Raw genomic sequence first — 565,386 nt, 5'->3', positions numbered from 1 at the left:
CCGCTTGGTGCTGCCTGCGTTTCACCTGCTGAACAGAACGCCCAAACGTCCTGCTTCCAGTGCTGGACAGAAAGCGACTTGCCCTGCCTCCTCCCCTGCGGCTGGGCAGAAGACCTCTTCCTAGTATTCTTGTGTCTGGGAGTGTAAATACATATACATATAAGAAGCTCGCCTTGACACAGCAGTGTTTAACCGCCAGTCTGTAGATGGCTGAGCAGCCGATCACGGGGACTGAGACAGCGTCAGGGCCTTCTCTGCGGGACAACAGCCCCGAGGCTTGGGGCCCATCTGCCACCAGGCTTTGGAGAAGCTCGCACACCCCCTCTTGCTGACATGATGCTTGGGGACTGAAGCCAATGGGCACCGAGTTCTCAAAGCTCAGACTGTGGCATGGGAGATCGGCTTACATACCCCACAGACCGACCTGGGCATCTCTGAAGCAGCCACGTAGGTAGCAGAAAAAGCGACTTTTCAAATGCCCCGGCTAAATTCGTTGCATGCGGGCATTTCCCTTACAGCCGGGCTTCCTCAGCAAGGCCTCGTACTAACGGCCATGGCCACCACACAGGCGAGCGCCCGGCACTCAGCAAAAGAGAGCTCTACGCAGGAGACTTCGCTCAGGTGCCTCGAGTGCAGGCACACAGGGCAGACACGGAAAGCATGTGGCAAGCTCAGTTTCAGCCTCCACGGCAATGACTTCAATGATTCCTTGAACGGGCCATCCTGCACTGGTTTCTTTCACTCACATAAGCTGAATCCAAAGCTGGCCTGCCTCCACTGCTGTTATTTCATTTCAGAGCATCTTGTTCTGCAACTGCCTGTGTGTCTAGTGCGAAGGCCTACTCGCGGCCCACGTACGCCTTCGAGATAAAGGGCGTACGTACAGAGTAAACACCGCCTTCTACGGCAGTGTTTACTCTTCTCCTTATCACCTGGGAGAACATGGCATGCAAGGCGAAAGCAGCCTGGTATTCTCTCAGGGAGGGTCTCCTCAGTGCGCGGTGAGTTGTTTCCCCAGCAAAGTCCGGCCCAAGGCTCTCCTGCAGCAGTTTCTGACACTTTACTACAAAGGCATCTTCAGGGCCTTTGCAATTCAATGGATGAGGTGGCGGCTTCTTGCGTCCTCGGGGCCTAAGGCCCGCCCGGAGGATTACAAACCTGTGGAGAAAACGCACAAGCATGAGAGGCTGTCTTCTGTGCACTTGAATGCAGAAGTCTCTCAACACACGAACAGCACATCACACTAAACATCACACCGCACACAACATGACTGCACACAACGCACATGAGCCACGGTTCCCAGAGTGAACACAACGCACACAGTGGGCCACACTGGCCAAGCTTGACCGTCCACCGTACACACATCACAAATTGCACTCACTAGTCCAAGAGCCAACCACACGCACAGACTGTCAAACGCAACGCCCCCCCCCACAAACCCACATGCGGAACGCACACAAACCACAGCAAAAAGAACGCCGAAATCATGCAACACACATTTCACGCACTACACACATCGCTCCAGGCACACACGCAACATACAGCACACATCGCTCCAGGCACACACGCAACATACAGCACACAGAGGCTCGCGGAATGCGCAATGCCAAACACACAACATATACACAAAGGTATCCGTCATACATAACACACGATATCTCACTCAACTTGCAAAATGCACAGACCACAGAACAGAGTAGAATACACACAACACAAACGCAGATCACAGAACAACAAACACATCACACGGCACACACAGGCATCACACACAGAAAGTACTATCACAACTCATAGTAACACACCCCACACCCTGCATTAACAGTGCAACACACACATGACAACGCAACCACTACACACGCCACATAGAAAGCCACACGCAACGCACACTCAAGGAACAGCCGCAACACACACAAGAAAGCGCCCACCAACACACGTGCGTAGAGAACACACAGAACCTCTCAACACGCGCACAGCACAACACACACCGCAAACATGGCAGGGCATTAAAAGCACGCAATTCACGCAAATCACGCTTCAAGGAGTACACGCAGTGCGCACAATGAGGCACACAAACAAGCGCAACCACACACACGCACACACACAGACAACACATCTCACATCACACACATAACTCAACCGAACACACACACGACCTCTCAAACACAGCCAAGCACGAATCCCAATCACACACGCAAAACAGACACACCGCATACAAAAACAAGTGCAGTACACACACACACACACACACACAACCAACGAAAACCCACGTAGCGCGCGTTTCACACACTACACATCACACACACAACCACGCGCACACAACCCCACACTCATAGGCACGCACGGGCTGCACTATGCAACGCGCACACACACAAAACCCAAAACGTATCAGCACGAGCCACAAGACACATCAAAGCACATAACTGCTCACGACACCGCGCGAACGACATTTCACAGAGCACACACAATGAGGCACAGTCAACAAGCACAACCACACAGACAACCAATTTCAAATCACACACGTAACACACGCGCAACCACTCAAACACAACAACGCCTCAATCACAATCACAGACACAAAACGCGCAAAACCCTCTCCAATATGAAGGCAAAACACGTCCCCAACAAGGAAGACAGCATACATTTCACGCACTGCACGCTGCCCACACAACCACGTAGAGACACGCCACCCAGATATCCTCGCACAAGAGCGCAAAACGGAACACGCACTACACAGAAACATGAAACACAACAGTCGCAAGAGACACACACCGGACACATCAAGGCACCTAACTGCCCACAATACACATGAAATTCATCGCACAGATGACATACTGCACGCACCATGCGACATGCTAAACAAGCACAACCGCACACGGTCAACACATCCCTCATCATGCGCACAACACAAACAGCCAAACATAACCGCAACCGCTTGGTGCTGCCTGCGTTTCACCTGCTGAACAGAACGCCCAAACGTCCTGCTTCCAGTGCTGGACAGAAAGCGACTTGCCCTGCCTCCTCCCCTGCGGCTGGGCAGAAGACCTCTTCCTAGTATTCTTGTGTCTGGGAGTGTAAATACATATACATATAAGAAGCTCGCCTTGACACAGCAGTGTTTAACCGCCAGTCTGGAGATGGCTGAGCAGCCGATCACGGGGACTGAGACAGCGTCAGGGCCTTCTCTGCGGGACAACAGCCCCGAGGCTTGGGGCCCATCTGCCACCAGGCTTTGGAGAAGCTCGCACACCCCCTCTTGCTGACATGATGCTTGGGGACTGAAGCCAATGGGCACCGAGTTCTCAAAGCTCAGACTGTGGCATGGGAGATCGGCTTACATACCCCACAGACCGACCTGGGCATCTCTGAAGCAGCCACGTAGGTAGCAGAAAAAGCGACTTTTCAAATGCCCCGGCTAAATTCGTTGCATGCGGGCATTTCCCTTACAGCCGGGCTTCCTCAGCAAGGCCTCGTACTAACGGCCGCGCAAGCGAGCCCCCGCCGCCTCAGCGAAAGAGGGCCCTACGCAGCACATTCCACTCAGGCACCTACAGGGCAGGCACGCGGGACAGACATGGAAAGCACATTACGAGGAAAATTCGTTGTATGCGGGCATTTCCCCGACAGCCAGGCTTCCTCGGCCAGGCCACACGTTAATGGCCACCACACAGGCGAGCGCCCGGCACTCAGCAAAAGAGAGCTCTACGCAGGAGACTTCGCTCAGGTGCCTCGAGTGCAGGCACACAGGGCAGACACGGAAAGCATGTGGCAAGCTCAGTTTCAGCCTCCACGGCAATGACTTCAATGATTCCTTGAACGGGCCATCCTGCACTGGTTTCTTTCACTCACATAAGCTGAATCCAAAGCTGGCCTGCCTCCACTGCTGTTATTTCATTTCAGAGCATCTTGTTCTGCAACTGCCTGTGTGTCTAGTGCGAAGGCCTACTCGCGGCCCACGTACGCCTTCGAGATAAAGGGCGTACGTACAGAGTAAACACCGCCTTCTACGGCAGTGTTTACTCTTCTCCTTATCACCTGGGAGAACATGGCATGCAAGGCGAAAGCAGCCTGGTATTCTCTCAGGGAGGGTCTCCTCAGTGCGCGGTGAGTTGTTTCCCCAGCGAAGTCCGGCCCAAGGCTCTCCTGCAGCAGTTTCTGACACTTTACTACAAAGGCATCTTCAGGGCCTTTGCAATTCAATGGATGAGGTGGCGGCTTCTTGCGTCCTCGGGGCCTAAGGCCCGCCCGGAGGATTACAAACCTGTGGAGAAAACGCACAAGCATGAGAGGCTGTCTTCTGTGCACTTGAATGCAGAAGTCTCTCAACACACGAACAGCACATCACACTAAACATCACACCGCACACGCACCGAGAACATGACTGCACACAACGCACATGAGCCACGGTTCCCAGAGTGAACACAACGCACACAGTGGGCCACACTGGCCAAGCTTGACCGTCCACCGTACACACATCACAAATTGCACTCACTAGTCCAAGAGCCAACCACACGCACAGACTGTCAAACGCAACGCCCCCCCCCACAAACCCACATGCGGAACGCACACAAACCACAGCAAAAAGAACGCCGAAATCATGCAACACACATTTCACGCACTACACACATCGCTCCAGGCACACACGCAACATACAGCACACATCGCTCCAGGCACACACGCAACATACAGCACACAGAGGCTCGCGGAATGCGCAATGCCAAACACACAACATATACACAAAGGTATCCGTCATACATAACACACGATATCTCACTCAACTTGCAAAATGCACAGACCACAGAACAGAGTAGAATACACACAACACAAACGCAGATCACAGAACAACAAACACATCACACGGCACACACAGGCATCACACACAGAAAGTACTATCACAACTCATAGTAACACACCCCACACCCTGCATTAACCGTGCAACACACACATGACAACGCAACCACTACACACGCCACATAGAAAGCCACACGCAACGCACACTCAAGGAACAGCCGCAACACACACAAGAAAGCGCCCACCAACACACGTGCGTAGAGAACACACAGAACCTCTCAACACGCGCACAGCACAACACACACCGCAAACATGGCAGGGCATTAAAAGCACGCAATTCACGCAAATCACGCTTCAAGGAGTACACGCAGTGCGCACAATGAGGCACACAAACAAGCGCAACCACACACACGCACACACACAGACAACACATCTCACATCACACACATAACTCAACCGAACACACACACGACCTCTCAAACACAGCCAAGCACGAATCCCAATCACACACGCAAAACAGACACACCGCATACAAAAACAAGTGCAGTACACACACACACACACACACACAACCAACGAAAACCCACGTAGCGCGCGTTTCACACACTACACATCACACACACAACCACGCGCACACAACCCCACACTCATAGGCACGCACGGGCTGCACTATGCAACGCGCACACACACAAAACCCAAAACGTATCAGCACGAGCCACAAGACACATCAAAGCACATAACTGCTCACGACACCGCGCGAACGACATTTCACAGAGCACACACAATGAGGCACAGTCAACAAGCACAACCACACAGACAACCAATTTCAAATCACACACGTAACACACGCGCAACCACTCAAACACAACAACGCCTCAATCACAATCACAGACACAAAACGCGCAAAACCCTCTCCAATATGAAGGCAAAACACGTCCCCAACAAGGAAGACAGCATACATTTCACGCACTGCACGCTGCCCACACAACCACGTAGAGACACGCCACCCAGATATCCTCGCACAAGAGCGCAAAACGGAACACGCACTACACAGAAACATGAAACACAACAGTCGCAAGAGACACACACCGGACACATCAAGGCACCTAACTGCCCACAATACACATGAAATTCATCGCACAGATGACATACTGCACGCACCATGCGACATGCTAAACAAGCACAACCGCACACGGTCAACACATCCCTCATCATGCGCACAACACAAACAGCCAAACATAACCGCAACCGCTTGGTGCTGCCTGCGTTTCACCTGCTGAACAGAACGCCCAAACGTCCTGCTTCCAGTGCTGGACAGAAAGCGACTTGCCCTGCCTCCTCCCCTGCGGCTGGGCAGAAGACCTCTTCCTAGTATTCTTGTGTCTGGGAGTGTAAATACATATACATATAAGAAGCTCGCCTTGACACAGCAGTGTTTAACCGCCAGTCTGGAGATGGCTGAGCAGCCGATCACGGGGACTGAGACAGCGTCAGGGCCTTCTCTGCGGGACAACAGCCCCGAGGCTTGGGGCCCATCTGCCACCAGGCTTTGGAGAAGCTCGCACACCCCCTCTTGCTGACATGATGCTTGGGGACTGAAGCCAATGGGCACCGAGTTCTCAAAGCTCAGACTGTGGCATGGGAGATCGGCTTACATACCCCACAGACCGACCTGGGCATCTCTGAAGCAGCCACGTAGGTAGCAGAAAAAGCGACTTTTCAAATGCCCCGGCTAAATTCGTTGCATGCGGGCATTTCCCTTACAGCCGGGCTTCCTCAGCAAGGCCTCGTACTAACGGCCGCGCAAGCGAGCCCCCGCCGCCTCAGCGAAAGAGGGCCCTACGCAGCACATTCCACTCAGGCACCTACAGGGCAGGCACGCGGGACAGACATGGAAAGCACATTACGAGGAAAATTCGTTGTATGCGGGCATTTCCCCGACAGCCAGGCTTCCTCGGCCAGGCCACACGTTAATGGCCACCACACAGGCGAGCGCCCGGCACTCAGCAAAAGAGAGCTCTACGCAGGAGACTTCGCTCAGGTGCCTCGAGTGCAGGCACACAGGGCAGACACGGAAAGCATGTGGCAAGCTCAGTTTCAGCCTCCACGGCAATGACTTCAATGATTCCTTGAACGGGCCATCCTGCACTGGTTTCTTTCACTCACATAAGCTGAATCCAAAGCTGGCCTGCCTCCACTGCTGTTATTTCATTTCAGAGCATCTTGTTCTGCAACTGCCTGTGTGTCTAGTGCGAAGGCCTACTCGCGGCCCACGTACGCCTTCGAGATAAAGGGCGTACGTACAGAGTAAACACCGCCTTCTACGGCAGTGTTTACTCTTCTCCTTATCACCTGGGAGAACATGGCATGCAAGGCGAAAGCAGCCTGGTATTCTCTCAGGGAGGGTCTCCTCAGTGCGCGGTGAGTTGTTTCCCCAGCGAAGTCCGGCCCAAGGCTCTCCTGCAGCAGTTTCTGACACTTTACTACAAAGGCATCTTCAGGGCCTTTGCAATTCAATGGATGAGGTGGCGGCTTCTTGCGTCCTCGGGGCCTAAGGCCCGCCCGGAGGATTACAAACCTGTGGAGAAAACGCACAAGCATGAGAGGCTGTCTTCTGTGCACTTGAATGCAGAAGTCTCTCAACACACGAACAGCACATCACACTAAACATCACACCGCACACGCACCGAGAACATGACTGCACACAACGCACATGAGCCACGGTTCCCAGAGTGAACACAACGCACACAGTGGGCCACACTGGCCAAGCTTGACCGTCCACCGTACACACATCACAAATTGCACTCACTAGTCCAAGAGCCAACCACACGCACAGACTGTCAAACGCAACGCCCCCCCCCACAAACCCACATGCGGAACGCACACAAACCACAGCAAAAAGAACGCCGAAATCATGCAACACACATTTCACGCACTACACACATCGCTCCAGGCACACACGCAACATACAGCACACATCGCTCCAGGCACACACGCAACATACAGCACACAGAGGCTCGCGGAATGCGCAATGCCAAACACACAACATATACACAAAGGTATCCGTCATACAGAACACACGATATCTCACTCAACTTGCAAAATGCACAGACCACAGAACAGAGTAGAATACACACAACACAAACGCAGATCACAGAACAACAAACACATCACACGGCACACACAGGCATCACACACAGAAAGTACTATCACAACTCATAGTAACACACCCCACACCCTGCATTAACCGTGCAACACACACATGACAACGCAACCACTACACACGCCACATAGAAAGCCACACGCAACGCACACTCAAGGAACAGCCGCAACACACACAAGAAAGCGCCCACCAACACACGTGCGTAGAGAACACACAGAACCTCTCAACACGCGCACAGCACAACACACACCGCAAACATGGCAGGGCATTAAAAGCACGCAATTCACGCAAATCACGCTTCAAGGAGTACACGCAGTGCGCACAATGAGGCACACAAACAAGCGCAACCACACACACGCACACACACAGACAACACATCTCACATCACACACATAACTCAACCGAACACACACACGACCTCTCAAACACAGCCAAGCACGAATCCCAATCACACACGCAAAACAGACACACCGCATACAAAAACAAGTGCAGTACACACACACACACACACACACAACCAACGAAAACCCACGTAGCGCGCGTTTCACACACTACACATCACACACACAACCACGCGCACACAACCCCACACTCATAGGCACGCACGGGCTGCACTATGCAACGCGCACACACACAAAACCCAAAACGTATCAGCACGAGCCACAAGACACATCAAAGCACATAACTGCTCACGACACCGCGCGAACGACATTTCACAGAGCACACACAATGAGGCACAGTCAACAAGCACAACCACACAGACAACCAATTTCAAATCACACACGTAACACACGCGCAACCACTCAAACACAACAACGCCTCAATCACAATCACAGACACAAAACGCGCAAAACCCTCTCCAATATGAAGGCAAAACACGTCCCCAACAAGGAAGACAGCATACATTTCACGCACTGCACGCTGCCCACACAACCACGTAGAGACACGCCACCCAGATATCCTCGCACAAGAGCGCAAAACGGAACACGCACTACACAGAAACATGAAACACAACAGTCGCAAGAGACACACACCGGACACATCAAGGCACCTAACTGCCCACAATACACATGAAATTCATCGCACAGATGACATACTGCACGCACCATGCGACATGCTAAACAAGCACAACCGCACACGGTCAACACATCCCTCATCATGCGCACAACACAAACAGCCAAACATAACCGCAACCGCTTGGTGCTGCCTGCGTTTCACCTGCTGAACAGAACGCCCAAACGTCCTGCTTCCAGTGCTGGACAGAAAGCGACTTGCCCTGCCTCCTCCCCTGCGGCTGGGCAGAAGACCTCTTCCTAGTATTCTTGTGTCTGGGAGTGTAAATACATATACATATAAGAAGCTCGCCTTGACACAGCAGTGTTTAACCGCCAGTCTGGAGATGGCTGAGCAGCCGATCACGGGGACTGAGACAGCGTCAGGGCCTTCTCTGCGGGACAACAGCCCCGAGGCTTGGGGCCCATCTGCCACCAGGCTTTGGAGAAGCTCGCACACCCCCTCTTGCTGACATGATGCTTGGGGACTGAAGCCAATGGGCACCGAGTTCTCAAAGCTCAGACTGTGGCATGGGAGATCGGCTTACATACCCCACAGACCGACCTGGGCATCTCTGAAGCAGCCACGTAGGTAGCAGAAAAAGCGACTTTTCAAATGCCCCGGCTAAATTCGTTGCATGCGGGCATTTCCCTTACAGCCGGGCTTCCTCAGCAAGGCCTCGTACTAACGGCCGCGCAAGCGAGCCCCCGCCGCCTCAGCGAAAGAGGGCCCTACGCAGCACATTCCACTCAGGCACCTACAGGGCAGGCACGCGGGACAGACATGGAAAGCACATTACGAGGAAAATTCGTTGTATGCGGGCATTTCCCCGACAGCCAGGCTTCCTCGGCCAGGCCACACGTTAATGGCCACCACACAGGCGAGCGCCCGGCACTCAGCAAAAGAGAGCTCTACGCAGGAGACTTCGCTCAGGTGCCTCGAGTGCAGGCACACAGGGCAGACACGGAAAGCATGTGGCAAGCTCAGTTTCAGCCTCCACGGCAATGACTTCAATGATTCCTTGAACGGGCCATCCTGCACTGGTTTCTTTCACTCACATAAGCTGAATCCAAAGCTGGCCTGCCTCCACTGCTGTTATTTCATTTCAGAGCATCTTGTTCTGCAACTGCCTGTGTGTCTAGTGCGAAGGCCTACTCGCGGCCCACGTACGCCTTCGAGATAAAGGGCGTACGTACAGAGTAAACACCGCCTTCTACGGCAGTGTTTACTCTTCTCCTTATCACCTGGGAGAACATGGCATGCAAGGCGAAAGCAGCCTGGTATTCTCTCAGGGAGGGTCTCCTCAGTGCGCGGTGAGTTGTTTCCCCAGCGAAGTCCGGCCCAAGGCTCTCCTGCAGCAGTTTCTGACACTTTACTACAAAGGCATCTTCAGGGCCTTTGCAATTCAATGGATGAGGTGGCGGCTTCTTGCGTCCTCGGGGCCTAAGGCCCGCCCGGAGGATTACAAACCTGTGGAGAAAACGCACAAGCATGAGAGGCTGTCTTCTGTGCACTTGAATGCAGAAGTCTCTCAACACACGAACAGCACATCACACTAAACATCACACCGCACACGCACCGAGAACATGACTGCACACAACGCACATGAGCCACGGTTCCCAGAGTGAACACAACGCACACAGTGGGCCACACTGGCCAAGCTTGACCGTCCACCGTACACACATCACAAATTGCACTCACTAGTCCAAGAGCCAACCACACGCACAGACTGTCAAACGCAACGCCCCCCCCCACAAACCCACATGCGGAACGCACACAAACCACAGCAAAAAGAACGCCGAAATCATGCAACACACATTTCACGCACTACACACATCGCTCCAGGCACACACGCAACATACAGCACACATCGCTCCAGGCACACACGCAACATACAGCACACAGAGGCTCGCGGAATGCGCAATGCCAAACACACAACATATACACAAAGGTATCCGTCATACATAACACACGATATCTCACTCAACTTGCAAAATGCACAGACCACAGAACAGAGTAGAATACACACAACACAAACGCAGATCACAGAACAACAAACACATCACACGGCACACACAGGCATCACACACAGAAAGTACTATCACAACTCATAGTAACACACCCCACACCCTGCATTAACCGTGCAACACACACATGACAACGCAACCACTACACACGCCACATAGAAAGCCACACGCAACGCACACTCAAGGAACAGCCGCAACACACACAAGAAAGCGCCCACCAACACACGTGCGTAGAGAACACACAGAACCTCTCAACACGCGCACAGCACAACACACACCGCAAACATGGCAGGGCATTAAAAGCACGCAATTCACGCAAATCACGCTTCAAGGAGTACACGCAGTGCGCACAATGAGGCACACAAACAAGCGCAACCACACACACGCACACACACAGACAACACATCTCACATCACACACATAACTCAACCGAACACACACACGACCTCTCAAACACAGCCAAGCACGAATCCCAATCACACACGCAAAACAGACACACCGCATACAAAAACAAGTGCAGTACACACACACACACACACACACAACCAACGAAAACCCACGTAGCGCGCGTTTCACACACTACACATCACACACACAACCACGCGCACACAACCCCACACTCATAGGCACGCACGGGCTGCACTATGCAACGCGCACACACACAAAACCCAAAACGTATCAGCACGAGCCACAAGACACATCAAAGCACATAACTGCTCACGACACCGCGCGAACGACATTTCACAGAGCACACACAATGAGGCACAGTCAACAAGCACAACCACACAGACAACCAATTTCAAATCACACACGTAACACACGCGCAACCACTCAAACACAACAACGCCTCAATCACAATCACAGACACAAAACGCGCAAAACCCTCTCCAATATGAAGGCAAAACACGTCCCCAACAAGGAAGACAGCATACATTTCACGCACTGCACGCTGCCCACACAACCACGTAGAGACACGCCACCCAGATATCCTCGCACAAGAGCGCAAAACGGAACACGCACTACACAGAAACATGAAACACAACAGTCGCAAGAGACACACACCGGACACATCAAGGCACCTAACTGCCCACAATACACATGAAATTCATCGCACAGATGACATACTGCACGCACCATGCGACATGCTAAACAAGCACAACCGCACACGGTCAACACATCCCTCATCATGCGCACAACACAAACAGCCAAACATAACCGCAACCGCTTGGTGCTGCCTGCGTTTCACCTGCTGAACAGAACGCCCAAACGTCCTGCTTCCAGTGCTGGACAGAAAGCGACTTGCCCTGCCTCCTCCCCTGCGGCTGGGCAGAAGACCTCTTCCTAGTATTCTTGTGTCTGGGAGTGTAAATACATATACATATAAGAAGCTCGCCTTGACACAGCAGTGTTTAACCGCCAGTCTGGAGATGGCTGAGCAGCCGATCACGGGGACTGAGACAGCGTCAGGGCCTTCTCTGCGGGACAACAGCCCCGAGGCTTGGGGCCCATCTGCCACCAGGCTTTGGAGAAGCTCGCACACCCCCTCTTGCTGACATGATGCTTGGGGACTGAAGCCAATGGGCACCGAGTTCTCAAAGCTCAGACTGTGGCATGGGAGATCGGCTTACATACCCCACAGACCGACCTGGGCATCTCTGAAGCAGCCACGTAGGTAGCAGAAAAAGCGACTTTTCAAATGCCCCGGCTAAATTCGTTGCATGCGGGCATTTCCCTTACAGCCGGGCTTCCTCAGCAAGGCCTCGTACTAACGGCCGCGCAAGCGAGCCCCCGCCGCCTCAGCGAAAGAGGGCCCTACGCAGCACATTCCACTCAGGCACCTACAGGGCAGGCACGCGGGACAGACATGGAAAGCACATTACGAGGAAAATTCGTTGTATGCGGGCATTTCCCCGACAGCCAGGCTTCCTCGGCCAGGCCACACGTTAATGGCCACCACACAGGCGAGCGCCCGGCACTCAGCAAAAGAGAGCTCTACGCAGGAGACTTCGCTCAGGTGCCTCGAGTGCAGGCACACAGGGCAGACACGGAAAGCATGTGGCAAGCTCAGTTTCAGCCTCCACGGCAATGACTTCAATGATTCCTTGAACGGGCCATCCTGCACTGGTTTCTTTCACTCACATAAGCTGAATCCAAAGCTGGCCTGCCTCCACTGCTGTTATTTCATTTCAGAGCATCTTGTTCTGCAACTGCCTGTGTGTCTAGTGCGAAGGCCTACTCGCGGCCCACGTACGCCTTCGAGATAAAGGGCGTACGTACAGAGTAAACACCGCCTTCTACGGCAGTGTTTACTCTTCTCCTTATCACCTGGGAGAACATGGCATGCAAGGCGAAAGCAGCCTGGTATTCTCTCAGGGAGGGTCTCCTCAGTGCGCGGTGAGTTGTTTCCCCAGCGAAGTCCGGCCCAAGGCTCTCCTGCAGCAGTTTCTGACACTTTACTACAAAGGCATCTTCAGGGCCTTTGCAATTCAATGGATGAGGTGGCGGCTTCTTGCGTCCTCGGGGCCTAAGGCCCGCCCGGAGGATTACAAACCTGTGGAGAAAACGCACAAGCATGAGAGGCTGTCTTCTGTGCACTTGAATGCAGAAGTCTCTCAACACACGAACAGCACATCACACTAAACATCACACCGCACACGCACCGAGAACATGACTGCACACAACGCACATGAGCCACGGTTCCCAGAGTGAACACAACGCACACAGTGGGCCACACTGGCCAAGCTTGACCGTCCACCGTACACACATCACAAATTGCACTCACTAGTCCAAGAGCCAACCACACGCACAGACTGTCAAACGCAACGCCCCCCCACACAAACCCACATGCGGAACGCACACAAACCACAGCAAAAAGAACGCCGAAATCATGCAACACACATTTCACGCACTACACACATCGCTCCAGGCACACACGCAACATACAGCACACATCGCTCCAGGCACACACGCAACATACAGCACACAGAGGCTCGCGGAATGCGCAATGCCAAACACACAACATATACACAAAGGTATCCGTCATACAGAACACACGATATCTCACTCAACTTGCAAAATGCACAGACCACAGAACAGAGTAGAATACACACAACACAAACGCAGATCACAGAACAACAAACACATCACACGGCACACACAGGCATCACACACAGAAAGTACTATCACAACTCATAGTAACACACCCCACACCCTGCATTAACAGTGCAACACACACATGACAACGCAACCACTACACACGCCACATAGAAAGCCACACGCAACGCACACTCAAGGAACAGCCGCAACACACACAAGAAAGCGCCCACCAACACACGTGCGTAGAGAACACACAGAACCTCTCAACACGCGCACAGCACAACACACACCGCAAACATGGCAGGGCATTAAAAGCACGCAATTCACGCAAATCACGCTTCAAGGAGTACACGCAGTGCGCACAATGAGGCACACAAACAAGCGCAACCACACACACGCACACACACAGACAACACATCTCACATCACACACATAACTCAACCGAACACACACACGACCTCTCAAACACAGCCAAGCACGAATCCCAATCACACACGCAAAACAGACACACCGCATACAAAAACAAGTGCAGTACACACACACACACACACACACAACCAACGAAAACCCACGTAGCGCGCGTTTCACACACTACACATCACACACACAACCACGCGCACACAACCCCACACTCATAGGCACGCACGGGCTGCACTATGCAACGCGCACACACACAAAACCCAAAACGTATCAGCACGAGCCACAAGACACATCAAAGCACATAACTGCTCACGACACCGCGCGAACGACATTTCACAGAGCACACACAATGAGGCACAGTCAACAAGCACAACCACACAGACAACCAATTTCAAATCACACACGTAACACACGCGCAACCACTCAAACACAACAACGCCTCAATCACAATCACAGACACAAAACGCGCAAAACCCTCTCCAATATGAAGGCAAAACACGTCCCCAACAAGGAAGACAGCATACATTTCACGCACTGCACGCTGCCCACACAACCACGTAGAGACACGCCACCCAGATATCCTCGCACAAGAGCGCAAAACGGAACACGCACTACACAGAAACATGAAACACAACAGTCGCAAGAGACACACACCGGACACATCAAGGCACCTAACTGCCCACAATACACATGAAATTCATCGCACAGATGACATACTGCACGCACCATGCGACATGCTAAACAAGCACAACCGCACACGGTCAACACATCCCTCATCATGCGCACAACACAAACAGCCAAACATAACCGCAACCGCTTGGTGCTGCCTGCGTTTCACCTGCTGAACAGAACGCCCAAACGTCCTGCTTCCAGTGCTGGACAGAAAGCGACTTGCCCTGCCTCCTCCCCTGCGGCTGGGCAGAAGACCTCTTCCTAGTATTCTTGTGTCTGGGAGTGTAAATACATATACATATAAGAAGCTCGCCTTGACACAGCAGTGTTTAACCGCCAGTCTGGAGATGGCTGAGCAGCCGATCACGGGGACTGAGACAGCGTCAGGGCCTTCTCTGCGGGACAACAGCCCCGAGGCTTGGGGCCCATCTGCCACCAGGCTTTGGAGAAGCTCGCACACCCCCTCTTGCTGACATGATGCTTGGGGACTGAAGCCAATGGGCACCGAGTTCTCAAAGCTCAGACTGTGGCATGGGAGATCGGCTTACATACCCCACAGACCGACCTGGGCATCTCTGAAGCAGCCACGTAGGTAGCAGAAAAAGCGACTTTTCAAATGCCCCGGCTAAATTCGTTGCATGCGGGCATTTCCCTTACAGCCGGGCTTCCTCAGCAAGGCCTCGTACTAACGGCCGCGCAAGCGAGCCCCCGCCGCCTCAGCGAAAGAGGGCCCTACGCAGCACATTCCACTCAGGCACCTACAGGGCAGGCACGCGGGACAGACATGGAAAGCACATTACGAGGAAAATTCGTTGTATGCGGGCATTTCCCCGACAGCCAGGCTTCCTCGGCCAGGCCACACGTTAATGGCCACCACACAGGCGAGCGCCCGGCACTCAGCAAAAGAGAGCTCTACGCAGGAGACTTCGCTCAGGTGCCTCGAGTGCAGGCACACAGGGCAGACACGGAAAGCATGTGGCAAGCTCAGTTTCAGCCTCCACGGCAATGACTTCAATGATTCCTTGAACGGGCCATCCTGCACTGGTTTCTTTCACTCACATAAGCTGAATCCAAAGCTGGCCTGCCTCCACTGCTGTTATTTCATTTCAGAGCATCTTGTTCTGCAACTGCCTGTGTGTCTAGTGCGAAGGCCTACTCGCGGCCCACGTACGCCTTCGAGATAAAGGGCGTACGTACAGAGTAAACACCGCCTTCTACGGCAGTGTTTACTCTTCTCCTTATCACCTGGGAGAACATGGCATGCAAGGCGAAAGCAGCCTGGTATTCTCTCAGGGAGGGTCTCCTCAGTGCGCGGTGAGTTGTTTCCCCAGCGAAGTCCGGCCCAAGGCTCTCCTGCAGCAGTTTCTGACACTTTACTACAAAGGCATCTTCAGGGCCTTTGCAATTCAATGGATGAGGTGGCGGCTTCTTGCGTCCTCGGGGCCTAAGGCCCGCCCGGAGGATTACAAACCTGTGGAGAAAACGCACAAGCATGAGAGGCTGTCTTCTGTGCACTTGAATGCAGAAGTCTCTCAACACACGAACAGCACATCACACTAAACATCACACCGCACACGCACCGAGAACATGACTGCACACAACGCACATGAGCCACGGTTCCCAGAGTGAACACAACGCACACAGTGGGCCACACTGGCCAAGCTTGACCGTCCACCGTACACACATCACAAATTGCACTCACTAGTCCAAGAGCCAACCACACGCACAGACTGTCAAACGCAACGCCCCCCCACACAAACCCACATGCGGAACGCACACAAACCACAGCAAAAAGAACGCCGAAATCATGCAACACACATTTCACGCACTACACACATCGCTCCAGGCACACACGCAACATACAGCACACATCGCTCCAGGCACACACGCAACATACAGCACACAGAGGCTCGCGGAATGCGCAATGCCAAACACACAACATATACACAAAGGTATCCGTCATACATAACACACGATATCTCACTCAACTTGCAAAATGCACAGACCACAGAACAGAGTAGAATACACACAACACAAACGCAGATCACAGAACAACAAACACATCACACGGCACACACAGGCATCACACACAGAAAGTACTATCACAACTCATAGTAACACACCCCACACCCTGCATTAACAGTGCAACACACACATGACAACGCAACCACTACACACGCCACATAGAAAGCCACACGCAACGCACACTCAAGGAACAGCCGCAACACACACAAGAAAGCGCCCACCAACACACGTGCGTAGAGAACACACAGAACCTCTCAACACGCGCACAGCACAACACACACCGCAAACATGGCAGGGCATTAAAAGCACGCAATTCACGCAAATCACGCTTCAAGGAGTACACGCAGTGCGCACAATGAGGCACACAAACAAGCGCAACCACACACACGCACACACACAGACAACACATCTCACATCACACACATAACTCAACCGAACACACACACGACCTCTCAAACACAGCCAAGCACGAATCCCAATCACACACGCAAAACAGACACACCGCATACAAAAACAAGTGCAGTACACACACACACACACACACACAACCAACGAAAACCCACGTAGCGCGCGTTTCACACACTACACATCACACACACAACCACGCGCACACAACCCCACACTCATAGGCACGCACGGGCTGCACTATGCAACGCGCACACACACAAAACCCAAAACGTATCAGCACGAGCCACAAGACACATCAAAGCACATAACTGCTCACGACACCGCGCGAACGACATTTCACAGAGCACACACAATGAGGCACAGTCAACAAGCACAACCACACAGACAACCAATTTCAAATCACACACGTAACACACGCGCAACCACTCAAACACAACAACGCCTCAATCACAATCACAGACACAAAACGCGCAAAACCCTCTCCAATATGAAGGCAAAACACGTCCCCAACAAGGAAGACAGCATACATTTCACGCACTGCACGCTGCCCACACAACCACGTAGAGACACGCCACCCAGATATCCTCGCACAAGAGCGCAAAACGGAACACGCACTACACAGAAACATGAAACACAACAGTCGCAAGAGACACACACCGGACACATCAAGGCACCTAACTGCCCACAATACACATGAAATTCATCGCACAGATGACATACTGCACGCACCATGCGACATGCTAAACAAGCACAACCGCACACGGTCAACACATCCCTCATCATGCGCACAACACAAACAGCCAAACATAACCGCAACCGCTTGGTGCTGCCTGCGTTTCACCTGCTGAACAGAACGCCCAAACGTCCTGCTTCCAGTGCTGGACAGAAAGCGACTTGCCCTGCCTCCTCCCCTGCGGCTGGGCAGAAGACCTCTTCCTAGTATTCTTGTGTCTGGGAGTGTAAATACATATACATATAAGAAGCTCGCCTTGACACAGCAGTGTTTAACCGCCAGTCTGGAGATGGCTGAGCAGCCGATCACGGGGACTGAGACAGCGTCAGGGCCTTCTCTGCGGGACAACAGCCCCGAGGCTTGGGGCCCATCTGCCACCAGGCTTTGGAGAAGCTCGCACACCCCCTCTTGCTGACATGATGCTTGGGGACTGAAGCCAATGGGCACCGAGTTCTCAAAGCTCAGACTGTGGCATGGGAGATCGGCTTACATACCCCACAGACCGACCTGGGCATCTCTGAAGCAGCCACGTAGGTAGCAGAAAAAGCGACTTTTCAAATGCCCCGGCTAAATTCGTTGCATGCGGGCATTTCCCTTACAGCCGGGCTTCCTCAGCAAGGCCTCGTACTAACGGCCGCGCAAGCGAGCCCCCGCCGCCTCAGCGAAAGAGGGCCCTACGCAGCACATTCCACTCAGGCACCTACAGGGCAGGCACGCGGGACAGACATGGAAAGCACATTACGAGGAAAATTCGTTGTATGCGGGCATTTCCCCGACAGCCAGGCTTCCTCGGCCAGGCCACACGTTAATGGCCACCACACAGGCGAGCGCCCGGCACTCAGCAAAAGAGAGCTCTACGCAGGAGACTTCGCTCAGGTGCCTCGAGTGCAGGCACACAGGGCAGACACGGAAAGCATGTGGCAAGCTCAGTTTCAGCCTCCACGGCAATGACTTCAATGATTCCTTGAACGGGCCATCCTGCACTGGTTTCTTTCACTCACATAAGCTGAATCCAAAGCTGGCCTGCCTCCACTGCTGTTATTTCATTTCAGAGCATCTTGTTCTGCAACTGCCTGTGTGTCTAGTGCGAAGGCCTACTCGCGGCCCACGTACGCCTTCGAGATAAAGGGCGTACGTACAGAGTAAACACCGCCTTCTACGGCAGTGTTTACTCTTCTCCTTATCACCTGGGAGAACATGGCATGCAAGGCGAAAGCAGCCTGGTATTCTCTCAGGGAGGGTCTCCTCAGTGCGCGGTGAGTTGTTTCCCCAGCGAAGTCCGGCCCAAGGCTCTCCTGCAGCAGTTTCTGACACTTTACTACAAAGGCATCTTCAGGGCCTTTGCAATTCAATGGATGAGGTGGCGGCTTCTTGCGTCCTCGGGGCCTAAGGCCCGCCCGGAGGATTACAAACCTGTGGAGAAAACGCACAAGCATGAGAGGCTGTCTTCTGTGCACTTGAATGCAGAAGTCTCTCAACACACGAACAGCACATCACACTAAACATCACACCGCACACGCACCGAGAACATGACTGCACACAACGCACATGAGCCACGGTTCCCAGAGTGAACACAACGCACACAGTGGGCCACACTGGCCAAGCTTGACCGTCCACCGTACACACATCACAAATTGCACTCACTAGTCCAAGAGCCAACCACACGCACAGACTGTCAAACGCAACGCCCCCCCACACAAACCCACATGCGGAACGCACACAAACCACAGCAAAAAGAACGCCGAAATCATGCAACACACATTTCACGCACTACACACATCGCTCCAGGCACACACGCAACATACAGCACACATCGCTCCAGGCACACACGCAACATACAGCACACAGAGGCTCGCGGAATGCGCAATGCCAAACACACAACATATACACAAAGGTATCCGTCATACATAACACACGATATCTCACTCAACTTGCAAAATGCACAGACCACAGAACAGAGTAGAATACACACAACACAAACGCAGATCACAGAACAACAAACACATCACACGGCACACACAGGCATCACACACAGAAAGTACTATCACAACTCATAGTAACACACCCCACACCCTGCATTAACAGTGCAACACACACATGACAACGCAACCACTACACACGCCACATAGAAAGCCACACGCAACGCACACTCAAGGAACAGCCGCAACACACACAAGAAAGCGCCCACCAACACACGTGCGTAGAGAACACACAGAACCTCTCAACACGCGCACAGCACAACACACACCGCAAACATGGCAGGGCATTAAAAGCACGCAATTCACGCAAATCACGCTTCAAGGAGTACACGCAGTGCGCACAATGAGGCACACAAACAAGCGCAACCACACACACGCACACACACAGACAACACATCTCACATCACACACATAACTCAACCGAACACACACACGACCTCTCAAACACAGCCAAGCACGAATCCCAATCACACACGCAAAACAGACACACCGCATACAAAAACAAGTGCAGTACACACACACACACACACACACAACCAACGAAAACCCACGTAGCGCGCGTTTCACACACTACACATCACACACACAACCACGCGCACACAACCCCACACTCATAGGCACGCACGGGCTGCACTATGCAACGCGCACACACACAAAACCCAAAACGTATCAGCACGAGCCACAAGACACATCAAAGCACATAACTGCTCACGACACCGCGCGAACGACATTTCACAGAGCACACACAATGAGGCACAGTCAACAAGCACAACCACACAGACAACCAATTTCAAATCACACACGTAACACACGCGCAACCACTCAAACACAACAACGCCTCAATCACAATCACAGACACAAAACGCGCAAAACCCTCTCCAATATGAAGGCAAAACACGTCCCCAACAAGGAAGACAGCATACATTTCACGCACTGCACGCTGCCCACACAACCACGTAGAGACACGCCACCCAGATATCCTCGCACAAGAGCGCAAAACGGAACACGCACTACACAGAAACATGAAACACAACAGTCGCAAGAGACACACACCGGACACATCAAGGCACCTAACTGCCCACAATACACATGAAATTCATCGCACAGATGACATACTGCACGCACCATGCGACATGCTAAACAAGCACAACCGCACACGGTCAACACATCCCTCATCATGCGCACAACACAAACAGCCAAACATAACCGCAACCGCTTGGTGCTGCCTGCGTTTCACCTGCTGAACAGAACGCCCAAACGTCCTGCTTCCAGTGCTGGACAGAAAGCGACTTGCCCTGCCTCCTCCCCTGCGGCTGGGCAGAAGACCTCTTCCTAGTATTCTTGTGTCTGGGAGTGTAAATACATATACATATAAGAAGCTCGCCTTGACACAGCAGTGTTTAACCGCCAGTCTGGAGATGGCTGAGCAGCCGATCACGGGGACTGAGACAGCGTCAGGGCCTTCTCTGCGGGACAACAGCCCCGAGGCTTGGGGCCCATCTGCCACCAGGCTTTGGAGAAGCTCGCACACCCCCTCTTGCTGACATGATGCTTGGGGACTGAAGCCAATGGGCACCGAGTTCTCAAAGCTCAGACTGTGGCATGGGAGATCGGCTTACATACCCCACAGACCGACCTGGGCATCTCTGAAGCAGCCACGTAGGTAGCAGAAAAAGCGACTTTTCAAATGCCCCGGCTAAATTCGTTGCATGCGGGCATTTCCCTTACAGCCGGGCTTCCTCAGCAAGGCCTCGTACTAACGGCCGCGCAAGCGAGCCCCCGCCGCCTCAGCGAAAGAGGGCCCTACGCAGCACATTCCACTCAGGCACCTACAGGGCAGGCACGCGGGACAGACATGGAAAGCACATTACGAGGAAAATTCGTTGTATGCGGGCATTTCCCCGACAGCCAGGCTTCCTCGGCCAGGCCACACGTTAATGGCCACCACACAGGCGAGCGCCCGGCACTCAGCAAAAGAGAGCTCTACGCAGGAGACTTCGCTCAGGTGCCTCGAGTGCAGGCACACAGGGCAGACACGGAAAGCATGTGGCAAGCTCAGTTTCAGCCTCCACGGCAATGACTTCAATGATTCCTTGAACGGGCCATCCTGCACTGGTTTCTTTCACTCACATAAGCTGAATCCAAAGCTGGCCTGCCTCCACTGCTGTTATTTCATTTCAGAGCATCTTGTTCTGCAACTGCCTGTGTGTCTAGTGCGAAGGCCTACTCGCGGCCCACGTACGCCTTCGAGATAAAGGGCGTACGTACAGAGTAAACACCGCCTTCTACGGCAGTGTTTACTCTTCTCCTTATCACCTGGGAGAACATGGCATGCAAGGCGAAAGCAGCCTGGTATTCTCTCAGGGAGGGTCTCCTCAGTGCGCGGTGAGTTGTTTCCCCAGCGAAGTCCGGCCCAAGGCTCTCCTGCAGCAGTTTCTGACACTTTACTACAAAGGCATCTTCAGGGCCTTTGCAATTCAATGGATGAGGTGGCGGCTTCTTGCGTCCTCGGGGCCTAAGGCCCGCCCGGAGGATTACAAACCTGTGGAGAAAACGCACAAGCATGAGAGGCTGTCTTCTGTGCACTTGAATGCAGAAGTCTCTCAACACACGAACAGCACATCACACTAAACATCACACCGCACACGCACCGAGAACATGACTGCACACAACGCACATGAGCCACGGTTCCCAGAGTGAACACAACGCACACAGTGGGCCACACTGGCCAAGCTTGACCGTCCACCGTACACACATCACAAATTGCACTCACTAGTCCAAGAGCCAACCACACGCACAGACTGTCAAACGCAACGCCCCCCCACACAAACCCACATGCGGAACGCACACAAACCACAGCAAAAAGAACGCCGAAATCATGCAACACACATTTCACGCACTACACACATCGCTCCAGGCACACACGCAACATACAGCACACATCGCTCCAGGCACACACGCAACATACAGCACACAGAGGCTCGCGGAATGCGCAATGCCAAACACACAACATATACACAAAGGTATCCGTCATACATAACACACGATATCTCACTCAACTTGCAAAATGCACAGACCACAGAACAGAGTAGAATACACACAACACAAACGCAGATCACAGAACAACAAACACATCACACGGCACACACAGGCATCACACACAGAAAGTACTATCACAACTCATAGTAACACACCCCACACCCTGCATTAACAGTGCAACACACACATGACAACGCAACCACTACACACGCCACATAGAAAGCCACACGCAACGCACACTCAAGGAACAGCCGCAACACACACAAGAAAGCGCCCACCAACACACGTGCGTAGAGAACACACAGAACCTCTCAACACGCGCACAGCACAACACACACCGCAAACATGGCAGGGCATTAAAAGCACGCAATTCACGCAAATCACGCTTCAAGGAGTACACGCAGTGCGCACAATGAGGCACACAAACAAGCGCAACCACACACACGCACACACACAGACAACACATCTCACATCACACACATAACTCAACCGAACACACACACGACCTCTCAAACACAGCCAAGCACGAATCCCAATCACACACGCAAAACAGACACACCGCATACAAAAACAAGTGCAGTACACACACACACACACACACACAACCAACGAAAACCCACGTAGCGCGCGTTTCACACACTACACATCACACACACAACCACGCGCACACAACCCCACACTCATAGGCACGCACGGGCTGCACTATGCAACGCGCACACACACAAAACCCAAAACGTATCAGCACGAGCCACAAGACACATCAAAGCACATAACTGCTCACGACACCGCGCGAACGACATTTCACAGAGCACACACAATGAGGCACAGTCAACAAGCACAACCACACAGACAACCAATTTCAAATCACACACGTAACACACGCGCAACCACTCAAACACAACAACGCCTCAATCACAATCACAGACACAAAACGCGCAAAACCCTCTCCAATATGAAGGCAAAACACGTACCCAACAAGGAAGACAGCATACATTTCACGCACTGCACGCTGCCCACACAACCACGTAGAGACACGCCACCCAGATATCCTCGCACAAGAGCGCAAAACGGAACACGCACTACACAGAAACATGAAACACAACAGTCGCAAGAGACACACACCGGACACATCAAGGCACCTAACTGCCCACAATACACATGAAATTCATCGCACAGATGACATACTGCACGCACCATGCGACATGCTAAACAAGCACAACCGCACACGGTCAACACATCCCTCATCATGCGCACAACACAAACAGCCAAACATAACCGCAACCGCTTGGTGCTGCCTGCGTTTCACCTGCTGAACAGAACGCCCAAACGTCCTGCTTCCAGTGCTGGACAGAAAGCGACTTGCCCTGCCTCCTCCCCTGCGGCTGGGCAGAAGACCTCTTCCTAGTATTCTTGTGTCTGGGAGTGTAAATACATATACATATAAGAAGCTCGCCTTGACACAGCAGTGTTTAACCGCCAGTCTGGAGATGGCTGAGCAGCCGATCACGGGGACTGAGACAGCGTCAGGGCCTTCTCTGCGGGACAACAGCCCCGAGGCTTGGGGCCCATCTGCCACCAGGCTTTGGAGAAGCTCGCACACCCCCTCTTGCTGACATGATGCTTGGGGACTGAAGCCAATGGGCACCGAGTTCTCAAAGCTCAGACTGTGGCATGGGAGATCGGCTTACATACCCCACAGACCGACCTGGGCATCTCTGAAGCAGCCACGTAGGTAGCAGAAAAAGCGACTTTTCAAATGCCCCGGCTAAATTCGTTGCATGCGGGCATTTCCCTTACAGCCGGGCTTCCTCAGCAAGGCCTCGTACTAACGGCCGCGCAAGCGAGCCCCCGCCGCCTCAGCGAAAGAGGGCCCTACGCAGCACATTCCACTCAGGCACCTACAGGGCAGGCACGCGGGACAGACATGGAAAGCACATTACGAGGAAAATTCGTTGTATGCGGGCATTTCCCCGACAGCCAGGCTTCCTCGGCCAGGCCACACGTTAATGGCCACCACACAGGCGAGCGCCCGGCACTCAGCAAAAGAGAGCTCTACGCAGGAGACTTCGCTCAGGTGCCTCGAGTGCAGGCACACAGGGCAGACACGGAAAGCATGTGGCAAGCTCAGTTTCAGCCTCCACGGCAATGACTTCAATGATTCCTTGAACGGGCCATCCTGCACTGGTTTCTTTCACTCACATAAGCTGAATCCAAAGCTGGCCTGCCTCCACTGCTGTTATTTCATTTCAGAGCATCTTGTTCTGCAACTGCCTGTGTGTCTAGTGCGAAGGCCTACTCGCGGCCCACGTACGCCTTCGAGATAAAGGGCGTACGTACAGAGTAAACACCGCCTTCTACGGCAGTGTTTACTCTTCTCCTTATCACCTGGGAGAACATGGCATGCAAGGCGAAAGCAGCCTGGTATTCTCTCAGGGAGGGTCTCCTCAGTGCGCGGTGAGTTGTTTCCCCAGCGAAGTCCGGCCCAAGGCTCTCCTGCAGCAGTTTCTGACACTTTACTACAAAGGCATCTTCAGGGCCTTTGCAATTCAATGGATGAGGTGGCGGCTTCTTGCGTCCTCGGGGCCTAAGGCCCGCCCGGAGGATTACAAACCTGTGGAGAAAACGCACAAGCATGAGAGGCTGTCTTCTGTGCACTTGAATGCAGAAGTCTCTCAACACACGAACAGCACATCACACTAAACATCACACCGCACACGCACCGAGAACATGACTGCACACAACGCACATGAGCCACGGTTCCCAGAGTGAACACAACGCACACAGTGGGCCACACTGGCCAAGCTTGACCGTCCACCGTACACACATCACAAATTGCACTCACTAGTCCAAGAGCCAACCACACGCACAGACTGTCAAACGCAACGCCCCCCCACACAAACCCACATGCGGAACGCACACAAACCACAGCAAAAAGAACGCCGAAATCATGCAACACACATTTCACGCACTACACACATCGCTCCAGGCACACACGCAACATACAGCACACATCGCTCCAGGCACACACGCAACATACAGCACACAGAGGCTCGCGGAATGCGCAATGCCAAACACACAACATATACACAAAGGTATCCGTCATACATAACACACGATATCTCACTCAACTTGCAAAATGCACAGACCACAGAACAGAGTAGAATACACACAACACAAACGCAGATCACAGAACAACAAACACATCACACGGCACACACAGGCATCACACACAGAAAGTACTATCACAACTCATAGTAACACACCCCACACCCTGCATTAACAGTGCAACACACACATGACAACGCAACCACTACACACGCCACATAGAAAGCCACACGCAACGCACACTCAAGGAACAGCCGCAACACACACAAGAAAGCGCCCACCAACACACGTGCGTAGAGAACACACAGAACCTCTCAACACGCGCACAGCACAACACACACCGCAAACATGGCAGGGCATTAAAAGCACGCAATTCACGCAAATCACGCTTCAAGGAGTACACGCAGTGCGCACAATGAGGCACACAAACAAGCGCAACCACACACACGCACACACACAGACAACACATCTCACATCACACACATAACTCAACCGAACACACACACGACCTCTCAAACACAGCCAAGCACGAATCCCAATCACACACGCAAAACAGACACACCGCATACAAAAACAAGTGCAGTACACACACACACACACACACACAACCAACGAAAACCCACGTAGCGCGCGTTTCACACACTACACATCACACACACAACCACGCGCACACAACCCCACACTCATAGGCACGCACGGGCTGCACTATGCAACGCGCACACACACAAAACCCAAAACGTATCAGCACGAGCCACAAGACACATCAAAGCACATAACTGCTCACGACACCGCGCGAACGACATTTCACAGAGCACACACAATGAGGCACAGTCAACAAGCACAACCACACAGACAACCAATTTCAAATCACACACGTAACACACGCGCAACCACTCAAACACAACAACGCCTCAATCACAATCACAGACACAAAACGCGCAAAACCCTCTCCAATATGAAGGCAAAACACGTACCCAACAAGGAAGACAGCATACATTTCACGCACTGCACGCTGCCCACACAACCACGTAGAGACACGCCACCCAGATATCCTCGCACAAGAGCGCAAAACGGAACACGCACTACACAGAAACATGAAACACAACAGTCGCAAGAGACACACACCGGACACATCAAGGCACCTAACTGCCCACAATACACATGAAATTCATCGCACAGATGACATACTGCACGCACCATGCGACATGCTAAACAAGCACAACCGCACACGGTCAACACATCCCTCATCATGCGCACAACACAAACAGCCAAACATAACCGCAACCGCTTGGTGCTGCCTGCGTTTCACCTGCTGAACAGAACGCCCAAACGTCCTGCTTCCAGTGCTGGACAGAAAGCGACTTGCCCTGCCTCCTCCCCTGCGGCTGGGCAGAAGACCTCTTCCTAGTATTCTTGTGTCTGGGAGTGTAAATACATATACATATAAGAAGCTCGCCTTGACACAGCAGTGTTTAACCGCCAGTCTGGAGATGGCTGAGCAGCCGATCACGGGGACTGAGACAGCGTCAGGGCCTTCTCTGCGGGACAACAGCCCCGAGGCTTGGGGCCCATCTGCCACCAGGCTTTGGAGAAGCTCGCACACCCCCTCTTGCTGACATGATGCTTGGGGACTGAAGCCAATGGGCACCGAGTTCTCAAAGCTCAGACTGTGGCATGGGAGATCGGCTTACATACCCCACAGACCGACCTGGGCATCTCTGAAGCAGCCACGTAGGTAGCAGAAAAAGCGACTTTTCAAATGCCCCGGCTAAATTCGTTGCATGCGGGCATTTCCCTTACAGCCGGGCTTCCTCAGCAAGGCCTCGTACTAACGGCCGCGCAAGCGAGCCCCCGCCGCCTCAGCGAAAGAGGGCCCTACGCAGCACATTCCACTCAGGCACCTACAGGGCAGGCACGCGGGACAGACATGGAAAGCACATTACGAGGAAAATTCGTTGTATGCGGGCATTTCCCCGACAGCCAGGCTTCCTCGGCCAGGCCACACGTTAATGGCCACCACACAGGCGAGCGCCCGGCACTCAGCAAAAGAGAGCTCTACGCAGGAGACTTCGCTCAGGTGCCTCGAGTGCAGGCACACAGGGCAGACACGGAAAGCATGTGGCAAGCTCAGTTTCAGCCTCCACGGCAATGACTTCAATGATTCCTTGAACGGGCCATCCTGCACTGGTTTCTTTCACTCACATAAGCTGAATCCAAAGCTGGCCTGCCTCCACTGCTGTTATTTCATTTCAGAGCATCTTGTTCTGCAACTGCCTGTGTGTCTAGTGCGAAGGCCTACTCGCGGCCCACGTACGCCTTCGAGATAAAGGGCGTACGTACAGAGTAAACACCGCCTTCTACGGCAGTGTTTACTCTTCTCCTTATCACCTGGGAGAACATGGCATGCAAGGCGAAAGCAGCCTGGTATTCTCTCAGGGAGGGTCTCCTCAGTGCGCGGTGAGTTGTTTCCCCAGCGAAGTCCGGCCCAAGGCTCTCCTGCAGCAGTTTCTGACACTTTACTACAAAGGCATCTTCAGGGCCTTTGCAATTCAATGGATGAGGTGGCGGCTTCTTGCGTCCTCGGGGCCTAAGGCCCGCCCGGAGGATTACAAACCTGTGGAGAAAACGCACAAGCATGAGAGGCTGTCTTCTGTGCACTTGAATGCAGAAGTCTCTCAACACACGAACAGCACATCACACTAAACATCACACCGCACACGCACCGAGAACATGACTGCACACAACGCACATGAGCCACGGTTCCCAGAGTGAACACAACGCACACAGTGGGCCACACTGGCCAAGCTTGACCGTCCACCGTACACACATCACAAATTGCACTCACTAGTCCAAGAGCCAACCACACGCACAGACTGTCAAACGCAACGCCCCCCCACACAAACCCACATGCGGAACGCACACAAACCACAGCAAAAAGAACGCCGAAATCATGCAACACACATTTCACGCACTACACACATCGCTCCAGGCACACACGCAACATACAGCACACATCGCTCCAGGCACACACGCAACATACAGCACACAGAGGCTCGCGGAATGCGCAATGCCAAACACACAACATATACACAAAGGTATCCGTCATACATAACACACGATATCTCACTCAACTTGCAAAATGCACAGACCACAGAACAGAGTAGAATACACACAACACAAACGCAGATCACAGAACAACAAACACATCACACGGCACACACAGGCATCACACACAGAAAGTACTATCACAACTCATAGTAACACACCCCACACCCTGCATTAACAGTGCAACACACACATGACAACGCAACCACTACACACGCCACATAGAAAGCCACACGCAACGCACACTCAAGGAACAGCCGCAACACACACAAGAAAGCGCCCACCAACACACGTGCGTAGAGAACACACAGAACCTCTCAACACGCGCACAGCACAACACACACCGCAAACATGGCAGGGCATTAAAAGCACGCAATTCACGCAAATCACGCTTCAAGGAGTACACGCAGTGCGCACAATGAGGCACACAAACAAGCGCAACCACACACACGCACACACACAGACAACACATCTCACATCACACACATAACTCAACCGAACACACACACGACCTCTCAAACACAGCCAAGCACGAATCCCAATCACACACGCAAAACAGACACACCGCATACAAAAACAAGTGCAGTACACACACACACACACACACAACCAACGAAAACCCACGTAGCGCGCGTTTCACACACTACACATCACACACACAACCACGCGCACACAACCCCACACTCATAGGCACGCACGGGCTGCACTATGCAACGCGCACACACACAAAACCCAAAACGTATCAGCACGAGCCACAAGACACATCAAAGCACATAACTGCTCACGACACCGCGCGAACGACATTTCACAGAGCACACACAATGAGGCACAGTCAACAAGCACAACCACACAGACAACCAATTTCAAATCACACACGTAACACACGCGCAACCACTCAAACACAACAACGCCTCAATCACAATCACAGACACAAAACGCGCAAAACCCTCTCCAATATGAAGGCAAAACACGTACCCAACAAGGAAGACAGCATACATTTCACGCACTGCACGCTGCCCACACAACCACGTAGAGACACGCCACCCAGATATCCTCGCACAAGAGCGCAAAACGGAACACGCACTACACAGAAACATGAAACACAACAGTCGCAAGAGACACACACCGGACACATCAAGGCACCTAACTGCCCACAATACACATGAAATTCATCGCACAGATGACATACTGCACGCACCATGCGACATGCTAAACAAGCACAACCGCACACGGTCAACACATCCCTCATCATGCGCACAACACAAACAGCCAAACATAACCGCAACCGCTTGGTGCTGCCTGCGTTTCACCTGCTGAACAGAACGCCCAAACGTCCTGCTTCCAGTGCTGGACAGAAAGCGACTTGCCCTGCCTCCTCCCCTGCGGCTGGGCAGAAGACCTCTTCCTAGTATTCTTGTGTCTGGGAGTGTAAATACATATACATATAAGAAGCTCGCCTTGACACAGCAGTGTTTAACCGCCAGTCTGGAGATGGCTGAGCAGCCGATCACGGGGACTGAGACAGCGTCAGGGCCTTCTCTGCGGGACAACAGCCCCGAGGCTTGGGGCCCATCTGCCACCAGGCTTTGGAGAAGCTCGCACACCCCCTCTTGCTGACATGATGCTTGGGGACTGAAGCCAATGGGCACCGAGTTCTCAAAGCTCAGACTGTGGCATGGGAGATCGGCTTACATACCCCACAGACCGACCTGGGCATCTCTGAAGCAGCCACGTAGGTAGCAGAAAAAGCGACTTTTCAAATGCCCCGGCTAAATTCGTTGCATGCGGGCATTTCCCTTACAGCCGGGCTTCCTCAGCAAGGCCTCGTACTAACGGCCGCGCAAGCGAGCCCCCGCCGCCTCAGCGAAAGAGGGCCCTACGCAGCACATTCCACTCAGGCACCTACAGGGCAGGCACGCGGGACAGACATGGAAAGCACATTACGAGGAAAATTCGTTGTATGCGGGCATTTCCCCGACAGCCAGGCTTCCTCGGCCAGGCCACACGTTAATGGCCACCACACAGGCGAGCGCCCGGCACTCAGCAAAAGAGAGCTCTACGCAGGAGACTTCGCTCAGGTGCCTCGAGTGCAGGCACACAGGGCAGACACGGAAAGCATGTGGCAAGCTCAGTTTCAGCCTCCACGGCAATGACTTCAATGATTCCTTGAACGGGCCATCCTGCACTGGTTTCTTTCACTCACATAAGCTGAATCCAAAGCTGGCCTGCCTCCACTGCTGTTATTTCATTTCAGAGCATCTTGTTCTGCAACTGCCTGTGTGTCTAGTGCGAAGGCCTACTCGCGGCCCACGTACGCCTTCGAGATAAAGGGCGTACGTACAGAGTAAACACCGCCTTCTACGGCAGTGTTTACTCTTCTCCTTATCACCTGGGAGAACATGGCATGCAAGGCGAAAGCAGCCTGGTATTCTCTCAGGGAGGGTCTCCTCAGTGCGCGGTGAGTTGTTTCCCCAGCGAAGTCCGGCCCAAGGCTCTCCTGCAGCAGTTTCTGACACTTTACTACAAAGGCATCTTCAGGGCCTTTGCAATTCAATGGATGAGGTGGCGGCTTCTTGCGTCCTCGGGGCCTAAGGCCCGCCCGGAGGATTACAAACCTGTGGAGAAAACGCACAAGCATGAGAGGCTGTCTTCTGTGCACTTGAATGCAGAAGTCTCTCAACACACGAACAGCACATCACACTAAACATCACACCGCACACGCACCGAGAACATGACTGCACACAACGCACATGAGCCACGGTTCCCAGAGTGAACACAACGCACACAGTGGGCCACACTGGCCAAGCTTGACCGTCCACCGTACACACATCACAAATTGCACTCACTAGTCCAAGAGCCAACCACACGCACAGACTGTCAAACGCAACGCCCCCCCACACAAACCCACATGCGGAACGCACACAAACCACAGCAAAAAGAACGCCGAAATCATGCAACACACATTTCACGCACTACACACATCGCTCCAGGCACACACGCAACATACAGCACACATCGCTCCAGGCACACACGCAACATACAGCACACAGAGGCTCGCGGAATGCGCAATGCCAAACACACAACATATACACAAAGGTATCCGTCATACATAACACACGATATCTCACTCAACTTGCAAAATGCACAGACCACAGAACAGAGTAGAATACACACAACACAAACGCAGATCACAGAACAACAAACACATCACACGGCACACACAGGCATCACACACAGAAAGTACTATCACAACTCATAGTAACACACCCCACACCCTGCATTAACAGTGCAACACACACATGACAACGCAACCACTACACACGCCACATAGAAAGCCACACGCAACGCACACTCAAGGAACAGCCGCAACACACACAAGAAAGCGCCCACCAACACACGTGCGTAGAGAACACACAGAACCTCTCAACACGCGCACAGCACAACACACACCGCAAACATGGCAGGGCATTAAAAGCACGCAATTCACGCAAATCACGCTTCAAGGAGTACACGCAGTGCGCACAATGAGGCACACAAACAAGCGCAACCACACACACGCACACACACAGACAACACATCTCACATCACACACATAACTCAACCGAACACACACACGACCTCTCAAACACAGCCAAGCACGAATCCCAATCACACACGCAAAACAGACACACCGCATACAAAAACAAGTGCAGTACACACACACACACACACACAACCAACGAAAACCCACGTAGCGCGCGTTTCACACACTACACATCACACACACAACCACGCGCACACAACCCCACACTCATAGGCACGCACGGGCTGCACTATGCAACGCGCACACACACAAAACCCAAAACGTATCAGCACGAGCCACAAGACACATCAAAGCACATAACTGCTCACGACACCGCGCGAACGACATTTCACAGAGCACACACAATGAGGCACAGTCAACAAGCACAACCACACAGACAACCAATTTCAAATCACACACGTAACACACGCGCAACCACTCAAACACAACAACGCCTCAATCACAATCACAGACACAAAACGCGCAAAACCCTCTCCAATATGAAGGCAAAACACGTACCCAACAAGGAAGACAGCATACATTTCACGCACTGCACGCTGCCCACACAACCACGTAGAGACACGCCACCCAGATATCCTCGCACAAGAGCGCAAAACGGAACACGCACTACACAGAAACATGAAACACAACAGTCGCAAGAGACACACACCGGACACATCAAGGCACCTAACTGCCCACAATACACATGAAATTCATCGCACAGATGACATACTGCACGCACCATGCGACATGCTAAACAAGCACAACCGCACACGGTCAACACATCCCTCATCATGCGCACAACACAAACAGCCAAACATAACCGCAACCGCTTGGTGCTGCCTGCGTTTCACCTGCTGAACAGAACGCCCAAACGTCCTGCTTCCAGTGCTGGACAGAAAGCGACTTGCCCTGCCTCCTCCCCTGCGGCTGGGCAGAAGACCTCTTCCTAGTATTCTTGTGTCTGGGAGTGTAAATACATATACATATAAGAAGCTCGCCTTGACACAGCAGTGTTTAACCGCCAGTCTGGAGATGGCTGAGCAGCCGATCACGGGGACTGAGACAGCGTCAGGGCCTTCTCTGCGGGACAACAGCCCCGAGGCTTGGGGCCCATCTGCCACCAGGCTTTGGAGAAGCTCGCACACCCCCTCTTGCTGACATGATGCTTGGGGACTGAAGCCAATGGGCACCGAGTTCTCAAAGCTCAGACTGTGGCATGGGAGATCGGCTTACATACCCCACAGACCGACCTGGGCATCTCTGAAGCAGCCACGTAGGTAGCAGAAAAAGCGACTTTTCAAATGCCCCGGCTAAATTCGTTGCATGCGGGCATTTCCCTTACAGCCGGGCTTCCTCAGCAAGGCCTCGTACTAACGGCCGCGCAAGCGAGCCCCCGCCGCCTCAGCGAAAGAGGGCCCTACGCAGCACATTCCACTCAGGCACCTACAGGGCAGGCACGCGGGACAGACATGGAAAGCACATTACGAGGAAAATTCGTTGTATGCGGGCATTTCCCCGACAGCCAGGCTTCCTCGGCCAGGCCACACGTTAATGGCCACCACACAGGCGAGCGCCCGGCACTCAGCAAAAGAGAGCTCTACGCAGGAGACTTCGCTCAGGTGCCTCGAGTGCAGGCACACAGGGCAGACACGGAAAGCATGTGGCAAGCTCAGTTTCAGCCTCCACGGCAATGACTTCAATGATTCCTTGAACGGGCCATCCTGCACTGGTTTCTTTCACTCACATAAGCTGAATCCAAAGCTGGCCTGCCTCCACTGCTGTTATTTCATTTCAGAGCATCTTGTTCTGCAACTGCCTGTGTGTCTAGTGCGAAGGCCTACTCGCGGCCCACGTACGCCTTCGAGATAAAGGGCGTACGTACAGAGTAAACACCGCCTTCTACGGCAGTGTTTACTCTTCTCCTTATCACCTGGGAGAACATGGCATGCAAGGCGAAAGCAGCCTGGTATTCTCTCAGGGAGGGTCTCCTCAGTGCGCGGTGAGTTGTTTCCCCAGCGAAGTCCGGCCCAAGGCTCTCCTGCAGCAGTTTCTGACACTTTACTACAAAGGCATCTTCAGGGCCTTTGCAATTCAATGGATGAGGTGGCGGCTTCTTGCGTCCTCGGGGCCTAAGGCCCGCCCGGAGGATTACAAACCTGTGGAGAAAACGCACAAGCATGAGAGGCTGTCTTCTGTGCACTTGAATGCAGAAGTCTCTCAACACACGAACAGCACATCACACTAAACATCACACCGCACACGCACCGAGAACATGACTGCACACAACGCACATGAGCCACGGTTCCCAGAGTGAACACAACGCACACAGTGGGCCACACTGGCCAAGCTTGACCGTCCACCGTACACACATCACAAATTGCACTCACTAGTCCAAGAGCCAACCACACGCACAGACTGTCAAACGCAACGCCCCCCCCACACAAACCCACATGCGGAACGCACACAAACCACAGCAAAAAGAACGCCGAAATCATGCAACACACATTTCACGCACTACACACATCGCTCCAGGCACACACGCAACATACAGCACACATCGCTCCAGGCACACACGCAACATACAGCACACAGAGGCTCGCGGAATGCGCAATGCCAAACACACAACATATACACAAAGGTATCCGTCATACATAACACACGATATCTCACTCAACTTGCAAAATGCACAGACCACAGAACAGAGTAGAATACACACAACACAAACGCAGATCACAGAACAACAAACACATCACACGGCACACACAGGCATCACACACAGAAAGTACTATCACAACTCATAGTAACACACCCCACACCCTGCATTAACAGTGCAACACACACATGACAACGCAACCACTACACACGCCACATAGAAAGCCACACGCAACGCACACTCAAGGAACAGCCGCAACACACACAAGAAAGCGCCCACCAACACACGTGCGTAGAGAACACACAGAACCTCTCAACACGCGCACAGCACAACACACACCGCAAACATGGCAGGGCATTAAAAGCACGCAATTCACGCAAATCACGCTTCAAGGAGTACACGCAGTGCGCACAATGAGGCACACAAACAAGCGCAACCACACACACGCACACACACAGACAACACATCTCACATCACACACATAACTCAACCGAACACACACACGACCTCTCAAACACAGCCAAGCACGAATCCCAATCACACACGCAAAACAGACACACCGCATACAAAAACAAGTGCAGTACACACACACACACACACACACAACCAACGAAAACCCACGTAGCGCGCGTTTCACACACTACACATCACACACACAACCACGCGCACACAACCCCACACTCATAGGCACGCACGGGCTGCACTATGCAACGCGCACACACACAAAACCCAAAACGTATCAGCACGAGCCACAAGACACATCAAAGCACATAACTGCTCACGACACCGCGCGAACGACATTTCACAGAGCACACACAATGAGGCACAGTCAACAAGCACAACCACACAGACAACCAATTTCAAATCACACACGTAACACACGCGCAACCACTCAAACACAACAACGCCTCAATCACAATCACAGACACAAAACGCGCAAAACCCTCTCCAATATGAAGGCAAAACACGTACCCAACAAGGAAGACAGCATACATTTCACGCACTGCACGCTGCCCACACAACCACGTAGAGACACGCCACCCAGATATCCTCGCACAAGAGCGCAAAACGGAACACGCACTACACAGAAACATGAAACACAACAGTCGCAAGAGACACACACCGGACACATCAAGGCACCTAACTGCCCACAATACACATGAAATTCATCGCACAGATGACATACTGCACGCACCATGCGACATGCTAAACAAGCACAACCGCACACGGTCAACACATCCCTCATCATGCGCACAACACAAACAGCCAAACATAACCGCAACCGCTTGGTGCTGCCTGCGTTTCACCTGCTGAACAGAACGCCCAAACGTCCTGCTTCCAGTGCTGGACAGAAAGCGACTTGCCCTGCCTCCTCCCCTGCGGCTGGGCAGAAGACCTCTTCCTAGTATTCTTGTGTCTGGGAGTGTAAATACATATACATATAAGAAGCTCGCCTTGACACAGCAGTGTTTAACCGCCAGTCTGGAGATGGCTGAGCAGCCGATCACGGGGACTGAGACAGCGTCAGGGCCTTCTCTGCGGGACAACAGCCCCGAGGCTTGGGGCCCATCTGCCACCAGGCTTTGGAGAAGCTCGCACACCCCCTCTTGCTGACATGATGCTTGGGGACTGAAGCCAATGGGCACCGAGTTCTCAAAGCTCAGACTGTGGCATGGGAGATCGGCTTACATACCCCACAGACCGACCTGGGCATCTCTGAAGCAGCCACGTAGGTAGCAGAAAAAGCGACTTTTCAAATGCCCCGGCTAAATTCGTTGCATGCGGGCATTTCCCTTACAGCCGGGCTTCCTCAGCAAGGCCTCGTACTAACGGCCGCGCAAGCGAGCCCCCGCCGCCTCAGCGAAAGAGGGCCCTACGCAGCACATTCCACTCAGGCACCTACAGGGCAGGCACGCGGGACAGACATGGAAAGCACATTACGAGGAAAATTCGTTGTATGCGGGCATTTCCCCGACAGCCAGGCTTCCTCGGCCAGGCCACACGTTAATGGCCACCACACAGGCGAGCGCCCGGCACTCAGCAAAAGAGAGCTCTACGCAGGAGACTTCGCTCAGGTGCCTCGAGTGCAGGCACACAGGGCAGACACGGAAAGCATGTGGCAAGCTCAGTTTCAGCCTCCACGGCAATGACTTCAATGATTCCTTGAACGGGCCATCCTGCACTGGTTTCTTTCACTCACATAAGCTGAATCCAAAGCTGGCCTGCCTCCACTGCTGTTATTTCATTTCAGAGCATCTTGTTCTGCAACTGCCTGTGTGTCTAGTGCGAAGGCCTACTCGCGGCCCACGTACGCCTTCGAGATAAAGGGCGTACGTACAGAGTAAACACCGCCTTCTACGGCAGTGTTTACTCTTCTCCTTATCACCTGGGAGAACATGGCATGCAAGGCGAAAGCAGCCTGGTATTCTCTCAGGGAGGGTCTCCTCAGTGCGCGGTGAGTTGTTTCCCCAGCGAAGTCCGGCCCAAGGCTCTCCTGCAGCAGTTTCTGACACTTTACTACAAAGGCATCTTCAGGGCCTTTGCAATTCAATGGATGAGGTGGCGGCTTCTTGCGTCCTCGGGGCCTAAGGCCCGCCCGGAGGATTACAAACCTGTGGAGAAAACGCACAAGCATGAGAGGCTGTCTTCTGTGCACTTGAATGCAGAAGTCTCTCAACACACGAACAGCACATCACACTAAACATCACACCGCACACGCACCGAGAACATGACTGCACACAACGCACATGAGCCACGGTTCCCAGAGTGAACACAACGCACACAGTGGGCCACACTGGCCAAGCTTGACCGTCCACCGTACACACATCACAAATTGCACTCACTAGTCCAAGAGCCAACCACACGCACAGACTGTCAAACGCAACGCCCCCCCCACACAAACCCACATGCGGAACGCACACAAACCACAGCAAAAAGAACGCCGAAATCATGCAACACACATTTCACGCACTACACACATCGCTCCAGGCACACACGCAACATACAGCACACATCGCTCCAGGCACACACGCAACATACAGCACACAGAGGCTCGCGGAATGCGCAATGCCAAACACACAACATATACACAAAGGTATCCGTCATACATAACACACGATATCTCACTCAACTTGCAAAATGCACAGACCACAGAACAGAGTAGAATACACACAACACAAACGCAGATCACAGAACAACAAACACATCACACGGCACACACAGGCATCACACACAGAAAGTACTATCACAACTCATAGTAACACACCCCACACCCTGCATTAACAGTGCAACACACACATGACAACGCAACCACTACACACGCCACATAGAAAGCCACACGCAACGCACACTCAAGGAACAGCCGCAACACACACAAGAAAGCGCCCACCAACACACGTGCGTAGAGAACACACAGAACCTCTCAACACGCGCACAGCACAACACACACCGCAAACATGGCAGGGCATTAAAAGCACGCAATTCACGCAAATCACGCTTCAAGGAGTACACGCAGTGCGCACAATGAGGCACACAAACAAGCGCAACCACACACACGCACACACACAGACAACACATCTCACATCACACACATAACTCAACCGAACACACACACGACCTCTCAAACACAGCCAAGCACGAATCCCAATCACACACGCAAAACAGACACACCGCATACAAAAACAAGTGCAGTACACACACACACACACACACAACCAACGAAAACCCACGTAGCGCGCGTTTCACACACTACACATCACACACACAACCACGCGCACACAACCCCACACTCATAGGCACGCACGGGCTGCACTATGCAACGCGCACACACACAAAACCCAAAACGTATCAGCACGAGCCACAAGACACATCAAAGCACATAACTGCTCACGACACCGCGCGAACGACATTTCACAGAGCACACACAATGAGGCACAGTCAACAAGCACAACCACACAGACAACCAATTTCAAATCACACACGTAACACACGCGCAACCACTCAAACACAACAACGCCTCAATCACAATCACAGACACAAAACGCGCAAAACCCTCTCCAATATGAAGGCAAAACACGTACCCAACAAGGAAGACAGCATACATTTCACGCACTGCACGCTGCCCACACAACCACGTAGAGACACGCCACCCAGATATCCTCGCACAAGAGCGCAAAACGGAACACGCACTACACAGAAACATGAAACACAACAGTCGCAAGAGACACACACCGGACACATCAAGGCACCTAACTGCCCACAATACACATGAAATTCATCGCACAGATGACATACTGCACGCACCATGCGACATGCTAAACAAGCACAACCGCACACGGTCAACACATCCCTCATCATGCGCACAACACAAACAGCCAAACATAACCGCAACCGCTTGGTGCTGCCTGCGTTTCACCTGCTGAACAGAACGCCCAAACGTCCTGCTTCCAGTGCTGGACAGAAAGCGACTTGCCCTGCCTCCTCCCCTGCGGCTGGGCAGAAGACCTCTTCCTAGTATTCTTGTGTCTGGGAGTGTAAATACATATACATATAAGAAGCTCGCCTTGACACAGCAGTGTTTAACCGCCAGTCTGGAGATGGCTGAGCAGCCGATCACGGGGACTGAGACAGCGTCAGGGCCTTCTCTGCGGGACAACAGCCCCGAGGCTTGGGGCCCATCTGCCACCAGGCTTTGGAGAAGCTCGCACACCCCCTCTTGCTGACATGATGCTTGGGGACTGAAGCCAATGGGCACCGAGTTCTCAAAGCTCAGACTGTGGCATGGGAGATCGGCTTACATACCCCACAGACCGACCTGGGCATCTCTGAAGCAGCCACGTAGGTAGCAGAAAAAGCGACTTTTCAAATGCCCCGGCTAAATTCGTTGCATGCGGGCATTTCCCTTACAGCCGGGCTTCCTCAGCAAGGCCTCGTACTAACGGCCGCGCAAGCGAGCCCCCGCCGCCTCAGCGAAAGAGGGCCCTACGCAGCACATTCCACTCAGGCACCTACAGGGCAGGCACGCGGGACAGACATGGAAAGCACATTACGAGGAAAATTCGTTGTATGCGGGCATTTCCCCGACAGCCAGGCTTCCTCGGCCAGGCCACACGTTAATGGCCACCACACAGGCGAGCGCCCGGCACTCAGCAAAAGAGAGCTCTACGCAGGAGACTTCGCTCAGGTGCCTCGAGTGCAGGCACACAGGGCAGACACGGAAAGCATGTGGCAAGCTCAGTTTCAGCCTCCACGGCAATGACTTCAATGATTCCTTGAACGGGCCATCCTGCACTGGTTTCTTTCACTCACATAAGCTGAATCCAAAGCTGGCCTGCCTCCACTGCTGTTATTTCATTTCAGAGCATCTTGTTCTGCAACTGCCTGTGTGTCTAGTGCGAAGGCCTACTCGCGGCCCACGTACGCCTTCGAGATAAAGGGCGTACGTACAGAGTAAACACCGCCTTCTACGGCAGTGTTTACTCTTCTCCTTATCACCTGGGAGAACATGGCATGCAAGGCGAAAGCAGCCTGGTATTCTCTCAGGGAGGGTCTCCTCAGTGCGCGGTGAGTTGTTTCCCCAGCGAAGTCCGGCCCAAGGCTCTCCTGCAGCAGTTTCTGACACTTTACTACAAAGGCATCTTCAGGGCCTTTGCAATTCAATGGATGAGGTGGCGGCTTCTTGCGTCCTCGGGGCCTAAGGCCCGCCCGGAGGATTACAAACCTGTGGAGAAAACGCACAAGCATGAGAGGCTGTCTTCTGTGCACTTGAATGCAGAAGTCTCTCAACACACGAACAGCACATCACACTAAACATCACACCGCACACGCACCGAGAACATGACTGCACACAACGCACATGAGCCACGGTTCCCAGAGTGAACACAACGCACACAGTGGGCCACACTGGCCAAGCTTGACCGTCCACCGTACACACATCACAAATTGCACTCACTAGTCCAAGAGCCAACCACACGCACAGACTGTCAAACGCAACGCCCCCCCACACAAACCCACATGCGGAACGCACACAAACCACAGCAAAAAGAACGCCGAAATCATGCAACACACATTTCACGCACTACACACATCGCTCCAGGCACACACGCAACATACAGCACACATCGCTCCAGGCACACACGCAACATACAGCACACAGAGGCTCGCGGAATGCGCAATGCCAAACACACAACATATACACAAAGGTATCCGTCATACATAACACACGATATCTCACTCAACTTGCAAAATGCACAGACCACAGAACAGAGTAGAATACACACAACACAAACGCAGATCACAGAACAACAAACACATCACACGGCACACACAGGCATCACACACAGAAAGTACTATCACAACTCATAGTAACACACCCCACACCCTGCATTAACAGTGCAACACACACATGACAACGCAACCACTACACACGCCACATAGAAAGCCACACGCAACGCACACTCAAGGAACAGCCGCAACACACACAAGAAAGCGCCCACCAACACACGTGCGTAGAGAACACACAGAACCTCTCAACACGCGCACAGCACAACACACACCGCAAACATGGCAGGGCATTAAAAGCACGCAATTCACGCAAATCACGCTTCAAGGAGTACACGCAGTGCGCACAATGAGGCACACAAACAAGCGCAACCACACACACGCACACACACAGACAACACATCTCACATCACACACATAACTCAACCGAACACACACACGACCTCTCAAACACAGCCAAGCACGAATCCCAATCACACACGCAAAACAGACACACCGCATACAAAAACAAGTGCAGTACACACACACACACACACACAACCAACGAAAACCCACGTAGCGCGCGTTTCACACACTACACATCACACACACAACCACGCGCACACAACCCCACACTCATAGGCACGCACGGGCTGCACTATGCAACGCGCACACACACAAAACCCAAAACGTATCAGCACGAGCCACAAGACACATCAAAGCACATAACTGCTCACGACACCGCGCGAACGACATTTCACAGAGCACACACAATGAGGCACAGTCAACAAGCACAACCACACAGACAACCAATTTCAAATCACACACGTAACACACGCGCAACCACTCAAACACAACAACGCCTCAATCACAATCACAGACACAAAACGCGCAAAACCCTCTCCAATATGAAGGCAAAACACGTACCCAACAAGGAAGACAGCATACATTTCACGCACTGCACGCTGCCCACACAACCACGTAGAGACACGCCACCCAGATATCCTCGCACAAGAGCGCAAAACGGAACACGCACTACACAGAAACATGAAACACAACAGTCGCAAGAGACACACACCGGACACATCAAGGCACCTAACTGCCCACAATACACATGAAATTCATCGCACAGATGACATACTGCACGCACCATGCGACATGCTAAACAAGCACAACCGCACACGGTCAACACATCCCTCATCATGCGCACAACACAAACAGCCAAACATAACCGCAACCGCTTGGTGCTGCCTGCGTTTCACCTGCTGAACAGAACGCCCAAACGTCCTGCTTCCAGTGCTGGACAGAAAGCGACTTGCCCTGCCTCCTCCCCTGCGGCTGGGCAGAAGACCTCTTCCTAGTATTCTTGTGTCTGGGAGTGTAAATACATATACATATAAGAAGCTCGCCTTGACACAGCAGTGTTTAACCGCCAGTCTGGAGATGGCTGAGCAGCCGATCACGGGGACTGAGACAGCGTCAGGGCCTTCTCTGCGGGACAACAGCCCCGAGGCTTGGGGCCCATCTGCCACCAGGCTTTGGAGAAGCTCGCACACCCCCTCTTGCTGACATGATGCTTGGGGACTGAAGCCAATGGGCACCGAGTTCTCAAAGCTCAGACTGTGGCATGGGAGATCGGCTTACATACCCCACAGACCGACCTGGGCATCTCTGAAGCAGCCACGTAGGTAGCAGAAAAAGCGACTTTTCAAATGCCCCGGCTAAATTCGTTGCATGCGGGCATTTCCCTTACAGCCGGGCTTCCTCAGCAAGGCCTCGTACTAACGGCCGCGCAAGCGAGCCCCCGCCGCCTCAGCGAAAGAGGGCCCTACGCAGCACATTCCACTCAGGCACCTACAGGGCAGGCACGCGGGACAGACATGGAAAGCACATTACGAGGAAAATTCGTTGTATGCGGGCATTTCCCCGACAGCCAGGCTTCCTCGGCCAGGCCACACGTTAATGGCCACCACACAGGCGAGCGCCCGGCACTCAGCAAAAGAGAGCTCTACGCAGGAGACTTCGCTCAGGTGCCTCGAGTGCAGGCACACAGGGCAGACACGGAAAGCATGTGGCAAGCTCAGTTTCAGCCTCCACGGCAATGACTTCAATGATTCCTTGAACGGGCCATCCTGCACTGGTTTCTTTCACTCACATAAGCTGAATCCAAAGCTGGCCTGCCTCCACTGCTGTTATTTCATTTCAGAGCATCTTGTTCTGCAACTGCCTGTGTGTCTAGTGCGAAGGCCTACTCGCGGCCCACGTACGCCTTCGAGATAAAGGGCGTACGTACAGAGTAAACACCGCCTTCTACGGCAGTGTTTACTCTTCTCCTTATCACCTGGGAGAACATGGCATGCAAGGCGAAAGCAGCCTGGTATTCTCTCAGGGAGGGTCTCCTCAGTGCGCGGTGAGTTGTTTCCCCAGCGAAGTCCGGCCCAAGGCTCTCCTGCAGCAGTTTCTGACACTTTACTACAAAGGCATCTTCAGGGCCTTTGCAATTCAATGGATGAGGTGGCGGCTTCTTGCGTCCTCGGGGCCTAAGGCCCGCCCGGAGGATTACAAACCTGTGGAGAAAACGCACAAGCATGAGAGGCTGTCTTCTGTGCACTTGAATGCAGAAGTCTCTCAACACACGAACAGCACATCACACTAAACATCACACCGCACACGCACCGAGAACATGACTGCACACAACGCACATGAGCCACGGTTCCCAGAGTGAACACAACGCACACAGTGGGCCACACTGGCCAAGCTTGACCGTCCACCGTACACACATCACAAATTGCACTCACTAGTCCAAGAGCCAACCACACGCACAGACTGTCAAACGCAACGCCCCCCCACACAAACCCACATGCGGAACGCACACAAACCACAGCAAAAAGAACGCCGAAATCATGCAACACACATTTCACGCACTACACACATCGCTCCAGGCACACACGCAACATACAGCACACATCGCTCCAGGCACACACGCAACATACAGCACACAGAGGCTCGCGGAATGCGCAATGCCAAACACACAACATATACACAAAGGTATCCGTCATACATAACACACGATATCTCACTCAACTTGCAAAATGCACAGACCACAGAACAGAGTAGAATACACACAACACAAACGCAGATCACAGAACAACAAACACATCACACGGCACACACAGGCATCACACACAGAAAGTACTATCACAACTCATAGTAACACACCCCACACCCTGCATTAACAGTGCAACACACACATGACAACGCAACCACTACACACGCCACATAGAAAGCCACACGCAACGCACACTCAAGGAACAGCCGCAACACACACAAGAAAGCGCCCACCAACACACGTGCGTAGAGAACACACAGAACCTCTCAACACGCGCACAGCACAACACACACCGCAAACATGGCAGGGCATTAAAAGCACGCAATTCACGCAAATCACGCTTCAAGGAGTACACGCAGTGCGCACAATGAGGCACACAAACAAGCGCAACCACACACACGCACACACACAGACAACACATCTCACATCACACACATAACTCAACCGAACACACACACGACCTCTCAAACACAGCCAAGCACGAATCCCAATCACACACGCAAAACAGACACACCGCATACAAAAACAAGTGCAGTACACACACACACACACACACACAACCAACGAAAACCCACGTAGCGCGCGTTTCACACACTACACATCACACACACAACCACGCGCACACAACCCCACACTCATAGGCACGCACGGGCTGCACTATGCAACGCGCACACACACAAAACCCAAAACGTATCAGCACGAGCCACAAGACACATCAAAGCACATAACTGCTCACGACACCGCGCGAACGACATTTCACAGAGCACACACAATGAGGCACAGTCAACAAGCACAACCACACAGACAACCAATTTCAAATCACACACGTAACACACGCGCAACCACTCAAACACAACAACGCCTCAATCACAATCACAGACACAAAACGCGCAAAACCCTCTCCAATATGAAGGCAAAACACGTACCCAACAAGGAAGACAGCATACATTTCACGCACTGCACGCTGCCCACACAACCACGTAGAGACACGCCACCCAGATATCCTCGCACAAGAGCGCAAAACGGAACACGCACTACACAGAAACATGAAACACAACAGTCGCAAGAGACACACACCGGACACATCAAGGCACCTAACTGCCCACAATACACATGAAATTCATCGCACAGATGACATACTGCACGCACCATGCGACATGCTAAACAAGCACAACCGCACACGGTCAACACATCCCTCATCATGCGCACAACACAAACAGCCAAACATAACCGCAACCGCTTGGTGCTGCCTGCGTTTCACCTGCTGAACAGAACGCCCAAACGTCCTGCTTCCAGTGCTGGACAGAAAGCGACTTGCCCTGCCTCCTCCCCTGCGGCTGGGCAGAAGACCTCTTCCTAGTATTCTTGTGTCTGGGAGTGTAAATACATATACATATAAGAAGCTCGCCTTGACACAGCAGTGTTTAACCGCCAGTCTGGAGATGGCTGAGCAGCCGATCACGGGGACTGAGACAGCGTCAGGGCCTTCTCTGCGGGACAACAGCCCCGAGGCTTGGGGCCCATCTGCCACCAGGCTTTGGAGAAGCTCGCACACCCCCTCTTGCTGACATGATGCTTGGGGACTGAAGCCAATGGGCACCGAGTTCTCAAAGCTCAGACTGTGGCATGGGAGATCGGCTTACATACCCCACAGACCGACCTGGGCATCTCTGAAGCAGCCACGTAGGTAGCAGAAAAAGCGACTTTTCAAATGCCCCGGCTAAATTCGTTGCATGCGGGCATTTCCCTTACAGCCGGGCTTCCTCAGCAAGGCCTCGTACTAACGGCCGCGCAAGCGAGCCCCCGCCGCCTCAGCGAAAGAGGGCCCTACGCAGCACATTCCACTCAGGCACCTACAGGGCAGGCACGCGGGACAGACATGGAAAGCACATTACGAGGAAAATTCGTTGTATGCGGGCATTTCCCCGACAGCCAGGCTTCCTCGGCCAGGCCACACGTTAATGGCCACCACACAGGCGAGCGCCCGGCACTCAGCAAAAGAGAGCTCTACGCAGGAGACTTCGCTCAGGTGCCTCGAGTGCAGGCACACAGGGCAGACACGGAAAGCATGTGGCAAGCTCAGTTTCAGCCTCCACGGCAATGACTTCAATGATTCCTTGAACGGGCCATCCTGCACTGGTTTCTTTCACTCACATAAGCTGAATCCAAAGCTGGCCTGCCTCCACTGCTGTTATTTCATTTCAGAGCATCTTGTTCTGCAACTGCCTGTGTGTCTAGTGCGAAGGCCTACTCGCGGCCCACGTACGCCTTCGAGATAAAGGGCGTACGTACAGAGTAAACACCGCCTTCTACGGCAGTGTTTACTCTTCTCCTTATCACCTGGGAGAACATGGCATGCAAGGCGAAAGCAGCCTGGTATTCTCTCAGGGAGGGTCTCCTCAGTGCGCGGTGAGTTGTTTCCCCAGCGAAGTCCGGCCCAAGGCTCTCCTGCAGCAGTTTCTGACACTTTACTACAAAGGCATCTTCAGGGCCTTTGCAATTCAATGGATGAGGTGGCGGCTTCTTGCGTCCTCGGGGCCTAAGGCCCGCCCGGAGGATTACAAACCTGTGGAGAAAACGCACAAGCATGAGAGGCTGTCTTCTGTGCACTTGAATGCAGAAGTCTCTCAACACACGAACAGCACATCACACTAAACATCACACCGCACACGCACCGAGAACATGACTGCACACAACGCACATGAGCCACGGTTCCCAGAGTGAACACAACGCACACAGTGGGCCACACTGGCCAAGCTTGACCGTCCACCGTACACACATCACAAATTGCACTCACTAGTCCAAGAGCCAACCACACGCACAGACTGTCAAACGCAACGCCCCCCCACACAAACCCACATGCGGAACGCACACAAACCACAGCAAAAAGAACGCCGAAATCATGCAACACACATTTCACGCACTACACACATCGCTCCAGGCACACACGCAACATACAGCACACATCGCTCCAGGCACACACGCAACATACAGCACACAGAGGCTCGCGGAATGCGCAATGCCAAACACACAACATATACACAAAGGTATCCGTCATACATAACACACGATATCTCACTCAACTTGCAAAATGCACAGACCACAGAACAGAGTAGAATACACACAACACAAACGCAGATCACAGAACAACAAACACATCACACGGCACACACAGGCATCACACACAGAAAGTACTATCACAACTCATAGTAACACACCCCACACCCTGCATTAACAGTGCAACACACACATGACAACGCAACCACTACACACGCCACATAGAAAGCCACACGCAACGCACACTCAAGGAACAGCCGCAACACACACAAGAAAGCGCCCACCAACACACGTGCGTAGAGAACACACAGAACCTCTCAACACGCGCACAGCACAACACACACCGCAAACATGGCAGGGCATTAAAAGCACGCAATTCACGCAAATCACGCTTCAAGGAGTACACGCAGTGCGCACAATGAGGCACACAAACAAGCGCAACCACACACACGCACACACACAGACAACACATCTCACATCACACACATAACTCAACCGAACACACACACGACCTCTCAAACACAGCCAAGCACGAATCCCAATCACACACGCAAAACAGACACACCGCATACAAAAACAAGTGCAGTACACACACACACACACACACACAACCAACGAAAACCCACGTAGCGCGCGTTTCACACACTACACATCACACACACAACCACGCGCACACAACCCCACACTCATAGGCACGCACGGGCTGCACTATGCAACGCGCACACACACAAAACCCAAAACGTATCAGCACGAGCCACAAGACACATCAAAGCACATAACTGCTCACGACACCGCGCGAACGACATTTCACAGAGCACACACAATGAGGCACAGTCAACAAGCACAACCACACAGACAACCAATTTCAAATCACACACGTAACACACGCGCAACCACTCAAACACAACAACGCCTCAATCACAATCACAGACACAAAACGCGCAAAACCCTCTCCAATATGAAGGCAAAACACGTACCCAACAAGGAAGACAGCATACATTTCACGCACTGCACGCTGCCCACACAACCACGTAGAGACACGCCACCCAGATATCCTCGCACAAGAGCGCAAAACGGAACACGCACTACACAGAAACATGAAACACAACAGTCGCAAGAGACACACACCGGACACATCAAGGCACCTAACTGCCCACAATACACATGAAATTCATCGCACAGATGACATACTGCACGCACCATGCGACATGCTAAACAAGCACAACCGCACACGGTCAACACATCCCTCATCATGCGCACAACACAAACAGCCAAACATAACCGCAACCGCTTGGTGCTGCCTGCGTTTCACCTGCTGAACAGAACGCCCAAACGTCCTGCTTCCAGTGCTGGACAGAAAGCGACTTGCCCTGCCTCCTCCCCTGCGGCTGGGCAGAAGACCTCTTCCTAGTATTCTTGTGTCTGGGAGTGTAAATACATATACATATAAGAAGCTCGCCTTGACACAGCAGTGTTTAACCGCCAGTCTGGAGATGGCTGAGCAGCCGATCACGGGGACTGAGACAGCGTCAGGGCCTTCTCTGCGGGACAACAGCCCCGAGGCTTGGGGCCCATCTGCCACCAGGCTTTGGAGAAGCTCGCACACCCCCTCTTGCTGACATGATGCTTGGGGACTGAAGCCAATGGGCACCGAGTTCTCAAAGCTCAGACTGTGGCATGGGAGATCGGCTTACATACCCCACAGACCGACCTGGGCATCTCTGAAGCAGCCACGTAGGTAGCAGAAAAAGCGACTTTTCAAATGCCCCGGCTAAATTCGTTGCATGCGGGCATTTCCCTTACAGCCGGGCTTCCTCAGCAAGGCCTCGTACTAACGGCCGCGCAAGCGAGCCCCCGCCGCCTCAGCGAAAGAGGGCCCTACGCAGCACATTCCACTCAGGCACCTACAGGGCAGGCACGCGGGACAGACATGGAAAGCACATTACGAGGAAAATTCGTTGTATGCGGGCATTTCCCCGACAGCCAGGCTTCCTCGGCCAGGCCACACGTTAATGGCCACCACACAGGCGAGCGCCCGGCACTCAGCAAAAGAGAGCTCTACGCAGGAGACTTCGCTCAGGTGCCTCGAGTGCAGGCACACAGGGCAGACACGGAAAGCATGTGGCAAGCTCAGTTTCAGCCTCCACGGCAATGACTTCAATGATTCCTTGAACGGGCCATCCTGCACTGGTTTCTTTCACTCACATAAGCTGAATCCAAAGCTGGCCTGCCTCCACTGCTGTTATTTCATTTCAGAGCATCTTGTTCTGCAACTGCCTGTGTGTCTAGTGCGAAGGCCTACTCGCGGCCCACGTACGCCTTCGAGATAAAGGGCGTACGTACAGAGTAAACACCGCCTTCTACGGCAGTGTTTACTCTTCTCCTTATCACCTGGGAGAACATGGCATGCAAGGCGAAAGCAGCCTGGTATTCTCTCAGGGAGGGTCTCCTCAGTGCGCGGTGAGTTGTTTCCCCAGCGAAGTCCGGCCCAAGGCTCTCCTGCAGCAGTTTCTGACACTTTACTACAAAGGCATCTTCAGGGCCTTTGCAATTCAATGGATGAGGTGGCGGCTTCTTGCGTCCTCGGGGCCTAAGGCCCGCCCGGAGGATTACAAACCTGTGGAGAAAACGCACAAGCATGAGAGGCTGTCTTCTGTGCACTTGAATGCAGAAGTCTCTCAACACACGAACAGCACATCACACTAAACATCACACCGCACACGCACCGAGAACATGACTGCACACAACGCACATGAGCCACGGTTCCCAGAGTGAACACAACGCACACAGTGGGCCACACTGGCCAAGCTTGACCGTCCACCGTACACACATCACAAATTGCACTCACTAGTCCAAGAGCCAACCACACGCACAGACTGTCAAACGCAACGCCCCCCCACACAAACCCACATGCGGAACGCACACAAACCACAGCAAAAAGAACGCCGAAATCATGCAACACACATTTCACGCACTACACACATCGCTCCAGGCACACACGCAACATACAGCACACATCGCTCCAGGCACACACGCAACATACAGCACACAGAGGCTCGCGGAATGCGCAATGCCAAACACACAACATATACACAAAGGTATCCGTCATACATAACACACGATATCTCACTCAACTTGCAAAATGCACAGACCACAGAACAGAGTAGAATACACACAACACAAACGCAGATCACAGAACAACAAACACATCACACGGCACACACAGGCATCACACACAGAAAGTACTATCACAACTCATAGTAACACACCCCACACCCTGCATTAACAGTGCAACACACACATGACAACGCAACCACTACACACGCCACATAGAAAGCCACACGCAACGCACACTCAAGGAACAGCCGCAACACACACAAGAAAGCGCCCACCAACACACGTGCGTAGAGAACACACAGAACCTCTCAACACGCGCACAGCACAACACACACCGCAAACATGGCAGGGCATTAAAAGCACGCAATTCACGCAAATCACGCTTCAAGGAGTACACGCAGTGCGCACAATGAGGCACACAAACAAGCGCAACCACACACACGCACACACACAGACAACACATCTCACATCACACACATAACTCAACCGAACACACACACGACCTCTCAAACACAGCCAAGCACGAATCCCAATCACACACGCAAAACAGACACACCGCATACAAAAACAAGTGCAGTACACACACACACACACACACACAACCAACGAAAACCCACGTAGCGCGCGTTTCACACACTACACATCACACACACAACCACGCGCACACAACCCCACACTCATAGGCACGCACGGGCTGCACTATGCAACGCGCACACACACAAAACCCAAAACGTATCAGCACGAGCCACAAGACACATCAAAGCACATAACTGCTCACGACACCGCGCGAACGACATTTCACAGAGCACACACAATGAGGCACAGTCAACAAGCACAACCACACAGACAACCAATTTCAAATCACACACGTAACACACGCGCAACCACTCAAACACAACAACGCCTCAATCACAATCACAGACACAAAACGCGCAAAACCCTCTCCAATATGAAGGCAAAACACGTACCCAACAAGGAAGACAGCATACATTTCACGCACTGCACGCTGCCCACACAACCACGTAGAGACACGCCACCCAGATATCCTCGCACAAGAGCGCAAAACGGAACACGCACTACACAGAAACATGAAACACAACAGTCGCAAGAGACACACACCGGACACATCAAGGCACCTAACTGCCCACAATACACATGAAATTCATCGCACAGATGACATACTGCACGCACCATGCGACATGCTAAACAAGCACAACCGCACACGGTCAACACATCCCTCATCATGCGCACAACACAAACAGCCAAACATAACCGCAACCGCTTGGTGCTGCCTGCGTTTCACCTGCTGAACAGAACGCCCAAACGTCCTGCTTCCAGTGCTGGACAGAAAGCGACTTGCCCTGCCTCCTCCCCTGCGGCTGGGCAGAAGACCTCTTCCTAGTATTCTTGTGTCTGGGAGTGTAAATACATATACATATAAGAAGCTCGCCTTGACACAGCAGTGTTTAACCGCCAGTCTGGAGATGGCTGAGCAGCCGATCACGGGGACTGAGACAGCGTCAGGGCCTTCTCTGCGGGACAACAGCCCCGAGGCTTGGGGCCCATCTGCCACCAGGCTTTGGAGAAGCTCGCACACCCCCTCTTGCTGACATGATGCTTGGGGACTGAAGCCAATGGGCACCGAGTTCTCAAAGCTCAGACTGTGGCATGGGAGATCGGCTTACATACCCCACAGACCGACCTGGGCATCTCTGAAGCAGCCACGTAGGTAGCAGAAAAAGCGACTTTTCAAATGCCCCGGCTAAATTCGTTGCATGCGGGCATTTCCCTTACAGCCGGGCTTCCTCAGCAAGGCCTCGTACTAACGGCCGCGCAAGCGAGCCCCCGCCGCCTCAGCGAAAGAGGGCCCTACGCAGCACATTCCACTCAGGCACCTACAGGGCAGGCACGCGGGACAGACATGGAAAGCACATTACGAGGAAAATTCGTTGTATGCGGGCATTTCCCCGACAGCCAGGCTTCCTCGGCCAGGCCACACGTTAATGGCCACCACACAGGCGAGCGCCCGGCACTCAGCAAAAGAGAGCTCTACGCAGGAGACTTCGCTCAGGTGCCTCGAGTGCAGGCACACAGGGCAGACACGGAAAGCATGTGGCAAGCTCAGTTTCAGCCTCCACGGCAATGACTTCAATGATTCCTTGAACGGGCCATCCTGCACTGGTTTCTTTCACTCACATAAGCTGAATCCAAAGCTGGCCTGCCTCCACTGCTGTTATTTCATTTCAGAGCATCTTGTTCTGCAACTGCCTGTGTGTCTAGTGCGAAGGCCTACTCGCGGCCCACGTACGCCTTCGAGATAAAGGGCGTACGTACAGAGTAAACACCGCCTTCTACGGCAGTGTTTACTCTTCTCCTTATCACCTGGGAGAACATGGCATGCAAGGCGAAAGCAGCCTGGTATTCTCTCAGGGAGGGTCTCCTCAGTGCGCGGTGAGTTGTTTCCCCAGCGAAGTCCGGCCCAAGGCTCTCCTGCAGCAGTTTCTGACACTTTACTACAAAGGCATCTTCAGGGCCTTTGCAATTCAATGGATGAGGTGGCGGCTTCTTGCGTCCTCGGGGCCTAAGGCCCGCCCGGAGGATTACAAACCTGTGGAGAAAACGCACAAGCATGAGAGGCTGTCTTCTGTGCACTTGAATGCAGAAGTCTCTCAACACACGAACAGCACATCACACTAAACATCACACCGCACACGCACCGAGAACATGACTGCACACAACGCACATGAGCCACGGTTCCCAGAGTGAACACAACGCACACAGTGGGCCACACTGGCCAAGCTTGACCGTCCACCGTACACACATCACAAATTGCACTCACTAGTCCAAGAGCCAACCACACGCACAGACTGTCAAACGCAACGCCCCCCCCACACAAACCCACATGCGGAACGCACACAAACCACAGCAAAAAGAACGCCGAAATCATGCAACACACATTTCACGCACTACACACATCGCTCCAGGCACACACGCAACATACAGCACACATCGCTCCAGGCACACACGCAACATACAGCACACAGAGGCTCGCGGAATGCGCAATGCCAAACACACAACATATACACAAAGGTATCCGTCATACATAACACACGATATCTCACTCAACTTGCAAAATGCACAGACCACAGAACAGAGTAGAATACACACAACACAAACGCAGATCACAGAACAACAAACACATCACACGGCACACACAGGCATCACACACAGAAAGTACTATCACAACTCATAGTAACACACCCCACACCCTGCATTAACAGTGCAACACACACATGACAACGCAACCACTACACACGCCACATAGAAAGCCACACGCAACGCACACTCAAGGAACAGCCGCAACACACACAAGAAAGCGCCCACCAACACACGTGCGTAGAGAACACACAGAACCTCTCAACACGCGCACAGCACAACACACACCGCAAACATGGCAGGGCATTAAAAGCACGCAATTCACGCAAATCACGCTTCAAGGAGTACACGCAGTGCGCACAATGAGGCACACAAACAAGCGCAACCACACACACGCACACACACAGACAACACATCTCACATCACACACATAACTCAACCGAACACACACACGACCTCTCAAACACAGCCAAGCACGAATCCCAATCACACACGCAAAACAGACACACCGCATACAAAAACAAGTGCAGTACACACACACACACACACACACAACCAACGAAAACCCACGTAGCGCGCGTTTCACACACTACACATCACACACACAACCACGCGCACACAACCCCACACTCATAGGCACGCACGGGCTGCACTATGCAACGCGCACACACACAAAACCCAAAACGTATCAGCACGAGCCACAAGACACATCAAAGCACATAACTGCTCACGACACCGCGCGAACGACATTTCACAGAGCACACACAATGAGGCACAGTCAACAAGCACAACCACACAGACAACCAATTTCAAATCACACACGTAACACACGCGCAACCACTCAAACACAACAACGCCTCAATCACAATCACAGACACAAAACGCGCAAAACCCTCTCCAATATGAAGGCAAAACACGTACCCAACAAGGAAGACAGCATACATTTCACGCACTGCACGCTGCCCACACAACCACGTAGAGACACGCCACCCAGATATCCTCGCACAAGAGCGCAAAACGGAACACGCACTACACAGAAACATGAAACACAACAGTCGCAAGAGACACACACCGGACACATCAAGGCACCTAACTGCCCACAATACACATGAAATTCATCGCACAGATGACATACTGCACGCACCATGCGACATGCTAAACAAGCACAACCGCACACGGTCAACACATCCCTCATCATGCGCACAACACAAACAGCCAAACATAACCGCAACCGCTTGGTGCTGCCTGCGTTTCACCTGCTGAACAGAACGCCCAAACGTCCTGCTTCCAGTGCTGGACAGAAAGCGACTTGCCCTGCCTCCTCCCCTGCGGCTGGGCAGAAGACCTCTTCCTAGTATTCTTGTGTCTGGGAGTGTAAATACATATACATATAAGAAGCTCGCCTTGACACAGCAGTGTTTAACCGCCAGTCTGGAGATGGCTGAGCAGCCGATCACGGGGACTGAGACAGCGTCAGGGCCTTCTCTGCGGGACAACAGCCCCGAGGCTTGGGGCCCATCTGCCACCAGGCTTTGGAGAAGCTCGCACACCCCCTCTTGCTGACATGATGCTTGGGGACTGAAGCCAATGGGCACCGAGTTCTCAAAGCTCAGACTGTGGCATGGGAGATCGGCTTACATACCCCACAGACCGACCTGGGCATCTCTGAAGCAGCCACGTAGGTAGCAGAAAAAGCGACTTTTCAAATGCCCCGGCTAAATTCGTTGCATGCGGGCATTTCCCTTACAGCCGGGCTTCCTCAGCAAGGCCTCGTACTAACGGCCGCGCAAGCGAGCCCCCGCCGCCTCAGCGAAAGAGGGCCCTACGCAGCACATTCCACTCAGGCACCTACAGGGCAGGCACGCGGGACAGACATGGAAAGCACATTACGAGGAAAATTCGTTGTATGCGGGCATTTCCCCGACAGCCAGGCTTCCTCGGCCAGGCCACACGTTAATGGCCACCACACAGGCGAGCGCCCGGCACTCAGCAAAAGAGAGCTCTACGCAGGAGACTTCGCTCAGGTGCCTCGAGTGCAGGCACACAGGGCAGACACGGAAAGCATGTGGCAAGCTCAGTTTCAGCCTCCACGGCAATGACTTCAATGATTCCTTGAACGGGCCATCCTGCACTGGTTTCTTTCACTCACATAAGCTGAATCCAAAGCTGGCCTGCCTCCACTGCTGTTATTTCATTTCAGAGCATCTTGTTCTGCAACTGCCTGTGTGTCTAGTGCGAAGGCCTACTCGCGGCCCACGTACGCCTTCGAGATAAAGGGCGTACGTACAGAGTAAACACCGCCTTCTACGGCAGTGTTTACTCTTCTCCTTATCACCTGGGAGAACATGGCATGCAAGGCGAAAGCAGCCTGGTATTCTCTCAGGGAGGGTCTCCTCAGTGCGCGGTGAGTTGTTTCCCCAGCGAAGTCCGGCCCAAGGCTCTCCTGCAGCAGTTTCTGACACTTTACTACAAAGGCATCTTCAGGGCCTTTGCAATTCAATGGATGAGGTGGCGGCTTCTTGCGTCCTCGGGGCCTAAGGCCCGCCCGGAGGATTACAAACCTGTGGAGAAAACGCACAAGCATGAGAGGCTGTCTTCTGTGCACTTGAATGCAGAAGTCTCTCAACACACGAACAGCACATCACACTAAACATCACACCGCACACGCACCGAGAACATGACTGCACACAACGCACATGAGCCACGGTTCCCAGAGTGAACACAACGCACACAGTGGGCCACACTGGCCAAGCTTGACCGTCCACCGTACACACATCACAAATTGCACTCACTAGTCCAAGAGCCAACCACACGCACAGACTGTCAAACGCAACGCCCCCCCCACACAAACCCACATGCGGAACGCACACAAACCACAGCAAAAAGAACGCCGAAATCATGCAACACACATTTCACGCACTACACACATCGCTCCAGGCACACACGCAACATACAGCACACATCGCTCCAGGCACACACGCAACATACAGCACACAGAGGCTCGCGGAATGCGCAATGCCAAACACACAACATATACACAAAGGTATCCGTCATACATAACACACGATATCTCACTCAACTTGCAAAATGCACAGACCACAGAACAGAGTAGAATACACACAACACAAACGCAGATCACAGAACAACAAACACATCACACGGCACACACAGGCATCACACACAGAAAGTACTATCACAACTCATAGTAACACACCCCACACCCTGCATTAACAGTGCAACACACACATGACAACGCAACCACTACACACGCCACATAGAAAGCCACACGCAACGCACACTCAAGGAACAGCCGCAACACACACAAGAAAGCGCCCACCAACACACGTGCGTAGAGAACACACAGAACCTCTCAACACGCGCACAGCACAACACACACCGCAAACATGGCAGGGCATTAAAAGCACGCAATTCACGCAAATCACGCTTCAAGGAGTACACGCAGTGCGCACAATGAGGCACACAAACAAGCGCAACCACACACACGCACACACACAGACAACACATCTCACATCACACACATAACTCAACCGAACACACACACGACCTCTCAAACACAGCCAAGCACGAATCCCAATCACACACGCAAAACAGACACACCGCATACAAAAACAAGTGCAGTACACACACACACACACACACACAACCAACGAAAACCCACGTAGCGCGCGTTTCACACACTACACATCACACACACAACCACGCGCACACAACCCCACACTCATAGGCACGCACGGGCTGCACTATGCAACGCGCACACACACAAAACCCAAAACGTATCAGCACGAGCCACAAGACACATCAAAGCACATAACTGCTCACGACACCGCGCGAACGACATTTCACAGAGCACACACAATGAGGCACAGTCAACAAGCACAACCACACAGACAACCAATTTCAAATCACACACGTAACACACGCGCAACCACTCAAACACAACAACGCCTCAATCACAATCACAGACACAAAACGCGCAAAACCCTCTCCAATATGAAGGCAAAACACGTACCCAACAAGGAAGACAGCATACATTTCACGCACTGCACGCTGCCCACACAACCACGTAGAGACACGCCACCCAGATATCCTCGCACAAGAGCGCAAAACGGAACACGCACTACACAGAAACATGAAACACAACAGTCGCAAGAGACACACACCGGACACATCAAGGCACCTAACTGCCCACAATACACATGAAATTCATCGCACAGATGACATACTGCACGCACCATGCGACATGCTAAACAAGCACAACCGCACACGGTCAACACATCCCTCATCATGCGCACAACACAAACAGCCAAACATAACCGCAACCGCTTGGTGCTGCCTGCGTTTCACCTGCTGAACAGAACGCCCAAACGTCCTGCTTCCAGTGCTGGACAGAAAGCGACTTGCCCTGCCTCCTCCCCTGCGGCTGGGCAGAAGACCTCTTCCTAGTATTCTTGTGTCTGGGAGTGTAAATACATATACATATAAGAAGCTCGCCTTGACACAGCAGTGTTTAACCGCCAGTCTGGAGATGGCTGAGCAGCCGATCACGGGGACTGAGACAGCGTCAGGGCCTTCTCTGCGGGACAACAGCCCCGAGGCTTGGGGCCCATCTGCCACCAGGCTTTGGAGAAGCTCGCACACCCCCTCTTGCTGACATGATGCTTGGGGACTGAAGCCAATGGGCACCGAGTTCTCAAAGCTCAGACTGTGGCATGGGAGATCGGCTTACATACCCCACAGACCGACCTGGGCATCTCTGAAGCAGCCACGTAGGTAGCAGAAAAAGCGACTTTTCAAATGCCCCGGCTAAATTCGTTGCATGCGGGCATTTCCCTTACAGCCGGGCTTCCTCAGCAAGGCCTCGTACTAACGGCCGCGCAAGCGAGCCCCCGCCGCCTCAGCGAAAGAGGGCCCTACGCAGCACATTCCACTCAGGCACCTACAGGGCAGGCACGCGGGACAGACATGGAAAGCACATTACGAGGAAAATTCGTTGTATGCGGGCATTTCCCCGACAGCCAGGCTTCCTCGGCCAGGCCACACGTTAATGGCCACCACACAGGCGAGCGCCCGGCACTCAGCAAAAGAGAGCTCTACGCAGGAGACTTCGCTCAGGTGCCTCGAGTGCAGGCACACAGGGCAGACACGGAAAGCATGTGGCAAGCTCAGTTTCAGCCTCCACGGCAATGACTTCAATGATTCCTTGAACGGGCCATCCTGCACTGGTTTCTTTCACTCACATAAGCTGAATCCAAAGCTGGCCTGCCTCCACTGCTGTTATTTCATTTCAGAGCATCTTGTTCTGCAACTGCCTGTGTGTCTAGTGCGAAGGCCTACTCGCGGCCCACGTACGCCTTCGAGATAAAGGGCGTACGTACAGAGTAAACACCGCCTTCTACGGCAGTGTTTACTCTTCTCCTTATCACCTGGGAGAACATGGCATGCAAGGCGAAAGCAGCCTGGTATTCTCTCAGGGAGGGTCTCCTCAGTGCGCGGTGAGTTGTTTCCCCAGCGAAGTCCGGCCCAAGGCTCTCCTGCAGCAGTTTCTGACACTTTACTACAAAGGCATCTTCAGGGCCTTTGCAATTCAATGGATGAGGTGGCGGCTTCTTGCGTCCTCGGGGCCTAAGGCCCGCCCGGAGGATTACAAACCTGTGGAGAAAACGCACAAGCATGAGAGGCTGTCTTCTGTGCACTTGAATGCAGAAGTCTCTCAACACACGAACAGCACATCACACTAAACATCACACCGCACACGCACCGAGAACATGACTGCACACAACGCACATGAGCCACGGTTCCCAGAGTGAACACAACGCACACAGTGGGCCACACTGGCCAAGCTTGACCGTCCACCGTACACACATCACAAATTGCACTCACTAGTCCAAGAGCCAACCACACGCACAGACTGTCAAACGCAACGCCCCCCCCACACAAACCCACATGCGGAACGCACACAAACCACAGCAAAAAGAACGCCGAAATCATGCAACACACATTTCACGCACTACACACATCGCTCCAGGCACACACGCAACATACAGCACACATCGCTCCAGGCACACACGCAACATACAGCACACAGAGGCTCGCGGAATGCGCAATGCCAAACACACAACATATACACAAAGGTATCCGTCATACATAACACACGATATCTCACTCAACTTGCAAAATGCACAGACCACAGAACAGAGTAGAATACACACAACACAAACGCAGATCACAGAACAACAAACACATCACACGGCACACACAGGCATCACACACAGAAAGTACTATCACAACTCATAGTAACACACCCCACACCCTGCATTAACAGTGCAACACACACATGACAACGCAACCACTACACACGCCACATAGAAAGCCACACGCAACGCACACTCAAGGAACAGCCGCAACACACACAAGAAAGCGCCCACCAACACACGTGCGTAGAGAACACACAGAACCTCTCAACACGCGCACAGCACAACACACACCGCAAACATGGCAGGGCATTAAAAGCACGCAATTCACGCAAATCACGCTTCAAGGAGTACACGCAGTGCGCACAATGAGGCACACAAACAAGCGCAACCACACACACGCACACACACAGACAACACATCTCACATCACACACATAACTCAACCGAACACACACACGACCTCTCAAACACAGCCAAGCACGAATCCCAATCACACACGCAAAACAGACACACCGCATACAAAAACAAGTGCAGTACACACACACACACACACACAACCAACGAAAACCCACGTAGCGCGCGTTTCACACACTACACATCACACACACAACCACGCGCACACAACCCCACACTCATAGGCACGCACGGGCTGCACTATGCAACGCGCACACACACAAAACCCAAAACGTATCAGCACGAGCCACAAGACACATCAAAGCACATAACTGCTCACGACACCGCGCGAACGACATTTCACAGAGCACACACAATGAGGCACAGTCAACAAGCACAACCACACAGACAACCAATTTCAAATCACACACGTAACACACGCGCAACCACTCAAACACAACAACGCCTCAATCACAATCACAGACACAAAACGCGCAAAACCCTCTCCAATATGAAGGCAAAACACGTACCCAACAAGGAAGACAGCATACATTTCACGCACTGCACGCTGCCCACACAACCACGTAGAGACACGCCACCCAGATATCCTCGCACAAGAGCGCAAAACGGAACACGCACTACACAGAAACATGAAACACAACAGTCGCAAGAGACACACACCGGACACATCAAGGCACCTAACTGCCCACAATACACATGAAATTCATCGCACAGATGACATACTGCACGCACCATGCGACATGCTAAACAAGCACAACCGCACACGGTCAACACATCCCTCATCATGCGCACAACACAAACAGCCAAACATAACCGCAACCGCTTGGTGCTGCCTGCGTTTCACCTGCTGAACAGAACGCCCAAACGTCCTGCTTCCAGTGCTGGACAGAAAGCGACTTGCCCTGCCTCCTCCCCTGCGGCTGGGCAGAAGACCTCTTCCTAGTATTCTTGTGTCTGGGAGTGTAAATACATATACATATAAGAAGCTCGCCTTGACACAGCAGTGTTTAACCGCCAGTCTGGAGATGGCTGAGCAGCCGATCACGGGGACTGAGACAGCGTCAGGGCCTTCTCTGCGGGACAACAGCCCCGAGGCTTGGGGCCCATCTGCCACCAGGCTTTGGAGAAGCTCGCACACCCCCTCTTGCTGACATGATGCTTGGGGACTGAAGCCAATGGGCACCGAGTTCTCAAAGCTCAGACTGTGGCATGGGAGATCGGCTTACATACCCCACAGACCGACCTGGGCATCTCTGAAGCAGCCACGTAGGTAGCAGAAAAAGCGACTTTTCAAATGCCCCGGCTAAATTCGTTGCATGCGGGCATTTCCCTTACAGCCGGGCTTCCTCAGCAAGGCCTCGTACTAACGGCCGCGCAAGCGAGCCCCCGCCGCCTCAGCGAAAGAGGGCCCTACGCAGCACATTCCACTCAGGCACCTACAGGGCAGGCACGCGGGACAGACATGGAAAGCACATTACGAGGAAAATTCGTTGTATGCGGGCATTTCCCCGACAGCCAGGCTTCCTCGGCCAGGCCACACGTTAATGGCCACCACACAGGCGAGCGCCCGGCACTCAGCAAAAGAGAGCTCTACGCAGGAGACTTCGCTCAGGTGCCTCGAGTGCAGGCACACAGGGCAGACACGGAAAGCATGTGGCAAGCTCAGTTTCAGCCTCCACGGCAATGACTTCAATGATTCCTTGAACGGGCCATCCTGCACTGGTTTCTTTCACTCACATAAGCTGAATCCAAAGCTGGCCTGCCTCCACTGCTGTTATTTCATTTCAGAGCATCTTGTTCTGCAACTGCCTGTGTGTCTAGTGCGAAGGCCTACTCGCGGCCCACGTACGCCTTCGAGATAAAGGGCGTACGTACAGAGTAAACACCGCCTTCTACGGCAGTGTTTACTCTTCTCCTTATCACCTGGGAGAACATGGCATGCAAGGCGAAAGCAGCCTGGTATTCTCTCAGGGAGGGTCTCCTCAGTGCGCGGTGAGTTGTTTCCCCAGCGAAGTCCGGCCCAAGGCTCTCCTGCAGCAGTTTCTGACACTTTACTACAAAGGCATCTTCAGGGCCTTTGCAATTCAATGGATGAGGTGGCGGCTTCTTGCGTCCTCGGGGCCTAAGGCCCGCCCGGAGGATTACAAACCTGTGGAGAAAACGCACAAGCATGAGAGGCTGTCTTCTGTGCACTTGAATGCAGAAGTCTCTCAACACACGAACAGCACATCACACTAAACATCACACCGCACACGCACCGAGAACATGACTGCACACAACGCACATGAGCCACGGTTCCCAGAGTGAACACAACGCACACAGTGGGCCACACTGGCCAAGCTCGACCGTCCACCGTACACACATCACAAATTGCACTCACTAGTCCAAGAGCCAACCACACGCACAGACTGTCAAACGCAACGCCCCCCCACACAAACCCACATGCGGAACGCACACAAACCACAGCACAAAGAACGCCGAAATCATGCAACACACATTTCACGCACTACACACATCGCTCCAGGCACACACGCAACATACAGCACACATCGCTCCAGGCACACACGCAACATACAGCACACAGAGGCTCGCGGAATGCGCAATGCCAAACACACAACATATACACAAAGGTATCCGTCATACATAACACACGATATCTCACTCAACTTGCAAAATGCACAGACCACAGAACAGAGTAGAATACACACAACACAAACGCAGATCACAGAACAACAAACACATCACACGGCACACACAGGCATCACACACAGAAAGTACTATCACAACTCATAGTAACACACCCCACACCCTGCATTAACAGTGCAACACACACATGACAACGCAACCACTACACACGCCACATAGAAAGCCACACGCAACGCACACTCAAGGAACAGCCGCAACACACACAAGAAAGCGCCCACCAACACACGTGCGTAGAGAACACACAGAACCTCTCAACACGCGCACAGCACAACACACACCGCAAACATGGCAGGGCATTAAAAGCACGCAATTCACGCAAATCACGCTTCAAGGAGTACACGCAGTGCGCACAATGAGGCACACAAACAAGCGCAACCACACACACGCACACACACAGACAACACATCTCACATCACACACATAACTCAACCGAACACACACACGACCTCTCAAACACAGCCAAGCACGAATCCCAATCACACACGCAAAACAGACACACCGCATACAAAAACAAGTGCAGTACACACACACACACACACACAACCAACGAAAACCCACGTAGCGCGCGTTTCACACACTACACATCACACACACAACCACGCGCACACAACCCCACACTCATAGGCACGCACGGGCTGCACTATGCAACGCGCACACACACAAAACCCAAAACGTATCAGCACGAGCCACAAGACACATCAAAGCACATAACTGCTCACGACACCGCGCGAACGACATTTCACAGAGCACACACAATGAGGCACAGTCAACAAGCACAACCACACAGACAACCAATTTCAAATCACACACGTAACACACGCGCAACCACTCAAACACAACAACGCCTCAATCACAATCACAGACACAAAACGCGCAAAACCCTCTCCAATATGAAGGCAAAACACGTACCCAACAAGGAAGACAGCATACATTTCACGCACTGCACGCTGCCCACACAACCACGTAGAGACACGCCACCCAGATATCCTCGCACAAGAGCGCAAAACGGAACACGCACTACACAGAAACATGAAACACAACAGTCGCAAGAGACACACACCGGACACATCAAGGCACCTAACTGCCCACAATACACATGAAATTCATCGCACAGATGACATACTGCACGCACCATGCGACATGCTAAACAAGCACAACCGCACACGGTCAACACATCCCTCATCATGCGCACAACACAAACAGCCAAACATAACCGCAACCGCTTGGTGCTGCCTGCGTTTCACCTGCTGAACAGAACGCCCAAACGTCCTGCTTCCAGTGCTGGACAGAAAGCGACTTGCCCTGCCTCCTCCCCTGCGGCTGGGCAGAAGACCTCTTCCTAGTATTCTTGTGTCTGGGAGTGTAAATACATATACATATAAGAAGCTCGCCTTGACACAGCAGTGTTTAACCGCCAGTCTGGAGATGGCTGAGCAGCCGATCACGGGGACTGAGACAGCGTCAGGGCCTTCTCTGCGGGACAACAGCCCCGAGGCTTGGGGCCCATCTGCCACCAGGCTTTGGAGAAGCTCGCACACCCCCTCTTGCTGACATGATGCTTGGGGACTGAAGCCAATGGGCACCGAGTTCTCAAAGCTCAGACTGTGGCATGGGAGATCGGCTTACATACCCCACAGACCGACCTGGGCATCTCTGAAGCAGCCACGTAGGTAGCAGAAAAAGCGACTTTTCAAATGCCCCGGCTAAATTCGTTGCATGCGGGCATTTCCCTTACAGCCGGGCTTCCTCAGCAAGGCCTCGTACTAACGGCCGCGCAAGCGAGCCCCCGCCGCCTCAGCGAAAGAGGGCCCTACGCAGCACATTCCACTCAGGCACCTACAGGGCAGGCACGCGGGACAGACATGGAAAGCACATTACGAGGAAAATTCGTTGTATGCGGGCATTTCCCCGACAGCCAGGCTTCCTCGGCCAGGCCACACGTTAATGGCCACCACACAGGCGAGCGCCCGGCACTCAGCAAAAGAGAGCTCTACGCAGGAGACTTCGCTCAGGTGCCTCGAGTGCAGGCACACAGGGCAGACACGGAAAGCATGTGGCAAGCTCAGTTTCAGCCTCCACGGCAATGACTTCAATGATTCCTTGAACGGGCCATCCTGCACTGGTTTCTTTCACTCACATAAGCTGAATCCAAAGCTGGCCTGCCTCCACTGCTGTTATTTCATTTCAGAGCATCTTGTTCTGCAACTGCCTGTGTGTCTAGTGCGAAGGCCTACTCGCGGCCCACGTACGCCTTCGAGATAAAGGGCGTACGTACAGAGTAAACACCGCCTTCTACGGCAGTGTTTACTCTTCTCCTTATCACCTGGGAGAACATGGCATGCAAGGCGAAAGCAGCCTGGTATTCTCTCAGGGAGGGTCTCCTCAGTGCGCGGTGAGTTGTTTCCCCAGCGAAGTCCGGCCCAAGGCTCTCCTGCAGCAGTTTCTGACACTTTACTACAAAGGCATCTTCAGGGCCTTTGCAATTCAATGGATGAGGTGGCGGCTTCTTGCGTCCTCGGGGCCTAAGGCCCGCCCGGAGGATTACAAACCTGTGGAGAAAACGCACAAGCATGAGAGGCTGTCTTCTGTGCACTTGAATGCAGAAGTCTCTCAACACACGAACAGCACATCACACTAAACATCACACCGCACACGCACCGAGAACATGACTGCACACAACGCACATGAGCCACGGTTCCCAGAGTGAACACAACGCACACAGTGGGCCACACTGGCCAAGCTCGACCGTCCACCGTACACACATCACAAATTGCACTCACTAGTCCAAGAGCCAACCACACGCACAGACTGTCAAACGCAACGCCCCCCCCACACAAACCCACATGCGGAACGCACACAAACCACAGCACAAAGAACGCCGAAATCATGCAACACACATTTCACGCACTACACACATCGCTCCAGGCACACACGCAACATACAGCACACATCGCTCCAGGCACACACGCAACATACAGCACACAGAGGCTCGCGGAATGCGCAATGCCAAACACACAACATATACACAAAGGTATCCGTCATACATAACACACGATATCTCACTCAACTTGCAAAATGCACAGACCACAGAACAGAGTAGAATACACACAACACAAACGCAGATCACAGAACAACAAACACATCACACGGCACACACAGGCATCACACACAGAAAGTACTATCACAACTCATAGTAACACACCCCACACCCTGCATTAACAGTGCAACACACACATGACAACGCAACCACTACACACGCCACATAGAAAGCCACACGCAACGCACACTCAAGGAACAGCCGCAACACACACAAGAAAGCGCCCACCAACACACGTGCGTAGAGAACACACAGAACCTCTCAACACGCGCACAGCACAACACACACCGCAAACATGGCAGGGCATTAAAAGCACGCAATTCACGCAAATCACGCTTCAAGGAGTACACGCAGTGCGCACAATGAGGCACACAAACAAGCGCAACCACACACACGCACACACACAGACAACACATCTCACATCACACACATAACTCAACCGAACACACACACGACCTCTCAAACACAGCCAAGCACGAATCCCAATCACACACGCAAAACAGACACACCGCATACAAAAACAAGTGCAGTACACACACACACACACACACAACCAACGAAAACCCACGTAGCGCGCGTTTCACACACTACACATCACACACACAACCACGCGCACACAACCCCACACTCATAGGCACGCACGGGCTGCACTATGCAACGCGCACACACACAAAACCCAAAACGTATCAGCACGAGCCACAAGACACATCAAAGCACATAACTGCTCACGACACCGCGCGAACGACATTTCACAGAGCACACACAATGAGGCACAGTCAACAAGCACAACCACACAGACAACCAATTTCAAATCACACACGTAACACACGCGCAACCACTCAAACACAACAACGCCTCAATCACAATCACAGACACAAAACGCGCAAAACCCTCTCCAATATGAAGGCAAAACACGTACCCAACAAGGAAGACAGCATACATTTCACGCACTGCACGCTGCCCACACAACCACGTAGAGACACGCCACCCAGATATCCTCGCACAAGAGCGCAAAACGGAACACGCACTACACAGAAACATGAAACACAACAGTCGCAAGAGACACACACCGGACACATCAAGGCACCTAACTGCCCACAATACACATGAAATTCATCGCACAGATGACATACTGCACGCACCATGCGACATGCTAAACAAGCACAACCGCACACGGTCAACACATCCCTCATCATGCGCACAACACAAACAGCCAAACATAACCGCAACCGCTTGGTGCTGCCTGCGTTTCACCTGCTGAACAGAACGCCCAAACGTCCTGCTTCCAGTGCTGGACAGAAAGCGACTTGCCCTGCCTCCTCCCCTGCGGCTGGGCAGAAGACCTCTTCCTAGTATTCTTGTGTCTGGGAGTGTAAATACATATACATATAAGAAGCTCGCCTTGACACAGCAGTGTTTAACCGCCAGTCTGGAGATGGCTGAGCAGCCGATCACGGGGACTGAGACAGCGTCAGGGCCTTCTCTGCGGGACAACAGCCCCGAGGCTTGGGGCCCATCTGCCACCAGGCTTTGGAGAAGCTCGCACACCCCCTCTTGCTGACATGATGCTTGGGGACTGAAGCCAATGGGCACCGAGTTCTCAAAGCTCAGACTGTGGCATGGGAGATCGGCTTACATACCCCACAGACCGACCTGGGCATCTCTGAAGCAGCCACGTAGGTAGCAGAAAAAGCGACTTTTCAAATGCCCCGGCTAAATTCGTTGCATGCGGGCATTTCCCTTACAGCCGGGCTTCCTCAGCAAGGCCTCGTACTAACGGCCGCGCAAGCGAGCCCCCGCCGCCTCAGCGAAAGAGGGCCCTACGCAGCACATTCCACTCAGGCACCTACAGGGCAGGCACGCGGGACAGACATGGAAAGCACATTACGAGGAAAATTCGTTGTATGCGGGCATTTCCCCGACAGCCAGGCTTCCTCGGCCAGGCCACACGTTAATGGCCACCACACAGGCGAGCGCCCGGCACTCAGCAAAAGAGAGCTCTACGCAGGAGACTTCGCTCAGGTGCCTCGAGTGCAGGCACACAGGGCAGACACGGAAAGCATGTGGCAAGCTCAGTTTCAGCCTCCACGGCAATGACTTCAATGATTCCTTGAACGGGCCATCCTGCACTGGTTTCTTTCACTCACATAAGCTGAATCCAAAGCTGGCCTGCCTCCACTGCTGTTATTTCATTTCAGAGCATCTTGTTCTGCAACTGCCTGTGTGTCTAGTGCGAAGGCCTACTCGCGGCCCACGTACGCCTTCGAGATAAAGGGCGTACGTACAGAGTAAACACCGCCTTCTACGGCAGTGTTTACTCTTCTCCTTATCACCTGGGAGAACATGGCATGCAAGGCGAAAGCAGCCTGGTATTCTCTCAGGGAGGGTCTCCTCAGTGCGCGGTGAGTTGTTTCCCCAGCGAAGTCCGGCCCAAGGCTCTCCTGCAGCAGTTTCTGACACTTTACTACAAAGGCATCTTCAGGGCCTTTGCAATTCAATGGATGAGGTGGCGGCTTCTTGCGTCCTCGGGGCCTAAGGCCCGCCCGGAGGATTACAAACCTGTGGAGAAAACGCACAAGCATGAGAGGCTGTCTTCTGTGCACTTGAATGCAGAAGTCTCTCAACACACGAACAGCACATCACACTAAACATCACACCGCACACGCACCGAGAACATGACTGCACACAACGCACATGAGCCACGGTTCCCAGAGTGAACACAACGCACACAGTGGGCCACACTGGCCAAGCTCGACCGTCCACCGTACACACATCACAAATTGCACTCACTAGTCCAAGAGCCAACCACACGCACAGACTGTCAAACGCAACGCCCCCCCACACAAACCCACATGCGGAACGCACACAAACCACAGCACAAAGAACGCCGAAATCATGCAACACACATTTCACGCACTACACACATCGCTCCAGGCACACACGCAACATACAGCACACATCGCTCCAGGCACACACGCAACATACAGCACACAGAGGCTCGCGGAATGCGCAATGCCAAACACACAACATATACACAAAGGTATCCGTCATACATAACACACGATATCTCACTCAACTTGCAAAATGCACAGACCACAGAACAGAGTAGAATACACACAACACAAACGCAGATCACAGAACAACAAACACATCACACGGCACACACAGGCATCACACACAGAAAGTACTATCACAACTCATAGTAACACACCCCACACCCTGCATTAACAGTGCAACACACACATGACAACGCAACCACTACACACGCCACATAGAAAGCCACACGCAACGCACACTCAAGGAACAGCCGCAACACACACAAGAAAGCGCCCACCAACACACGTGCGTAGAGAACACACAGAACCTCTCAACACGCGCACAGCACAACACACACCGCAAACATGGCAGGGCATTAAAAGCACGCAATTCACGCAAATCACGCTTCAAGGAGTACACGCAGTGCGCACAATGAGGCACACAAACAAGCGCAACCACACACACGCACACACACAGACAACACATCTCACATCACACACATAACTCAACCGAACACACACACGACCTCTCAAACACAGCCAAGCACGAATCCCAATCACACACGCAAAACAGACACACCGCATACAAAAACAAGTGCAGTACACACACACACACACACACAACCAACGAAAACCCACGTAGCGCGCGTTTCACACACTACACATCACACACACAACCACGCGCACACAACCCCACACTCATAGGCACGCACGGGCTGCACTATGCAACGCGCACACACACAAAACCCAAAACGTATCAGCACGAGCCACAAGACACATCAAAGCACATAACTGCTCACGACACCGCGCGAACGACATTTCACAGAGCACACACAATGAGGCACAGTCAACAAGCACAACCACACAGACAACCAATTTCAAATCACACACGTAACACACGCGCAACCACTCAAACACAACAACGCCTCAATCACAATCACAGACACAAAACGCGCAAAACCCTCTCCAATATGAAGGCAAAACACGTACCCAACAAGGAAGACAGCATACATTTCACGCACTGCACGCTGCCCACACAACCACGTAGAGACACGCCACCCAGATATCCTCGCACAAGAGCGCAAAACGGAACACGCACTACACAGAAACATGAAACACAACAGTCGCAAGAGACACACACCGGACACATCAAGGCACCTAACTGCCCACAATACACATGAAATTCATCGCACAGATGACATACTGCACGCACCATGCGACATGCTAAACAAGCACAACCGCACACGGTCAACACATCCCTCATCATGCGCACAACACAAACAGCCAAACATAACCGCAACCGCTTGGTGCTGCCTGCGTTTCACCTGCTGAACAGAACGCCCAAACGTCCTGCTTCCAGTGCTGGACAGAAAGCGACTTGCCCTGCCTCCTCCCCTGCGGCTGGGCAGAAGACCTCTTCCTAGTATTCTTGTGTCTGGGAGTGTAAATACATATACATATAAGAAGCTCGCCTTGACACAGCAGTGTTTAACCGCCAGTCTGGAGATGGCTGAGCAGCCGATCACGGGGACTGAGACAGCGTCAGGGCCTTCTCTGCGGGACAACAGCCCCGAGGCTTGGGGCCCATCTGCCACCAGGCTTTGGAGAAGCTCGCACACCCCCTCTTGCTGACATGATGCTTGGGGACTGAAGCCAATGGGCACCGAGTTCTCAAAGCTCAGACTGTGGCATGGGAGATCGGCTTACATACCCCACAGACCGACCTGGGCATCTCTGAAGCAGCCACGTAGGTAGCAGAAAAAGCGACTTTTCAAATGCCCCGGCTAAATTCGTTGCATGCGGGCATTTCCCTTACAGCCGGGCTTCCTCAGCAAGGCCTCGTACTAACGGCCGCGCAAGCGAGCCCCCGCCGCCTCAGCGAAAGAGGGCCCTACGCAGCACATTCCACTCAGGCACCTACAGGGCAGGCACGCGGGACAGACATGGAAAGCACATTACGAGGAAAATTCGTTGTATGCGGGCATTTCCCCGACAGCCAGGCTTCCTCGGCCAGGCCACACGTTAATGGCCACCACACAGGCGAGCGCCCGGCACTCAGCAAAAGAGAGCTCTACGCAGGAGACTTCGCTCAGGTGCCTCGAGTGCAGGCACACAGGGCAGACACGGAAAGCATGTGGCAAGCTCAGTTTCAGCCTCCACGGCAATGACTTCAATGATTCCTTGAACGGGCCATCCTGCACTGGTTTCTTTCACTCACATAAGCTGAATCCAAAGCTGGCCTGCCTCCACTGCTGTTATTTCATTTCAGAGCATCTTGTTCTGCAACTGCCTGTGTGTCTAGTGCGAAGGCCTACTCGCGGCCCACGTACGCCTTCGAGATAAAGGGCGTACGTACAGAGTAAACACCGCCTTCTACGGCAGTGTTTACTCTTCTCCTTATCACCTGGGAGAACATGGCATGCAAGGCGAAAGCAGCCTGGTATTCTCTCAGGGAGGGTCTCCTCAGTGCGCGGTGAGTTGTTTCCCCAGCGAAGTCCGGCCCAAGGCTCTCCTGCAGCAGTTTCTGACACTTTACTACAAAGGCATCTTCAGGGCCTTTGCAATTCAATGGATGAGGTGGCGGCTTCTTGCGTCCTCGGGGCCTAAGGCCCGCCCGGAGGATTACAAACCTGTGGAGAAAACGCACAAGCATGAGAGGCTGTCTTCTGTGCACTTGAATGCAGAAGTCTCTCAACACACGAACAGCACATCACACTAAACATCACACCGCACACGCACCGAGAACATGACTGCACACAACGCACATGAGCCACGGTTCCCAGAGTGAACACAACGCACACAGTGGGCCACACTGGCCAAGCTCGACCGTCCACCGTACACACATCACAAATTGCACTCACTAGTCCAAGAGCCAACCACACGCACAGACTGTCAAACGCAACGCCCCCCCCACACAAACCCACATGCGGAACGCACACAAACCACAGCACAAAGAACGCCGAAATCATGCAACACACATTTCACGCACTACACACATCGCTCCAGGCACACACGCAACATACAGCACACATCGCTCCAGGCACACACGCAACATACAGCACACAGAGGCTCGCGGAATGCGCAATGCCAAACACACAACATATACACAAAGGTATCCGTCATACATAACACACGATATCTCACTCAACTTGCAAAATGCACAGACCACAGAACAGAGTAGAATACACACAACACAAACGCAGATCACAGAACAACAAACACATCACACGGCACACACAGGCATCACACACAGAAAGTACTATCACAACTCATAGTAACACACCCCACACCCTGCATTAACAGTGCAACACACACATGACAACGCAACCACTACACACGCCACATAGAAAGCCACACGCAACGCACACTCAAGGAACAGCCGCAACACACACAAGAAAGCGCCCACCAACACACGTGCGTAGAGAACACACAGAACCTCTCAACACGCGCACAGCACAACACACACCGCAAACATGGCAGGGCATTAAAAGCACGCAATTCACGCAAATCACGCTTCAAGGAGTACACGCAGTGCGCACAATGAGGCACACAAACAAGCGCAACCACACACACGCACACACACAGACAACACATCTCACATCACACACATAACTCAACCGAACACACACACGACCTCTCAAACACAGCCAAGCACGAATCCCAATCACACACGCAAAACAGACACACCGCATACAAAAACAAGTGCAGTACACACACACACACACACACAACCAACGAAAACCCACGTAGCGCGCGTTTCACACACTACACATCACACACACAACCACGCGCACACAACCCCACACTCATAGGCACGCACGGGCTGCACTATGCAACGCGCACACACACAAAACCCAAAACGTATCAGCACGAGCCACAAGACACATCAAAGCACATAACTGCTCACGACACCGCGCGAACGACATTTCACAGAGCACACACAATGAGGCACAGTCAACAAGCACAACCACACAGACAACCAATTTCAAATCACACACGTAACACACGCGCAACCACTCAAACACAACAACGCCTCAATCACAATCACAGACACAAAACGCGCAAAACCCTCTCCAATATGAAGGCAAAACACGTACCCAACAAGGAAGACAGCATACATTTCACGCACTGCACGCTGCCCACACAACCACGTAGAGACACGCCACCCAGATATCCTCGCACAAGAGCGCAAAACGGAACACGCACTACACAGAAACATGAAACACAACAGTCGCAAGAGACACACACCGGACACATCAAGGCACCTAACTGCCCACAATACACATGAAATTCATCGCACAGATGACATACTGCACGCACCATGCGACATGCTAAACAAGCACAACCGCACACGGTCAACACATCCCTCATCATGCGCACAACACAAACAGCCAAACATAACCGCAACCGCTTGGTGCTGCCTGCGTTTCACCTGCTGAACAGAACGCCCAAACGTCCTGCTTCCAGTGCTGGACAGAAAGCGACTTGCCCTGCCTCCTCCCCTGCGGCTGGGCAGAAGACCTCTTCCTAGTATTCTTGTGTCTGGGAGTGTAAATACATATACATATAAGAAGCTCGCCTTGACACAGCAGTGTTTAACCGCCAGTCTGGAGATGGCTGAGCAGCCGATCACGGGGACTGAGACAGCGTCAGGGCCTTCTCTGCGGGACAACAGCCCCGAGGCTTGGGGCCCATCTGCCACCAGGCTTTGGAGAAGCTCGCACACCCCCTCTTGCTGACATGATGCTTGGGGACTGAAGCCAATGGGCACCGAGTTCTCAAAGCTCAGACTGTGGCATGGGAGATCGGCTTACATACCCCACAGACCGACCTGGGCATCTCTGAAGCAGCCACGTAGGTAGCAGAAAAAGCGACTTTTCAAATGCCCCGGCTAAATTCGTTGCATGCGGGCATTTCCCTTACAGCCGGGCTTCCTCAGCAAGGCCTCGTACTAACGGCCGCGCAAGCGAGCCCCCGCCGCCTCAGCGAAAGAGGGCCCTACGCAGCACATTCCACTCAGGCACCTACAGGGCAGGCACGCGGGACAGACATGGAAAGCACATTACGAGGAAAATTCGTTGTATGCGGGCATTTCCCCGACAGCCAGGCTTCCTCGGCCAGGCCACACGTTAATGGCCACCACACAGGCGAGCGCCCGGCACTCAGCAAAAGAGAGCTCTACGCAGGAGACTTCGCTCAGGTGCCTCGAGTGCAGGCACACAGGGCAGACACGGAAAGCATGTGGCAAGCTCAGTTTCAGCCTCCACGGCAATGACTTCAATGATTCCTTGAACGGGCCATCCTGCACTGGTTTCTTTCACTCACATAAGCTGAATCCAAAGCTGGCCTGCCTCCACTGCTGTTATTTCATTTCAGAGCATCTTGTTCTGCAACTGCCTGTGTGTCTAGTGCGAAGGCCTACTCGCGGCCCACGTACGCCTTCGAGATAAAGGGCGTACGTACAGAGTAAACACCGCCTTCTACGGCAGTGTTTACTCTTCTCCTTATCACCTGGGAGAACATGGCATGCAAGGCGAAAGCAGCCTGGTATTCTCTCAGGGAGGGTCTCCTCAGTGCGCGGTGAGTTGTTTCCCCAGCGAAGTCCGGCCCAAGGCTCTCCTGCAGCAGTTTCTGACACTTTACTACAAAGGCATCTTCAGGGCCTTTGCAATTCAATGGATGAGGTGGCGGCTTCTTGCGTCCTCGGGGCCTAAGGCCCGCCCGGAGGATTACAAACCTGTGGAGAAAACGCACAAGCATGAGAGGCTGTCTTCTGTGCACTTGAATGCAGAAGTCTCTCAACACACGAACAGCACATCACACTAAACATCACACCGCACACGCACCGAGAACATGACTGCACACAACGCACATGAGCCACGGTTCCCAGAGTGAACACAACGCACACAGTGGGCCACACTGGCCAAGCTCGACCGTCCACCGTACACACATCACAAATTGCACTCACTAGTCCAAGAGCCAACCACACGCACAGACTGTCAAACGCAACGCCCCCCCACACAAACCCACATGCGGAACGCACACAAACCACAGCACAAAGAACGCCGAAATCATGCAACACACATTTCACGCACTACACACATCGCTCCAGGCACACACGCAACATACAGCACACATCGCTCCAGGCACACACGCAACATACAGCACACAGAGGCTCGCGGAATGCGCAATGCCAAACACACAACATATACACAAAGGTATCCGTCATACATAACACACGATATCTCACTCAACTTGCAAAATGCACAGACCACAGAACAGAGTAGAATACACACAACACAAACGCAGATCACAGAACAACAAACACATCACACGGCACACACAGGCATCACACACAGAAAGTACTATCACAACTCATAGTAACACACCCCACACCCTGCATTAACAGTGCAACACACACATGACAACGCAACCACTACACACGCCACATAGAAAGCCACACGCAACGCACACTCAAGGAACAGCCGCAACACACACAAGAAAGCGCCCACCAACACACGTGCGTAGAGAACACACAGAACCTCTCAACACGCGCACAGCACAACACACACCGCAAACATGGCAGGGCATTAAAAGCACGCAATTCACGCAAATCACGCTTCAAGGAGTACACGCAGTGCGCACAATGAGGCACACAAACAAGCGCAACCACACACACGCACACACACAGACAACACATCTCACATCACACACATAACTCAACCGAACACACACACGACCTCTCAAACACAGCCAAGCACGAATCCCAATCACACACGCAAAACAGACACACCGCATACAAAAACAAGTGCAGTACACACACACACACACACACAACCAACGAAAACCCACGTAGCGCGCGTTTCACACACTACACATCACACACACAACCACGCGCACACAACCCCACACTCATAGGCACGCACGGGCTGCACTATGCAACGCGCACACACACAAAACCCAAAACGTATCAGCACGAGCCACAAGACACATCAAAGCACATAACTGCTCACGACACCGCGCGAACGACATTTCACAGAGCACACACAATGAGGCACAGTCAACAAGCACAACCACACAGACAACCAATTTCAAATCACACACGTAACACACGCGCAACCACTCAAACACAACAACGCCTCAATCACAATCACAGACACAAAACGCGCAAAACCCTCTCCAATATGAAGGCAAAACACGTACCCAACAAGGAAGACAGCATACATTTCACGCACTGCACGCTGCCCACACAACCACGTAGAGACACGCCACCCAGATATCCTCGCACAAGAGCGCAAAACGGAACACGCACTACACAGAAACATGAAACACAACAGTCGCAAGAGACACACACCGGACACATCAAGGCACCTAACTGCCCACAATACACATGAAATTCATCGCACAGATGACATACTGCACGCACCATGCGACATGCTAAACAAGCACAACCGCACACGGTCAACACATCCCTCATCATGCGCACAACACAAACAGCCAAACATAACCGCAACCGCTTGGTGCTGCCTGCGTTTCACCTGCTGAACAGAACGCCCAAACGTCCTGCTTCCAGTGCTGGACAGAAAGCGACTTGCCCTGCCTCCTCCCCTGCGGCTGGGCAGAAGACCTCTTCCTAGTATTCTTGTGTCTGGGAGTGTAAATACATATACATATAAGAAGCTCGCCTTGACACAGCAGTGTTTAACCGCCAGTCTGGAGATGGCTGAGCAGCCGATCACGGGGACTGAGACAGCGTCAGGGCCTTCTCTGCGGGACAACAGCCCCGAGGCTTGGGGCCCATCTGCCACCAGGCTTTGGAGAAGCTCGCACACCCCCTCTTGCTGACATGATGCTTGGGGACTGAAGCCAATGGGCACCGAGTTCTCAAAGCTCAGACTGTGGCATGGGAGATCGGCTTACATACCCCACAGACCGACCTGGGCATCTCTGAAGCAGCCACGTAGGTAGCAGAAAAAGCGACTTTTCAAATGCCCCGGCTAAATTCGTTGCATGCGGGCATTTCCCTTACAGCCGGGCTTCCTCAGCAAGGCCTCGTACTAACGGCCGCGCAAGCGAGCCCCCGCCGCCTCAGCGAAAGAGGGCCCTACGCAGCACATTCCACTCAGGCACCTACAGGGCAGGCACGCGGGACAGACATGGAAAGCACATTACGAGGAAAATTCGTTGTATGCGGGCATTTCCCCGACAGCCAGGCTTCCTCGGCCAGGCCACACGTTAATGGCCACCACACAGGCGAGCGCCCGGCACTCAGCAAAAGAGAGCTCTACGCAGGAGACTTCGCTCAGGTGCCTCGAGTGCAGGCACACAGGGCAGACACGGAAAGCATGTGGCAAGCTCAGTTTCAGCCTCCACGGCAATGACTTCAATGATTCCTTGAACGGGCCATCCTGCACTGGTTTCTTTCACTCACATAAGCTGAATCCAAAGCTGGCCTGCCTCCACTGCTGTTATTTCATTTCAGAGCATCTTGTTCTGCAACTGCCTGTGTGTCTAGTGCGAAGGCCTACTCGCGGCCCACGTACGCCTTCGAGATAAAGGGCGTACGTACAGAGTAAACACCGCCTTCTACGGCAGTGTTTACTCTTCTCCTTATCACCTGGGAGAACATGGCATGCAAGGCGAAAGCAGCCTGGTATTCTCTCAGGGAGGGTCTCCTCAGTGCGCGGTGAGTTGTTTCCCCAGCGAAGTCCGGCCCAAGGCTCTCCTGCAGCAGTTTCTGACACTTTACTACAAAGGCATCTTCAGGGCCTTTGCAATTCAATGGATGAGGTGGCGGCTTCTTGCGTCCTCGGGGCCTAAGGCCCGCCCGGAGGATTACAAACCTGTGGAGAAAACGCACAAGCATGAGAGGCTGTCTTCTGTGCACTTGAATGCAGAAGTCTCTCAACACACGAACAGCACATCACACTAAACATCACACCGCACACGCACCGAGAACATGACTGCACACAACGCACATGAGCCACGGTTCCCAGAGTGAACACAACGCACACAGTGGGCCACACTGGCCAAGCTCGACCGTCCACCGTACACACATCACAAATTGCACTCACTAGTCCAAGAGCCAACCACACGCACAGACTGTCAAACGCAACGCCCCCCCACACAAACCCACATGCGGAACGCACACAAACCACAGCACAAAGAACGCCGAAATCATGCAACACACATTTCACGCACTACACACATCGCTCCAGGCACACACGCAACATACAGCACACATCGCTCCAGGCACACACGCAACATACAGCACACAGAGGCTCGCGGAATGCGCAATGCCAAACACACAACATATACACAAAGGTATCCGTCATACATAACACACGATATCTCACTCAACTTGCAAAATGCACAGACCACAGAACAGAGTAGAATACACACAACACAAACGCAGATCACAGAACAACAAACACATCACACGGCACACACAGGCATCACACACAGAAAGTACTATCACAACTCATAGTAACACACCCCACACCCTGCATTAACAGTGCAACACACACATGACAACGCAACCACTACACACGCCACATAGAAAGCCACACGCAACGCACACTCAAGGAACAGCCGCAACACACACAAGAAAGCGCCCACCAACACACGTGCGTAGAGAACACACAGAACCTCTCAACACGCGCACAGCACAACACACACCGCAAACATGGCAGGGCATTAAAAGCACGCAATTCACGCAAATCACGCTTCAAGGAGTACACGCAGTGCGCACAATGAGGCACACAAACAAGCGCAACCACACACACGCACACACACAGACAACACATCTCACATCACACACATAACTCAACCGAACACACACACGACCTCTCAAACACAGCCAAGCACGAATCCCAATCACACACGCAAAACAGACACACCGCATACAAAAACAAGTGCAGTACACACACACACACACACACAACCAACGAAAACCCACGTAGCGCGCGTTTCACACACTACACATCACACACACAACCACGCGCACACAACCCCACACTCATAGGCACGCACGGGCTGCACTATGCAACGCGCACACACACAAAACCCAAAACGTATCAGCACGAGCCACAAGACACATCAAAGCACATAACTGCTCACGACACCGCGCGAACGACATTTCACAGAGCACACACAATGAGGCACAGTCAACAAGCACAACCACACAGACAACCAATTTCAAATCACACACGTAACACACGCGCAACCACTCAAACACAACAACGCCTCAATCACAATCACAGACACAAAACGCGCAAAACCCTCTCCAATATGAAGGCAAAACACGTACCCAACAAGGAAGACAGCATACATTTCACGCACTGCACGCTGCCCACACAACCACGTAGAGACACGCCACCCAGATATCCTCGCACAAGAGCGCAAAACGGAACACGCACTACACAGAAACATGAAACACAACAGTCGCAAGAGACACACACCGGACACATCAAGGCACCTAACTGCCCACAATACACATGAAATTCATCGCACAGATGACATACTGCACGCACCATGCGACATGCTAAACAAGCACAACCGCACACGGTCAACACATCCCTCATCATGCGCACAACACAAACAGCCAAACATAACCGCAACCGCTTGGTGCTGCCTGCGTTTCACCTGCTGAACAGAACGCCCAAACGTCCTGCTTCCAGTGCTGGACAGAAAGCGACTTGCCCTGCCTCCTCCCCTGCGGCTGGGCAGAAGACCTCTTCCTAGTATTCTTGTGTCTGGGAGTGTAAATACATATACATATAAGAAGCTCGCCTTGACACAGCAGTGTTTAACCGCCAGTCTGGAGATGGCTGAGCAGCCGATCACGGGGACTGAGACAGCGTCAGGGCCTTCTCTGCGGGACAACAGCCCCGAGGCTTGGGGCCCATCTGCCACCAGGCTTTGGAGAAGCTCGCACACCCCCTCTTGCTGACATGATGCTTGGGGACTGAAGCCAATGGGCACCGAGTTCTCAAAGCTCAGACTGTGGCATGGGAGATCGGCTTACATACCCCACAGACCGACCTGGGCATCTCTGAAGCAGCCACGTAGGTAGCAGAAAAAGCGACTTTTCAAATGCCCCGGCTAAATTCGTTGCATGCGGGCATTTCCCTTACAGCCGGGCTTCCTCAGCAAGGCCTCGTACTAACGGCCGCGCAAGCGAGCCCCCGCCGCCTCAGCGAAAGAGGGCCCTACGCAGCACATTCCACTCAGGCACCTACAGGGCAGGCACGCGGGACAGACATGGAAAGCACATTACGAGGAAAATTCGTTGTATGCGGGCATTTCCCCGACAGCCAGGCTTCCTCGGCCAGGCCACACGTTAATGGCCACCACACAGGCGAGCGCCCGGCACTCAGCAAAAGAGAGCTCTACGCAGGAGACTTCGCTCAGGTGCCTCGAGTGCAGGCACACAGGGCAGACACGGAAAGCATGTGGCAAGCTCAGTTTCAGCCTCCACGGCAATGACTTCAATGATTCCTTGAACGGGCCATCCTGCACTGGTTTCTTTCACTCACATAAGCTGAATCCAAAGCTGGCCTGCCTCCACTGCTGTTATTTCATTTCAGAGCATCTTGTTCTGCAACTGCCTGTGTGTCTAGTGCGAAGGCCTACTCGCGGCCCACGTACGCCTTCGAGATAAAGGGCGTACGTACAGAGTAAACACCGCCTTCTACGGCAGTGTTTACTCTTCTCCTTATCACCTGGGAGAACATGGCATGCAAGGCGAAAGCAGCCTGGTATTCTCTCAGGGAGGGTCTCCTCAGTGCGCGGTGAGTTGTTTCCCCAGCGAAGTCCGGCCCAAGGCTCTCCTGCAGCAGTTTCTGACACTTTACTACAAAGGCATCTTCAGGGCCTTTGCAATTCAATGGATGAGGTGGCGGCTTCTTGCGTCCTCGGGGCCTAAGGCCCGCCCGGAGGATTACAAACCTGTGGAGAAAACGCACAAGCATGAGAGGCTGTCTTCTGTGCACTTGAATGCAGAAGTCTCTCAACACACGAACAGCACATCACACTAAACATCACACCGCACACGCACCGAGAACATGACTGCACACAACGCACATGAGCCACGGTTCCCAGAGTGAACACAACGCACACAGTGGGCCACACTGGCCAAGCTCGACCGTCCACCGTACACACATCACAAATTGCACTCACTAGTCCAAGAGCCAACCACACGCACAGACTGTCAAACGCAACGCCCCCCCCACACAAACCCACATGCGGAACGCACACAAACCACAGCAAAAAGAACGCCGAAATCATGCAACACACATTTCACGCACTACACACATCGCTCCAGGCACACACGCAACATACAGCACACATCGCTCCAGGCACACACGCAACATACAGCACACAGAGGCTCGCGGAATGCGCAATGCCAAACACACAACATATACACAAAGGTATCCGTCATACATAACACACGATATCTCACTCAACTTGCAAAATGCACAGACCACAGAACAGAGTAGAATACACACAACACAAACGCAGATCACAGAACAACAAACACATCACACGGCACACACAGGCATCACACACAGAAAGTACTATCACAACTCATAGTAACACACCCCACACCCTGCATTAACAGTGCAACACACACATGACAACGCAACCACTACACACGCCACATAGAAAGCCACACGCAACGCACACTCAAGGAACAGCCGCAACACACACAAGAAAGCGCCCACCAACACACGTGCGTAGAGAACACACAGAACCTCTCAACACGCGCACAGCACAACACACACCGCAAACATGGCAGGGCATTAAAAGCACGCAATTCACGCAAATCACGCTTCAAGGAGTACACGCAGTGCGCACAATGAGGCACACAAACAAGCGCAACCACACACACGCACACACACAGACAACACATCTCACATCACACACATAACTCAACCGAACACACACACGACCTCTCAAACACAGCCAAGCACGAATCCCAATCACACACGCAAAACAGACACACCGCATACAAAAACAAGTGCAGTACACACACACACACACACACAACCAACGAAAACCCACGTAGCGCGCGTTTCACACACTACACATCACACACACAACCACGCGCACACAACCCCACACTCATAGGCACGCACGGGCTGCACTATGCAACGCGCACACACACAAAACCCAAAACGTATCAGCACGAGCCACAAGACACATCAAAGCACATAACTGCTCACGACACCGCGCGAACGACATTTCACAGAGCACACACAATGAGGCACAGTCAACAAGCACAACCACACAGACAACCAATTTCAAATCACACACGTAACACACGCGCAACCACTCAAACACAACAACGCCTCAATCACAATCACAGACACAAAACGCGCAAAACCCTCTCCAATATGAAGGCAAAACACGTACCCAACAAGGAAGACAGCATACATTTCACGCACTGCACGCTGCCCACACAACCACGTAGAGACACGCCACCCAGATATCCTCGCACAAGAGCGCAAAACGGAACACGCACTACACAGAAACATGAAACACAACAGTCGCAAGAGACACACACCGGACACATCAAGGCACCTAACTGCCCACAATACACATGAAATTCATCGCACAGATGACATACTGCACGCACCATGCGACATGCTAAACAAGCACAACCGCACACGGTCAACACATCCCTCATCATGCGCACAACACAAACAGCCAAACATAACCGCAACCGCTTGGTGCTGCCTGCGTTTCACCTGCTGAACAGAACGCCCAAACGTCCTGCTTCCAGTGCTGGACAGAAAGCGACTTGCCCTGCCTCCTCCCCTGCGGCTGGGCAGAAGACCTCTTCCTAGTATTCTTGTGTCTGGGAGTGTAAATACATATACATATAAGAAGCTCGCCTTGACACAGCAGTGTTTAACCGCCAGTCTGGAGATGGCTGAGCAGCCGATCACGGGGACTGAGACAGCGTCAGGGCCTTCTCTGCGGGACAACAGCCCCGAGGCTTGGGGCCCATCTGCCACCAGGCTTTGGAGAAGCTCGCACACCCCCTCTTGCTGACATGATGCTTGGGGACTGAAGCCAATGGGCACCGAGTTCTCAAAGCTCAGACTGTGGCATGGGAGATCGGCTTACATACCCCACAGACCGACCTGGGCATCTCTGAAGCAGCCACGTAGGTAGCAGAAAAAGCGACTTTTCAAATGCCCCGGCTAAATTCGTTGCATGCGGGCATTTCCCTTACAGCCGGGCTTCCTCAGCAAGGCCTCGTACTAACGGCCGCGCAAGCGAGCCCCCGCCGCCTCAGCGAAAGAGGGCCCTACGCAGCACATTCCACTCAGGCACCTACAGGGCAGGCACGCGGGACAGACATGGAAAGCACATTACGAGGAAAATTCGTTGTATGCGGGCATTTCCCCGACAGCCAGGCTTCCTCGGCCAGGCCACACGTTAATGGCCACCACACAGGCGAGCGCCCGGCACTCAGCAAAAGAGAGCTCTACGCAGGAGACTTCGCTCAGGTGCCTCGAGTGCAGGCACACAGGGCAGACACGGAAAGCATGTGGCAAGCTCAGTTTCAGCCTCCACGGCAATGACTTCAATGATTCCTTGAACGGGCCATCCTGCACTGGTTTCTTTCACTCACATAAGCTGAATCCAAAGCTGGCCTGCCTCCACTGCTGTTATTTCATTTCAGAGCATCTTGTTCTGCAACTGCCTGTGTGTCTAGTGCGAAGGCCTACTCGCGGCCCACGTACGCCTTCGAGATAAAGGGCGTACGTACAGAGTAAACACCGCCTTCTACGGCAGTGTTTACTCTTCTCCTTATCACCTGGGAGAACATGGCATGCAAGGCGAAAGCAGCCTGGTATTCTCTCAGGGAGGGTCTCCTCAGTGCGCGGTGAGTTGTTTCCCCAGCGAAGTCCGGCCCAAGGCTCTCCTGCAGCAGTTTCTGACACTTTACTACAAAGGCATCTTCAGGGCCTTTGCAATTCAATGGATGAGGTGGCGGCTTCTTGCGTCCTCGGGGCCTAAGGCCCGCCCGGAGGATTACAAACCTGTGGAGAAAACGCACAAGCATGAGAGGCTGTCTTCTGTGCACTTGAATGCAGAAGTCTCTCAACACACGAACAGCACATCACACTAAACATCACACCGCACACGCACCGAGAACATGACTGCACACAACGCACATGAGCCACGGTTCCCAGAGTGAACACAACGCACACAGTGGGCCACACTGGCCAAGCTCGACCGTCCACCGTACACACATCACAAATTGCACTCACTAGTCCAAGAGCCAACCACACGCACAGACTGTCAAACGCAACGCCCCCCCCACACAAACCCACATGCGGAACGCACACAAACCACAGCAAAAAGAACGCCGAAATCATGCAACACACATTTCACGCACTACACACATCGCTCCAGGCACACACGCAACATACAGCACACATCGCTCCAGGCACACACGCAACATACAGCACACAGAGGCTCGCGGAATGCGCAATGCCAAACACACAACATATACACAAAGGTATCCGTCATACATAACACACGATATCTCACTCAACTTGCAAAATGCACAGACCACAGAACAGAGTAGAATACACACAACACAAACGCAGATCACAGAACAACAAACACATCACACGGCACACACAGGCATCACACACAGAAAGTACTATCACAACTCATAGTAACACACCCCACACCCTGCATTAACAGTGCAACACACACATGACAACGCAACCACTACACACGCCACATAGAAAGCCACACGCAACGCACACTCAAGGAACAGCCGCAACACACACAAGAAAGCGCCCACCAACACACGTGCGTAGAGAACACACAGAACCTCTCAACACGCGCACAGCACAACACACACCGCAAACATGGCAGGGCATTAAAAGCACGCAATTCACGCAAATCACGCTTCAAGGAGTACACGCAGTGCGCACAATGAGGCACACAAACAAGCGCAACCACACACACGCACACACACAGACAACACATCTCACATCACACACATAACTCAACCGAACACACACACGACCTCTCAAACACAGCCAAGCACGAATCCCAATCACACACGCAAAACAGACACACCGCATACAAAAACAAGTGCAGTACACACACACACACACACACAACCAACGAAAACCCACGTAGCGCGCGTTTCACACACTACACATCACACACACAACCACGCGCACACAACCCCACACTCATAGGCACGCACGGGCTGCACTATGCAACGCGCACACACACAAAACCCAAAACGTATCAGCACGAGCCACAAGACACATCAAAGCACATAACTGCTCACGACACCGCGCGAACGACATTTCACAGAGCACACACAATGAGGCACAGTCAACAAGCACAACCACACAGACAACCAATTTCAAATCACACACGTAACACACGCGCAACCACTCAAACACAACAACGCCTCAATCACAATCACAGACACAAAACGCGCAAAACCCTCTCCAATATGAAGGCAAAACACGTACCCAACAAGGAAGACAGCATACATTTCACGCACTGCACGCTGCCCACACAACCACGTAGAGACACGCCACCCAGATATCCTCGCACAAGAGCGCAAAACGGAACACGCACTACACAGAAACATGAAACACAACAGTCGCAAGAGACACACACCGGACACATCAAGGCACCTAACTGCCCACAATACACATGAAATTCATCGCACAGATGACATACTGCACGCACCATGCGACATGCTAAACAAGCACAACCGCACACGGTCAACACATCCCTCATCATGCGCACAACACAAACAGCCAAACATAACCGCAACCGCTTGGTGCTGCCTGCGTTTCACCTGCTGAACAGAACGCCCAAACGTCCTGCTTCCAGTGCTGGACAGAAAGCGACTTGCCCTGCCTCCTCCCCTGCGGCTGGGCAGAAGACCTCTTCCTAGTATTCTTGTGTCTGGGAGTGTAAATACATATACATATAAGAAGCTCGCCTTGACACAGCAGTGTTTAACCGCCAGTCTGGAGATGGCTGAGCAGCCGATCACGGGGACTGAGACAGCGTCAGGGCCTTCTCTGCGGGACAACAGCCCCGAGGCTTGGGGCCCATCTGCCACCAGGCTTTGGAGAAGCTCGCACACCCCCTCTTGCTGACATGATGCTTGGGGACTGAAGCCAATGGGCACCGAGTTCTCAAAGCTCAGACTGTGGCATGGGAGATCGGCTTACATACCCCACAGACCGACCTGGGCATCTCTGAAGCAGCCACGTAGGTAGCAGAAAAAGCGACTTTTCAAATGCCCCGGCTAAATTCGTTGCATGCGGGCATTTCCCTTACAGCCGGGCTTCCTCAGCAAGGCCTCGTACTAACGGCCGCGCAAGCGAGCCCCCGCCGCCTCAGCGAAAGAGGGCCCTACGCAGCACATTCCACTCAGGCACCTACAGGGCAGGCACGCGGGACAGACATGGAAAGCACATTACGAGGAAAATTCGTTGTATGCGGGCATTTCCCCGACAGCCAGGCTTCCTCGGCCAGGCCACACGTTAATGGCCACCACACAGGCGAGCGCCCGGCACTCAGCAAAAGAGAGCTCTACGCAGGAGACTTCGCTCAGGTGCCTCGAGTGCAGGCACACAGGGCAGACACGGAAAGCATGTGGCAAGCTCAGTTTCAGCCTCCACGGCAATGACTTCAATGATTCCTTGAACGGGCCATCCTGCACTGGTTTCTTTCACTCACATAAGCTGAATCCAAAGCTGGCCTGCCTCCACTGCTGTTATTTCATTTCAGAGCATCTTGTTCTGCAACTGCCTGTGTGTCTAGTGCGAAGGCCTACTCGCGGCCCACGTACGCCTTCGAGATAAAGGGCGTACGTACAGAGTAAACACCGCCTTCTACGGCAGTGTTTACTCTTCTCCTTATCACCTGGGAGAACATGGCATGCAAGGCGAAAGCAGCCTGGTATTCTCTCAGGGAGGGTCTCCTCAGTGCGCGGTGAGTTGTTTCCCCAGCGAAGTCCGGCCCAAGGCTCTCCTGCAGCAGTTTCTGACACTTTACTACAAAGGCATCTTCAGGGCCTTTGCAATTCAATGGATGAGGTGGCGGCTTCTTGCGTCCTCGGGGCCTAAGGCCCGCCCGGAGGATTACAAACCTGTGGAGAAAACGCACAAGCATGAGAGGCTGTCTTCTGTGCACTTGAATGCAGAAGTCTCTCAACACACGAACAGCACATCACACTAAACATCACACCGCACACGCACCGAGAACATGACTGCACACAACGCACATGAGCCACGGTTCCCAGAGTGAACACAACGCACACAGTGGGCCACACTGGCCAAGCTCGACCGTCCACCGTACACACATCACAAATTGCACTCACTAGTCCAAGAGCCAACCACACGCACAGACTGTCAAACGCAACGCCCCCCCCACACAAACCCACATGCGGAACGCACACAAACCACAGCAAAAAGAACGCCGAAATCATGCAACACACATTTCACGCACTACACACATCGCTCCAGGCACACACGCAACATACAGCACACATCGCTCCAGGCACACACGCAACATACAGCACACAGAGGCTCGCGGAATGCGCAATGCCAAACACACAACATATACACAAAGGTATCCGTCATACATAACACACGATATCTCACTCAACTTGCAAAATGCACAGACCACAGAACAGAGTAGAATACACACAACACAAACGCAGATCACAGAACAACAAACACATCACACGGCACACACAGGCATCACACACAGAAAGTACTATCACAACTCATAGTAACACACCCCACACCCTGCATTAACAGTGCAACACACACATGACAACGCAACCACTACACACGCCACATAGAAAGCCACACGCAACGCACACTCAAGGAACAGCCGCAACACACACAAGAAAGCGCCCACCAACACACGTGCGTAGAGAACACACAGAACCTCTCAACACGCGCACAGCACAACACACACCGCAAACATGGCAGGGCATTAAAAGCACGCAATTCACGCAAATCACGCTTCAAGGAGTACACGCAGTGCGCACAATGAGGCACACAAACAAGCGCAACCACACACACGCACACACACAGACAACACATCTCACATCACACACATAACTCAACCGAACACACACACGACCTCTCAAACACAGCCAAGCACGAATCCCAATCACACACGCAAAACAGACACACCGCATACAAAAACAAGTGCAGTACACACACACACACACACACAACCAACGAAAACCCACGTAGCGCGCGTTTCACACACTACACATCACACACACAACCACGCGCACACAACCCCACACTCATAGGCACGCACGGGCTGCACTATGCAACGCGCACACACACAAAACCCAAAACGTATCAGCACGAGCCACAAGACACATCAAAGCACATAACTGCTCACGACACCGCGCGAACGACATTTCACAGAGCACACACAATGAGGCACAGTCAACAAGCACAACCACACAGACAACCAATTTCAAATCACACACGTAACACACGCGCAACCACTCAAACACAACAACGCCTCAATCACAATCACAGACACAAAACGCGCAAAACCCTCTCCAATATGAAGGCAAAACACGTACCCAACAAGGAAGACAGCATACATTTCACGCACTGCACGCTGCCCACACAACCACGTAGAGACACGCCACCCAGATATCCTCGCACAAGAGCGCAAAACGGAACACGCACTACACAGAAACATGAAACACAACAGTCGCAAGAGACACACACCGGACACATCAAGGCACCTAACTGCCCACAATACACATGAAATTCATCGCACAGATGACATACTGCACGCACCATGCGACATGCTAAACAAGCACAACCGCACACGGTCAACACATCCCTCATCATGCGCACAACACAAACAGCCAAACATAACCGCAACCGCTTGGTGCTGCCTGCGTTTCACCTGCTGAACAGAACGCCCAAACGTCCTGCTTCCAGTGCTGGACAGAAAGCGACTTGCCCTGCCTCCTCCCCTGCGGCTGGGCAGAAGACCTCTTCCTAGTATTCTTGTGTCTGGGAGTGTAAATACATATACATATAAGAAGCTCGCCTTGACACAGCAGTGTTTAACCGCCAGTCTGGAGATGGCTGAGCAGCCGATCACGGGGACTGAGACAGCGTCAGGGCCTTCTCTGCGGGACAACAGCCCCGAGGCTTGGGGCCCATCTGCCACCAGGCTTTGGAGAAGCTCGCACACCCCCTCTTGCTGACATGATGCTTGGGGACTGAAGCCAATGGGCACCGAGTTCTCAAAGCTCAGACTGTGGCATGGGAGATCGGCTTACATACCCCACAGACCGACCTGGGCATCTCTGAAGCAGCCACGTAGGTAGCAGAAAAAGCGACTTTTCAAATGCCCCGGCTAAATTCGTTGCATGCGGGCATTTCCCTTACAGCCGGGCTTCCTCAGCAAGGCCTCGTACTAACGGCCGCGCAAGCGAGCCCCCGCCGCCTCAGCGAAAGAGGGCCCTACGCAGCACATTCCACTCAGGCACCTACAGGGCAGGCACGCGGGACAGACATGGAAAGCACATTACGAGGAAAATTCGTTGTATGCGGGCATTTCCCCGACAGCCAGGCTTCCTCGGCCAGGCCACACGTTAATGGCCACCACACAGGCGAGCGCCCGGCACTCAGCAAAAGAGAGCTCTACGCAGGAGACTTCGCTCAGGTGCCTCGAGTGCAGGCACACAGGGCAGACACGGAAAGCATGTGGCAAGCTCAGTTTCAGCCTCCACGGCAATGACTTCAATGATTCCTTGAACGGGCCATCCTGCACTGGTTTCTTTCACTCACATAAGCTGAATCCAAAGCTGGCCTGCCTCCACTGCTGTTATTTCATTTCAGAGCATCTTGTTCTGCAACTGCCTGTGTGTCTAGTGCGAAGGCCTACTCGCGGCCCACGTACGCCTTCGAGATAAAGGGCGTACGTACAGAGTAAACACCGCCTTCTACGGCAGTGTTTACTCTTCTCCTTATCACCTGGGAGAACATGGCATGCAAGGCGAAAGCAGCCTGGTATTCTCTCAGGGAGGGTCTCCTCAGTGCGCGGTGAGTTGTTTCCCCAGCGAAGTCCGGCCCAAGGCTCTCCTGCAGCAGTTTCTGACACTTTACTACAAAGGCATCTTCAGGGCCTTTGCAATTCAATGGATGAGGTGGCGGCTTCTTGCGTCCTCGGGGCCTAAGGCCCGCCCGGAGGATTACAAACCTGTGGAGAAAACGCACAAGCATGAGAGGCTGTCTTCTGTGCACTTGAATGCAGAAGTCTCTCAACACACGAACAGCACATCACACTAAACATCACACCGCACACGCACCGAGAACATGACTGCACACAACGCACATGAGCCACGGTTCCCAGAGTGAACACAACGCACACAGTGGGCCACACTGGCCAAGCTTGACCGTCCACCGTACACACATCACAAATTGCACTCACTAGTCCAAGAGCCAACCACACGCACAGACTGTCAAACGCAACGCCCCCCCCACACAAACCCACATGCGGAACGCACACAAACCACAGCAAAAAGAACGCCGAAATCATGCAACACACATTTCACGCACTACACACATCGCTCCAGGCACACACGCAACATACAGCACACATCGCTCCAGGCACACACGCAACATACAGCACACAGAGGCTCGCGGAATGCGCAATGCCAAACACACAACATATACACAAAGGTATCCGTCATACATAACACACGATATCTCACTCAACTTGCAAAATGCACAGACCACAGAACAGAGTAGAATACACACAACACAAACGCAGATCACAGAACAACAAACACATCACACGGCACACACAGGCATCACACACAGAAAGTACTATCACAACTCATAGTAACACACCCCACACCCTGCATTAACAGTGCAACACACACATGACAACGCAACCACTACACACGCCACATAGAAAGCCACACGCAACGCACACTCAAGGAACAGCCGCAACACACACAAGAAAGCGCCCACCAACACACGTGCGTAGAGAACACACAGAACCTCTCAACACGCGCACAGCACAACACACACCGCAAACATGGCAGGGCATTAAAAGCACGCAATTCACGCAAATCACGCTTCAAGGAGTACACGCAGTGCGCACAATGAGGCACACAAACAAGCGCAACCACACACACGCACACACACAGACAACACATCTCACATCACACACATAACTCAACCGAACACACACACGACCTCTCAAACACAGCCAAGCACGAATCCCAATCACACACGCAAAACAGACACACCGCATACAAAAACAAGTGCAGTACACACACACACACACACACACAACCAACGAAAACCCACGTAGCGCGCGTTTCACACACTACACATCACACACACAACCACGCGCACACAACCCCACACTCATAGGCACGCACGGGCTGCACTATGCAACGCGCACACACACAAAACCCAAAACGTATCAGCACGAGCCACAAGACACATCAAAGCACATAACTGCTCACGACACCGCGCGAACGACATTTCACAGAGCACACACAATGAGGCACAGTCAACAAGCACAACCACACAGACAACCAATTTCAAATCACACACGTAACACACGCGCAACCACTCAAACACAACAACGCCTCAATCACAATCACAGACACAAAACGCGCAAAACCCTCTCCAATATGAAGGCAAAACACGTCCCCAACAAGGAAGACAGCATACATTTCACGCACTGCACGCTGCCCACACAACCACGTAGAGACACGCCACCCAGATATCCTCGCACAAGAGCGCAAAACGGAACACGCACTACACAGAAACATGAAACACAACAGTCGCAAGAGACACACACCGGACACATCAAGGCACCTAACTGCCCACAATACACATGAAATTCATCGCACAGATGACATACTGCACGCACCATGCGACATGCTAAACAAGCACAACCGCACACGGTCAACACATCCCTCATCATGCGCACAACACAAACAGCCAAACATAACCGCAACCGCTTGGTGCTGCCTGCGTTTCACCTGCTGAACAGAACGCCCAAACGTCCTGCTTCCAGTGCTGGACAGAAAGCGACTTGCCCTGCCTCCTCCCCTGCGGCTGGGCAGAAGACCTCTTCCTAGTATTCTTGTGTCTGGGAGTGTAAATACATATACATATAAGAAGCTCGCCTTGACACAGCAGTGTTTAACCGCCAGTCTGGAGATGGCTGAGCAGCCGATCACGGGGACTGAGACAGCGTCAGGGCCTTCTCTGCGGGACAACAGCCCCGAGGCTTGGGGCCCATCTGCCACCAGGCTTTGGAGAAGCTCGCACACCCCCTCTTGCTGACATGATGCTTGGGGACTGAAGCCAATGGGCACCGAGTTCTCAAAGCTCAGACTGTGGCATGGGAGATCGGCTTACATACCCCACAGACCGACCTGGGCATCTCTGAAGCAGCCACGTAGGTAGCAGAAAAAGCGACTTTTCAAATGCCCCGGCTAAATTCGTTGCATGCGGGCATTTCCCTTACAGCCGGGCTTCCTCAGCAAGGCCTCGTACTAACGGCCGCGCAAGCGAGCCCCCGCCGCCTCAGCGAAAGAGGGCCCTACGCAGCACATTCCACTCAGGCACCTACAGGGCAGGCACGCGGGACAGACATGGAAAGCACATTACGAGGAAAATTCGTTGTATGCGGGCATTTCCCCGACAGCCAGGCTTCCTCGGCCAGGCCACACGTTAATGGCCACCACACAGGCGAGCGCCCGGCACTCAGCAAAAGAGAGCTCTACGCAGGAGACTTCGCTCAGGTGCCTCGAGTGCAGGCACACAGGGCAGACACGGAAAGCATGTGGCAAGCTCAGTTTCAGCCTCCACGGCAATGACTTCAATGATTCCTTGAACGGGCCATCCTGCACTGGTTTCTTTCACTCACATAAGCTGAATCCAAAGCTGGCCTGCCTCCACTGCTGTTATTTCATTTCAGAGCATCTTGTTCTGCAACTGCCTGTGTGTCTAGTGCGAAGGCCTACTCGCGGCCCACGTACGCCTTCGAGATAAAGGGCGTACGTACAGAGTAAACACCGCCTTCTACGGCAGTGTTTACTCTTCTCCTTATCACCTGGGAGAACATGGCATGCAAGGCGAAAGCAGCCTGGTATTCTCTCAGGGAGGGTCTCCTCAGTGCGCGGTGAGTTGTTTCCCCAGCGAAGTCCGGCCCAAGGCTCTCCTGCAGCAGTTTCTGACACTTTACTACAAAGGCATCTTCAGGGCCTTTGCAATTCAATGGATGAGGTGGCGGCTTCTTGCGTCCTCGGGGCCTAAGGCCCGCCCGGAGGATTACAAACCTGTGGAGAAAACGCACAAGCATGAGAGGCTGTCTTCTGTGCACTTGAATGCAGAAGTCTCTCAACACACGAACAGCACATCACACTAAACATCACACCGCACACGCACCGAGAACATGACTGCACACAACGCACATGAGCCACGGTTCCCAGAGTGAACACAACGCACACAGTGGGCCACACTGGCCAAGCTTGACCGTCCACCGTACACACATCACAAATTGCACTCACTAGTCCAAGAGCCAACCACACGCACAGACTGTCAAACGCAACGCCCCCCCCACACAAACCCACATGCGGAACGCACACAAACCACAGCAAAAAGAACGCCGAAATCATGCAACACACATTTCACGCACTACACACATCGCTCCAGGCACACACGCAACATACAGCACACAGAGGCTCGCGGAATGCGCAATGCCAAACACACAACATATACACAAAGGTATCCGTCATACATAACACACGATATCTCACTCAACTTGCAAAATGCACAGACCACAGAACAGAGTAGAATACACACAACACAAACGCAGATCACAGAACAACAAACACATCACACGGCACACACAGGCATCACACACAGAAAGTACTATCACAACTCATAGTAACACACCCCACACCCTGCATTAACAGTGCAACACACACATGACAACGCAACCACTACACACGCCACATAGAAAGCCACACGCAACGCACACTCAAGGAACAGCCGCAACACACACAAGAAAGCGCCCACCAACACACGTGCGTAGAGAACACACAGAACCTCTCAACACGCGCACAGCACAACACACACCGCAAACATGGCAGGGCATTAAAAGCACGCAATTCACGCAAATCACGCTTCAAGGAGTACACGCAGTGCGCACAATGAGGCACACAAACAAGCGCAACCACACACACGCACACACACAGACAACACATCTCACATCACACACATAACTCAACCGAACACACACACGACCTCTCAAACACAGCCAAGCACGAATCCCAATCACACACGCAAAACAGACACACCGCATACAAAAACAAGTGCAGTACACACACACACACACACACAACCAACGAAAACCCACGTAGCGCGCGTTTCACACACTACACATCACACACACAACCACGCGCACACAACCCCACACTCATAGGCACGCACGGGCTGCACTATGCAACGCGCACACACACAAAACCCAAAACGTATCAGCACGAGCCACAAGACACATCAAAGCACATAACTGCTCACGACACCGCGCGAACGACATTTCACAGAGCACACACAATGAGGCACAGTCAACAAGCACAACCACACAGACAACCAATTTGAAATCACACACGTAACACACGCGCAACCACTCAAACACAACAACGCCTCAATCACAATCACAGACACAAAACGCGCAAAACCCTCTCCAATATGAAGGCAAAACACGTACCCAACAAGGAAGACAGCATACATTTCACGCACTGCACGCTGCCCACACAACCACGTAGAGACACGCCACCCAGATATCCTCGCACAAGAGCGCAAAACGGAACACGCACTACACAGAAACATGAAACACAACAGTCGCAAGAGACACACACCGGACACATCAAGGCACCTAACTGCCCACAATACACATGAAATTCATCGCACAGATGACATACTGCACGCACCATGCGACATGCTAAACAAGCACAACCGCACACGGTCAACACATCCCTCATCATGCGCACAACACAAACAGCCAAACATAACCGCAACCGCTTGGTGCTGCCTGCGTTTCACCTGCTGAACAGAACGCCCAAACGTCCTGCTTCCAGTGCTGGACAGAAAGCGACTTGCCCTGCCTCCTCCCCTGCGGCTGGGCAGAAGACCTCTTCCTAGTATTCTTGTGTCTGGGAGTGTAAATACATATACATATAAGAAGCTCGCCTTGACACAGCAGTGTTTAACCGCCAGTCTGGAGATGGCTGAGCAGCCGATCACGGGGACTGAGACAGCGTCAGGGCCTTCTCTGCGGGACAACAGCCCCGAGGCTTGGGGCCCATCTGCCACCAGGCTTTGGAGAAGCTCGCACACCCCCTCTTGCTGACATGATGCTTGGGGACTGAAGCCAATGGGCACCGAGTTCTCAAAGCTCAGACTGTGGCATGGGAGATCGGCTTACATACCCCACAGACCGACCTGGGCATCTCTGAAGCAGCCACGTAGGTAGCAGAAAAAGCGACTTTTCAAATGCCCCGGCTAAATTCGTTGCATGCGGGCATTTCCCTTACAGCCGGGCTTCCTCAGCAAGGCCTCGTACTAACGGCCGCGCAAGCGAGCCCCCGCCGCCTCAGCGAAAGAGGGCCCTACGCAGCACATTCCACTCAGGCACCTACAGGGCAGGCACGCGGGACAGACATGGAAAGCACATTACGAGGAAAATTCGTTGTATGCGGGCATTTCCCCGACAGCCAGGCTTCCTCGGCCAGGCCACACGTTAATGGCCACCACACAGGCGAGCGCCCGGCACTCAGCAAAAGAGAGCTCTACGCAGGAGACTTCGCTCAGGTGCCTCGAGTGCAGGCACACAGGGCAGACACGGAAAGCATGTGGCAAGCTCAGTTTCAGCCTCCACGGCAATGACTTCAATGATTCCTTGAACGGGCCATCCTGCACTGGTTTCTTTCACTCACATAAGCTGAATCCAAAGCTGGCCTGCCTCCACTGCTGTTATTTCATTTCAGAGCATCTTGTTCTGCAACTGCCTGTGTGTCTAGTGCGAAGGCCTACTCGCGGCCCACGTACGCCTTCGAGATAAAGGGCGTACGTACAGAGTAAACACCGCCTTCTACGGCAGTGTTTACTCTTCTCCTTATCACCTGGGAGAACATGGCATGCAAGGCGAAAGCAGCCTGGTATTCTCTCAGGGAGGGTCTCCTCAGTGCGCGGTGAGTTGTTTCCCCAGCGAAGTCCGGCCCAAGGCTCTCCTGCAGCAGTTTCTGACACTTTACTACAAAGGCATCTTCAGGGCCTTTGCAATTCAATGGATGAGGTGGCGGCTTCTTGCGTCCTCGGGGCCTAAGGCCCGCCCGGAGGATTACAAACCTGTGGAGAAAACGCACAAGCATGAGAGGCTGTCTTCTGTGCACTTGAATGCAGAAGTCTCTCAACACACGAACAGCACATCACACTAAACATCACACCGCACACGCACCGAGAACATGACTGCACACAACGCACATGAGCCACGGTTCCCAGAGTGAACACAACGCACACAGTGGGCCACACTGGCCAAGCTTGACCGTCCACCGTACACACATCACAAATTGCACTCACTAGTCCAAGAGCCAACCACACGCACAGACTGTCAAACGCAACGCCCCCCCCACACAAACCCACATGCGGAACGCACACAAACCACAGCAAAAAGAACGCCGAAATCATGCAACACACATTTCACGCACTACACACATCGCTCCAGGCACACACGCAACATACAGCACACATCGCTCCAGGCACACACGCAACATACAGCACACAGAGGCTCGCGGAATGCGCAATGCCAAACACACAACATATACACAAAGGTATCCGTCATACATAACACACGATATCTCACTCAACTTGCAAAATGCACAGACCACAGAACAGAGTAGAATACACACAACACAAACGCAGATCACAGAACAACAAACACATCACACGGCACACACAGGCATCACACACAGAAAGTACTATCACAACTCATAGTAACACACCCCACACCCTGCATTAACAGTGCAACACACACATGACAACGCAACCACTACACACGCCACATAGAAAGCCACACGCAACGCACACTCAAGGAACAGCCGCAACACACACAAGAAAGCGCCCACCAACACACGTGCGTAGAGAACACACAGAACCTCTCAACACGCGCACAGCACAACACACACCGCAAACATGGCAGGGCATTAAAAGCACGCAATTCACGCAAATCACGCTTCAAGGAGTACACGCAGTGCGCACAATGAGGCACACAAACAAGCGCAACCACACACACGCACACACACAGACAACACATCTCACATCACACACATAACTCAACCGAACACACACACGACCTCTCAAACACAGCCAAGCACGAATCCCAATCACACACGCAAAACAGACACACCGCATACAAAAACAAGTGCAGTACACACACACACACACACACACAACCAACGAAAACCCACGTAGCGCGCGTTTCACACACTACACATCACACACACAACCACGCGCACACAACCCCACACTCATAGGCACGCACGGGCTGCACTATGCAACGCGCACACACACAAAACCCAAAACGTATCAGCACGAGCCACAAGACACATCAAAGCACATAACTGCTCACGACACCGCGCGAACGACATTTCACAGAGCACACACAATGAGGCACAGTCAACAAGCACAACCACACAGACAACCAATTTCAAATCACACACGTAACACACGCGCAACCACTCAAACACAACAACGCCTCAATCACAATCACAGACACAAAACGCGCAAAACCCTCTCCAATATGAAGGCAAAACACGTCCCCAACAAGGAAGACAGCATACATTTCACGCACTGCACGCTGCCCACACAACCACGTAGAGACACGCCACCCAGATATCCTCGCACAAGAGCGCAAAACGGAACACGCACTACACAGAAACATGAAACACAACAGTCGCAAGAGACACACACCGGACACATCAAGGCACCTAACTGCCCACAATACACATGAAATTCATCGCACAGATGACATACTGCACGCACCATGCGACATGCTAAACAAGCACAACCGCACACGGTCAACACATCCCTCATCATGCGCACAACACAAACAGCCAAACATAACCGCAACCGCTTGGTGCTGCCTGCGTTTCACCTGCTGAACAGAACGCCCAAACGTCCTGCTTCCAGTGCTGGACAGAAAGCGACTTGCCCTGCCTCCTCCCCTGCGGCTGGGCAGAAGACCTCTTCCTAGTATTCTTGTGTCTGGGAGTGTAAATACATATACATATAAGAAGCTCGCCTTGACACAGCAGTGTTTAACCGCCAGTCTGGAGATGGCTGAGCAGCCGATCACGGGGACTGAGACAGCGTCAGGGCCTTCTCTGCGGGACAACAGCCCCGAGGCTTGGGGCCCATCTGCCACCAGGCTTTGGAGAAGCTCGCACACCCCCTCTTGCTGACATGATGCTTGGGGACTGAAGCCAATGGGCACCGAGTTCTCAAAGCTCAGACTGTGGCATGGGAGATCGGCTTACATACCCCACAGACCGACCTGGGCATCTCTGAAGCAGCCACGTAGGTAGCAGAAAAAGCGACTTTTCAAATGCCCCGGCTAAATTCGTTGCATGCGGGCATTTCCCTTACAGCCGGGCTTCCTCAGCAAGGCCTCGTACTAACGGCCGCGCAAGCGAGCCCCCGCCGCCTCAGCGAAAGAGGGCCCTACGCAGCACATTCCACTCAGGCACCTACAGGGCAGGCACGCGGGACAGACATGGAAAGCACATTACGAGGAAAATTCGTTGTATGCGGGCATTTCCCCGACAGCCAGGCTTCCTCGGCCAGGCCACACGTTAATGGCCACCACACAGGCGAGCGCCCGGCACTCAGCAAAAGAGAGCTCTACGCAGGAGACTTCGCTCAGGTGCCTCGAGTGCAGGCACACAGGGCAGACACGGAAAGCATGTGGCAAGCTCAGTTTCAGCCTCCACGGCAATGACTTCAATGATTCCTTGAACGGGCCATCCTGCACTGGTTTCTTTCACTCACATAAGCTGAATCCAAAGCTGGCCTGCCTCCACTGCTGTTATTTCATTTCAGAGCATCTTGTTCTGCAACTGCCTGTGTGTCTAGTGCGAAGGCCTACTCGCGGCCCACGTACGCCTTCGAGATAAAGGGCGTACGTACAGAGTAAACACCGCCTTCTACGGCAGTGTTTACTCTTCTCCTTATCACCTGGGAGAACATGGCATGCAAGGCGAAAGCAGCCTGGTATTCTCTCAGGGAGGGTCTCCTCAGTGCGCGGTGAGTTGTTTCCCCAGCGAAGTCCGGCCCAAGGCTCTCCTGCAGCAGTTTCTGACACTTTACTACAAAGGCATCTTCAGGGCCTTTGCAATTCAATGGATGAGGTGGCGGCTTCTTGCGTCCTCGGGGCCTAAGGCCCGCCCGGAGGATTACAAACCTGTGGAGAAAACGCACAAGCATGAGAGGCTGTCTTCTGTGCACTTGAATGCAGAAGTCTCTCAACACACGAACAGCACATCACACTAAACATCACACCGCACACGCACCGAGAACATGACTGCACACAACGCACATGAGCCACGGTTCCCAGAGTGAACACAACGCACACAGTGGGCCACACTGGCCAAGCTTGACCGTCCACCGTACACACATCACAAATTGCACTCACTAGTCCAAGAGCCAACCACACGCACAGACTGTCAAACGCAACGCCCCCCCACACAAACCCACATGCGGAACGCACACAAACCACAGCACAAAGAACGCCGAAATCATGCAACACACATCTCACGCACTACACACATCGCTCCAGGCACACACGCAACATACAGCACACATCGCTCCAGGCACACACGCAACATACAGCACACAGAGGCTCGCGGAATGCGCAATGCCAAACACACAACATATACACAAAGGTATCCGTCATACATAACACACGATATCTCACTCAACTTGCAAAATGCACAGACCACAGAACAGAGTAGAATACACACAACACAAACGCAGATCACAGAACAACAAACACATCACACGGCACACACAGGCATCACACACAGAAAGTACTATCACAACTCATAGTAACACACCCCACACCCTGCATTAACAGTGCAACACACACATGACAACGCAACCACTACACACGCCACATAGAAAGCCACACGCAACGCACACTCAAGGAACAGCCGCAACACACACAAGAAAGCGCCCACCAACACACGTGCGTAGAGAACACACAGAACCTCTCAACACGCGCACAGCACAACACACACCGCAAACATGGCAGGGCATTAAAAGCACGCAATTCACGCAAATCACGCTTCAAGGAGTACACGCAGTGCGCACAATGAGGCACACAAACAAGCGCAACCACACACACGCACACACACAGACAACACATCTCACATCACACACATAACTCAACCGAACACACACACGACCTCTCAAACACAGCCAAGCACGAATCCCAATCACACACGCAAAACAGACACACCGCATACAAAAACAAGTGCAGTACACACACACACACACACACACAACCAACGAAAACCCACGTAGCGCGCGTTTCACACACTACACATCACACACACAACCACGCGCACACAACCCCACACTCATAGGCACGCACGGGCTGCACTATGCAACGCGCACACACACAAAACCCAAAACGTATCAGCACGAGCCACAAGACACATCAAAGCACATAACTGCTCACGACACCGCGCGAACGACATTTCACAGAGCACACACAATGAGGCACAGTCAACAAGCACAACCACACAGACAACCAATTTCAAATCACACACGTAACACACGCGCAACCACTCAAACACAACAACGCCTCAATCACAATCACAGACACAAAACGCGCAAAACCCTCTCCAATATGAAGGCAAAACACGTCCCCAACAAGGAAGACAGCATACATTTCACGCACTGCACGCTGCCCACACAACCACGTAGAGACACGCCACCCAGATATCCTCGCACAAGAGCGCAAAACGGAACACGCACTACACAGAAACATGAAACACAACAGTCGCAAGAGACACACACCGGACACATCAAGGCACCTAACTGCCCACAATACACATGAAATTCATCGCACAGATGACATACTGCACGCACCATGCGACATGCTAAACAAGCACAACCGCACACGGTCAACACATCCCTCATCATGCGCACAACACAAACAGCCAAACATAACCGCAACCGCTTGGTGCTGCCTGCGTTTCACCTGCTGAACAGAACGCCCAAACGTCCTGCTTCCAGTGCTGGACAGAAAGCGACTTGCCCTGCCTCCTCCCCTGCGGCTGGGCAGAAGACCTCTTCCTAGTATTCTTGTGTCTGGGAGTGTAAATACATATACATATAAGAAGCTCGCCTTGACACAGCAGTGTTTAACCGCCAGTCTGGAGATGGCTGAGCAGCCGATCACGGGGACTGAGACAGCGTCAGGGCCTTCTCTGCGGGACAACAGCCCCGAGGCTTGGGGCCCATCTGCCACCAGGCTTTGGAGAAGCTCGCACACCCCCTCTTGCTGACATGATGCTTGGGGACTGAAGCCAATGGGCACCGAGTTCTCAAAGCTCAGACTGTGGCATGGGAGATCGGCTTACATACCCCACAGACCGACCTGGGCATCTCTGAAGCAGCCACGTAGGTAGCAGAAAAAGCGACTTTTCAAATGCCCCGGCTAAATTCGTTGCATGCGGGCATTTCCCTTACAGCCGGGCTTCCTCAGCAAGGCCTCGTACTAACTGCCGCGCAAGCGAGCCCCCGCCGCCTCAGCGAAAGAGGGCCCTACGCAGCACATTCCACTCAGGCACCTACAGGGCAGGCACGCGGGACAGACATGGAAAGCACATTACGAGGAAAATTCGTTGTATGCGGGCATTTCCCCGACAGCCAGGCTTCCTCGGCCAGGCCACACGTTAATGGCCACCACACAGGCGAGCGCCCGGCACTCAGCAAAAGAGAGCTCTACGCAGGAGACTTCGCTCAGGTGCCTCGAGTGCAGGCACACAGGGCAGACACGGAAAGCATGTGGCAAGCTCAGTTTCAGCCTCCACGGCAATGACTTCAATGATTCCTTGAACGGGCCATCCTGCACTGGTTTCTTTCACTCACATAAGCTGAATCCAAAGCTGGCCTGCCTCCACTGCTGTTATTTCATTTCAGAGCATCTTGTTCTGCAACTGCCTGTGTGTCTAGTGCGAAGGCCTACTCGCGGCCCACGTACGCCTTCGAGATAAAGGGCGTACGTACAGAGTAAACACCGCCTTCTACGGCAGTGTTTACTCTTCTCCTTATCACCTGGGAGAACATGGCATGCAAGGCGAAAGCAGCCTGGTATTCTCTCAGGGAGGGTCTCCTCAGTGCGCGGTGAGTTGTTTCCCCAGCGAAGTCCGGCCCAAGGCTCTCCTGCAGCAGTTTCTGACACTTTACTACAAAGGCATCTTCAGGGCCTTTGCAATTCAATGGATGAGGTGGCGGCTTCTTGCGTCCTCGGGGCCTAAGGCCCGCCCGGAGGATTACAAACCTGTGGAGAAAACGCACAAGCATGAGAGGCTGTCTTCTGTGCACTTGAATGCAGAAGTCTCTCAACACACGAACAGCACATCACACTAAACATCACACCGCACACGCACCGAGAACATGACTGCACACAACGCACATGAGCCACGGTTCCCAGAGTGAACACAACGCACACAGTGGGCCACACTGGCCAAGCTTGACCGTCCACCGTACACACATCACAAATTGCACTCACTAGTCCAAGAGCCAACCACACGCACAGACTGTCAAACGCAACGCCCCCCCACACAAACCCACATGCGGAACGCACACAAACCACAGCAAAAAGAACGCCGAAATCATGCAACACACATTTCACGCACTACACACATCGCTCCAGGCACACACGCAACATACAGCACACATCGCTCCAGGCACACACGCAACATACAGCACACAGAGGCTCGCGGAATGCGCAATGCCAAACACACAACATATACACAAAGGTATCCGTCATACATAACACACGATATCTCACTCAACTTGCAAAATGCACAGACCACAGAACAGAGTAGAATACACACAACACAAACGCAGATCACAGAACAACAAACACATCACACGGCACACACAGGCATCACACACAGAAAGTACTATCACAACTCATAGTAACACACCCCACACCCTGCATTAACAGTGCAACACACACATGACAACGCAACCACTACACACGCCACATAGAAAGCCACACGCAACGCACACTCAAGGAACAGCCGCAACACACACAAGAAAGCGCCCACCAACACACGTGCGTAGAGAACACACAGAACCTCTCAACACGCGCACAGCACAACACACACCGCAAACATGGCAGGGCATTAAAAGCACGCAATTCACGCAAATCACGCTTCAAGGAGTACACGCAGTGCGCACAATGAGGCACACAAACAAGCGCAACCACACACACGTACACACACAGACAACACATCTCACATCACACACATAACTCAACCGAACACACACACGACCTCTCAAACACAGCCAAGCACGAATCCCAATCACACACGCAAAACAGACACACCGCATACAAAAACAAGTGCAGTACACACACACACACACACACACAACCAACGAAAACCCACGTAGCGCGCGTTTCACACACTACACATCACACACACAACCACGCGCACACAACCCCACACTCATAGGCACGCACGGGCTGCACTATGCAACGCGCACACACACAAAACCCAAAACGTATCAGCACGAGCCACAAGACACATCAAAGCACATAACTGCTCACGACACCGCGCGAACATTTCACAGAGCACACACAATGAGGCACAGTCAACAAGCACAACCACACAGACAACCAATTTCAAATCACACACGTAACACACGCGCAACCACTCAAACACAACAACGCCTCAATCACAATCACAGACACAAAACGCGCAAAACCCTCTCCAATATGAAGGCAAAACACGTACCCAACAAGGAAGACAGCATACATTTCACGCACTGCACGCTGCCCACACAACCACGTAGAGACACGCCACCCAGATATCCTCGCACAAGAGCGCAAAACGGAACACGCACTACACAGAAACATGAAACACAACAGTCGCAAGAGACACACACCGGACACATCAAGGCACCTAACTGCCCACAATACACATGAAATTCATCGCACAGATGACATACTGCACGCACCATGCGACATGCTAAACAAGCACAACCGCACACGGTCAACACATCCCTCATCATGCGCACAACACAAACAGCCAAACATAACCGCAACCGCTTGGTGCTGCCTGCGTTTCACCTGCTGAACAGAACGCCCAAACGTCCTGCTTCCAGTGCTGGACAGAAAGCGACTTGCCCTGCCTCCTCCCCTGCGGCTGGGCAGAAGACCTCTTCCTAGTATTCTTGTGTCTGGGAGTGTAAATACATATACATATAAGAAGCTCGCCTTGACACAGCAGTGTTTAACCGCCAGTCTGGAGATGGCTGAGCAGCCGATCACGGGGACTGAGACAGCGTCAGGGCCTTCTCTGCGGGACAACAGCCCCGAGGCTTGGGGCCCATCTGCCACCAGGCTTTGGAGAAGCTCGCACACCCCCTCTTGCTGACATGATGCTTGGGGACTGAAGCCAATGGGCACCGAGTTCTCAAAGCTCAGACTGTGGCATGGGAGATCGGCTTACATACCCCACAGACCGACCTGGGCATCTCTGAAGCAGCCACGTAGGTAGCAGAAAAAGCGACTTTTCAAATGCCCCGGCTAAATTCGTTGCATGCGGGCATTTCCCTTACAGCCGGGCTTCCTCAGCAAGGCCTCGTACTAACGGCCGCGCAAGCGAGCCCCCGCCGCCTCAGCGAAAGAGGGCCCTACGCAGCACATTCCACTCAGGCACCTACAGGGCAGGCACGCGGGACAGACATGGAAAGCACATTACGAGGAAAATTCGTTGTATGCGGGCATTTCCCCGACAGCCAGGCTTCCTCGGCCAGGCCACACGTTAATGGCCACCACACAGGCGAGCGCCCGGCACTCAGCAAAAGAGAGCTCTACGCAGGAGACTTCGCTCAGGTGCCTCGAGTGCAGGCACACAGGGCAGACACGGAAAGCATGTGGCAAGCTCAGTTTCAGCCTCCACGGCAATGACTTCAATGATTCCTTGAACGGGCCATCCTGCACTGGTTTCTTTCACTCACATAAGCTGAATCCAAAGCTGGCCTGCCTCCACTGCTGTTATTTCATTTCAGAGCATCTTGTTCTGCAACTGCCTGTGTGTCTAGTGCGAAGGCCTACTCGCGGCCCACGTACGCCTTCGAGATAAAGGGCGTACGTACAGAGTAAACACCGCCTTCTACGGCAGTGTTTACTCTTCTCCTTATCACCTGGGAGAACATGGCATGCAAGGCGAAAGCAGCCTGGTATTCTCTCAGGGAGGGTCTCCTCAGTGCGCGGTGAGTTGTTTCCCCAGCAAAGTCCGGCCCAAGGCTCTCCTGCAGCAGTTTCTGACACTTTACTACAAAGGCATCTTCAGGGCCTTTGCAATTCAATGGATGAGGTGGCGGCTTCTTGCGTCCTCGGGGCCTAAGGCCCGCCCGGAGGATTACAAACCTGTGGAGAAAACGCACAAGCATGAGAGGCTGTCTTCTGTGCACTTGAATGCAGAAGTCTCTCAACACACGAACAGCACATCACACTAAACATCACACCGCACACGCACCGAGAACATGACTGCACACAACGCACATGAGCCACGGTTCCCAGAGTGAACACAACGCACACAGTGGGCCACACTGGCCAAGCTTGACCGTCCACCGTACACACATCACAAATTGCACTCACTAGTCCAAGAGCCAACCACACGCACAGACTGTCAAACGCAACGCCCCCCCCACAAACCCACATGCGGAACGCACACAAACCACAGCAAAAAGAACGCCGAAATCATGCAACACACATTTCACGCACTACACACATCGCTCCAGGCACACACGCAACATACAGCACACATCGCTCCAGGCACACACGCAACATACAGCACACAGAGGCTCGCGGAATGCGCAATGCCAAACACACAACATATACACAAAGGTATCCGTCATACATAACACACGATATCTCACTCAACTTGCAAAATGCACAGACCACAGAACAGAGTAGAATACACACAACACAAACGCAGATCACAGAACAACAAACACATCACACGGCACACACAGGCATCACACACAGAAAGTACTATCACAACTCATAGTAACACACCCCACACCCTGCATTAACAGTGCAACACACACATGACAACGCAACCACTACACACGCCACATAGAAAGCCACACGCAACGCACACTCAAGGAACAGCCGCAACACACACAAGAAAGCGCCCACCAACACACGTGCGTAGAGAACACACAGAACCTCTCAACACGCGCACAGCACAACACACACCGCAAACATGGCAGGGCATTAAAAGCACGCAATTCACGCAAATCACGCTTCAAGGAGTACACGCAGTGCGCACAATGAGGCACACAAACAAGCGCAACCACACACACGCACACACACAGACAACACATCTCACATCACACACATAACTCAACCGAACACACACACGACCTCTCAAACACAGCCAAGCACGAATCCCAATCACACACGCAAAACAGACACACCGCATACAAAAACAAGTGCAGTACACACACACACACACAACCAACGAAAACCCACGTAGCGCGCGTTTCACACACTACACATCACACACACAACCACGCGCACACAACCCCACACTCATAGGCACGCACGGGCTGCACTATGCAACGCGCACACACACAAAACCCAAAACGTATCAGCACGAGCCACAAGACACATCAAAGCACATAACTGCTCACGACACCGCGCGAACGACATTTCACAGAGCACACACAATGAGGCACAGTCAACAAGCACAACCACACAGACAACCAATTTCAAATCACACACGTAACACACGCGCAACCACTCAAACACAACAACGCCTCAATCACAATCACAGACACAAAACGCGCAAAACCCTCTCCAATGTGAAGGCAAAACACGTACCCAACAAGGAAGACAGCATACATTTCACACACTGCACGCTGCCCACACAACCACGTAGAGACACGCCACTCAGATATCCTCGCACAAGAGCGCAAAACGGAACACGCACTACACAGAAACACGAAACACAACAGTCGCAAGAGACACACACCGGACACATCAAGGCACCTAACTGCCCACAATACACATGAAATTCATCGCACAGATGACATACTGCACGCACCATGCGACATGCTAAACAAGCACAACCGCACACGGTCAACACATCCCTCATCATGCGCACAACACAAACAGCCAAACATAACCGCAACCGCTTGGTGCCGCCTGCGTTTCACCTGCTGAACAGAACGCCCAAACGTCCTGCTTCCAGTGCTGGACAGAAAGCAACTTGCCCTGCCTCCTCCCCTGCGGCTGGGCAGAAGACCTCTTCCTAGTATTCTTGTGTCTGGGAGTGTAAATACATATACATATAAGAAGCTCGCCTTGACACAGCAGTGTTTAACCGCCAATCTGGAGATGGCTGAGCAGCCGATCACGGGGACTGAGACAGCGTCAGGGCCTTCTCTGCGGGACAACAGCCCCGAGGCTTGGGGCCCATCTGCCACCAGGCTTTGGAGAAGCTCGCACACCCCCTCTTGCTGACATGATGCTTCGGGACTGAAGCCAATGGGCACCGAGTTCTCAAAGCTCAGACTGTGGCATGGGAGATCGGCTTACATACCCCACAGACCGACCTGGGCATCTCTGAAGCAGCCACGTAGGTAGCAGAAAAAGCGACTTTTCAAATGCCCCGGCTAAATTCGTTGCATGCCGGCATTTCCCTTACAGCCGGGCTTCCTCAGCAAGGCCTCGTACTAACGGCCGCGCAAGCGAGCCCCCGCCGCCTCAGCGAAAGAGGGCCCTACGCAGCACATTCCACTCAGGCACCTACAGGGCAGGCACGCGGGACAGACATGGAAAGCACATTACGAGGAAAATTCGTTGTATGCGGGCATTTCCCCGACAGCCAGGCTTCCTCGGCCAGGCCACACGTTAATGGCCACCACACAGGCGAGCGCCCGGCACTCAGCAAAAGAGACCTCTACGCAGGAGACTTCGCTCAGGTGCCTCGAGTGCAGGCACACAGGGCAGACACGGAAAGCATGTGGCAAGCTCAGTTTCAGCCTCCACGGCAATGACTTCAATGATTCCTTGAACGGGCCATCCTGCACTGGTTTCTTTCACTCACATAAGCTGAATCCAAAGCTGGCCTGCCTCCACTGCTGTTATTTCAGAGCATCTTGTTCTGCAACTGCCTGTGTGTCTAGTGCGAAGGCCTACTCGCGGCCCACGTACGCCTTCGAGATAAAGGGCGTACGTACAGAGTAAACACCGCCTTCTACGGCAGTGTTTACTCTTCTCCTTATCACCTGGGAGAACATGGCATGCAAGGCGAAAGCAGCCTGGTATTCTCTCAGGGAGGGTCTCCTCAGTGCGCGGTGAGTTGTTTCCCCAGCGAAGTCCGGCCCAAGGCTCTCCTGCAGCAGTTTCTGACACTTTACTACAAAGGCATCTTCAGGGCCTTTGCAATTCAATGGATGAGGTGGCGGCTTCTTGCGTCCTCGGGGCCTAAGGCCCGCCCGGAGGATTACAAACCTGTGGAGAAAACGGACAAGCATGAGAGGCTGTCTTCTGTGCACTTGAATGCAGAAGTCTCTCAACACACGAACAGCACATCACACTAAACATCACACCGCACACGCACCGAGAACATGACTGCACACAACGCACATGAGCCACGGTTCCCAGAGTGAACACAACGCACACAGTGGGCCACACTGGCCAAGCTTGACCGTCCACCATACACACATCACAAATTGCACTCACTAGTCCAAGAGCCAACCACACGCACAGACTGTCAAACGCAACGCCCCCCCACACAAACCCACATGCGGAACGCACACAAACCACAGCAAAAAGAACGCCGAAATCATGCAACACACATTTCACGCACTACACACATCGCTCCAGGCACACACGCAACATACAGCACACATCGCTCCAGGCACACACGCAACATACAGCACACAGAGGCTCGCGGAATGCGCAATGCCAAACACACAACATATACACAAAGGTATCCATCATACATAACACACGATATCTCACTCAACTTGCAAAATGCACAGACCACAGAACAGAGTAGAATACACACAACACAAACGCAGATCACAGAACAACAAACACATCACACGGCCCACACAGGCATCACACACAGAAAGTACTATCACAACTCATAGTAACACACCCCACACCCTGCATTAACAGAGCAACACACACATGACAACGCAACCACTACACACGCCACATAGAAAGCCACACGCAACGCACACTCAAGGAACAGCCGCAACACACACAAGAAAGCGCCCACCAACACACGTGCGTAGAGAACACACAGAACCTCTCAACACGCGCACAGCACAACACACACCGTAAACATGGCAGGGCATTAAAAGCACACAATTCACGCAAATCACGCTTCAAGGAGTACACGCAGTGCGCACAATGAGGCACACAAACAAGCGTAACCACACACACGCACACACACAGACAACACATCTCACATCACACACATAACTCAACCGAACACACACACGACCTCTCAAACACAGCCAAGCACGAATCCCAATCACACACGCAAAACAGACACACCGCATACAAAAACAAGTGCAGTACACACACACACACACAACCAACGAAAACCCAAGTAGCGCGCGTTTCACACACTACACATCACACACACAACCACGCACACACAACCCCACACTCATAGGCACGCACGGGCTGCACTATGCAACGCGCACACACACAAAACCCAAAACGTATCAGCACGAGCCACAAGACACATCAAAGCACATAACTGCTCACGACACCGCACGAACGACATTTCACAGAGCACACACAATGAGGCACAGTAAACAAGCACAACCACACAGACAACCAATTTCAAATCACACACGTAACACACGCGCAACCACTCAAACACAACAACGCCTCAATCACAATCACAGACACAAAACGCGCAAAACCCTCTCCAATGTGAAGGCAAAACACGTACCCAACAAGGAAGACAGCATACATTTCACACACTGCACGCTGCCCACACAACCACGTAGAGACACGCCACTCAGATATCCTCGCACAAGAGCGCAAAACGGAACACGCACTACACAGAAACACGAAACACAACAGTCGCAAGAGACACACACCGGACACATCAAGGCACCTAACTGCCCACAATACACATGAAATTCATCGCACAGATGACATACTGCACGCAACATGCGACATGCTAAACAAGCACAACCGCACACGGTCAACACATCCCTCATCATGCGCACAACACAAACAGCCAAACATAACCGCAACGGCTTGGTGCTGCCTGCGTTTCACCTGCTGAACAGAACGCCCAAACGTCCTGCTTCCAGTGCTGGACAGAAAGCAACTTGCCCTGCCTCCTCCCCTGCGGCTGGGCAGAAGACCTCTTCCTAGTATTCTTGTGTCTGGGAGTGTAAATACATATACATATAAGAAGCTCGCCTTGACACAGCAGTGTTTAACCGCCAATCTGGAGATGGCTGAGCAGCCGATCACGGGGACTGAGACAGCGTCAGGGCCTTCTCTTCGGGACAACAGCCCCGAGGCTTGGGGCCCATCTGCCACCAGGCTTTGGAGAAGCTCGCACACCCCCTCTTGCTGACATGATGCTTCGGGACTGAAGCCAATGGGCACCGAGTTCTCAAAGCTCAGACTGTGGCATGGGAGATCGGCTTACATACCCCACAGACCGACCTGGGCATCTCTGAAGCAGCCACGTAGGTAGCAGAAAAAGCGACTTTTCAAATGCCCCGGCTAAATTCGTTGCATGCGGGCATTTCCCTTACAGCCGGGCTTCCTCAGCAAGGCCTCGTACTAACGGCCACGCAAGAGAGCCCCCGCCGCCTCAGCGAAAGAGGGCCCTACGCAGCACATTCCACTCAGGCACCTACAGGGTAGGCACGCGGGACAGACATGGAAAGCACATTACGAGGAAAATTCGTTCTATGCGGGCATTTCCCCGACAGCCAGGCCTCCTCGGCCAGGCCACACGTTAATGGCCACCACACAGGCGGGCGCCCGGCCCTCAGCAAAAGAGAGCTCTACGCAGGAGACTTCGCTCAGGTGCCTCGAGTGCAGGCACACAGGGCAGACACGGAAAGCATGTGGCAAGCTCAGTTTCAGCCTCCACGGCAATGACTTCAATGATTCCTTGAACGGGCCATCCTGCACTGGTTTCTTTCACTCACATAAGCTGAATCCAAAGCTGGCCTGCCTCCACTGCTGTTATTTCAGAGCATCTTGTTCTGCAACTGCCTGTGTGTCTAGTGCGAAGGCCTACTCGCGGCCCACGTACGCCTTCGAGATAAACGGCGTACGTACAGAGTAAACACCGCCTTCTACGGCAGTGTTTACTCTTCTCCTTATCACCTGGGAGAACATGGCATGCAAGGCGAAAGCAGCCTGGTATTCTCTCAGGGAGGGTCTCCTCAGTGCGCGGTGAGTTGTTTCCCCAGCGAAGTCTGGCCCAAGGATCTCCTGCAGCAGTTTCTGACACTTTACTACAAAGGCATCTTCAGGGCCTTTGCAATTCAATGGATGAGGTGGCGGCTTTTTGCGTCCTCGGGGCCTAAGGCCCGCCCGGAGGATTACAAACCTGTAGAGAAAACGCACAAGCGTGAGAGGCTGTCTTCTGTGCACTTGAATGCAGAAGTCTCTCAACACACGAACAGCACATCACACTAAACATCACACCCCACACGCACCGAGAGCATGACTGCACACAACGCACATGAGCCACGGTTCCCAGAGTGAACACAACGCACACAGCGGGCCACACTGGCCAAGCTTGACCGTCCACCGTACACACATCACAAATTGCACTCACTAGTCCAAGAGCCAACCACACGCACAGACTGTCAAACGCAACGCCCCCCCACACAAACCCACATGCGGAACGCACACAAACCACAGCAAAAAGAACGCCGAAATCATGCAACACACATTTCACGAACTACACACATCGCTCCAGGCACACACGCAACATACAGCACACATCGCTCCAGGCACACACGCAACATACAGCACACAGAGGCTCGCGGAATGCGCAATGCCAAACACACAACATATACACAAAGGTATCCGTCATACATAACACACGATATCTCACTCAACTTGCAAAATGCACAGACCACAGAACAGAGTAGAATACACACAACGCAAACGCAGATCACAGAACAACAAACACATCACACGGCACACACAGGCATCACACACAGAAAGTTCTATCGCAACTCATAGTAACACACACCACACCCTGCATTAACAGTGAAACACACACATGACAACGCAACCACTACACACGCCACATAGAAAGCCACACGCAACGCACACTCAAGGAACAGCCGCAACACACACAAGAAAGCGCCCACCAACACACGTGCGTAGAGAACACACAGAACCTCTCAACACGCGCACAGCACAACACACACCGCAAACATGGCAGGGCATTAAAAGCACACAATTCACGCAAATCACGCTTCAAGGAGTACACGCAGTGCGCACAATGAGGCACACAAACAAGCGCAACCACACACACGCACACACACAGACAACACATCTCACATCACACACATAACTCAACCGAACACACACACGACCTCTCAAACACAGCCAAGCACGAATCCCAATCACACACGCAAAACAGACACACCGCATACAAAAACAAGTGCGGTACACACACACACACACAACCAACGAAAACCCACGTAGCGCGCGTTTCACACACTACACATCACACACACAACCACGCACACACAACCCCACACTCATAGGCACGCACGGGCTGCACTATGCAACGCGCACACACACAAAACCCAAAACGTATCAGCACGAGCCACAAGACACATCAAAGCACATAACTGCTCACGACACCGCGCGAACGACATTTCACAGAGCACACACAATGAGGCACAGTAAACAAGCACAACCACACAGACAACCAATTTCAAATCACACACGTAACACACGCGCAACCACTCAAACACAACAACGCCTCAATCACAATCACAGACACAAAACGCGCAAAACCCTCTCCAATATGAAGGCAAAACACGTACCCAACAAGGAAGACAGCATACATTTCACACACTGCACGCTGCCCACACAACCACGTAGAGACACGCCACCCAGATATCCTCGCACAAGAGCGCAAAACGGAACACGCACTACACAGAAACACGAAACACAACACTCGCAAGAGACACACACTGGACACATCAAGGCACCTAACTGCCCACAATACACATGAAATTCATCGCACAGATGACATACTGCACGCACCATGCGACATGCTAAACAAGCACAACCGCACACGGTCAACACATCCCTCATCATGCGCACAACACAAACAGCCAAACATAACCGCAACCGCTTGGTGCTGCCTGCGTTTCACCTGCTGAACAGAACGCCCAAACGTCCTGCTTCCAGTGCTGGACAGAAAGCAACTTGCCCTGCCTCCTCCCCTGCGGCTGGGCAGAAAACATCTTCCTAGGATTCTTGTGTCTGGGAGTGTAAATACATATACATATAAGAAGCTCGCCTTGACACAGCAGTGTTTAACCGCCAATCTGGAGATGGCTGAGCAGCCGATCACGGGGACTGAGGCAGCGTCAGGGCCTTCTCTGCGGGACAACAGCCCCGAGGCTTGGGGCCCATCTGCCACCAGGCTTTGGAGAAGCTCGCACACCCCCTCTTGCTGACATGATGCTTGGGGACTGAAGCCAATGGGCACCGAGTTCTCAAAGCTCAGACTGTGGCATGGGAGATCGGCTTACATACCCCACAGACCGACCTGGGCATCTCTGAAGCAGCCACGTAGGTAGCAGAAAAAGCGACTTTTCAAATGCCCCGGCTAAATTCGTTGCATGCGGGCATTTCCCTTACAGCCGGGCTTCCTCAGCAAGGCCTCGTACTAACGGCCGCGCAAGCGTGCCCCCGCCGCCTCAGCGAAAGAGGGCCCTACGCAGCACATTCCACTCAGGCACCTACAGGGCAGGCACGCGGGACAGACATGGAAAGCACATTACGAGGAAAATTCGTTGTATTCGGGCATTTCCCCGACAGCCAGGCTTCCTCGGCCAGGCCACACGTTAATGGCCACCACACAGGCGAGCGCCCGGCACTCAGCAAAAGAGAGCTCTACGCAGGAGACTTCGCTCAGGTGCCTCGAGTGCAGGCACACAGGGCAGACACGGAAAGCATGTGGCAAGCTCAGTTTCAGCCTCCACGGCAATGACTTCAATGATTCCTTGAACGGGCCATCCTGCACTGGTTTCTTTCACTCACATAAGCTGAATCCAAAGCTGGCCTGCCTCCACTGCTGTTATTTCAGAGCATCTTGTTCGGCAACTGCCTGTGTGTCTAGTGCGAAGGCCTACTCGCGGCCCACGTACGCCTTCGAGATAAAGGGCGTACGTACAGAATAAACACCGCCTTCTACGGCAGTGTTTACTCTTCTCCTTATCACCTGGGAGAACATGGCATGCAAGGCGAAAGCAGCCTGGTATTCTCTCAGGGAAGGTCTCCTCAGTGCGCGGTGAGTTGTTTCCCCAGCAAAGTCTGGCCTAAGGCTCACCTGCAGCAGTTTCTGACACTTTACTACAAAGGCATCTTCAGGGCCTTTGCAATTCAATGGATGAGGTGGCGGCTTTTTGCGTCCTCGGGGCCTAAGGCCCGCCCGGAGGATTACAAACCTGTGGAGAAAACGCACAAGCACGAGAGGCTGTCTTCTGTGCACTTGAATGCAGAAGTCTCTCAACACACGAACAGCACATCACACTAAACATCACACCCCACACGCACCGAGAACATGACTGCACACAACGCACATGAGCCACGGTTCCCAGAGTGAACACAACGCACACAGTGGGCCACACTGGCCAAGCTTGACCGTCCACCGTACACACATCACAAATTGCACTCACTAGTCCAAGAGCCAACCACACGCACAGACTGTCAAACGCAACGCCCCCCACACAAACCCACATGCGAAACGCACACAAACCACAGCAAAAAGAACGCCGAAATCATGCAACACACATTTCACGCACTACACACATCGCTCCAGGCACACACGCAACATACAGCACACATCGCTCCAGGCACACACGCAACATACAGCACACAGAGGCTCGCGGAATGCGCAATGCCAAACACACAACATATACACAAAGGTATCCGTCATACAGAACACACGATATCTCACTCAACTTGCAAAATGCACAGACCACAGAACAGAGTAGAATACACAGAACAGAAACGCAGATCACAGAACAACAAACACATCACACGGCACACACAGGCATCACACACAGAAAGTACTATCACAACTCATAGTAACACACCCCACACTCTGCATTAACAGTGCAACACACACATGACAACGCAACCACTACACACGCCACATAGAAAGCCACACGCAACGCACACTCAAGGAACAGCCGCAACACACACAAGAAAGCGCCCACCAACACACGTGCGTAGAGAACACACAGAACCTCTCAACACGCGCACAGCACAACACACACCGCAAACATGGCAGGGCATTAAAAGCACACAATTCACGCAAATCACGCTTCAAGGAGTACACGCAGTGCGCACAATGAGGCACACAAACAAGCGCAACCAGACACACGCACACACACAGACAACACGTCTCACATCACACACATAACTCAACCGAACACACACACGACCTCTCAAACACAGCCAAGCACGAATCCCAATCACACACGCAAAGCAGACACACCGCATACAAAAACAAGTGCAGTACACACACACACACACAACCAACGAAAACCCACGTAGCGCGCGTTTCACACACTACACATCACACACACAACCACGCACACACAACCCCACACTCATAGGCACGCACGGGCTGCACTATGCAACGCGCACACACACAAAACCCAAAATGTATCAGCACGAGCCACAAGACACATCAAAGCACATAACTGCTCACGACACCGCGCGAGCGACATTTCACAGAGCACACACAATGAGGCACAGTGAACAAGCACAACCACACAGACAACCAATTTCAAATCACACACGTAACACACGCGCAACCACTCAAACACAGCAACGCCTCAATCACAATCACAGACACAAAACGCGCAAAACCCTCTCCAATATGAAGGCAAAACACGTACCCAACAAGGAAGACAGCATACATTTCACACACTGCACGCTGCCCACACAACCACGTAGAGACACGCCACCCAGATATCCTCGCACAAGAGCGCAAAACGGAACACGCACTACACAGAAACATGAAACACAACAGTCGCAAGAGACACACACCGGACACATCAAGGCACCTAACTGCCCACAATACACATGAAATTCATCGCACAGATGACATACTGCACGCACCATGCGACATGCTAAACAAGCGCAACCGCACACGGTCAACACATCCCTCATCATGCGCACAACACAAACAGCCAAACATAACCGCAACTGCTTGGTGCTGCCTGCGTTTCACCTGCTGAACAGAACGCCCAAACGTCCTGCTTCCAGTGCTGGACAGAAAGCAACTTGCCCTGCCTCCTCCTCTGCGGCTGGGCAGAAGACCTCTTCCTAGTATTCTTGTGTCTGGGAGTGTAAATACATATATACATATAAGAAGCTCGCCTTGACACAGCAGTGTTTAACCGCCAATCTGGAGATGGCTGAGCAGCCGATCACGGGGACTGAGACAGCGTCAGGGCCTTCTCTGCGGGACAAGAGCCCCGAGGCTTGGGGCCCATCTGCCACCAGGCTTTGGAGAAGCTCGCACACCCCCTCTTGCTGACATGATGCTTGGGGACTGAAGCCAATGGGCACCGAGTTCTCAAAGCTCAGACTGTGGCATGGGAGATCGGCTTACGTACCCCACAGACCGACCTGGGCATCTCTGAAGCAGCCACGTAGGTAGCAGAAAAAGCGACTTTTCAAATGCCCCGGCTAAATTCGTTGCATGCGGGCATTTCCCTTACAGCCGGGCTTCCTCAGCAAGGCCTCGTACTAACGGCCGCGCAAGCGAGCCCCCGCCGCCTCAGCGAAAGAGGGCTCTACGCAGCACATTCCACTCAGGCACCTACAGGGCAGGCACGCGGGACAGACATGGAAAGCACATTACGAGGAAAATTCGTTGTACGCGGGCATTTCCCCGACAGCCAGGCTTTCTCGGCCAGGCCACACGTTAATGGCCACCACACAGGCGAGCGCCCGGCACTCAGCAAAAGAGAGCTCTACGCAGGAGACTTCGCTCAGGTGCCTCGAGTGCAGGCACACAGGGCAGACACGGAAAGCATGTGGCAAGCTCAGTATCAGCCTCCACGGCAATGACTTCAATGATTCCTTGAACGGGCCATCCTGCACTGGTTTCTTTCACTCACATAAGCTGAATCCAAAGCTGGCCTGCCTCCACTGCTGTTATTTCAGAGCATCTAGTTCGGCAACTGCCTGTGTGTCTAGTGCGAAGGCCTACTCGCGGCCCACGTACGCCTTCGAGATAAAGGGCGTACGTACAGAGTAAACACCGCCTTCTACGGCAGTGTTTACTCTTCTCCTTATCACCTGGGAGAACATGGCATGCAAGGCGAAAGCAGCCTGGTATTCTCTCAGGGAGGGTCTCCTCAGTGCGCGGTGAGTTGTTTCCCCAGCGAAGTCTGGCCTAAGGCTCTCCTGCAGCAGTTTCTGACACTTTACTACAAAGGCATCTTCAGGGCCTTTGCAATTCAATGGATGAGGTGGCGGCTTTTTGCGTCCTCGGGGCCTAAGGCCCGCCCGGAGGATTACAAACCTGTGGAGAAAACGCACAAGCACGAGAGGCTGTCTTCTGTGCACTTGAATGCAGAAGTCTCTCAACACACGAACAGCACATCACACTAAACATCAAACCCCACACGCACCGAGAACATGACTGCACACAACGCACATGAGCCACGGTTCCCAGAGTGAACACAACGCACACAGTGGGCCACACTGGCCAAGCTTGACCGTCCACCGTACACACATCACAAATTGCACTCACTAGTCCAAGAGCCAACCACACGCACAGACTGTCAAACGCAACGCCCCCCCCACACAAACCCACATGCGGAACGCACACAAACCACAGCAAAAAGAACGCCGAAATCATGCAACACACATTTCACGCACTACACACATCGCTCCAGGCACACACGCAACATACAGCACACAGAGGCTCGCGGAATGCGCAATGCCAAACACACAACATATACACAAAGGTATCCGTCATACAGAACACACGATATCTCACTCAACTTGCAAAATGCACAGACCACAGAACAGAGTAGAATACACACAACACAAACGCAGATCACAGAACAACAAACACATCACACGGCACACACAGGCATCACACACAGAAAGTACTATCACAACTCATAGTAACACACCCCACACCCTGCATTAACAGTGCAACACACACATGACAACGCAACCACTACACACGCCACATAGAAAGCCACACGCAACGCACACTCAAGGAACAGCCGCAACACACACAAGAAAGCGCCCACCAACACACGTGCGTAGAGAACACACAGAACCTGTCAACACGCACACAGCACAACACACACCGCAAACATGGCAGGGCATTAAAAGCACACAATTCACGCAAATCACGCTTCAAGGAGTACACGCAGTGCGCACAATGAGGCACACAAACAAGCGCAACCACACACACGCACACACACAGACAACACGTCTCACATCACACACATAACTCAACCGAACACACACACGACCTCTCAAACACAGCCAAGCACGAATCCCAATCACACACGCAAAGCAGACACACCGCATACAAAAACAAGTGCAGTACACACACACACACACAACCAACGAAAACCCACGTAGCGCGCGTTTCACACACTACACATCAGACACACAACCACGCACACACAACCCCACACTCATAGGCACGCACGGGCTGCACTATGCAACGCGCACACACACAAAACTCAGAATGTATCAGCACGAGCCACAAGACACATCAAAGCACATAACTGCTCACGACACCGCGCGAACGACATTTCACAGAGCACACACAATGAGGCACAGTGAACAAGCACAACCACACAGACAACCAATTTCAAATCACACACGTAACACACGCGCAACCACTCAAACACAACAACGCCTCAATCACAATCACAGACACAAAACGCGCAAAACCCTCTCCAATATGAAGGCAAAACACGTACCCAACAAGGAAGACAGCATACATTTCACACACTGCACGCTGCCCACACAACCACGTAGAGACACGCCACCCTGATATTCTCGCACAAGAGCGCAAAACGGAACACGCACTACACAGAAACATGAAACACAACAGTCGCAAGAGACACACACCGGACACATCAAGGCACCTAACTGCCCACAATACACATGAAATTCATCGCACAGATGACATACTGCACGCACCATGCGACATGCTAAACAAGCACAACCGCACACGGTCAACACATCCCTCATCATGCGCACAACACAAACAGCCAAACATAACCGCAACCGCTTGGTGCTGCCTGCGTTTCACCTGCTGAACAGAACGCCCAAACGTCCTGCTTCCAGTGCTGGACAGAAAGCAACTTGCCCTGCCTCCTCCCCTGCGGCTGGGCAGAAGACCTCTTCCTAGTATTCTTGTGTCTGGGAGTGTAAATACATATATACATATAAGAAGCTCGCCTTGACACAGCAGTGTTTAACCGCCAATCTGGAGATGGCTGAGCAGCCGATCACGGGGACTGAGACAGCGTCAGGGCCTTCTCTGCGGGACAAGAGCCCGAGGCTTGGGGCCCATCTGCCACCAGGCTTTGGAGAAGCTCGCACACCCCCTCTTGCTGACATGATGCTTGGGGACTGAAGCCAATGGGCACCGAGTTCTCAAAGCTCAGACTGTGGCATGGGAGATCGGCTTACGTACCCCACAGACCGACCTGGGCATCTCTGAAGCAGCCATGTAGGTAGCAGAAAAAGCGACTTTTCAAATGCCCCGGCTAAATTCGTTGCATGCGGGCATTTCCCTTACAGCCGGGCTTCCTCAGCAAGGCCTCGTACTAACGGCCGCGCAAGCGAGCCCCCGCCGCCTCAGCGAAAGAGGGCTCTACGCAGCACATTCCACTCAGGCACCTACAGGGCAGGCACGCGGGACAGACATGGAAAGCACATTACGAGGAAAATTCGTTGTACGCGGGCATTTCCCCGACAGCCAGGCCTCCTCGGCCAGGCCACACGTTAATGGCCACCACACAGGCGAGCGCCCGGCACTCAGCAAAAGAGAGCTCTACGCAGGAGACTTCGCTCAGGTGCCTCGAGTGCAGGCACACAGGGCAGACACGGAAAGCATGTGGCAAGCTCAGTTTCAGCCTCCACGGCAATGACTTCAATGATTCCTTGAACGGGCCATCCTGCACTGGTTTCTTTCACTCACATAAGCTGAATCCAAAGCTGGCCTGCCTCCACTGCTGTTATTTCAGAGCATCTTGTTCGGCAACTCCCTGTGTGTCTAGTGCGAAGGCCTACTCGCGGCCCACGTACGCCTTCGAGATAAAGGGCGTACGTACAGAGTAAACACTGCCTTCTACGGCAGTGTTTACTCTTCTCCTTATCACCTGGGAGAACATGGCATGCAAGGCGAAAGCAGCCTGGTATTCTCTCAGGGAGGGTCTCCTCAGTGCGCGGTGAGTTGTTTCCCCAGCGAAGTCTGGCCTAAGGCTCTCCTGCAGCAGTTTCTGACACTTTACTACAAAGGCATCTTCAGGGCCTTTGCAATTCAATGGATGAGGTGGCGGCTTTTTGCGTCCTCGGGGCCTAAGGCCCGCCCGGAGGATTACAAACCTGTGGAGAAAACGCACAAGCACGAGAGGCTGTCTTCTGTGCACTTGAATGCAGAAGTCTCTCAACACACAAACAGCACATCACACTAAACATCAAACCCCACACGCACCGAGAACATGACTGCACACAAAGCACATGAGCCACGGTTCCCAGAGTGAACACAACGCACACAGTGGGCCACACTGGCCAAGCTTGACCGTCCACCGTACACACATCACAAATTGCACTCACTAGTCCAAGAGCCAACCACACGCACAGACTGTCAAACGCAACGCCCCCCCACACAAACCCACATGCGGAACGCACACAAACCACAGCAAAAAGAACGCCGAAATCATGCAACACACATTTCACGCACTACACACATCGCTCCAGGCACACACGCAACATACAGCACACATCGCTCCAGGCACACACGCAACATACAGCACACAGAGGCTCGCGGAATGCGCAATGCCAAACACACAACATATACACAAAGGTATCCGTCATACAGAACACACGATATCTCACTCAACTTGCAAAATGCACAGACCACAGAACAGAGTAGAATACACACAACACAAACGCAGATCACAGAACAGCAAACACATCACACGGCACACACAGGCATCACACACAGAAAGTACTATCACAACTGATAGTAACACACCCCACACCCTGCATTAACAGTGCAACACACACATGACAACGCAACCACTACACACGCCACATAGAAAGCCACACGCAACGCACACTCAAGGAACAGCCACAACACACACAAGAAAGCGCCCACCAACACACGTGCGTAGAGAACACACAGAACCTCTCAACACGCGCACAGCACAACACACACCGCAAACATGGCAGGGCATTAAAAGCACACAATTCACGCAAATCACGCTTCAAGGAGTACACGCAGTGCGCACAATGAGGCACACAAACAAGCGCAACCACACACACGCACACACACAGACAACACGTCTCACATCACACACAGAACTCAACCGAACACACACACGACCTCTCAAACACAGCCAAGCACGAATCCCAATCACACACGCAAAGCAGACACACCGCATACAAAAACAAGTGCAGTACACACACACACACACAACCAACGAAAACCCACGTAGCGCGCGTTTCACACACTACACATCACACACACAACCACGCACACACAACCCCACACTCATAGGCACGCACGGGCTGCACTATGCAACGCGCACACACACAAAACCCAAAATGTATCAGCACGAGCCACAAGACACATCAAAGCACATAACTGCTCACGACACCGCGCGAACGACATTTCACAGAGCACACACAATGAGGCACAGTGAACAAGCACAACCACACAGACAACCAATTTCAAATCACACACGTAACACACGCGCAACCACTCAAACACAGCAACGCCTCAATCACAATCACAGACACAAAACGCGCAAAACCCTCTCCAATATGAAGGCAAAACACGTACCCAACAAGGAAGACAGCATACATTTCACACACTGCACGCTGCCCACACAACCACGTAGAGACACGCCACCCAGATATCCTCGCACAAGAGCGCAAAACGGAACACGCACTACACAGAAACATGAAACCCAACAGTCGCAAGAGACACCCACCGGACACATCAAGGCACCTAACTGCCCACAATACACATGAAATTCATCGCACAGATGACATACTGCACGCACCATGCGACATGCTAAACAAGCGCAACTGCACACGGTCAACACATCCGTCATCATGCGCACAACACAAACAGCCAAACATAACCGCAACCGCTTGGTGCTGCCTGCGTTTCACCTGCTGAACAGAACGCCCAAACGTCCTGCTTCCAGTGCTGGACAGAAAGCAACTTGCCCTGCCTCCTCCCCTGCGGCTGGGCAGAAGACCTCTTCCTAGTATTCTTGTGTCTGGGAGTGTAAATACATATATACATATAAGAAGCTCGCCTTGACACGGCAGTGTTTAACCTCCAATCTGGAGATGGCTGAGCAGCCGATCACGGGGACTGAGACAGCGTCAGGGCCTTCTCTGCGGGACAACAGCCCCGAGGCTTGGGGCCCATCTGCCACCAGGCTTTGAGGAAGCTCGCACACCCCCTCTTGCTGACATGATGCTTGGGGACTGAAGCCAATGGGCACCGAGTTCTCAAAGCTCAGACTGTGGCATGGGAGATCGGCTTACGTACCCCACAGACCGACGTGGGCATCTCTGAAGCAGCCACGTAGGTAGCAGAAAAGCGACTTTTCAAATGCCCCAGCTAAATTCGTTGCATGCGGGCATTTCCCTTACAGCCGGGCTTCCTCAGCAAGGCCTCGTACTAACGGCCGCGCAAGCGAGGCCCCGCCGCCTCAGCGAAAGAGGTCTCTACGCAGCACATTCCACTCATGCACCTACAGGGCAGGCACGCGGGACAGACATGGAAAGCACATTACGAGGAAAATTCGTTGTATGCGGGCATTTCCCCGACAGCCAGGCTTCCTCGGCCAGGCCACACGTTAATGGCCACGACACAGGCGAGCGCCCGGCACTCAGCAAAGGAGAGCTCTATGCAGGAGACTTCGCTCAGGTGCCTCGTGTGCAGGCACACAGCGCAGACACGGAAAGCATGTGGCAAGCTCAGTTTCAGCCTCCACGGCAATGACTTCAATGATTCCTTGAACGGGCCATCCTGCACTGGTTTCTTTCACTCACATAAGCTGAATCCAAAGCTGGCCTGCCTCCACTGCTGTTATTTCAGAGCATCTTGTTCTGCAACTCCCTGTGTGTCTAGTGCGAAGGCCTACTCGCGGCCCACTTATGCCTTCGAGATAAAGGGCGTACGTACAGAGAACACCACCTTCTACGGAAGTGTTTACTCTTCTCCTTATCACCTGGGAGAACATGGCATGCAAGGCGAAAGCAGCCTGAGATTCTCTCAGGGAGGGTCTCCTCAGTGCGCGGTGAGTTGTTTCCCCAGCGAAGTCTGGCCTAAGGCTCTCCTGCAGCAGTTTCTGACACTTTACTACAAAGGCATCTTCAGGGCCTTTGCAATTCAATGGATGAGGTGGCGGCTTTTTGCATCCTCAGGGCCTAAGGCCCGCCTTGAGGATTACAAACCTGTGGAGAATATGCACAAGCATGACAGTCTGTCTTCTGTGCACTTGAATGTAGAAGTCTCTCAACACACAAACAGCACATCACACTAAACATCAAGCCCCACAAGCACCGAGAACTTGACTGTACACAATGCACATGAGCCACGGTTCTCAGAGTGAACGGAATGCACACAGTGGGCCACACAGGCCAAGGTTGACCTTACAGCATAGACACATCACAAATTGCACTCACTAGTCCAAGAGCCAACCACACGCACAGACTGTCAAACGCAACGAACCCCACAGAAACCCACATGCGAAACGCACACAAACCACTGCAAAAAGAACACCGAATTCATGCAACACACATTTCACGCACTGCACGCATCGCTCCAGGCACACACGAAACATACAGCACACAGAGGCTCGCAGAATGCACAATGCCAAACACACAACATATGTACAAATGTATCCGTCATACATAAAACACAATATCTCACTCAACTTGCAAAATGCACAGACCGCATAACAGAGTAGAATACACACCACACATACGCAGACCATGGAACAACACATCACACGGCACACACAAGCATCACATACAGAAAGTACTATCACAACTCATAGTAACACACACCACACCCTGCATTACCTGTGCAACACACACAGAACAACGCAAGCACTACACATGCCACATATAAAGTCACACGAAACACACACTCAAGGAACAGCCACAACACACACAAGAAAGCATCCAGCAACACACGTGCGTTGAGAACACACATAACCTCTCAATACGCACACAGCACACTCAGAAATGAACACACACCTCAAACATCGCAAGGTATAAAAGTACACAATTCACGCTAATCACACTTCAAGGAGTACACACAATGCACACAACAAGGCACACAAGTAAGCGCAAGCACACACACACACAGACAGCACATCTCACATCACACACATAACTCAACCGAACAGACACACAACCTCTCAAACACAGCCAAGTCACAAATCCCAATCACACACGCAAAACAGACACACCGCATACAAAAACAAATGCAATACACTCACACAAACAAAAAAAAACACACGTAGCGCACGTTTCACACACTACACATCACACACACAACCACGCACATACAACCCCACACTCATATCCATGCAGGGGCTGCACTATGCAACACGTACACACACAAAACCCAAAATGTATCAACACAAGTCATAAGACACATCAAAGCACGTAACTGCTCACAACACCACGCAAATATTTCACAGAGCACACACAATGAGGCACAGTAAACAAGCAGAACCACACAGACAACCAATTTCAAGTCACACACGTAACACACACACAACCACTCAAACACAACAACGCCTCAATCACAATCACAGACACAAAACGCGCAAAACCCTCTCAAATATAAAGGCAAAACACATAACCAACAAAGAAGACAGCATACATTTCACACACTACACGCTGCACACACAACCACGTAGAGACACAACACCCAGATATCCTCACACAGGAGCACAAAACGGAACACGCAATACACAGAAACATGAAACACAACAGTCACAAGACACACACCGGACACATCAAGGCACATAACTGCTCACAATACACATGAAATTCATTGCACAGATGACATACTGCACACACCATGAGACATGCTAAACAAGCACTACCACACACGGTCAATACATCCCTCATCATGCACACAACACAATCAGCCAAACAACCTCAACCGCTTGGTGCTGCCTGCTTTTCACCTGTTGAACAGAACGCCCAAACGTGCTGCTTCCAATGGTGGACGGAAATCAACTTGCCCTTCCTCTACCCCTGTGGCTGGGCAGAAGACCTCTTCCTAGTAGTCTTGTGTCTGGGAGTGTAAATATATATAAGAGCTCGCCTTGACACAGCAGTGTTTAACCGCCAATCTGGATATGGCTGAGCAGGCAATCACGTGGGCTGACACAGCATCAGGGCCTTCTCTGCAGGACAACAGGTCTGATGCAGTGTGCAGCTCTGATGCTCAGGGCCCATGTGACAAAGGGCTTTGGAGCAGCTTTGCACACACCTCATGCTGACGATGTTGTTTGAATATGGTGTGCAACCGATTTTGAGAGCTCGGCCCAATGGCACTGGAGCTTGGCTTGCATGGCATCCCAACCCACCCCCGCCTCCCCCACCAGCGATCCAGCCTGGACCTCTCTGTAGAAGCCGGGCAGTAGCAGAGTAAATGCACCGTTTTAAACTGCAGAGCTGAATTCATTGTATGCAAGTGTTTCTCTTTCAGCAAGGCTGCCTCACCAGAGCCAAAAGGCTAAACGGACACACAAGCAAGTGTCTGCCACTCTGCAAGAGAGAGCTGTGCACCATACACTTCATTCAAGGCGCTTGGAGTGCAGACGCGCATTGCAGACACTGAAAGCACATGGCATTCTCACTTTCCGTCTCCACTCCAACCACTTGACTGATGCCTTGAATGGGGCATCCTGCACTGCTTTCTTTCAGTCATGTAAGCTGAATCCAGAGCTGACTTGACTCCAGAGCTGTTATTTCAAAGCACCTTGTTCTGAACCCTCCCGTGTTCCTAGTCCTATTGCCCATTCAACGTTTGTGAGATAGACAGTGTATAGCGAGGACAGCCTTCTACTGCAATGTTTACTTAGTTTTCCATGTCACACAGGAGCAAGTGGCATGCAAGGGGAAAACAGCCTGCTTTCTCTCACAGAGGGTCTCCTCAGTGCATGGTGGATTGTGTCCCCAGAAGGGTCTGGCATAAGACTCTCCTGGAGCAGTTCCTGACACTTTCTTCCAGAGGCATCTTCAGGGCATTGCTGTTACTCACCGGGAGGAGGCAGCTCTGTGCGTAGTCTTCTAGTGCCCTCAGGAACAAGGCCCTCATACAGCATTACCAACAGGTGGAGTAAAGCCAAGCACGAGAGGCTTTCTTCAGTGTGCTTTAATGCGTAAGTCTTCAGGACGACCCTTAAGTATTTAGCCTATGAATCATAGCAAAGGATGGTTTCTCCCTTCAGATTGCAAAGCGAGAGCTCAGCTGCCCATGGGTTGTTCAGGCTGACAGATATCTGGCCCGGGGCAGAGCCTTGTGCTCATGAACGGATGATAAGCTGTAAGGAGCCCCAACAGCATCTGCCCTTAGCAGAGTTGCATGACCTATTCACAGCACGCGTATCTCTTGGACTTGAAGTGCATTCACAGAGCACACCACACACACCTACATTTTGCCATCCCTCTCGGTATGAGTTAGGAGAAAGTGGCTCAAAGTGTGAGATCATGAAGTTTAGACCTTAGCTACCCCAGATCAATTTGCGTTGCAGGTTTGAATTCAGCTTTGCTACCTTAAAGAGCAGTGTACTTGACAGAGGCTCCTGCTGCTACCTGCTTCAGGCCCATTGAACAGAACGCCCATTTGTCCTGCTTCCAATGCTGTGCAGAAAGCCACTTGCTCTGCTTCCTCCCCTGAGGCTGGGCAGAAGACCTCTTCACAGTGTCCCTGTGTCTGATTTACAAGTACATATAAGAAGCTCACTTTCCCACAGCAGTGTTTAGCTGTCAACCTCGATATGTCTGAGCGGCCAATCACATAGGACTGAGACTGCCTCAGAGCCTTCTCTGCAGGACCACAGCTCTGAGGCTTAGGGCCCATGTGCCATGGCACTGTGGAGTGGCTTTGCACACACCTCTTGCTGACCATGTTTCTTGGGACCTGAAGCCGGTGTGCACCCGGATTTCAGAGTTCGGCCAGTGGCACGGAAGACCGGCTTATACAGCCACCTGCCCCACCCCCGCCCCACCCACCATCGATCTACCCTGGACCTGTCTGAAGCAGCCAGGCATTAGCAGACAAAAAGCACCTTTTTAAACTGCCGAGCTGAATTCATTGTATGCAAGCATTTCTCTGTCCGCCATGCTGCCTCACCAGGGCCTTCAGGCTAATTGGCCACGCAAGTGAGCGTCTGTTGCTCAGCAAGAGAGAGCTGTGCACCATACGCTTCATTCAAGGCGCTTGGAGTGCAGACGCGCAGGACAGACACGGAAAGCACATGGCATGCTCACTTTCCGTCTTCACTTCAACCACTTGAGTGATGACTTGAATGGGGCATCCTGCTCTGCTTTCTTTCACTCACATAAGCTGAATCCAGAGCTGACTTGCCTCCACTATATATTTATATATATATATATGTATGTATCTATATATATATATGTATATATATAATGATTTCATTCATCATTGGAGTATGAGAACAAAGAAAACTCTAAATAAAAAAAAGCAGCAGTCTCACAAGACCTAAGAATGGTCTAAAAGTTATCAAAGGTAAAAAGACTGGGGTGGATGAGTGGGAATGGAGGGATCAGGGTGGGGGGAACAAAGGACACATTAGAATTAGCATATATAATTTGTGAGAGGGGCATGGGGAGGGCTGGACAACACAGAAAAGACAAATAGTGACATGTTACTATGCTGACAGGCGGTGACGGCAATGGAGTATCTGGGGGCAGCTTGGTGATTGGGAGCTCGAGTAAACATAATGTCACCCTGTAATTGTAGATTAGTTATAAATAAATAAATAGATACACACAGATGATAGATAGATATAGATGATGGTTAGACGATTAGACAGATAGAGAGATAGATCGGGAGATAATAAATGAGTGAATGAATGAATAAATAAGTACATACATACATACATACATACATACATAAAGAAGGAAAGAAAGAATGCAGCAGTCCAGTGAAAAAAGACACGTGCACCCCTATGTTTATCACAGCACCATTCACATTAGCGAAGCTAAGTGACCACCAGAAGATGAGCAGTGGAAGATTGTTCTGCCAGATGAAGAAACAAATCCTACCATTTACAACAACATGGATGCAGCTAGAGGGTATTATGCTCGGTTAAATATACCAGGCAGAGAAAGACAAGTATCAAATGATTTCCCTAACATGTGGAGCCGGAGAAACAAGAGAAGCTGAATGAGCAAAACAGCACCAGATTCACAGAACCCAAGAATGGACTAACAGTTACCAAAGGGAAAGGGACTAGGATGGATAGCTGGGAATGGAGGTATCAGGGGAGAGGGAAACAAAGTGTGCATTACGATTAGCATGTATAATGTGGGAAGGGTGTCACAGGGAGGGATGCACAACACAGAGAAGACAAGTAGTGATTCTATAGTACCTTACTATTCTCATGGACAGTGACTGCAATGGGGTATCTGGAGGACAACTTCGTGATGGGAGGAGTCTACTAAATCTAATGTTACTCATCTAATTGTATATTAGTGACAGGAAGATAGACAGATAGAAAGAAAGATAGATAGACGATAGATAGATAGATAGATAGATAGATAGATAGCAAATGAATGAATGAATATGTACGTACGTGCATACATTAAGAAAGAGAAAGATGAAAGAAAGAAGAAAGAAAGATGAAAGAAAGAAGAAAGAAATGCAGAAAGAAAGAAAGAAAGGCAAAAGAAGAAAGAACGAAAGAAAGAAGGAAAGAAAAAAAGAAAGAAAGATGAAAGAAAAATAAAACCAACAAAGAATGAAAGAACAAAGAAAGAATGAAAGACAGAAAGAAAGAAAGATGAAAGAAAGAAAGAAAGAAAGAAGTAAGAAAGAAAGACAAAAAATTAAAGATGAAAGAAAGAAAGAATAAGATAGAAGGAACAAAGACAGACAGAAAGAAAGGCGAAGGGAAAGCAAGGAAGGAAGGAAAGAAAGAGAAAGAAAGAAAGAAAGAAGAAAGAAAGGAAAGAAAGAATGCAGCATCCCAGTTGAAAAAAGACAAATGCAACCCTATGTTTATCACAGCACTATTCACATTAGCCAAGCTAAGTGTCCACCACATGATGAGCAGTGGAAAATTGTTCTGCCAGATGAAGAAACAAATCCTACCATTTACAACAACATGGATGCAGCTAGAGGGTATTATGCTCAGTTAAATATACCAGGCAGAGAAAGACAAGTATCAAATGATTTCCCTAACATGTGGAGCCGGAGAAACAAGAGAAGTTGAATGAGCGAAACAGCACCAGATTCACAGAACCCAAGAATGGACTAACAGTTACCAAAGGGAAAGGGACTAGGGTGGATAGCTGGGAATGGAGGTATCAGGGGAGAGGGAAACAAAGTGTGCATTATGATTGGCATGTATAATGTGGGAGGGGGGTCATAGGGAGGGATGCACAACACAGAGAAGACAAGTAGTGTTTCTATAGTACCTTACCATTCCCGATGGGAGGAGTCTACTAAACCTAATGTTACTCATCTAATTGTATATTAGTGACAGGAAGATAGATAGACAGAAAGATAGATAGATAGGTAGATAGATAGTAAATGAATGAATAAATGAATATGTACATACGTGCATACATAGAGAAAGAAAGAAACATGAAAGAAGAAAGAAAGATGAAAGAAAGAAGAAAGAAATACAGAAAGAAAGAAAGGAAAAAGAAGAAAGAAAGAAAGAAAGAAAGAAAGAAAGAAAGAAAGAAAGGTGGAAGATGAAAGATGAAAGAAAGAAAGACAAAAGATGAATGAAAGACAGAAAGTAAGAATAAGAAAGAAAGAACAAAGAAAGAAAGAAAGATGAAAGGAAAGGAAGGAAAGAAAGAAAGAAAGAAAGAGGAAAGAACGAAAGAAGAAAGACAGAAAGAAAATCAAAAGACAATAGAAAAGAAAGGAAAGAAAGGAAAAAAGGAAGAAAACAAAGAAAGAAGAAACAAAGAAGAAAGTAAGAATGCAAGATGAAAGATGAAAAAGGAAAGAAAGAAAGAAAGAAGAAAGAATGAAAGAATAAGAAAGAAAGAAAAAAAGACAGGAGGAACGACATAAAGACAAAGGAATGAAGGAAGGAAGGAAAGAAAGAAAGAAGAAAGAAGAAAGAACTAAAGAAGAAAGACAGAAAGAAGGAAAAATGAAAGACAATAGAAAAGAAAGTAAAGAAATGAAAAAGAAGAATAGAAAGAAAGACAAAAGAAAGAAGGCAAGAAGAAAGATGAAAAAGGAGAGAAAGAAAGAAAGAAGAAAGAATGAAAGAATAAGAAAGAAAAAAGACAGGAGGAACAAAATAAAGACGAAGGAAGGAAGGAAGGAAGAAAAGAAAGAAAGAAAGAAGACAAAAGAAAGAAAGAAAGAAAGAAGACAAAAGAAAGAAAGAAAGAAAGAAAGAAAGAAAGAAAGGAAGGAAGGAAGAAAGAAAGGCAAAAGACAGTAGAAAAGATAGAAAGGAAAAAAGGAAGAAAAGAAAGAAAGAGGAAAGAAACAAGAAAGAAAGAATGCAAGATGAAAGATGAAAAAGTCAAGAAAGAAAGAAAGAAGAAAGAATGAAAGAATAATAAAGAAAGAAAGAAAGAAAGAAAGAAAGAAGGAAGGAAGGAAGGAAGGAAGGAAGGAAGGAAGGAAGGAAGGAAAGAAAGAAGGAAAGAAAGAAAGAAGAAAGAAAGAAGCAGCCCAATTTAAAAAAGACACATGAATCCCCACGTTTGTCACCGCACTATTCACAATAACCGATCAACAATTATATAAGCAATATTTTAGTTACGAGACTCCCCAGATCATCAAGTCCCCCCCCCCAATTACCCCATTATGGTCACCATTAATCAGCATGGTAAGATGCTATAGAATCACTGCCGGAATTCTCTATACTATACAGAATTCCCCACTGGAATTCCCCTCACATTACGGGAGCTAATCGTAATGCCACCTTACCAACCTTCTCCCTCCCTTCCCAAGCAGCCTTCCTAGTTCCTTGCCCTTTGGTAAATTGGTGATGGGGGGAGTGTACTACACATAATGTTACCCATGTAATTGTACATTAGTGATAAATATATAAATGAATAAATAAATAAAGGACTCACTATGCAGCAGCCCAGTTTCAAAACAACATGTGCACCCCTATGTTTATCACAGCACTATTCACAATAGCCAAGCTCAGTGTCCATCAGTAGATGAACAGTGGAATATTCTTCAGCCATATCAAGTAAACAAATCCTACCATTTCCAAAAACATGGATGGAGCGAGAGGGCACTATACTCAGTGAAATAAGCCAGGAGAAGACAGACAAATATCAAATGATTTCACTCGCCTGTGCAGAAGGAGAACCAAGGGAAATCTGAAGAAGCAAAACAGCACCAGTTTCACAGAGCCCAAGAGTAGACTAACAATTACCAAAGGGAAAGGGATTCAGGTGCACAGGTGGGAATGGAGGAATAAGTTTGGGGAGGAGAGAGAATGCGCCCATTTCTATTAGCATGTACAACGTGGAAGGAAAGAGAAGACAACTAGGGATTCTACAGTATCTTACAATGCTCCTGGACAGTGACTGCAATGGGGTATCTGGGGGCATCTTGTTGATGGGGGGAGTTTAGTAAACTACATGTTACACATGTAGTTGAAGACTAATGATAAATAAATAAACAAAAAATAAATAAGTAACTAACTAAATACATACATCCATCCACACATTCAGAAATAAATAATAGAATACAGCAGCACAGATTGAAAAAGAGATGTGCACCCCGATGTTTATCACAGCACTATTCACAATAGCCAAGGTAAGGGTCCATCAGAAGATGAACACTGAGTGCAATATTATTCAGCAACGTGAAGAAACAAATCCTACCACTTGCAACAACATGGACAGAGGTAGAGGGTATTATGCTCAGTGAAATAAGCCACACAGAGAAAGAAAAGTGTCAAATGACTTCACTCACACCTGTGGAGTATCAGAGAAAAAGAAAAAGACTGAAGGAAGAAGACAGTAGCAGCCTCACTAAATCCAAGAATGGACTAAAAGTTACCAAAGGGAAAGAGACTGGGGTAGATGAGTGGGAATGGAGGGATTAGGGCGGGGGAACAAAGGACACATTAGAATTAGCAAATATAATTTGTGAGAGGGGCATGGGGAGGGCTGAACAACACAGAAAAGACAAATAGTGACTCTACACTATGTTACTATGCTGACGGGTGGTGACGGCAATGGGGTATCTGGGGGCAGCTTGGTGATGGGGGGCTCGAGTAAACATAATGTCACCCTGTAATTGTAGATTAGTTATAAATAAAGAAATAAATAGATACACACAGATGAGAGATAGATATAGATGATGGTCAGACGATTAGACAGATAGAGAGATAGATAGGTAGATAATAAATGAGTGAATGAATGAATAAATAAGTACATACATACACATACATCCATACATAACGAAGGAAAGAAGGAATGCAGCAGCCCAGTTGGAAAAAGACACTTGCACCCCTATGTGGAAGATTGTTCTGCCAGATTAAGAAACAAATCCTACCATTTACAACAACATGGATGCAGCTAGAGGGTATTATGCTCGGTTAAATATTTTATACCAGGCAGAGAGACAAGTATGAAATGATTTCCCTAACCAGTGTAGCCAGAGAAACAAGAGAAGCTGAATGAGCAAAACAGCACCAGATTCACAGAACCCAAGAATGGACTAACAGTTACCAAAGGGAAAGGGACTGGGGGTGGATAGCTGGGAATGGAGGTATCAGGGGAGAGGGAAAGAAAGTGTGCATGACGATTAGCATGTATAATGTGGGACGGGGGTCACAGGGAGGGTTGCACAACACAGAGAAGAAAAGTAGTGATTCTATAGTACCTTACTATTCTCATGGACAGTGACTGTAATGGGGTATCTGGGGGGCATCTTCGTGATGGGAGGAGTGTAGTAAACCTAATGTCACTCATCCAATTGTGTATTAGTGACAAGAAGATAGAAAGATATACAGAAAGATAGATAGATAAGCAGATAGTAAATGAAAGAATGAATGAATATGTACATACATGCATACATAAAGATGAAAGAAAGAAGAATGAATGAAAGAAAGAAAGATGAAAGACGACAGAAAGATGAAAGAAGGAAAGAAAGAAAGAAAAAAGAACAAAAGAAGAAAGAGACAAAAAGAAAGAAAGTGGAAAGATGAAAGAAATGAAGAGAAAGAAAAGAAAGGAAAGAAAAATAACAAAGCAAGAAAAAAAGAAAGAAAGGTGACAGATGAAAGGTGGAAGAAACAAACTAAGATGGAAAGATGAAATATGGATGAAAGAAAGAAACAAAGAAACAAAGAATAAGAAAGAAAAAAGAAAGACGAAAGGAAAGAAAGGAAGGAGTAAAGAAAAAAAGAATGAAAGAAAAGTGAAAGAAAGAGAGAAAGAAAGATGAAAGAAAGAAGGAAAGAAAGGTGAAAGAAGAAAGAAGATAGAAAGATACAAAGAAACAAAGAAAGAAAAAAGAAAGAAGAAAGGAAAGAAAGATGGAATATAGACAGAAAGAGAGAAGAAAAAAAGGAAAGAAAGGAAGAAAGGATGAAAAGAAAGGAAGAAAGGAAGGAAGGAAGAAAGAAAGAAAGAAAGAGAGAGAAGGAAAGATGAGAGAAGAAAGAAGAAAGAAAAAAAGAAAAAAAAAAAAAACAACAGAAAAAGAAACACAGAAAGAAAGAAACACGAAAGATGAAACAAAAGAAAACACAGAAAACAAAGGAAAGAAAGGAAATAAAGGACGAAAACAAAAAAAGAAAGAACGAAAGAAAGACAGAAAAAAGTATGAAAAAAAGAAAGAAGAAAGAAAGAAAACAAAATGAACAAAGAAAGACAGAAAGAAAGATGAAAGACAGTGAAAAAGAAAGGATAGAAAGGAAAAAAGGAAGAAAAGAAAGAAAGAGGAAACAAAAAAGAATGTATGAATGCAAGATGAAAGATGAAAAAGGAAAGAAAGAAAGAATGAAAGAGTAAGAAAGAAAGAACAAAGACAGGAGGAAAGAAATAAAGATGAAGGAAGGAGAGAAAGAAAGAAAGAAAGAAAGAAAGAAAGAAAGAAAAAAGAAAGAAGAAAGAAAGAAAGAAAAAAGAAAGAAAAAAGAAAGAAGAAAGAAAGAAAGAAAAAAGAAAGAAAGAAAGAAAGAAAGAAAGAAAAAAGAGCAAAAGAAGAAAGACAGAAAGAAAAATGAAAGACAATAGAAAAGAAAGGAAAAAATGAAGAAAAAGAAAGAAAGAGGACAGAAGAAAGAATGCACAATGAAAGATGAAAAAGGAAAGAAAGAAAGAATAAGAAAGAAAGAAAGAAAGAAAGAGAAAAGGAAGAAGAAAGATAGAAAGCAAGTTGAAAGATGAAAAAGGAAAGAAAGTAAGAAGAAAGAATGAAAGAATAAGAAAGAAAGAAGAAAAACAGGTGGAAAGAAATAAAGACAAAGGAAGGAAGGAAGGAAAGAAAGAAAGACAGACAGACAGAAAGAAAAACAGAAAAAAGAATGAAAGAAGAAAGACAGAAAGATGATAGTAAATGATTGAATAGATAATAAATGAGTGAATGAATGAATGAATAAATAAGTACATATATATATACATACACATACATCCATACATAAAGAAGGAAGGAAAGAATGAAAGGGATCTGGAGTGGGAATGGAAAGGGACAGGGAAAGAGAAAGGGTGGGAATGGAGGAATACATGGGGGGAGGGGAGAGAATGCGCCCATTTCAATTAGCATGTACAATGTGGAACAGAAGAGAAGACAACCAAGGATTCTACAGAATCTTACTATGCTCATGGACAGTGATTACAATGGGGTATCTGGGGGCATCTTGTTGATGGGGGAGTTTAGTAAACAACATGTTACTTGAAGGAAGGAAAGAAAAAAAGAAAGAAAGAAAGAAAGAAAGAAAGAAAGAAAGAAAAAACGAAAGAAAGGGAGGAAAGAAGGAAGGGAGGAAAGGGAGGAAAGAAGGAAGGGAGGAAAGAAAGGAAAAAATGAAGAAAAGAAAGAGGAAAGAAGAAAGAAAGTAAGAATGCACAATGAAAGATGAAAAAGGAAAGAAAGAAAGAAGAAAGAAAATAAGAAAGAAAAAAGACAGGAGAAAGAAAGAAAGAAGACAGACAGAAAGAAAGAAGAAAGAAAGAAAAAAGAAGAAAAGAAGAAAGAAAGAAAGAAAGAAAGAAAGAAGGAAAAATGAAAGACAATAGAAAAGAAAGGAAAGAAAGAAAAAAAAGAAGAAAAGAAAGAAAGAGGAAAGAAAGAAGAAAGTAAGAATGCAATATGAAAGATGGAAAAGGAAAGAAAGAAAGAAGAAAGAATTAAAGAATAAGAAAGAAAGAAAAAAAGACAGGAGGACCGAAATAAAGACGAAGGCAGGAAGGAAGGAAGGAAGGAAAGAAAAAAGAAAGAAAGAAAAAAGAATAAATAAAGAAGGAAGATAGACAGAAAGAAAGAAGAAAGAATGAAAGAGAAGAAAGATGAAAGACAGTACAAAAGAAAGGATAGAAAGGAAAAAAGGAAGAAAAGAAAGAAAGAGGAAAGAAAGAAGAAAGAATGTAAGAATTCAAGATGAAAGATGAAAAAGGAAAGAAAGAAAGAAAGGAAAAGAAAGAGTGAACGAATAAGAAAGAAAAAACAAAGGCAGGATGAAAGAATAAAGACGAAGGAAGGAAGGAAAGACAGAAAGAAAGAGGACAGAAAGAAAGGATAGAAAGGAAAAAAGGAAGAAAAGAATGAAAGAGGAAAGAAAGAAGAATGTAAGAATGCAAGATGAAAGATGAAAAAGGAAAAAAAGGAAAAGAAAGAGTGAAATAATAAGAAAGAGAAAACAAAGACAAGAGGAAAGAATAAAGACGAAGGAAGGAAGGAAAGAGACAGAAAGAGGACAGAAAGAAAGAAAGAAGAAAGAAAGAAAAAAGAAGAAAAGAAAAACAGAAAGAAGGAACAATGAAAGACAATAAAAAAGAAAGGAAAGAAAGGAAAAAGAAGAAAAGAAAGAAAGAGGAAAGAAAGAAGAAAATAAGTAAGAATGCAAGATGAAAGATGAAAAAGGAAAGAAAGAAAGAAGAATGAAAGAAAAAAAAAGAAAGAAAATAAGACAGGAGGAACGAAATGAAGAAGGAATGAAGGAAGGAAGAAAAGAAAGAAAGAAGACAGAAAGAAAGAAGAAAGAAAGAAAAAAGAATGAAAGAAGAAAGAGAGAAAGAAAGACGAAAGACAGTAGAACAGGAAGGATAGAAAGGAAAAAAGGAAGAAAAGAAAGGAAGTAGGAGGAAAGAAAGAAGAAAGAATGTACGAAAGAAAGAGGAAAGATGAAAAAGAAAAAAAAGAAAGAAGAAAGAAAGAAAGAATAAGAAAGAAAGAACAAAGACAAGAGGAAAGAAAAAAAGTAGAAGGAAGGGAACAAAAAAGGAAAGAGAAAGAAAGTAAGAAAGAAAGAAAGAAGAACAAAAGGAGGAAGACAGAAAGAAGGAAAAATGAAAGACAATAGAAAAGAAATGAAAGAAAGGAAAAAGAAGAATAGAAAGAAATAGGAAGGAAAAAAGAAAGTAAATAAGAATCCAAGATGAAAGATGAAAGAGGAAAGAAAGAAAGAAAGAAGAAAGAATGAAAGAAAAAGAAAGAAAAAAGACAGAAGGAACGAAATAAAAATGAAGGAAGGAAGGAAGGAAGGAAAGAAAAAAGAAAGAAAGAAAGAAGATAGAAAGAAAGAAGAAAAAAAAAAGAATGAAAGAACAAAGACAGAATAAAAGAAAGATGAAAGACAGAAGAATAGAAAGGAATAAAGGAAGAAAAGAAAGAAAGGAAAGAAGAAAGAATGTAAGAATGCAAGATGAAACATGAAAAAAGAAATAAAGAAAGAAGAAAGAATGAAAGTATAAGAAAGAAAGAAGAAAGACAGGAGGAAAGAAATAAAGATGAAGGAAGGAAGGAAGAATGAAAGAAAGAAAGAAGAAAGAAAGAAAAAAGAATGAAGGAAGAAAGACAGAAAGAAGGAAAAATGAAAGACAATAGAAAAGAAAGGAAAGAACGGAAAAAGAAGAAAGAAAGAAAAAGGAAAGAAAGAAGAAAGTAAGGAAGAATGCAAGATGAAAGATGAAGAAGGAAAGAAAGAAAGAAGAAAGAATGAAAGAAAAAGAAAGAAAGAAAAAAAGACAGGAGCAAAGAAATAAAGATGAAGGAATGAAGGAAGGAAGAAAAGAAAGACAGAAAGAAAGAAGAAAGAAAAAAGAGCGAAAGAAGAAAAACAGAAAGATGAAAGACAGTAGAAAAGAAAGGATAGAAAGGAAAAAAGGAAGAAAAGAAAGAAAGAAGAAAGAATGTAAGAATGAAAGATGAAAGATGAAAAAGTCAAGAAAGAAAGAAAGAAGAAAGAATGAAAGAATAAGAAAGAAAGAATAAACACAGGAGGAAAGAAATAAAGATGAAGGAAGGAAAGAAAAGAAAGAAAGAAAGAAAAACAGAAAAAGGAATGAAAGAAGAAAGACAGAAAGATGATAATAAATGAATAAATAGATAATAAATGAGTGAATGAATGAACGAATAAATAAGTACATACATACATACATAAAGAAGGAAGCAAAGAATGAAAGGGATATGGAGTGGGAATGGAAAGGGAAAGGGAAAGGGTGTGAATGGAGGTATATGTGGGGGGAGCGGAGAGAATGCACCCATTTCATTTAGCATGTACAATGTGGAACGGAAGAGAAGACAACTAGGGATTCTACATTATCTTACTATGCTCATGGACAGTGACTGCATGAAAGTAGAAAAGAAAAAGAAAGAAAGAAAGAAAGAAAGAAAGAAAAAAAGAAAGAAAGAAAGAAAGAAAGAAAGAAAGAAAGAAAGAAAGAAAGAAAGAAAGAAAGAAAGAAAGAAAGAAAGAAAGAAAGAAAGAAAGAAAGAAAGAAAGAAAGAAAGAAGAAAGAAAGAAAGAAAGAAAGAAAGAAAGAAAGAAAGAAAGAAAGAAAGAAAGAAAAGAAGGAAGGAAAGAAGGAAGGAAGGAAGGAAAGAAGGAAGAAAGGAAGGAAGGAAGAAAGAAAGGAATGAAGGAAGAAAGGAAGAAGAAAAGAAGGAAGAAAGAAAGAAAGGAAGAAGAAAAGAAGAAAGAAGAAAAAATGAAAGACAATAGAAAATAAAGAAAAGAAAGGAAAAAGAAGAAAGGAAAGAAAGAGGAAAGAAAGAATGCAAGATGAAAGATGAAAAAGGAAAGAAAGAAAGAAGAAAGAATGAAAGAATAAGAAAAAGAGAAAAAGACAGGAGGATCAAAATAAGGACGAAGGAAGGAAAGAAAAAAGAAAGAAAGAAGAAAGAAAGAAAAAAGAACGAAATAAGACAGACAGAGAGAAAGAAAGATGAAAGACAGTAGAAAGGAAAGGATAGAAAGGAAATAAGAAGAAAAGAAAGAAAGGAAGAGGAAAGAAAGAATGTAAGATTGCAAGAAGAAAGATGAAAAAGTCAAGAAAGAAAGAAAGAAAGAAAGAAGAAAGAATGAAAGAAAAAGAAAGAACGAAAAAGACAGGAGGAAAGAAATAAAGACGAAGGAAGGAAAGAAATAAAGAAAGAACAAAAGAAAGAAAGAATGAAAGAAAGAAGAAAGACAGAAGAAAGAAAGAAAGAACACAGAAAGAAAGAAAGAAGAAGGACAGAAAGAAAGATGAAAGACAGTAGAAAAGAAAGGATACAAAGGAAAAACGGAAGAAAAGAAAGAAAGAAAGAGGAAGGAAAGAAGAAAGAATGTAAGAATGCAAGATGAAAGATGAAAAAGGAAAGAAAGAAAGAAGAAAGAATGAAAGAATAAGAAAGAAAGAAGAAAGAAAAAAGAACTAAAGAAGAAAGAAAAGGGAAAGTGAAAGACAATAGAAAAGAAAGAAAAGAAAAATAGAAGAAAGAAAGTAAGAATGCAAGTGGAAAGATGAAACAGGAAAGAAAGAAAGAAGAAACAATGCAAGAATAAGAAAGAAAGAAAAAAAGACAGGAGAAAGAAAATGAAGAGGAAGGAAGGAAGGAAAGAAAGAAAGAAAGAAAGAAGACAGAAAGAAAGAAGAAAGAAAGAAAAAAGAACAAAAGAAGAAAGACAGAAGAAAGAAAGACGAAAGACAGTAGAATAGAAATGATAGAAAGGAAAAACGGAAGAAAAGAAAGAAAAAAAAGGAAGGAAGGAAAAAAGAATGAAAGAATGAAAGATGAAAGAAGAAAAAGTCAAGAAAGAAAGAAAGAAGAAAGAATGAGAGAAAAAGAAAGAAAGAACAAAGACAGGAAGGAAGAAATAAACATGCAGGAAGGAAAGAAAGAAAGAAAGAAAGAAAGAAAGAAAGAAAGAAAGAAAGAAAGAAAAACAGAAAAAGGAATGAAAGAAGAAACACAGAAAGAAAGATGATAATAAATGATTGAATAGATAATAAATGAGTGAATGAATGAATGAATAAATAAGTACATACACACATACATACACATACATCCATACGTAAAGAAGGAAGGAAAGAATGAAAGGGATATGGAGAGGGAATGGAAAGGGAAAGGGCGGGAATGGAGGAACATGTGGGTGAAGGGGAGAGAATGCGCCCATTTCAATTAGCATGTACAATGTGGAACGGAAGAGAACACAACTAGGGATTCTACAGTATGTTAGTATGCTCATGGACAGTGACTGCGATGGGGTATCTGGGGGCATCTTGTAGATGGGGGGAGTTTAGTAAACTACATGTTACTCATAAGAAAGGAAGAAAGAAAGAAAGAAAGAAAGAAAAGAGGAATGAAATAAAGATGAAAGAAGGAAGGAAAGAAAGAAAGAAAAAAGAAAGAAGATAGAAAGACAGAAAGAAGAAAGAAAGAAGAACGAAAGAAGAAAGACAGAAAGAAAGAAAGATGAAAGACAGAAAAAAAGAAGGGATAGAAAACAAAAAAGGAAGAAAAGATAGAAAGAGGAAAGAAGAAAGAATGTAAGAATGCAAGATGAATGATGAAAAAGGAAAGAAAGAAAGAAAGAAGAAAGAGAGAAAAAAAAAGAAAGAAAGAACAAAGACAGGAGGAAAGAAATAAAGACGAAGGAAACAAAGAAAGAAAGAAAGAAAGAAAGAAAGAAGAAAGAAGGAAAAAAGAATGAAAGAAGAAAGACATAAAGAAGGAAAAATGAAAGACAATAGAAAAGAAAGGAAAGAAAGGAAAAAAGGAAGAAAAGAAAGAGGAAAGAAAGAAGAAAGAATGTAAGAATGCAAGATGAAAGATGAAAAAGTAAATAAAGAAAGAAGAAAGAATGAAAATATAAGAAAGAAAGAACAAAGACAGAAGGAAAGAAATAAAGACAAAGGAAAGAAAGAAAGAAAGATAGAAAGAAAGAATAAAGACTGAAAGAAAGAAAGAAGAATGAAACAAAGAAACAAAGAAGACAGAAAGAAAGAAAAAAGAATGAAGGAAGAAAGACAGAAAGAAGGAAAAATGAAAGACAATTGAAAAGAAAGGAAAGAAAGGAACAAAGGAAGAAAAGAAAGAGGAAAGAAAGATGAAAGAATGTAAGAATGCAAGATGAAAGATGAAAAAGGAAATAAAGAAAGAAGAAAGAATGAAAGTATACGAAAGAAAGAACAAAGACAGGAAGAAAGAAATAAAGATGAAGGAAGGAAGGAATGAAAAAAAGAAAGACGACAGAAAGAAAGAAGAAAGAAAAAAGAATTAAAGAAGAAAGACAGATTGAAGGAAAAATGAAAGACAATATAAAAGAAGGAAAGAAAGGAAAAAGAAGAAAAGAAAGAGGAAAGAAAGAAGAAAGTATGGAAGAATGCAAGATGCAAGATGGAAAAGGAAAGAAAGAAAGAAAGAAAGAATGAAAGAATAAGAAAGAAAGGAAAAAAGACAGGAGGAATGAAATAAAGACGAAGGTATGAAGGAAGGAAAGAAAGAAAGAAGAAATAAAAAAGAATGAAAGAAGAAAGACAGAAAGATGAAAGACAGTAGAAAAGAAAGGATAGAAAGGAAAAAAGGAAGAAAAAGAAAGAGGAAAGAAAGAGGAAAGAATGTAAGAAAGCAAGATGAAAGATGAAAAAGTCAAGAAAGAAAGAAGAAAAATGAAAGAATAAGAAAGAAAGAACAAAGACAGGAGGAAAGAAATAAAGACAAAGGAAGGGAAGAAAGAAAGAAGGAGAGGAAGAAAGAAAGAAAGAAAGAAAGAAAGAAAGAAAGAAAGAAAGAAAGAAAGAAAGAAAGAAAGAAAGAAAGAAAGAAAGAAAGAAAGAAAGAAGAAAGAAACAAAGAAAGATGAAAATAAATGACTGAATAGATAATAAATGAGTGAATGAATGAATGAATAAGTGCATACATACATACATACACTTACATACATACATAAAGAAGGAAGGAAAGAATGAAAGGGATATGGAGTGGTAATGGAAAGGGAAAGGGAAAGGGTGGGAATGGAGGAATATGTGGGGGGGGGGGGGAGAATGCGCCCATTTCGATTAGCATGTACAACGTGGAAGGAAAGAGAAGACAACTAGGGATTCTACAGTATCTTACAATGCTCCTGGACAGTGACTGCAATGGGGTATCTGGGGGCAACTTGTTGATGGAGGGAGTTTAGTAAACTACATGTTACTCATGTAGTTGAAGACTAATGATAAATAAATAAACAAAAAATAAATAAGTAACTAACTAAATACATACATACATCCACACATACAGAAATAAATAATAGAATACAGCAGCACAGATTGAAAAAGAGATGTACACCCCAATGTTTATCACAGCACTATTCACAATAGCCAAGGTAAGGGACCATCAGAAGATGAACACGGAGTGCAGTATTATTCAGCCACGTGAAGAAACAAATCCTACCATTTGCAACAACATCGACAGAGGTAGAGGGTATTATGCTCAGTGAAATAAGCCACACAGAGAAAGAAAAGTGTCAAACGACTTCACTCACACCTGTGGAGTATCAGAGAAAAAGAAAAAGACTGAAGGAAGAAGACAGTAGCAGCCTCACCAAACCCAAGAATGGACTCACGGTTACCAAAGGGAATGTGACTGAGGAGCATGGGTTGGAAGGCAGGGAAGGGAGGGAAAATGGGGCATTACGACTACCACATGCAATGTGGGTGGGCGGCAGGCATGGGGAAGGCAGTATAACACGGCGAGGATCAGCAGCACTTCTACAGCGCATTCCTGGGCTGAGGGACAGTGACTCTTACAGGCTATGTGGTGGGGCTTGATCATGCGGGTAGTCAAATCAACATAATGTTGCTCATGTAATTATTTAGTACCAACTCCAAAATAATAGGAAACACACATTACACCTTGGTTCTGGATTCCATTTTCTCTGATGTTGTCAACTGGGTCAGCTGTTATTTCAAAACACCCTGTTCTGAACCCTCCTGTGTGTCTAGTCCTAAAGCCCATTCGACGTCTGGGAGATAGACGGTGTACAGCGAGGACAGCCTTCTACTGCAATGTTTACTTAGTTTTCCATGTTACACAGGAGCAAGTGGCATGCAAGGAGAAAACAGCCTGCTTTTTAGTATTTAGCCTGTGAATCATAGCAAAGGATGGTTTCTCTCTTCAGATCGCAAAGAGAGACCTGAGCTGCCTATGGTTAATTCAGAATTAGGGCTCGGGGCAGAGCTTGGTGCTCATGAACGGATGATCAGCTATAAGGAGCCCGAACAGCATCTGCCCTTAAACAGAGTTGCATGTCCTATTCACTGCACACGTACCTCTTGGATTTAAAGCGCATTCACAGAACACACCATGCACACCTAGGTTTTGCTATCCCTCTGCGTATGAGTTAGGAGAAAGTGACCCAAAGTGTGAGATCATGAAGTTTAGACGTTAGGTACCCCAGATCCATTTGCATTGCAGGTTTGAATTCAGCTTCACTCCCATAAAGAGCAGCGTACTTGACAGAGGCTCCTGCTGCTGCCCACTTCAGACCCATTGAACAGAACGCCCATCGGGCCAGCTTCCAATGCTGTGCAGAAAGCCACTTGCTCTGCTGCCTCTCCTGAAGCTGGGCAGAAGACCTCTTCACAGAATCCCTGTGTCTGGGAGTACAAGTACATATAATAAGCTCACCTTGCCACAGCAGTGTTTAGCTGTCAATCTGTATATGTCTGAGCAGCCAATCACATAGGACTGAGACTGCCTCAGAACCTTCTCTGAATGACCGCAGCTCTGAGGCTTAGTGTCCATCCGCCATGGCGCTGTGGAGCGGCTTTGCACACACGTCTTGCTGTCCATGTTGCTTGCGGCCTGAAGCCGGTGTGCACCCGCTTTTCAGTGGTACAGGAGACCGGCTTATATAGTCCCCCGCCCCTCCCCCGCCCCACAAACCAACGATCTACCTGGGACCTGTCTGAAGCAGCCAGGCAGTAGCAGATGAAAAGCACCGTGTTTAACTGCCGAGCTGAATTCATTGTGTGCAAGCGTTTCTCTGTCAGCCAGGCTGCCTCACCAGGGCCTTCAGGCCAAATGGCCACACAAGCGAGCGTCTGCTGCTCAGCAAGTGAGAGCTGTGCACCATACGCTTCATTCAAGGTGCTTGGAGTGCAGACGCACAGGACAGACACGGAAAGCATTTGGCATGCTCACTTTCCGTCTCCACTCCAACTACTTGAGTGATGACTTGAATGGGGCATCCTGCACTGCTTTCTTTCACTCACATAAGCTGAATCCAGAGGTGACTTGCCTCCACTGCTGTTATTTCAAAGCACCTTGTTCTGAACCCTCCCGTGTGCCTAGTCCTAATGACTATTCGATGTCTGCGAGGGAGAGGGTGTACAGTGAGGACAGCCTTCTACTGCAATGTTTACTTAATTTTCCATGTCACACAGGAGCAAGTGGCTTGCAGGGGGAAAAGAGCCTGCTTTCTCTCAGGGAGGGTCTCCTCAGTGCACGGTGGATTTTGTCCCCAGAAGAGTCTGGCATAAGGCTCTCCTTCAGCAGTTCCTGACACTTTCCTCCAAAGGCATCTTGCGGGCATTACCATTACTCAACTGGAGGAGGTGGCTATGCACGACCTCTTATAGCGCCCTCAGGAACAAGGCCCTCCCACAGCATTACCAACAGATGGATAAAAGCCCAGCACGAGAGGCTTTTTTCAGTGTGTTTGAATGCGGAAGTCTTTAGCACTACACTTAAGTATTTAGCCTAGGAATCACAGCAAAGGATGGTTTCTCCCTTCAGACCACAAAGCGAGAGCTGAGCTGACCATGGTTTGTTCAGGCTGACACAGTTCCAGCCCAGGGCAGAGCTTGGTGCTCATGAACAGATGATCATCTGTAAGGAGCCCCAACAGCATCTATCCTGAAACAGTGTTGTGTGTCCTATTCACAGCACACGCATCTCTTGGACTTAAAGCGCATTCACAGAGCACACCACACACACCTAGGTTTTGCCATCCCTCTCTGTATGAGTTAGGTTAAAGTGAGTCAAAGTGTGAGGTCGTGAATTTAGAACTTAGGTTCCCCAGAATCATTTCCGTTGCGGGTTTGAATTCAGCTTCGCTTGCCATAAAGAGCAGCGTACTTGACAGAGGCTCCTGCTGCTTCCCGCTTCAGGCCTATTGAACTGAATGCCCATCCGTCAAGCTTCCAATGCTGTGCAGAAAGCCACTTGCTCCGCTGCCTCACATGAGGCTGGGCAGAATACCTCTTCGCAGTGTCCCTGTGTCTGGGAGTACCAGTACATATATGAAGCTCACCTGGCCACAGCAGTGCTTCGCTGTCAATCTGGATATGTCTGAGCAGCGATTCATGGGGACTGAGGCTGCCTCCGAGCCTTCTCTGCAGGAACGCAACTCTGAGGCTGAGGGCCTATCCAACACAGTGCTGTGGAGTTGCTTTGCACACACCTCTTGCTTACCATGTTGCTTGGGGCCTTTAGCCGGTGTGCATCCAGTTTTCATAGCTTGGCCAGTGGCATGTGAATTCAGCATGTATCATGTTGCTTTTGGGTGTAGAGTTCTATAGATGTCTGTTTGGTCCATCTGTTCTAGTGTGTTGTTCAGTGCCTCTCTGTCCTTACATATTTGCTGTCTTGTGGGTCTATCCTTTGGAGTGAGTAGTGTATTAAAGTCTGCCAAAATGAATTCGTTGCATTCTATTTCCTCCTTTAATTCTGTTAGTATTTGTTTCACATATATTGATGCTAGTGTATTGGGTGCATATATGTTTATAATGGTTATATACTCTTGTTGGACTGAGCCCTTTATCATTATGTAATGTCCTTCTTTATCTCTTGTTACTTTCTTTGTTTTGAAGTCTATTTTGTCTGACACTAGATTTGCAACACCTGCTTTTTTACCCCTGTTGTTTTCATGAAATACCTTTTTTCCATCCCTTGACTTTTAATCTGTGCATGTCTTTGGATTTGAGATGAGTCTCTTGTAAGCAGCATATAGATGGGTCTTGCTTTTTTATCCATTCTTATACTCTGTGTCTTCTGTTTGACGCATTCAGTCCATTTACATTTAGGGTGATTATTGAAAGATATGTACTTATTGTCATTGCAATCTTTAGATTCGTGGTTACCAAAGGTTCAAGGTTAGCTTCTTTACTATCTTACTGTCTAACATAACTTGCTTATTGAGCTATTATAAGCACAGTCTGATGATTATTTCTTTCCCTTCTTATTCCTCCTCCTCCATTCTTCATATGTTGGGTGTTTTGTTCTGTGCTGTTTTAGGAGTGCTCCCACCTAGAGCAGTCCCTCTAAAATACCCTGTAGAGGTTGTTTGTGGTAGGCAAATTCCCTCAACTTTTGCTTGCCTGGGAATTGTTTAGGCCCTCCTTCATATTTAAATGATACTTCTGCTGGATACAGTATCCTTAGTTCAAGGCCCTTCGGTTTCATTGTATTAAATATATCATGCCATTCTCTGCTGGCTTGTAACGTTTCTGTTGAGAAGTCTGATGATAGCCTGATGGGTTTTCCTTTGTAAATGACCTTTTTTCTCTTTCTGGCTGCCTTGAGTACTCCTTTCTTGTCCTTGATCTTTGCCATTTAACTTATTATGTGTCTGGGTGTTGTCCTCTTTGGGTCCCTTCGCTTGTGAGTTCTGTGTGCTTCTGTAGTCTGAGCAACTATTTCCTCCCACAGTTTGGGGAAGTTCTCAACAATTATTTCTTCAAATACACTTTCTATCCCCTTTTCTCTCTCTTTTTTCTGGTACCCCTATAATGCAGATATTGTTCCTTTTGACTTGGTCACACAGTTCTCTTAATCTTTCATTCCTGGAGATCCTTTTATCTCTCTCTAGCTTCCATGCATTCCTGTTCTCTGGTTTCTATTCCATCAATGGCCTCTTGTATCTTATCCATTCTGCATATAAATCCTTCCAGAGATTGTTTTATTTGTATAATCTCCCTCTGGACATCATCCCTTAGCTCTTGTATAGTTCTCAGCAGCTCTGTCAGCACGTTTATGATTTTTATTTTGAATTCTTTTTCAGGGAGACTGGTTAGGTCTGTCTCTGCAGATCCTCTCTCAGGTTTTGTCTGAACTATTTTGGACTGGACTAAATTTTTCTGCCTTTTCATGTTGATAATGGTGACTGTAGGCAGGTTTCAGGTGTGTCAACTGGGAGAAGAAAGTCCTTTCCTGCTTGCTGGATGCCTTGCACTTCTCTGCTGCCTGTGTCCATTACCCACACTCCAGGAGCAGCCACACTTAGCTGCTGTGGGTGGGGTCTCCGTCAGAGCAGCACAGAGCACTGCCATGAGTGGCAGTCATGGTTGGTGCACTCTTCCACCATAGCATCGCCCCTGCCAGGCAGCTGTGCACTTGCAGTGGCCTTTGGGTCTGGCCCGGGTGGCATCAGGCTGGGATTCCGGTCAGCTGCTGGGAGTGCTGCTGCTCCCTCTGGCACTGCTGCAGGTGTGCACGGGCCTCTCCCATGCCCCTCTGGCACCACTGTCACTTGCTCATGCATGCCACTCCCGGGCTGCTTGGTCTCTGCTGATTCGGGATTGCATGAGTTGCTCCCAGTCCCCTCTGGTGCTTCTGGTGCATGCAGGCCACTCCTGGTCCCCTCTGGCAACGCTGCCCATGGCACTCACTGCCACTATTGTTCCAGTGTGTTGGGGTCTGCACCAGTTGGGGGAATGACTGGCAGGATGCTTATCACCATGAGGGGCTTCAGAACTTCACTGCCACCCAGTGGGTCAGGGAGCCTAAAGCTCCCCAGAATTCCCGGCTGCTGACTAAATGTGCAGGGACAGCTTTGTCCAGCTGAGGGACCCTATCTCTTTAAGACTTGCAAAAAGCACAAGCTTTTCTTTTGTCACAGGGGCACCGGTTGTGGGGACCTGCCTGCAGGTTTCACTTTTCCATTTCTCTAATATCCAGTACCCCGTGAACCTTGTGTCTGCACTACAGGTGTGAATTTCTAGAGCTAGTTGTTTAGCAGTCCTGGGCTTTCACTCCCTCTCCGTTCTGACTCCTTTCTTCCCACCGGGTTCTGGGGTGTGGGAGCATTTGGGTCCCGCCTGATCATAGCTTGTATCTTACCCCCTTCATGTGATGTTGAGTTCTCACAGATGTAGATGTATCCTGGTTGTTGTGTTGTATCCACTAATGTCTCTTTAAGGAATAGTTGTATTTATTGTATTTTCATAAATATATATGTTTTTGGGAGGAGATTTCCACTGAACTAATGTGTCCATCTTCCCGTGATCTTCCCATTTCCTATTTTATCTTCCAAATGTCTGAGATCTAAAACTGAAAATATGCCCCTCTCACCATTTCTACTTAACATTGTACCAGAAGACTTATACAATTCAGTAAGGCAAATAAATAAAAGAGACATAGTTTCAAAATAGTAAATTGCTTTGATTCAGAGATCATTACCTATAAAATCAATATAAATATACAAAAAACTACAACTATGTAGTGCATTAAAAAAATTTAAGTGTGAGGAGGAGCCAAGATGTTGGCATGAGTAGGGCAGTGGAAATCTCCTCCCAAAACTATATATATTTTTGAAAATACAAAAAATACAACTATTCCTAAAAGAGATATCAGAAGATACAGTACAAAAGCCAGGCTACATCTACACCAGCAAGAACCCAACACCTCAGAAAGGGGGTAAGAAACAAGCTGCAGCCTGGCAGGACCTGAGCGTGACCCCCACCCCAGCTCCCTAGTGGGAGGAGAGGAGTTGGATCAGAGAATGAGTGGGAGCCCATGACTGCTAAATACCCAGCTATTGTCATCTGCAGCAGGAATGCAGACACACAGTGTGGTGTGCTCGATACTAGGGAAATGGAACAGTAAAACCTGTGAGCAGGTTCTCACAGCTGGCACCCCTGGGACAAAAGAAAAGTGAGTGCTTGTTGAAAGTCTTAAAGGGGCAGGAGCCTCACAGCTGGACAGAAGTGTCCTGGCACACTCATCCCAGCAGCTGGAAAGTGTGGGGAACTCTGGGTGCCCTAACTGCATGGGCAGCAGTGCAGCTCTGAGGCCCCCTCATAGCAATAAACAGCCTCCCACTGATACCCCCTCCAGCACAGTCCTGCCATAGTGGAACAGCAGCCTGAGACCGGCTGTGCCCACAGAAGCCACACAGAGCCTCCTCTGAAGCCTACTGGGCCAGACACAGAGGCCCCATCAATGCACAGCTACCCAGCACAAGCCACTAGGGGTTGCTGTTCCCACAGTAAAGGAATGTGACAGGGAAGCAGGAAGGGACTTTGTTGTTCCAGCTGTAACATGCACCAACTGCCTACAACTACCTCTATTGTCATGAAAAGGCAGAAGAATTTGATACAGACAAGAACAACTCAGACATCCCTTGAGAGGGAACCTGGGGAGATAGATTGAACCAATTTTCCTGAAAAAGAATTCAAAATAAAGGTCACAACCATTCTGATGGAGCTCCAGAGAAAAATGCAAGGGCTAGCAGATAAAGTTGGGAGGGAGAATAGAGAAATAAAACAATCTCTGGAAGGACTTAAAAGCAGAATGGACGAAGTGCAGGAGGCTGTTAATGGAATAGAAATCAGAGAACAGGAATGCAGAGAAGCTGATGCAGAGAGAGATATAAGGATCCCCAGTAATGAAAGGATATTAAGAGAAATATTTGCCCAATCAAAATGGAACACTATCCGCATTATAGGGGTACCTGAAGAAGAAGAGAGAGAAAAGGGGATAAGAATTGTATTTGAAGAAATAATTGCTGAAAACTTCCCCGAACTGGGTGAGGAAATAGTCGCTTAGAACAAGGAAGCACACAGAACTCCCAACAGTAGGGACCCAAGGAGGACAACACCAAGACACATAATTAAATTGGACAGAGTTTTGAAGGCAGCTAGAGAGACAAAAAAGGTCACCTAGAAAGGAAAATCCATTAGGCTATCATCAGACTTCTCAACAGAAACCTTACAGGCCACAAGAAAATGGTATGATACATTTAATGCAATGAGACCGAAAGGCCTTGAATCAAGAATATTGTATCCAGCACAATTATCATTTAAATATGAAGGAGGGATTAAACAATCCCCAGAGAAGCAAAAGTTGAGGGAATTTGCCTCCCACAAACGAGCTCTAAAGGGTATTCTAGAGGGACTGCTCTAGATGGAAGCACTCCAAAGGCTAAATAGACATCAGCAGAGAAAATAAAATCACAATAAAGAAAGCAGACCAACCAAATATTAACTAAAGGCCAGAAATAAAACCAACTACCCACAAAAGCAGTCAAAGTAAACCCAAAAAGAGCACAAAATAAAACACAACATATAAAGAATGGAGAAGGAATAAAAAGGGAGAGAAATAAAGAATCATCACACTGTGTGTATAATAGCTCAATAAGCAAGTTAAGTTAGACAGTAAGATAGTAAAGAAGCTAACCTTGAACTTTTGGTACCTTAAATCAAAAGCCTTCAATGGCAATAAGTACATATTTTTCAATAATCACCCTAAATGTATATGGATTGAATGCACCAATCAAAAGACGCAGAATAATAGAAAGGGTGAAAAAACAAGACCCATCTATGCACTGCTTACAAGAGACACACCTCAAACGCAAAGACATGCACAGACTAAAAGTCAAAAGATGGAAAAAGATATTTCATGCAAACAGGGAGAAAACAGCAGGTGTTGCAGTACTAGTATCAGACAAAATAGTTTTCAAAACGAAGAAAGTAACAAGAGATAAAGAAGGTCATTAAATAATGAAAAGCGGTCAGACCAACAAGAGGATTTAACCATTATAAATATATATGCACCCAATACAGGAGCACCAACATATGTGAAACAAATACTAACAGAATTAAAGGAGGAAATAGAATGCAATGTATTCATTTTAGGAGACTTTGACACATCACTCAATCCAAAGGACAGATCCACAAGATGGAAAATATGTAAGGACAGAAGCATTGAACAACACACTAGAACAGATGGACCTAATTGACATCTATAGGACCCTATACCCAAAGCAACAGGATACACATTCTTCTCAAGTGCACATGGAACATTTTACAGAATAGACCCCATACTAGGCCACAAAGAGAGCCTCAGTAAATTCAAAAAGATTGAAATCCTACCAAACAACTTCTCAGAACACAAAGGTATAAAACTAGAAATAAATTGTACAAAGAAAGCAGAAAGGCTCACACACACATGGAGGCTTAACAATATGCTACGAAATAATCAATGGATCAACGATGAAATTAAAATAGAGATCACATAATATATGGCAACAAATGACAACAACAACGCAAAGCCCAAACTGCTGTGGGACACAGTGAAAGCAGTCTTAAGAGGAAAGTGTATAGCAATCCAGGCATATTTTTAAAGGAAGAACAATCCCAAATGAATAGTCTAATGTCACAATTATCAAAATTGGAAAAAGAAGAACAAATGGGGCTTAAAGTCAGCAGAAGGAGGGACATAATAAAGATCAGAGAAGAAATAAACAAAATTGAGAAGAATAAAACAATAGAAAGAATCAATGAAAGCAAGAGCTGCTTCTTTGAGAAAATAAACAAAATAGATAATCCTCTATCCAGACTCCTTAGGAGATAAAGAGAATCAACACACGTCAACAGAATCATAAATGAGAAAGGAAAAATCATGACAGACCCAACAGAAATACAAAGAATTATTAGAGAATACTATGAAAACCTACATGCTAACATGCTGGAAAACCTAGGAGAAATGGACTTCTTTTTAGAAAAATACAACCTTCCAAGACTGATAAAGGAAAAAACAGAAAATCTAAACAGACCAGTTACTAGCAACAAAATTGAAGTGGTAATTAAAAACCTACCCAACAGCAAACCCCCTGGGCCAGATGAATTTAACACACAATTTTATTAGACACATAGAGAAGACATAATACCCATTCTCCTTAAAGTTTTCCAAAAAATAGAAGAGGAGCGAATGCTCCCAAACTCATTCTATGAAGCGAGCATCACCCTAATACCAAAACCATGCAAAAACCCCACCAAAAAAGAATATTACAGACCAATATCCCTGATGAACATAGATGCAAAAATACTCAACAAAATATTAGCAAACCAAATTGAAAAATACATCAAGAGGATCATACACCATGACCAAGTGGTATTCATCTCAGGGATGCAAGGATGGTAGAACATTCGAAAATCCGTCAACATCATCCACCACATCAACAAAAAGAAGGACAGAAACCACATGTTCATTTCCATAGATGCTGAAAAAGCATTCGACAAAATTCAACATACATTCATGATAAAAGCTCTCAGCAAAATGGGTAGAGTGGGCAAGTACCTCAATGTAATAAATGCCATATATGATAAAACCACAGCCAACATCATACTGAACAGCGAGAAGCTGAAAGCTTTTCCTCTGAGATCAGGAACAAGACAGGGTGCCCACTCTCCCCAGTGTTATTTAACATAGTACTGGAGGTCCTAGCAACAGCAATTAGACAAAACAAAGAAATAAAAGGAATCCACATTGGTAAAGAAGAAGTTAAACTGTCACTATTTGCAGATGACATGAGATTGTACATAAAAAAGCCTAAATACTCCACTCCAAAACTACTAGAACTGATATTGGAATACAGCAAAGTTGTAGGATACAAAATTAACACACAGAAATCTGTGGCTTTCCTATACACTAACAATGAACTAATAGAAAGATAAATCAGGAAAACAATTCCATTCACAATTGCATCAAAAAGAATAAAATACCTAGGAATAAACTTAACCAAGGAAGTGAAAAACCTATACCCTCTAAACTACAAGACACTCTTAAGAGAAATAAAGAGGACACAAACAAATGGAAACTCATTCTATGCTCTTGGCTAGGAAGAATTAATATTGTTAAAATGGCCATCCTGCCCAAAGCAATCTACATATTCAGTGCAATCCCTATCAAATTACCAAGAGGAATCTTCAAAGAACTGGAAGAAACAGTTCAGAAAATTCATATGGAACCACCAAAGACCCAGAATAGCCAAAGCAATTCTGAGAAGGAAGAGCAAAGTGGGGCGTGATCTCACTGCCAACTTCAAGCTCTACTACAAAGCCTCAGTAATCAAGACAATTTGGTACTAGCACAAGAACAGACCCACAGAACAGTGGAACAGAATAGAGACCTCATACATTGACCCAATTAATATATGATAAAGGAACCATGGACATACAATGGGGAAATGACAGCCTCTTCAACAACTGGTGTTGGAAAAACTGGACAGCTACATGTAAGATAATGAAACTGGATCACTGTCTAACCTCATACACAAAAGTAAATTCAAAATGGATGAAAGACCTGAATGTAAGTCATGAAACCATAAAACTCTTCAAAAAAACATAGGCAAAAATATCTTGGAGATAAACATGAGCAACTTCTTCACAAACGTATCTCCTTGGGCAAGGAAACAAAAGCAAAAATGTACAAGAGGGACTATATCAAGCTGAAAAGCTTCTGTACAGCAAAGGACACCATCAGTAGTACAAGAAGGTATCCTAAAATATGGGAGAATATATTCATAAATAACAGATCTGATAAAGGGTTGACATCCAAATTATATAAAGAGCTCACTCACCTCAACAAACAAAAAGCAAATAATCCAATTAAAAAATGGGCAGAGGAGCTGAACAGACAGTTCTCCAAAGAAGAAATTCAGATGGCCAACAGACACATGAAAAGATGCTCCACCTTGCTACTCATCAGAGAAATTCAAAGTAAAACCACACTGAGACACCAGCTCACACCAGTAAGGATCACGACCATCCACAAGGCAAACAACAACAAATGTTGGTGAGATTGTGGAGAAATGGGAACCCTCCTACACTGCTGGTGGGAATGTAAATTGGTTCAATCATTGTGAAATGTAATATGGAGGTTCCTCAAAAAGCTCAAAATAGAAATACCATTTAAGCCAGGAATTTCACTCCTAGGAATTTACCCTAAGAATGTAGCAGCCTAGTTTGAAAAGACAGATGCACCCCTATGTCTTTTGCTTGCCTATTTACAATAACCAAGAAATGGAAGCATCCTAAGTGCCCATCAGTAGATGAATGGATAAAGAAGGTGTGGTACATATACAGAATGAAGTATTATTCAGTCATAAGAAGAAAACAAATCCTACCATTTGCAATAACATGGATGGAGCTAGAGCATATTTTAGTCAGTGAAAAGCCAGGTGGAGGAAGACAAGTACCAAATGATTTCACTCATCTGTGGAGTATAAGAACAAAGAAAAAACTGAAGGAACAAAACAGCATCAGAATCACAGAACCCAAGAATGGACTAACAATTACCAAAGAGTAAGGGCCTGGGGGTGATGTATGGTAAGGGGGGAGACAAGGGGAGTCAGAAAGAAAGGGGACATTACAATTAGCATGTATAATGGGGGAAGGCTGTGCAACAAAGAGAAGTCAAGTAGTGACTCTACAGCATCTTACTACACTGATGGACAGTGACTGTAATGAGGTTTGTGGGGGTTACTTGATGAAGGGGGGATCCTAGTAAACATAATGGTCCTCGCGTAATTGTAGATTAATGATACCAAAAAATAATTTGAATGTGTAACAAAATACAAGATCAATGTACAGAAATTGCTGGACTTTGTATTTCTAGCAATGAATCATCAAGTGGAAACTGAAAAATTTTAAAACAATTTACATTAAAATCATATAGGTAAATATTCTATCCAACAAAAACAGGATAAAACCAGCATATACTTATAAGTTTTAGTAACTGGCTTAGAACTTTCTCTGTAACAGAAATCTGTGACTTCTGTTTTACATAAAAAGGAATATTAAGAAACAACAGTTTTATTCAGACAGTTAAAAGCTATATAGGAAACATACACTATTTTATAAATATATACATTTGCATTATAGTTATTTATATTGTTGTGGGTAAAATTGTAATACTTTTACCTCCAGCTTGAGAATTATCATGATTTTGTGGGGGGAGTGTTGTGTATATTCCTGGGTCCTTGTCCCTGCCACGACAAAGAATTGAAGGGAACGGACACAGTAGTGAAGCACAGTAAAAGTTCTTTTAAAAGTAAGTTAAAGAGAGAAGAAATGCAGCAGGCAACCTCAGCAAGGAGAGGTGCCCCAAAAGGTTGGGAGAGAGAAAGTTTAAGATTAAAATGTTATGATGCTGGGGTTCTTGTTTACGAAGCCAAAGAATGAGCTTCACAAACACTCATCATAGGAGAATAAGGAACAGGCTTTTATTTAGAAATAAAGTGAAAGGACAGAGCTCCTGGCTCATGCCAGGAGGGGACAAGAGAGTCCATGGTGGTGCGATGTCTATGGGTTTTATAGGCAGATAAGGATTTTTCGAGAACTTGAGAAAAAGCTTAGGAGTGTGGACTTACTAAGTGGTCCTAGGATATTTACAAGTAACTTGATACAAGTAACCTCCTGCTCTGTTGATTTCTCCCCAAGATAAAATATCTTGTTTGGGGGCATATGAAACAAGGCCATCTGCTCAGCCTGACCCCAAGGTGGGCTGAGGCATTGTTTGCTAAAGAGTAAGTGTTAGGAAAGAGCATAAAGCCTAAATGTGATTTTTTCCCCACCAGGATGTTTAAACATTTTAACAGTAAGGTATTAACAAAAGGCCACGTGGTAGAAGCTGCTCAGGCTGAGTGGGGATGGGGGTGGGGGTATTGATAAGGTCCTGGCCATACCTGTTTGAGTTTTTTAAACCTACCAATATGATTAAGACAAATGTAAAGGAAAGATATAACTGGTTTAGGCGACTCTGGGAAGGAATGTGAACCCTGTAGTACTCAGCCAATGAGGAACCAGGGGAGGAACTCATGCACTAGGAAATAAATTACTTCGCCAAACTTCCCAGGTGTGCCTGCTCACCAGACACCCGATCTTGCAAGGCCATCGTTTAAGCCTCGTTCCACTGTTCTCTTTGTCTCCCTGTACACTTACTGAATTTGGACCAGTGAGTGTGTTTCTCACAATTTGGTGGCTCATCGAGGATCCTCTTGCCTGTGTGAGGTGGGGGCCCAAGCAGAGTGGGAAGACACATCCCTCCCAGCTTGGATGGCCTGCTTTGTTGTCTGGGCATCTCACCTTCGCATGGAAACTGAGGGGAGACCCAAGACTGTTTTGAGGATACAGCGTGGCTGACACAGGGGAGAAAAAGCTGGCACCACGGCAACCAGGCAGTCTCATGTACTAGCCAAGGTAGGAAAACTTGGCTATAAGTACTGCCTTGGTGGTTGGTCATTTTTCAGAGGTCAAGTGTGTGTGGCTGTGACGTGTCCTAGGTGTGAAGGAGTGTGGAGTCCCTATCCACAGTTCTGTTCTCCCATGAGAGAAATGGCTGGAGATGGACAAAATGAATCTTATGGTATGTGCAAGAAGCCTCCATTGCAGGGAGACTGAGTAACGCAGGGAACTCAGACACAGGGACCTCTTGAAAGATGGGAAATATAAATTCTAGGCCTAGAGAAGCAGGGAAAGGGAACCACATGAGTTCCCTTGAAATTCCTCCAGACAGTCCCCTGGGGTGAATGTTACAGTACTTGGGGGAAGCCTCCTGTACTAGGGCTAAAGACAAACAAAAGATGATCAAATTTTGTTGTTTTATCTGGACTAAAGAACCAATCCATAAGCCATCAGTTTTCTGGCCATGGTTTGGATCATGGATCAGATGAAAACTGGCTTTGCCAGGCTCTAGTTCTTTATGTTCCAGCTCACCAGCAGAAAGGGACTATACCCCCTGTTGATTACCAAGGGCATTTCCTATATTTCCCCTCCATATCAGAGGAGGGAAAGCTGAGGAGAAGGAACTACAAAAGACTTCTCAGGACAAGCCCTGGAACCCACTTTCTTGTCTCTCTCTCCCTTAAAAGCCTCAGGCTAGGACTCGAGGGGAACAAAGCCAAGAAATACAAGTAAGACTCAGATTTATCTGAGACCAGGAGCCTTCAGTTCCTACTAGGCCTTTTACCAACCTTTATTCTAACCTTAGAAAGGGATTATAACAATGTAAGAAGGACTTAGAGAGTTTCTCCCTTCCTTCTCAGGAGTCCACCAGAAACCCCAAGATATTTCCATTGAGAGAGGTCCCACCAGGACAAGGGGAAATTGGGTTTGTTAATGCTCCCCTCACTGGTACTGAGGTGAGAAATTTTAAGAGGGAAATGAAACCATTGCTAGAAGATCCCCTTGGCCTAGTGAACCAACTGGATCAATTCCTTGGACCTAATATATATACTTGGGTTGAATTGATGTACACCACGAATATCCTATTCACTGGTGAGGGGAGGGGGGAGATCAGGAGAGCTGCTATGTCCATTTGAGAATGAGATCACCCACCAGGCCAGAGTGTCCAGCCAGTGGAACAAAAGTTCCCAAAGGAAGATCCTAGATGGGATAATAATGATCTAGAGGATAGAACTAAAATTCAGGATATTTGAGGGCTAATTATAAAGGGAATTAGGGAATCAGCCCCAAGATCTCAAAATGTTACTAAGGCGTTTGAAGTTCAACAGGAAAAGAAGAGACTGCATTTTTACAGACACTCAGGGACCAGATGAACAAGTATTCAGGACTTGACCCAGAAGATCAGGTATGGACAGGGTCTTTTAAAGGTCAATTTTGTAACCAAAAGTGGCCAGATATGGCTAAGAAATTATAGAAGTTAGATGAGTGGAATGAGAAACCCATAGAGGAATTACTGAGAGAAGTCCAAAAAGTATTTGTTAAAAGAGAGGAAGAGAGGGATAAGCAGAAAGAAAAAATTATGGTGACTACTGTAGAAAAAGTGATTGAGAAGAGAGGTGGAGGACCACCTCAGACGAGGCAAGTGAATCAAAAAGGACAGAATAAAAGTGAGATGGGACTACAAGTAGGAGACAAGAAATGCTTTAAATGTAGGAAGCCAGGCCACTTTAAGAGAGAGTGCCCTTTATGGGAAAAAGAAGAAGTGGTGACTTCCCTCATGGCAGTAGATGAGGAATAAAGAAGTCAGGGTGCCCCTTTATTAAACACCACCAGGAACCCTTGATAAATCTAAAGGTGGGGCCTAAGGAAGAAGATACAACTTTTTTAGTAGATACAGGGGCAGCTCATTTTTCCTTGACCTTTCAGCCACAAAATGTGAAATTTAAGCCCAAAAAACTCTTGGTCTATGGGATAAAAGGGGAGGGATTCCAAGTTCCTATTTTTGTAAAAACTAATCAGATTGGAAAATGAGATCACAGAGGGATCATTCTTATATGTCCCAGAAGCAGGAACTAATCTCTTAGGAAGGGATCTAATTATTCAGCTAGGCCTGTGTCTAGTAATAGAGAAGGGTCAAATAAAGGTTCTAGTGGCATATTTTACAGAGGAGGAAGAAAAGAAAATAGAACCTAGATTATGGGTTAAAGAAGGAAATAGGGGAGGTTTACAAGTTTACTCAATAAAAGTAACTTTAAAGCAACCGAGTAAAATAATTTGCAGAAGACAATATACAATTCCCCTTGAAGGGAGAAAAGGTCTCCAGCCAGTAATAGAAGGTCTTGTTAAGGATGGTTTGTTGGAGCCTTGTATGTCACCATACAATATATCCTTCCTGTGAGAAAACATGATGGGTCATATCTGTTGGTGCAGGAACTTCAGGTTATAAATCATATAGCCTGACATCCTGTAGTCCCTAACCCTTCTACCCTCCTGAGCAAAATACCATACGAACATGAATAGTTTAAGTGTGATAGACCTGAAGAATGCATTTCGGGCCTGTCCACTAAATTTGGGTAGCAGAGACCTTTTCACCCTTGAATGGGAGAATCCCACAAATGGAAGAAAACAGGAATGTCATTGGACAGTGTTACCACAGGGTTTCATGGAGGCCCCCAATTTGTTCTTTCAAATTTTAGAATCCATCTTAGAGACATTTGAACTTGTGCAAGGAACACAACTTTTACAATATGTAGACGATCTATTAATCTTAGGGAGAGAAAGGACAAGAGTGTCTAAAACCTCTATAGATATGCTCAACTTACTGGGGCAAAAGGGGTTGAGGGTTCCTAGAAAGATACTTCGGTTTGTAGAAAAGGAAGTTAAATATTTAGGTCATCTTATAAGTGAAGGGAAATGAAAAATCAATCCAGAAAGAATTCCTGGAATCATAAATTACCCCAAGCCTAAAACAAAGAGGGAACTTAGAAAATTTGGGGGAATAGTAGTATATTGTAGATTATGGATTGACTCTTAAACACAAAAGACTAGAGGCTTGTATTTCAAATTGTTAGAGGGAGAGCCAGACCCTCTCCAATGGACCCCAGGGGAACTGCAAATCCTAGAAGAATTAAAGCAATCCTTGGTCACCGCCCCAGTCCTGGCACTCCCTTCTTAAGAGAAGCCATTTCACTTGTTAGCTACTGTTCAATAAGGTTCCACGGTAGGGGTTTTGACCCAAGTCTGGGGAGGAAAGAAACAACCCGTGGCCTTTATGTCTAAATTATTGGACCCTGTCTCTTGAGGATGGCCTGAGTGCATCCATGCCATCACAGCCATGGCCATACTGGTAGAAGAGAGCAGGAAACTAACTTTTGGTGGAACCCTTGTGGCCAGTACTCCTCATCAGGTTCGGGCCATACTTAATCAGCGAGCTGGGTGCTAGTTAACAGATTCTCGAATTTTAAAGTATGAAGCCATTCTACTGGAAAAAGATGACCTGATTTTAACAACAGACACCTGCCTCAACCCGGCCAGCTCCCTATGTGCAGGGGAGGTTGAAGGTCAATCAGAATTGAGCCATAGTTGCATGGACCTCATAGAGTATCAGACCAAAGTCAGGCCTGATTTAAGGGAAACCTCTAGGTGGGGATATGAAACTTTATAGATTCATCCTCCTGGATGATAGAGGGCAAACAACATCCCCGATGATCCATCTGTGAAAAGGAGAGATTACCAAATAATTGGTCAGCTCAAACCTGTGAGTTGTTTGCTCTTAATCAGGCCTTAAAACTACTTTAAGATAAGGAGGGCATGATTTACACAGACTCCAAATATGCCTTTGGAGTAGTGCATACCTTTGGAAAAATTTGGAGAGAAAGAGGTCTCATAAACACTAAAGGACAGGAATTGATTCATGGGGAATTAATTAAGGAGCTTCTGGAAAATCTTGTACTTCCATCTGAGATTTCTATAACACATGTGAATGGTCACCAGAAAGGAAGTTCTTATGAAGCAACGGATAATAGGATTGCTGATGTAGCTGCTAAAGAGGCTACATCTGAAGATGAAATTAGATTTTTGAACCTCAATCCAAATATCACTAAAATTTCCTTGGTCCCAAAGTTTTCCAAGAAGGAGATAAAGAAGCTACAGGAGGTGGGGGCATCTCGAGATGAGAAAGGGAGGTGGACTTTACCAGATGGGAGAGAACTGATGGGCCAGCCTATTATGAAAGAGCTGATGGACATGTTACATAGAGGGAGCCATCAGGGTCATCGGGAGATGTGTGATGCTTTGCTAAAAGTTTATGGGTGTATAAGCATTTACGCCATTGCTAAACAGGTTTGTAGGAGCTGCATAATGTGCCAAAGAATTACTAAGAAGTGTATGAGAAAGCCAGTATCTGGAGAGAGACTCCCAGGAATAAGACCATTCCAAAGTGTTCAGACTGACTTTACTGAGATGCCAAAAGTGAGAAAGCTTAAATATTTAGTAGTGATTGTTGGCCATCTCACTGGATGGGTGGAGGCCCGCCCATTAACAACTGCAATGGCAGAATCAGTGATAAAGGTACTTTTAGAGCAAGTTATTCATAGGTTTGGGTTAATAGAAAATGTTGACTCAGATAACAAGTCATTTTACTTCAAAAGTACTACAGGGAATAATGATGGCACTCCAGGTACAGTGGGATTTCCATACTCCTTGGCATCCACCATCCTCTGGAAGGTAGAAAGAGTGAATCAGACACTTAAGAAGCATTTAACCAAATTAATATTATAAACCAAGTTTCCTTGGACTAAATGTCTTCCTATAGCACTCCTAAGAATCAGAACTGCTCCCTGAAAGGATTTTGGATTTTCTCCTTATGAATTATTATATGGGCTACCATATCTGGGAAGGGCAACAGACTTGCCTACTAAGGAAATGAAAGATCAATTTTTAAGGGAATATGTGCTGGCCATGTCTTCTACCTTATCTTCTCTCAGACTGAAAGGACTCCTCACCCAGACTCCCCCACTTGAGTTCTTCACTCACTGCTTCCAGCCTGGGGACCTGGTGTTAGTAAAATCCTGGAAAGACTGACTCCAACACAGCTGGGAAGGCCCCTACCAAGTGCTCCTGACCACAGAGACTGCAGTGAAGACGGCTGAAAAGGGTTGGACTCATTACATCAGAGTAAAGAAACTGGCTGAGGGATCTGGGAGCAGAGGAGAGAATTGGAAGGTGTCCCAGGTAGCTAACCAACCCTTCAGGCTGAAACTAAAAAGAACCTAAAAATGTTAACTTTTATCCTTCTAACTCTGTATTTCACAGGTAAGTCGCAGGAATCCCTAGAATGGGAAGGAACTACTGGTTATCCTGTCAAACTGGTAATCAATATTACTGAAACAGCAAACTCCCAAACCGTTAGGTTTGATGCTTGTCAGGTTCTCTCTTGTGGTGATCTAAGTGACCAAAGACAGCTTTCTGGAGATAATAAGTATCTATGTCCTGAATGGACAAATCTTAATAGAATAAAAAAGGCAAGGTGGAGCAGTGTTTGTTGGACTACCCAGTTTCAAGGGTGGATGGCCTCTCATGCAGCAGAAAAATCTTTAAAAAGAAAGCTCGTGATAATTGCCAAGACAGACAGTGTAACCCCTTTTATTAACTATACATAAACCTCAAGACTTAGACCCAGACCCTGTGATTGCTCCTCGTGTTTACAGAATCGGTGCAGATGTCATTGGAGTAGATCCTGTGGGAAGATTTGGTCTTAATTTAATCAAAGGCAAGACTTCACTCATAGTGGCCACCCCCAATCCTGAGGGAAATAATGAGCCAGAACTTCCACATAATAATCCTAGACTAGTTGCTGTGATAGAAATAAAAGATCTAAAACAGACTCTTGAAATAGAGATACTTATGGAGACACCAATGCCTGGGTAGAGTGGGTTAAATTTTCAGTACTCGCTTTGAATAAAAGCGATTGTTATACATATGTTTCTGGATGGCCACAGGTGCAAGTGGTCCCGGTCCCTCTCAGCTGGGACACAGACCCCACTGGGATGAACTGCATGTTGGCCCTGTACCAGGACAAGGACGCTTGGGGAAATGAGACTTGCAAGGGCTTGTCTTTACTCTTTCATGCACTAAAGAAGTCAGCCCTGAGGGCAATCCCCTCTTTTTCCATAAGGAAGATGAATCTCTCCTTATGCCTCTTTAGGCAAGGGAAAGTTTCACAACTCCTGTGGGGGAACTTACTGACTTGCACCCACATCCTAAATGTCTCTAAAGAGGGCAAATTCTCAAAATTTTTCATCCCCTGAGCAGATGTTTGGTGGTACTGTGGAAAGGGGAACCTGTGCTACTCATTGCCACTCAACTGGACTGGACTGGGCCTTGTGCTTCAGTCCAATTAGCTATTCCATTTACCTTGGCATTTCTCTCCACACCCAATGAAAAAAATTTTTCATAGAAATCACAGTTCATTACAAGGATTCTTGGATTTGAATGTATACATTGACTCAATAGGAGGCCCTAGGGAGTCCCTGATGAATTTAAAGCTAGAAACCAAATAGATTCAGGATTTTAGTCAGTACTATTTTGGTGTTAACCATCAATGAAAACATAGATTGGATCTATTACATTTACTATAATCAACAAAGATTCATTAACTATATCAGGGATGATTTTCAAGTGATAGGGAAATATTTACAAGGACAGCAATTTGCGAGGGCTAGTGGGTGGCTCCCCTCTGTCTCGACCCCTCCTCAACACAAACAAAAAAAACCACTCCTTTGGTTTCCCGCTCTGCCGAGCACCGGTTCCCAAGGTTCACTCCCTAAACCCCTCCCCCTTGCCTGCTCACTTGCTGTGCACGTAGGAATGTTATAGATAAGGAAGCCGAAAGATATATATTGCTCCCTTTGCCTTTGATCGGGACTGAGACTTTTTGGGAGATTACTCCCCTCTGAGCCTGCCAGTGTGAAATAAAGCCTCAACACTCCAAGACCTCGGAGAGCCACTTGGTTTTTCCGTCAGTGATCCAGTCCAAGTTTTTTTTTCAGTATTTTTCGTAACATTTGGTTCCCTCCCTGGGAAACCCAACCGCACTGGCTCTTTGTTGCCACTGGTTTGGGGCAACGGTGGGGCGGTGATGGAACAGGAGATCACAATGGTGAAGGTTTGCCCTGCCTGATCTTTGAGCAGTCTCCCACCTGGTCGCCCTGGGCCAGCCCCACTCCGCTGTTCTGCCAGACTCAAAGGGGCTTGGCATGTGAGGACCTGGTTTTGACATCGAATCCAGTAAGGACACAGGGCACCTGACCCAGCCAGTCCCACCCATTGGGGTGGAAGGGGAGCCTGATCACCTCCTGGAGACTTATTAGAAATCTCACAGGTAGACATTCCCAGGGGAGGAATGTTTAAACTCTGGTCTGTGTGTGTGTGTGTGTGTGTGAGTGTGCGAGTGTGCAGGGTGGCTGAAGTCATTCAGTCTGCACTGAATCTGTGATTACATGGCCTGTGCTACAGAATCTGCATGTGCCTTCATCCACTTTTGCATTCAGCCATCATAGTATATCAGTGATTCAGCTTCGGCTGACCTGGCCTGGGACTTATATGGGTGCACCTTAATCAAGGCTGGCCAAAGTCTCCGGGAGGAACGTGAATGGACTGACATCTGATTGGTCTCCTCTCTCGAGGAGGCATCCCTCCCTTGTCTGTTGTCACAGCACCATCCACAAACACATCATGGGGTCAGGGCATAGTAAACCCACAGTCCTTGACACTATGATTAAGAATTTCAGGAAGGGATTTTCAGAAAACAACAGAGTAAAATTAACTCCCTGCAGGTTGAAAACCCTGCGTGAATCTGTATTACCCACCTTTAGTGTAGGGTGGCCTCTAGAAGGAATTCTAGACATCCCAACAATCGACTAAGCCTGGAGGGTCATCCCTAGAGCTCTAGGTCATCCTATTCAGTTCCCATACTTTAACTCCTGGTTAGAAACTGCCCAGACTCTTCCTCCTTGGGTGCGATTCACTTGCAACACGCAAGGACAGGGTAAGGTCTTAGTTGCCTCAACAAAGAAACCAGCAATCAACAGAAGACTGAACCATTGCAAATTTTTACTAGTGACCTGGAGGAAGAGCTAATATTGCCCCCGCCTTATGTGTCCCCAAGGCTGTCAGCACCCAGCCTCTGGTCCCTGATACCCCACTGCCATCAGCCTCCCTGCCAACTCCAGAACCAGTGAATCCACTCCCCCTCAGACCAGCAGCCAGACTGCACCCAGAGCTGGGAGCAGGGGCCCTTCAGATGCCAGTGGAAGAGATGCGGAAGCCTGAAAAACATAATAAGTATGGGACCATCCAGCCCAGCCAGTCCATGTTTTAGTATCAATCCTTCTCCACAACTGACACCCCATCAGAAAAGCCACAAGCCCTGGTTGATCTTAGGTAATCCCTCTTTCAAATCCATCAGACAACCTAAAAAATCTGTCAACCGCTTCTTGCACCCTGTTCACAATGGAAGAGAGGAGGCAGCCTGTGTCCTTGGTCGGGGTGCATAGGCTGAAATTACTGTCCCCAAGGAGTACCCCAAGAGGGACTTCAGCACCCCTGAGGGACAGCACCAGATACAGCAAAGCAGGACGCCCTCCTCCAGGGGATCAAAGCTGAGTCCAACAAGCCTATGAACATGACTAAAGTTTCTTCAGTCACTCAACAACCAGAAGAGTCTCCTGGAGACTATTATGAGAGACTGTGTGAAACTTATCACATCTGTACCCCTTTTGACCCTAAGTCACTAGGGAGCCAGCAGATGGTAAACACCTCATTTGTAGCCCAAGTTGCCCCAGACATCATATTAAAGCTCCAAAAGCTTGAGGGTTTCACTGGGATGAATATCACACAGCTGATTGAAATTGCCAACAAAGTATATATGAACAGAGAAGTTCAAGCTAACAGGGATGCTGAAAAAAAGAATGAAGAAAAGGCCAGTCTTCTGGCAGCTGCCCTGAAATAGAGAGATAGGCAGAAGTCAGAGAGAAGCCAGCCACCAAGAGGGGAGAAGCCCAGGACTCCCTTAGCCAAAGACAAGTGTGCTTTCTGTGAAGAAAAATGGCATTGGAAAAATGAATGCCCCAACCGAGGCAAAGCCCCAAGGCCCACTTGCTCCTGGGAGGAGCCTCACAGGAAAGGCTCATTGGCCTGGCAGAAACAGACACAGATTGACAAGGGCTGGGTTCTCTCACACTCGGCCACCATGAACCCACGGTCAAAATTAAAGTGGGGGGCCAGAACATGACTTTTATTGTTGACACGGGTGCAGAACACTCTGTGGTTCACTCTCCCTGTAGCCCCCTTCAGTGAAAAAGACTACAATTATTCTCGGAGCCACAAAGACAGTGGCAGTATACCCTCTCACAAGAGGCAAGGGCAGGCATCCAGGAACACCTGATCAGACTCAGACAGGCAGGCATTCTAATCAATTGTCAGTTACCCTGGAACACCCCACTTCTAACAGCAAAAGGAGGAGAGTATCAGCCTTTTCAAGACCTGCAAGCCATTAATAGAGTGACTGTTTCTTTACACCCAGTGGTTCCAAATGCACACACCCTCCTCAGCCAGATTCCAGAGTCTGCCAAACAGTTCACTTGCCCAGACTTAAAGATGCCTTTCTCTGCCTCTGGCTGTCCCCACAAAGCCAACTCTTATTTGCCTTTGAATGGACTGAACTGGATAAGGGGCAGCAGATGAAGTTAACATGGATGAGGCTTCCACAAGAGTTCAAGAACTCACCCACCCTCTTTGGAGAGGCATTGGCTGCAGACCTTGCCAAATTTATGAGAGATGCCACATGCTGCACCCTCCTGCGGCATGTAGATGTCCTCCTCTTTGCCAGTGACACCCAGGGAAAAGGCCCTCCTGCAACTCCTGTCAGACTCAGGATACCAAGCCTCATAAAAAAAGGCACAAATCTGCCAACAGCAAGTCCGGTACTTAGGCTTCCCCCTCACCTGGGGAGATAGGGCATTAAGGCCAGAGAAAAAAACGGTTGTTAACTCCTTGTCCCAGCCCAGAATGAGGGGGGGCGCATGAGAATTCCTAGGGGCCGCAGGGTTCTGCAAAAATCTGGATTCCCACATTCTCAGCAATGGCAACGTCCCTCTGCCACCTCCTGGCAGGGGGGGCAGACTGAAAGCCCCAGTCTGGACAAAAGAGGCAAGACCTACCTTCTTGGAAATAAAAACTGCTTCAGAACAGGCACCACCACTAGGCCTGCCAGATATAAAAAGGCCCTTCAATCTCTTCATACATAATAAAGGAAGCAATTCTGCATTGCAAAAAATATCAAAAGGAAAAGAACCCTATTACACAGGGGAATCCAATGGCAGATGAAGCTGCCAAAGCAGTGGCCAGTAAGGAGGCAGGGAGAGCTCCTTCCTTCACTATGGCCTTAGCACCTCTGGTAGAGGCCCCTTAACCCAGGTACACTGAAAAGGAGAAATATTGGGCCATAACTGAGCCACTTTAACTGAAAAGGGATGGTTGATGTTGCCAGACAGATGTATCTTTGTCCCAACTGTAACCGGGATGCAACTAGTCAGAAAATACCACCAGCTCACCCACCTGGGAAAAACTGCACTGGAGGCCCTCCTCAAAAGCAATACTACATCAGCCAGTTGCCAGCACTATGCCGAGCAGTGAGTAGACACTGTGTAATTTGTGCCAGAAATAATGCTTGATCTGCGCAACGACTCTCACCTGGTGTCCAAAGAACGGGGGTTGCCCCCTTTGAAGACCTTGAGATAGACTTCACAGATGTCCAGTCAAGCAGGGGACTCAGATACCTCCTGGTAATAGTGTGTACATACTCTGGCTGGGTCGAAGCCTTCCCAACCAGAACCTAATGGAGCTGGGAGGTAGCCAAAGTCCTCCTGAGAGAAATTGTGCCCTGGTTTGGCCCACTGTCCACAATCCACAGCGACATTGGGCCTGCCTTTGTAGCAGATGTAGTGCAAATGTTAACTAAATCCCTCAATATTACCTAGAAACTTCACACTGTATACAGGCCACAGAGTTCAGGGAAAGTAGAGTGAATGAATTGCACCCTCAAAGGAACGTAGCTAAATTTTGCCAAGAAACTGGCCTCCCATGGCCAGATTTACTGCCCCTGGCTCTCCTGCATGCTAGCCACACACCTGGAACTCAAGGTTTTTTCCCTTTTGAATTAGTGTATAGACACCCTTCCCTGTATCTAGGAAGCCTCCCAGGGAACCTACACCAAACAAGAGATAAGGGGGCAAGAGAACAACTCCAAGCCTTGGAAGCCACCCTAAATAAACCACAACAATACACTATAGAAAGAGCCCCGATCTCTCTAGGAACCCCAGTACATTCCTTCCAAGTGGGGTCTCAGTCTGAGTTAAAAGATTTGAAAAAGGACCCCCTCATACCTCAGTGGACTGGCGCCCACATCGTTGTTCTAACTACTCCTACTGCCCTCAAGGTTGCAAGCATCACTCCGGGGATCCATCATTCCAGAGTGTAAAGGGCCCATCATCCTTACGAGGAGGCACATCAGTGGGAGGCCCAGCCAGACCTCCAGATCCTCTAAGCCTCTGCACCTGATGATCCTGCTCTAATGAACACCTGTGCACAGCGGATCCTGGCTCTCATCAGAGTGGTGTCTTTTATTCAAGGCATTAGACTCTGTGCTGTTGCACCCCTGGACTGGACTATTCCTCAAAAAGTTTCCCTTTGTATTGCCTATTGGGTAATTGTTAAGCTGTTTTACTGTGCTTACCTGTCTCTCCTAGCTGGACCCAAGTCTCAGCCTGCATTTCCAAAGCACCTTTCTGTAATGTTTAATTGTACAAAAGTTATAAAGTGCATAGTGGGCCTGAAGAGAGCTACCTCCTTGTCCCTGGTGAGATTTCCTAGGCAGAACAGGCTGGCCCTTTATTGATCCCTGCTCTAGTTGAGCTCAGTGTAGCTGGATCAGCTGCAGTAGGCCCAGCGGCTCTAATAGAGGAAATTAATCCAGATTTAGAGCAGGTTGAAACCACCATGATTCAGGCACAAAATCAAATTGATACCCTGGCTAAAGTAGTGTCACAAAATTGTAGAAGACTGGACCTCCTGTTCATGTCACAGGGATGCTTATGTGTAGCCTTTGGAAAAGATTGTTTTTAATGTAAGTCTGGGTTAGGAGCTCTTTAGCCAAAGTGAAAGAAAACATCCAGCGTAGGAATAAAATGTTAGAAAATAAAAGTCTTAGTTCTAGGGATGGTTTGAATAGAATCTATGGCTAACAACTCTTCTAACTGGCCTTGCTGGGCCAGCAATTCTGCTGTTCCTTAGACTATTGGTGGGACCCTGTATATTTAACTGGTTCATTACCTTTATCAAGGAATGCATTTCCTCCATACAGCTCATGCATATGTGAAGCCATTATAACCCTGCCATAAGCCAGGGAGATGATGTTCCCCAAAAGTGTTTAAAGGGGCATCAGAGGGGGCAGTGATAGGGAAAGATTTACAAGGACAGCAATTTACCAGAGCTAGTGGGTGGCTCCCCTGTCTTGACCCCTCCTCAACACGACAAAAAACCCTTGGGTTTCCTGCTCTGCTGAGCACCAGTTACCAAGGTTCACTCCCTAAACCCCTCACCTTTGCTTGCTCACTTTCTGTGCACATAGGAATGTCACAGATAAGCATAAAGATATACATTGCTCCCTTTGCCTTTTTTGGGGGCTCAGACTTTTTGAGTGGCGTGGTCCAGCTGCGCCTAGTCGAGCAGGTCCTGAAGTGAGGAAGGGGGGCGAAGAAAATAAAGACAGAAAGAGCTGGGAGGGCTGACGCTCCCACGCACGCCAGCAAAACTTTAATGAAGGTCCAGGGTTTATATAATGCAGTGGGGTTACATGATTCCAGGACATAGCATTATCCAATAGACAATCAAGCACAGTATTGACGTCAGCAGTAGCCAGGCAAAGGTAGGCTCAGCAGGGTTCCAGTTAGTTGCTCATGGAATGCGTACAGAATGTTTTGTTCTCCATTCCTGCCACATCAGCAAGTGGGGGAAGGACATAGCCTGCTCCCCACATCTCCTTTTTTTATTTTATGAGGGTGACAGTGCCTGTCTTAGGTGTTCCTGGAACACTCATCTGGACTGACCCATCATTGGTACCCACATTCCATCATGAGGGCCCTGTCTTAGGTTGCCAGAGGTCTCCAAGACAACCAGTCATTGACTATCCTGTCCCCTTCTCAATATCCGGCATCGGGGGGTGACTTTTCAGCTGAGACATATGTAGCTCTGCACCAAGGTGCAGAAATGCTTTTGAACTCATTTTTAGGAAACAAGAACACAATGAGAAACATACACACAATGGCTGCACATAATGATAACAGAAAATGAGTCAAGACTTTAGAACTTATGATTTACAAGTTGGGGGGCCATCAGCAATTTCAAATGATGCAGGTCTCTTAAGGCTTGCTGGTTGAGTTTCCACATGCTGCAAAGGACAAAAGGCCCTAGTAACAGCAACAAAAGCCATAAAATGCTTAGGGTTAAGAGAGGTGTGACAGCATGCCAGAGACTATTCAGGGGGCCCCTGAACATGTCTTTTGTCTGATTTAATATATCAGATGCAGTTTTGGCTGTAAATAAGATATGATTTAAATAGTTCTGTGGTGGCCGGGAATATAACTCCCCCTTTTTTGTTTTTTCCAAATGAGCTTTAAGGGTGCCATGGGCACGTTTTATAGTGCTTTGCGGATTATATGGTATCTTAGTTTTGTGGGAAATATGCATTACATGGCTGAGATTGAACATGTTGAAAGACAGACATAACTTGTATGTATATATATATATATATATGTTTTAACAGACTACTAGTTAAATTGCTTACATACATTAACAGAATAGGAATACAGATACATAACAAAGGCAGACTTACAATTACTAGTTATCTCTAATGAAACTAAAAAAACTAGTTAAAGAGCTTAGGCATTTGTAAAAACTTATTGACAATATGAGGGATATCATCTAATTGATTTTGGGTAGTTTGAGAAATTGAAACAGCACATTCTAAGAAACTGATCACATCTTACATGCTCTTTTAACATCAAACAGTCCACAGCAGCGCGATTCTGAAGCACTGCAGCTAGCAATTCTCTCAGTTTTTGGTTGAGTTCAGATAATACAGAAGCAGTCAAGTTTGTTGTTTTGCTATATGCACAGGCCAGCTTAGATATCTCTTTCTGCATTCCAATGACAAGTCCAGGAACTGGCAGGAGGAATGCAGCTGCAATTGCAACAGCAGCAGGATCTCAAAGTGTCAAGTTTTCATGACAATCAGATGGCAGAGCTAGAAGCTTCTTGTGCTTATATTCAGGTGGTCTATTAGAGCAGGAAGAATGCATCCCACCTCACAAATACCTTGATAGTGTGAAGAAAGGGCTTGATATGTTTTGTTATTACACAAAAATACCCAACCATTTGGAAGTCTATATCTAGAAGACTATTTTACAATGATTGAAGAATTGCAATAAGAGGGTAGATGAGTACAATTAATACATACACAATCAGTAATTATAGTAGTATTAACAGGTAAATTTAACTGGGCATCAGGAGCAAGCACTTTAGGGGGAAGAGTGATGTTTATGCCTGAGATATTAGTAAACACCGTAAGAGAAAGTCTTATGCCTATTAAATTCTTCTTCAACAGTTCACTGATAGAGGAATTTCTTGCTACACAAAAAGATGACTTGTGCAACTTTTGGCTCACGAGTTGTTGTAACTACAAGTTAGGTGAGGAAAAATTATTTTCTGGAATGAGTGATATATTTAAATACACCTAATTACTCTTATACAATATAACAGGAGTTCTTTTTTGAAACTTTTCACAAGTATAACTGCCAATATCTTCTCGAGACTAAACTGCTTTATAAATATCATAATGATCTCCATCTCTAACAGACCAATCAGCAATATCATTCCATCTAAGTTTTCTTCTATCATGTGTCTATACATTTCTTCTGTAGTATGTACACACGTAAGTGCCATTATTGGAAATAAAAAAAGATACTATTATTTAGTGGGCTTCAGTTTTCCGTGTTTGACATGCAGACTTTTGTTGAGGTTTTTTGATGGTCACCTTCTGGAATGACTCCTCCAGAGGATGTTGATGTTGGAAGTTCTCCTTCATATCGTATCTGAATTCATTTTCTGGGCGGCCAGATTGATCCTCTGTAAAAACACAAGCAAACCCCTTGCCCCACACCTTGATATGATCTTTATGCCATAGTGAAGAACTCATTGGAGACTACCACACAGGAAGTGTTGTTGTTTCAGAAAAGGAAATATTATCAGAAAAATGTACCCCTACCAATGGCCATCTATCACCCTCCAGAAGATCAAAATTAAGGATATGTAAAGCATGCACCAATCGTCAACTTGCAACTAATTTTATCATATCAGGGAGTAATCCCCCCTTCTTTGTATTAATAATGTTTAAGAATAAGATCACAATATTCAATGAGAGCTTGACTTGTAGAATTGTATGAAATGCCTGTGTTATGAGTGATGTTATATAGCTGAAAAAATGTAACACAGAGAGGTAAACTGGAGCATTGTCAGTCAGCTTAAGAGATAAAGCTTAAAACATTTTATCAGCAACACTTGAAACAAGAAGCTACAAAATGTCCTTAGTTTACTCAATCCTAAGTAACCAGTACTCAATTTGCTGAAATCTAGTTCTTCACTAGTTTAGTAGTAATTAAACAGTGATTATAAACAAGAAAAGATTTATAAATGACAGTGGTTAAAGATTTGATGAGAACTTACTGTAAGATAGTTGATATATGGAAGTTTGGATATTTATGTAACATAAAACACTCAGTAATAAAATCGAGCCATTATTTCTTTTGACAGCACTTTTTAGGTAAGTATGTATCAGGTAAATAAGCCAAATTAGTCAAATATTTTCTTTGATGAGGAGAAGAAATTCTACTGATAAGTTCCAGGCGCCCTCTGGAAAATATCAGTTAATTGAGAGGTAAAAATACCTTTTTAAATTTTGGTTTTGGGAAGCTGTCAAAAGTTTTTAAGGCACTTGCCTAAATAGAATTATAGTTATTAAATAAAACTTATTATTTAACTAGAATGATAAGAAAGCTTAAAAGCAAATGCAGAAGGTTACATAGTTGTTAACACTTAGCTTAGTCTTTTTAATATTAAGATCTTATTTTCTTAAATACTCAGACAATTCATTAAGACTTTAAGCATAAGAAACTGTTTTAATGAAACAGAGAACCCTTTGCAATCTTTCAATATTAAGAGCAGACTAACAGTTAAAGAATACTTTGTCTTTCTAACTGAAAACAAAAGTCCAATTTTGCTGTGTTCTCGATATTCAGACTCACTTGCTTTGATTTCACATAGCATGATTGTATCTGTAAGAATATAGTAATTTATTCTTCATTTGCCTCATGGTCCCAAGCACATAAGCCAGTGAGAATTATATTATGCCTGGGCTTGCCTGGGGCTTGACTGGGTTTATCCTGCCTTATCTCTAAACATCTTGACCCTCCCCCAAAGCAACAGGCTGAGCGGATGCGCCACAACAAAAGGCACCACACTGCTCTCTCTCTCTTTGTCTCTGTCTCCCTTTAAATAAATAGCTGTACTTTAGAATTAACCTGATTTTACTCAACAAAATAAATTTCCATTCTTTATACTTTCTCTTATTAAAACACACATCTTTAACATACCAAAATATTTTCCTTATTATATTAAGTAGTCTTCATTAGAACTAAAACCATTTGCTACCTTAACCTTCATTGAATACTGAAAAACAGGCCACTGTAACTGTTACACCAGCATTCTTCAGATTGATACATCTATTAACATATTTTATCATTTTTGGAAATGTGCTTTACAGCACAATTTCTCCTTAAGTACAAAATATGTCTGTATAACTTAGCAAACTTTAACAATTTTGGTTACCACAAAAATTCTCAGGCTGTTTGCAAATATATACATTGTTATAGATTAATACAGTATTATTATTAAAAAGTTTATTTGCTACACTTTACTTATTTTTAGCAACCATGCTATATTACTTATAAAACTTTCACCACACATCAAAGTCAAGCCTTTCTTTAAGCATTTTCTTGAAATATTTAATAGGTAACATTAACTTAAATGACTTTAAGTAAACTATGGCAGCTAATAACTATGACATGTCCATTTCAGTTAAGCTTAAATTAGCATTAATGCATAATACTTTTTTATTAGCTTTTCTGGAAATTTTAGAATGCCCAATTTTCACAAGCACTTGTTTTTAAATCAATTTTATTAATACCTTCCGGAGGTAGAAAATATTTTTGTTACACGCTTAGACACACAAACATACAGACCGAGACATAATGACTACAGTTAGCAACACTTTTCATATAAATACATATACACAGACAAACTGACATAAAGATTTGTTTCTAATATTCAATGGTCTTCTTTCTTCTTAGTTTATTTGATTAAAAGTACTTCAGTTTTCAAGAATACACTCTAAGGGCAAGCAGTTTTCATAACTGGGTTAAGGTTTAGATGGCCCCAGACTAACAGGGCCGATGAAGGCTGTGAACTGATAGGGAGGGACTGTGTGTCCAGGGGGCTGGAAATGAAATGCAAGTACAATTCTAGCTCCAGTCATTTAAAGCCAGGCTGTATTGCAGAAGATAAATTTCTTCTATCTCAGGGAGTTTAGTTTAAGACTTCTCAATTCTCAAAGATAATGATGAACTTAATAAATAGGATAGATGTTCACTAAAAGAATTTAGAAAACTAGCTCCATATTGTAGTAGTTCATGGAACTTTTGACTATTTTCTTCCCTTGTGGCAAAATATATTTAGCTGCATAACATTATATTGCATACTTCTTTCAGGGGCCAAGCCTCTCTAATCAGAGTTTGTACTGGGAACAAGTTTGTGTGCAGAAGATAAGATACCTCTTTTTAGAGTTTAGGGATCAAATTGCTCTCAGTCAGTTTTCCTAGTTTTTTCTTCCCGAGCTTTAGTCATTCCTCAAGAGGCCCCAGCCTGTCTGATAAATGCAGGGACTGTGTGACTTTTCACCACTAGAGCCCTGATCTGAGTCACAAGCTTGTTTTGGCTTCCCTGGGGCTGCTGAGGAGGAAATGCTTAGCTCCAGGATGACTGCCTCTAAGGAAAGCAGTTAATAGAATAGAGCTATTTACATGTTGATCTGAGGGTTCAGCTTAATCACAGGCTCTATTTACATTACACAGGAGGAAGTAACTCAGGCCTAAGAGGACTGCTTTGAATGAGGAGCAAGGTAAAAAAGCAATCTTTAAGGTCAATGATAGTCATTCCAGTCTTTTGGAATAATACCCGGAAAAAGGGAGGCCTTGTAGTAAAGGTCCCATAGGTTTAAGAACTGCATTAATTTGCCTTAAGTCATGTAAGAGTCTCTAATTAAGGTCCACAGGCCAAATGTGTCCACGGGAACCTTTTTTGGACCATGGGTAGAATAATAAGTTTGTAATTCCTCTCCTACTTTATTCCATAAATCTGTCTACTACTTTATTCCATAAATCTGTCTACTGTCCTGTCTTCTGGAAACCATGGGCAGACTTCCTTAATAAAGTCTAAAAATCTTTCTAGTTGGGACTTCCCTACTTTAATTCCCCTAACAGCCAGTAATTTCTTCAACCCGCAGACATAAAGCTGTTTGCTTTTTGCCTGTCCCATATTGGACTCCCAGAAAAATCACTTACCACTCCACGTTGCGTGCCCGCCTCTTTCAAGCGTCTTCTCTGGTTACCTTGGCCAAGCCTTTCTCTTCTCGACATGGAGGCCCTCACCTTCTCCCTCTCCTTCAGGTCCCTGTTCGGGCGCCGCTTGACGCGGTCCAGACGCGCCTAGTCGAGCAGGTCCTGAAGTGGGGAAGGGGGGGCGAAGAAAATAAAGAAAGACAGAAAGAGCTAGGAGGGCTGACGTCCCCACGCGTTGCCAGCAAAACTTTAATGAAGTTCCAGGGTTTATATAATGCCGTGGGGTTACATGATTCCAGGACATAGCATTATCCAATAGACAATCAAGCACAGTATTGACGTCAGCAGTAGCCAGGCAAAGGTAGGCTCAGCAGGGTTCCAGTTAGTTGCTCATGGAATGCATACAGAATGTTCTTTGTTCTCCATTCCCGCCACATCGGCAAGTGGGGGAAGGGCATAGCCCACTCCCCACATGAGAGATGACTCCCCTCTGAGCCTGCCAGTGTGAAATAAAGCCTCAACACTCCCAGGCCTCCGAGTGCCGCTTGGTGTTTCTGTCAATGATCCAGTCCAGGGTTTTTTTCAGTATTTTTCATAACACGAGAAGTAGCTAGCCAACTAGATGCTACCAGCAGGATGGCCTGGGAAAACAGAATAGCATTAGATATGATGTTAGCAGAAAAAGGAGGAGTCCATGTTATTTTAGGAGGAAAATGTACTTTTATCGCAAATAATACTTTCCCTGATGGTACTATGTGGGGAAGTTGGGGTTCATATGGCCAGGATCCTCACTGAACTTAAACCACCTGATGATGTAACTGAACTGTTGCTGGGCTGCCACTTCCACACCTGTAGGCAATAAGCTATTATTGCACTATATAGAGAGCTTGGCCAAGTGGAGGCAGAGAGGCTGGACCTCCCGCCGGAGAACAAGCTGGGTAATAACCATTCACCCCAAGAACGTTTTGCTGTCATTTGCTTTCTTTCTTTTTTTGAAGAACATTATGTTTACTAGGTTCTCCCCTACCCCAAGTCCCCCCACAAACCCCATTACAGTCACTGTCCATCAGCATAGTAAGATGTTGTAGAATCACTACTTGTCTTCTGTTTGCACAGCCCTCCCCTTTGCCCCAACACCCACATTATACATGCTAATCATAATATCCCCTTTCTTCTTCCCCACCCTTATCCTTCCCTACACCCCCATTCTCCCCAGTCTCTTTCCTTTTGATAACTATTAGTCCATGCTTGGTTTCTGGGATTCTGCTGGTGTTTTGTTCCTTCAGTTTTTCCTTTGTTCTTATACTCCACATATGAGTGAAATCATTTGGTGCTTGTCTTTCTCTGCCTGGCTTATTTCACTGAGCATAATACCCTCTAGCTCCATCCATGTTGTTGCAAATGGTAGGATCTGCCCTCTTCTTATGGCTGAGTAATATTCCATTGTGTATATGTACCACATCTTCTTTATCCATTCATCTACCGATGGATATTTAGGTTGCTTCCAATTCCTGGCTATTGTAAATAGTGCAGCGATAAACATAGGGGTGCATCTGTCTTTTTAAAATTTGATTGCTGTGTTCTTAGGGTAAATTCCTAGGAGTGGAATTCCTGGGTCAAATGGTAAATATATTTTGAGCATTTTGAGGAACCTCCATACTGCTTTCCACAATGGTTGAACTAATTTATGTTCCCACAAGCAGTGTAGGGGGGTTCCCCTTTCTCCACAACCTCGCCAACATTTGTTGTTTTTCTTTTGGATGGTGGCCATCCTTACTGGTGTGAGGTGATATCTCACTATGGTTTTAATTTGCATTTCTCTGATGACAAGCGATGTGGAGCATCTTTTCATGTGTCTGTTGGCCATCTGAATTTCTTCTTTGGAGAATGGTCTGTTCAGATCCTCTGCCCACTTTTAATTGGATTATTTGCTTTTTGTTTGTTGAGGAGCGTGAGCTCTTATATATTTTGGATGTCAACCCTTTATCAGATCTGTCATTTATGAGTATATTCTCCCATACAGAAGGGTACCTTTTTGTTCTATTGATGGTGTCCTTTGCTGTACAGAAGCTTTTCAGCTTAATATAGTCTCACTTGTTCAGTTTTGCTTTTGTTTTCCTTGCCTGGGGAGATATGTTCATGAAGAAATCGGTAATGTTTATGTCCAGGAGAATTTTGCCTATGTTTTTTTCTAAGAGTTTTATGGTTTCATAACTTATATTACAGGTCTTTGATCCATTTTGAATTTACTTTTGTGTATGGGGTTAGACAGTGATCCAGTTACATTCTCTTACATGTAGCTGCCCAGTTTTACCAGCACCATCTGTTGAAGAAACTTCCATTTCCCCATTGTATGTCCATGGCTCCTTTATCAAATATTAAATGACCATATATGTTTGGGTTAATGTCTGGAGTCTCTAATCTGTTCCACTGGTCTGTGGCTCTGTTCTTGTATCAGTGCCAAATTGTCTTGATTACTGTCGCTTTGTAGTAGAGCTTGAAGTTGGGGAGCGAGATCTTCCCCACTTTCTTCTTCTTTCTCAGGATTGCTTTGGCTATTTGGGGGTCTTTGGTGTTTCCATATGAATTTTTGAACTACTTGTTCCAGTTCGTTGAAGAATGTTATTGGTAATTTGATAGGGATTGGACCAAATCTGTATATTGCTTTGGGCAGGACGGCCATTTTGATGATATTCATTCTTCCCAGCCAAGAGCATGGGATGAGTTCCCATTTGTTAATGTCCTCTTATTTTCCCTTAAGAGTGTCATAGTTTTCAGGGTATAGGTCTTTCACTTCCTTGGTTAGATTTATTCCTAGGTATTTTATTTTTTTGATGCTATTGTGTATGAAATTGTTTTCCTGATATCTCTTTCTATTGGTTCATTTTGTTAGTGTATAGGAAAGCCACAGATTTCTGTGTGTTAATTTTGTATCCTGCAATTTTGCTGTATTCCAGTATCAGTTCTAGTAGTGTTGGAGTGGAGTCTTTAGGGTTTTTTATGTACAATATCATGTCATCTGCAAATAGTGACAGTTTAACTTCTTCTTTACCAATCTGGATTCCTTTATTTCTTTGTTTTGTCTGATTGCCATGGCTAGGACCTCCAGTACTATGTTAAATAACAGTGTGGAGAGTGGGCATCCCTGTCTGGTTCCCGATCTCAGAGGAAATGCTTTCAGCTTCTCGCTGTTCAGTATAATGCTGGCTGTGGGTTTATCATATATGGCCATTATTATGTTGAGGTTCTTGCCCTCTATTACCATTTTGCTAAGAGTTTTTATCATGAATGAATGTTGAATTTTGTCAAATGCTTTTTCAGCATCTCTGGAGATGATCATGTGGTTTTTGTCTTTCTTTTTGTTGATGTGGTGGATGATGTTGATGGATTTTCGAATGTTGTACCATCCTTGCATCCCTGGGATGAATCCCACTTGGTCATGGTGTACGATCCTGTTGATGTATTTTTGAATTTGATTTACTAATATTTAATTGAGTATTTTTGCATCTACCTTCATCAGGGATATTGGTCTGTAATTTTCTTTTTTGGTGGGGTCTTTGCCTGGTTTTGGTATTAGGGTGATGTTGGCTTCATAGAATGAGTTTGGGAGTATTCCCTCCTCTTCTATTTTTTGGAACACTTTAAGGAGAATGGGTATTATGTCTTCTCTGTGTGTCTGATAAAATTCCCAGGTAAATCCATCCGGCCCCAGGGTTTTGTTCTTGGGTAGTATTATGCCTTCTCTGTGTGTCTGAAAAAATTCCGAGGTAAATCTGTATGGCCCTGGGGTTTTGTTCTTGGGTCGTTTTTTGATTACCGTTTCAATTTCTTTGCTCGTAATTGGTTTGATTAACTTTTGTATTTCTTTTTTGGTCAGTCTTTGGAGGTTGCATTTTTCTAGGAAGTTGTCCATTTCTTCTAGGGTTTCCAGCTTGTTGGCATATAGGTTTTCATAGTAGTCTTTAATAATTCTTTGTATTTCTGTGGGGTCTCTTGTGAAGTTTCCATTCTCATTTCTGATTATGTTGATTTGTGTTGATTCTCTTTTTCTCTTAATAAGTTTGGCTAGAGGCTTATCTATTTTGTTTATTTTCTCAAAGAACCAGCTCTTGGTTTCGTTGATTTTTGCTGTTGTTTTATTCTTCTCAATGTTGTAAATTTCTTCTCTGATTTTCATTAAGTCCCTCCTTCTGCTGACTTTAGGCCTCCTGTATATTGCTTTGGGAAGTATGGCCATTTTGAAAGTATTAATTCTAGCCAAGAGCATGGGATGAGTTTCCATTTGTTAATGTCCTCTTTAACTTCTCTTAAGAGTGTCTTATAGTTGTCAGGGTATAGGTCTTTCACTTTTTTGGTTAGGTTTATTCCTAGGTATTTTATTCTTTTGGTGCAATTGTGAATGGAACTGTTTTCCTGATTTCTCTTTCTATTGGCTCATTGTTAGTGTATAGGAAAGTCACATATTTCTCTGTGTTAATTTTGTGTTCTGCAGTTTTGCTGTATTCCGATATCAGTTCTAGTAGTGTTGGAGTGGAGTCTTTAGGGTTTTTTATGTACAATATCATGTCATCTGCAAATAGTGACAGTTTAACTTCTTCTTTACTAATCTGGATTCCTCGTATTTCTTTGTTTTGTCTAATTGCTGTGGTGAGGACCTCCAGTACTATGTTAAATAACAGTGGGGAGAGTGGGCATCCCTGTCTTGTTCCCGATCTCAGAGGAAAAACTTTCAGCTTCTCGCTGTTCAGTATGATGTTGGCTGTGGGTTTATCATACAAGGCCTTTATTATGATGAAGTACTTGCCCTCTATACCCATTTTGCAGAGAGTTTTTATCCCGAATGGATGTTGAATTTTGTCAAATGCTTTTTCAGGATCTCTGGAGATGATCATGTGGTTTTTGTCTTTCTTTTTGTTGATGTGGTGGATCATGTTGATGGATTTTCAAATGTTGTACCATCCTTGCATCCCTGGGATGAATCCCACTTGGTCATGGTGTATGATCCTTTTGATATATTTTTGAATTCATTTTGCTAATATTTTATTGAGTATTTTTGCATCTACATTCAACAGGGATATTGGTCTGTAATTTTCTTTTTTGGTGGGGTCTTTGCCTGGTTTTGGCATTAGGGTGATGTTGGCTTCATAGAATGAGTTTGGGAGTATTCCCTTCTCTCCTATTTTTTGGAACACTTTATGGAGAATGGGTATTATGTCTTCTCTGTGTGTCTGATAAAATTCTGAGGTATATCCATCTGGCCCAGGGGTTTTATTCTTGTGTAGTTTTGTGATTACTGCTTCAATTTCTTTGGTGGTAATTGGTTTGTTTAGATTTTGTGGTTCTTCCTTGGTCAGTCTTGGAAGGTTGTATTTTTCTAGGAAGTTGTCCATTTCTTCTAGGTTTCCCAGCTTCTTAGCATATAGGTTTTCACAGTAGTCTCTAATAATTCTTTTCATTTCTGTTGGGTCCGTCGTGATGTTTTCTTTCTCATTTCTGGTTCTGTTGATGTGTGTTGATTCTCTTTTTCTCTTAATAAGTTTGCCTAGAGGCTTATCTATTTTGTTTATTTTCTCAGGGAACCAGCTCTTGCTTTCATTGATTTTTCCAGTATTTTATTCTTCTCAATTTTGTTTATTTCTTCTCTAATCTTTATTATGTCCCTCCTACTGCTGACTTTAGGCCTCATTTGCTCTTCTTTTTCTAATTTTGATAACTTTGATGTTAGACTATTCATTTGGATTTGTTCTTCCTTCTTTAAATATGCCTGGATTGCTATATACTTTCCTCTGAAGACTGCTTTTGCTGCGTCCCACAGAAGTTGGTACTTTGTGTTGTTGTTGTCATTTATTTCCATATATTTCTGGATCTCCCTTTTAATTTGGTCATTGATCCATTGACTATTTAGAAGCATGTTGTTAAGCCTCCATGTGTTTGTGAGCCTTTTGCTTTCTTTGTACAATTTATTTCTAGTTTCATACCTTTGTGGTCTGAAAAGTTGGATGGTAGAATTTAAATATTTTGAATTTACTGAGGCTCTTTTTTTGGCCTAGTATGTGGTCTATTCCAGAGAATGTTCCATGTGCACTTGAGAAGAATGTGTATCCTGTTGCTTTTGGGTGTAGAGTTCTATAGATGTCTATTAGATCCATCTGTTCTTGTGTGTTGTTCATTGCCTCTGTATCCTTACTTATTTTCTGTCTGGTGGATCTGTCCTTTGGAGTGAATGGTGTGTTGAAGTCTCCTAAAATAAATGCATTGCAGTCAATTTCCTCCTACAGTTCTGTTAGTATTTGTTTCACATGTGCTGGTGCTCCTGTGTGGGGTCATATATATTTATAATGGTTATATCCTCTTGTTGGACTGAGCCCTTTATCATTATGTAATGTCCTTCATTATCTCTTGTTACTTTCCCTGTTTTGAAGTTTATTTTGTCTGATAGTAGTTCTGCAACTCCTGCTTTTTTCTCCCTATTGTTTGCATGAAATATCTTTTTCCATCCCTTGACTTTTAGTCTTTGTATGTCTTTGGGTTTGAGGTGAGTCTCTTGGAAGCAGCATATAGATGGGTCTTGTATTTTTATCCGTTCAGTGACTCTATGTCTTTTGATTGGTGCATTCAGTCCATTTACATTTAGGGTGATTATCGATAAGTATGTACTTATTGCCATTTCAGGCTTTAGATTTGTGGTTACCAAAGGTTCCAGGTTACTTTCCTTACTATCTAAGAGTCTAACTTAACTCACTTTGTATGCTGTTACAAACACAATCTAAAGGTTCTTTTCTATTTCTCCTCCTTTTTTCTTCCTCCTTCATTCTTTATATATTAGGTATCAGATTCTATACTTTTTCTCTATCCTTTGATTGGATTTCAGGATAGTCAATTTAATTTTGCAGTTGCCTTGAATTCAGCTGCTCCACCCTCCCTACCATGATTTTCCTACCTCTGGTGACAGCTATCCAACCCTCGGAACACTTCCATCTATAGCAGTCCCTCCAAAATAGACTGCAGAGATGGTTTGTGGGCGGTAAACTCTCTCAGCTTTTGCTTATCTGGAAATTGTTTAATCCCGCCTTCAAATTTAAATGATAATATCCCTGGATAAAGTAATCTTGGTTCTAGGCCTTTCTGTTTCATGGCATTAAATACATCATGCCACTCCCTTCTGGCCTGTACGGTTTCTGCTGAGAAGTCTGTTGTTAGTCTGATATGGGCTTTCCTTTGTATGTGATCTTATTTCTGCCTTTGGCTGATTTTAACAGTCTGTCCTTATCCTTGATCCTTCCCATTTTAATTACTATGTGTCTTGCTGTTGTCTTCCTTGGGTCCCTTGTGTAGGGGGTTCTGTGGATCTCCATGGCCTGAGAGACTATCTCCTTTGATTGGAGCCTCTGTTGATTGGGGACAACTATCCTCTGTTGATTGGGGAAGTTTTCAGCAACTACCTCCTCAAAGACACTTTCTATCCCTTTCTCTCTCTCTTCTTCTTCTGGTATCCCTACAATGCAAATATTTTTCCACTTGGATTGGTCACACATTTCTCTCAATATTCTTTCATTGTTAGGGATCCTTTCTTCTCTCTGTGCCTCAGGTTCTTTGTATTCCTCTTCTCTAGTTTCTATTTTATTTATTGTCTGCTCCACCATATCCAACCTGCTCTTAATACCATCCATCGTGTTCTTCAACAATTGGATCTCTGACCTGAATTCATTCCTGAGTTCTTGGATTTCTTTCCATACTTCCATTAGGATGATGATTATTTTTATATTGAACTCCCTTTCAGGAAGAATCATGAGGTCCATATCATTTAAATCTTTCTCGGGAGTTTTATTAACAATTTTACTCTGGACAAGGTTCCTTTGGCATTTCATGTGTGTATATGGTGCCCTCTCGTGTCCAGAAGCTCTATTCTGGAGCTGCTGAGTCCTGAAGCAATGTCAGGGGTCACAGGGGAGCGGTACTGGGGGTAGGAAAGAGCTGTTTCCCGCCTCTTTTCTCCCGTGCCTGTCTCCACTGTATGAGCCAGTGGGCTGGGCACACAGGTATAAGTTTTTGTCTCAGAGAAGGCAGATATGGATCCCTGCTTTCCACAAGCAGCCAGAATCCCAATCTCTCCAGGAACTCTGCCTGTACTAACTTTCCAACCTGGTAGTTATGCAGTCTTATGAAAGCACCATGAAATGTAGGTTTGTGCTCCCTGAGCATATTTCCAGAGCTACGTATTCATCAGTCCCAAGCCTTCCACTCCCTCCCTGCTCCTTTTGTCTTCCTCCCGCTGGTGAGCTGGGGTGGGGGAGGGGCTCGGGTCCCACGGAGCCACAGCTCTGGTATGTTACCCCATTCACTGAGGTCTGCTCTTTTCTCCAGGTGTGTGCAGTCTGACATGCCCTCTTTAATGTTGCTCTCTCAGGATTAGTTGCACCAATTAAATTTTCTAATTGTATCCAGTTTTAGGAGGAAGCCTCTGTCTCTCCTCTCACACCACTCTCTTTAATCCAACTAGAGATCCTTTATTTCTCTCTGTGACTCAGTTTCTTTGTATTCCTCTTCTCTAGTTTCTATTTCATTTATTGTCTCCTCCACCGTATCCAACCTGCTCTTATTACCCTCTGTCATACTCTTCAATGGTTTGCCCATTAGACAGCAGGGACTGGGGTTGGCTGCTTCTCACAGTCTTAAAAAGTTCTACAGAGGAGACCCAAGAAATGGTGGTGTGAGAACGCTAGCTGAATTCATTCCTGAGATTCCTGACTTCTTGGATGTCTTTCCATACCTCCATTAGAATGTTAATGATTTTTATTTTGAACTCTCTTTCAGGAAGAGTCACAAGGTCTATATCATTTAAATATTTCTCGGGAGTTGTAGTAATAATTTTACTCTGGACAAGGTTCCTTTGGCTTTTCATGTTTGTATATGGCGCCCTCTAGTGTCCAGAAGCTCTCTTCTGGAACTGCTCAGCCCATGAAGCAATGTCGGGGGTCACAGCGTAGCGGTTCTGGTACCTTGGGGGAGGAGAGAGCTGTTCCCCACCTCCTGGCTGCTTTGCCTGTCTCCACTGCCTGAGCCAGTGGGCCAGTCACACAGGTATGTTTTCACCCCAGAGCAGCTGGATATGGATCCCTGCTTTCCACTAAGCAGCCAGAATCCCAGTCTCCCCAGAATCTCTGCCTGCATTAACTTTCCAGCCCAGTAGTCATGCATGTCTCATGAAAGCACCATGAAATGTAGGTTTGTGCTCCCAGAGAAGATCCCTCCCTTCTCCATTTCTCTTCCTCCCGACGGTGAACTGGGGTGGGGGAGGGGCTCGGGTCCTGTGGAGCCTCCGCTCTGGTACGTTACCCTGTTTGGTGAGGTCTGCTCTTTTCTCCAGGTGTATGCAGTCTGACACCATCCTCTTTCCTGTTGCTCTCTCACGATAAGTGGCACCAATTAAATTTTCTAATTGTATCCAGTTTTAGGAGGAAGTCTCTGTCTCTCCTCTCATGCTGCCATCTTTAATCCCATCTTGCTGTCATTTTCTTTGGTCACATTGAATCTGTAGTGAACTTGCCTGGTCCTGAAACCCATTGGCAAGACAATTGGTGAAATTCGGCAGGGTTCATTGTTGACCAAGAAAAAAGGCAGGCTGCCCTTATGGGAGGGGTATTTCAGTGGGCTACCCCTGTGAATGGGGAGACAGTGGATCATCTCCCAATGGGTATGTGGTCTGAGGTGGCTTGCCTCCTAGAGTGCTGAGCCCCATCCCAGGACTGGAGGCAAGTAGAGGTGACACCTGAGGCAGTAGGGGTGGCCCTTGGTATAGTAAGCAGATCCTTTGAGAAGCAGAGTGGCCATTAGGCAGAGGGGCCTGTGGGTTGGCTGCTTCTCACAGTCTTAAAAAGGTCTCCAGAGGAGACCCAAGAAACGGTGGTGAGAGAACGCTAGCTGCAAACCTCTGTGGATGCCCTGAGGAAGGAGAATGCCTTAATGTGAGAGGATGCAGCACGAGAGTGTTGGCAGCAAGGTGCCATTGGAGATGAGATGGCAGTGATGCCAGGTGTTCTGAAGGAGAAAGAGGCCATCACGGAAAAGGACTAACTCCTAAGGGAAGCACAGGTAGAGGTGGCCCGAGAACATCAGCTGCAAAACATTGAGCTGAAGGTAAGAGACCTTCTGAAGACAGAGGTAGCATTGCTGCCAGGCACAGCAGAAAAGGTAAAGATTGTAGCAGAGGAGGCACTTGGGGGAGGGGAGAGAAAGGTGCCATCAGCCCCTGAAATGGAGGAGCTGGAGAAAGATGAGGGGCGGTGCCGGAGGCACTTTCACCTCCTGTATTGAAAGCACACACAGTGGTTGTAAAGAAAATAAAAACCCAGAAGCTGAAAGTTCCCCAAGGAGAGGAGCAGCCCCTTCCTCACATCATGGAGCACTCTATCGTCCACCCCTATACTCAGGCTGAGCTGGTGGATTTGGGCTCCTGGTTTAGGCAGAAGCCCTCCGAGTCAATATCAGCTTGGCTCCTGAGTCTGTGGGACATAGGGGTGGATGGAATTGTTCTGTCGGGATCAGAGATGGGAAAGCTGTCTTTCCTGACAGTGCAGCCGCCTTAAGGCAGTGATTACAAAATGCACCTCAGACCCCAGGGAGTCACTCCCTCCTCTACTGGCTTATGGCTGCACTTCGTGCTGTGTGGCCCAATCCGGGTGATCTGCCATCCTCTCCTGTTAGATGGCAGACATATGCTGAGCTCCAAGAGGTGCTATGAGAGCTAGGCATATGAAATGCCATCTATGGTCCAAAGAATTATAACTCAGATGAAGAGATTTTCACTACTGGGATGAGAAATACTGTACTTCAAATGGCTCCTACATCCCTCTTTGGGTTTCTAGTGGCCATTCTTTCCCCTCACTTAGGGCAGCCCATAATCGAGGTGACACATACAGTAGCAGACTTAGGTGAGGCAGAAACAATGAGAATCCGGAAAGAAGACCTGTTACTCACAAGAGGAATTTACAGGGCCCTATGAAGGTTATGATGACCCAGATGTGGGTTGATTTAATATGGACAGGAGAAGATGAAAGGAAATCAGATGGGAAGTCAAATAGGATCTTACTAGAGCTACGGCAACAGCTGAAACCAGAGCAGCAGTTCCAGCCATTAAGACCAAAGAGGCAGAGGTCAGAGAGAGCCATGAATCTGGCCTTTGCATTTGCAAGATTTCCTGCTGGAGAATGAGCCAGCCTCACTTGAGCCCACATAGGAAGATGATTGGGGAACACAGTTTGACTGGGGAAGGTCAAGCTATCTTCCCTGAGGGACCAGGGATGGACCGGAAGCCTCATGTTGAAATAGCTATCCATTGGTCCCCAGTGAACATACAACGTGTCCTGGCTCTGGTGGGTACAGGGGCTGAATGTTCACTGATTCATGGTAACCCTGAGCGGTTCCCTGGGACCCCCACTATCATACAGTGGGAAGGCTATCAGGGTGAAAAACCCCAAATCCCTTTGGGAATAGGGCGTCTACCCCCCAAAAGGGTATACAAACGTGTATACTGTGCATATATCTCCTATTCCTAAGTATATTTTGGGGATTGCTATCTTGCAGGGTCTATGGTTGCAGACCACTGAAATTGAGTTCAGGCTGAGAGTATGAGTGGTGAAGGCAGTTCTGAGGGGGCATGCCAGGCACCCACCCATAGCTTTGCCTGTGCCTCAGCAGGTGACGAATACCAAACGATACAAACTGCCTGGAGGACATAAAGAGATTGCAGAAACTCTCCAGGAGCTGGAAAAGGTGGGTATTATAAAGCCCACCCATAGTCCTTTCAATTCTCCAGCGTGACCTGTCAAAAAGCCAGATGGCTCCTGGCGTATAACTGTGGATTATAGAGAACGAATAAAGTCATACCCCCTATGCATGCTGCTGTGCCCTCTATTGCAGGCTTGATAGATACCCTCAGCCATGAACTAGGAACATACCATTATGTGGTAGATCTTGCTAATGCCTTCTTTAACATTGACATTGAGCAGGAAAGTCAGGAACATTTTGCCTTCATGTGGGAAGTCTGGCAATGGACTTTCTCAACCTCCCACAGGGATACCTCCATAGCCCCACCATCTGTCATGGACTTGTAGCCCAGGACTTAGCTACATGGGAGAAGCGGCCAATGACGCAGCTGTACCATTATATTGAAGATGTCATGCTCACATCCAATTCTCTTTCAGATCTATCTAGAAGGTGAAGCACCTAGACTGCTGCAACATGTACAGGAGAAAGGATGGGCTGTGAACAGCACCAAGGTTCAGGGACCTGGTTGTCTGTTAAATTCTTGGGGGTCGTCTGGTCAGGTAAGACCAAAATTATGCCAGAAGCAGTTATAGACAAAGTCCAGGCCTTTCCTAGTCCCATAACTGTAACATTGCTACAGGAATTTCTGGGTCTTCTAGGCTACTGGAGAGTACTTATCACGCACTTGTTGCAAATTCTGGAGCCTTTACACCATTTGGTATGAGAGGGCATCAGGTGGGACTGGGATGAAACATGTGCATCTATCTGCCTTTACTAGAGCAAAATGGGAAATAAAGGCTGTGCAGGCCTTGAGTGTGATAGACCCATCAAGGCTCTGTGAGCTGGATGTTCATATGACTGAAGATGGTTATGGCTGGGGTCTCTGGCAGTGGCTTGAACAAACTCGCCAACCTGTTGGATTCTGGTCAAAACTCTGGAAGGGGGCAGAGGTATGATACACTTTGATAGAAAAACAACTGGCTGTCATGTATCACGCCTTGCTGGCAACAGAACCCATCACTGGAATGGCCCCAATAAATGTAAAAACCACCTATCCCATCTTGGGCTGTGTACGAGACTGGACCCAAAAGCCAAGGAATGGTGTGGCACAAACACCCACACTAGCCAAGTGGGGTGCTTACGTACAGCAGCGTAGTGTTCTCTCTAGTAGCCCCTTGAGTGAAGAACTCCAACACTTGTTGGGGTCGGTGACATATACTAGTGAAAAGCAGGAAGAACTTGCTTTTGAACCATTAGTAGCAGAGAGTTCCTATCAGGAGGGAAGAGCCCCCATACCTGAAGACGCATTGTATACAGATAGCTCCAGCCGTGGGCAGCCCCCAAAATGGAGGGCCACAGCTTTCCATCCTAAGACTGAGACAATATGGATAGAAGAGGGTGAGAAGAGCAGCCAACGGGCAGAGTTGTGGGCTGTGTGGCTTGCTATCATCCAGGAACCCTCCCCTATAGTTGTCTGCACTGACAGCTGGGCTATCTATTGGGGCTTAACCCTGTGGCTACCAACCTGGTACCATGCCAACTGGATGGTTGGTCACTGACACCTTTGGGAGCAAGAATTGTGGCAAGACTTATGGGCCTGTGGTCAGACCAAAATAATCACAGTATACCATGTGATAGGTCATTTGCCACTGGCATCCCTAGGAAATGATGAGGCAGATAAATTGGCCCAAATACATTGGTTAGAAGAAAAGCCTGTCTCTGATGTAGCCCAATTGTTACATCAGCATTTGTTGCATGCAGGGCAAAAGACAATGTGGGCTGTAGCCCATTGGTGGGGCTTGCTTTTGACCTTCCAAGAAGTTAGTAGAGCCCAGCAGGAGTGTATTGTGTGCTCCAAAAGGGACTTACATCAAGTTACACAGCAACATGGAACAAAAGTTAAGGGGCCTATACACCTCGCCAGGTAGCAGATAGACTATACTGGGCCTCTACCTATGTCAGGAGGATATCGGTATGCGATGACTTGTGTGGACACAGCTACTGGACTTCTGGTTGCTTTTCCTACCCATTGTGCAGATCAGCAGGTGACCAAAAGAGTCCTGGAGTGTCTCTTTACTGCCAATGGCAGACCACAGGTGATTGAGAGTGATCAGGGCACCCATTTTACTGGACATACACTGCAAGAATGGGTACGACAGCTGGGAACCAAATGGAAGTTTCATGTGCCATACAGTCCTACTGCAGCAGGCATGATAGAGAGGCACAATGGCTTGTTAAAACCCAGACTGAAGTCAGATACCAATATTCTGCAGGGATGGTCATTCCGCTTATGGACCATACTACAGCATTTGAATGAGAGACCCTGAAAGGGAGCTTTGAGTCCCATAGACATGTTAACACATATGGCTGCCTCCCCCATATAACTGCAAGTACAAACCAAGGAAGAATCACTGAAGCCGTGGTTTGGCCATCAGAATAACATCTTGCTGCCAGCACCAACTGCACTGAACCCTGGAGACTCCATTGAGTGGATGTGGCCTTGGACCTTTTGACATATGGACCAACGATGGCTGGGGACAAGGTCTGGAAGCTGGCCTCCTGTGTATTCCTGTAATAACAGCAGAGTGGCTACCAAAGGTCATAGTAGTATATCCTGAATGGCTAGATGGTAAGAGCATCTTACCAGGGAGTTTTGTTTTATCATTATGGCCAGTGCATGCACCTCCAGTAGCACTATATATATAACCTTTGAAGTATGGTGTACTAGACCTATAAGGGACCCCTTCCTGCTACAGTCCTATTACAGGATCACTCTTGCATGCATCCTACCTAATGGACAAGATTTGCCTATGTTGGTGACATTAAAACATGTGTCTTATCGCCCCTAAAGTATTTGTGGATTGGGAACTTCCTCTGGTTTGAGAATTATAATTTTTGTTATTAGGAACCTCCTCTGGCTTGAGGATTATTTTAATTTTTGTATCAAAATCTTGCTGTATCTTAATTTTTATTATCTCTAAGTTGTTATCTTCTTTTGCTATTGTGGAATCTGGTTACAGTGCTCCAGCTTTCTCACACAGGGACCATTGCAGATGATTGAAAGCATGTAGATTGCAAGGTGAGAATACTGGAGGGGTTGAGTGTGGGGAAGTTGGTATTCCTATGGCCAGGATCCTCACTGGACTTAAACCACCTGGTGATGTAACTGTCCTGTTGCTGGGCTGCCGCTTCCACACCTGTAGGCAATAAGCTATTATTGTGCTATATAGAAAGCTTGGCTCAGTGCTTTGGGCGGAGGCAGAGATGTTAGTGCTCAACTTCCCACCAGAGAACAAGCCAGGTAATAAACCCTTTCACATCAAGAACGTTTTGCTGTCAATTTCTTTGGTCACACTGAATCCATAGCAAACTTTCCTGAGGTTGAAACCCATTGGCAAGACATACTATTACTAAAGCCCTACAGGGACTCACCACTTTAGCTAATTAATTAGCTGAAAACTCTGGGATCATTGACCCCTTTATAGACTGGTTGGAAGGATGGTTTGGAAAATGGAAAGTATGGTTGTCTCTGTTTTAACATCAGTTAAAACAGAGTTATAGTTGTGGGAGTTGTAACTGCTGTTAGATGTTGTATAATCCCTTGTGTGAGAGGCCTGAGAGGCTTATAGAGGCAGCCATAAGCAAATACCTTTGACCTACAACCAAAATAATCTTATGATGTTATTAGAAGATAAATTGAACTATGAGGAAGACAGTAAAAATCTATTAGGGAAATTTGAGAAAGGACCAAGTAAAATTAAAATACACTACTAGGAATAAAATAAAAAATCTTATATAAAAAGAGGGGGGAACTATTTGGAAAGAGTATAAAACCTAAATGTGATTTATTCACACCAGGATGTTTAAACATTTTAACAGTAAGGTATTAACAAAGGGCCACGTGGTGGAAGCTGCTCAGGCTGAGAGTGAGGGTGGGGGTGGGGGAATTTATAAGGGCCCAGCTATACCTGTTTGAGTTTTTTAAACCTACCAATAAGATTAAGACAAATGGAAGGGAAAGATTTAACTGGCTTAGGCGACATCCAGGAAAGAATGCGAACCCTGTAGTACTCAGCCAATGAGGAACCAGAGGAGGGACCCATGCACTAGGAGATAAGTTACTGGCGCCAAACTCCCCAGGTGTGCCTGCCCACCAGACACCTGATCTTGCAAGGTCATCGTTAAAGCCTCACTCTGCTGTTCTCTTTGTCTCCATGTCCACTTGTTGAATTTGGACCAGTGAGTGTGTTTCTCACAGTAAGTTAAGTGCAATCTTATTTTTAACGTGGAATCCGTCTTGCCTTTTACTGTGTTATGGCTGGACTTGCATGCTAAATTATTTTGCCCAGTTTGCAAAATCACCTCATTAGATCTGATGGAGGAAAGACAGTACATAGGCCTGAGCCTTATAGCATGTAAAGTGAATCTTATACATGATTATAAATAACTAGCATAAAATAAACATGTGCTACTCTTCTTTATCTGGGGTATATTAACTGATCTCACTGAAGAATGACTCTAGAGCTTTATATTTAACACAGAGTTTTAGTAGGGGGGGTTCCTTGCATGTAGTTACATTGCTCTGACTTCAAATATCCTGTCTTGCTTTTCTGGAGGCCCTCACCCTACTCTGACTACACCCAGCGTCCCTGTCTCAGTTACACACTTATAAAGTGTGGGTGACCTCAGAGGAGTGTGCCCTGAATGTTAGAAAAGAGTGAGTTTAAAGTTAGAAGGTAATGTACTTAGAAAATGCGGGCGACTTCAGAGAGAGGAGTGCCCTGAAAAGTTGGGGTTTCCCCCTGATAGGGAAGATTTACAAGGACAGCAACCCAGCCTGGGTGGCTCCTCTCTGTCTTAACCCCTTCACAGCATAAACAACAAAAAACACTCCCTTGGTTTCCCACCTGCCGAGCACCGGTTCCTAAGGTTCACTCCCTAAACTTCCTCCCCTTTGTCTGCTCACTTGCTGTGCACGTAGGAATGTTACAGATAAGGGAGCAAAATGATATATAAAAGCCCTTTGCCTTTGTTCGGGGCTAGGACTTTTTGGAAGATTACTCCCCTCTGAGCCTGCCGGTGTGAAATGAAGCCTCAAGACTCCAAGACCTCTGAGTGCCGCTTGGTTTTTCCATCAGTGATCCAGTCCAGGTTTCTTCAGTATTTTCCGTAACACCCCTTTTAAGGATTCTTTAGGAATCTGACTAAGGGCTGGACGTGCAGACTTGTTAAGTGGTCTTTGAATACTTAGAATTAACAACACAAGGAAGTTCCTACTCTGATTTTTTCCTGGAATAGGGCCATCTTAATCTGGGAACAGATCAAATAGACTGTCTGCCCAGCCCCCAAGGTGGGCTGAGCTACTGTCTGCTAAAGAGCAAGTTAAGAATCTTAACATTTTTAACTTCCTGGGTATTAAAATACAATCTTTAAGATGGAATTTTCCTGCCTTTTACTGTTCTTTACAGGTGGGCCTGCATGCTATATTACTTGCCTCGATTACAAACTACTTAATTAGGGTTGGAAGGAGAAAAAAACACTATATAGGTAAAGTCAAAGAAAGTAATCTGGACCTGCATGATTAACACAATAAAGACATGGGCTATGCTGATGAGACAGGGACCATGGATGTAGTCAGAGTAGGGTGAGGGCCTCCGGAGGTGGCAGAGCAGGATATTTCAGTCAGAGCAATGTAACTACATGGAAGGAAACCCCACTAGTAAAACTCTATGTTAAACATTCAGCTCTAGAATCATTCTTCAGTGAGATTAGTTAATGTTCCCCAGATAAAGAAGAGCAGCACATGTTTTATTATGCTAACCATTTGTAACCATGTGTAAGATTCATTTTAACATACTAAAAGCCCCAGGCCTATGTGCTGTCTTTCCTCCTTCAAATATGATGAGGTGATTTTGCAAACTGAGCAACTTACTTAGCATGCAGACCCAGCTGTAGACAACATGGTAAAAGGCAGGAAGAAATCCATCTTAAAGATAAGATTGCATTTTAACACCCAGGTAGATCAAGAGGCAAGATTCTTTAGCAAATAGGCAATACCTCAGCCCACCTTCGGGGCTGGGCAGGCAGCCTTTCCCTGTGATCCCAGACCAAGGCTCTGGTGTCCCAGAGAGAAATTAAGGCAGGAAATTCCTTATTGTAAGATAAATTCTAGCCGAAATAAGCAGGCAATGAGAGGCAACAAAGGGCCAGGCAGTTTATTTGAGTGCAATTCCCGGGTGAGGTCCACCAGTCTACAGAAATAGAGGCTGGAGAAGTCACACCCGGTCAAGGAGGTGGGGGCTTATAAGAGGTTAGGAGGAGAAGGAGAGGGCAAGCTTTCCTAGGGGGTGTGGAGAGGTATGATTGGCTAAAGGTGACATGATAGACAACTAGAAACTTTATTTCCTTCCAAGCGGGAGGAGGCTGACATCCAGCTCTTAGTTGGCACATCAGAAGGATGGAATTCAGGAAGAGCTGTCCCCTTTCCATATAAGACATGGACTTTAGGGTCTGGTCTGTTCTCCTTTTACGGTATCTCTCTGTTCTGTTTGCATGTCCTTGTTTTTCCTTCCTCCAGCCTAACATTCCAGCCTTTTGGTCACAATGGGCGATGACTTGACTTGCTACTTCCAGCTGACAAGAGGCATCATGGGGGTTTGAGGCTAGTATTAGGCCGAAGGAGGGGATTCAGTGGGAAGAGGTGCATAATGGTGAAGTAACATCTGGTTGGTGGTCATCTGGGTTACCTGCTATTGGAGGAACCTGAGAACACAAGGGGCAACTAAGAGTAAACCACAAACTGTTATTAAGGGACCTGGTAGGGGCATTACCCAGGCCATTCTGGGGGACTGAAGTCACCCATAAAAGTTTCCCTCAGGTACTCGTGCTCTGTGGAGGTTCCTTTGTAGTTCTTGTAGTTTTTTTTTTTTTTTTTTTTTTTTTTTTTTTGAGAGGGCATCTCTCATATTTATTGATCAAATGGTTGTTAACAACAATAAAATTCAGTATAGGGGGGTCAATGCTCAATGTACAATCATTAATCCATCTCAAGCCTAATTCTCGTCAGTCTCCAATCTTCTGAAGCATAACGAACAAGTTCTTACATGGTGAACGAATTCTTACAGAGTGAATAAATTCTTACATGGTGAACAGTACAAGGGCATTCATCACAGAAACTTTCGGTTTTGATCATGCAATATGACCTATAAACCATCAGGTCAAATATGAATATTCATTTGATTTTTGTACTTGATTTATATGTTGATCCCACATTTCTCCTATTATTATTATTATTTTTATTTTTAATAAAATGCTGAAGTGGTAGGTAGATGCAAGATAAAGGTAGAAAACATAGTTTAGTGCTGTAAGAAGGCAAATGTAGATGATCAGATGATCAGGTGTGTGCCTATGGACTAAGTATTAATCCAGGCTAGACAAGGGCAGCAAGACATCCACGGATGCAGAAGATTTCTCTCAAAGCAGGGGGGGTGAGGTTCTGAGCCTCACCTCTGTTGATCCCCAAATTCTCACCTGATGGCCCCCCTGCGACTGTGCCTGTCTTAGGTTGTTCCTCCCTTGAGGAATCTTACCCGTCTCTGGCTAACCAGTCATCTTCCGGGGCCATACAGGGAAATGTAAAGTTGGTAAGTGAGAGAGAAGCCATATTGTTTGCAAAGGTTAGCTTTTAACTTCTTTGCAGATTTATGCCCTGTGGCTTCTATGCCCAGCACTTGTCTCGAGGTATCTTTACCACCTGGAGGAATTATGATACTCGGTAAATTCGATATGAGGCACGAATTCTATTTAAGGTTTGTAATTAGGAAGGAAGAAGAAAAGCTATAGATGTAGCATATGAAGGAAACTTGGGAGGATTGATTATTTCTTTGACATATCTTCTTGTATAGTACCTTAAGTATGTATAGGTTTTAAACTACTAACTAATTTGCACACACATATTAACATAATAGGAATACGGTGACATAAACAAAGCAAATCTATAATTACCAGCCATCTCCAGTGAAGCCAAGAAAACCATTTAGGCACCCTAGGCATTTGTGAAAATTTATCTATGATATGATGGATATTTTCGAACTGTACTTGAACCATCAGACAAATTAAAGCAGCCCATTTCTGGGATCTGTTCACATCCCATATGTTCTTTTAACCATAGATAGTCTATAGTCATGAGATTTTGGGGTGCTACAACTTGCACCCCTCCCAACTCCTGGTTGAGTTCCAACAGTACAGATCCAGTCAAATTCGTTGTCTCACTGTATGCACATGCCAGCCTAGACATCTCCCTCCTCCTTCTTATGGCAAGTCCAGGAGACGGTGGGCTGGATGCAGCCACAACCGCAGCATCGTCCGGATCCCTGTGGAGGCTTTTTGATGATCATCCCCCGGCACGAGTCCTCCAGAGAGTGCTGATGCCGGAAGCTCCTCCTCATATCGTAACTTAGTTCATTTTCTGGGTATCCAAGCTAGGCCTTGATCTTCTGCGTAGAAACAAACAGACCCTTTGCCCACACTTTGACATGCCCTCTATACCACTGTGCAGAACTCATTGGAGGTCAGCACACAGTAACTGCTTTTTTTTTTTTTTTTTAATTAAGAGAAAGGAATATTATCAGAAAAGAGTACCTCCATAGCTGATCATCTGACACCCTTTAAGTGATCAACATTAAGGATATTTAAAGCATGAGTTGATCTTTGATTTACCAATAGTTTTATCCTGTTAAGGAGTAATCCCCCTTTTCTTTCTTTCTTTCTTTCTTTTTTTTAAATTTTTAATCTACACTTACCTGAAGAATACTATGTTTACTATGCTCTCCCCTATATCAGGTCCCCCCTAACAACCACATTACGGTTACTGTCCATCAGCTTAGCAAAATGTGGTAGAGTCACTACTTGTCCTCTCTGTGTTGTGCAGCCCACCCTCCCCTTTCTCCCTCCCCCCCATGCATGCTAATCTTAATACCCCCCTTCTTCTTCCCCCCCCTTATCCCTCCCTGCCCACCCATCCTCCCCAGTTCCTTTCCCTTTGGTACCTGTTAGTCCATTTTTGGGTTCTGTAATTCTGCTGCTGTTTTGTTCCTTCAGTTTTTCCTTTGTTCCTATACTCCTCAGATGAGTGAAATCATTTGGTATTTCTCTTTCTCCGCTTGGCTTATTTCACTGAGCATAATACTCTCCAGCTCCATCCATGTTGCTGCAAATGGTTGGATTTTTCCACTTCTTATGGCTGAGTAGTATTCCATTGTGTATATGTACCACATCTTCTTTATCCATTCATCTACAGATGGACATTTAGGTTGCTTCCAATTCTTGGCTATTGTAAATAGTGCTGCGATAAACATAGGAGTGCATCTGTCTTTCTCAAACTTGATTGCTGCGTTCTTAGGGTAAATTCCTAGGAGTGGAATTCCTGGGTCAAATGGTAGGTCTGTTTTGAGCATTTTGATGCACCTCCATACTGCTTTCCACAATGGTTGAACTAATTTACATTCCCACCAGCAGTGTAGGAGGGTTCCCCTTTCTCCACAGCCTCGCCAACATTTGTTGTTGTTTGTCTTTTGAATGGCAGCTATCCTTACTGGTGTGAGGTGATACCTCATTGTAGTTTTAATTTGCATTTCTCTGATAATTAGCGATGTGGAGCATCTTTTCATGTGTCTCTTGGCCATCTGTATTTCTTTTTTGGAGAACTGTCTGTTCAGTTCCTCTGCCCATTTTTTAATTGGGTTATTTGTTTTTTGTTTGTTGAGGTGTGTGAGCTCTTTATATATTCTGGACGTCAAGCCTTTATCAGATCTGTCATTTTCAAATATATTCTCCCATACTGTAGGGTTCCTTTTTGTTCTATTGATGGTGTCTTTCGCTGTACAGAAGCTTTTCAGCTTAATGTAGTCCCACTTGCTCATTTTTGCTGTTGTTTTCCTTGCCCGGGGAGATATGTTCAAGAAGAGATCACTCATGTTTATGTCTAAGAGGTTTTTGCCTATGTTTTTTTCCAAGAGTTTAATGGTTTCGTGACTTACATTCAGGTCTTTGATCCATTTTGAGTTTACCTTTGTATATGGGGTTAGACAATGGTCCAGTTTCATTCTCCTACATGTAGCTGTCCAGTTTTGCCAGCACCATCTGTTGAAGAGACTGTCATTTTGCCATTGTATGTCCATGGCTCCTTTATCAAATATTAATTGACCATATATGTTTGGGTTAATTTCTGGGGTCTCTAATCTGTTCCACTGGTCTGTGGCTCTGTTCTTGTGCCAGTACCAAATTGTCTTGATTACTATGGCTTTGTAGTAGAGCTTGAAGTTGGGGAGTGAGATCCCCCCTACTTTATTCTTCTTTTTCAGGATTGCTTTGGCTATTCGGGGTCTTTGGTGTTTCCATATGAATTTTTGAATTATTTGTTCCAATTCATTGAAGAATGTTGCTGGTAATTTGAGAGGGATTGCATCAAATTTGTATATTGCTTTCGGCAGGATGGCCATTTTGACGATATTAATTCTTCCTAGCCATGAGCATGGGATGAGTTTCCATTTATTAGTGTCCCCTTTAATTTCTCTTAAGAGTGACTTGTAGTTTTCAGAGTATAAGTCTTTCACTTCCTTGGTTAGGTTTATTCCTAGGTATTTTATTCTTTTTGATGCAATGGTGAATGGAATTGTTTTCCTGATTTCTCTTTCTATTGATTCGTTGTTAGTGTATAGGAAAGCTACAGATTTCTGTGTGTTGATTTTGTATCCTGCAACTTTGCTGTATTCCGATATCAGTTCTAGTAGTTTTGGAGTGGAGTCTTTAGGGTTTTTTATGTACAGTATCATATCATCTGCAAATAGTGACAGTTTAACTTCTTCTTTACCAATCTGGATTCCTTGTATTTCTTTGTTTTGTCTGATTGCCGTGGCTAGGACCTCCAGTACTATGTTAAATAACAGTGGGGAGAGTGGGCATCCCTGTCTGGTTCCCGATCTCAGTGGAAATGCTTTCAGCTTCTCGCTGTTCAGTATAATGCTGGCTGTGGGTTTATCATATATGGCCTTTATTATGTTGAGGTACTTGCCCTCTATTCCCATTTTGCTGAGAGTTTTTATCATGAATGGATGTTGAATTTTGTCAAATGCTTTTTCAGCATCTATGGAGATGATCATGTGGTTTTTGTCTTTCTTTTTGTTGATGTGGTGGATGATGTTGATGGATTTTCGAATGTTGTACCATCCTTGCATCCCTGGGATGAACCCCACTTGGTCATGGTGTATGATCCTTTTGATATACTGTTGAATTCTGTTTGCTAATATTTTATTGAGTATTTTTGCATCTACATTCATCAGGGATATTGGTCTGTAATTTTCTTTTTTGGTGGGGTCTTTTCCTGGTTTTGGTATTAGGGTGATGTTGGCTTCATAGAATGAGTTTGGGAGTATTCCCTCTTCTTCTATTTTGTGGAACACTTTAAGGAGAATGGGTATTATGTCTTCTCTGTGTGTCTGATAAAATTCCGAGGTAAATCCGTCCGGCCCCGGGGTTTTGTTCTTGGGTAGTTTTTTGATTACTGTTTCAATTTCTTTGCTTGTAATTGGTTTGTTTAACTTTTGTGTTTCTTCCTTGGTCAGTCTTGGAAGGTTGTATTTTTCTAGGAAGTTGTCCATTTCTTCTAGGTTTTCCAGCTTGTTGGCATATAGGTTTTCATAGTAGTCTTTAATAATTCTTTGTATTTCTGTGGAGTCTGTCGTGATTTTTCCATTCTCATTTCTGATTATGTTGATTTGTGTTGACTCTCTTTTTCTCTTAATAAGTTGGGCTAGAGGCTTATCTATTTTGTTTATTTTCTCAAAGAACCAGCTCTTGGTTTCATTGATTTTTGCTATTGTTTTATTCTTCTCAATTTTGTTTATTTCTTCTCTGATCTTTATTATGTCCCTCCTTCTGCTGACTTTAGGCCTCATTTGTTCTTCTTTTTCCAGTTTTAATAATTGTGATGTTAGACTATTCATTTGGGATTGTTCTTCCTTCTTCAAGTGTGCCTGGATTGCTATATACTTTCCTCTTAAGACTGCTTTCGCTGCATCCCACAGAAGTTGGGGCTTAGTGTTGTTGTTGTCATTTGTTTCTATATATTCCTTGATCTCTATTTTGATTTGTTCATTGATCCATTGATTATTTAGTAGCATGTTGTTAAGCCTCCATGTGTTTGTGAGCCTTTTTGTTTTCTTTGTAGAATTTATTTCTACTTTCATACCTTTGTGGTCTGAAAAATTGGTTGGTAGAATTTCAATATTGTGGAATTTACTGAGGCTCTTTTTGTGAGCTAGTATGTGGTCTATTCTGGAGAATGTTCCATGTGCACTTGAGAAGAATGTATATCCTGTTGCTTTTGGATGTAAAGTTCTATAGATGTCTATTAGGTCCATCTGTTCTAGTGTGTTGTTCAGTGCCTGTGTGTCTTTACTTATTTTCTGCCCGGTGGATCTATCCTTTGGGGTGAGTGGTGTGTTGAAGTCTCCTACAATGAATGCATTGCAGTCTATTTCCCTCTTTAGTTCTGTTAGTATTTGCTTCACATATGCTGGTGCTCCTGTATTGGGTGCATATATATTTAGAATGGTTATATCCTCTTGTTGGACTAAGCCCTTTATCATTATGTAGTGGCCTTCTTTATCTCTTGTTACTTTCTTTGTTTTGAAGTCTATTTTGTCTGATATTAGTACTGCAACCCCTGCTTTCTTCTCACTGTTGTTTGCCTGAAATATGTTTTTCCATCCCTTGACTTTTAGTCTATGCTTATCTTTGGGTTTAAGGTGAGTTTCTTGTAAGCAGCATATAGATGGGTCTTGCTTTTTTATCCATTCTATTACTCTATGTCTTTTGATTGGTGCATTAAGTCCATTTACATTTAGGGTGACTATTGAAAGATATGTACTTATTGCCATTGCAGGCTTTAGATTCATGGTTACCAAAGGTTCAAGGTTAGCTTCTTTAGTATCTTACTGCCTAACTTAGCTCGCTTATTGAGCTGTTATATACACTGTCTGGAGAGTCTTTTCTTCTCTCCCTTCTTATTCCTCCTCCTCCATTCTTCATATGTTGTGTGTTTTGTTCTGTGCTCTTTTTAGGGGTGCTCCCATCTAGAGCAGTCCCTGTAGGATGCCCTGTAGAGGTGGTTTGTGGGAAGCAAATTCCCTCAGCTTTTGCTTGTCTGGGAATTGTTTGATCCCACCATCATATTTAAATGATAGTCGTGCTGGATACAGTATCCTTGGTTCAAGGCCCTTCTGTTTCATTGCATTAAGTATATCATGCCATTCTCTTCTGGCCTGTAGGGTTTCTGTTGAGAAGTCTGATGTTAGCCTGATTGGTTTTCCTTTATAGGTGACCTTTTTCTCTCTAGCTGCCTTTAAAACTCTTTCCTTGTCCTTGATCTTTGCCATTTTAATTATTATGTGTCTTGGTGTTGTCCTCCTTGGATCCTTTCTGTTGGGGGTTCTGTATAATTCCATGGTCTGTTCGATTATTTCCTCCCCCAGTTTGGGGAAGTTTTCAGCAATTATTTCTTCAAAGACACTTTCTATCCCTTTTCCTCTTTCTTCCTCTTCTCGTATCCCTATAATACGAATGTTTTTCCTTTTGTATTGGTCACATATTTCTCTTAGTGTTGTTTCATTCCTGGAGATCCTTTTATCTCTCTCTATGTCAGCTTCTATACGTTCCTGTTCTCTGGCTTCTATTCCTTCAATGGCCTCTTGCATCTTATCCATTCTGCTTATAAATCCTTCCAGGGATTGTTTCACTTCTGTGATCTCTTTCCTGACATCTGTGATCTCCTTCCGGACTTCATCCCACTGCTCTTGCATTTTTCTCTGCATCTCATCCCACTGCTCTTGCATTTTTCTCTGCATCTCATCCCATTGCTCTTGCATTTTTCTCTGCATCTCTGTCAGCATGTTCATGATTTTTATTTTGAATTCTTTTTCAGGAAGACTAGTTAGGTCTGTCTCCTTCTCAGGTGTTGTCTCTGTGATCTTTGTCTGCCTGTAGTTTTGCCTTTTCATGGTGATAGAGATAGTTTGCAGAGCTGGTACAAGTGACCGCTGGAAGAGCTTCCCTTCTTGTTGGTTTGTAGCCTTTTCCTGGGAGAATAGCGACCTCTAGTGGCTTGTGCTGGGCAGCTGCGCGCAGACAGGGCTTCTGCTTCCTGCCCAGTTGCTTTGGGGTTTATCTCCGCTGTTGCTGTGGGCTTGGCCTGGCTGGGGCTGTTCCTCCAAAATGGTGGAGCCCCGTTGGAGGGGGAGCAGCCAGGAGACTATTTATCTCCGTAAGGGGCCTCTGTGCTCCCTGCTGCCCAGGGGGTTAGAGTGCCCAGAGATCCCCAGATTCCCTGCTTCTGGTCTAAGTGACCTGTCCTGCCCCTTTAAGATTTCCAAAAAGCACTGTCCAAACCAAAACAACAGCAGCAACAATGAGAGAGGGAACAGAAAGAAAGAGAAAAAAAAAGGAAAAAAAGGGGAAAAACAAGCGATTTTTTTTTTTTTTTTTTGTCCTCAGGTGCCGGTCCCAGGCACCCGCTCACCAGTCCCGCCGCCCTGCCTCCCTAGCACCGGGGTCCCTGTCCCTTCAAGGCTTCCAAAAAGCACTCGGCAAAAAGAGAGAAAAAAAAGGGGAAAAACGCGCGATTTCTTCCGTCCTCAGGTGCTGGTCTCAGGCACCCACCCACCGGTCCCACAGGGAAAAATGCGGGATATTCTTTGTCCTCAGGTGCCGGTCCCAGGCACCCGCTCACCAGTCCCGCCGCCCTGCCTCCCTAGCACCGGGGTCCCTGTCCCTTTTAGGCTTCCAAAAAGCACTCACAGAAAAGAGAAAAAAAAAAAGGGGAAAAACGCGCGATTTCCTCTGTTCTCAAGTGCCGGTCTCAGGCACCCGCCCACCGGTCCCGCAGGGAAAAACGGGGGATATTCTTTGTCCTCAGGCGCCGGTCCCAGCCACCCGTTCACCAGTCCCGCCACCGTGCCTCCCTAGCACTGGGGTCCCCGTCCCTTCAAGGCTTCCAAAAAGCGCTCGCCAAAAAGAGAAAAAAAAAAAAAAGGGGAAAAACGCGCGACCTCCTCCGTCCTCAGGCACCGGTCTCAGGCACCCGCCCCCAGGTCTCGCAGGGAGAAACACAGGATATTCTTTGTCCTCCGGCGCCGTTCCCAGGCACCTCCTCACCGGTCCCGCCACCCTGCCTCCCCAGCAACGGGGGCCCGTCCCTCTAAGGCTTCCAAAAAGCGCTCGCCAAAAAAAAAAAAAAAAAAAACCGCTCCGGTTTCTCTCCACCTGCCGGGAGCCGGGGGGAGGGGCGCTCTGGTCCCGCCGGGCTGGGGCTTGTATCTTACCCCCTTCACAAGGCGCTGGGTTCTTGCAGGTGTGGATGTAGTCTGGATGTTGTCCTGTGTCCTGTGGTCTCTATTTTAGGAAGATTTTTCTTTGTTATATTTTCATAGCTCTATGTGTTTTTGGGAGGAGATTTCCACTGCTCTACTCACGCCGCCATCTTGGCTCCGCCCCAGTTCTTGTAGTTTTTTAATGCTTTGTTCCATGACCCCAAACTCATTGATATAGTCGCAGCATTCTTCCTGCAAGAAAATACAGGTTCCGCCCTTTTCTGCAATAAGCAGATCTAAGGCCTGCCAATTTTGAAGGGTGACCTGGGCAAGGGAAGTAAGTTGTTGCTGGAGGGAGATGAGGGAGGTTGAGGTTTCTCCCAAGGTTAGGCTCACTCTATCATCTAATCCTGCCAATTGACTTGCTAGAACCTGAGAGCTGACTAAGCTATGGCCTAACACTCCTGACCCTGTGGCAGTCATGGCCACTGTGGTAACTAGGCTCCCTCCCACTAGCACAGGTAGAAAAACAGCCCTCTTTTGTCTAGTGTTTTGATATATAGACCATTCGTCCAGTGCCTGTCTTACCTCAGGTTTGCTGTACAATGTTAGTTGGGGCACCAGCATCACCAAAAAGCAGGGTCCTACCCTGGTGCTGTTGATGCCTTGGGTAAGCATATGATTGCACCAGAAGAATCCTACCCCTTGAAGAGAAATTAGAGTGCCTACTGTCACCCATCACCGGCATTGGTTTTTTATTGGTAGCCCCGTGATGTTGGAGCATTGGGTCAAGTAGCAAGTCAGAGAGGAAGATGCTTTCTTGTGCTGTTTCTTTGTGGTCCTGGGTCTACATTGAGTCTCGGGCTTAAGGCTCATCTTGCACATTGGTATTTGCTTAGGAAGAGGCCGCAGTCTTTCTCATGAGAATTTACTTGTATAGTCTGAAAGAAACTGATGGGAACTGCCACCACTGGGGGGTTGTTGGAAAGAAGCACAGAGGAAGCAATTGGATGTGTTTCTTAGGATGTGTGAAGTGTTAAGAAACTGAACTGTTTCCCTGATGATGCCAGCCCATGATGGTGGCACTGTAGCTGGTCTTAGGGAATGGGGATATGGATCCAACGGAATTCTCTGTTTTAGTGCCTGTTCTGTTTGCAGAATGTTACTAGCTACCTGGACCTGGGTGTTTAGGACCTCCATGATAGTGGGATTTACAGTGGTCCATTCTCTCTTGATGTATACTGTGCCCTGTGGGGAGGCTTGGTACCTATCATATAGCTTGCTCTGTACTCCTTTTTCCCAGCATGGGTCCCATGGGTCACAAATGGTAATGTATAACCTATCGTGTATTCTGAAGAACATGTCAGAGACTCCTCTTGCTGTATCTTCTACTGCATGAACTCTACATGTGTCTAATTCAAGATGACATCCTCCATACATGTCGGGCTGGAAAATACATGTATGAGAGATTTGGTCATACAGAAAGCACAGTGTAGGGTTTGAGAAAGTGTTTAAGATGTCTGTGTGTACCGGTATTTGAATCGGTGCCTGGCAACCCACATGTGGGCAACTTTGGATGCCTACTTCTCGGGCTTTGGTTCCGTGAGGAAGAATTAGTCGGAGCTTAAACTTCCATGCAGAGTAACTCTGCTTGGAAACCACTGGGCTATTCACCTGGCTGGTTGCACTTGACATGACTAACCCACAGCTTAAGAGGACCCACCTCACAAGACACTCAATCATTGTGTCTGGGCACCCATTTGAGCCTAGAAAGGTGATACCAGGAAGAATGCCCGTGTAGTTTGACTGCTGAGGGGGTAGTAAGGATTACAGTATAAGGTCCTGTCCAGCGGGGTTTGAGCGATTTTGGCTGGAGTTCTCTTAAAGTACCTCATTCCCTGGCTGAAGGATCACTGCGTCTCCTGAGTTGTTGGATGATGTAGGTTGGGGTAGGAGCTGGTCTGTGTGTTCCCTGAGATGTCTCAACAGTGAAAAGTAAGGGAGGTAGGAGGCCAAAGGAGGAGAGGTAGCAGGCAGGCCTGTGTTCAGTAAGAAGGGCCTGCAATACATTAGCTCAAATGCGCTTAGTTCAGCTGGTCCCCTGGGGGCAGCACGCAGCCGAGTGAGAGCGATATGGAGAAGATTGGGCCACAAGAGCTTTACCTTTAGAGACAGTTTAGTTAGTTGGTCTTTTAGGAGACTGTTAGCCCTTTTGACCCTGCCCAACGATTGGAGGTGATAGGGTATATGGAGGTTCCACTTGATATTGAGAGCCTCGGCTGTTAGCTGAGTGACCCAAGAGATGAAAACAGGCCTGTTGTCAGACTGTAGCAAGGTAGGCAGGCCAAAATGGGGGATGATATGTGCCACCAATGTCTGTGACACTACCGAAGGTGTTTCCTAGCTGGTGAGGAAGGCTTCAATCTACCCTGAAAAGGTATCAACGAGAACCGAAGCTTTTTATGCTTAGGCATATGGGCAAAATCAACCTGCCAGTTCTGTCTGGGGATTGTTCCTCTCATCTGGTGGAGGGCCAAACGGGCCTTCAGAGCCCCTTGAGATGAGACGTGATGACAAGTAGTGCAGGTCTGGTGCACCTGATCTATTGCCTTGCGGAGACCATAAGGGGAAAATATGGGGGAGAGAAACTGGTGCATGGCCTCCAGCCCAATGTGTAGAAACAGATGAATTTTGCATATGATATCTCTGCCTTGGGCTTGGGGGAGGGAAATTCATCCCCCATGGTATATCCATCCCTGATCTCCCAACGTTCCCCTGTTCATCATTGAGGTATTGGGGCAATAGACAGGGGGAAAGAAACAGCACAGAGGGTTGGCTAGACCCGGATGTTAACTGTCGGGCCGTGGCGTCTGCCAATGCATTACCCCTGGTTATTGGATCATTTCCAATCTGATGTCCCTTACAATGCACAATGGCCACCTCTTTGGTGTCATGTAGGGCCTGTAGCAGGTGGCTGATAGTCCTGCCATTGATGATTGGGGTCCCCTTAGTGGTAAGGAAGCTCCTTTCCTTCCAAATCACATGAGTGTGTGTAATTAGGAAGGCATATTTAGAGTTAGTATAAATTGTGGCCCTCTTCCTGGCTGCCAACTGTAACACCTGGACAAGATCTACTAATTTGGCTTTCTGGGAGGTGGTCCCAGATGGGAGTAGGTTTGCTTCTATTACCTGCGACAGAGTCACCACTGCATAGGCCACCCTTCACATCCCATCACTCCCCTTCATTGAGCTTCCGTCTATGAAAATAGTCAAGTCAGCGTCTTCAAGGGGCACATCTTGTAGGCCCTCTCTAGGTTTTCTAAGAGCCTCTACAATCTCTACACAGGAATGAATGGCTGATTCACCTGATCACTGATGGGAAGCAAGGAGGCTAGGTTAAGGGGTGGAGAGTCTTGTAGGGTTACCTGTGGATGTTCAATGGACAGAAGATGGAATTTTTGTACCCTTGAAGGACTCAAGGAGGCCAGGGATTTATGACTCAAAAAATCTTGTAATTGGTGTGAGGAATACACAGTAATGGGCTTTTGGAGAGTTAACTTCAGGGCTTCTCAGGCCAGACTTTCCACAGCTGCCAGGGCTCGGAGTCAAGGCTGCCACCCCCTGGCAATGGTATCCAACTGTTTGGACAGAAAGGCAACGGGATGGTACACCGGCCCCACTGGCTTGTACCAGCATCCTGGTTGCCACCCCTGCCCTCTCTGCTGTATATAGGGTCAATGGCTTAGTTAAGTCGGGGAGCATCAATGGGGGAGATGAGAGCAACACATCCTGCAACTGATTGAAAGCAGAAGCCACTTTGGTGGGTGACGTTAGCAGCCCAGTAGGAGTCTCTGTGGCAGCTGCATAAAGCGGTCTGGCCAGAAGGGCAAAGTTAGGCACTCAGTGTCTGAAAAAGCCTACCAATCCTAGAAAGGATAGTATTTTGGGTCCTGAAGTAGGTGGAAGGAAAACTTTAATCACAGCCACTCGGTCCGCCATTAGGGCTTTAGTGGTGGAAGTTAAGAGTTAGCCTGAGGTATGTAAGCTGTGCTTTGGCAGGGGATACCCTGTATCCCATGTCTGCCAAGAAATTAAGAAGTGATGTGGTGTCCAGAACTGAGGCCTCCTTTGAGAGTCTGCAAAGTAAAAGATCATCTACGTATTGGAGGAGAGTACTCTCGCCCATTGAATGTTGCAAGAGGTCCTCTGCCAGGGCCTGTCCAAAAAGATGGGGGCTATCTCTAAAACCTTGAGGTAGAACTTTCCAGGTCAATTGTCTAGATTGTCAGGTGTCAGAGTCTTCCCACATGAAGGCAAATATCGGCTGCGAGTCTGAGTGGATAGGTATAGTGAAAAGGCATCTTTAAGGTTAAGTACAGTAAAGTGAGAGGTATTGGAAGGGACCTGGGACAGAAGAGTATATGAGTTAGTCACTACTGGGTGTAAGGGAATAACAGCCTTGTTAATTATTTGGAGGTCCTGAATGAGGCGTTATGCTCTAGAAGGCTTTTTTACTGGCAAGATGGGAGTATTGCATGGAGAGTTAGTCGATACTAAAAGCCCCTGTGAGAGTAGACGATTATCAATAGGCTGTAGTCCCCTTCGGTGAGCCTGCAAAATAGGGAATTGAGGCTGAGAAGGGAAGCAGGATGGGTCTTTAAGGTGTATTAAAACTGGGCTGTGGAGATGTCCCACACGACCAGATTGACAGCAGTGCAGTGAGTTGGGAAACTCAGGTCCCTGTCATCCAACCCTCCTTTGCTGACTAAAGCAATGAGGGGACTTAAGTGTTCAAAAGGTGGGAGAGAAATAGAGGCTCTTAACTTACAGAGTAAATCCCATCCTAATAGAGGTGTAGGACAGGAAGACATGACCAGAAAGAAATGGGTAAATGGGATGCCTTGAAAAGTGCAGGCCACTGGGCCTGTCTCTAAAGGCTTGGAGAGGGTTCCCTTGACCCCAACTATGGAGATCCTAGCAGGGTATAAAAGCCCTTTAAAGGAGGGGAGAACAGAGTAGGTAGTCCCCATGTCCACCAAGATTGAGATGGGTTTATCTACTACCCACAGCTTGGACCTGGGCTCAGTGAGGGTGATTGGGGTGCCCAAGTCCAGGCATCTTCAATCTTCAAGGATGCCCAGCAGGTCTGAGGGGTAGCCTCTCAAGGGCATTTGCCCCTCGCAAGGCTCTGCTGCTGGAAGAGGACACCCCCTAGTGGACAGTCCACTTTCCAATAACCTCACTTACCACAGCTGCGGCACAGTTTGGTTAGTTTGCATGGGTTGGGGCACTTCTGTGCCCAGTGCCCTTCTTCACCGCACCAAAAGCAAGGGCCCGGATGTTTGAGTTGATTTTCAGGGACACCCCAACGATCTCCACGAGCCAGCTGCAGAGCAGCTGTTATGTCATGAGTCTGTTCTGCCATTCAGGCAGCTGACCTCTCGCTCTCATCCTCTCAGGCATGAAAAACTTTAAATGCCATATCTACCAGGTCTCCTAGAGGGATCTGGGGACCATCTTCAGCCTTTTTAAGCTTGCATCTAATGTCGGGAGCCGACAGAGTTATAAAATTCATGACCAGGATAGAGGAACCCAACGTTGAGGCCGGGTCAATCTTAGTAAAAGCCCCTAGGGTTTCCTTGAGGTGCTTGAGGAATTCTGACAGGTTCTCATCAGGCCTCTGGGTAATCTCCCTAAGCTTATCATAATTGATGGCCTTTTGGGTGGTTGAGTTCATACCTGCCAACAAGTAGCAAACCATGCCATCTCGGCACGCCTCGCCCTCGGGAGAATTATAATCCCACAGGGGTTTCTGTAGAGGAACAGCTTCCCTGCCCATAGGTTCCTGTTCATCTGTGGTGTGGGCCTCATTGGCACAGTGCTGTGATATGGTCATATTCCTCCAGGGTTAGAGTGGATTGGAGGACTACATGTACATCGTGCCAGGTGAGCTTGTAAGCTCAAGTGAGATATTTAAACTGTTTAGCGAACATTACGGGGTTGGAGGAAAAGGACCCCAATTGCTGTTCCACTTGGGACAAGTCTGCCAGGGAAAAGGGAACATGAACTTGCACTACCCCTTCAGCCCCCTCCACCTCCCTCAGAGGAGCCATCACATGAGCCTGAGACCCCTGTGACTTAAAGCAGGTTACAGGAGGGCTAGACCATTTGGGCGCTAGCTGCAGCGAGTAGGACAGTGGCAGGTTTGAAGGAGGGGATGGAGGAGGTGACACTGGCAATGAGGGATACAACCTGGAAATTGATGTGGAACTTGAAGGCAGGGGACCAAGATATGGGGGAGTTTTATCCATTTTTTCCGAAGTGGGGTCGGCACCTGTGGAGCAAGATGGTGGCATGACTGGAAGAGAAGGGGAACAAGATGGTGGAGAAACCGGTAAAGAGGAACAAGATGGCCAAGAAACCAGAAGAGAAGGAGAAGAAGGTTGTGGAGAAACCAGAAGAGAAAGGGAACAAGATGGTGCAGAAACTGGAAGGGAAGGGGAACAAGATGGCGGAGAAACCATAAGAGAAGGGGAACAAGATGGCAGAGAAACCAGAAGAGGAAAACAAGGTGGTGGAGAAACTGGAAGAGAAGGGAACAAGATGGTGGAAAGAGAGAGAGGGGGGAGGAGGGGTGAGGACATGAACATTGAGGAAGGGAGCTGGCCCCCATGGTGGGCCTGGAGGAGAAGGAAGGATGGTAGCCGAGATCCTCCACTGAGTCTGTCAGAGAAGAACCTCCCAGTAATAGGAATGGTAGGGATTGGTGGTCCTTGGTGGAGGCCTCGGCTAACAAAACTTGGGAAGGAGTACACATAACACATAGATCTGGGTGGGTGCTCAATGTCCAAAAGGCCTGCACATATGGGATTTCACTCCACTTTCTGCTCTGGTGGCAATAATTAGTCAAGATGGTGAGGAGGCCAAAATCAAAAGTTCCCTCAGAGGGCCAGTGAGACTGGTTGTCCAAGGGATACTGAGGCCAGGCCTGAGAGCAAAGGAAGACTAACTTCCATTTGCGAACTTCCTGGGACAAATATAGAGTAGCCAAATTAGAAATGAGACACCGCAATGGGGTCTGAGCCTCCGCTTTTGAGGGCTGGTTCCCCATGTCTGCACCACTCCCTAACTAATCCTGCTGAGAGGAGCGCCCAGGGTTCCATGTGCACCAAGTCAGGGGAGACGTCCTGGGAGCCTGGGTGAGGGACATCTCCCACCCTGCAGGGTCAGGGATGGGTATCCCAGATGCCCGCAGCAGATGGGCTGGATGCCCCGAGTCTGGATGCCCCAACCTGGATGTAGCTATGATTTCGGATGGACCAGGTGAAACGGAGTTAGGAAGGGAAACAGACTGGGGGAAACTGAGGGACTCACCAGAAAATAGTCCATGTTGCGGAGAGCAGGCTGAAGTCCTGGGTCGGAGAAGGAGGGGGCAGGGCCATTGATGGCCGCTCAGAGCCCCATGCTCATGCTCCTTCCTGTTTTTTTTCAGCACCAAATGTAAGATAAATTCTAGCCAAAACAAGCAGGTGATGAGAGGCAACAAAGGGCCAGGCAGTTTATTTGAGTGCAATTCCCGGGCGAGGTTCACCAATCTACATAAATAGAGGCTGGAGAAGTCATGCCCGGTCAGGGAGGTGGGGGCTTATAAGGGGTTAAGAGGGGAGGAGTGGGGAAGCTATCCTAGGGGGCATGGATAAGTATGATTGGCTAAAGGTGACATGATAGACAACTAGAAACTTTATTTCCTTCCAAGCGGGAGGAAGCTGACATCCAGCTCTTAGTTGGCACATCAGAAGGATGGAATTCAGGAAGAGCTGTCTCCTTTCCATATAAATCATGGACCTTGGGGTCTGGTCTGTTCTCCTTTTACGGTATCTCTCTGTTCTGTTTGCATGTCCTTGTTTTTCCTTCCTCCAGCCTAACACTTAATTTTTAATATTCAGGAATTCTTAACAAGTTCATACCCCTAAACTCTTTTTCACATTCTCAAAAAATCCTCAACTGTCTATAAAACTCCCTAGACAACACACCACTATGGACTTTCTTGTCCCCTCCTGGCATGAGCTGGGAGCTCTGTCCTTCCACTTAATCTCTAAATAAAAGCCTGCACCTTGCTCTCCTATCTTGACTGTGAAGCTCATTCTTTGGCTCCACAAACAAGAACCCCAGCATAACTGACGTAACTTACTTTATCTGGGAAATATTCAAACATTCCAAGCCAAGTTGTTCTTGGCTTTTTGAGCTTTAATTGATTCATTTTGAGTCTTTTTTATTGGACTTTCTGGCCTTTTTCTCTTTCCACCCCGCTCATATGTATTTTCCTGCCTAACAATTTTATTGCTGCTGTTATTGTATGTCATTAGTCTGATCATAATGCTCCAGTTTTCTCGCCCAGGGAACATCATAGAAGGAGGGGAATGAGTAGATTGTAAGGCGAGATTTCTGGAGGAGTGGCCTATGGGTAAAATTGTAACATTTCCAGAATATCTTGCCTTGCTTTAGTGCATTTACATATTCTCAGGGGTGGAGAGAAGTTCATCTCCATATCAGTGGGTAATTACCTGGGCAACTAAGGGCTTATCTGAACCTGAGAGGTTAGAGGGAGGTCCTTGCTTGCTTCTGCTAGAGCAGGAGCAGGAGAGAGATGGCGCTGGACCGTAGTTTGTAAGCAATAAATGGGTTTTAAACTATTTCTCCCTTTGACTCATTTTGGTTTTAGAGATATTTTGCCCCAGAATTTCCTCTCCCCAGACTTACAATTATATAAAGAGCAAATGTTTGCCTTATATTACTAAATCAACTTGTTCTCTACTTTTGGAAATGAATGAAAAATAACACACACATTATATTTAGGGTGAATATTCCTGATAAACTATATACAAACTTACAATTATAAAATAAATTAGTTATGGGAATGGAAGTACAGCAGAGGGAATATAGTAAATAATATTGTAAATACTTTATATGTTGATAGATTGTAACTACCCTTATAATGGTGATCAATAATATATAATTGTTGAATCACTATGTTGTACATTTGAAACAAACATAACATTATATATAAAATATATTTCAATAAAAACTAAAAATAATTAAATGGAGAAAAATATGGATTGTGACATAGTTACCCCAAAACTTCATTATCATATTCAAGAGTGATCTTTACAATTAATTTTGTTTATTATATGTTATAATTATTGGTGACTTCAGTTTAATAAGACTACTGTAGAAAAATAAGATGAATGTCCCTTAGCAGGATAACTCAGTAGCATGTTGAAAAGCAGAAACAAGTTATATTAATTATCTTCTAAAAGTCAAAAATCTAAACTAAACCATCTATGCATGTAATATTGTTCATGTAATATTATTATTTTATTGAATGAATATGGTTAATGTGCTATTATTGTGTTTATTTATTGAATGAACAGTTGCCACTAAGTGCCAGGCACTGTTCTAACCCTAAGAAAAAGATTCTAGTCCATGTAGCTTACATGAAATTTCATACAATAGCCTTATTTATTTCCCAAAACTATAAAATATGTAAGATGATTTAATAACATATATAGAAAACACTGGATATACGTCCATGTCCCCAAAATTTCAAACTTTTTCAAGAAGTATTATAATCAGAGATTATATGTTCACAAAAATTTTGAGACTAAATTACAATATTCTGATACACAGAAAAAAATGCTGTCTTTGAAATGAATGCAGTGATAAAATTACAACAGAGATAAACATTGTTTAGGAACAGGAAATATCTGTTCACTATTCCAGATGTTTTTGGAATAAACAAAAATGCTCCATGGTAGCATTTTAATAGAATGGATCATGGTGAAGGTCAGCCACACAAACAGGTGTCCTGACATTGTAAATGCAGAAATTTCAGGATGTATATTCAGAAGGAAATTTTGAAATGGCAAAAAACAATCCACCTTATTTTCTAAAATGATAAATTTAGTTTTAACATATATCCAAAATTGTAAGACATACTATTATTATCTAAATATTGCTCATGGTTTCCCATTGTTCTCTGACTCTATCTAACTTCTGAAGTTTTTATTCCAATATTAGTTTTACAAGGTATAACAATAAGGTATAGGAGTTCTAATAAAAACTCAATCTTTGATAATAATAAAAACTATCAATAAATCACTATCAGTAGAATTTGATAAGGGAAATTAGCCCTAAGAAATTGTTTGTTATATGTGAGAAACACACTCACTGGTCCAAATTCAATAAGTGGACATGGAGACCAAGAGAACAGTGGAGCAAGGCTTTAATGATGGTCTTGCAAGATCGGGTGTCTGGTGGGCAGGCACACTTGGGGAGTTAGGCACCAGTAATTTATTTCCTAGTGCTTGAGTCCCTCCCCTGGTTCCTCATTGGCTGAGTACTACAGGGTTCACATTCTTCCCCAGATGTCTCCTAAGCCCGTTATATCTTTCCTTTACATTTGTCTTAACCTTATTGGTAGGTTTAGAGAAGCTCAAACAGGTATCACCAGACCCACATCAATTCCCCCACCCCCACTTGGCCCAAGCAACTTTCACCACGTGGCACTTTGTTAATACCTTACTGTTAAAAATGTTGAAACATCCTAGTGGGAATAAATTACATTTAGGTTTTATACTCTTCCCTGACATTATACCATAATATTTTATGCCTATGACTTCCTGACAAATCACCTACATGTATTTAGATTAGAAAAAAAATCATACCTGTGTGCTGGAGCCACAGTCAGGGTTAAATAAAAAAATCAAGATTTTGTGCACTGTTATACATATTTCTTTTTTATCTTATAAAATATTTATTGAATGCCATCTCTGTGCTAGCTTCTGCTATGAATACTGAGGATATAGCATCTAAAATTACCTTCTCTCAAGGAGATCACATTCTATTTTAAGAGAATATGCAATAAGAAAGCATTTTAAATAGTAGTAGAGCTTCTAGTGCTATGAAGGCAATCTCATAGGAAGATAGGATCAAAGACTAACAGAGCAAAATGGAAATATTGGCATCACACAAAATGGTAAGAGAGGACTATTTCTTCTGATCTTTACTCTTCTTTATATTTGAGCAGATTTGAGTCTGCAGTGTTTCAGAGGCAGCCTTCATTTTATGAAAATGCATTATTTCTTCTTCCAGTTGTCTTCTCTTCTTCTCAAGTTTCGTTGTCTTCTCTTGTTGGACTCTTTTAAGATGCTCAAACTTGTCCATTAGCTGTAAAACAAACGTGCAGTTGTGACTCAAAGCACACTATGGTGGCACATCTCCAGGAATATGCTCGTCTTTTCTCCTGTTATCAAACATAATCATCAGAATTTGATCTTAATAACAGCCTCAAAATTTCATGTTCAGAGCAAAAAATCATATATGAAATTTAATTTTTGATTTAAACTTTAAGTGGGTCCACATTGAGTCCACAGCTATGAAAACCCTCATATTTAAAACACTTTAGTTTTTCTGAAGTACATTTTCTGTCTGCATTTCCCAACAAATCTCACCAAATAAACTTGAAAGATCCATGCTCACTAAAAATACATATATTAAAATATAGCATGGATTAGGACAAATTTGTTGATACTTTAATTAGTAAAGACTTTTTGAAAGAAAGCCTGATAAGTTCTTCATTAACTGAAATTAGGATAATTTTAGAAAGAAATAACTTAAAGGACCACATTCAGTTACTTTTTATTTACTTGTGAGGTCTTATTAAATCTGTGGGACTTAAAATTAGTCATTAGTGATATTAGGAGATAATATCACTTTTAATTCCATTAGAGACAGGTCTGGGTCTTTGACATGACTTTATTCAACAACAAAAGGATTATCTGCTCCAAATAAAGTATATTTTTAAAAGTTATGGTTTGCATGGCATAAAACTGAAGTACAGGTTTATTTGCTGATTAACTTCTTGAAAAACAAATAGGCTAGGAGTTCCATTGCTATATTGACGTCTATTTATTTATTAATATTTATTAATATAAATGGCTTATATGTCTTTGAAGAACACAAGCACAGTGTAACATTAATGTTTCCCATCCCAAAGTATACATTAGAATCATTCAATAAGCTTATAAATCTCCCAGTGCTTGGGCTGTACACAGATCGATTGTGTCAGACTATCTGGAGCTAAAATTCAGGCATCAGTGTTTTAAAATATTCTCCAGGTGAGTTTATTATGCAGCAAAGGTTGAGGTCCATGGTTTTAAATGACGTATTTCTTCTGCTCCAATCAGATAGCTCTTGGGATTACATTTTCATCTCTGAGAGCCTAATAAGCATGTAGGCACAATGGCAAGAAGAATGACTAAAAAGAATGAAGATGTGATAATGTGGCATATATAACTGAAAAAATCAGAGAAAATGTTGAATATGGGAGAGTGAAGATAAAAATTAGAGAAAGATAAATTCCGCCTTAATATATAAACATCTCAAAAATTAACTACTCTAGTGAAAAAGTCAAACTTTTCCTCCAAATCAGGTAAAAGGCAAGGATGTTCTCTCTTACCACTTCTTTTCAACATTGTCCTGGAAATCCTTGCTAATGCAAAAAGGCAAGAGGAGCAAGTAAATTGTATACAGACTGTAAGGAAGATATAAAACTGTCCTTGCAGATAACATGATCATCTATGTAGAAAATCCAGAAGAATAAAAAAAATACTTCTGGAACTAATAACAGATTGTACCAAGATTGCAGGATACAAGATTAATATACACAAATTAATTTATTTTTATATATCTGCAATGAAATAGTGGAATTTGAAATAAAAAACACAATGCCAATTGCATTAACACCCAAAAGATGAAATACTTAAATATAAGTATATACAAAATGCGTATGAGGAAGACCATGATAAAAAAATAACAGAACAAATAAATGGTGATATACCTCATGTTTGTGGACAGAAAGACTCAATATTTTCAATACGTCAATTAATTCTTCCCACTTCATCTAGAGATTCAATGCATTACAGTCAATATCCCAGCAAGTTACTTTATAGATATCACCAAATAACCCTAAAGTTTATTTGTCAAAACAAAAGACTCAGAAGATACAACATAATATTGAGGGGGAAGAACAAAGTTGGAGGACAGCTGCTACCTGATATAAAGACTGACTGTGGTAATCTGACTAAAGTCACAGTAATCAGGACAATATATTAGTGGAAGAAGAGAAAAATAGAACAGTGGAATGAAATTAATGGCCTATAAAAGGATGCACACAAATACGCCCAATTATACAAAGCAAGTATGAAGTTTAAAAAATCACAACTATACAAAAGATATGTAAATTACAACATATTACACATAAAGTATGGGGAGGAACATTTAAAAAGCAGTACCTTCAGAATGGGTTCAAAACTGAGTAACCATCAACTTAATATAGGCAGTTACATATTTAGGAAACTATCTATGAACCTTATGGTAACCACAATCTTAAGCCTATAATAGACACACACAAAAAAAAACCATAAAGGAATCCAAGCATAATGCTAAGGAAAATCATCAAATCACAAAAGAGAGTATAAGAGAGGAAGAAAGGAACAAAGAACTACAAAACCAACTAATAAATAATAAAATGGCAATATGTACATATCTATCAATAGCTACCTTAAATGGAAATGAACCAAACACACAAATCAAAAGACAGGTGGCAGAATGGATAAAGAAACAAGACCCATCTATATGCTGTATAAAAGAGACTCATCTCAGACCTAAAGACATATAGAATGAAAGTGAAGGGATGGAAAAGATATTTGATGAAAATAATAGGGAGAAAAAGGAAAGAGTGGAAGTACTTATATCAGATTAAATAGATTTCAAAACAAAGAAAATCACAAGAGACAGAGAAGGATATTATGTAAGGATAAAAGTATCAGTCCAAGAGGTTATAACAATTATAAATATCCATGCATCAAACATAGGAGCACCTAAATTTATAAAAGAAAAACTAACAGATTTAAAGGGAGAAAGACAGCAATAAAATCATATAATAATATTTTAATCCCCCACTTACATCAATAGATAGATCATCCAGACAGAAAATAAATAAGGAAACAGAGACATTGATTAACACAATAGACCAGATGGACTTAAAGTACAGATAGAAAATTCCACACCAAGCAGCAGGATACACATTTTTCTAAAATGCATATGGAATGTTCTCCATTTAGACCACATAGGACACAAAAAGAGCCTCAATAAATTTAAAAAGACTGAAATTGTATCAAGCATCTTTTCAGGCCACATTGGTATGAAATAAGAAATCAATTATATGAAGCAAAATAATCCAAAAACACATGAAGGGAAACAACATGCTTCTAAAGAATCAGTGGACCAGTGGAAAAATAAAAGAAGAAATCATACAATATATGGAGAGAAATGAAAACAGAAACATAACAGTTCAAAATCTTTGGGATGCAGCAGAAGCAGTTCTAAGAGGGCAGTACATAACAATACAGGCCTACCTCAAGAAACAAGAACAATCCCAAATAATCTGATCTCACAACTAAAGGAACTAGGACAAGAACAAAGAAAGATGAAAGTTAGGGAAGGAGGGACCAATAATAAATATCAGAGCAGAGATAAATAACAAAGAATAAGAAAACGTACAAAAACTAAATAAAACAAAAAACCAGTTCTTAGAGAAGTAAACAAAACAGACAAACCCATAGCCATACTTACCAAGAAAATAAGCACAAAAAGAGAGAGAATTGAAAAAGGAGAAGTTACAGCTGACACCACCAAAATTCAAAGAATTATAAGAAAATTATATGAAAATTATATGCTAAAAATTGGACAAATGTGGAAAAAATGAAAAATTCCTAGAAATGTATAGTCATACAAGATTGACCCACGAAGAAATGGAAAATCTGAAGAGACTGATTATCAGTAATGAAATTTAATTAGTAATAAAAAAAACTCCCAACAAACAAAAGTCTATGACTGCTGGAGTCCAGCTCCAGCGAGTCCAGGGGTCCTTGAAGGAGGAATGGCATCGGCAAGTGAGGACACAGACACTAGCAAAGATGCTAAGCTGGACTGTTTATTGATAGAAACTTCAAGCAATATATAGGGGATTCGTTACATAAAATCATCATAAAGCATGTGTTATTAGGTGATTTATGGCATAATCTGCTTCTCAGAATGTTCCACTGCTTTCCCAACAATGAAAGGTCAATATGGTCTTTTCCTCAAGATTTTTCTGTTGCTCCAATCTCAGGTTAAATTTCTAGAAGGCACCATAATGTCTTTTGAATGTGTCTTAAAACTTGCTTAACTGGACTCCCACCTAGGCTTGCTGTGGGGGCATGTTTTTCCATAGTTCCCTGAAACCACTTACAGTAGAATGAGCAGCACTCATTCTATTGATCTAGACTATAACAATGCATGCTTTAATTTCTATAGTAATGATTCATAAGGGGACTCTACCAAGATTTTCCCACCTGCTTTTCTGACACGTACCTCATGATGGTCATCTCTTGTTCCTCCTGGGGGCCAAGTTAGCCTGGGAGCTGTACCCTGAATTCACCTGAACTTTCTTCTATTCCCAGTCCAGGGGTAATAACCCACCAGCCTGAGGGGAATGTGCAGGGTCACAAGCTGAGTTTTATGATTGCTCTATGGCTCCTAACAGTCCTTTCTCTAGGGGATTTTTCTGATTCATGAGGGCCATTCAAATCTAGGGGAATAGTCAAATTAAGCAATAGAAGAGATATCAGTAGCTTTCCCTTTGAAGGTCCACTGTGCAGCATCCATCCATTGGCCTCCTGGGCTGTGCCATCAGGCAGGCAGAGTAGGTCAGCTCCTGGCACAGGACCATATGGCTTCACAGGTGAATTCTGCCAAACATTTAAGAAAGAGATGATATCCATCCTTCTTAAAGAATTCCAAAAAACAGAAGAGGAGGGATTACATTCAAACTCATTCTATGAGGCCAGCATCACTCTAATACTAAAACTAGAAAAAGATGTGAGAAAGAAGAAATAGACCAATGTCCCTTATAAACATAGATGCAAAAATCCTAAACAAAATACTAGGAAACTGAATTAAAAATACATTAAAAAATGGACCATTGGAAAAGAATGTGCCATGAGAGGTGAGACAGAAACTTCCTTCCAAAACCATATATAATATGAAAATATAGCAAATACAACTGATCCTAAAAGAGCAATGGTAAAGAAGCCTGTGCCAGACTGCCTACATCTGGGATAAAAGCAGACTTCACAGAAAAGGGTAAAATACCAAAGCCACCATCCAGAATGACTGAATTCCTCCCCCCATCCCAGCTCACCAGTGGGAGGAAGAGAAATGGAGCAGGGAGGGGGTGGAGGCCTAGGACTGCTGAACACACAGCCCTGGAGATCTGCAATGGGAGCATGAACCTACATTACATGGTGCTCTGGACATTAGTGGGGTTGGAAAGCTAAGACGGGCAGAATACTCAGAGAGACTGAGGTTCCAGCTGCTCATGGAGAGCAGGAACCCAAAACAGTCACTCTGGGACAAAAGAAATGAAGGCACTCTGAGAGACTTCCCAACAGTGAGAGGACTGCTAAAGGGGCAAGGATTGCACCGAGCTTTCTGCTCAGGAGAAAGCAGGTGGACAAAATTGTCCCAGTGCACTCAGCCTAGCAGGTTGGGAACTTTCAGGTGCTCCATGCCCTGGCTGGCAACACAGCTCTGATGCCTCCCACCATGATACTTAGCCTGCCACACCTTCATTGTGGCCAGTACAAGTTCACAAACCTGTGTACCTGGCATTGAACAAGGACAGCCAGAGGGTGGTCCTGCTTATGGCACCTACAAGAGCATAGCATACAGGCTTTTCCCTGCACACACAGCCAACTGGCCCTGGCAGCAGAGGAAGGCACTGCATCCAGGAAGCAAGAAAGAACTACTTCCTCTTAGCAGGCAAGAGCACCACTTGCCTGTGACCCCCACCATTGCTCAGGGGCTCAGCAGCTCAAGGGAATAGAGCTTCTGGGCACTAAAGGGTGCCACCTACAAAATGTTATTATTACAAATATGAAATATCAAAAGAACTTGGTACAGACCAAAAACCCACAAACACCAGAAAGAGGGCCAAGTGAAACTGAACTCACTAATCTTCCTGAAAGTGATGTAAAAAATAAAAATAAAAACCATGATTATGGAGCTACAGAAAAGTATTCAAGATTTCAGGGAGGAATTCGAGAAAGAGACAGAAACTTTGAAAAATGCAGTATCCAAAATGAAATATACAATGGAGCATTTAAAAGTAAATTAGATGAAGTAAGGAGACAGTAAATGAAATAGAAATTAGAGCAAAGGAACACGAAGAAGCTGAGGCACAGAGAGAAAAAAGGATCTCTAGGAATGAAAGAATATTAAGAGAACTGTGACCAGTCCAAAGTGAACAACATTCACATTATAGGGGTACCAGAAGAAGAAGAGAGAGAAAAGGGATAGAAAATGTCTTTCAGAAGGTAATTTAGAACTTCCCCAATCTGGGGAAGTAGGTAGTCTTCCAGGCCATGGAGGTGCACAGATCTCCCAACACAAGGGAGCCAAGGAAGACAACACCAAGACATATAATAATTAAAATGGCAAAGATCAAGGATAGCAACAGAGCATTAAAAGCAGCCAGAGAGAGAAAAAACATCACATACAAAGGAAAACCCATCAGGATATTATCAGACTCCTCAACAGAAACCTTATAGGCCAGAAGGGAGTGGCATGATATATTTAATACAGTGACACACAAGGACCTCAAACTAAGAATACTCTACCCAGGAAGACTATCATTTAAATTTGAGGAGGGATTGAATAGTTTGCAGATAAGTAAAAGTTGAGAGAATTTAACTCCCACAAACCGTCCCTACAAAACTATATTTTGACTGCTATAGGTAGAAGAGCTCCTAAGGCTAAATAGCTGCCACCAGAGAAAATAAAACTACACTAAAGGAAGTAGACCAATTAACTAATAAGCAAATGTAAAAATCAATCAACTACCCCCAAAGTCAGTCAAGGGATACACTAAGAGTACAGAATATGACACCTAACATACAAAGAATGGAGGAAGAAGAAAAGAGGGGGACAAAAATAATCTTTAGATTGTGTTTGTAGTAGCATACTAAGGGAGCCAAGTTAGACTGTTAGAAAGTAAAGAAGCTCCCCTTGAAACTTTAATAACCATGAATCTAAAGCCTTCAATGATAACAAATATATATCTATTGATAATTGCCCTAAATATAAATGGTCTGAATGCACCAATCATATGACATAGAGTCACTGAATGGATAAAAAATCAAAACCCATGTATATGCGGCTTACAAGAGACACTTCAAACTGAAAGACATACACAGACTAAAAGTGAAGGGATGGAAAAAGATATTTTATGCAACTAATAGGGAGAAAAACGCAGGAGTTGCAGTACTTGTATCAGACAAAATAGACTTCAAAACAAAGAAAGTAACAAGAGACAAAGAAAGGCATTACATAATGATAAAGAGGTCAGTCCAACAAGAGGATATAACCATTATAAATATCTATGCACCCAACAAAGAGTACCTACATATGTGAAACAAATACTAACAGAACTAAATGGGGAAATAGAATGTAATGCATTCACTTAAGGAAACTTTAACACAACACTCAGTCCAAAGGACAGATCAACCAGACATAAAATAAGTAAGGACACAGAGGCATTGAACAACACATTAGAACAGATGGGCCTAATAGACATCTACAGAACACTCCACCCAAAAGCAGCAGAATACACATTCTTTTCAAGTGCACATGGAACATTTACAAGAATAGATCACACACGAGGCCACAAAAAGAGCCTCAGGCAATTCAGAAAGATTGAAATTGCATCAACCAGCTTCTCAGACAACAAAGCTGTGAAACTAAAAATAAATTATGAAAAGAAAACAAAAAATTCCACAAACACATAAAGGGTTAACATGCTCCTAAATAATCAATAGATCAATGACAAAATAAAAACAGAGATCAAGCAATATATGGAGACAAATGACAACAATAATTCAATACTGCAAAATGTGTGGGACTCAGAGAAGGCCATGCTAAGAGGCAAGTATATTGCAATAGAGGCATAACTCAGGAAAGAAAAACAATCCCAAATAAACAGTCTAAAGTCACAATTAATGAAACAAGAGAAAGAATAAATGAGGCCCAAAGTTAGTATAAGGAGGGATGTAATAAAGACTAGAGCAAAAATAAATAAAATTGAGAAGAATAAAACAATAGAAATAATAAATGAAAGGAGTGGTGCTTCAAGAAAATAAAATAGATAAACCACTAGCCAAACTTATCAAAAAAATGAGCCTACTGAATAAACTGAATCAGAAATGAGAAATGAAAAATCAGTGCATACACCACAGAAATACAAAAAATTATTAGAAAATACTATGAAAAATTATATGCTAACAAATTGTATATCCTAGAAGAAATGGATAAATGTCTAGAAAAGTACAACCTTCCAAGGCTGATGCAGGAAGAAACTGAAAATATGAACAGACCAATTACCAGCAACAAAACTGAATTGGTAATAAAAAACTATCTAAGAACAAAACTCCTGGACCAGATGGCTTCACCACTGAATTTTATCAAACATTTAGTGAAGACCTAATTTGCATCCTCCTTAAAGTTTTCCAAAAAGTAGAGGAGGAGGAAATACTTACAACCTCATTCTATGAGTCCAGCATCACTCTAAAACCAAAACCAAAGACACCACAAAAAAAGAAAGTTACAGACCAATATCCCAGATGAACATATGATGCAAAATCCTAAACAAAATATGAGCAAGATGAATTAAAAAACACATCAAAAAGATTATCCATCATGATCAGGTGAGATTTGTTCCAGGGATGCAAGGATAGTACAACATTCTAAAATCCACTGGCATTATAAACCAAATAAACAAAAAGAGAGACAAAAATCACATGATCATCTCTAGAGATACACAAAAAGCATTCAACAGAATTCAACATCCATTCATGATAAAAACTCTCAACAAAATGGGTATAGAGGGCAAGTACCTCAACATAATTGTGGCCAAATATGACAAACCCAAAGCCAACATCATACATAACCATGAGAAACTGAAAGCTTTTGCTCTAAGATATGGGAAAAGACAAGTATGTCCACTCTCTTCACTTTTATTCAACATAGTTCTGGAGGTCCTAGCCATGGCAATCAGACAACACAAAGAAATAAAAGGCATCCAGATTGGCAAGGAAAAAGTTTGTCTGTGTTTGCAGATGACATGATATTGTACATAAAAACCATAAATAATTCACCAACATACTACTAGATCTAATATCTGAATTCAGCAAAGTTGCAGGATACAAATATAATACTCAGACATCTGTTTCATTCCTATACACTAATGATGAACTAGCAGAAAGGAAATCAGGAAAACAATTTCATTTATAATTGCATCAGAAAGAATAAAATACCTAGGAATAAACCTAACCAAGGTATTGAAAGACCTATGCCCTGAAAAACAGAAGACACTCATGAGATTAATTAAAGAACATACAAGTAAGTGGAAATACATCCCATCCTCATGGGTAGGAACAATTAATATTGTCAAAATGACCATCCTGCCTAAAGCAATCCACAGATTCAGTGCAATCCCTATCAAAATACTGACAGCATTCTTCCACAAACTAGAACAAATAGTTCTAAAATTCACATGGAACAACAAAAGACCCTGAATATCCAAAACAATACTAATAAGGAAGAATAAAGCAGGGGGAATTACACTCCCCAACTTCAAGCTCTACTACAAAGCCACAGTAATCAAGACAGTTTGGTACTGGCACAAAAAGAGATCCATAGATCAATGGATTAGAATAGAGGGTCCAGATACAAACCCACACACATATGGGTAATTAATATATGATAGAGGAGCCATGAATATACAATGGAGAAATGACAGCCTTTTCAAGAACTGGTGTTGGCAATACTGGACAGTTTTATGTAAGAGAGTTAAACTGGGTTAATGTGTAACCCAATACACAAAGGTAACTTGAAATGGATCAAAGACCTGAATGTAAGTCATGAAACCATAAAACTCTTAGATGAAAACATAGCCAAAGTCTCTTGATTATAAACACGGGCAACTTTTTCATGAACAGCTCTTTGGGTAAGGGAAACAAAAGCAAAAGTGTGCAAATGGGACTACATCAAACTAAAAAGCTTCTTTACAGCAAAGGACACTTTTTGTTCAGTAGAACAAAAAGGCCTCCAAAGTATGGGAGAATATATTCATAAATGGCAAATCTGATAAGGGGTTCTCATCCAAAATATATAAAGAAATCACACACCTCAAAAATCAAAAAGCAAATAACCAGATTAAAAAATTGGCAGAGGATCTGAACAGACCCTTCTCCAAAGAAGAAATTCAGATGACCAACAGACACACGAAAAGATGCTCCACATTGCTAATTATGATGGAAATGCAAATTAAACCACAATGAGATATCACCTCAGACCAGTTAGGATGGCTAACATCCAAAAGACAAGGATAGCAAATGCTGGCAAGCATGTGGGAAAGGGGAAACCTCCTACACTGCTGTTGGGAATGTAAACTAATTCAACCATTGTGGAAAGCAATATGGAGGTTCCTTAAAAAGTTAAAAATAGAAATACTGTTTGACCCAGGAATCCCAATCCTAGGTATTTACCCAAAGAAAACAAGATCCCAGATTCAAAAAGACATATGCAAGAGGCTGTTCAAGATGGCTATGTGAGAAGGACAGCAGAAATCTCCTCCCCAAAACATATGTATTTTTGAAAATACAACAAATACAACAGGAGATACAGGACAATAGCCAGGCTACATCTACACATGTGATAACCCAGTGCCTCATGAAGGGAGTAAGATACAAGCCATGGCCCAGCAGTACCTGAGTGTGCCCCTCACCCCAGCTCCCAGTGGGAGGAGAGGAGTCAGAGTGTGGAGGGAGAGGGAGCCCAGGACTGCTAAATACCAAGCCCTAGTCATTCACACTGGGAGTGCAGACACACAGTGTATGGCATGCCAGATACAAGAGAAATGGGACAGTAAAACCTGCAAGTGGGTCCCCACAGCCAGTGTCCCTGGAACAAAAGAAAAGCAAGTGCTTTTTGAAAGTCTTAAGGGGACAGGAGCCTCACAGCAGGATGGAAGCATCACAGTGCATCCAGCCCAGCAGCTGGGAATCCTGGGGAACTCTGGGTGCACTAACCCCGAGGGTGGCAGAGCAGTTCTGAGGGCCCTTACAGTGATAAACAGTCTCTGGCCCATTCCCTGTCCAGTGTGGCCCCGCCATAGCAGAGCAGCAACCTGAGGCAGGCCATGCCCACAGCAATCGCATAGAGCTCCACAGTGGCCCGGACAAGAATCAGAGACCCCGTCTGCATGCAAATGCCAACACAAGCTGCTAGGTGTTGCTGTTTTCCCAGGAGAGGAAGGCGAGGAGCAAGTGGAAAGGGACTTGGTTCTCCCAGCTGACACAAGCACCAACTGTCTACAACTACCTCTACTGCCATGAAAAGGCAGAAAAATGTGATACAGACCAGACTAACCCAGACATCCTCCCCTGAGAAGGAATCTGAGGAGATAGATTGAACCAATATTCCTGAAAAAGAATTCAAAATAAAGGTCATAAACATGCTGATGGACTTGCAAAGAAATATGCAAGAGCTAATTAGGGAGAATACAGAAATAAAACAATCTCTGGAAGGACTTAAAAGCAGAATGGACGAGGTGCAATAGGCCATTAATGGAATAGAAATGAGAAAACAGGAACACAGAGAAGCTGATGAAGAGAGATAAAAGGATCTCCAGGAATCAAAGACTATTAAGAGAAGTGTGTGACTGACCAATCGAAACAGAACAATATCTGCATTATAGGGGTACAAGAAGAAGAAGAAGAGAGAAAAAGTGATAGAAAGTGTCTTTGAAGAAATAATTGCTGAAAACTTCCCCAAACTGGGAGAGGAAATAGCCTCTCAGACCATGGAAGCACACAGAACTCCCAACACAAGGGACCCAAAGAAGACAACACCAAGACACATAATAATTAAAATGGCAAAGATAAAAAACAAGGACAGAGTATTAAAGGCAGCCAGAGAGAGAAAAAAGGTCACCTACAAAGGAAAACCCATCAGGTTATCATCAGACTTCTTAATATAAACCTTACAGGCCAGAAGAGAATGGAATGATATATTTAATGCAATGAAACAGAAGGGCCTTGAAACAAGGATACTGTATCCAGCACAATTATCATTTAACTATGAAGGAGGGATTAAAGAATTCCCAGCCAAGCAAAAGTTGAGGGAATTTGCCTCCCACAAACTACCTCTACAGTGTATTTTAGAGGGACTGCTCTAGATGGAAGCACTCCTAAGGATAAACAGATGTCACCAGGAAGAATAAAATCACCACAAAGAAAGCAGAACAATGAAATACTAACTAAAGGCAACAAATAAAATCAACTACACACAAAAGCAGTCAAAGGAAACACAAAAGAGCACACACACACACACACACAGACACAAACAAACAAACAAACAAACAAACACCAAACATACAAAGAATGGAGGAGGAGGAATAAGAAGGGAGATAAATAAAGAATCATCACACCGTGTTTATAATAGCTCAATAAGTGAGTTAAGTTAGAGAGTAAGATAGTAAAGAAGCTAACCTTGAACCTTTGGTAACCACAACCCTAAAGCCTGCCATGGCAATAAGTACATACCTTTCAATAATTGCCCTAAATGTAAATTGACTGAATGCATCAATCAAAAAACACAGAGTAATAGAATGGATAAAAAACAAGACCCATCTATATGCTGCTTACAAGAAACTCACCTCAAATACAAAGACATTCACAGACTAAGTCAAGGGATGGAAAAGATATTTCATGCAAACAACAGGGAGAAAAAAGCAGGTGTTGCAATACTAGTATCAGACAAAATAGACTTCAAAACAAAGAAAGTAACAAGATATAAAGCTGGACACTGCATAATGATAAAGGGCTCAGTCCAACAAGAGGATATAACCAACAAGAGGATATAAACAAATACTAACAGAACTGAAGGAGGAAATAGAATGCAATGCTTTAGGAGACTTCAACGCAGCACTCACTCCAAAGGACGGATCCACCAGACAGAAAATAAGTAAGAACACAGAGGCACTGTACAACACACTAGAACAGATGGACCTAATAGACATCTATGGAAATCTGCACCCAAAAGCAACTTTCTTCTCAAGTGCACATGGAACATTCTCCAAAATAGATCATACACTAGGCCACAAAGAGCACCTCAGTAAGTTCAAAGAGATTGAAATTCTACCAACCAACTTCTAAGAACACAAAGGTATAAAACTGGAAATAAATTATACAAAGAAAGCAAAAAGGCTCACAAACAAATGGAGGCTTAACAACATACTCCTAAATAATCAATGGATCAATGAAAAAATCAAAAGACAGATCAAGAAATATATGGAAACAAATAATAACAACAACACAAAGCTCCAACTTCTGTGGGACACAGTAAAAGCAGTTTTAAGAGGAAAGTACATACCATTCCAGGCATATTTAAAGAAGAACATTCCCAAATGAAGTCTAAAGACAGAATTATCAAAATAGGAAAAAGAAGAACAAATGAGGCCTAAAGTCAGCAGAAGGAGGGACATAATAAAGATCAGAGAAGAAATAAATAAAATTGAGAAGAATAAAACAAGAAAAAATCAATGAAACCAAGATCTGGTTCTTCAAGAAAATAGACAAAATAGACAAGCCCCTAGCCAGACTTATAAAAAGAAAAAGAGAATCTACACACATAAACAGAATCAGAAATGAGAAAGGAAAAATGATGATGGGCCCCACAGAAATACAAAGAATTATTAGAAAATACTGCAAAAAAACCATATGCTAACAAGCTGGAAAACCTAGAAGAAATGGACAACTTCCTAGAAAAATACAACTTTCCAAGACTGACCAAAGAAGAAACAGCAAATCTAAACAAACCAATAACCAGCAAAGAAATTGAATCAGTAATCAAAAAACTACCCAAGAGCAAATCTTCTGGGCCAGATGGATTTACTGCAGTTTAATCAGACATACGGAGAAGACGTAATACTATTCCCCTTAAAGTTGTCCAAAAAATAGAAGAAGAAGGAATACCTCCAGACTCATTCTATGAAGCCAGCATCACCCTAATACTGAAACCGGGCAAAGACCCCACCAAAAAAGAAAATTACAGACCAATATCCCTGATGAACATACATGCAAAATACTCAACAAAATATTAGCAAACCGAATTCAAAAATACATCAAGGATCATACCCCATGATCAAGTGGGATTCACCTCAGGGATGCAAGGATGGTACAACATTCGAAAATGCATCAACATCATCCACCACATCAACAAAAAGGACAAAAATCATATGGTCATCTCCATAGACGCAGAAACAGCATTTGACAAATTCAACATCCATTCATGATAAAAACTCCCAGCAAAATGGTTAGAGAGGGCAAGTACCTCAACATAATAAAGGCCATATATGAAAAACCCATAGCCAACATCATACTGAACAGCGAGAATCTGAAAGCATTTCCTCTAAGATCGGGAACAAGACAGGGATGCTCACTCTCCCCACTGTTATTCAACATAGTACTGGAGGTCTTAGCCATGGCAATTAAACAAAACAAAGAAATACAAGGAATCCAGATTGGTAAAGAAGGAGTCAAACTGTCACTATTTGCAGATGACATGATACTGTGCCTAAGAAACGCTAAACACTCCACTCCAAATCTACTAGAACTGATATCAGAGTATAGAAAGTTGCAGGATACAAAATTAATACACACTAATTGAGGCTTTCCTATACACTAACAAAGAACTAATAGAAAGAAACCAGGAAAACAATTCCATTCACAATTGTATCAAGAAAAATATAATACCTAGGAATAAGCCTAACCAAGGAAGTGAAAGACTATACCCCAAATACTACAAGACTTTCTTAAGAGAAATTAAAGAGGACACCAATAAATGGAACCTCACCCCATGCTCTTGGCTAGGAAGAATTAATATTGTCAAAATGGCCATCCTGCCCAAAGCAATCTACAGATTTAATGCAATAACTATCAAATTACCAACAGCATTTTTCAAAGAATTGGAACAAATTGTTCTAAAATTCATATAGAACCACCAAAGACCCCGAAGAGCCAAAGCAATCCTGAGAAGGAAGAATAAAGTGGGAGGAATTTCACGCCCCAATTTCAAGTTCTACTACAAAGCCACAGTAATCAGGACAATGTGGTACTGGCACAATGGAACAGAGTCACAGACCAGTGGAAGAGAATAGAGTCTCCAGACATTAACCCAAACATATATGGTCAATTAATATATGATAAAGGAGCCATGAACATACAATGGGGAAATGACAGCCTCTTCAATAGCTGGTGTTGGCAAAACTGGACAGCTATATGTAAAAGAATGAAAATGGATTACTGTCTAACCCCATACACAAAAGTAAATTCAAAATGGATCAAAGACCTGAATGTAAGTCATGAAACCATAAAACTCCTAGAAAAAAACATAGGCAAAAATCTCTTCGACATAAACATGAGCAACTTCTTCATGAACATATCTCCCTGGGCAAAGGAAACAAAAGCAAAAATGAACAAGTCGGACTATATCAAGCTGCAAAGCTTCTGTACAGCAAAGGACACCATCAATAGAACAAAAAGTTACCCTACAGTATGGGAGAATATATTCATAAATGACAGATCCAATGAAGGGTTGACATCCAAAATATATAAAGAGCTCATGCACCTCAACAAACAAAAAGCAAATAATCCAATTAAAAAATAGGCAAAGTAGTTGAACAGACAGTTCTCCAAAGAAGAAATTCAGATGGTCAGCAGACACATGAAAGGATGCTCCACATAGCTAGTCATCAGAGAAATGCAAATTAAAACCACAATGAGATATCACCTCACACCAGTAAGGATTGCCACCATCCAAAAGACAAACAACAACACATGTTGGCGAGGTTGTGGAGAAAGGGGAATCCTCCTACACTGCTGGTGGGAATGCAAATTAGTTCAACCATTATGGAAAGCAGTATGGAGGTTCTTCAAAATGCTCAAAATAGAAATACCATTTGACCCAGGAATCTCACTTCTAGGAATTTATCCTAAGAATGCAGCAGCCCAATTTGAAAAAGACAGATGCACCCCTATTTTAATCACAGCACTATTTACAATAGCCAAGAAATGGAAGCAACCTAAGTGTCCATCAGTAGATGAATGGATAAAGAAGATGTGGTATGTGTACACAATGGAATATTATTTAGCCATAAGAAGAAAAAATATCCTACCACTTGCAACAACATGGATGGAGCTAGAGGGTATTATGCTCAGTGAAATAAGCCAGGCAGAGAAAGACAATTACCAAAAGATTTCACTCATATGTGGAACATAAGAACAAAGGAAAAACTGAAGGAACAAAAGAGCAGGAAAATCACAGAACCCAAGAAAGGACTAATAGTTACCATAGGGAAAGTGCCTGGGGAAGATGGGTGGGAAGGGAGGGAGAAGGGGGAGGAAGAAGAAAAGGGGCCTTATGATTAGTATCTGTAATGTGTGTGGGGAGGGAGGCATGGGGAGGGCTGTGCAACACAGAGAAGACCACTAGTTATTTTACAGGTTCCTACTACTCTGTTGGACAGTGACTAATGGAGTATTGGGGGGGGGGGAGGATTTGGTGAAAGGGGGAATCTAGTAAACATAATATTGTTCCTCATGCAATTATAGATTAATGACACAAAAAAGTTTAAAAAATAGCCCATACTAAGCCACAAAAAGGAATGAAATTCTGATACACGTTAAAATGTGGATGAACCTTGAAGGCACTGTGCTACATGAAGTAAATCATTCTCAAAGTACAAATATGGTATGTTTCCACTTAGATGCCATATGCAGGTTTCTAGAATAGTGAGAATCCTAGAGACCTGAAGCAAATTAGTGGTGACCAGGGGCTGGGAGAGGGAAAGTGGAGAGTTACCGTTTAATGGCTACAAAGGTTCTGTGTGTGTTGATAAGACAGTTTTGGATATGGTAGTGATGGGTGTACAACATTGTGAATGTACTTGTTGCTATTGAACTGTATACTTAAAAATGGGCCAAAATGGAAAAAAAAAGACATATGCACCCCTGTATTTATATCAAAACTGTTTACAATAGCCAAGATATGGAAGCAACCTAAGTGTCCATCAGTAGATGAATGGATAAAGGAGGTGTTGTACATATACACAATGAGATATTATTCAGTCATAAGAAGAAAACAAATAATATCATTTGCAACATCATCGATGGAGCTAGAGGGTGTTATGCTCAGTGAAATAAGCCAGGCAGAGAAAGACGAGTACCAAATGATTTCACTCATCTATGGAGTATATCAACAAAGCAAAAACTGAAGGAACAGAAGAGCAGCAGATTCATGGAACCCAAGAGTGGACTAGTGGTTACCAAAGGGAAAAGGGTTAGGGAGGGTCAGTGGAAAGTGAGGGAAAAGGGGATTAAGGGCTATTATGGTTAGCACACATAATATAGTGTGGGCACGGGGAAGGCAGTATAGCATAGAGAAGACAAGAAGTGACTCTATAGCATCTTACTTTGCTGATGGACAGTGACTATAATGGGTATGTGGTGGAGACTTGATAATAGGGGGGAATGTAGTAACCACAATGTTGCTCACTTGAAACATTCATAAGATTGTATATCAATGATACCTTAATAAAAAACATTCTTCCTTGAAAGTACAAAAAAATACCTAAAGAGCACTCTGTAATGTGTAAAGAACTATAAATCAATAAGAGAAAAACTAAGAAACATTATAAACAGGCAACCATGTGAAAAAATACAAGTAGGAAATTCAAATATGTAAAGACTGAACTCTATAGTACTGGGATATATAGAAACTTACCAGTTTTTAATTATTTGAGAAACTTAAATATGTAATTTGAGTCTGACTAATCCATTTTCTAGGTATGCTTAGAAAGTTTACTTTGCCTCGGTTAGCCACCACTTTCCTGATCAGCTATTCAGAATGTCACTTACTTACCATGTTTTAAATAATTGGTATTCATATTCTGAGCAAACCCAGGTGGGCCTGTTTCTCTGTCACCTTGTCATCTGTATGTACCTTTAGATTCCTTGTTATTTTATTTATATCAGAAATTCATTTGCTTCTTTCTACAGACATTATAAACCCTATTAAGAACCTTTGCTACTCATCATTTCCACAATCAATTTTAGGCTGTGGTGGTTCTTCCTGAGAGGACATATTTTTGAAAAATGAGGGAAGAGTGATCTCCAGAGAGCAAAAATGAAGATGCAGAGATAAATACGATAACTAATGGGAATGAGGTAGGGGAGAAATAGAGAATTTAAATGTTTGATTTAGTTTCTGGTCATTCCTACTCTGGGTTTAAGTCCTCATGAGATTCAGCTGTTTCCTGTTCTTGGCTGCTGTAAGATACACTTTAATACTTCTAAAACTTTACCTTTATACCTAAGGTAGTGGAATTCCTGTTCCTTATAGTTCATTTGCTCTGACTGAGATATCTGGTACACAGACCTAGTCACTACCTTGTTTCTATGGAAAAGGAAGTTCAAGTTCATATTTTCCTACTAAAACTAAATTTCTTAAGTTGAAACGATATGTACTTGAGAGCAAGATATTTATAACTGCAAATATATTCCTTCCTCAAGTATTTATAATGTGAATATATTCCTTCATCACCAAATATATTGGTGGCAAAAAAAAATCTAAACTATATTATATTCTCTTTTTCCATTTCATTAGAAACCAAGTGCAATTCAATGAAAAAGGAATCCATATAATTCACTGACTAAAAGTTCTTTAATTAATCAAGGCTTGCATTAACCACCATTTATGTGCTTATTTATAAAAGTGAAGAAAATTTTCTAGTGCAGAATTAGTGTTAGAAAGTAACGACTCTTCACAGAAGTCAAAGTTTCAATTTGGCACAAATCAAACTTTATGCATGAAAATTCACATTATAAATAAAAGTACATAGGTTTTACAAAATTATTTTAGGGATTATTTAAAAACCAAATTATCCACATGCTATAGAAAAAATAAAATTACAGAGTATAATGTTTAAAGTCTGTTTTCAAAACCTATAAGGTAAATAGCTTTTTTTAGAATAGCAAATATCTTCCAAAAACATCAACTCAACTCTTGAGATTAAAACCCCCAAATTAATAACACCTACAAATGAATACAAATTATATCAGACTAGCAATACTTGCCTCTTTTTCAGCTTCTTTAAATGTTGTTTCTTTCTCCTTTACTCGCTGCATAAATTTCTGTTTCAACTCTTCTTCTTCCTTCTGACATTGATCATAGAACTCCCATCTTTTGGCTTCACAGATCTCTCGAAAACTTAAATTTTTATTATTCTCATATTAAAATGCCAATATAAATAAATGTATAAAATATATGTTGTATGTTAAGTCCCACATAAAGACACTTACCAATATTCTCTCATGTATAGAAATGGACATTCCTTTATCACAAAATGTAAAAAAGTGAAGTTCAATATTGCGTATGGGTTTATACAGAGTATATTTAAAGAGACCTAGAATTTTGAAATGCTTATAGTGGTAATTTCTTGTTCCTATCACTTTTCAATATTTCACACTTCTTCACATCTTTTAACAGTGAAATTTGGGGAAACCTCTAATTCATAAGGCTCTCAAAATAATTAAAATAAAGCCAGAAAATTTTCAAACTATGATTCATTTTAGATAGCAAGTTCAATTTTGGTTGTCTTCAAAGTACCATGACATATATAACTGGGGTATACTATACTCTCATACTGTTGTAGCCCAAATCCTATTCCTCTTCAGTATAGCTAAATACACCACTGGCTCTTAGACTGTTTTCACTTGCCTTCCATGACATTACACTTTTGTTTTTCCTCCTTCCCTCAATATCCTTTACAGCCTTTGTAAATCATTGCCAATCTCCTTCCTGAACTTCTGTTTCATATAAAATGTAAAAATGATCAAAATAATGTTTTTCTTTTGGATATGCATTTCACACTAAACACAAATTAGATACTCATATATCAGTATATAAATGAACCCTTGTATTATGTTGTTCTACTAAGTCTTTCTATCTGTCTGAGGATGATTTAAAGAAATTCAAGATGGTCCAGCATGTGAGATGCATAGTTATTCTTGTTTCCAAATGAGGTGCAGTTGTAGGAGATTCCAAAATCATTCTTAAGCTTATTCTAGCAATATCTTAACTCACCTAACTGTCTGGTTATCTGGAGCCACATCAGTAAAGCCCATTTCCTGCAGTCTGTAGCACCTGTAACATTCATAATGCTGAATATGGGTTTGTTCTTTCAGGTCTTCCATATTTGTATAAAGAAGCACATCCCGGAGATTAACAAAGTCACAGTGATTTTCATTTTCCACTAGGCAGAAATACAATAAAGCCACAATACTCATTATCAATCTCTGGCACTCAATGAGCATGCTTGAATGAATACATGCATGAAAAACACATTTAAAATAACAGCTAAGAGATAAATCTGATTAATAGCTATAATTCTTTGAAGCATTTAACTATGGTTATGTGTACACTTCAATTAAAGGCAGTTTATTTATAGATAGGAAATTTGCTTTAAAATGATTAGCCAAAGAATATATAGGAAACAGTGAAATAACATGTTATATTATATTATATTACTAATGGTATAGTTTCTCATTAATAATTGCTGGTATTTTACAAACAACCTTCCAGGTATTTAAGAGTACTAAAAAGGAATGTATTATAATTTTACTAAAGTAATTTCATTAAACTAAATTCTGATAACACAAAGGCCTATACTTTAGTTATTAAAATCTGTTTATGTACCACATTTATGAGACTGAATTAGTCAATATTCAAAAATCAACCAATAAATTCACAAGGCTCTCTTCTATATCTGTCATAACCAGAAGATCATTTATAATATGTTGTGTATTGTTTATTATATAGTAATTAAATGTAATGCCCATAAAACATGCTTTTAAGTACTTTTCATAAATTAAAATGTTTCTAATGTATCAAGAAAGCAAAAAATTTTGGAAACTAGTGAAGGTAGAGGCAACCCAATTCCCAATAATTACTATCAAAAGTATAAGAACCAGACAGTATATGACTGCCTATTACAATATTCTAACTCATCATGATTCTAGATAACAAATATAAATATCCAGGTATAATCTATCCAAATATAAATATTGGTTCAAGTTAAAATATTTTGAGACTATGACATTATATTTATTTTTATATAGATCTATAAAAAATTAGATAAATAACATTAGATTACATGAAAATTATACAAATATAATCTTAAAGTCTCAATATATCATTTTAACCAAAGCCAATATTGGTTAACTCTTGCTAAACAATGAAATTATCAGTTATTTTGTATAATCATTCCAGACCAAGTCTGTTTGCTTTCATATATTTACCTTGTAAAACTCCCCAAGGATACTGACGACCTCTGACCATCCTTTTTCCAACTTTTACCTCATCCATACTCCCAACTACAGCAAAAGGTAAGTGTTCCTAGAAAGTAAGAAAAATTTAAATTATGTTCTATTATACCAATATGGCTATCATTTTACTCTTATTCCTGTTGTGAAAAATAACAGAAGCAAGGGCATCATGTTTATAATTCAAACAAAGGATCTGCCCTGCTTCATATTTTATGAGTTGGAAGTAAAAATGTCCAAATTTATTTCTGTAGGTATTAGTGTCACACCATGCACACAATTGAAAAATGTCTACTGAGTAGAACCTAAAGCAAGGCATTCTTCCATGGGGATACAAAGAAAAAAGACTTTTAGTAGACCTATCATTTTTCTCACATTCTTTACCCTGAAACACAAAGATGTTGAGGAAATGATATTCAAATCAGTTTTAACTCTGGTATACAAATTAAAAGAAAAAATATGAAAAATAACTACAACAATTAGTTAATAGATATATAATATAAATGTGTTAATAAATAGCACTATGTATGTTTAATGAATTCTAAATATAATTACAGGTTCATTCTGGGCAATGAGTGGCAAATTTGAAAAATGAGGTGTAATTAAAGGGAGATATGGAAAGGTGGTGTAAAGTAGGAAGAGAAATTGTATGTAAGGATAATGTTTTGAACAGGAAATAGAGGAAGAAATATTTAAGATAGATTCATGATCTGTCAGAAGTTAAATAGATTGTATATCTGAATAGAAGGGTACATACACAGGAAATGTCTAAAGTAAAAGTTAATAAGTATCATGTTAAATATTTAACAATAGTATGTAATCTATTAATTAGCTTTGATAAAATAATCCCTATAAGTTCCCAGAGGTAAAATTAGGTAGAAGAAACCAAATTTTTAGACAAGATCTACAGAAAATATAACACAGAATAAAAAATTTTACATTATTCAGCTTTGAACTCAGAAATATATTTAGTTCATGATACTTAAAAATAAATGGGGTATGAAAAATAAGAAAAGAGAAATGGAAGAAATGAAACAAACATCTTTCAGCCACTTTACAATGTGTCAGCCACTTCACAATGATTCTGGCATTTTTACCTCACAAGAAGTATCAATAGAGGTATCAGTGATCCCATAGTGTAGGTAAGTGTACAATCTCAATGAAGATAGGAATTGTACAGGATCATGTGGATTTTAAGTAGAGAAGTGAGAGCTGAAATCTATGTTTCTCTAACATCAAAGCTTATCCAATGTTGTATATATTAGCATGAAACTTATATAACATGGAAAAAAAGAACTTAGTCATTCTGTGTTTCTTATACCAAAATATCAAACAGATAATACAGCATTTCATATTTGGTCCCCAACTACATGTGCCTTAAATTAAGTATGGCTTAAGCTCCCTCGACCTTCAAGCCCCATTTGAGTAACAATGGCTCTACCTTAGGTGAAGCACATGGAACAGACTGGGGCCCTGATCATCCCCACCCCAGGTGTGAAGCAATGGCTAGTGAGGCAAGCCACAGGAACTCAGGCTGTTGCCCATCTCCCTTGAGCACTCAGTTATTACAGTGGGCTGACACTCAGGAAAAAACTTGCCAATGTCCCCACTTCTAACTCTAGAAATCTCCAGAGATTTTTCCTCAAGGAGAGAGAAGCAGGCCATAAAACAGAGAGCATCTAATTTCCTCCCCAAAAGAGGCGACTTGATTTGCAATAAAGGAGAAAGACAAGCCTAAGGGCAATCTGAAAAACAGAGAAGTAGACCTCTCATTTCTTTTCTGGCGTGTAAGGTGGTTGGAATATTACACACCTATTCAACACCAAGAAAAAAGCTTAGAAAACTGAAATCAACTGGAAATCAATAGCAGAAAGAAAAATGGAAAATCCAGAAATATTAAATAACACACAAACAACTATTGGGTGGAAGAAGAAATCACAAAAGAAGTTACAATATGTCTCTATAGAGAAAAAGGGTAACAAAACTTTTATGTCTCTATAGAGAAAAAGGATATCAGCAAAGCACTACTAGAAGGGCAGTTTATAGCTATGAACACATTTAAAAAGAAAGATCTTAAATCAACAACCTCAAGGAACTAGAAATAAACAAAATGCAAAGCTTGCATAAAAAGGAAATTAGAAGTAGAACAGTGATATATAAAATAGAGAATAGAAACAGTAGAAAGTTGATAAAGATAAGTTGTTTTAGAAAAGATAAACAAATTGATCAACTGATAGATTAAGAAAAAAGGAAAATAGATTCAAATAAAATATGAAATGAAAAGGACATTAAATGTCACAGAAATAAAAAGAATTACAAACCCAAGAAAAATGTTACCAACAAAGTGGATAGTCTACAAGAAACGGATAAATTTCTAGACACATAGTGTACCAAGACAAAATTGTGAAGAAATAGAAAAAGTGAACAGACCTATCACTAGTTAGGAGATTGAATGATTAATCAAAACATCACAAAGTAAAGACCAGGAAAGATGGCTTCACTGGAGAATTGTATCAAACATTCACAAAGGAATTATAACAGAGTCTATAATCCTCCTGTACTCTTGCAGAAAACATCAAAGAGGAAGAAACAATCCCAAGGTCTTTCTATTAAATTAATGCCAAAGCCAAAGTCAATAAAGGAAAAGAAAGCTATAGAGAAAAATCCATGATGAATATTGATGCAGAAAATGTAAATAAATACTAGGAAACTGAATTAAACAGTATATTAAATGATTATACACAATGACCAAGTAGGATTTACTCCTGGAATGCAATAATGTTTTATTATATGAAAAATCAATTAATGTAATACATCATGTTGATAGAATGAAGAACAGAAACTATGATCATCTCAATTGATACATAACAACATGATAAAATTCAACACTCTTTCATAATAAAAACATTCAGCAATCTAGGAATAAAAGGCAACTACTTCAACATAACAAACGTCATTTATGCAAAATCCATAATGAAAATTTTGAAAATTCAAAAATGAAAACCTGAAAGCTTTCTAATATCCAAGATAAGGCAATAATGCCCATTCTCATCTCTTCTATTCAACTACCCAGAGCAGTTAGACAAAACAATGAAAAAAGAAATAAAACATACCCAAATCAGAAAGGAATAAGTAAAATTGTCTCTGTTTATGAATGACCCAATTTTTATATGTATTTATTTTATTTTTTGAAATGTATACAATAAAATGCACAAATCTTGATGTGTATAGCTCAATGCATTTTGCCATGCATATGCATTCTTGTAAGCATCACCAAGATCAAGATATTAAACATTTTCACTAATTTTTCCCTTTCACCTATTTTACCCATTCTCCTCCTCTATAAGAACTACATGTATTAAACACATGGAATATATTTAAATCGAGATAAAATTGATGTATAATATATTAGTTTCAGGTATACAGCATAATGATTTGGTAGTTGTATGTGTTGTGAAATAGCAGAGTAAGTCTGTTTAACATCTATCACCTCACATATTTGTTTTTTCTTGAGATGAGATTTTAAGATCTCTCTTTTAACTTTCAAATATACCAAACACTGTTATTAACTATAGTCAACATGCCATACATTACATCCCCAGGACTTATCAATTTTATAACTGGGAGTTTATAATTTTAACTAACTCCATCCATTTTTTTCATGATAAATCATTTAATAACTGATAGCAACTAGCAGACATGTAATAAAGGAATAAGTAACTACGTTTTTGTGTATGTAGAAGAATCAATTATGTCTCCTTAGAAACATTTTATATGTTGATAAGAATAAATACAGAAATGCTTCTATAAGTAAATCATAATCATTTAACAATGAATTTTAATATGTATTCTCTAGAATTAATATACTTTGGTAAATTTAAATATCCTACAAAATATAAACAGGCACATAAATACAGGGAACAGTTTGGTGGTTACCACTGACAGGGGACATATAAAATATGCATATATGAGAGAGTTACAAACTTTAATTTAATAAACAATTTAGTCACAGCACAGGCAATAGAGCTAATAATATTGCAATGTATTTATGGTGACATAATAACTACACTTATCATGGTGAGGCTTTGGTACCATAAATAATTGATGGATCATTTTGTAGTTCATCTGAAACCAACATCATCATGTTTATAATCATTTATATTTCAACGTTTTAAGGAATAAAGGAAGAATAAAATGGCTGATAGTGTCAAAAGGTGAAGAAACTAGAGAAATAGATTCCCATCATATTCAGTTCTCATTCTCCTTAAAACAAACATTCCAACATGTGTCTAATTACTCAAGGAAATATGAGGTCACAAACTTACGGATGATTGAAGCTCTTGTTCATGGCAACTCCTTTAATTTTTAAATTGCATTTGTATGTATTTTAAAAGACCTCATAATCATAATGTTCAAAACTATTTATAAAAATCACTTAACTGAAGGTCTGACAGTCAGTACTGCTATGGAATGTTCTGTTACATTGAAAGCCATATAAATTTTTAATACCAGATGTGGGTGACAGATTAACAGGAAGATGATAAGACGATAAAATATAAACATCAGTTTCCATGATTCAACCTCCACATTTACTTTGTGTACTGGAAATTGTTAATGATATATTTGCTCAAAGAAAATGTATAGTGTAAGTAATACAAATTATGTATAATGATTTATTTTTACAAATGGAATGAAATTATTTTCTATGAACTTTTTTTAATGCCATAGGTCATCATATTCTTTTCTTTCTTTCCTTCTTTTCTTCATTCTTTTTGTCTGTCTGACTGTCTCCTGGAAGCTACAGAACTCATTTCGGTTGACAAACAATTTTTTTGTTATCATTAATCTACAATTACATGAAGAACATTATCTTTACTAGCCTCCCCCCTTCACCAAGTCTCCCTCACACACCCCATTACAGTCACTGTCCATCAGCATAGTAAGATGCTGTAGAATCACTACTTCTCTTCATTGTGTTGCATACTCTCCCCATGCCCCCACCCACATGCTAATTACACATGCTAATCATAATACCCCCTTTCTTTTTCCTTGCCCTTATGCCTCCCTTCCCACCCATCCTCCCTAGTCCCTTTCCCTTTGGTCACTGTTAGTCCATTCTTGGGTTCTGTGATTCTGCTGCTGTTTTGTTCCCTCATTTTTTCTTTATTCTGATACTCCACATATGAGTGAAATCATCTGACACTTGTCTTTCTCCACCTGGCGTATTTCACTGAGCATAATACTCTCTAGCTCCATCCATGTTGCTGCAAGTGATAGGATTTGTTTTCTTCTTATAGCTGAATAATATTCCATTGTGTATATGTACCACATCTTCTTTATCCATTCATCTACTGATAGACACTTAGGTTGTTTCCATTTCTTGCTATTGTAAATAGTGCTGTGATAAACATGGGGTGTATCTGTCCTTTTCAGATTGGGCTGCTGCATTCTTAGGGTAAATTCCTAGAAGTGGGATTCCTGGGTCAAATGGTATTTCTATTTTGTGCATTTTGAAGAACCTCCATACTGCTTTCCACAATGGTTGAACTAATTTACATTCCCACCAGCAGTGTAGGAGGATTCCCCTTTCTCCACAACCTCACCAACATGTGTTGTTTGTCTTTTGGATGGCAGCCATCCTTACTGGTGTGAGGTGATATCTCATTGTGGTTTTAATTTGCATTTCTCTGATGACTAGCTATGTGGAGCATCTTTTCATGTGTCTGCTGGCCATCTGAATTTCTTCTTTGGAGAACTGTCTGTTCAACTACTTTGCCTATTTTTTAATTGGATTATTTGCTTTTTGTTTGTTGAGGTGCATGAGCTCTTTATATATTTTGGATGTCAACCCTTCATTGGATCTGTCATTTATGAATATATTCTCCCATACTGTAGGGTAACTTTTTGTTCTATTGATGTACAGAAGCTTTGCAGCTTGATATAGTCCGACTTGTTCATTTTTGCTTTTGTTTCCCTTGCCCGGGGAGATATGCTCATGAAGAAGTCACTCATGTTTATGTCCAAGAGATTTCTGCCTATGTTTTTTTCTAGGAGTTTTATGTTTTCATAACATACATTCAGGTCTTTGACTCATTTTGAATTTATTTTTATGTACGGGGTTAGACAGTGATCCAGTTTCATTTTCTTACATGTAGCTGTCCAGTTTTGCCAGCACCTTCTGTTGAAGAGACTGTCATTTTCCCTTTGTATGTTCATGGCTCCTTTATTACATATTAATTGACCATACATGTTTGGATTAATGTCTGGAGTCTCTATTCTGTTCCACTGATCTGTGGGTCTGTTCTTGTGTCAGTACCAAACTATCTTGATCACTGTGGCTTTGTAGTAGAGCTTGAAGTTGGGGAGCGAGATCCTCCCCCTCCCCCCCCAGTTTATTCTTCCTTCTCAGGATTGCTATGACTATTCGGGGTCGTTGGTGGTTCCATATGAATTTTTGAACTATTTGTTCCAGTTCATTGAAGAATTTTGTTGGTAATTTAATAGGGATTGCATCAAATCTGTATATTGCTTTGGGCAGGATGGCCATTTTGACGATATTAATTCTTCCTAGCCAAGAGCATAGGATGAGTTTCCATTTGTTAGTGTGCTCATTAATTTCTCTTAAGAGTGTCTTATAGTTTTCAGCATATAAGTCTTTTACTTCCTTGGTTAGGTTTATTCCTAGGTATTTTATTCTTTTTGATGCAACTGTGAATGGAATTCTTTTCCTGATTTCTCTTTCTATTAGTTCATTGTTAGTGTATAGGAAAGCCTCAGATTTATGTGTGTTAATTTTGTATCCTGCAACTTTGCTGTATTCCGATATCAGTTCTAGTAGTTTTGGAGTGGAGTCTTTAGGGCTTTTTGTGTACAGTATCTGCAAAGAGTGACAGTCTAACTTCTTCTTTACCAATTTGGATTGGTTGTATTTCTTTGTTTTGTCTAACTGACATGGCTAGGACTTCCAGTACAATGTTGAATAACAGTGGGGAGAGTGAGCATTACTGTCTTGTTTCCAATCTCAGAGAGAAAGCTTTCAGCTTCTCACTGTTCAGTATGATGTTGGCTGTGGGCTTATCATATATGGCCTTTATTATGTTGAGGTACTTGCCCTCTATGCCCATTTTGCTGAGAGTTTTCATCATGAATGGAGGTTAAATTTTATCGAATGCTTTATCAGCATCTATGGAGATGATCACGTGGTTTTGTCTTTGTTTATGTGGTGGATGATGTTGACGGCTTTTCGAATGATGTACCATCCTTGCAGCCCTGGGATGAATCACACTTGGTCATGGTGTCTGATCCTTTTGATGTATTTTTGAATTTGGTTTCTAATATTTTGCTGAGTATTTTTGCATCTATGTTCATCATGGATATTGCTCTGTAATTTTCTTTTTTGGTGGAGTCTTTGCCTGGTTTTGATATTAGGGTAATGCTGGCTTCATAGAATGAGTTTGGAAGTATTCCCTCCTCTTCTATTTTTTGGAAAACTTTAAGGAGAATGGGTATTATGTTTTCTCTGAACGTCTGATAAAATTCCGAGGTAAATCCATCTGGCCCTGGTGTTTTGTTCTTGGGTAGTTTTCTGATTACCACTTCAATTTTGTTGCTGGTAATTGCTCTGTTTATATTTTCTGTTTCTTTCCTGGTCAGTCTTAGAAGGTTTTATTTTTCTAGGAAGTTATCCATTTCTCCTAGGTTTTCCATCCTGTTAGCACATAGGTTTTCATAGTATTCTCTCGTAATTCTTTGTATTTCTGTTGGGTCTGTTGTGATTTTTCCTTTCTCATTTCTGATTCTGTTGATGTGTATTGATTCTCTTTTTCTCTTAATAAGTCTGGCTAGAGGCTTATCTATTTTGTTTATTTTCTCAAAGAACCAGCTCTTGGTTTCATTGATTTTTTCTATTGTTTTATTTTCTGTTTTATTTCTTTCTTCTCTGATCTTTATTATGTGCCACCTTCTGCTGACTTTATGCCTCATTTGTTCTTCTTTTTCCAATTTTGATAATTGTGATGTTGGACTATTCATTTGGGATTGTTCTTCCTTCTTTACATATGCCTAGATTGCTGTATACTTTCCTCTTAAGACTGCTTTCACTGCGTACCACAGAAGTTGGGACTTTGTGTTGCTGTTGTCATTTCTTTCCATATATTGCTGGACCCCCATTTTAATTTGGTTGTTGATGCATTTATTATTTAGGAGCATGTTGTTAAGCCTTCATGTGTTTGTGATCATTTTTGCGTTTTTTTGTGCAATTTATTTCTAGTTTTATACCTTTGTGGTCTGAAAGGTTGGTTGGTAGGATTTCAATCTTTTTTCATTTACTGAAGCTATTTTTGTTACCTAGTATGCTTTCTATTCTGGAGAATGTTCCATGTGCACTTGACAAGAATGTGTATCCTGTTGCTTTTGGATGTAGAGTTCTAAAGATGTTTATTAGGTCCATCTGTTCTAATGTGTTGCACAATGCCTCTGTGTCCTTACTTATTTTCTCTCTGGTGGATCTATCCTTTGGTGTGAGTGGTGTGTTGAAGTCTCCTAAAGCTTTGCATTCTATTTCCTCCTTTAGTTCTGTTAGTATTTGTTTAACATATGCTGGTGCTCCTGTGTTGGGTGCATATATATTTATAATGGTTATATCCTCTTGTTGGACTGAGCCCTTTATCATTATGTAATGTTCTACTTTATCTCTTGTTACTTTCTTTGTTTTGAAGTCTAATTTGTCTGATACTAGTATTTCAACACCTGCTTTTTTCTCTCTGTTGATTGCATGAAATATCTTTTTCCAACAGTTGACTTTTAGTCTGTGCATGTCTTTGGGTTTGAGGTGAGTTTCTTGTAAGCAGCATATAGATGGGTCTTGCTTTTTATCCATTCTATTATGCTGTGTCTTTTGATTGGTGCATTCAGTCAATTTACAATTAGGGTGATTATTGAAAGATATGTACTTATTGCCACTGCAGGCTTTAGATTCATGGTTACCAAAGGTTCAGGGTTAGCATCTTTCATATCTTACTGCCTAACTTAACTCACTTATTGAGCTACTATAGTCACTGGTGATTCTTTATTCCTCTCACTTCTTATTCCTCCTCCATTCTTTATATGTTGGTTGTTTAATTCTGTGCTCTTTTGTGTTTCCTTTAACTGCTTTTGTGGGTAGTTGGTTTTATTTTTTGCCTTTAGTTAGTATTTCTTTGGTGTGCTTTCTTTACTGTGATTTTATTTTCTCTGGTGACATCTGTTTAGCCTTACGATGCTCCTATCTAGAGCAGTTCCTCTAAAATACCCTGTAGAGGTGGTTTGTGGGAGGCAAATTCCCTCAACTTTTGCTTGTTGGGGAATTGTTTAATCTCTCCTTCACATTTAAATGATAATCGTGCTGGATACAATATTCTTGGTTCAAGGCCCTTCTGTTTCATTGCATTAAATACATCATGCCATTCTCTTCTAGCCTGTAAGGTTTCTGTTGAGATGTCTGATGATAACCTGGTCAGTTTTCCTTTGTAGGTGACCTTTTTCCTCTCTCTAGCTGCCTTTAAAACTCTGTCCTTGTCCTTGATCTCTGCCGTTTTATTTATTATGTGTCTTGGTGTTGTCTTCTTTGGGTCCCTTGTGTTGGGAGTTCTGTGTGCTTCTGTGGACTGAGAGGCTATTTCCTCACCCAGTTTGGGGAAGTTTCCACCAATTATTTTTTCAAATACACTTTCTATCCACTTTTCTCCCTCTTCTTCTTCTGGTACCCCTATAATGCGAATATTGTTCTGTTTGGTTTGGTCACACCATTCTCTTAGTATTGATTCATTTCTGGAGATCCTTTTATCTCTCTTTGCATCAGCTTCTATGCATTCCTGTCCTCTGGTTTCTTTTCCATCAGTGGCCTCTTTCATCTTATCCATTCTGCTTAAAAATCCTTCCAGAGATTGTTTCTTTTCTGTAATCTCCTTCCAAAGGTTATCCCTTAGCTTTTGCATATTTCTCTGCAGCTCCATCAGCATGGTTATGACCTTTATTTTGAATGCTTTTTCAGGGAGATTGGTTAGGTCTATCTCCCCAGATTCCTTTTCAGGGGAGGATGTCTGGGTTAATCTGGTCCGTGTCAAATTCTTCTGCCTTTTCTTGGCGATAGAGGTTGTTGCGGGAAGCTGGTGAGTGTGTCATCTGGGAGAACATCCCTTCTTGTGATTTGTGCCCTTCCTCTCCTGGGAGAACACCGACCCTTAGTGGTTTATGCTGGGCAGCTGCGTGTAGACGGGGTTTATAATTCTTGCCCAGCCTTTGTGAAAGAAGCACTGCCTTGTTGCCTCAGGCTGCTGCTCCATTATGTTGGAGTAGCATCAGAGGGGAAACCGGCAGGAAGCTGTTTATCTCTGTGAGGTTCTCTGAGCTGTGCTGCCACCCAGTGGGTTAGGGTGTCTGGAGTTCCCTGGGATTCCCAGCTGCTGGGCGTAGTGTTCTGGGATGTTTCTGCCCAGCTGTGGGGTCCCTGTCCCTTTAAATCTTTCAAAAAGCACTCACTTTTCTTTGTCCTAGTGTCACCGGCTGCAGGGACCCACTTGCAGGTTTTACTGTCCCATTTCCCTAGTATCTAGCACCCCACGCACTGTGTGTCTGCCTTCCCAGTGTGAGTTGCTAGGGCTGGGTATTTATCAGTCCTGGGATCCCTCTCCCTCCCTGCTCTGACTCCTCTCCTCCTGCCAGTAGCTGGGGTGTTGGGTGCTCGGGTCCCGCCAGGCTGCAGCTTGTAACTTACCACCTTCACATGGCACAGGGTTCTTGCAGGTGTAAATGTAGCCTGACTGTTGTCCTGTATCTTCTGGTCTCTCTTTTAGGGATAGTTGTATTTTCAAAAATATATACGGTTTTGGGAGGAGATTTCCACTGCTCTACTCATGCCACCATCTTGGCCCTCCAACTCCTTCCACTTTACCTACCCTCCACATTTCTTTAGCAATCACCATGCTCTGTATCTATGAGTTCAGGTCTTATTTGCCTTTTCAATTCCATATATTTGATGTCATACAGCATTTGACTTTCTCTGGTCTGAGTTATTTCACTTAGTAAAATTCCTTCAAGATACATCAGTGTTGTGATGACAAGCTTTAATTATTTTTCATGGCTAAGCAATATTCATGTGTGTGTGTGTGTGTGTGTATATAACACTTTTTTAATCCATTCATCCATGGATGAACACTTATGTTTCTTCTATGTCTTGGCTATTATAAATAATGCTACAATGAATATGCAGATTCAGATTAGTATTGTCATTTTCTTCACATAAATACTCAGAATTTGCATTGCTGGGTGATTTGCTAGTTCTATTTTTATTTTTTGAGGAGACTTCATACTGTTTTCCATAGTATTTGCACAAATTTCCATTCCCACCAACAATGCATAAGGGTTCTCTACCTCCTCACCAACACAGTTTTTCTTGTCTCTGATAGTAGCCACTCTAACAGGTATGAGGTGATATCTCATTGTGGTTTGATTTGCTTTCCTCTGATAACTGGTGATGTTGAGCACCTTTTCATGTATTTGGCCATCTGTACATATTCTTGGCATCAAGTAGTTTTAAATATGTTAAATTTATGGTCACTTAACTTTGAATATGTTCTAACAACACTATATTTTTTATTCTCCACCTTCCATATCATTTATATGGTGTCTTCTTATACACTTCTTAATTTAGTGATTTCCAGAACTAATTTTTGGAAGTGATTGGTTTTACTGGTTTTGTCTTTTAACCTTCATACTAGCTTTTAAATGATTAATCTACTACCTTTGCCAAATGTATTACTTTATCAAATTATTTTATGAAACTTTTCATAATTTTATTGCTTCAATTTAATGGCATTCCTTTTCTCTTAAAGAAGGCCCTCTACATTTCTTTTTAGGTAGTTTAGTGGTGCTGAACTCCTTTAACTTGGGAAGACTTTTATCTCCCTTTCAATTCTCAATGATATAACCTTGACAGAGGGTGTATTCTCAATCACTGCTTGTTTCCTTTCATCACTTTGAATATATCATGCCACTTCCTTCCACCCTGTTGAGTTTCTGCTGAAAAATCAGCTGTTACCCTTATGGGATTTCCCTTGTATATAACCCACTATTCCTCTCACATGTTAGCCTTATGGGATTTCCCTAGTATGTAACCCACTGTTCCTCTCACAGCATTCTTTTGACTTCTATCTTTGTCATTTTAATTATTTTGTGTCTTGGTGTGGACCTCCTTAGGTTCATTTTGTTTGGGGCCCTTTATGCTACCTGGAAGTTTCCTTTCCAGGTTATGGAAATTTTCAGGTATTATTTCTTCAAATAATATTTCCATCCCTTTCTCTCTTCTCCTTCTGGGACTCCTATAATGCAAATGTTAAGACTTTCAATGTTGTCGTACTGGGCCCTTAACCTATCCTCATTTCTTGTTATTCTTTTTCTTTCTGCTGTTCAACTTGACTTCTTTTCATTACTCTTCTAGACTGCTGATCTATTCTGCATCTTCTAACCTGATGTTGAATCTTGCTATATATCTTACATTTAATTTATTGTATTCTTCATGTCCAATTGTTTCCTTTTAAAAATTTCTATGTCATTATTTCTGTTCTCACTGAATTCCTTTATTCTTCTCTCAAGTCTGGTGAGCATCTTCATGATCATTACTTTAAACTCTTTATTGGATAGATTGCTTAATACTGTTTCATTTAATGTTTTTTCTGAAGTTTTTCCATATTGTTTCAAATATTTTCCTTGAAAAATCAAGGAGAAATGTGGGATTCATGTATAAATCAAGTATAAAAATCAAATGAATAATCATATCTGACTTGATTGTTTATACTTTACGATGCGTGATCAAAATCGAAAGTTTCTGTGATATGACAGCCCTTGCATTGTTCACCATTTAAGAACTTATTCACTGTGTAAGAAATTGTTCACCATGTAAGAACTTGTTCGTTATGCTTCAGAAGATTGGAGACTGTTGAGAATTAGGCTTTGGGTTGACTAATGATTGTGCATTGAGTCCCCTATACAGAATTTTATTGTTGTTAACAACCATTTGATCAATAAATATGAGAGATGCCCTCTCAAAAAAAATACGTTCCTTTGTCTTCTCATTTTGTTTGACTTCCTGTGTTTTCTTTTGTAGGTTAAATGAAAGGGCTATCTTCCCCAGTCTTGAAGTTATAGAGTTTTATAAGAATGCTTCCTGGGTAGACTGCGTATGTCTGGCAGTTTTTGCTGGATGGCTGGAGGCTGGGTGGGCATGGGCCATTATGCCCCAAGGACAGAGCTCCCAATGTATGAGCAGGGGGCTTCTCAAGTGGGCATTGGTGTCATATGAATGCAACACTTTTGGTCTCCCAAGGGAGAAATTGGTCATTCCTCACTGTAGAGGGGACTGGGGGTGGAAAGACATGGTCAGGAAGTCTTCTTTGTGGACACTGGCCAGGGCCATGCTAATAGGTGGCTTGGGCAGACTGGTGCCTTCTGGGGGACTTCTGAGATTTTGCTGGCCAGTGTCACACTGGTGGGTGTGACACTATCTGTAGGTATCCTGTGGTGGAGGGTCACTATCTGTAGGTATCCTGTATAGGCATCTGCTGGAGATGTACTAATGGACTGGCAGGGCTAAAACGGTATAAGAATGATGCACCTGTGTGAGGCTATGCTATTGACAATTAAATAGGACTTGTGAATCTCTGTCAGGTGTATTTGAGCACAGGAAGGGTCTAGGAAACTGCCTTGATTAAGACTGGAGCTTGTGTATTCAGCTTGCCCCATTCATGCCTGTACTATCAATATGCAGGTTGCTATGTGGGAATGGTACTGTTTTTTCTCCTCTCTGCACTATAAGCGTGAGTGGGGTATAAACAATGGTTTTCCCTTTACTTCCATCCATTCTATTAATGTGTGAGGGGAATGTAGACAGTGGTACTCACCGCCATCTCTATTCCCAGAGAGAGTTAGAGAAGTTGCCCTGACATTTGGTGGGTACTTTGGTTCTCAAAAATTGGTTTCCTTTCCTTATAGCTTAGGTTACCTTTAATCTGCAAACCATGGACTTTTTTCTGTGTCCCATGGCAGGCTATGGTCTCTCCCAACTGCAGGGTCACTTTAGGGATGGGGATTCCTTCATTACCATATGTCTGTCTCTCCTGCCATTTTATGTGGCCTTTTTATCCCTTATTGTACAGTATGTGTTCACTCAGGCCTCAATGTATGTAGGTATAGATTTGGTGTATACATTCAGGTTCTTACTATGCTGCCACCTTGGAGCTGCTTCCTATATAAACTTAAGAACTGCTCCTAGAGGGAACATGGAATATGGAACACATGAATCCATAGAAAAATTATGAGATGGCCTCACAATTCCTTGCTTAAATGACTGGCAAAGATATTAATCTCTAGAAGCAAGTTATCAAAAACAGTAGGAGTTGACTCCTTCTTTAAATGTAAAAACAGCCAGGGACTTCAAGGAACAAGAAAATTCAAGAACATTTAGCACTACTAAAGGAACAGGATACTTTTCTAGAAAGCATCCTCAAAGAAATAAAGTCCCATAAAATGCATGACAATTCAAAATAATTTAACAAGATACAAGGGGACAAAGATATAGAACTCAATGAAATCAGGAAACAATACATGAATGGAAAGAGAAGTATAATAAAGAGATGGAAATTGTAAAAAGAATCAAGCAAATTTAGGCCCTATTGAATAGAATGAATAAAATAAAAAAATGCAGTGGACAGGATCAACAGCAGGTGTGATGAAGCCAATGAAACAGTGAACTTTAAGACAAGTTTTTCTCCAGTCAGTGGAGAAAATAAAAAATGAAAGCAAATGAGGGAGGAATATGGGATAAATAAGATATCTAAAGAACATTTATAGATGCATTACAGGAGTCACAAAAGGGGAAAAGAAAGAAAGAGCAGAAATCTTAAAGAAATAATGACTAAAAGTTTCCCAGATCTAAAGAAAGAAATGGGCATCCATGCGCATAAAACTCTAGACTCTGAATAGGTTGAACCTAAAAAAGACTTTACAAATATATTGAAAGTATTATACTTTCAAAATCAAATATAAAGAATTTTGAAAGCAGCAAAATAAATCAAATTGTCCCATACTAGGACAGTTCAGTTATCAGCAAATTTCTCAGCAGAAACTTTACAGGCCAAGAGAGAAAGTACTGAAATAAAATAAAAGCCAACTTAGAATACTTTAATCAGAAAATATGTGTCTTAGAAATAAAGGAGAGATAAAGACTTTTCCAGAGAAATGAACAGAAGGACTTCATCACCACTAGACCTGCCTTACATAAAATGCTAAAGGAAGTTATTCATCCTGAAATGAAAGGATGTTAATAACATGAAAATATATGAAAGTAGAAATCTCAACCTGTAAGTGCATAAATGTTGAGTTTAAATCTCTTTATTTTGTAATATACATGATAGAAGACATAACTGATAAAAATAACTATAACTGTAATAATTCATTAATGGATACACAGGATAAAAAGATGCAAATTGTGACATCAAAATAAATTATTGGTGGAGAATAAAAAGCAGTTTTGTATGATATGAAAGTTAAGTTGATGTAATAATATGTTTTATGTAAACCTGTGACAACTACCAAATAAACTACTGGCTATACACAAAAGATAAAGAAGAGGGAATCAAAGCATATCACTATAGAAAATCATCAAATCAAATGAAAAGAGAAGGAATAGAAGAAACAAATAATCCACAAAACTCATATAATCATTCACAAAATGGCAATAGAAGCCTCTGTCTAGCAATAGATAGTCCTTAAAATGTCAAAGTATTAATGTGGATAAAATGAAAGTTCCTGTGGCCAGAATTCTCACCTGGCCCTGTGTGGCTAGCTCACTGCACACATGTGGGCAATATGTTGCTATTGACTCTATATAAAGAGCTCTGCCCAATGCACTGAATGACAGGATAGCACAGTTTGCAGGAGAGCAGAGAAAAGACTGAAGTGGTGACAGCACTGAGGACAGATGCCCAGAGGATGGCTGTGCAGGCATAGAAGCCCAGAGGCAGAGACTGGCTTGTTGCATGCAGACTCACTCTGAGTGGATGGGATTCTAGTGATTGACCTGCCACCATGGAAATAATAATGTTGGGTATAACCCTTTCACCCCAAGAATGTTCTACTGTCATTTCTTTGGTCACACTGAATCCATAATGAACTTTCACAGGGCTAAAACCCATTGGCAAGACAATTAGATTCTCTAATCAAAAGATAGAGTGGATGAATGGATAAAAAAATACCTAATGAAATGCTACCTACAAATATGTCAGCCTTAAGGACACAGGCTCAAAGTGAAGGATAGAAAAAAATCCTTTCAAATTGAAACCAAAAGACAGCAATGGTGGTTATATTATGTTACACAAACTATGTTTTAAGTCCAAATATATAGCAAGGACTAAGTCATTATATAATTACAAAAAAGATCAATTCATCAAGATGATATCACCATTATAAATATTATATAAATTCAACATTGAAGAGCAGAGCCAAGATGGCAGAGTGAGTAGAACAGTGGAACTCTCCTCCCAAAACCACATATTTTTGAAAATACAAGACAACTCTTCCTAAAAGAGAGACCAGAAGACACAGGACAACAGCCAGACTACATCCACACCTGCGAGAACTCAGCGCTTCACAAAGGGGGTAAGATACAAGCCGTGGCCTGGTGGGATGTGAGCGCCCCTCAATCCAGCTCCTGGCAGGAGAAGATGAGATGGAGCAGGGAGGGAGAGGTAGCCCAGGACTGCTGAATAGCCAGCCCTAGCCATCTACACCAGAGCACAGAAACACAGTGCATGCGTGGGGTGCTGGAAACTAGGGAAAAGGGACAGTAAGACCTGTGAGCGGGTCCTCACAACTGGCAACCCTGGGATGAAGAAAAGCGAGTGCTTTTCGAAAGTCTTAAAGGGACAGGGACCCCACGGCTGGACAGAAGCATCCCAGGACACTTAGCCCAGCAGCTGAGAATCCCGGGGAATGCTGGGTATCCTAATCCCCTGGACAGCAGGGCAGCTCGGAGGACCCTCATGGAGATAAACAGCCTCATGGCCGTTTCCCCTCTGATGAGGCTCTGCCATGTCGGAGCAGCAGCCTGAGGCAGGCCACACCCACAGCAAAAACGGAGCTAGGCACCATAGCAGCCGGCCAAGAATCAGAAGCCCCATCTGCATGCAGCTGCCCAGCACAAGCCACTAGAGGTCGCTGATCTCCCAGGAGAGGAAGGCCACAAACCAACAAGAAGGGACGTTCTCCCAGCTGTCACTTGCATCAGATACACAAACTATCTCTATCACTATGAAAAGACAAAAGAATTTGATACAGAACAAAATCACAACCCCTGAGGAGATAGACCTAACATGTCTTCCTGAAAAAGAATTCAAAATAAAAATCATAAACATGCTGACAGAGCTGCAGAGAAATATACAAGAGCTAAGGGATGATGTCTGGAGGGAGATTACAGAAATGGAAAAATATCTGGAAGGATTTATAAGCAGAATGGATAAGATGCAAGAGGCTATTGATGGAAAAGAAACAAGAGAACAGGAATGCATAGAAGCTGATGCAGAGAGAGATAAAAAGGATCTCCAGGAATGAAACAATATTAAGATAATTGTGTGACCAATCCAAAGGGAACAATATCTGCATTATAGGGGTAAGAGAAGAAGAAGAGAGAGAAAAAGGGATAGAAAGGGTGTTTGAAGAAATAATTTCTGAGAACTTCCCCAAACTGGGGGAGAAAACAGTTGCTCAGACTATGGAAGCACACAGAACTTCTGAGAGACGGGACCCAAAAAGGACAATACCAAGACACATAGTAATTAAAATGGCAAAGATCAAGGACAAGGACAGAGTATTACAGGCAGCCAGAGAGAGAAAAATGGTCACCTAGAAAGGAAAACCCATCAGGCTATCATCAGACTTCTCAACAGAAACCTTACAGGCCAGAAGAGAATGGCATGATATATTTAATGCAATGAAACCGAAGGGCCTTGAACCAAGGATACTGTATTCAGCATGATTATCATTTAAATATGAAGGCGGGATAAAACAATTCCCCAACAAGCAAAAGTTGAGGGAATTTGCCTACCAGAAACCACCTCTACAGGGTATTTTAGAGGGACTGCAATAGATGGGAGCACACCTAAAAAGAGCACAGAACAAAACACCCAACATATGAAGAATGCAGGAGGAGGATTAAGAAGGGGAATAGCTCAATAAGCGAGCTAAGGTAGACAGTAAGGTAGTAAAGAAGCTAACTTGAACCTTTGGTAACCATGAATCTAAAGCCTGCAATGGCAATAAGTACATCTTTCAATAATCATCCAAATGTAAATGGACTGAATGTAACAATCAAAAGACACGGAGTAATAAAATGGATAAAAAAGCAAGACCCATCTATATGCTGCTTACAAGAGACTCACCTTAAACCCAAAGACATGCACGGATTAAAAGTCAAGGGATGGAAAAAGATATTTCATGCAAACAACAGGAAGAAAAAAGCAGGTGTTGCAATACTAGTATCAGACAAAATAGACTTCAAAACAAAGAAAGTAACAAGAGATAAAGAAGGACAGAACATAATGATAAACAGCTCAGTCCAACGAGAGGATATAACCATTATAAACACATATGCACCCAATACAGGAGCACCAACATACGTGAAACAAATACTAACAGAATTAAAGGAGGAAATAGAATGCAATGCATTCATTTTGGGAGACTTTAACACAACACTCACTCCAAAGGACTGATCCACCAGACAGAAAATAAGTAAGGACACATAGGCACTGAACAACACACTAGAACAGATGGACCTACTAGACATCTGTGGATCCCTGCATCCAAAAGCAACAGGATACACATTCTTCTCAAGTGTACATGAAACATTCTCCAGAATAGACCACATACTGGGCTACAAAAAGAGCCTCAGTAAATTCAAGAAGATTGAAATCCTACCCCAACTTTTCAGACCACAAAGGTATAAAACTAAAAATAAATTGTACAAAGAAAACAAAAAGGCTCACAAACACATGGAGGCTTAATAACATGCTCCTAAAGAATCAATGGATCAATGACCAAATTAAAATGGAGATCTAGCAGTATATGGAAACAAATGACAACAACACAAAGCCCCAACTTCTGTGGGAAGCAGTAAAAGCAGTCTTAAGAGGAAAGTATATAGCAATCCAGGAATATTTAAAGAAGGAAGAACAATCCCAAATGAATAGTCTAATGTCACAATTATCAAAATTGGAAAAAGAAGAACAAATTAGGTCTAAGCTCAGCAGAAGGAGGGACATAATAAAGATCAGAGAAGAAATAAATAAAATTGAGACGAATAAAACAAAAGAAAAAATCAATGAAACCAAGAGCTGGTTCTTCGAGAAAATTAAGAAAATAGATAAGCCTATAGCCAGACTTATTAAGAGAAAAAGAGAGTCAACAAAAATCAACAGAATCAGAAATGAGAAAGGAAAAATCATGACGGACCCCACAGAAATACACAGAATTATTAGAGAGTACTATGAAAACCTATATGCTAACAAGCTGGAAAACCTAGGAGAAATGGACAACTTCCTAAAAAAAATACAACCTTCCAAGACTGACACAGAAAGAAACAGAAAATCTAAACAGACCAATTACCAGCAACAAAATTGAACCGGTAAACAAAAAACTACCCAAGGAGAAACCCAGAATTTTACCTCAGATGGATTTACCTCAGAATTTTATCAAACATACAGAGAAGACATAATACCCATTCTCCTTAAAGATTTCCAAAAAATAGAAGAGGAGGGAATACTCCCAAACTCATTCTATGAAGCCAACATCACCCTAGTACCAAAACCAGGCAAAGACCCCACCAAAAAAGAAAACTACAGACCAATATCCCTGATGAACATATATGAATAAATACTCAACAAAATATTAGCAAAGCGAATTCAAAAATACACCAAAAGGATCATACACCATGACCAAGTGGGATTCATCCCAGGGATGCAAGGATGGTATAACATTCGAAAATCCATCAACATCATCCACTACATCAACAAAAAGGACAAAAATCACATGATCATCTCCATAGATGCTGAAAAAGCATTCGACAAAATTCAACATCCATTCATGATAAAAACTCTCAACAAAATGGGAATAGAGGGCAAGTACCTCAACATAATAAAGGCCATGTATGATAAACCCACAGCCAACATCATACTGAACAGCGAGATGCTGAAAGCTTTTCCTCTGAGATCGGGAACAAGACAGGGATGCCCACTCTCCCACTGTTATTCAACATAGTACTGGAGGTCCTAGCCCTGGCAATTAGACAAAAAAAAGAAATACAAGGAATCCAGATTGGTAAAGAAGAAGTCAAACTGTCACTATTTGCAGATGACATGATATTGTACATAAAAAACCCTAAAGACTCCACTCCAAAACTGCTAGAGCTAATATCGGAATACAGCAAAGTGTCAAGATACAAAATTAACACACAGAAATCTGTGGCTTTCCTATACACTAACAATGAACTAATAGAAAGAGAAATCAGGAAAACAATTCCATTCACAATAGCATCAAAAAGAATAAAATACCTAGGAATAAACCTAACCAAGGAAGTGAAAGGCCTATACCCTGAAAACTACAAGACACTCTTAAGAGAAATTAAAGAGGATACTAACAAATGGAAATTCATCCCATGCTCCTGGCTAGGAAGAATTAATGTCATCAAATATACAGATTCGATGCAATCCCTATCAAATAACCAACAGCATTCTTCAATGAACTGGAGCAAATATTTCAAAAATTCATATGGAACTACCAAAGACCCTGAATAGCCAAAGCAACCTGAGAAAGAAGAATAAAGTGGGGAGTATCTCGCTCCCCAACTTTAAGCTCTACTGCAAAGCCACTGTAATCAGGACAATTTGGTACTGGCACAAGAACAGAGTCACAGACCAGTCTAACAGAACAGAGACCCCAAACATTAACCCAAACATACATGGCCAATTAATATATGATAAAGGAGTCATGGACAAACAATGGGGAAATGACAGTCTCTTCAACAGATGGTGCTGGCAAAACTGGACAGTTACATATAAGAGGATGAAACTGGACCATTGTCTAACCCCATACACAAAAGTAAATTCTAAATGGATCAAAGACCTGAATGTAAGCCATGAAACCACACACCTCTTAGAACAAAAACATAGGCAAAAGTCTTATGGACATAAACATGTGTGACTTCTTCATGATCATATGTCCCCGGGCAAGGAAAACGAAAGCAAAAATGAACAAGTGGGACTACATGAAGCTAAAAAGCTTCTGTACAGCAAAGGACACCATCAATACCACAAAAAGTATCCTACAGTATGGGAGAATATATTCAGAAATTACAAATCTGATAAAGGGTTGACATCCAAAATATATAAAGATCTCACACACCTCAACAAACCAAAAGCAAACAATCCAATTAAAAAATGGACAGAGGATTCTCTTGGGTATGATAATGAGTCAGCTTCTCTCTTTTTCCAATTTCACTCAACCCTATAAACAATAAAATTTAAATATTGTCTCTCCCCCCCCCCCCAAAATGAATGGTATTCACGGATAATTTAGGCAGAGGGTAAAACTCCAAGCCAAGACAACATAGGAGTAAAGGTATATAGACTGTAAAATAAAAGGTTTACTTGGGAGTCATCAAATTGCTCTATTCAGGGAAAACTCTTCTGGATAAAGAATTTAAAAGAATACTTCTATTACAGATATTTTGTTGAGGTTTTGTTCTGTGCTTTTCATTCTTTCAACAGATACTTAGTATTTTCAGATATTGTGTCAGTCCTGTGATACAATAATAAGAAAAAAGGAATCAGCCCCTACTGTGTGAGAGAAAATGATTGACTAATAATTACACAAATATATAAACTTCTTCAGGTGCCAGAGAAGAAAGGATATGGGCTATTTTATAACATGGGCTTTATAACATGTATTAAATAAACCATTAGATCTTGCTAGCCTTGATCACAACTTTGAGATACAGAAGGCTAACCAAGATTTATTGGTAATTTAATAAATTGTTATTAAATAAAAATAAATAAATAAATAAATAAATAAAATAAAAAATGGACAGAGGAGCTGAATAGACAGTTTCTTCAAAGAAGAAATTCAGATGGCCAACAGACACATGAAAAGATGCTCCACATCGCTTGTCATCACTGAAATGCAAATTAAAACCACAATGAGATATCACCTCACACCAGTAAGGATCCCCATCATTGAAAAGACAAACAACCACAAATGTTGGTGAGGTTGTGGAGAAAGGGGAACCCTCCTACACTGCTAGTAGGTATGTAAATTAGTTCAACCATTGTGGAAAGCAGTGTGGAGGTTCCTCAAAATACTGAAAATAGAAATACCATTTGACCAAGGAATTCCACTTCTAGGAATTTACCCTAAGAATGCAGCACTCCAGTTTGAAAAAGACAGATGCACGCTGCACTATTTACAATAGCCAAGATATGGAAGCAACCTAAATGTCCATCAGTAGATGAATGGATAAAGAAGATATGGTACATATACACAAAGAAATATTACTCAGCCATTAGAAAAAAACAGATCCTACCATTTGCAACCACATGGATGGAGATAGAGGGTATTATGCTCAGTGAAATAAGCCAGGTGGAGAAAGATAAGTACCAAATGATTTCACTCATATGTGGAGTATAAGAACAAAGGAAAACTGAAGGAACAAAACAGCAGCAGAATTACAGAACCCAAGAATGGACTAATAGTTACTAAAGGGAAAGGGACTAGGGAGTATGGGTGTGAAGGGAGGGACATGGGTGGGGTAAAAGAAAGGGGGCATTATGATTAGCATGTATAGTGGGGGGGGCATGGGGAGGGCTGTACAACACAGAGAAGACAAGTAGTGATTTTACAGCATCTTACTATGCTGATGGACAGTGACTGTGAAGGGGTATGTGGGGGGGACTTGGTGAAGGTGGGAGCCTAGTAAACATAATGTTCTTCATGTAATTGTAGATTAATGATTCTAGAAAAAAATTTAACATTACAGCACCAAAATTTATAAAGCAAATATCAATATCTAAAGGAAGAAATAAACTATACAATAATAGTAAGGGACTTCATTACAACACCTTCAGGAATGGGTAGACATTCTATATAGAAAATCAATAAGGAAACAATGGATATGAATTAAAATTTGGACAAAATGATCCTAATATATATACAGAATAGTTCATCCCCAAACAGAAAAGTACCAATTCTCAAAAAAAGATGCGGCATTCTTCTGGAATAATCATATGTTAAGTCACAAAACAAGTCTTAAAATTTTTAAGAATACTGAAATCATATCAAATATCTTTTTATATCTATTGATATCCACAATAATATCAAACTAGAAATTAATAACAGGAGGAAAACTTGATACTTCAAATATGTGGAAATTAAAGAATGCACTCAAATAACCAGCGTATCAGAATAAATCAGAAGAGAAATTTAAAAATATCTCCAAATAAATTTAAATTGAAACATATCAAAACAGATGGGATGCAGCAAAAGCAGCTCTCAGACTAGTATATAGCAATAAGTATGTATATTAAGAAAAAAAATCTTATTAATGGTGGCAATATAGGGGGCTCCTGAACTCACCTCCTCTAACACATAGAATCTATAATACATATGGAGCACTTTCCTGTGAAAAAATCCAGAAACCAGCTCAGTGACTCCTGCATATTGAGGGAATGAATAAAAAAAAGAACTTCAGTTGAAATGAGTAGGCAAAGCTGAGACACGATAGGTGGCATACTTCCACAAGGGAACTCTCAACTCCCAACTCCTCCCTGATGAATAAAGGGTTTGGACCTTATATCTGGTGCCCCAACTTTTAATACATTCACCTGAGAGCAGGGCCTCAAAATATTTATGTCTAAAACGCACTGTGGCTTGCATCCAAGAGACCCACAAGGCTGTAGCAAAGAAAGAAACAGTTTTTCACAGACTCATGAGTACTCACTGTTATTATCCCCCAAGGGTTTAGCACAGGGGGAGCAGGTGAAACCACTCTTTCCACGGAAGAGGGTTATTTGCTTATTTTAAAATATGTAGCCTTTATTTAAGGCTTCTAATTTAACACTAACCTAGGGGCAGACTTCAATACTGCCTAGTATGAGGGAGACCATTTTTGTGATCTCCATCTTCTTCCAGTTCATTGGTATTTCCTAGTCTAGAGCTTCTCTGGGGTCCTATCTTCAGCTGCCACACAGAAGACACACTCTGATTACCTGATTCTGATGATAAGTGGGGCATACATTTTCAGTTCCCACAGAACTATAACAAGCAAAGAAACAGCCCTTAACTGAACTGTCTCCCCAAGACCAAGTATAGAGGAAACAGACTGACAGCAATTTCTATGAGAAATAAAACATTCCTTTTCTTAAAAGCTGTTTCATGATGGGCAGGATTCTAATTTAACACTCATCTAGTTGGCGACACAAATACTCTCCAGAGACCTTGGAGATGAGAAGTTGCCATCTTTATATTCTCTCTATGGAAAGGTACCCCACATCACTAATAATCAGGGAATTGCAAATAAAAACCACTATGAGGTATCACCTCACACCAGTCAGAATGGCCACTATCCAAAAGACAAGGAATAACAAGTGTAGGAGAAGTTGTGAAGAAAAGGGAACCCTCTTACACTGTTAGTGGGAATTAAAGTGGTACAGCCAGTGTGGAAAGCAGTGTGGAGGTTCCTCAAAATACTAAAAACAGAATTACCACACAACCTAGTAACTCTACATTTAGGAACTTCCCTGAAGAAAACAAAATCTCTGATTCAAGAAGATATATGCAACCCTATGTTTAGTGCCACTTTATTTACCATAACCAAGACACTGAGATAACCAAAATGTCCATCAGTAGATGGCCGGACAAAGAAGATGTGGTACATATACAAAATGGAGCATTATTCAGTCATGAAAAGAAAGAAATCCTGCCATTTGCAACAACATGCATTGATTTAGAGTACAATTTGCAAAGTGAAAATGAGGAAAAGACAAATACATGTTTTCACTTATATCTGAAATATAAACAAAGCAAAACAAACACAATGAATAAACAGCAGTAGTCTTATAGACACTGAAATGTGACCAGTGGTTGCCATGTGGAAGGTGTTGTGATGGGTCTGAGAAATGGGTGAAGGGGATTAAGAAGCACAAAACCTCAATCATGGTACAAATTAGTAACACTGATGAATGGACACAATGGATTACATAGTCAATAATTCGGTAACATATTTGTATGTTGACACATAGTAAACACACTAGTAGGGGTGAGCATTTAATAGTGTAAGTAACTGTTGAATCGCTATTTTGTACACCTGAAACCAATATAATATTGTATATCAACAATACTTCAATTTTAAAAGAAGAAATACTCAGTGGAAGGGAGAAGCCAAGAGGAGTATGGGGCCATATTTAGATCCTGAGGCACCTCCTCCTATTGACAGTCCAAGGCAACAAACACATATAACGAAACTGTCTGAAATCAACCTGAATACTAGCAAAGCAATCTTCCACAGCTAATGACATAAACAAATCAGATTGAGAAGGGTAGGAGGGCCAGAACTGCTGTGAGGAACCAAACCCCTGGTGTGGCAACCAAAATTAGGAGGGATGTAAGAGATGTAGAGGTTTTCTCTGAAGGCTCAGGATATCAAGTCCAGCACCAGGCAGCCCAGTTCCTGGGAAACTGCACCAGAACAAGCCCCATAATTTCAGGTTTTGAAAATCAGCAGGGCTTTACTCTAGGAGAGCCAGTGGTCTATAGAAATACAGACTTCTGCTCCTAAAGGGCCAACACACTATATCACTTGGTATAAGCCCCAGCAAAGTACCAGCAATTTGTAAAGTGCCTGGGTTTACTGTAAATATTTATTGACTATTTCCAGGGCTTGTGCTTGAGATGCAGAGACCTATTGGACATTTTTCCAGGAGTTGAAGTGCTGGTGTATGTCAATTTTCTTGCTTTTTTTCATCCTGGCTGGCAGATGCATGTGAGAGTCAGTTCTGACATTCTCCATCTGCCTTGCTATTACCACTTGCCCCACCCCAGCATTCTTATGTGGACCCACTTCCTCAGGTACTCCTCTAAATAAGCTTCCACACCAGTACACAAGGTGGGAAGCCTCAGTTGGAACCAGAATCCCTTCAAACAACTAATACCCTGCCAAACCTAGAAGGAAGCACTGGCAGGGACTTTTGGCTTCCCAAAGTTACTCCTGCATGGGAAAATGGCTACCAACCTCTTCCACCAGCATACCCTCAGCAGTGCCTGCCAGGTCTCTCACCCATCTATGCTAGGACTAACCACAACCACCAGGAAGACTACAGTAGCTAGAGCCAGGCCTTTCAAGCAATCATGCAAGGGACTATTCCTGCCCACCAGTGTGATCACAAGCAGTTATAACCAGTCATTGCAATCAGGTGGGCTTGAAGTCAGAGAATGTGATAGCCCCAGTCTGGTTCTTCTTTCTCAAGATTGCTTTGGCTATTCAGGATCTTTTGTGGTTCCCTATAAATTTTAGGGTTCTTTACTCTAGTTCATTGAAAATGTCATTGGTACTTTGATAAGCATTTCACTGAAACTGTAAATAGCTTGGGAAGGAATAATAAAATATTAATTAATAAAATAATTAATAAAAATTGCCATATGACAATATTAGTTCTTCCCACTTATGACCATAGCACAGACTTCCGTTTTCTTATGTCTTCAAATTCTTTCATCAGTGTCTTATAGTTCTTAGAACATAGGCCTTTCATCTCTTTTTATTCCCAGGTATTTTACTCTTTTTGAAGCAATTTTAAACTTAATTGTTTATATTGTTTTCCTGACTTCTCTTTCTGCTAGATCACTGTTAGTGTATAAGAATTAAACCAATTTCTGTTTATTTATTTTGTATCCTGAGGCTTTACTGAGTCAAATGATTAGTTCTAAGTTTCTTAGTGGAGTCTGCAGGGATTTCTTTATATAATATCATGTTATTTGCGAATAGTGACTGTTTTACTTCTTCCTTGCTAGTTTGAATGCCATGCCACTTATTTCTTTTTCTTGTCTGATTGCCATGGCTAGGACTTCTTCTACTATGATGAATAAAAGTGATGAGATTGTGCACCCTTGTATTTTTTTCCATCTTAGTAGAAAACCTTTTAGCTTTTACCATTATGTTAGTTCTGTATATGTCATTTTTTTGTAATGTATATGGCATTTGTATATGTATATGGCATTTTTTGTAATGAGGTATTGTCTTGCCAATGGGTTTCAGCCCCAGGCAAGTTCGTTATGGATTCAATGTGACCAAAGAAATTAACAGCAAAACATTCTTGGGGTGAAAGGGATACACCCAATTTTATTTCCAGTTGGCAGGTCAGTCACCAGAATTCCACTCACTCAGAGCGAGTCTGCATGCAGCAAGCCAGTTTCTGCCTCTGGGCCCCTCTGCATGCACAGCTGTCCTCTGGGCCACTCTGCCTGCACAGTTATCCCACACAGCCATCCTCTGGGCCCCTCTGCACAGTCATTCCACACAGACATCCTCTGGGCCTCTGTCCCCAGTGCTGCCACCACTCCAGCCTTTGTTCTGCTTTCCTGCAGCCTTGCCACCATGCCACCATGTCATGTGAAGAGCACTGGGAGGAGCTCTTTATATAGAGTCAAGAGCCATGTATTGCCCACAGGTGTGCAGAGAGTTAGTCAACCAGGACCAGGTGAGAATCCTGGCCACAGGAACTCTCATTTTATCTGTGAGTATATTATCTATAGCAATTTTGTTAAGAACTTTTATCATAGATTAAAGGTGGCAGCATGAGAGGTGAAACAGAGTCCTCCTACCAAAACCACATAAAATATGAAAATACAATTAATACAACTAATCCTGAAAGAGCAAAAGGAAAGAAGGCTGATCCAGACTTCATACACTTGGAGAAAAGAACAGACCTCACAGAACAGGGCAACATACCAAAGCTGTGATACAGTGGGACCCAAGCCCTTCCATCACCCCAGCTCACCAGTGGGAGGAAGAGAAACTGAGTGGGAAGGGAGTGGAAGCCTGGAACTGCTGAACACCTAGCCCCAGAGATCTGCTCTGGGAGCATGAACCTACATTGCATGGTTCTCTAGAGATTAGTGGGGTTGTAAAGTGAAGACAGGCAGAATACCTGAAGAGACTGAGATTCCAGCTGCTTGTGGAAAAGAGGAATCCATCTCTAGCTGATCTGGGACAAAAGAAAGGCGGGCAGGCAGAGAGACTTCCTAACAACAAGAGGGCTGCTAAAGGGGTAAGGGTCACACAGATTTTACTGTTCAGGAAAAAGGACATGTAGACAAAGTTGTCTGGGCTCACTCTGCCCAACAGGTTAGGAACATTCAGGATCCTCAACTGCTCCATCACACTGGCTGGCTATGCAGCTCCAAGGACACCCCCACCCAGTGCTAAGCAGCCTGCTGCACCTGCAACTGGCTCACAAAATGGCAGCCCCAGCCCTGGCATCAGGCCAGCCAGAGGAAAGCCCAACCTACGGCAGCTACAAACACAAAGCATAGAGGCTTACACCAAAGCATAGTGTGTTTGGCCCACTGGTTCTGACAGTGGAGACAGGCATAGCAGCCGGGAAGCAGGAAACAGCTCTTTACTCCCTCTAGGCACCAGCACCACTTCTGCAACACCCAACATTGCTTCACGAACTGAGTGGCTCCAGAGAGAAGAGCTACTGGGCACTAGAAGGCGCCATATACAAGTATGAAATGTCAAAGGAACCTTGTTGAAACCAAAATCTCACAAACACCAGAAAAAGAATCAAGTGAAACTGAACTCATCAAACTTCCTGAAACAGATTTCAAAATAAAAATAAACATGCTCATGGAGGTACAGAAAAATATTCACTAACTCAGGAATGAATTCAGAACAGAGATCAAACCATTATGGAATACAATGGAGGGATTTAAAAGAAGATTAGATACAGTGGAGGAGACAATAAATGAAATGGAAATTAGAGAAGAGGAATACAAAGAAGCTGAGGCACAGAGAGAAAAAAGGATCTCTAGGAATAAAAGAATATTGCGAGAAATGTGCAACCAATCCAAATGGAACAATATTTGCATTATAGGTGGTAACAGAAGAAGATGAGAGGGAAAAGGGATAGAAAGTGTATGTGAGGAGGTAATAGCTGAAGACTTACCCAATCTGGAGAAGGAGCCACACTCTCAGACCATGGAGGTGCATAGATCTCTCAACACAAGGGACCCAAGGAAGATGACACCAAGACACATAGTAATTAAAATGGAAAAGATTTAAGATAAGGACAGATGATTAAAAGCAGCCAGAGAGAGAAAAAAGATCATATACAAAGGAAAAACCATCAGGCTATCATCAGACTTCTCAGTAGAAACCTTAAAGGCCAGAAAGGAGTGGCATGATATATTTAATGCAATGAAGACTACTCTACCCAGCAAGGTCATCATTTATATTTGAAGGAGGGATTAAGCAATTTCCAGAAAAGCAGAAGCTGAGATAATTTACCTACCACAAACCATCTTGACACTGTATTTTGGAGCGACTTCTCTAGATGTTCCTAATGTTAAATAGCTACCACCAGAGAAAATAAAACCACAGTAAAAAAAAGTAGAACAGTTAATTACTAAGCAGATGCAAAATCAAATCAACTACCCACAAGTCAGTCAAGGGATAGACAAAGAGCACAGAATATGATACCCAATATATAAAGAATGGAGGGGAAAGAAAAAAAAAGAACCTTTTGGATTTTGTTTGAAATAGTATACTCAGTGAGTTAAGTTAGATTCTTAGGTAGTAAGGAAGTTAACCTTGAACCTTTGGTAATGAAGAATCTAAAGCCTGCAATGGCAATAAGTACATACCTATCAATAATTATCCTAAATGTAAGTGGTATGAATGCAAAAATAAAAAAATATAGAGTCACTGAATGGATAAAAAACATGACTCATCTATATGCTGCCTACAAGAGACTCACTTCAAACCCAAAGACATATACAGACTGAAAGTGAAGGGATGGAAAAAGATATTTCATGCAACTAATAGGGTGAAAAAAACCGGAGGTGTAGTACTTGTGTCAGACAAAATAGACTTCAAAACAAAGAAAGTCACAAGAGACAAAGAAGGACATTACATAATGATAAAGGGGTCAGTCCAGCAAGAGGATATAACCATTAAAAATATATATGCACCCAACATAAGAGCATGTACATATGGGAAATAAATACTAACAGAATTAAAAGGGGGAAATAGCATGCAATGTATTCATTCTAGGGGACTTCAAAACTCCACTCACTCCAAAGGACAGATCAACCAGACAGAAAATAAATAAGGAGACAGAGGCATTGAACAACACATAAGAACAGATAGACCCAACAGACATCTACAGAAAACTCCACTCCAAAGAGGCAGGATATGAATTCTTATCAAGTGCACATGGAACATTTTCAAGAATAGGTCATATACTAGGCCACAAAAAGAGCCTCAGTAAACTCAAAAAGATTGAAATTGTACCAACTAGCTTCTCAGATCACAGAGGTATGAAACTAGAAATAAATTATGCAAAGAAAACAAAAAAGCCCACAAACATATGGAGGCTTCGCTCCTAAATAACCAATAGGTCAATGAACAAATAAAAACAGAGATCAAGCAATATCTGGAGACAAATAACAACAATAATTCAACACTGCAAAATCTGTGGGAAGCAGCAAACGTGGTGCTAAGAGGGAAATGCACTGCAATACAGGACTACCTCAGGAAAAAAAGGAAAATCCCATATGAACACTATAAACACAATTAACAAAACTAGGAAAAGAATAACAAATGAGGCCAAAAATCAGTAGAAGGAGGGACATAATAAATATTAGAGCAGAAATAAATAAAATCAAGAAAAATAAAACAATAGAAAGAATCAATGAATGTAGAAGCTGGTTCTTTGAGAATATAAACAAAGTAGATAAACCCCTAGCCAGATGTATGAAGAAAAAATGAGAGTCTACACACTTAACCAGACTCAGAAATGAGAAAGGAAAAATCACTACACACACCACAGAAATTCAAAAGTCATTAGAGAATAGTATGAAAAATTATACGCTAAGAAATTGCATAAACTAGAAGAAATGGACAACTTTCTAGAAAAAGACAGCCTTCCAAGACTGACCCAAGAAGAAAGAGAAAATCTGAATAGACCAATTACCAGCAACAAAATTGAATCGGTAATCAAAAAACTACCTAAGAACAAAATCCCTGGACCAGATGGCTTCACTGCTGAATTTTACCAAATATTTGGTGAAGACTTAATACCCATCCTCCTTAAAGTTTTCCAAAAACTGGAAGAGGATGGAATACTTCCAAACACATTATATGAGGTCAGTGTAACTCTAATACCAAAATCAAGCAAAGACACCACACAAAAAGAAAATTACAGACCAATATCCCTGATGAACATAGATGCAAAAATATTCAACAAAATATTAGCAAACCAAATTCAAAAATGCATCAAAAAGATCATCATGACCAAGTAGGACTTATTCCAGGGATGCAAGGATGGTACAATATTAGAAAATCCATTAACATCATCCACCACATCAACAAAAAGGAGGACAAAACTCACACGATCATCTCCACAGATGTCAAAAAAGCATTTGACAAAATTCAACATTCATTCATGATAAAAACTCTCAATAAAATGGGTATAGGGGGGCTCAACATAATAAAGGCCATATATGATAAACCCACAGCCAACAACATACTTAACAGTCAGAAGCTGAAAACTTTTCCTTTAAGATTAGGAACAAGACAAGGATGCCACCCTTTCCACTTTTATTCAACATAGTTCTAGAGGTTCTTGCCATGGCAATCAGAAAACCCAAAGAAATAAAAGGTATACAGAGTGTAAAGATAAAGGCAATCTGTCACTCTTTGCAGATGACATGATATTGTACAGAAAAATTTCTGAAGAATCCACTCCAAAACCACTACACCTAATATCTGAATTCAGCAAAGTTGCAGGATACAAAATTAATACACAGAAATCTGTTGTATTCCTATACATTAATGATGAACTAGCAGAAAGAGAAATCAGCAAAACAATACCATTCACAATTGCATCAAAAAGAACAAAATACCTAGCAATAAACCTAAACAAGGAATGAAAGACCTATACACTGAAAACTACAAGACTCACATGAGAGAAATTAACGAAGATACCAATAAATGGAAACACATCCCATGCTCATGGATAGGAAGAATTAATACTGTCAAAATGGCCATCCTGTGTAAACCAATCTACAGATTCAATTCAATCCCTATCAAAATACCAACAGGTTTCTTCAACAAACTAGAGCAAATAGTTCTAAAATTCATATGGAACCATAAAAGACCCTGAATAGCCAAAGAAATCCAGAGAAGGAAGAAGAAAGCTAGAGGGACTATGCTCCCCAATTTCAACTCTACTACAATGCCGCAGTAAACAAAACAATTTGGTACTGGCACAAGAACAGACCCATAGACCAATGGAACAGACTAGAGAGCCCAGACATAAAACCAAGCATATATGGTTGATTAATATACAATAAAGGAGCCATGGACATACAATGGAGAAATGACAGCCTCTTCAACAACTGGTGTTACAGAACTGGACAGCTATATGCAAGAGAATAAAATTCGATTATTGTCTAACCCCATACACAAAAGTAAACTCGAAATGGATCAAAGACTTGAATGTAAGTCATGAAATTATCAGGCTCTTAGAAGGCAACATAGGAAAAAATCTTCTGAATATGAACATGAGCAATTTTTCCTTAAGCAAGGCAAACAAAATAAAAAATGAACACTTGCAACTACATCAAACTAAAAACTTCTTTACAGCAAAGGACACCATCAGCAGAACAAAAAGGCATCCTACAGTATGGGAAAATATATTTGTAAATGACATATCTGACAATGGGTTAACATCCAAAATACATAAAGAACTCATACACCTCAAAAGCCAAAAAGCAAATAACCTCATTAAAAAATGGGCAGAAAATATGAACAGACACTTCTTCAAAGAAGAAATTCAGATGGTCAACAGGCACATGAAGAGATGCTCCACATCACTGATTATCAGGGAAGTGCAAATAAAAAGACAATGAGATATCACCTCACACCAGTTAGGATGGTCAGCATCAAAAAGACTAAAAGGAACAAATGGTGGCAAGGTTGTGGAGAAAGGGGATCCCTCCTATACTGCTGGTTGGAATGTAAGCTAGTTCAGCCATTATGGAAAGCAATACAGAGGTTCCTCAAAAACCTAAAAATAGAAATACCATTTGACCCAGGAATACCACTCCTAAGAATTTACCTAAAGAATACAAGTTCTCAGATTCAAAAAGACATATGCACCTTTATATTTATTCCAGCACTATTTACAATACCCAAGATATGTAAGCAACCTATGTGTCCATCAGTAGTTGAGTGGATAAAGAAGATGTGGTACATATATACAATGGAATACTATTCAGCCAGAAGAAAGAAACAAATCCTACCATTTGCAACAACATGGATGAAGTTTTAGGATATTATGCTCAGTGAAATAAGCCAGGCAGAGAAAGACAAGTACCAAATGATTTCCCTCAATTGTGGAGTATAACAATGAAGCAAAACTGAAGGAACAAAACAGAGGTAGCCTCACAGACTTTAAGAAGGGATTAGCAGTTACCAAAGGGGATGGGTGGGGAAGTGCAGGTGGTTAGGGAGGGAGAAGGGGACGGATGGGTGTTAATATTGGCACACGTTGTGGGGAAGATCATGGGGAAGAGAGTGTAGCACAGAAGGGAAATCATGACTCTGTGGCATCTTACCACACCGATGGACAGTGACTGCAATGGGGTATGGGGGGGGGGGAGACTCAATAAGATGAGTGAATGTTGTACCACATTGTTTATCATGTGAAACCTTCATAAGAATGTATATCAATAATACCTTAATTTAAAAAATTGATTTGATGCAGAGAAACCTGTCGGTAAGCACTCATGGAGGTCCAGATTAGGAGGTCCAGGGTGTTAATGGTGAAGACATGACAAGTGGGTGGATTTGGGAGAATCCTGTGTCACAGAAACCAGGGAGGGAGTTTTCACACAAGAAAGGGCTGTAGGACTTGCTGAAACGCAGACTGCTAGGGCTCATGCCCAGAAATTCTTGTCTTGGGAAACAGACAGTTTGCATTTGTAACAAGTTGTCATGTGATGGTAATTTTGCTACTGCTGGTCCAGAGGTCACACTTTGAAGACCACTGGTCTAGAACAACAGTTTGTAATAGAAATATAATGCCAGCCATGTATTTTTAAATATCCAGTACTCACATTTAAAATAACAAAATAGGTGAAAGTAATTTTTATAAAATATCTCACTCATATATTTTATTCACATTTTCTATTGTTCCAGCACCTTATCAATATTTTTAAATTCTTGAGATATTTTACATTCTTTTTTTGTACTGTCTTTGAAATCCCAGTGTGTAGTTCATATTTACAGCACATTAAAAATTAAGCCCTCAGTAGCCACTGTGTGGCTAACAGCTACCATACTGGAGAGCACAGGACAGTCCCGTTAATACAGGACCAGTGATCTGAGGATATAGAATTGCCTACAGTTTAGCAACAAGGAAGAGTTTTAGCAACACAAAGTATCATTTTTGTGAAATAGAGGGAGAGAGATGGAGGCAAGAGCATGTAGATCCTTCCTTCTTGAGGTCTGGCTGTGGTTTTATGATGGATGGATCAAGCTGACAACACAAACCCAACAATGGATATTAATATCACACACAAAAAAGAAACATCCAGATATTATTATGTGCCTTCTGGTGGAATAACTCTACATCACCCATGAAGTATACTTAACATCAAACAGAATTCCAATGTGTCCCAGCCTCTGGATCTACCAGTTGGTAGGACATCCAGGTACAGAAGTTCCTATGAAAGGACACCAAGAAGTGCAACCAGTCAAATCAGACTGAGATGAGAGGGAGGAACTATCACAGATTAAAAGATTTAAAGAGTTACCTACAAAATGCAGGGCATGGATCCCGTTTGGATTCTGATTTGAACAAGCCAACAGTTAAAAGACATTTATAGAACAACCAGGAAAATTGGGAGACAGGTGGGGTATTAAGTAATGTTTAGAAATTACTCATTTTTTTAGGTTTGATAAAGGTATTGGATGTGTTCCTTTTAAGAAACTTGTATTTTAGAGATACTTATACAAGTATATGACATCTGGGATTTGCTTTAAACTGATTCAGCTGGAAGGGAGGTAGAAAAAATGAAAGATTGGCCATATGTTGATAATTGAAGAAAGGTGATGGGTACCTGGAGGATCAATACACTAGTCTATATTCGTGCATGGTTGAATTTAACATTATAAGGGTTTTGTTTAGTTTTGTTTTCTTGGCTGGGAGAAGGAAGGGGAGAGGCTATGAAGGAACAGAGACAAGTAAGTGTTAGGCAGAAAGGAAAACATAAGCAGGTGGAGGGACAATAAAGTCAGCAAAGCCCACTAAAAGGGACTCAAAGAGTTAACCAGATAAAACCAGGGAGCCAGAAAAGACTCAAGAGAGTTACTTAGTTTAAAGGACTAGGAACTACTTAGAATGTCCCAACATTCCTCAGACAAGAAAAAGTAAAACACCCAAATGAGAAGGTTCCAAGCACAAACTCTCCCCAGATAAGAGAAAATTAAACAAAGACAGGCACAGAAACCATCAAAGCAGTCTGTCTTCTTTTTTTTATCAATTAGACCAGGTCTCCAAGGCCAAAGATCATCAATCAAGGACCTCTTTGCCCTGCCAGGACCCCATAAAAGAAGCCTCAAAGTAAACTGCCTATGCCTGTTCAACCCCAGGCAGGCCCACTCTACTGTACAGGGTGAAATAAAATTCACTTTGCCGTCCTAAAAAAATAAGGTTTTATCATAGATGGATGTTGAATTTTTTCAAATGCTTTTTCAGCATCTATTGAGATGATCATGTCTTTTTTCCTTCCCTTGGTTAATGTGTTGTATCACATTGATTGACTTACAAATATTGTACCTTCTTTGCATTCCTGGAATAAATCTCACTTGATTGTGATAGATGATCCTTGGTGTATTTTTGAATTTGTTTTCAATTTTTTTGGTTTCTAATATTTTTTTGGGCATTTTTGTATTTAGGTGTACCAGAAATATTCTGCTGTAATTTTCTTCTTTGTGATGTCTTTGGTTTTGGTACTGGAGTGACGCTGGCCTCAGAATGAGATTGGAAGTATTCCCTCCTCTTCTATTTCTTGGAATACATTAAGAAATTTGGTGTTAGCTCTTCTTTAAGTGTTTGGTAGAATTCACCTATGAAGCCATCTAGATATGACTTTTTCTGTTGGGAGATTCTTTAATAAAAAATACAGTTATATTACTGGTAATATGTCTGTTCAGATTTTCTGTTTCTTCCTGGGTCATTCTTGGAAGTTTATATATTTCTAGGAATTTGTCCATTTCTTCTAAGTTGCCCAAAATGTTGACATATAATTTTCCATAGAATTCATTCATTGAATTGTTGTGGTGTCATTTGTAACTTCTTTTTCATTTTTGACTAGAGGTATTTGTGTCCTTTCTCAATAAGTCTCACTAGTGATTTATTTTGTTGATGTTTCTCAAAGAACCTGCTCTTGGCTGTTTTGTATTTTTTCTTTTCTCTATTTTACTTATTTCTGCTCTGATTTTTACTGTGTCCCTCATTCTACAAATTTTGAGCTTTGTTTGTTCTTTCTCCAGTTCCTTTAGTTGTAAGTTTAGATTGCATATTTGGGATTGTCCTTTCCTGAAATAAACATATATTGATATGTACTACCCACTTAGAATCAGTTGTACTGCATCCCACATATTTTAAACCATTGTGTTTCTCTTTTCATTTGTCTCTGTGCATTATTTGATTTCCTCTTTGATTTGTTCATTGATCTATTGATTATTTAGAAGAATCTTGAATAGCTTCTATGTGTGTGGTGTTTAGTTTTGTTCAAGAAATTAATTTGAGGTTTCATTCGATTTCATTGTGGTCTGAAAAGATGCCTGACACAATTTCAATCTTAAATTTATTGAGCCTTTTTTGTATCGTAGTATGTGATTTGTTCTGGAGAATGTTCCATGTGAGGTTGATAAGAATGAATATTCTGCTGCTTTTGGGTGGATTGTTAATGACATATCTGGTTTTATTTTGTCATTCATTGCTACTGCTTCATGATTTTTCTGTCAGGATGATGTATCATTTGATATAAGTAGGCTATTAAAATCTGCCATTATTGTGTTGCTGTTTTTTCATTTATTAGTGTTAGTATTTTTTGTATATATTCAGGTGCTCCTATGTTGGCTGAAAAGATTGAGAATTATTATGGCCTTTTGTTGGACTGATCCCTATATCATTATGTAATATACTTCTTTGTCTCTTGTTACTTTGTTTTGAAGTCTAATTTGTCTGATATGAGTACTGCTACTCGTTTTCTCCCTTTTACTTGTGTGAAATATCTTTTTCCACCTCTTCACTTTCAGTCTATATATGCCTTTAGGTCTGAAATGGGTCTCTTGTAGGCTATATATAGATGGGTCTTGTTTCTTTATCCACTGTGCCAACCTACATCTTTTGATTTATGCATTTATTCCATTTACATTTAAGGTTTTTATCGGTGGGTCTGCACTTATTGGCATTTTATTCATTGTTCTCTAGTTGTTTTTATAGTTCCTCTCTGTTCCTTTTTTCCTTTGTTATACTTTTATCTTATGTTATGATGATTTTCCTTAGTGTTATGTTTGGATTTTTTCTTTTCCTTTTTCATATACCTGTTATAGGATTTAGGTTTGCAGTTACCATAAATTCACAGATTCCTTAATATAAAAGTCTATGTTAGGTTGATAGTGGCTCAATTTTGAACACATTCTAAAAGTACTATATTTTCATTCTTCCTTCTCAATATTTTATGTATGTCATAATCTATATCTTTTATGTATCTGTTGAATAATTTTGTGTGCAGCTAATTTTACTAGTTCTGTTTTTTGAAAATCATTCTTGAAGAGGAGGATTAAAGATGGCATGAGAGGAGAGACAGAGGCTTCCTCCTAAAACCGTATACAATTGGAAAATATAGTTGGTGCAACTAATCCTGAGAGAGCAACAGGAAAGAGGATGGTGTCAGACACCTGGAGAAAAGAGCAGACCTCAAGGAACAGGGTAACGTACCAAAGCTGTGGCCTGGTGGGATCCAACCCCTTCCCCCACCCCAGCTCACTGGTGGGAGGAAGAGAAACAGAGCAGGGAGGGAGTGGAAGGCCTGGGAATGCTGAATACCTAGTTCTGGAGATCTGCTCTGGGAGCACAAATGTACATTTCATGGTGCTTTCATGATACTTGCATGACTATGGGGTTGGAAAGCTAATACAGGCAGAATTCCTGAAGAGACTGAAATTCCAGCTGCTTGTGGAAAGCAGGAATCCATATCCGGCTTCTCTGGGACAAAAGCTTATACCTGCATGCCCCGCCCACTGGTTCAGGCAGTGGAGAAAAGCACAGCAGCAGGGAAGCAGGAAACAGCTCCTTCCTCCCCCCAGGCACCAATACCGCTTCCCTGCGACCCTCAACATTGCTTCAGGGGCTGAGCAACTCCAGAGCAGAGCTTCTGGACACTAGAGGGTGCCATACACAAATGTGAAATGCCTAAGGAACCTGGTCCAGAGTAAAATTAAAGAACTCCGGAGAAAGATTTAAATGACAAGGATCTTATGACTCTTCCTGAAAGGGGGTTCAAAATAAAAATAATCAACATGCTAATGGAGGTGCCGAAAGATATCAAAGAATTCAGGAATGAATTCAGATTGGAGATTCAATTGTAGAAGAGTATGATGGAGGGTATTAAAAGCAGGTTGGGTATGATGGAGGAGATTATAAATGAAATAGAAACTAGAGAAGAGAAATACAAAGAAGCTGAGGCACAGAGAGAAAAAAGGATCTCGAAGAATGAAAGAATATTGAGAGAACTGTGTGACCAATCCAAAAGGAATGATATTTGCATTATAGGGATACCAGAAGAAGAAGAGAAAGAGAAAGGGATAGAAAGTGTCTTTGAGGAAGTAGTTGCTGAAAACTTCCCCAGTCTGGGGAAGGATATAGTCTCTCAGGCCATGGAGATCCACAGATCTCCCAACACAAGGGACCCAAGAAAGACAAGACCAAGACATATAGTAATAAAATCAGCAAAGATCAAGGATAAGGACAGATTATTAAAAGCATCCAGAGAAAGAAATAAGATCACATACAAAGGAAAGCCCATCAGGCTAACATTAGACTTCTCAGCAGAAACCTTACATGCCAGAAGGGAGTGGCATGATGTATTTAATGCAATGAAGCAGAAGGGCCTGGAACCAAGATTACTTTATCTGGCAAGATTATTATTTAAAGTTGAAGGAGGGATTAAACAATTTCCAGATAAGCAAAAGCTGAGAGAATTTACCTCTCACAAACCACGTTGGAGTTTATGTTGGAGGGACTGCTGTAGATGGAAGTGTTCCTAAGGCTCAATAGAAAACCACAGTAAAGAAAATAGAACAGCTAATTACTAAGTAAATGCAAAATTAAATTAACTATCCCCAAAGTCTATCAAGGGATAGACAAAGAATACAGAATATGGTACCTAGTATATAAATAATGGAGGAGGATGAAAAAGGATGAGAAAAAGAAAAGAATCTTTAGATTACATTTGTAACAGTATATTAAGTGAGTTAAGTTAGACTCTTAGATAGTAAAGAAATTAACCTTGAACCTTTGGTAATGAAGAATCTAAAGCCTGCAATGGCAATAAGTACATACCTATCAACCACCACCCTAAATGTAAATGGATTGAATGCACCAATCAAAAGACATAGAGTCACTGAAAATGGATAAAAAACAAGACCCGTGTATATGCTGCCTACAAAAGACTTACCTTAAACCGAAAGACATACTCAGACTAAAGTGAAGGGATAGAAAAAGATATTTCATGCAACTAATGAACAGAAAAAATAGGGGTTGCAGTACTTGTATCAGACAAAATAGACTTCAAAACACAGAAAGTAACAAGAGACAAAGAAGGACATTACATAATGATAAAGGGGTCAATCCAACAAGAGGATATAACCATTATAAATATCTGTGCTCCCAACACAGGAGCACCCACATATATGAAACAAATACTAACAGAATTAAAAGGGGAAATAGAATGCAATGCATTAATTCTAGGAGACTTCAACACTCCACTCACTCTGCAGGACAGATCAACCAGACAGAGATAAGTAAGGAGACAGAGGCACTGAACAACACAATAGAACAGATGGACCTAACAGACATCTACAGAACTCTACACCCAAAAGCAGCAGAATACACATTCTTCTCAAGTACACATGGAACATTTTCAAGAATAGATCATATACTAGGACATAAAAAGAGCCTTAGTAATTTGAAAAAGATTGAAATTGTACCAACCAGTTTCTCAGATCACAAACCTATGAAACTAGAAATAAATTAAACAAAGAAAAGGAAAAATCCCACAAACAAATGAGGCTTTACAACATCATCCTAAATAACCAATGGATCAATGACCAAATAAAAACAGAGATCAAGCAATATATGGAGACAAATGACAACAATAATTCAACACTGCAAAATCTGTGGGATGCAGCCAAGGTTCTGCTAGGAGGAAAGTACATCGCAATACAGGCCTACCTCAAGAAAGAACAATCCCATATAAGCAGTCCAAACTCACAATTAATGAAACTAGAAAAAGAACAACAAATGAGGCCCAAAGTCAGTAGAAGGAGGTACATAATAAAGGTTGAGCAGAAATAACATTGAGAAGAATAAAACAAATGAAAGCAAGAGCTGGTTCTTCAAGAAAATTAACTAAATAGATAAACCCCTAGCCAGACTTATCAAGAAAAAAAGAGAGTCTACACAAGTAAATGGAATCAGAAATAAGAAAGGAAAAGTCACTATGGACACCATAGAAATAAAAAGAATTATGAGAGAATACTATGAAAAATTGTATGCTAACAAACTGGATAACCTAGAAAAAATAGACAACTTTCTAGAAAAATACAACCTTCCAGGGCTGAACCAGAAAGAAACAGAACATCTGAACAGACCAATTACCAGTAATGAAATTGAACTGATAATAAAAAACCTAGCTAAGAACAAAACCCTTCGATCAAATGGCTTCACTGCTGAATTTTATCACACATTTAGTGAAGAACTAATACCCATTCTCCTTAAAGTTTTGCAAAAAATAGAAGAGGATGGAATACTTCCAAACATTTTATGAGGCTAGCATCACTCTAATACAAAAACCAGACAAAGACACCACACAAAAAAAGAAAATTACAGACCAATATCCCTGATGAACATAGATGCAAAAATATTCAACAAAATATTAACGTTAAAAAGATCATACATCATGATCAAGTTGGATTTATGCCAGGGATGCAAGGATAGTACAACATTCAAAAATCCATCAACATCATCCACCACATCAACAAAAAGAACAAAAACCATATGATCAATGTCCATAGATACTGAAAAAGCATTTGAAAAAATTCAACATCCACTCATGATATAAACTCTCAATAAAATGGGTTTAGAGGGCAAGTACCTCAACATAATAAAGGCCATATATGATAAACCCACAGCCGACATTATATACTTAATAGCAAGAAGCTGAAAGCTTTTCCTTTAACATTGGGAACAAGACAAGGATTCCCACTCTACCCACTTTTATTCAACGTAGGACTGGAGGTCCTAGCCACGGCAGTCAGACAACACGAATAAGTAAAAGGCATCCAGATTGGCAAGGAAGAGGTTAAACTCTCCCTGTTTGTAGATGACATGATATTGTACATAAAAAAAAATGCTGAAGAATCCACTCCAAAACTACAAGATCTAATATATGAACTCAGTAAAGTTGCAGGATACAAAATTAATACACAGAAATCTGTGGCATTCCTATATACTTACAATGAACCAGCAGAGAGAGAAATCAGGAAAACAATTCCATTCACAATTGCATCAAAAAGAATAAAATACCTAGGAATAAACCTAACCAAGGAAGTGAAAGACCTATACTCTGAAAACTACAAGACACTCATGAGAGAAATTAAAGAAGATACCAATAAATAGAAACACATCCCTTGCTCATGGATAGGAATAATGAATATGGTCAAAATGGCCATCCTGCATAAAGCAATCTATAGATTCAATGCAATTCCTATGAAAATACCAACAGCATTCTTCAACGAACTAGAGAAAATCATCCTTAAATTCATATGGAACCACAAAAGACCTCGAATAGCCAAAGCAATCCTGAGAAGGAAAAATAAAGCAGGGAAATTATACTCCCCAACTACAAGCTCTACTACAAAGCAACAGTAATCAAGACAATTTGGTACTGGCACAAGAACAGAACCAGAGACCAATGGAACAGACTAGAGAGCCCTGATATAAACCCAACCATATCTGGTCTATTAATATATGATAAAGGAGCCATGGACATACAATGGGGAAATGACAGCCTCTTCAACAGCTGGTGTTGGCAAAACCGGACAGCTACATTCAAGAGAATGAAACTGGATTCTTGTTTAACCCCATACACAAAAGTAAACTCGAAATGGATTAAAGACCTGAATGTAAGTAATGAAACCATAAAACTCATAGAAGACAACATAGGCAAACATCTCCTGAATATAAGCATGAGCAACTTCTTCCTGAACCCATCTCCTTGAGAAAGAGAAACAAAATTAAAAAATGAACTCATGGGACTACGTCAAACTAAAAAGTTTTTGTATGGCAAAGGACATCATCAACAAAACAAAAAGGCATCCTACATTATGGGAGAATATATTTGTAAATGACATCTCCAACAAGCGGTTAACATCCAAAATATATAAAGAACATACACACCTCAACACCCAAAAAGCAAATAACCCGATTAACAAATGGGCAAAGGATATGAGGAGACAGTTCTCCAAAGAAATTCAGATGGCCAATAGACACATGAGAAGATGCTCCACATCACTAATCATCAGGGAAATGCAAATTAAAGCCACAGTGAGATATCACCTCACACCAGTAGTAAGCATGGCCAGCATTGAAAAGACTAAGAACAACAAATGTTGGCGAGGATGCAGAAAAAGGGGAACCCTCCTACACTGCTTGTGGGAATGTAAGCTAGTTCAACCATTGTGGAAAACAATTTAGAGGTTCCTCAAAAAACTAAAAATAGAAATACTGTTTGACCCCAGAATCCCACTCTTGGAATATACCCAAAGAATACAACTTCTCAGATTCAAAAAGACATATGTACCCCTATGTTTATTGCAGCACTTTTTGCAATAGCCAAGATATGGGAGCAACCTAAGTGTCCATTTGTAGATGAATGGATAAAGAAGACGTGGTACATTGTATTACATACAATGGAATACTATTTAGCCAAAAAATAGAAACAAATCCTACCATTTGCAACAACATGGATAGAGCTGGAGGACATTATGCTCAGCGAAATAGGCCAGGCAGAGAAAGACAAATGCCAAATGATTTCCCTCATTTGTGGAGTATAACAATGAAGCAAAACTGAAGGAACAAAACAGCAGTAGACACAGAGACTCCAATAATTAACTATTGGTTACCAAAGGGGAGGGGTGTGGGAGCGTGGGTGGGGAGGGAGGGAGAAAGGGATTGAGGGGTATTATGTTTAGTACACATGGTGTGGAGGTTCATGGGGAGAACAGCGTAGCACAGGGAAAACACACAGTGGATCTGTGACATCTTACTACACTGATGGACAGTGACTTCATTGGGGTATGGATGGGGACTTGATAATATGGGTAAATGTAGTAACCACATTGTTTTTTCTTGTGAAACCTTCATAAGAGTGTATATTATTATTACCTTAATAAAAAAAATTTTTTAAATGAAAAGAAAATATTTCTTGCTTTTCACATGATTGTTCTACTACCTTCATTGTAGGTTCACTTTCATTGATGAATATTATTTAGACAAGACAGTTTCTATCTAAAGAGGTCCCTTTTATATTTTGTAAGTTCAATTTAGTGGTGATGAATTCCTTTAACACTCATGAGCTGGGAAATTTAATCTGTCTTTCAATTCTGAATGACAACCTTTCTGGGTAGAGTACTCTTCATTGTAGATTTTTCCCTTTCAATACTTTGAATATTTCATGAAACTCCCTTCTTGCCTTTAAAGTTTCTGCTGAGAAATCTGCAGATTGTCTTGTTTTCCCTTATAGGTAACTGTCTGCCCTTATCTTGGTGCTATTAAGATTCTCTCTTTATCTTTAATCATTTCCTTTTTAATTACTATGTGTCTTGGTGATGTCCTCCAGTGGTTCATCTTGTTAGGAGCTCTCTGCAATTCCAGGACCTGGATATCTATTTCCTTCCCCAAATTGGGGAAGTTTTCAGCTGTTATTTCTCCAGATAGACTTTCTCCTTCTTTCTCTCTCTCTTCTTCTGGGGCCACTATTTTGTGGATATAGTTTCATTTGGGGTTGTCACATAGTTCTCTTAGCATTTTCTCATTTTTAGAATGTTTTTTCTATTTCTCAGCTTGGTTATTCTGTGTTTTTCATCATGCTGGTTCATTCTCCTGCTTCCTGCAGTCTGCTATTTATTCCCTATTTTGTACATGTCATTTTTTGCATTGTATTCTTCAGTTCTGAATTGCTCTTTTTCATATTTTCTCTTTTTTGAAATTCTCTTTTAACTCCTAAATTGATGTCCCTATTTCAGTAAGCAACTTTATTACCGTTACTTTGAATTTTTGTCAGAATAATTGCTTACCTCTGTTTCATTTAGCCCATTTTCTGAAGGTTTATCTTATTTTGTTTGAAATATATTCCTCTGCCTCTTATTTTTGTTTAGATCTCTGTTTTCTCCTTTTTATTAGATAAACTATGCCTCTTTGTCTTGAATCCATTGGCTTTACAAAGTAGTGTCCTCTAAGTGCCCAGAAGCTCAAAACCTTCTGTTCACCAGAACCTCCTCTCTACTGCAACTGAGACATGGTTGCTCTTACTGAACTGTGGGCATTGCCTGACTTTCTGCTTTTCAACCAGCAATGGCTGGTCCCCACTGCTATCTTCTGAATGCCGTTTGTGTGGTGTGAGTTGCTTTTGCTATGGCTCATTGTGGGCAGGGCTACACTCTCCCTATCAGTCAGCAATGGGGCAAGTGCACCAGTCAGGCCAGGTACACAGGGGAATGATGGGGCTGAGTCAGTGGGGCAAGTGGAGAGTTTGAGTTGGCTCCCACAAGCAAGGTCTGGGAAAGTGTCTCCTCCCTGCCATTTCTTCTCCAAAGTGCCCTCTGTTTGGCAACCCTCTGGCCACAATTCCCACTGCTATCAAATCTTTCAAATTGCCACCTCTTTTTTGTATCACATCAGGATCAACAGAGCTAGTCCTCCAAAAGCCACAAGTGTCTTGACCACCCACAGTGCTCTGTCTCCCTAGTATCCAGCCCTTTTAATCATCACAGCACAACTCATAATCATGGGGCATATCTGCAGGACCAGCTGTGGATTCCTGAGTATTTATCCCCTCTGTAGTCCATTCCTCTCATGTCTAATTGTAGTCTGAGATAGGGGATGTTCTTGGATCTCAATCAATCATGGCTCTGCCCCATTACTTCTCAATGTGTTCTCTTCTTTGCCAGGTGTACATAGTCTGCTCTACAGTCTCCAGGTCATATTCAGGGTTTCTTGTTTGCTGTCATTGCTTCCTCAGTGTGTACTTTGGCATAGTATTTTGCCTTGCCATCCTATTCCACCATTTTCCTCATCACCCTCAACCATTATCTATGACCACTATATTATGAAATAGAAAGTCAATTACAAGAAAAACCTGGAAAAAATACAAACACATGGATGATAAATAACATGCCAGTAAACAACCATTTGGTTAATGAAGAAATTAAACAGGAAAGTAAAACTATCTGGAGACAAATGAAATAAAACTAATTAAAAATCTTTGAAATATAGCAAAGTTGTTCCTCAGTAAAGTGTGTACTGATATATGCTCACCTCCAGAACCAATAAAAAATCCCTTAAAAAATCTAATCTTACACTTACGTAAATAGAAAAGGAACAAAGTTCAAAGTTCTTGGGAGGAAGGATATAATAAAGATCAGAGAAGAAATAAATGAAATAGAGAATTAAAAAATAGAAATCATCAATGATATTAAGAGCTGGTTCTTTTAAAAAAATAAATGAAGTAATAAACCTTTAGCCCAACTCATCAAGAAAAAATGAGTGGGACTCACATAACAAAATCTTAAATGGAAAAAATGTTACAACCAACACCACAGAAATATAAGGTATTATGAGACTACTACAAAAATATTATACACCAACAAATTGGACAACCTAGAGAAATAGATAAGTTACTAGAAACAAAATCCCACAACAGTGAGTCAGAAATATAGAATCTCAACATACCAATTACTTCTAATGAAATAGAAGTTTTAATTTTTAAAAATCCCATCAACATTCTAGGACCAAATTGCTTGACAGGTGGATTATAACAAATGTTCAAAGAAGAATTATCCTTCTAAGACTATTCCAAAAATTACAGGATGGAGAAATGCATCCTAATTCATTCTACAATGGAAGTATTATCCTGACAAACAAACTGGACAGATACCAAAAAAAAAAAAAAATTGCATACCACTATCTCTGATTTAAAAAATGCAAAAACCCTCAAAATACTAGCAAAGTTAATTCTACAATACATTAAATGGATCGCTCCAAAAGATCAGTCAGGATTTTTTCAGAGTTGTGAATATGATTCAATATCCACGAATCAGTCAATATAATACATCACACTAACAAAGTGAAGGATAAAAATCATAGTCATCTTAGTAGATGCAGAAAAAGCATTTGACAAATTCAGTAGCTACTCATGATTTAAAAAAAAACCTCTCAACTAGTATGTGGGTTTAGAGAGAACATACCTCAACATAATAAAGCCAATATATAAAACCCACATCTAACATCATACTCAATGGTGAAAAGCTGATTTTATTCTAACATAAAAAATAAAACAAAAATGTCTTCTATGATCACTTTTATTCAACTAGAAGTCCTAGCAGAACAATCACACAAGAAAAAGAAAAAAAGGCATTCAAATTATAATGGAAGAAGTAAAACTTTCACTATTTGAAGGTGACATGATAATCTATTTAGAACTCTAAAGACCCCACTAAGAAGACTAAGATTTCACTAAAGATTCAGGATAAGTCAAACTGAAAAAAACTAATATATAGAAACCGGTTGCATCTCTTTACACTAATAATGAACTAAGAGAAAGATAAATTCACATCCCATTTACCATTACATCAAAAAGAATAAAATGCCTAAGAATTAGATTAACTAAGAAGATAAAATATCTGTTCTCTGAAAATGATAAGACAGTGTTAGAAATTGAAGACAACAGAAATAAATGGAAAAATATGCCATGATAATGGATTGGAAGAATATTGTTAAAATGTTTATACTATCCAAAGCAATCTATAGATTCAATTCAATCCCTATTAAAATGTCAATAGTATTTTTTTTTCACAGAACTAGGTCGAATAATCCTAAAATTTGTACACAATCATAAAAATCTCCCAATAAGAAAAGCAATCTTGAGAAAGGTGAGAAAAGCTGGAAATATCAGAGTCATTGATTTAAAACTCTACTACAAAGCTATAGAAATCAAAGCAGTATGATGCTGGCATGAAAATAGACACACAGATTAATCTAACAAAATATACAGCTCAGGAATAAGCCCATGTCTATATGATCAATTAATCTATAACTAAGTAGGTAAGAAAATACAATGGAAAGAGAGTGTTCAAAAACTGTTGTTTGGAAAATTGGACGGCTAAATGCTAAATAATGAAAATGGACCACTTTCTTACACCATACACAAAAATAAATACAAAATGTATTATATACCTAAATGTAAGATTCAAAATCATAAGACTTAAAGAAAACAGGCAGTAAACTCTTGGGGAGTAAGCTCTAGGACATTGACCTTAGCAATATTTTTCTTGATCTGTCTTCTCGACAAGGGAAATGAAAGTGAAAAGAAGTAATTGGGTCTACAGTAAACTAAAATGATTTTGTACAGCAAAGAATACCATTAATGAAACAAAAGGCAACGTACTAAATGAGAGATATTTACACATGACATATTCAATCAAGGGTTAATATCCAAAACATATAAAGAGCTCATATAATTCAGTAACAAAAAATCAACCTGATTTTTAAAATTAGAGAGGCTCTAAGTAGACACTTTACCAAAAATGACATCCAGATGCCACCAGATACTTAACATGCTCAACATCACTAATCATCAGGGAAATGCAAACCAAAACTAAACTAGGTATCATGTTGTTCCAGTCAGAATGGGAAGTATCAAAAAGAAAAACAAACTTTGGTGAGGATGTGGAGAAAAGGAAACCCTTATGCACTGTTGGTTGGAATAAATTGGTCTATCCATTATGGAAAACAGTTTGGAGGTTACTCAAAAATTAAACATACAACCACAGTACAACCCAATAATTCCATTTCTGGGTATTTATCTGAGGGCAACAAAATAATTAATTTGAAAAGGCACATGTACCTTATGTTTATGCAGCATTATTTACAATAGCCCAGGTATAAAAGCAGCTGTCAAGCAATGGATGAATACACAAAATGTATGCACACACAATGGAGTATTATTCAACCATAAACTGGAATAAAATCTTTCCATTCATGACAATATGGATGGACCTAGACAAGTATGCTAAGTGAACATAAATCAGGAAGAGAACAAACTGGTGGTTTCCATAGGGGAGGGAAGTGTGGGGGTTTGTGGAGTAGGTGAAGGTGTTTGAGAGATATAAACTTCTGGGTATAAAATAAATAATACGAATGAAAATTGCAATCTAGGGAATATATTCAACAGTATTATATTTATTTTTAATTGATATGTAGTTGATAGTATTATATTTGTTTCAGGTGGACAACATAGTAATTTGACGATTACATACCCTATTAAATGCTCACCACAATTAGTATATTTACCATCTATCAACATAAAATGATGTACAATATTATTGTATATATTCTCTGTTTTATCCCTGTGACTACTTTATAATTGGGAGTTTGTACCTCTTTATGATCTTCACTTATCCCCCACTTCCTTCTATATGGAAATGAGTCTATTCTCTGTGTTTATAAGTTTTTTTCTGCTTTGTTTCTTTGTAATAACTTTGTATGGAAACAGTGACTACACTTACTGTGGTGAATATCTCATAAAGCATATAATTATATAACTATGTTGTACACCTGAAACTAATATTCCATGTCAAATATACCTTAGAATTTTTAAAAGAGAAAGAAAGTTGTAAAAAGCAATAGCAGAAGAGTTCTGGGAAAAAAGATGGCAGCGTGGGAAGGCAAGACAGAAACCTCCTCCCACAAACACACTAAAGAAGCAACTATAGCAAATACAACTAAACTGAAAATGAACTGAAGACTGGAGAATAGACCACCTACACCTGCGGAAGAAGGGAAAGGCCCATAGAAAAGAGTACAGTGGCAGAGCCATGACCAAGCAGGACCCAAGCCTTTCACCATCCCAGCTCACAGGAGGGAGGAAGAGGAAGGAGTGGGGAGGGAATAGGTACTCAGGCACTCTGCATACCTGGACCTGGACATCTGCTCTGTGAGCATGATTTCACATTGCATTGGGTTCTGGTGATTAGCAGGGCTGGCAGCAGGGACAGTTGGAAGACTCTGGGAAGTTGAGGCTCCTGCCATTTGCTGAGGACAAGCATGCTCAACCAGTCCTTCTGAAACTCAAACTAGAGGCAGAAGTTTGAAATACTTGCCAGCAATGGGAAGGGTGCCAGAGAGGCAAGCGTTGGCGAGAGAGCTCTCTGCAATAGAAAGTACAGGTGGACATACCTCCCCAGCCCTTCTTTAGTCCAACAATGGAACTCTTGGGATCCCCAGACATTCCATTCTCCAGTAGCCAAGATATGGAAGCATCCTGTGTCCAGAAATGATGAATGGATAAACAAGATGTAGTACATACACACTATGGAATATTATTCAGTCACAAGGAAACAAATCCTGCCGTTTGCATTATGCTCAGTGAAATAAGCCAGATGGAAAGACAAACACCATATGATTTCACTTATTTATGAAATATAGAAACAAAGCAAAAAGAAGAAGTAAAACAGCAGTAAACTTATAAACACTGAGAAATTACTAGAGGTTGCCATGGCAGAGGGGATGGGGTGGGTGGCTGGGAAGGGTGAGGGGGATAAAGTGGTACAAACATTATTAATCACAATATAAGTTGGTCATAGGGACAGTAATACAGCATGGATAATATAGTCAATGGTTCTGTAACATCTTCCTATATTGACAGTATCTACACTAGAGGGGGTGAGGATTTAAAAATATGGGCAACTGTTGAACCACTGTTTCAATATTCAAAACCAATATAAGGTTGTATATCAATAATTCTTCTATTTAAAAAAGTAATAAACAGGATAGCGGCGTGAGTAGAGCAGTGGAACCACATAAACTTATGAAAATATAACAAAGACAACTCTTCCTAAAATAGAGACCAGAGGACACAGGACAACATCCAGACCACATCCACACCTGCGAGAACCCAGCACCTCGTGAAGAGCGTAAGATAGAAGCCCTGGCCCGGAGGGACCCGAGCGGCCCTCCCCCAGGCTCCCGGAGGGTGGAAAGAAACCAGAGCGGTTTTTTTTTCTTTTTTGGTGAGTGCTTTTTGGAAGCCTTAAAGGGACAGTGAACCCAATACTAGGGAAACAGGGCAGCAAGACCAGTGAGCAGGTGCCTGAGACCAGCACCTGAGGACAAAGAAAATCGCGCGCTTTTCCCTTTTCTTTTCTTTTTGGTGAGTGCTATCTGGAAGCCTTAAAGGGACAGGGACCCCAATACCAGGGAAACAGGGCAGCAAGACGGGTGAGCGGGTGCCTGAGACAGGCACCTGAGGACAAAGAAAATCGCGTGTTTTTCCCTTTTCTTTTTTTTTGGTGAGTGTTTTTTGGAATCCTTAAAGGGACAGGGACCCCCATACTAGGGAAACAAGGCAGCAAGACCGGTGACTGGGTGCCTGAGACCGGTGCCTGAGGACAAGGAAAACTGCACGTTTTTCCCTTTTTTTCCCCCTCTTTCATTGTTGCTGTTGTTGTTTTGGTTTGGAGAGTGCTTTTTGGAAGTCTTAAAGGGGCAGGACAGGACACTTAGCCCAGAGACAGGGAATCTGGGGATCTCTGGGCACTCTAACCCCCTGGGCAACAGGGAGCACAGAGGCCCTTTACGGAGATAAATAGCCTCCCAGCCACTCCCTCTCCAACGGGGCTCCACCATTTTGGAGGAGCAGCCCCAGCCAGGCCACACCCACAGCAACAGCAGAGATAAATTCTATACCAACTGGGCAGGTAGCAAAAGCCCTGTCTGCGCACAGCTGACAAGCATAAGCCACTAGAGGTCGCTATTATCCCAGGAGAGGAAGGCCACAAACCAACAAGAAGGAAAGCTCTTCCAGCAATCACTCGTACCAGCTCTGCAAACTATCTCTATCACCATGAAAAGGCAAAACTACAGGCAGACAAAGATCATAGAGACAACACCTGAGAAGGAGACAGACCTAACCAGTTCTCCTGAAAAAGAATTCAAAATAAAAATCATGAACATGCTGACAGAGATGCAGAGAAAAATGCAAGAGCAATGGGATGAGATGCAGAGAAAAATGCAAGAACAATGGGATGAAGTCCGGAGGGAGATCACAGATGCCAGGAAGGAGATTACAGAAGGGAAACAAACCCTGGAAGCATTTATAAGCAGAATAGATAAGATGCAAGAGGCCATTGAAGGAATAGAAACCAGAGAACAGGAACGTATAGAAGATGATATAGAGAGAGATGAAAAGATCTCCAGGAATGAAACAGCACTAAGAGAACTATGTGACCAATCCAAAAGGAATAATATTCGTATTATAGGGGTACCAGAAGAAGAAGAAAGAGGAAAAGGGATAGAAAGTCTCTTTGAAGAAATAATTGCTGAAAACTTCCCCAAACTGGGGGAGGAAATAATCGAACAGACCACGGAAATACACAGAACCCCCAACAGAAAGGATCCAAGGAGGACAACACCAAGATACATAATATCTAAAATGGCAAGGATCAATGACAAGGAAAGAGTTTTAAAGGCAGCTAGAGAGAAAAAGGTCACCTATAAATGAAAACCCATCAGGCTAACATCAGACTTCTCGACAGAAACCCTTCAGGCCAGAAGAGAATGGCATGATATATTTAATCCAATGAAACAGAAGGGCCTTGAACCAAGGATACTGTAGCCAGCATGACTCTCATTTAAATATGATGGTGGGATAAACAATTCCCAGACATGCAAAAGCTGAGGGAATTTGCTTCCCACAAACCACCACTACAGGGCATCTTACAGGGTGTGCTCTAGATGGGAGCACTCCTAAAAAGAGCACAGCACAAAACATACAACATATGAAGACTGGAGGAGGAGGAATAGGAAGGGAGAGAAGAAAAGAATCTCCAGACAGTGTATATAACAGCTCAATAAGTGAGCTAAATTAGGCAGTAAGATACTAAAGAAGCTAACCTTGAACCTTTGGTAACCACGAATCTAAAGCCTGCAATGGCAATAAGTACATATCTCTCAATAGTCACCTTAAATGTAAATGGACTTAATGCACCAATCAAAAGACACAGAGTAATAGAATGGATAAAAAAGCAAGACCTGTCTATATGCTGCTTACAAGAAACTCACCTCAAACCCAAAGACAAGCACAGACTAAAAGTCAAAGGATGGAAAATCTTATTTCAGGCAAACAACAGTGAGAAGAAATCAGGGGTTGCAGTACTAATATCAGACAAAATAGACTTCAAAACAAAGAAAGTAACAAGAGATAAAGAAGGCCACTACATAATGATAAAGGGCTCAGTCCAACAAGAGGATATAACCATTCTAAATATATGTGCACCCAACACAGGAGCACCAGCATTTGTGAAACAAATATTAACAGAACTAAAGAGGGAAATAGACTGCAATGCATACATCTTAGGAGATTTCAACACATCACTCACCCCAAACGATAGATCCACAGGGCAGAAAATAAGTAAGGACACACAGGCATTGAACAACACACTAGAACAGATGGACCTAACAGACATCTAAACAAATTTACATCCAAAAGCAACAGGATATACATTCTTCTCAAGTGCATATGGAACATTCTCCAGAATAGACGACATACTAGCTCACAAAAAGAGCCTCAGTAAATTCCAAAATATTGAAATTCTACCAACCAATTTTTTAGACCACAAAAGTATAAAACTAGAAATAAATTCTACAAAGAAAACAAAAAGGCTCACAAACACATGGAGGCTTAACAACATCCTTCTAAATAATCAAAGGATCAATGAACAAATCAAAATAGAGATCAATGAATATATAGAAACAAATGACAACAACAAACAAAGCCCCAACTTCTGTGGGATGCAGCGAAAGCAGTCTTAAGAGGAAAGTACACAGCGATCCAGGTACACCTGAAGAAGGAAGAACAATCCCAAATGAATAGTATAAAATCACAACTATCGAAACTGGAAAAAGAAGAACAAATGAGGCCTAAAGTCAGCAGAAGGAGGGACATAATAAAAATCAGAGAAGAAATAAACAAAATTGAGAAGAATAAAACAATAGCAAAACTCAACGAAACCAAGAACTGGTTCTTTGAGAAAATAAACAAAATAGATAAGCCTCTAGCCCAACTTATTAAGAGAAAAAGAGAATCAACACAAATCAACATAATCAGAAATGAGAATGGAAAAATCACGACAGAGCCCACAGAAATACAAAGAATTATTAAAGACTACTATGAAAACCTATATGTCAAAAAGATGGAAAACCTAGAAGAAATGGACAACTTCCTAGAAAAATGCAACCTCCAAACCCTGACCAAGGAAGAAACACAAAAGTTAAACAAACCAATTACGAGCAAAGAAATGGAAATGGTAATCAAAAAACTACCCAAGAAAAAAACCCCGGGGACAGACGGATTTACCTCAGAATTTTATCAGACACACAGAGAAGACATAATACCCATTCTCCTTAAAGTGTTCCAAAAAATAGAAGAGGAGGGAATACTCCCAAACTCATTCTATGAAGCCAACATCACCCTAATACCAAAACCAGGCAAAGACCCCACCAAAAAAGAAAATTACAGACCAATATCCCTGATGAATGTAGATGCAAAAATACTCAATAAAATATTAGCAAACAGAATTCAACAGTATATCAAAAGGATCATACACCATGACCAAGTGGGGTTCATCCCAGGGATGCAAGGATGGTACAACATTCGAAAATCCATCAACATCATCCACCACATCAACAAAAAGAAAGACAAAAACCACATGATCATCTCCATAGATGCTGAAAAAGCATTTGACAAAATTCAACATCCATTCATAATAAAAACTCTCAGCAAAATGGGTATAGAGGGCAACTACCTCAACATAATAAAGGCCATATACGTTAAACCCACAGCCAACATCATACTGAACAGCGAGAAACTGAACGCTTTTCCTCTGAGATCGGGAACAAGACAGGCATGCCCACTCTCCCCACTGTTATTTAACATAGTACTGGAGGTCCCAGCCACGGCAATCAGACAAAACAAAGAAATACAAGGAATCCAGATTGGTAAAGAAGAAGTTAAACTGTCACTATTTGCAGATGATATGGTACTGTACATAAAAAACCCTAAAGACTTCACTCCAAAAGTACTAGAACTGATATCGGAATACAGCAAAGTTGCAGGATACAAAATTAACACACAGAAATCTGTAGCTTTCCTATACATTAACAATGAAAGAGAAATCAGGAAAACAATTCCATTCACAATTGCATCAAAAAGAATAAAATATCTAGGAATAAACCTAACCAAAGAAGTGAAAGACATACTCTGAAAACTACAAGTCACTCTTAAGAGAAATTAAAGGGGACACTAACAAATGGAAACTCATCCCCTTCTAATGGCTAGGAAGAATTAATATCGTTAAAATGGCCATCCTGCCTAAAGCAATATACAGATTTGATGCAATCCCTATCAAATTACCAGCAACATTCTTCAATGAATTGAAACAAATAATTCAAAAATTCATATGGAAACACCAAAGACCCCAAATAGCCAAAGCAATCCTGAGAAAGAAGAATAAAGTAGGGGAGATCTCACTCCCCAACTTCAAGCCCTACTACAAAGCCATAGTAATCAAGACAATTTGGTACTGGCACAAGAACAGAGCCACAGACCAGTGGAATATATTAGAGACTCCAGAAATTAACACAAACATATATGGTCAATTAATATTTGATAAAGCTGCCATGGACATACAATGGCAAAATGACAGTCTCTCCAACAGATGGTGCTGGCAAACCTGGACAGTTACATGTAGGATAATGAAACTGGACCTTTGTCTAACCCCATATACAAAGGTAAACTCATAATGGATCAGAGAACTGAATGTAAGTCATGAAACCATTAAACTCTTGGAAAAAAACATAGGCAAAAACCTCTTAGACATAAACATGAGTGACCTCTTCTTGAACATATCTCCCCGGGCAAGGAAAACAACAGCAAAAATGAGTAAGTAGGACTACATTAAGCTGAAATGCTTCTGTACAGCGAAAGACACCATCAATAGAACAAAAAGGAACCCTACAGTATGGGAGAATATATTTGAAAATGACAGATACGATAAAGGCTTGATGTCCAGAATATATAAAGAGCACACACGCTTCAACAAACAAAAAGCAAATAACCCAATTAAAAAATGGGCAGGGGAACTGAACAGACAGTTCTCTAAAAAAGAAATACAGATGGCCAACAGACACATGAAAAGATGCTCCACATCGCTAATTATCACAGAAATGCAAATTAAAACTACAATGAGGTATCACCTCACACCAGTAAGGATAGCTGCCATGCAAAAGACAAACAACAACAAATGTTAGCGAGGCTGTGGAGAAAGGGGAACCCTCCTACACTGCTGGTGGGAATGTAAATTAGTTCAACCATTATGGAAAGCAGTATGGAGGTTCATCAAAATGCTCAAAACAGACCTACCATTTGTCCCAGAAATTCCACTCCTAGGAATTTACCCTAAGAATGCAGCAATCAAGTTTGAGAAAGACAGATGCACCCCTATGTTTATCACAGCACTATTTACAATAGCCAAGAATTGGAAGCAACCTAAATGTCCATCGGTAGATGAATGGATAAAGAAGATGTGGTACATATACAAAATGGAATACTACTCAGCCATAAGAAGAAGAAAAATCCTACCATTTGCAGCAACATGGATGGAGCTGGAGAGTATTATGCTCAGTGAAATAAGCCTCGCAGAGAAAGAGAAATACCAAATGATTTCACTCATCTGAGGAGTATAAGAACAAGGGAAAAACTGAAGGAACAAAACAGCAGTGGAATTACAGAACCCAAAAATGGACTAACAGGTACCAAAGAGAAAGGAACTGCGGAGGATGGGTGGGCCGGGGGGGATAAGGTGGGGGGAGAAGAAGGGGGGTATTAAGATTAGCATGCATAGGGGGGAGGGAGAAAGGGGAGGGACGGCTCTACAATACAGAGAGGACAAGTTGTGATTCTACATTTTGCTATGCTGATGGACAGTGACTTTAAGGTTGTTTTTAGGGGGGGACCTGATATAGGGGAGAGCACAGTAAACATAGTATTCTTCATGTAAGTGTAGATTAAAGATTTTTAAAAAAAAGAAAGAAAAGGGGGATTACTCCTTGATAGGATAAAACAATTGGTAAATCAAAGATTAACGCATGCTTTAAATATCCTTAATGTTGATCACTTAAAGGGTGTCAGATAATCAGCTATGGAGGTACTCTTTTCTGATAATATTCCTTTCTCTTAATGAAAAAAAAAAGCAGTTTCTGTGTGCCGACCTCCAATGAGTTCTACACAGTGGTATAGAAGGCATGTCAAAGTGTGGGCAAAGGGTCTGTTTGTTTTTATGCAAAACATCAATGCATAGCTTGGCTTCCCAGAAAATGAACTAAGATACGATATGAGGAGGAGCTTCCGGCATCAGCACTCTCTGGAGGACTCGTGCCGGGGGATGATCATCAAAAAGCCTCCACAGGGATCCGGGTGATGCTGCGGTTGTGGCTGCGTCCATCCCACCATTTCCTGGACTTGCCATTGGAATGAAGAGGGAGATGTCTAGGCTGGCATGTGCATACAGTGAGACAATGAATTTGACCGGATCTGTACTGTTGGAACCCAATCAGGAGTTGTGAGGGGTGCAAGTTGTAGAGCTCCAAAATCTTACAACTATAGACTATCTACGGTTAAAAGAACATATGGGATGTGAACAGATCCCAGAAATGGGTTGTTTTAATTTGTCTGATTTCTCTCAGACTGTTCAAGTACAGTTGGACAATATCCATCATATCATAGACTAATTTTCACAAATGCCTAGGGTGCCTAAATGGTTTTCTTGGCTTCACTGGAGATGGCTGGTAATTATAGATTTGCTTTGTTTATGTCACCGTATTCCTATTATGTTAATATGTGTGTGCAAGTTAGTTAGTAGTTTAAAACCTATACATGCTTAAGGTACTCTACAAGAAGATATGTCAAAGAAATAATCAATCCTCCCATGTTTTCTTCCATATGCTACCTCTATAGCTTTTCTTCTTCCTTCCTAATTACAACCCTTAAATAGAATTCGTGCCTCATATCAAATTTACCGAGCATCATAATTCCTCCAGGTGGTAAAGATACCACGAGACAAGTGCTGGGCATAGAAGCCACAGGGCATAAATCTGCAAAGAAGTAAAAAGCTAACCTTTGCAAACAATATGGCTTCTCTCTCACTTACCAACTTTACATCTCCCTGTATGGCCCCGGAAGATGACTGGTTAGCCAGAGACGGGTAAGATTCCTCAAGGGAGGAACAACCTAAGACAGGCACAGTCGCAAGGGGGCCATCAGGTGAGAAATTGGGGAACAACAGTGGTGAAGCTTTGAACATCACCCCCCCCCCCGTGTTGAGAGAAAGCTTCTGCATCCATGGATGTTTTATTGCCCTTGTCTAGCGCGGATTAGCACATAGTCTACAGGCACACACCTGATCATCTACAATTGCTCTCTTACAACACTAAACTACGTTTTCTACCTTTATCTTGTATCTACCTACCACTTCAGCAGTTTATTAAAAATAAAAATAGTAATAATAATAATAAAAGGAGAAATGTGGGATCCACATATAGATCAAGTATAAAAATCAAACGAACATTCATATTTGACCTGATTGTTTATAGTTCATAATGCATGATCAGAACCGAAAGTTTCTGTGGTGAATGCCCTTGTACTGTTCACCATATAAGAACTTATTAACTATGTAAGAATTCGTTCACTATGTAAGAACTTGTTCGTTATGCTTCAAAAGATCAGAGACTGACGAGAAGTAGGCTTGAGATGGATTAATGATTGTGTATTGAGCATTGCCCCCCCTATACAGAATTTTATTGTTGTTAACAACCATTTGATCAATAAATATGAGAGATGCCCTCTCAAAAAAAAGTAATAATAAAGGAAGTTCTTCACACTGAAAGTATGTAACTAGTTTATTTGAATCCATGTGAAAAAATATCAACAAAAGTTATTATGTAGTTATGAAAAGAGAGTTCAAATATATATCTGTTTTTTCTCTTAACTGATTTTAAAATCAATTATATAAAATAATGTGTATTTAATATATTCTTCTGCTTGTAACATAAAAATATAACATGTGTGTAATATGTTTGCCAAAACAAAAAAAGAAGGTAGGTAATTGATTTAAGGAAATGACTACCAATATTTAGACAATAATCATAGCATCATTTTGGGGGTTTTAACATTAATGTATAACTATAATCATGTCAAGAAAAGGAGGAAAAGTGAATAAAGCTATATAAGAATAAACTTTCTATGCAGCAGTGTAATTAATTTAGTTTAAATCTGATGTTAATTCTGGTAAGTAAGATATGTGCAATAAACCCTAAGCAATCACTAAAAATAAACTCAAAAATATGAAAAATCATTTTTAAAATTTAACAACTAATTTAGAAAACATTTAATGCAAAAATTACAAAAGGAATAGCAGAATATAAAATACATGAGACTATGTATAAAACAAAGCAAAATGCCAGGCATAAATTTAACTAAATTCCTACATTGCATGTAAATGGATTAAATAATATTATCAAAACACACATTTTCAAACTGGACACAAAGCTTGATACAGCAGCTTGTCTTCAGGAAACACACATTAAAAGTCAAATATATAAATATATTGAAGTTAAAAAGATGGAAAAGATACATCACAAAAACAACAACTTCAAGAAAGCTTGGACAAAAGGACTTTGACACAAGAAATATTATTACAGATAATGAGGGATATTTAGTAATAATAATTGAGTTAATTGATCAGAAAGGTATAAGAATTATAAGCATATACATAATAAAACACTGAATACCAGTGTACATAAAGCAAAAACAGAAATAAAGACATTATTTATAATAGCTAAGGCATGGAAGCATCCTGTGTCCATCAATGGTCATTGGGTAAAGAACTAGTGTGTGTGTGTGTGTGTGTGTGTGTGTGTGTGTGTGTGTGTATACACACACACACACACACATATATATATTGTGTATGCTATATACATATTATATACACTACATATAACACATATATATGTTACTTATTCTACTTGTTTCACAAGCCAACATCCAGTCAAGGCACAAGGTCTTGGAGCAAGGAAAGTGACTTTATTTTGAAAGCCAGCAGACCAAGAAATGGAGGAATTACATCCTACAGCATGAGTTTAACTTAAGGTTGATAAAGCTTTTATATTAGGGAAGGGGGAGCACGAGGAAGTTGACTGAGTAGGTGATGAGAAATTTCAGATATCTGGATGTCAGCAAAGGGTCTGAGGAGAAGTGTGAAACTTGTCCTTAGTTGACTCCAGTCATTTTGTTGATTGGTCTGGCTATGATATTCCTATAAGCCCTTAACAATACAGTCATCATATTCGTACATAATTCCCTATCTCCTCGGGTGAGTTTGGGTTAGAGGCTGATCACATCAATCTCAAATCAAGCAAAATTCCTTTTAATGAATAGCAAGCTCGTGGCACTTAGCAGTTTTTGTCTTAAAGATTAAGTCAGCAGAAGAGATGGGTTTAAAGATGGTGGCATGAGAGGGGAGACAGAGACCTCCTCCTAGAACCACATATAATAAGAAAATATAATTAATACAACTAGCCCTGAAAGAGCAAGAGGAAAGTGCACGGGACTGCACACACCTGGAGAAAAAAGCAGACCTCACGGAACAGGGTAACGCACCAAAGGTGTGACCCAGCAGAATGAAAGCCCTTCCCCCACCCCAGCTCGCTGGTAGGAGGAAGAGAAACAAAGCGAGGAGGGAGTGGAGGCCTGGGACTGCAGAACACCTAGCCCTGCGGATCTGCTCTGGGAGCCCGAATCTACATTGCATGGTGCTCATTAGTAGGATTAGAAAGTTAAGACAGACAGAAAACCTGGAGGGACAGAGATTCCAGCTACTTGTGGAAAACAGGAATTCATATCTGGCTGAGCTGGGCAGGCAGTCTGAGAGACTTCCTAACAGTGAGAGGACTGCTAAAGGGACAAGGATTGCACAGAGCTTACTGATCAGGAGAAAGGACAGGTAGACAAAATTGTCCAGGTGCACTCTACCCAGCAGGTTTGGAACTTAAATGATGTTCAGGTGCTCCATCCCAATGGCTGGCTATGCAGCTCCAAGACTCCCCACAAATATTTTTCCATCTATATGCTGCCTAAAAGAGACTCACTTCAAACCCAAAGAAATACACAGACTAAAAGTGAATGAATGGAAAAAGAAATTTCATCCAACTTGATATGGAGAAGAAAACAGGTGTTGCAGTACTTGTATCAGACAAAATACATTTTAAAACAAAGAAAGTCATAAGTGACAAAGATGGCCATTACATAATGATAAAGGGGTCAATCCAACAAGAGGATATAACCATATTAAATATCTATGCACTCAACACAGGCACATCCACATATGTGAAACAAATACTAACAGCATTAAAAGGGGAAATAGAATGCAATGCATTCATTCTAGGAGACTTCAACACTCCACTCACTCCAAACGACAGATCAACCAGACAGAAAATAAGTAAGGATACGAAGGTATTGAACAACACACTGAAACAGATGGAACTAACAGACATCGACAGAACACTCCACACAAAAGCACCAGGATACACATTCTTCTCAAATGCACATGGAACATTTTCAAGAATAGATCATATATCAGGCCACAAAAAGAGCCTCAGTATATTCAGAAAGATTGAAATTTTACCAACCAGCTTCTCAGACCAGAAGGGTGTGAAACTAGAAATAAGTTACGCAAAATGAAAAGCCCACAAACTCATGGAAGCTTAACAGCATGCTCCTAAATAACCAATGGATCAAAGACCAAATCAAAACCAAGATCAGGCAATACATGGAGACAAATGACAACAAGAATTCAACAACAGAAAATCTGTTTGATGCAGTGAAGGCGGTGCTAAGAGGGAAGTATATTGCAATACAGGCCTACCTCAGGAAAGAAGATCAATCCTATATGAACAGTCTAAAATCACAATTAACAAAACTAGAAAAAGAAGAACAAATGAGGCCCAAAGTCAGTAGAAAGAGGGACATAATAAAGATTAGAGCATAAATAAATAAAATCAAAAACAATAAAACAATAGAAAGAATCAATGAAAGCAGGAGCTGGTTCTTTGAGAAAATAAACAAAATAGATAAACCCCTAGACAGACATATTTAGAAAAAAAGAGAGTCTGCACACATAAATAGAATCAGAAATGAGAAGGGAAAAATCACTATGGACACCACAGAAATACAAAGAATTATTAGAGAATACTATGAAAAAGTATATGCTAAAAAACTGGCAACCTAGAAGAAATGGACAACTTTCTAGAAAAATACAACCTTCCAGGGCTGACCCAGAGAGAAACAGAAAATCTGAATGAACCAATTACCAGCAATTAAATTGAATTGGTAATCATAAACCTACCCAAGAACAAAACACCAGAACCAGATGGCTTCACCACTGAATTTTTCAAACATTTAGTGCAGATCTAACACCTATCCTCCTTAAAGTTTTCCAAAAAGAAGATGACGGAATACTTCCTAACTCATTCTATGAGGCCATCAACACCCTAATACCAAAAATAGGGAAAGACACCACAAAAAAAAGAAAATTACAGACCAATATCCCTGATGAATATAGATACAAAAATACTCCACAAAATATTAGCAAACATAATTCAAAAGATCATCCATCATGATCAAGTAGGATTTACTCCAGGGATGCAAGGATGGTACAGTATTAGAAAATCCATCAACATCAACCACCACATCAAAACAAAAAGTCAAAAACCACATGATCACCTCCATAGATGCCAAAAAAGCATTCAACAAAATTCAACATCCACTCATGACAAAAGCTCTCAACGAAATTGGTATAGAGGCAAGTACCTCAACATCACAAAGGCCATATATGATAAACCCACAGCCAGTATCATACTTGACAGAGAGATGCTGAAAGCCTTTCCTTTATTGTAGGGAACAAGAATGCCCACTCACTCCACTTTTATTCATCATAGTTCTGGAGGTCCTTGCCATGGCAATTGGACAACACAAAGAAATAAAAGCCATTCAGATTGGTAAAGATGAAGTTAAATTGCCACTGTTTGCAGATGACATAATATTGTACATAAAACACCCTAAAGACTCCACTCCAAAACTACTAGAACTAATGTCTGATTCAGCAATTTTGCAGAATACAAAATTAATACACAGAAATCTGTTGCATTCATATACACTAATGAACTAACAGAAAGAAATCAGGAAAACAATTCCATTCACAATTGCATCAAAAAGAATAAAATACCTAGGAATAAACGTAATGAAGGATGTGAAAGACCTATACACTGAAAACTACCAGAAACTCATGAGAAAAATTAAAGAAGATACCAATAAACAGAAACACACCCCATGATCATGGATAGGAAGAATTAATATTGTCAAAATGGCCATCCTGCCTAAAGCAATCTACTCCTAGGAAATTACGCAAAGATTCAATGCAATCCCTATCAAAATACCAACAGAATTCTTAAACGAACTGGAAAAAATAATTCTAAAATTCATTTCGGACCACAAAAGACCCAGAATAGGCAACACAATCCTGAGAAGGAAGAATAAAGCTGGGGGGATTAAGCTCCCCGACTTCAACTTTACTACAAAGTCACAGTAGTCAAGACAATTTGGTACTGGCAAAAGAACAGAACCATAGACCAATGGAACAGATTAGAGAGCCCAGATATTAACCCAAATACATATGGTCAATGAATATATGATAAAGGAGCCACGGACATACAATGGGGAAATGACAGCCTCTTCAACTACTGGTGGTGTCAAAACTGGACAGCTACATGCAAGAGAATGTAACTGGATTATTGTCTATCCCCATACACAAAAGTAAACTCAGAATGGATCAAAGACCTGAATATAAGTCATGAAACCATAAAACTCTTAGAAAAAAACATAGGCAAAAATCTTTTGGACATAAACATGAGCAACTTCTTCATGAACATATCTCCCCGGGCAAGGGAAACAAAAGCAAAAATGAGCAAGTGGGACTATATCAAACTAAAAGGCTCTGTACAGCAAAGGATAACATCCATAGGACAAAAAGACATCCTACAGTATGGGAGAATATATTCATAATTGATTCAATAAAGAGTTGACATCCAAAATATACAAAGAGCCTCAACAAACAAAAAGCAATTAATCCAAATAAGAAATGGGCAGAGCAGCTGAACAGTCAGTTCTCCAAAGAAGAAATTCAGATTGCCAACAGGCACAGGGAAAGATGCTCCACATCACTAATCATCAGCGAAATGCAAATTAAAACCACAATGAGGTATCACCTCACAGCAGTTAGGATGGCTAACATTCAAAAGACAAACCACAACAAATGTTGACAAGGATGTGGAGAAAGGGGAACTGTCCTACACTGCTGGTGGGAATGTAAACTAGTTCAACCATTGTGGAAAGCAGTATGGAGGTTCCTCAAAAAACTAAAAATAGAAGTACCATTTGACCCAGGAATTCTACTTCTAGGAATTTACCCTAAGAATGCAGCAGCCCATTCTGAAAAGGACAGATGCACCCCTATGTTTATCATGGCACTCTTTACAGTAGTCAAAAAATGGAAGCAACCTAAGTGTCCATCAGTAGATGAATGGATACAGAAGATGTGGTACATATACACAATGGAATATTATTCAGCCATAAGAAGAAAACAAATCCTACCATTTGCAACAACATGGATGGAGCTAGAGGGTATTGTGCTCAGTGAAATAAGCCAGGTTGAGAAAGACAAGTATCAAATGATTTCACTCATCTGTGGAGCATAAGAACAAAGCAAAAACTGAAGGAACAAAACAGCAGCAGACTCACAGAACCCAAAAATGGACTAACAGTTGCCAAAGGGAAAGGGACTGGGGAGGATGGGTGGGAAGGGAAGGATAAGGGGGGAAAAGGGGCATTACAATTAGCACACCTAATGTAGCTGGGATTGACACAGGAAAGGCTGTATATACAGAGAAGACAAGTAATGATTCTATAGCATCTTACTATGCTGATGAACAGTGACTGTAATGGAGTATGTTGGGGGGACTTGATAATAGGGGGAGTCTAGTAACCATAATGTTCAAGTAATTGTATATTAAGTATATCAAAATAAAAAGAATTAAGAATGTAAAAAAAATAGAATATACATTCCATTCTTATTCGGGTTTAAAATTCTGAGGTGAAAGAACATTGCTACATATACATTTTTCCAAATATTCAGTTTTGGGGAAGATAAGCCACAATTTTAATTATCCTTGTGGTTTCATATAAACAATGATGTCAACTGTGCAAATATTAACAAACAGATTATTTTTACCTTATTTATATGTATATGCACACATGCATATTTTTTAAATACACATGGATTATCTAGGATAGGCCATATGATAGGAAACAAAATTAAATTCAATAAATAGAAAAGTATAGAAAAAATTAAAAGTATGACCTCCACAGTGAAATGATATTACAAATCAATAAGGGAATATTGGGAGTCTCAAATATGTGGTTATGAAAGCACACAACCTTAAATACTCAAAATGAAAATAAGGTCAAAAAGAAAATCAGAAAAAATTCTAAGGTAAATGATAATGAAGATACAATACATCAACACTTAAGTGAGGCAGCCCATGCAATGCTTAGATGGAAATTTATAGACACCAATGCCTACAAAGGAAAAAGAAAGTTCTGAAATCAGTAACCTAACTATCCATCTTAAGACACTGAATAAAAGAAGTAGGAAGGAAACCCAAAAGAATCAGAATATATGTCATAAAGATTAAAGAAGAAATTAATGAAATAAAGAATATGAAAATCAAGGAAATCAAAAGCTTCTTACTTAAAGGAACAACAAAATCCACAAATGTTTAGCTAGATCAACCAAGATAAAAAGAGAAAACTCAAATTACCAGAATCAGAAATGAAAGGGACACATTACTAACAACATTGCAGAAAGAAAAGATAAATGTGTTCTATAGACAACTGTACACCAATAAATCTGACAACTTAGATGATATGGACATATAGACATTTCTCCAAAGAGGATATACAAATGGCCAGTAAGCCATGAAAAGATGTTCAACATCACTAATCATTAAGGAAATGCAAATCATAACCACAATGAGATACCACCTCATATCATAAGATAAGCTTGTATTTTTAAAAAGAGAAACAATAACAAGTGTTGGTGAGAATGTGAAGAAATTTAAATATTTACACACTGTTGGTGGGTATATAAAATAATGCAGCCATTGAGGAAAATAGTATAGCAGTCCCTTAAATAATTAAACAGAATTACCATAAAATCTATCAATTCCACTTCTTGACATATACCCAAAAGAACTGAAAGAAGAACTCAAATATATTTATACAGGAATAAAAGGACAAATATTGTATAATTCCATTTTTAGGAAGTACCTTGAGTAGTTAAATTCATATGCAGAAAGTACAATGGTCATTTTCAGAGGCTTAGGGAAGGGTAATGGGAGTTATATTTTATTAGATAAGGAATTTCAGTTTTGCAAGCTAGAAAAAGTTGTATGGATAGATGGTGATGGGAGCACAGCAATGTGAATGTATAAAATGTCACTTAACTCTACACCTTAAATTATTTAAGATAGTAATTTCACATTATGTATATTTTACCACGTTTTAAATTGTGTTCTGAGAAGAAAACATAAGTAAACCTTGGTTACTTGAAATTGGCAAAATATTCTTATATATGTCCCAAAAACCCAAGCAACACTAATAGATAAATTGGACTTCATCAAAATTAAAAACTTTTGTGTTTTCAAAAGATACCAAAAGCAAAGTGAAAAGATGACCCACAGGTTTGGAGAAAATATTTGCAAATCCTGTATCTCATAAGGAAATTGTATCCAGAGTAAAGATATCAATAATAAAATACTATAATAAAATAAAACTATGATACAACTCAATAATAATAAATGAGAAAACCTTAGTTTAAAATGGACAAATGATCTGAATAAATGTTTCTCCCAAGAAGATATAACAACCAGCAGCACATGAAAACACTAAATTTTATATAATTCCATTCATATGCTGTGTCCAGAAAAGAGAAATCTACAAAGAAGTTGCCTAGGATTAGTGGAGAAGAAAGATGAAGGTAGTGGGGAAGAAGAGCTAAAGAAAATAAATAAACCTGGAAAATAAAATAATTCCCGTTCATGAGCATGGAATATCTTTCTTCAGTTTCTTTCATCAGTCTTACAGGTTTCAGAATACAGGTCTTTCACCTCCTTAATTAGATTTACTCCCACTGGATTTGGGGAGGAAAAAAGACCTTATTAATAGCCTCTTTGCCAGAGACAAGTGACAATATATTACAAATATTGTTACTTATGTTATATGTTTCATTTCCACATAAAACAAATTGATATTCAATAATCAGAATCTTACATTCTTTGAAGAGTTCACTTGAGCAGTAGTTCCATCTTCTGTTGGGAACTTGTATATCTGGATGCCATTATTAACCAATTCAGTCATTATCTTACACTTAAATTGCTGTAAATCATTTTTAGAAATTGTATCTGCTTTGGCAATCAGTGGTATAATGTTCACCTGTTAAGAAGGAAGCAAACAAAATCCCACCATTGAGACTGATTGTTAATCATGGAAATTTTACAGTCAAAACTGCACAATTTCTGACAACTTTTTATAACTCAGTATTCACTGGCTGTCATGCCTTTCTCAAAAATCGCTTTCTGTACTCATCAGTACCTCTAAATATTAATCTTTTATCAGAAGACAGGCTTAGAAGTCGATTTTATTTTTCTTCTCAAACTTTCTTACACTTCCACAATTTCTGGAGTGAGAAAAATATAAGTAGCAAAGTGAAGAACCCTATTCAATTCATTACCAATTTTATTTATTTTTTAAATAAGTGTTAAGAAGTCAGAGACCTTTCATCAAAATAGAAAAAACAGATCAACTTTCTTCTTCTACCTGTCATTTCTTTACATCACCTTCTCCAAAATGCATTCTTAATGCTCCATTTTCACAGATCTTCACTCTACCTAGGTGTCTTTGCAGAATATTTGCTTATGCTTTCCAAAGACCTCTTAAAAATAAGAGACTTTTTGTTACCACATTTTAAATGCTAAGTGTGTGCCTGTGTGTGTTTAGCATCTTGCTGACAAATACATTCATTTGTAATTTATGAAAAGTAATTATTTTCATATTGTATATTTCAGCTTGAAATTTTATTCATAAATTTTTCTTCCTTTTTGTACAATATGATCACTCCTGTTTCCACGCATTTACCTTTCTAATTAAGTTTTGTAGAAAATAGCAATATGCAAAAATCTAAAATATGTTTTATTATTGTTAAAATAACATCTTATTAAATCATAGATACACAATATCATGTTCTGAGATATAGTAGGATGTGTAAAAGTCAGTTTCAGTATGTTTAGTTTTAGATTCTTCAAAGAACATTTTAAAAAATTCCTTGTGCAAATCAAGAGCATCAATATTATAACACAGATGTTGCAACATTGTCTAATAAAAACTTAAATAACAGCTCTTACAGTAAAAAGCAGACAACTGCTAAGGTAAATTTAAGACTAAAATAAATGTCTTGAAATATCTCAAAAAATTGCGTTAGTGAGAAAGCTGAGTAAAGCTATCTTCTAGTGATAGTAAATCACTAACACATGGGAAATGGAAACTTTCCACATCCATAATTCCTCAGGTGCTCATATTTGAGAACTAAAAGTCACTTATTGCAAGGAGAGCTGATTACCTGGAAGACAACAGACACACACACACACACACACACACACACACACACACACACACACACACACACACACCCTTGCTCACAGCTTTATCTAATGTGGTCTTACAAAAATTAACAATTTTCTGTATATGGTAATAGCTTGGTGACTACAGCTGCCCATAAAATTAATAATAAAACAGTGTGTTCCTGACTACTTAATGTCCCACTAATCAAGAAACTGAAGTTGCTCTTAATTTTAACTAGAAATCTAACGTCTTTAATTAGTTGACATTATGAGATGAAGTACATGTGTTTCTAGTTTGAAAAATACACAGCAAAATTCAGGCTTTCTTTGATAAAGGGAACCCAATTTTAGAACTTTCCTCCCTTCCACTAAATAAAGTTGAAGAAAGCATGTTTTATCAGGGCTGAGTGTAATAAAGAATTTCATGACATAACAGTTTCTTTCATATGTATACAAACCCTCCATATTGCATTCTGCATCCTCTCTGATTGGACCAGTAGCCAGAATCATCAAAAGTTTATGTTTCACACCATCAGTGGTACCAGTTAAATATTAATGGTATATTTATAGAATTATAGAGTACATTTAGTACTATAAGGTATTATATAGTGTTATAGAGTAAATTCAAATTAAAAAATACAGGCAAATGACCATAATCTGATTATCATTTAATCACAAAAAAAACTAATTTTTAATTTTTAACCTGTATCTCATTTTCCTAACTGCTAAATAAATTTTCTAAATAAAATTCTCTGGAAAGAAAGCTAGGGTGAACAATATCAATGTGCTTTGATGTATTTGAACTATCAGATGATGTTAGGGACTGAATATGCCTCCCTCCCAGTGCATATGTTGAAGCCCTAATCCTCAGTGTCTCAGGTTGTGACTGTGTTTGGAGATAGAATATTTAAAGTGATGATTAAATTAAAATCAGGCTGTTATTAGGATAGGCTCCAATACAATCTGACTGATATCTTAACAAGAAAGGGAAATTTGGGCAAAGGGTCATCAGATGTATGCACAGAGGAAAGTTCATGCTGAATACATGGTGAGAGGGCATACATCTGCCAACCAAGAAGACAGATCTCAGAAGAAAAAACTTGATGACGTCTTGATATTGGACTTCTAGCTTTCAGAACTGTGATAAAAATTAATTATGATGTCTAAGCCATTAAGTCTTTTTGTAATAGTAACCCTAGGAAATAAATATAAATCATTTAAAGATTAATGAAAAAATATGATATATACACACATTACAAAATAACAAATTCTTGTATGCAAAGGCTTTAAAAATACATATTCTCTCAAAATAATGATTAAATCTTGATAGGTTGATGGATTTATCAAACATACCTTACTGTCAATGTTCTTCATGGTCAACAGATCAAGGGACTTCAGAGAATGTCCTGTAGGTGAAATGAAGTAAAGGCATACATGTACACGAGAATCATGGTAGTCAGTGAAGGAACGTTTAATTTTCAATTCTTCTTGAAGATAGGCTTCAAACTGGGAATCTATGTAGTCAACTATTGGTTGGTAGCTGAAAAACATTAAACTTTTATAATAACAGATTAATAACATCTGAAGTCTGAATTTTCACCATTTAAAAAATAGTTAATATGTGCACTCAGTAGTTTGCCATAATGATAAAAATATGCATAAGATGTTCTTACAAAGAAACCAATTACAACACAGTAAAAGACCCACACTTTGTTTACACAAATTGCAAAACGATCTATTAATTCAATGCAGCCCCAATCAGAAACCAATGGGAAAATATTTATTATGCATGTGTAAGCAAAAATAAAGCAGAGGTGACTATATTTACATCAGAAAAAATATACCAAAGGGGTAATAAGAGACAAAGAAGGTCATTATAAAATGATAAATGGGTCAATTCATCAAGAGAATATAACAATCATAAATATATACACACCCAACAAGGAAGCACATAAATATATTAAGCAAATGCTAACAGCCCCAATCAGATGTACACAGAAGTGTAAAGGACTAAGAATGCTCAAGATATACTGAAGAAAACAAGACATATGTTCTTCATGTGTCAGATCTTATCATGAAGCTAAAGTAATTAATATGGTGTGGTAACAGCACAAGGATAGATAGGCTAAAGAACAAGAAAATTTTAGGTTGTGAAATAACTGTTCTACATCACCAATGAGTGGTGGATACACAGCTGTGCATTCTTAAAAACCTGCAGAAATATACACCACAAGAAGTGAGGCTTACTGGATATAAAATTTAAGAGGAGTGTTGTCAGGGCATTGTGACAGCAAATACATCCTTCCTTTTTGTTCTACCTTTTGACTCCAGAAAGTTGGATCCATCCATGAACAAAAGGACCATATGCCATGGGACCAGGAGGATTATTTCCCAACTCGAAGTTTAGTTTTGGCAGACAGACCTCTGTATAGTCTGTGGATACAGCAGAAGCCAGCAAACCTGCTCCAATTCCTTTTGCCAGCAGTCAGAGAAAAACTGAAGAGTAGTGACTTGGGCATGCATCCACAGATGAGAGACTTGTATAAATTTGGCAACCCAGATGTGAGATTCCAGTGCTCCACTGAGAAAAATTTGGATGCAATGGAAATGATAAGAGAAATTTTTCCAGTGCCAACTCTCCCCCAAGGTAAAATTGCATGGGGCTGGAATAGCCAGTGTCGACATCTCACAAATGGAAAAAGGAGAATGGTGAGTGAGTGTCTTGTTACCTTAGCTGTGCAGGATACAGGTGGAGAATACCATTTATGTACAGCAGCACCCAGAATACTGAGGTAGGAACTCCAGGACTTGGGGTGAGGGGTCCAGGAGGAGATCAGGAAACAAGCAGATAAGAATATCAAAGGAAATTAAAGGGCATGGTCCCTGCTGACAGACTCAGGACTTCATCAGAAAGTCCACTTATGAACCTATGGATGAAACTTATCTAATGATTTCCACTGAACCCATGGGCACTCCCAATACCTGAGTGTCAAACCTATACCTGCCTCCACTCTGCAGCTGGTTTTGTGTGCCCACTCCTAGTGTGGTGGCAAGAGTGAGACCTGGTAAACAGAGTGTGTCAGAAAAATCAGACCAGGGTCTGTGAGCAAGGAAGAAACCACTTTCTGGAAAAAACATTAGGTGTAACACCACTTTTGGGGAATAAAAGATTCCATCAGCCAACCACGGGAATTGTAAGAACCAGATAAGACACAAGAGCTCAAGAACTTTCCCACAAGAGGGAGCAAGAAGTGTGGAGTTGAGGTCGCCATACAAAGAGAAAGCATCAAGATATAATAGGATCAATGAATAGTATATCCCCACTGTATGCAAATAGTAAAGATTTGAGGAGGTGTCCATTACCTTAATGCAAAGTCATCAATGCAAAAATACAAGAAACATGAAAAATCAATGAAACATATCATCATCAAAGAATAATTAATAACTGAATCAAAGGAATGAAATTTTGCAATTTATCTGGTAAAAATTTGAAAAGAGCTGCTTTAAGGAAATCCAATGAGATATAAGAAAGAAAATTCAACAAAATCAGGGCAAGAGTGCATGAGCAAAATGAAAAATTCAAGGAAGAGCTGGAAATCATAAAACAAGATAAAGACAGAAATTCTGGAGCTAAAGAATTCAATGAATGAATGGAAAAATTCAATAGAGAGAATCTATTGCAGAATAAATCAAGCAGAGGATAGAATCATTGAGCTAGAGAAAAACAACTTTGAAATAACCAAAGCAGAGTAGAACGAAGAAAAAAAATAAGTGAAAAAAAAAACATAGAAAGCCTTTGTGATCTAAAGGATTCAGTAAAACATACAAAATTAGAATAATTGGAGTTCCAGAAGAAGAGAGGGAGAAGGGGCAAAGAGTTTATTGAAAGAAATAATAGCTAAGAACTTGTCAAACTTGGAGAGAGATTTAAATATCTTAGTTCACAAACCTAATAGATTTCCACATATCTCAATGCAAAAAGACCTTCTCTAAGACACATTATAATAAAACTTTCAAAAATAAAAGACAGAGAGAGTCAGAAAGCAGCAATAGAAAAAGCATTATAACCTACAAAGGAACATCCCCTAGGCTACTGCAAATTTCTCAGCAGAAACCAGACAGGCCAAGGGTAGGTGGAAAGACATACTGAAAGTGTTGAAAGATATGTTACCAGACAAGAATACTCTATTTGGCAAAGTTAGCCTTCAGAAATACTGGAGAAATAATTACTTTAAAATTCTGAGTAACTTTACCAGATCCACGTTGCAAGAAAAGCTGAAAAATGATCAGGCAGAAACAAAAACTGCTAATTAGTTCATGAAAAAAAAAAAATTTACATCACACTGGTAAAGGTAATTATACAGCTAGCTTTAGCCATATCAAATTATGTGATAGGATGGTCTGTTAACTACTTAATAATACAAAAGTTAAGGACAAAAGTATTTACAGTAACTAAACACACTGTAAGTTTTTCATGAAAACACAACATAAAAATAGGTAAATTGTTACATCAAAAATACAAATGGGGAGAGTAAAAGCATGAAGCTTTGGATGTAATCAAAGTACCTACCACATATAATCTACTGTGTTATTTACTCTTGATAACTACAAAGCAAAACCTAGAGTATATTCTCAAAAGATAAAGAAAAGGGTATCAGAACACACCACACACAAAATCACCAATTTATAAATATAGATAGAAACAGAGGAAGAAATAATCTGACTACAAAAGAGCTAGAACACAATAAAATGCATTAGTAAGTCATTACATGTCAATAGTTACTCTATATATAAACAGATTAAACTCACCATCAGAAGGCACAGAATGTCTAGAAAGTTAAAGAAAAAAATGAGACCCAACTATGTGATAACGTAATAAAGGACTCATATAAGTTCAAAGTAAAGGAATGGGAAAATATTTATTATGTATGTGTAAACAAAAATAAAGCAGAGGTGAGTATATTTACATCAGAAAAAATATACCAAAGGGGTAATAAGAGACAAAGAAGGTCATTATAAATTGATAAATGGGTCAATTCATCAAGAGAATATAACACTCATAAATATATACACACCCAACAAGGAAGCACATAAATATATTAAGCAAATGCTAACAGATCTGAGGAGAGAAACAGACAACCATACCATTATTATTTAGTAAGGGACTTAAATACCCCACTTTCAGCAATGGATAGATCACTGAGACAGAAAAATCAACAAGGAAGCATTGAGCTTGAACCATCATTAGATTAAATGGGCCCGAAAGACATACATAAAATGTTCCATCCAACAGTAGCAGAGTACACGTTCTTCTAAAGTACATGAAACATTGTCTAGGATAGATCACATCATGGGCACAAAACAGTCTTAGCAAACTTTAAAAAGTGAAATTCTACGAAATATCTTCTGTAACACAATGATATGAAACTAGGAAAACAACAAGGAAACAAAAATGTATAAGGAAGTGGTGAATAAACAACACACCCCTGAACAGCCATTGGGTCAAAGAAGAGATTAAAACAACAAATGTATTGAATTAATGAAAATGGAGACACAACACACCAAAACCTAAGACATACTGAAAAAAATCCCACAGGGAAGTTTATAGTAAAAACTCATACTAAAATAGTAGAAAGATTATACATAACTTTACACCTCAAGGAACTTGATAAAAAGAACAAACTAAGCACAAAATTAATAAAATGAAGAAAGACATAAATCAGAGGGGAAATAAATGTAAGAGAGCAGGAAAACAATAGAAAAATCAACAGAAAACAATGAAACTAAGAGATGACTTTTGAAAAAAATTAAAAATTGACAAACTTTTAAGAAGACCAAATAGAAAAAAAGAGAGATGACTCAAAATCAGAAATGAAAGAGGATACTTTATAACTGATACCACAGATATATAATGCGATCATGGCAGACTAACACATCCAACAAATTGAATAACACATAAGAAATAGATGAATTACAAGAAACGTACAATCTACAAACACTGAACCATGGGGAAATAGAAAATCTGAACAAATTAAAAGTAAGGATATTGAATCAATAATCAGAAACTTCCCAACACAGGTAATCCCAGGACCAGGTGGCTTCTCCAGTGAGTGCAACCAAACATTTACAGATGAATCAATGCTAATTCCTTACAAACTCAAAAAATTAAGGAAGATGAACACCCTCAACTTCATTTTATAAAGCCAACATTGCCTTAATAACAAAGTCATAGGACAGTTCAAGAACATTAAAAGTAGAAAAATATCCCCAATGAATATAGATGCAAAAATTCTCAACAAAATATGAGCAATAAACTAAAAGGATCATACATCATGACCAATAGTTTTATCACTGAGATGCAAGGCTAGCACAATATACACAAGTCAATAAATGTAATATAGACTAAAGTATATAATATAGACTAAGTATATAAAATATAATATAGACTAAAGTATATAAAAAGTATATAAAATATAGACTAAAGTATATAAAAAAGAATATGATAGAATAAAATAATCATATAATTTCCAAAGATGTAGAATAAGCCTTTGACAAAACACAAAATCCCTTCATGTTAAAAACCCTCAATAAAATGAGGATACAGACAATAGGGAGGAGCCAAGATGGTGGCGTGAGTAGGGCAGTGGAAATCTCTTCCCAAAACCATATATATTTTTGAAAATACAACAAATACAACTATTCCTAAGAGAGAGACCAGTGGATACAGTACAACAGCCAGGCTACATCTACATCCATGAGAACTCAGCAAAGTTAACAAAGGGGGTAAGATACAAACCTCAGCCTGGCAGGACCTGAGCGCTACCCCCAGCCTAGCTCTCCAGTGGGAGGAAAGGAGTCAGTGTGGTGAGGGAGTGAAAGCCCAGGGCTGCTAAACAACTAGCTCTAGTAATCCACATCAGGAGTGCAGACACACAGTGCACAGTGTGCTGGATATTAGAGAAACGGAAAAGTAAAATCAGAGAACAGGTACCTGCAACTGGTTCCCCTAGGACAAAAGAAAAGCGACTGCTTTTTGAAAGTCTTAAAGGGATAGGGACCTCACAGCTGGATGGAATCATCCTGACACACTCAGCCCAGCATCTGGGAATACTGGGGAACTCCAGGAGCCCTAACCACCTGGGTGGCAGTGCAGCTATGAAGCTGGTCATGGTGATAAGAAGCCTGCCAGTCATTTCCTGGCTGGCATGGCCCCTGACACAGCGGCCCAGTAGACTGAGAGCAGTGGTGGTGGAGCGACCTGGGAGTGGGTGCGTGAGCTGATGGCAGCAGCGACTGAGCAGCCTGGAAGAGGATGTGTGTGCTCATGGTGGGAACAGAGTGGCTGAGGAGTGGCTGTGCATGCCCATGGTGGTGGCATAGCTGCCCTGGAGTGGCCAGGACCCCACCAGCTGCCCAGAATCTCCTCCTATGGCACAGCCACCCAGGCCAGACCCAAAGACTGCCACTAGTGTGCAGATGCATGGCACAGGCAGAAGAAACTGGGGCAAGGAGTGAAGGGGCGCTGCTCACAGGAGAGCACACCCAGTGTGCCTACCACTCCCCACATGGCTCTGGGCTAACCTGACAGTGACCCCGCTCATGGCAGCATAGGGAATTAATCCAGAGGCTACTCCAGGAGTTCAGGTAATGGACACAGGCAGTGGAGAAGGGCAAGGAGACCAGCAAACAGGAAGGACTTTATTCTCCCAGCTGACACATGCCCTACCTGCCCACAGCTACCTCTATCACCATGAAAAGGCAGAAGAATTTGCTCCAGTCCAGAATTACCCAGACAACCCCCAAGAGAGGGCTCAGGGAGATAGATTTGACCAGTCTTCCTGAAAAAGAATTCAAAATAAAGGTCATAACCATGCTGATGGACCTGCAGAGAAATATGCAAGAGCTAAAAGAGCAAGTAGGGAGGGAGGATACAGAAATAAAACAATCTCTGGAAGAATTTAAGAGAAGACTGGATGAGGTGCAAGAGGCCATTAATGAAATATAAATCATAGAACAGGAATATAGAGAAGATGAGGCAGAGAGAGATAAAAGGATCTCCAGGAATGAATGAATATTAAGAGAACTGGGTGACCAATCCAAACAAAACAATACTTGAATTATAAGAGTACCAGAAGAAAACAAGGGAGAAAAAGGGATAGAAAGTGTCTTTGAAAAAATATTTGCTGAAAACTTCCCCAAACTGGGGGAGAAAATACACTCTCAGACCATGGAGGCCCACAGAACTCCTAAAGCTAGGGACCCCAGGAGGACAACACCAAGACATATAATAATTAAAATGGCAAATATCAAAGACAAGGACAGAGTATTAAAGGCAACCAGAGAGAGAAAAAAGGCCACTTACAAGGGTGAACTCATCAGGCTATCATCAGACTTCTCAACAGAAACCTTACAGGCCAGAAGAGAATGGCATGATATATTTAATGCAATGAAACAGAAGAGCCTCGAACCAAGAATACTGTATTTAGCATGATTATCATTTAAATATGAAGAAGGGATTAAACAATTCCTAGACAAACAAAAGTTGAGGGAATTTGCCTCCCACAAATCGCCTCTACAGGATATTTTAAAGGGACAGTTCTAGATGGAAGCACTCCTAAGGTTAAATACACATCAACAGAGAAAATAAAATCACAGCAAAGAAAGCAGACTAACTAAAGGCAAAAAATAAAATCAACTACTCACTAAAGCAATCAAAGGTAATACAAAAGAGTACAGAATAAACTACCTAACATATAAAAAATGGAGGAGAAGGAATAAGAAGGGATAGAAATAAAGAATCATCACACTGTATTTATGATAACTTAATAAAAGAGCTAAGTTAGATGACTAGATAGTAAAGAGGCTATCCTTGCACCCTTGGTAACCACAAATCTAAAGTCTGAAATGGCAATAAGTACATATCTTCCAATAATCACCATAAATGTACATGGACTGAAAACACCAATCAAAAGACACAGAGTAACAGAATGAATAAAAAAGCAAGAACCATCTATATGCTGCTTACAAGAGATTCACTCAAACCCAAAGACATACACAGACTAAAAGTGAAAGGATGGAAAAAGATATTTCATGCAAACAACATGGAGAAAAAAGAAGGTGTTGCAGTACCTGTATCAGATAAAATAGACATCAAAACAAAGAAAGTAATGAGATAAAGGAGGACATTACATAATGATAAAGGGGTCAGTCTAACAAGAGGATATAACCATTATAAATATATGTGCACCCAATACAGGAGCACCAAAATAAGTGACACAAATGCTAACAGAATTAAAGGAGGTAATAGAATGCAATGCATTTATTCTAGCATTCTAGCACTCAGCACACCACTCACTCCAAAGGACAGATCCACAAGACTGAAATTAAGGACAAAGAGGCACTGAACAACACATTAGAACAGATGGACTTAACAGACATCTACAGAACTCTACACTCAAAAGCAGCAGGATACAGATTCTTCTCAAGTGCACATGGAACATTCTCCAGAATAGACCATATACTAGGCCACAAAAAGAGCCTAAGTAAATTCAAAAAGACTGAAATTCTACCAACCAGCTTCTCAGACCACAAAGACATAAAACTAGAAATAAATTGTACAAAGAAAACAAAAAGGCTCATAAACACATGGAGTCTTAACAACATGCTCCTAAATAATCAAATGGATCAATGACCAAGTTAAAACAGAGATCAAGCAATATCTGGAGACAAATGACAACAACAGCATAAAGCCCCAACTTCTGTGGGACACAGCTAAGGCAGTTCTAAGAAGAAAGGATATAGTAATCCAGGGCTATATAGAGAAGGAAGAACAATCCCAAATGAATAGTCTAAAGTCACAATTATTGAAACTGGAAAAAGAAGAACAAATGAGGCACAAACTCAGCAGAAGGAGAGACATAATAAAGGTCAGAGAAGAAATAAATAAAATTGGGAAAAATAAAACAATAGAAAAAATCAATGAAACCAAGAGCTGGTTCTTTGAAAAAATAAACAAAATAGATAAGACCCAAGCCAGACTTATTAAGAGAAAAAGAGAATCTACACACATCAACAGAATCAGAAATGAGAAAGGAAAAATCATGACAGACCCCACAGAAATACAAAAAATTATTAGAGAATACTATGAAAATCTATATGCTAGCAAGCTGGAAAACCCAGAATAAATGTACAACTTCCTAGAAAAATAAAACCTTCCAACACTGGACAAGGAAGAAAGAGAAAATCTAAACAGATCATTTACCAGCAAAGAAATTGAGTTGGTAATAAAAAAACTACCCAGAAACAAAACCACTGGTCCAGATGGATTCACCACTGAATTTTAGTAGACATATAGAGAAGACATAATACCTATCCTCCTTAAAGTTTTCAAAAAAATAGAAAAGGAGAATACTCTTCCAAACTCATTCTATGAAGGCAGCATAACTCTAATACCCAAACCAGGCAAAGACCCCACCAAAAAAGACAACTACAGACCAATATCCCTGATGAACATACATGCTAAAATAGTCCAGGAAATATTAGCAAACCAAATTCAAACATACATCAAGAGGATTGTACACCATGACCAACTGGGATTCATCTCAGGGATGCAAGGATGGTACAACATTCGAAAAATCCAACAACATTATCCACCACATCAACAAAAAGAAGGATAAAAACCACATGATCATTTCCATAGGTGCTGAAAAAGCATTCAACAAAACTCAGTATCCATTCATGATAAAATCTCTTAGCAAAATGGGTATACAGGCAAGTACCTCAACATAATAAAGGCCAAAATGACAAACCAACAGCCAACATCATACTTAACAGTGAGCTGAAAGCTTTTCTTCTAAGATCAGGGACAAGGCAGGGATGCCCTCTCTCCCCACTGTTATTCAACATACTACTGGAGGTCCTAGCCACAGAAATCAGGCAAGACAAAGAAATACAAAGCACCCAGATCGGTAAAGAAGAAGTCAAACTGTCACTATTTGCAGATGACATGATATTGTACATAAAAAACCCTAATGACTTCATTCCAAAACTACTAGAACTAATATCTGAATTCAGCAAAGTTGCAGGATAAAAAATTAATGCACAGAAATCTGTTACCTTCATATACACAAATGATGAACTAACAGTAAGAGAAATCAGGAAAACAATCTCATTCACAATTGCATCAAAAAGAATAAAATACCTAGGAATAAACCTAACCAAGGAAGTGAAAGACATATACCCTGAAAACTACAAGACACTCTTAAGAGAAATTAAAGAGGATACTAACAAATGGAAACTCATTCCATGCTCTTAGCTAGGAACAATTAATATTGTCAAAATGGTCATCCTGCCTAAAGCAATCTACAGATTCATTGCAATGCCTATCAAAATATCAACAACATTCCTCAAAGAACTGGAACAAATAGTTTTAAAATTCATATGAAATGGCAAAAGACTCTGAATAGCCAAAGCAATCCTGAGAAGGAAGCATAAAGCAGGGGCCATCTCGCTTTCCAGCTTCAAGCTCTATTATAAAGCCACTGTAATCAAGACAATTTGGTACTGGCACAAGAACAGACCCAAAGACCAGTGGAACAGAATAGAGTCCAGATATTAACCCAAATATATATAGTCAATTAATATATGATAGAGGAGCCATGAACATGCAATGGGGAATTGACAGCCTCTTAAACAGCTGGTGTTGGCAAAACTGGACAGCTACATTTAAGAGAATGAAACTGGATCATTGTCTAATCCCACACACAAAAGTAAATTCAAAATGGATCAAAGACCTGAATGTAAGTCATAAAATCATAAAACTCTTAGGAGAAAACATAGGCAAAACCTCTTGGACATAAACATGAGCAACTTCTTCATGAACATTTCTCCCCAGGTAAGGGAAATAAAAGCAAAAATGAACAAGTGGGACTATATCAAGCTGAAAAGCTTCTGTACAGCGAAGGCATCCTACAGTATGGGAGAATATATTCATAAATGATAGATCCAATAAAGTGTTGACATCCAAAATATATAAAGAGCACATGCACCTCAACAAACAAAAAGCAAATAATCCAATTAAAAAATAGGCAGAAGAGCTGAACAGTTTTCCAAAAAAGAAATTCAGATGGCCAACAGACAGATGAAAAGATGCTCCACATTGCTAATCATCAGAGAAATTCAAGTTAAAACCACAATGAGATATCACCTCATAGCAGTAAGGATCACCACCATCCAAAAGACAAACAACAGCAAATATTGGTGAAGTTGTAGAGAAAGGGGAACCCTCCTACACTGCTGGTGGTAATGTAGATTAGTTCAACCATTGTGGAAAGCAGTATGGAGTTTCCTCAAAAGCTCAAAATAGACATACCTTTTGTCCCAGGAATTCCGCTTCTAGGAATTTACCCTAAGAATGCAGCAGCCCAGTTTGAAAAAGACATATGTACCCCTATGTTTATCATAGCACTGTTTACAGTAGCCAAGAAATGGAAGCAACCTAAGTGTCCATCAGTAGATGAATGGATAAAGAAGATGTGGTACATATACACAATGGAATATTATTCAGCCATAAGAAGAAAACAAATCCTACCACTTGCAGCAACAAGGATGGAGCTAGAGGGTATTATGTTCAGTGAAATAAGCCAGGCAGAGAAAGACAAGTACCAAATTATTTCACTCATCTGTGTAGCATAAGAGCAAAGCAAAAACTGAAGGAACAAAACAACAGCAGAATCACAGACACAAGAATGGACTAACAGTTACCAAAGGGAAAGGCCTGGTGAGGATGGGTGGGAAAGGAGGAATAAGGTGGGGGAGAAAGAAAGGGGCCTTCATGATTAGCATGTATAATGTGGTGGGGTGGCACAGGGAGCACTGTGCAACACACAGAAGATAAGTAGTGGTTCTACAGCATCTTACTATACTGATGGACAGTGACTCTAATGGGGTTTGTGGAGGGGACTTGCTGATGGGGGGAATCTAGTAAACATAATGTTCCTCATGTAATTGTAGATTAATGATACCAAAATTTTAAGAAAATGAGGATACAGGGAAAATGTCAACAAAATGAAGGTCATGTATGAGAAACCCACAGCTAAAATTTTATTCAATGTTGAAAGGTTGAGGAGAGGGGTTGGAGGAATATGGCAAAATAAGAGGTCACCATACTCACCTCCTCCCACATTCACACACAGGAAGAAGTTATGTGAAATACAACAAACCCTGAAAATGACCAAAGCCTCCAGAACAGATCAAGTATACCTAGCAAAGTAGAGAACATGACATTGAGAATCTTAAAGGGGCAGAACTGCAACCAGTCAGGAACCAAGACCTTCCACAGTCTCAGACAAGAAGGTGGGGATAGAGGAACAGAGTGGGTATGGCAGAAATGCTCAGGAACCCAGCAGACCTGTACCCATGAATCTGCCCTGGGAAGATGAATCCAAATTGCATTGGGCTTTGAAGATTACCAGGGAAGGACAGCAGAGAGAGTTGTAGTGATATGGGAGGCCCAAATCCTGTCACATGTGAGAAATAGCATGCTGTATCAGTCCTGCTGAAACCCAGACCAGAGGCAGCAGTTTGAAAGATTTATCAGCTGAGGAAATTGGTAGAAGGGAGGTTGAATCTGAGAGAAATGTCTCTGGGGGAGAAAGGGCAGGTGGACAACACTTTCCCAGGCCTCCCAAAGTCCAAATGGCCGGACACCTGTGGAAGCCAGCTCTGAATTCTCCACCTGCCTGTGTCTCAGTCCCAGCATTTCCCTGCATACATGCCCCTTCAGCACAATTAGTTCAGCAATGGTTCCCTTGCTAATGGACAAGCAGGAGGATGCCTGAACACAACAAATACAAGCAGAAAAACCTCATATCACACAAATGGCATGCAGAGGCTAGGTGTGGGGATCTGCCATTACTGACAGGAGACACACAAATAGCAAAGGGAATGGGTCATTTTTGACAGACAGACAGGAAGGTGTACTCTGCCTGCAGCCTAACATTAGTATATGTGGCTCAACCAAAACAGAGAACTGGGATCTGGAGATCAGGGTGTTCTGTAATTCTGATCATCATAGGATGCATACTACATAGAGCCACTAATTTCAAGACCCAGTTGTACAGGTGATCTATCTAATACAAAGGAAGAAACATGGAAACAGACAAAATGAGCAGGCAGGAGAACATATTCCAAAAAAAAATAAGAAGACAAAACACCAGAAAAAGTACAAAATGAAACAAAGATGAGCAATCTTTGTGATAAAGAATTCAGGGTAAACACCATAAAGGTGCTCACTGAACATAGGAAAAGAATTGATAATCTCAGTGCAAATTTCAAGAAAGAGAAAAAAATTTTAAAGAGCTATTAAAAACTGAAGAAAAAACTGAAATGTAAAATACAATAGAGGCATTAATAGTAGGTTTCAGGAGGCAGAGGAACAGAGCAGTGAACTGGAAGACAGTGTATTAGAAAGTAACCAACTGAGAACAGAGAGAAAAAGAATTCCTAAAAATGAGAAGATGCTAAGAGAGCTCTGAGACAATGCCAAATGAAAACAGTATTTCCAAAACAGGGGTCCCAGAATGATAGAGAGATAAAGGGGAAGAAAGTCTATTTGAGGAAATAATAATTGAAAACTACCCCCACCTGGGGAAGAAAGCAGACATCCAGGGCCAGGATACAAAGAGAGCCCCTAACACGATGAACCCAAGGAGGCCCACATGAAGACAATTACATGATGACTGTTAAAGGTAAAGAGAGAATCTTAAAAGCAGCAAGAGAAAGGCAGGTATCTGCAAGGCCATCAGCAGATTTCTCAGCAGAAACTTATGGCCAGAAGGGAGTGGTATGAAATATTCAATAATTGAAAGGGAAGAACATACAACAAAAAATCCTCTACCCAGCAAGTTTGTCATTAAGAACTAAAGAGATTACAAATTTTTCAGATAAGTGAAGGTTAAAGGAGTTCATAAGCACTAAATTGGCCTTATGTTAAAGGGACTACTTTAGATGGAACTGTTCTTGTCTAAATATTTTCATTTAAAAAATAAACCTACAGTAAAGATAGACCAATTATGTACTGAGCCACTATGAGTTAAAAAAACTAAAGTAATAAAATGAGTTATGCAAAAAATTACTTAGGGATACAAAAAAGATGAGATTATGACATACATAGTGTGGAGAAGGAAGAATAATAAAAAGTAGTACATTTAGATTGTGTTTGAAATCAGGTAACAATCAAGTTAATTAATATAGACTGCTATATATTTAGAAACTATCTATGAAACTTATGGTAAGCACAACGCTAAGCACTATAATAGACATACAGAAAAAAAGGGAGTCCAGGCATGACACTAAAAAAAATATCAAATAACAAATAGTATAACAGAGGAAGAAAAGACAAGAACTACAAAAACAGCCAGAAAAAAAATGGCAATAAGTATATACCTATCAATAATTACCTTAAATATGTATGGGCTAAATGTACCAATCAAAGTAGCAAAATAGGTAAGTAAACAAGACCCACCTATATGCTACCTACAAGAAACTCATTTCAGACCTAAAGGTATACATAGAAAGTGAAGGGTTGAAAAAAGATGTTTCATGCAAATAGAAGGGAGAAAAAGAAGGTGTAGTAGTACCTGTATCAAAACAAAGAAAGTAACAGTAGAAAAAAGACATTATATAATGATAAAGGAATAAGTCCAACAAGAGGATATAACAAGTATAAATATCAATGCACCAACATGGGAGCACCTAAATATATAAAACATCTAAAGGGAGAAATAGACAGCAACACAATCATACCAGGGGACTTGAACACTTCACTGACATATCATCAGGATAGAAAATAAATAAGGAAAGAGAGACACTGGATGGCACATTAGAACACATGGACTTAACAGATATATAAAGAACATTTCATACCAAAGCAGCAGGTTACACATTTTCTCAAGTGTACAAGGAAAGTTCTCCAGCATAGAACACATACTGTAACAAAAAGAGGACCAATAAATTTTAAAAGTTTGATATTGTTTCAAGTATATTTTAATACCAGAGTGGTATGAAATTAGAAATGAATTATATGAAGAAAACCAAAGTAATAAAGCACAAACACATGGAGACTAAACAACATGCTTCTCAATAATCAATGGATTAATGAAAAAATCAAATAGGAAATCAAGCAGTCAGTGGAGAAAAATAAAAACAGAAACACAACAGATCAAATACCTCAAAACTGGTCCTCAAAGGGAAGTATATAACAATAACAGGCCTACCACTAGAAATAAGAACATTCCCAAATGAACAATCTAACCTCACAAAAAAAAGGGAACTAAGAAAAGAACAGGATGAATATAATAAAGAGCAGAGAGAAATAAATAACACAGAAATTAATAAAACAATAGAAAAACAACAGTGAAACCAAGAACTGGTTCCTTGAAAAGATGAATGATATAGACAAGCCCCTAGAGGGACTTAAAATAAAAAGAAAAAGGACACAAATAAAATCAGAAGAAAGAGACTATAACTGACACCACAAAAGTACAAATAATTATAGAATTCTACAAAAAAAATGACATGCTAATAAATTGGAAAACCTAGAAGAAATGGACAAATTCCTACAAACATAAAATATTTCAAGACTGACCCATGAAGAAACAGAAAATCTGAACAGATAAAAATCAAAAGATTAATTGAAAAACTCCCAACAAATAAAATCCAGTACCAGATGGCTTCACAGATGAATTCTACCAAACATTTAGAAAAGAGGTAATACCAATCCTTCTTAAAGTATTCCAAAAAATAGAAGAGGGAATATTCCAACCTAATTCTATGAGGATAGAGTCACTCTAATACCAAAACTTGAAAGACACACATGATTAAAGATGGTGCATGAGAGGACAGACAGAGGCTTCCTCCTAAAATGGATACAATTAGAAAATTTAATTGGTGTAACTAATCCTGAGAGAGCAACAGGAAAGAGCTAAGTTCATTCTTCAACTCTGCAAACAAAAACTCTAGCATCAATAAGAGTGTATATCAATAATACCTTAATAAAAGATAAATAAATATTTTAAAAAGTGTTGGTGAAAATGTGTAGAAAAGGGAACACTTCTACACTGTTGGTGGGAATGTAAATTGGTGCAGCTGAGACAGGGACTGGGTATAGTCAGAGTAGGGTGAGGGCCTCTAGAAAAAGACCCCTACCTGAAAGGAAAGGAGCGACACACAGCAGCAATTCACCGGAGAGTTCCGCTTTATTAGGGAAAGGTGCTAGGTTATACAGGAAGGGGCATAGGGTGACTGTGGTGTTACTTCTACGGGGCTGGTGGCTGTTGGCTAGGTGCTGGGATTGGGAGGGGGGCGAGACGTGATTGGGCTTCAGGTGGCGCCGGCGGGAACCAAGCACCCCGAAAAGAAGCCGGAAGTTTGCCATCTTACTGGTGGGGACCCTTCATTCCCCCCTTTCTCCTCTATGGGTTTGTGGACATTGCTTTCTCTCTGACTGCTTCTTGCTGAACAGGGGAGTAGAAGGGAGTGAGGGTTTGAGGATTGGGAGGAAAGGGTTGATAGGACTCCCCACAGTAAGGATGAGTAGATGTGGACTTCTTCAGGTTGGAAATCAATGAAGGTTCCCTGTAACCATAGGTCAAGGACCTGTTGATTCCAAGGGTGCCAAAAGGATATGGGTGTCAGGAGCAAGGCGTCTGCGGCCATTGTTTCAGGAACATTTTCCATTGGAGAGAGAGGTCCATCTTAGCATGTGGTGAGGAGGTCACGTGAGGGTGAGGGATCTTCTGTGGCCAGAAGCTGGTAGTTCCTGAGTAAAAGCTGGTTGAAAGCTTGATTAGAGATTTTTCCGACTTGGGATTTGATGAACTTTATTATACAGGGTAAGAAGAGACAGGCAAGAAGAATGACTATTATGGGGCCTGCAATGGGCCAGACACAGGTAAGAAGGGGGTTTGTTAGTATTGAAGAGAATGGGTTGGAATTGGAAGCAGAGTGGAGACTGGAGGCAAGGTCGGTGAGTTTGGTGATGTCAGTTTCTACAATGCCGGATTCGTTGATGTAATAGCAGCACTCTTCCCGGAGGAAGACGCAGGTCCCGCCCTTCTCGGCTGTAAGCAGATCTAGGGCCCGCCGGTTTTGAAGGGTGACTTTAGCTAGCGAAGTGACATGTCTTTGGAGAGAGGCTAGGGAATCGGCAGTGGATGTCAGGGCTCCCTCAAGTTTGGTGTCAAGATCTCTAACTGCCCATAGAGAGTGACCCAAGGGTCCTCCCAAAAACCCTGCCCCAATGGCTGAGGTGATCAAAGAGATACTGACCATGATGTGAAGGAAAGCGGCCCTTTTTGCGCGCGAGGGCAAGGGAGGTTGGAGCTCAAGGAATTCTGCCATGCTGTAAAGTATAAACTGTGGGATTAGGGTGACGAGAATGCAGGGTGTATCGGAGTTGAGAGGCAATTGGTTGAAAAGACTGCCATTACACCAAAAGAAGTGTCCCGGTTGTGTAAAAGTCTTAGAGCTGGAGGTAGGGGTGTAGACAGAGAGGCAGTGAAGTGCACTGGAGGGGGGTGGAGTTGGGCCTACACAGTGGTGGATGGTGAGATTATCTGCATATTCGGGTTCCCATAGGGGTATGTCTGCCAGGGGGCGGAGGGGTTGTCCTTCTGCATGGAAAGAGTAGTTGGAAATATTGAGGGGCATGGCAGCCAGCAGTGGGCACTGTAGTGATGCACACAAGAAACAATTGGCGGTGTTGAGGGTGTGGTTGAGAAAGATGGTGGTGTCATGAACGAGCTGTAACCAAGAGTAGGAGGAATAAGAAGATGAAGAGGTTCCATCAAGAGTTTGGATAATGACTTTCTCGGAATGTCTGATATCTGATGCAACTTGAGAGATCTGGGAGCGAGAGGGAACATACTCTCGAGAGATATGAAGGGTACCGTGGGGGGTCGAGGACCCCCTGTAGTAAACTGAGGCTGTTACTCCAGCAGCCCATCGAGAGTCCCAGGGATCTGGGATTGATAAGGAGAATGAGCCGTTGGGATATTTCATGAAACGGTTGGAGAAGTAATACTGTGGGTACTGGAAGTCACCCATGTAGTGAACGGCGCAAGACCAGTAGGGACATCCCCCTTAGGTGTATTGTCATCACTTGCAATAGGCTTGTCTTTGGTCATAGAGGAAGCAGAGGTAGGGAGAATTAAGGTAGCTGTAAATGAATACTTCGGTGGAGGGAGGAAAGTGGAGGTACAAAGGCTCAGAGCAGCCTTTCAGAGGGCAGTCTGATGTGGCAATGAGGGCAGTAACTTTTGTTTGATGCTGTGTGTAAGTCTGCCTGACTTTGAATCGCCATACAAAGGAGGGTGGGGCAGTGGGGAAGACAATAGGAATGGGGGAAAAAAGCGAGAGAGCAGTAAAGGAGGAAAAAGTCATGATTCGAGTATGGATGGCAAAAGAGGTGCATGGGAGATGCAGAGCTTCAAGGGATCAGAGGGATGAGGCATGGTAGAGTACACAGCGTCTTGGGCTGTATCCGAAGGACTCTGGATTATGACTGATGGGTCTTGGGTGTCCAGAGAAGGCGGGTCTTGGGTATTTGGTTTCAACCTGGAGATATGAATCCAAGGGGTGACAGAGTTATCAGGCAGAGAGAGCTTGGCGGCCAAGGGGGTGCAGAGAATAACTGGGTGTGGACCATCCCATTTCGGGGTGAGAGATTGCTGATCCTCTGGTGGCTTATAAAACACTAGTTGGCCGGGCTGTAAGACAAGAGGATTTTCAGAGGCAGATGGATCAGGAAGGAGCCAATCCTGATATTTCCACAATTCAGTGCGGAGGAGAGAGAGTAGTGGAAGGGCCATATTGGGAGGAATTGGTTCCTTTGTGGGAAGGGAGCCCCGGGGGTAGAATCGGGTGGCTTTACATGATCTCAAAGGGCGACAAGAAGGAAGGTTTCTTTGGGAGGGCCCGAATGCGGAGTAGAGCTAAGGGAAGTAAGCGAACCCAGTCAAGGTGTAGTTCTAGAGATAGTTTGGTCAGGATGTCTTTTAGAGTCCTATTGGCTCTTTCTACTTTTCCTGAAGCTTGTGGTCGATAAGGACAATGTAAATGCCAGGGGAGCGAGAGCAACTTGGAGAGGTTCTGGATAATTTGGGCTGTGAACTCAGGGCCGTTATCTGATTGGAGGGAAGTGGGCATCCTGAACCTAGGAAAGATCTGGGTGAGGAGGATAGAGGCAACCGCGGACGCTCATTTGTTAGTGGTGGGGAAAGCTTCGACCCATCCTGAAAATGTATCTACTAACACAAGTAGGTATCTGGTGCGTCGTACAGGGGGAAATGTTAGTGAAGTCTATTTGCCAATCTGCAGCGGGGACATTACCCCTTGCTTGATGAGCCGGGAAGGGTCGGGCTTTGAGGGGGGTATTAGGGTTAGTGCGTTGGCAGATGGTGCACTTACAGGTGATTTGGTTAAGTAGGGTTTTGTCTTCAGGAGAGAGAGGAAAAAAAGATTGTAAAAAATGGATCAAGGATTGGGGGCTGGGATGGAACAGATCATGTAAGAGGCGGAAGAGAGACTCTTTGTCCTGGGAGCAGAGAGTGTCTTGTGATAAGGCTTAAGCCTCAAGGGCAGACGGATTGTTGTCTGGTATGTTTTCTGATAAGGCAACTGACCGGGCTACTCTGTTGGCTTTGTTGTTACCTCTTGCAATGGGGGAGTCATCTTTTTGATGTGATTTGCAGTGGACTATGCCTAGTCAGTGTGGGAGTTGTGAAGCCTCTAGAAGTTTAGTAATAAAGGCTGAATTAGTTATGGAATTTCCTTTGGTGGTGAGGAGGCCTCGTTCTTTCCATACTGCCGCGTGAGACAAGAGAATGTGGAATACGTACTTGGAGTCAGTGTACAATGTGAAAGACGTGTCCCTGGCCAGAGTGCAAGATCTGGTGGCTGCAATGAGTTCAGCCTGCTGATTGGTTGTATCAGGGGGTAGGGCTCGTGCCTCAATGACATCTTCGAGGGACACTACTGCGTATCCTGAGTAGTGGGTGCCCTCATGTTGAAAGGAGGACCCATCAGTAAACCAGATGAGGTCGGAGTGTGAGAGGGCTCCTTCAGAGATCGTGGAGTGGCACGGAAGGAAGCTGTGAAGGGCTTCTAGGCAATCATTCAAGGGAGTATGAGGAGAGTAGGTAGAGGAAGAAGAGTGGCTGGATTAAGGGGCTGGCAGGGGAGGAAAGAAATGTTTGGATTTTGAAGGAAAGAGGATAGTAAGGTCAGGAGTCTGGACAGAGGGAGAGTCTGTAAACTTTTGTAGGTTAAGAGATCTTTTAGGTGATGTGGGGACAGAATGGTAAGGGGCGCTCCGAATGTTAGTTTATGAGCTTCTTTCTGCAAGAACTGTCCAGCGGCTAATGCCCGTAGGCAGGGGGCCCATCCCCGAACTGTGGGGTCTAATTGCTTGGAGATATAAGCTACTGGGGCAAAGAATGGGCCATAATATTGGCCTAGGACTCCTAGAGCTTGACTGGACCTCTCATGAACGTATAATGAGAAGGGTTTTGACAAATCAGGGAGATGGAGAGCTGGAGCTTCCACAAGGGCTTGACAGAAGTTAATGAAGGAGTGTCGGGGTGAGGATGATAATGGTTCTTCAGGGGGGCCCTTGCTGAGGTCGTATAGGGGTCTTGCCAACAGGGAGAAGTTAGGGATCCATGCTCTAAAATACCCAGCCAGGCCTAGAAAGGAAAGAATTTCTGTCTTGCTTTTGGGAACGGGCAGGTCAGAGAGGAGTCATTTTCTGTCTAAGGTAATGGACTTTCTTTGTTGAGACAGAAGGAATCGATGGTAAGTGACAGAGGGGAAGAGATTTGAGCTTTGACGGGGGATACCCGGTAACCTCTGGAAGCTAGAAGGTTAATTACAGATGCAGTGTCAACTTGAGACTGTTCCCACGAGTGACTGCAGAGCAGAAGACCATCTACATATTGTAATAAAGTGGACTCGAGGTGATCATGATGAAACTGTTTGAGGTCTTGAGCTAGGACTTGTCCAAAAATATGGGGACTATCTCGGAAGCGTTCTGACAAAACTGTCCAAGTAAGTTGTACAGAATGTCTGGTGCATGGGTCCGTCCAGGTGAAGGCAAAAAAATCTTGGGAGGAGGGGTCTAGAGGGATAGAAAAAAATGTGTCCTTGAGATCTAGGACTGAAAAGTGGGATGCGGAGGCAGGGATCTGCGATAAAAGGGTGTATGGATTTGGAACTAAAAGATGGATAGGGGCAACGGCCATGTTGATGAGGCGAATGTCTTGGACAAGGTGGAAAGATCCGTTGGTTTCTTTAACAGCTAATATGGGGGTATTAAATGGGGAGTGAGTGGGTCTGAGGTAATTTTTGTTTAAGAGATCTTGAATGATGGGTTGGAGGCCTATGAGGGCTGAAGTGGTTAGGGGGTATTGGGCCTGACAGATATACTGAGAGGGGTCACGTAATTTGATAGAGGCAGGGGGACATAGGGCCACGAAGGGGCTTGTAATGTCCCAAACTTTGGGATTTACAGGGTGTATAAGGGCGGAACCGGAGCTTTCATTGGGTAGAGGGGGGCCGTCGGCTATGAGGGCCATCAGAAAGGGAGTACTGGGGGCTGTGGGAGTGGATATAGTTATGGAAACGTGGAGGAGAGAAAGGATGTCCCATCCTAGTAAAGGGATGGGACACTGGGGCATAACCAGGAAGGAGTGGGAGAAAGGTATGGGATTGTCTTGGATTGTGCATAAAAGGGGAGAGGTTAATGGGAAAATCTGTTTACCTCCTACCCCGACTATAGGAGTAATGGCAGGCGTGGTAGGGCCCCAGTATGCTCACAAGACTGAGATGGTTGCTCCTGTATCTAGGAGGAAGGAGATGGGGCGATCGTCTACTGTTAAAGTAACCCTGGGCTCCTGTTTGGTGATGGAAATGGTTGGGCAAGAAGCCCCCGGGCCCTGTCAATCTTCTTCTGCCAGCCCCACTACGGTGGGCTTAGGATGTGGGTTGTTTGTCCAGCCTCCCCTTCGGGTGGTTGAGCAATCAGACCCCCAGTGGCCCTTTTTGTGGCATCTGGGGCATGGGGTGGTAGGAGATCTGGGGGAGGGGCTTGCCCTTGACCAATGTCCCTCTTTTCCGCACTGAAACAAGCTCCTGGGGGGGGCTTGTATGTAGAGGGGCGTCCAGGTTGTGGTTTTATCAGCTGGGCCAACATTTGGAAATTGGCCTGATCAGCCTTTTGTTTACGGAGTTCTTTCTCCTCCTCCCAGTTATGGAAGACTTTAAAGGCCACTGTTAGGATCTCAGTCTGTGGGGTAGCGGGGCCCTTTTCTAACTTTTTGAGTTTAGCTTTAATATCGGGGTAGCTTTGTGCTAGGAAGTATGTCATAAGGACCTGTCTTCCTTCAGGTGTTTCTGGGTCCAGGCTGGTATGCTGTAATAGGGCTTGAGTGAGTCTGTCTAAGAACTCGGAGGGAGTTTCGTCCCTCTTTTGAATTATGTCTTGGAGCTTTTGAAAATTGACTACTTTACGAGCTGCCTTTTTTAGACCTGCTATTAAGCAGGAGGCAAAAATATCTCGAGAGGGGAGACCCACGGGGGTGTTATAATCCCAGTGTGGGTCTTGTTCGGGCACAGCAGTGGGGCCAGGGGGACAGGTGGGGTCAGTCCTGTGGGTTTCGGTAGCATGCGTTTGGGCAAAGTCCCAAGCTTGGGTCAAAGCTAATTGAAGAGGGACTGGGAGTATGTGGAGGGGAGGGAGACGGCTTTCAGGCTAGGAGAACTTGGGGCGGGGAGCAGGTGGTGCAGAGGCTGGGATTTTGTGCTAGGAGGCGAAAAGCTTCGATATAGGGAATCTCCTTCCATTTTTTCAGGCGCTGGCAGTAGTTAAAGAGAATGCGAGTGATGTTAGGATCAAGAGTTCCCCCTGCAGGCCATTGGTTGTTATTGTCTAGGGGGTATGTCAGCCAATCTTGGGAGCAATATTTATGGAGAAGTTTTGGTTTTATATCAGGCGTCAGGGAGAGGGTAGCCAGATGCTTAAGCAGGCATTCAAGAGGTGAACTTTCAGGGAGGGATGAGAAGGCTCCCATGGCTAAAAGACAGAGAAGGAGACAAACAGGGGAAGATGAACGGAGATCCTCGGACTGGAAGCAGACCGCAAGGAGACAAAGGGCATCCCCGATGATCCTTGGTGGTCTGTGGAAACTCGTATATGAGTCGGAATTTCATAGGAAGTGTGGGTTGTCACCCAGACTTCCCTAAGAAGGCAGAGTGCTGGAGTCACGAGGTACCTAGCGCTAGGCATTTTCAGCAGACAGAACAGATTTCGGCAGATGGAACAGAAGAAGAGGGGGGGGGAAGGGAGCGTTCTCATCCGCAAAGGAGTCACCTCCTTTATGGCTGTTGGGGGGGGGGTGCCTGAGAGTCTGCTGCAGCTGTGAAGGACTGAGGCAGGGATTTATGGCTGTCAGAGGAGGGGCCTGAGGGTCCGCTGCAGCTGTGAAGGCTTGAGATGGGGAGAGTTCCCTCCTCGTCCCCGAGCGTCAGGGCCTTGCTGGACGATCACGGTCAATGGCACTGCGGTAGCTCGGAGAAGAGTGGTCCACTCCGGGGAAATTTTGCTTAAAAAGTTTAAGGCCTGAGGCGGAGGTTTATGGCTTTTGGAGGAGGGACCTGAGGGTCCGCCGCAGCCGTGAAGGCCTGAGGCGGGGAGTGTTCCCTTCTTGTCCCCGAGCGTCAGGGCCTTGCCGGATGATCACGGTCAATGGCACTGCGATAGCTCGAAGAAGAGTGGCCCACTCCGGGGGGAAAACTTACCTAAAGGCCAGAGAGGAGTGGTGAGTGTGATGAGCCAGTGCCGGAAAAAGAGGACAAGGGTAAGCTGCTGCTGGTGTCGGGGGGGAAGACGGGGCCCAGTTGGGGTGTCCCGTCTCCCGGGTTTTGGCACCAATGAAAGGAAAGGAGCGACACACAGCAGCAATTCACTGGAGAAATCCGCTTTATTAGGTAAAGGTGCTGGGTTATATAGGAAGGGCCATGGGGTGATTGTGGTGTTACTTCTACAGGGCTGGTGGCTGTTGGCTAGGTGCTGGGATTGGAATGGGGGCGAGAGGTGATTGGGCTTCAGGTGGCGCCGGCGGGAACCAAGGACCCCCGAAAAGAAACCGGAAGTTTGCCATCTTACTGGTGGGGACCCTTCACTACCAAAACTCCATATTAAACAATTAAATGAAGACAAAGTCACATTAATTCTCTCAGTAAAATATCAAGCTAAGAATATAAGCATTCTTCAGTGAAGATTAGTTAAAACTTAAAAGCCAGGAATAACCTGGCCTGGAAGGTTTGAACATCCCCCAGATAAGAAAATACCACAGCATAGCTCATGTCTTGTTTGTATCAATTAAATGAGACTATTGTAAAATTAAGTTTAACCTGCTAAAAAGCCCAGTTTATCTTTAACTTTATCCAGATGCTGTTTTTCCTTCTACAGCCCTTAATCAAGTAATGTATAACCTGAGCAATTAATGTCACAGGCAGGCCCAGCCATAAACAACGTAGTGAAGGGCAGGAAGAATTCCATCTTAAGGATAAGAAATTAAGACTATTTAACAAACAGACAATAACTCAGCCCATCCTGAAAGAAAAACAAGCAGCCTTGATTAATACGCTCCCAAACCAAGAAACTGCTATTCTTAGAAAGAATCAAAACAGTAAATTTCTTATGTTAACTCCGCAAAATAGTCTGGAAAACTTAGTGTCTCTTTAAAAAGTAAACACTTAGAGACCATCTGGTGGAACTCTTGGTCTCTCTCAACCGCCTATAAATCCCCTAGACAACGCACCACCATGGACTCTCTTGCCCCCTCCTGGTGTAAGCTGGGAACTCTGTCCTTTCACTGTATCTCTAAATAAAAGCCTGTACTTTGCTCTCCTACCTTGACTGTTTGTGAAGTTCATTCTTCGGCTTCATGAACAAGAACCCCGGCATCACAGCCACTTTGGAAGATAGTATGGATATTCCTCAAAACACTAAAAATGAAAATCCATACAACCAGTAATTCTACTTCTGTGAATTAAGCCAAGAAAAATTATTGATTCAAAAAGATATATGCACTCATATGTTTAATGCTGCATTGTTTAAAATAGCCAAGATATGTTGGAAGCCAACGTGTCCCTCAACAGAAGAATGGATAAGGAAGATTGGTACATATACACAACAGAACATTATTTACCCATAAAAAATGAAGAAATCTTTCTATTTGCAATACTGGTGGTCCTAGTTTTTCTTATTCTATGTGAAATAAGCCAGGCAGAGTAACCAAATATCATATGATTTCACTTATATTGTAGAATCTAAAAAAAAAACACGCAAAACCAACAAAATGAATGAAACTGAAATAAATTCACAGACACAGAGAAGACTGGTGGTTACCATGTGCGTGTGTGTGAAATAGGTGAAAGGGATGAAGAGGCACAAAATCTAAATTATAGTATAAATTAATCTTTGGGATTAAAGAACAATATGGAGAATATTGTCAAGAATACTCTATTATCTTTCTATTTTTGTAGGATCTGAAGAATCAAAAGTTATCATAAGTACAGCCATCTTAAAGGCTTAAATACCACTCCCTAACCTAGAAGGAGGAAAATTATTAGAATCTTGAAAAACAAGTTAGTCAGCCAGTGTTAAATGTAGTGACTTTTAATTAGCTGACCTCAAATCAGTTAATCATACACACCAAGCTTATCTTACTAGAACCACCCTAAACATTCCGAAGGTAATCTTATCTAACCAGACCCCAGGATGTGGCCCCAGGCAAAGATTTATGTGTCTATGAAAAAACACTGTATTGTGATTGTGGAAAATGTTGCCCCCTTTGAAAATGCTATAAAACCTTCTGGCTTTGTGTGCTCAGGGTCCTTGTTGAGACCCGCTGCATCGGGCTAACTTGGACCCCAGCTAGCTGGTTCCTGAATAAATTCCTCTTGCTTATTGCATCAAGAGACGCCTTTCGTGAGTGATTTGGAGCGGCGTCCTCCTCTGGGAAAATCCAACATTTTGACAATAACTATGCTTTTAGCGGTGAGGATTTACTTATATAGATAGATATCAAATCACTATGTTGTAAACCTGAATCCAATATAATGTATATCAACTTGTAAGTTCGGGAAGAGGAAATCCTGGGCAAAATACCTCTGAAAACCGAAATCAAAGGGAGAAATAAAGGTTAGAATCCGTTTATCACTCACAAACTGCAGTCTGGGGCTGTTTCTCTCTTTCCTGCTCCAGCAGAAGCCAACACCTGCCCCCCCTCCCCTCTCAGGTATAGATAAGCCCTCCTTTGCTCAGGTACTTATTCATTGATATGGAGATGAACTTCTCTCCACCTCTGAAGAATGATGCAAATACAGTAAAGCTATACTTCTTTTCCCCTCTGAGTGCCTATTGATATGCAGATGTACTAAAGGGCCGTGAGATATTCTAGAAATGTTACAATTTTACCCACACAATTATACCTCAATAAAAAAGAGAATGATGCAATTGTTGCAAGGGAGACACAATCCAAGGATTGCAAGCAGCATGTAGAAACTGGAAAAGGCAAGTAACAGATTTTCCCCAGAGACTGCAGAAGAAAAGCAGCCCTGTCATTATGTTGAGCTAGTCTCATAAGACCTATTGCATATTTATGACTTCCACAATAACACATTTGTGGATTTTTAAAAATATGTATTCATTTATGATTTGAAGTATTGTTTAAAAAAAGCAAGCAGTCCAAGTAAATAAATAGTAAAAGTCAATTTTTGAAAAATTTAAACAACAACACATATAAAGGCAATATAGTGGATTGAAAGATGATTGCCCAAAGGATATGTCCGCATCTTAATCCTTGGAACCAGTAAGTGTAATCTTATTTTAAAAAGAGTCTTTGCAGATATAGTTAAGAGATTCAATGTGCGATCATCCTGCACTATCTGGGTACACATTAAATACAATAACAAATGTCCTTAAGAGATGTATGGTGAACAAAAAAGAGGGTCATGTGGTGATGGAGGCAGATATAGGAGTGATGCAGCCAGAGGGAATGCCAACACCCAACTGAAGTAAAAAAAACTAAGGGAAGATTCTCTCCTACAGACTCCTAATAGAGTGTGGCTCTGCCAATAACTTTATTTTGATTGTCTGGGTTCCTGTACTCTGACAGAATAGGTTTCTGTTGTTTTAAGCTACCCATTTTATGGAAACTTTTATGGCTAATTTAGGCAATTAAGGAGGCACCACATGTTGTGTGTCTTATTCCACAATACAATGAAATTCCAAATGCATTAAGCATATTGAACTTTGGCTTAATCCTGCATTAAAAATACTATCAGAAATATTGACTATTAATGAAGAGCCCCCACCAGTAAGATGGCAAACTTCTGGCTTCTCTTCGGGGCTCCTCGGTTCCCGCCAGCGCCACCTGAAGCCCAATCACCTCTCGCCCCCATCCCAATCCCAGCACCTAGCCAACAGCCACCAGCCCCGTAGAAGTAACACCACAATCACCCCATGCCCCTTCCTATATAACCCAGCACCTTTACCTAATAAAGCGGATTTCTCCAGTGAATTGCTGCTGTGTGTCACTCCTTTCCTTTCATTGGTGCCGAAACCCAGGAGATGGGACACCCCAACTAGGCCCCGTCTTCCCCCGGACACCAGCAGCAGCTTGCCCTCGTCCTCTTTTTCTGGCGCTGGCTCATCACACTCACCACTCCTCTCTGGCCTTTAGGTAAGTTTTCCCCCTGGAGTGTGCCACTCTTCTCCGAGCTATCGCAGTGCCATTGACTATGATCGTCTGGCAAGGCCCTGACGCTCGGGGATGAGGAGGGAACTCTCCCCGCCTAAGGCCTTCATGGCTGCGGCAGACCCTCAGGCCCCTCCTCCAACAGCCATAAATTCCCCCCTCAAGCCTTCACGGCTGTGGCGGACCCTCAGGTCCCTCCTCTGACAGTCATAAATGCACTCACCGTCCTTTCCATCAGTGCTGAAAGTTTTTAAGCAAAATTTCCCCGGGGTGGGCCACTCTTCCCTGAGCTATCGCAGTGCCATTGACTATGATGGTCCGGCAAGGCCCTGACGAGGAGGGAACTCTCCCCGCCTCAGGCCTTCATAGCTGCGTCAGACCCTCAGGCCCTTCCTCCGACAGTCATAAATCCCCACCTCAGGCCTTCATGGCTGCGGCAGACACTCAGGGCCCCCTCCAATAGCCATAAACGAGGCAACTCCTTTGCGGATGAGAACGCTCCCTTTCCCCCCCCCTCCTCCTTCTGTTCCATCTGCCGAAATCTGTTCTGTCTGCAGAAAATTCCTAGTACTAGGTACCTTGTGACTCCGGCACTCTGCCTTCTTAGGGGTCTGGGTGACGACCCACACTTCCTAAGAAATTCCGACTCGTATACGAGTTTCCCAGACCACCAAGGATCATCGGGGACGCCCTTTGTCTCCTTGCAGTCTGCTTCCAGTCCGAGGATCTCCATTCGTCATCCCCTGTTTGTCTCCTTCTCTGTCCTTTAGCCATGGGAGCCTTCTCATCCCTCCCTGAAAGTTCACCTCTTGAATGCCTGCTTAAGCATCTGGCTACCCTCTCCCTGATGCCTGATATAAAACCAAAACTTCTCCGTAAATATTGCTCCTGAGATTGGCCGACATACCCCCTAGACAATAACAACCAATGGCCCACAGGGGGATCTCTTGATCACTCGCGATCTTTTTAACTACTGCCAGCGCCTGAAAAAATGGAAGGAGATTCCCTATATCGAAGCTTTTTGCCTCCTAGCTCAAAATCCCAGCCTCTGCACTACCTGCTCACCACCCAAGTTCTCCTAGCCTGTAAGCCGTCTCCCTCCCCTCCCCACACTTCCAGTCCCTCTTCAATTACCTTTGACCCAGCTGACGAGCCTCTGCCATACAGGCTTCCTGCTTTGGCCCCGCCTCCTCCTACAACCCCTCCACCCTCCACCGCCACCGCTGCTCCCACCCCCACAGAAGCCTCCCATCCTCTCCCTTCCACCTCCTCCCCTCCCTCCACCACCATCTCCTCCCCCACCTTACCCCCACCTTCTCCATCCCCCTCACCTCCCCCTGTCCTGCAGATTGAGCCTGAGACTTTCAGGCACCTCTAACTAAGTTCCAGGAGCATCCTCCGTCTTTGTCCCTCAGACTCGGTCCCGAGGGCCTCACAAAATTATCTCATCTTTGCCCCCATCACCTGTTTCGCCCACACAGACTGAGCCAGAACCCTTCAGTCCCCCTCAGACTCGGTCCCGAGGGCCTCCAAAATTATCACCCCACTCTGGAAGGTAGCAGGATCTGAAGGCATGGTGCGCGTTCACGTCCCTTTCTCCTTAGGAGATTTAGCCCAACTAGAGAAACACCTAGGTTCCTTGTCCACTGATCCCACGACATACATCAGGAAGTTTCAACGGACCCTTCAGTCTTACAGCCTCATACATCATACATGACATTTTCATGCTCCTGGCCAATACTCTCCTCCCTGAAGAGTGTAGACGAGTTTGGGACTTCACCCAAATGCAGGCTACTGAAATCCATAGGACTGACCCGACCTATCCCCCTGGCCCCACTGCTGTCCCCGAACAAGTCCCACACTGGGATTATAACACCACCGTGGGTCTCTGCTCTCAAAATATTTTTGACCCCTGCTTAATAGCAGGTCTGAAATAGGCAGCTCGTAAAGTAGACAATTTTCAAAAGCTCCAAGACATAATTCAAAAGAGAGATGAAACCCCCTCCGAGTTCTTAGACAGACTCACTCAAGCCCTATTACAGTATACCAGCCTGGACCCAGAAACACCTGAAGGAAGACAGGTCCTTATGACATACTTCCTAGCTCAAAGCTACCCCGACATTAAAGCTAAACTCAAAAAGTTAGAACAGGGCCCCGCTACACAACAGACAGATCCTAACAGTGGCCTTTAAAGTCTTCCATAACTGGGAGGAGGAGAAAGAACGCCGTAAACAAAACCCTGATCAGGCCAATTTCCAAATGTTGGCCCAGCTGACAAAACCACAACCTGGGCGCACCTGTACAAACAAGCCCCCTCCAGGAGCTTGTTTCAAGTGCGGAAAAGAGGGACATTGGTCAAGGGCAAGCCCCTCCCCCAGATCTCCTACCACCCCATGCCCCAGATGCCACAAAAAGGGCCACTGGGGGTCTGATTGCCCAACCACCCGAAGGGGAGGCTGGACAAACAACCCACATCCTAAGCCCACTGTAGTGGGGCTGGCAGAAGAAGATTGACAGGGCCCGGGGGCTTCTTGCCCAACCATTTCCATCACCAAACAGGAGCCCAGGGTTACTTTAACAGTAGACGATCGCCCCATCTCCTTCCTCCTAGATACAGGAGCAACCATCTCAGTCTTGTGAGCATACTGGGGCCCTACCACGCCTGCCATTACTCCTATAGTCGGGGTAGGAGGTAAACAGATTTTCCCATTAACCTCTCCCCTTTTATGCACAATCCAAGACAATCCCATACCTTTCTCCCACTCCTTCCTGGTTATGCCCCAGTGTCCCATCCCTTTACTAGGATGGGACATCCTTTCTCTCCTCCACGTTTCCATAACTATATCCACTCCCACAGCCCCCAGTACTCCCTTTCTGATGGCCCTCATAGCCGACGGCCCCCCTCTACCCAATGAAAGCTCCGGTTCCGTCCTTATACACCCTGTAAATCCCAAAGTTTGGGACATTACAAGCCCCTCCGTGGCCCTATGTCCCCCTGCCTCTATCAAATTACGTGACCCCTCTCAGTATATCTGTCAGGCCCAATACCCCCTAACCACTTCAGCCCTCATAGGCCTCCAACCCATCATTCAAGATCTCTTAAACAAAAATTACCTCAGACCCACTCACTCCCCATTTAATACCCCCATATTAGCTGTTAAAGAAACCAACGGATCTTTCCACCTTGTCCAAGACCTTTGCCTCATCAACATGGTCGTGGTCCCTATCCATCTCTTAGTTCCAAATCCATACACCCTTTTATCGCAGATCCCTGCCTCGGCATCCCACTTCTCAGTCCTAGATCTCAAGGACGCATTTTTTTCTATCCCTCTGGACCCCTCCTCCCAAGATTTTTTCACCTTCACCTGGATGGACCCATGCATGAGACATTCTGAACAACTTACTTGGACAGTTTTGCCACAAGGCTTCCGAGATAGTCCCCATATTTTTGGATAATTCCTAGCTCAGGACCTCAAACAGTTTCATCAAGATCACTCAGAGTCCACTTTATTACAATATGTAGACGATCTTCTACTCTGTAGTCCCTCGTGGGAACAGTCTCAACTTGACACTGCCTCTCTACTTAACCTTCTAGCCTCCAGAGGTAACCGGGTATCCCCCGTCAAAACTCAAATCTCTTCCCCTTCTGTCACTTACCTTCGATTCCTTCTGTCTCAACAAAGAAAGTCCATTACCTTAGACAGAAAATGACTCCTCTCTGACCTGCCCGTTCCCAAAACCAAGACAGAAGTCTTTTCCTTTCCAGGCCTGTCTGGGTAATTTAGAGCATGGATCCCTAACTTCTCCCTGTTGGCAAGACCCCTATACGACCTCAGCAAGGGACCCCCTGAAGAACCATTATCATCCTCACCCTGACGCTCCTTCATTAAGCTCCGTCAAGCCCTTGTGTAAGCTCCAGCTCTCCGTCTTCCTGATTTGTCGAAGCCCTTCTCATTATACATTCATGAGAGGTCCAGTCAAGCTCTAAGAGTCCTAGGCCAATATTATTGCCCATCCTTTGCCCCAGTAGCTTATATCTCCAAGCAATTAGACCCCACAGTTCGGGGATGGGCCCCCTGCCTACGGGCATTAGCCGCTGGACAGCTCTTGCAGAAAGAAGCTCATAAACTAACATTCGGGGTGCCCCTTACCATTCTGTCCCCACATCACCTAAAAGATCTCTTAACCTACAAAAGTTTACAGACTCTCCCTCCCTCCAGACTCCTGACCTTACTGTCCTTTTTCATCCAAAATCGATATTTCTTTCCTCCCCTGCCAGCCCCTCAATCCGGCCACTCTTCTTCCTCTACCTGCTCTCCTCATACTCCCTCGCATGATTGCCTAGAAGCCCTTCACAACTTAATTCCGTGCCACTCCACGATCTCCGAAGGAGCCCTCTCACACTCCGACCTCATCTGGTTTACTGATGGGTACTCCTTTAAACATGAGGGCACCCACTACTCAGGATACGCAGTAGTCTCCCTTGAAGACGTCATTGAGGGACGAGCCCTACCCCCTGGTAAAACCAATCAACAGGCCGAACTCATTGCAGCCACCAGAGCTTGCACTCTGGCCTGGGACACGTCTCTCACATTGTACACTGACTCCAAGTACGTATTCCACATTTTCTTGTCTCACGTGGCAGTATGGAAAGAACGAGGCCTCCTCACCACAAAAGGAAATTCCATAACTAGTTCAGCCTTAATTACTAAACTTCTAGAGGCTTCACAACTCCCACACCGACTAGGCATAGTCCACTGCAAGTCACATCAAAAAGATGACTTCCCCATTGCAAGAGGTAACAACAAAGCTGACAGAGTAGCCCGGTCAGTTGCCCTATCAGAAGACACACCAGACAACAATCCATCTGCCCTTGCAGTTTTAGACTGATCACAAGACACCCTCTTTTCCCAGGACAAAGAGTCTCTCTTCCACCTCTTATATGATCTGTTCCATCCCAGCCCCCAATCCTTGATCCATTTTTTACAATCTTTTTTTTCTCTCTCTCATGAAGACAAAACCCTACTTAATGAAATCACCTGCAGGTGCACCATCTGCTAACGCACTAACCCTAATACCCCTCCTCAAGGCCCGACCCTTCCCAGCTCATCAAGCCAGGGGTAATGTTCCCGCTGCAGATTGGCAAATAGATTTCACTAACATGCCCCTTATATTGTGTACCAGATACCTACTCATGTTAGTAGATACATTTTCAGGATGGGTCAAAGCTTTCCCCACCACTAACAGACGAGCGTCCACGGTTGCCTCTATCCTCCTCACCCAGATCTTTCCTAGGTTCGGGATGCCCACTTCCCTCCAATCAGATAACGACCCTGAGTTCACGGCCCAAATTATCCAGAACCTCTCCAAGTCGCTCTCGCTCCCCTGGCATTTACATTGTCCTTATCGACCACAAGCTTTGGGAAAAGTAGAAAGAGCCAATAGGACTCTAAAGGACATCCTGACCAAACTATCTCTAGAACTACACCTTGACTGGGTTCGCTTACTTCCCTTAGCTCTACTCCGCATTCGGGCCCTCCCAAAGAAACCCTCCTTCTTGTCGCCCTTTGAGATGATGTACGGCTGCCCGATTCTACCCCCAGGGCTCCCTTTCCGCAAAGGACCAATTCCTCCCAATATGGCCCTTCCACTACTCTCTCTCCTCCGCACTGAATTGTGGAAATATCAGGATTGGCTCCTTCCTGATCCATCCGCCTCCCAAAATCCTCCTGTCTTACAGCCCGGCCAACTAGTGTTTTATAAGCTGCCAGAGGATCAGCCCTCTCTCACCCTGAAATGGGAAGGTCCACACCCAGTTATTCTCTGCACCCCCTCGGCCACCAAGCTCTCACTGCCTGATAACTCTGTCACCCCTTGGATTCATATCTCCAGGTTGAAACCAAATACCCAGGACCCACCTTCTCTGGACACCCAAGACCCATCAGTCACAATCCAGAGTCCTTTGGATACTGCCCAAGATGCTGTCTACTCTACCACGCCTCATCCCTCTGATCCCTTTAAGATCCGCATCTCCCGTTCACCCCCTTTGCCATCCATACCCGAATCATGACTTTTTCCTCCTTTACCACTCTCTCGCTTTTTTTCCTCATTCGTATTGTCTTCCCTGCCACCCCAGCCTCCTTTGTATGGCAATTCAAAGTCAGACAGACTTACACACAGCATCAAACAAAAGTTACTGCCCTCATTGCCACATCAGACTGCCCTCTGAAAGGCTGCTCTGAGCCTTTGTACCTTCACTTTCCTCCCTCCACTGAAGTGTTCACTAACAGCTACCTTTATTCTCCCTACCTCTGCTTCCTCTATGACCAAAGACAAGCGTATTGCAGGCGATGGCAAGACACCTACGGGGGATGTCCCTACTGGTCTTGCACCATTCACTACATGGGTAACTTCCAGTACCCACAGTATTACTCCTCCAAACGTTTCATGAAATATCCCAACGGCTCATTCTCCTTATCAATCCCAGATCCCTGGGACTCTCTATGGGCTGGTGGAGTCACAGCCTCAGTTTACCACAGGGGGTCCTCGACCCCCCATGGTACCCTTTATATCTCTCGAGAGTATGTTCCCTCTCACTCCCAGATCTCTCAAGTTGCATCAGATATCAGACATTCCGAAAAAGTTATTATCAAAACTCTTGATGGCGCCTCTTCATCTTCTGATTCCTCCTACTCTTGGTTACAGCTCATTCAAGACACCACCATCTTTCTCAGCTACACCCTCAACACAACCAATTGTTTCTTGTGCGTATCACTACAGCGCCCACTGCTGGCCGCCGTGCCCCTTAATATTTCCAACTATTCCTTCCGTGCAGAAGGACAACCCCTCCACCCCCTGGCAGACATACCTCTATGGGAACCAGAATATGCAGATCATCTCACCATCCACCACTGTGTAGGCCCAACTCCACCCCCTCCAGTGCACTTCACTGCCTCTCTATCTACACCCCTACCTCTGGCTCTAAGACTTTTACGCAACTGGGATACTTCTTTTGGTGTAATGGCAGTCTTTCCAACTCACTGCCTCTCAACTCCGATACACCCTGCATTCTCGTCACCCTAATCCCACAGCTTACACTTTACAGCATGGCAGAATTTCTTGAGCTCCAACCTCCCTGGCCCTCACGCACAAAAATGGCTGCTTTCCTTCCCATCATAGTCGGTATCTCTTTGATCACCTCAGCCATTGGGGCAGGGTTTTTGGGAGGACCCTTGGGTCACTCTCTATGGGCAGTTAGAGATCTCAATGCCAAACTTGAGGGAGCCCTGACATCCACTGCCGATTCCCTAGCCTCTCTCCAAAGACAGGTCACTTCACTAGCTAAGGTCACCCTTCAAAACCAGTGGGCCCTAGATCTGCTTACAGCCGAGAAAGGCGGCACCTGCGTCTTCCTCCGGGAAGAGTGCTGCTATTACATCAACGAATCCGGCATTGTAGAAACTGACATCACCAAACTCACCGACCTTGCCTCCAGCCTCCACTCTGCTTCCAATTCCAACCCATTCTCTTCAATACTAAAAAACTCCCTCCATACCTGGGTCTGGCCCATTGCAGGCCCCATAATAGTCATTCTTCTCGCCTGTCTCTTCTTACCCTGTATAATAAAGTTCATCAAATCCCAAGTCAGAAAAATCTCTAATCAAGCTTTCAACCAGCTTTTACGCAGGAACTACCAGCTTCTGGCCACAGAAGATCCCTCACCCTCAAGTGACCTCCTCACCACACGGTGAGATGGACCCCTCTCTCTACTGGAAACTGTTCCTGGAAACAATGGCCACAGACGCCTGGCTCCTGACACCCATATCCTCTTGGCACCATTGGTATCAACAGGTCCTCGACCTATGGTTACAGGGAACCTTCATTGATTTCCAAACTGAAGAAGTCCACATCTACTCATCCTTACTGTGGGGAGACCTATCAACACTTTCCTCCCAATCCTCAAGCCCTCACTCCCTTCTCTGCCCCTGTTCAGCAGGAAGCAGTCAGAGAAAAAGCAATATTCACAACCCCATAGAGGAGAAAGGGGGGAATGAAGGGCCCCCACCAGTAAGATGGCAAACTTCCGGCTTCTTTTCGGGGTCCTCGGTTCCCACTGGCGCCACCTGAAGCCCAATCACCTCTCGCCCCCCTCCCAATCCCAGCACCTAGCCAACAGCCACCAGCCCCGTAGAAGTAACACCACAATCACCCCATGCCCCTTCCTATATAACCCAGCACCTTTTCCTAATAAAGCGGATTTCTCCGGTGAATTGCTGCTGTGTGTCGCTCCTTTCCTTTCAATTAATACTTAAAATTAATAACTATTTAAAGCAAGGTATCATCTGTCTTTGTTTCAGCCCCTTTTCTACTGTCTATTCTTTTAAGTTTTACACAAATCATTTTCATATTTAAGTTAGAACTTAAGTATTTGTTTAAAAAGTTGCCTTTAGCCTGTGGTATGCTAGTGAATGTTTAAAATATGGATATCTGGAAGGAAAAATAACTTTGATTTGTAGGGTTTGCTGATTTCTGTGGTGTGAATACCGTACTGTATTTTATGTCAATCTACTGAAATAGTATAATTGCATGTAGAACTGAGATGAATGCAATTTGCTCTCACAAGCTTGTATGAACCAGCTTCAGCACACTGCAGAATCTAATGTTAAGTTACACACACAAAAAGTCAGTAAATGAAAAATATATTCACTTGAAAGCTAACTTTATCTAACTGGAGAGTAATCTATAATAATAAACATGCAAGAAAACCATGTCTATGGCTTCCCCATATGTACATAATTAAATTTTGTGATTTTTCCTGTTAAAAAATAATAAATATAAATCAATTTCAAAAAGGAGTAAGAATATAAAGCTATTCCTATATCATAATTTATTTCCCTTTTACACAGATGGTTTACATCTGATATAGGAACTATAAAAATCTTTGTAGTCCCAAAGGAGAAATAAGAAAATTAACTGAAACTGTTAGGCAGAAAGACAGAAATGAGCAGGATGAAAAGGAGAAAAGGTCCCCCAAAGATGACTCAGGGAGTTGATCAAATAGAACCAGAAAGCCAGAAATGACTCAAAGAGTTAATCAGATGAAGCCACAGGGCCCAAGAGTGACTCAAGAAATGTCCAGGGTTCCCCCAGATAAGAAATATCAGAGGCACAGGCACAGCACAGCCCCTGTCCCCATTTCACCAATCAGAACAAGCCTAGAGAGCTGACAGCTGTCAATCAAGGACCTCTCTGCCCTGCCACAAACCACATAAAAGAAGCCTCAGAATGAGCATCCATGCCTGCCTGTCTTATCTTAGGCAGGCTCACTCTGTTACTCTATACAGAGTGTATTAAAACTTATTTTACTTTCTTGACTTTAGTCTCTTGTCTCACTATATCTGACTTACATACGACACTGAGTCGAGTCCTTTCCTTCCTAACAAAACTAAGAAACTATACCAATAAATTTTTGCTGTAATTGGTTATACCAAAAATATCATAAGGAAATAAGACACATAGATACAAAAATATCTATTTCACAACAAAGGAGAACATTAGTTATTCAGTAAAGAATTAAAATCTCATAGGAAACTTTTCAATTACTCTAGAAGACTATTATAACTTAGTCCATGGAGAAAGAAGGTAAATTCTTTGAAATAAAAACTTTTAAAATTAAAATAAGAAAACACTAACCTGGAGTCTTTGTTTATTTGGTCACCATATCCCACTGTTTCAACAACAGTTAATTTCAACTGAACATTGCTTTCCTGAAGATCATATGTCTGAATTTTAAGTCCAACCTTTGAGTAAAAATGTGAGGATTTTTTATCTTTCAAAATAGTATTAAACAATGTCTCAATCAGTGTTGATTTTCCAATTCCTGTTTCCCCTATAATAAACACAGATACATCATCTTGTGGCATAAGATGGTTGAGAAGAGGAACATTCTGAACAACTAAAGTGGTTTATAGGTTCCTAAATATTTTAAACACTGGGATGTCCTTAAAAGTGTACATGTTGCTTCTGATGTAGTCACTGACATAATATAGAAAGAAAATATACACAGAGCTATATCAGATTTTGAAAAGCAATGAAAAATTTAAAGAAATAACAACAAATAAATATGGCTAAGAAGATGGAAACCGAAAAAACATGAAGACATGTTCTTGAATTAACAGCACCAGTGTTATGATGCTTAAGATAAGTTCAAATAAGCATTTGGGAAAATTAAGTAATAGTTCTGCTGACTTTGGCACTTACCCACACAGAGAATATTAAAATAGAATCCTTGTTGAATAGATTTCTTGGCTAACTGATGAGGCAAGCAATCAAAACCAAAATGATTAAGCATAGTTAAGCAACGGATATTTTCTTCTTTCTGCTTAGAGAAAAAAACGAGAACATTTTAATTAGAATAGAAAATGATACTATTTCAAAATGTAGTGTGTCAAAGAAACTAAACTGATTATCATTTGATTATCACAATTCAGACAACATGTAAATGAAGTAAATTTGTGAGCAAAGAAATCTCTGTTCAGACACACGAACTTTGATATCGTTTTTATAAACAGTGAATCTATCTGATCACACTCAAAAAGACTGTTTATACATTTTAAAACAGTACTTTACAGAAGTAACACAAGAAAGTCCAATGTATCACTGCAAAGTACTAATTTTCCCTAAAAATTTTATTTTGCTTCATTGTATTAACATATATAACTGACCCTTAACCAATATGGGACTTAAGTGTGCTGACTCCTCAGGCAGTTGAAAACCCACATATAATTTAAATCACCCCAAATTTAACTATGAAAAGCCTACTATTGACTGGAATCCTTGCTAGTAATATTGGAAGTCCGTTAACACACATTTTGTATATGTATCATATACTGAATTCTTACAACTAGAGAAAAGAAATATCTTTCCAAATTGTTACAAACATCCAAGAAATTTTCCAATATATTTACTGAAAAAATTTGTAGATAGCAGACCTGCACAATTCAAAACCATATTGTTCAAGGGCCAACTGTATTTGGGAATACATTAATCTATGTAGGAAAACCTGAGCTCACTTGAAATTTTTTAAAGCTGCTAAAAATTTTGACTTCACATTTGTCACATGCCAAGAATTTGTGTTATATCAAATTGTTGAAGGAATCCACTGCTAATAACAACCTAGAAAGTAGAAACCTATTAATATTATACACAATTAACCAACTGATTTTTTAAGTGGAAAAAATAATCAAAGAAAGCTTAACAATATACATTTATCTCACCCCTGGAAATCTCTCCCAAACATCCATAAAAAATGCTTTATACAATGAAGTGGTTGTTACAGTTCTCTAACATCCAAATGTAGGACTCCATATTACAGAATAATATCCAAACAAATGATGATATAGTCATCCACACACTGAGGCATTCTTAAGTCATTAAGATATTTATGTGAAATGCTTTAATAAATTAAAAAATAGTTATATAAAAATGATAAGTAAAATATTTAACATACAAAATTGTGTGTATATTCCTAGTTTGTAGTGATAAAGTAACCTATCATTTTACATCTATTCATATTAACAATTAGAAATAACTGTAAATCCACTGGAAGGAAAGAAAAGCAGGCAGAAACAAGATGAAATCAAACACTGGAAATAAGGTAGAATAATAGGTAAAACCATGTTTATTCACATAGTCTGTTTAAGCTACTCTCCAGTAAACAATGTGCTTAGAAAGTAGGGCACAAGCGGAATGACAGTGTTGGCCAAAGAAGTAAATTCAGAGATTAAGATTGCCAAAATACCAGGATATTGAGAAAGAAATTCTGGAAAAGCAAGTCAAAGAGGAAGATGTAAATCTGCAAACTTTGAAACACTTGGTTAAGCCAAACTCTTCAAGTGAACATGTTATTTTTAAAAAGCTCAGTGACGAGAGAACAGCTGGCATTCTGAAAGTGCCTAGCTGGAATTTCAGCAGTGGTCCTAGAAAGTACTAAGGAAGACACTTTGTGGAATTAAAGTTTCACCCAAGAAAGGCAAGTTTGGTAAACACTTTGGACTTTTCACTTAAACTTTTAAAAGCCTTAGTATAAGAATGAGACTATGTTCTTATGGTTCTATGTCTAAGGACTATGTTCTAATTTCTATGTTATAACTCCAAGTTTGAAGGGTATAACTAAAATCTACCTTTAAAAACCATAGTGCCATGACTCAACAGGACACAAATAATTTACTAGTAATAAAACTCCCTGATAAAATGAAATTCAATATTCATTACAGAAATATAATAGAATCCAGACTTTCCACAATCTATCATCCACAATGCCCAATGAATAGTCAAAATTACTAGATATGAAGAAACAGGCAAAAAATGTGTGCCATAGCCAAAGGATAACACAATCAATAGAAAGACCCACACAATGAGAATATAAAATTGGCAGATAGTATAAAATAATGAATAATATATTTAAGAATATACAGGAAATGTTGATGTAACAGATGAAGTGATGGATAATTTTGGAATGGTATGAAAATTCTAGAAATAAATGGGACTCAAAGAATAGAAAAACCACAATATCTAACATATAATAATTCTTTTAATGAAGCATTTACTCTTCCAGCATCACAAATTAAGCAACTAGTAGATCCAATCTTCTCACTTATAACTGCAAACTGCCCAAAAATAAATACACAACGACCTGAAGAACTGTAGGGTGAACAAAATTGGGCAGATACTAAAGAGGAGCAACATTTGGAAGAAGAAATGACATGATGAGTTTACATCTTGACAACTTTTAGCCTGAGTATAAATCAAAGTCAGTGCCACACAAAACATCAAACATTCTCCTAAAAATCCTCTATCCTTTCTTTCGTGAAGAACTAAAGGACAGGGTTCAGGGAAACCACAGCTGCTGGAGAATGTGGGTAGAATTCCAGAAAGGAAATAAGGAGAAGGTTCTCATACTCTATGTATGTAGTATATGCAAGTTACTGGCTGACCTCTGAAGTAGAATCTATGAGAACAATTATAAATAGCTCAGATATAGGCAAAAGTATTTAACAGAAAAACAGTTTCTACATAGGAAACATTTTCAATTTAGGTCAAAAAAGTTAATTGCCTGCTAAAATAAAATCATTAACACTCTTTGAAATAACATTACAATATCCTGAAACTGCAGTGTAATATTCAAATATCCAAGTGTAGAAAAAATGGAAATTTCTGACAGGGATTCCCACCTGGCCTGATTAGCACCCAATGTATATACATATAAGAGCCAGCTATGCATACTTACAAGAGTGGAAAGATGTTTACCAGGGACAGAACAGCTGGTCAGTCATGGGCGTTTGAGTGCAGGGGAGGGGTAGAGAGAAAATACCCACTCAGCGTACTCCCCTCAGTTTCTTTCTTTCTTTTTTTTTTTTTGAGAGGGCATCTCTCATATTTATTGATCAAATGGTTGTTAACAACAATAAAATTCTGTATAGGGAAGTCAATGCTCAATGCACAATCATTAATGCACCCCAAGCCTAATTTTCGTCAGTCTCCAATCTTCTGAAGCATAACGAACAAGTTCTTACATAGTGAACAAATTCTTACATAGTGAATAAGTTCTTACATGGTGAATAGTACAAGGGCAGTCATCACAGAAACTTTTGGTTTTGATCACGCATTATGAACTATAAACAATCAGGTCAAATATGAATACTCATTTGATTTTTATACTTGATTTATATGTGGATCCCACATTTCTCCCTTTATTATTATTATTATTATTAATAAAATGCTGAAGTGGTAAGTAGATGCAAGATAAAGGTAGAAAACACAGTCCAGTGCTGTAAGAGAGCAAATGTAGATGATCAGGTGTGTGCCTGTAGACTATGTGTTAATCCAAGCTAGACAAGGGCAATAAAACATCCACGGATGCAAAAGATTTCTCTCAAAACAGGGGGGGTGAGGTTCTAAGCCTCACCTCTGTTGATCCCCAATTTCTCACCTGATGGCCCCCCTGCGACTGTGCCTGTCTTAGGTTGTTCCTCCCTTGAGGAATCTTACCTATCTCTGGCTAACCAGTCATCTTCCAGGGCCATACAGGGAAATGTAAAGTTGGTAAATGAGAGAGAGGCCATATTGTTTGAAAAGGTTAGCTTTTTACCTCCCCTCAGTTTCTAGTATGTATCATTGGGCATCTGCTAGTAACCAGAGACCCACCCACAGTGTTCCTCCCAGTGCTGGGGTAGGAAAGCAGATGGCTGTGATAACAGGGAGAGAGTGGTGGAAGTGTGGGGCAGGGAGATGGAGAACAGAGAAGGTAAGCCTAGAGGGAGAACTAGGAGAAAACAGTGGCTGGTGGAGGGAAGCCATGGAACCCTGGTGCTAGGAGATGATTAAGCTTATGCTGGGGAGTTGGGGTGAGCAGCACTGGAGCCAAAAGCAACTGCGACTCACTGCTGTGAGAATGTGGTATTAACTCCCTTTAGCACCCCCAACTTCTTGCCCTTGTCTTTATACAGCCTCATTGATTTCATAGGGAACTTGTCCTGGGTGGAGAATCCCCTCCTCCTGGAACAACACCAGGTTACATGCTAAAATCTCTCAAATTTGCATCCCAGGATAGTCCATGGAAATTAACAGCAAGATGATCTGGTGCTAGAATTGCTGAAAGGGATTTTTAAGCATCTGTTATAAATGTGCTTAAGGACAAAAGGAAAGAATGCATGCAATAAGTAAAAGGACAAAAGTTTCAGAAGAAAAATAAAAGATATAAAATTGAGAGCAAAAATAAAAGAGGTAGAAAATGTACACATATTAGAGAAAATTTTAGTCAAATTAGCTGTTTTGAAAGAGAAAATTGACAAAAATCTAGCTAGGCCAATTTAAAAAATACAAAACATTATTTGCCCATGTCAGAAATGAAAGAATAGTACTACAGACCACACAGATATTAAAATAACAGTCAAACTCATAGAAAAGTCGCCAGATGCTACATGGCACAGGAAATGGAGAGCTGTTGGTCAACAGTTACAAAGTCTTAGTTAAGCAAAATGAATGCATTCTGGGGATTAAGCTGGACAGAGCTCTACCTTCCAACAGTTGGGAACTCTGAAGAGACCCAGAAGCTCCATCCCCCTTGCTGGCAGTGCATCCCCAAGTCTCCTCCCTGTGTGTGATGCTGAAAGCCAACCCACTTGGCCCAGTGGTAGGATCAGACTTTGCTGCCTGGAAGGCAGAGGGAGAAACTCCTGGCTTCCTTGGCTCCATTTCAGCCCAACCAGGGAGGTGACTAAAGGAGCCAGCCAGAAGAGCTCCTTCCTCCCTGAAGGTGTCCAAGCCCAGTACTGCACATCTGGCTGTGGAAGAGCTGAACATCAGTCTTCCCATTTCACTGAACCTGCAGCCACACCATTGCTGCAGGCCAGGCAGAGGGTGGCCCCTCCCACAGTGAGCTCAACAGAGACTCCTGAGCTGATCACAAAGACGTGACCAAAGCAAACTGCCCATACAGACAGGCCACTACAGAAACTAGATAGGAAGGTGGCCATGCCTATGGCATGCCAAAACCTGGGTCCCCTACAAAATAAATCCAGACACTAGACAATAAAGAATCTTGAGCTTCTGGGCACCAAAGGATGCCTTCTTCATAAAGCTATTACTCTACAGGCCAGGAAGCATAACAGATCTATCTAATACAATGGAAGAAACACAGAAACCCTGATAAAATGAGTAGGCAGAGGATTATGGTCCAAACAAAACTACAAGAGAACCCCAGAAAGACTACTAAGTAAAACAGATATCACCAATCTTCTTGAAAAATATTTCAAAATAAAAGTCATAAACATGCTCACAGGTTTATAGAAAAGTATTCAAGATCTCAGTGAGGACTTCAACAGAGATAAAAACATGAGAAAAAGCCACTCAAAGCTGAAGAATACAGTATATCCAATGAAACATACAATGGAGAGATTTAAGTGTAGACTAGGACATTTAGAGGATATGGTAAATGAAGTGAAAATTAGAGAACAGGAAAAAAAAGAATCTGGGGAACAGAGACAAAAAAGGATCTATAGGAATGAAAGAATAAGAGTATTATGTGACCAATCCAAATGAAATAATATTAGCATAATAGGGGTACAGAAAGGAGAAGAGAAACACAAAGGGATAGAAAGTCTCTTTAATAAATAATTGTTGAGAAGTTCCCTAAACTGAGGAAGGAAATAGGTCATGGAAGTTCAAAGATCTCCTAACAAAAGGAACCCCAGGAAGACAACACCATGACACATGATAATTAAAACATCAAGTTCAAGGATAAGGAGAGAGTGTTGAAAGCAGCCACAGAGAGAAAAAATACTCCTTATAAAGAAATTCCATCAGGCTATTAGCAGACTTCTCAATAGAAACTCTACAGGCCAGAAGGTAATGGCATGATATATTTAATGTACTGAAGCAGGACCTCCAACCAAGACTCTACCCCACAAGATTCTCATTTAAATTTGAAGAAGGGGTTAAATAATTTCCAGATAAACAAAAGTTGACAGAATTCACCATCACTAAACCAGCCCTACAGGTTATGTTAAAGGGCCTACTGTAGATGGAAAAGTTCCAGGGCTAAACAGCTTTCATCAGTGAAAATAAACCCACAGTAAAGGTAGTAAACCAACTAATTACCAAGCAAGTATGAATTGGAACAAAACAGAAAAGCAAAATCAACTATATAGAAAACCAGTCAAGGGATACACAAAAAGTGCAGATTATGACATTTACTATGAAAAATGTGGAGGAGGAAGAGGAATGAAAAAAGGTACCTTTCAATTGTGTTTGAAATAGAGTAATCAGCAATTTAAGATATACTACTCTTTAGAAAGGAAGTTATCCTTGAGCCTTTGGTAACCAGAAAAATAAAGCCTACAATAAATACACACAAACATAAATAAATAATTTTTTCAAAAGGGAAATCAAATTAAAAAACTAAAGTAACCATCACTAACAAAAAAGAGAATAAGCAAGGGAGAAAGGAACAGAGAGGATATATAAAAAACAGCCAGAAAACAATAAATAAAATCGCAGTAAGCGCATATCTATCAATAATCACCATTATGTAAATGGACTAAATGCACCAATCAAAAGAGATAGAGTGGCAAAATGGATAAAGAAACAAGACTCTATATGCTATCTACAAGAGACCCATGCCAGACTCAAAGACATAGACAGACTAAAGTGAAGGGATGGAAAAAGACATTCCACACAACAAATAGGGAGAAAAAAGCAGGATTAGCAGCATTTATATCAGACAAAATTGATTTCAAAGCACAGAAATTAACAAGAAACAGAAAAAAATTACATAATAACAAAAGGATCAGTTCAGGAGGATATAACCATTATAAATAGGCACACCTAAATATGTAAAAGAAATGCTAACAGAATTAAAGGGGAAATAGATTGCAACACATTCATTTTAGGAGACTTTAACATACCACTCACTTCAATAGAAAGATCAATCGGACAAAATGAATAAGGAAACAGAAGCACTGAGCAATACATTAGACCAAATGGACTTAACAGATATCTGCAAAACATCTCACCTCAAAACAGAAGGATACACATTTTTCTCAAACATACATGGAATGTTCTCCAGAGTAGATCAAATTTAAGGCCACAAGAAGACCCTCTATAAATTCAAAGAGATTGAAATTGTAAAAAGCAGTGTCTCAAACCACAGTGGAATGAAACTAGAAATGAATTACACAAAAATACAAAAGACCTACAAATACATGGAGATTAAACAGCATGCTTATAAATAATCAATGTATCAATGAACAAATTAAAACAGAAAACAATCAATACAGTAGACAAATGAAAACAAAAACATAGCCCGAAATCTGTGGGAGGCAGCAAAGGCAGTTCTAAGAGGAAAGTACATAGCAATATAGGCTTATCTTAAAAAAATAGAAACAATACCCATTAAAGTCTAAACACACAATTAAAGAAACTAAAAAAAGAACAAATGAAGCCCAAAATTAGTAGGAGGGACATAAAAAAGATCAGAGCAGAAATAAATAAAATAGACTAAAATAACAAAATCCATAAAAACTAAAACTGGTCTTTAGAGAAAATAAAGAAAATGATAATCCACTAGCCAGACTTATCACCAAAAAGGACAATGTACACATAAATTAAACAGAATCAGAAATGAAGAAGGAATAATCACAATGGGTATACCACACAAATACAAAAAATTATTAATGAATACCATGAAAAATTATATGCCAATAAATCAGACAACTTAGAAGAAAGGGACAGCTTCCTAGAGAAATACAACCTTCCAAGACTTACCCAGGAAGAAACAGAAAATCTGAATAGACCAATTACTAGCAATGAAATTGAATTGGTAATAAAAAAAAAACTACCTAAGAAACAAAGCCCTGAATCAGATGGCTTCACCACTGAATTTTATCAAACATTTAGAGAAGACCTAATACCCATCCTCCTTAAAGTATTCCAAAAACTAGAAGAGGGGGGAATACTTCCAAATTCATTGTATGAGGCCAGCATCATTTTAATACCAAAACCAGACAAAGATACCATAAAAAAGAAAATTACAGACCAATATCCCTAATGAACATCGATACAAAAGTACCCAACAAAATATTAGCAAACTGAATTCAAAAATGCATCATTACCAAGAGGGATTTATTCCAGGGATGCAAAGATGGTACAATATTTGAAAATCAACCAACATCATACACTGCATCAACAAAGAAGGACAAAGGTCACATGATCATCTCAATAGATTCTGAAAAAAGATTTGACAAAATTCAACATCCATTCATGAAAAAAACTCTAAACAAAATGGGTATAGAGGGCAAGTACCTCAACATCATAAAGGCCATATATAACAAACCCACAGCCAACATCATACTTAACAGCAAAAAGCTGAAAGCTTTTCCTCTAAGACTGGGAACAAGACAAGGATGCCCACTTTCCACACTTTTATTCAACATAATTCTGGACATCTTAGCCAAGGCAATCAGACAACACAAAATAATAAAAGGCACCCAGACTGGTAAGGAAGAAGTTAAACTGTCACTGTTTGAAGATGACATGATATTGTACATAAAAAACCCTAAAGAATCCACCAAAAACTACTAGAACTAATAACTGGATTCAGCAAACTTGCAGGATACAAAATTAATAGACACAAATCAGTTGCATTCCTACATACTAATGATGAACCAGCAGAGAGAGAAATCAGGAAAACAATTCCATTTACAAATGCACTGAAAAGAGTAAAATATCTAGGAATAAACCTAACCAAGGAAGTTAAAGACCTATACCCTGAAAACTACAAGACACTCATGAGAGAAATTAAAGAAGACAGCAATAAATGGAAACACATCCCAGGCTCATGGATAGGAAAAACAAATATTGTCAAAATGGCCATCCTGCCTAAAGCAATTTACAGATTCAGTGCAATATCTATCAAAATACCAGGAGCATTCTTCAATAAATTAGAACTAATAGTTCTAAAATTTATATGGAACAACAAAACACCCCAAATAACTAAAGAAATCCCAATAAGGAAAAACAAAACTGGGGAGATAATGCTTCCTAACTTCAAGCTCTACCACAAAACCACAGTAATCAAAACAACGTGGTACAATCACAAGAGCAGACACATAGATCAGTAGAACATAGTAGAGAGTCCAGATATAAACCCACACATATATGGCCAATTAATATATGATAAAGGAGCCATGGATATACAATGGAGAAATGACAGCCTCTTCAACAACTGGTGTTGGCAAAACTGGACAGATACATTTAGGAGAATGAAAATGGATTATTGTCTAATCTATACACAAAAGTAAGCTCAATTACTGAATGTAATCATGAAACTATAAAACTCTTAGAAAAAAACACAGGCAAGAATTTATTGAGCATAAGTGTGAGCAGTTTTTACCTGGACACATCTCTGCAGGCAAGGGAAGCAAAATAAAAAATGAACAAGTGGGACTACATCAAACCCAAAAGTTTCATTTAGTACAGCAAAAGACACCAGCAGAGGAGTAAAAAGGCATCATAGAGTATGGGAGAATATAATCTTAAGTGATTTATCCAATAAGGGGTTAACATCCAAAATACATCAAGAACTCACACGCCTCAAAACCCAAAAAACAAAAAACCCAGTTAAAAAGTGTGCAGAAGATCTGAACAGACACTTCTCCAAAGAAGAAATTCAGATGGCCAACAGGCACATGAAAAGATGCTCCACATTGCTAACCATCAGGTAAATGGAAATTAAAACCACAGTGAGATATTACTTCACACCACTTAGGATGGCCAACATCCAAAAGACAAGCAACAACAAATGCTGGTGAGGATGAAGAGAAAGGGGAGCCCTCCTACACTGTTGTTGGGAATGTAAATTAGTTCAACCACTGTGGAAAGCAACACGGATATTTCTCAAAAACTAAAAAACTCCACTCAGACTACTTTTCCCTGTATACTACTATACAACAAAAGCCTGGATATATAGTGGAATGGAAAACCAACACCTGTCCTTAGGGCACTGATGAAAGCAAATTCCTACTGTAGGAAGAGAACACACACAAAAGCGTCAACAACTAGAGGGGATACAGAAATTATTGATAGATTCAGAATTATACTAGAAAAGGGCATTAGAATGTGACACCCCTGGATACAGATACAGAATGTTTGCATAAGACTGACAATCAGATTTAAAAATAATTCTCTCCCAATACTACACCCGTCCTCCATCACCAGGCTAACTGTCAAGTAAAGTAACAATAACTTGCAAGAGGCATTCTCTAAACAAGAGGTCTTAAATGTGATAATAAAGCACTCTTGAGAAAAATTCTCTGGTACATGAGTCCTCACTACAAATACAATGTATTATGAGAGGCATTTGTAGCACATGTGTGCTTAGAATAACCATACTAACAGCAAATCTCAATCAAACATTACACCACTCTTGATTAGGTAAATATAAATCTCTGTACCAAAGACCAAACTAGAGAAACAGAATTTTAATTTATAGGCATAAAATCTATCTCAGTCTCTACATGGTTTTACAGATGTCCAGTTTAGCCCCAAAATTACAAGACTTAAAAAGAGTGAATAAAAACTTGAGAAACAAATCAGTTATCATAGCATACTCAGATTACTCTATGTCACAGGTGTTGAAACTATCTGAAAAGGAATTTAAAATAATTATGATTAATGCACTGAGCTCTAATGGAAAATGTGTTCAATGTGCAATACGAGATAAAGTTTCAATAAAGGGATTAAAACTATAAGAAAATATAGTGACTATATTAGAAATTAAATATATAAATATTTAATAAATAAAGTGACAGAAATAAATGTTTTTGATGGACTTATCAGTAGATTCAACTGTGTCAAGAAATAATTATTAAACTTTAAGTCTATAGGAATTTAAAAAGTGGAAGCAGATATAAAGAATGAGGAAAAAAGATTAAACACAGTGTCTAAGAGCTATATGACAATAAAAAATGCTAAGATAAGCATTATTTGAATTCCTGGGAAAGAAAAAAGAACAAAGATGAAGAAACAATTGAAGAAATAATGGACAAGATCTTTGGGTCAGTTGGTGCACTGATGCAAGATGGCATGCAAGGACATGGGGCAAAGGAAGTGGTTTGTGGGAAAGGCGGCAAAATGGGGAATGCAAAGTCCAAGGTGGATTCAACATGAAGGCCTCATGTGAGCACATGTGGGGTCACCTGCCACAGGTCCCTCTGCCCTTTGATGTCAGGTGATCCTGGAACTTCCTCTATGTCTCTGCTTTCTCATCTTATACACAGATCCCTCTGGCAGTGGGGCAAGCAGGACCTCAGCACCTAGCCCTTCCACCTTATCACATTCAATTTCAGAAGTGATGTCATCAAATAATTAAGATGGTGACATATGTCATTCCCAACTTCAGACTCCTTCACAGAAAGACCAACTAAACAGCTATATGTAGAAAAGACACCACTATAAAAATTCTAGAATTCAGGAGTGAGGATGAAGCAACATCCTGGACTGCAGAGATTGAAAAGGACCACATTAGAATGGTAAGAGGATCAGTTACAGCCTGAGTACATCACCCCTCCCACAGGCCAGCACAGAGCTACACTGAGAGGGCCTCACTAGTCCTATGGCTTTTGTGGCAGGAAAAAGAGAGCCTGAGGTGAACATCCAGTTCACCCAATGTTGTGGCATGTTTCCCAGTAAGCCCACTTCAGTGTTACATCATATTATCATGGGGAGAATCTGCAAGATGACCACCAAAGATCACACTGAGACTTAGAAGGGGATGAGTCTCACAGCAACCAGCACTGAAATCTTGGCAGACTGCATTCCTTTTCACAGCAGGGCTTGAGTAAAAATCTAAGCCAGTACCCCTGCCCATCTGCTGAGCTTATCAGTTGGCCTCATCTAGCCAAGGAACTGGATGCACAGTTCTGCCTAATTTGAATTCACAGCAAATGAACCACACCAGAAGAGCTTTTTGTATGACCCCACCCAACACAGAAGCAAACTCAAAGCCCCAGCTAAAGCTGAATATGGATCATAATTCCACCCAGAAAAGGAGCCTAATCAGAGTGCCCAGCAAATGCATAGGCTATCCTACAGGCCGACTTAAAGAACACCAAAGCTGAGACCCCAGCCAATAGCCCTACTTATCTACAGAGCTAAGATGATGATCCTATCTTCCCAAGGAGTTCAGTAGACTATTCTACCTTATTTGGGTTTGCAGGCATTGATCGGTAACATCTGTGGAGTCAGTTGTACAACCCGCCCATGCAGGGAAGCAAATTCACAAACCTGCCCAACTTCTGAATATAGCATCCAGTCCTACCTGAGCAGGTAGCCTGACCAGATAATTTGAGAAATCACAGACCCAATACTACAGCCATTCTTTGGCAGGGAACCAAACAAGCAATCCTATCCAGCTGTTCCCATATGGCAGCATTGCCCCATCTCAGAGCACAAGCAGTGCCCTTGCCCCAAAAGAGACCTCAATAGCAAGCGCCATCTAGCCAAGGGCACAAACCACTGAAATATGCAGAACCACAAACTGAACTGACTGGCAAAGAAGTTCCTCTAACAAAACAAACTTGTAAAGTCTGGAAGAGGAGACCACTTATTCAAATGTGCAGATACTAGTGCAAGGAATCAAGGATCACAAAGAATCAATCAAAGATGACATCATCAAAGAAAACTAATACAAATGTATGAAAGCCTTGATCTGGTGGGACCCGAGCCCTTCCGCCCACAAGCTTACCGGCAGGAGGAAGAGAAATGGAGCAGGAAGGTGGTAGAAGCCTGGGACTGCTGAAGCCCTGGAGATCTACTTTGGGACCAGAAACCTACACTGTGTGGTGCTCTGGATGTAGGGGAGCTTGGACAAGTGAAGTGCTTGAGAGACTGAGATTCCGGCCATTTGTGGAGGAGGGGCTCCACACCCAATCACTCTGTGTCAGAGGAAAGCCAGGCAGTCTGAGAGTCTTCCTAGCAGAGAGAAGGCTGCTGAAGGGGTGGGGTCTGCATGGAGCTTGCTGCACAGGAGAAGGGAGAGCTGCACAAGGTTGTCTGGGTGCGCTATGCCCAGCTGGGAACTTTGAAGAGCTTCAGGCACTCCATACCTCTAGTTGCCTACTCAGTTCCAAGGAACCCCACAGTGACATGCAGACTGATGCGCCTGCCTCTTAGCCTGCCATCACTGGTTTGCAAACCAGCAGTCACTGGGCTGGCGTCAGGCCAACTGAAGGGAGGCCCCACCTACAACAGAGGCTTACACCTGTGTACTTGGCCCACCGGCTCTGACACTGGACACAGGCACTGCAGATGGGAATTAGGAAACAGATCTTTCCTCCCCCCAGGCACCAGCTCCACTCCCTTATAACCCACAATCTCACTCTAGGGGCTGAACAGCTACAGAGACTGGATCTTCTGGGCAGTAATGGGCACCACACAGAAATATGAAACATCAAAAGAACATGGTTCAGACCCAAGTCACACAAAACCCAGAAAAAGGGCCAAATGAAATTGAATTCACCAATCTTCCTGAAAGAGAGTTCAAAATAAAAATCATAAACATGCTTATGGAGGTACAGAAAAGTACTCAAGAACTCAGGAACAAATTTAAGTTGGAGATTCAATCATTAAGAAATTCCATATCTGAAATGAAACATACAATGGAGGGATTTAAAAGCAGATTAGATGTAGTAGAAGAAACAGCAAATGGGATAGAAATTATATAATAGGAATACAAAGAAGCTGAGTCACAGAGAGAAAAAAGGATCTGTAAGAATGAAAGAATATTAAGAGATCTGTGTGCCCAATCCAAATGGAACAATGTTCTCATTATACAGGTACCAGACGAAGAGAGAGAAAAAGGGATAGAAAGTGTCACTAAGGAGGTAATTACAGAAAACTTCCCCAATCTGGGGAAGTAGATAGTCTCTCAAGCCATGGAAGTGCACATGGGAGATCTCCCAACACAAGGGATGCAAGCAAGACAACATCAAGACTTATAATAATTAAAATAGCAAAGATCAAGGACGAAGACAGACTTTTAAAAGCAGATAGAGAGTAAAAAGATCACATGTGAAGGGAAATCTATCAGGCTATCATCAGACTTCTCAACAGAAACTTTATAGGCCAGAAAGGAGTGGCATGACATATTTAATGCAATGAAGCAGAAGGGCCTTGAACCAAAAATACTCTACCTGGCAAGGTTATCATTTAAATTTGAAGGAGGGATTAAACAATTTTCAAATAAGCAAGAGCTGAGAGAATTTACCTCCCACAAACCACCTCTATAGTGCACTTTGGAGGGACTCCTATAGATGGAAGTATTCTTAAGGTTAAATAGATGTCACCCAAGGGATAAACAAGGAGAACAGAATATGACTCATAACATACAAAGAATGGAGGAGGAAGAAAAAGGAGGGGAAAAAAGAACTTTAAAGTTCTGTTTGTAATAGCATAAGAAATTGAGTTAAATTAGGCTTTTATATAGTAAGAAAATTACCCTTGAACCTTTGTTAACCATGAATCTAAAGCCTGCAATGGCAATAAGTACATATCTATTGATAATCACCCTAAATGTAAATGGTCTGAATGCACCAATCAAAACACAGAGAATTACTGAACAGATTTAAAAAAGAGACCCATCTATATGTTGCCTAAAAGAGACTCACGTCAAACCCGAAGACATGCATAGACCGAAAGTAGAGGAATGGAAAAAGATATTTCATGAAAGGAATAGGGAGAAAAAAGCAGGAGTTGCAGTACTTGTATCAGACAAAATAGGCTTCAAAACAAAGAAAGTAACAACACACAAAGAAGGATATTACATGATGATAAAAGGGTCAGTCCAACAAGAGGATATAACTATTATAAATATTTATGCACCCAACACAGGATCACCTACATATGTGAAAAATATGCTAACAGAATTAAAGGGTGAAATAGAATGCAATGCATTCATTTTAGGAGACTTCAACATACCATGCACTCCAAACTGACAGAAAATAAGCAAGGAGACAGAGGCACTGAACAGCATATTAGAACAGATGGACCTAACAGACATCCACAGAACACTCCATCCAAAATCAACAGGATACACATTCTTCTCAAGTGCACATGGAACATTTTCAAGAATAGATCATATACTAGGCCACAAAAAGAACCTCGGTAAATTCAAAAATATTGAAATTGTACCAACCAGCTTCGTAGACCACAAAGGTATGAAACTAGAAATAAATTACACAAAGAAAATGAAAAAGCCCACAAACACATGGAGGCTTAATAACATGCTCTTAAATAATCACTGGATCAATAACCAAATGAAAACAGAGATCAAGCAATATACAGAGACAAATGACAACAATAACTCAATAACACAAAATCTTTGGGACACAGCGAAAGCTGTGCTAAGAGAGAAATACAGGCATACCTCAGGAAAGAAGAACAATCCCAAATGAACGGTCTTAACTCACAATTAATAAAACTAGAAAAGGAAGAACAAATGAGGCCCAAAGTTAGTACAAGGATGGACATAATAAACACAAAAGCAGAAATAAAGAAAATTGAGAAGAATAAGACAATACAGAATCAATGAAACCAAGAGCTGGTTCTTTGAGAAAATAAACAAAAACCCCTAGCCAGACTTATCAAGAAAAAAATAGTCTACATACATAAAAAGAATCAGAAATGAGAAAGGAAAAATCACTACGGACACCACAGAAATACAAAGAAATGGACAACTTTCTAGAAAAATACAACCTTCCAAGGATGACCCAAGAAGAAACAGAAAATCTGAATAGATCAATTACCAGCAATCACATTGAATTGGTAATCAAAAAACCAGCTAGGAACAAAATCCTTGGACTAGATGGTTTCAGTGCTTAATTTTATCAAACACTTAGTGAAGACCTAGTACCAATCATCCTTAAAATTTTATCAAACACTTAGTGAAGACCTAATACTGATCCTCGTTAAACTTTTCCAAAAAGTAGAAGAGGAGGGAATACTCTCAAACTCATTCTATGAGGCCAACATCACTCTAATACCAAAACCAGGCAAAGACCCCACCAAAAAGAAAACTACAGACCAATATCCCTGATGAACTTAGATGCAAAAATACTTAATAAAATATTAGCAAACCAAATTCAAAAACACATCTAAAAGATCATGCATCATGATCAAGTGGGATTCATCCCAGGGATGCAAGGATGGTACAACATTCAAAAATCTAACACCATCATCTATTACATCAATCAAAAGAAGGGCAAAAACCACATGATCATTTCCATAGATGCTGAAAAAACATTCAACAAATTTCAACATCCATTCATGATAGAGGGCAAATACCTCGACATAATTAAGGCCATATATGACAAACCCACAGACAACATCATAGTTAACAGCAAGAAGCTGAAAGCTTTACCATTAATATCAGGAACAAGACAAGGATGTCCACTCTCCCCACTCTAATTCAACATAGTACCAGAGGTCCAAGCCACAGCAATGAGACAACACACAGAAATAAAAGTCATACAGATTGGTATGGAAGAAGTTAAACTATCACTGTTTACAGATGACATGATATTGTACATAAAAAATGCTAAAGAATCCAATCCAAAACTACTAGATCTAATATCTGAATTCAGCAAAGTTGCAGGATACAAAATTAATACACAGAAATCTGTGGCATTCCTATACATTAACAATGAACTAGCAGAAAGAGAAATCAGGAAAATAATTCCATTCACAATTGCATCAAAAAGAATTAAATACCTAGGAATAAACCTAACCAAGGAAGTGAAAGACCTATACTCTGAAAACTACAAGACACTCAAGAGAAATTAAAGAGGACACTAATAAATGGAAATTTATCCCATGCTCTTGGCTAGGAAAAATTAATATTGTCAAAATGGCCATCCTGCCTAAAGCAATCTACAGATTCAATGTAATCCCTATCAAAATACCAAAAGCATTCTTCAGTGAACTAGAGAAAATCATTCTAAAATTCATATGGAACAACAAAATACCCTGAATAGCCAAAGCAGTCTTGAGAAGAAATAATAAAGCAATGGGGATTACACTGCCTGACTTCAAGCTCTGCTACAAAGCCACAGAAATCAAGATTATTTGGTACTGGCACAAGAACAGACCTATAGACCAGTGGAATAGAATAGAGAGCTCAAATATAAACCCAAGCATATATGGTCAATTAATATATGTTAAAGGAGCCATGTATATACAATGGGGAAATAACAGCCTCTTCAACAGCTGATGTTGGCAAAACTGGACAGCTACATTTAAGAGAATGAAAGTGGAATATTGTCTAACCCCATATACAAAAGTAAACAAAATGAATCAAAGACATGAATGTAAGTCATGAAACCACAAAACTCTTAGAGAAAAACATAGGCAAAAATCTCTTGGACATAAACATGAGCAACTTCTTCATGAACATAACTACACGGGCAAGAGAAACAAAAGCAAAAATGAACAAGTGCGACTATATCAAGCTGAAAAGCTTCTGTACAGCAAAGGACACCATCAGTAGAACAAAAGACATCCTATAGTATGGGAGAATATATTCATAAATGACATATCTGATAGAAGGTTGACATCCAAAATATATAAAGAACTCACCCACCTCAACAAACAAAAAGCAAATAAGCCAATTAAAAAATGGGCAGAGAATCTGAACAGACATTTCTCCAAAGAAGAAATTCAGATGGCCAACAGGCACCTGAAAAGATGCTCCACATCGCTAATCATCAGAAAAATGCAAATTAAAACCACAATGAGATATCACTTTACACCAATTAGGATGACCAACATCCAAAGGACAAACAACAACAAATGTTGGTGAGGATGTGGAGAAAGGGGAACCCTCCTACACTGCTGGTGGGAATGTAAACTAGTTCAACCATTGTGGAAAGCATTATGGAGGTTCATCAGAAAACTCAAAATAGAAATACCATTTGACCCAGGAATTCCACTCCTAGGAATTTACCCTAAGAATGCAGGAGCCCAGTTTCAAAAATACATGCAACCCTATATTTAACACAGTACTATTTACAATAGCCAAGAAATGGAAGCAACCTAAGTGTCCATCAGTAGATGAATGGATAAAGAAGATGTGGTACATATACACAATGGAATATTATTCAGCCATAAGAAGAAAACAAATCCTACCATTTGCAACAACATGGATGGAGCTAGAGGGTATTATGCTCAGTGAAATAAGCCAGGTGGAGAAAGACAAATATCAAATGATTTCACTCATCTGTGGAGCATAAGAACAAAGAAAAAACTGAAGGAACAAAACAGCAGCTAACTCGCAGAACCCAAGAATGGACTAACAATTACCAAAGGGAAAGGGACTGGGGAGGATGGGTGGGGAGGGAGGGATAAGGAGAGAAAGGGGACATTACAATTAGCACACATAATGTAGTGGTGTGGGGGAACACAGGAAAGGCAGTATGTACAGAGAAGACAAGTAATGATTGTAATGATTCCATAGCATCTTACTACACTGATGGACAGTGATTGTAATGTGGTATGTGGGGGGGACTTGATAATGGGGAATCTAGTAACCATAATGTTCAAGTAATTTTACATTAATGATATCAAAAAAAGTAATAACAGAATGGTAATACTATGTCCTTACCTATCAAAAATTGCTTTAGGGGGAATTGAGCCAAGATGGCGGCGTGAGTAGAGCAGTGGAAATCTCCTCCCAAAAACACATAGAGCTATGAAAATATAACAAAGAAAAATCTTCCTAAAATAGAGACCACAGGACACAGGACAACATCCAGACCACATCCACACCTGCAAGAACCCAGCGCCTTGTGAAGGGGGTAAGATACAAGCCCCAGCCCGGCGGGACCCGAGCGCCCCTCCCCCCGGCTCCCGGCGGGTGGAGAGAAACCGGAGCGGTTTTTTTTTTTTTTTTTTTTTTTGGCAAGCGCTTTTTGGAAGCCTTAGAGGGACGGGCCCCCGTTGCTGGGGAGGCAGGGTGGCGGGACCTGTGAGGAGGTGCCTGGGAACGGCGCCGGAGGACAAAGAATATCCCGCGTTTCTCCCTGCGAGACCTGGGGGCGGGTGCCTGAGACCGGTGCCTGAGGACGGAGGAGGTAGCGCATTTTTCCCCTTTTTTTTTTTTTTTCTCTTCTTGGCGAGCGCTTTTTGGAAGCCTTGAAGGGACGGGGACCCCAGTGCTAGGGAGGCACGGTGGCGGGACTGGTGAGCGGGTGGCTGGGACCGGCGCCTGAGGACAAAGAATATCCCCCGTTTTTCCCTGCGGGACCGGTGGGCGGGTGCCTGAGACCGGCACTTGAGGACAGAGGAAATCGCGCGTTTTTCCCCTTTTTTTTTTCTCTTTTCTGCGAGTGCTTTTTGGAAGCCTAAAAGGGACAGGGACCCCGGTGCTAGGGAGGCAGGGCGGCGGGACTGGTGAGCGGGTGCCTGGGACCGGCACCTGAGGACAAAGAATATCCCGCATTTTTCCCTGTGGGACCGGTGGGTGGGTGCCTGAGACCAGCACCTGAGGACGGAAGAAATTGCGCGTTTTTCCCCTTTTTTTTCTCTCTTTTTGCCGAGTGCTTTTTGGAAGCCTTGAAGGGACAGGGACCCCGGTGCTAGGGAGGCAGGGTGGCGGGACTGGTGAGCGGGTGCGTGGGACCAGTGCCTGAGGACAAAGAATATTGAGCGTTCCTTCCCTGCGGGACCGGTGGGTGGGTGCTTTTTGGAAGCCTTGAAAGGACAGGGACCCTGGTGCTAGGGAGACAGGGCAGCAGGACCAGTGAGCGGGTGCCTGGGACCGGCACCTGAGGACAAAAAAAAAAAAAAAAATCGCTTGTTTTTTCCTTTTTTTTCCTTTTTTTTTTTTCTCTTTCTTTCTGTTCCCTCTCTCATTGTTGCTGTTGTTGTTTTGGTTTGGAGAGTGCTTTTTGGAAATCTTAAAGGGGCAGGACAGGTCACTTAGACCAGAAGCAGGGAATCTGGGGATCTCTGGGCACTCTAACCCCCTGGGCAGCAGGGAGCACAGAGGCCCCTTACGGAGATAAATAGTCTCCTGGCTGCTCCCCCTCCAACGGGGCTGCACCATTTTGGAGGAACAGCCCCAGCCAGGCCAAGCCCACAGCAACAGCGGAGACAAACCCCAAAGCAACTGGGCAGGAAGCAGAAGCCCTGTCTGCGCACAGCTGCCCAGCACAAGCCACTAGAGGTCGCTATTCTCCCAGGAAAAGGCTACAAACCAACAAGAAGGGAAGCTCTTCCAGCGGTCACTTGTACCAGCTCTGCAAACTATCTCTATCACCATGAAAAGGCAAAACTACAGGCAGACAAAGATCACAGAGACAACACCTGAGAAGGAGACAGACCTAACTAGTCCTCCTGAAAAAGAATTCAAAATAAAAATCATGAACATGCTGACAGAGATGCAGAAAAAAATGCAAGAGCAATGGGATGAGATGCAGAGAAAAATGCAAGAGCAGTGGGATGAGATGCAGAGAAAAATGCAAGAGCAGTGGGATGAAGTCCGGAAGGAGATCACAGATGTCAGGAAAGAGATCACAGAAGTGAAACAATCCCTGGAAGGATTTATAAGCAGAATGGATAAGATGCAAGAGGCCATTGAAGGAATAGAAGCCAGAGAACAGGAACGTATAGAAGCTGACACAGAGAGAGATAAAAGGATCTCCAGGAATGAAACAACACTAAGAGAAATATGTGACCAATACAAAAGGAAAAACATTCGTATTATAGGATACCAGAAGAGGAAGAAAGAGGAAAAGGGATAGAAAGTGTCTTTGAAGAAATAATTGCTGAAAACTTCCCCAAACTGGGGGAGGAAATAATCGAACAGACCATGGAATTATACAGAACCCCCAACAGAAAGGATCCAAGGAGGACAACACCAAGACACATAATAATTAAAATGGCAAGGATCAAGGACAAGGAAAGAGTTTTAAAGGCAGCTAGAGAGAAAAAGGTCACCTATAAAGGAAAACCAATCAGGCTAACATCAGACTTCTCAACAGAAACCCTACAGGCCAGAAGAGAATGGCATGATATACTTAATGCAATGAAACAGAAGGGCCTTGAACCAAGGATACTGTATCCAGCACGACTATCATTTAAATATGATGGTGGGATCAAACAATTCCCAGACAAGCAAAAGCTGAGGGAATTTGCTTCCCACAAACCACCTCTATAGGGCATCCTACAGGGACTGCTCTAGATGGGAGCACCCCTAAAAACAGCACAGAACAAAACACACAACATATGAAGAATGGAGGAGGAGGAATAAGAAGGGAGAGAAGAAAAGACTCTCCAGACAGTGTATATAACAGCTCAATAAGCGAGCTAAGTTAGGCAGTAAGATACTAAAGAAGCTAACCTTGAACCTTTGGTAACCACGAATCTAAAGCCTGCAATGGCAATAAGTACATATCTTTCAATAGTCACCCTAAATGTAAATGGACTTAATGCACCAATCAAAAGACATAGAGTAATAGAATGGATAAAAAAGCAAGACCCATCTATATGCTGCTTACAAGAAACTCACCTTAAACCCAAAGATAAGCAAAGACTAAAAGTCAAGGGATGGAAAAACATATTTCAGGCAAACAACAGTGAGAAGAAAGCAGGGGTTGCAGTACTAATATCAGACAAAATAGACTTCAAAACAAAGAAAGTAACAAGAGATAAAGAAGGCCACTACATAATGATAAAGGGCTTAGTCCAACAAGAGGATATAACCATTCTAAATATATATGCACCCAATACAGGAGCACCAGCATATGTGAAGCAAATACTAACAGAACTAAAGAGGGAAATAGACTGCAATGCATTCATTGTAGGAGACTTCAACACACCACTCACCCCAAAGGATAGATCCACCGGGCAGAAAATAAGTAAAGACACACAGGCACTGAACAACACACTAGAACAGATGGACCTAATAGACATCTATAGAACTTTACATCCAAAAGCAACAGGATATACATTCTTCTCAAGTGCACATGGAACATTCTCCAGAATAGACCACATACTAGCTCACAAAAATAGCCTCAGTAAATTCCACAATATTGAAATTCTACCAACCAATTTTTCAGACCACAAAGGTATGAAAGTAGAAATAAATTCTACAAAGAAAACAAAAAGGCTCACAAACACATGGAGGCTTAACAACATGCTACTAAATAATCAATGGATCAATGAACAAATCAAAATAGAGATCAAGGAATATATAGAAACAAATGACAACAACAACACTAAGCCCCAACTTCTGTGGGATGCAGCGAAAGCAGTCTTAAGAGGAAAGTATATAGCAATCCAGGCACACTTGAAGAAGGAAGAACAATCCCAAATGAATAGTCTAACATCACAATTATTAAAACTGGAAAAAGAAGAACAAATGAGGCCTAAAGTCAGCAGAAGGAGGGACATAATAAAGATCAGAGAAGAAATAAACAAAATTGAGAAGAATAAAACAATAGCAAAAATCAACGAAACCAAGAGCTGGTTCTTTGAGAAAATAAACAAAATAGATAAGCCTCTAGCCCAACTTAATAAGAGAAAAAGAGAGTCAACACAAATCAACATAATCAGAAATGAGAATGGAAAAATCACGACAGACTCCACAGAAATACAAAGAATTATTAAAGACTACTATGAAAACCTATATGCCAACAAGCTGGAAAACCTAGAAGAAATGGACAACTTCCTAGAAAAATACAACCTCCCAAGACTGACCAAGGAAGAAACACAAAAGTTAAACAAACCAATTACAAGCAAAGAAATTGAAACAGTAATCAAAAAACTACCCAAGAACAAAACCCCGGGGCCGGACGGATTTACCTCGGAATTTTATCAGACACACAGAGAAGACATAATACCCATTCTCCTTAAAGTGTTCCACAAAATAGAAGAAGAGGGAATACTCCCAAACTCATTCTATGAAGCCAACATCACCCTAATACCAAAACCAGGAAAAGACCCCACCAAAAAAGAAAATTACAGACCAATATCCCTGATGAATGTAGATGCAAAAATACTCAATAAAATATTAGCAAACAGAATTCAACAGTATATCAAAAGGATCATACACCATGACCAAGTGGGGTTCATCCCAGGGATGCAAGGATGGTACAACATTCGAAAATCCATCAACATCATCCACCACATCAACAAAAAGAAAGACAAAAACCACATGATCATCTCCATAGATGCTGAAAAAGCATTTGACAAAATTCAACATCCATTCATGATAAAAACTCTCAGCAAAATGGGAATAGAGGGCAAGTACCTCAACATAATAAAGGCCATATATGATAAACCCACAGCCAGCATTATACTGAACAGCGAGAAGCTGAAAGCATTTCCACTGAGATCAGGAACCAGACAGGGATGCCCACTCTCCCCACTGTTATTTAACATAGTACTGGAGGTCCTAGCCACGGCAATCAGACAAAACAAAGAAATACAAGGAATCCAGATTGGTAAAGAAGAAGTTAAACTGTCACTATTTGCAGATGATATGATACTGTACATAAAAAACCCTAAAGACTCCACTCCAAAACTACTAGAACTGATATCGGAATACAGCAAAGTTGCAGGATACAAAATCAACACACAGAAATCTGTAGCTTTCCTATACACTAACAACGAATCAATAGAAAGAGAAATCAGGAAAACAATTCCATTCACCATTGCATCAAAAAGAATAAAATACCTAGGAATAAACCTAACCAAGGAAGTGAAAGACTTATACTCTGAAAACTACAAGTCACTCTTAAGAGAAATTAAAGGGGACACTAATAAATGGAAACTCATCCCATGCTCATGGCTAGGAAGAATTAATATCATCAAAATGGCCATCCTGCCGAAAGCAATATACAAATTTGATGCAATCCCTCTCAAATTACCAGCAACATTCTTCAATGAATTGGAACAAATAATTCAAAAATTCATATGGAAACACCAAAGACCCCGAATAGCCAAAGCAATCCTGAAAAAGAAGAATAAAGTAGGGGGGATCTCACTCCCCAACTTCAAGCTCTACTACAAAGCCATAGTAATCAAGACAATTTGGTACTGGCACAAGAACAGAGCCACAGACCAGTGGAACAGATTAGAGACCCCAGAAATTAACCCAAACATATATGGTCAATTAATATTTGATAAAGGAGCCATGGACATACAATGGCAAAATGACAGTCTCTTCAACAGATGGTGCTGGCAAAACTGGACAGCTACATGTAGGAGAATGAAACTGGACCATTGTCTAACCCCATATACAAAGGTAAACTCAAAATGGATCAAAGACCTGAATGTAAGTCACGAAACCATTAAACTCTTGGAAAAAAACATAGGCAAAAACCTCTTAGACATAAACATGAGTGATCTCTTCTTGAACATATCTCCCCGGGCAAGGAAAACAACAGCAAAAATGAGCAAGTGGGACTACATTAAGCTGAAAAGCTTCTGTACAGCGAAAGACACCATCAATAGAACAAAAAGGAACCCTACAGTATGGGAGAATATATTTGAAAATGACAGATCTGATAAAGGCTTGACGTCCAGAATATATAAAGAGCTCACACGCCTCAACAAACAAAAAACAAATAACCCAATTAAAAAATGGGCAGAGGAACTGAACAGACAGTTCTCCAAAAAAGAAATACAGATGGCCAAGAGACACATGAAAAGATGCTCCACATCGCTAATTATCAGAGAAATGCAAATTAAAACTACAATGAGGTATCACCTCACACCAGTAAGGATAGCTGCCATCCAAAAGACAAACAACAACAAATGTTGGCGAGGCTGTGGAGAAAGGGGAACCCTCCTACACTGCTGGTGGGAATGTAAATTAGTTCAACCATTGTGGAAAGCAGTATGGAGGTGCATCAAAATGCTCAAAACAGACCTACCATTTGACCCAGGAATTCCACTCCTAGGAATTTACCCTAAGAACGCAGCAATCAAGTTTGAGAAAGACAGATGCACTCCTATGTTTATCGCAGCACTATTTACAATAGCCAAGAATTGGAAGCAACCTAAATGTCCATCTGTAGATGAATGGATAAAGAAGATGTGGTACATATACACAATGGAATACTACTCAGCCATAAGAAGTGGAAAAATCCAACCATTTGCAGCAACATGGATGGAGCTGGAGAGTATTATGCTCAGTGAAATAAGCCAAGCGGAGAAAGAGAAATACCAAATGATTTCACTCATCTGAGGAGTATAGGAACAAAGGAAAAACTGAAGGAACAAAACAGCAGCAGAATTACAGAACCCAAAAATGGACTAACAGGTACCAAAGGGAAAGGAACTGGGGAGGATGGGTGGGCAGGGAGGGATAAGGGGGGGGAAGAAGAAGGGGGGTATTAAGATTAGCATGCATGGGGGGGAGGGAGAAAGGGGAGGGTGGGCTGCACAACACAGAGAGGACAAGTAGTGACTCTACCACATTTTGCTAAGCTGATGGACAGTAACCGTAATGTGGTTGTTAGGGGGGACCTGATATAGGGGAGAGCATAGTAAACATAGTATTCTTCAGGTAAGTGTAGATTAAAAATTTAAAAAAAAAAAAAAGAAAGAAAGAAAGAAAAGGGGGATTACTCCTTAACAGGATAAAACTATTGGTAAATCAAAGATCAACGCATGCTTTAAATATCCTTAATGTTGATCACTTAAAGGGTGTCAGATGATCAGCTATGGAGGTACTCTTTTCTGATAATATTCCTTTCTCTTAATTAAAAAAAAAAAAAAAAAAGCAGTTACTGTGTGCTGACCTCCAATGAGTTCTGCACAGTGGTATAGAGGGCATGTCAAAGTGTGGGCAAAGGGTCTGTTTGTTTCTACGCAGAAGATCAAGGCCTAGCTTGGATACCCAGAAAATGAACTAAGATACGATATGAGGAGGAGCTTCCGGCATCAGCACTCTCTGGAGGACTCGTGCCGGGCGATGATCATCAAAAAGCCTCCACAGGGATCCGGACGATGCTGCGGTTGTGGCTGCATCCAGCCCACCGTCTCCTGGACTTGCCATAAGAAGGAGGAGGGAGATGTCTAGGCTGGCATGTGCATACAGTGAGACAACGAATTTGACTGGATCTGTACTGTTGGAACTCAACCAGGAGTTGGGAGGGGTGCAAGTTGTAGCACCCCAAAATCTCATGACTATAGACTATCTATGGTTAAAAGAACATATGGGATGTGAACAGATCCCAGAAATGGGCTGCTTTAATTTGTCTGATGGTTCAAGTACAGTTGGAAAATATCCATCATATCATAGATAAATTTTCACAAATGCCTAGGGTGCCTAAATGGTTTTCTTGGCTTCACTGGAGATGGCTGGTAATTATAGATTTGCTTTGTTTATGTCACCGTATTCCTATTATGTTAATATGTGTGTGCAAATTAGTTAGTAGTTTAAAACCTATACATACTTAAGGTACTATACAAGAAGATATGTCAAAGAAATAATCAATCCTCCCAAGTTTCCTTCATATGCTACATCTATAGCTTTTCTTCTTCCTTCCTAATTACAAACCTTAAATAGAATTCGTGCCTCATATCGAATTTACCGAGTATCATAATTCCTCCAGGTGGTAAAGATACCTCGAGACAAGTGCTGGGCATAGAAGCCACAGGGCATAAATCTGCAAAGAAGTAAAAAGCTAACCTTTGCAAACAATATGGCTTCTCTCTCACTTACCAACTTTACATTTCCCTGTATGGCCCCGGAAGATGACTGGTTAGCCAGAGACGGGTAAGATTCCTCAAGGGAGGAACAACCTAAGACAGGCACAGTCGCAGGGGGGCCATCAGGTGAGAATTTGGGGATCAACAGAGGTGAGGCTCAGAACCTCACCCCCCCTGCTTTGAGAGAAATCTTCTGCATCCGTGGATGTCTTGCTGCCCTTGTCTAGCCTGGATTAATACTTAGTCCATAGGCACACACCTGATCATCTGATCATCTACATTTGCCCTCTTACAGCACTAAACTATGTTTTCTACCTTTATCTTGCATCTACCTACCACTTCAGCATTTTATTAAAAATAAAAATAATAATAATAATAAAGGGAGAAATGTGGGATCAACATATAAATCAAGTACAAAAATCAAATGAATATTCATATTTGACCTGATGGTTTATAGGTCATATTGCATGATCAAAACCGAAAGTTTCTGTGATGAATGCCCTTGTACTGTTCACCATGTAAGAATTTATTCACTCTGTAAGAATTCGTTCACCATGTAAGAACTTGTTCGTTATGCTTCAGAAGATTGGAGACTGACGAGAATTAGGCTTGAGATGGATTAATGATTGTACATTGAGCATTGACCCCCCTATACTGAATTTTATTGTTGTTAACAACCATTTGATCAATAAATATGAGAGACGCCCTCTCAAAAAAAAAAAAATTGCTTTAACATAGAAGGCTAAATGGAAAAAAATAGTCAAATGATATGGTGCCTATAAAAGTATGGCTTTAGCTTTAAGGACACAATAGACTGAGAGTGAAGGGATGAGAAAATTATTTATGCAAATGTTCACCAAAAGAAAGCAGGGGTAGCTATACATAGACAAAATAGGGGTAGCTATACATATACTGAAAACTGTGTTGATAAAGGGTCCAATCTATCAAGAAGTCCTGATTATAAAATCAACTATGAATTATAAATTCAATTATAAACTCAACACCTAAAGACAGAAATGAAATACTGCCAGCACTAAAAGGAGAAAGAAACAGCAGTACAATAATTGTTGGGGAGTTGAATACTCCATTCTCAATAATAGATAAATCATCCAGATGGAAAACCAATAAGGAAACAGTGACTTGATCAACACAGTAGATCAAATGGACGTAACAAGTATATAAAGAACATTCCATTCAACAGCTGCAGAATACATATTCTTCTCAGGTACACACAAAACAATTTCTAGAATAGATTACATATCAGGCCACAAAAGAAGTTTCAACACATTCAAAGTGATAGAAATAATATCAGGTATATTTTCTGACCACAATGGTATGAAATTAGAAATCAGTACTAGAAGGAAAGCTGGAACATTCACAAATACAGGAAACTAAACAACTCACTCCTGAACAACCAATGGATAAAAAAAGAAATCTAAGTTAAAAAAAATACTAAGACAAATTAAAATGGAAACACAACAGCAAAACTTGTGGGATGCAGCAAAAATTATTATAAGTGGAAAGCTTTAGCAGTAAATGCATACATCAAAGAAAGACAAATATCAAATAAACTAATTTTACTCTTCAAAACTAGCAAATGGAATAAAATAATAATTACTAGAGCAGAAATAAATGAAATAGAGAACTGGGGGTGGGGGGGAGATAAACAGAACTAGAAATGGATATTTGAAAAGATAAACAAAATGACAAACCCTTAGTTTCATTAACCATGAAAAAAGAGAGAACACCAATAAATTAACATATACATGAAAGGGAAGACATCACTACTGATTCCAAAGAAATATAAAAGATCTTTAGAGACTACAATGTAAACTATATGCCATAAATTGGATGATCTAGGTAAAAATGGATAAATTCATAGAAATATGCAACCTACCAAGACTGAACAATGAAGGAATAGAAAAACTGAGCAGACCAATAATGAGTAAAACATTTAATCAGTAATCAAAAGACTTCCAACAAAGGAAAACTCAGAACCATGTGGTGAATCCCTGGTAAATTTTGCCAAGCATCTGAAGAATAATCAACGCAAATTCTCCTGAAATTTTTCCAAAATAAAGAAAAAGAGCACTTCCAAACTTGTGAATCTAGCATTACCCTATACCAAAGCCAGAAAAGGACACTTACAGGCCAATATCCCTGATGAATATAGATGAAAAATTAATAAAAGTACAAGCAAACTGAATTCAGCAACATATTAAAAGGATCATAAAACATGATCAAGTGGATTCATCCCTAAGATGCAAGGTGGTTAATGTATGCAAATCAATAAATGTGGTATCTTAAATTAATGAAATGAAACATTAAAATAATATGATTATGTTGATAGATGCTGAGAAAAGTATTTCACAAAATTCATCATCCACCCACAATGAAAAATTTCAACATATTGGACATAGGAGGAACATACCTCAACATAATAAATCTCACATCTGATAAGCCCACAGCTAACACTATACTCAGTGGTGAAAGAATGAAAACATTTACCTATAAACCAAAAACCTGTTACATATGTTAAATTCAGTAAATTTAAGAATGCAATGTACAAAAATCAGTTGAATTTTTATATACTAACAACAAGCTATCTGAAAAAGAGATCAAGACTACCATTCTATTTACAACTGCATCAAAAACAATAAAATACTTATAAATAAATTTAAGCAATGAGGTGATAAGACGTTGCTTTTATTATAAGATATTGATTAAAGAAATTGAAGATGACACAAATACATGGAAATATATATTATGTTCATGGAATGGAAGAATTAATATTGTTAAAATATTCACACTATCTAAAGTCATCTTTAGATTCAGTCTAATCCCTTTTACATCTCCAATGGCATTTTTTACAAAAAGAGAAAGAAACCCTAAAACTTGAACAGAACCACAAAAAACACCATGAATAGCCAAGCCGTCACACTTCTTGATTTCAAACTATATTCACATGCAAAAGAATGAAGTGACCTGCTTTACACCCCTCATAAAAATTAACTCAAAATGGATTAAAGACTTCACTACTATCAAAGATTCCAAACTATAAAAATCCTAGAAGAAAATAAAGAGCAAATCTTCTTGACATTGATCCTAGAAATGATTTCTTTTGGAGATGACACTTAAAGCACAAGCAATAAAAATAAATAAATAAATACATTTAATAAACTAAAAAAATAAAGAAACAAGTGGGACTACATAAAACTAAAATCATCCTGCACAGTAAAAGAAATGGTCAGGAAAATGAAAAAGCAACCTACAGAATGGGAGAAAATATTTGCAAATCACATATCTAATGAGGGATTAATATCCAACATATACAAGAAATGCTGGCAACTGAACAGCAAGAATCCAATTATACAGTGCAAATGACTGGGACATTTTCAAAGAAGAAATTCAATTGACCAACAGGTATATGAAAAGGTGCTCAACATCATGAATCATTAGAGAAATGCGAGTCAAAATGACATTGAGATATTCTCCCACAGCTGTTAGAATGGCTGTTACCAAAAAGGCAATAACATTGCTGGTAATGATGTAGATAAAAAGGAACACTTGCACGTTCTAAGTGGGGATGTAAATTTGCACAGCCAATATGGAAAACAGTATTGAGTTTCACTAAGGAACTAAAAATAGAACTACCATATAATCTAACAATTCCATTTCTGGTATTTATCCAAATGAAACAAAATCATTCTCTCAAAGGAATATCTGTACCACCATGTTAATTGCAGCATTATTTATAATAGCCAACAAGAACATAGTACCTGTTCATCAATGGGTGAATGTTAAAGAAATTGTACACACACACACACACACACACACACACACACACACACACACACTATAGAATATTAGCCATAAGAAGGAGAAAATCCTGAGACATCATGGTTGAAAGTTGAGAGCATAAATAAATGAAATGTGAGACAGAGTTAAGCAGCAACTGTATGATCTCATTTTTGTGTGGAATCTAAAGTCCAAACTCATAGAAAGAGGGAAACTATTGGTGGTTGCCTGACCTAGGGGTTGGGAATGGGGTAATGTGTCAATATGGTCAAAATGTACATGGTTCCAGGTGTAAGATAAATAAGTTCTGGTGATATAATGGTACTGTAATATAAATTTCTTAATTTATGTGAGTAGCACTTAAAAGCTCTTATCACAAAAAAATGGACCTATGTGAGCATCTGGATGTCTTAACTAAAGTTATTTTAATAATTTCACAATATATACATATGTCAAATCATACTAATTTTATTATGGTTTATTATATATCAAATTATTTATCAAATGTCTCTATATAAAATAGTTATCATATTTGTCAAATAATTTGATAAGTGATTTCTAAATCAAATTAGTATGATTTGACATATGTATATGCAGATAGATTATTAAACTAATATATTGTTTTATGTCAATTATATCTCAAACTAAAAAATTGTGAAAGATTAATACAGATACAGGAAGCTCAGGGACCACCATTCAGGATAATTAACAACAAAGTGACCTAGACATATTATATTGAGACTGCTATAACCCAAAGTCAAAGAGAACATTAAAAAACCAACCAGAGGAAGAAGATACATTAAAGAGGAACAAAAACAATAATAATAGTGACCTTACATTCAGAAACTATTACAAGTAGAAGGGAATTGAGCAACACCTGTAAACTGAGAAAAAAGTTGACCCTACCATACCAGAATTATATACCCAATGAAAATACCTTTCAATAGTTGTAAATAAACACTTTTTCAAAAGAAATATGGATATATCTTGCCAACAGATCTATTCCACAAGAAACATTAAAGAAGTTCTTCAGGAAGGAGTAGAAAATATCCAGTATCTTGGGTCTAAATAATGAAAGGTACAGAACTTGGAATGAATGTAATTTATTTTATGTAATTTATGTAATTGCATGGTTCTATGTATGATATTTTGGAAATGCACAGCTGTAGAGATAAAAAACAGATCTGGTTGAGGTGCAGAGAGCATAGTCTATACAGAAAAAATATAAGGATATTTTTAAGATGATAGAATTATTCTGTATGATACTGTGTCAATGGATCCATTTGTTATAACCCTTAGCATTGAACACCACAGAGAGTGAATGTTACCTTATGCAAATTAAAAATGAAATTAGGATTTTGGGAAATAAAAAATGGATTCCAGATTATATCAAATGAACCTAATTGTTATGTAAATGAATAAAAACTACACTAAAGATGGAGAAGAAAGGAATAGACCAAATAAATTTTGGAAAGCAATACTTTGACTAGGATAAATAAAAGGTAAATAAAAATTGTACAGAAATGCTGTACTCTGGTTGGTTGGTTGGTTTTTCACTGAGGCTAACAATTCTGAAACTACTTCACATGTGTACAAGGTTAAAGAATTAAGTTAATATATTTTAAATACTGATAGCAGTTTTCTTACATTTGAGAAAGAAGTTAGAAACTAACAAAAGGAGAATGCTAAAATAAGCCCTGTGCTACTTGATTAGAGTTGGAGGCATTAGAGATACTAGAATGTTGTACACACATACACACACATCCCATTATATATATATAGTGAATATCATTGTTCTGTTATAGAACATATTAATGTCATATATCCCTCTACATTATGTACTAAGAATGATATCATCTCTTTTTTATTTTTCTCCAAAATCATCTCTACATAGACATAAAGGAATATTAAAAATACCCAAATCGAGGGATGTTCTATGAAGAAACAAACAAATAATCTTCATAAGCATCAAAGAAAGTTTCATGAAAGACAACACAATACTGAGTAATCCTGTCTAGCACACTATGCTAAGGAGACATGACAACTAAAGACAATGTAGAATCCTGGATCAGGTCCTGCATCAGAAAAAAAGACATTAGTGGAAAGATGTGAAATTCAAATAAAGTATGTGGTTCAATTACTGGTATTGTACCAATATGAAATTCTTACTTTTTATAATTCTACCAAGGTCATGTGGTACACTAGGAGAAACTGAGTAAGGGGCATATATAAGGGACTTGATATATAAAATACAAGGTATTTACTTAAATTTAAATTTCTGATAAACAAATTTTTTTAGTATTAGTATGCCACATAAAATATTTGTGTTTTTTCCTGTCTGATAACCTACATGAATGAGAACTCCCTATTAACTTCAAATCTGCTTTTATTTTTAAAAAATGTTAAAGGTGAACCTGACTGTGGCATGAGAATAAATGCAAGACAGAGTGCTTATCAGATATCTTTAGGAAGACTTTTGTCACCCTGTTTATTAGAAGCTTAGTACAGAGTAAATATTTCCAAAATAGATAATGAAATCAGTTAATAAATAGGCCACTAATTTCAACTTTTTGTACCTAAAAATAGAAGCACAAATTAGTTTTACTAAGATTGTAAGGTAATGTGTTTTAGAGTACAGAAACAAATCAGTGTCAGTATGGGTGATTCAAAGGACAACTTTATCATCTTTAATCAGAAACTGGATATCTGGAAGCACAATAGTGTTTCACATTTGATTACTCTTTCTGAAAATTTAGATTAAATGCTTTCCTAGAAATTTAATGCAGTAAAACTGAATTGGGATTAAATTTGTGTAAAAACTCAAATTGTTTAATGTTCATTGAAGAAAAAATCAACTTAAAATAACATAAACAAACTTAAAATATATCAGTATTTAATTAATACAAGATACATAAAATATTAATAAAAGACAAAATGAGATATATAAATTAACAAAGATGTTATAAAATAAAAAATATGTAAGATATATATTGGAAACTATAAAAGAATGATGAGTAATTTAGATAAAACTAAATAAATGAAAAACATATCATTTTTACACAATGGAAAAGCCATTAATATTAAGATAACCTTTCTCCCCATATAAATAGATTCAAATGCGATCTTAAAGCACAGAAGAATGTGTTGAAATGTCACATATTGTATATATTTGACCATCAAAAATTTAAATTGTGGGATTATTTTTCTTCATATTCCAATCATATTTTTCCTTTCTACATTACTACCACTTCTTGGATATCTCTTTTATGGATCTTTTAATTCAGTTCAGTAGTAAGGATAATAGATTTGCTATATAATGTTTTTAGCATAAATATGTCGAGTAGTGTTGTCGAAAATATGAAATTATTGAAAATCTTATCTTCACATGAAAGGATAGGAGTTGGTAGTCCTGACTAAGAGCATGCTTCAAATGCTTTTTGAAACATCCTTTGCAGGGAAAGGATGGCAAAAAGATGGTGGAATTGGCCTGTGAGATGAAAATGCCACTTACAGAGGAAGCAGCTACAATCCCACTAACTCTGAATATGACCTGAAGACTGCAGAACAGACCATCTACATACACTTGGTGAAGAAAAGAGGACCACACTGAGAAGGGTAAAGGGGCAGAGCCATGATCAACAAGAACCCACGCACTGGGTCCCACAGTCCAGCCAACAAGTAGGAGGGAGAGGAATAGGGTGGGGAGGAGATAAACATTCAGGGATCTGGAACACCTGGACCTGGAGATCTGCTCCAGGAACATGAGTTCACACTGCATTGGCCTCTGGTGATTAATGGGGCTGGACATAAGGCATAGTTGGAGCATTCCAAAGGTCCAAGACTTTTGTCACATGTGGAGTACAGACACTCTGTTGGTCCCACTGAGACCTAACACAGAGACCAATGGAACAGACTAGAGAACCGAGATATAAACCCAAGAATATGTGGTCAATTAATATATGATAAAGGAGCCATGGACATACAATGGGGAAATGACAGCCTCTTCAACAACCATTGTTGGCAAAACTGGACAGCTATATGCAAGAAAATGAAACTGGATTATCGTCTAATCCCATACACAAAAATATACTCAAAATGGACCAAAGACCTGAATGTAAGTCATGATACCGTAAAACTCTTAGAAGATAACCTGGGCAAAAATCTCCAGAATATAAACATGAGCAACTTTTTCCTTAAAGCATCTCCTCAGGCAAGGGAAACAAAAAGTAAAAATGAACACATGGGACTACATCAAGCTTAAAAGCTTCTCTACATCAAAGGACACCATCAGCAGAACAAAAAAGGCATCCTACAGTGTGGGAGAATATGTTTGCAAATGACTTATCCAACAAGGAGTTAATATCCAAAATATATGAAGAACTCACATGCTTCAATACTCAAAAACCAAATAACCCGATTAAAAAATGGGTGGAGGAAATGAATAGATACTTCTCAAAAGAAGAAATTCAGGTGACCAACAGGCACATGAAAAGATGCCCTTCATCACTAATTATCAGGGAAATGCAAATTAAAACCACAATGGAAGCATCTCACACAAGTTAGGATGGCAAGCATCAAAAAGACTCAGAAGAACAAATACTGGCAAGGATGCAGAGAAAGGGGAACCCTCCTACACTGCTGGTGGGAATGTAAATTAGTTCAACCATTGTGGAAATCAACATGGAGGTTCCTCATAAAACTAAAAATAGAAATACCATTTGACCCAGGAATTCCGCTCCTAGAAAATTACCCAAAGAATACAAGTTCTCACATTGAAAAAGACATATGCACCCCTATGATTATTGCAGCACTATTTATAATAGTCAAGATATGGAAGCAACCTGTATGTCCCTCACTAGATGTATGGATAAAGAAGGTATGGTACATATATACAATGGGATACTATTCAGCCATAAGAAAGAAACAAATCATGCTATTTGCAAGAACATGGGTGGAGGTGGATGATATTATGCTCAATAAAATAAGCCAGGCATAGAAGGACAAGTACCAAATTATTTCCTTCATAGTATAACTACAAAGCAAAACTGAAGGAACAAAACAGCAAAAGACTCCAAGAAGGGAATAGCATTTACCAAAGGAGAGGGGTGGGGGAGGGTGGGAGGGGAGGGAGGGAGAAGGGGACTTAGGGGTATTATGATTGGCACACATGGTGTGTGGAGGATCAGGCGGAAGAAAGTGTAGCACAGAGAAGGCAAATAGTGACTCTGTGGCCTCTTACTACACTGATGGACAGTGACTGCAATTGGGTATGCAGGGGATTCAATAATATGGATGAATGTAGTAACCACACTGTTTTTCATCTGAAAAACTCATGAGTGTATATCAATAATGTCTTAATTTTTAAAAAAATTTAAAAAATGGGAGGACATTAAGAGAACTGCGTGACAATTCCAAGTGAAACAATATTCACAAAATAGGGATACCATGAGGAGAAGAGAGACACAAAGGTATAGAAAGTTTCTCTGAAGAAATAATAGTTGAAACCTTCCCCAGTCTGAAAAGGAAATAAACATCCAGGTCCTGGAAGTGCAGAAAGTCCAAAATAAGGTAAACCCCAGGAAGAAAACACCGAGACATACAGCAATTAAAATGGCAAAGATTGAAGCAAAAGAGAAAATCTTAAGAGAACCAAGAAAGAAGCAGAGAGTTGCATATAAGGGAAACTCATTAATATCATCACATTTCTTGGCAGAAACTTGACAGACCAGATGGAAGAGACATGAAATATTCAAATTACTGAAGGGGAAGAACCTAGAACCAAAAGTACTCTATCCAGAAAGGTTATTTAGAATTGAAGGAGATTAAAAGTTTCCCAGATAAATGAAGATCAAAAAAGCCCACATTACAGTACATGTTAAAAGGACTTTTGAAGATGAAAATGTTCTAAAGTCTGAATATTTTTCATCAGTGAAAATAAACCTACAGTAAATAGACCAAACACTTACAAAATAAGGATGAAGTTCAAAAAACAAAAGTAGCAAAACCAACCATGCACAAAATTAGTCAAAGCTTACATAAAAGATGTAGATTATGATATACATGAAGAGTGAAAGATGAAGAAGAAAAAAGTAGTACCTTTAGAATGTGTTCAACACTGACCACTCATCAACTTAACATGGACTGTCATATATTTAAGAAATTATCTATAAAAATTAGGGTACCTCAATCTATAATAGATAATAAAAAATAAAAAGAATCCAAGCTTAACACTAAAGAAAACTATCAAATCACAAGAAAAGAATGTAGGAAAACAAAAAAGGAACAGACAGGAAGCACAAAAACAAGTAAACAACTAATAAAACGGCAGTAAGTACATTCTTGTCAATATCACATTAAGTGTAAATGGAATGAATGCACCGATTAAAAGACGTAGGATGGCAAAATGGATGAAGAAACAAGACACACTATATGCTGCTTATAAGAGACTCATTTCAGAGTTAATGACATAGTAAACTGAAAGTGAAGGGATGCAAAAACATATTTCATGCAAATAATAGGGAGGAAAAAAATGGACTAGCAGCACTTGTATCAGACAAAATAGACATCAAAAGAAAGAAACTAAAGGCAAAGACACTGCATAGTGACAAATGGATCAGTCCAACAAGAGTATGTAACAATTGTAAATATCTTGCACTCAACATAGGAGCACCTAAATATAAAAACAAATGCTAACAAACCTAAAGGAGGAAATAGACAAAAACAGAATCATATTAGGGGATTTTAACACCCACTTACATGAATGGACAGATCATCCAGACAGAAAATAAGGGAACAGAGGCATTGAATGACACATTAGACCATATGGATTTCACAGATATATACAGAATGTTCCATCAAAACCAAGCCGAATACACATTTTCCTCAAGCACACACAGAATGTTCTCCAGAATAGATCACATATTAGCACACAAAAAGAGTCTCAATAAATTCAAAATGATTGAAATTGTACCAAGCATCTTTTCAGATCACAGTGGTATGATATTAGAAATTAATTACATGACAAAAACCCACAAACACATGAAGGTTTGCAACATGCTTCTAAATAATTAATGGATCAAAGGACAAATCAAATAGTAAATACAACCATAGATGGAGGCAAAAGAAAACAAAAATACAACAGTTCAAAATATGTGGGATGCCCCAAAAGTGATTCTAAGGGGAAAGTACATAGCAAAATAGGCCTACCTCAAGAAGGAAGAACAATTTAACCAAATAGTATAAACTTAGAACTAAAGAAAGAAGAAAAAGAACAAACGAAACCCAAAGTCAGTAGAAGGAAGGAGAGATATAATAGAGATCAGCATAGAAATGAATAAAAAATAGAGGAGTAAAACAATGGGAAAAAGTCAATGAAACCAAGAGCAGACTCATAGAGAAAATCAAGAAAAGTGGCCCACAGCCAGGCTTATCTAGAAAAAGGAGAGACACAAATAAACCAAATCAGAAATGAAAAAGAAGATTTTGTGAACTGAACCCACAGAAATACAAAGAATTGTTAGAGAATACTATGAATAATTATATGTTAATAAATTGGACAACCTAGAAGAAATGGGCAACTTCTTATAGACATGTAATCTTCCAAGACTGAGCAAGGAAGAAATAGAAAATCTGAACAAATTGATTAATAGTAACGAAATTGAGTCAGTAACTTTAAAAATCCCAACAAGCAAAAGGCCAGGACCAAATGGCTTCCCATGAGAATTCTTCCACATATTTAAAGAGTTAATACCTGTCCTTCTGAAAGCATTCCCCAAAATTGAACAGGAAGGAGAGTTTCCAAATTCATTCCCTGGGGACAGTATCACCTTGATACCAAAATTAGAAGACACTACAAAAGTAAAATAAAATTAGACTAATTTCCCTAATGAATATAGATGCAAAAATACTCAACACAATATTAGCAAGCCATATTAAAAAATACATCAAAATCATCACTGATCATGACAAAGAGAGATTTATTCCAGGGATGCCAAGATGGTATAACATTTGTAAATCAATCAATATCATTCACCACATTACCAAAAAGAAGGATAAAGCACATGTCCAGGAGAAAGACAGCAGAGTAGGAAGGCAAGGCAAAACCTCCTCCCAAAACCACACAAAAGAAAAAACAGCAAATACCACTAAACCTGAAAATGACCTGAAGACTGCAGAACAGGCTACATACACCCTGGAAGACAAGACCACACAAAAAAGGGCAAATTGCCAGAGGCAACACTGAGTGGGACCCAAGCCATACCCCAATCCCAGTCCACAGGGGAGAAAGAGGAATGGAGAAGGGAGGAGATGGGAACCCAGCAATGCTGCACACCTGACCCAGATTTTCTCCAGGAGCACAAGTCCACATTACATTGGGCCCTGGTGATTAGTGGGGCTGGACACCAGGATCAGCTGGAATACTCCAGGAGGCTGAGACTCCAACTGCTTGTGGAGGACAGCCATGAGCCATGCTCCCATGGTCCTGAGACCCAAAGCAAAGGCTGCAGTTTGAAAGACCTTCCAGCAGTAGAAGTTCCAGAGGAGCAAGGGTTGGATGGAACTCTCTCTACAAGAGAAAGAGCAGATGGATGATACTGCCTCAACCCTCCCTCAGCCCAATAGGTTAGGAAATCTTAGGAGCTCCACACACTCCAACCTCCTTGTTGGCAACTCAGCCCCTGGCTTCCACCCTGCATGCACTGCTGGTGAGCCAACCCACTCAGTCCAGGAGCAGCATTAGACTATGTTGCCTGGAAGGGACAGGAAGATTCTCCAAGCTTTATCAACCCCATTTCAGCCCTACTGGGGAGATGCCTGTAGGAGTCAGCCTGAGAGCTCCTTCCTTCCACAAGTGCCCAAGTCTTATGATGTGTCCCAGCATGCCTCAGAGCTACACAACAGCCCCACCCACCCCAGTAACCCTGCAGCTCCATCATCACACCAGGGCAGACAGAGGGTAGCCCCACAAACAACAATCCCAAAGAGACCTCTGCTTAGATAAAAAAGACGGCTAAGTAAACTGCCAGTGCTACAGACTCAGACCACTACCTGCAGACAGAGAGGCAGCCCAATTAACTACATACCAAAAACAGTTGGGGTTTCCACAAAGTAGCCTTCCCTCAGCCCAACAGGTTGGGAAATTTCATGAGTTCCAAATGCTCCATCACCCTTGCTGGCAATTCATTCCAGAGTTGCCTCCCTGTGCACACTACTGGGAGCCAACCCACTGGCCCAGCAGCAGCATCAGACCTTGCTGTCTAGCAGGCAGAGGGAGACGTTCCCTGTTTTCTTGGCCCTGTTTCAGCCAAGATGAGAAGGTGCCTGGAGGAGCCAGCCCCAACACCTTCTTCATGCCTGAAGGTGTCCAAGTCTGGTGCTGCCTCTCTTGCTCTGCCCCAGAACAGCACATCAGTCTGCTCACCCCATTAACCCTGCAACCCTGTCATTGCTGCAGGGCAGGTAGAAGGTGGCCCTGCCAACAGCAATCCCAGCAGAAGCTTCTTCTCAGACCACAAAGGCAGTGGCTGAAGCAAACTGCAAGTGCAGACTCAGACCACTACAAAAGACAGACAGAAAGGCAGCCCCACCCACTGCCCACCAACAGCTGGGAATCCCACAAAGTAAAACCAAGCATTGGAGACTAAAGTGTCTAGAGCTTCAGGACACCATAGGATGCCTCCTTTATAAAGCCATTACTCTGTAGGGCAGAAAGCATAGCAGATCCATCCAATAATACACAGGAAGACACACAGAAACTCTGACAAAATAAGGAGGCAGAGGAATATGTTTCAAACAAAACTATAGGACAAGTCTCCAGAAAATAGAGTTAAATGAAATGGAGATCACCATCTTCTTGATAAGACTTCAAAGAGAAACTCATAAACATGCTCACTGATTTACAGAAAAATATTCACAATCTTAGGGAGGACTTCAACAGAGATAAAAGAGCTGCAAAAGAGCCACTCAGAGCTGAAGAATATAGAAACTGAAATGAAACATACAAAGGAGGTATTTAAGAGTAGATTACTGCAAGCAGAGGAGAGACTCAATAAGATAGAAATTAGAGAACAAGAACACAATGAAGCTGAGAAACAGAGAGAAAAAAGGATTTCCAAGAATGAAAGAATGATAAGAAAGCTGTGTGACCAATCCAAATGAAACAATATTCACATAACAGGGGTACCAGAAGTAGAAGAGAGAGAGACAAAGGGATAAAAAGTCTCTTTGAGGAAATAATTGTTGAAAAATCTCCCAATCTGGGGAAGGAAATAGATTCTCAAGTCATGGAAGTGCAGAGCAGCCCCATCAAAAAGAGCCCCAGGAAGACAACACCAAAACGTATAATAATTAAAATGGCAAAATCAAGGATAAGGGGAGAGTATTGAAAGCAGCCAGAGAGAGAAAAGATTACTTATGAAGGAAACCCCATCAGGCTATCAGCAGACTTATTAGAAGAAACCAAAAGGGAGTGGCATGAAATATTTAATGTACTGAAACAGAAGGACCTCCAACCAAGAATCCTCTGCCTGGCAAGATTCTTATTTAAATTTGAAACAGGGCTTAAACAATTTCCAGATAAATGAAAGTTGAAGGAATTCACCACCACTAAGCCATTTCTTACAGGATATATTACAGAGACTTTTATAGATGGAAATGTCCCCAATAACTGAACTGAACAAAGTTGCAGGATACAAAATTGATACACGGTAATCTGTTGCATTCCTATATACTAACAATAAACTAGCAGAAAGAGAAAGGAAAACAACTCAATTTACAGTTGCATCAAAAAGAATAAAATACCTGGAAATAAACCTAACCAAGGAGGTGAAAGACCTGACTCTGAAAATTAAGACACTCATGAGAGAAATTAAAGAAGACACCAATAAATGCAAATATATCCCATGCTCATGGATAGGAGAATTAACATTGCCAAAAATGGCCACCTTGCCCAAAGCAATTTACAGATTCAATGTTATCCCTTCAAAATTACTAATGGTACTTTTCAGTGAACTAGGGAATCCTAAAATTAAATGGGACCACAAAAGACCATCAATAGCCAAAGCAATCTTTTGAATGAAGAGCAAAGCTGGGGGAATCATGCTCCTGGCCTCAAGCTATACTTTAATGCCACAACAATAAAAACAGTATGGTAGTGGCACAGGAACAGGCACATAGATCAATTGAACAGAATATAGATCCCAGGAATAAACCTTCATCTATATGGTCAATTAATATACAACAAAGGAGGCAAGACTATACAATGCTTGGGAAATGACAGTTCCTTCAATATATGGCCTTGGGAAAACTGGACAGCTACATGCAAAAGAATGATATTGGATTACTGTTGTATACCATACTCAAAAATAAGTTTGATATAGACTAAAAATCTAAATATAAAACCTGAAGCCATGAAACTCCTAAAAGAAAACATAGGTAGTACACTCTTAAACATCAGCATTAGGAGTTCTTTTTTTTTTTTTTTTTCGTATGTCTCTCCAGGTAAGGGAAACAAGCAGAAATAAACAAGTGGGACTATAACAAACCAAAAAGCTTCTGCACAGCAAAGGAAATTGTTGATAAAATGAGTAGACAACCTACTGTATGGGGGAATATATTTATAAATGTAAATTTGATAAATGGCTAATATCCAAAAAATATAAATAATTTATACAACTCAACATCAAAAAAAACAAAACAAATAATCTAGTTAAAAAGGGGACACAAGATCTGAATAGATATTTTTCCAAAGAAGAAATGCAGATGGCCAAGAGACACACAAAAAGATGTTCCATATTACTTATGAGGGAAAGGCAAATCAAAACCACAATTAGATGTCACCATAAAATAGTCAGAGTCGCTAATACCAATAAGACTTGTTATAACAAGTGTTTGTGAGTATATGGAAAAATTAGAACCCTCCTACACTACTGGTAGGAATGTAAATTAGTGCAGCCACTAGGGAAAGCAGTGTGGAGTTTCCTCAGAACATAATGATAGAAATACCATGCAACCCAGTAATTCCACTTCTAGGAATTTAAACAGATATATGCACTCTTATGTTTATTGACACATTATTTACAATTGCCAACATATGGAAGCAACCAGTGTCCATCAATAGATGAATGTATAAACAAAATATGGTACATATATACAACAGATTATTATTCAGCAATAAAAAAGAAATAAATCCTGCTATTTGCAACAACATGGATGAACCTAGATGATATTATGCTCAGTGAAATAAGCCAGGTTGAGAAAGAAAAATCCCAATGATTTCACTTATATGTGGAATCTAAAAACAAAACAAAACAAAATAAACAACACAGTAGACTCAAGACACTGAGAAGTGAATGGTGGGCACCATGGGGGAGTTCCTGGGGTGGGTGGGTGAAGTGGGTGAAGGGGATAAGGAAACAGAAAATCTCAATCATAATATAAATTAGTCACAGTGATAAAGTATAGCATAAAGTCAATAGTTCTGCAGCATCATACCTGACACCAATATTGTATATCAACTATATTTCAGTAAAAAGTTTCAAGAAAAAATAAAATATCCTTTACATAGATAATAATATTATGCTATTTCCATTTCCTGAAGCATTTTAATATAATAGATGTAATACATACGAGAATATTTGTATAAAATTTGTAGTATCACTATGATTACATCTTAATTAATTTAATCCATTAATCAAAATAAAATATTAAGATTCCAAAAGCTTACATGATTTACCCAAAGACACAGAGTTGGATACACTTAGAGCTTCTTGATATAGAATTTTATTTATCTTACATCTTTAGTTCCTAGCTCAAAGTAGGACAAATTATGTCCAGGTGCTGTGTGTTTCCTCTTCACTCCTCTCCTACTCCATTACTTCTGCGTCTGATGGTTCACTCAGGGCAGCCAGTAAACATCCTGCTGCCCATAAATATGAAAACAGGCTCTTTTGTGTATACAATGGGTGATATTAAAGCCAGGTGAGAATCCTGGTGATAAGAGTTCCATTTGCTCTTCAGACCCATTGGAAACATCCTCTCTTGGGTCTGGAGGACAACCTCTTTCTGTTAACTGGCTTTGCTAAACTTACTCCCCCTTGCTTGCTTACTTGCTGTGCATGTAGAAATGTTGCAGGTATGGAAGCAGAAAGATATATATTGCCTCCCTTGCCTTTGTTCAAGGCTCAGACCTTGGGAGGTTACTCTCCTCTGAGCCTGCCAGTGTAAAATAAACCTCAACACTCCAAGACTTCTGAGTGCCGCTTGGTTCTTCCATCAGTTATCCAGTCCAAGTTTTTCCAGTATTTTCCATAACGTTTGGTTCCCTGACTGGGAAACCCAACCACACTGGCCCTTTGTTGCCACCGGTTTGGTGTAACTGCGGGGAGGTGACAAAAGGGGAAATCACAACAGGAAAGGCACACCCTGCCTGATCTTTCAGCAGTCTCTCACCTGGTTGCCCAGGGCCAGGCCCGCTCGGCTGTTCTTGCCAGACTCAAGGAGACTTGGCAGATGAGGACCTGGTTCCGACATGGAATCAGTAATGCCATGGGGCCCCTGACCCAGCCAGTTCCCACCTGTTGGAATGGAAGGGGAGCCTAATCACCTTTCGGAGACTTCTCAGAAGTCTCACAGGTAGACATTCCCATTATGGGGAATGTTTAAAATCTGGTCTGAGTATGTGAGTGAGTGGGCAGGGGAGCTGAAGACATTCAGTCTGTGCAGAATCTGTGATTCCATGGCCTGAGGTAAGGAATCTGAGTTGGCCTTTCACCACATTTGTGGTCGGCCACAACGACATAACAGTGACTTACCTTCAGCTGACCTGGCCCTGGACTTATAAGTGTGCACCTTAGTCAAAGCTGATCAAAGTCGCCAAGTGGAGCATGAGTGAATAGGCATCTGATTGGTCTCCTCTCTAGAGGAGGCACCCCTCCCTTGTCTGTTGTTGCAGCACACTTACATGAACACATAAGGGGTCAGGACACAGCAAACATGATCAAAATTCTTGACATGATCAAAAATTTAAGGAAGGGATTTTCAAAAGACTACAGAGTAAAATGAACTCACAGCAGGTTAAAAACCCTATATGAATCTAAATAACCCACCTTTAGTATAGGATGGGCTCTGGAAGGGGGCCTAGATGTCCCAATAGTCTGCCAGGTCTGGCGGGTCATCACTGGAGATCCAGGTCATCCTGACCAGTTCTCATATATTAATGGTTAGGAATCGCCCAGACCCTTTCCCCTTGGGTGCAATTCACTTGCAACAGGCAGGGACAGGGTAGGGTCTTAGTCGCCTCAACAAAAAAGCCTACAAAGAATCAAGCCTGAGACTCTGCAGATTCTTGCTGGTGACCTAGAGGAAGAGCTAATATTGCCACCCCCCCCCACCTTATGCATCCCCAAAGCACCCAGGCTTCCCAGTCCCAGATACCCTGCCTCTGTCAGCCTCCCTGCCAACTCTAGAACCAGTTAACCCACTCTCCCCCAGACCAGCAGCCATACTGCACACTCGACCAAGAGCAGGTGCCCTTTAGATGCCAGTGCAAGAACTGCAGGAGCCTGAAAGGTATAATAAATATGGGACCACTCAGCCCAGCCAGTTCATTTTTTACTATCAACCCTTCTCCACAACAGACACTCCATCAGAAAAGCCACAAGCCCTGGTTAATCTCATGAAATCCCTCTTCCAAATCCATCAGCTGACCAAAAAAAAACTGTCAACAGCTTCTCCACACCCTGTTCACAAGGAAGAGAGGAGGCAGCTGGGTCCTTGGTCAGTGTGCATGGGATGAAATTGCTGTCACTGAGGAGCACCCCAAGTGGGACTTCACCACCCCTGAGGGACAGCACTAGATATGCTGATATCAGGATGCCCTCCTCCAGGGGATCAAAGCTGGGTCCAAAAAGCCTATGAACACGACCAAAGTTTCTCCTGTCACTCAACAATCGGGAGAGTCTCCTGGGGACTATTATAAAACACAGTGTGAAGCTTATCACATCTACACCCCCTTCAATCCTGAGTCAGCAGAGAGCCAATAAATGGTCAACACCTCATTCATAGCTCAAGTCTCCCCAGACATCAGAAGAAAGCTCCAAAAACTTGAAGGCTTTGCCAGGATGAATACCACTCAGCTGATTAAAATGGCCAACAAAATATATCTAAACAGAGAAGTTCAGGCTGACAGAGAGGCTGAAAAAGAAATGAAGAAAAAGGCCAGCCTCCTGGAAGCTGCCCTAAAAGAAAGAGAGATGACCAAAAGGCAAAGAAAAGCCAACTACCAAGAGGGGGAGGCCTAGGACTCCCCCCAGCCAGGGACCAGTGTGCTTACAGTAAAGAGAAGGGGCATTAGAAGAGCAAATGCCCCAATCGAGGCAAAGCCCTGAAGTCCAGTCATTACCAGGAAGAGCCCCATGTGGAAAGGCTCACTGGCCTGGCAGGAACAGAATCAAACTGACAAGGACCCGGCTCTCTCACTTTTGGCCCCCATGAGCCCATGGTCAAAATGAAAGTGGGGAGCCAAAACATGAATTTTATGGTTGATAGGGGCAGAACACTCTGTGGTTTCCCTCCCTGTAGCCCCCTTCAGTGAAAAAGACTGGAACTGCTCTCGGAGCCACAAAGACAGCAGCAGTATCCCCTCTCACAAGAGGTGAGAGCAGGCATCAGGAACACTTGATCATACTCAGAGAGGTAGGAATTCTAATCAAGTGTCAGTCGCCCTGTAACACCCCACTTCTACCAGTCAAAAGGCCAGGAGGAAGGTACCGGCCTGTTCAAGACCTGAGAGCCATTAACAATGTGACTGTTTCTTTATGCCTGGTGGTCCCAAATCCATACACCCTCCTCAGCCAGATCCTGGAGTCTGCCAAATGGTTCATTGGCTCAGACTTAAAGATGTCTTTTTCTGCCTCCAGCTGGCCCCCCAAAGCCAGCTTTTGTATGCCTTTGAATATACTGAACTGGATACGGGGCGGCAGATGCAGTTGACATGGGTGCGGCTTCCACAAGAGTTCAAGAACTCACCCACTCTCTTTGGAGAAGCATTGGCTGCAGACCTTGCCAGCTTTCTGAGGGATGCCACATGCTGCACCATCCTATAGTATGTAGATGACCTCCTCCTTGCCAGTGACACTCAGGAAAATTGTGCAAAAGGCACAAAGGCCCTCCTGCAACTCCTGTCAGACTCAGGATACTGAGCCTCATAGAAAAAAGCACAAATCTTCCAGCAGTGAGTCTGGTACTTGGGCTTCCTCCTCACCCAGGGAGAAAGGGCACTAGGGCCAGAGAGGAAAAAGGTCATGAACTCCTTACCGCAGCTCCAGATGAAGAAGGGCATACAAGAGTTCCTGGGGGCCACCAGGTTCTACAGAATCTGGATTCCTGGATTGTCAGCAATGGCAAGACTCCTCTACAGCCTCCTTGGGGGGGGCCATACTGAAAGCCCCCTGCCTGGACAAAAGAGGCAAGAACCACCTTCCCTGGAAATAAAAGCTGCTTCAGAACAGGCACCAGCCCTAGGCCTGCCAGATATAAAAAAAGCCCTTCAATCTCTTCATACATAAAAAAGTAGCAATTCTGCATTGCGTAGAACATCAAAAGGAAAACAACCCTGTAACACAGGGGAGCCAACTAGCAGATACAGCAGCTAAAATAGTGGCCAATAAAAAAAATAGATAAAACTCCTTCCCTCACTATGGTCCTAACACCCCCAGTGAAGGCCCCTCCACCCAAGCACACTAGAAAAGAAAAGGACTGAGCCATAGCTGAAGGAGCCACCCTAACTAGAAAAAAAAAAAGCAATATTACATCAGCCAATTGCCAGCATTATGCTGAACAGTAAGTGAGCAGTGCATAACTTGTGCCGGAAATAACACTCGATCTGCACCACGACTCCCGGTCAATGTCCAAAGAGCAGGAATTACTCCCTTTGAAGACCTTGAGATAGACCTCACAGATGTCCAGCCAAGCAGAAGGCTCAGATAACTCTTAGTAAGAGTGTGTACATACTTTGGGTGGGTCAAAGTCTTGCCAATAAGACAAAACAAAGCCAAGAGGTAGTCAAAGTCCTCCTGAGAAAAATTGTGCCCCAGTTTAGCCTACCTTCTGTGATTCACAGTGACAGTGGACCAGCCTTTGTAGCAGATGCAGTAAATCTCTCAACATTACCTGAAAACTCCACACTGCATACAGGCCACAAAGTTCAGGGAAAGTGAAGCAAATGAATCACACCCTCAAGGGAACCCTAGCTAAGTTTTGCCAAGAAACTGGCCTCCCGTGGCTGGACCTGCTGCCCTTAGCTCTCCTTTGTGCTCACTGCACACCTGGAACTGAAGGCTTTTCCCCTTTTGAATTAGTGTGTGGACACCCTCCCTCATGTTAGGAAGCCTCCAGGGAACCTACACCAGCTAGGAAATAAGGGAGTAAAAGAACAGCTCCAAGCCTTAAGAACCACCCTAAATAAGCTGCAGCAATATACTGCAGAAAGAGCCCTGATATCCTTAGGGACCCCAGTACATTCCTTCCAGGCTGGGATCTAATTCTGGATCAAAGATTTAAAAAGGGACCTCCTCAAACCTCAGTAGACTGGCCCTCACAATGTTGTTCTAACCACTCCTCCTGCCCTAAAAGTTGCAAGCATCACTCCGGGGGTCCATTATTCCAAAGTGAAAAATACCCATAATCCAGATGAGAAATATACATCAGAGGAAAGCACAGGCAGACCTCCAGAATCCTCTCTGCCTCCGCATCTAATGATTCTCCTCTGACTCATACCCTCTGCGTGCTGTGGATACTGGCCCTTGCTGGAGTGCTATCTTTCATTATGGGCATTGAACTCTCTGACTATTCCTCAAAAGTTGCCCTTCTTATTGTCTATTGGATAATCACAGGTTGTTTTGCTGTGCTTACCTGTTTCTCCTAACTATACTGAAGCCTCAGCCTGCATCTCCCCACTATCACTCTGTAATGTTATTTTTATACCTTCTTTCCCATCCCTTCCTCCCCCTCACTCCTGGGAAACCTCAGTGTGGTTGCATAAAGTTAGACAAATAGGGGACCGGGTTCAGTGCCTACACCTACATGCCAGCTAAATGTTACGATAACAACAGTACCACCCTTTGCCTTAAAGACAGGAAAGGTACTGAACTAAAACAATAAATAAATGAGACTCAGACTGTGCAATTAGGGGAGAAAAGAGATAGACTGTCTGCTGGACCTACCTCACCCACATTGGAATGTCTGATAGGGGGGAGTCCAGAACCAAGCACAAAGGGACAGGGATGAAAAGGTCAAGCAGGCCCTAAAGGCACTAACTAAAGAGCCAGTATACTACAAAATATTGACCTCTCAATTTTTTCCATAATAGATTAAGCAGTTTAGTATAACTACTGGGACTGCCTTCAGTACCTTGAGTGTCCTCAGCTCCCACTGCACAAAGTTGGTAGAGAGCTGTGCTAAAGAAGTGCGCCAAAGGAGGACTGGGATGGGGGGCAGTTGGGCTTAGATGTCCCTCCACTCCTTTCTAATTTTAATTGGCCCTTGTAAAAGGTGCCCATCGCCTCCAATTGTGCAAGACCCCTCTAACATTTGCACCTTCTGAGCTGCAAATGTTAAAATAGAATCCATGGCTAACAACTCTTTTAACTGGCCTTGCTGGCCCAGCAGTTTTGTTGCTCCTTGAACTGTTAGTGAGACCCTGCATCTTTAACTAGCTCATTATCATGGAACGCATTTCCTCCATACAACTCATGTATATGCAGAGCTGTTATGACCCTATCATAAACCAAGGAGATGATGCCCCTGAAAATGAAGTCTTTAAAGGGGCATCAGAGGGGAAAGTGATAGGGAAAAATTTACAAGAACATAAATCTAGTCCAGGTGGCTCCCTTTTGCTGCTCTTCTTAGCAAAGACAACAGAAACTCCCTTAACTTCCTTCTCCTCTTCACTCTGTTAGGGTCTAGGACTCCAGGGTTTCCCAGAGAACAAGACACATGGACATGGAGATGAAAATCCAAGCAAAGTCTTTATTCAGCCAGCAAGCTTGGGTCGACAGCACCTCCCCTGACATGCAGGCCGAGTCCGAGCTGCCAACGACCAAGCAACTTTAGATATGGTTTATATGGGATTTCTACAGTCATTGCACCTGAGCCTGCACATTACCCCAACCAATGAATTTGAAACACATTCTATACTTTGGCCAATATAATTGGAACAGGGATACACCAGGTGCCTGACCTTTGCACAAGCATTCCTATGTGACTTATCACGAGTTTCGACCCCAGGGGTTCATTTACTTCTAGTTATCTAACTTAGGGTAGGGTCCAGGAATGTTAGCCTCACTAGTTTCTGGCTTCTAGTTATCTAACTTAGGGCAGGGCCCAGGAATGTTAGCCTCACGTAGTTTCTATGAAAACTGGGTGGCTCAGCCCTGTTCCCTGCATTCCTCTACAACTCCCCTCTCTGCCAGGCACTTACTCTCTATCCTCACTCCCTAAACTTACTCCCCCTTGCATGCTCATTTGCTGTGCACTTAGAAATGCTGCACATACGGAAGCAGAAAGATATATATTATTCCCCTTGCCTTGTTCGGGGCTCAGGCTTTGGGAGGTTACTCCCCTCTGAGCCTGCCAGCATGAAATAAACCTCAACACTCCAAGACTTCTGAATGCTCTTGGTTTTTCCATCAATGATCCAGTCCAGGATTTTCCAGTATTTTCTGTAACACTGATGAACCAAAAAGTTCTGCCCAGGACTCAGTCCTTTTTCTGGCTAGCATGTGTAAAGGCTCGAGGAATCATTTTATTCAGAAATCTCGGTCTCTAGAATTTTTTATTTGTCATTCAATTCCAATTTGTGCTTTTAGAAGATGACATTAATACATGGGTAAATTCTGAGTTCCTCTCTACTTATGAGAACACTGATCCATATAATCTGGAGATTATTATGAAGTAACAGTAATAGATTTGGACACTCCACTTTCCTCTCTAGCCTAGACTCCATTTTGACAGGCTTCTCATTGTTTAAACTGTAGCTCAGGGAGCTACCCAATTAAAGTTCTTTGGAGCCCATTATGTTTTCAGGGTATAGCAAGAAACCTTGGCTTCATTAGTCTCATGTTCTCATCCACAGAGAAAATAGAGCAAGTATGAATTTTCATAGCATTGTTCGGCAGGAAAATAGATATGAGTGGGTTGGAAAGAGAACAAGGTCAGTAAAGCCCCTAGAAAGGACTCAGTTAACCAGTTAAAACTAGAAAGCCACAAAAGACTCAAGAGTTAAAGTTAGTTAAAGCTCAAAAGGTCAAGAGCTACTTGACCTTGAATGTTTGAATATTCCCCAGATAAAGAGTGGTACCTGAGCACATCCCATGTCTTCATTGTGTCAATTAGATCATTGTAAGATTTATTCTAGCCTACTAAAAGGCCCACCTGTAAACAGCATAATAAAGACAGTGAGATGCCACCTTAAAGCCAAAATTGCATTTTGAAAAAAAAACTGAGGAAGTTTAAGGAGAAAGATTCTTAACATACTCTTTAACAAACAAATAACTCTGCCCACCTTGAAGGAAGGTCACACAGTCTTGATTGATATGTTCCCAAACCAGGAAGCTGCTATCCTGGGAGGGGACCAGAGCAGTAAATTTCTTGTGTTAAGCTAATTTTGCAGAATTACCTAGAGGACTGATAAGAAACATAATGTCTCATCAAAGGTACTTGAGACAAGTCCACATCCCTAGCCCTTTGTCACCTTCCTGGAAATTCCTTACAAGAGGGAACCCCCAATCTTTCAGTGTGCTCCTCTCTCTGAGGTTGCCCACACTTTCTAAGTGTATAATCTTTTAATCTTAAACACCCTCTCCAAGCTTTCAGGGTGCTCCTGTCTCTCTGAGGTTGCCTGCACTTTCTCTCTAAGTAACTTGAAATAAAATTTTTACTCTGCTTCACTACTGTCTCTGCCCTTCAATTCTTTGTTGCAGTGGGGACAAGAACAAAAAAAAAACACACAACACCCCTCCCCAAACATATTCATCACTATGACTAACAAATGTCTTCTTGAGGCAGGGACCATGGGTTTAGTCTCTGGAAAATGCAAGGTAGGATATTTACCGTCAGAGCAATGTAACTGCATGCAAGGAAATCCCCTACCAAAACTCTGTGTTAAACATTAAGCTCTAGAGTCATTCTTCAGTGAGATCAGGCAGTATTCCCTAGATATAGAGGAGATTCACATGTTTTTATTACACTAATCATTTGCAATCATGTGTAAGATTCACTTTAGCATAATAAAAGGCCCAGGCCTATATGCTGCCTTTCTTTCTTCAGACCTGATGAGGTGATTTACAAACTGGGAAACTAATCTAGCATGAAGGCCCAGCTGTAAACAACATAGCAAAAGGCAGGAAACCACCTTAAAGATAAGATTTCATTTTAACACCCAGGAAATTAAGAAGTAAGATTCCTAACTTACTCCTTAGCAACAGTACCTCAGCCCACCTTAGGGGCTGGGCAGGCAGCCTTGTTTGATACGATCCTAGACCAAGACACCTGGGGAGAAATCAGAGCAGTAATTTCTTGTGTTAAGTTAATTCTGAATATTCAAGGACCACTTAACAAGTCCACACCCTAAGCATTTTTCCCCACATTCCCCAAAATCCTCAACTGACTATAAAACCCATAGACAATGCACCACTATGGGCTCTCTTATCCCCTCCTGGTGTGATCCAGGAGCTCTGTCCTCTCACTGTAACTCCCCCCCAAAAAAACCTCTCCCTGGTTCTTCCTTGGGTGTTTGCTAAGTTCATTCTTTGACTCCTTAAACAAAAACCCCAGCATCGTTCTGATGGGCAAAAATTATTTCTTATATTATTCATTTTTTTTTTTAGGAGAGCAAAGTACAGGCTTTTATTTAGAAATAAAGTAAGAGAATAGAGCTCCTGGCTCACTCCAGGAGGGGACAAGAGAGTCCCATATTATTCATTTTTTAAATGCTACTATCTATGTAGAAAAGTTAAATATTTCAGATTTTACTAATTTGGAATTTGTGGCTATTCAAATCTTGTTCTTTAATTCACCTTTTCACCATCTAGAAACAAAGCAAATTAAGAAGAAAGCAAGGTGGGCATATAAAAATATAAGGTTTAACCTACTATTAAAAAAAGTATTTCATGTGTATTTACATGGAACTGAAGTGGTATGTGTAAGATAAATTCTAGCCCAAATAAGCAGTAAATGAGAGGCAACAAAGGGTCAGGCAGTTTATTTTAGCACAATTCCTGGGTGATATTCCCCAGTCTGGCCATCACAGGTTAGGGAAGTCATGCTCAGCAGGGCAGGCAGCGAGTTTTTAAAGAGGGTAGGGGGAGGCAGAGCTTATATTTACAGCGGCGTGAGGATTGGCTAGCCTAAGGCACATTTTTCATGGTGGGAGGGGGCAGCAGCCAGGGACTTTGGCACATCATCAGTGTCTGATTTGCTCACCCCTAACTCTGGTGCTTCCAACCTTACATTCTAGCCTTTTTGTTATAATGGGCGCCAACTCGATCTGGCTGCTTCATGCTGACAGGGGGCACAGTAAAGGGTATATTTAGGTTTTTATCACTGGTCAGTTGAGAGGGCCTCAGGAGGTTGGTGCTTTTATTCTGGGTTTCATTTCTATTACTGTTTGCAGTTTTGTGGCTTCTAGGCAAGACAGAACAAATTGTGTTATTAGCTTAAGTAGTAACATCTGGAGTTGGATTTTCCATTCTGGAAGGATAAAATTGATGAGATTAAGAATGCATGGTACAATATGAGAGCTAGAAATAGTAAAACATTAATTGAAATGATAGGAGAAAACTAAAACCTCTGGGAAATCATAGCCAGATATTTTGAAGAAGTAGAATTCTGAATCTAGTTGATCTCTCAATGACTAGTACTAGGATTTAGTATGGATAAGGCTGCATTATTGAAAAAATACTTTTGTCTAAAATCACCCTCATTTTTATTAGAAGTAACCAGGTTAAGAAAATACTTAACACTTGGCTCTATTATTTGCATAAGGGCAGCAAGAAGAGCAATTGATTACATAGGCTCTTTTAAATGTGCTTTCCTGGGGAGGTGGAGCCAAGATGGAGGCGTGAGTAGAGCAGCGGAAATCTCCTCCCCAAACCACATGTGTCTATGAAAATATAAAAAGACAACTCTTCCTAAAATAGAGACCAGAGGACACAGGACAACATCCAGACCACATCCACACCTGCGAGAAGGCAGCGCCTCGTGAAGGGGGTAAGATACAAGACCCAGACCCACGGGACCAGAGCGCCCTTCCCCAGAACTCCTGGAGGGAGGGAGAGGAGTCAGAGCGGAGAAGGAGAGGGAGCCCAGGACTGCTGAACACCCAGCCCCAGCCATCTGGACAAGAGTGCAGACACAGTGCATGCGTGGGGTCCTGGATACTAGGGAAACAGGGCAGCAGGACTGGTGAGCAGGTGCCTGAGGCCGATGCCGGAGAACAAAGAAATGGGAGTGGCCATTTTTTTTTCCTTTTTTATTTTGGCGAGCTCTTTTTGGAAGTCTTCAAGGGACAGGGACCCCAATACTAGGGAAACAGGGCAGCAAGAACAGTGAACGGGTGCCTGAGGCCGGTGCCTGAGGACAAAGAAAATCGTGCGTTTTACTTTTTTTTCTTATTTATTTAATTTTTTTTCTTTTGTTTTGGGTTGGCAAGCGCTTTTTGGAAGTCTTAAAGGAGCAGGGCAGGACACTTAGTTGAGAGGCACGGAATCTGGGGATGTCTGCGCACTCTAACCTCCTGGGCAGCAGGGAGCACAGAGGACGCTTGTGGAGATAAATAGCCTCCCAACCGCTCCCCCTCAAATGGGGCTTCACCATTTTGGAGCAGCAGCCCGAGCCAGGCCATGCCCACAGCAAGAGTGGAGATAAACTCCATAGCAGCTGGGCAGGAAGCAGAAGCCCTGTCTGTGTGCCCCTGTCTGCACTCAGCTTCCCAGCACAAGCCACTAGAGGTTGCTGTTCTCCCAGGAGAGGAAGGCCACAAACCAACAAGAAGGAAAGTTCTTCCAGCCATCACTCGTACCAGCTCTGCAAACTATCTCTATCACCATGATAAGGCAAAACTACAGGCAGACAAAGATCACAGAGTCAACACCTGAGAAGGAGACAGACCTAACCAGTCAGTCTTCCTGAAAAAGAATTCAAAATAAAAATCATGAACATGCTGATGGAGATGCAGAGAAAAATGCAAGAGCAATGGGATGAAGTCCGGAGGGAGATCACAGATGCAAGGAAGGAGATTACAGAAGTGAAACAAACCCTGGAAGGTTTTATAAGCAGAGTGGATAAGATGCAAGAGGCCATTGAAGGAATAGAAACCAGAGAACAGGAACGTATAGAAGCTGACATAGAGAGAGATAAAAGGATCTCCAGGAATGAAACAATACTAAGAGAACTGTGTGACCAATCCAAAAGGAACAATATCCATATTATAGGGGTACCAGAGGAAGAAGAGAGAGGAAAAAGGATAGAAAGTGTCTTTGAAGAAATAATTGCTGAAAACTTCCCCAAACTGGGGGAGGAAATAATCAAAAAGACCATGGAAATACACAGAACCCCCAACAGAAAGGATTCAAGGAGGACAACAGCAAGACACATAATAATTAAAATGGCAAGGATCAAGGACAAGGAAAGAGTTTTAAAGGCAGCTAGCGAGAAAAAGGTCACCTATAAAGGAAAACCCATCAGGCTATCATCAGACTTCTCGACAGAAACCCTACAGGCCAGAAGAGAATGGCATGTTATATTTAAAACAAAGAAACAGAAGGGCCTTGAACCAAGGATACTGTATCCAGCATGATTATCATTTAAATATGATGGTGGGATTAAACAATTCCCAGACAAGCAAAAGCTGAGGGAATTTTCTGCCCACAAACCATCTCTACAGGGCATCTTACAGGGACTTCTCTAGATGGGAGCACTCCTAAAAAGAGCACAGAACAAAACACCCAACATATGAAGAAAGGAGGAGGAGGAATAAGAAGGGAGAGAAGAAAAGAATCTCCAGACAGTGTATATAACAGCTCAATAAGCAAGCTAAGTTAGGCAGTAAGATACTAAAGAGGCTAACCTTGAACTTTTGGTAACCACGAATTTAAAGCCTGCAATCGCAATAAGTACATACCGCTCAATAGTCACCCAAAATGTAAATAGACTTAATGCATCAATCAAAAGATACAGAGTAATAGAATGGATAAAAAAGCAAGACCCATGTATATGCAGCTTACAAGAAACTCACCTCAAAACCAAAGACATGTACAGACTAAAAGTCAAGGGATGGAAAAAGATATTTTATGCAATCTACAGGGAGAAAAAAAGCAGGTGTTGCAACACTAGTATCAGATACAATAGACTTCAAAACAAAGAAAGTAACAAGAGATAAAAAAGGACACTACATAGTGGTAAAGGGCCCAGTCCAACAAGTGGATATAATCATTCTAAATATATATGCACCCAACAAAGGAGCAACAGCATATGTGAAACAAATACGAACAGAATTAAAGGGGGAAATAGAGTGCAATGCATTCATTTTAGGAGACTTCAACACATCACTCACCCCAAAGGATAGATCCACCAGGCAGAAAATAAGAAAGGACACAGAGGCACTGAACAACACACTAGAACAGATGTACCTAATAGACATCTATAGAACTCTACATCCAAAAGCAGCAGGATATACATTCTTCTCAAGGGCACATGGACCATTCTCCAGAATAGACCACATACTAGCTCACAAAAATAGCCTCAGTAAATTCCAAAATATTGAAATTCTTCCAACCAATTTTTCAGATCACAAGGGTACAGAACTAGAAATAAATTCTACAAAGAAAACAAAAAGTCTCACAAACACATGGAGGCTTAACAACATGCTTCTAAATAATCAATGGGTCAACAAACAAATCAAAATACAGATCAAGGAATATATAGAAACAAATAACAACAACACAAAGCCCCAACTTCTGTGGAACGCAGCAAAAGTGGTCTTAAGAGGAAAGTGTACAGAGATCCAGGCACACTTGAAGAAGGAAGAACAATCCTAAATGAACAGCCTAACATCACAATTATTGAAACTGGAAAAAGAAGAACAAATGAGGCCGAAAGTCAGCAGAAGGAGGGACATAATAAAGATCAGAGAAGAAATAAACAAAATTGAGAAAAATAAAACAATAGCAAAAATTAACTAAACCAAGAACTGGTTACATGAGAAAATAAACAAAATAGATAAGCCCCTAGCCAAACTTATTAAGAGAAAAAGAGCATCAATACAAATCAACAGAATCAGAAATGAGAATGGAAAAATCACGACAGACTCCACAGACATACAAAGAATTATTAAAGACTACTATGAAAACCTATATGCCAACAAGCTGGAAAACCTGGAAGAAATGGACAACTTCCTAGAAAAATACAACCTTCCAAGACTGACCAAGGAAGAAACACAAAAGTTAAACAAACCAATTACGAGCAAATAAATTGAAACGGTAATCAAAAAACAACCCAACAAAGCCACCGGGCCAGACGGATTTGCCTGGGAATTTTATCAGACACACAGAGAAGATATTATACCCATTCTCCTTAAACTTTTCCAAAAAATAGAAGAGGAGGGAATACTCCCAAACTCATTCTATGAAGCCAACATCACCCTAATACCAAAACCAGGCAAAGACCCCAACAAAAAAGAAAATTACAGACCAATATCCCTGATGAATGTAGATGCAAAAATACTTAATAAATTATTAGCAAACATAATTCAACAGTATATCAATACAATCATACACCATGACCAAGTGGGATACATCCCAGGGATGCAAGGATGGTACAACATTAAAAAATCCATCAACATCATCCACCACATCAACAAAAAGATAGACAAAAACCACATGATCATCTTCATAGATGCTGAACAAGCATTTGACAAAATTCAACATTCATTCATGATAAAAACTCTCAGCAGAATGAGAATAGAGGGCAAGTACCTCAACAAAATAAAGGCCATATATGATAAACCTACAGCCAACATTATACTGAACAGTGAGAAGCTGAAAGCTTTTCCTCTGAGATCGGGAACTAGACAGGGATGCCCATTCTCCCCACTGTTATTTAACATAGCACTGGAGGTCCTGGCCATGGCAATTAGACAAAACAAGGAAATACAAGGAATCCAGATTGGTAAGGAAGAAGTTAAACTGTCACTATTTGCAAATGATATGATATTGTACATAAAATACCCTAAAGACTCCACTCCAAAACTACTAGAACTGATATCAGAATACAGCAAAGGTGCAGGATACAAAATTGACACACAGAAATCTGTAGCTTCCCTATACACTAACAATGAACCAATAGAAAGAGAAATCAGGAAAACAATTCCATTCACAATTGCATCAAAAAGAATAAAATACCTAGGAATAAACCTAACCAAAGAAGTGAAAGACCTATACCCTGAAAACTACAAGTCACTCTTAAGAGAAATGAAAGGGGACACTAACAAATGAAAATTCATCCCATGCTCATGGCTAGGAAGAATTAAAATCGTCAAATTGGCCATACTGCCCAAAGCAATATACCGATTTAATGCAATCCCTATCAAATTACCAGAAACATTGTTCAATGAACTGGAACAAATAATTCAAAAATTCATATGGAAACACCAAACACCCCGAATAGCCAAAGCAATCCTGAGAAAGAAGAATAAAGTAGGGGGGATCTCACTCCCCAACTTCAAGTTCTACTACAAAGCCATAGTAATCAAGACAATTTGGTACTGGCACAAGAGCAGAGCCACAGACCAGTGGAATAGATTAGAGACTCCAGACATTAACCCAAACATATATGGTCAATTAATATTTGATAAAGGAGCGATGGACATACAATGGTGAAATTTTGGTCTCTTCAACATATGGTGCTGGCAAAACTGGACAGCTACATGTAGGAGAAAGAAACTGAACCATTGTCTAACGCCATACAGAAAAGTAAATTCAAAATGGATCAAAGACCTGAATGTAAGTCATGAAACCATAAAACTCTTAGAAAAAAACATAGGCAAAAACCTTTTAGATATAAACATGAGTGACCTCTTCTTGAACATATCTCCGTGGGCAAGGAAAACAACAGCAAAAATGAACAAGTGAACCTATATCAAGCTGATAAGCTTCTGTACAGCAAAAGACACCATCAATAGAACAAAAAGGAACCTTACAGTATGGGAAAATATATTTGTAAATGACAGATCCAAGAAAGGCTTGACATACAAAATATGTAAAGAGCTCACATGCCTCAACAAACAAAAAACAAATAATCCAATTAAAAAATGGGCAGAGGAACTGAACAGACTCCAAAACTGAACAGTTCTCCAAAAAAGAAATACAGATGGCCAACAGACACATGAAAACATGCTCCACATCACTAATTATCAGAGAAATGCAAATTAAAACTACAATGATGTATCACCTCACACCAGAATGGATGGCTGCCATTCAAAAGACAAACAACAACAAATGTTGGCGAGGCTGTGGAGAAAGGGGAACCCTCCTACACTTCCGGTGGGAATGTAAATTAGTTCAACCATTGTGGAAAGCAGTACAGAGGTTCATCAAAATGCTCAAAACAGACCTACCATTTGACCCAGGAATTCCACTCCTAGGAATTTACCCTAAGAATGCAGCAATTAAGTTTGAGAAAGACAGATGCACCCCCATGTTTATTGCAGCACTATTTATAATAGCCAAGAATTGGAAGCAACCTAAATGTCCATCAGTAGATGAATGAATAAAGAAGATGTGATACATATACACAATGGAATACTACTCAGCCATAAGAAGAGGGCAAATCCTACCATTTGCAGCAACATAGATGGAGCTGGATGGTATTATTCTCAGTGAAATAAGCCAAGCGGAGAAAGAGAAATACCAAATGATTTCACTCATCTGTGGAGTGTAAGAACAAAGGAAAAACTGAAGAAACAAACAGCAGTGGAATCACAGAACCCAAGAATGGACTAACAGGTACCAAAGGGAAAGGGATGAAAGGGATAGGGGAGGATGGGTAGGTAGGGAGGTATAAGGGGGTGGGAAGAAGAAGGGGGGTATTAAGATTAACATGCATAAGGCGGGTGGGAGAAAGGGGAGGGCTATACAACACAGAGAAGACAAGTAGTGATTCTACATTTTGCTATGCTGATGGACAGTGACTGTAAAGTGGTTTATAGGTGAAACCTGGTATAGGGGAGAGCCTAGTAAACATAATATTCTTCAAGTAAGTGTAGATTAATGATAAAAAAAGAAAGAAAGAAAGAAAAGAGGAATTACTCCCTGATAGGATAAAGCTAACTGTAAATCAACGATTAATGCCTGCTTTAAATATCCTTAATTTTGATCACTTAAAGAGTGTCAGATGATCGGCTACGGAGGTACATTTTTCTGATAATATTCCTTTCTCTTAAAAAAAAAAAGCAGTTCCTGTGTGGTGACTTCCAAGGAGTTCTACACAATGGTATAAAGGGTATATCAAAGTGTGGGCAGAGGGTCTGTTTGTGTTTATACAGAGGATCAAAGCCTAATTTGGCTACCCAGAAAATGAACTGAGATACGATATGAAGAAGAACTTCCAACATCAGCACTCTCTGGAAGACTCATACCAGAAGATGATCATCAAAAAACCTCAACAAAGATCCAGGTGCTGCTACAGCTGTAGCTGCATTCATCCCACCAGTTCCTGGACTTGCCATGGGAATGAAGAAGGAGATATCTAAGCTGGTCTGTGCATACAGTAAAACAACAAATTTGACTGGATCTATACTGTTGGAACTCAACCAAGAATTAGGAGAAGTGCATGTTGTAGTGCTCCAAAATCTTACAACTACAGACTATCTCCTGTTAAAAGAACATACGGGATGTGAACAGTTCCCAGAATGGGTTGCTTTAATTTGTCTGATTTCTCTCAGACTGTTCAAGTACAGTTGGACAATATCCATCATATCATAGACTAATTTTCACAAATGCCTAGGGTGCCTAAATGGTTTTCTTGGCTTCACTGGAGATGGCTGGTAATTATAGATTTGCTTTGTTTATGTCACCGTATTCCTATTATGTTAATATGTGTGCGCAAGTTAGTAGTTTAAAACCTATACATACTTAAGGTACTCTACAAGAAGATATGTCAAAGAAATAATCATTCCTCCCATGTTTTCTTCCATATGCTACCTCTATAGCTTTTCTTCTTCCTTCCTAATTACAACCCTTAAATAGAATTCGTGCCTCATATCGAATTTACCAAGTATCATAATTCTTCCAGGTGGTAAAGATACCTCGAGACAAGTGCTGGGCATAGAAGCCACAGGGCATAAATCTGCAAAGAAGTAAAAAGCTAACCTTTTCAAACAATATGGCTTCTCTCTCACTTACCAAGTTTACATTTCCTTGTATGGCCCCGGAAGATGACTGGTTAGCCAGAGATGGGTAAGATTCCTCAAGGGAGGAACAACCTAAGACAGGCACAGATGCAGGGGTCCATCAGGTGAGAAATTGGGGATCAACAGAGGTGAGGCTCAGAACCTCATCCCCCCTGCTTTGAGAGAAATCTTCTGCATCCGTGGATGTTTTCTGCCCTTGTCTAGCTTGGATTAATACTTAGTCCATAGGCACACACCTGATCATCTACATTTGCCCTCTTACAGCACTAAACTATGTCTTCTACCTTTATCTTGCATCTACCTACCACTTCAGCATTTTATTAAACATAAAAATAATAATAAGAAGAAAGGGAGAAATGTGGGATCAACATATAAATCAAGTATAAAAATCAAACGAATATTCATATTTGACCTGATTGTTTATAGTTCATAATGCGTGATCAAAACCAAATGTTTCTGTGATGAATGCCCTTGTACTCTTCACCAAGTAAGAATTTATTCACTATGTAAGAATTTGTTCCCCATGTAAGAACTTGTTCGTTATGCTTCACAAGATTGGAGACTGATGAGAATTAGGCTTGAGATGGATTAATGATTGTATATTGAGCATTGAGCCCCCTATACTGAATTTTATTGTTGTTAACAACCATTTGATCAATAAATATGAGAGATGCCCTCTCAAAAAAAAAAAAAAGCAGTTCCTGTGTGGTGACCTCCAATGAGTTCTACACAATGGTATAAAGGGCATATCAAAGTGAGGGCAAAGGGTCTGTTTGTGTTTATACAGAAGATCAAAGCCTAATTTGGCTACCCAGAAAATGAACTAAGATACGATATGAATAAGAACTTCCAACATCAGCACTCTCTGGAAGAGTCATACCAGAAGATGATCATCAAAAAAACCTCAACAAAGATCCAGGCGATGCTGCAGTTATAGCTGCACTCATCCCACCAGTTCCTGGTCTTGCCATTGGAATGAAGAAGGAGATATCTAAGCTGGCCTGTGCATACAGTAAAACAACAGATTTGACTGGATCTATACTGTTGCAACTCAACCAAGAATTAGGAGAAGTGCAAGTTGTAGAGCTCCGAAATCTTATGACTACAGACTATCTACTGTTAAAAGAACATATGGGATGTGAACAGTTCCCAGGAATGGGTTGTTTTAATTTGTCTGATTTCTCTCAGCCTGTTCAAGTTCAGTTGGACAATATCCACCATATCATAGATAAGTTTTCACAAATGCCTAGGGTACCTAACTGGTTTTCTTGGTTTCACTGGAGATGGCTGGTAATTATAGGTCTGCTTTGGTTATGTAACTGTATTCCTATTATGTTAATGTGTGTATGCAATTTAATTAGTAGTTTAAAACCTATACATGCTTAAGTTACTCTACAAGAAGATATGTCAAAGAAATAATCAATCTTCCCATGTTATCTTCTGTCTGCTACTATAGCTTTTCTTCTTCCTTCCTAATTACAACCCTTAAATAGAATTCATGCCTCATATCGAATTCACTGAGTATCATAATTCTTCCAAGTGGTAAAGATACCTCAAGGTAAATACTGTGCATAAAAGCCACGGGGCATAAATCTGCAAAGAATAAAAAGCTAACCGTTTCAAACAATATTGCCTCTCTCTCAGTTACCAAATTTACATTTCCCTGTATGGCCCCGGAAGATGACTGGTTAGCCAGAGACAGGTAAGATTCCTCATTGGAGGAACAACTTAAGACAGGCACAGTCGCAGGGGGGCCATCAGGTGAGAAATTGGGTATCAACAGAGGTGAGGCTCAGAACCTCAGCCCCCCTGTTCTGAGAGAAATCTTCTGCATCTGTAGATGTTTCATTGCCCTTGTCTAGCTTGGATTAACACATAGTCTACAGGCACACACTGATCATCTAAGTTTGCTCTCTTACAGCACTAAACTATGTTTTCTACCTTTATCTTGCATCTACCTACCACTTCAGCATTTTATTATAAAAAAAAAATAATAATAATAAGGGAGAAATGTGGGATTTACATATAAATCAAGTATATAAATCAAATGAATATTCATATTTTATCTGATTGTTTATAGTTCATAATGTGTGATCAAAACTGAAAGTTTCTGTGATGACTGCCCTTGTACTGTTCACCGTGTAAGAACTTGTTCACCATGTAAGAACTTGTTCACCATGTAAGAACTTGTTCACCATGTAAGAACTTGTTCGTTATGCTTCGGAAGATTGGAGACTGACAAGAATTAGGCTTGGGGTGGATTAATGATTGGACATTGAGCATTGAGTCTCCTATACAGAATTTTATTGTTGTTAACAACCATTTGATCAATTAATGTGAGAAATGCTCTCTGAATAAATAAATAAATAAATAAATAACAAAAGCAAACAAAAAGAAAATAATTTGCTTTGCTGGAACTTTCTATAAGGAATTTCAGATTGGACTTTTAAAGGCTTCTTGAGGCTAGAAAGCCAAGTCAGACTTCCCATCTGTTTTGCCTACTGTGCCTGTAGATTTGGATGAATTCCTCTCTTCTCGAGGTCCCAAGACATCCTGAGGTTCCTGCACCTGCCAGGAAGTGACCTTCTTTACTCACCTGATAAGGCTGGGAACTCTGTAAGCAAGATACCAGGCCAGTTCTTCTAAGGGGTTTTGTTGGCTTTATAAGTCAACCTTAGTTCCTTAAAGCTGTCTGTTCATATCTGAGTTTATGTAAGTCTCTCAGGTATAACATTCCAGTCAAAGCCTTGGTAGTATAACCTGTGTTTTTAATTGGTCCTCTTACAAGGAAAGCAGGTTCTTATTGAACTTATGCAAATAAACATACTGCCATGAAATATAAAAATAGTCACTGAAAGTTTTTAAATTCTGGAGGGATCGGGTAGAGAGGAAGATAAGTTTCAATTCTGCTTATAAAAATTAGTCATTTAATAAACTGTTGTCAGTCAGCTTAAGAGAAAAATGTTTAAACACTTTATCAGCAACATTTGAAACAAAAAGCCACAAAATCATCTTCCTTAGTTTACTTAATCCTATGTAACTAATACCTGTTCTGCTGAAATATAGTTTCTTACTAGTTTAGAAGTAATAAACAGTGAGTATAAATGACAAAAGACTTACAAATGGCAGTGGTTAAAGATATGATGAGAGCTTACTGTAAGACAGTTGTCATAAGGAAATTTGGATATTTCTGTAACACAAACATTCAGTAACAAAGTTTAGCATCATTCCCTGTGACAGTGCCTTCTAGGTAATTAAGGGGGTAAATAAGCCAAATTAGCCAAATAACTTTCCTCAATGAGAAAAAATTCCTCTGACATGTTCCAGGGGCCCTCTGGAAAATATCAAAGTGAACTAGAGGTAAAAAGCACCTTTATGAATTTGATTTTTGGAAGCTGTTAAAAGTTTTAAGGCACTTGCTTAAATAGCCTAAACAGAATCATAAGTCATTATGAAAGAATACTTATCTATTTTAACCAGAATGACAATAAAAGACTTAAAAGGCAAATACATCAGGTTACAGTTGTTGGCAAAGCTTAGCTTTTAGTCTTTTTAATATTAAGATCTCATTTTCTTAAATACTCAGACAACTCACTGAGACTTTAAGCATGAGAAGCTGTTTTTATAAAACAATCAGAAAACCCTTTGTAATCTTTCAACATTAATGGTTGACTAACAAATCTTTGCTGTTTTAACAAAGAATTCTAGTTTTGCTGTGTACTTGATATTGAGACTTATTTGCTTTAATTTAATATAGCATGACCATATTAAATTCTTCTACAAACTTTCTATAACCTTCTCTTTTTTCCTGATTTATTTATTTTTATTTATTTTTTTTTTGAGAGGGTACCTCTCATATTTATTGAACAAATGGTTGTTAACAACAATAAAATTCTGTATAGGGGACTCAATGCACAATCATTAATCAACCCCAAGCTAATTCTCAACAGTCTCCAATCTTCTGAAGCATAATGTACAAGTTCCTACATGGTGAACAAGTTCTTACATAGTGAATAAGTTCTTACATGGTGAACAGTGCAAGGGCAGTCATAGCACAGAAACTTTTGGTTTTGATCATGCATCATGAACTATAAACAATCAAGTCAGATATGATTATTCATTTGATTTTTATACTTGATTTATATGTGAATCTATAACCTTCTTTTTACATTCAGTGTTGTCCCACTAAATAAACAGCTGTACTTTAGAACCAAGTTACTTTCTTTTATCAAAAGACACATTCTTTAGCATGTAGAAATGTTTTCCTTATTACTTTAAGTAGTTTTATTTAGAACTTAAAACTATTAGGTACCTTAATTTTCAGTGAACACTGAAATTGTAAACTGTTACACTAGCGTTCTTTAGATTGACAAATTTATGAACACATTTTATAATTTCTGGAAATGTGTGCTTTGCAGCACAATCTTACTAAGCACAAAATGTGTCTAAACTTAGCAAAACTTTAAGGTTTTAGGTTACCACAAAGATCCTCAGGCTGTTTGTAGGTATACACACTGTAACACACTATTATTGTTAAGATGTTTACTTGCTACACTTAGTTTATTCATCCCCAACAACTATGATATTTTACTTACAAGACTTTTACTGAATATTAGACAAAGCCAAGCTTTTAAGTATTTTATTCTTAAAAGATTTAGCAGATAACATCAACTTAAATGACCTTAGGTAAACTTAGGCAGCTGATAACTACAAGGACATGCCTGCCTCAGCCAAACCTAAATTAGCATTAATGTTTAACATTTTTTATCAGATTTTCTGGAAGTTTTAGAATGCCAAATTTTCACAAGCACTTGTTTTTAAATCAATTTTTATTAATACCATCCGGAGGTAGGAAAATATTTTTCATCCACACACCTAGACACACAAACATACAAACTGAGACACAACAACTACAGTCAGCAACACCCCACACACAAAAACATATACACAGACAGACAAACTGATATAAAGACTTGAGTCACGATATCTAATTGTTTTCCTTCTCCTCAGCTTCCTGTCAGTGGCTTCCGGAACCAGAGGGCTGGAGGAGCATGTTCCAGTGGGGGAAGAGGGTGATGAAGGTGGAAGGAGAGGGGGAGGGGGTGGTGCAGCCACCGGAAGAGGAGAGGAGCAGGATGATGGCATGGTTGAGAATGTAGGACTTTAAGATGGCAGCAACATGGGGGAGGACAAAGAACTTAAAGATGGTGGCAGAGAGGGGTGGGGTTAGGGAGCTGAGAGAAGTGGGAGACTAAGGTCCTCTGGTGGATCTGAAAATGAAGAAGGACTGGGCAGAGTAAGAGGCTGACAATCTTTAACTGGAGATGGGGCCAGGAGAACTTGAGTCATTGAACACTTAACATAAAGGTCTGGGTGGGAGTGCAAAGTCCAAAAAGCCTGCACATATGGGATTTCACCCCACTCTCTGCTCTGGTGGCAATAATTAAGTTGGTGAGGAGGCCAAAATCAAAAGTTCCCTCAGGGGGCCAGCGAGATTGATTGCCCGGCCTCAGAGCACAGAAAGACTAGCTTCCATTTGCGAACTTCCCAGGACAAATATAGAGTAACTAAATTAGAAATGAGACACCACAATGGGGTCTGAGCCTCTGCTTTTGAGGGCTAGTTCCCCATGTCTGTGCCACTTCCCAACTAATCCCATTGAGAGGAGCACCCAGTGTCCCAAGTACACCAAGTCAGAGGAGACAGCCTGGGAGCCTGGGTGAGGGACGTCTCCCACACCACAGGGCCAGGGGAAGGTATCTTGGATGCCTGCAGCAGATGGGCCAGATGCCCAAACCTGGACATAGCTATGATTTTGTATTGACCAGGTGAATGGAGTTAGGAAGGGAAACAGACCAGGGGAAACTGAGGGACTCACCGGAATATAGTCTATGCAGGGGAGAGCAGGCTAAGGTCCTGGGTCAGGGAAGGAGGGAGCAGGGCCACTGGTGGCCGGCTGGGGCCCCACACTCGCACTCCTTCCTGGGTTTTGGCACCAAATGTAAGATGAATTCTAGCCAAAATAAGCAGGCAATGAGAGGCAACAAAGGGCCAGGCAGTTTATTTTAGTACAATTCCCAGGTGATATTCCCTGGTCTGGCCATCATAGGCCAGGGAAGTCACACTCAGCAGGGCAGGCAGCAAGTTTTTAAAGTAGGTAGGGGGAGGCAGAGCTTAGATTTACAGCGGCGTGAGGATTGGCTAGCCTAAGGCCCATTTTTCAGGTTGGGAGGGGGCAGCAGCTGGAGACTTTGGCATGTCATCAGTGTCCATTGTGCTCACCTCTCCCTCTGGTGCTTCGAACATTACAGTATGCCTAATCATAGATTGTTTTAATACTTCATGGTTGGAAGTATACACAGACTACACCTATTCTAGCAAGTAGGTAATATATATAAAGTAATAGTCTGTAAATTATAAAGGACTGTACAAGCTCTGATAAGCTCTGTATTTGCTGACCTCTGTTTTCCGTTGGCACTGGGAAGACTTGGCTGAATAAGAAAAATCACTAATCATTGTCATCCTTTGGGACAATCACTGGTGCTTCCATTTTCTATTATGTAAAAAGAACATTTGTCTAGGTGAACTAAAATTCTTTCATACTGTAATGTTATGTAAGTCAAGAACCTATTTATAAAGAGCCTATAATTTCAATGAGAATAAAATCCATGCAGAAAAATTCAAAATACTTAATATCATACTAAGTACCAAAATTACAGAAAGTCAATAATACAGAGTGTCTTTGTGAACTAAGGAAATTGCCTACCTAAAGGGTAAAATTTAAATTGGGAAACTGAAAGAGGAAAAATTTTAAAGATAAAAGACCCCAATAATGAGTTTTGAATATGAGGGTAAGGAATATGGATTTTATTAAATTGTAATGTCCATTGACTGGAGATTTTGACCCAGGGAACAGTAGAAGAAAAATATTTTAAAAAATGAACAAGATACTGGCATGTAAAATGGTCTGGAGAGGAAACCAGAGCCAGAAGATGAGTTGTGGCACCACTTCTCTGATAAAAGTGAGTAGTAATAAAAATATCAGTGTGCATATTGCAAAGGATATGAGAGAGATGTTATGAAAAAAATAATTTAAAAATGTATGGCTTCTAACCAGATACTATTATCAGAAATAAGATAATTAGAGAAGAAATCTAGTATATTTTGATATGAGAGAAAGATATGTTTGAACTTTGAAATGTTAACTTAAGGAAAGTGTAGAAATATCCTGAAGGCTGTTGGGTACATTTGATCACAATAGAGGCTTAAAAGTAGAAAAAGAGCAAAAGGCTCAAGAATAAGAAATGGGAATGTCCACTCTCAGGATGTGAATAGATAAGCTTAAAGAGGAGATTGTGAATGACCAGGGAGGGAGATAGAAAAAGAATCAGGATAGTATCAATTATAAAAATAAAACCACATGAAATCCAAAAGACTAAAATATATCATGCTTCTTTTTAAAACCCATTGTTTAATGGCAGAGGAAGCTTAATAAATACATAAAGGGGGAACAAAGCAAGAAATTTAGTTGATTGTAATCATAAAGAATTTTATAATTTCAGAGAATAAACCTATGGCGATCAGTGTATTCAGATAAAAGATGGGAAGTTTGAACTTATCTCTCCTGGCCAAACCTTGAAATACTTCATTTCTAATAAAGACATCAGAACACTATACATCATCCCACATTTGCATAGCTCCTGGTATATATATATATATATATATATATTTTTGTGCCTTATATAGCCTAGAAAATAATGGGGCAAGAGATGGAGGAAGGAAAAAAAGAAAGGGAGAGTGAGAGGAAGAGAGGGGTATAGCCAAAGGAGGCCAAAAGGAGAAAGGGCCAAAAGGAGAGGGGGAGAAATGAAGGAAAGAACCCAAAGGAGAGTGAGTATGCTAATAACAGATCTTGTTAAGGCTATGTGAGAAGAGAGTAGGTCTTAAATGTTATCATCACAAGATAAAATAATGATAACTATATGGGGTAATATATTAATTAAATTTACTGCAGTAATCTTTTCACAATCTATACACATATCAAATCATTTTGTCGAGCATCTAAAACCAATAAAATGTTCTATGTCTATTATACATCAATTTAAAAAATATTATGTGAGAGAACTGAATATTTGAAGTGTGAGCAAATGAAATATTTTAGAGATCCAATAATTAAATGTGTCGTTTTAAGTCTTGAATTTCAATATATAAGTATGAAAAACCAGGCATTCTTACCGATTGACAGTTGGAGTATAAATTAACATAGCATCTTTATAAAGAGATTTGGAATTACTATTACATTAAAATTGCATATACTTCTGATGAAACAATTTGATTTCAAGGGAAATAATCCAACATGTATATGAAAAAGTATGTAGGAGGATATTCAAAGTAGCACTGGTCAGAATTACAAAAAAAAAAAAAGAGAAAGAGAAAGAAAAGAAGAAAGGGAGGGAGGAAGGAGGAAAGAAAAAAATATTGCCTTACAGCAACCAAAAGGGGACTGGTTAATGAGAAAAGTACATCATAACAGCAGAAGTACAGAGCTATTAAAAAGAATAAGTTTGATCTCTATGTGCTGATAAGAAAATCTGTCCAAAAATTAGTTTTAGTGATGATTAAAAATAAGCTAGGTTGAGAGGAGTTTTTCTCTTTCCTGTTGTTTGAAATTTTCTTTTAATCATGTAAGAATGTCATTTTTAATATTTAAAAGAGAGAATGAACTAAATTGTTAATTTTAATAGGGTTTGAAAATGGATGGAAGATTACTTGCTAAATACTTGTAGTAAGCAACTTCAGATTGAAGTTTCACAAACTGGCCTTTAGAATCCCTTCTAATTCTAAAATTTTATAATTTTAATGTCAGGTAAACAGGGGAACATTCACCATGATTTAAGCAAAAGAGGGGGTATGATAGAATTCTGAGTGCCACATTTCAAATAAACCCACCCACCATCACAGAGAGACCCAGGGGTTATCTTGCCTAGGCTACAAGCATCCTCCAGAGGACACATCAGCAAGCCACAGGCCCACCATTACCCTGATCCCTTCCCTCAAAGAGACCACCAAAACCCTGGCCATAAACAGCCTCTTGACCTGTTAGAGACCTTCTTTCCTTTGTTCTGCTGGCCAGGACAGAGGGTCCCTCTCAGATTCAGCAATAAACCTGCTTGAATGTTCAGTTCACATCCCCTCTCTTCTTTCATCTATCCCCTCTTTTTATATAATCTATCCCCTCTATCCCTTTCAGGGTCAAAGAATATGGCATGCATAAGCCAATTGTTTAGTCATGAGACACAATATGACAGAAGTGCTAAAGAAGTAATGAAGAAGAAAGGTAAGGATTAAAGATGTTGGCCTGAGAGGTGAGATAGTGACCTCCTCCTAAAACCACATATAATATGAAAATATAATTAATACAACTAATCCTGAAAGAGCAACAGGAAAGAAGAATGCACCAGACTGCATACACCTGGAAAAAGGAGCAGAGCTTATGAAAGAGGGTAATGTACCAAAGCTGTGACCTGGCAGAACCCAAGCCCTTGCCCCACACCAACTCACCAGCAGGAGGAAGAGAAACAGAGCAGAGAGGGACTGGAGGCCTGGGAATGCTGAACACATAGCCCTGGAGATCTGTTCAAGGAGCACGAACCTACATTGTGTAGTGCTTTGGTGGTTAGTTGGGTGGGAAAGCTAAGAGAGGCAGAAACCTGGAGAGACAGAGATTCCAGATGCTTGTGGAAAACAGGGATTAATATCTGGCTGATGTGGGCAGATAGTCTGGGAGAATTCCTAACAGTGAGAGAGCTGCTAAAGGAATAAGGATTGCAAAGAGCTTACTACTCAAGAGAAAGGACAAGAAGACAAAATTGTCCAGGTGCACTCTGCCTAGCAGGTTGGGAACTTAAACACTCTTCAGGTGCTCCATCCCCCTGGCTGGCTACACAACTCCAAGGCCCCCCACCATGATATGCAACCTGTTGTGTCTACCTCCTGGGTAGCCTGCACCTGGCTCAAAAACTGGCAGCCCTTGCCCTGGCATCAGACCACCCAGAGGGAAAACCCACCTATGACAGCTACAAAAACAAAGTATAGAGGCTTACACATGTGTGTTTGGCCCATTGGTTCTAGCAGTGGAGACAGGCATAAGAGCCAGGAAACAGGAAACAGCTCTTTTCTCCCCTCACACACCAGCACCACTACCCTGCAACCCCCAACATTGCTCCAGGGGATGACTGGCTCCAGAGGGTAGAGCTTCTGGGCACTAGAGAGCACCACATACTAATACAAAATCTCAAAAGAACCTGGTTCAAAGCAAAATCTCAATACCAGAGAAAAGACTGAGTGAGACTGAATTAATAAATCTTCCAGAAAGAGATTTCAAAATAAAACATGCTCATGTACAAACAGAAATATATTCAAGGACACAGGAATGAAATTAGGATGAAGATTCAATCATTGAAGAGCACAATAGGGGATATTAAAAGCAAATTAGATACAGTGGAGGAGATGATAAATGAAATAGTAACTACAGAAGAGAAATACAAAGAAGCTGAGGCACAAAGAAATAAAAGGATCTCTAGGAATGAAAGAATACTGAGAGAACTGTGTGACCAATCCAAACATAACAATATTCATATTATAGGGGTACCAGCAGAAGAAGCGAGAGAAAAAGAGATATAAAGTGTCTTTGAGAAGTAATTGCGGAAAACTTCCCCAATCTGGAGAACATAGGTTGCTATTCATAGATCATTCTGTTTTTACGAGAATTGATTGCCTTCCTTGGAATCTGTGGTGCATGCTGCAGCTCACTAAATCTTAACAGAGATCTGTTTCTTGTTATTGAAGACATCTTGCCCCTGTGACCTGGAGGCAATTACATTCCTGGAGCAAAGCATGTTAATCATTGTGTCTAGAAACTTGTTAACCCACTCAGGATTGTGATTCCTGATCAATAAATATGAGAGGTGCTCTTTCAGCACCACTCTTGAGCTGTTATGCCTTGAGCCCCCTGGCTGGCCCTTTCAGGTCTTCAATATCTTATTTAGTCTCCTCCCTTGTCTGTGGGTCAGAAGCAGGGAGGGGACTGACAAGTGGCGCTCAAACAGGGACACTTGAAACTCAGAGCGGGGAAGCTCTGAAGATCATAGATCTGGTAAGTGCACGTAGGGACAGGATCAAGACATCAGGGACACTATAATGGGCCAACATGAAACTAAAGCAGATAAGCCAGGGGATTATTTAAATTTACTCCATGCCCTCCTGAAAACACCAGGAGTGAAAACTTATGAAAAGGACTTTGCTCTACCTCATAAATATGTTAAAAAGTATTGTTATCAGTTGCCTCCACAGGGAACCCTCAGACAAGCTGATGAGAGTAATGCATTAAGAGATTTCAAAGAGGCTCACAGACAGGGAAACATTATCCCTGTACCTGTTTGGGTGGATCAATAGCCCATCAATGAAGAAAAACTGGCAGCCTTACATACATCAATTCAAGAGCAACTTCAGGTAGATAGATTAGAATTTTCCACAAGTCCGTGGAATTCCCCTGTATTTGTTATATTAAAAAAAAAGTTAGGAAATTAGAGACTCTTACCTGGCTTAAGGCAAATTAATACAGTTCTTAAACCTATGGGTCCTTTACAACAAGGCCTCCCTTCTCCGCCTATAAAAATTGATATAGTCATGCTATGTGAAATTAAAGCAAGTGAGACTTTACATCAATCTGAAGATTCCAAAAAACTGGAACATGGCTATCATTGACCTTAAAGATTGCTTTTTTACAATTCCTTTAACCACAACAGGCAGGGAGAAGTTTGCTTTCACTGTCCCTTCCCTGAACTTACAGGCCCCATCAGAAAGATTCCAATGGAAAGTACTTCCTCAAGGAATGCTAAACAGCTCCACAATTTGCCAAATTATGTGCACAGAGCCCTTCAGCCTATACATGAGAAATGACCTCAGCTTATGTCATTCATTATATGGATAATATTCTCATAGTTCTACCTAAATATTTGTCTCTTACAGCTACCCTTTCAGAAACTGAGACTGAATTAAAACCATGGGTCTTAAAAATGGCTCCTGATAAAATACAAATACAATACCCAATGAATTACTTGAGGAACAGAATTCAAGAAAATTCAATAATCTCTCAGAAAATTCAGATAGAGATCATCTTCAAACTTTAAATGATTTTCAAAGATTACTAGGAGATATCAGTTAGATCCAACTGTTATTAAATATTCCTACTTATATACTGCAACATCTCTTCAATACTTTGAAAAAACCCTCAGATCTTAATAGTCTTAGAGACTTAATCTTAAAAGCTGAAGAACTCAAGGAGGTAGAACAACACATTCAAAAAGCTCAATTATTAAAAATTGACTTACACAAAACTTTACTCATTAATTTTCCTTGCTCCCCATTCAAAGCAGTCCTCTTAGGCCTGTGTTACTTTCTCCTGTGTAATATAAATAGAGCCTGTAAAGTAATCAAGCTGAACCCTCAGACCAACAGGTAAATAGCTCTGCTCTGTTAACTGCTTTCCTTAGAGGCAGTCATCCTGGAGCCAGACATTTCCTTGTCTGCAGCCCCAGGGAAGCAAAACAAGCCTGTGACTCAGATCAAGACTCTAGCAATGAAAAGTCACACAGTCCCTGCATTTATCAGACAGGCAGGGGCCTCACAAGGAATGATTAGAGCTCAGGTAGGAAAAAACTAAGAAAAAGAACTGAGAGCAATTCGACCCCTAAATTCTAAAAAAGAAGTGTCTTATCTTCTGCACACAAACCTGGCCTCAGTACAAACTCTCTGATTAGAGAGGCTTGGCCCCTGAAAGAAGTATGCAATATAATGTTAAGCAGCTAAATATATTTTGCCACAAGGAAAGAAAATGGTCAAAAATCCCATGAACTACTACAATATGGAACTAGTTTTCTAATTTATTTTAGTGAAAATCTATTCTACTTATTAAGTTAATCATTTTTTGAAAATCGGGAAGTCTTAAACTAGACTCCCTTAAACAGAAGAAATGTATCTTCTGCAATACAGCCTGGCTTTAAATGACTGGAGCTAGAATTGTACTTGCATTTCATTTCCAGCCTCCTGGACACACACAGTCCCTATCAGTTCAGAGCCTTCATCAGCCCTGTTAGTCTGGGGCCATCTAAACCTTAACCCAGTTATGTAAACTGCTCACCCTTAGAGTGTATTCCTGAAAACTGAAGTACTTTTAATCAAGTAAGCTACAAAGAAAGAAGGCAATTGAATATTAGTAACTCAAATCTTTATATCAGTTTGTGTATATGTTTTTATATGAAAAGTGTTGCTAGCTGTAGTCATTACATCTCAGTTTGTATGTTTGTGTGTCTAAGTGTGTAAATGAAAAATATTTTCCTACCTCTGGATGCTATTAATAAAAATTGATTTAAAAACAAGTGCTTGTGAAAATTGGGCATTCTAAAACTTCCAGAAAATCTAATAAAAAAATATTAAGCATTAATGCTAATTTAAGTTTAACTGAAACGGATATGTCCTTATAGTTATCAGCTGCCAAAGTTTACTTAAAGTCATTTAAGTTGATGTTACCTGTTAAATATTTTAAGAAGATGCTTAAAGTAAAGCTTGACTTTGTCTGATGTTTGGTAAAAGTTTTATAAGTAATCTGGCATGGTTGCTAAAAATAAGTAAACAAGTGTAGCAAATGAACGTCTTAATAATAATACTGTATTAATGTATAACAGTGTATATATCTGCAAACAGCCTGAGAATTTTTTCCATAACCAAAATTCTTAAAGTTTGCTAAGTTATATAGACATATTTTGTGCTTAATGAGAAATTGTACTGTAAAGGCACATTTCCAAAAATGATAACATATGTTCATAGATGTATCAATCTGAAGAATGCTGGTGTAACAGATTACAGTGGCCTATTTTTCATTGTTCACTGAAGGTTAAAGTACCAAATGGTTTTAAGTTCTAATGAAAACTACTTAATATAATAAGGAAAACATTTCTGTATGCTAAAAGATGTGAGAAAGTATAAAGAACAGAAATTCGTTTTGTTGAGGGTAAAAGAAGGTAATTGTTCTAAAGTAGAGCTATTTATTTAAAGGGGGAGAACACTGAATGTAAAAGGAAAGTTGTAGAAAGCTTGTGGAAAAATTGATATAGTCATGCTATGTGAAATTAAAGCAAGTGAGACTTTACATCAAGTACACAGCAAAATTGGAATTTTGTTTTCAGTTAAAAAGACAGTTTTCTTAAACTGTTAGTCTGCTCTTAATGTTGAAAAATTGCAAAAGGTTTTCTAATTGTTTTATCAAAATAGTTTCTCATGCTTAAAGTCTCAATGAATTGTCTGAGTATTTAAGAAAATGAGATCTTAATATCAAAGGACTAAAAGTTAAACTTTACTAACAACTGTGTAAACTTCTGTAACTGCCTTTGAAGTATTTTGTTGTCATTCTAGTTAAATGGATAAGTATTGCTTCATGGCAACCTATAATCTTATTTAAACAAATGCCAAAGAAACTTTCTTCTGACAACTTTCCAAAATCAAATTCACAAAGGTGCTTTTACCTCTAGTTAACTCTGATATTTTCCAGAAGGCCCCTGGAACATATCAGAGGAATTTCTTCTCCTCATCAAGGAAAATATTTGACTAATTTGGCTTATTTATCTGATATATATTTACCTGGAAAGTACTGTCAAAAGGAATAATGCTAAACTTTTTTACTGAATGTTTTATGTTACAGAAATATCCAAATTTCTGTATATCAACTGTTGTACAGTAAGTACTAATCAGATCTCTAACCATTGTCATTTGTAAATATTTTGTTATTTATAAGCACTGTTTAATTACTCCTAAACTAGTAAAGAACTAGATTTCAGCAGAACGGGTATTGGTTATATAAAATTAAGTAAACTACAGAAAAATGATTTTATAGCTTTTTGCTTCAAATTTTCTGACAAAATGTTTTAAGCTTTTTCTCTTAAGCTGACTGACAATGCTCCTGTTTACCTCTCCTCTACGCTAAAAAATTTTTTTTCAGCTATATAATATCACTCATAAAACAGGCATTTCATACAATTCTACAGGCCAAGCTCTAATCGAACATCATCATCTTCTTACTCTTAAGCATAATTTATTAAAACAAAAAGGGGGGTTACTGCCCAATATGATAAAATTAACTGCAAATCAATGATTAATACATGCTTTACATATCCTTAATTTTGATCTTTTAAAGGGTGATGGACAATCAGCTATGGAAGTGCATTTTTCTAACAATATTTCTTTTTCTAAAACATCAGCAGTTCCTGTATGGTGGTCTCCAATAGGTTCTTCACAATGGTATAAAGGTCATATCAAAGTGTGGGGCAAAGGGTTTGTATCATTACAGAGGATTGATGTCTGATCTGGCTACCCAGAAAATGAATTAAGATACAATATGAAGAACTCCTAACATCAACATCCTCCAGGAGAGTTGCTTCAGAGGATGGCCACCAACTTCACCAATGGAGTGAAGCTTCCTGGATAGTGAAGTTTCTACTTTTGTTTTTGGTGATGGTATTTATACATACACACACTACACAAGCTTGCATTATTACAGCAAGTGTGAGAAATCCACTAAATTTAGGCCAAGGAGTAGTCCTTCAGTGTGTATCCACCTGTTCTACTCCTGTAGGTACTGTAGTATGGAAAAAGAATGGTGAGGAAATATATATACAAACATCTGGAGGAAGACTTAGATGGTATAATGCTACTGATCAATATAAAAGAAAATAATCGATATGACATTTATAAAACAGTTTTGACTCAAGAAGACATTGAAAATTATACCTGTGAAATTTTTCAAAAAGGATCTCCTTATATATTATATAAAAGTAGTTATGTGTATTTAAACATATCACTTGTTCCAGAACATAAGTTCTCCTCACCTAACCTGTGGCTGCAACTTGCAAGCCAAGGATTAAATAAGTCATCTTTTTGTGTAGCAGGAGATTCTTCCATTAGTGGATTATTAACAAAGAACTTAATAGGAATAAAACTTCCTCCCCCAGTGTTTACCAATATATCAGGTATAAACATTACCCATTCTCCTAGAATTCTTGTGCTTGATATTCAATTAAATTTACCTGTCAGTACTACTATAATTTCTGATCGTATGTGTATTAATTGTACTCATATACCTTCTTATTGTAATTCCACTATTTGTGTAAAGTTGCCATATGGATATAGACTGCCAAATGGTTGGGTGTTTCTGTGTGATAACAAAACCTATCAAGCCTTTTCTTCACATTACTAAGGTGTTTGTGGTGTAGGACGTATTCTTCCTGCTCTCATAGATCATCCTGGATATACGTGTAGGCGATCTCCTCGAGCGCTATTGTCTGGCTGTGATGACAACTTGAAGTTGTTAAATCCTGCTGCTGTTGCAGTTGCTGCTGCATTCCTTTTGCCAGTCCCCAGATTTGCTATTGGGATGCAAAATAAAATATCTAAGCTGGCCTGTGCCTACAGCAAACTACAAATCTGACAGCTTCCATACTGTCAGAACTTCATCAGGAACTTAGAGAAGTTTGAGTGGCAGTGCTCCAGAATCATGCTACCATAGACTATTTGTTGCTGAAAAAAACATTTGGGCTGTGAACAATTTCCTGGAATGTGTTGTTTTAATATATGTAATTTTTCACAGATAATTTAAAACCAGTTAGATGATATTTACCATATTATTGATAAGTTTTCACAATTACCTGGATTACCTGATTGGTTCTCTTGGTTTCACTGGCTATGGCCAATACCTGTAGGCCTACTTCTTTTATGCATTTGCCTTCCCGTTTTGGTAACATGGGTGCGCCATCTGATTGCTGGCTTAATAAAGCCAATTCATGCATATGCTACGTTTCAAGAAGTCATGGCAAAAAAATCATAATTGCATGTTATTTTTTTGGGAGTCTATGTCACAGATCATTGTATATTTTAAAATTCTGCAGCAATTAAGGGGATAACGAGGTGTTTGCATAAATTTTTCATATGTCTCTTTGCTCTATTGAATTTAGTCCCTGTACAGCCCCATGAGATGGCTGGTTAGCCAGAGATGGGTAAGATTCCAAATGGGAGGAACAACCTAAGACAGGCACAGTTGCAGGGGCCAACAGGTTAAGAGATGAGGGGGTCAACTGAGGCGTGGCTTAGAACTTTGTCCCCCTGATGAGGCATTTCTTGTCACCCCTTCCTTTACCAAGTTGCAGTAGAGTAATGGACTTCTCTTCCTTTCTGATTTAAAAAATGGGGAAAATGTAGGTTGCTTTTCATAGTTCATTCCATTTTTATGAGAATTGATTGCCTTCCTTGGAATATGTGATGCATGCCGCAGCTCACCAAATCTTGACAGAGATCTGTTTCTTGTTATAGCTACCCCCATATTGTCTGGCACCAGAGACATCTTGCCCTGGTGACCTGAAGGCAATTATATGCCTGGAGCAAAGCATGTTAATCATTGTGTCTAGAAACTTGTTAACCCACTCAAGAATGTGATTCCTGATCAAATAAATATGAGAGGTACTCTTTCAGCACCACTCTTGAGCTGTTATGCCTTGAGTTTCCTGGCTGGCCCTTTCAGGTCTCCGGTATCTCATTGTGTCTCCTCCCTTGTCTGTGGGTCAGAAGCAGAGAGGGGACCGACAGGGGAAGAAGATAATCTCTCACGCCACAGAGGTGCATGGATCTCCCAAAACAGGGGACCCAAGGAAGACAACACCAAGACATATAATAATTAAACAGCAAAATCAAGGATAAGGACAGACTATTACAAGCAGCCAGAGAGAGAAATAAGATCACATAAAAAGGAAAACCCATCAGGCTATCATCACACTTCTCAGCAGATAACTTCAGAGGCCAGAAGGGTTTGGCATGATATATTTAACGCAATGAAGCAGAAGAGACTCAAACCAAGAATACTTTATGAGGCAAGATTATCATTTAAATTTGAAGGGGGATTAAACAATTTCTAGATAAGTAAAAGCTGAGAGAATTTGGCTCCCAGAAACCATTTCTACAGTGTATTTGGAGGGACTGCTATAGATAGAAGTGTTCCTCAGGTTGAATAGCTGTCACCAGAGCTAATAAAACCACAGTAAAGAAAGTAGAACAGCTACTTACTAAGCAAATGAAAAATTAACTATCCCAAAAGTCAATCAAGGGATAGACAAAAAGTACAGAATATGATACCTTATATATAAAGAATGGAGGAGAAAGAAAAAGGAGGAGAAACAGGAAAGAACCTTCAGATTGTGTTTGAAACAGCAAACTAAGTGAGTTAAGTTAGACTCTTAGACAGTAAGGAAATTAATTTGAACCTTTAGTAACCACGATTCTAAAGCCTGCAATGGCAATAAGTACATATCTTTCAATAATCATCGTAAATATAAATGGACTGAATACACCAATCAAAAGACACAGAGTAACAGAATGGATAAAAAAACAAGATCCATCTATATGCTGCTTACAAGAGACTCACCTCAAACTCAAGGACAGGCACAGACTAAAAGTAAAGGGATGAAGAAAAGATATTTCATGCAAACAACAGGGAGAAAAAAGCAGGTGTTGCAGTACTAGTATCAGACAAAATAGACTTCAAAACAAAGAAAGTAACAAGAGATAAAGAAGGACATTACATAATGATAAAGGGCTCAGTCCAACAAGAGGGTATAACCATTCTAAATATACATACACTCAACACAGGAGGACCAGCATATGTGAAACAAATACTAACAGAAGTAAAGGGGGAAATAGAATGCAATGCATTCATTTTAGGAGACTTCAACATGCCACTCACCTCAAAGCATAGATCCACTGGGCAGACAATAAGTAAAGAAATGGAGGCACCGAACAACACACTAGAACAGATGGACCTAATAGACATCTATAGAACTCTACATCCAAAAGCAACAGAATACACATTCTTCTCAAGTGCACATGGAACATTCTTCAGAATAGACCATATACTAGGCCACAAAAAGAGCCTGAGTAAATTTTTAAAAAATTGAAATTCTACCAACCAACTTTTCAGACCACAAAGGTATAAAACTAGAAATAAATTATATAAAGAAAGCAAAAAGGCTCACAAATATATGGAGGCTTAACAACATGCTCCTAAATAATAAATGGACCAGTAACCAAATTAAAATAGAGATCAAGCAATATATGGCAACACATGACAACAACAACACAAAGCCCCAAACTCTGTGGGACGCAGCAAAAGCAGTCTTAAGAGGAAAGTATATAGCAATCCAGGCATATTTAAAGAAGGAAGAACAAACCCAAATGAATAGTCCAATGTTACAATTATCAAAACTGGAAAAAGAAGAACAAATGAGGGCTAAAGTCAGCAGAAGGAGGGACATAATAAAGATCAGAGAAGAAATAAATAAAATTGGGAATAAAACAATAGAAAAGATCAATGAAACCAAGAGCTGGTACTTTGAGAAAATAAACAAAATAGATAATCCTATAGCCAGATTTATTGAGAGAAAAAGAGCATCAACACACATCAAAAGATTCAGAAACAAGAAAGTAAGCATCACAATGGAACCCACAGAAATATAAAGAACTCTTAGAGACTACTATGGAAACCTATATGCTAACAAGATGTAAAACCTAAAAGAAATGGCTAACTTCCTAGAAAAATACAACCTTCTAAGACTGACCAAGAAGAAGCACAAAATTGAAACAAACCAATTATCAGCAAAGAAATTGAAGTGGTAATCAAAAAAGTACCCAAGAACAAAAACCCCAGACCAGATGGATTTAACTCGGAATTTTATCAGACATACAGAGGAGATATAATACCCATTATCCTTAAAGTTTTCCAGAAAATAGAAGAGGAGGGAATACTCCCAAACTCATTTTATGAAGCCAACATCACCCTAATACCAAAACCACTCAAAGACCCCACCAAAAAAGAAAATTACATACCAATATCCCTGATGAACGTAGATGCAAAAATGCTCAATACAGTATTAGCAAACCAAATTCAAAAATATATCAAAAGGATCATACACCACGACCAAGTGGGATTCATTCCAGGGATGCAAGGATGGTACAACATTCGAAAATCCATCAACATCATCCACCACATCAACAAAAAGAAAGACAAAAACCACATGATCATCTCCATAGGTGCTGAAAACGCATTTGACAAAATTCAACATCCATTCATGATAAAAACTCTCAGCAAAATGGATATAGAGGTCAAGTCCTTCAACATAATAAAGGCCATATATGATAAACCCACAGCCAACATCATACTTAACAGTGAGAAGCTGAAAGCTTTTCCTCTGAGATCGGGAACAAGACAGGGATGCCCACTCTCCCCACTGTTATTTAACATAGTGCTGGTGGTCCTAGCCACTGCATTTAGACAAAACAAAGAAATACAAGGAATCCAAATTGGTAAAGAAGACGTTAAACTGCCACTACTTGCAGATGATATGATATTGTACATAAAAAGCCCAAAAGACTCTACTCCAAAGATACTAGGACTGATATTGGAATACAGCAAAGTTGCAGGATACAAAATTAGCACACAGAAATCTGTTGCTTTCCCATACACTAACAATGAACCAAAAGAAAGAGAAATCAGGAAAAGAATTCCATTCACAATTGCATCAAAAGGAATAAAATACCTAGGAATAAACCTAACCAAAGAAGTAAAAGACCTATACCCTTAAAACTACAAGACACTCTTAAGAGAAATTAAAGGGGACACTAACAAATGGAAACTCATCCCATGCTCTTGGCTAGGAAGAATTAATATAGTTAATATGGCCATCCTGCCCAAAGCAATATACAGATTTGATGCAATCTCTATCAAATTAAAAGCAATACTCTTTAACAAAGTGGAACAAATAATTCAAAAATTCATATGGAAACACCAAAGACCCCGAAAGGCAAAGCAATCCTGAGAAAGAAGAATAAAGTGGGGGGGATCTCACTCCCCAACTTCAAGCTCTACTACAAAGCCATAGTAATCAAGACAATTTGATACTGGCACAAGAATAGAGCCACAGACCAGTGGAACAGATTAGAGACTCAGAGACTCCAGACATTAACCCAAATATATATGGTCAATTAATATTCAATAAAGGAGCCATGGACATACAATGGGGAAATGACAGTCTCTTTAGATGGTGCTGGCAAAACTGGACAGCTACATGTAAGAGAATAAAACTGGACCAATGTCTAACACAAAAGTAAATTCGAAATGGATCAAAGACCTGAATGTAAGTTATGAAACCATAAAACTCTTAGGAAAAAACATATGCAAAAGTCTCTTGGACATAAACTTAGCAACTTCTTCATGAACATATCTCCCTGGGCAAGGAAAACAAAAGCAAAAATGAACAAGTGGGCCTATATCAAGCTGAAAAACTTCTGTACAGGCAAATGCACCATCAATACAACAAAAAGGTACCCTACAGTGTGGGAGAATATATTTGTAAATGACAGATCTGATAAAGGCTTGACATCCAAAATATATAAAGAGCTCATGCACCTCAACAAACAAAAAGCAAATAATCCATTTAAAAAATGGGCAGAGGAACTGAACAGACAGTTCTCCAAAAAAGAAATTCAGGTGTCCAACAGACACATAAAAAGATGATTCACATTGCTAGTTATCAGAGAAATGCAAATTAAAACCACAATGAGATATAACCTCACATGAGTAAGGATGTCTATCATCCAAAAGACAAACAACAACAAATGTTGGCGAGGCTGTGGAGAAAGGGGAACCCTGCTACACTGCTGGTGGGAATGTAAATTAGTTCAACCATTGTGGAAAGCAGTATGGAGGTTCCTCAATGCTCAAAATAGACTTACCATTTGACCCAGGAATTCCACTTCTACGAATTTACCCTAAGAATGCAGCAGCCCAGTTCGAAAAAGAGAGATGCACCCCTATGTTTACTGCGGCACTATTTACAATAGCCAAGAAAAGGAAGCAACCTAAGTGTCCATCAGTAGATGAATGGATAAAGAAGATATGGTACATATACACAGTGGAATATTATTCAGCCTTAAGAAGAAAACAAATCCTACCATTTGCAACAACATGGATGGAGCTAGAGGATATTGTCCTCAGTGAAATAAGCCAAGCGGAGATAGACAAATACCAAATGATTTCACTCATCTGTGGAGTATAAGAACAAAAGAAAAACTGAAAGAACAAACAGCAGCCGAATCACAGAACCCAAGAATTGACTATCAGTTACCAAAGGGAAAGAGACTTGGGAGAATGGGAGGGTAGGGAGGGATAAGGGTGGGGAAGAAAGGGGGTATTATGATTAGCATGTATAATGTGGGGAGTGGGGAAAAGGGGAGGGCTTTGCAACATAGAGAAGACAAGTAGTGATTCTACAACAGTTTGCTATGCTGATGGACAGTGACTGTAATGGGGTTTGTGGAGAGTACTTGGTGTAGAGGAGAGCCTCGTAAACATAATATTCTTCATGTAATTGTAGATTAATGATATCAAAAATACAGGGGGATTACTCCCTGATAGGATAAAATTAACTGCAAATCAACGATTAATGCATGCTTTACTTATCCTTAATTTTGATCTTCTAAAGGGTGTTGGGTGATCTGTTATGGAAGTACATTTTTCTGATAATATTTCTTTCTCTTAAAGAAAAAAAAAAGCAGTTCCTGTGTGGTGGTCTCCAGTAGGTTCTTCACAATGGTGTAAAGGTCATATCAAAGTGTGAGCAAAGGGCTTGTTTGTGTATATACAGAGGATCAAAACTTAATTTTTGGCTTCCCAGAAAATGAATTAAGATACGATATGAAGAAGAACTTCCAACATCAACATCCTCTGGAAGAGTCATTCCAGAACATGATCATCAGAAAACTTCAACAAAGACCCTGGCGCTGTTGCAGTTGTAGCTGCATTCATCTCACTGGTTCCTGGACTTGCCATTGGAATGAAGAAGAAGATATCTAAGGTGGCCTGTGCATACAGTAAAACAACAAATTTGACTGGAACTATATTGTGAGAACTCAACCAAGAATTAGGAGAAGTGTGCAAGTTGCAGTGCTCCAAAATCGTGCGACTATAGACTATCTATTGTTAAAAGAACATATGGGATGTGAACAGTTCCCAGGAGTGTGTTGTTTTAATTTGTCTGATTTTTCTCAAACTATTCAAATTCGGTTAGACAATATCCATCAGATCATTGATAAGTTTTCACAAATGCCTAGGGTACCTAACTGGTTTTCTTGGTTTCACTGGATATGGCTGGTAGTTGTAGTTCTGCTTTTGTTATGTATCTGTATTCCTATTCTGTTAATGTGTGTACGCTATTTAATTAGTAGTTTGGTAAAACCTGTGCATGCTTATGTTACTCTACAAGAAGTTATGTCAAAGAAATAATCAATCTTCCCATGTTTTCTTCCATCTGCTACTTCTAAAGATTTTCTTCTTCCTTCCTAATTACAACCCTTTAGTAGAAGTTGTGCCTCATATCGAAAATTACCCTGTATCATAATTCTTCCAAGTGGTAAAGATACCTCAAGACAAATGCTGGGCATAGAAGCCACAGGGCATAAATCTGCAAAGAAGTAAAAAGCTAACCTTTTCAAAGAATATTGCTTCTCTCTCACCAACTTTACATTTCCCTGTATGGCTCCAGAAGATGGCTGGTTAGCTAGAGACGGGTAAGATTCCTCAAGGGAGGAACAACCTAAGACAGGCACAGTCGCAGGGGGGCCATCAGGTGAGAAATTGGGGATCAACGGAGGTGAGGCTTAGAACCTCAACCCTCCTGTTTTGAGAGAAATCTGCATCTGTGGATGTTTTGTTGCCCTTGTCTAGGTTGGATTTATTCTTAGGCTATAGGCACAGACCTGATCATCTACATTTGCCCTCTTACAGCACTAAATTATGTTTTCTACCTTTATCTTGCATCTACCTACCACTTCAGCATTTTATTAATAAATATATATATGGGAGAAATGTGGAATCCACATATAAATCAAGTATAAAAATCAAATGAATAATCATATCTAACTTGATTATTTATAGTTCATGATGTGTGATCAAATCTGAAAGTTTCTGTGATATGACTGCCCTTGCAGTGTTCACCATGTAAGAACTTATTCACTATGTAAGAACTTGTTCATCATATAAGAACTTGTTCATTATGCTTCAGAAGATTGGAGACTGTTGAGAATTAGGCTTAGGGTTGATTAATGATTGTGCATTGAGTCCCCTGTACAGAATTTCATTGTTCTTAACAACCACTTGATCAATAAATATGAGAGATGCCCTCTCAATAAATAAATAAATAAATAAATAAATGAACAAACAAATAAATAAATAAATAATAAATATAATTTAAAAACCCCACATGATCATCTCCATAGATGCTGAAAAAAGAAAGCATTCAACAAAATTCAACACCTATTCATGATAAAAACTCTCCACAAAATGCACATAGAGGGCAAGTACACCAACATAATAAAGGCCATATATGACAAACCCACAGCCAACATCATACGTAACAGCTAGAAGCTGCAAGCGTTTCCTTTAAGATTGGGATCTTGACAACAATGCGCACTCTCTCCACTTTTATTCAACATGGTTCTGGAGGTCCTTGCCACAGCAATCAGACAACACAAAGAAGTAAAAGGCATTCCATTGATAAAGAAGGAGTTAAATTGACACTGTTCACAGATGACATGATATTGTACTTAAAAAACCCTAAAGACTCCACTCCAAAACTATTAGAACTAATATCTGAATTCAGCAAAGTTGCATGATACAAAATTAATACACAGGATTCTGTTGCAGTCCTATGCACTAATGATGAACTTACAGAAAGAAATATCAGGAAAACAATTCATTCACAATTGAATCAAAAAGAATAAAATGCATAGGAATAAACCTAACCAAGGAAGTGAAAGACCTATACCCTGAAAACTACATGACACTTGTGAGAGAAATTAAAGATACCAATAAATGGAAAAACATACCATGATCATGGATAGGAAGAATTAATATTGTCAAAATGGCCATCCTGCCTAAAGCAATATACAGATTCAATGCAATACCTATCAAAATACCAGCAGCATTCTTCAATAAACTAGAGAAAATAATTCTAAAATTCATATGGAACCATAAAAGACCCTGAATAGGCAAAGCAATCCTGAGAAGGAAGAATAAAGCTGGGAGGATTATGCTACCCAACTTCAAGCTCTACTGCAAAGCCACAGCAATCAGTACAGTTTGGTACTGGCACAAGAACAGACCCATGGAACGGACTAAAGCGTCCAGATATGATCTCAAATATATATGGTCAATTAATATATTATAGAGGATTCATGGATATACAATGGGAAATGACAGCCTCTTCAGCAACTGGTGTTGGCAAAACTGTACAGCTATATGCAAGAGAATGAAACTAGATTATTGTCTGTCCTCATACACAAAAGTAAACTTGAAATGGATCAAAGACCTGAATGTAAGTAATGAAACCATAAAACTCTTAGAAGACAACATAGGCAAAAATTTCCTGAATATAAACATGAGCAACTTTTTTCTGAATGCATCTCCTCAATCAAGGGAAACAAAAGCAAAAATGAACACATTGGACTACATCAAACTTAAAAGTTTATGTACAGCAAAGAACACCATCAACAGAACAAAAATACATCCTACAGTAGGGGATAATATATTTGCAAATGACATATCTGACAAAGGGTTAACAAGTAAAATATATAAAGAACTCACTTCAACACCTAAAAAGCTAATCACCCAATTAAAACATGGGTGGAGGATATGAACAGACAGTTCTCCAAAGAAGAAATTCAGATGGCCAACAGGTACATAAAAAGATACTCCATATCATTAATTATCAGGGAAATGTCAATAAAAACCACAATGTCATATCACCTCACACCACTTAGGATGGCCAGTATCTAAAAGAGAACAACAAATGCTGGTAAGGATGTGGAGAAAGGGGAACCTTCGTACACTGCTGGTAGCAGTGTAAGCTAATTCAACCATTGTGGAAAGCATTATGGAGGTTCCTCAAAACACTAAAAATAGAAATACCATTTGACCTAGGAATTTACCCAAATAATATAATTGCTCAGATTCAAAAAGACATATGCACCCCTATGTTTCTAACAGCACTATCTACAATAGCTAAGATATGGAAGCAACCTAAGTGTCCATTGTAGATGAATGGATAAAGAAAATGTGGTACATATACACAGTGGAATACTACTCAGCCATAAGAAATAAACAAATTCTACAATTTGCAACAACATGGATGGAGCTGGAGGATATTATGCTCAGTGAAATAAGCAAGGTGGATAAAGACAAGTACCAAATGATTTCCCTCATTTGTGGAGTAAAACTATGAAGCAAAACTGAAGGAACAAAACAGCAACAGTCTGACAGACTCCAAGAACGGACTAGCAGTTACCAAAGGGGAGGGGTGGGGTAGGGTGGGTGTGGAGGAAGGAGAAGGGGATTCAGGGGTATTATTATTAGGACACATAGTGTGGGGGCATCAGAGGGAATACAGTGTAGCACAGAGAAGGCAAATAGGGACTCTGTAGCATCTTACTACACTGCTGGGAAGTGACTGCAATGAGGTATTGGGGAGACACGACAACATGTTGAATTTATCAACCACATTGTTTTTTCATGTGAAACCTTCATAAGAGTGTATATCAATAATATTTTTATAAAAAGAATGAATATTAAAAAAAGAAAGGTAGATTAAAGATAGCAGTGTGAGGGAAGAGACAGAGGCTTCCTCCTAAAACTGGATACAATTAGAAAATTTAATTGGTGCAACTAATCCTGAGAGAGCAACAGGAAAGAAGACGCGTCAGACTGCACACACCTGGAGAAAAGAGCAGACCTCACTGAATGGGGTAACGTACCGGAGCTATGGCTCAACGAGACCCAAACCCCTCCCCCACCCCAGCTCACTGGTGGGAGGAAGAGAAACAGAGCAGGGAGGGAGTGGAAGGCTTGGGACTGCTGAGAACCTAGCTCTGGAGATCTGTGCTGGGAGCACAAACCTACATTTCATGGTGCTTTCATGAGACTCGCATGACTACTGGGTTGGAAAGTTAATACAGGCAGAGTTCCTGGGGACACTGGGATTCCAGCTGCTTGTGGAAAGCAGGGATCCATATCCGGCTGCTCTGGGACAAAAACATACCTGTGTGCCTGGCCCAGAGGCTCAGGCAGTGGAGACAGGCAGGGGAGCCAGGAGGCGGGGAACAGCTCTTCCCTACCCCCAGTACCACACCCCTGCAACCCCTGACATTGCTTAAGGGGCTCAGCAGCCCCAGAATAGAGCTTCTGGACACTAGAGGGCACCAAATACAAACATGAAATGCCAAGGGAACCTTGTTCAGAATAAAATTGTTAATACAACTCCCGAGAAAGATTTAAATGATATGGACCTCGTGACTTTCCTGAAAGGGAATTCAAAATAAAAATAATCAACATCCTAATGGAGGTACAGAAAGACATCCAAGAACTCAGGAATGAATTCAGGGCAGAGATCCAATTGTTAAAGAACATGATGGAGGGTATTAAAAGCAGGTTGGATACAGTGGAGGAGACAATAAATGAAATAGAAACCAAAGAAGAGGAATGAAAAGAAGCTGAGGCACAGAGAGAAAAAAGGATCTCTAAAAATGAAAGAATATTAAAAGAACTGTGTGACCAATCCAAGTGGAACAATATTTGCATTATAGGGATACCAGAAGAAGAAGAGAGAGAAAAAGGGATAGAAAGTGTCTTTGAGGAGGTAGTTGCTGAAAACTTCCTCAGTCAGGGGAAGGAGATAGTCTCTCAGGCCATGGAGATCCACAGATCCCCCTACACAAGGGACCCAAGGAAGGCACCACTGAGACACACAATAATTAAAATGGGAAAGATTAAGGATAAGAACATACTGTTAAAAGCAGCCAGAGGCAGAAATAAGATCACATACAAAGGAAAGCCCATCAGACTAACAACAGACCTCTCAGCAGAAACCTTACAGGCCAGAAGGGAGTGGCATGATGTATTTAATGCCATGAAGCAGAAGGGCCTGGAACCAAGATTACTTTATCCAGCGAGATTATCATTTAAATTTGAAGGGGGGATTAAACGATTTCCAGATAAGCAAAAGCTGAGTTTACCTCCCACAAACCATCTCTGCAGTCTATTTTAGAGGGACTGCTATAGATGGAAGTGTTCCTAGAGTTTGATAGCTGTCACCAGAGGTATTAAAATCATGATAGGGAGGGTGGAACAGCTGATTGCAAGGCAATTGCAAAATTAAATTGACTATCCTGAAAGCCAATCAAGGGATAGAGAAAAAGTATAGAATCTAATACCTAATATATAAAGAATGAAGGAGGAGAAATAGAAAAGAACCTTTAGATTGTGTTTGTATCAGCATACTAAGTGAGTTAAGTTAGACTCTTAGATAGTAAGGAAAGTAACCTGGAATCTTTGGTAACCACGAATGTAAAGCCTGAAATGGCAATAAGTACATACCTATTGATAATCACCCTTCATGTAAATGGACTGAATGCACCAATCAAAAGACATAGAGTCACTGAATGGATGAAAAAGCAAGACCTATCTATATGCTGCTTATAAGAGACTCACCTCAAACCCAAAGAAATGCACAGACTAAAAGTGAAGGGATGGAAAAAGATATTTCATACAAACCATAGGGAGAAAAAAGCAGGAGTTGCAGTACTAGTATCAGACAAAATAGACTTCAAAACAAAGAAAGTAACAAGAGATAAAGAAGGACATTACATAATGATAAAGGGCTCAGTCCAACAAGAGGATATAACCATTATAAATATATATGCACTCAACACAGGAGCACCAGCATATGTGAAACAAATACTAACAGAACTAAAGGAGGAAATAGACTGCAGTGCATTCAATTTAGGAGACTTCAACACACCATTCACTCCAAAAGACAGAACCACCAGTCAGAAAATAAGTAAGGACACAGAAGCAATGAACAACACACGAGAACAGATGGACCTAATAGACATCTATAGAACTCTACACCCAAAAGCAACAGGATACACATTCTTCTCAAGTGCACATGGAACATTCTTCAGAATAGACCACATACTAGGCCACAAAAAGAGCCTCAGTAAATTCAAAAAGATTGAAATCCTACCAACCAACTTTTAAGACCACAAAGGTATAAAACTAGAAATAAATTGTACCAAGAAAGCAAAAAGGCTCACAAATACATGGAGGCTTAACAACACGCTTCTAAATAGTCAATGGATCAACGACCAAATTAAAATGGAGATCCAGCAATATATGGAAATAAATGAGAACAACAACAGAAAGCCCCAACTTCTGTGGGACGCAGTGATAGCAGTCTTAAGAGGAAACTATATAGTAATCCAGGCATATTTAAAGAAGGAAGAACAAACCCAAATGAATAGTCTAACATTACAGTTATCAAAATTGGAAAAAGAACAACAAATGATGCCTAAAGTCAGCAGAAGGAGGGACATAATAAAGATCAGAGAATAAATAAACAAAATTGAAAAGAATAAAATAATAGAAACTATCAATGAAACCAGGAGCTGGTTCTTTGAGAAAATAAATAAAATAGATAAGCCTCAGCTGGACTTATTAAGAGAAAAAGAGAATAAACACACATCAACAGAATCAAAAATGAGAAAAGAAACATCACGATGGACCCAACAGAAATACAAAGAATGATTAGAGACTACTTATGAAAACCTATATGCTAACAAGCTGGAAAACCTAGAAAAAATGGACATCTTCCTAGAAAAATACAACCTTCCAAGACTGATCAAGGAAGAAACACAAAATCTAAACAAACCAATTACCAGCAAAGAAATTGAAGCGGTAATCAAAACACTACCCAAGACCAAAACGCCTGGGCCAGATGGATTTACCTTGGAATTTTATCAGACATACAGAGAAGACATAATACCCATTCTCCTTAAAGTTTTCCAAAAAATACAAGAGGAGGAAATACTCCCAACCTCATTCTATGAAGCCAACATCACTCTAATACCAAAACCACTCAAAGACCCCACCAAATAAGAAAATTACATACCAATATCCCTAATGAATGTAGATGCAAAAATACTCAATACAGTATTAGCAAACCAAATTCAAAAATATATCAAAAAGATCACACACCACGACCAAGTGGGATTCATTCCAGGGATGCAAGGATGGTACAACATTTGAAAATCCATCAACATCATCCACCACATCAACAAAAAGAAAGACAAAAACCACATGATCATCTCCATAGTTGCTGAAAACGCATTTGACAAAATTCAACATCCATTCATGATAAAAACTCTCAGCAAAATGGATATAGAGGTCAAGTCCCTCAACATAATAAAGGCCATATATGATAAACCCACAGCCAACATCATACTTAACAGTGAGAAGCTGAAAGCTTTTCCTCTGAGATCAGGAACAAGACAGGGATGCCCACTCTGCCCACTGTTATTTAACATAGTACTGGAGGTCCTAGCCACAGCAATTAGACAAAACAAAGAAATAAAAGGAATACATGGAGGCAAAGAAGAAGTTAAACTGTCACTATTTGCAGACGACATGATAGTGTACATAAAAAACCCTAAAGACTCCACTCCAAAATTACTAGAACTGACATTGGAATACAGCAAAGTTGCAGGATACAAAATTAACACTCATAAATCTGTGGCTTTCCTATACGGTAACAATGAGCCAAAAAAAGAGAAATCAGTAAAAGAATTCCATTCACAATTGCATCAAAAAGAATAAAATACCTAGGAATAAACCTAATCAAAGTAGTGAAAGACCTATACCCTGAAAACTATAAGACACTCTTAAGAGAAGTTAAAGAGGACACTAACAAATGAAAACTCATCCCATGCTCTTGGCTAGGAAGAATTAGTATCGTCAAAAGGGCCATCCTGCCCAAAGCAATATACAGATTTGATGCAATCCCTATCAAATTACCAGCAACATGCTTCAACGAACTGGAACAAATAGTTCAAAAATTCATATTGGAACACCAAAGACTCCGAATAGCCAAAGCCATCCTGAGAAAGAAGAATAAAGGGGCGGGGATCTCACTCCCCAACTTCAAGCTCTACTACAAAGCCATAGTAATCAAGACAATTTGGTACTGGCACAGCAACAGAGTCACAGACCAGTGGAACAGATTGGACACTCCAGACATTAACCCAAACATATATGGTCAATTAATATTCTACAAAGGGGCCATGGACATACAATGGGGACATGACAGTCTCTTCAACAGGTGGTGCTGACAGAACTGTACAGCTACATGTAAGAGAATGAAACTGGATCACTGTCTAATCCCATACACAGAAGTAAACTTGAAATAGATCAAAGACCTGAATGTAAGTCATGAAACCATAAAACTCTTAGAAAAAAACAAAGGCAAAAATCTCTTGGATATGAACATTAGTGGCTTCTTCATGAATATATCTCCCCGGGCAAGGAAAAGAAAAGCAAAAATGAACAAGTGGGACTACATCAAGCTGAAAAGCTTTTGTACAGCAAAGGACACCATCAATAAAACAAAAAGGTACCCTACAGTATGGGAGAATATTTTCATAAATGACAGATCCGATAAAGGCTTGACATCCAAAATATATAAAGAGCTCACGCACCTCAACAAACAAAAAGCAAGTAATCCAATTAAGAAATGGGCAGAGGAGCTGAAAAGACAGTTCTCCAAAGAAGAAATTCAGATGGCGAACAGACACGTGAAAAGATGCTCCACATCGCTAATTATCAGAGAAATGCAAATTAAACCACAATGAGATATCACCTCACACCAGTAAGGATGGCCACCATCGAAAAGACAAACAACAACAAATGTTGGCGAGGTTGCGGAGAAAGGGGAACCCTCCTACACTGCTGGTGAGAATGTAAATTTGTTCAGCCATTGTGGAAAGCAATATGGAGGTTCCTCAAAATGCTCAAAATAGACTTACCATTTGACCCAGGAATTCCACTTCTAGGAATTTACCCTAAGGATGCAGCACTCCAGTTTGAGAAAGACAGATGCACCCTATGTTTATTGCAGCACTATTTACAATAGCCAAGAAAAGGAAGCAACCTAAGTGTCCATCAGTAGATGAATGTATAAAAAAGATGTGGTACATATACACAATGGAATATTATTCAGCCATAAGAAGAAAGCAAATCCTGCCATTTGTGATAACATGGATGGAGCTAGAGGGTATTATGCTCAGTGAAATAAGCCAAGCGGTGAAAGACAAGTACCAAATGATTTCACTCATCTGTGGAGTATAAGAACAAAAGAAAAAATGAAGGAACAAAACAGCAGCAGAATCACAGCACCCAAGAATGGACTAACAGTTACCAAAGGGAAAGAGACTGGGGATAATGGGAGGGTAGGGAGGGATAAGGGTGAGGAAGAAGAAAGTGGGCATTATGATTAGCATGTACAATGTGGAGGGTGGGAAAAGGGGAGGGCTTTGCAACACAGAGAAGCAAGTAGTAATTCTGCAACATCTTACTATGCTGATGGACAGTGACTGTAATGGGGTTTGTGGGGGGGGACTTGGGGTAGGGGAGAGCCTAGTAAACATAATGTTTTTCAAAAACATAAAAAATAAAAACAAATAAATAAAAATGAAAAAAAGAAAGATGGTTCAAGTGTGATTTTAAAAATGAAACAGAAAAATAAATGTTGAATAAAATGCTCACTCTGTGGGAGTAACAATTGGAAGGAAAAGAGAAAATATGGTAGTTGAAAAAATATGGTGTTCAAACAGCCATAGAAAAATTGATATTTGAGAGAAGAGAAAGCACTGAGAGCCATTAGTTCCTAAGACATAAACAAAGACTATTTAAGAAACCTCAGTACTTGCATAGTATTTGACATTTTGGCCAATAAGCATTCTAAAACCCAGATTTCACCCAGACATGATACTCTCTTTTTTAGTGTAAGTTTTATTGTGAGTTACTATGTTTTTCCTAGTACAGAGGCTCATCTTAAAATGAAACTTGGTTTCATCAGTAGAATTAAAAACAAGCAACCTCCCTACTCATAGAGTGCAGAGACAGGAGACAAATGAGGTAGGGCAGAGATCTGGAATAAGTATCATGATTAACTTTTCCTGCCTATGATGAAAATGCTGAGATATAAACAGTATAGTAAGAACAGGATGGACTCCATTTTATGGTTAAGATTCCATTTTAAAAAGCAGAGAGATGAGAAGAAATATTCCTAACATATTCTCTGGTAATCAGACAATAACCCAACAGCCTATCTTAAGTAAGGGCAAGCAGTCTTAACTGATATGTCCCCACTGCTTGAGGGTAACCACTCTGTTGGAGAACAGGATAAATAAATCCCTCGTGTTGGGTTTATTTAGAAGAATTAGCAGGAGGACTGATAACAGAGAAACGGAGACATGGCGTCTCACCAGAGATAAGCATATTAAGACCATGTCAAGCCTGTGGCCAACAACCTCTCTCCTGCCCTTTTCCCCCATTCTTGAAATCCTTAAAGGACACAATCCCCAATTTTTCAGTGTGCCTCCTCTCTGAGGACGTCCACACTTTCCTTTCTTTAGGGGCATACTTTCAAATACAGCCTTCTCACTGTTCAAATTATTGTGGTTTGTCTCTTTGCTATTTCATTTTATTTCCAAGTGTTCACTGTCTATGTCTCCTGATAAGTATAAAGGGGCTGCTAAGAGCTCAGATTTGGGCCTGTGTGTTTCCATCAGCTGGGTGACCTGGTCAGAACTGTGATCTTCTCTTAGTAGCCTGCCTGAAAGTCTCCTTTCTTTGGGAAGTTCTCAGAACATAATCTAACTCCATCCTGTGCTCCCTGACTCCCCCAGATCCTGGAGTGGTAGGGACTAGTCCCCATTCTGTGCCAATCCAGGTGGACACAGGATGCCAGGTGACCCTGGTTTCATAAGTTGGCAAGGGAATCTGCCCTAGGCCAAGAACTTTCCGTCTCCATTTATCTGTTCTCTGCTGCATGCACAGTAGCTGCCATTCCCTACTGCTCTTGCTTTAATGAAATTCCTTCCTTCCCTACACTCTTCTGACATGCTCAAGAAATCTTTCTCATTCAGAGTCAGGAACCCTCCCCTGTCCAGGTTTAGGTTTCTCTTTGTGGTTCACCTAGTGAGCAGGGAGAGACCTCCCCAGATGCAGCTTTCCAGTAACACAAGTTGATTGGTTTTCCAAACAAGCTGAGATATAAAAATTACAACAGGAGGGATTCCATTTTAAAAGCCAGGGAGTTAGGAGGTAAGATTCCTAACATATTCTTTGGTAAGTAGACAATAACTCAACCCACCTTACCAGACAAACAGTCTTAACTGATATATTCCCAGAGAGAAGCCACTATCCTGGGAAGTAACCAGATCAATAAATTTCTTGTGTTAAGTTTATTTTGAAGAATTGGGTGGAGGACTGATAATAGAGGAAAGGATACATTGTGTCTCTTACTGGAGATAAGCATTTGAGACCACTTTACAAGTCTATACCCCCTGGCCCTTCATAACATTCCTGAAAAAATCCTTAAAATAGGGAACTCCCAGCTCTTCAGGGTGCCTCATCTCTGAGGATGTCAATACTTTTTTTCTCTTTAAGTGCATAAATTTAAATGAAGCTTTCTCACTGCTCAACTTAATTGCATTTTGTCTCTCTGTACTTTTCCAGTGGTAAGCATCTTTGTTTCTTTGCTATTTTATTCTATTTCTAAGTCTTCACTTGGGCTATGCTTTACTCCTATTAAGACTGAGGGGCTTCTGAGAGCTCAGATTTGCGCCTGCAAGTTCCCATGGCCTGGATGACCCAGAAGTTAACTGCAGCTGCAGTACCCTGTGTGGAAATATCCCTTCTTTGGGAAGTTCTCAAAATACAATCTCACTCCATCCCATGCTCCAAGGCTCCCCAAATCCCAGGGTAGTAAGAACTAGTCCCCACATCATGGAGATCCAAGTGAGACAGGGACTGTGGGTGTAGTCAGAGTAGGGTGAGAGCCTCTAGAAAAAGACCCCTGCCAAACCTCTGTATTAAACAATTAAGCAAAGTCAGTCACATTAATTCTCTAAACTAAAACATCAAACTAGGAATATAAGCATTCTTCAGTGAATATTGGTTAAAACTAAAAAGCCAGGAATAACCCGACCTGGAATGTTTGAACATCCCCCAGATGAGAAAGTATCTCAGCATAGCCCATGTCTCCATTGTGTCAATTAAATGAGGCTATTGTAAAATTTACTTTAGCTTGCTAAAAGACCCAATTTATCTTTAACTTTACCCAGATGCTGCTTTTCCTCCTCCAGCCTTAATCAAGTCAATAACTCAGCTCACCTTGAAAGCAAAACAAGCAGCCTTGATTGATATGCTCCCAAACCAAGAAACTGCTATTCTGAAAAAATATCAAACAGTAAATTTCTTATGTTAACTCTGCAAAATATTCTGGAAAACTCATAAGAAAATTAATATATCTTTAAAAATAAACATTTAGAGACCATTTGGTGGATCTGCATCCTTAGGTCTTTGTCTCTCAACTGCCTATAAATTCCCTAGACAACACACTGCTATGGGCTTGCTTGTCCCCTCCTGGCTCATGCCAGGAGCCTCTCCTCTCACTGTATCTCTCAATAAATGTCTTCCTGGCTCTCCTACCTTGACTGTTTGCTAAATTCATTCTTTGACTCCTCAAAGAAGAATCCCAGCATCACAAGCAGACACTGGACATCAAGTGACCCTGGCTTTAAGAGATGGCAAGGGAATCTGCCCTTTGCTGAGGAAAAGTTCAGCAAACTTTCTCATTCCTTCTGCACTTTTCTGATCTCAGCCACCTTTAAGGCAGCTGCTAGAATTCCCTGCTACTCTCTCTTTTAAAAATTCCATCTTACCTATACTATTTGAACCTGCTCAAGCTCTTTCTCATTCAGAGTCAAGAACCTTCCTCCATCCAGGCTGAGGTTTCACCTGGTGTGCAGGCAGACACCACCAAGATGCAGCTGCCCAGCAACACTACCACATCCTTAAAAAACTTCACTTAAAACTTACTATTTCCTGATTTGGCCAAGATGGCGGCGTGAGTAGGACAGTGGGAATATCCTTCAAAAAACATATATTTTTGAAAATACAACAGTACAACTATCCCTAAAAAGGAGACCAGAAGATACCGGACAACAGCCAGACTACATTCATACCAGCAAGAACCCAGCACCTGGTGAAAGGGGTAAGATACAAGCTGTAGCCTGGAGGGACCTGAGGCCCCTCACCCCAGCTCCCAGTGGGAGGAGAGGAGAAGGAGTGGGGAGGGAGAGGGAGCACAGGACTGCTAAACACCCAGCCCTAGCCATCTGCACCAGAGTGCAGACACAGTGCATGCGTGGGGTGCTGGAAACTAGGAAAGCAGGACAGTAAGACCTCTGAGAGCATCCCGCAGCCAGGACCCCTGGGACATAGAAAAGCAAGTGCTTTTTGAAAGTCTTAAAGGGACAGGGATCCCACAGCTGGATGGAAGCATCCCAGGTCACAGTCCAGCAGCTGGAAATTCCAGGGAACTCCAGGCACAATGACCCCCTGGGAAACAGCTCTAAGACCCCTCATGGAGGTAAACAGCCAAACAGGCCCCCATCCATTACCCCTCTGGGGCCCCGCCATAGCAGAGCAGCAGCCTGAGGCTGGCCATGCCCACAGCAAGGGAGCTTCCTCCATACTGGCTGGGCAAGATACAGAGACCCAATCTACATGCAATTGCCCAACACAAGCCACTAGGGGTCGCAGCTGTCCCAGTAAAGAAAGGCCAGGAGCAAGAGGAAAGAGTCTTGACTCTCCCAGCTGACAGACGAGTCAATAGCATACCACTGCACCTATCAACATGAAAAGGCAAAAAAATTTGATCCAGGCAAGACTAACCCAGACAGCTTCGACATCTTCTACATCATCCCCTGAGAAGGAACCTGGGGAGATAGATTAAACCAATCTTCCTGAAAAAGAATTCAAAACAAAAGTCATAACAATGGTGATGGACTTGCAGAGAAATATGCAAGAACTAAGGAGGGAGAATACAGAAATAAAACAATCTCTGGAAGGACTTCTAAGCAGAATGTAAGAGATGCAAGAGAACATTAATGGAGTGGAAAACAGAACAGGAACACAAAGAAGCTGATGCAGAGAGAGATAAAAGATCTCCAGGAATGAAAGAATTTTAAGAGAATGGTGTGACCAATGGAAATGGAACAATATCCACATTATACGGGTACCAGAAGAAGAAGAAGAGAGAAAAAGGGATAGAAAGTGTCTTTGAAGAAATAATTGCTGAAAACTTCCCCAAACTAGGGGAGGAAATGGCCTCTAAGACCACAGAGGTACAGAGAACCCCCATAAAAAGGGATCCAAGGAGGGCAACACCAAGACACATAATAATTAAAATGGCAAAGATTGAAGACAAGGACAAAGTATTAACGGCAGTCAGAGAGAAAATAAAGGTCACCTACAGAGGAAAAACCATCAGGCTATCATCAGACTTCTCAACAGAAACCTTACAGGCCAGAAGAGAATGGCATGATATACTTAATGCAATGAAACAGAAGAGCCTCGAACCAAGAATACTGTATCCAGCACAATTATCATTTAAATATGAAGGAGGGATTAAACAATTCCCGACAAGCAAAAGTTGAGGGAATTTGCCTCCCACAAACCAACTCTACAGGGCATCTTACAGGGACTGCTCTAGATGGGAGCACTCCTAAAAAGAGCACAGAACAAATCACCCAACATATGAAGAAGGGAGGAGGAGGAATAAGAAGGGAGAGAAATAAAGAATCATCAGTGTTTATAATAGCTTAATAAGCAAGTTAAGTTAGACATTAAGATAGTAAAGAAGCTAACCTTGAACCTTTGGAAACCACAAACTTAAAGCTTGCAATGGCAATAAGTACATACCTTTCAATAATCACCCTAAGTGTAAATGGACTGAATGCACAAATCAAAAGACAAAGAGTAATAGAATGGATAAAAAAGCATCCATATGCTGCTTACAAGAGACTCACCTCAAACCCAAAGACATGCACAGACTTAAAGTCAAGGGATGGAAAAAATTATTTCATGCAAACAACAGAGAGAAAAAAGCAGATGTTGTAATACTAGTATCAGACAAAATAGACTTCAAAACCAAGAAAGTAACAAGAGATAAAGAAGGACATTACATAATGACAAAGGGCTCAGTCCAACAAGAGGATATAACCATTATAAATAGATATGGACCTAATACAAGAGCACCAACATATGTGAAACAAATACTAACAGAATTAAAGGAGGAAATAGAATGCAGTGCATTCATTTTGGGAGACTTCAACACACCACTCACTCCAAAGGACAGATCCACCAGACAGAAAATAAGTAAGGACACAGAGGCACTGAACAACACAGTAGAACAAATGGACCTAATAAACATCTACAGAACTCTACATCCAAAAGCAACAGGATACACATTCTTCTCAAGTGCACATGGAACATTCTCCAGAATCGACCACATACTAGTCCACAAAAAGAGCCTCAGTAAATTCCAAAAGATTGAAATCCTACCAACCAACTTTTCAGACCACAAAGGTATAAAACTAGAAATAAATTGTACAAAGAAACCAAAAAGGCTCACAAACATATGGAGGCTTAACAACATGCTCCTAAATAATCAATGGATCAATGACCAAATTAAAATGGAGATCCAGCAATATATGGAAACAAATGACAACAATAACACTAAGCCCCAACTTCTGTGCGACACAGCAAAAGCAGTCTTAAGAGGAAAGTATATAGCAATCCAGGCATATTTAAAGAAAGAAGAACAAACCCAAATTAACAGTCTAAAGTCACAATTATCAAAATTGGAAAAAGAAGAACAAATGAGGCCTAAGGTCAGCAGAAGGAGGGACATAATAAAGATCGGAGAAGAAATAAATAAAATTGAGAAGAATAAAACAATAGCAAAAATCAGTGAAACCAAGAGCTGGTTCTTAAAGAAAATTAACAAAATAGATAAGCCTCTAGCCAGACTTATTAAGAGGAAAAGAGTCAACACACATCAACAGAATCAGAAACGAGAAAGGAAAAATCACGATGGACCCCACAGAAATACAAAGAATTATTAGAGAGTACTATGAAAACCTATACACTAACAAGATGGGAAACCTAGGAGAAATGGACAACTTCCTAGAAAAATACAACCTTCCAAGCCTGACCCAGAAAGAAGCAGAATATCTAAACAGACCAATTACCAGCAACGAAATTGAAGTGGTAAGAAAAAAACTACCAAAGAACAAAACCCCTGGGCCAGATGGATTTACTTCAGAATTTTATCAGACATACAGAGAAGACATAATACCCATTCTCCTTAAAGTTTTCCAAAAAATAGAAGAGGAGGGAATACTCCCAAACTCATTCTATGAAGCCAACATCACCCTAATACCAAAACCAGGCAAAGACCCCACCAGAAAACTACAGACCAATATCCCTGATGAATGTAGATGCAAAAATACTCACCAAAATATTAGCAAACCAAATTAAAAAAATACATCAAAAGGATTAAACGCATTGACCAAGTGGGATTAATTCCAGGGATGATACCAAAATAAAATTAATTTAAAAAGTTACTTATTTCCTGTATGTAAAATTACACAAACGTACACATAAAATAGTGGCATTCTTTAAACCTAACTGAAGATTCTGAAGTTACAATTTGTTATTTTTTGGTGTTAAAAAGGAAGAGTCTCTTGCACTGTTAAAAATGTCTGCAGACTCAAGAAACATGTAACAATATTTAATCCTTCATTGATGTACATGTTTTTTGGTCTCATTAATGTACAATTATATGAGGAACATTATGTTTACTAGACTCCCTCCATCACCAAGTCCCCCCCGACAGACCCCATTACAGTCACTGTCCATCAGCGTAGTAAGATTCTGTAGAATCACTACTTGTCTTCTCTGTGTTGTACAGCCCTCCCCGTGCCCCCCAACACACATTATACATGCTAATCATGGTTCCCCCTTTCTTCCCCCTCCTTATCCCTTCCTTCCCACCCATCCTCCCCAGTCCCTTTTCCTTTCATAACTGTTAGTCCGTTCTTGGATTCTGTGAGTCTGCTGCTGTTTTGCTCTTTCAGATTTTTTCTTTGTTCTTATACTCCACAGATGAGTGAAATCATTTGATACTTGTCTTTATCCACCTGGCTTATTCACTGAGCATGTTACCTTCTAACTCCATCCATTTTGTTGCAAATGGTAGGATTTGTTTTCTTTCCTTCATTGATATTTAACTCCAATCAATACAAAAGTTTATGAATGTCCAAACAACAAACATAAGCCATTATCATCTAGGTCTGTATCTGTTTACTAAATCAATATTTTGAAACAACACTGTCAGTCCACGGAGAGGAAATCCCAGGGCAAAATACCCCTGAAACCAAAACCAGTTAAAGGGAGAAATAAAACTTAAAACCCATTTATTCCTTACAAACTGTAGTCCAGGGCCATTTCTCTCTCCTGCTTCAAGCCTCCCCTTATCCTCTCAGGTTCAGATAATCTCTTGGTTGCCCAGGTAATTATCCATTGATATGGAGATGAACTTCTCTCCACTCCTGAAGAATACCTAAAGCCAGGTGAGAATTCTGGAAATACTACAATTTTACCAACAAACACATTCTTATTGAAGTGCAAAATGGAATTATATTAGAAAAATATACTCAACTATATCTTCATCATTGGATATTTGTGTGGACATACACATTGGTTTTTCTGCCATGTCACACTGAAAAGAAGCTGAAAATGAAGAGAGGAACACTTAAAAATTATTTTAAAGTAATTAAAGTCTTACAATATAACTGAGATGAATAACAGAATTTAACATGAGACATCATCCCAGGTTTTGGCTTTCAGTCTACACTTCTGATCTATTTTAACTTGTGGCTGTTTTGCTAGACAGTTTTATATATAATATTCCACTTATAATATGAAGTAGTGCATTTAGCAACAAACACGCAAAAAGCATTTTTAAAAAAGGTGAAGTCCATTTTGAAATCAATGAGAAACACATTCTTATTTAAAGTACTCTTGGGGCATGAGAAAAGGAAATAGATAATTTTGCTTTTAAAAGTGGTCAAAGAACAAGGAAGGCAGTTATAATTACTGAACATTTCAGAACAGCTTACAAACAGAGGCCGGGATGTTAGAATGTACTTCACTGGAGAATTAGGAAAGTAAAACTTGTAAAATCTAAACATGCCCCTTAGTCTGAACTAATTTAAACTGAACTAAATTAATGATAGTTGTCATTTATAAGGCACTTATTATGCACCCAGCATTATGCTGAGTGTTTGTGTGCTCTACTTCTTTTAGGTCTCATGATATATATACATATTTTTATTGACATATACCAGGTGAGAAAACTCAGATTCAGAAAAATTAAGTAACTTACTTGCTCAAGAATTCAGCTATGCAGCAGACACAGGTCTGAACTGATTCCAAAGCTGGTGTTGTTTCTACTGTCCCCAGTTATGGAACAAATATTCACTATATTTGCAACAGTTTGCAATGAGGGAGGAGAGCTACAAGAGAGCACATGGTGCTGATTTCAGAGTGTAACTGTCCAAGAAGGACATTCTAACCTACTTTTAAGTACAGTACAAAGATAAGAGAATATGAGGCATGTTTTTAAGGGAAATATTTTATACAGGAATAGCAGAGAGAAAGCAATGGCCTTTTCATGTTATGTGTTCCGAGGATTATGCCACTTGTTAGAAAAAGTATAAAACCTAAATGTGATTTATTCCCACCAGGAGGTTTAAACATTTTAACAGTAAGGTATTAACAAAGGGCCACATGGTGAAATACATGCCAGGAAGTTGCTCAGGCTGGGAGGGGGAGGTGAAATTTTAAGGAACAGGGCTGTGCCTGTTTGGGAAAAGAAATGTTTTAAACTAGCCTATAAAATTAAGACAAATGTAAGGGACAACCTAATATGGATATAACTTGCTTAGCTGATGTTGTGGAAAGAATATAAAACCTGCAGTTGTGAGTAAAATTGTAACATTTCCAGAATATCTCACCTGGCTTTAGTACATGTGCATATTAATAAGCGTTCAGAAGTAGAAGGAAGTATGGCTTTAGTGCATCTGCATCATTCCTAAGAAGTAGAGAGAAGTTCATCTCCATATCAATAGGTAAATTACCTAGGTGAGGAAGGCTTAAACTGTACCTGAGAGGTGAATGGGAGGGCTGGTTTTGCTACTGCTGGAGCAGGAGAGAGAGATGAGTAAGACTGCAGTTTTGTAAGCAATAAGCACGTTTTAAACTTTTTTTCTCCCTTTAATTGATTTTGGTTTTTAGAGGTATTTTGCCCAGAGATTTCCTCTCTCTGGACTTAACAGTAGTAATCTACCAATGAGGAACCAGGGGAGAGACTAATGTGCTAGGGAATAAATTACTTGCTTCAACTGCCGTAGGTGTGCCTGCTTACCAGACACCCAATCTTGCAAGACCACCATTAAAGTCTCACTTTGATGCTTTCTTTGTCTCCATATCCACTTACTGAGTTTGGACCAGTGAGTGCATTTCTCACACACTTTAATGTATAGATACACATCATATTTTTGTCTAATGGTAAGTAGTGTTCTCTAATACATTTAGTGTTCTGTTTTATGGTATGGCTTACTCTAATCTAGTAATATATGAAGGTTCTATATTATTTAGCAGAACATTAATTCTGGGCATTCCTGTCATTTCCAGCCTTTAATTCAAACAATAAATATTTAAGCCATGAAAAAAATGTGTTGTTCCTTAACTTCTTCTATTTAATCTCTCTCAGAATTTAGAATATGTCACTATAAATTTGTTGGGGGAGCATTGTGTATTCTCCTTGGTGCTTGTTTCTGCTGTGACAAAGAATTGAAGGACAGACACAGTAGTGAAGCAGAGTAAGTTTTATTTAAAGTTACTTAAAGAGAGAAAAAGTACAGGTCACCTCAGCAAGGAAAGGCATCCTGAAAGGTTGGAGAGAGAACGTTTAAGATTAAAAGGTTGCACACTTAGAAAGTGTGGGAGACCTCAGAGATAGGAGTGCCCAGAAAGGCTTGGGGTTCCCCCTTTTAAGGATTCTTCAGGAATGTGATTAAGGGCTGGGGGTGCAGACTTGTTAGGTGGTCTCTGAATATTTACAATTAAATTAACACAAGGAACATACTGCTCTGATTTCTTCCTGGAATACTTGTCTTCCTTGTACCCTCATTTATTGGAAATATTCAAACATTCCAGGCCAAGTTGCTGCTGGAATACAAGTGTCTTGCTCTTGGAGCATATCAAACAAGACTACCTGCCAGCCCCCAAGGTGGGCTGAGGTATTGTTTGTTTGCTGAAGAGTAAGTTAAGAATTTTACTCCTTAGCTTCCTGGGTATTAAAATGCAATCCTATCATTAAGATGGAATCTTGTCTTTTACTATGTTGTTTATGACTGGGCCTGCATGCTAAATTAATTGCCCAGGTTGCAAATTACTCAATTAGGGCTGAAGTAGAAGAAAATAGCATATAGGTAAAGTTTGAAAAGTCAGCTGGGCCTGAATGATTAATACAATAAAGACAGGGGCTGTTAACTGAGGTACCCTCATTTATTGGAAATATTCAAAAATTCCAGGCCAAGTTGCTGCTGGCTTTTTAAGCTTTAATTGATTAACTCATTAATACTGGGTCTTTTTTAGTGGGCTTTCCTGGCCTTATTCTCTTTCCACCCAGCTCATATCTATTTTCTTGCCTAACAAATTCAAGAGTCTCTAGCTTCAGTTATGCAGATGAAAACATCCTGGAGATCTCATGTACAGAATGGTGATTATAATTAATACTGTGTTGCATACTTGAAATTTGCTAAAAGAGTAGATCTTAAATGTTCTTACCCCACACATCAAAAAAATGGTAATTATGTGAAGTGATGGATATGTTAATTACCTTTATTGTGGTTATTATTTTGATGCTGGGGTTCTTGTTTGTGCAGTTGAAGAATGAACTTCACAAAAACTCAATTTAGGTGAGCCAGGGAAAGGCTTTTATTTAGAGATAAAGTGAGAGGGCAGAGCTCCTGACACATGCCAAGAGGGGACAAGAGAGTCCATGGTTGGGCATTGTCTAGGGGTTTGTATCTTTAGGTTTAACTGAGGTGTTTAGTTATTATTGGTCCCAGCCTGAATGCTGTCTTTTTTATTTAACTAATCCCACTTAAAATTGTCTATATTCCTAAATTGGTATTTTTACCCTAAAGAATTAGTATGACTCTGACTTTGCTTAATGTTTAACACAGAGTTTCATAGTTTTTTGCACATTGTTACATTGTTCTGACTGTAATTATTGTTTTGCTTCTTCCGGAGGCCCTCATCCTACTCTGTCTAAACCAACAGTTCCTTCTCACTCTCCCCTTTACAGATGGAGACTCTAGCTCTTGCTAGGGAAAGGGAGCAATGAACACTCTGCCTGCTTCCTGATGAGAGGGAATGCAGTAAAGTGTGCAGTCAGTTCTCCATCACTGGTCAGTTCAGAGGGCCTTGGAAAATCAGCACTTCCATCATGGGTTACATTTCCATCACCATTTATAGTCTTGGCTTCTAGGTGAGACAGAACAAATCATGTTGTTAGGTTAAGTAAACAGGGGCCAAATATTAGTATGAGGATAATGATGAACCTGATAAGTAGAATAGATTTCCACTAAAAATATTTAGAAAACCAGTCCTATATTATAATAGTCCATGGGAATTCTGGGCATGACATAGCTTGGACTAAGGGAAATGGTCCTAGACCACAGTTTGTAAGCAATAAATGGGTTTAAACTTTATTTCTCCTTCTGAATGATTTCAGCTTTAGAGGTATTTTGTCCCAGGATTTCCTCTCCATGGAGCTACACCAATAAGTAGAATAGATTTCTACCAAAAATATTTAGAAAACCAGTTCTGTACTGTACTGTACTCGTCCATGGGAATTCTGGGCCTGACATAGCTTGAACTTGTCAAGTGAGGGCTATTAATTCTGCCAGCTGGGCACTTGTGCCCAGTGGATGTGGCTGGCACTCAATAGTATCTCACTATCTGCACATGACAACTGCATATCTGGCCTTCTGCTAGCCTTGCTCAATAAAGGAGCTGCCATCTATGAAAAGGACAAGCTCTGAGTTCTCTAAGGGGGTGTTGGTAAGGCTGGAGTACCAGGAGAAGGGGTGAGCCTGATGGACAAGCTTAGGCCTCACCAAAAGAGGCAAAGAGACCAACAGGTTCCAGTCTGACAACATTCCAGAGCCTGATCGAATAACACTCCCAACTAGAGCCCTTTCCCCAAGCTAAAAGATTAGTGGTAACTTTCCAGTACCTGGCTAAAGGCCAATGAGAGACCCCCACATACCCTAGGCGAGCCAATCCTCACACCACTGTACACCTATGCTCTCCCTCCCCCTGCCTTCTTTAAAAACTTGCTGCCTGCCCTGTGTGTGGCCCTGTGAGCCATCAGGCTCACCCCTTCCCCTGGTGCCTCCAGCCTTACATTCCAGCCTTTTGGTGATAATGGGTGACAACTTGACCTGGCTACATCCGACTGACAAGGGGTGTCATGGGGGGGCTTAAGGCTGGTTGACGGCCCCTCTTTAACTACTTGCTGCCTGCCCTTTGCTCTCCGTCCCCCTGCCTTCTTTAAAAACTTGCTGTCTGCTACTGTGTTTCAGACCAAGGAACATCACCCGGGAATTGTATTCAAATAAACTACCTGGCCCTTTGTTGCCTCTCGTTGCCTGCTTATTTCCGTTGAAATTTATCTTACAGTGTCTTTTAGGTATACTCTGACAAAATATTTTAGGGCAATGACCTGTTGGCAATCATGCTCAGGTCCTTGGCTCATGGATTCAGGTAGAAAGGTGGCTGGGTTTAGGATGGAGTATGTCTACAGCTGGGTTACAGTGCCCTCAAGGAGGAGTGACTGATGTTTTAGTAGCCAACCACAGGTCCCCCTGGGGTTTCAAAAAGCAGTGATATTATGAGGTGCATGCACTATCAAGTCTCTTCCCAGAGTCAGTTTTGTGGTGTGGGTAAATTGTAATATTGCCAGAATATCTTCCCTGGCTTTAGTGCATCTGCATATCAACAGGCATTCCTAAGGGTTGAGAAAGGTAGTTCATCTCCATATTAGTGGGTAATTACCTGGGCAACTGAGCGCTTATCTGAACCTGAGAGGGAGGGGAGAGATCTCACTTGCTTCTGCCAGAGAAGGAGTGAGAAATGACCCTGGACCACAGTTTGTAAGCAATAAATGGATTTTAAACTTTACTTCTCCTTTTGACTGATTTTGGTTTTAGAGGTATTTTGCCCAGGATTTCCTTCCCCAGGAGTTACATGTGGCTTCAGGTACTATCAGGGCTATGGCTGACAAAGATCTCAGATAGTGTGGCTAGCCCTTAGCTACTGGGTTCAACTCCTTGCTTAGAGAAGCTATGGGCTGCTGCATTTCTTCTTGAGGCTGAGTTAGTACTTCCAGTGCCATTCCTGATCTTTCAGTAACAAACAAGTTAAATCAGTTTCTAGTGGGCAAGCTGAAGGCAGGGGCCTGGAGCAGGGCTTTCTTTAGAGTCTTATAAGCTTTAACAGCATCACGATCCCATTGGAGTTTTATGGTGCCTTCTCTTTGGGCTTCTTTAAGGAGTTGATAGAGGGGTCTGGCTAACTCTTCATATCACTGATAGAAGAAGCGAGCAGCACCCAGAGGTCCTGGAGTGTTGAGGTTATATCTTTACACTGGTGGGCTCAGAGGGGAGTAGTCTCCCAAGGTCTGAGCCCTGGACAAAGGCAAGGGGAGCAATACATATCTTTCTGCTTCAGTATCTGCAATATTTCTATGTGCACAGCAAGCAAGGGGGAGTAAGTTTAGGGAGTGAGTGCCTGGCAGAGTGGGAAGTGAAGGGGAGGGGGAAACCAGGAGTTTCTGTTGTCTTTGCTAAGAAGAGAAGCAGAAGGAAGCCACCTGGATTAGATTGCTGACTTTGTAAATTTTTCCCTATCATTCCCCCCTCTGATGCCCCTTTAAACACTTTGTTTTAGGGGGCATGATATACTTGGTTTATGATAGGCTCATAATGGCTTTGCATATACATGAGCTGTATGGAGGAAATGCGTTCCTTGATAAAGTTAATGAGCCAGTTAAAAATGCAGGGTCCCACTAATAGTCCAAGGACAACAGAACCGCTGGCCCAGCAAGACCAGTTTAAAGAGTTGTTAGCCACAGATTCCATTCAAACCATCCCTGAAACCAGAACTTTTTATTTCTAGTATCTTATTTCTACACTGGATTTTTTTTTCTACTTGAGCTAGTGAGCTTCTAACTATGCCAGACTGGTTTGCATTAAATCAACAATCTTCTCCAAGGGCTGCACCTAAGCCTCCCTGGGACATGAATAGGAGGTTGAGTCCTCTCTGATTTTTGCAACACCATTTCAGGCAGGGAATCAATTTGATTTTGAAGTTGATTCATGGTGGATTCAAGCTGCTCTAAATCTTGATTAACTTCCTGTGTTAGGCTGTGTGAGCTCTAAATCTCCCTTTATTAAGGCTGCTGTGCCCACTGCAGCTGACCTGGTTACACTGAGCATGATTAGCAGGAATCAGCAAAGGGGCAGTCTGCTTTGCTCGGGAAATTTCCCTAGGGGAAAGAAGGTAACTTCCCTTAGGCCCACAAGTAAATATTTAGGGTAGCACTCAAACAAAGATGCACAGTTCAGGCCGGACAGCACTATAGATGCAGCAAGCTAGCCTGGTTTCATAGGCCCACCATGTGCCGTTTGAGGCCAGGTAAATTAAAAATTCATTAACAGTGATGTTACTAGCACAGATGTCAGGAAAGCCTCTTTTTTTTTTGTTCACACGAGCTCTTACAGGGCCAGAGACAGGTAGCATTTCCTGTTATGTCACCCATAGTTAGTTGCGGTCCTGGGTGTAGGCACAGTGAATGATTATGAACAGTGCTGGGAGGTAAAGTGAGCCCTACTCCAATATACTAAGGAGGTCTGGCTCTAAGGCACATCCAGCAGTCTTTAGCCAGCTCAGGTAGTGTTATATTTAGGAGGTGGTGCATATTTTGCAACACAGGAAATAAGCTAGGATTTTGCCACATTTTCTTTTTGTGTTGGATGAAGCTTCTGCTGGGGACAGTCTGGGGCCCTTGAGAAAAACTTTATGGGGATCAAAGTATGGATCCCCTAAGCCTGCCAAGGGTCCATGTGGCTTTAGGAGAAATCTTGGCTCTTTATGCTATTAGAACTCCTAGATCATATCCAGACTTGTACAGCTGGACTCCCCAAGTCTACCCACTTCCCCATTGATAGTGTAGGGGTTATTTTGTGATGATATTAAGCATCCACCCTAATTGGTTTAAAGCTAACCAGAGATTTTTAATTGGCTCCCTTGAATAGATGGCTACAGCAACACATATCCACTGGGGGCAATAAAACCAGCTGGGGTTGTTGCAAGGTTTCATTTACTGGGTTTTAGGGGGATTATCATGATACATATAAACTTTGTTACTTTCCCAGATGCAACCCCGTTGATTACAATAGTCTAAGTGTTCCCATGAGAACAGGTGGGATAAGTTAAGGGTTAATATGGGACGTGGTGCAATTGCTAGAGGATTAGATGGCTTGTATTCATACTTCCAACCACTTTGAGCTAGGATTTTTCCCCCTGAAGACAATATATGTTATATAGCTTAGAGTTTCTCCATTCTGACATGGTTTGGGTAGTTAAGCAGAGTCCTAATAGGTATAGAGATAACATTATTATGTGGTACTGGGGAGATGCAGGCTGACACTTGAGCATAGTTAGAAGAAACATGTAAGCACAGCAAAACAACTATAATTACCCAATACACAATAGAAAGGGCAACTTTCTGAGGAGCAGTCCAGTCCAGGGGGGGCAACAGCAGAGAATCTAATGCCCAGGACAAGAGATACCAGTCTGACAAGGGCCAGGATCCATGGCACACAGGTGTCCATTAGTCAGAGGGTAATCGTCAGATGTAGAGGTGGAGAGGCTTCTGGAGGTCTGGCTAGGCCTTCCAGTGATGTGTTTCTTCATCAGGATGGTGGTCCTTTTTCACTCTGGAATAATGGACCCAAAGAGTGATGCCTGCCACTCTGAGGGCAGTAGGAGTGGTTAGAACAACAATGTGGGGGCCAGTCCACTGAGGTTTGAGGGGGTCCCTTTACCAATCTTTGACCCAGACTTAGTCCCCAGCCTGGAAGGAATGTACTGGGGTCCCTAAAGAGATCAGAGCTCTTTCTTTTTTTCTTTTAAAGAGTTCAATGTTTTATTATCAACATTAATATCTGTTCATGCTCAAGACTCAGGGATAAAATAATTAAAAAGTGGAATGTAAGCAACACATACTATATCATATGGAAATATTTTGTTAATTATTGGACTAAAAATATAAAAGGTGGAACTATATCAATTATTTTGTGCTTAATCTTTCTGAATATAGTTTTAATAGTAAATATTAGCAGGTAATTATACTTAATTCTGCCTTTTCCTTTAGCAATGAAAACATGCTTTTACTTGGATAATCAGAATTGATTTCAAAAGGTAAAACTTCTTAAAGGTAAGGATGGTACTTAGTGCTTTAGACCTATATTCTTGCTGGACTGACTGCTTGATGATCACTTTCATTCTTTAGTAATTTCCATCTCAATTTCAGCTTTGATTTTCTCCCAATCTATTTGGAGACTTTCTGCATACTGCAAACATCAATTATTAGTTTACTGGTTACCAAATGTGTCCAAAAACTTTTGACAGTAAGAAGGAACTGTATCAACATGTGTTTTGTATTTTACATTCAATTCAAGTGCCCTTTCCCAGTTGTAGAGATTAATATTGATCTGGACTACTTGATAAATAAGGTCAGCCTGAAGAAATACTATTTCAGCCTCCTGTATGTTTCCACTAAACATTAATATGTGGGCCATTTCTGATTCTTTAGATGGAAGATCTTTTATGGAATTGATATATCAAACCTTATTAATTTCAGCAATTGCTGCATAGGCTATTTCTGCAGTAGGCATATGTCGATTAGCAACTGCCATAGCAGCTAGGCAAGCCCACATGGTTTGCTCCTTAACAAAGCAAAGAAGTCTTACAGCATCTTCCCATTTTGAACATCTTACATCGTCATAGAGTACATACAACCACAAACACAACACAAACTGTACACACACAACACTAAACACACACAACCACACACACACATATAACTCATATAAAACACAACACACACAGCAGATAATGCACACAACACACACAACCACACACAACACACACAGCACACAAACACACAACACAAAACACAACACACAACCACACACACAACACACAACACATACACACAACACACATCACACACCACACACAAACACACAAACACACACAAACACACACAACACACTCACAACATGCACAACACAAAACACATGACACATGCACAACACACCCACAACCACACACACAACACACACTCTTGGAGAATAGCAGGATATGGTGATATGTTGATGTGACCAGTGAGCCATCAGCTCTTCTTATAATTACATGATTTCTAACAAAACACAATATGGGGATTTTTACTAAATTCACTTGCATCCCTTTCATATAATGTTTTAGGCAAAATATCTCTGTCCACTTAAACTGTGTTGGAGTAATACCACACTGTAAATCGAGTCTTGAAGTCCAAAAAGGATATTGCATGTATCGTTCCACATCAAAGTATGCACCATCATTCCGTTTGATCACTTGTTCTTTCTTCCCAAATCATTTCATAGGTCTCTATTTTTATCATTGAAAGAAATTTTTCTATCATTGGTAAGTCCCTTTTGATCCAGAGCAATTTCCAAAATTTCATTCTTATGAGAAAGAAACTTCCCATCACCTAATGGTTTTCCAGCTGATGCCTCAAAGAGGAAGATTATTTTTTACCTGCACTGTCTTTTATTGCTATGGTATCATTACTTAGAGAAACAGCCTGTGCATTCAGAATATCTATTCTCATTACAGGTAATGTTGGAGAAGAAATGAAGCACCCTTCATAAGAATATAAGTAGATACCACCACCATCTACAGTAAGAAAATGTCTTTCTATCTGCAGAATTAAACTAACAGTTCCTTCTTTGAGATCAAATATAAGTGGTGTGTTCCAGTTCTTCATACTGTATGGTCCTTCTTTTAGTTAATGTTACTTGAAACTTTTTCCACTCCCAATGTTGCTCCACTACATGTTCAAAAACATGTCCATCTCCACAGGCTCTAGCAATCTGAGTGCCATCAATTGACCATGCAATATTAAATATCCTGCCAGTGTTGGGCTTTTCTAAAGCATATGACCACCCAGTTTTATCACACAAGTGTAAAGTATGAGATGATCCAACAGCAAATAATTCTCCATCTGGAGCCCAGGCAATTGAGGTAACAGGATGCTCATGCAGGTGTGAACTGTACAAAGGGTGGCTGTAACTATCCCATACCTTATATTTACAGTCTTCACCAGCAGATAAAATTAGATCATTGACTGAGATCCAATCTACTTTTAGAATAATGCCATCATGAGCTTTCAACTGTAAAACTTTAGCACTTGGTTGAAGAGGTTCAGTGATCAGCTGCTTGCCTGCTTGTAAAGAACCTTTTCTGAATCACAAGCTACTGAATACACTGAGCTAAAGTTGATCCTAGCATCCCAGTTTTTTACCACATTTTTATTTGCCTGTCTTCTCCAACTGTAACTAATGCTGTTCCTTCATAATTCCATCTTCCTGCAAGTACTGCTCCACAGTGAGCATCTACAATTCTTTTCACTCTTTGTAACTTGGAAATCAGATGAAACTTACCATCAGAACTTGTGGAGACAAAGCTTTCTGCTTGAGTTTGTTTCTTTATGCTTAAACTTTTTGGAAACCAGTGAAGATCTATTGGGTAAATATCATCAGGAAGCTTTACTATTTGACTTATTTCACTGGTTAACAAGTTCCACTTCACTATCTGGTGGTCATCACTACATGAATACAGTTCTTCAGCAGTAGTCCAGCTCACACAGCTTACTAATTAAGCAGTCATCCTATCTCTCTCTTGACCAGGCTATAGCAGAAGAGATGAGATCAGGGCTCTTTCTATGGTGCAGCTTACTTAGGATGGCTACCAAGGCTTGGAGCTGTTCTCTTGCTCCCTTATCTCCTATGTAGTGTAGGTTCCCTAGGAGGCTTCCTAGACATGGAAGAGGGCATCCATACACTAATTCAAAAGAGGAAAAGCCTTGAACTCCAGGTGTGCAGCAAGCATGCAGAAGAGCCAGGGGCAGTAGGTCTGGCCATGGGAGGCCAGTTTCTTGGCAAAACTTAGCTAGGGTTCCCTTGGGGGTGTGATTCATTTGCTCTACTTTCCCTGATCTTTGTGGCCTGAATGCAATGTGGAGTTTCCAGGTAATGTTGAGAGATTTAGTTAAAACCTGTATTGCATCTGCTGCAAAGGCAGGTCCATTGTCACTGTGAATTGTAGATGGTAGGCCAAACCGGGGCACAATTTCTCTCAGGAGGACTTTGGCTACCTCCCAGGTTCATTCTGTCCTAGTTGGGAAGGCTTCAACACACCTAGAGTATATACACACTATTACTGGGAGGTATCTGAGTCCTCTGTTTAGCTGGACATCTGTGAAGTCTATCTCAAGGCATTCAAAGGGGGAAACTCCTGCTCTTTGGACCCCTTAGGGGTCGTGGTGCAGATGGAGCATTATTTCTGCCACAAGTTACACACTGCTCACTTACTGCCAGGCATAATGCTGGCAACTGGCTGAAGTAATATTGCTTTTTGAGGAGGGCTTCCAGTGAAGTTTTTCCCAGGTGGGTGAACTGGTGGTATTCACTGACTAAATGCCCTACAGTTACAGTTTGGACAAAGATGTGTCTGTCAGGCAGCATCCACCATCATTTTTCAGTTAGGGTGGCTCCTTCATTCATGGCCCAGTCCTTCTCCTTTTCAGTGTACTTCGGTGGAGGGGCCTCCATCCGGGGGTGTTAGGCCCTCGGTGAGGAAGGAGTTTTATCTGTCTCCTAACTGGCTGCTTCTTTAGCCACTTCATCCACCAATCAATTCCCCTGTATTATAGGGTCGTTTCCCTTTTGGTGTCCTTTGCAATGCAGAATTGCTACTTCTTTTGGTAGCCAGACAGCCTCAAGGAGTTGTAGTATTTCTTCCTTGTTCTTGACTGCTTTTCCTGCTGCTGTGAGGAGACCTCTTTCCTTCTAGATTGCCCCCATGTATGTGTACAGTGGCAAAGGCATATCAGGAGTCAGTGTAGATGTTGCCTTGCTTGCTCTTGCTAATACTGAGAGATTGAATTAAGACATGCAGTTCAGCTCATTGTGCTGACCATCAGGCTGGCAGGGCTTTTGCTTCTAAGACCTCAGTGGCAGTAGTTACTGCATAACCTGCTCTCTGGATGCCCTCTTGTAGATAACTGCTGCCATCACTGAAGAGTGTGAGCTCTGGATTTTTTATTGCTTGATCTCACAAATCCAGACAACTTGCATAAACTTTGTCAGTTACTTCAGAACAGTCATGATCTGTTTCACCTCTTTGGTGGGAAGGAAAGTTGCTGGATTCAGTGTCCATACTGTTTCAAGAGTGACCCATTGGTTCTCACAGAGAAGCCCTTGATATTGTGCCAGCTGGGAGTTGGAGAGGAAGCAGTGTTCCTGTGTGTTTATGAGGGACACAACAGTATAGAGGAACTTAACATTTAGTTCTTGTCCCAGGTTGAGTTTATATGCTTCCTTAATGATTAGAACTGAGGTAGGGAACCCTGAGGGCCACCTTTTCCTTTTCATGCACAAAGAGATTGAAGGGCTTTTCTATATCTGGCAGGCCTAGGACTGGTGCCTGTCTTAAAGCAACCTTTATTTCCAAAAAGGTGGCTCTTGCTTCTTCTGTTCTGGCAGGGGGTTCTCAGTCTGGCCCCCCAGGAGGCTGTAAAGGGGTCTTGCCATTGCTGAGAATCCAGGAATTTGGATTCAGCAGAACCTGGCAGCCACCAGGAACTCTTGTATGCCTTTCCTTGTCTGGGGCTGAGGTAAGGAGATAATGACCTCTTACTTCTCTGGCCCTAGTGCCCTTTCTCCCTGGGTGAGGAGGATGCCCAAGTACCAGACTTGCTGCTGGCAGATTTGTGGCTTTTTCCATGAGGTTCAGTATTCTGAGTCTGACAGGAGTTGCAGGAGTGCTTTTGTGACTTTTGCACAATTTTCCTGGGTGTCACTGGCAAGGAGGAGGTCATCTACATAATACATGAGGGCACAGTGTGTGCCTTTCCTCAGAAAGCTGGCAATGTCTGCAGCCAATGCCTCTCCAAAGAGAGTGGGTGAGTTCTTGAAACCTTGCAGAAGCAGCATCCATGTTAACTGTATCTGCTGCCCCATATCCAGTTCAGTCCATTTGAAGGCAAACAAGAGCTGGCTTTGGGGGACCAGCCAGAGGCAGAAAAAGGCATCTTTTAAGTCTAGGCAAGTGAGCCACTTGGCAGATTCCGGGATCTGGCTGAGAAGAGTGTATGGATTTGGGACCACTGGGTGTAAAGAAACAGTCACTTTGTTGATGACTCGCAGGTCTTGAACAGGCCGGTACCCTCTTCCTGGCTTTTTGACTGGTAGAAGCAGGGTGTTCCAGGGCGACTGACACTCACCTAGAATGCCTTCATCGTTGAGTCTGATCAGGTGTTCCTGGATGCCTGCCCTTGCCTCTTGTGAGAGGGGGTACTGCTGCTGTCTTTGTGGTTGGGTCTCTGGAGTCAATTCTACAATAACAGGGTTATGAGGGTTGTTTTCAGCCCATACTGAGAGGAAGGTAGCTCTGAATTCAGGTGGGCTACTTAAGGGGGTCTGGGAACAGAATAGCCTCCACTCCTCTTCCCTGGGTGTGGTTATTGCCAGTACGAGGGACCCTGGCTCTTCTTGGCCTGGGTTCAGTTTGAGGCTGGTGTGTCCAGTTGGTTCAAAAGTTATTTGGGCTCCCAGCTTTGAGAGTATATCTTGGCTGAGGAGGGGAATGGGGCACTCAGGCAGGTAGAGAAATTCAAGTCAGACCTTGTGGCCTCCAAGTTCACATTGGTGGGCTTGGCAAAAGTGTTGCTGGACTGCTTTTGTCCCCAAGGCTCTGAGAATAGTTGCAATCTTTTTACTGAAAGGGGCTATAGGGAGGGTGACCACAGAGTGTTCTACTCCTGTGTCAATCATAAAAATTATGTTTTGGCGCCTCCAATTTCATTTTGACTGTGGGCTCATGAGGGCTGAGTGAGAGAGCCCGGTCTTTCTCAATCTGAGTCTGTTCCTGCCAAGCCAGTGAGCCTTTCCCCATTAGGCTCCTCTCAGTAGCAATTGGGCTTCAGGGCTTTGTCTCGGTTGGGGCATTCATTCTTCCAACATCCCTTCTCTTTACAGGAAGCACACTGGTCCCTGGCTACGGGGGTCCTAGGCTTCCCTCCTCTTGGAGGCCAGCTTTTCTCTGCCCTTTGGTCATCTCTTTCTTTTAGGGAGCTGTTAGGAGGCTGGCTTTTTTCTTCATTCTTCTTTCAGCCTCTCTGTCAGCCTGAACTTCCCTATTTAAATATACTTTGTTGGCAATTTCAATCAGCTGAGTTGTATTCATCCCAAAGAAGCCCTCAAGTTTTTGGAGCTTTCGCCTGATATCTGGGGCAGCTTGGGCCACAAATGAGTTGTTGACCATCTGTTGGCTGTCTTGTGCCTCAGGATCAAAAGGGGTATAGATGCAATAAGTTTCATACAGTCTTTTGTAATGGTCCCCAGGAGGCTGTCCTGGTTGTTGAGTGACTGAAGAAACTTTGGTCATGTTCATAGGCTATTTGGATCTATCTTTGATCTCCTGGAGGAGGGCATCTTGATATCAGTGGATCTGGTGCTGTCCCTCAGGGGTGGTGAAGTTCCACTTGGGGTGCTCCTTGGGGACAGCAATTTCAGCCCATGCACCTTGATCAAAGACCGTGCACTGGTGCGTGCTCTTCCAGTATTATCAGGTCCCCTTTTTTTTCATTTTTTAAATTTTATTCTGGTATCATTAATGTATAATTACATGAGCAACATTATGGTTACTAGTCTCTCCCCATTATCAAGCACCCACCACATACCCAATTACAGTCACTGTCCATCAGTGTAGTAAGATGCTATAGAATCACTACTTGTCTTCTCTGTGTTGTACAGCCCTCCATGTGCCCTAGCCCCAACACCATGTGTGCTAATCGTAATGCCTCTTTTTCCACCTTTTCAATCCCTTCCCACCCATCCTCCGCAGTCCCTCTCCCTTTGGTAACTGTTAGTCCTTCCTTGGATTCTGAGAGTCCGTTGCTGTTTTTTTTAAAATTTTGGTATCATAAATCTACAATTACACGAGGAACATTATATTTACTAGACTCTCCATCACCAAGACCCCCCCACAAACCCCATTACAGTCACTGTCCATCAGCATAGTAAGATGCTGTAGAATCACTACTTGTCTTCTCTGTGTTTCACAGCCCTCCCCATGCCCCCACACACATTATACATGCTAATTGTAATGCCCCCTTTCTTCCCCCCTCTTTATCCCTCCCTTCCCACCCATCCTTCCCAGTCCCTTTCCCCTTGATACTGTTAGTCCATTCTTGGGTTCTGTGAGTCGGCTGCTGTTTTGTTCCTTCAGTTTTTTCTTTGTTCTTATATTCCACAGATGAGTGAAATCATTTAGTACTTGTCTTTCTCCACCTGGCTTATTTCACTGAGCACAATACCCTGTAGCTCCATCCATGTTGTTGCAAATAGTAGGAATTGTTTTCTTCTTATGGTTACGGCTGAATAATATTCCATTGTGTATATGTACCACATCTTCTTTATTCATTCATCTACTGATGGACACTTAGGTTGCTTCCATTTCTTGGCTATTGTAAATAGTACTGCAATAAATATAGGGGTGGCATATGTCTTTTTCAAACTGGGCTGCTGCATTCTTAGGGTAAATTCCTAGAAGTGGAATTCCTGGGTCAAATGGTATTTCTATTTTGAGCTTTTTGAGGAATCTCCATACTGCTTTCCACATGGCTGAACTAATTTACATTCACACCAGCACTGTAGGAGGGTTCCCCTTTCTCAACATCCTCGCCAACATTTTTTATTGTTTGTCTTTTGGATGGTGGCAATCCTTACTGGTGTGAGGTGATATCTCATTGTGGTTTTAATTTGCATATATCTGATGACAAGCGATGTGGAGCATCTTTTTATGTTCAGGCCCCTTTTATAATCTGCCTCCCCTCCTCCATGTTGAACAGGATGTGGAGAAGTTGTTGGAAGTCTTCCCAGGTCAGCCAATGGGTTTGGAAGAGGGATTCCATTAGATCAAACAAAGCTTGTGGCTTCTCTGAGTATGATGGGGTGCTGTGTTTCCAATTGATGAGGTCAGTCATGGAGAAGAGTTGGTAGTAAAGCAAGGACCAGCCTGGCTGGGTGGTCCTGTCCTCATTACACCTCTCAGGCTCCCATGTCTCCTGCACTGGCATCTGAAAGATGCCTCCTCCCAGCCAAGGGTGCAGTCTGGCTGCTCATCCAGGGGAGAGTGGGTCTGCTGGTTCTGGAGGTGGCAGGGAGGCCAACAGTGGTGGGGTGTCCAGGACTGTGGGGCTGGGTGCTGATAGCCTTGGAGGTACATAAGGTGGGAGCAATATTAGCTCTTCCTCTGGGTCACCAGCAAGAATTTGCAGAGGCTCAGGCTTCTGTTGATTCTTTGTAGTCTTCTTTGTTGAGGTGACTAAGACCCTACCCTGTCCCTGCTTGTTGCAAGTAAATCTCACCCAAGGGGGAAGGGTCTGCGCAACTCCTAATCAGGAATTAATATATGGGAACTGGTCAGGATGACCTGGATCTCCAGTGATGACCCACCAGACCTGGCAGATTGTTGGGACATCTGGGGTCCCTTCCAGAGGACACCCCACACTAAAGGTGGACCATTCAGATTCACAGTTTTCAACCTGCTGGGAGTTAATTTTACTCCATAGTCTTCTGAAAATCCGTTCCTGAAATTTTTGATCATAGTGTCAAGAACTGTGCCCTGACCCCATGATGTGTCTGTGTAACAGTGCCACGGCAACAGACAAGTGAGGGTGCTTCCTCTAGAGAGGAGACCAATCAGATGCCCATTCATTGTGTGCCTCTCAGTGACTTTGAGCAGCCTTAACTAAGGTGCACCCGTATAAGCCCCGGGAAAAGTCAGCTGAAGCTGCATCACCGTTATGTTGTGCTGGCTCATTGCAAATACAGCAAAGGGGCCCAACAAGATTCCGTATCACAGGCTGTGGAATCACAGATTCAGTGCAGACTGAAAGGCTTCAGCCACCCTGCACACTCCTTCACACACTCAGTCCAGACTTTAAACATTCCCTTCCTGGGAATCCCTACCTGTGAGACTTCTAAGAAGTCTCCGGGAGGTGATCACTCTCCCCTTCCACCCCAATGGGTGGAACTGGCTGGGTCAGGGGCCCCGGGCCTTATTGTAAATCCAACATCAGAACCACATTCTCACCTGCCAAACCTCTCTGAATCCGGCAGGAACAGCAAAGTGGGGCTGGCCCGGGTTGACCAGGTGGGAGCCTGCCAAAAGATCAGGCAGGGTGTGCCTTCTCCATTGTGATTGCCCATTCCATTACCGCCCCACTGTTGCCCCAAACCAATGGCAACAAAGGACCAGCACTGTTGGGTTTCCTGGTCAGGGAACCAAATGTTACAGAAAAACCTGGATGGCTGATGGAAGAACCAAGCAGCACTCAGAGGTCTTGGAGTGTTGAGGTTTTATATTTACACCGGTGGCCTCAGAGGGGAATAATCTCCCATGGTCTAAGCCCTGAACAAAGGCAAGGGGAGCAAAATATATCTTTCTGCTTCTGTATCTGCAACATTTCTATGTGCACAGCAAGCAGAGTGGGAAGTGAAGGGGAGAGGGAAACCGGGAGTTTCTGTTGTCTTTGCTAAGAAGAGAAGCAGAAGGGAGCCATCTAGACTAGATTGTGACCTTATAAGTTTTTCCCTATCAAGGGATTTATAGGATCCTTAAAAGCAAAGAGAAACTGGTACTCAGGTGCAAGTGGGATGCAAAAGAAAGCATGCTTTAAATCTAGCACAGTAAACCGTGCTGTTCCCTAGGAATCCTGGATAACAGGGAATAGGGATTAGGTACTACCAGATGTAGGAGCAAAACTGCTTCATTAATGGCTCATAGATCCTGCACAAGGTGCCAGCTTCCATCTGGTTTTTGTACTCCTATATGGGAGTGTTGCAAGGACTGTTACAGGCTATCAAGAGGCCTTGAGTCTTTTGGTTATTAATAACTGGACTCAAATCTTCATGAGCTTCTTATTTTAAGGTATACTACTTTTTATGAGGGAAGTGGTTAGGGTCTTTAAGATGAACGGGCTAGTTGGGCTGATTTTGTTCTTCCAATGATCCCATTAGTTGTCCAGACCTCAGGATTAATGTCTATTTCCACTAGGGGGAGACATCACTCATCCCTTTTTATGTTCATGTGTACAGATGCTTGTACTTTAGAAAGTATGTCACGGCCTAGAAGCAGCGCTGGACTTTCTGGGACCACTCAAAAGGCATGGGAGAAGAGCACTGAGTTCCATTCACAACTTAAAGGCTGAGTGAACTATTTGGTCATTGGCTCTCCACATATGCCCTTAACAGTAGCTGACTGGAAGGAGGGAGGCCAGGATTATAGAGGAGGACTGAATAGGCAGTTCCTGTATTGAGAAAAAAATTAATGGTGTGACTCCCTACAGAGAAAACCACCCAGGACTCCTGTGCGGTTATGATGGTGACAGGAGGCTGCATGGGTAGCCCTGGGCCCCTTCAATCCTGACCACATTGTTCCAAGTCTGACCCCATTTGCCTGCACTTCTGAGGGCAGTCCAGCTTCCATGTTTTCCTTGACATAGCGGGCAGGGCTTTGGTGGTTTTGAATGCCCAACTCTAGGGCATTCTCACTTAAAATGCCCCTCTCTGCCACAGAGGAAACAAGTTGTACTGGTCCCAGTCCCTTGGGATAGTCAACCTTTCTATAACCTTGAAGGCCCAAAGTTGGATCTCCATGAGGCCATCACGAATGCCTCTCCCTTCTGTTTGTCTCTCCACATCTCTATTATAGAAAACTGATGTGACAAACTTCAGGAGGTTCTCCAGATTTTGTTCTGGGCCAATTTTTGTAACTTACTCCCAATATCTGGGGCTGGTTGGGTGATAAATTTATTTTTAAGAATGACTTGGGAGAGCAATGGGAAGATGGCAGCGTGAGTAGTTCAGAGGAAATCTCCTCCCCAAAACATATATATTTATGAAAATAGAATAAATACAACTATTCCTAAAAGAGACACCAGTGAATGCAGTACAACAGCCAGGATACATCTACATCTGCAAGAACTCAGCATCACACGAAGGGGGTAAGATACAAGCCGCAGCCAGGTGGGACATGAACACTCCCCAACCCCAAAACCGGGCAGGAAGAAAGGAGTCAGAATGGGGAGGGAGTGAAAGCCCAGGACAGCTAAACAACCAGCTCTAGAAATCCGCACCTGGAACGCAGACACAAGGTGCACGGGGTGCTGGGTATTAGAGAAATGGAAAAGCAAAACCTGGGGGCAGGTCCCCTCAAATGGCGCCCCTGAGACTAAAGAAAAGTGAGTGCTTTCTGCAAGTCTTAAAGAGACAGGGACCCCATAGCTGGATGAAGTTGTCCCAGCAGCTGGGAGTACCAGGGAAACTTAGGTGCCCTAAATGGAGACAGTGCAGCTCTGAAGCTCCTCACAGGACTAGGCAGCCCACCAGTCGTTCCTCCAACTGGCATGGACCCCAACACATGGGCCCAGTAGCAGGAGAGTGGGAGCATGCGCTGGGGGAGGAAGCACTAGAAGGAACTGAGAGCAGATAAGCGACAGAACAGCCGGGGCGCAGCTTGCGTGCACCAGTGGCAGTGAAGCCAGAGCCTGGTAGAAGCCTGTGTGGAAAAGCCCCACGCACACCAGAAGTGGAGCCAGAGGGAGCAGGCGCGCTCCCAGAAGCCGACCGGAATCCGAGCCCAACGCACAGCCCCCCAGGCCAGAACCAAAGGCTGCTGCTTTCACACAGCTGCCCAGCAGGGTTGCTGCTAGCACGGAGGAGCACACCTGGGGTGCCTGCCACTCCCTGCAGGGCTCCACGCTGCTCTGATGGACACCTCGCCCACAGCAGCTTAGAATATTAACCCTGTGGCTGCTCCAGGAATGCATGTAGCCATCACAGGCAGTGGAGAAGGGCAAGGCATCCAGCAAGAAGGAAAGGACTTTCTTCTCCCAGCTGACACACCCACAACCTGAAAAGGCAAAAAAATCTGGTCCAGACCAAAATAGTTACACCTGAGAAAGGATCTGCAGAGGCAGACTTAACCAGTCTCCCTGAAAAAGAATTCAAAATAAAAATCATAAACATGCTGACAGAGCTGCAGAGAAATATGTAAGAGCTAAGGTATGAAGTCTGGAGGGAGATTACAGACATTCAGAGGGAGATCACAGATGTCCAGAGGCAGATATTACAGAAGTGAAACAAACTCTGGAAGGATTTAAAAGAAGAATGGATAAGATGCAAAAGGACATTGATGGAATAGAAACCAGAGAACAGGAATGCATACAAGCTGATGCAGAGAGAGATAAACGGGTCTCCAGGAAAGAAACAATATTAAGAAAACTGTGTGACCAATCCAAAAGGAACAATATGTGCATTATAGGGGTATCAGAGGAAGAAGAGAGAGAAAAAGGGATAGAAAGTGTCTTTGAAGAAATAATTGCTGAGAAATTCCAGAAACTGGGGGAGGAAATAGTTGCTCAGACTACAGCTGCACACAGAACTCCTGAGACACAGGATCCAAAGAGGTCAACACCAAGACACATAATAATTAAAATGGCAAAGATCAAGGACAGGGACAGAGTATTAAAGGCAGCCAGAGAGAGTAAAAAGGTCACCTACAAAGGAAAACCCATCAGGCTATCATCAGACTTCTCAACAGAAACCTTACAGGCCAGAAGAGAATGGCATGATATATTTAATGCAATGAAACAGAAGGGCCTTGAAACAAGGATACTGTATCCAACACGATTATCATTTAAATATGAAGGAGGGATTAAACAATTCCTACACAAGCAAAAGTTGAGGGAATTTGCCTCCCACAAACCACCTCTAAAGGGTTTCTTAGAGGGACTGCTCTAGATGGGAGCACTCCTAAAAAGAGCACAGAATAAAACACCCAACATATGAAGAATGAAGGAGGAGGTAAAAGAAGGGAGAGAAATAATCATTATACTGTGTTTGTAACAGCTCAATAAGGGAGTGAGGTCAGACAGTCAGGTAGTGACTAAACTAACCTTGAAGCTTTGGTAACCACAAGTCTAAAGCTTGCACTGGCAATAAGTACATATCTTTCAATAATCACCCTAAATGTAAATGGACTGAATGCACCAATCAAAAGACACAGAGTAATAGAATGGATAAAAAAGCAAGACCCATCTATATGCTGCTTACAAGAGACTCACGTCAAACACAAAGACATGCACAGATTAAAAGTCAAGGGTTGGAGAAAGATATTTCATGCAAACAACAGAGAGAAAAAAGCAGGTGTTGCAATACTAGTATCAGACAAAATAGACTTCAAATTAAAGTAACAAGAGATAAAGAAGGACATTACATAATGATAAAGGGCTCAGTCCAACAAGAGGATATAACCATTATAAGCATATATGCACACAACACAGGAGCACCAATATATGTGAAACAAATACTAACAGAATTAAAGGAGGAAATAGAATGCAATGCATTCATTTTGGGAGACATTAACACACCACTCACCCCAAAGGACAGATCCACCAGACAGAAAATAAGTAAGGGCATGGAGGCACTGAACAACACGCTAGAACAGATGGACCTAATAGACACCTATAGAACTCTACATCCAAAAGCAACAGGATACACATTCTTCTCAAGTGCACGAGGAACATTCTCCAGAATAGACCACATACTAGGCCACAAAAAGAACCTCAGTAAATTCCAAAAGACTGAAATCCTACCAACCAACTTTTCAGACCACAAAGGTATAAAACTAGAAATAAATTGTACAAAGAAACCAAAAAAGCTCACAAACACATGGAGACTCAACAACATGCTCCTAAATAATCAATGGATCAATGACCAAATTAAAATGGAGATCCAGCAATATATGGAAACAAATGACAACAATAACACTAAGCCTCAAATTCTTTGCGACACAGCAAAAGCAGTCTTAAGAGGAAAGTATATAGCAATCCAGGCATATTTAAAGAAAGAAGAACAAACCCAAATTAACAGTCTAATGTCACAATTATCGAAATTGGAAAAAGAAGAACAAATGAGGCCTAAGGTCAGCAGACGGAGGGACATAATAAAGATCAGAGAAGAAATAAATAAAATTGAGCAGAATAAAACAATAGCAAAAATCAATGAAACCAAGAGCTGGTTCTTCAAGAAAATAAACAAAATAGATAAGCCTCTAGCCAGACTTATTAAGAGAAAAAGAGAGTCAACACACATGAACAAAATTAGAAATGAGAAAGGAAAAATCACGACGGACCCCACAGAAATACAAAGAATTATTAGAGAATACTATGAAAACCTGTATGCTAACAAACTGGGAAACCTAGGAGAAATAGACAACTTCCTAGAAAAATACAACATTCCAAGACTGACCCAGAAAGAAACAGAAAATCTAAACAGACCAATTACCAGCAATGAAATTGAATCGGTAATCAAAAAACTACCCAAGAACAAAACCCCCGGGCCAGATGGATTTACCTCGGAATTTTATCAAACATACAGAGAAGGCATAACACCCATTCTCCTTAAAGTTTTCCAAAAAAATAGAAGGGGAGGGAATACTCCCAAACTCATTCTATGAAGCCAACATCACCCTAATACCAAAACCAGGCAATGACCCCACCAAAAAAGAAAACTACAGACCAATATCCCTGATGAACGTAGATGCAAAAACACTCAACAAAATATTAGTAAACCAAATTCAAAAATACATGAAGAGGATCATACACCGTGACCAAGTGGGATTCATCCCAGGGATGCAAGGATGGTACAACATTCGAAAATCCATCAAGATCATCCACCACATCAACAAAAAGGACAAAATCCACATGATCATCTCCATAGATGCTGAAAAAGCATTCAACAAAATTCAACATCCGTTCATGATAAAAACTCCCAACAAAATGGGCATAGAGGGCAAGTACCTCAACATAATAAAGGCCATATATGACAAACCTACAGCCAACATCATACTGAACAGTGAGAGGCTGAAAACTTTTCCTCTGAGATTGGGAACAAGACAGGGATGCCCACTCTCCCCAGTGTTACTCAACGTGGTACTGGAGGTTCTAGCCACAGCAATCAGACAAAACAAAGAAATACAAGGAATTCAGATTGGTAAAGAAGAAGTCAAACTGTCACTATATGCAGATGACATGATACTGTACATAAAAAACCCTAAAGACTCCACTGCAAAACTACTAGAACTAGTATCGGAATTCAGCAAAGTTGCAGGATAAAAAATTAACACATAGAAATCTGTAGCTTACCTATACACTAACAATGAACTAATAGAAAGAGAAATCAGGAAAACAATTCTATTCACAATAGCATCAAAAATGATGAAATACCTAGGAATAAATCTAACCAAGGAAGTAAAATGCCTATACCCTGAAAACTACAAGACACTCTTAAGAGAAATTAAAGAGGTCACTAACAAATGGAAACTCATCCCATGCTCCTGGCTAGGAGGAATTAATATCGTCAAAATGGCCATCCTGCTCAAAGCAATATAGAGATTCGATGCAATCCCAATTAAATTACCAAAAGCATTCTTCATGAACTGGAACAAATTGTTCAAAAATTCATATGGAACTGTCAAAGACCCCAAATAGCCAATGCAATCCTGCACTCCCCAACTTCAAGCTCTACTACAAAGCCACAGTAATCAAGACAATTTGGTACTGGCACAAGAACAGAACCACAGACCAGTGGAACAGAATAGAGGCTCCAGACATTAACCCAAACATATATGGCCAATTAATATTTGATAAAGGAGCCATGGACATGCAATGGGGAAATGACAGTCTCTTCAACAGATGGTGCTGGCAAAACTGGACAGCTACATGTAAGAGAATGAAACTGGATCACTGTCTAACCCCATACACGGAAGTAAATTCGAAATGGATCAAAAACCTGAATGTAAGTCATGAAACCATAAAACTCTTAGAAAAAAAACATAGACAAAAATCTCATGGGCATAAACATGAGTGACTTCTTCATAAACATATCTCCCCAGGCAAGGGAAACAAAGGCAAAATGAACAAGTTTGACTATATCAAGCTAAAAAGCTACTGTACAGCAAAGGACACCATCAATAGAACAAAAAGGTATCCTACAGTATGGGAGAACATATTCATAAATGACAGATCTGATAAAGGATTGACATCCAAAATATATAAAGAGCTCACACGCCTCAACAAAGAAAAAGCAAATAATCCAATTAAAAAATGGGCAGAGGAACTGAATAGGCAGTTCTCTAAAGAAGAAATCCAGATGGCCAACAGGCACATGAAAAGATGCTCCACATCGCTAGTCATCAGAGAAATGCAAATTAAAACCACAATGAGATATCATCTCACACCAGTAAGAATGGCTACCATCCAAAAGACAAATAACAACAAATGTTGGCGAGATTGTGGAGAAAGGGGAACCCTCCTACACTGTTGGTGGGAATGTAAATTAGTTCAGCCATTGTGGAAAGCAGTATGGAAGTTCCTCAAATGTTCAAAATAGAAATACCATTTGACCCAGGAATCTCACTTCTAGGAATTTACCCTAAGAATGCAGCAGCCCAATTTGAAAAAGACTGATGTTTATCACAGCACTATTTACAATAGCCAAGAAATGGAAGCAACCTAAGTGTCCATCAGTAGATGAATGGATAAAGAAGATGTGGTACATATATACAATGGAATATTATGCAGCCATAAGAAGAAAACAAATCCTACCATTGGCAACAACATGGATGGAGCTAGAGGGTATTATGCGCAGTGAAATAAGCCAAGCAGAGAAGGACAATTACCAAATGATTTCACTCATATGTGGAGTATAAGAACAAAGGAAAACTGAAGGAACAAAACAGCAGCAGAATCACAGAACCCAAGAATGGACTAATAGTTACCAAAAGGAAAGGGACTGGGGATGATAGGTGGGAAGGGAGGGATAAGGGCAGGGAAAAAGAAAGAGGGCATTATGATTAGCATGTATAGTGCATGGGGGTCATGGGGAGTGCTGTACAACACAGAGAAGACAAGTAGTGATTTTACAGCATCTTACTATGCAGATGTACAGTGACTGTGAAGGGGCATGTGGGGGGGACTTGGTGAAGGGGGGAACCTAGTAAACATAATGTTCTTTCTGTAATTGTAGATTAATGATACAAAAATAAAAAAAATAAAAAAATAAGAAAAAGAATGACTTGATCCACTGGGAACTTTTGGGACATTTAAGTACATTTTACCAATGCCTCCCTAAGCCATTCCAGAAAGGCCAAGATTTCTTTGTCTTCCTGTATCATGGCTGAAAATTTAGAGTAACTTAGGAGTTTTACTCAAGCTCTTTTTAGCCCTTCCAAAATACAAGTTATAAAGTGTTTCTTGAGCTAGTTTTCAGTATCGTCTGCATCCTGGCCCCACACTGGGTCCATGAATGGTACTGCCTGACAGCCAGTGGGGACTCAGGTTAGTTCCTCTGGAGATTTGCCACTCACATTCACAGTGTACCATTCATCTCCAATCTCTAGGGCTCCCTTGATCCCTGCCCCCCCATAAGAGTTCAATTTAATTTAAGCATAACATCCTTCCAGGACAGTTCAAATGTCAAGATAAGTCCTTGGGAGGCTTCTATATACTTGTCTCGGTCATCTGAAAACTTACTCAAGTCCTGTTTAATTTGCCTCGGGTCTTGGAGAAAGGGACATGAACTCAAACCAGGCCCCACTCTCCATTGGCTACTTCCTGTAAGGGCAATAAGGATGGGTATAATTATCTTTTCTTTACCCCCTGGGGGGTCTGGCAGGGTGATTGGCCCAATGGTGCTTGGGGGAGTCATTCTTCTATGGTCTGACTTTTGGGGTTTCTGGCAAGTGGACCTGGATCTGGATAAGGTGGGCATGGTGGGGCCAATGGAGAGGAGTTGTTTGGAATAAGTTCAGGAATTAATCCACATTGTTGGCATAGTCTTTTACTTTCCCAAAGGGCAAAGAAGGCCTGCCTGTACATATGGGACCTCTGAGAATTTTCCTTCCTTGTGGCAAAATAAATCTAGCTTCATGACTATATTACATTGAATACTTCCCTCAAGGGGCCAAGCCTCTCCATTAGATAGTTTGTATTGAGGCCAGACTTGTGTACAGGAGAAGATAAAGTGCTTCTTTTTCAGGATCTGGGGATCAAATTGCTCCATTCTTCCGAATGCATGCCAGAGATGTATCTGGCTTTAAACTTGAAGAGGAATTTCCCATCTGGAAAAGAAAACAGGAATATGTGTCCAGCACCCGACCTGAGACTTTGTACTGGGGTGTTCCCATACAGACTACAGATGGGAGGTTTAGTAAACAGCAATAATTTGCCCCTCTCTGGCCTACTGGATTTAAATGCTTCTTACCACTGTGACCCATACCTTGATTTACCTCTTGCCTTCCCACTAAGCAGAGGTTGCTTCAGAGCTCTGGATCTAGTGTGGACCTCACCAGTATGCTATTACTCTACTCCTGGGGGTTCTAATCCAGACCCTAGTTTCCTCTGCATGGGTCTTAGCCTAGTACACTAGGGCACAGAGTGTGTGATAGATCTCTTCAGTGCAGCATTCAAATATCCTCCTCAACAATTCAAATAGCATAACTCAACAAGGTAAGAAGGGGATTTTTCTTTCCTCACCCTGAGATTTGTCAGGGCTAATGCCCTTCAGATTTTAGGTGACTCTGTCAACCATAGGATAGGATCATCCCTTTCGAGGACCCTGCCTGTCCAATTCAAGAGAATTAAGATCAGGGACTGTATGACTTCTCATTGCCAGAGCAGTTGTTGTTAAGAGTTACATGGGGCTGCAGAAAAGGAAATGGCATAGCCCCAGGATGACTGCCTCCAAGGAAGAGAGGTCAAGAGGGTAGGGCCATGGCCAGAGCTCAAATGGGCCATTAGGATTCCAAGGACAATATTTATGAAGGTCTGGACCTGCAATTTTGAGGAGGATTTTTTGTCATGCGACCAGAATCACCCTACTTGAGAGGTCCTGGAGGAAGTTGGGGCTTGTGGGAGAGGGACCTTGAAATCTGGGGAGTATGATTAGGGGCTGAAAGGTAGAGAAATATATTTTTAAAAAGAAGTAACTTGACTTTTTGGCAAGTCTGCAGAGGATAGTTTGAAAACTAGAGATACAAGTTATCTTATATTTTAAAACCTAGTTAATGGTACCTTAAACAAATAGGGGTTTACTCCTCTCACATAAATCAAGAGCATAAGTTTTCAAAGTTTGGTTCCTGGACCCCTGGGATCTCTGAGACTCTTTTAAGCTGTCCATAAAGTCAAAAACTTTTTTGAATAATACTATAACAATTTGCTTACCCCACTGTGTTGACATTTGCACTGTTTTGGTTCAAAAGCAAATGGTGGGTTAAACTGCTGCTACTTTAATCAAGCTGCCTGCAATTGGCATATTTTCTTCCTTATATAACAACAACAGTGTTATGCAGCAGTATAACAGTATTGTAACTCCTTTCATATTCCCAGACCCAATTCAATTGTGTGTATCAGGGGAGAGAGAGTGGGTCTTTCCACACACAAAACACCAAACAATTCTCAAACACCAGCAAGGAATACAAGAACTCAATTCTGATGCTATCTTACCAGAGACAGCACCAGATTCCCCAGGTTAAGGGCTCTGTCCTACAAGACTGCTCTCCACCTCCTACTCCAGATGATTCTACAAGTTCCAGGCAGTTGCCTGTGTTTCTCACCTACTGGCTACAGATTAGAGGTTCCCACAACCTTCAATTAATTTGCTAGAGTGGCTCACAGAACTCAGGAAAACACTTATGTTTACTAGTTTAAGAAAGGATACCATAAAGGATACGTTAACAGACAGATCAAGAGAAACATAGGGAAAGGTCCAAAATAAAGGAACTTCTATCTTCATGGAGCTTGTGGCCTGGCTCAGTGGCACATGGGAGTGTCCTAGTTCCCCAGGTGTGGAAGGTCTTTGACAAAGAAGCAGGATCCAAGAGAGAGAGATGCTTTTCTTATGGGTTTCATTGCATAGTTACAATTAACTAAATTTATTGGCCACTGGCTGATTCAGACTCCAGACCCTGCCCTTGGGTGTGTGCCTAAAAGTCTCTCATTAACACAAGACAAACATTTCACTTTTAAGACTGCAGTGTTTTCAGCAACTGTGGATGAAGACCAAATATACCTGGGAAATATATATTTGGTCATATAAAATGACCAAATTTGTATTACTTAGAACTCATTATATCACAAAGGCATTGGCACTGAATTATGCCAGTCATTGTATTAAGTCATTGACAGAATGCAGATCTGAGTACCACCTTTCAAATAAGCCCACCCACTATCTCAGAGAGACCTAGGTGTAATCTTACCTAGGCTACAAGCATTCTCTGGAGGACACATCAGCAAGCCACAAGCCCACCTTTCCCCTGACCCCTCTCCTCAAAGAGCCCACCAAAAACCCTGGCCATAAAAAGTCTCTTGACCTGTTAAAGACTCTCTCTTTCCTTTGTTCTGCTGGCCAGGACAGAAGGATCCCTCTGAGGTTCAGCAGTCAACTTGCTTGGATTGTTGAGTTTGTATCCCTTCTTTTTCTTTCATCTATCCCCTCTTTTTTCTTTCATTTGTTGTTGAAAACCAGGAGAGGGAAGCCAAGAGAAGGGGCTCTTTTGCCACCTGGGAAGCAGCTCATCATGGGCTAACACCTAGATCCTGAGAGATCCTTGTGTCTCACCCCATTTTCCTTCCCTCCCTCACCCAACACCCCCTCACAACCTCCAGTCCAGGGACCATCTTGCCAGACCTCAATTTACATATCCACCACCAGCCACAATTCCCAGGAAGGTAAGATTGTGGCCTCTCATTGACTTTCTCTTGGTGCTGAGAGAAAGTTGGTCTGGGTTCCCTTTTCTGTTCTCTGGTTGAGAACACCATTAGGGGACCTCATGAACTCTGACTGGGGTTGCCACTTCCTGGGATTGTGTGCAGGACATTCCAGATCCAGGAGCCTCCAGTTGGGAAACCGATCACAGGGAGACATCCCAGCGGTATATTTCCCAAACCCCGGCCACCCTTTCTCTTCCTCACACAATGGACAATTCACCCTCAAAAATATTGGGAAACACCCCCTCAGATCTCTCCTATGTGATCTTTCCCAGTTGGGATTAAAAGGAGACATTAAACCCCCCCTCCCAAAAAAACTGGTCTTTTAATCTACTTCCATGTGGCTTCAATAACAATGGGTCACATTGGCCAGCTGAGGGCAATTTCTATTTCCAAATTCTCCAAGATCTTAATAACTTCTTCCAGAGGACTGGCAAATGGTTAGAGGTTCTCTAAATCCAAGCCTTGGCCCTCCCTGAGGAACCTCCCTCTGTTTACCACTTAACTCTGACCTCCCTCTAAGAACCCACCTCTCTGACCTAGCCTGCAGCCTGCAGGAGAAACATAGCCTAGGGTCAAAACCTCTTTCTCAGCACAGCAGGGCTTTTTTCTCTTCTTTCTTTCTCACAGCTGCCTGCCTCAGCCCAGGCAACTGGAGAGGAACATTCTAACTAGTTTGGTAGTCTCCCCAGGTACCTTAACTGCCTATTTTCCCCAGACAAGGCTCTCATATCTCCAGGAGACTTGCCTGGCCAAAACACTCCTTTATATCTTTTGCTAAATCTAAGCCTTTTGATGACTCTATAAATTCAGGTGAGAGCTGAACAAAAACCCTCTAAAGTTCTCGTGGAACAAAAATCCCCTACCCCTATCCATCTCACCTTCACTCCCCTCTTGCCTCCTCTGTTACCCTCCACCTTTTCATCCTCCTCCCTAACAGCCCCAGCAAAGTCCAAATCCCTCCCCACCATTGGCTCTCCCTTAGCACCACTCCCCCCTCCTCCTCCCTGATATCCTCCAGAAACTGCGCCTCTTATAACCCAAACCCCTCTGCAAACCACCCACTCCAGCCTCAAACATGCTCTTGCACTCTTGTTTCCCACCCAATACCTCCCCAGACCACTTGTCGCCCTATCCTACACCTCTGTGAGGTAGCAGGCACTGAAAGGCCCATTTGTGCTCATGTCTCCTTATCAATTAATGATCTAGAGCATACCGTACAAAAGGTGAGTGCTTCTCAGAAAACCCTGATAAATTCAACTATGAGTGCCTCAGGGGAATTACCCAGGGGCAGATGAAATCCCAGCCCTTTACAAACTACCTTTCAGAGGTAAACAAACACTGGCCCTAACTCCCCTAAGGGCCTTATTCTCCTACAGCTCCACTTCATTTCCCAGTCTTACCCAGTGAAAGTCCAGGGAAAGGGAATCCCAGGGCAAAATACTTCTAAAAACAAAAATCAGTCCAAGAGAGAGAAATAGAGTTTAAAATCCATTTATTGCATACTCTAGTGTGTATCATGTGACTGGCCACTTGCCTTTGGCATCCCCAGGGAATGATGAAGCAGACACTTGTGCCCAGGTGAGCTGGTAAGAAGGAAAGCCTGCCTCTGATGTGGACCAATTGCTACATCAGCATTTGTTGCATGTGAGTCAAAAGACTATGTAGGCTGTAGCCCATCAGTGGGGTTTGCCACTGACCTTGGAAGAAGTCAGCCAAGCCCAGAAGGAGTGCCCTGCATGTTGTATAGATCAGAAAACCACCAAGAGGGGCCTAGAGCATCTCTTTGCAGCCTATGGCCAGTGGCCGGTGATAGAGAATGATCAAGGCACCCACTTTATTGCACATGCATTGCAAGGATGGGTGCAGCAATTAAGAATAAAATGGACATGGCCCTGGATATTTTGACACATGGACTGGCAATGGCTGGCCCTTGTGGCACCTTGGGGAAAGGGCCTGGAAGCTGGCCTCCTGTGTATTCCTGGAAAAACAGCAAAGTGGCCCTCCAAAATCAGTTATTTTCTTCTACAGTCATTGTGTCCTGGATGCACCCCATGGCTGCAGCTACTGCATGATGGCTGGAATGGATGAGTTTTGGACTTAATCTCCATGGGACTGTGAACCCAGCTCAATCCTCTGGTTTGAGGATTATCATCATTTTAGTGCTGTTGCGATTGTATGTCATTAGTTTGGTCAGAAGAGGGGGAATGAGTAGATTGTAAAGGGAGATTTCTGGAGGGGTGGCCTGTGGGTAAAATTGTAATATTTCCAGAATATCTCGCCTGGCTTTAGTGCATTTGCATATCCTCAGGAGTGAAGAGAAGTTCATCTCCATATCAGTGAGTAGTTACCTGGGCAACTGAAGGCTTAACTGAACCTGAGCACAGCAGGGGAAAGAGACAGCCCTGGACTGCAGTTTGTAAGCAATTAGTGGGTTTTAAGCTTTGTTTCTCACTTTGACTGATTTCTATTTTTAGAGGCATTTTGCCTGGGATTTCCTTTCTACAGACTTACAGGGTTTCAGTATGTATACCTAAAAACAGCTTGAGAATATTTTTGGTAAGCTGAAACCTTAAAGTTTTGCTAATAAGTCAAATTAATGAATTGTCATTCCCAAGTAAGATAAAATAATGAAACTTTAATTATTGATTGCCAATCTAAAGAATGCTAGTGTAACAGTTTACAATAGCTTCTCAGTGTTAAGTAAAAATCAAAGTTCCTAATTGTTTTAAGTTCTAATTAAAACTACTTGAAATAATAAAGAAAACATCTCTGCATGATAGAAAAGATGTGTTTTGATAAGAGAAGGTGTAAGGAATGGAAATTCATTTTATTGACGGTAAAAGAAGGTAACTAAAGTTTATTTAAAGTATGGCTGTTTATTTAAAGAGAGGGAAATCTGAATGTAAAAATAAAGTTGTAGAAAGTTTGTGGAAGAATTTGATATGGTCATGCTATGTGAGATTAAAGCAAATGAGTCTTCATATGAAGCACACAATAAAATTAGAATTTTGTTTTCTGTTTGTTAAAAGGGCAAAGTTTTCTTGAACTATGCTCTTAATATTGAAAAATTGTGAAGGGTTTTTCTAATTGTTTTATCAAAATAATTTCTCATCCTTAAGGGCTCAGTGAATCCTCTAAGTATGCAAGAAAATGAAATCTTAATATTAGAAGAGCTAAAAGCTAAGTTTATATGTTACAGAAATACCCATACATTCTTATATTAACTGTCTTAAAGCACCATCAAATCTTTAACCATTGCCATTTTCTAAGTCTTTTGTCATTTATAGTTGCTGTTTTAGTCCTGAACTAGTAAAGAACTAGATTCAAGCAAAGCAAAAATTAGTTACATAAAATTAAGTAAACTGAGGAAGGTGACTATAATTTTTATGCAGATGTTTTAATCTCTTAAACAGCAAAACAAGTGTCTGTTTTAACCCTTTTCTCTTAAGCTAGCTTACAACAGTTTAGTAAATTACACATTTAAAGCAGAATTGAAACATTTATCTCTGTGGGATTCATATATAAAGTATAAAAATCATATGAATAATCATATCTGACTTGATTGTTTATAGTTCATGATTCGTGGTCAAAACGGAAAGTTCCTGTGATTCGAGTGCCCTTGCATTGTTCCCTATGTAAGAACTTGTTCGTTATGCTTCAGAAGATTGGAGACTGTTGAGAGTTGGACTGGATTAATGATTGTGCATTGAGTCCCCTATATGGAATTTTATTGTTGTTAACAACCATTTAATCAATAAATATGAGAGGTGCCCTCTCAGCACCACTCTTGCGCTATTACGCCTTGAGTCTCCTGGCTGGGCCTTTCAGGTCTTCGATAACTCATCGCATCTCCTCCCTTATCTGCAGGTCAGAAGAAGGGAGGGGCTGACAAGTGGTGCCCAAACAGGGGGTGTTGAAACTCAGAATGGGGACAGATGAAACTCAGAGTGGGGAAGCTCCGCTCTGGGCGACTCTTAAAAAGCAGAGCGGGGAAACCTCCGAAGATGGTCAATTCAGTAAGACTCCTGGGAAAGCATACATTGAGACAGGGTCGAGACTTCAGGGACACTATAATGGGCCAAAATGAAACGAAAGCAGCTAAACCAGAGGATTATTTAAAATTACTCTGTGCCCTCCTGAAAAACTCAGGAGTGAAAACTTCTAAAAAGGACTTTGCTCAACTTCACAAATATATTATAAAAAATATTGTTACTGGTTGCCACCACAGAGAACCCTTGAACAAGCTAATTGGGATAATGTATTAAGAGACTTTAAAAAAGCTCACAGACAGGGAAATGTTATCCCTGTGCCTGTCTGGTCTTTGTGTAATCTGATCACTCTTGCCTTGCAGCCTTTGCAAACTCCCCCACTGTCTGAAACCAAGTCAGACTCACACAAGTGTGAGAGAGAACTCTTGGATGATGTGGTGAAATCAAGTACACAGTCTTCATCCCCACATCCATCTGACTCCTCTCCGTCCTCTTCTTCCTCTTCCTTAGAGACTGACCATGAGAGTTCTATTCGTTCCTCTCATGGTAAAATACCCTCAGCTCTGTTCCTGCTGCATCTGCCTTCACGGCAGGAATATGTAAAGCCCAGAGGGAGGGTGATGTAGATGCTTACCTGACACCCTTAGTAGCACCAGTTGATTTAACTCCTTTTGGGCCAAATGAGGATCCTGATTTTCCACAAGGAGGGGTCAAAGCACTTTATACACCTATTCCTTAAGCAAGACATTAAAAGACTTTAAACAGGCTATTTCCTCTTATGGTACTAATTCTCCATATGTTGTGGGTCTCTTGAGGGGGTTGGCAGAACAGGAAAGGATGATTCCTCAAGATTGAGATTTATTGGCTCATACATGTCTAAACTCTTCTGATTTTTTACAATTTAAGACGTGGTGGTATGAGGAAGCAAAAGCACCAAGCTTTGAGAAATCAGCATGCCAAACCTCCAATTCTTGTAACTGCTGAGCAACTAGCAGGGCAAGGAGATTGGCTGCAGTTAGAAAGACAAGCTGGGTATGATGACACGTAGTAGTGGACACTAAAAGGATTAATAGTGAGACCTGGGGTTATTGATCAAGATTATATGGGTGAGATTAAAATAATGATATCATCTGACAGAGAATTATATATACCTCAAGGAGAAAGAATTGCTCAATTACTTTTACTTCCCTATCTCGCACCTTCAACACTTTATGAAAGGGGACAAGGTGGATTTGGAAGTACCAATAAACAAATATGGCTTAATACAAAAATCACATCTGACAGACCTCAATGCAAAATCAGTATTCAAGTCAAGGCTTTTACAGGATTGTTAGACACAGGGGCTGATGTGTCTGTAATTGCTCTTAAACATTGGCCAAAAAATTGACCTAAACAAGAAAAGCATATTCAAGTTGTAGGTATTGGTACAGCCTCTCAAGTATGGCAAAGTTCAGCTTCCTTACACTGTCTAGGCCCTGAAAAACAATTAGCTTTATTGAAACATTTAATTGTTGATGTAGCAATTAATCTCTGGGGACAAGACTTGATGCAACAATGGCATACTACACTGTCTTTTGATGACCTTCATCAACTCAATCTTTTTCTTAGAGGTCATTGATACACGGTCCTATACCATTACAGTGGACCACTCAAACACCTGTTTGGGTGGATCAATGATCCCTCAGTAAAGAAAAACTGGCAGCCTTACATACATTAGTTCAGGAACAACTTCAGTTAGATAGGTTAGAATTTCACAAGCCCGTGGAATTCCCCTGTATTTGTTATGAAAAAGAAATCAGGAAATTGGAGACTCCTACATGACTAAGACAAATTAATGCAGTTCTTAAACCTATGGGACCTTTATAACAAGGCCTCCTTTTTCCGGCTATGATTCCAAAAGACTGGAACATGGCTATCACTGATCTTAAAGATTGTGTTTTTACAATTTCCTTAGCCATAACAGACAGGGAAAAGTTTGCTTTTACTGTCCCTTCCTTAAACTTGCAAGCCCCTTCAGAAAGATTCCAGAGGAAAATACTTCCTCAAGGAATGTTAAACAGCCCTACAACTTGTCAAACTTATGTGCATAGGGCTCTTCAGCCTATATGTGAAAAATGGCCCTCAGCTTATATCATTCATTATATGGATGATATTCTCATAGCCGTACCTAAACATCTATCTCTCAACACTATTCTCAATGAGACTGAAACTGAATTAAAACAATGGGGCTTACAAATAGCCCCTGATAAAATATAAATGCAATATCCAATGAATTATTTGGGGAATAAAATTCAAGAATATTCAATAATCCCTCAAGAAAATTCAAATAAGGAGAGATCATCTTAAAACTTTAAATGACTTTCAAAAGCTCTTAAGATATATTAATTGGATCTGACCATTATTAGGAATTCCTACTTATAAATTACAACATCTTTTCAATACCTTAAAAGGACCCCCAGATCTTAATAGTCATAGAGACTTAACTTCAAAAGCTGAGGAAGAACTCAAGTGGATAGAACAACACATTCAAAAGGCTCAATTATCAAAAATTGACATACAAACCCTTACTTTTATTAATTTACTTTACTCCCCATTCTCCCATAGGATTGCTCTGTCAGTGTGACAGTTGGTAAGAATGGATATTTTTGCAGTATCAAACTAAATTCTTGTTACAACCTTACAGTGACAAAATAGCCTCCATTATCCTTAAAGGACGATAGAGACTAAGATAGATAATTAGTCAAGACTCTCACTCCATTATTCTTCCATTATCTATACAAAATATTATGCAAGTATTTCAAGAAAATACTCATTGGCAAATTGCACTTTCTGATTTTTTATGAAATATTGACTGTCATTACCCTAAGAATAAATTATTTTCCTTTTTTCAGTGCCATCAATGGATCTGTGCTCAAAAAACTTCTCTTAATCTATTATTAAATACTGTTACCTGTCTAACAGATGGTATAAAATCTTTTAAAGCAGCCTATATCACTTGTTCTGGTTTGTCAAAAAGTTTTCAAACGTCTTTTACTTCTGCACAACAAAATGAGTTATATGCTATATTGCAAGCTCTGCAAGGTTTTCCAGGTCCTCTCAATATTATTACTGACTGCTTATGCTGCCTTTTCTGTTCCTCTATTAGAAACTGTGACATTGGGCACTATACAATCCCCTATTAACACTTTCTTTTCTCAGTTACAGGCATGTATCTGTCAATGTCTACACCCCTTTTTCATCACTCATATATGATCACATTCTAATTTACCAGGTCTTTGTCATACTATAATGATAAAGTAGACAATCTTGTTTCTTTAGCTAATTACTCACCAGCTCAACACTATCACGACCTGACTCATGTTCCCTCCTTCACCTTACAGAAACGTTTTTCTCTATCTGGATCTGATGCTCAAAATATCTTGAATTCTTGTCCAACCTGTTCTCAAATAATTCTCCTCATTTACAAGCAGGAACTGTTCCCAGGGGAACACATCCTAAAGCCCTATGGCAAATGGATGTGACTATTGTTCCTGAATTTGGAACTCTCAAACATGTTCATGTTTCCATTGATACTTATTCTTCCACTTCGTGGGCCACAGCTTTAACAGGAGAATGATCTCATCATGTTATTACTCATATTTTACAAGCATTTACAGTACTAGGCGTTCCTGCCACCATAAAAACTGACAACGCTCCAGTTTACCTCTCCTCTATGCTAAAGAAATTTTTTCAGCTATATAATATTACTCATACAACAGACATTCCTTACAATTCTACAGGTCAAGCTCTAATTGAACATCATCATCTTACTCATAAGCATTATTTATTAAAACAAAAGAGGGATTACTTACCAATATGATATAATTAACTGCAAATCAATGATTAATGTATGCTTTACATATCCTTAATTTTGATCTTTAAAGGGTGACAGACAATTAGCTATGGAAATGCATTTTTCTGATAATATTTCTTTTTCTGATTTCCCCTGGGAATGGAACATCAACATCCTCTGTTAGAGTCATTCCAGAAGATGACCATCAAAAAACTGCAACAAAGGCCTGTACATCAGATACAGAAAATTGAAGCCCATCAAATGATAGTATCTTTGGTTTTATTCCTGAAAATAGCACTTATGCATGTATGTATTACACAAGCTTGCATTATAACAGCAAGCATAAGCAACCTCCCCCTTATTTAGGCCATAGTGTAGTTCTGCATTGCTTATCAACTTGTTTCACTTCTGTGGGCCCTATTGTTTGGAAGAAGGATGGCAAAGAGATATATAGACAAAAGAATAGAGGAAAACTTGGATGGTATAATGCAACTGATCAGTCTAAAAGAAATAATGGGGCAGAGCCAAGATGGCGGCATGAGTAGAGCAGCAGAAATCTCCCAAAACCACATATATTTTTGAAAATAGAACAAAGACAACTCTTCCTAAAAGAGAGACCAGAAGACACAGGACAACAGCCAGACTACATCCACACCTGAGAGAATGCAGTGCCTCATGAAGGGGGTAAGATACAAGCTGCAGCCTGGTGGGACCAGAGCACCCCACACCCTGGCTCCCCATGGGAGGAAAGGAGTTGGAGCAGGGAGGGAGAAGGAGCCCATGACTGCTAAATAGCCAGCCCTAGCCATCCGCACCAGAGCGCAGAAACAGTGCATGCATGGGGTGCTGGATACTAGGGAAACAGGACAGTAAGACCTGTGAGCAGGTCCCCACAGCAGGCGCCCCAGGGACAAAGAAAAGCGAGTGCTTTTTGGAAGTCTCAAAGGGACAGAGACCCCACAGCCAGACGGAAGCATCCTGGGACACAGCCCAGCAGCAGGGAACTCCGGGCACTCTAAACCCCTGGATAGCAAGGCAGCTCAGAGGCCCCTCATGGAGATAAACAGCCTCTCGGCTGTTTCCCCTCCGACGCAGCTCCGCCATATCAGAGCAGCAGCCCGAGGCAGGCCACACCCACAACAACAGCAGAGATAAACTCCATAGCAGCTGCGCAAGAATCAGAAGCCCTATCTGTGTATAGCTGCCCAGCACAAGCCACTAGAGGTCACTGTTCTCCCAGGAGAGGAAGGACACAAACTAACAACAAGGGACATTCTTCCAGCCATCACTCGTGCCAGCTCTGCAAACTATCTCTATCTCCATGAAAAGGCAAAATTTGAGGCAGACAAAGATCAGAGAGTCAACACCTGAGAAGGAGACAGACCTAACCAGTCTTCCTGAAAAAGAATTCAAAATAAAAAACATAAACATGCTGATGGAGATGCAGAGAAATATACAAGAGCTAAGGGGTGAAGTCCAGAGGGAGAATACAGACATCCAGAAGGAGATTACAGAAGTGAAACAAACTCTGGAAGGGTTTATAAGCAGAATGGATAAGATGCAAGAGGCCATTGATGGAATAGAAACCAGAGAATAGGAACACATAGAAGCTGACACAGAGAGAGATAAAAGGATCTCCAGGTATGAAACAATATTAAGAGAACTACGTGACCAATCCAAAAGGAACTATATCCGCATTACACAGGTACCAGAACTAGAAGAGAGACAAAAAGGGATAGAAAGTGTCTTTGAAGAAATAATTGCTGAAAACTTCCCCAAACTGGGGGAGGAAATAATCGATCAGACCACGGAAGTACACAGAACTCCCAACAGAAAGGACCCAAGGAGGACAACACCAAGATGCATAATAATTAAAATGGCAAAGATCAAGGACAAGGAAAGAGTTTTAAAGGCAGCTAGAGAGAAAAAAGTCACCTATAAAGGAAAACCCATCAGGTTAAAATCAGACTTCTCAACAGAAATCTTACAGGTCAGAAGAGAATGGCATGATATATTTAATGCAATGAAACAGAAGGGCCTTGAACCAAGAATACTGTATCCAGTATGATTATCTTTTAAATATGAAGGATGGATTAAACAATTCCCACACAAGCAAAAGTTGAGGGAATTTGCCTCCCACAAACCACCACTAAAGGGTATTTTGGAGGGACTGTTCTAGATGGGAGCACTCCTAAGAGTAAACAGATGTCAATGTCACAAGAGAAAATAAAATCACAGCAAAGAAAGCAGACTAACCAAACACTAACTAAAGGCAAAAAACAAAATCAACTACCAACTAAAAGCAGTTAAAGGAAACACAAGAGAGCACAGAATAAAACAACCAACACATAAAGAATGGAGGAGGAGGAATAAGAAGGGAGAGAAGAAAAGAATCTCCAGACAGTGTATATAACAGCTCAATAAGCGAGCTAAGTTAGACAGTAAGATATTAAGAAGCTAACCTTGAACCTTTGGAAACCACAAAACGAAAGCCTGCAATGGCAATAAGTACATATATTTCAATAGTCACCCTAAATGTAAATGGACTGAAAGCACCAATCAAAAGACACAGAGTAATACAATGGATAAAAAAGCAAGACCCATCCATATGCTGCTTACAAGAAACTCACTTCAAACCCAAAGACATGCACAGACTAAAAGTCAAGGGATGAAAAAACATATTTCATGTAAACAACAGAGAGAAGAAAGCAGGGGTTGCAGTACTAGTGTCAGACAAAACAGCTTTCAAAACAAAGAAAGTAACAAGAGATAAAGAAGGACATTACAAAATGATAAAGGGCTCAGTCCAACAAGAAGATATAACCATTTTAAATATATATGCACCCAACACAGGAGCACCAACATACCTGAAACAAATACTAACAGAACTAAAGGGGGAAATAGAATGGAATGCATTCATTTTAGGAGACTTCAACATGCCACCCACCCCAAAGGATAGATCCACTGGGCAGAAAATAAGTAAGGACAAAGAGCCACTGAACAACACAGTAGAGCAGATGGACCTAATAGACATCTATAGAACTCTACATCCAAAAGCAACAGGATACACATTCTTCTCAAGTGCACATGGAACATTCTCTAGAATAGACCATATACTAGCTCACAAAAAGAGGCTCAGTAAATTCCAAAAGATAGAAATTCTACCAACCAACTTTTTAGACCACAAAGGTATAAAACTAGAAATAAATTGTACCAAGAAAGCAAAAAGGCTCACAAATACATGGAGGCTTAAAAACACATTTCTAAATAGTCAATGGATCGACGACCAAATTAAAATGGAGATCCAGCAAAATATGGAAATAAATGACAACAACAACAGAAAGACCCAACTTCTGTGGGACGCAGTGAAAGCAGTCTTAAGAGAAAAGTACATAGCAATCCCGGCACACTTAAAGAAGGAAGAACAATCTCAAATGAATAGTCTAACATCACAATTATCGAAACTGGAATAAAAAGAACAAATGAGGCCTAAAGTCAGCAGAAGAAGGGACATAATAAAGATCAGAGAAGAAATAAACAAAATTGAGAACAATAAAACAATAGGAAAAATCAATGAAACCAAGAGCTGGTTCTTTGAGAAAATAAACAAAATAGATAAGCCTCTAACCAAACTTATTAAGAGAAAAAGAGAATCAACACACATCAACAGAAACGAGAATGGAAAAATCACGACAGACTCCACAGAAATACAAAGAATTATTAAATACTACTATGAAAACCTATATGCTAATAATCTGGAAAACCTAGAAGAAATGGACAACTTCCTAGAAAAATACAACCTTCCAAGACTGGACAAGGAAGAAACACAAAAGTTAAACAAACAAATTACGAGCAAAGAAATTGAAGCGGTAATAAAAAAACTACCCAAGAAGAAAACCCCCGGGCCAGATGGATTTACCTCGGAATTTTATCAGACATACATACAGAGAAGACATAATACCCATTGTCCGTGAAGTTTTCTAAAAAATAGAAGATGAGGGAATACTCCCAAACCTAATACTCACCCTAATACCAAAACCAGGCAAAGACCTCACCAAAAGAGAAAATTACAGAGCAATATCGCTGATGAATGTAGATGCAAAAATACACAACAAAATATTAGCAAACCAAATTCAAAAATATATCAAAAGGATCACACACCATGACGAAGTGGGATTCATCACAGAGATGCAAAGATGGTACAACATTCAAAAATCCATCAATATCATCCACCACATCAACAAAAGGAAGGAAAAAAACCCAATGATCATCTCCATAGATGCTGAAAAAGCATTTGACAAAATTCCACATCCATTCATGATAAAAACTCTCAGCAAAATGGGTATAGAAGGCAAGTACCTCAACATAATAAAGGCCATATGTCATAAACCCACAGCCAACATCATACTGAACAGCGAGAAGCTGAAAGCTTTTCCTCTGAGATCGGGAACAAGACAGGGATGCCCACTTTCCCTACTGTTATTTAATACAGTTCTGGAGGTCCTAACCATGGCAATTAGACAAAACAAAGAAATACAAGGAATCCAGATTGGTAAAGAAGAAGTTAAACTGTCACTATTTGCAGATGACATGATATTGTACATAGAAAACCCCAAAGACTCCACTACAAAACTACTAGAACTGATATCGGAATACAGCAAAGTTGCAGGATACAATATTTACACACAGAAATCAGTGGCTTTCCTATACACTAACAATGAACCAATAAAAAGAGAAATCAGGAAAACAACTCCATTCACAATTGCATCAAAAAGAATAAAATACCTAGGAATAAACCTAACCAAAGAAGTGAAAGACCTATACCTTGAAAACTACAAGACACTCAAGAGAAATTAAAGCGGACACTGACAAATGGAAGCTCATCCCATGCTCTAGGCTAGGAAGAATTAATATCATCAAAATGGCCATCCTGCCCAAAGCAATAGACAGATTTGATGCAATCCCTATCAAATTACCAGCAACATTCTTCAACGAATTGGAACAAATAGTTCAAAAATTTATATTGAAACACCAAAGACCCTGAATAGCCAAAGTAATCGTGAGAGAGAAGAATAAAGTGGGGGGATCTCACTCCTCAACTTCAAGCTCTACTTCAAACCATAGTAATCAAGACAATTTGGTACTGGCACAAGAACAGAGCCACAGACCAGTGGAACAGATTAGAGACTCCAGACATTAACCCAAATATATATCGTCAATTAATATTCGATAAAGGAGCCATGGATATACAATGGGGAAATAGTCTCTGCAGCAGATGGTGCTGGCAAAACTGGACACCTACATGTAAGAGAATGAAACTGGACCATTGTCTAACCCCATACACAAAAGTAAATTCAAAATGGATCCAAGACCTGAATGTAAGTCATGACACCATAAAACTCTTAGAAAAAAACATAGGCAAAAATCTCATGGACGTAAACATGAGTGACTTCTTCGTGAACATATCTGCATAGGCAAGGGAAACAAAAGCAAAAATGAACAAGTGGGACTATATCAAACTAAAAACTTTCTGTGCAGCAATGGACACCATCAATAGAACAAAAAGGTATCCTACAGTATGGACAAATATATTCATTAATAACAGATCTGATAAAGGGTTGACATACAAAATATATAAAGAGCTCATGTATCTCAACAAACAAAAAGCAAATAATCCAATTAAAAAATAGGCAGAGGAGTTGAACAGACAGTTCTCCAAAGAAGAAATTCAGATGGCCAACAGACACATGAAAAGATGCTCCACATAGCTAGTCATGAGAGAAATGCAAATTAAAACCACAATGAGATATCACCTCACACCAGTAAGGATGGCCACCATCCAAAAGACAAACAACAACACATGTTGGCGAGATTGTAGAGAAAGGGGAACCCTCCTACACTGTTGGTGGGAATCTAAATTAGTTCAATCATTGTGGAAAGAAGTATGGAGGTTCCTCAAAATGCTCAAAATAGAAATACCATTTGACCCAGGAATCTCACCTCTAGGAATTTACCCTAAGAATGCAGCAGCCCAATTTGAAAAAGACTGATGCACCCCTATGTTTATCACAGCACTATTTACAATAGCCAAGAAGCAACCTAAGTGTCCATCAGTAGATGAATGGATAAAGAAGATGTGGTACATGTACATAATGGAATATTATTCAGCCATAAGAAGAAAACAGATCTGAGCATTTGCAACAACATGGATGGTGCTAGAGGGTATTATGCTCAGTGAAATAAGCCAAGCGGTGAAAGACAAGTACCAAATGATTTCACTCATCTGTGGAGTATAAGAACAAAGGAAAAACTGAAGAAACGAAGCAGCAGCAGAATCACAGAACCCAAGAAGGGACTAACAGTTACCAATGGAAAGAGACTGTGGAGAATTGGAGGGTAGGGAGGGATAAGGGTGGGGAAGAAGAAAGGGGGTATAATAATTAGCATGTATAATGTCGGGGGTGGGCTAAAGGGGAGGGCTGTGCAACACAGAGAATATAAGTAGTGATTCTACAATATTTTGCTGTGCTGATGGACAGTGACTCTAATGGGGTTTGTGAGGGGGGATTAGTGTAGGGGAGAGCCTAGTACACAAAATATTCTTCATGTAATTTTAGATTAATGATAACAAAAAAAGGGGGGAATTACTTCCTGATTGGATAAAATTACCTGCAAATCAACGATTAATGCATACATTACATATCCTTAATTTTGATCTTTTAAGGGGTGTCGGGTGATCTGGTATGGAAGTACATTTTTCTGATAATATTTCTTTCTCTTAAAAAAAATCAGTTCCTGTGTGGTGGTCTCCAATAGGTTCTTCACAATGGTATAAAAGTCATATCAAAGTGTGGGCAAAGGGTTTGTTTGTGTTTATACCGTGGATCAAGGAATAATTTGGCTACACAGAAAATGAATTAAGATATAATATGAAGAAGAACTTCCAACATCAACATCCTCTGGAAGAGTCATTCCAGAAGATGAACATCAAAAAACTTCAACAAAGATCCTGGCGCTGCTGCAGTTGTAGCTGCATTCATTCCACTGGTTCCTGGACTTGCCATTGGAATGAAGAAGGAGAGTACAACAAATTTGACTGGATCTACATTGTCAGAACTCAACCAAGAATTAGGAGAAGTGCAAGTTGCAGTGTTCCAAAATCGTGCGACTATAGACTATCTATTGTTAAAAGAACATATGGGATGTGAACAGTTCCCAGGAATGTGTTGTTTTAATTTGTCTGATTTTTCTCAAACTATTCAAATTCAGTTAGACAATATCCATCATATCATTGATAAGTTTTCACAAATGCCTAGGGTACCTAACTGGTTTTCTTGGTTTCACTTGATATGGCTGGTATTGTAGGTCTGCTTTTGTTATGTATCTGTATTCCTATTCTGTTAATGTGTGTATGCAATTTAATTAGTAGTTTGTTAAAACCTATACATGCTTATGTTACTCTCCAAGAAGATATGTCAAAGAAATAATCAATCTTCCCATGTTTTCTTCCATCTGCTACTTCTATAGCTTTTCTTCCTTCCTAATTACAACCCTTTAGTAGAAGTCGTGCCTCATATAGAAAATTACCATGTATCATAATTCTTCCAAGTGGTAAAGATACCTCAAGACAAATGCTGGGCATAGAAACCACTGGGCATAAATCTGCAAAGAAATAAAAAGCTAGCCTTTTCAAAGAATATTGCTTCTCTCTCACTTACCAACTTTACATTTCCCTGTATGGCCCCAGAAGATGACTGTTTAGCCAGAGACGGATAAGAGCCCTCAAGGGAGGAACAACCTAAGACAGACACAGTTGCAGGGGGGCCACTGGTGAGAAATTGGGGATCAACAGAGGTGAGGCTTAGAACCTCAACCCCCCTGTTTTGAGAGAAATCTTCTGCATCTGTGGATGTTTTGTTGCCCTTGTCTAGCTTGGATTAATACTTAGTCTATAGGCACAGACCTGATCATCTACATTTGCCCTCTTACAGCACTAAATTATGTTTCCTACCTTTATCTTGTATCTACCTACCACTTCAGCATTTTATTTTAATAATAATAATAATAATAATAATAATAATAATAATAAGGGAGAAATGTGGGATTCACATATAAACCAAGTATAAAAGTCAAACGAATAATCATATCTGACTTGATTGTTTATAGTTCATGATGTGTGATCAAACCTGAAAGTTTCTGTGATATGACTGCCCTTGCACTGTTCACCATGTAAGAACTTATTCACTTTGTAAGAACTTGTTCACCATGTAAGAACTTGTTCACCATGTAAGAACTTGTTCGTTATGCTTTAGAAGATTGGAGACTGATGAGAATTAGACTTGATGTTGATTAATGATTGTGCATTGAGTCCCCTATACAGAATTTTATTGTTGTTAACAACCATTTGATCAGTAAATATGAGAGATGCCCTCACAAAAAACAAAAAAGAAAGAAAGAATACTCACTGTGATATTTACAAAACAGTTTTGACCCAAAATGATATTGGCAATTATTCTTGCAAGAAATTTCAAGAAGGAACTCCTGATATGTTATATAAAAGTAGTTATGTTTACCTAAACATATCACTCTCTCCAGAGAACGAGTTTTCCTCACCTAACATGTGGCTACAACTCGCAAGTCAGGGATTGAACAAGTCATCTTTTTATGTAGCAGTGGATTCCTCTATTAGTGGATTATTAAAGAAAAATCTAATAGGTATAGGACTCCCTTTCTCTGTGTTCACTAATATTTCAGGAATAAACATTACTCACCCTCCTAAAATTCTTACTCGTGAACTTCAATTAAACTTACCTGTCAGTAGTACTATAGTTTCTGAATGTATATGTATTAATTACACCCATATACCTTCCTACTGCAATACTTCTCATGTAAAATGACTTTTTGGATACAGACTTCCAAATGGCTGGGTGTTCTTATGCAACAACAAAACATATCAAGCCTTCTCTTCACATTATCAAGGTGTCTGTGGCAAGGGGCATATTCTTACTGACCTTATAGATCATCCTGGATATAAACACAGACAGGTTTCTCGAGCCCTGCCACCTGATTGTGATGACAACTTGAAGTTGTTCGATCCTGTTGCTGTGGCTGTTGCTGCTGTATTCATCTTGCTGGTTCCTGGACTTGTTGTATGCAAAAAGAAATATCCAAGATGGCCTGTGCATGCAGTAAAACAAAAAATCTGACTGGTTCTATATTATCTGGACTTAACCAAGAACTAGGAGAAGTACGAGTTGCAGTACTTCAAAATCGTGCTACTATAGACTATCTATTGTTAAAAGAACATATGTGATATGAACACTTTCCAGGAACGTGTTGTTTTAATTTGTCTGATTTTTCTCAAACTATTCAAAATCAATTAGACAATATCCATCATATTATTGATAATTTTTTACAAATGCCTGGGTTACCTAACTGGTCTTCTTGGTTTCATTGGATATGGCCGGTAATTGTAGGTCTGCTTTTGTTATGTATCTATATTCTTATTCTGTTAATGTGTGTATGCAATTTAATTAGTAGTTTGTTAAAACCTATACATACTTATGTTACTCTACAAGAAGTTATGTCAAAGAAATCATCAATCTTCTCATGTTTTCTTCTGTTTGCTACCTCTGTAGCTTTTCTTTTTCCTTCCTAATTACAGACCTTTACTAGAATTTTTGCCTCATATTTGGAATTACTGAGTATCATAATTCCTCCAAGTGGTAAAGATATCTCAAGACAAGTACTGGGCATACAAGCCATGGAGCATAAATCTGCAAAGAAGTGAAAAACTAATCTTTTCAAAGAATATTACTTCTCTCTCATTTACCAACTTTACATCTCCCTGTATGGCCCTGGAAGATGGCTGGTTAGCCAGAGATGGGTAAAATTCCTCAAGGGAGGAACAACCTAAGACAGACACAGTCACAGGGGGGCCATCAGGTGAGAAAATGGGGGCCAACAGAGGTGAGGCTTAGAACCTCACCCCACCCCCAGTTTTGAGAGAAATTTTCTACACTCGTGGATGTTTTGTTGCCCTTGTCTAACTTGGATTAATACCTAGTCTATAGGCACAGAACTGATCATCTACACTTGACTTCTTACACCACTAAATTATGCTTTCTATCTTTATCTTGCATCTACCTACTATTTCAGCATTTTATTAAAAAAAATAAGGGGGAAATGTGGGATTCATATATAAAGTATAAAAATCATATGAATAATCATATCTGACTTGATTGTTTATAGTTCATGATTTGTGGTCAAAACAGAAAGTTCCTGTGATACGAGTGCCCTTGCATTTTTCCCTATGTAAGAACTTGTTCGTTACACTTCAGAAGATTGGAGACTGTTGAGCATTGGACTTGATTAATGATTGAGTATTGAGTTCCCTGTGCAGAATTTTATTGTTGTTAACAACCATTTGATTAATAAATATGAGAAGTGCCCTCTCAGCACCACTCTTGTGCTGTTACAGCTTGAGTCTCCTGGCTGGGCCTTTCAGGTCTTTGATAACTCATCACATCTCCTCCCTTATCTGTGGGTCAGAATAAGGCAGGGACTGACAATCTTTCTCTCTCTACCTGATCCCTCCAGAATTTAGAAAGTCTCAGTGACTATTTTCATATTTTATGGCAATATTTTTATTTGTATAAGTTCAATAGGAATCTGCTCTCCTTGTCACAGGACCAATTGAAAACACTGGTTATATTACTAAGGCTTTAACCAGAATGTCATATTTGAGACATATGCATAAACTCAGATATAAACAGACAGCTTTAAGGAATTAAGATTGAACTTATGGAGCCAACAAACCCTCTTTGAAGACTTGGCCTGGTACCTTGCTTACAGGGTTCCCAGCAGCCTTACCAGGTGAGTAAGGAAAGTCACTTCCTGGGAGGTACAGGAACCTCAAAATATCTTGGGGACCTCAAGAACAGAAAAATTTATCCAAATCTACAGGTACTACAGGCAAAACCTGATAGCAAGTCTGGATTGGCTTTATGCCTTGGGAGGCTTTTAAAAGCTCAATCTGAAATTCCTTATAAAAAGTTCCAGCAGAGGCGAAGCCAGGATGGCGGCATGAGTAGAGCAGCAGAAATCTCCTCCCAAAACCACATATATCTATGAAAATATAACAAAGACAACTCTTCCTAAAATAGAGACCAGAGGACACAGGAAAACATCCAGACCACATCCACACCTGCGAGAACCCAGTGCCTTGCAAAGAGGGTAAGATACAAGCCCCGGCTCGACAGGTCCCGAGTGCCCCTCCCCCCAGCTCTCAGCGGGAGTAGAGAGATCTGAGTGGGAGGGAGAAGGAGCCCAGGACTGCTGATCACCCAGACCCAGCCATCCGGACCAGAGCGCAGACACAGTGCATGTACGGGGCCCTGGATACTAGGGAAACAGGGCAGCAAGAACAGTGAGTGGGTACTGGAGGCCGGCACTGGAGGACAAAAGAAAAGCAAGCGGCCATCTTTTTGTTGTTGTTGTTGTTGTTGTAGTTTTGTTGTGGTGAGTGCTTTTTGGAAGTCTTAAAGGGACAGGGTCCCCAATACTAGGGAAAGAGGGCAGCAAGACTGGCAAGCAGGTATCAGAGACCGGTGCCAGAGAACAAAAGAAACACGAGTGGCCACCTTTCTTTCTTTCTTTTTTTTTTTGTTGTATTGTTTTGGCGAGCACTTTTTGGAAGTCTTAAAGGGATAGGGACCCCAATACTATGGAAACGGGGCAGCAAGTCCAGTGAGCAGGTGCCCGAGGTTGGCGCCAGAGAATAAAGAAAAACGAGTGGCCATTTTTTGTTTGTTTGTTTGTTTGTTTTGTGGTTGTTGCTTTGTTTTGGTAGGTGCTTTTCGGAAGTTTTAAGGGGCAGAGCGGGACACTTAGTGCAGAGGTAGGGAATCCAGGGATCTCTGGGCACTCTAATCCCCTGGGATGCAGGGAGCACAGAGGCCCCTTGTGGAGATAAATAGCCTCCTGGCCGCTCCCCCTCCAACACAACTCCACCACTTTGGAGCAGCAGCCCGAGCAAGGCCACGCCCACAGCAACAGCAGAGATAAACTCCATAGCAGCCAGGCAGGAAGCAGAAGCCCTGTCTACACGCAGCTACCCTGCACAAGCCACTAGAGGTCACTATTCTCCCAGGAGAGGAAGGCCACAAACCTACAAGAAGGAAAGTTCTTCCAGCCATCACTAGTCCCAGCTCTGCAAACTATTCCTATCACCATGAAAAGACAAAATTACATGCAAACCAAGATCACAGAGACACCAGAGGAGACAGACCTAACCAGGCTTGCTGACAAAGAATTCAAAATAAAAATCATAAACATGCTGACAGAGATGCAGAGAAATACGCTAGAGAAATGGGATGAAGTCCGGAGGGAGATCACAGATGCCAGAAAGGACATCACAGAAATGAAGCAAACTCTGGAAGGATTTATAAGCAGAATGGATAAGATGCAAGAGGCCATTGATGGTATTGAAACCAGAGAACAGGAATGCAAAGAAGCTGACATAGAGAGAGATAAAAGGATCTCCAGGAATGAAACAATATTAAGAGAACTCTGTGACCAATCCAAAAGGAATTATATGTGTATTATAGGGGTATCAGAAGAAGAAGAGAGAGGAAAAGGGACAGAAAGTATCTTGGAAGAAATAATTGCTGAAAACTTCCCCAAACTGGGGGAGGAAATAATCGAACAGACCATGGAATTACACAGAACCCCCAACAGAAAGGATCCAAGGAGGACAACACCAAGACACATAATAATTAAAATGGCAAAGATCAAGGACAAGGAAAGAGTTTTAAAGGCACCTAGTGAGAAAAAGGTCACCTATAAAGGAAAACCCATCAGGCTAACATCAGACTTCTCGACAGAAACCCTACAGGCCAGAAGAGAATGGCATGATATATTTAATGCAATGAAACAGAAGGGCCATGAACCAAGGATACTGTACCCAGCACGACTATCATTTAAATATGATGGCGGGATTAAACAATTCCCAGACAAGCAAAAGCTGAGGGAATTTGCTTCCCAAAAACTACCTCTACAGGGCATCTTACAGGGACTGCTCTAGATGGGAGCACTCCTAGAAAGAGCACAGAACAAAACACCCAACATATGAAGAATGGAGGAGGAGGAATAAGAAGGGGGATAAGAAAAGAATCTCCAGACAGTGTATATAACAGCTCAATAAGTGACCTAAGTTAGGCAGTAAGATACTAAAGAGGCTAACCTTGAACTTTTGGTAACCACGAATTTAAAGCCTGCAATGGCAATAAGTACATATCTCTCAATAGTCACCCTAAATTTAAATGGACTGAATGGACCAATCAAAAGACACAGAGTAACAGAAAGGATAAAAAAAGCAAGACCCATCTATATACTGCTTACAAGAAACTCACCTCAAACCCAAAGACATGTACAGACTAAAAGTCAAGGGATAGAAAAACATGTTTCAGGCAAACAACAGAGAGAAGAAAGCAGAGGTAGCAGTACTAATATCAGACAAAATAGACTTCAAAACAAAGAAAGTAACAAGAGATAAAGAAGAACACTACATAATGATAAAGGGCTCAGTCCAACAAGAGGATATAACCATTCCAAATACATATGCACCCAACACAGGAGCACCAGCATATGTGAAACAAATACTAACAGAACTAAAGGGGGAAATAGACTGCAATGCATTCATTTTAGGAGACTTCAACATGCCACTCACCCCAAAGCCTAGATCCACTGGGCAGAAAATAAGTAAGGACACGGAAGCACTGAACAACACAGTAGAGCAGATGGACCTAATAGACATCTATAGAACTCTACATCCAAAAGCAACAGGATACACATTCTTCTCAAGTGCACAAGGAACATTCTCCAGAATAGAACACATACTAGCCCACAAAAAGAGCCTCAGCAAAATCCAAAATATTGAAATTCTACCAACCAATTTTTCAGACCACACAGGTATAAAACTAGAAATAAATTCTACAAAGAAAACAAAAAAGGCTCACAAACACATGGAGGCTTAACAACATACTCCTAAATAATCAATGGATCAATGAACAAATTAAAATAGAGATCAAGGAATATATAGAAACAAATGACAACAACAACACAAAGCCCCAACTTCTGTGGGACTCAGCGAAAGCAGTCCTAAGAGGAAAGTATATAGCGATCCAGGCACACTTGAAGAAGGAAGAACAATCCCAATTGAATAGTCTAACATCACAATTATCGAAATTGGAAAAAGAAGAACAAATGAGGCCTAAAGTCAGCAGAAGGAGGGACATAATAAAGATCAGAGAAGAAATAAACAAAATTGAGAGCAATAAAACAATAGCAAAAATCAATGAAACCAAGAGCTGGTTCTTTGAGAAAATAAGCAAAATAGATAGGCCTCTAGCCAAACTTATTAAGAGAAAAAGAGAATCAACACAAATCAATAGAATCAGAAATGAGAATGGAAAAATCACGACAGACTCCACACAAATACAAAGAATTATTAAAGACTACTATGAAAATCTATGTGCCAACAAGCTGGAAAACCTAGAAGAAATGGACAACTTCCTAGAAAAATACAACCTTCAAAGACTGAAAAAAGAAGAAACACAAAAGTTAAACAAACCAATTAAGAGAAAAGAAATTGAAACGGTAATCAAAAATCTACCCAAGAACAGAGCACCCGGGCAGGACGGATTTACCTCAGAATTTTATCAGACACACAGAGAAGACATAATACCCATTCTCCTTAAAGTTTTCCAAAAAATAGAAGAGGAGGGAATACTCCCAAACTCATTCTATGAAGCAAACATCACCCTAATACCAAAACCAGGCAAAGACCCCACCAAAAAAGAAAATTACAGACCAATATCACTGATGAATGTAGATGTAAAAATACTTAATAAAATATTAGCAAACCGAATTCAAAGGTATATCAAAAGGATCATACACCATGACCAAGTGGGATTCATCCCAGGGATGCAAGGATGCTACAACATTCTAAAATCCATCAACATCATCCACCACATCAACAAAAAGAAAGACAAAAACCACATGATCACCTCCATAGATGCTGAAAAAGCATTCGTCAAAATTCAACATCTATTCATGATAAAAACATTCAGCAAAATGGGAATAGAGGGCAAGTTCCTCAACATAATAAAGGCCATATATTGTAAACCCACAGCCAACATTATACTGAACAGCGAGAAGCTGAAAGCTTTTCCTCTGAGAACGGGAACTAGAAAGGAATGCCCACTCTCCCCACTGCTATTTAACATAGTACTGGAAGTCCTAGCCATGGCAATCAGACAAAACAAAGAAATACAAGGAATCCAGATTGGTAAAGAAGAAGTTAAACTGTCACTATTTGCAGATGACATGATATTGTTCATAAAAATCCTAAAGACTCCACCCCGAAAATACTAGAACTGATAACAGAATGCAGCAAAGTTGCAGGATACAAAATTAACACCCAGAAATCTGTAGCTTTCCTATACACTAACAGTGAACCAATAGAAAGAGAAATCAGGAAAACAATTCCATTCACAATAGCATCAAAAAGAATAAAATACCTAGGAATAAATCTAACCAAAGAAGTGAATGACTTATACTATGAAAACTACAAGTCACTCTTAAGAGAAATTAAAGGGGACACTAAAAAATGGAAACTCATCCCATGCTCGTGGCTAAAAGAATCAATATTGTCAAAATGGCCATACTGACCAAAGCAATATACAGATTTGATGAAATCCCTCTCAAATTACCAGCAACATTCTTCAATGAACTGGAACAAATAATTCAAAAATTCATATGGAAACACCAAAGACCCCGAATAGCCAAAGCAATCCTGAGAAAGAAGAATAAAGTAGGGGGTATCTCACTCCCCAACTTCAAGCTCTACTATAAAGCCATAGTAATCAAGACAATTTGGTACTGGCACAAGAACAGAGCCACAGACCAGTGGAACAGACTAGAAAGTCCACACATTAACCCAAACATATATGGTCAATTAATATTTGATAAAGGAGCCATGGACATACAATGGCAAAATGACAGTCTCTTCAACAGATGGTGCTGGCAAAACTGGACAGCTACCTGTAGGAGAATGAAACTGAACCATTGTCTAACCCCATATACAAAAGTAAATTCAAAATGGATCAAAAACCTCAATGTAAGTCATGAAACCATTAAACTCATGGAAAAAAACAAAGGCGTAAACCTCTTAGACAATGAAACTGGACCATTGTCTAACCCCATACACAAAAGTAAATTCAAAATGGATCAAAGAACGGAATGTAAGTCATGAAGCCATAAAACTCTTAGAAAAAATATAGGCAAAAACCTTTTAGACACAAACATGAGTGACCTCTTCTTGAACATATCTCCCCGGGCAAGGAAAACAACAGCAAAAATGAACAAGTGGGACTATATTAAGCTGAAAAGCTTCTGTACAGCAAAAGACACTATCAATAGAACAAAAAGGATCCCTACAGTATGGGAGAATATATTTGAAAATGACAGATCCTATAAAAGCTTGACGTCCAGAATACATAAAGAGCTCACACGCCTCAACGAACAAAAAACAAATAACCCAATTAAAAAAACCGGCAGAGGAATTGAACAGACAGTTCTCCAAAAAAGAAATACAGATGGCCAACAGACACATGAAAAGATGCTCCACATCGCTAATTATCAGAGAAATGCAAATTAAAACTACAATGAGGTATCACCTCACACCAGTAAGGATGGCTGCCATCCAAAAGACAAACAACAACAAATGTTGGCGAGGCTGTGGAGAAAGGGGAACCCTCCTACACTGCTGGTGGGAATGTAAATTAGTTCAACCATTGTGGAAAGCAGTATGGAGGTACATCAAAATGCTCAAAACAGACTTACCATTTGACCCAGGAATTCCAATCCTAGGAATTTACCCTAAGAACGCAGCAATCAAGTTTGAGAAAGACAGATGCACCCCTATGTTTATCGCAGCACTATTTACCATAGCCAAGAATTGGAAGCAACCTAAATGTCCATCGATAGATGAATGGATAAAGAAGATGTGGTACATATACACAATGGAATACTACTCAGCCATAAGAAAAGGGCAAATCCTACCATTTGCAGCAACATGGATGGAGCTGGAGGGCATTATGCTCAGCAAAATAAGCCAAGTGGAGAAAGAGAAATGCCAAATGATTTCACTCATCTGTGGAGTATAAGAACAAAGAAAAAACTGAAGGAACAAAACAGCAGCAGAATCACAGAACTCAAGAATGAACTAACAGGTACCAAAGGGAAAGGGACTGGAGAGGATGTGTGGGTAGGGAGGGATAAGTGGGCGGTAGAAGAAGGGAGGTATTAAGATTAGCATGCATGGGGAGGGTGGGAGAAAGGGGAGGGCTGTACAACACAGAGAAGACAAGTAGTGATTCTACAACATTTTGCTATGCTGATGGACAGTGACTGTAAAGGGGTTTATAGGGGGGACCTGGTATATGGGAGAGCCTAGTAAACATCATATTCTTCATGTAAGTGTAGATTAAAGATAACAAAAAAGAAAAAAGAAAGAGAAGGGGGATTACTCCCTGATAAGATAAAATTAACTGTAAATCAACGATTAATGCATGCTTTAAATATCCTTAATTTTGATCACTTAAAGGGTGTCAGATGATCGGCTATGGATGTACACTTTTCTGGTAATATTCCTTTCTCTTAAAAAAAAAGTAGTTCCTGTGTGGTGACCTCCAATGAGTTCTACACAATGGTATAAAGGGTATATCAAAGTGTGGGCAAAGGGTCTGTTTGTGTTTATACAGAGGATCAAAGCCTAATTTGGCTACCCAGAAATGAACTAAGATACGATATGAAGAAGAACTTCCAACATCAGCACTCTCTGGAAGAGACATTCCAGAAGGTGATCATCAAAAAACCTCAAAAAAGATCCAGGCGATGCTGCAGTTGTAGCTGCATTCCTCCCACTGGTTCCTGGACTTGCCATTGGAATGAAGAAGGAGATATCTAAGCTGGCCTGTGCATACAGTAAAACAACAAATCTGACTGGATCTATACTGTTGGAACTCAACCAAGAATTAGGAAAAGTGCAAGTTGTAGCGCTCCAAAATCTTACAACTACAGACTATCTACTGTTAAAAGAACATATGGGATGTGAACAGTTCCCAGGAATGGGTTGTTTTAATTTGTCTGATTTCTCTCAGACTGTTCAAGTACAGTTGGACAATATCCACTATATCATAGACAAATTTTCACAAATGCCTAGGGTGCCTAACTGGTTTTCTTGGCTTCACTGGAGATGGCTGGTAATTATAGATCTGCTTTGGTTATATAACTGTATTCCTATTATGTTAATTCATATTATGTTAATGTGTGTATGCAATTTAATTAGTAGTTTAAAACCTATACATGCTTAAGTTCCTCTACAAGAAGATATGTCAAAGAAATAATCAATCTTCCCATATTTTCTTCCATCTGCTACTTCTATAGCTTTTCTTCTTCCTTCCTAATTACAACCCTTAAATAGAATTCGTGCCTCATATCGAATTCACCGAGTATCATAACTCCTCCAAGTGGTAAAGATTCCTCAAGACAAATGCTGGGCATAGAAGCCACAGGGCATAAACCTTCAAAGAAGTAAAAGCTAACCTTTTCGAACAATATGGCTTCTCTCTCACTTACCAACTTTACATTTCCCTGTATGGCCCCAGAAGATGACTGGTTAGCCAGAGACGGGTAAGATTCCTCAAGGGAGGAACAACCTAAGACAGGCACAGTCGCAGGGGGGACATCAGGTTAGAAATTGGGGATCAACAGAGGTGAGGCTTAGAACCTCACCCCCCATGTTTGAGAGAAATCTTCTGCATCCGTGGATGTATTATTGCCCTTGTCTAGGTTGGATCAACACATAGTCTACTGGCACACACCTGATCATCTACATTGGCTCTCTTACAACACTAAACTATGTTTTCTACCTTTATCTTGCATCTACCTACCACTTCAGCTTTTTATTTAAAAAAATAATAATAAAATAATAAAGGGAAAAATGTGGGATTCACATGTAAATCAAGTATAAAAATCAAACAAATATTCATATTTGACCTGATTGTTTAAAGTTCATAATGAGTGATCAAAACCGAAAGTTTTTGTGATGACTGCTCTTGTACTGTTCACCATGTAAGAACTTATTCACTATGTAAGAATTTGTTCACCATGTAAGAACTTCTTCGTTATGCTTCAGAAGATTGGAGACTGATGAGAATTAGGCTGGGGGTGGATTAATGATTGTGCATTGAGCATTACTCCCCTCTACAGAATTTTATTGTTGTTAACAACCATTTGATCAATAAATATGAGAGATGCTCTCTCAAAAAAAACAAAAACAAAAAAACAAAAGAACAACAGCAACAAAATGAAAATCAAACAGACACAAACCCTCTAAAAACCAGGAGAGATCAAATTAGAAGAAAACACTTGGACTCCACTGAGGCCTGGAGAGGGAATTTGGGAGCATGATGGATCAGAAAAGAAATGTCCCCACTGTGGCTCATAATAGAAACTTACTCACAAAATACGAGAGGCAACAAAAAGATGTGTGGCAAGCCATCCTCAGGTGACTATTATGTCTGCCATTATGCCAAGGTCAGCAAGACCTTGTGGTGGGGCCTTTCCTGCAGGTGCAGGTGCAGGCAGAGATGAACCTGTTGGGAACAGGTGGTTCCAAGTTTCCAGGGGCTTGAATCAGAGCAAAGCCCACTTCCCTGTACCAGGAGGCTCCCCACCTTGGCAATGGAGGTTTCTTGAATGTAGGGCGTAGCTGGCCTTTCTCCCAGGTACAGTGGAAACCCTAGGTTGGGTTGGGCTATCGTATGTAATCACATGGCCCGGATGAGCCCCTTCTGCTCCATCAGCCCCACCTTCCCTCTCCTTTCCTTGCTCGACATGTCGCTTCTTTAGATACATTGGCATGCTCCCTTTCCTTCTGCATCTACCCATTCATTGATAGATTCACCCCTTCCTCCTGCTTTTTTTCTTTTTATTAAGGTACTGTTTATATATAGCATATGTATACAAACACACACTGTATGTCGATATAGTAAAATGCCTAGTGCATCTATCTTAATTGCACAGTTTGGTCAGTTCTGACAACTGCATATACTTACATAACCCATACCCCTATTATTATAGAGGACATTTCTGTCACCCCAGAAAGTTCCCTTTTGCTCTGTCCCAGTCCATCCCCTTTTTACCCCAGAAATAACATATACTCTGAATTTTCTCAACATAGATTAGCTTTGCCTTCTCAACTCTGCTTACTCACCAGGAAAACCTCTTAGTCCTTCTTCAAAACCCAACCAGATTGTACCACCAAGCTTATTACTTCCCTCTCTGGGTTCCTTCAACAATCTGAATATTTTTTGTGTCTCTCTCCCCTATTAGACAATGCACTTATGAGAATCATATCATATCTTATTTATCTTTTATAACTAATGCCTATAATACAGTAGATATTCAATACACATTCTTTGAATGAATAAATGGTGAAAAAAAAAAGTTCCAGCAAAGCAAATTTAAAAGAGCCTGTGTGATCAATGGATGTTCTTGCTGCACTTATGTAAATAATCAGGCCAACTGTTTTAAATCTAATCTTATTTTATATTTTTAAAAATGAGGGTAATTTTAGAGAGAAAGAAGAATTGTGTTTTAATAGTTTAGCCTTATCTTTATTAGATAATAATACTGTTCATTGTAAGATAGACTAGACTCTGGATTCTACTTTCCTCAAAACATCTGGCTATGACTCTCCAAATGTTTTTCTCCCATCATTTCAATTAGAGTTTTACTATTTGTAGTCCTCATATTCACAACCATTCGTTTTTAATCTCCTTTTCAAGTTTGTTTCCTCCAGAACAAAAAATCCAATTCCAGATGTTGCTCAGAAGAGGATTTCAATACACCCTAATGCTGATGAAGATGCACATCAGCATTGTTGCATCCTCCTTTTATGTGCCCTTGTCCATGTCTGCCTCTGCTACTATGGTTCCATGACCCCTCCTCTCCCTGACAGACAGCAAGGAACTGCTGGACCTACAGGCAGAGATTATACCCCTACTCAGCAGGAAGCAGTTAAAGAAGAGTGACCAATACCCACTTTTCCTTAAATAATTTCAATGGTCCACATTCCTTGAGGAATAAGTACACTCCTATAAGTACACTACTCACACAACCTCTCTAACCTTCTCAACCACTGGGCTCTAATACTTTTCTACCTAGCCGAAGTCCAACATACACTGTCAGCTTCTATAACCCTCATTTATAGAAGTGAGGTGAGGCAGAGACATGGGACAAGCATGATGATTAACTTTTCCCACCTATAATGAAAAATTCTGAGATATAAACAGTATAGTTAGAACTAGAGGGACTCCATCTTAAGGCTAAGATTCCATTTTAAAAAGCAGAAAGTTGAGAAGTAAGATTCATAATGTATTCTCTGGTATCAGACAATAGCCCAACAGCCTATCTTAAGGCACTGCAGGCAGTCTTACCTGATATGTCCCCACTTCTTTGGCCAAGCACCGCAAAAGAAACTCCAATCTCTCAACCTTGCCCCTAGCCGCCTGCTCCAGTATGTTGACAACCTCTTGCTTTGCAGCCCCTCAAAAAATGACTCTATATCCCACACTATCTCACTCCTTAGATTCCTGGGGAAAAGGAGATACTCTGTCTCAGAACACAAAGCTCAACTAGTACAGCAAAAAGTCTCTTACCTTAGTCTTGACCTCACCCCACCACTCACTGCATACCCACCTTCTGAAAACAAGCTATTAATAATATCCCTTTCCCCACCACAAAGCAAGACCTTCTTTCCTTCCTGGGGATTCTTAGCTATTTCAGACTGTGGATCCAATGTCCCTCACTCATTGCAAAACCCCTTTACAAAGCTTCCCATGGGGATCCCCATTAAAGGGTGACAGAGACAGACTTAATTACTGCTTCCTTGTAGGCCCTTAAGCAAGTACTCCTCAATGCACCTGCTTTGCCTCTACCTACCCTAAAAAATCTTTCTTTTCTTAACCAGCAAAAAGGGACAAGCATTAGGGGTACTCACACAATCAGCCAGGGACTCCTCTCAGCCTGTTGCCTATTTGTCCAAACAACTCAACCTTGTGATAAAAGACTGGCATTTTTGTTTACAGGTCCTAGTGTCTGCTGTGCTCCTCATCCCCAAAGCCCAAAAATTGCCCTCCCCCAGCTCCTATAAGTACACTACTCACACAACCTCTCTAACCTTCTCAACCACTGGGCTCTAACACTTTTCTACGTGGCCGAAGTCCAACATACACTCTCAGCTTCTATAACCCTCAGTTACCTTCTACCTCTTCTGGCCCCATTCACCTCTATCACCCTCTTCCTTTTTTACCTCCCCTGCTTAAGTAACCTATTCCAAAGATTTTTACAGGATCAAATGGCGGCCGTCTCCTGAGCAACTACTCAAGAAAACCTCCAAATGGCCTTCCTGCTTCAAAATATCAGAAAACCCCCTTCATCAACCCCTTTCAGCAGGAAGTAGTCAAGAAAAGAATGGTGACCCATATCCCTATACCTTTTAAAGCCAGAAATGATAGAATCCGGACCTGAGTACCACCTTTTGAAAAAGTCCACCCACCATCTCAGAGAGTTAGGTGTCATCTTACCTATTCTACAAGCATTCTATGGAGGACACATCAGCAAGCCACAAGTCACCTTTCCCCTGAGCCCTTCTCTCAGAAAGTTCACCAAAAACCCTGGCCATAAAAAGCCTCTTGACCGGTTAGAGAGGCCCCTTTTCCTTTGATCTGCTGGTCAGGACAGAGTGGCCCTTCTCAGGTTTAGCAATCAACCTGCTTGGACTATTGAGTTCACATCCCCATTTTTCTTTTATGTATCCCCTCTTTTCTCTTTCAGTCATTTCACATATTCACAGGAAAAAGAAAATGAGTACACATAAAGCATTTATGCTATATACTATACACAAAATGGCTGTCATGTAAAATAAGCTATGTGATTGCAACAGTAACTCCTTTTTTCAAAGAGCACCAATTTCATATGCAAAAGCAACTCACAAACACTAGTTTGTCAGGCTTGGTTATTATTATTATTTTCCCTGTGTATTTTTTAAATTGAAGTACTGTTGATATACAATCTTATATTGGTTTCAAACATACAACACAGTGGTTCAACAGTTACCCATGTTATTAAATTCTAACCCCCAGTAGTGTGGTTACTACCTGGCAACATAAAAATATGGTACAGAATCATTGACTGTATTCTCCATGCTGTACTATCCCCGTGACCAACTTATATGATTGAGAATTTTTGTGCCCCTTTATTCCTCACACCTTCTCCATCCACCCACCTAACCCCTCCCCCATTGTAACCACTAGTCACTTCTTGGTGTCTCTGAGTCTAATGCTGTTTTGTTCCTTCTGTTTTGCTTTTGGTTTTATATTCCACAAATAAGTGAAATCATATGGTATTTGTGTTTCTCCACCTGGCTTATTTCACTGAACATAATACTCCCCAGATTTATCTATGTTGCTGCAAATAACAGGATTTCTTTTATTATGGCTAAATAATATTCCATTGTATGTATGTACAACCTCTTCTTTATCCATTCACCTATTGATGGACACTTAGGTAGCTTCCATATCTTGGCTATTGCAAATAGCATGGCAATAAACATAGGGCTGCTTATATTTTTCCAAATCAGGAATTTTGTTTTCTCCTGGTAAATTCCTAGGAGAGGAATTACTGGATCAAATGATACTTCAATTTTTAGTTTTTTGAGGAACCGCCATACTAATTTCCACAGCACTGCACCAGTTTACATTCCCACAATACTGTATGACTTCCCTTTTCTCCACATCCTCACCACACTTGTTATTTCTTGTCTTTTAGATAGTGGCCATTCTAACTGGTATGAGGAGATATCTCACTGTGGTTTTGATTTGCATTTCCATTATGATTAGCAATATGGAGCATCTTTTTATGTGCCTGTTAGTCATTTGTATTTCTTCCTTTGAGGAATATCTATTCAGATCCTCTGCCCATTATTTTATGTTTTTTTTTCATGTTAAGGCACAGGTTTTTGGATGTTAACCTTATATCTTAAATCATTAACAAATATATTCTCCCATACTATAGGGTGGCTTTTTGTTCTGCTGATGGTGTCCTTCTGTCCCATACAGAAACTTTTTACTATAATGTAGTCCCACTTGCTCATTTTTCAATTTGTCTCCCTTGCCCAAGGAGATGTGCTTGGGAAAAAAAAAATGTTCAAGAGATTTTTGCCTCTATTTTCTTCTAAGAGTTTTAAGGTTTCATGGCTTACATTCAGGTTGTGATCCATTTCAAGTTTACTTTTGTGTATTGAGTTAGACAGTTATCCAGTTTTATTCTTTTACATGTAGTTGTCCAGTTTTCCCAACACCAATTATTGAAGAGGCTGTCTTTTCCCCATTGTATATTCATGGCTGCTTTATCATATATTAATTGACCATGTATGTGTGGGTCTACATGTGGGCCCTTTATTCTTTTTCATTAATCTATGGATCTGTTTTTGTGCTTACCATATTGTTTTGATTACTGTAGCTTCATAGTATAGATTGAAGTCATGGAACATAATCCCAGCTTTATCCTTCTTTCTCAGAATTGCTTCAGCTATTCACTGTCTTTTGTGGTTCCATATGAATTTCAGGGTTATTCCAGTTCATTGAAAAATGCTGTTAGTATTCTGATAGTGATTGCATTGGATCTGGAAATTGCTTTGAGCATGATGATCAGGCTTGGTTATTTATAAGACAGTTTTTTGAAAATGAATGAAGTATGCTTCTTTTTTTATTAAAGTATCATTGATAAACATTCTTATGAAGGTTTCATGGGGAAAAAATCTGGTTCCTACATTCACCCATATTATCGAGTCCCCCATGCCATACTCCATTGCAATCACTGTACATAAGTGTAGAAAGATGCCACAGAGTCACTACTTGTCTTCTCTGTGTTACACTGTCTTCCCCATGATCCACACCACACCATGTGTGCCAATCATAATACCACTCAATCCCCTTATCCCTTCCTCCACACCCATCTTCCCTCTCCACTCCCCTTTTGTAACTGCTAATTCCTTCTAGGAGTTTATGAGTCTGCTGCTGTTTTGTTCCATCAGTTTTGCTTCATAGTTATACTCCACAAATGAGGGAAATCATTTGACACTTGTGTTTCTCTGCCTGACTTATTTCACTGAACATAATACACTCTAGCACTATCCATGTTGTTGCAAATGGTAGGATTTGTTTCTTTCTTATGGCTGAAAGGTATTCCATTGTGTATATATACCACACCTTCTTTATCCATTCATCTAGTGAGGGACACTTAGGTTGCTTCCATATCTTGGCTAGTGTAAATAGTGTTGTGGTAAACATAGGGGCGCATATGTCTTTTTGAATATGAGAAGTTGTTTTCTTTGGGTAAATTCCTAGGAGTGGAATTCCCAGGTCAAAAGGTATTTCTATTTTTAGTTTATTTGAGGAACCTCCATATTGCTTTCCACAATGGTTGAACTAGTTTACATTCCCACCAGCAGTGTAGGAGGGTTCCCCTTTCTCTGCATCCTCGCCAGAATTTGTTGCTCCTAGTCTTTTCATGTTGGCCATCCTAACTGGTAAGAGGCGATATCTCATTGTGGTTTTAATTTGCATTTCCCTGATTCTTAGCGATGTGGAATGTCTTTTAATGTGCCTGTTGGCCATCTGAATTTCTTCTTTGGAGAAGTGTCTGTTCATACCCTCTACCCATTTTTTAATTGGGTAATTTGCTTATTGGTTGTTGAGGAATTTGAGTTCTTTATATATTTTGGATGTCAATCCCTTACCAGATATGTCACTTATGAACACATTCTCCCATACTGTAGGATGCCCTTTTTGTTCTGCTGATGGCATCCATTGTTGTATAGTAGCTTTTTAGCTTGATGTACTACCATTTGTTCATTTTTGCTTGTTTTCTTGTTTTCTTTGCCTGAGGAGATGCATTCAAGAAAAAGTTGCTCATGTTTATTATATTCAGGAGATTTTTGCCTATGTTGTCTTCTAAGAGTTTTATGGTTTCATGACTGACATTCTGGTCTCTGATCCGTTTTGAGTTTATTTTTCTGTATGGGGTTAGACAATAATCCAGATTCATTCTCTTGCATGTAGCTGTCCAGTTTTGCCAACACCAGTTGTTGAAGAGGCGGTTGTTACCCCATTGTTTATTCATGGCTCCGTTCTCATATATTAATTTGTTGGCAGCCGCGCTCAGAAAATAGCGCCCAATGCAGGGCAGCCGGAAGGCCCCGAACTTCCTAATGACAAATCATCCCACACCACTAAACTACATGCTAATTGCGCCTTGGCATAAGGACCAATGAGACCCACCAAATGGTTATGCTAATAAGGCATATGGAGCCGCACCAACCAGGTCAGAGCATGAGAACTATATAAGCAAGCCTCTCCTTCCCCTCTGGGTCCTGCCCAACTCATTTGTTTCACAAAGAGCTGAAGAATAAAGCTTTCTGCAGAAGAATCCTGCTGTTGTTGCGTGCTGTTCTTGCCGGCGAGGACGGGGCGCGCGACAAGTGGTGCCGAATCCCGGGAACCAGAACATCACCGGCACAGGGAGGACCCTTCAGACATCTGGAGAGGATTCAGAACTGCAGGTCAGAAGAAAGCCCGGAGGGGTAAGTTCCGAGAGGCCCCTGCTTTTTAGGATGATGGTTGATGGTTCTCTGTAAATAAGGAGGCACCATGGGGAATGCACCGTCATTAGTCACGGCGCTGCAGACAGCTCTCAAAGAGCGAAACTTGAAGGTCTCCAGCAAAGTCTTAGGATCTTTTGTGAAGGAGATAGACCGTGTGGCCCCCTGGTTCATTTGTTCAGGGTCCCTCTCAATCCCGAGCTGGGACAAACTGGGGAAAGATCTTGATAGAGAGGAGGAGGAGGGTAGCCTGAGGGGAGGCACCAGGCCCCTCTGGAAACTGATTAGAGCTTGTCTGCAAGATGAGAGATGTGAAAAGGTAATAAAAGAAGGTCAGAGAGCATTGACAGATATCCAAGAGAGCATGTCAGAAACGGAACGGGAAACAGAGAGCGCGCGCGGCCGAAAAAAGGCCACAAAAACGAAGGTAAAGAAACCTCAGAGTGAGGGAGAAAGCCCGCCTAGGGCAAAAGCGAAAGAGCCCCGAGAAGCGAGTGACAATCGCCTCGGAGAAAATAGTAAATACCCCTGGAAAGAGTTGAGGGACCTCCAACTCTCCAATAGGGAATCTGAGGAGGAATTAACGTCCGCAGAGGAAGGGGAAGAAAATAAAACCGCAGAGTGTAGAAGTAAAGGAACCAGCAAAGTTGAAAAGCGGACCAAGGAAAAAATGAAAGCAGGGTGTCCCCCGACGCCCTTTGCCCCGCCACCTTACGTGAGTGGCGCACTCTCCTTTTGCCACCCAGATACTCTTCAGGCAATTAGACAAATGTTTCCTGTATTTGAGGATAACGGTGTACGCTCTCACCAGCCCCTGAGCCATAAACAAGTTAAGGAGTTAGCAGAATCCGTTCGGGCTTATGGAGTCAGTGCTAACTATACCATAGCACAAGTTGAGAGATTAACAGAGACAGCCATGACACCCGCAGACTGGCAATATGTAACTAAGGCATGCCTTTCTAGTATGGGGCAATACATAGAATGGAAGGCATTGTGGCATGATATCAGCATGACCCAGGCACGCGCAAACGCGGCCGAAGGACAGCCTGCATGGTCATATGATATGCTGACGGGCCAAGGACAGTGGGTAGCCGACCAGACCGCCTTCCCCTTACAGGTATATGCACAAATAAACACGTGCGCCGCCAAGGCATGGAAAGCCCTCACCAACAAAGGAGAAGTATCAGGCAATTTGACAAAAATTATTCAGGGGCTGAGCGAGCCATTTTCTGACTTTGTCGCTCGTATGATGGAGGCCGCAGGCAGAATATTTGGAGATCAAGAACAAGCAATGCCCCTAGTGGAGCAATTAGTGTTTGAACAATGTACCAAAGAATGCAGACAGGCGATAACACCCTGGAAACAAAAAGGGATACATGCCTGGTTGAAAGCCTGTAGAGAAATAGGAGGGCCACTCACCAATGCGGGCCTAGCCGCGGCCATATTACAGAGCCACAAACAAGCCAGGATCACTAACAGAAGTATTAAATGCTTTCACTAATCTGTCACGAGACCTGTCCCAGTATCTTTCAGGAAACTGGTCCCAAGACTTCGATGGGACACTAGAAGAGCTGCGGCGAGAAATTATCCACATCAACTCCACCCGTCTAGATATCTCCGTAGCGGAAGGACTCTCTTCCTGGTTCCTCAGAGCTCTCTCCCACGTCAAGGAGTGGGCGGGCATGGCTGGGATGGGCGTGTTCCTGCTTGGAGGTCTCATGCTCTTACTCTGGTTGTTATGCAGACTCCGCAACCAACATAAGCAGGACAAGGTGATCCTTGCTCAAGCCCTAATGGCGATAGACGTTGGCGCCTCTCCCCAAGTGTGGCTCAATATGCTTAAGAAGGAAGCTCAGCTTTAGCTTGAGGTAGCTCTTGCACCCTGAGCCCATGTGGCACTGCACCAGGCCCGAGTACCTCAATGCTTAATCACAGCTTTCTTTAAGAAGCTCATGGTGCAAGAGGGTTGAGAAAAAGGGTCCAAACCCTTTGTACCAAGCGGTCCCAACGCCAGCCAGAGGATGCGAGGCAAAGCACTGCAAGAGGTCTTGGACCCCTCTGAGAGGCATGCCTGACTGCATAGGGGTAGATGCCCAGAACCCCTCTCCAAAAAGGGGGCATCAGGAAGTATGATGGAGGTCAGGCCTCTGTCTCCGCCTCTGCTGGCAAGTTCCGCCTTGAGCTTCTGTTAGACAAAAAAGGGGGAGATGTTGGCAGCCGCGCTCAGAAAATAGCGCCCAATGCAGGGCAGCCGGAAGGCCCCGAACTTCCTAATGACAAATCATCCCACACCACTAAACTACATGCTAATTGCGCCTTGGCATAAGGACCAATGAGACCCACCAAATGGTTATGCTAATAAGGCATATGGAGCCACACCAACCAGGTCAGAGCATGAGAACTATATAAGCAAGCCTCTCCTTCCCCTCTGGGTCCTGCCCAACTCATTTGTTTCACAAAGAGCTGAAGAATAAAGCTTTCTGCAGAAGAATCCTGCTGTTGTTGCGTGCTGTTCTTGCCGGCGAGGACGGGGCGCGCAACATTAATTGACCATATATGAATGTTCAGGTTACTATCTAGACGTTCTAGTCTGTTCCATTGGTCTATGGATATGTTTTTGTGCCAGTGCCAAATTGTCTTGATTATTGTGCCTTTGTAATAGAGCTCGAAGTTGGGGAGCATAATTCCCCCTGCCCTCCCCCTGCCCCCTTTATTCTTCCTTCTCAGTATAGCTTTGAATATTCAGGATCTCTTGTAGTTACATATGAATTTTAGAACTATTTGCTCTAGTTCATTGAAGAATGGTGTTCGTATTTTGATAGGGATTGCATTGAATCTGTAGATTGCTTTAGGCAGGATGGCTATTTTGACAATATTAACTCTTCCTATCCATGAGCATGGGATGTATTTCCATTTATTGGTATGTTCTTTAATTTCTCTCATGAGTGTCTTGCAGTTTTCAGAGTATAGGTCTTTCACCTCCTTGGTTAGGTTTATTCCTAGGTATTTTATTCTTTTTGATGCAGTTGTGAATGGAATTGTTTTCCTGATTTCCCTTTCTGCTAGTTCATTGTTAGTATTTAGGAATACAACTGATTTCTGTGTATTAATTTTGTATCCTGCAACTTTGCTGAATTCAGATATTACATCTGGTAGTTTTGGAGTGGATTCCTAAGGGTTATGTACAATATCATGTCATCTGCAAACAGGGACAGTTTAACTTCTTCTATGCCAATCTGCATGCCTTTTATTTCTTTGTGTTGTCTGACTGCTGTGGCTAGGACCCCCAGAGCTATGTTAAATAAAAGTGGGGAGAGTAGGCATCCTTGTTTTGATCCCGATCTTAGAGGAAAAGCTTTCAACTTCTCGCTGTTGAGTATGAAAATGGATGTGGGTTTGTCATATATGGCCTGTATTATGTTGAGGTACTTGCCCTCTATACCATTTTGTTGAGAGTTTTTATCATGAATGGAAGTTGAATTTTTTAATGCTTTTTCAGCATCAATGGAGATGAACATATGTTTTTTTCCTTTTTGTTGATGTAGATTTTCAAAGATAGTACCATCATTGCATTCCTGGAATAAATCCTACTTGATCATGATGGATAATCTTTTGGAGGTATTTTTTAATTCAGTTTGCTAATATTTTGTTGAGGATTTTTGCATGTATGTTCATCAGGGATATTGGTCTGTAATTTTTTTGTGTGGTGTCTTTGCTTGGTTTTGGTATTAGAGTGATGCTGGCCTCATAGAATGAGTTTGGAAGTATTCCCTCCTCTTCTACTTTTCGGAACACTTTAAGGAGGATGGGTATTAGGTCTTCACTAAATGTTTGATAAAATTCAGCGGTGAAGCCATCTGGTACAGAAGTTTCATTCTTGGGTAGTTTTTTGATTACCAGTTTAATTTCATTGCTGGTAATTGGTCTGTTCAGATTTTATGCTTCCTTCTGGGTCAGCCTTGAAAGGTTGTATGTTTCTAGAAAGTAGTCCATTTCTTCTAGGTTATTCAGTTTGTTAGCAATAATTTTTCATAGTATTCTCTCATAATTCTTTGTATTTCTGTAGCGTCCATAGTGATTTTTCCTTTCTCATTTCTGATTCTGTTCATGTGTGTAGACTCTCTTTTTTTCTTGATAAATTTGGCTAGGGGGTTATCTATTTTGTTTATTTTCTCAGAGAACCAGCTCCATCCTTCATTGATTCTTTCCATGGCTTTATTCTTTTTAGATTTATTTATTTGTGCTCTAATCTTTATAAGGTCCCTCCTTCTGCTGACTTTGGGCCTCATTTTTTCTTTCTTTCCTAGTTTCATTAATTGTGAGTTTAGACAGTTCATGTGGGATTCTTCTTCTTTCCTGAGCTACGCCTGTATTGCAATTTACTTCCCTCTTAGCATGGCCTTTGTTGTGTCCTACAGATTTTGTGGTGTTGAGTTATTGTCATTTGTCTCCATATATTGCTTGATCTCTGTTTTCATTTGGTCATTGATCCATTAGTTATTTAGGAGCATGTTGTTAAGCCTCTATGTGTTTGTGGGCTTTTTTGTTTTCTTTGTGTAATTTATTTCTAATTTTATACCTTTGTGGTCTGAGAAGCTGGTTGATACAATTTCAATCTTTTTGAATTTACTGAGGCTCTTTTTGTGGCCTAGTATATGATCTATTCTTGAAAATGTTCTATGTGCACTTGAGAAAAATGTGTATCCTGGTACTTTTGTGTGGAGTGTTCTGTAGATGTCTGTTAGGCCCATCTCTTTTAATGTGTTGTTCAATGCCTCTGTATCCTTACTTATTCTTTGTCTGTTTGATCTTTCCTTTGGAGTGAGTGGAGTGTTGAAGTCTCCTAAATGAATGCACTGCATTCTATTTCCCCCTTCAATTCTGTTATTATTTGTTTCACATACATAGGTGCTCCTGTGTTGGGTGCATGGATATTTTTAATGCTTATATCCTCTTGTTGGATTTACCCCTTTATCATTATGCACTGTCTTCTTTGTCCCTTGTGACTTTCTTTGTTTTGAAGTCTATTTTGTCTGATACAAGTACTGCAAATACTGCTTTTTTTTCTCCCTATTAGTTGCATGAAATATCTTTTTCCATACCTTCACTTTCAATCTGTGTATGTCTTTGGGTTTGAAGTGAGTCTCTTGTAGGCAGCATACATACAGGTCTTGTTGTTTTTACCCATTAAGTGACTCTATGTGTTTTCATTGGTGCATTGAGACCATTTACATTTAGAGTGATTATCAAAAGGTATGTACTTATCACCATTGCAGGCTTTAGATTCTTGGTTACCAAAGGTTCAAGGTTAACTTCCTTAGTATTGAAGAGTCTAACTAAGCTCTCTTAGTATGCTATTAGAAACACAATCTGAAGGTTCTTCTTTTTTCTTTTTCTTCCTCCTCCATCTTTACATATTAGGTATCATGTTCTATACTTTTTGTCTATCCCTTGATGGTCTTTGTGGGTAGTTGATTTGATTTTGCATCTTCTTAGTAATTAATTGCTTAACTTTTTTTTACTGTGGTTATATTTTCTCTGGTGGCATCTGTTTAGCCTTAGAAACACATACGTTAGAGCAGTCCCTCCAAAATACAGTGTAGAGACAGTTTACGGGAGCTAAATTCTCTCACCTTTTGCTTATCTGGAAATTGTTTAATCTCTCCTTTAAATGATAAATGATAATCTTCCCAGATATAGTACTGTTGGTTTGAGGCCTTTCTGCTTCGTTGCATTAAATACATCATTCCAGTCCCTTCTGGCATGTAAGGTTTCTGTTGAGAAGTCTGATGATGGGATATCCTTTGTATGTGATCTTTTCTCTCTCTCTAGCTGCTTTTAAAAGATTGGGGAAGTTTTCAGCAATTACCTCCTCAATGACACTTTCTATCCCTTTATCTCTCCCTTCTTCTTCTGGCACCCCTATAATGCAAATATTGTTCCATTTGGATTGGTTGCACATTTCTCTCAATATTCTTTCATTCCTAGAGATCCTTTTTTATTTCTATGCCTTAGCTTCTTTGTATTCCTCTCCTCTAATTTCTATTTCATTTACCTTCTCCTCCACTATATGTAATCTGCTTTTAAATTCCTCCATTGTGTTTTTCATTTCAGATATTACATTCCTTACTGATTGAATCTCCATCCAGAATTTCTTCCCTTAGTTCTTGAACATTTCTCTGTACCTCTGTGAGAATGTTTATGATTTTATTTATAAATCCCTTTCAGGAAGATTGATGAGTTCAGTTTCACTTGTCGTTTTCTGGCGTTTGTGGGATTTTGGCTTGAACCATGTTCTTTTGACATTTCCTGTTTGTATGTGGTGCCCTCTATTGCCCAGAAGGTCTACTCTCTGGAGCTGCTCAGTCCCTGGAATACTGTCAGGAGTCACACCGAAGTGGCGCTGGTCCCTCTTGGGTGCTGTGCCTCACTCCACTGCCAGAACTAAAGGGTCGAGCACACAGGTGTAAACCTCTATGCTTTCCATTTATAGCTGCCATATGTTGGGCCTCTCTCTGAGTAGCCTGATTCCAGGCCAGGGGCTGCCATTTTGCTAGCTGGTGAGGGCTGGTATGGGGAAGGTACAGTGGGGGGCCTTGGAGCTGGTAGCCAGTCAGTGGGATGGAGCCCCTAAAGCTCCTTAATGTTCCCAACTTGCTGGTAAGAGTGCACCCTGGCAATTTATTCGCCTCTCCTTTCTCATGAGCTCTGTGCAATTCTTGCCCCTTTAGCAGCCCTCTTTTAGGAAGTCTCTCAGACTGTTCCCCTTTCTTTTGTCACAGAGCAGCCAGATTTAGATCCCTGTTTTCCACAAGTGGCTGGAATCTCAGTCTCTCCAAATATTCTGCCTGTCTTAGCTTTCCAACACAACTTATCTCCACAGCACCATGCAATATAGGTTTGTGCTCCCAGAGCAGATCTCTAGGGCTGGGTGTTCAGCAGTCCTAGGCTTCCATCCTCTCCATTCTTTTCCTCCCACCAGTGTCCTGGAGTGAGAGAAGGGTTTGAGTCCCACCAGGTCACAGCTTTGGTATGTTATTGTGTTCCATGAGGCCCGTTCTTTTCTCCAGGTGTAGACAGTCTGGCTCAGCCTTCTTTCCTGTTGCTCTTTCAGAGTTAATTGTATTAACTATACTTTCATAGTATATGTGGCTTTGGTAAGAGGCCTCTGTCTCACCTCTCATGCCACCATCTTTATTCCCCTCTGAATGAAGTATTTTCTAACATTAAGGAAAATAAAAAATAAGTTGTAATTAACAAAATTTGAACTTTAAACTTTTTTCATAATTTTTATCCACCATCATGATTTTGACAGCTTCCTAACATTTACAAATTGTTGGGAAAAGATTGGTGGTAATATTTAAAATATAAAATTTTTGATATTGCATAATGAAATATGTCAGTATCAAATAGACTGTATTTCCAGTCCTCAGCACTTGAGGCTGTGTACTACTTTATTGTGAAGTCCTGCCCTACGTATTCTAAGATGTTTAGCAGCATCTCTATCCTCTATCCACAAGATGTAAGTAGCAAGCCCTTAGTGTGAAAACTAAACCATTTTCCAGACATTGCCAAAGATTTCTTAAAGGGTAAAATTACCCCCAATGAATAACCATTCAGTTAGATAGCTCGGCAAACAGATATTTTCAAAATGACCAGTGAATGGCATTGAAAAGTCACAAATGAGTTCAAGATCCATTTGGAGGTGAGATAGACCAACATATTTTAATGTAATGAAACAGAAATATATGGATATGGTTTCTGATTCTATATTGCAAGTAATCTTGCCAATGTTTAGTGGTATATCAAAGAAAAATATTTATAATTATGTGAGAAGGCTATTAAAAGATTCCTTTTTCTAGCTGCTTATCTATACGAAGTGAGATTTTCTTCAGAACATCTACCAAAAATTGAAGAGATTGAATATAAAAGGAGATACAACCCAGGCATATTTTTTCTTTTCTGTGGTGTGCATGTGTGTGAAAATATATATAATATAAAGTTTACAATTTTAAGTTCAGTGGTATTCAGTACATTTAAATTATTGTGTGTCCATCACCATCATCCATTTCTATAATTCATTTCATCTTCTCAAACTGATACTCAATAACAGTAACTTGTTATCCCCTTGCTTTGCCTTCAGCCCATAGAAATCATTATACTGTCACTGCCGAAATTTGACTTCTCTAGATATCTCATTTAAGTGGAATCATACATTTGTCCTTTTGTGATGAAATTATTTCACAAAGCACAATGTTTTCAAGGTTTGCCCATGTTGTAGCATATGTTAGAGTTTCCATCTTTTTTAAAGCTGAATGATATTTCATAATTGTATATAACACATTGTGTGTCTTATCCATTCATCTGTGAATGGACAAGGTTTCTTCCACTTTTTTGCTATTGTGAATAATGCAGCAATGAAATGGGAATACAAATAACTATTTGAAACCTGCTATCAATTCTTTTGGGTATAAATCCAGAAGTGCAATTGTGGAATTCTATTATAATCTATGTTTAATTTTTTGAGACATAGCAAAACTGTCTTCCACAGCAATTGCAAAAGGGTTCCAACTTTTCAACATCATTGCCAACACTTAATATTTTTTGTGTTTTGGTTAGTAGTCATCTTAGTGGGTAGAAGTGGTATCTCATTGCAGTTTTGATTTGTCTTTCCCTAATGATTAATGATGTTGTATATCTCTGTGTGTTTATTGGCCATTTGCATACCTTATTTGAAGAAATGTCAACTCATTTGCCCATTTTTATTTTATTTTTAAGTATCTAATTTATTTTTGACAAATTAGGTGTACCTACATTTTTTATTGCAATAAAGTTGACATATAATATTATGTTGGATTCAGATGTACAAAATACTGACTGGATAATTGTATAAATTACTACATGCTTGCCACAATAGGTGTACTTACTGCATTATCATACTGAGATATTACAATATTATTGGTTAAATTCCTTAAGTTGTATTTGCATTCCTACATGTAACTTATTTTACAATTAAAGTTTCTACCTCTTTATCTCCTTCATGCATTTCACCTAGCCTTCCACCCCCTTCCCTCTGGTGAACAACAGACTAATGGCTATATTCGTGGGTCTATTTATTTTTTGTCTGTTTTTTAGAATCCACATGTAAGTGAAATCATAAGGTATTTGTCTTTCCCTATTTTTTTTTCACTTGGCATGATACCCTCTAGGTACATCCATGTTGTCATGAATGGCAGCATTCCTTCTTTATTTATAGCTAATACTCCTTTGTACATATGTACCACCTCTTCTTTATCCATTCACCTATTGATGGCACTTGGGGTTCTTCCATATCTTTGCTATTGTAAGTAATGTAATGATTATAGTTGTGCATATAGCTTTTCAATTAGTGAGCTTGTTTTCTCCAGGTAATTTCCCAAAAGTGGAATTACTAGGTCATGTGGTATTTCTATTTCCAGTTTTTGGAGGAACTTCCATTCCCATCAAAAGTATAGAAGGGTTCCCTTTTTTCCATATCCTCACCAACACTTTATTTCTATCTTTTGGGTAATGCCATTCTGACTGTTGTGATCTCTTTGTGGTTTTAATTTACATGTCCCTGCTAATTAGTGATGCTGAGCATCTTTTTATGTATCTGTATGGGTTTTTTTTAGAAAAAATGTCTGTTAAGGTCCTCTGCCAATTTTTTAATTGAATTTGTTTTCTTGGTGTTGAATTGTATGAGTTATATATGTATTTTGGGTATTAGCCCCTTGTCACATATATCATTTGCAAATATATTATCCTGTATGGTAGGTTGCCTTCTGGTTTTGTTTTGTTCTGCAGAAGCTTTTTAGTTTGATGTAGTTCCACTTGTTGATTTTTGCTCTTGTTTCCCTTGCCTGGGAAGACATGTGCATAAAGAAATTTCTCGTGCTGATGTTCATGAGATTCTTGACTCTATTTTCTTCTAGAAGTTTTATGGTTTCAGGTCTTACAGTTAGGTCTATCATTCATTTAGAGTTTACTTGTGTGTATGGTTTAATACAGTGATCTAGTTTCATTCCTTTTCTCCCAACACAATTTATTGAAGAGGCTGTCTTTTTCACATTGTATAATCATGGTTCTTTTTTTATACATTAATTGACTGTATATGCATGGATTTATATCTGGGCTGTCTACTCTATTTCCATTGATCTATGGGTCTGTTCTTGTGTGTTTTGGTTACTGTAGCTTTGTAATATATTTTGAAATAAAGGAGCATGATACTCCCAGCTTTATTCTTCTTAAGATTGCTTTGGCTATTTGTGACATTCTGTGGTTCCATTTAATTGTAGGATTCTTTGGCCTAGTTCATTAAAAAGTAAATTGGTATTTTGATAGGGATTGCATTGAATCTGTAAACTGCTTTTGGCAGAGTGGTCATTTTGACAATGTTAATCTTCCTATTCATGAGTATTGGGTAGATTTCCATCTATTTGTGTCTTTGATTTTTCATCAATGTCTTATAATTTTCAGAGTACCAGGTTAAAACCTCCTTAGTTAAGTATATTCACAGGTCTATTATTCTTTTAGATGCAATTGTAAGTGGAATAATTTTCTTGATTTCTCCCTCTGGTAATTTTTTCTTAGTATAAAGCATTGCAACAGATTTCTATATATCGATTTTCTATCCTGCATTTTTTTTGCTGCATCCAGTTTTAATAGTTTTTTGGTGGAATCTTCAGTGTTTCCTATATATAGTACCATGTCATCTGCAACTAATGATAGCTTTGCTTCTTACTTACCAATTTAGGGGCCTTTTATCTCTTTTTCTTGTCTGATTGCCATGGCTAGTACTTCTCAGACTATGTTTAATAAAAGTGGTGAGAATGGGCATCCTTGTCTTGTTCCTGATTGTAAAGGAAAGGCTTTTAGCTTTTCACTATTGAATATGATGCTGGCATGGATTTGTTGCATTTGCCTTTTATTATGTTGAGGTATGTTTCCTCTATACCCATTTTGTTGAGAGTTTTTATCATAAGAGTTTATTGATTTTTTTCAAAAATTTTTTCAGCATCTATTGAAATGATCATATGGTTTTTATCCTTTCTTTTATTAATGTGATGTCTCACACTGATTGACTTATGAGTATTATAGTATACTTGCAACCCTGGAATCAATCCCCCTTGGTCATGATGAATGATCCTCTTGATGTATCTTTGAATTCAGTTTTCTAATATTTTTTTGAGGATTTCTGCATCTACATTTTTCAGAGATATTGGTCTTTAATTTCCTTTATTTATATTGTACTTGGTTTTGGTATTAGAGTGATGCTGGCCTCATAGAATGAATTTAGAGGTATTCATTCAACTTCCATTTTTTTGAAACACTTTAAGAAGAATGGGTATCAGCTCTGTAAGTGTTTGATATACACCTGTGAAGGCATCTGCCCCTGAACTTTTGTTTGTTGGAGTTTTTAAATTGCCAATTCAATTCATTACTGGTAATTGGTCTGTTTATGTTTTCTGTTTCTTCTTGTGTCAGTCATGGAAAATTGTATGTTTCTAGGAATTTGTCCATTTCTTCTAGTTTGTCCAATTTGCTGTTATATTCATGGAATTATCTTAGAATTCTTTGTATTTCTGTGGTTTCAGTTGTAACTTCTCTTTTGTTTCTGATTTTGTTAATTTGTGTCCTCTCTTTTTTCCTAGATAAGTCTGGCTAAGGGTTTCTTTATTTTGTTTATCTTCTCACAGAACCAGCTTTTGGTTTCATTGATATTATCTATTGTTTTATTATTCTCTATTTTTTTCTGTTTTGGTGTTTATTATATCCCTCCTTCTACTATTTTTGTACTTTGTTTGTTCTTTTTCTAGCTCTTTTAGTTGGGAATTTAGATTATTTGGGATTGCTCTTTTCTTCCTGAGGTAGGCCTATATTGCTATATACTTCTCTCTCAGAACTGCTTTTGCTCCATCCCACATATTTTGACCTCCTGTTGTTCTCTTTTCATTTGTCTCCATACATTGTTTGATTTCCTCTCTGATTTGTTAGTTGATACACTGATTATTTAGAAACATGTTGGTCGGCCTCCATTTGTTTGTGGGTTAATTTTGGTTTTCTTAATGTAATTTATTTCTAGTTTTATACGATTGTAGTCTGAAAAGATACTTGATACAATATCAATCTTTTGAATTTATTGAGGTTCTTGAGAAAAAAGTTTATCCTGATGTTTTTTGGTGGAATATTCTGTATATATCTATTAAATTCATCTGGTTTAATGTGTCATTCAGTGCCTGTTTTCTTATTTATTTTCTGTCTGGATGACGTGTCCATTGATCTAAGTGAGGGTGTTAAAATCCCTTATATGATTATGGTTTTGTCTATTTCCCCCTTTAGATTTGTTATTATTTGTTTTATATATTCAGGTGCTCCTTTGTTTGCTGCATAGATATTTATAATTGTTATGTCCTATTTTTGGACTGATCTCTTTAATATTATATAATGTCCTTTGTCTCTTGTTATTTTCTTTGTTTTGAAGTCTATTTTGCGTGATATAACTTCTGCTGCTCCTGTTTTTTCTCTCCCTTTTATTTTCATGAAATACCTTTTTCCATCCCTTCAATTTCAGTCTATGTATTTATTTATATCTGATATGAGTCTCTGGTAGGCAAAATACACATGGGTCTTGTTTCTATATCATTTCTGCCACTCTATGTCTTTTGGTGCATTTAGTCCTTTTCACCTAAGGTAATTATCAAAATGTATGTACTTATTGCCATTATATTTATTGTTTTCTGGTTGTTTTTGTAGTTCCTTTCTGTACCTGTCTTCTTTTCTTATACTCTTTTCTTGATATTTGATGTTTTTTTATTTACTGTTATGCTTTGACACCACTAAAAAAATGTTGTATGTCTATTATAAGCTTTAGGTACTATTGCCATACATTTCATAGACAGTTTCCTAAATATATAACAGTCTATATAAGTTGATGGTTGCTCTATTTAGAACACAATCTAAAAGTACTACTTTTTTTATTATTCTTCCTCTTCCACATTTTATGTATAAGATGTCATAATGTATATCTTTTGTGTATCCATCAACTAATTTTGTGCATAATTGGTTTTACTACTTTTGTTTTTTGAACTTTAAACTTGCTTTGAAAGTAATTGTTCTACAATCTTTATTATAGCTTTATTTTCGCTAATGGAAAGTATTTAGATGTAACATTTCCATCTAAAGAAGTCACTTCAGCATATCCTTAAGGCCAGCTTAGTGGTCGTAAATTCTTTTGACCTTTGTTTTACTAGGAAATTGTTACTCTCTCTTTCAGTTCCAATGCTAATCTTGCTGAGTAGAGAATTGTTGGTTGTTGGTACTTCCCTTTCAATACTTTATTTCTTGCCACTCCCTCTGGCCTGTAATCTTTCTGCTGATAAATATCTGACAGCCTTATGGAGTTTCCCTTTTAGGTAACTGTCTGGCTCTCTCTTGCAGCTCTTAAGATTCTCTCTTTATATATAATATTTGCCATTTAATTTACTATATGTTTTGGTGCTATCTTTCTGGGGTTCATCTTGTTAGGGGAACTTTGCACTTCCAAGACCTGGTTATCTATTGTTTTTCCAAGATTGGGGATGTTTTCAGCAATTAGTTCCTCAAAGAGACTTTTGATACCTTTGTCTCTTTTCCTTCTGAGACCCATATTACATAAATATTGTTTCATTTTTAGCTGTCACACAGCTCTTTTAGCATCTTCTCCTTTTTAGAAATTATTTTTCCTCTGTTCTTCAGCTTGGTTATTCTGCTCTTCAATATCTCTCATCACACTGATTCTTTCTTCTACTTCTAGTAGTCTGCTATTCATTCTCTCTATTGTATTTTTCATTTCAGTTATTGTATTCTTCAGCTCTGAGTAGCTCTTTTTCATATGTTCTCTCTTTTTGTTAAAGTTCTTGCTGAGATCAATTCTTTTCCCCAGTTCGGTGAACATCTTTATTAATGTTACTTTAAATTATCAAGATTGATAGTCTCCATTTCATTCAGCCCTTTTTTTGGGTGTTTTATGTTGTTCATTTGGAACATATTCCTCTGCCTCCTCATTTTGTCTCAGTTTATGTGTTTCTTCATTTGTATTAGCTAGATCATCTATTCCTCCTGGTCTTGAAAGTAATGACTTTATGAAGTTGGGCATCCTGTGGTTATCAGAAGCTCAAGACTCTTTGCTTACCAGTGTCTGGTTCTCTATTGGAACTGAGCTGCAGTTACTCTTGGTGGGCTGTGGCCATGGCAGGCCTTTTGGTTTGTCAGCCAACAATACATGATCCCCATAGCTAGGCTCTGTGTGCCTTCTGTGTGATGTGAGGCACTATGCTTGGATGCAGTGTGGGTGGAGCCATCCTTTGCCTGCCAGTTGGAAATGGTGCCCCACTTCTGGTCCAATCATGCCTGGTGAAGCAGGTACACAGAGGAACAGCGAACCACCAGTGAGTGAGTTGGAGTGTTTTGTAGCTGCCTTCCACAAGTGCCTAACCAGTTGGACTAAGGGAGGGCTGGGAAAGTCAAGAATATGTGGTCCACCCTCCACCTGCCAGAGAGCAAAATCACACTACTTCCAGGCATGGCAGGTGCACAGGGAAGCACTGCAGTGGGGCTGAGCTACCAGCTAGGGATAATGCATTTGGAGTGGGCTTCCACAAGCACTTGATTAGTCTGGTTGAGGTAGGCCTTGCAATTATCAGCTACCTGTCTTTTCTCCTCCAGAGAGAGCTCCTTCCTACCCCTTCCCCTCTGGCATACTTCCTGCTGATAAATCTTTCAAACTTCTGCTTCTGTGTTGAGTCGGTGGTACCAACAGTTTGCTTGGCCTCCACATGCAACAGGAGTCTCAGCCCCCCAAGTGCTCCAGCTCTGGTGTCAAGCCCCATTAATCACCAAAGCCCAATGCAATGTGGCCCTATATTCCTGGAATGGATATCAAGGGCCAGGTGTTCCAGTTTCCTTAGTGTTTATCCCCTCCCCACTCCATTCCTCTTCCTCCCACCTACGGCTGGTTTGGAGGAAGGACTAGGGTTATGATTGATCATGGCTGTGCCCCTATACCCTTCTCAATGTGATCCTGTCTTCTTCACCATGTATAGATGGTTTGTTCTGCATTCTTCAGGTCACTTTCAGGGTTAGCTTTATTTGTTGCAGTTGCTTACTTGGTGTGTACATGGAGAGAGGTTTTTACCTTCCTTTCCTACCTTGCCATCTTTTTCTAATTCTCTAGAACTTTCCCATTTCTTCTGAATACTTATAAGTCTGGGGATTCTGATGATGACTTAGATATTACATCACTTTAGATATTGTCCCATTTTTCAAATCTTCGTTCTGCCTAGCAACTTAAAACACCTTCTTCAATGATAATATTGGGATCCTATTGCTCCTGCCTCTTTTATTATTCTCAGCCTACAGATCAATGTCAGGATGAGCCAAAAGATATAAGTAAATTTCATATTGTAGTTCACAAAAAGCATATGGTTGACTTTAATTATATTATACAGAAGGACTTTAAATCTTTTTAATGTAAAGATAAGCAATTATGCTATCCTTTAAGAGAAAATCTGTAGTTATTCTGTAACTGTCTTGCATCATTACAAGATAAGTTTTGCAAATTTTTCAAATTGAGAAAACATTTTACAAAACTACTAGAAATAAAAAATTACTTTATGAAAGGTAAAATGGTTTTATAAAAAATTATAAGGAATGGAGATACATTTTTGATAAGGAAAAACAAATACAGTAATTTTGTCCTTGTGGGGAAAATGGAACTTTCTGACCAGGACTCTTTCCTGGCATTAATAGCAACCATTGTGTATATAATAAGAGCATGTTTGCCATCATGGGATTTTCAGTCCAGAGTAGGGATGGAAAGGAAGCACCTATTCTCTCCTCCCCTCTGTTCCTGGTATGTGATTGGTCGAGTGCCCACCAGTCACTGGGGAACTGCTCCCAGAGTTCTTCCCAGTGCAGGGAGACAGAGCTGAGCAACCTGGGTTCAGAGAAGGAGAGACTGAACCATGAGAATAAACTCATTCATAACTTCTGAGCCTTTGCCTTACTTCAGTCTCACTGAACTCATTAGAGAATTTGCCCTGTGCAGGGAACCCCTTCCCCCTGGAGTTATAGTCCTAAAGTAAAATTATTTCTTGTTCCAGAATAAAAAATGGAAAGATGGGGGAGTCAACATGGCAGCGTGAGTAGGAGAGTGGGACTCTCCTCCCAAAAACATATATATTTTTGAAAATACAACAAATACAACTAATCCTAAAAGAGAGAACAGAAGACACAGGACAACAGCCAGACTACATCCACGCATGTGAGAGCCCAGCTCTTGGTGAAAGGGGTAAGATACAAGCCCCGGCCCGGTGGGACCCAAGCACCCCTTCCCCCAGCTCCTGGCGGGAGGAGAGGAGTTGGAGTGGGGAGGGAGAGGGAGCCCAGGACTGCTAAACACCCAGCCCCAGCCATCTGGACCAGAGCACAGACACAGTGCATGCGTGGAGGGCTGGAAACTAGGGAAACAGGGCAGCAAGACCTCTGAGCATGTTCCGAAGCTGATGCCCCTGTGACAAAGAAAAGTGAGTGCTTTTTGAAAGTCTTAAAGGGACAGGGACGCAACAGCTGGATGGAAACAACCCAGGTCACAGCCCAGCAGCTGGAAATTACAGGGAAAACCAGGCACACTAACCCCCTGGGCAACAGCTCTGAGACCCCTCATGGAGGTAAAAAGCCAAACAGCCCCCTGCCCATTACCCCTCCGGGGTGCAGCGAAAGCAGAGAAGCAGCCTAAGGCTGGCCATGCCCTCAGAAAGGGAGCTTCCTCCATACCAGCTGGCAAAACACAAAGACCCAGTCTACACGCATTTACCCAACACAAGCCACTAGGGGTCGTGGTTGTCCCAGTAAAGAAAGGCCAGTAGCAAGTGAAAAGTTTGGCCCTCCCAGGTGACCATCAATAGCACCTATCAACATGAAAAGGCAAAAAAATATGATTAAGACAAGACTAACGCAGACAGCTTTGGCATCTGCTACATCCTCTGCTGAGAGGGAACCTGGGGAGATAGATTTAACCAGTCTTCCTGAAAAAGAATTCAAAACAAAAGTCATAACCATCCTGATGGACTTGCAGAGAAATATGCAAGAACTAAGAAAGGAGAATACAGAAATAAAACAAGTTCTGAAAGGACTTCAAAACAGAATGGACGAGATGCAAGAGACCATTAATGGACTAGAAAACAGAGAACAGGAAGGCAGAGAAGCTGATGCAGAGAGAGATAAAAGGATCTCCAGGGATGAAAGAATTCTAAGAGAGCTGAGTGACCAATCGAAACAGAACAATATCCGCATTATAAGGGTACCAGAAGAGGAAGAGAGAGAAAAAGGGATAGAAAGTGTCTTTGAAGAAATAATTGCTGAAGACTTCCCCAAACTAGGGGAGGAAATGGCCTCTCACACCACAGAGGTACACAGAACCCCCATAAAAAGGGATCCAAGGAGGGCAACACCAAGACACATAATAATTAAAATGGCAAAGATCAAAGACAAGGACAAAGTATTGAAGGCAGCCAGAGAGAAAATAAAGGTCACCTACAAAGGAAAACCCATCAGGATAGCCACTGAACAACACACCAGAATAGATGGACCTAATAGACATCTACAAAACTCTACATCCAAAAGCAACAGGATACACATTCTTCTCAAGTGAACATGGAACATTCTCCAGAATCGACTACATACTAGGCCACAAAAAGAGCCTCAGTAAATTCCAAAAGATTGAAATCCTACCAACCAACTTTTCAGACCACAAAGGCATAAAACTAGAAATAAACTGTACACAGAAAACAAAAAGACTCACACACACATGGAGGCTTAACAACAGGCTCTTAAATAATCAATGGATCGATGACCAAATCAAAATGGAGATCCAGCAATATATGGAAAGAATGACAACAACAACATAAAGCCCCAACTACTGTGGGATACAGCAAACACAGTCTTAAAAGGAAAGTATATAGCAATCCAGGCATATTTAAAGAAGGAAGAATAATCCCAAATGAATGGTCTAATGTCACAATTATCGAAATTGGAAAAAGAAGAACAAATGAGGCCTAAGGTCAGCAGAAAGAGGGACATAATAAAGATCAGAGAAGAAAAAAAACAATTGAGAAGAATAAAACAATATCAAAAATCAATGAAACCAAGAGCTGGTTCTTCAAGAAAATAAACAAAATAAATAAGCCTCTAGCCAGACTTATTAAGAGAAAAAGAGAGTTAACAAAAATCAACAGAATCAGAAATGAGAAAGGAAAAATCATGACGGACACTACAGAAATACAGAGAATTATTAGAGAGTACTATGAAAACCTATATGCTAACAAGCTGGGAAACCTAGGAGAAATGGACAACTTCCTAGAAAAATACAACCTTCCAAGACTGACCCAGAAAGAAACAGAAAATCTAAACAGACCAATTACCAGCAACGAAATTGAAGCGGTAATCAAAACACTGCCAAAGAAAAAAACCCCGGGCCAGATGGAATCACCTCAGAATTTTATCAGACATACAGAGAAGACATAATACCCATTCTCCTTAAAGTTTTCCAAAAAATAGAAGAGGAGGGAATACTCCCAAACTCATTCTATGAAGCCAACATCACCCTAATACCAAAACCAGGCAAAGACCCCACCAAAAAAGAAAAGTACAGACCAATATCCCTAATGAATGTAGATGCAAAAATACTTAATAAAATATTAGCAAACCAAATTCAAAAATACATCAAAAGGATCATACACCATGACCAATTGGGATTCATCCCAGGGATGCAAGGATGGTACAACATTCGAAAATCCATCAACATCATCCACCACATCAACAAGAAGAAAGACAAAAACCACATGATCGTCTCCATAGATGTTGGAAAAGCATTTGACAAAATTCAACATCCATTCATGATAAAAACTCTCATCAAAATGAGAATAGAGGGCAAGAACCTCAACATAATAAAGGCCATTTATGATAAACCCACAGCCAACATTATAGTGAACAGCGAGAAGCTGAAAGCTTTTCCTCTGAGATCAGGAACTAGACAGGGATGCCCACTCTCCCCACTGTTATTTAACATGGTACTGGTGGTCCTAGCCACAGCAATCAAACAAAACAAAGAAATACAAGGAATCCAGATTGGTAAAGAAGAAGTTAAACTGTCACTATTTGCAGATGACATGATACTGTACATAAAAAACCCTAAAGACTTCACCCCAAAACTACTAGAACGGATATCGGAATACAGCAAAGTTGCAGGATACAAAATTAACACACAGAAATCTGTGTCTTTCCTATACACTAACAATGAACCAACAGAAAGAGAAATCAGGAAAACAACTCCATTCACAATTGCATCAAAAAGAATAAACCTAACCAAAGAAGTGAAAGACTTATACTCTGAAAACTACAAGTCACTCTTAAGAGAAATTAAAGGGGACACTAACAAACGGAAACTCATCCCATGCTCGTGGCTAGGAAGAATTAATATTGTCAAAATGGCCAACCTGCCCAAAGCAATATACAGATTTGATGCAATCCTTTTAAATTACCAGAAACATTCTTCAATGAACTGAAACAAATAATTCAAAAATTCATATGGAAACACCAAAGACCCCGAATAGCCAAAGCAATCCTGAGAAAGAAGAATAAAGTAGGGGGGATCTCACTCCCCAACTTCAATCTCTACTATAAAACCATAGTAATCAATACAATTTGGTACTGGCACAAAAACAGAGCCACAGACCAGTGGAACGGACTAGAGACTCCAGACATTAACCCAGACATATGTTGTCAATTAATATTTGATAAAGGATCCATGGACATACAATGGGGAAATGACAGTCTCTTCAACAGATGGTGCTGGCAAAACTGGACAGCTACATGTAGGAGAATGAAACTGGACCATTGTCTAACCCCATATACAAAACTAAACTCAAAATGGATCAAATACTTGAATCTAAGTCATGAAACCGTTAAAATCTTGGGAAAAAAATCATAGGCAAAAACCTCTTAGACATAAACATGAGTGACCTCTTCTTGAACATATCTCCCTGGGCAAGGAAAACAACAGCAAAAATGAACAAGTGGGACTATATTAAGCTGAAAAGCTTCTGTACAGCAAAAGACACTATCAATAGAACAAAAAGGAACCCTACAGTATGGGAGAATATATTTGAAAATGACAGATCCGATAAAGGTTTGACGTCCAGAATATATAAAGAGCTCACACACCTCAACAAACAAAAAACAAATAACCCAATTAAAAAAACCGGCAGAGGAATTGAACAGACAGTTCTCCAAAAAAGAAACACAGATGGCCAACAGACACATGAAAAGATGCTCCACATCGCTAATTATCGAGAAATGCAAATTAAGACTACAATGAGGTATCACCTCACACCAGTAAGGATGGCTGCCATCCAAGACAAACAACAACAAATGTTGGCGAGGCTGTGGAGAAAGGGGAACCCTCCTACACTGCTGGTGGGAATGTAAATTAGTTCAACCATTGTGGAAAGCAGTATGGAGGTACATCAAAATGCTCATGTAAGTGTAGATTAATGATAACAGAAAAATAAAGAAAGAAAAGGGGGATTACTTTCTGATAGGATAAAACTACCTGTAAATCAACGATTAATGCATGCTTTAAATATCCTTAATTTTGATCACTTAAAGGGTGTCAGATGATCAGCTATGGAGGTACATTTTTCTGATAATATTCCTTTCTCTTAAAAAAAAAGCAGTTCCTGTGTGGTGACTTCCAAGGAGTTCTACACAATGGTATAAAGGGTATATCAAAGTGTGGGCAAAGGGTCTGTTTGTGTTTATACAGAGGATCAAACCCTAATTTGGCTACCCAGAAAGTGCATGTAGTAGCGCTCCAAAATCTTACAACTACAGACTATCTACTGTTAAAAGAACATATGGGATGTGAACAGTTCCCAGGAATGGGTTGTTTTAATTTGTCTGATTTCTCTCAGACTGTTCAAGTACAGTTGGACAATATCCACCATATCATAGATAAGTTTTCACAAATGCCTAGGGTACCTAACTGGTTTTCTTGGTTTCACTGGAGATGGCTGGTAATTATACATTTGCTTTGGTTATGTAACTGTATTCCTATTATGTTAATGTGTGTGCACAATTTAATTAGTAGTTTAAAACCTATACATGCTTAAGTCACTCTACAAGATTTGTCAAAGAAATAATCAATCTTCATGTTTTCTTCCACCTGCTATTTCTATAGCTTTTCTTTTTCCTTCCTAATTACAACCCTTAAATAGAATTCATGCCTCATATCAAATTTACCGAGTATCATAATTCCTCCAAGTGGTAAAGATACCTCAAGACAAATTCTGCGCATAGAAGCCACAGGGCATCAATCTGCAAAGAAGTAAAAAGCTAACCTTTTCAAACAATATTGCTTCTCTCTCACTTGCCAACTTTGCATTTCCCTGTATGGCCCTGGAAGGTGACTGGTTAGCCAGAGACGGGTAAGATTCCTCAAGGGAGGAACAACCTAAGACAGGCACAGTCGCAGTGGGTCCATCAGGTGAGAAATTGGGGATCAACAGTGGTGAGGCTTAGAACCTCACCCCCACCCTGTTTTGAGAGAAATCTTCTGCATTCGTGTATGTTTCAGTGCCCTTGTCTAGCTTGGATTAACGCATAGTCTACAGGCACACACGAGATCATCTACATTTGCTCTCTTACAACACTAAACTATGTTTTCTACCTTTATCTTGCATCTACCTACCACTTCGGCATTTTATTAAAAATAATAATAATAATAATAATAATAATAATAATAATAATAATAATATTAAGGGAGGAATGTGGTATCCACATATAAATCAAGTATAAAAGTCAAACGAATATTCATATTTAAAGTGATTGTTTATAGTTCATAATGCGTGATCAAAACCGAAAGTTTCTGTGATGACTGCCCTTGTACTGTTCACCATGTAAGAAATTATTCCCTATGTAAGAATTTGTTCACCATGTAAGAACTTGTTCGTTATGCTTCAGAAGATTGGAGACTGACGAAAATTAGGCTTGGGGTGGATGAATGATTGTGCATTGAGCATTGAGTCCCCTATACAGAATTTTATTGTTGTTAACAACCATTGATCAATAAATATGAGAGATGCCCTCTCAAAAAAATAAATAAATAAAACAAAAAAAAGTATAAGCAAGGGCAGCAATTACAAAATAAAGCCAGTAGAGTTTTAAAAAAATGGAAAGATGGGACAAAACCTAAAAATGGAGTGTTGTAAGTTTATGGAAAAAATCTTGAAGGAATTTAACATATGATCAAGTTGACAAAAAAGTAAATTATTATAAGGGGCTTCAAATTAAGCTTTAATCCCACTTTTACTTATGTAAAAGTACTTTTACTTTTACTTATGTAAAAGTAAATTTTAATATTCTCTCATCTAAAAGGACAAAATTTTCTTAGATAATTGGTCTGCTCTTTAAGATATGTATGAAGGTTTTTCTTTACCTTAATGAAATCTACTTAGAAAACAGACATTTTTAATGAAAATAACTTCCTGTGCTTTATCAGGTCTTTGATTAGTTTTGCTTACAAGTATATGATGCTTTGTATTTGCTTTCGAAATCTTATATTGTCACTTTGGTCAAATAGATAATTAAATGTTTCATAATGATGTGTGATTCTATCTGGTCAAAAGTCCAAACTCTTTTGACGTTTTTTGACAAACTTCCCAAAATCAAATTCCAAATGAACTCCTTTGAACCTTAAAATAGCTGTGAATTTCCAGAGGGTCCCTGAATTTCAAAAAGATTATTCCCTCTTATAAAAAGGGAGATATTACATTAAGATGATGTGGTATGTTAAATTACATGGGGAGCACTATCCAAAAAAAATAATACTAAGCCTTCTTTATGTTGTATTTGTATAAGTATTACATTAAGAGTTTTAGAAATTGTATAAAATTCCTAAACATCTGATATATTCTGGTATAATGTTATCAGTCATATTGCAATTATTATCTTAAAATGTTGAATGTCACAAAAATAACCGAGTTTCCTGGTCTATTACAACATAATAAATGCTCTAAGATCTTTATTGCTTTTTAAAAATTATCATTTATGGACAGTTATTGTTTTTAAGTTCCTCTTTTTCAAAGAGATTCATAAAAACGACTTGACCAATAATCCAGAAAACATTAAACTAGGCAAGAATTCATAAAACTTTAAGGAAAATATGATTGCTTTAATGATTTTTGTTTTGCTAATTTGAAAATTATCTTTTTCTCTTGTTATCCATAAACTACCACAATTTGATAAAACATATTTTTACAGCAAATGTTAAAGCATTTATCCTTTTTCCCTTCCTGGTCCTTCCAGAATTCTGTAACTCTTGTTAGTATACCTACTTTTCAAGACAATATATGTATTTGCATAAGTTGAATATCATAACAGGATGCCCAATACACACAGCTCATGCTTTTTTTTTTCCTGTAATATAATTTTATTGTTTTGGTGGTGCTACATTTTACTTTAACTGTTGTACTGTGACAGATCAGATACTTTACTATAATGCACATGGGCACATACATCATTACTTAGATACAGCTTGACAAATATTGACATTGTATACATTCACGTATCCATCACTCAGATCAAGATATCAAATATTCTCACTAATCCCCTCCCTCCTAACCCTCACCTATTTCACCCACCCCTCCAATCTCCTCAGCCAGTTCTCTGGGTCTGAATCAGTCTATTTCTGTTTTGTTTGTTCCTTTTGTTTTTAGATTTCATTGTAAGTGAAATCATATGGTGTATGTCCTTTGCTGCCTGGATTATTTCACTTCGCATTAATGGTAATATATCATTCATTTTTATGGCTAATATTCCATTGTACATATGTACCATGTCCTCTACCCATCCATATATTGACTGATATTTAGGTTGGGTCCATATCTTGACTATTGTAAATAATGTTGTAATAAACAGGAATGCATATATCTTGTTGAATTAGTGATTTTGTGTTCTTCAGGTAAACCCCTAAAAGTGGAACTGCTGGATTATATGGTGGTTCTATTTTTTTTTTTGAGAGATCTCCACAGTGCTTTCCATGGTGGCTGTACCAATTTATATTCACAGCAGCAGTGTAGAAGGGTCCTTTTCTCTCCACATCTTCACTAACACTTGTTGTACCTTGTCTCATTTATATTAGCCACTGTAACTATTGTATGGTAACATCTATTGCATGGAAAACATGATTGAATTTCCCTCATTATTAGTAATATGAAGCATCTTTTCATGTGCCTGTTGGCTATCTGTACATATTCTTTGGGAAAATATCTATTCTTATCCATTTATCATTTTTTAATTGGGTTATTTGTTTGGTTTGGTGTTGAGTTGTGTAAGTACTTTATATACTTTAGATATCAGCCAATATATATCACTTGTAAATATATTCTTCCATATAGCATGTTGCCTACTCATTTTGACAGTTTCCTTTGCTGTGCATAAGCTTTTTAGTTTAATGTAGTCCCATTTGTTTATTTTTGCTTTTGTTTGCCTTCCCTGGGAAGACATATTCAAAGAAAATTACTAATGCTGATGTTTATGAGTGTACTACCTATGTTTTCTTTTAGTTTTATGGCTTCAGGTCTTATATTTAGGTATTTAATCTATTTCAAGCTTATTTTTGAGTATTGTGTAAGAGAATGATACAGTATCATCATTTTGCATGTAGCTGTCAAGTTTCCCTAAGGCCATTTATTGAAGAAACTGTACTTTTCCCATTGTACATTCTTGCCTCCTTTGTCATATGTTAATTGACCATATAGATGTGGGTTTATTTCTGAGCTCTGTACTCAATTGATCTAGATATTTATTCTTATGCCAGCATCATACTATTTTTATTACTGTAGATTTATAGTAAAATTTAAATCAAGTAGGATTATACCACCCCAACTTTGTTCTTTTTGAAGATTGCTTTGGTTATTCAGGGGTTTTTGTGGTTCCATACAAATTTTAGAATTACTTTCTCTAGTTCATTGAAAAATGCCAATTTTTGATAGAGATGGCTTTGAATCTGTAGATTGCTTTGGGACGTATCATCATTTTAACAATATTAATTCTACCTATCCATGATCATGTAATTGCTCTCCATTTATTGGTGTCTTCAATTTCTTTCATCAGTGCCTTATAGCTTCCAGAGCACAAATCTGCACCTCTTTGGTTAAATTTATTCCTAGGCTATGGAGCCAAAATGGCGGAGAGAGTAGAGCAGCAGAAATCTCCTCCCAAAACAACATATATTTTTGAAAATACAACAAATACAACTTTCTCTAAAAGAGAGGCCAGAAAACACAGGGCAACAGCCAGACGACAGCCACACCTGCGAGAACCCAGAGCCTCGCAAAGGGGGTAAGATACAAGCTGTAGCCCAGTGGGACCCAAGCGCCCCTCACCCCAGCTCCTGGCAGGAGGAGAGGAGTCAGAGCGGGGAGGGAGAGGGAGCCCAGAACTGCTAAATAGCCAGCCCTGGCCATCCGCACCAGAGTGAAGACACAGTGAGTGCGTGGGGTGTTGGAAACTAGGGAAACAGCACAGTAAGAACTGTGAGCGGATCCCTGCAGCTGGCGCCCCAGAGACAAAGAAAAGCGAGTGCTTTTTGAAAGTCTTAAAGGGACAGGGACTCCACAGCTGGACAGAAGAATCCCGGGACACTTAGCCTAGCTGCTGGGAATCCCAGAGAACTCTAGGAACCCTAACCCCATATGCAGCAGGGCGGCTCGGAGGCCACTCACAGAGATAAACAGCCTCCTGCCATTTCCCCTCTGATGAAGCTCAGCCATATTGGAGCAGCAGCCCAAGGCAGGCCACTTCCACAGCAACTGCAGAGCTAAACTCCATAGTGGTGGGAAAGAATCAGAGGACCCATCTGCATGAAGCTGCCCAGCACAAGCCACTAAAGGTTGCTGTTCTCCCAGGAGACGAAGGCCACAACCAACAAGAAGGGACATCCTCCCAGCCATCATGTCCCCCAACTCTGCAAACTATCTCTATCGCCATGAAAAGACAGAATCTGAGACAGACAAAAATCACAGAGCCAACACCTGAGAAGGAGATAGACATAACTTGTCTTCCTGAAAACGAATTCAAAATAAAAATCATAAACATGTTGATGGAGATGCAGAGAAATATACAAGAGCTAAGGGATGATGTCAGGAGGGAGATTACAGAAGTGAAACAATCCCTGGAAGCATTTAAAAGCAGAATGAATAAGATGCAAGAGGGCATTGATGGAATAAAAACCAGAGAACAGGAACACATAGAAGCTGACACAGAGAGAGATAAAAGTATTTCCAGGAATGAAACAATATTAAGAAAACTCTGTGACCAATCCAAAAGGAACAATATCTGCATTATAGGGGTACCAGAAGAAGAAGAGAGAGAAAAAGGGATAGAAAGTGTCTTTGAAGAAATAATTGCTGAGAACTTCCCCAAACTGGTGGAGGAAATAGTTGCTCAGACTAAGGAAGTACATAGAACTCCCAACAGAAAGGACCCAAAGAGGACAACACCAAGACACATAATAATTAAAGTGGCAAAGATCAAGGACAAGGACAGAGTATTAAAGGTAGCCAGAGAGAGAAAAAACATCACCTACAAAGGAAAACTCATCAGGCTATCATCAGACGTCTCAACAGAAACCTTACAGGCCAGAAGAGAATGGCATGATATACTTAATGCAATGAAACATAAGGGCCTTGAACCAAGAATACTGTATCCAGCACAATTATAATTTAAATATTAAGGGGGGATAAAACAATTCCCAGACAAGCAAAAGTTGAGGGAATTTGCCTCCGACAAACCACCTCTACAGGGCATTTTAGAGGGACAGCTCTAGATGGGAGCACTCCTAAAAAGAGCACAGAATGAAACACCCAACATATGAAGAATAGAGGAGGAGGAATAAGAAGGGGAATACCTCAATAAGTGACCTAAGTTAGACAGTAAGGTAGTATAAAGAAGCTAACTTGAACCTTTGGTAATCATGAATCTAAAGCCTGCAATGCCAATAAGTACATATCTTTCGAAAATCACCCTAAATGTAAATAGACAGAATGCACCAATTAAAACACACATAGTAATAGAATGGATAAAAAGGCAATATCCATCTATATGCTGCTTATAAGAGACTCACCTCAAACCCAAAAACATGCACAGATTAAAAGTCAAGGGATGGAAAAAGATATTTCATGCAATCTACAGGGAGAAAAAAGCAGGTGTTGCAACACTAGTATCAGACAAAACAGACTTCAAAACAAAGAAAGTAATAAGAGATAAAGAAGGACACTACATAATGATAAAGGGCTCAGTCCAACAAGAGGATATAACCATTGTAAGCATATATGCACCCAATACAGGAGCACCAATATATGTGAAACAAATACTAACAGAATTAAAGGAGGAAATAGAATGCAACGCATTCATTATGGGAGACTTTAACACACCACTCACTCCAAAGGACAGATCCACCAGACAGAAAATAAGTAAGGACACAGAGGCACTGAACAACACACTAGAACAGATGGACCTAATAGACATCTATAGAACTCTACATCCTAAAGCAACAGGATGCACATTCTTCTCAAGTGCACATGGAACATTCTCCAGAATAGACCACATACTAGGCCACAAAAAGAGCTCTGTAGATTCCAAAAGATTGAAATACTACCAAACAACTTTTCAGACTACAAAGCTATAAAACTAGAAATAAATTGTACAAAGAAAGCGAAAAGGCTCACAAACACATGGAAGCTCAACAACATGCTCCTAAATAATCAATGGATCAATGACCAAATCAAAATGGAGATCCAGCAATATATGGAAACAAATGACAACAGCAAAAAAAAAAAACCAACTTCTGTGGAACACAGCAAAAGCAGTCTTAAGAGGAAAGTATATAGCAATCCAGGCATATTTAAAGAAGGAAGAACAATCCCAAATGAATCATCTAATGTCACAATTATCAAAATTGGAAAAAGAAGAACAAATGAGGCCTAAGGTCAGCAGACGGAGGGACGTAATAAAGATCAGAGAAGAAATAATAAAATTGAGAAGAATAAAACAATAGCAAAAATCAATGAAACCAAGAGCTGGATCTTACAGTAAATAAACAAAATAGATAAGCCACTAGCCAGACTTATTTTTTGGGGGGGGGGATCATTAATCTACAATCATATGAGGAACATTATGTTGCTAGGCCTCCCCCTTGATCAAGCCCCCCCACACACATACCCCTTCACAGTCACTGTACATCTGCATAGTAAGATGCTGTAAAATCACAACTTGTTTCTCTGTGTTGCACAGCCCTCCCCGTAACCCCTGCACACTGTAAATGCTAATCGTAATGCCCTCTTTCTTTTTCCCTACCCTTATTCCTCCCTTCCCTCCCACCCTCCCCAGGCCCTTTCCTTTTGGTAACTATTAGTCCATTCTTGAGTTCTGCGATTCTGCTGCTGTTTTGTTCCTTCAGTTTTCCTTTGTTCTTATACTCCACATATGAGTGAAATCATTTGGTACTTGTCTTTCTCTGTCTGGTTTAATTCACTGAGCATAATACCCTCTAGCCCATCCATGTTGTTGCAAATGGTAGGATTTGTTTTTTTCTTATAGCTGAGTGATATTCCATTCTGTATATGTACCACATCTTCTTTATCCATTCATCTACTGATGGACATTTAGGTTGCTTCCATATCTTGGCTATTGTAAATAGTGCACCGATAAACATAGGGGTGCATCTGTCTTTTTCAAACTGCAGTGCTCCATTCTTAGAGTAAATTCCTAGAAGTGGAATTCCTTGGAGAAATGGTATTTCTATTTTGAGCAATCTGAGGAACCTCCATACTGCTTTCCACAATGGTTGAACTAATTTACATTCCCACCAGCAGTGTAGGAGGGTTCTCCTTTCTCTGCATCCTTGCCAGCATTTGTTATTCTTAGTCTTTTCAATGCTGGCCATCCTTACTGGTGTGAGGTGATATCTCATTGTGGTTTTAATATACATTTCTCCAATGACAAGCAATGTGGAGCATCTTTTCATGTGTCTGTTGGCCATCTGAATTTCTTCTTTAGAGAACTGTCTATTCAGTTCCTCTGCCCGTTTTTAATTGAATTATTTGCTTTTTGTTTGTTGAGGTGCGTGAGCTCTTTATATATTTTGGATGTCAGCTCTTTATCAGATCTGTCATTTATGAGTATATTCTCCCATACTGTAGGATATCTTTTTGTTCTATTGATGGTGTTCTTTGCTGTACAGAAGATTTTAGCTTGTTATAGTCCCATTTGTTCATTTTTGCTTTTGTTTCCCTTGTCCGGGGAGATATGTTCATGAAAAAGTCACTCATGTTTATGTCCATAAGATTTTTGCCTATTTTTTTCTAAGAGTTTTATGGTTTCATGACTTACATTCAGGTCTTTGATCCATTTCGAATTTACTTTTGTGTATGGGGTTAGACAGTGATCCAATTTCATTCTCTTACATGTAGCTATCCAGTTTTGCAGCACCATCTGTTGAAGAGACTGTTATTTCCCCATTGCATGTCCATGGCTCCTTTATCATATATTAATTGGCCATATATGTTTGGGTTAATGTCTGGAGTCTCTATTCTGTTCCACTCTTCTGTGGCTCTGATCTTGTGCCAGTACCAAATAGTCTTGATTACTATGCTTTGTAGTAGAGCTTGAAGTTGGGGAGTGAGATCTCCACCACCCCCCACTTTATTCTTCCTTCTCAGGATTGCTTTGGCTATTCGGGGTCCTTGACAGTTCCATATGAATTTTTGAACTATTTGTCCCAGTTCGTTGAAGAATGCTGTTGGTAATTTGATAGGGATTGCATCAAATCTGTATATTGCTTTGGGCAGGATGGCCATTTTGATGATATTAATTCTTCCTAGCCAGGAGCATGGGATGAGTTTCCATTTGTTAGTGGCCTCTTTAATTTCTCTTAAGAGTGTCGTGTAGTTTTCAGGGTACAGGTCTTTCACTTCTTTGGTTAGGTTTATTCCTAGGTATTTTATTCTTTTTGATGCTATTGTGAATGGAATTGTTTTCCTGATTACTTTTTCTATTAGTTCATTGTTAGTGTATAGGAAAGCTACAGATTTCTTTGTGTTAATTTTGTATCCTGCAACTTTGCTGAATTCCTATATTAGTTCTAGTAGTTTTGGAGTGGAGTCTTTAGGGTCTTTATTTACAATATCATGTCATCTGCAAATAGTGACAGTTTGACTTCTTCTCTACCAATCTGGATTCCTTGTATTTCTTTGTTTTGTCTGATTGCCGTGGCTAGGACCTCCAGTACCACGTTGAATAACAGTGGGGAGAGTGGGCATCCCTGTCTTGTTCCCAATCTCAGAGGAAAAGTTTTCAGCCTCTTGCTGTTCAGTATGATTTTAGCTGTGGGTTTATCATATATGGCCTTTATTATGTTGAGGTACTTGCCCTCTATGCCCATTTTGTTGAGAGTTTTTATCATGAACGGATGTTGAATTTTGTCGAATGCTTTTTCAGCATCTATGGAGATGATCATGTGGTATTTGTCCTTCTTTTAGTTGATGTGGTGGATGATCTTGATGGATTTTCGAATGTTGTACCATCCTTGCATCCCTGGGATGAATCCCACTTGGTTACAGTGTATGATCCTCTTCATGTATTTTTGAATTCGGTTTGCTAATATTTTGTTGAGTATTTTTGCATCTACATTCATCAGGGATATTGGTCTGTAGTTTTCTTTTTTGGTGGGGTCATTGCCAGATTTTTGTATTATGGTGATGTTGGCTTCATAGAGTGAGTTTGGGAGTATTCCCTCCTCTTGTATTTTTTGGAAAACTTTAAGGAGAATGGGTATTATGTCTTCTCTGGATGTCTGATAAAATTCCGAGGTAAATCCATCTGGCCCGGGGGTTTTGTTCTTCGGTAGTTTTTTGATTACCGCTTCAATTTCGTTGCTGGTAATTGCTCTGTTTGGATTTTCTGTTTCTTTCTGCGTCTGTCCTGGAAGGTTTTATTTTTCTAGGAAGTTGTCCATTTCTCCTAGGTTTTCCAGCTTGTTAGCATAAAGGCTTTCATAGTATTCTTTAATAATTCTTTGTATTTCTGTGGCATCCGTCGTGATTTTTCCTTTCTCGTTTCTGATTCTGTTGATGTGTGTTGACTCTCTTTTTCTCTTAATAAGTCTGGCTAGAGACTTATCTATTTTGTTTATTTTCTCGAAGAACCAGCTCTTGGTTTCATTGACTTTTTTCTAGTGTTTTATTCTTCTCAATTTCATTTATTTCTTCTCTGATCTTTATTATGTCCCTTGTCTGCTGACCTTAGGCCTCATTTGTTCTTTTTCCATTTTCAATAATTGTGACATTAGACGATTCATTTGGGATTGTTCTTCCTTCTTTAAATATATCTGGATTGCTATATACTTTCCTCTTAAGACTGCTTTTGCTGTGTCCCACGGAAGTTGGGGGTTTGTGTTCTTGTTGTCATTTGTTTCCATATATTGCTGGAACTCCATTTTAATTTGGTCATTGATCCATTGATTATTTAGGATCATGTTGTTTAGCCTCCATGTGTTTGTGAGCCTTTTTGCTTTCTTTGTACAATTTATTTCTAGTTTTATACCTTTGTAGTCTGAAAACTTGGTTGATAGGATTTTAATCTTTTGGAATTTACTAAGGCTCTTTTTGTGGTCTAGTTTGTCATCTGTTCTGGAGAATGTTCCATGTGCACTTGAGAAGAATGTGTATCCTGTTGCTTTTGGGTGTAGAGTTCTATAGATGTCTATTAGGTCCATCTGTTCTACTGTGTTGTTCAATGCCTCAATGTCCTTACTAATTTTCTGTCTGGTGGATCTGTCCTTTGGAGTGAGTGGTGTGTTAGTCTTCCAAACTGAATGCATTGTGTTCTATTTCCTCCTTTAATTCTGTTAATATGTTTCACATATATTGGTGCTCCTGTGTTGGGTGCATATATATTTATAATGGTTATATCCTTTTGTTGGACTGAGCCCTTTATCATTATGTAATGTCCTTCTTTATCTCTTGTTACTTTCTTTGTTTTGAAGTCTACTTTGAATGATACTAGTATTGCAACACCTTTTTTTCTCCCTGTAGATTGCATGAAATATCTTTTTCCATCTCTTGACTTTTAGTGTGTGCATGTCTTTGGGTTTCAGGTGAGTTTCTTGTAAGCAGCATATAGATTGGTCTTTTTTTTTTAATCCATTCTGTTATCTTGTGTCTTTTGATTGGTGCATTCTGTCCATTTACATTTAGGGTGATTTTTGAAAGATATGTACTTATTGCCATTGCCGGCTTTAGATTTGTGGTTACCAAAGCTTCAAGGTTAGCTTGTTTACTACCTTACTGTGTGACCTCACTCACTTATTGAGCTGTTATAAACACAGTCTGATTATTTCTTTCACTTCTTTTTTCTCCTCATCCATTCTTCATATGTTGGGTGTTTTGTTCTGTGCTCTTTTTAGGAGTGCTCCCATCTAGAGTCGTCTCTCTAAGATACCTTGTAGAGGGGTTTGTGGTAGGCAAATTCCCTCAACTTTTGCTTGTCTGGCAATTGTTTAATCCCTCCTTCATATTTAAATGATAATCATGCTGTATTCAGTATCCTTTGTTCAAGGCCCTTCCATTTCATTGCATTAAATATATCATGCCATTCTCTTCTGGCCTGTAGGGTTTCTGTTGAAAAGTCTGATGAGAGCCTGATGGGTTTTCCTTTGTAGGTAACCTTTTTTCTCTCTCTGGCTGCCTTTAATACTATGTCCCTGTCCTTGATCTTTGCCATTTTAATTATTATGTGTCTTGGTTTTGACCTCTTTGGATCCTGTGTCTCAGGAGTTCTGTGTGCCTCCGTAGTCTGAGCAACTATTTCCTCCCCCAGTTTGGGGAAGTTCTCAGCAATTATTTCTTCAAAGACACTTTCTATCCCTTTTTTCTCTCTTCTTCCTCTGGTACCCCTATAATGTAGATATTGTTCCTTTTGGATTAGTCACACAGTTCTCTTAATATTGTTTCATTCCTATAGATCCTCTTATCTCTCTCTGCATCAGCTTCTATGTGTTCCTGTTTTCTGGTTTCTATTCCATCAATGCCCTCTTGCATCTTATCCATTTTGCTTATAATTCCTTCCAGAGCTTGTTTCACTTCTGTAATCTCCCTCCAGATGTCTGTAATCTCCCTCAGGACGTCTGTAATCTCCCTCTGGTCTTCATCCCTTAGCTCTGCCATATTTCTCTGCAGCTCTGTCAGCATGTTTATGACTTTTATTTTGAATTCTTTTTCAGGGAGACTGACTGGTAAGGTCTGCCTCTGCAGATCCTTTCTCAGTTGTTGTTTGAAATATCTTGGACTGGAGGAAATTTTTTTTTGCCTTTTCATGGTCATAGCAGTGGCTTTAGGCAGGTTGTGAGTGTGTCAGCTGGGAGTAAAAAGTCCTTTCCTACTTGCTGGATGCCTTGCCCTTCTCTGCTGCCTGTGTCAGTTACTCGCACTCCTGGAGCAGCCACCGGGTTAGTCCCCTAAGCTGCTGTGGGCGGGGTGTCTGTCAGAGCAGTGCAGAGCCCTGCTGGGAGTGGCAGGCACACCAGGTGCACTCCTCTGTGCTAGCAGTGACCCTGCTGGGCAGCTCTGTGCCAGCAGTGGCCTTTGAGTCTGGCCCAAGTTGCTGTGCCTTGGGCTGGGATTCCAGTCGTCTGCTGGGAGTGCACCTGCTCCCTCTGGCTTCCCTGCTGCCATTGTGCATGAGCCATGCCTGGGCTGTTTGGTAGCACTGCTGTGGGCTTGCACAAGCCTCTCCTGGTCTCCTCTGGTGTCGTTGGTGCACGGATCTGCTCTCAGTCCCTTCCGGCGCCGCTCTCCCCGGCATGGGCTGCCACTCTCCCACTACTGGGATGGTATGTTGGGGTCTGCACCAGTTGGAGGAACGACTGGCAGGCTGCTTAGTGGCATGAGGGGCTTCAGAGCTACACTGCCTCCCCAGGGTTTAGGGCGCCTAAGTTTCCCCAAGATTCCCAGCTGCTGGCTATGTGTGCGGCGATAACTTCGTCCAGCTATGGGGTCCCTGTCTCTTTAAGACGTGCAGAAAGCACTCACTTTTCTTTTGTCTCAGGGGCGCCGTTTGAGGGGACCTGCCCCCAGGTTTTGCTTTTCCGTTTCACTAATATCCAGCACCCCATGCACCTTGTGTCTGCGTTCCAGGTGCGGATTTCTAGAGCTGGTTATTTAGCAGTCCTGGGCTTTCACTCCCTCCCTGTTCCAACTCCTGTCTTCCCACTGAGTTTTGGGGCAGAGGAATGTTCGGGTACCACCTGGCCGCGGCTTGTATGTTAACCCCCTTGTGTGATGCTCACTTCTCGCATATGCAGATGTATCCTGGCTGTTGTACCGCATCCACTGGAGTCTCTTTTAGGAATAGTTGTATTTTCATAAATATATATGTTATGGGAGGGGGGACATTTCCTCTGAACTACTCATGCTGCCATCTTCCCATGATCCTAGCCAGACTTATTAAGAGAAAAAGAGAGTCAACACACATCAACAGAATCAGAAATGAGAAAGGAAAAATCACGACGGACACCACAGAAATACAAAGAATTATTAGAGAATACTATGAAAACTTATATGCTAACAAGCTGGAAAACCTTGGAGAAATGGAGAACTTCCTAGAAAAATACAACCTTCAAAGACTGACCCAGAAAGAAACAGAAAATCTAAACAGAGCAATTACCAGCAAAGAAATTGAAGTGGTAATCAAAAAAGTACCCATGAACAAAACCCCCGGGCCAGATGGATTTACCTCGGAATTTTATCAGACATACAGAGAAGACATAATACCCATTCTCCTTAAAGTTTTCCAAAAAAATACAAGAGGAGGGAATACTCCCAAACTCATTCTATGAAGCCAACATCACCCTAATACCAAAACCAGGCAAAGACCCCACCAAAAAAGAAAACTACCGATCAATATCCCTGATGAACGTAGAAGCAAAAATTCTCAACAAAATATTAGCAAAGAGAATTCAAAAATACATCAAAAAGATCATACACCATGACCAAGTGGGATTCATCCCAGAGATGCAAGGATGGTACAACATTCAAAATCCATCATCATTCACCACATCAACAAAAAGGACAAAAACACATGATCATCTCCATAGATGTTGAAAAAGCATTCGACAAAATTCAACATCTGTTCATGATAAAAACTCTCAACAAAATGGGCAAAGAGGGCAAGTACCTCAACATAATAAAGGCCATATATGATAAACCCACAGCTAAAATCATACTGAACAGCAAGAGGCTGAAACTTTTTCCTCTGAGATTGGGAACAAGACAGGGATGCCCACTCTCCCCACTGTTACTCAAGATAGTACTGGAGGTCCTAGCCACAGCAATTAGGCAAAACAAAGAAATACAAGGCATCCAGACTGTTAAAGAAGAAGTCAAACTGTCACTATTTGCAGATGACATGATATTGTAAATAAAAGACCCTAAAGACTCCACTCCAAAACTATTAGAACTAATATCGGAATTCAGGAAAGTTGCAGGATACAAAATTAACACACAGAAATATGTGCCTTTCCTATACACCAACAATGAACTAATAGAATGAGAAATTAGGAAAACAATTCCATTCACAATAGCATTAAAAAGAATAAAATATCTAGAAATAAACCTAACCAAGGAAGTGAAAGACCTATACACTGAAAACTCTAAGACACTCTTAAGAGAAATTAAAGAGGACACTAACAAATGGAAACTCATCCCATGCTCCTGGCTAGGCAGATTTAAGACCATCAAAATGGCCATCCTGCCCAAAGCAATATACAGATTTGATGCAATCCCTATCAAATTACCAACAGCATTCTTCAACGAACTGGGACAAATAGTTCAAAAATTCATATGGAACTGTCAAGGACCCCGAATAGCCAAAGCAATCCTGAGAAGGAAGAATAAAGTGGGGGGTGGTGGAGATCTCACTCCCCAACTTCAAGCTCTACTACAAAGCATAGTAATCAAGACTATTTGGTACTGGCACAAGATCAGAGCCACAGAAGAGTGGAACAGAATAGAGACTCCAGACATTAACCCAAACATATATGGCCAATTAATATATGATAAAGGAGCCATGGACATGCAATGGGGAAATAACAGTCTCTTCAACAGATGGTGCTGCAAAACTGGATAGCTACATGTAAGAGAATGAAATTGGATCACTGTCTAACCCCATACACAAAAGTAAATTCGAAATGGATCAAAGACCTGAATGTAAGTCATGAAACCATAAAACTCTTAGAAAAAAATAGGCAAAAATCTTATGGACATAAACATGAGTGACTTTTTCATGAACATATCTCCCCGGACAAGGGAAACAAAAGCAAAAATGAACAAATGGGACTATAACAAGCTAAAATCTTCTGTACAGCAAAGAACACCATCAATAGAACAAAAAGATATCCTACAGTATGGGAGAATATACTCATAAATGACAGATCTGATAAAGAGCTGACATCCAAAATATATAAAGAGCTCACGCACCTCAACAAACAAAAAGCAAATAATTCAATTAAAAACGGGCAGAGGAACTGAATAGACAGTTCTCTAAAGAAGAAATTCAGATGGCCAACAGACACATGAAAAGATGCTCCACATTGCTTGTCATTGGAGAAATGTATATTAAAACCACAATGAGATATCACCTCACACCAGTAAGGATCAGCATCATTGAAAAGACAAACAACAACAAGTGTTGGCGAGGTTGTGGAGAAAGGGGAACCCTCCTACACTGCTGGTGGGAATGTAAATTAGTTCAACCATTGTGGAAAGCAGTATGGAGGTTCCTCAGATTGCTCAAAATAGAAATACCATTTCTCCAAGGAATTCCACTTCTAGGAATTATACCCTAAGAATGCAGCACTCCAGTTTGGAAAAGACAGATGCATCCTTATGTTTATTGCAGCACTATTTACAATAGCCAAGATATGGAAGCAACCTAAACGTCCACCAGTAGATGAATGGATAAAGAAGATGTGGTACATATACACAATGGAATGTTACTCAGCTATAAGAATAAAACAGATCCTACCATTCGCAACAACATGGATGGAGCTAGAGGGTATTATGCTCAGTGAATTAAGCCAGGTGGAGAACGACAGGTACCAAATGATTTCACTCATATGTGGAGTATAAGAACAAAGATGAAAACTGAAGGAACAAAACAGCAACAGAATCACAGAACCCAAGAATGGACTAATAGTTACCAAAGGGAAAGGGACTGGGGAGGATGGGTGGGAAGGGAAGGACAAGGGTGGGGAAAAAGAAAGGGGGCATTACAATTAGCATGTATAGTGTGTGGGGGCACAGGGAGGGCTATACAAATAGAGAAGACAGGTAGTGATTTTACAGCATCTTACTATGCTGATGAACAGTGACTGTGAAGCAGTATGTTGTGGGGGGGGGACTTGGTGAAGGGGAAGTCTAGTAAACATAATGTTCTTCATGTAATTGTAGATTAATGAAACCAAAATAAAAAATAAAATAAATAAATAGGTAAAAAATTTATTCCTAGGTATGTTATTCTTTTTTATGCAGTTTCAATAGGATTGATTTCTTAATTTCTCTTTCCATTAGTTCATCATTTGTATGTAGAAACTGTAAATGGATTTTACATGTTTCTGCACATAACTTTTATATCCTGCAGCGTTGCTAAGTTCATTTATTAATTCTAGTAGTTTTGGGGTTCTGGGAGTTCTAGGAGTCTTTAGGGTTTCCTATACATAGTATCAAGTCTTTTGCAAATAGTAACAGTTTAACTTCTTACCAAGTTGGATGCATTTATTTATTTATTTTTGTTGTCTGATTGCTATGTCTATGTTGAGTACTATGTTGAATAAAAGTGATTAGAGTGGGATCCTTTTTTTCCTTATCTTGGAAAACTTTCAGCTTTTCACCTTTGAGTATGATGTTAGCTGTGGGTTTAACATATGTGGCCTTTATTATGTTGAGATATTCTCCCTCATCACGATTAGTTGAAGATTTTCTGAAAAATGGATGCTGAATTTTGTCAATTGCTTTTTCAGCATGTATTAAGATGCCAGTATGGTTTTGTCATTCCTTTTATTAAGGTGCTGATTGATTTGCAGATAGTGAACCATGTTTGCATCCATGGAGTAAATTACACTTGATCAGGATGAGTGATCCATTTGATGTATCTTTTCAAATTTTGTTTGCTAATATTCTGTTGAGGATTTTCATATCTATGTTCATCAGGGATATTGGCCTATAACTTCCTTTTTTTGTAGATTCTTCTGGTTTTTGTATCAAGGTGACACCAGCTTCACAGAATGAATTTGGAAGCTTTCCTTCCTCTTCAATTTTTGGGAATAATTTCAGAAGGACAGGTATTAACCCTTTGAATACTAGAAAGAATTCTCATGGGAAGACATTTGCTTATTGGGATTTTTTAAATTACTAACTCAATTTTATTACTGGAAATTGATTCATTCAGATTTTCTATTTATTCCTGGCTCAGTCTTGGAAAATCATATGTTTCTAGGATCCGTCCATTTCTTCTAGGTCGTGAAATTTGGTATAATTTTATTGGATTAAAGATGGCAGCATGAGAGGTGAAACAAAGACCTTCTCCTAAAACCACATATAACAAGAAAATATAATTAATACAAATAATCCTGGAGCAACAGGAAAGAAGGCTGCATGAGACTGCATACACTTGGAGAAAACTACAGACCTCATGGAACAGGGAAATGTACCAAAGCAGTGATGCAGCAGGACCCAAGCCCTTCCCACACCCCAGCTCACCAGTGGGAGGAAGATAAATGGAGTGGAAGGGAGTTGAGGTCTGGGATTGCTGAACTCTGGAGATCTGCTCTGGGAGCACACACCTATATTGCATAGTGCTCTGGTGATTGATGGTATTGGTAAGCTAAGATAGGCAGAATACCAGGAAACACATAGATTCCAGCTGCTTGTGGAAAACAGGAATTCATATCTGGCTGATCTGGGCAGTCTGAGAGACTTTCTAACAGTAAGAGGGCTGCTAAAGGGGCAAGGATTGCACAGAGCTTACTGCTCAGGAGAAAAGACATGTAGACAAAATTGTCCAGGTACACTCTGCTCAGTAGGTTGGGAACTTAAATGATCTTCAGATGCTCCATCCCCTTGGCTGGCTACACAACTCCAAGGCCCCCCACAATGATACGCAGCCTGCTGTGTCTTCCTCCCGCCTAGCCTGCACCTGGCTTACAAACTGGCAGCCCCTGCCCTGGTGTCAGGCCAGCTACAGGGAAGCCCTGCCTACAGCAGCTACAAACACAAAGCATAGAGGGTTGCACCTGTGTGTTCAGCCCACTTGTTCTGGCAGTGGAGACAGGCATAGCAGCCAGGAAATGGGAAACAGCTCTTTCCTCTCCCCAGGCACCATCACCACGCCCCTGTGACCCCCAACATTGCTCCAGGGGCTGAGAAGCTCCAGAGAGCAGAGCATATGGGCACTAGAGGGCGTCATATATAAATATGAAACATCAAAGGAACCTGGTTCAAAGCAAAATCTCAACACCAGAGAAAGGACTGAGTGAGACTGAATTAATCTTCCTGAAAGAGATTTCAAAATAAAAATCATAAACATGCTCATGGAGGTACAGAAAATATTTAAGAACTCAGGAACAAATTTAGGACAGAGATCCCATCATTGAAGAGCACAGTGGAGGGTATTAAAAGCAGATTAGATACAGTGGAGAAGACAATAAATGGAATAGAAACTAGGAGTGAGGAATACAAAGAAGCTGAGGCACACAGAGATAAAAAGATCTCTAAGAATGAAAGAATACTGAGACAACTGTGTGACCAATCCAAACCAAACAATATTTGCATTATAGGGGTACCAGAAGAAGAAGATAGATAAAAAGAGATAGAAAGTGTCTTTGAGGAAGCAACTGCTAAAAACTTTACCAATCTGGGGAAGGAGATAATCTCTCAGGCCATGGAGGTGCACAGATCTCCCAACACAAGGGACCCAAGGAGGACAATACCAAGACATATAATAATTAAAATGGCAAAATCAAGGATAAGTACAAACTATTAAAAGCAGCCAGAGAAATAAGATCCCATACAAAGGAAAACCCAGTAGTCTATCATCAGACTTCTCAGCAGAAGCCTTACAAGACAGAAGGGAGTGGCATGATATTTTTAGTGCAATGAAACAGAAGGGCCTTGAACCAAGAATACATTATCTGGCAAGATTATCATTTGAATTTGAAGGAATTAAACAATGTCCAGATAAGCAAAATCTGAGAGAATTTAGCTCCCCCAAACCATCTCTACTATGGAAAAATATATTTCATGCAACTAATAGGGAGAAAAAAGCAGGAGTTGCAGTACTTATATAAGAGAAAATAGACTTCAAAACAAAGAAAGTCACAAGAGACAAAGAAGAAAATTATAAAATGATAAAGGGGTCAAACCAACAAGAAGATATAACCATTATAAATATCTATGCACCCAACACAAGGAGCACCTACATATGTGAAACAAATACTAACAGAACTGAAGGGGGAAACAGAGTGCAATGCATTCATTTTAGGAGATTTCAACACTCCACTCAATCCAAAGAACAGATCAACCATAAAGAAAATAAGTAAGGAAACAAAGGCACTGAACAACACATTAGAACAGTTGTACCTAACAGTCATCTACAGAACTCTGCATTCAAAAGCAGCAGAATACACATTCTTCTCAAGTGCACATGGAACATTTCAAGAACAGATCATATTCTAGAGCACAAAAAGACCCTCAGTAAATTTTAAAAAGATTGAAATTGCACCAACCAGTTTCTCAGACCATAAAGGCATGAAACTAGAAATAAATTATGCAAAGAAAATGAAAAATGCCACAAATACATGGAGGCTTCACAACATTCTCCTAAATAACCAATGGATCAATGACCATAAAAAAACAGAGATGAAGCAATATATGGAGACAAATGAAAACAATAATTCATTACCACAAAATCTGTGCAATGCAGTGAAGGCTGTGCTAAGAGGAAAATATATTGTAATACAGGCCTACCTCAGGAAGGAACAACAGTCCCATATGAACAGTCTAAAATCATAATTAATGACTAGAAAAAGAAGAACAAATGAGGCCCAAAGTCAGTAGAAGGAGGGTCATAATAAAGATTGGAGCAGAAATAAATAAAATTGACAATAATAAAACAATAGAAAGAGTCAATGAAAGCAATAGTTGGTTCTTTGAGGAAATAAACAAAATAGATAAACCCCTAGCCAGACTTATCAAGAAAAAAAGGGAATCTACACACATAAACAGAATAAGAAATGAGAAAGGAAAAATCACTATGGACACCACAGAAACACAAAGAATTTGGAGAGAATGCTATGAAAAATTATATGCTAACAAACTGGATAACCTAGAAGAAATGGACAACTTTCTAGAAAAGTACAACCTTTCAAGGCTGACCCAGAAAGAAACATAAAATCTAAACGGAACAATTACCAGCAACGAAATTGAATTGGTAATCAAACCGTACCTAAGAACAAAACTCCTGGACCAGATGGCTTCACCACTGAATTTTTATCAAACATTTAGTTAAGACCTAATACCCATTCTCCTTAAAGTTTTCCAAAGAGTAGAAGAGGGAATACTTCCGAATTCATTCTATGAGGCCAGCATCACTCTAATACCAAAACCAGGCAAAGACACCAAATAAAAAGAAAATTACAGACCAATATCCCTGATGGACACAGATGCAAAAATACTCAACAAAATATTAGCAAACCGACTTGAAAAATACATCAAAGAGATCATCCATCAAAATCAAGTAGGATTTATTCCAGGGACGCAAAGATGGTACAACATTAGAAAATTCATCAACATCATTCTCTGCATCAACAGAAAGAAGGACAAAAACCACATGATTATCTCCATAGATGCCGAAAAAGCATGTGACAAAATCCAACATCCATTCATGATAAAAACTCTCAACAAAATGGGTATAGAGGGCAAGTACCTCCACATAATAAAGGCCATATATGAAAAACCCACAGCCAACATAATACTTAACTGTGAGAAGCTGAAAGTTTTTACTTTAAGATCATGAACAAGACAAGGATGCCCACTCTCCCCACTCCTACTAGACATAGTACTGGAAGTCCTAGGTACAGCAATCAGACAACACACAGAAATAAAAGGCATGCAGGTTGGCAAGGAAGAAGTTAAGTTTTCCCTATTTGCAGATGACATGATATCGTACATAACAAACTCTAAAGAATCCACTCCCAAACTACTAGATCTGATATCTGAATTCAGCAATGTTGCAGTATACAAAATTAATACACAGAAATCTTTTGCAATCCTATACACTAATGAATGAACTAGCAGAAAGAAAAATCAAGAAAACAATTATATTTACAGTTGCATAAAAAATAATAAAATGCCTAGGAATAAACTTAACCAAGGAAGTGAAAGACCTATACTCTGAAAACTACAAGATACTCATGAGAGAAATTAAAAAACATACGGTGGAAACACATCCCGTGCTCATGGATAGGAAGAATTAATATTGTCAAAATGGCCATCCTGCCTAAAGCAATCCACAGATTCAATGAAATCCTTATCAAAATATCAACAGCATTCTTCAACAAACTAGAGAAAATAATTCTAAAATTCATATGGAACCATAAAAGACACCGAATAGCCAAAGCAATCCTGAGAAGGAAGAATAAAGCTGCGGGGGGTGGTTATGCTCCCCGACTTCAAGCTCTACTACAAAGCCACCACAATCAAGAAAATTTGGTACTGGCACAAGAACAGACCCATAGTCCAATGAAACAGACTAGAGAGCCCAGATATAAACCCAAGCATATATGGTCAATTAATATATGATAAAGGAGCCATGGACATACAATGGGGGAACAACAGCTCTTCAACAGCTGGTGTTGGCAAAACTGTACAACCGCATGTAAGAGAATGAAACTGGATTGTCTAACCCCATACACAAAAGTAAACTTAAAATGGATCAAAGACCTGAATATAAGTCATGAAACCATAAAACTCTCAGAAGATAACATAGGCAAAGCTCTCCTGAATATAAACATGAGCAGCTTTTTTCTGAATGCATCTCCTTGAGCAAGGGAGACAAAAGCAAAAATGAACACATGGCACTATATCAAACTTAAAAGCTTCTGTACAGCAAAAGATACCATCAACAGAACAGAAAGGCATACTACAGTATGGGAGAATATATTTATAAATGACATATCTGACAAGGGGTTAACATCCAAAATATATAAGAACTCACATGCCTCAACACCCAAAAAGCAAATAACCCTCTTAAAAAATGGGTGGAGGATATGAGCAGACAATTCTCCGAAGAAGAAATTCAGATGTCAGGTGGCCAACAGGCACAAGAAAAGATGCTCCATATCACTGATTATCAGGGACAAGCAAATAAAAACTAAAATGAGATATCACCTCACACCAGTTAGGATGGCCAGTATCAAAAAGACTAAGAACAACAAATGCTCCAAGAATGTGGAGAAAAGGGAATGCTCCTACACAGTTGGTGGGAGTGTAAATTAATTCAACCATTGTGGAAAGCAATATGGAGGTTCCTCAAAATTCTAAAAATAGAAATACCATTTGACCTGGGAATTCCACTCCTAGGAATTTACCCAAAGAATATAATTTATCAGATTCAAAAATATATGCATCGCTATGATTATTGCAGCACTTTTTACAATAGCCAAGATATGGAAGCAACCTAAGTGTTCATCAGTATATGAATGGATAAAGAAGATGTGGTACATATACACAATGGAATACTACTCAGTCATAAGAAAGAAACAAATTCTACAATTTGCAACAACATGGATGGAGCTGGAGGATATTATGCTCAGTGAAATAAGCCAGGTGGACAAAGACAAGTACCAAATGATTTCCCTAATTTGTGGAGTATAACAACGAAGCAAAACTGAAGGAACAAAACAGCAACAGACTCACAGACTCCAAGAACTAGCAGTTACCAAAGGGGAGGGTTGGGGGAGGGCAGGCGGGGAGGGAGGGAGAAGGGGATTCAGGGATATTATGATTGGTACACATGGTGTGTGGGGGATCAGGGGGAAGAAAGTGTAGCACAGAGAAGGCAAATAATTACTCTGTGGCATCTTACTACACTGATGGGCAGTGGCTGCAGTGGGGCATGATAACAGGGGTGAATGTAGTAAACACATTGTTTTTTCATGTGAAACCTTCATAAGAGTTTATATCAATAATACCTTAATAAAATAAATAAGTAATTAAATAAAATGAGAATAAAGAAAGAGAAAGAAAAAGAAAACATAAGCAAAAATCTCCTGAATATAAATATGAGCAACTTTTTCCTGAATTAATCTCCTTGGGCAAGGGAAACAAAAGCAAAAATGAACAAATGGGACTACATCATGCTAACAAGCTTCTGTACAGCAAAGGATACCATCAACAGAAAAAAAGGCATCCTACCATATGGGAGAATATATTTGCAAATGACATATCTGACAAGGGGTTAACAACCAAAATATATAAAGAACTCACATGCCTCAACACCCAAAAAGCAAATAACCCTTTTAAAAAATGGGTGGAGGGTATGAACAAACATTTCTCCAAAGAAGAAATTCAGATGGCCAACAGGCACATGAAAAGATGTTCCACATCGCTAATTATCAGGGAAATGCAAATTAAAACCACAATTAGATATAACCTCACACCAGTTAGGATGGTCAACATAGAAAAGACTAGGAACAACAAATGCTGGCGAGGATGTGGGGAAAGGGGAATCCTCCTACACTGCTGGTGGAATATAAACTAGTTCAACCATTGTGGAAAGCAATATGGAGGTTCCTCAAAAAACTCAAAATAGAAATGCCATTTGGCCCAGGATTTCCACTCCTAGGATTTTACCCTATGAACGCAGGTCTCCCGGTTTGAAAAAGACATATGCACCCCTGTGTTTATCATAGCACTATCTACAATAGCCAAGAAATGGAAGCAACCTAAATGTCCATCAGTAGATGAATGGATAAAGATGTTGTTCATATACTCAATGAAATATTATTCAGCCACAAAAGAAAAAAACACACAAATCCTCTCATTTGCAACAACATGGATGGAGTTAGAGGGTATTATGCTCAGTGAAATAAACCAGGTGGAGAAAGACAAGTGCCAAATAATTTCATTCATCTGTGTAGCATAAGAACAAAGCAAAAAACTAAAGGAACAAAAAAGCAGCAGACTCACAGAACCCAAGAATGAACTAACAGTTGCCAAAGGGAAAGGGACTGTGGGAGTGGGTGGAAAGGAAGGGAGAAAGGGAATAAGGGGCATTACGATTAGCATACATAATGTACGGGGGGTGGCACATGGAAGGCATTATAGCATGGAGAAGACAAGTAGTGATTCTATAGCATCTTATTACACTGATGGACAGTGACTGTAATGGGGTATGTTGTGGGGACTTGATAATAGGGGGAATCTAGTAACCACAATGTTTCTCTTGTAATTGTATATTAATGATACCAAAATTAAAAACTTAAAAAAGGGTCCACAGTAAAATAACACTGACAATTTTAAAAAGTTTGTTTAAATTTTTTCATAGAATTCTCTTACAATTCTTTGTATTTCTGTGGTGTCCTTTGTAACTTATTTTTCATTTTTGATTTTATTTGTGTCCTCTCTTTTTTCTTGATAAGTCTAAGTATTTGTCTATTTTGTTTATCTTGTGGAAAAATCAACACTTAGTTTCACTGATTGTATTTTTTTAGCCTCTACTTCTTTAAAAAAATTTTTTTAATTTTTATTAAGGTATTATTGATATACACGCCTTTGAAGGTTTCACATGAAAAAACAATGTGGTTACTACATTTACCCATATTATCAAGTCCCCCCCATACCCCAATGTAGTCACTGTCCATCAGTGCAGTAAGATGCCACAGATCCACTATGTGCTACACTGTTTTCCCCGTGTGTACTAAACATAATACCCCTGAATCCCCTTCTCCCTCCCTGCCTGCCTGCCCTCCCACACCTCTCCCCTTTGGTAACCACTAGTTCCTTCTTGGAGTCTCTGAGTCTGCTGCTATTTTGTTCCTTCAGTTTTGCTTCCTTGTTATACTCCACAAATGAGGGAAATCATTTGGCACTAGTCTTTCTCCGCCTGGCTTATTTCACTGAGCATAATGTCCTACAGCTTCATCCATGTTGTTGCAGAAGGTAGGATTTGTTCCTTTCTTATGTTTTTAGCCTCTATTGCACTTATTTCCATTTTGATCTTTATTTCCCACCTTTACCAAATTTGAGCTTTGTTCTTTTTTTCTAGTTCTTTTAAGATACGGATATTTGAGATTTTCCTTTTATCTTGAAGTAGGCTTGTATTGCTATAAATGTCTTTCTTAGAATATTTATTGCATCAAGATTTTGAACCATTGTGTTTCTATTTTCATTATTGGCCTAGTATTTTTCCTTTCCACTTTGTTAACCCATTGGCTACTTAGTAGCCTGCTGTTTAGCCTCCATGTGTTTGTGTTTTGTCCAGTTGTTGTTTTTTTACTGTAATTGATTTCCAGTTTCATATTGTTGTGGTTGGAAAAGATGCTTGGTATGATTTCAATCTTCTTAAATTTATTGAGACTTGTTTTGTGGCCTAACTTATCACTTATTTTGGAGAATGTTTGATGTGCATTTTAAAAGAAGGTGTACAGTGCTGGTATTTTGCAATGTTCTGTATATATCTATTAAGTCTACTGATTTTAATGTGTCATTCAAAACCATTTTTTCTGTTGATTTGCTCTCTGTATAATGTATTCATTGATGTATGTAGGGGAGGTTAATTCCCCTGCAATAATCATATTACCATCAATTTCTCTTTTATGTCTATTAATGTTTGCTTCATATATTTAGGTGTTCCTCTGTTGGGTGCATAAATATTTACAATTGTTATATCTTCTTGCTGTATTGAACCCTTAACCAAAGGCCCTTCTTCATCTCTTATTATAGTCTGTTTTAAAGTCTATTTTGTCTGATATAAATACTGTCTTCCAGCTTCTTTTTCATTTCTGTTTTCATGAAATATCTTTTTCCATCCTTTCAGTTTCAGTCTATTTGTGTCTTTATGTCTGAAGTGAGTTTCTTGTAGGCAGCATAATGATGGGTCATTTTTTTATCCAATCACCCATCTTATATATTTTGATTGGACCATTTAATCCATTTACATTTAAGGAAATTATTGATAGGCATGTACTTTTCACCATTTTGTTAAATGTTTTCTAGTTGTTTTTCTCATTCTCCTCTGTTCCTTTCTTTTCTTCCTCTCTTCCCTTGTGCATAATGTCTTTCTTTATTGTTCTGGTTGGATTATTTTTTCTTTATTATTTGTGTGTCTGTAATAGGTTTGTAGTTATCATCAGGCTTATATATAAAATCTTACATATATAAGAGTTTATGTTGATTGTTGTGTAAGCTTGAATGTATTCTAAGAGCTGCCTCTTTTACCTCTCGTCAGTTTCACATATATGTCTTCCCTTATAACTTCTCATTTAATGATTCTCTTAAGTAATTTTTAGAAGTGATTGCTTTTATTAATTTTATCTTTTAACCTTCACACTAGCTTGTAAGTGATTGATTTACTACCTTTGCTATATTTTTCCTTACCAACGACTTCTTTCATTTCATAATTCTCTGCTACCTATAGCTTTCTTTCTTTCTCTTAAAGAAGTCCCTCTAACATTTCTTGCAAGGCTGGTTTAGTGGGGGTGAACTCCTTTAACTTGTATTTATCTGGGAAGCTCTTTATCTTTCCTAATTCTGAATGAAAACCTTGCCTGGTTTAGTATTCTTGGTTGTAGGGTTTTTTTTTCTTTCAACACTTTGAGTATCACGCCACTCCCTTTTGCCCTGTAGAGTTTCTGCTAAAAGTTACTAGCTATATGGGGTTTCCTTTGTACCTAACTTGTTTTTCTCTCTGCTTTGAAGTCCTTTGTCTTTTATCTTTGACATTTTAATTATTATGTTTCTTGGTGTGTAACTCCTTGGATTCATCTTGTTTGGACTATCTCTGCACCTGGACCTGGATGTCTGTTTCCTTCACTAGGTTAGGGAAGTTTTTAGCAATTATATTTTAAAATAAGCTTTCCACCCCTTTCTCTTCCTCCTCTGGAACTCCCAAAATATGATTATTAGGATGTGTGATGTTTTAGAGATCCATTAACCTATTTTTTCTCTTTATTCTTTTTCTGCTGTTCAGCTTGAGTGCTTTCCATTACTCTAATGGAAAGATGAATTGCTGACCCATTCTGCATCCTCTAATGTGCTGTTTGTTGATTCCCTTTAGTGTATTTTAATTTCTATTTATTGTGTTCTTCATCTCTAATTGGTTCTTTTATAGAGTTTCTGTCTCTTTTTTGATGTCCTCCCTGAACTTGTCCATTCTTCTTTCAAGCCTGGTGAGCTTTATAATATTTGCTTTGAACTCTCTGTCTGGTAGATTGCTTATGTCTGTTTCATTTAATCCTTTTTCTGAAGTTTTTTATATTCTTTTGTTTCACACATATTCCTTTCTCCTAATTTGTTCGACTTTCTGTTTGTTCCAATAAGTTAGGCAAAAGGGATCTACCTCTTCCAGTCTTGAAGGTGGCCTTGTGTAGTAACATACTCCAGGAAGACTGCATGTGCTTGGCAATTTTGGCTGGCTGATTGGAGGCCAGGGTGCATGGGCTGGGATGTCTTGGGGCTAGGGCTCCCAGGGCACGGGCCTGGGGTCCCTGGGGTGAGTGTCAGCTGGTGTCATGCTGACAGGGTGGCCAAGAGTTGAGATGCATAGTCTGGGAGTCTCCCAGAAGAACATCAGCTGAGCCATGCTAACAGGGAAGCAATGGGCAAAGGAGTGTAGTCCAGGGGATCTCCTAGGTGGGCACTGATCAGAACCATGGGTTTGGGATGGAAGAGTTGCAACATGGTGAATCAATACAAAGGGTGCCTCACTAGGGGTGCCCTGGTAGAACTGTTGGATCTCTGGCCAGAGTGCTTGGGTAGAGACAAGGTATGGGAGACTGCCTTGGTTAAGTCTGGAGCTGGTGTGTGCCCTCTGACCCAGCTCTTATCTACCATATCAATATATGGGGTGAATGTAAACATTTTTTCCTGCTCTTTTCCACCCTATCAATCTGCAGGGGGAACAACAGCACATTCACACTCGCAATGTGCAGGAGGAATATAAATAATGGTACTCACCTTGCTCCTTTCTGCCCTTAAAAATTTGTTGGGGGAGAGGGGAATGTAAACAGTATTGCTCACCTTTGGTCTCAGAGAGAATTCTAGCAGTTCTTCTGCGTTTCCTTCATGTATAGTGTGATTTCCCTTTAAACCCTTTAAACTGCACCTTTTTTTCTGTGCCCCAAAGCAATGAAATCTGCAGTCTGGTCCCTCAGTGATATTCCTCTGTAGATAAAATAAAATTTCTGACCAGGACAGTCCTTGGCTTTAATATCATCCATTGTAGACCTGAAAGAGCCTGTTTGCATATCTATGGGATGTTTACTGGGGACAGAGTGGCTGCTCAGTCACAGAAGTACTGACTCAGGGGAGGGGTGGAGAGGAAACACCCATTCTCTCCCTTCCTTAGTTCCTGGTACATAATTGGTTGGGCATCCACCAGACACCATAGAAACCCACCCAAGAATTCCTGCCTGTGCTAGGGGTGGGGAAGCTAGGAGAATGGAGGAGAATGAAGGAGAACAGGAGAGATCAAAGAAGGGAAGCCTAGAGGGACAACTAGGAGATAATGGGGGCCTGGTGGAGGAAAGCTGTGGAGAACCTGTTCTAGGGGAGGAAAGAGGGGAGACCCCACAGAGGGGAGCAGTGCCAGAGCCAGGAGAGACTGGGATGTATTTGGCACCTGTACATAGTTGGTGACTGCTGTGAGAAAAAACATGGTACAACCCCCTTTTAACACCCCTAACTTGCCCTTGTCTTTATTTGGTCTCACTAAATTCATAGTGAACTTGCCCAGAGTAGGGAACCCCCTCCTCCTGGAACAACACTCTCCCTAAAGCAGGGCTGCATTGGGTTTGGGGCTCCCTCCACCATGTATCTGTCTCTCATGCCATTTTTTATGTGGTCTTTTTATCTTTCATTGAGGCCTGCCTCAGTTCTACCTCAGGATAAACTACTCTGTATGCAAATGTCAATTCAGTGTATACGTAGGAGGTAGTGGGCACAGGGTCTCTCTAGGTTGCCATCTTGAACCTGCCTCTGAAAACAATAGTTTTGGAACACATCTCATAAAATTGCAGAGAAATTTACTATGTCTGTTTAATTTTTGCCAGACATAATTCTGGGAATCCTATTCACAGTTTCATGGGGCGTTTCACATTACCCTCAGTACCTTATGAACTTTGGCAATTGGATTTTATCCATCTATTCCCATCACAAGGATATAAATATGTACTGGTAATGATATACCTGTACTCTCATTTTGTGGAAGCCTTTCCTTATTATAGAGTCACTGCATTAGCAGTAGCCAAAGTATTATTAGAGAAAATCATACCTAATGGGGAATTTCATCTGAATTATATAGTGATCAAGGAACTCTATATAATCAAGGGACAAATAATCAAGGAAGTTTGTGAAATCTGGCCTATTCTACAGCATTTTCACTGTATGTACTATCCCCTATCATCAGGGTTGGTAGAAAGAACCAATGACATAGGTAAAACACAGCACAAATTATAGAAGCTTTTAATTAACCCTAGCCTAAAACTCTGCCATTTGCTTTATTAAAACTAAGATCCACACCTTTTGGGAAAGAAACTATCTCCCTTTTAAATCCTTACTGGAAGAGCTATGATACTAGACTCTGGGGAATATGAACCCATACTGGCCAAAGGAAAAATGTTTGAATACTATAAGGGGCTAATAAAATCTTAAAGAAAAATCCATGCTTGGTTGAAAGATCTTTTCATAGTGCACTCCTGGGAGACAAAGACCTCCTCCACCATGATCTACAAACTGGAGATTTTGTCTACTGGAAAAGACATCTCCATAAAGATGCCCTGCAATTCCATGAAGGGACCCTACTAGGTACTCTCAGCCAACTCTTGTGCAGCTAAATTCAAAGACATTGATTCTTGGATTCATGTTTCTCATTTAAAGAAAGCTCCAGCCCCCCAGTGGACTTCAGAACAAATTGCAGACCTAATACTCTGATCCAGAGTTGAAGTTGCTATCTGGGTAGACAGCTTTCCCAAGACACTGAACCAGGCCTGTCCTTTTTTACCAATGACTTATTTTCCTTATAACCCTTTTCATAGCCATCTTATTGGGGAAATTTCTTTATCTGTTTTTCTATGAAGTAATGTGATACCATTTGTAACATGTATCCTTTTACTTCTTGTGGACCTATTGAACAAAATGAAGAATTCCAAGAATGGGTTAATACTTGGAATTTTAACTTGGAAAACACTCCTCAGATTCTTTGGGAAATAAAACCATGAAGTACTGTGGGTTGAACTATTTGTCCTAATAATTATCCTAATGCTTTTTGCTATATTACATACAGTAGAGCCCCTTAGTTCATGGTAAAAGTCTGTGGTGTCAATAGAATGCACTGCTTTCATATTGGTTATTTGTCCTATGGACTGAATCTCTCACTGGTTTGTTACTCTGTCCTGCCTGGAACTCATATAGCAGCCAACATATCTGTCTTTTTCTAAGTTCTTGCAATGGTCTTTATTATTAGAAAGAATTTTAATTCCAGAGTTAACATTTTATTTTTGTGTGTGTGACCCTCATTGCTGATGGTTAAGCCTTATATTTCTGTTTGCCCCTACACTGCGAAACCCTTTAAAGGACTTTATGAAGACTGCACAAACTATGCTTTTCTTAGTAACAAATAAAATGTCCTCCATCAACCATTGAGCTATAATTTACCCTTTTATCTAAATTCTTGGTAAACAACTGATGTAAGGGTTTTTTCTTTTACTTCCTTAGATCTGTTCTATCACACTGACAAACTTATTGAGACATTTAGAAACTTTGTAATTCAACATTCTTAATACTTTCCTAATTACCTACATTAATATGCCTAATGTCCATGAGGTTTTAAAAATATTATTATTGCTAATTACTCTTCTTATGTTCATTGCCTTGATATAAATTTCCACTTAATTAGCTGATGGTTTTGGAATTCTGAACCTCTACAACTACCAAAAATATGGTCGCTTAATGGGTCGATTCATCTGCACCTACAAATGGCTTAAGAAAGCCCTGGATGAGGAAACTGCCTAAGAACCATTTCCTGATTGCCTCTTTATTGCTCAATGTAGCCTGACCCTACTGTCAGTGACTCCTTAAAACAACCATCAATATTAAAAATTCTCCCTGACCTGGGGCATGACTTGGGACAAGCCCAACACAGTGACATGGGACTAAACAAATCTACAATTAATCAGCAATGCTTTCAGAGAAAAATCTTGATCAAAGGGTGAAATATATAAGGTGAAATAAAATGGAGTTGCCTATGTCAAGGGGTTTTAAGTAAATCTAGGAGGCCATTAAGGGGACGGGCCTGGGGACGGGCCTTGTGCATGTCCTCACTGGTGAAACCATGAACTTTTGAACTGGGCTAAGCTGTAAGAAATTCAAGAACTCAGCCTTCACACCTAGCAACTTGCTAGAGTAAGAGACTTGACTTCCTGATGGCCTTAGTCACCAATTTTATTCAGTCAAGATTACTTTTCAGCCTTATAACACTAATCAGAATTCTTTGTAAACAACGTATACAAGCAGTCCCTTTGTCTTTCTTGGAAAACCCCTAACTTGCTCCCTAATGGAACACAATATGGGATGCAATTCTGAGGCCCAAATAAATGCCTTTCTTTTATTCAGTTCTGCCTCTTTTCTCAGTCTGTAGGTTGTTACCTGAGTCTTTGTATCCAGACTACAATTTGAAGACCCCAAATAAATGCTTTTGTTTTATTTCAGGACTTCCTCTTTTCTCAGTCAATAGGCCTAGGAACACAACTTAATTTTAAGGGTTTTCCAGGTTATTTTATTAATTCACTGACTTCTCCAGTTTGGAATAAACTTCAGAGGCTACTTTGTTTAACCATCCTTCAGAAGTTTGAACCCTTTGCAGAGGCCTATCACAGGTCTTCCCTGACCTGTTGGAACATCCTCAGAAATAAGGACTGAAAAATTATGGACATTCTTGACTGCTGGGTATGAACTTGAAAAGAATGGAAATCTTGGAAATTTTCAAATCTATCTAAACTTCCTTCTTTGAAGATCAAGTCTAAGAGACTCTTTCTCTCACCTGGGACATCTGAGTCCCTTGCTTGTCATTTACAAAAAGGAACTCTCTCAAAATGTGTTCCTCAAAATGTTTGGCTGTCACTTTATTTAATGTGATTCTGCTCTCCCATATTCTGTGTCTCGTGTGCTCCCATAGTGGCTAATGCAGTATTTGTTTTTCTCTTAAAATATAAAGTTTTATTGAGATGTAATGCATATACTATACAATTCACCCAAAGTATACAAATCAATGATGTTTACATGTTCATTTAATAATCATCACCATCAATTTTAGAACATTTTCATCACCCCAAAAAGAAATCTTGTTTCGATAGCAGTCATTCCCCATTCCCCCCTCCAGAGACCCTGACAACCACTAGTCTACTGTCTGTCTCTATAGATTTGCCCATTCTGGACACTTCATAGAAATGAAATCATACATTATGTGGCATTTTGTGACCTGCTTCTTTCATTTTGCATAAGGTTTTCAGGTTCATTATGGTATCATATGTCGCGACCCTTCAGGGACCGAAGCAACACGCCCAAGGTCTTGATTCTTCTCTAGGCTTTATTGTCTAATCTCTCGCGGCGGTTACAGCAGTTGTCGGGAAGCTCTTTCTCCCTCCCGGCGGGGTCCCTTATATTCAGTCACCCAACCAATCCAGGACAGTATCATGCGTGACCTTTAAGCAGATAGGTGTCACGCACCACTCTAAGGGGCAGCACGAGCTGTGCACGGGTACGGAAGTCTGCTGGGCCAATCCCCAACAGGGAAGCAGGCGCCATCTTTAGGGCATTGTCCAGCTGGAGTGGGGCTCAGCCTCGGCCGTAGGCCGGGCCCCCACAATCATATAGCAGTATTTAATTTTTTTATTTAAAGAATAACATTCTTTAGTATGGCAATCTTTTCAGATGCCCACTCCCACAGTTTCCTTGTGCCAATTAATGATGCCAAATTGTAACTATACTGGTGAGTATACACTATTTATTCCCAACTCTGTAGCAGACATCAGTAACAAAGCCCAGTGCCTTCCTCTAAGAATCTGCACCTTAATAAAACACAAGAGTCTAGGATTTCAGAATAAAAAACACAATACTTTAGCTCTTGATTTTGTAGCTCCCTACCCCAACCCTGTGGGCACATTCATGAATTTTGTAGATGCTCACTGAAAGGGTATCTCGCCGCGACCCTCCTTACCCACAATGACTCAGGAGACATGGGCCCACGCAGAGACTTTATTATCTGAAGGAGAGAGTGGCTGCCCCAGAAGGTGGGGGATGGGGAGAGAGAGAGAGAGGGGGGGGGGGAGGGAGCAGCAGAGAGAGCAGTGGGATAGAGAGCAAAGAGCAGAGAGAGAGAGAGAGAGAGAGAGAGAGAGAGAGAGAGAGCAGGGAGAGCAGA

The 565,386-nt window shown here is 42.5% G+C and overlaps 1 protein-coding gene, 1 long non-coding RNA gene and 1 pseudogene across 6 annotated transcripts; all 3 read right to left on the bottom strand.

Annotated features, from left to right (window-relative positions):
• Positions 1-170,577: 170,577 nt before the first annotated feature.
• On the bottom strand, positions 170,578-176,936 carry LOC118969211 (uncharacterized). Its single transcript, XR_005057145.2, has 2 exons — positions 172,824-176,936; positions 170,578-172,535 (listed from the first exon to the last, which is right to left on the bottom strand). It is a non-coding gene; the product is annotated as an uncharacterized lncRNA (long non-coding RNA).
• Positions 176,937-212,701: 35,765 nt separating this feature from the next.
• SEPTIN14 (septin 14) lies at positions 212,702-447,057 on the bottom strand. Of its 5 annotated transcripts, XM_073215254.1 has the most exons (10): positions 446,994-447,057; positions 446,268-446,338; positions 344,166-344,283; positions 343,599-343,794; positions 306,439-306,640; positions 303,740-303,901; positions 236,237-236,333; positions 235,023-235,191; positions 234,014-234,146; positions 212,702-214,886 (listed from the first exon to the last, which is right to left on the bottom strand). In XM_073215254.1, exons 2-10 carry the CDS (start codon positions 446,319-446,321, stop codon positions 214,707-214,709), a joined length of 1,311 nt encoding a protein of 436 aa, XP_073071355.1. In that variant the 5' UTR covers positions 446,322-446,338; positions 446,994-447,057; the 3' UTR covers positions 212,702-214,706. The 5 variants fall into 5 exon arrangements, with proteins under 5 accessions (XP_073071355.1, XP_036859007.1, XP_036859008.1 ...); XM_037003112.2 differs by lacking the exons at positions 446,268-446,338; positions 446,994-447,057 and adding an exon at positions 391,290-391,744; XM_037003113.2 differs by lacking the exons at positions 446,268-446,338; positions 446,994-447,057 and adding an exon at positions 391,290-391,744 and having other exon boundaries at positions 306,439-306,625.
• Positions 447,058-455,196: 8,139 nt separating this feature from the next.
• Positions 455,197-461,458, bottom strand: LOC108403481 (intraflagellar transport protein 80 homolog; annotated as a pseudogene).
• Between the last annotated feature and the right edge of the window lie 103,928 nt (positions 461,459-565,386).

This window comes from Manis javanica, chromosome 10 (assembly GCF_040802235.1).
Source record: "Manis javanica isolate MJ-LG chromosome 10, MJ_LKY, whole genome shotgun sequence".
Taxonomy (NCBI): Eukaryota; Metazoa; Chordata; class Mammalia; order Pholidota; family Manidae; genus Manis; species Manis javanica.
This window is presented reverse-complemented; position numbering and strand designations above follow the sequence as displayed.

Coding starts and splice junctions, on each gene's coding strand:
- SEPTIN14 (XM_037003112.2), bottom strand. CDS start 391,571: ATGTTCTACGCAATGCAGAATTGCTACTTTTTTATGTATGAAGAGATT. Junction 236,334..303,739: donor AAGTGAACTCTTCAAAGAAT/GTAAGATTCTGA, acceptor CTTACTTTCTAG/GAACACTTACCTTTTGCTGT. Junction 235,192..236,236: donor TCCTTGGGGAGTTTTACAAG/GTAAATATATGA, acceptor ATTTCTGCCTAG/TGGAAAATGAAAATCACTGT.